Source organism: Ambystoma mexicanum, chromosome 2p (assembly GCF_040938575.1).
Source record: "Ambystoma mexicanum isolate Mex_15411 chromosome 2p, UKY_AmexF1_1, whole genome shotgun sequence".
NCBI lineage: Eukaryota > Metazoa > Chordata > Amphibia > Caudata > Ambystomatidae > Ambystoma > Ambystoma mexicanum.
The window spans coordinates 1,048,419,589-1,048,990,707 of NC_090923.1; the positions used below are offsets into that span (position 1 = coordinate 1,048,419,589).

Below are 571,119 nucleotides of genomic sequence, written 5' to 3' on the forward strand. Positions count from 1 at the left end.
GCTGAGCTGGTTTTTCAAGTCTAGCAATGCTGATTCCGTACGGTGGCCTGGCCGGAGGCCTGGTTGGGACATCCGTAGGATGTGGTTGGATTCTGGAAAGGATTGTACTTGATTGTAGGCTGCCCTGTTTTGAGATCTCATCCCCTTTTTGGCATTTTTACCACTTCCACAACAACTACTTTCATTTGTGAATTAGTATGACCGGCCTTCACAAAGTGTATGGCCACAGGGGACTTCTCATTTTTAGTACAGATATTAGATTTGTGTTCCGTCCACCTGGTCCTGACTTTCCTAGAGGGCTTCCCCACATAATAAAGGCAGAACTGCTCAGCTATAGCCTGAGTGGCCTTTTGGAGGTTGAGTGCCCTAAAGGCGAAACAGTGCCCTTAATATTCCATGTCAATCCAGTGGCTGTTCGGTCGCTCCAGCCCTGCTTTTACACTACCCTAAATTGGAGGGCGCAACCATCTTATTTATTCATAAAAATCCCAGTTTACGGCGGTGGCCCCCCAAAATGTTAATTTAGTACAATGCATTGGAATGCAAGTTTAACCCCAGACCAACCACGTTACAACTTAGACAGGTTGCACAGAACCTACCCAACATGCAGATATTCTCATTGAGCATGCTATTCTTGGCTATCTAACATGTGCTGGATAAACATACATGTCAACCCCAGTGCAGTGTGTTCCTGCATTGCTTGGAAATTTAGCACCGAAAAGCTGACATTCAATGTGGCGTTACCCAGGGCTTTAAGTGGGCCGGGGCCTGCCGGGGCTGGGCCCCGGCAGGCTCCGAAATTTTGTTTTGAGGCGGGGCCCTGCCGGGGCCCACTAATCTCCCCTGGCAGCCCCGGCCACTCCACGAAAAGGCATTTTTTTCTACAGCCTGAAGCTCTCGCTCGTGTGCGAGAGCTTCAGGCTTCAGAAAAAAATGCCTTTCAGCCATAATGGTGGCGCCTCACCTACGAAGCATCCCTTAAATCAAGTGATGCACGTGGGCCGGCGCCACCATTATGGAGAAAACGTGAGGCCGCTGGAAGCAGAGGCCTTGCTTTCTAAATGCTGAAGCTCCCGCGGATTCGCGGGAGTTTCAGTCTTAAGGAACAGGGCCTCTGCTTCCAGTGGCCTCACCCTTTCAGCCTTAATGGTGACGCTGCCCCTCCCCAGCTGGCGAGGAGCAGCACCACCATTTATGCTGAATAGGGAGGCACTGTCCCCTGCCAGGCAAGCCTATAGAATATAAATGCAGAGATCATCACCCTCTCCCCCACAGGGCTAATCTCTACAACAGGCTGCCTGGCAGGGGTGCCAGTAGCCCATTGAGCCGGGGCTCGTCAAGGGGGCGTGGCCTAACGGGTCATCAAGGCCCCTGCTGTTAGGCCACGCCCCCTCGATGAGCCCCGGCTCGATTTGTAGTGCCACTTAAGGCACTGGCGTTACCCCCCTGTTCCAAGGGTTGGGTCGGAGGGTAACGGCCCGGGAGCCTGAGTTATGGGCCCCGCTTCCCTTTCCATGGTGGCCTCCGGGAGCCAAGAGGAAGGTGTGCTGCAGCCGAAATGAAGTAAGTGGGGGTTGAGGGTGATGGGAATGGAGAAAAAAATAAATAAATGGGGCTGGGGGCGGGGGAAGATGGCGGTGGTGAACCGGCCGTCAGGAGGGATACAACGCAGGCTGAGAATGCCAGTTTCAGACCGTGATCCAAGCCACCTGATTGGCTGGCTCCCCCCATCAGGATGCTAATGCAAATTGAAAATCAGTTGGGCAGATTTTCATTTCGAACTTGCCAGGAAATATCAGAAATTGCCTGCACATGTGAATTTAACCAGATATTTATTTTAAAGTATTGAGCAGTGTGTGAACCCAACATAAGGCTATTTAAGCATGTAGCAGTTTTAAAATGACAGAATGCATATACTTCGGCTTCACAGTAAACGCTGGAACAAATCAATTGTGCATCAGTGCTTCAGAAGCCGGCGGCACGGTCAAGCATGGCTTCAAAGGCCCTGCCTGCTGTCTTGTACGTTTGTGTTGCTCTACCCTTCTGTGACGGCCACGCTTGCCACCACGCATCTCTCCAATGCAGTGCAGCAGTGCGCAGCGTCAGGTGAAGAGGACATTTCCGGTATTCCCCCTCCCTCCTACCCACCCACAACATGCAGATATATCGCAGCCTAGGTGAAGCCTCCCCTCCCACCTGCACTCTAGTTGGAAAGCCTTGGCCACACCACATGGCCACGAGCAACTCCAAACTGAAAACCGGTTCTATGTCCCTACATCGACAACAATTTTTTTTAACAAAATAATTACTTCAAAAAAACTCTACAAATATTTTCTTTTTTATTTTGGCAGTCCCCACCTAACCCCCCTTCCTAATGCTATTATCCTTTTTCCCGCCCCACCCTTTTTAACCCCTTACCCCCATATAGTTTGATGAGTTTTTTCGAAGCAATTGTTTCATTAAAAATTACTTCGAAAAAACACCTGTCGATGGAGGAATGTGGTACCCTGAAAACCTGGCCCTCACTGCACTGGTAACTGCATGCCATACTCGCCTCACAGCCTGCATCACCACAATGTAGCCATGACGCCAATTCCACACTTCCCTCAGCGCGCCTTATACTGCTAGTCACTTCACATCTAAAACCCCAACCATCCAAACATCAGACATCAGACTCTGAGTGCAATTTTGGACAAAGTTACAGTACTGCAAAGTCCTACAATGACTGGTCGCTATACAAAACCTGTGTGACAATCATTGTTATCAGCTCTGCAAGGCTAATAAAAAGCTTATGAGACAATGTTCTGCAAGCAGAGCTCTCACCATCCCATTCTGAGGGCGTGGACAAAGACATTCCGCAGACTTTTGATGGACCTGTATCCTGCCCCTACCTGCCACCACTATCTCCCTGTGAGGAGTGAGGTGTCTGCTTTGGTTGGTTCTAGAAATCGCAGTCTCGTGGCGGAAGTATCCACCTGACTTGCCTCAGGTGAATAGCATGGTTAAGTTTTGTCATGACTTCATTTTAGGAGGTAACAACGTTTTCATGTTTAGGCCAGACCCTGGGGGCAAAGTCGTTGCTAGAAGTGGGCTGGAAGGGGCCGGGGGAGCTATAGCCTGGGGTATTTTGGTTGTAGCCCCAGATAAAAGCTCAGGGGTTACAATCAAAAGGCTAGCTAGCCCTGAGTCCCAGAGTGCTGACCAGGCGTGCAAAGTCATTGAGCTAACTGGGCGGAACCCTCCCTCCCCCCAAAATGTTAGCTATGGGGCGGGGCTTCTGTGCCCTTTAACAGGTCAAAGGATCAGGACCATGATTCTTGGCGCATTTTGTTTCTTTGGAGGCAAATCTACTATCTGCTCGGCTCGGATGAACAAGCACTGCCCGTTTCCCCAAGTCACAGCACCCCTGAGACACACAGGCTGAGTCCTTGGCTCTGCAGCCAGTGCCCTAATGAACTCGTCAACACGTTTCTTTTGTCATCAACAGCAGAGCCTTTCTTATGCTTGATAGTGAATTTCCAACTGAAAGGCCACCAGTCACTTTGCAAATCTGTGACAGTTAAAGTGAGCAACACAATAAAGCCCCCGTGAAAATGTGTTCATACCCATAATGTCTAAAAGCTTGATATGCTAAAAAGTAAAGCTTGCTTTGATGTCCTTATTTGAATGTTCTTAAAACCATACATAGCAACACGCTGGAGGTTTGTGACGATTCTCCAAATCTAAGCGAGTTTATGACACAACTTATTTCATTGAAAATAAAGTGGTAAATAGATATTTTGCCTTTTGCATCTTAGAGTTTTACATTCAGGATGTGGAAAATAAAGGTACACTGATATTATTTTTGCCCAACATGCTACTATAAGGATTTACGTGTTGTCATGATGCTTTAATATGCAATTTGTGTATTTTGCAAGTAAACTCTATAGGGCAGTATTATTGTAGGTCTTAACACTCAAAACTTAAATATTTGTTCCAAGTAAAGCGTGGAAGAAGGTGGCCATGCCCAAATTGCAGAGTGGGTTAAAATCCCTGCTCTGCTTTTTAGCGTAAGTTTGTGATACTGGGCAAATAATGTAATCTCACCCTAAATTCAATTGCAAAAACTGGAATGCTTATATGTGATTACGTTTATACCCTTACAACAGGACAGTTTTAATAAGTGTAGGGACAAATTGGTGAACCCTAGTGCTCCTCTGCTAGTGGCTCCAATACTTTCACATAGTATTGCATTAATGCTGCACTGGCCCTCGCGCAGTCCCGTAACACGTGATTTAACAGGCAGACATAGGCCCTCATTACGAGTTCGGCGGTAACCATGCCGCTATTGGTGGCATGGCTGCCGCCGAAATCGCATCAGGGTCCGGGTCCTCGGAATGAGGACTTACCGGGCCATTCCGAGTTCCGAAGGCCCGGTAATTCCTCCCTCCAAGGACCCGGACACGGTCATTCCCCATTCCCTTTTCAGTCCCCATAGGGCTGAATGGGAATGGGAGAGGGAGCAAACAACGGGCCATTACGAGATGGCCCGTTGTTTGCTCCCTCTTCCCCTCGCGGGACCCGGTAAGCACGCCTGGTTTTCCCAGGCGTGCTTACCGTGTCCCGCGAGGGGAACTCGTAATGCGGCGGTACGGAGTGAATGGCGCTAGCACCTTTTACGGCGCCGTTCACTCCGTACCGCCAGGGTCGTAATGAGGCCCATAGTCTCACCAGCCAGTCAGTGCACCAGAGATTCTAGTATAGCTTACTAACTGTGGTAGAACCAACATTACATTTTCTCCCCTGTTGCTCCCAGCCACTGAAGTTGCTTGGACTCTCCGAGTACTGCCCCACACTCTGCAATGTCCTGTTATGCTATGATATTGGGTCTTTCATTGCACACCATTGGCCATTTTCACACTTTCGAGGACATTCAGGATCTGCAAGAAGTGGGTGTTTTCAGACTTAAAGGAGAGTGTTAACTGATTGTAACATTGAAGCTGCACTAGAATAGTCTCATTACAATGAGTAATGAAGTTAGATGCCCCTACCCAAGTAAGTTTGCAACTCCTCTGATGTTAGTGCCTCTCCCAACATTTGAAGGGTTAACTCCCTGCCGAAATTCAAGCCTAAGTGCACCTCTGGATGTGCGCACTTGCATTTTGTTAGGCAGAGGTGAGGGAAGCCTTTACTCGAAACTGGCGGTGTTAAAGCTTTACTGTGTTTGTTCAGAAAAACGTACTTGCACAAAGGCAGTAAAACTTTAAAGCTACTACTTTCAAGAAAGACTTCCATCGCCTCTCTGCATATTGAGCTTTAAAATATACTATTCGATAGTTGGTCCCCACACCAGACCATGGGGGTGTTGGTGGAGAACAGTGGGGGCGGAGCCTCCAAGTTTGCCCCACCCATTTTTGTAAGTGGCGCCTCCCATCACCACTTGGCCCCCCGAAATGTAGGTTTCGTTGTGCCCCTGGTCCCGACATTAGCGTAGCCCCAGATCTTTTCCAGATCTAGCAACACCCATGCCTGGGGGGGCTGTCGTTCATAAACTGATGCCATCAAAAAGCAACCCTACCTTTACGGACAAGACAAGTGGAATGGGAGAGAGAGTGTCTCCTACACCCCTGAGCACTTCAGTATTCCTTGGGAATCTCCTCTTGGCAAGAGGGCTTCTGCGCTGATTGTAGCTCACATCTCCTTTGCAAGGCAAGAGAACAATGTGCTGTTTGCTGCCTCCTAGGCGAGAGGGCGGGGGGGGACGCATGTGCCGCTTGGGCAGCAGACGCGAGTGCCTACTAGGCAGCGGACGCAAGTCACTGTCAGGCAGCAGACGCAGTGCCTCCTAGGCAGCGGACACAAGTGCCTCCTAGCCAGCGGACGCAAGTCACTCCTAGGCAGCGGACGCAAGTGCCTCCTAGGCAGCGGACACAAGTGCTCCTAGGCAGCGGACGCAAGTGCCTCCTAGGCAGCGGACACAAGTGCTCCTAGGCAGCGGACGCAAGTACCTCCTAGGCAGCGGACGCAAGTCACTCCTAGGCAGCGGACGCAAGTGCCTCCTAGGCAGCGGACACAAGTGCTCCTAGGCAGCGGACGCAAGTGCCTCCTTCTTGCAATGGCTCTGCTTCTGATCGAAGCAAGCAAGAGGTGAATGGTAATTCTTCTAAAATATTTGTGAGCCTTTAGATACCTTTAACCTTGGGGGCTGACTACGATGTCATGGCAGGGCCCCACTGACTGTGAAAGCATGCCACTGCACTGCGTACAGTATCCTACCTGAATGGAAGGGTGATCAGTAAATAAAGGGGATCCCCACAGGAATTCTGACCCTTGTGTCCAAGCCTTAGCTCATTAAAGGTTGGCTATAGGTGTGTTAGTGCTCTGTGGGCCTCATTACACGGATGGCGGAGAACCATGGCGCTATTAGCGCCATGGTTCATGCCGGTAAAATACCGGCACCGCCTTGGCGGAAAGGGGAATTACCACCCCATTCCAAGGTTGGCGGGGCGGTAATTCCCCCTTCCACCATTGCCCTTCCCCATTCCCATTTTTGCCCCATAGGGCATAATGGGAATGAGGAAGGCGCTAATTGCGGTACCGCAAATTGCGGTACCGTAATTAGCTCCCTGGGTCCCTTTGCGGGTTGGTTTTTAACGCCTGCAAAAAGCAGGCGTTAAATCCCCCAACCCGCAAAGGGACCTCGTAGTAAGGCGGTAAGGATTTACCGGTACCGGTATTTTACCGGTACCGGTAAATCCTTACCACCATCCGTGTAATGAGGCCCTATGACTGAGGGGTCAAAAAGCAAGTAGACCCCTCAAAATCACCTGATTGGCTTTCAGCCAAGAAAGTGAACGATTGTGAATGCAAATGACTTGTAACTAGTAACAGCTGCAGCAGATTGATATTCATTGACTGTTAAAAATAAGTGAAAATTCATTAGTGGACTGTCGCGTGTCAAGGACTGTTAAATTAGGCAAATGCCTTCAGTGTCAGGCCATATCACGTTGTAACGTCCTGCTGTCCGATTTGATGGCTCAGTCCGAGGCAAGGCCCTCTTATGAGGGGAGGGAGGCAGCCGGCTACCCTCCCGATACAGTCTATCACTAAAGGCATTATTGCCATTCCCACGATTACTACCACCGTAGTAATGCCTGGCAGCCGTTAATGACGGGCCCTTTGTAAGCATGCTAGATCCCTCGCGGGACCCGCAAAGGACGTCTGGTCTGACTAGACGTCCAGAGCGGGTCCTGCGAGGGAACCTTGTAATAGGGCGGAATGGGTTTAACGGCGACGGCACCTTTACCAGCGCCGTTAAACCCATTCAACCAGGGTCGTTATGAGGCCCATTGTGTGTGGCACATGACGCTTATGTTCTGTTGACACACAAAAAAAAGAAAAAGAAAATAGGGTCAGCATGGGTATGGACAAGTGAGCTCAAGAAAGAGTGCCTTTAATATTTCCATGACGAGGCCTTGAGCAACAGTGAAGATGCAGAGGAGATATAAATGAAAGGCAACGGCGGGGAACTGTTAGTGAGGTGGGGGTAAGTGTGGCCACCAGTCAACAGCTGTTTGGAATTTGGGCCTGTACCATAGGTCATTGAGATGTTGGACGAACATCTAGTGAAGCTGAGTAAGAACTTCTGCCAAGGACTGGCTCAGAACCCAAACCCTCTGATCAGAAGACTCACTGCCACCACTGCAAACCCCTTTCACGGCTACCCCCCACCATCACAGCGAAGACCCTGTGAAACCAGCCCTATGGTGACAATTCCACACAGACCAAGAAGAATCCTAACCCACAACTGCATACTCAACCCGAGAAGATGGAGTGATGAGGCTCAAGCCTCGGTATCCACAAATCACTGCCATGGATAAAATCTATCAGCAAGAAGAAGAAGACAGCCTGTACCGTAGGATTCACCCCGCATTATGGAGCAAACCTGATTATGTGTTTCTGTTCAAGTATTCTCGGTTTTGCTGTACTTCACCTAGTCAACCTAAATGCAGAGATTTGGGCACTATTAATATTCTAACACTGTGGCATTCACGGGCATCGCTTTAAAGGGGCCAAGGGAGGTGAAAACGATTGTCAGAGGGTGGCAACCATGAAGGTTGCTTGGAATATGGTTTGAATCCCACTGTATAAGCACGCGTTGTGAGCAAACTGTTGACTTCTCTTGATCGATCACCCTGTTTCCCAATTCCCACCACCTCCTAAAGTTAAATTATTTAAACCACCTCTGATCTGCAGTGCTGCTTCACCCACTCAGCCTTACCCCCACTGCTCTTTAGTTTTCAGGCCACCATGGAAAGAGAATGTAATTTCACGTCACATCAATTTACATAGCCACATATCATCACAAAGCCTCGCAAAGCATCTAGAAACAAGTAGGTAGATCAAATTAAGAGAAAGCATCACATACTTATTACAAGCATTCTCAGGGACACTTAGGTCGGACGTATTCACGGCATTAAGTTGACTCCGAGTGACCTGATGTACAAAACAGGACCAGTATTCTAGATATGGGAGAGCTCATGCCTCTCCGCACTGCCTGATGTACATTGCACCATGCTCATCATTTTAGCCTTCCGTTCGCTTTAGGGAAAAAGCCTTTCATCGTTTGGCTCTGACCCAGTTTGCCATCAAGTATGCCATTTGGACAAACCTCTTGATCCATTAGTCTATAGGGTCAAATATCCCACAGCAAGCGTATAAGCGGGGACTTGGATACAGACACCAAAATCATGGACCATACCTAATTCCAAAATATGTTGCTATTGCATGGCAGGTCCAAGAGGGATGAAAAAATACCCCCGCGCCCCCTCCCAGATCCACGTCTAGGGCTTATAGTGCCACACGGCCATGGGTCTGATCTTATGTCGATATTTCAGTGATACTGCCTTCATGTGTTGCAGAACAGAGGACCAAGAATCATCTGCCCATAGAATGGAGGACACAAATATCATCTGCCCCAATTCTGTTCTCTAATTAACCTTAGGGTACAGTTTGGTTGCCTTGAGAGATACGTATAATGTACACAGTGCAGACACTAGCTGTGGATATGTAGCCAATACATTGCAATAGCACCCTTTGGGGGTTTCTTTGGAAATGTTTGGTAGTGGGGATGAACCCTGCACTGTGCAATTTCAAGTCCAGGAACGTTAGGCTCTACGACCAAAAGAGGTTTCTCTGTCCTCAAACCATTGGTCATGAGAAGCAGATTGAGAGAGCTGAAATCAAGCCATAGTACCAACATGAGTTGAAGAGGTGAGTTTTCCATTTTTGACTGAACTGCACAAGGTTGGAACATTTCCTGATATCATATGGAAGGCTATACCGGTATTTAATGCCAGTGACCGTGCCGGAATTACCTAAGGCCCTCTATCTACGAAATCTCGGACTTGATAGAAAAAGACATGATGAAGATCTGAGGGTTCTGCTGAGAAGGTACCAGGTGAACTGCATGCTGATATATAAAATGGCACAACCATATAAGATCCTGTGGATCATAGGTAATAGTTTACATTTGATCCGGGTTTGACTATAAAGCCAATGTAGCCTCTTAAAGACTGCAGTCATGTGGTCTTGCCTCAGACTCGGACTGAGCAGCCATGTTCTGGAGGACTTGCAAATGTTGTATTAAGTATTTGTTGGGTCCTATATAAAGACAGTTGCAAGAGTCCAGCTTCAACCCAATTATGGCCCTTGCTATGATAGTGCTGTCGGAATCAGATAAAAGGGTCGAAGCTGTCTAAAAACCACAGTATGAAAAATGTATGGAGCTGATTAAACTACTTGTGTGTGGCATCATGGATAATGGAGATTCAAGTATTATCCCAAATGATTTTGCTTGTTCCATCACTTGAATAAAACAGTTAGATGAAGAGAGGTTAAGAGAGGCTGGTAACTCTTTCCACAATATGTGTGAAGGAGGAATCAGAACTACTTCGGCCATGGCCTGATTAATGCCCGACCAGTTTGACGACATCCAATATGCAATTTCCTGAAAAAGAAATTGAATAGATTTCACATTGCCCAATGACTGTTTAGTTGGAATATAATCTGCGTGTCGTCTGCGTAGTTCTGAAACCTAACTCTAAGATTGATTAACAGGTTGTGCAAGGGCTTTACATAGATGTTAAAAAGGAGAGGAGAAATGCAAAACCCCTGCACGACACATGTCAAAACCTCAGACACAGACACCATTTGTTAACCTTAACTCATGTGCATCTGTTAGACAAAAAGGACTCAAACCAAGTGGTAGCCTCGCTAGCAACAGCCACCGTATTTCTCAACTGTTTCAATAGTATATTATCGTCAAGGGTAGGAAAGGGAGGCGACAAATCTAGTAGCATCAGCATACAAATATTGCCATCCTCTGTGATTTTCAAAAGTGCCTTTAACATCCAGTAGGGGAATTTCCGTGCTTACAAAAGGACGGAAACCAGACTGACTATCCCTGAAGAACTGCACCAATGGCAGATTTTCCAAAATCCTCAGGAGGAGGGGTGCATTTGAAATCGGTCTGTACTGAACAAAATTGGTATGGTATAAACAAGCCTTTTTAAAAAGAGGTATGACGCAGACCTTTGTCAAACTGTCTGGAATAACAGAAGTTCTAAAGGATATCTAAGTAACGAGTGGCGATAGAGTGTCCACACAAGACTTCATGACTTTAGAACTACAGGGAACTCCAGTGCAGTTTGTTGGATTGAGGGCCAATATGATCTGTTTTGTATCTAAAATTGACAGATCCTTGAAAATTAAGGTTTCTAAACAGCATGTTTTTTGAAGGACCATAGGATCCAGATGGCAAGAAGTCCCATTGGTGACAGCGTCCATGGTGGTGCCTAAATGGATGCATCCTATTTTGTGTGGATCTGCTGGTGTTGCACGGAACTGTAAGAGAGTTTGAGATATCATCTCGTATAATTCTTATTTTGATGTTGAAAAAAAAGTATTTAAAAGGACTTTGGGAGAATTGACAGCTTGCTGAATCCTCTGTGCCAAATAATTATCTAATTATATTTGCCTTATTAAGAGCACTTTGGCATTTGGCTTTCTGGCACTTTAGGCTAAAGCCATTTGCCTGATTGAGGTTTCTCCTCTACTTATGTTCCAAGTTTCGTAAGACAGACTTTAGAGTAGCCACTTCACCTGAGAACCAAAGTCTTCCCAAACGTTTGTCTTTAACTATTTTCTTTTTCTTTAGCGCAACCGTGTCAATTATCTGCATGTTCATGGAGTTACAGAGATCCACCAGGATCACAACACGAGCACTCAAAAGGGGCTGCAAGTGCCTCTATATTTTCAAAAAGAGGGTTTAATGTATTTGCACTCCATCTATGTTTGTCTGTAAAGTAAATGACCAATTCTTCATTCGATTAGGGCAGAGGACAAAAACGTAGAGCGGTAGAGAAGGAGGTGATGTCCGTCTAATCTACCCAATTCGAAAGGCCTCCTGAAATTCTGATGTTATGTTCCACCACAAACAGTCCATTAATGGCCATCTATGTGCAATCTGAAATACCAGTACAATTAGATTGGTGAAACGACCAGCCTGTCCTTCTATTCTGACAGAGTATTGAATTCCCCATTTGGGAATAGAGCCTCAGGTTTGATGTTGGTGTGGCTAAGCCATGTACAATACCATGAGAACTATCCTCAAGTCTATCCAGGAACAATCAAGAGCACGAAGGACAAGCAAGCCATATCTTCACGTGTAAATGAATGTAGGCCAATACCGAAGTGTTGATCATATGGATCAAGGAAGGATGAGTGATATAAAGGGCTAATCTTGCAATCTGTAATGATTGAGGTATTTCTCAGCTTTCTCAAAATAAAGGTGTGGGTACCTGGTAATAGCCCACTGTGAAAGGGTTAGGGGGAAAGAAGACCCCTCCCGACCTGGGGTGGGTGGCCTACCAGGCTATATGCCAGAGACAATCCTACCTCACAGGTGGGGTCAGGGAGTTGGGGGGACCTGACCCCTGCCCCTCTCAGAGTATGCATAATATGTCTTCTGGTACTGCTGTTAATTCCACAAAGCCTGTTGGCCTGTTTATCGCCAGAGTTCTCGTTTGTCTTTTTCAGAACAGCTAGTCCCAGAATGCATCCAGGTGCAACTAAAAAAACACAGACCCAGGCCCAGGGGAATGGAATCGAGAAAAGAAACAGAAGCACATAAAGAAGGCAAACGGGTAGGCTGAGCACATGTCTACAAGCCTGCAAATGGAGATGGTTAAAGGGGTGGGTCTAAAAGCCTTTTTGAAGCCTTCCAGGGATAACTTAGCCAGAGAGTGGCCAAGGGGATCATGTGACCAGGGGGACCAATGGGAGCCGGCAGCAGTGTTGGAAGGGGGAAGGCTGTGCTATTTCCAGCCAGCGCAGAGGAAACTGAAAGGTGTTCGGGTGAGATGAGGTGGAGGGTGGTGCATCAAGAGACAAGACAGAGGGAAGATGGTAGCATGGAGTGTTGGCGAGACTGTGGCAGTGTTCTGTGAGAGCGCTGGTAAGCTATTGTGTGTAGGAGAGAGTGGTACCAGTTGAGTGTAGTGTGGTGCGAGGGGATGTTAAAGGTGAGTGAAAGAAAGGTGATATATAAATATACATATATATATATATATATAGAGAGAGAGAGAGAGGGGGAGGGGGATAGTGTAGGGGGATAGGAGAGGGCTTCAGAGTGAGACTAAGTGGTGGAGGGTGTGTGACAGGAGAGTGGGAGAGAGTGAAAGATAGTAGTAGGATTACTAGTGGGGAGGGTGGAGTCAATCAGGAGGAAGGTAGGTGATAGAGACAGACAGAGAGAGTCTGTAAGATCAGGAGACAGGGGAGTAGATGAGGTTATTGGGGGAGAGAGGTGAGAGGAGATGGGTGCAGGTAGAGAGAGAGAGAGAGTGAGAGAGAGAAGAAAGAGAGGTGAGAGGAGAGAGATGCAGGTAGTGTGAGGCTGGTGGAAGTGAGGGGAGAGAAGAAAGAGGGGGAGCAGATAGCAGCAGTGGGGTACGGGAGAGAGAGGAGAAAAAAAGAGGTACAGGCAGAGGGAGACTTTCAAGATCACGGAGGGGGGACAGTGGAGATAGCGATAGAGGGCAGAGGCGTAGACAGGACAGAGCCTGAACGGGCAAGTTCCACCTACAATCTGTAAATGCCCACTCAGCAGCACCAGTGGCCTTTTACAGATGCCACTGTGCAGAGTGAGCAGCAGGAGTCGCTCTCCACTCATCCGAACGTTGCAACCCCTGCTGCGCCCATGTCGTGACAGAGCAAGGAAGCTCTCCCTGCTACTGGGTCCTGTTTGTTCGAGAGCCAGAGTCCTAGAGAGTGGCTGCGGAGGCAGCTTGATTCTGGAGGCAAAGAAACATGGTTTCGTTTATGTGTATTCGTCTGTGGGAGAATTGTATGTATCAATGCATGTGTGCATATTGCAACAGGGTGTGTAGGTATTTATACAAGGGGAGTCTGAAAGTGCACGTATATGAACGAATGCAGTGTGAATGGTGTACATGGGTGCGAGAGCGCCTGTGAATGAGAATGCAGTGTGAATGTTCTGGGTGGTTAGGTGACAGAGAAGCTGTGCGTGACTGGTGGGTGAAAGTGTATGAGTATTTGTGTCTGAGTATGTCTGTGTATTTGTGTGTCGCTGTGTTTATGTGTGTTTCTGCTTGTGTGTGTGTGTCTGTGTGTGTCAGTGTGTGTGTGTATGTGTGTGTCTTCCTGTATCTGTGTTGTGTCCTTGTGTGTCTTCGTGTGTCTGCGTGTGTGTGTGTGAGTCTGGCTGTGTGGCTGTCTGTTTGTATGTGCCTGTCTTCTTGTTTCTGTGTGTGTGGGTCTTTGACTCTTTGGGTGTGTGTGTGTCTTTATGTGTGTGTCTCTGTGTGTGTATTTGTGTGTCTTCATGTGTGTCTGTGCGGGTCAGTGTGGGTCTGCGTGTGTCTGCCTGTGTGTTGTCTGTATGTATCTGTGTCTGTGTGTGTATTTGTGTGTCCATATGCGTGTGTGTCTGTGTCCGTGGGGGTGTCTGTGTCTATGTGTCTGGGTGCGTGTGTATGTGTGTGTGTGTGTCTGTGTATACGCGGCTGAGGCCCCAGGAGGGGCATTGGAGCATGAACATTTTTGACCGGGGCAGGCGTGTTTAATTGTGTTTATGGGAAACGCAAAGCCAAATTGAGTGTTATTATGTGAAGGAGGGGTTGGATGGTTGGGGCTGGCTGGCTGGGTACTACTTTAGCATGGAATGTTGTACTCGCATTAAGGGCAAAGCCTACACGATGAGTGTTCTTACATGGGGCAGTGGAGGGCATGTTTGCCTACTGTGACATGGCATTTGTTTACTGTTCTTACGGTCAAAGGCGACATAAATATTCTTTCATTGAGGGTGGGGAGTCTTTGTGCAGCCTGCAAAGCAATGTTTAATGTGGCATGACATTTCTTACTAGCTTAAGGTGGCAAATACAATATGATGATTTTTTTTAAATATTTTTTCTGTGTGTGTAACCAATAAGGACATGTTTTCATTTCTGTGGTATAGCTTTTTTTACTGGCATTATGACAAAGCCAATATGAATATGTTCTTACGTGGGGATACTCGCAAATATTGGCAGAGCCAGCATGAACATATTTTGATATAGAATCATTATTGACATTACAGACAAAACAAACATGAGTATTTTCCTATGCAGGAATCCTGGCATGTATAGGTGTACCAGAATGGACATGTGTGGGCACAATCAGTATGAAAATGTGTTTTTCACTTGCAGAGTACTGGCATATAGTGGGCAAAGGCATCATGAAAAGGCGTTCTTGTGCATTGCTGGTGACTTGGCATCTAATGTTGTTTTTTCATGTCTTACCCTAAAAAAACACTTGTAAACTGTGGCTTTTAATCTAATTTATCAAAGAAAGTGTGGTGTTAAATACACCATTTTAAATCATTATTCAAACTAATTTCTCGGGAGCAGAACATCCCCTAACCCCACTTGACTGGTTTGCGCACCCTCGCTACGCTCTGTCACCTCGGAGCATTTGACTGGGGGCGGTACCAACCCACTTCCCTCTGTGGGCTCCCTTTGTGGTGGGCCCAACTACATTAGCTCCAGCACCTCCTTGTTACACAATCCTGGCCACGCCTCTGATAGAGGGAGAGATAGAGACTGAGAAAGGGGAGAGACTGGAAGAGAAACCCCTGTAGACCTCGGGCAGTCCAACAGACCAGAGATTTCCCTTGGAAAGTGCTGTGGGATGGACATAAAAGACCACTGTCTCTAGGTTTCCCTGTCAAGATTAGAAAGACTTAGATAGTTGGGGTTACCTTGCTTTAGAGCACGTCAGGGAGATTCTGGGGATTAGGGACGCCTAGGCTGTGGTGGAGGGAGCCCACGGGTAGGTTGATAGGGCCATAGGGAGCACTTTACTTTTAACCGTCTCAGTCTTCACAGATTATTTCTTTAAAACCATAATAAAATACCTTATATCTATTATCTTTATCTGTGAATTTCTGAGGCTATCTGTGACACACCATAATGTGCCTGAGCAGAGAGATATAATAAAGCTGGAGGTCTTGGACCCCAATGCCCCCCTTACCCAGTGGTCCAGTGCCATTTCCCATTTTATGTGGATGTCCATCTTGCCCACACCAGTTTGCTGACCAGTGTTGAATGTCTTGAGAAGAACGGTGTAGGCTGCCAATTCAGAATGTGCCAAAAATGGCAATTTGGGCTACATAATGGTTCTGGTCAGGGTTATCCAATCTACCATAGGAGAATCCATGTGCTTATCTGTCGTTCCACGTGGTTCAGCAATACTCCATAATTAAGTTAAATCAAGTCGTCTATAACATTTCTTAATATTATGCCTCACCATTTTAAAGAGTGTGATCTCCAAGACGTTTGAGCTAGTCCACAGAGATCTCCTGATGATGGTTTGCGATGGAATATCTCTGATTTAGACGTACCTATATGCAAACCTGAGAGCTGGCTGCCAAAATGTAGTACTGCCTCCACAGAGGTAGAAAGCTTTGGTCGGAGGTCTAATGTATATAAGTACCCGGCGAGAGTCAACCAGAATGAAACAGACATCCTGATTGGCCCTCCCCGGTCCATACCCCACGCAGAATCCCTCAAAGCTTTAGCTTCATGGACGTCCCTGGCAGAGGGGTGGGGCAGCCTGTCAGCCAATGAGGAAGCACGGAACAGGGTAATAACCCGCTCCGAGCCTCTGCAGTGCTGGAGGCTGCCATCCTCCTCCGTTGGGGATTCAGGTGAGTGTTTTTGCCACCCCTGCCACCCACACCCCCAACAATCCCCCCCCTCCTAACCCCACTTACCTAGTTTTTCGAGAGCGGACGCGCTGGGCCTGTAACTATGGGCCCCGGGGCATTACCTGACTCGCTAATGGCCCTGCGGCTCGGGGCTTATTGCTCAAGTAAATGTCTGCATAAATTGGGAGTGCCTTATGCCGATAAAAACAACGTAGCCCCTTATCCACATGCACTTCTTACAGTTTGCTAGCTAGGGACTCTACTGCCACTGCGCAAACGAGAGGTGACAGCAGGTAGTCCTGCGGGACGGCAGAAAGGGGAGCATCAAATGGTATTAGTGCAGACTCTAGCAGTAGGCTCGGAGAAGAGGCGTCCCACCATGATCAGGAATCACCCACCCACCACCTCCCAGTCTTTGTAGAAGACTGAGATGGAAGGGCCAATCTAGGGAGTGGCAAGCCTTCTCAGCATCGAGCTACAAGGCAGCAGCCGAAAGATGCAGAGTTATATGACATTAATGGAGGGTGGCCTTGCCTGGACGAAGCTGTATTGATCGAAAAAGACAAAGGATGACATCAGGGGAGCTAGTCTTCTTCCAAGAAATCTGACAAGGATGGTGTTGTCTAGGTTGAGGAGTGATAAGGGTTTGTAGGAGGGGCACACTCCGCTGTTCTTGCACCAAGGGTAAAACCATTATGTGAGCCGCCATTGATGATTTTATTAGCAATCCACTTTCAATGCAGTTTGGTCTGTTAGCACCACAAATTATCTGTATTTCTTATAATATTCTCGTGTTAGGCCATCCGGGCCAGGTGCTTTGCCAGCGGCTAGATCTGCAATGGCTTCCTTGGTGGGCATCGCCCGTGGTGTACCTACTGAGCCAGTGTTCCTCCTCGGCCCAGGCCAGCAGGATATCATTTAAGTATTCGTGAACATGCTGAAGTGTCACATCTAGGCACCTGGTGTATAAGCGAGCGGAATAAGCTACACATTCTTGATTGATGAAGGCATCATCCATGTGTATCCTCCCTGCGTTATCCACGACATGAGTTATGGAAATTCTGTTGTTCTCGTGTTTAATCATCCATGAAAGAAATCTCCCCAGCCTATAAACATCCCCATATTTCCTGGCCATAACCAGTGTGGACATATATCTGACTTCTTTAATGCCAGAGCAATCCAGCCAACAATCCATTTGGGCATGGGTGTCATAATGGGCAGAATAAAATGAGCATATCATGTATATTGCTTGTCCTGCCCAGTCTTTAAACACCAAGCATCGCCCAGGGACAGGAGCTCCATATAATCATTAATTTTCTTCCCAGCTCTAGCAGGAGTTCCTAACCAGGTTAGAACAATCTTCAAAACGCCACCAATCAATATCTCTAAGGCCATTTGCACCCAGCAGAGCTAAGGGCCAAAATGTGAAGGCAGGCACCCTCTTACATTAAAGTGTAACCGTAACAGGGTCTAGCTGCCAAATTAACAATTTATTCAAAATGCGCGTATGGTAAGTAGTGCTCACAGAGAAAAATAAACGCTGTTCGACATGCAAGCAATTCTCGACACCTTTCTGGTGCTGCCCTGTTGCTCAATGCGACTGAAGGTGGCTGAGTGTGATTTGAAACCAGGCAATTGGTGCGCACACTACCAGTGAGGTTTCGGCACTAAAACAACATGTATTGTGGGAAATGTTACCCAGTGAGGCTTCGGTCCTGGATGAGGCAGTGTGAATTTTGAGAAGCGTCCCTTGTAGTGCTTTTTGTATTGAGAGAAGCACATCACATTCTGTCAAAAGACATTTCTGTGGTGGCCTCTGTACTGAGGAAGAGTACATTGTGGGACATGTACTTTTGTGAGGGGATAGGGGCTGTGGGCCTTTGTACCGAGTGAGGCAGGGCACATTCTCAGTCATGTGGTCTGGTTGAGGCTGCATCTGAACTGAGTGAAGCAAAGCGTTTTGTTTAACATGTGCTGCTATGAAAGCCTTCCTACTGAGTGTGGGGCACCCAGGCTCGGGGCAGCACACACAGGCCACGATCACGTTGCAAAACCCAGTCCCCCAAACAAAGACGCAGACACGAGTTGCTGCTTCCTGGGGCTCTGCTGCACTCCCCTCTGCGTGCCAGCAGAGCCCCTTTTATTAAAGAAGCATCATGACGCTCACACAGAAAAACCACTAGACCAACACACAACATCCCTCCTTTATTATAACAAATAAAAATCACCACCCCCCACTGCAAACAGCGACCCTCTGCGGGTCTAACAACTTGGTGCATTCTAGTCCCAGCACCACCTAAAAGCTACTCACAACCATACACTTTTAGCACTGAAAACAGACAGGTGTGTTCCAGTCCGCACACCACGGAGCCCGACAGCGTTGAGCTCAGAATATTCCAGGATCGAACTGGCCAGTGGCGCTGCTGCAAGACAACAAGAATACATTTTCTTCATCTTCCTCCTCTCCCACATCATATTGCGTTCTCCTTGGATCCTCCGCCGCTTGGACCGTCGCCACTCTGGGGGTCTTTCTCCCCTTCGACTCACTCCCCCCAATGCTCCCACCATGCTGGCTGGAGACGGGGCGGGGCACACCCGTGCAAAGTGATCCACTTTCCCGCACCTTCTACAGATGTGTCCTCTCGCAGGGCAGTCCTGCGGGTGTGGAAGATCCCACCCGCACTGATGGCATATTGTGCCACTGGGGTCTCTCCTTGGCCAGTCCCCCATCCTCACAGGCTTTCCTCCTTGCCACTTGCCGACAGCAGCCACTTCCTCGAGCTTAACTCACTGCATGGGGGCCTCCAGCTTGAGGTGGTGTCTGGACGAGTCCATGACTGAGGCCCGCACCTTCGGTCGAGGGTCAGCATTGGGTCCCTCAGGACTTGTTTGCGTAGATTTGAGGAGCTGCAGCCATTGATGATCTGTGTTCTGATCTCGTCCCCTTCGAAGTTTCCCAGGTCACAGGACAGTGCAATACCGCGCAGCTTCCCGTGGAACGCATCGAGGCTCTCCCCTTCCTCCTGCCTCGCACACCTCATCCTGAACCGTTCATAGTCCCTATTGACCATGGGTCAGAAGTATTTGTTCAGGGCTGCAATGGCTGCAGCATATGACTGATTGCGGGCCTTAGTGTCTTGAACAGCCTCTGAACAGCCAGTCCGGCGGAGTATAGGAGTGTTGGGCGTTTGGCTGCATCTTTGATCTCCACCGCCTCAAAGTATAACTCCAGGTTTTCCACCCAGACTGTGCACCGGGGCCCCAGACTGGCCGGCGCACCCATGACATCAAAATGGGGAATTGGTGCGAGCTGATCTCGACATGTCCCTTCGTCGTCTGACATCCTGACCACTGGGCGGGATCCCGGATGCAACTATTGCTGGTGGGTCTTGGGGTGCCCGCTCCTTTTATCAACGTCTTTGAGGCCCCTCGAGCGCCCGCGGTGAGCGCTACCCTCTTGGTGGCTTGTCGTTGGCGATAACTTGGCGCTGGCTGTTTTGACCCCACCAGGCTCAGGTCCCACGAAGGCGCACAAGCACACCGGGCAGAGCCGCTGCCTTCTGAGGAATCCTGGGTGGACAATTGGATCTGAGATGGTGGATACCACCCTTCAGGACAGTTGATGGCGGCAGAGACATCAGGTGGGCCAATTATTCTTTTGGTGCCCGTTGTGCTGAGCATCCAGGTGCCTGCATCTGTAGGTTACCCTTCTTCCACTTGCAGCAGGGTCTGGTCTTCCTGCCTGCAGCCTGGTGTTGCTGGGTCCTATGCACCCCGGACCCTGCGTGCTCAGCTAGCTGCTTTGTGTTCCCTGCTGCAGCCTGGACTTGTGGGCCGCCTCCCTTTGTTTGTATGTGTCGGTATGTTATTGCGTGGAGGCCGTGCCCCTTTCTGGGCGTACCCCCAACCTCAGCAGAAAGTTATTTTTCACCACGCGGCCCGGGTGTTGGAAATCACCTTCGCCCCTTCCAGGGCTGATCCCCGCTGTCTCAGAGCGCTTGGGCCCCCAGGCCTGCAAGAGTGCCACTGCACTCCCTTACTTCCTGTGTCTGCGGCAAACGGTGATGAGGCCACACCCCCCCCTTTTTCCAGGCCGCTTCACTGGACACACTATCTTTCAAAAGTCTTGGTTTTGGCGTGCACCGCCGGGCCCGGGTGCCAGCAGCCCGCCACCGATGCAGGGGGCGCGTGAACAGAATGCCCTGCCTGCCGTGCGTCTCCCCTTGCGGGCACGGGCCTTCACAGGCTCTGCCCCCTTCCTTTGTCCTGGGCTGGGCCTTGTCACGTGGTCCTGCCGGCGGTTCCTTTGTTTTGAAGCTGCTGCCGTGGATGGTGACACCCTCTTCCACGGGTGGAGGTGACTAGCACAGGCACGAAAACATCCAGTGCCACTGCCAGATGCAATGCCACCAACCCTGGTTTTGGCACGGGTACTGTCGTGGGCTGCGACCACACATGTGGATTCGTGGCTCCGCCCCCTTTCTCCAAGAGTCAGACAAAGGAAAACGCAGACCTCTCGGGCACTCCCCTACGCGGGCCTGTGAGGGGGCGAGACTTCCTCGTCGCCAATGTGGTGGCCTGCCACCGGGGCAGGCCACACCAGGTGCCGGGACCCCCCGACACAGGTCCTTTGGGTACTGTGGTCACGCAGCTCACACGCTGCAGGGGTCACCCTGCCTCGTCCGGATTACCGGACTGATACCTCAGCTGGGGGCTCCTAGCACTCTTCTGCCACAGCCTTGGGGGCACCCAGGCCCGGGGCAGCACACACAGGCCACGATCACATGTCAAAACCCAGTCCCCCAAACAAAGACGCAGACATGAGTTGCCGCTTCCTAGGGCTCTGCTGCACTCCCCTCTGTGTGCCAGCAGAGCCGCTTTTATTAAAGAAGCGTCATGACTCAGGAAAACCACTAGACCAACACACAACACTGAGTAAGGTGGATGGGGAAGGGGTGAACTTCAGTAATTGAGTCCTGAAGAGGCAATTGACCTTGGGGACATTCGGGGCTGCAAGGACCCTCGCATTGAGTTTTGCAGGTTGCACTCTGAACATGTAGTGTTTTGCAGTGTTTTTGGGGCATGTGATAGCTGCATTTTGTGACGTGGTTGTTTAGGTACATCAAGAGGAAGCGAGAAATAGTGCATTTTGGGATATGTTCTCCTGTGGGAATGGCGATATAGAGGGTGCCACAATATTGATCTTATTATGAGTGTGCCTGTCCGGTAGAAATGCCGGATCTGGCATTTTTACCTGACTGGCACACTCTGAGCTTGCCGGTAGGGGCAGTGAATTACCGGCAGGCCTGACTGAATCTGTTTGTTTCAAAGTTCATAAGTTGAATGCATTCAACTTATGCACTTTGAAACAAACAGATTAGCCCTGATTTGAAAAAGACATAGATTGTCAGCCCTGATTTGAAAAAGACATAGATAGTCGAAACACGTGTAATCACATAGGGCATTTTTCTAAGAATCAATGTAGAAATAAAAGCTCAATAACTTGACTTGGAGTACAAGAAGTATTGATTGATCCTACCTTTCAACGTTACGACAAGGGCGCATTATATTAGTACGAGTAACACAACTCCTTTATACATTTTTTGAACGGAGTAAGGGGGCCAGGCAAACTCTGTTGTTACCCAGGCATGCGACCGGAATTGTGAATCACAAATTATTAGCAAAAGGGCGCCGAGGTCCACTTGAGCAGGTACCCACCAAAAAAGGCTCCCCACACTTTGAAGAAACTCGTAATGAGGCTATATGTCTTGTCCAGAAACAAGATCTTCTATCTATTGTGGGTAAGATAGATTGCTTTCTGGACAATATATAGTCACGTGGGGCATTTGGAAATCACAAATTAAAGTATATAATTGGGAGTTGTGAGATTGCAGAAGCACGACTCTGACACAGTGGTGTGTTTTGCGTTTCTGTCGCATGTAGTTACTCTGAAAACCACTTACCACACCACACCGACCAAAAGCTCATAGACTCAGGGAGGCAATAACGCACACTCAGACCAATAGTTACAATATAATCGGCTCTTTACAGGCCCTTTATTCACATAAAATATAAACATGCATTCTACGCCATAAATGAATACAGTTGACTATATCTAAACACATACATCAATAAGAATAGAAAAAGCACATCACCATTAAGGTAGTTGAGGAAGAGAGCTTCATCTCGGCCACCACAACACTACTCAGTCCCAAGGCATGTAGGCAGAAAGATCACACGCGCTAACAGGGTCTGGAGCGGAGTGTCCTCCCTCTCAGCGATACTTCTTCACGCGGGGTTCCAGTTCTTAATCTACTACCTGGATACCCTCTCTCTTATGCGAAACAGGTTCCTGTCCAACTTAGGTTGCCACCCATCCCCGACCAAAGGACGGACAGCAAGCATGGGGGCGCAGAGTGGAAAATTCAGTTATTAGTGGAATAAACCAGCTTGTCTCTTGCCCGCTCGTTCCCAGCACCTCTTATCACTGCATCTGCACAACTTCAACTCCCTTCTTGGCATGTCCTTGGTCGAACAATGCGCCAGCTATCCTCCATAGTCCGCTCATCTGCTTCCAAATATAAACATTGCAACCGTAGCAGAACTCAGATATGCTAATTGAATTTGCAGAAGCATAGACTTCCATTGTGGTCGTGGGCATGAATGTCCAAAATGGCTGACCACCGGCGCCATGTTTTTTAGCTCCTTTTTGCACACGCATTACATGGTGACATTTTATTGAGTGATAAAAGGAGAAAAAAAACCTATCTTGCCCTAAGTCTAAGAGGGGTTTCCCAGCCTCAACAAAACTAAAGGGTCTGTCAGAATGTCCAAAAACTTAAAAGAGTCCACCATCCTGTGTCAAAAGCCTGTTTCCAACCCTTACACTTACAACTAAACTAAAGGGGTTTGCTTTCTTCTTGGCTCAGAAGAATGACTCCCTTCTTCTGTACAGGCACAGTTTCATATATGAGAGAACTGGTGCCAGAGGGAGTGGCTCCCTTCCCCAGGTCGCAGTCTCTTTCAAAATAAGTCAAAGCACAGTTCCAATTCGGGAAAAACAAAGTTCCAAGCTGGCTTCTTGTACTGCCAAGAGAATACCTCCCTTCTCTTGATTTTTCACAATGTTCTAAAACACTCCAGAGGGTATGATTCCCTTCCCCTGGTTCACTCTCATCTTCTTGCACCACCAAGAGAATGCCTCCCTTCTCTTGGCTTTTCACAATGTCCAAAAACAAACCTGAGGGTATGACTCCCTTCCTCTGGTTCTCTCTCAGGTTTAGCAATGCCAAGAGGATGCATCTCCTCTCTTGGCCTTTCACAATGTTCTCAATAGAACACAAGAGGATATGACTCCCTTCCCCTGGCCTTTCTCACAGTGGTCTGGCAAAACCCTGGTTCACTAGCCTGCCTGGTCTTGCTCTGCATACCCCAACTTGAGGTGAACAGTGTAGTACCCCTTTCTGAGAATCTGGCAATCCTGGTGCACTAATCTCCCAGGTACTGCCACGAGGAAGAGAACTCTGGATGCAACTCGATTTCATATCTGGGTCCCAGACCCTTATTTCCCTTCCTTAGTAATGTGGCAGACCTGGCACACTAACCTCCCAGGTACCGTCACGAGAAAGATGGCTATGGATGCCCTCTTCACGTGGGTGCAGGTCCCAGACCTGCTGTGTTCGGAGTTCTATCTTTTGGGAAACGACCTTCCCTTTTCCATGCTTTCTTTCCTTGTTTGTTTCTCAGATGTTGCCAATTTATTCATGGCCAACTATGAAGACAAATTCATATTGGGAAGTGACAATCAGTTAGAACAACATCTGTCCTTTCGCCAACATTTGGTGGTCTGGTACAGATATATTGATGATGTCTTTATGATCAGGATGGGTTCAAGTGACTCTTTGATGGAGTTTCACGAATGGCTCAATTTGCGCAATGAAAATATCAAATTTACCATATAGTGGAATAAGACTGAGGTTAGTTTCCTTGACCTGATACTTAAGAAGTTGGAAGATAAGTTGGTAACAACGTTATACAGGAAGCCTACCGATAAAAACACTTTGTTACACTATTCAAGTTTTCATCCGGTGGGACTACGACAGAATTTGCATTATGTGCAATTTTTGCAAATACGTAGGAATTGCACTGAGAAACAAGAATTTGTGAAACATGCGACACACCTAAAATAGAGACTAGGCGAGAGGGATTATCCCAAAAAATTAATAAAAGATAACTTGAAGAGGGTAGCGAACACCAGCCGAGATAGATACCTGACCCCCCGAGAGAAGAACAGAGAATAAAGACTGGTATGTGTGACAACTTTTAATCCAGTAAACAATGATATTAAAAAGATCATTAATCGGAATTGGGACCTGATTAAACAACTGGGGACCCTTTATAAAAAAAAACATGTTTGCATTCAAAAGGAGCCAATATTTGAAACAAAAACTTGTTCACACGTACCCAGAGACGAACAGACACCAAACAGTGCTGAACCAATGGGGTTTGCCCCCCAGTAGTAGGCCATTACAGGTGTGGGAACTGTGTGGCATGTCCGCTCACAGAAACAAGATTGGAATTCAATTATGGACAAGTTAAATGGCAACTGAGAACTCATACAAATTGCAGGACTAAAAATGTCATTTATATTATCATCTGCCCATGCGATTTAATATATGTGGGTAAAACCACAAGAGAAGTAAGGCAGAGAATAGGAAAACATAGATCCTGTATTTGAAATAGGGTGGCTGACAATCCTCTCGTGGACCATTTTACACGCCATGGTCATAAAGACACTGGGCCTCATTACGAATGTTGCGGAAAGGCAACAACAGCGCTGGTAGTGCTACCGGCGCCGTTGTTACCTCTCCGCAACATTACGAGTGCTGCAGCGGTTCCTGCTCTGAATGCCTGGCCAGACCAGACGTGCAGAGCGGGACCCGCTAGCAGACCAGGATGCTAACAACGGGCCCGTTGTTAAGAGGCACGTTGTTAGCATCCTTCCCATTCCCATTGAGACCTATTGGGGCTCAAATGGGAATGGGGACGTACCAGGTCCGGGAAAGGGGAAAGGGAATTACTGGGCCCTCCAAGGTCGGAATGGCCTGGTAAATTCCCTTTTGCAGGACCCAGACGCGAGTGTGGAGGTAGCCATGCCGCTAAAAACGGCATGGCTACCTCCAAACTCGTAATGAGGCCCACTGAGTTGAGATGGTTTGTGCTGCAATCAATTAGACCACAGAACAGGGGTGGAGATATGGCCACAACTCTACACAAGATAGAGCAACAGTGGATATACACCCTTGACACCGTACGGCGGGGACTCAACGTCTCCGTCGAGTGGAACAACCTCATTCTAATGAGATAGGGGGCATCCCCCAGATAGAGCTTGTGACATAGTGATTTGAAGCTGACTGCACCACAACGATACAACATATTGTCCTAGGGAGGGATAAATACACTAATGGCCATATGAATGCAGGGAAGAGACGCTGCTAATAATGTTTGTCCTGAGAAAGGGACGAAAGTTGACAATTCCAATGAACCGTTATATGAAGCAAATATATGCACAATGAAAATGGTCATATGAATGCACGGAAGAGACGCGATTAATAACCTTGGTCCTGAGAAGGGGCGGGAACTGACATTTGTAACAGACTGACACACGAAGCAAATATTATGCACAACAGTTTCCAATATATAGTGGGAGATAGAGAAACCATATTGATTGAAAGAGGTATCCACTGGAAATAACGTGAAAATAAATTCACGTGGAGCTGTTTTATTAACTTTACATTTTGTAATTGTAATGTATGTAAATAGTATTTTGCAATGATATTATATACCATTATATACCATTATGGCATTGGAAATACATGAACTTTCCGAACATAGAAACAGTGCTCCACTAGAGCGGACACCGCATACTCCCCTTTCTATGACTATAAACAAATTGTTTAACAGAGTGTAATGCGAGGCGGCCGCTCTGCTATGTCGCCCGCGACACAGTGAAGACACTGCAGAGGTACTGGAGCAGGGAAACAGTGTAGCTGCCGGTATATTAATTGAAGGTGAGAAACAGGGTAAGAAGTGCTCGACATCACAGAACAGCCATACCATGTAGAGGGATAAGGTTGAATATCCCCCTGAGTGATAAATATATAACTGCCTGCCAGTGTTACTAGATAACGCAGTTTAAATGCGGGTCGGCTTATTCACAAACTGAAGGTGGCGGGAAGACCTGCTTTTATTTATTGATTGGTGATTGGTAAAGGTATGGCAGTTCTGCTTTGATAAATGTCTAAAAAAACGAAATTTTGCAAAAGGTAGAAGAATGGATGTAGAGTTTTGCAATGTGGATTAATAGGAGACCAAGTAGATTTACAAGAGACACGGCTCTCTCGTTTTTGTAGTGCGCAAGAAGAGAAAAATCGTTAATACCCCTAGATGCGCAGGATCGACATTACCAAGCCAGGAAGGGCGACGGCCCACAGTGAACTGTGGTGGTTTTGCCGCATTGACCCAATGAAAAAGAAACAGCAGACAGGAATTCACCTAATTAAAAACAGCTTGCTATATGGAATAACAGCGATTGTAACAGTAATTACACTCGCTTATATATATTTTTGTCTCATCGTTATATATTGAGATATAACGATGAGACAAATAGAGGAATGACAGAATATTGAAGGTGGGATATGTATTACAGGTGAATGGACATTTTTGTCCCAAATATACTGTGAGAGAGAGGCCCAGTGGATTTGCAACATTGAGCTGAAGGAAATAACCAGTGATTCTTGCATTTAGGGTGAGCATGTATTTCCAATTAATTTGGTCTCCAAAGTATTTTTTTAAGATCAGGATTGAGTTGTATTGAGTCTAAATAGGAGACTTCAGACAACTGAGTCGCTATTACTTCATTTTCTAGGGTAGACCGGAAGGATTTGGCTAAGTTTAGAAGTGGAGTTGGGATTCATCCATCACACCTGTGTCTCCCCCATAAATGACATGTGAAGGTGAGTCAGATGACGTGATCACTTGTAAGAGTCATTTGTGAACACAATAAGGGTGTTTTATGAATAAGGGAGGATGACAGAAAGATTGAGATGACAATGGGTTTTAATTATTTTTATAGGTGGTGTGGCTCACCCCACTGTAAGTGAACTAGGACACATTGGGCTTCCTGTTTTCCTTGTCCTGATGAAGGTTGCATGCATTAAAGGGCACGACCAATGAAGTCCTACCCTGACAACCAAAACACGTGTCGACTTAACGAATCTGTGGGAATAGTTACATACAGATTGAGTCACCTAAAAATGGGAAAGGTGAGCTAAACACTGTGGAAATGAATAACTGTGGATAGTGACTGATGTTAGACTGTCATTTGTATGTGAATTTGAGATATATTGTGTGGATGGAGTGTGAGTGAATGAATGATGGGGAAAGATATGTGAGCTGAAAAAATGTTTTGATAATTTTTTGTGTTAATGTCCTTGAGAAATGTTTTTAAAGATTGAATATTTATATATAATGAAATTAAAATTGATTTGTAAGAAATTCATCAATGTATGAGAAACGATGAGTGCGATTTGTCCTCCTCCATCCACTGGTCCATATTGTTTTGTTGTATATGTTGTATAGCCTGAAGGACCTGGGATTATAGTCAGGCACCCCTTATTTTTGAATTTGAGAATCTGGCAATCCTGGTGCACTAACCTCCCAGGTGCTGCCACGAGGAAGAGACCTCTGGTCGCAACTCGATTTCATATATGGGTCCCAGACCCTTATTTCCCTTCCTTGGTAATGTGGCAGACCTGGCACACTAACCTCCCAGGTACTGCCACGAGGAAGAGACCTCTGGACGCAACTCAATTTCATATATGGGTCCCAGAACCTTATTTCCCTTCCTTGGTAATGTGGCAGACCTGGCACACTAACCTTCCAGGTACTGTCACGAGGAAGATGGCTAGGGATGCCCTCTTCACGTGGGTGCGGGTCCCAGCCCTGCTCTGTTCGGCGTTCTATCTTTTGGGAAATGACCTTCCCTTTTCTATGCTTTCTTTCCTTGTTTGTTTCTCAGGGTTACGATTCCCCACTGCTACTCTTTGCCTCTGTCAGCCTTCCTGTTTACCCCAGTACCTTGAGGGTCTCTCCCGGTGGCTGCTTCTTGGCTGGGGTCTTGGCGCCTTTATTTCAGACCCTCACGCTCTTCTTGTCAGCTCTGGCGTGTCACTGGCACTCTGTAGCCCTTGGCTTCCAGCATCAAGTGCGTCCTGTCTTGACTGTGCACCTTGAGGGCTTCTCTCGCCTGGCATGCTGCTCGGCTTCTCTGCCGGTCGGTCCTTCCTCGTTGGACCATGTAGCGGTTGCCGATGTAACCTTAGCAAGCCCTTGTTGCTCACTTCCTTCCTCCGTCAGACAGTTCAGGCAGTACCCAGGTCAGCGGCTCCTCCAGGGAACTCGCATATGGGAGGGAAATAGAGTTGGGGAATGTGGGTGTGAAGGAGAATTATGATAAAAACATATAGGAACATTAGGGATGCTACTGGAGAGGGTTGGTGAGGAAGGTAGGCTAGGGTAAGTTGGCCGATGGGGATACCATGTTCTCTACGGGTCGTTGCTAATCGTATAGGGGGATTCCCTCCCCTTGAGATACACCCACTGGTCCCCAGGAGGACTATCGGATAGCGGCCTCACCTCCCTGGCCTCATGGGAAGGGGCTCCCCACAGGGGAGAAGTGACCACATCCGGGGATTCGTTACAGAGTGCAGTGACTATCTCTACTGCGTGAGCTAGAGTACATTTTAGGACATGAAGTCCTCTAGGGACATGATCTGAGGTAAGCAAGGGATAATACATTTAGCAACACACAGGGGGTCATTACAAGGTGGGCGGTAAGGGATTACCGGCACCGGTAAGGAGACCGGTGCCGGTAATCCCTACTGGCCATTTCCAAGGTCCCTTAGCGGGAACTGTAAGGGACGTGTGGTCGGACCACACGTCCTTTACGGGTCCCGCTAAGGGACCAGTGCGCTAATAACGGGCTTGCTATTCGCGAGCCCGTTATTAGCGCCCTCCCCATTCCCATTGAGCCCTATCGGGGCTCAAATGGGAATGGGGATTGGTTTGTTCAATGGGGATTTACCGGTCTCGCCAGGATCGGACTGCACCGTTAAATCCCCATTGAACAAAACCGGTGCCGGACCCGTTATTGGAGACAGTCATGGCGCAAATAGCACCATGACTACCTCCAATCTCGGAATGAGGCCCACAGTCTTTAATGGGCATTTTGACTAAGTAAGGCAGAGCGCATTCTGTGACAATTTAACCTGCTCTGGTATCAGCGCTCTGTTTTGCATAGAATTGTCTGGGCTTCTGCACTGGATTACGCAGAGTACATTGTGAGGCATGCATGTGTGCCGGAGAGTGCATTCTGGGACATGACATCCTGACTCAGTGGTCGAAGAGAGCGGGAGCGGTCGGGAGCGGTGCTCCTCTACTTTTTTAAATTACCTTTTACAGCTCCTGTACTTTTATTTTAAAAATAAACCGTTCCGGAATGGTTTTGTTTTAAAATAAAAGCGTAGGAAGAAGTTGAAACTTGCACTTTCAGTGCACTGCACTGAACGTTCCCTTACACAGCAGGTGCGAGTGTTTGGGAGTGTGTATTGTGTGTGGGAGGGGTCGTGGTGATGGGGGTTGTGGGGAGTGGGTGCAGGCCTGCAGGGAACATAGTTCCACTACTTCTTTTCGTACACTTCGACCAGTGCATCCTGTGTGTGCATGTAACTATATGTGCATGTATATATGTATGCAGCTTGTATAGCGTCTAACGCCACTCTCAGGCAACTTCAAAATAGGGTACTGAGTGAACGGTCATGCATTCTAGTATGTGGTGGTAACACCTGGACACACGCTGGCAGAAGCTGGCCTTTGATAAGAATGCCTGGGCATGTCAAGGTGTGCCTAGTATATGTATCTTAAGAACCGGCAAAATAGGTCAGTGAGTTAAGCGCCTGCCTCTGAAAGCTGTCCGCAACCTGCAGTCATTTTTCAATCCTGGTAGGGCTGCTTCAAGGTCAGAAACCAGTGTACCATTAAATTGGCTCCCCAGACCCTGGATCCCAGTCCGTTCATCCGGTCGGCTGTTGGGGGAGTTTGGCTTCCAGTCTGTACTGGGTGGACCTGGGTTGTGGGTGGTTTAACTGCTCAGATGGAGGCGGGTTGAGGAGCCAAGCCCTAGTCTTGACTTCCCTTGTGAAAAGACTCCTTGGTTCCTGTCCACTTTTCTCCTCCCTTGCTTTTTACTGTACTCCTGCCTCTGGACTTTGCGGTTCTTTCTGGATAACCCCATTGTTTGCCCCAACAGGGTCTCTTCTCCCTCTGATATACTCAGCTTCTTCACTGAGCCACACCTTAGTCCCTGTCTAGTGCTCCTGGTTCACTTATCTGAGCTCCGCCCTCCTTCTTGGTCACGTTTTCGCTCCTTTCAACACCACGCCTCACTTCTCTGACACTTCTTCTCTCCTTCAAGCACCTCTCTCCTCCTCTCTCCATTCTCTTGCTGTACCCTCAACTTACTTGCCTCCAATAACCTCCAGGCTTTTGCTCTAGCTCGGTGGAACTTACTGAAAGGCTACATTCCCACCTCTGCCTTAAACTCTTACACACCTCTCTTAAACTCTTCAACCTCCTCTTTAATCTCTTCCACCTGTTCCTTGAACTCTGCAAGCCCTTTCTTACAATCTACCTTCTCCTCCTTACCCCCTTCAGCTACCCTCTTCTCTCTTCAATGCTTTCTCTCCCTTTAGTTCCTCTCCCTTCCTCTATCTTAACCTGCTCCTTCAGCCATTGTACTCCCTGCTCCCTCTCTACAGCTCTCTTCAGATTTCTTCTCCTTGCTCCGTGCTCCTGACACCATCCTCCTTCCCCCAAGCACGCACATGACTGGGAGCCTGGATTTATACAGACCTTTGCCCTGCATTCCAGCCTCTCTTTCGGGAATGTGGCCTCTGGTATGTATACTTGATAGTAAGTACTGATTGTGCGTGTGTCGCCATTGTCTACTGGACCGCAGCCTTGGGAACTATGTCTGCCATCTTGGAATTGGCAACTTCCTCTGGGTGGGATAGCGGTTGCTTAGCAGGTCGTTGGCTAACCCATGTACCCCACTTAGTGGATTTAGGAGAGGTTCCTCACCAAGTGTACAGGCACTGACAGCTCAGTGGGACCACTGCTCCTTGGTTCTCTTAAAGGCCCCCCTTTTATAAATTTCATTGCTTCTAAGGGGACCGGTACAGTGGCCATAAACATTGTGCCTCATTACACAGTAGGCGGTAAGGGATTACTGGCACCGGTAAGGGCACCGGTGCCGGTAATCCCTTACCACCCTACTATGAGGTCCCTCAGCGGGTGCTGTCCTTAACGTGTGGTCAGACCACACGTTAAGGACGGGACCCGCTGAGGGACTTCAGAGCTAATAACGGTACCACTATTAGCGGTACCGTTATTAGCTCCTTCCCCATTCCCATTGAGCCCTATGGGGGCTCGAATGGGAATGGGGAATGGTAATTGGCATGGGGACTTATCGGGTCCTCCAGGGTCGGAATGTCCCGGTAAATCCCCATACCGCATACCCGGACCCAGAAGGCGGTAAGGGGTAGCCATGGCGCTAATAGCGCCATAGTTACCCCCTACCGTGTAATGAGGCCCATTGTCTGCCACTGAAAGGGGCCGCGTCCTGTTTCTGCACAGGGGAGGTCCAGGCCCTTAGTTGTCACCTTGGGCGTGGAGCCTGGCCAGGGTTGTTAAGTGTGGCGTTTCATGCCTTAACTCCAGGAAGACTGTGGGGGTTGTAGTTCCCATGTGACTGGCCCCTGGCACGCCGCGGATCTGCAGCACAGTGGTCTATGGACTTTCCTGAATTCTCCCCATGGGGTTCCCCATCCTTAAGGGTATGTGTGTCCCTAGCCCAAAGGGGGACTGCACTTCCAGCAACCGGCGACAAGCAGGGGCTTTGTTACATTATGTAAACAATTCGTAAAACGGGAAGAAACGAGAAAGGAGAATTGCAACAGATGAACATATTGCTTTTGTGTGCGCCAAGGACGTCCTGTGATGAAGCGATCCCGGAAGAGGAAACAAGTCGATTTGCAATGCAGACCGCACAACCGACCACTTATGATGGGGCAAGAGCTGCATACTAACATAGCTCTGTCTATGCCAAGCGCCTTGCAATGATTTCTCTTTTGTGGTTCATGCATAGGTAGATGATATTCACCTCACATTTTAAGCGTACACATAACAAGAAGTATTGCTTCTTGGTGCTTAAAATATCGATTATATGATTACCTCATTGTACATCCATCCGTTGTTTCCCAGCTAGGTTTACGCTTTATAAATCCCATACATTCAATACTGATAATGTATCGACCTGAAAGGCTGAGTTGCCCATTAACAGCCAGTTATATATTATCGTCCCCCTTCTCAACGCTCACTCCAAATGCAGTGCTGTCGTTCATATTTTTTTTTTAAAAATAAGGGCAGATTCTGAAAAATTTTATTAACGCATTCACACATTCCAAGCTTGCGCCAATACAAGTTGCACCCTATGCATAATGGGCATTTGTGCATTTGCGCAAGTAAGCAGGCATTTCTGTGCAGTTTAAAGCGCGTCCCACATCCACCACCATTGCACTTTAAAGTGTGCACAAATTAAAGGCATTCCCCTGCACCTGGGGATGCGCAGTGCTTGACAGGGTAATTCCTGCCCCTGTCATGCATTTTTTGTAAGTGGAACAGCAGCAGTATGAGCCATTGCTGTCCTACTTGTATTTCTATATCTCAAACAGGGATAGAAATGCTTATTCTTTTTTTGTTTGCAGATCACAGTGACAGGCCCTTAAAATGCCCCCCCCCCCCCCGGGAGCCTGACACACAGTAGTTTTGCAAATGCACTCCCAACACTAATGTATGCAAGGCAGCTGGACAGCACATCTTTGGTGTGCTTTCTGGGAATGTGCTCCTTGCTGTGTGCCTTTGTACTGTGAGAAACCATGCGCATTTCAGAAATGTTGTCTTATGGGGATATTTGTAGTTAGGGAGGCAGAGTCCATTCTCGGGTATGTAGTCCAGTGTGGGCCTCTGTACTGAGTGGGACAAGTACCTTTCGATACATGCCTGGTTATTTTATTTAATGTTATTGAGCTTTAACAATATACAAATAATTCAAGGACCCCAAGAGTCAACAATGCAGCACTATTAAATAATACCACAAACAGAAAAATCCATGAACATTCATAAGCATACTCAACCAAATTCCTGGAGACTTGGGTCTCATTACGACACTGTCGGTCCGGAAATAAGGGTGCCGGTAGCAGCGTAACGGCACACTTTCCGGACTGCCAGACTACAAGTTTGCCTGCAGAGGCCGTTGACCCTGCAGGCATTGTTTTCAGGGAAGTACTGGCACTGTTAACAATGGTACTGGTGCTTTCGTGTCCCCATCCCCATGGAGTCCTATGGGATTCCAAAGGAATGAGGACTTACACTTTCTGCCGACTGACATCCCGGGCCGCTGAGACTTTGTCCCAGTGGCACTGGGATATCAGGTGTAGGAATAGTGTTACAAGTTTGGTGGCAACCCGCCAGTAGGACCGTCAGGTTACCACCGAACGCGTAATGAAGCCCATTTGTACATTATCTGATTCCTAGTAGGCAGGCATTGCCTATTGCATAGTTTAGGGCGGGGTACAAGAAACGGGTGGGGAGGGCAGGCATTAAACATGACAAAATCTAAAAAGAAAAACAATGAGCTTGTTGTTGACTAAGCAGATAAATCATTATAGTAAAAAAAGACAGATTCATAAAAGTCCTTACTCAACTCGACTATATGGCATCTCTTCAAATTTGGACAGTTTCACCAGATCATGAACCCACCTGTCTAAATTTGCCTTCTTTTTTGTCTTCTCAAATCTCAATCCCTGCCTCGTCAATGTCATAAGGCCCCTATGTAGCTACTATGTTGTTCTCAGGACACATATCTAATAACAAATCCATTGTACTGAGCGCCTCACTCCAAACACCCATGTTTCTTTAACTATCCTCTTACATCTGTTGGATGCCCACACTTCAGTAACATCCTCAGCAGAGGGCCTTGGCCAGCAGTTATTTTTTTACTTAAATAAGATTTATTGAGGTGCAAAATACATAGGAAAAGATCATTATAAACAGGATAAAACACTCCATATGAGATAAAAACAAGAGTTTACAGTATATCAGTCCAGTATGGCAATATAGAACGACATTAATAAAAACATAATGAGATATTTGAAATAAAACACTATAGCAAGCTGAAAAACAGCAACAGATGAACTGGAATGCAAACTCAGGCAAGATAATACAACTGCATAGATACGAAATAGTAAACTGCCGGTAAGTATGATCTAAGTAGGTGATAATAATGAAAATACAACTAACAGGGGAAAGACAAGAGACACAAACCAGACAAGACACAGTAGGACAAGGGGAAAGTATGATAATTATTTCATTTAGATATAATGACTAGGTGCAAAACATCACAGAGGAGATAAGACCATCCACAGAAATGCAAGTAAAAGATAATTGGTAATTTCCATTTAGCATCATACTTAGTTGTTATATTTAGACGTACAGCCATACAATACTCACGTCTGTGTACATGACAGATGTTATTCCACCAACCCTTAACAGTTAAGTTTTGAGAAATGTTCCAGTTAGTAGTAATGAACGTAATTAACTTAATCGCTATAGCAATAAACAGGTCATATAGGAGCGAGGAGGGATCTGACCCATCATTACTGATAGCAACACTAACCAGCAGAATATTAGTGAGGGATAGGGGGAGATTTAGCCTAAAGATATTCTCTAAAAATGTCCAGATGTCTTGCCAAAATGTATAGACTCATGGACAGCCATAACACATATGCATATAGGAGCAATGACCATTCCCATGGGACCAACAATGCCTATTTGAGTCATATTTAGCTTTTAGTAATTTCATTGGAATTAGGAAGGCTCTATGTAGAAAAAAGAATAGATTTTGCAATATGTTTGCTGAAGCAGAAATACATTTCACCTTGAGCCATAGTCTTGCCCAAATCTCATCATCAAACTCCCTATTACAATCAGCATCCCACTGAGATTGACTGGACCATCTCATATTAGGAGGTTTGATTATGCACAACAACTTATAAAATTGGGCTGCCCTGACATCAGAAGCTCTGGCCATAAATAATACTCTTATGGGATCTGGAATTAGTGCATTATTTGTGAAGTGATCGAATTTGTCTAGGCAGGCATTAGTACCTGGTGAAGGACAATCAGATTGTTTCAAGCAATCTAATTTCCCCTCGCTGGGTCGTTACCCGGCCGGGAAAGACTTACCGGCAGCAGCAGATCTGAACTCTGCGTCCTGTGGTGTTCTTCTGTTTGCTTCCCGAGGCTGTCACGATTTATTACACGGCACACGTAAGCCAGGGAAAATTCATTTTAAAGCACAATGGAAGAAAGGTGTTTTTAGTTATTTATCACAACTGCTGTGGGAAAGAATAGAAAGACAGGGAATTCGTTCTGCTTGCACTTAGAAAGGCAGGAAGGGCTTTTAAAGAAAACTAGTCAGCACACAAGGGGAAAATCGGTTTTAGGATATTCAACACATGGGCGATGGGACAGAAAAGACAAATGCAAATTTGTTTTTTACTGATCCTTAAAATGACAGGCAAGCTCTGGGAAAGGGGGTAGCTCACAAGAGGAGAATCGGTCTTGGGTTAGGATGAAAGATGCAATGGGAAAATACAGCTGCAGATGGAAATTCGTTTAGCAGGGCACAATTGAAACACAGGGAGAAATTTGTTTCTCAGATCACAATAGGATTCATTCTTTTGGGGCAACACTATAGGACTATACCAATTCACAATGCACTGGGAAAAGAAGGTTGGTTTCGAATTCCAATGATACAAATCCTGTGAAATAAATGGGGAAATTAATTGATTTACTTAGAAAAATATACTAAGGATCTACACAGGCAAGCACGGATTATACACTGGGGCAATGACTGAAATACACTGGCAAACAAGGAATTTTTCAATGGGAGAATTGCTAACATACACAAGCAAACAGGGGAGGGGTTTTCAGTGGGAAAATCTATAAGGCAATGCTGAAAGAATATAAGGCCTATGCAAACTATGGCTGGGGGTATTTATACTTACGTGAGATGTCTGGACTGGACATCGGGGAGCGTCAGAGCACTGCTGGGACAGCAAACAGAGGGCAGTCAAGATCTCTGCTGAGTTCTGCAAAAGGGTCCCAAGTCAGCTACTAAATCTCCTGGCTCCACTGCAAGCTAGGCCTCACTGCTAGTGCTGGGATGTTCCTCCAGACTTTGGCAATAGATCAGTTCACGGGTTAGTGGGAAGAGTCCTGATCTGAGGCTGAGTGACTTATTTATAGGGAAAATGACATCACTAATGTGTCATACTTCCGGCGGAAGGGATTGGTGGAGTGTCACTCGTCCACTCCCATCTGTGTGCTGATAGGTTCAGAAAATGTATAGAGTGCTTGGACTGGCTAGGGGAGGAGACCACTCCATCATCTCACTTTGACAGAAGGGCTTAGTCTGTTTCAGGGGCATAGACGTCTCACTGCATGGCAAGTGCTCTTAATCTCCCTGTTTTGACAAATATTAATGCATTTTATTAAACCTATATTTTCTGTGACTCCCATAAGTCTTGCCTGGTGTCTGTAGATCATTCCTATGCAGAGCTACAGTTTTTTCCTCATTTGCTCAAGTACTATATCCGTGAAAAATATGGGCCTCGGTGGGCGGCATCTGAATCATATTTTGCATGTTTTATCAAATGTTCATATCTCTCAACTACACAAGGATGGCCCCATGATGTTTTCATCAATAACTTGGGTTGAGTAGGTCCCACAAAAATCAGTTTTGGATGACCAGGAGGTCTGGTTTTACCCCTTTACAGAAATCCTACAACAACTATTGTGGGATAAATATTATTGATTTTATATGATGAAAAGCATTTCTCCCATTTTACACAGTGGACAGTTAAACCACTCATTGACCTCTGGCCCCCACCCTTGCAGTCCCTGTTCCTGGCTGTGATGTCAAGAGGGGTCCTGTGTTGAGCTTAGCTTGCACATTTTAAGAGCGAATTGCCAGCTAATGCAAGTTTTTATTGCAGCTTGTGGGGCCTGGGTCATAAAGGCTGGAGATAAGACATGCCCTTATCTTGTCCACCGTGAATTCGATCTTTAAGTATCTTTAAGTTGTGTTTTTAAAGGAAGGCCCTCATGTTTGAAGTTTAGCCAGGCCTAAATCCCCATGACAACAGAGGCCTTGGAATCCAGTTGTATATGTGAAGAAATCACAAACAGAGAGAAACTAAACCAAATGCAAGCAACACAGGGCCTTTCAAAACTCTGCCGTACATTGCCTTTTTAACTTACATTTCACTTTAAAATGAACTCTTAAAGAGGCACACAATTTTAACATGTAGAAGTGACACTGCAACGTTGTTACCTGCATACAGTGGTTGGATGAGGGCATCACTAATACACTTTTAGAGGATTTGGTCCACCTCTGGCTTTGCAGATGATCACTTTAGAGGCAAAATCGAAATGTTATTCTGTTGCTTTCTACCTCTGAAAGCACTCCATTTTAAAACCAGTTCAGCATCCCCTTGTAGATTCTGTTCACAGTTATTTCCTCTGTGAAGTGCTCATGATAGCCAGTAACCAAGTTCATATTTGAAAGTCTTGCACACATTTTGATGAACATTACTTTACTTTACAGAGAAAAACGAATATTCATACATTCTTTTACAATAAAAATGCTTCATTTTGCTGCGAAGGCTTGAAACACAATCTCAACATTTTCATTAAATATTCTGGGCACTGCTGTTTCTGAGAATGTAACTTCAGCTCTCCAATACTTTGGCAAACGTTTCCACATATCTTTCCCTCATGCAAGGCAGTTGGCATTTTTATGCAGCTCAATGTTTTGAGGCCCAATTTCACTCCTTTTTGTTTTTAATGTGCAGGGCTTCGTTTCCACATTATTTCAGGGCAGCCCTTTCTACTTAGTGGCATGTCCCCCACTGACTCTGGCCATAACAGCGGCCATTTCACCCCACAAGTCCCCCCTCCTGATTCTTGATGTATTTATGCAGAGAGAAGAGGTAGGAGAGAGTGGGGGTCCATTGCACGTTGCCTGAGTTCATCCCAGGGAACTCTTTGGGAGCACGACTGCTCAGGGGTTCATTCCAGGACTCTCATTCTGAGAGCGTCTGCTCTTTTCCTGGTCCTGATGTCAGCCATGCACACCTTATCTCATGAAGTACAGGGTCTTAAACAAGAAAACGCTCTGCTTCGGCAGCAAATTGCTCGAGTGAGTCCGGAGGTACCCCCTTCGGCATTGCCCACTGGCATGTTCGATGGGGAACCGAACAAACTTAAGGAATTCCTAGATAGCTGTACTCTCCAGTTTACCTTTAAACCCCAATACTTCACTTCCGACAAGGATAAAGTAGGATTCCTAATCTTCCATATGACTGGTCCTGCACTACCTTGGGCTACTCCCCTAGTTACATCAGGGAATCCTGTCCTGGACTCTTACCCGGCATTTGTAAATAGTTTGAAATCAATGTTCAACAGACAGGAGATTTCGATTGTTTCCCAAGAACGTCTCCTTGATCGCCGACAAGGGTCACAAGACCTTATGTCATACATCACTCGATTTAAACAACTGTCTTCAGAGACCGCCTGGCCTGATTATGCTCTCCTTACCCTTTTTCAGCGCAGTCTCACTGAAGAGCTCAAAGACAAAGTGTCTAGAGTTCCTCGTCCGGCTAATCTGACCGATATGATCACGATAACTATGCAAATGGATTACCGGCTTCAGGAACGTTTCCATGAACGTAAATGAAAGGAGCTACCCATCCCACTCTGAGCCGCTAATTTCTCCTGCCCGCTCAGTTTCCATGGATGAACCGATGCAGTTGGGCACGGCTAGAGGACCGCTTTCGGCTGCGGAAAGAGAGCGCCGCAAATCCCAAGGCCTGTGTATGTATTTTGGATCATCCGGGCATGTCTTCAAGGATTGTACCCTGGTACTGCCCCGACGATCCGGGTTCAAGAATTCAGGAAACTCCCGGACCCAGCCGCAAGAGGAACCATGGCTAGGGTCGCTAGGAATGGTTCCCCTAAACTCTAAATAACTCACATACTACTCATTCAGTCGATCATTCCATGGTGGTTGTCACGCTCAGTTTAATGTTCCAAGAAAAGGAACTTTGTGGAATTCCTGCCTTGATAGACTGTAGAGCGGCCGGCTATTTTATTGATGACAAATGGGCAGAGGAGCAGGGGATTGGATGTACTCCTAAGTCCATCGTTACTCCCATTCAAGGAGTAGACGGAAATCCTTTGAGTTCAAGACCAATTCGCGAGCAGACAATTCCTCTCACATGTGTCATCATGTCCCACAAAGAAACTCTGAGTTTTGATTTGATAAAGCCTGCTCACTTCCCTATTATCCTTGGCCTACCATTGTTGCATTTACACAACCCTTATATCAATTGGTCGGCAGTTACCCTCTTTTTGGGTTCTGAATATTGTGTTTCTCACTGCCTATCCCAACAGTCCGTGGGTGTTCATGTTTCTCCTGGCAATTCTCATCCTACAACTGTCACAACAGTTAGCAATGTAAGTCAAATTCCGGTTTGCTACTCTGAATACTCGACAGTGTTCTCTAATCCCCAGTTCTCGAGACTCCCTCCTCCTCGAAGAGATGATTGTCATATTGAACTTCTACCAGATCAACCTATACCTTTTGGGCGCATGTGTATGCTTTCTCAACAAGAAAAGGAGGTTTTGAAGGATTATTTACAGTCTAATCTGCAGAACGGACTGATAACCGAGTCTACCTCTCCGGCTGGAGCTTCTCTATTTTTTGTAAAGAAAAAAGACTGAAACGAATTACGTCCTTGTATTGACTACAGGGGTCTCAACAGGATAACCGTGGCTGATAAATACCCAAAGCCTTTGATCCCTGACATCCTGGAGACCGTGCGCGGAGCTACCATCTATACCAAATTAGATCTTCGAGGTGCTTATCATCTTATCCGGGTTGCCCCAGGGGATGAATGGAAGACTGCCTTCCGTACGCCCTTTGGGCATTTCGAATACCGCGTAATGCCCTTTGGCCTTTCCAATGCTCCAGCAATATTTCAGCGTTTTATGGACCACCTTTTCACTGAGGTTTTGTTGCACTATGTTGTCATTTACTTGGATGACATATGGATCTTTTTTGTAGCCCAACTGAACACATACGACACGTGTCATTAGTGTTGAATAGATTACGAGCCAATCAGCTATTCTGTAAGTTTGAAAAGTGCGAATTCCACCAATCCAAGGTCACTTATCTCGGGTTCGTGCTCTCTGCTCATGGAGTTTCCATGGACCCAAGGAAAGTTTTAGCAGTATTAGAATGGCCGAATTCATCTAACATCAAAGAAATACTATGATTCATCGGGTTTGCCAATTTCTATCGTAAATTCATTCCTGGATTCTCAGAATTAATTTCCCCTATTACCCGACTACTGAAGAAGGGTGTTCATTTTTCCTGGGACCATTCAGCGCAGGAAGCTTTCGAGAGGTTGAAGAATCTATTTACATCTGTTCCCATACTGGTCTCGCCTAATCAACACAGACCTTTCATTTTGGAGACTGATGCCTCTCACTATGCCCTTGGGGCCGTTCTGTTACAGGAGACTAGTCCTGGAATTGAGTCACCAGTAGCGTACCTTTCTAAAACTTTCACTCCATCTGAAATTAATTACTCCGTCCTAGAGAAAGAACTCCTGGCTATAAAACGCTCATTCGAAGAATGGAGGCACCTACTGTTGGGTTCACCGCATCCAGTTGTGGTTAGGGTGGATCATCAAAACCTCAAAGTCTTGCAACACGCCCAAACCTCCAATAGTCGCCAAGCTCGTTGGGCAGATTTCTTTCTGCCCTACAGAATTCTGTTTACCTTCCTTCCTGGAAGACAAAATCTTAGGGCTGACGCTCTTTCACGCAAAGAACCTTCTACTTCTATGTTTTGTTCCGAAAGACTATTTTCTAGAGCCCGTTTTCTCTTTGTCATTTCTGACTTTTTGCTACAGATTATACGGGCGACTGCGGACCATCAACGATCCTGTGAGGACCTCGCTCCCGTTCACCAATTTATACGGTAGAAAGGGGCTTTCTTTCTTGGGCAGCAAGTTTGTATCCCAACTGAAGATCTTCGGAAGGAAGTACTCAGAATGTGTCACGATTCCTGAGCTGCAGGTCATCGTGGTATCCGTACCACATTTGATCTAATTAAACAACACTTCTGGTGGCCCTCTCTCCAGTCCGATGTTCAAGAGTATTTTTCGGCTTGTGCTGTTTGTCTCCAATCCAAGAACCCAAGACAAGCCCCCATGGGAGTGCTTTCTCGGATGCCAATTCCTGATAAGCCATGGCAACATATATCCATGGATATTATTTTGGATCTCCCTCCATCTGAGGGTCGGACGGTCATAATGGTTACCGTGGATTATTTTACCAAGATGGCTCATTTCACCCCTTTAGTCAAAGTTCCTAAGGCGGATCAGGTAGCTTGGATCTTCATCTCCGAGATCTCTGCTCATCATGGTCTACCCTCGGCTATTGTCTCCGACAGAGGTCCTCAATATACCTCTCGTTTCTGGCAGAAGGTCTGTGACCAACTGGATATTCGGAGAGCTTTAAGTTCTGGCTATCATCCTCAGACCAATGGCCAGACTGAGCGATTGAATCAGACTTTGGAAACTTACCTGCACTGTTTCGTCTCTTCTGCCCAAGATGATTGGGTTGAATTGTTGCCCCTGGCTGAGTTAGCTTACAATAATGCACCTCATTCTGCTCTAAAGACTAGTCCTTTTCAATGCACCTACGGCTATCATTCTTCGTTTGTCCCAACGGTTTCCCCTGTTTCCACTCGGATTCCTGGAGTGGATGCTCTCCTCTCGGATATTCGGACTGGTCACCGTTCGGTGCTCTTGGCCTTGCAGGCAGCACAGGATCAGGCCAAGTACTACACCGATATTCGGAGGAGACCAGCTCCGAACTTGTTGTGGGTGATAAAGTTTGGTTGGCCTCTTGTTTTCTCCCTCGTCACCTTGTTCCATCCAAATTGTCTCTGAGGTTTTTGGGTCCTTTACGGATCCTCAGATTGGTGGGTGAGGCTGCAGTGTATCTTTGTCTTCCCTCGTCATGGTCCAGGATCCATCCGGTTTTCCACCTGTCCCATATCAAGTTGGACGTGCCCGATCGATTTCGGGGGATGCACTCAGTCTGTCCGCCTCCTATTGTTACTCCTTTGGGTCCCGAGTTTGAGGTGGCAGGCATTTGCGATTCCTGCTATCACAGGGGTCATTTGCAGTTTTTGATTGACTGGAAAGGTTACTCACCTGCTGAAAGGTCGTGGGAGCCTGCTTCAAAGGTTCATGCTCCCAGATTGGTTCACCCTTTCTATCTGCTTCATCCTGGTAAACCAGGTTGTGCGCCTCTGCGAGGGGGGCATACTGTTACATCCCATTACCGCCGTTGGTCTTTTTGGCATCGCAGCAGAGTATGTCGCTCTCTATTCCTGACCCCTCCTAAGATGGCCGCTGTTTGTGCCTGCTTCGTTTCAGCATTTGACGCTGGATTCTCACGTACGGCATGGATGCCGGCAGATGATCACGTGACAGCATATAGTGGCAGCGGTTCCACGATCCGATGCGTCGCTACTCCACAGCAAGATGCTCTGTAAGTTTTTCATTCCTAGGAGCCTTTCCCTTCACTAGTTCTGTGCTTCTCTAATCTCTTCCTTGATTTATAGGTCCGTTTCTTCCCAGAATTTCCCCCGCTCTCCCGCTATGAACTACCGTTACTCATTCCACAGAAACACTTCCACTTCTGGATCAGACAACCTTTCCAACGTTTCTCTTTACCAGGACTTACCTCTCAAAGACTTCAGTAAGGGGATCTTTATCCGATTCAGTTATCAGTCTACTCCTCAATCAGATTGAGAATTCCTGTCTACCTTTCACTATAACACTGACTGAGTAGGTTTCGCTACAATCCTTTCTTGACCTCCCATAATTAGAATTACCTGGCATCATACTCTCCTCTCTTCCCCCTGCAGAAAGGTATCAGGCCCGCCACTGCACAAAAAGACAGCCATCCTCTATGCTATACAGGTGGGTGGTGTCCACGTTTCACTTTTCACTACTCTGAAGTTTCACTTAGAAGTAACATCTTTACTCTCTTACTATAAACTTACCTAAGAAGTTTTCGGGAGACTGTTTGCTTCATACACTCACCATTGGATCAGAGAAACCTCCCAGATTCCTGAACCGAAGCCTCTGAAGTTACTACACGCTGTGCCAAGTCTCCTTCTACATCGACCAGGGTTTTTTACCCCAGAGGGTTTCCCTGGGGGTGTTGCCTTCCACCGTTCCTGGTTCTAGGACGGAGGGGTGGTAAGGCTCCCAGGGGGATTCTTAACTACTTCTTGCTGCTCGCTGCTGTCATCTGACCAGGTTGGTGGACTCTGCAGATTTTGTATTTGGGCACATTCAAAAATATAGTCATTACAAAAATTCACTGGGTCTTCAATGTGTTGATAAAATGTCCCAATAATCGGATCCCCTTTTTGTGCCATAATCAAATCAGCATCTAGGGTTTCCTTACTCCACTGGGTAGTTGAGAGTTCCTTTTGGGCAAGTGTTTGGGACCTGCTGACAGCAGCAACCTGGATTTCCTCCAACAGGGACTCGATCTCTATGCGATCCTTGTGGATGGCTCCGGTTTTGGCCAACTGGTCAGCCAAGTCATTTCCGGTTTTGTCTGGTCCCTCCATTCTGGAGTGACCTTTGATCTTTTTCCAGTAGATGGTCATCTCATTAGAGGTGAACAGATCATTGAAGGTGACCAGATCATCAATGGCGTGTATTAATTTCCCATGCTTGAGCGGTTTGTTATTTGCACACAGCATGCCTCGATCTTTCCAATTAATCAGGTGCTCCACGCCCCATTCCTGACATAATCTGAATCAGTGATTAGGACCAGTTTGTGGAGTTGCTGTTGCACGGCAGTGAGGATGGCTTGAAATACCGCCATCAACTCTGCCACCTGACTACTTCGGGGACTGATCTTGTACCCAGCGGAGGGCTCTGGGGAATCATTCACCCAGGCATTCCCAAAGCCAGCCACCAGTTCTTTTCCCCCTTTGTTATCAACATGGTAGGAGCACCCATACACATAAACTGTGGGTATCCCCTGGCACGCGTCTTCCTCATGGACTTGCGGGGAAGTAAGGTACACCTCCAAGTTGTCTTTGGTTTTTAGACTTTCGTCCTCGAGACAGTTTATTTAGCTCAGTCATGCAAGTCAGCCAACCCTTGCGAAAGGGGACTCTTCTTGTTTTGGCCATATCTGATCCACAGGAAAGCCTTGCACGGACAGAATCCAGGAAATAATTCTGGAATTACTCACATTCCCTGCCTGGATTTGGTCACTTTGGAGATATTTCAAGGGCTGATGAGAAGTCTCGACAATTATTTGCTCCCCCTGGATGAACGGGCAGTAATTTTTCAATGCCCACACCGTTGCCAGGAGTGCCTTTTCACAAGCGTATAATTTGTCCTCCACAGAAGACAAAGTCTTACTCACATATGAGATGACTTTGTTGACCTTGTCGTGCTTTTGACATAATACTGCTGTTAAGCAAGTATTTGAGAACCTGTTTCCAAGAAGAACTCCTTGTTTTGATGGGGTAAGCCAAACAAGGCGTTTGGGAAAGGCTTACCTTGAGTTGTTTCACGGCCTCAGATTGTTCTGGACCCCACTCCCACTTGTACCCGGCCTTTAGTAAATGGACCAGGGGTCTCGTGTCCTCTGCATAGTCCTCTATGAACTTCCTACTATAATTTGTAAGTCCGAGGAGGCTTCTTAGTTCACACAGAGTCGTAGGGGTCTTTTAATTTCAGTAAGGCTTCCACCTTTTTCACCTGAGGACTGAGACCCTCAGGGGTGATTTCATGCCCTAGGAAGTTCACGCGGGTCTTACACCACTGTGCCTTCTGGAAGGACAGTTTCAGCACTGGCATTCTTCAACTGGGCCTATTTCAGCCATCAGTTCCTCCGACAGTTGAGCTTTTGATTAGAACATCATCTACATAGGCCAGGTTTCCCCTTTCGCCCAAGTCAGGCATGGCCTTGTGCAGGAAGATGTTAAATTAATTGCCGGAGTTTATGTATCCGAAGTGGATTCGGGTCCACATGTACTGATGCCCCCCGAAGGTAAAGGCAAGCTTGTACTGGTTTTTCCTCCTCACGGGTACTGTCCAGTAACTACTGGTCAGGTCAATGGCGGTTTACACGTTTGACCCTTGGATCTGGGCCATTCCCTGATCGATATAGGGATGAGGCCATCTCGACATGTGGACCCGTTTGTTTAAATCCCAAAGGTCTGCGCAAAGTCTCCATTGGCCATTGGGTTTGAGTATCCCCAGAACCGGGTTATTAAAGGTACTGTGGATTGGACAAATCATCCCACGGATTCTAAGTTCTTTGAATCTCTGTGAGTGACTGCATAGACGTGAGGGGCAACCAGTATTGCTTCACAAATACAGGAGCCATCCCCGGGTCTGTTGGTATGGAGGTGGAATGTATCTCGGTGCGACCACAGTCGTACAAGACCACAGCTAAAATCTCTTGAAAATCCAGAAACACCTGTTTCAGCTTCTGCTTTTGCTCCTCGGCCTCACAGGTATGAGTGAGGTTGATTTGTTCCTCAACCATCTGCCTGAAGCCTGGAAATTCCTTGGGTTTTGCAATTTCCACTTTATCCTTCAGCTGAGTGGAGAGATCTCGTTATGGTGTGGCCTGGACAGGAGGATTTAAGGAGGGAAGGTAGTCACTGTTGACTTGAAATACCACCTCATCCTGCATGATGTCACAGGTTACCTCTCCCCCCATAAGGGCAGTAAGAGTACACCAAGAAATTCCCCCCTTGCTGGGTGAAAATCTTTTCTGGAGGTATGTCATTGTCACGGGGGTAACAGTCATTCGGAATTTGTCCCATGATCTCATTCCCTAAGTCAATAGAAAAATGTTCGACATCAACTGCCATTCCAATAAAGGTGTCTGCGCCCAGAGTGATACTCCTAGGGTCGCTGTTATCCACCAAGATTCGAATGGTGTTGTTTTCTAGGTCAACTAATGGTGTCGGGTTCAAATACAACCCTTGCTGTTGAAGGTGATAATTCAAATTTTCAAATGTCCTCGCTTAATTTTTAGGGGAATAGTGAATTGTCGTACCAGTCCTGGGATGGTGATCTCTTCTCCCGTTTGAACTTCAGCTGCAAACGGCAGCAATTGGGCTCACTGAAATGCTTTCTCAGGGTTGTCAAAGCCCATGGGGTTACCCACACCCCCCCAGTCGGGACCAGGCTTTGCAATTAATTAGGTCCAAATTAATTGTGAATAGATAGAGAATGTCACTACCTAAGTAAAATACAGAGGGGACATCTCTCACTACCCAACAATTATGTTCTATGCTTTTGTAGCCAATTGACATTTTTAGCATGCACCTGCTAGGCAGGAGATGTTTGGATTTTGGAGTCTCCAGGCCCATTTCCCACTTATCAATCAACTTAAATGTGGGAATGGTCTCTTTTGGGAGTTTCCTGAATAATGCTTCATTGATGAAGCTTTTTCCATTATTCAGGCATACTCTGGCGAGAACAGTCTCCCGTCCTCATTTACCTAAATGGGGAGGAACAGCTGTTTACCCTTTTTCTGGATGTCAGTTAAACTCTGAGCTGGTTTTTCTTTTATCATGGGATTTGTGTTCTCTTCAAATTGTGGATGTTTATACAATTTCAGGGTATTTCCTTCCAGTGTGGAATGCCACTTAAAACTGGGAGGAAGGTTGATTTTCAAAAATGGAGAAGGGTTCCCATCACCAGTTTGCTCTCCTACAGAGATGACAGTGCTGTCAGGGACTTGATTGTTCCTAAAGAGGAATTCGATTTGGTCAGACCACTGCTCAACCATGTGGCATGTACCATTTTAACTCATATAGTTTGTGCTTTGTTTCAGTTTCATTAGCCGGTTAGTCTGAGTCCAGAGGACCTTGTTCACACTGTTGATCATAGGTGATAACCTCCGGAGGAGGTCATTCCCCAGTAAACAAGGTGTGCCCTCTGGAGTGACGACTATCACTGGGTGTTTCACCCTATGTCGCTCACATTTGATCTCCAGATCTGAAGTCCACTCAATGGAAATGTCATTTCCATCGAAGTTTTGGAATTTGATGACTCTCGCCCCTTCCTGAATTCATTTTGTCAAATGCCTTTTTGGAAAGAAGGGTGGCTTGGGATCCTATATCCACCAGCGCTGACAATGCACCTTGGCGGAGGCATACAATTTGCATTCCCTCTCCTCAAGGGGGAAAAGAAAATGTGCATCTTAGACCAACTTGACAGTTAATTCTGTTTATTTTGAACTCCGTCACTGTGTGATCTTGGGCAAGTTTCTGTGTCAGAGCCTGGGAATCTGTAAAGAAAATTTGGCACACAGATATTTGTGGGATTTGGGAATCCCCTTTTCCCCCTGATTCTTTGCTGCCTTCCTTTTCCTGGGGACAGTCGTTTGAACTGGTTTGAGGGAGGATCCCTCCTTTGCTTCAAAGTCATCTGGGTGACATGGTTGGGGTTCAGGAATTGGTGGTTCTGGGTCAGTCCCCATACTTACCCAATCTAAATTAGGGTCTTTTGGGACCCACTTGTCCTTGGGAGGAATCCCCACATCCCTGGAAGAGAACATTTTCTTCCCTGAATCCCCCAGTAATTCTTCCCCTTCAAACTGGATGACGCAGACTTCATCCACAAAATAGGGTTTCCTTGTCCCTTGGTTTCTCCTACTTACCCTCTGTTACCTAGGTTGCAGCTTTTCGGGTGTAGGAGATTTGGGTCCTGATTTCGAGGTTTCTAGGGGTTTTTGTAAGGTGTGAAAGGAAGTTTCCTGTAGGGCTTTGCATCTCCCGTCCCCCAGGCCTCCTCCTCCTCTGGAACCTGTTGGTTGTCTGGGTTTTCTCCCCGTCATTGCTCAAGGGGCACCAGACCCTGGGTTTGAGCTGTTGGGGGCAGCCATGTCCATTTGAGGGTTCTGCTGAGCCCTGAACATGCGACCCAGGTCTTGTGTCAGACTTTGGACCTGGCGCTCCAGTTGCGACATCCTCTCTGGTTGGTATGGGGGTCTACAATCATATCGTTGCTGCTCTCAGGAAGGGTAACTGTCCCTTCTTTCAGAATAGCTTGGGTATTGAGAGTTTCCCTGATAGCCTTCCATCCGTGGCATCCGTGGTCTCCCTTTGAGGATTTGGTATTCTAGTGTCCTGAAAGTGGCGAGAGAGAGGAGGATTGTTCTGGAAGTTGGGGTTTGGAGGGTACCTGGGGAAGAAACTCAAGTTGGAGGGTGGAATATTTCTTCCCTCCTGAGGGAAGTTTTGTGGGATATTTGGAGGGAAGTTTTGAGGGGAGTTTCCTGGGGCCATACTTACCTGATTGAACCCCCCCTTGTGTCCATACATACCTCAATATGGGTCTGTTATCCTAGTATCTTGGGCTAATATAGCTGGCAGAGTCAGGTGATGCATTTGTTGAATACCCTGCTTGGCTACCACCCAATTGGGTCTCCTCTGCCTCTCATTTGGCTAATTAGAGGGGGGAGTATTGTTAGCCCCCCCCCAGTTCTAAAGTCCAAAATGGAGGTACTTTTCACCTCTGCCACCTTGGCAGCCTCAGCGGGGGGGGGTTTGACGGTTTGGGAATTTCGGAATTATTTTTGTTGTCAACTGGCCTTTGGACCTCATAGATCCATGTAGCCTGTTCTGTTACCCAGTCCAGGGTCCTTTGCTAATGGAAGTCCCTAACCAGTTGGGTCACTATGTACTTAGGGAGGGCATGAAAATAAGTATTAATGAACTCCCTACTATTGGTGCGCACCCATCTAGAGGTCTGGGCAAATGCCAGCTCCAGTTCTTGCACAACCTCTCTAGGTGCCTGATCCTCTCCGCACTGCAGGTTGTAGGCTGCCTTGCGAGCCTCCTGAGGGTTCCTGTGCACAGAGAAGTGTTTCAAGATGGCCGCCTTGTAGGTAGACCATCTTTGATGATTTTGATCCTCCAGTCCCACAAAGAAGCTGGAGTATTCTGGGGAGAATGTCCACTTGACAAACTCCATGGAATTGTGATAGTTTTTGATGCCAAATGATGTCATCATCTGGTCATACAGCTCCAGATACTCCCATATTGAATATTTTGCATTTTTGTGGGAGGGAGTCATGAAGCTTCTGGTGGCTTTTATCTGCCGAATTGTGTCTTTCACCAGTCTTCGCTTTTGTTTGGCAGCCTTCTCCCGCTGCACCTGAGTACATTCACCATCAGACTCTGAGCTACTACTATTTGTGGTCCACTCCCTGTCCTCTAGGTGCTCCCTGCCTCCCTGAGACTGGGAATCCCTCACAGAATGACTGGGTCTGGTCTTTTCCCCCCTGTGGTGCTGTGGGCTCTCTGGGTTAGTTCCCTTGGGCTCCTCCCTTCTTCCGGGTGTGGTGGAGAACTCTCCCCATCCCCCTGACTGGGTGAAGGTTTTCAAGATGCTCTTTTGAGGCATGGACTCTGATCCTTCTCTGTCGGCAAAGCGGACCAGGTGGTGCCTTTGTAGTTTATGTTTCTGACAGTCCAACTCCCTGATCCTCTCATCATAGGAGCCCTCCTGGTCAGAATTGTCTGCTATTTTATTTTTAAATCCGGATAAAGATGAATATCCGTCAATATCTGCTAGGGACTGGCCTTCCGGGTCAGTTGTAGTAGGCCTGATGGAGTCCAGCTGCCTCATGCTTCCTTGTTCTTGTAAACTGGTAGACATGAAGTTAGCATCGCCATGCGCATATAATGTGGTGAGTTGGCTTGAGATCCCTGGTAAAGAGGACATCACACCGTTATCAGGGGTTGCCCTTCCATACCCGAACTGTTCAGGGTTCTTCACGGCCTGATTGTATCCAGCCATTTTCTTCTCCAATCTCTCTGACTTATCTTTCTCAGCCTCTTTCTCTCTGTAGTATACAGAGGCCTGAGCTTTGAGCTCTGCTACCAGGGCTTGAGTAACTTCTGTGACCTTGCGTTGTGCCACTACTTGTCCGCTGAGTCCCTTGTTCTCCTCACAAAGGGACTCATTTTCCCTCTGTGCAGCCTGTATTATCTGGGTATACTCAGACCTCTTCTTTTGCAGGAGACTAATCTCCTCACTTTGTGCACTTTTGGTCTGTGTTGCCTGCTCTTAATCCAATTCTACTTGTCTCAAATGTCCCACTAATTTGTCATTTTCTACCCTCATGTCAGTCAGTTCCTGAAAATATGACTCGGTTTTCTCCATGTCTGTCTTTTAACTGGCACACTTCCTGACAAAGGGCACTTTTCTCCTGACACAATTTGCTATTCTGTTTGCTAAGGTGATCCCTCTATCGTTTCATAGAGATCAAATTTTCGCGCTCCTGATCAAATTCTGTGTCATGCTTCGCCCGTGGAAAATATAGCATCAATGGAGGCTCCACTAGCTTGCCATTACTTTCCCTGCAATGTTCGGTTAGTGGTCTAGTTGTTGCCTTCAATATGGCGTGCAAGCCCTTGTGTTGAAACCTTGTCTTTGGTCGGGTTATACGCTAGTTTTTGCTTCACGTTTTCTTGCCTCTTGGTTCTTCTTGCCCTCCGCTGCACTTACCTTCTCTTCCTCTACGGCGGTCGGCTCCACCAACGCACCATAACGTTCTTCTTGCCTTGTGCTGCTTTTCATTACGGCTTCTCTGGGACCGCGCTCTAAACAACTCCTCCGCAGCTTTCACTCTCTGCCGTGCCTCTCTAGGTGTCGCGGCAGCCTCCAGCTGTGCTTTGTGTGTTCGGAACTCCCTTCCTTCTTTCTGCCTCTCTCTCCTGGCTTCCTGGATTCGATTTTTCTTCACTTCTTCCGCATTACTGGACCAACAGAGATTACCTGTCAACTCATAGGGAACTGGTGTCATCATTTGCCTCAGGAATACCTCACAAGGTTTATTCAGTTACCCAAGTTTCAAATGGAGAACTTCCGTTACCAAGAAGCATCGCTTTGGAATCCGAATACTTTCAGGTTTTTTGAGCCACCTGGCTTTTTCCCCGTCTGGGGCTTGCTTACCGGGGTCCCTCTTGTCTGCCGTTCCCTTACCCAGTCAAGGTGGCCTCCGAGGGAGATCGCTGTAGAGGAGGAGCAAAGTACCCCCACTCCAACTGTGCCACCTACATTACCTGAAACGTATGAACCAAGGTATGTGACATATGCTGAACAGTTAAACCAGCAAAAAAAAGAGCGTGGACTCTGTGCAGTACCCATAAGAATACCTGTACCTAAGAGAACATGGGAGGTAAAGTACCCATTGAGGAAACCATACTTGCATCCAAGACAATATGATGGCCATTTGAATGAGATTCCTGAAGAAACAAAGAAACAAAATGACAAAGAGGAATGGTGACGTCATACAAAGTTGAATCGACACCCATATAGAAAGATAACCGGACCAGAGAAGCAGACGATGTATAAAGAATAAAGAAGTACCAAGGATAAGTGACATCTTGGGATCAAGATGAAGAGACTTCTGCCACAGACTTGATGAAGATACTTAGTTAGTTTAAACGTGTACAGATGCAATGAAACGCAAGCAGCAAAGCAAACATGAAGTTAGTCACATGCTTTTAAATAGATTAGACCGCGGCAAGCGCCAACATATACATATATACCTCTATAGATACATATGGACAAATAAAGAATGAATGTTTCCACTACGTATATAAGCAGTACTGAACAAAGCAAGAAGGCCTCATTTTAGTGTCGCAGTTGAGAAAAGCAATTGAATTAAACGGAATAAAAGTTCAGCTAAGGACTTCACTGAGCCATGAAAGCCAATGTCTTATCAAACTGGAATTGGCTGACATTAGATACAACTAACGTGAAAGAACAGAAGCTTCTGTTCAGAGAGGTCAAGCAAAAACAAAGACGTCAGGGGACTATTGAAAATAAAATCAAATACACGAAAAAGGCTCAATTTCATGTTGTCCAGTCATGTGATAGAAGGAAGTTGGACGAGCGAGATGATCACACCTACGCACGGAAGCCAGCTAGTGCCTATAGTCCTTAAAAATTCTCAGAGAACAGTACAAACTCAAGGCCAACTTCAAAGCACTAACTGACACTGGACCATTGAGGTGATGATGGATGACATTTTAATTGGTGGGAAGCTGGTATTAAGACAAGCCCACCCACACCTGATTGTTCAGTCTGCGTGCTGCTAACGTAGGTAGGAAAAGTACTGATGGGGGTTAGAAGCCCCTACCAATTGTAGGGGACCACGTAGTTGGGGGTCCTATAGTGTGTATAGCCAATGGGACGTCGTACATTTAGTGACGTTCATAGTAGCCATTTTGAAGGGAGGGCTTAGTTGCCCCACATGATGTTAGCTATCCAATTATCTCTTTCTGTTACTCTATAGAGATATGGAATCTATGCTTAGTTATTCACTTAGAACCAATCCCACCTCCCGATAGGTTTTTGTAGTTTGCCACGTAGGATGATGTTGGTAATGACGCAGGTCAAAACGTCGATGATGACCAGTTATGGGTATAAGAACCCAGTTTTGTTATTAAGTAGTTAGAGTCAGAGAATCGAGCGATTGCTGATGTTCGTTGTACTCGCTGTTTTAGATATTTGACATTAAAACATCTCCAGGGTACCGTTACTCATCTTAAAGTGTTGGACGGAGCCTCCAGTTCACTTGGTAGCAGAGATAAAATGGTTAGATAAGATAAACCATCGGCCGTCGACATAAGTAACTTTAGAGTCTCGGCAATATCACACGACCTTTGCCATTCGGCTGACAGGACGTGAAGCTCCCCGTAGAAGTGGCTAGAATAGGCAACTCCTTGCAAGGGACGGTTTGACAGGATCCCTATTTTCAGATAGAAACCCCTCCCACATCTACAAGAAGCGGATCGAAAAGCAGCTTGAAGAGGCGGTAACGAAGGCAGTGATCCCGAGGGTCAGAAGACGAAAACATGCGAATGGTGAGTGAATAGACCAAAGAGTGTGGAAAAGGGATGCATAGTGAATAGCGGAGAGTAACGGAGGGAAGTGGGATAAAGTACAATGCTACAGTAAGAGTGTAATATATATATATGTATATGGCAAACAAGATATTGACTTGAGTGTGGACGAGCATTAAAAAAAGAGGAATAGTCATGAGTGAGGCTTCGACAAGAGAATAAGCCCTGTTCCTAGACTTTAAAGAGTGCTAGCAGAAGCTTTAATTCACAGCCCCTAAGTGGGACATATAGAAGACCAGACTGGTTAAAGACAGTCATAAAGGAATTAGTTCCAATCGGAGCAGATTTAGAGGGTAAGACGTGTCTTAAGAGAAGATTGTGAGTAGTATGTGTAGCCGGTCAAGTTTGTCTGTTTGTTTTATGTGATTGAAAGGGGTGATGAAGTCAGAGTTGAAAGAAAACATTTTTATGTAAAAGAGAAGCGTGAAGATGAGACGCGAAAATTGATTGCTTTTTGTAATTGAATTTTGATGGTTGTTTTTTAGCAAGATTAAAGTAAAAAATTGTGTAGTGACGAAATTGGAGCTTGCGACGATTGGTGCTCTCTCTTAAGTGTATTTTGATTGAGACATAAATTGGAAACTGTAACTAAACAAAAGCGAGGGTTAGCAAAGTGAAGGTTAGAAATGGAAGTGGTTACTCCATTAGTGCATCTCTGCAAACAGCTACTGAAACATGCGCTTAAGCTTAAACAACACAGTGGAGAGTGGGTTAAGGGGACCGCAGACAAAATGTTTATGCCATGGCCACAAGGCGGATCATTATCGAGAGCAGTTCTGCAGCATATGACGACATATTTGCATGCTGCGTACACAGGAAAAAAGTTAGAAAAGCGCCTAGCGAGTCTAGAACTTTGGAAAATGTATGGACACAAAAAGGAGGAGGAGCCTCCTTTAGATTGGATCGTCAATATATGCAAAGAGGGGGGTGAAGAGGCTTCTGCTCCGCCCGCCCCATCTGAAATAAAATATGAAACTAAGAATAACGAAGGGTTATGCCCATTAAGGGAACATAAAGCAGCAACGGGATATAGCATACTGTCGTGAGTCCCCTACACAAAGTTGTGACGAGGGCCCAGAGAAAGATACCAAGAAAGATATAACCTCCAAAGTCCCAAGGGACAAGGAGAGACGCAACAAGGGGAGAAGTGATCGAGCAAGTACATCTCTAAATACAAGGAGAGAAATAAAGAGATGGAAAGGAGATAAAGATAAAACTGATGAGATAGCACTCTTACAGAACAAATGGTTGGGAGGTCAAATTTTACTTAAACTTGATGGCAAAAGTATCGAAGATGTAAGACAGATGGGAGATCAAGACAAAGAAGACCGAAAAGACAAAGAGAGGGAGGAACGATTGAAAGATGAAGGAGCGAAAAGAAAAGAGACAAAGACGAGAACAGTTATATCAAGATGAGCAAGCTAAAAAACAGAAAAGAGCAGAAGAGCAAAGAAAATGTGACAATAGAAGATGATGAACAGGAAAGGATAAGAGAGAAAAGAATACAGAGACGAAGGGATGAGGAAATACGAAGGGCATATGAACGAAGGGATATGAAAAAGAAAGAGGCAGATAGAGTAAGAGACGAAGCGAGAAAGCGCAGAGAAGTCGATGATGACATGGAATGTAAAAGAAGACAGAGAGCACGCAATCTCGATTATTTGGAAAGGGAAGTAAGAAATCACAATCCAGAGGTAGCATGGGAAGACATAGAAGAATTATTTCCCGAATCCAAGTCAATACCAGGCACGTCTACAGTAAATCAAGAAGATGAGTTTGACTCGCGGAGCAGTGGGGAAACGACCGATAAAGTATACCACGAAATGCAAGCCTAGAAAGAATCACAAGGGAATGGAGAAAATGATCGTCTCAAGAGCACTCAGTTGTATGACATTAGGGAAGCCTCCTCTAGTGCGAGACATAAGGAGCTGTCTTTAGACAGACACAAGAAGTATCAGACGAAGAAAAGGAAACCTTCCCGAGGGAAGAGAGAAGTGATATAAGTGATCCAGAGGAATGTTTGCCTATGGATAAGGGAGTAAGATGGTCAGATTTAAGAATACCTATGTCTAAGGCACCAGAGTCACTGACACAGTCAGATCGACATAAGCGGCAACCCCATGGTCAGAGGGGGTAGTCCCCGCCTTATGTAAGCAGGCTAAGATCATTACCAGGTAGACAGTGATGTGGGAATATTACCCTGGCGGTAGATAGACAAATGATGAGAGATGAGAATGAGTTTGGAGCATCACAGTTCCCCTTGTTAGAAAAGGGAAGGGCCAGGCCGCAGTATATACCGTGGGCCCAGATGGACAGGGATAATTTAAAATGTACACTCCCATGTTTAACTTCCGGCGTTAGAAAAGGGATACATGAGTTAGAAAAAATGACGGGAGGGAATACATTAGCTATAGGGGATATTAAAGGTCTTCTAATGGCCATACTTCGTGAGAGAGCTGATGACGTATGGACAAGGGCAGGTTACCCTGGTGTGACTACAGTCAACACGGCGCATGATTGATCGCCATTTAATAATTTTAGAGCAGCGATTTGGAAAGCGATAAAGTGCTATATCTGGATATGTCCTATGTGGGAGCTATAATGACAAGAAAGATGATAGAAGGAGAGGATCTGTTACTTTACATTCAGAGTTTTCAAGATGCATGAATGCTCGAGAATCGCGAAGCTTGGGGGAAGTCTATACTTGTATTTTACGATATATTATGCCAAGGGATGCCAGAGCAATTACAGAAGCAGCTCAAGAAATTAGTGGGGATTGAAGCCAAACCGGGGTCAGAAATCCAGTTAACTATTGCACCTTACTGTAGAGTTCTGCAGGAAAAGAATCGCAAAAAAGACGATACGCGAAAAGGTGAGGAAGCAAAAATAGTTCAGAAAAAACTGTCCAGGTATGCCATTGAAGGGGCAATGTTAACTAGCGTAGGTGGACCAAATTTGCAGCGGGCAGTGAACATACCTAAGATAAATAACCAAAGACAGTTTGATCAGACACATAATGGTTATGCTCCACGAGGAAGGGGATATCTAGGAAGAGGTTGGGAAGGTACTCAAGGGAATTGGCAGAATAATCAGGGAGTTTTTCAGAATATGCAAAACGGTAATCAAAATTTGCAATATGGGCAGATGGGTAGACCCCCACCATGGACATGTGGAATGACAGGGCATATGGCTCGAATGTGTAGAAGCCAAGGGATGGTTCACAATGATCAATTTTCTAGACATGGAATGCCAAATCCACCAGCATATTCGCAGCAGAGCGGAAATGGATTTGCACAAGATCAAACAGTGCAGCAGCAAGCGTCGAGAGTGCAGCAAGGCTTGCAATCACAGCATTTGACAGGTAATCAACCGCAAGGACAATCACAGCAATCTCCTATGCAACTTCAGCAGAACACAAACACAGAACCGCCTGTGAAGCGTAGAATAGGAGGTGTCACTGTTGATGGAGGAAATCTATAACACTGAATCATCATGAGGAACCGAGAATAGACGTAAATATAGGCGGCAAAGATTTTTCGTTCTTAGTGGACACAGGTGCAACACGCTTGTGTTTCCGTGAGGGCACATTTTTTATGTCTGGCAATGCAATGAATACTCAGGGCTTTACAGGAGCAACAAGTCGAGTTCCTTTCACAGAAGAATTACCAGTCTCCATAGGAGAAGGCGATATGAAACTGCCACTGCTTTATTCGAGGCAAACACCTGTCAACATATTAGGACGAGATTTTATGACAAAAATGAATATGACCATTTTGTGTACAGACGAAGGCATAATATGCTCAACAACGGGAATACATTATTTAAACGTGTGCGAAATGATCATGGCATTCGCAGGGCAAATAGCGCCTAGAGCGATACCGCTCGAACCCGAGGTGTTCCATTATGGGATCCGTATTCTGTTAACATGACTACCAGGTCTAGTAGGCAGAACCATGAGAACACCAGATGAGTTTCTATTTAGGCCTCAGATACCCATGGATGAAGAGGAGGGGCAAATATTTCCCTTAGACATAGAAGCAGCTATAGTCTGAGGAAGTATGGCTTTGCTTGATGCAACTGATGATAAAGGTAGACGATGGAGCACAATAATTGCCATTGAGGAAGGCTGCAGAGTGACTGATGCCACTGATGAGGAATTATTTGCAGATGACCTATCTGATGATTTTGTGATATTTGAAATGTGCATTACTTATTGGGTAAAGGTGATCAAGAGAGTTCTGCAGAGAATGATGCTAGCAAAGAAGTGTTCTGAATATTTTGATGAAGATATGGCGAAAGTGCCAGTTTCATTATGGGCCACTAGCCCCTATGACATAGACTTACTGAAAGGTGTTGGGGAAGTGAAAATTAAATTGAAACCAGGAGCAATTTTACCTCAAGCACAGCAATATCCCATGTCTCGAGAGGCAGATGAAGGCATTTTCAAGACGATTTCCGCCATGATGGACCAAGGTATCCTAGTGACGTCAGAGTCACCATGTAATACGTCAGCTTATCCTGTGAAAAAAAGTAAAGGGGGGTCTTGGAGACTAATACAAGATTTGAGACCAATAAACCAAATTGTAGAGGCTGAGTTCCCTTTAGTATCCGAACACGTCTACAATTTTATGTAATATACCTGTTGATGCACAATATTTCACAGTGATTGACTTGAAAAATGCATTTTTTTCAATCCCATTGCACAAAGACTCACAAGATTTAACATTGTTTACTGTTACACAAGTGCGATTAGGGGTACTGTGAGTCCCCATCAATTTTCAACAGAGTCCCCCAGATGGACTTGAGCAATATTGCTTTAGAAAGCATTGTGCTGCAATACGTGGATGACATTTTAGTTTACAGCACCACAGAGGAATAGTGCAGAAGCGATTCTGTTCAGCTGATGATTATACTTGCTGACAAAGGATATAAGGTTTACAAGGAAAAGTTACAATATTGTCAACAAGAAGTGTTGTACATAGGCCAATTGATTTCACATGAGGGAAAGAAGGTTACCCCTGAAAGAGCTGAGGCCATTTTCAAAACAGCTATGTCACACACGATAAAACAGATGCAGAGTTTTCTAGGATTATGCAATTATGTCAGGGCATGGGTCTTTGACTACAGCTCATATACACAGCCTCTTTTATAGGCCTTGAAGAAAGCACCGGCAACGCAAGAAAATATTGTGTGGACTGAGGCAACGGAAGAAGGGTTTGGTGAATTGAAAAAAGCAATATGCACAGCCCCAGTTCTAAGGATCCCCAATTATGCAGAGGAACTCTTTTTATTCTTGTATACAGATGGTACTTTTATGACAGCAGTACTCACACAGAGAACCACATTGGGGTACAAGCCCCTTGCATATTACAGTGGAATTTTGGACCCACTAATGAGAGGTCACTTTCCATGCAAACAAAGTTTGGCAGCCGCCGCGTTTGCCATAGAAAAAGCTACAAGCATAGTGATGGGATGTCCTATGACCTTATTTGTTGAGCACACACTATTTGCCATTTTGGAAAAACCAAAAGGCACATTGACTTCTCAAAGGGCTTCTGCCTAAGAGGTAGTCATGTCAAATCCAGCGATTAAAATAGTGAACCCAGCTATGTTTATAGCTGAGCCAATCACAGAAGGAGAACCTATACACGATTGCACAACTATCAAGAGTTCTGTGATGAAATAACATAAATAAGAATGCACTCACAGGGAGAGAGATTGTTTTCATTGACAGGTCTTACAGAATCGATCAAGATGATGGACAAAGATATACACGTGCCGCGGTAGTGAAACATCTGGCAAATGGAGAATATCGAGTGCTTGTGAGTACTCGATTACATCTCATTTTTCAGCACAAGCTGCAGAATTATTGGTGTTGATACTCGCAATTGAGAATCAGGTAGACCAGGAGGTAACAGTGTACATCGACTCCGCCTATGTGACGTCGACGGTGCACGCAGGATTAGCGTGCTGGAAAAGAAGGGGCTACCTCCGAGCGGACGGCACGGCAGTGCAGCACGCAGCCTTATTGAACAGGCTCCTTAAGGCACTACAACTCCCAGTGGGCATAGCAGTCGTTAAATGCGCAGCTCACACAAAAGGGACAGATTCTATCTCGCGCGGAAATGAAGCAGCAGACGCTGAAGCCAAGCGCATAGCAAATACAGATACAGGGATGATGAATATTGAAACCATTGATGTGAATGAAAGGATGAATATGATGATGATTGTGGGTGAGGGATATAACCATATGCCTAAAACACAGATAGTGGAGCTCCAAGGGGAGCCACCGCAAGAGGAAAATAACTTGTGGAAGTGAAGCGGGTGTTCTTTAAACCCCTCTAAAGCATTGTGGCAACAAGACAGCACTGGTAAACCAGTGATGCCTACAGCCTTATTAACGGTGGTGCTAGAACAGATACACTACCCAGCGCATACAACTAGGGAGAATCTTGCTGTAACCATTGCTGAGGATTGGTTCATATCGAACCTAATGGATCATGTTGCATTTTTATGGTAAATTGTATTGTTTGCCAACAATTCACGGATGGGCATACACTGCGCATAGTGAAGGGGGTCATCCCAAGACCCAATGGCCCTTTTCAGCACTTGTATGTCGACTATGTCGACATGATACAAGTATGCAATGGATATAGATACCTGCTGTTTGTAGTGTGTCCTTTTTCTCGATGGATAGAGGCAGGTCCATGCACACACCCAGAGACTACCTGTGCAGCTAAGTTCTTAGTGCAAGAAGTGTTTCCTAGATGGGGAGTGTGCAAGGTAATGAGATCGGATAATGGACCTCACTTCGAGCAGATCAGCTCGTTGCTTGGTATAAAGCTCAAGTTTTCTGCGGCTTATCAACTGCAAGGAATTGGGATCTGTGAAAAGCTCAGCGGCCTGTTAAAAGAAAGAATAGCCAAGTTGAAGCTTGCATTGTCTACGACTGGCATTATATGCATTAAGGAACCAACCAGGTTCTGCCAAATCTTACGCCTCACAAAATTGTGACAGGAATGCAAATTAGAACACCCTTAATGCCTCCATCCCGAGTTAGAAGTGATGCTCAGCCAACGTCAGAAGTTTTAGGACTTGAATTGCAAAACTATTTCAATTGTATGACTTCCAGTTTTTCTGTAATTTCAGGACAATTGCAGAGACGAGGGTGTAGGGCAATAGAGAACACAGAAGGAGATGCTTCAACAACATAACCTCCCAAATTTCAACTTCCCAAACTATACGCCTATAGATGTGGTCCTAGTTCGTAACCACACAAGGAAAAAGTGGGATGAGACCAGGTTCAACTGTCCTTTTGGCGTTGAGGATGTAACGCCATCTGCTGTCAAATTGCAGGGTAGGCGCGCTTGGATCTTCATGGGGGACGTCAAAATCTACTCTGGAGAAACTCCTCTGCCTACACCCCTCCGCGAAGAAGCTACAATCATCGGGGAAGAACCACAGCATAAGCAGATGAGATCTATGACGAAGAAGAAGGACGCATAACCTGACAAGTGGAAAGCGTGAAGAACCCTTTAGTGGAATGTGGCTTGATTTTGGACACTCTCTTTTTGAGCTATAAATAAAAGGGTAAAAGAACACATTCAAACACTCTGTGCATATTAGTTGCAGAGTAAAAGAAGATCTGCATGCTTAAAGGCCACAGTAGCTTATTGACTTTGGACTGAGGCATGATTAAGCCTTTATAAGAATAAGGATATGCCAGATTCTGATCGTGGACAGAGCAATTGGAAGAGGGTACAGTACCCCGATTATTTCTACATGGAGTTCTTGTTTGGTTCTACTCATGGTGTTACCCAGTGATGACCTTTCTAGGCATGTACTTACGTATTTTGAATTGCTGTTACGCGCTTATCCATTACTAGTGGGGAGAACTTGCTGCATTCCAGCTGTTATTCAAGATCCTGACAATGAAAAGCTCATAAGAAGATTGCTCATAATCATCACTGAAATTTTTTTGAAGTTGCCTGAGTACAGTGAATAAAATACAAATGCCCTTATCAAACGACACAGCACATAGACTGGTCAGTGTGGTGTTCTTTCGTCTAATTGAAGAATATCTGCATCTTGTTTGAAGAGACATGGATGTGGTAACTTTTCTGAGAAATCCAAGAAACACTGAAAACTTGAATATAATCCTGGAAGGAATAATAATCTAGGTTAGCATCTATTCTAAAAAAAATCACAGAGCGGTGTAGAAACTGTCCTCCGAGGGACAGATCGAGGAAGAAAATAAAAGACAAAACTATTTGTTCATGCTGACAGGGAAGCAACAGGTCATCTGGAATGAAGCAGATTCAAGGCATCGATTGGGAACTGATAAATGTAGAGGCTTGCAGAGGACATTTTTCTTCACGATAAAGGAACATTTGCATTCCGAATGGTGAAAAAACTGGTTCAGGAAGGAAGACAAAGTAATTTCTAGCACACAGAAAGCAGATAGTTGGTCGAGGACGAATGCTGAATGAAGACAACAGCTTCCAGAAAGCAATCTAAAAATGCAGAGCCATTAAAGTTTGTTTTTCTTTCCTTAGCATCAAATGATTAAGATGGGGAACTTTAACGGCAACGTTGTGTTGCCCCATGAGAACAGACGTAGACATTGTCCAAGAAGTAGATGGTGTAAACTCACGTACCACTGCATCATCTACACATGCATTATATTCATACTCATATTGCTTTTACTGACAGTGAGAACTGCATTTTATATAGGAGTACATGGGGCAAAGACTCCTGTATATGTTTCTGAGCAAAAGGAAAAAGTGAGCGTGGTAACTACAAGGCAGCCTAGACCCTACATAGTTATTTCTGTCCCAAGAAAAGATGAGAAGATACCTGAGCTTGAAATGGATGTTGTTACTAATCAGTCACATACAGCACTTGTTTCAGAAACTGCTTTTAAACGCCTGAGACAGGGTCGGTGGATCAGGCAAAGTAAGGGGTTAATAAAGGTTGGGCCTACACAGATAATGCATGCAGACACACCTGGTCCAGTAACAAGAGGTCCAAGTACAAGTCCCACAGAAAGGTTACACTCAGAGATTATAGCTGAATCATTATAGCCATTTTTAGCTGTTGTTAGAAAAAGACAGATGGATAAAGACAGACTTGTTGAACTTTCTTCTACGTAGGGAACCCGGATGGATGTTCCTGCAAACAAACCAGCCAGAAGAAGCTACGTTGATGCATTTAGAGACATAGGGCCTCATTCCGAGTAGGGCAGTAAGGGTTAACGGTCACGGGTAACGAGACCGGTGCCGTTAAACCCTTACCGCCCTACTACGAGTTCCCTTTGCGGGTCCTTCCTTAGACCCTAATAACGGTAACGTAATTTACGGTACAGTTATTAGCACCTTCCCCATTCCCATTGAGCCCTATGGGGGCTCAAATGGGAATGGGGAAGGGCCCTGGTGAATGGGGAATTACCGGTCCCTCCAACCTTGGAATGGACCGGTAATTACTCCATTCACCAGGGCGGAGTCGGAACGATTTTGGAGGCAGCCATGCCGCAAATAGCGGCGTGTTTACCTCCAAAGTCGTAATGAGGCCCAATGTCATAGAAAACTACATGAAGAGTTTGAGAAACAAAAGAAGCACCGAAGAAGATAATTATGAATTGAATGATTATCTGGACAGCACAGCACACTTGGGAAATAACATATGGCACCAACACATGAAAGAAGTTGGAAGAAGGACGTCAGATGAAGAATGCTTTGTATGTGCACTCCTGCCATACAGCATGGGGTAGTTGAAGATCTTCATAGCTATTAAAATAGATGTCCTAACTGCACACTGCAAAGTGCACCTAGCTTTCTGTAGTACAAGAGGCCAGTTCATGGATTGAACAGCCTCTCTTAAATGGGCAACTGAAGGAACAGATCCAAATGAAGCTGACTATGTTCAAGACATAAAGACAAGAAACAATGCCAAGACACAGAATATTGTGATCAGATACGAGAAGCCTGGAGTAAAATGAACTGGGATAAGAAGAGAATTAAATAAAAAATGGAAAGTTCCAGGACAATCTACCGAAGACATTCATAGATGGAAAAACAGAGACCAGATGCAGATTTGGGGAACTGTCTTATCACCAGATGGCTGGGAAGAAGGAGTAGTAATCTGCAGAGATTGGGTAATAATGGGTCAATACCAACCAACAATCGAGAATGCACAAATGTTGTGTAAACCATTATGGCCAAACTTGATAAACTGCTGACATGGGTCGAAGACAGAGGAGGACACCTGCAGATAGTACAAATGGAAAGTTCTAAATTATGCTTTAGGAACAATGGTACAAGAAAAATGGGGGAGAATCAGAACTGTGAACAAATCTTTGATGCACCAGGAATTAATATTGGAACAGCAATAATCATGGATCATTATTGGGCTTGTGGATCCAAGCCCTACATCACACTGCCTAAAGATTGGGAAGGAATCTGCACATTGGTGAATGTCCATGTTCCTGTGTGGTGATTCTTAAAAGTGACCTGATCATTGATAGTTTCCTGAAAGCAGATGCTCATCTAAGGAAGAAGAGATCTGTGGAGCTGATGAATCGAATGAAGAGAGGGAACTACTTTTCAGTCAAATCAATAGAAGCTTTTGACTCTATTCCTTATGAATATAGACTGTTCAGCCAGACTTCTTCAGTGTTCACGTTGATCTTCATGCCAAGGATCCAGGTTGGAGCAAATACCAAGCGGCTTCAGATCACCAGATGGGAATTGCTGCAGATGATTAATACTACCATAAAGGGATTCAATGCAATCAGAGAACAATTGAGAGCTGTAAGACTGATGACCCTCCAGAACAGATACTTCCTGGACATGATTACAGCAATGGATAGAGGTGTTTATGCCAAAATGGGAGAATCATGTTGCACATTTATATCTTCTCATGATGGCGAGAATGGAACCTTGACAGAGAACATAGACATGCTGATGAAGCACCATGGCCAGATGATAGAAGAGGTTAAAGACATTGCTGATGACATCTGGTTTGGATCACTCTTCTCGTGGGTTCCACAAAGGATGGCAGATATGTTCAAATTTCTTGGAGCTTTGTTGGAGTGATGCTTGGATTCTGTGTGATCAAGGTAATAAATTCACAATGCAAGAAGGCAGCAAAGAAAGACATAGGGATGAAGATCATGATTGATGTTGAACCAGGATGGAAACCTAAAGATCTGAATGATGAAGAAATCAGAGATTTTGTGAAGGCCAGTATCCATGCACCTGAGGGAAAGTTCCCATATCCCAAGGACCATATGAAATATGGGGAAAGATGGATCTGTTGCAGTCCATGTGGACATTGCATGCTCATGACATGGAACAAGGATGAGCATGTGAAATCAACTGGATGCTTGAAGGGAGTCATAAAAATATGGATCCCTAAAAAGCATTTCTTCCGACCAGGATGTCTATATATAGAAGATGATGTGAGAGTGGTCGATAACTTGCCCACAGGGGGGAGTGTAGAGGAGGAGCCAAGTACCCCCACTCCATCTGCCCCGCCTACATTACCTGAAACGTATGAACCAAAGTAGTTGACATATACTGAACAGTTAAACCAGCAAAGAGAAGAGCGTGGACTCTCTGCAGTACCCATAAGAATACCTATACCTAAGAGAATATGGGAGGTAAAGTACCCATTGAAGAAACCATACTTCATTCCAAGACAACATGATGGACATTTGAACAAGATTCCTAAAGAAACAAAGAAACTAAATGACAAAGATCAATAGTGACGTCATACAAAGTTAAATCGACACCCATATAGAAAGATAATCGGACCAGAGAGGCAGACGAATTATAAAGAACAAAGAAGTACCAAGGATAAGTGACATATTGGGATCAAGATGAAGAGACTTATGCCACAGACTTGATGAAGATACTTAGTTAGTTTAAACGTGTACAGATGCAATGAAATGCAAGCAGCAAAGCAATCATGAAGCTAGCCACATGCTTCTAAATAGATTAGACCGCTGCAAGTGCCAACATATACATTTATACCTCTATAGATACATATGAACAAATAAAGAATGAATGTTTCCACTACGTATATAAACAGTACTGAACGAAGCAAGAAGGCCTAATTTTAGTGTTGCAGTTGAGAAAAGCAGTTGTATTAAACAGAATAAAAGTTCAGCTAAGGAGTTCACTGAGCCAAGAAAGCCAAGGTCTTATCAAACTGGAATTGGCTGACATTAGATACAATTAACGTGAAAGAACAGAATCTGCTGTTCAGAGAGGTCAAGCAAAAACAAAGACGTCAGAGGGCTATTGAAAATAAAATCAAATACACGAAAAGGCTAAATTTTATGGTGTCCTGTCATGTGATCGAAGGAAGTTGGATGAGCGAGATGATGACACCTACGCACGGAAGCCGTCTAGTGCCCATACTCCTTAAAAATTCTCAGAGAACAGTACAAATTCAAGGCCAACTTCAAAGCAGTAATTGGCACTGGACCATTGAGGTGATGATGGATGATATTTTGATTGGTGGGAAGCTGGTGCTAAAACGAGCTCACCCGCACCTGGTTGTTCAGTCTGCGTGCCTGCTAACGTAGGTAGGAAAAGTACTGACGGGGGTTAGAAGCCAACCAATTGAAGTGGACCATGTAGTTGGGGGTCCTATAGTGCGTGTAGCCAATGGGACGTCGTACATTTAGTAACCTTCATAGTGGCCATTTTGAAGGGAGGGCTTAGTTGCCCCACCTGAAGTTAACTATCCAATTACCTCTTTCTGTTACTCTATACAGATATGGAACCTATGCTTAGTTATTCACTTAGAACCAATCCCACCTCCCGATAGGTTTTTGTAGTTTGCCACGTAGGATGACGTTGGTAATGACGCAGGTCAAAACATTCATGATGTCCAGTTATGGGTATAAAAACCCAGTTTTTTATGAAGCAGTTAGAGTCAGAGTATTGAGCAATTGCTGATGTTCATTGTACTCCCTGTTTTAGATACTTGACATTAAAACAGACAAACGTTGCCAAACTATTTGTGTCATCTTGATTATTGATGTATGAATATAATCTGCATCCACATCTATCTCCAGTGTACCGCTACTCATCTTAAAGGGCTGGACGGAGCCTCCAGTTCATCGCCCTTACCTCTTCAAGAAAAAAAAGGAAAGGGAAAGAGAGGAACCGAAGACGTCCAGCAGAAAGGAAAAGACAGAGACACTGGAAAGCTCTACGGAGGAGGCAGGTGATGAGGATTCAGGGGAGGATTTTTCAGTGCACGAGATCTTGCAATGCCAGCAAACACCCATGGATTCATTGTAGTAGTATCAGAAGTTAGTAGCAGCCCTGCAGGGGTTGACAGTGGGGGTACAGTTGCTCCGAGCAGTAAATGTAGCTCTATAACAACAGAGCACCGTCCATGAGGACAGCAGAGGAGATCTGTCTCCATTGAGCTTCCCCTTTGGCATGTACAACGGAAATGACAGACACCTTAAGGAATTATGGGATTCTTATCTAGTGTACATTACATTTCGTCCCAGAGCCTATAAATTGGACAGAGCTAGGGTAGGTTTCCTCATTTCTAATCTGGTAGGAAACGCCTTGGCTTGGGCCACCCCATTGGTCACCCACTCAGATCCAGCAATGAATAATTACACATTGTTCACTCATATGTTCAAGGCCCAATTCGACAGACCAGAAGTGCAATATTCCTTGTTTGAAGCAATTCTTGACCTCAAACAGGAAACACAAGATGTTCAATCCTACGTGTTCGCATTTCAAAAGCTGTCTGTTGATGCGAAATGGCCAGACTCAGCCCAACAAACACTTTTTCAGAGAGGACTCCACAAGGAAATAAAGGAAAAACTGGCATGAGTGGAAAGACCGACTACTTTTTAGGAATTAGTGACTTTGGCCCTACAGATTGAGTTCTGCATTGGTGAACGAAGACCAGAAAGAAGAAGATCCAAGCCCTATCAGATTCCACCAGCTACTTCTTCTACTCCCTTGGACAGATCTCCCGGTGATGAACCCATGCAGATAGGCCTGGCCCAAGGACCTTTGACAGCCGAAGAGTGCAAGAGATGCAGAGAACAAGGGCTGTGTATCTATTGTGGTTCCTCCAAACATCTCTTAAGGAATTGCTCTGAAGTGCCTCCTTGTCCACAGGGAAACACTCCACTCTAAACCTATACAGGGAGAGGTCCGGGGGTGTTCACGCAAGTCCCTGTAACACCCAACACACAGAAAAGGAGGAGGATAACAGACTGATGGTCTTCAAATTCCAGTTACTCATCAAATCCTTGCCTTCCCTTAAGGTTCTGGCTATGCTTGATTGTGGGGCAGCGGATAACTTTACTGACATCATCTGGGCTCAAGACCAGAAGATTCCTCTACATGAGAAGTAGAAACCCATCCCAGTGGAAGGGGTTGACGGCTCGCCACTGACTTCAGGACCCATTGTATTGGAAACCAATCCCATCCATGTGGCATTGTTTTGTCATCAAGAGGAGATCACCTTCGATGTTATCCGTGCAGCGCACTTCCCAGTTACTTTAGGCATGCGCTGGCTGCGCCGACATAATCCGGAAATCGACTGGTCTGCCAACACCATTCTCTTTAAATCCTCTTACTGCAGTCAACATTGTTTCTGTGAGCAGTTTCAAGAACATCAAGAAGGACAGAAGATCTCTTTATCCAAGTCAGTTGTTCAGTCAGTTGTGCAGTATATTCCTTCAGACTATAAAGAATACGCTGTAGTCTTCGAAGATAAGGAAGATAAGGTTCCTCGAATTCTGCCGCCCATAGACCCGAAGACTCTGCCCTCGGTACCAGACTCATGGGTTCCCTTCGGCAGAATGTATCCTCTTTCTTTGCCCGAAAGGAGGGCTCTCAAGGAGTACCTAGAAGCTAACTTACAGAACGGTCTCATCTGGGAATCCAGGTCATCTGCAGGGGGTCTTTATTCTTTATTCCGAAAAAAGACACTCAGGAATTATGCCCTTGCATTGATTACTGCGGTCTCAACCATCTGACGATCCGTGATCGCTATCCCATGCTGTTATTCAAGGTTATTCAAGGATGTTTTAGAGGCAGTATAAGATTGCACTGTTTTCACAAAACTGGATCTTTGAGGGGCCTATGATTTACTAAAGATAAAGAGAGGAGATGAATGGAAAACCGCATTCCGGGCACCCCTAGAGCGCTTCGAGTACCAAGTGATGCCTTTCGGTCTTGTTAACGCCCCTGCAGTGTTCCAGCTGTTTATGGATAAGATCTTCGCTATTATTCTGTACACCTTCGTAGTAGTCTACCTGGATGACATCGTGGTATTCTCAGCCATGCTGCCTGAACATAGGAGACATGTCTGAGAAGTTCTTCTCCGTCTGCACACCAATCACCTGTACGCTAAGCCTGAAAAGTGTTCTTCTGAGGTCTCCTCGGTCTCTTATTTGGGATTCATTCTCTCCAAGAAAGGTGTGCAAATGGGCCCAAGAAAGATCAAGGCCATTCTGCAGTGGCAAGAACCCAGAAGCATCAAGGACGCCCAACATTTCTTAGCTCTCTCTAATTTCTACAGATACTTTATACCCATATTTTCAGAGCTAGTGCTGCCCACAAGTAGAACAGAGAAGCTGACATCGCCTTTTGTGCCCTGATGGACGGTTTCGAACATCCAGTGGCATACTACTGCCAGACCTAACTCCCAGGGAAAGAAACTACTCCGTATTGGAGAAAGAGCTGCTAGCCATCCACCAAGCTTGTAAAGAACGGAGACCCCAGTTACAAAGAGCGGCCCATCGGTTCCTTGTACGTACCGAACATAGCAACCTATGAGTACTCGTAATTCCCGACATGCCCGCTGGGCCTATTATTTTTAGTATTACCCAAATTATTCAAATGCAATTGTTCGAATGCCCGAATTGACTGAATTTCAATGACCCGAAATGACCTTTGCACAATTGACCGTTTATATATATATATATTGGTTTGGATAATATATATATATATATATAAATACATATATATATATATATGTATATATATATATATATATATATATATATATATATATAGATCAAGGGTTCGAATGAAAAGGATCGAATGACCAAAAGGCCTGAAAACCAAAGGGTCGACGATTTTTTTTGGGGGGGAGGGGTTTCGTATTTTACTATACGAAAACCAAAATATATATATATATATATATATATATTTTACAAAAAATTATTAGACCCTTTGGTATTCGGTCCTATTACCTCGACCCTTTGGTCATTCGATCCTTTTGGTGTCGAACCTTTGACCTGACACCATATATATTAACCTTCTTCTTCACAGTTTGATTTTGATATATCACGAACATTCCAGGCACTGGGAACACCTTGGCCAGTGCCTTATCCCACAGCAGGGGAGTGGAAGCTGGAGAATACCGAGGACAGGAAAGACTGCTGTCAGGCAAGAAGTTCCTAGCCATGGTAAACACCTTTCTGGAAGATGTCCGTTGCACACCGGTAAGGCATACGTACCTTGGTCTCCGACACACCCTCTGAAAGAAAGGACCAGACTTGCAACCAACAAGGCACTGTTCTTACCATCTAAGATCCTACCGACTCAAGCTTTCTACTGGTGTCATGTTCTACCTGCAGCAGGGCACAAGGGTCAAAGGGCGATATTGGATCTGGTTTCAAGGAGTTTCTGGTGGCCCACGCTTTGCAAGGATGTCTTGACATATGTAGCTGCCTGTCCCATATGTGCATCCAACAAATACACCACTACCAAGCCCGTTTTCCTACTCCAACAAGAGTTGTTTCATACTAAACCCTGGGAACACTTGTCCACAGACTTTGTGGTGGAAATTTCTTCCTCACGGTGCTATACGGCCATAATGGTCACCATAGATACGTTCTGAAAACTGGCTCATTTCTCTCTACTCTGTGGACTTCCTTCTGCACCAGAGACCGCAACGGTTTTCCTAAAAGACATAGTTCGGGTGCCTGGTATCCCTCGAACTATAGCGTCCGGCCAAGGCTCGCAGTTTACCTCGACGTTCTGGTCTTCCCATTGCAAACAACCTTGTATACAAAGGGTGTTACTGTCCGGGTACCACTCACAAAGTAATGGCCAGACATAGCAAATAAATTCCATCCTTGAGCAATACTTGCAGTGTTTCTGCAATGAAGAACAGGATAACTGGGAAGACTACCTTCCGACGATTGAATGTGCCTACAATAATACCAAAAACACTGCCTTAGGAATTAGTCCTTTTTTCTGTACTTATGGATACCACCATAGCCACCTTCCCATCTCAATTACCACTTCCACAAAGACACCTGCCATTGACCACTTCTTGACCAAGCTGAAACAGACCCACAAGGATTCCCTCCAGTCTCTAGAGAACAGTAGAAGGAAGTAGAAGATCTGGGTTGACAAGAAGAGGAGCAAGAACCCTTCTTGGGACAAGGGAACCCTTGTATGGTTAGCCACCAAATTCCTTCATCAGTGGGTCCATGCAGGCAAATGTTCTCCCCGATTCATCGGACCATTTCCCATACTTTCCAAGACCAACCCAGTGGCCTTTCGTCTTCAGTTGCCTAAAAGTCTGAGAAGAATACACCCAGTCTTTCACTCTTCTCTCTTGAAGGAATACAAGAAGGACCCTTATGGATGCAAGATTCCGTACTCAGAAAACCTCACCATCAACAGCCTGAAGAATATGAAGTCTCAAGGCTTATTGACTCTAAATACGGAAAAAGAACTCTTCAGTACCTTGTACAGTGGAAGGACTAGATAGTGGCCGAGAGGACTTGGGAACCTGTAACGCTCACCTGACTCCCACGGAGGTGCTGGCCTGGTTTGCGCTGCTGTAACCTCTTCTAAGGTGATGCGCAGGGTTCGGAAGACGGACTGGACCGGGCCCCCAAATCTGGCTTGTCTGGCTCGCAGAAGTATCCTTCTGTAGGCGAAAATAGGGGATTAACTGTCTGCGGGGTAATGCAATCGGCCTCCCACTTTCCCCTCTCACCCTCCTCGAAACCCTTCTGTGATTCCTCATAGCGTCTCACCTTAGGGTCTGGAAGGACGAGCTCTCCATCCTGCTTCCGATGCAGGGGCGCGTTGCTATCCAGTTACTTCACTGGATTTTCGGATTGGTGAGAACCAAACTTGCTTGGCTTCCAGGTACGGTTTTTTGATAAGAGGTTCCCCTTGTGTCCATGCATTAATGTGCTAATGCTAGTGTCTTTTTCCCCACAGGGGACAGGGTACGGAATGCCGGGGAACAGGCACCGACCCGAGATGAGAGGTGAAATCCTTGTAGAAATCAGTTAAGTCTTTAATGAGCGTTTTTTGGTAATGTCTTTTCATTCGCTCATTAACGCTGATGTCTCTTTTTCCCCTTAGGGGCGGGGGTCCGGAAATGCCAGGATGCGGCGCGGACCCGAAATGGAGAGGGAATGAATCAGCAGGTAAGTCTTAACATGGAGATTTAGCTTTCCTTATTCCCTTCTCTCTCTCACCTTTTGTTCTGGTCTTTTTCTCCCTAGGCGCTGGGGCGTGACTGCGAATCCGGATGATCGCTGCTGAACATGGAGGCGCCCTGTAAAGGTGAGTGGAATGCGGCGCTGCAGCGATCGACGCAATGAGCTTTTAAATAAAAGTCTTCCTTTTCAGGATTGTGGCCGAGATGTCTCCGGGATGCGGTTTTAGCAGGTAAGGACTTTTCCTTCTTCTGTTCTCTTCTTCTCTTCCCTTGCAGGTGATTCAGGATGCTGGCAGGCGTGGCAGAAGTTAGGATGCAGGAGCAGACACGGTGAGCGTCCAGCTGCTAGATGCAGAACAACGCGAAGCACGTGTGGCTGTTCGGGTGGGGTTTAAATAGTCTTGGAAGAAGTTCCAGGTATGTATCCTTCCTCCAATCAGGTATGTATCCTTCCCCGACCACGCCCGGATGGTAAATTAGTCCCACAGGTAAAGTAGTTCCTTTCAGGCCTCAAGGAAGCCGGGATCCTGCAGCATGGTCTGCATCAGGTAAGTGCACCCAAGCACTCCCAAAATGAACCTGGCGCCTATGGTGCCAGGACTGATGTCTTTTATGAGCCTGGCGCCATGGGCGCCAGGACACTGTCCAAAGGGCCCCTATATGGGGTTGCTGGGTCCTTCCTTGCGGACTGGATGTCCGCTTTCGGGGACGCAGGGCTTGAACCGGCTCCCCGGGAGCGGGCATCATGACAGCACTCCCCCCCAAGGCCCCTCCCAAGGTTGTTCCCTCCGGGGGTTTTGGTTTGTCTGGGAAGAGTCGGTGGAATTTCCTGACTAATCGAGGTGCATGCACATGGTCGCTGGGTTCCCACGACCTCTCCTGAGGTCCGTACCCCTTCCAATCAATTAGGTAGAACAGTTTTGACCTAAACATTTTTGAGTCTAAAATGTTCTTCACTTCGAATTCGGGCTCCCCATCTATTAGAATAGGTTCTGGAGGTTTGAGTAGTCGGGTTCCGGGTACCACTGGTTTCAGAAGTGACACATGAAAAACAGGGTGAATTTGCATACTAGCTGGTAAATCAAGTTTAACAGCCACTGGGTTAATTATTGCCGTAATAGAATAAGGTCCCAGATATTTTGGGTTAAAAGTTCGAGGCCCTTTGAGTGGTAAATGTCTGGTAGCTAACCACACTTGATCCCCAATCTGATACGGAGGTGCTTCACTCCGATGTAAATCAGCATTCTCCTTGTATTTTCTCTTGGCTTGTTGTAAAAGTGTAGTTGCCTCTTTAAAGGCTTGGGTAATTGTAGAATGCAGATGTTCTACTGCAGGCATTCCGAGGTTCTGAGGTGAGTCAAGGTTTGAGGTTCGAGGGTGATGCCCAAACAAAGTATAAAAAGGACTGTGGCCAGTTCCAGAGTGTACCGAATTATTATATGCGTATTCGGCTATCCAAAGAATGTCTTTCCAGTTGCTTTCAGATTGCTGTAACATACACCGTAAGTACTGCTCAAGGGTCTGATATGTCCTCTCGGTCTGACCATCGGTCTGAGGGTGGTGACTGGTCGATAATCTTACGTCGATCTGCGCCATTTGACAACATTTGCGCCAGAAGTAGGAAATTAATTGGCTTCCCCGGTCAGAGATTAGTATAGATGGGAATCCATGTAGCTGAACAATATTTTAGAGGAATTCTTTGGCTAGGACAGAAGCTGAAGGTAAACCTTTCAAAGGAATAAAGTGGGCCATTTTGGAAAACAAATCCAAAATTACCAGAATAGTATTGTTCCCCGAACAAGGAGGCAGGTCCGTGATAAAATCCATTGATAGGGTGTGCCAGGGTGCTGGCGGTATGTCTAGAGGTTGAAGGAGACCGGCTGGTCTTTTCTTTTGACTTTTATTTTGGGCGCAAACACCACAGGACATCACAAAAGATTTAACATCTTTACGCCAAGAGGGCCACCAAAATTGTCGTTTCACCTTTTCCTCTGTCTTGGCAATACCGGGGTGTCCCTCTATTAATGTATCATGATAACCGGAAATAACTAGTTTGTGTAATTCCTTATGTGGCAGGAATAAGCTTCCTTGGAAATAAGGTAAACCATTATCTATGGTAAAGTCTGATCCCTTTTGTATCCAATCCTGTAAGGTTGTAGGATCCAGGAGTTGTTTCACTCTGGCTTGAATGTCTTCAAGCGTCTGTAACAAAGTCATGCCTAGAATCCTCTGTTCGGGAATTATTGGTACTGGGTCTGAGTTTGTATCAGATTCTCCCATTCCAATTCGGGATAAGGCGTCTGCTTTGCCATTCTTGCAGCCAGGTCGATAGGTAATCACGAAATCAAATTTAGCGAAAAACAAAGCCCATCGGAGCTGCCGTGATGACTGAGCCTTGGCGGTTTTCAAATACTGTAAATTCCGGTGATCAGTGATCACTGTGATGGTATGTCGAGCAGATAATGCCGCCAGGCTTTAAAAGCGGACATAATGGCTAACAGTTCTTTGTCCGTGATTGCATAATTAACCTCGGGTGCAGAGAATTTTCTTTTTTTTTTTTGAACTTTTGTTTATTGGCAGGAAGTCAAAACAGGTACAGCATGGATAGCATACATGTAAGCGAGCATCATGACAGCACATAAATGCATTGCAAAACAGATAGAATCAACAGTACATAAGAGCAGGGGGGATATTGTGGAATAGCTCGGGCGGGGCATGCCTCATTTTTAGTCCGGTTGGGCAGGTGAGGGGGTGGAGGTCCATTCAACCCCATCCTTATTATTTAAATAACTGCAAAATTCTGACCAGACATTCCTGGGGCAGGAGGGGGTGGGCAGGGATCCAATGTACTCCTCTTCACACGTTTGTACCCATGTGAGGGCCCTCAGCCACATGTTGAAGGATGGGGGGTTATGGCGCTTCCAGCATTGCAGTATACATTTTTTGGCAACAATAGCACCCACATTTAAGAATTTCGACTTTTTCCTCTCGTCCTCCCCAGTCCAAATACCGAACAGCAAGGCTAGTGGAGTCAACTCAATTGGGGAGCCAATTATCTCCGATAGCGCTTCTGTAACCTCACCCCAAAATGTGTCGAGCGCAGCGCAGGACCAGAACATATGACCGTGGTCTGCCTCGGGAGCTCTGCATCTCGGGCATGTGTGTGTGGAGTTGGATGCGAATTTTGCCACTCTATGTGGCGTGTAGTAGAGTCTATTGAGAAGTTTGTATTGCATGCAGCGGAACCTGGCATTGAGTGAGACTTTGCGCGTGTGTGCACACATTTTGCTCCAGACTGCGTCGGTGATCTCTGTGTTCAGTTCCTCCGCCCATGCTCGATGTGAGTCTGGGGTCGTGTTACCCAGTCTGTCCAGCTGCATTTTGTACAGGGAGGAGATTATACCCCTACAGCCTGAGGAGTTAGCTATATATTGGAGTTCAGGGGAGTCAGGAGGCTCATCAGGGAAGGAGGGCCACATCTCCCGTACCGCTGCTCTCAACCTGTAGTACTGCAACAGGTCCAGTGCTGAGCCGGGGTGTCCTGAGCGCCATGTTTGGGGGGTGATAAATGTGCCATCGTGGTAGAGATCTGTTAGGGCCCGATATCCCAGGTCCTCCCACCGCCGAGAGAGAAGGCGATCATGTGTCGGAGGAAGGCCAGGGAACCGCCATAGGGGGAGCCACTTGTAATACGGACGCTGCTCCCGAGTGGAAGGGAGGATATTGTTCCAAGCCCTAATCGTAGTGGCCACTGGGTCCGATGGGGCATCAGTACGGTATGTATAGTGTAATAGTAAGGTCATGGCGTGGGTGCCATCGCCAGCCATTTTCTCTAATTTGACGTGTGGGGGCGGATTTGGGTGTGTGTACCAGTGGGTGGCATGTTGGGCCTGTGCAGCATTCCAGTATAGAGTCAAATCGGGGGCAGTGAAGCCCCCTCTTTCGTAAGGGAGGGCCATGTGTAGCCACTTCTTGCGGACTGCTCCGGAGTGCCATAAAAATTGGGCAAACGCTGTGTGGAGGTTCTTGAAGTACTGCTTGCCTGGCCATACTGGCACGTTGGCGAATATGTAGAGGAGCTTGGGTACCGCGATCATTTTGATTAGGGAAAGTCTGCCCGCCAGGGATAGCGGCAGGTTGCGCACTTAAGCAGCTTGGATTCGATGAGCTGAGCTGTGGCTGCGTAATTGTCTGCCAACAGGGATGTTTTAGCTAATGACACTTGCACTCCTAGATATTTAATTCCGCCCGGGGACCAGCGCAGGGGGAACTCACAGGACGGTTGCTGAGTTGTTTTAGTTAGGGGGAAGATTTCAGATTTGGAGTAATTTATAGTAAAGCCCGAGTACGTTCCTATTTTGGTTATGTCGCGAATGATAGGGTCAAGGTGTATGGAGGGCTGTCTGACATAAAGGAGTACGTCGTCCGCATATAGTGAGATGATTTCAGGTGAGTCCTGCAAGCGTACGCCCTTCCGGGTGTGGCGGTTCCTAACGTGATCAGCCATGGGTTCGATGGACAGCGCAAAGAGGATGGGGGAGAACGGGCAGCCCTGGCGTGTGCCTCTGTGTAGTTCGAAGGGGGAGGAGGGGACGGAGTTGATGAGGACCCTCGCCGATGGTCTTGTGTATAGCAACTTTATGTAGGAGATCATGTTCGGGCCTATCCCCATTTTCTCCAGCACAGCCCATAGGTATTGCCATGAGACCATGTCGAATGCCTTTTGGGCATCTAGTGTGACTGCCACTGCGTCGGCATTTGGATCAATTCTGGACAGGACATTAAAGAGGTGCCGGATGTTGAGTGCCGTGGAGCGCCCAGGGACAAATCCGCTTTGGTCGGCATGGACCAAGTAGGGCATGGACGGGAGAAACCTGTTGGCAATTATTTTGGCAAAAATCTTCGTGTCGGTGTTAATAAGCGACAGGGGCCTATAGGAGCTACATTCGTCTGGGGGTTTCCCGGGCTTGGCGAGGACAGTGATCAATGCCTCTCTTAGGGAGGGAGGAAGGATGAGTGTACGTAGTGCTTCCGTCCAGACCCCGTGGAGTATGGGCGCTAGTATGGCAACATGCTCTTGGTAGAACTCAGCTGTGAGCCCATCGGGACCCGGGGCCTTGCCCTTCGGAAGATCTGAGATTGCCCGAACTATCTCCTCTAGGGAGAACGGGGCGTCGAGGAGTTCTTTGGTGTTTTGGGAGATCAGGGTCATAGGAATAGATTCCAGTAGGTCATCTAAGTCCTGGGATGAGTGTGTCGGTTGGGGACCGTATAGGTTGGCGTGAAAGCCAGTAAAAGTGTCGAGGATAGCTTGGTCCGACCAGTGTCTCACGCCCCTTTCGTCGATAACACTATCAATCCGGGTCCTACCTCCCTCTGATCGCACCAGTTTAGCAAGGGTCCTGCCCGGCCTGTCCCCCTCTCCATACCTTCGGGCCGCAATGGGGCGGGCATGGTATCTCACCTCACTCAGGGCGTGCGTCTCAAACCGTTCCAGCTCCGTTCTAATCTTCGCTAGGGTTGCAGGCGCTGGAGTAGAGGCGTAATCTCTTTCTAGGTTTTTAAGCTTAGTTTCAGAGTCCCTCAGCGCCTGCCTTATGGCCTTGAGGACCCCTGCCTCCCTGGAAATGCACATACCTCTAATATAAACTTTGAATGCCTCCCACCTGGTCCCCTCGGGCGTGTCGCAGGCGTTGTTGTTTTCGAAAAACAAGGCTATGTCCGCCAGAATCTCAGCCTTAAAGACTATATCTGACAGGGCGTCGGGTTTGAAGCGCCATGCAGGGCGGGCTTCAGGGGCTCTACCAAGTTGGATCTGTAGGAGCACTGGGGAGTGATCGGAGAGCGTGCGCGGAAGGATCCTGACATCCGAAACCCTGCCCATGCGGTCACCCGACAGGAGGAATAGATCTATCCTCGAGGAACTGTCGTGTACCGTAGAGTAAAAGGTGTAGTCCCTCTCTCAGGGGTGGAGTGTCCTCCAGGCATCAATCAAGTTGAGGGAGCCCATATGAGTTTGAAGCCGTTTAGCCGCACAAGACATGGGTCTACGGGCAGTGGCCGTCCTGTCCAAGGTCGCATCAAGTATGAGGTTCATGTCTCCGCCCCATATGATAGAGATATCGATATATTTCATGAGAATGGCAGATATGGTGTCTATAAACTCCGGGGAGTCAATATTGGGGGCATACGAGTTCACGAGCAGGCATTCGTCCCCGGCCAAGGTGCAGTGCAGAATTACATATCTACCTTCTGGGTCAATGTGGGATGTGTGAAGTGTGAACGCAACAGCCTTGTGTATAAGAGTGAGTACCCCCCTGGACTGGGTGGAATACTGAGTGTAGAATCTGTTTGGACCCCAGGTCTGTGCGAGGTTCGATGACAGGAGTTTCTGAGCGTGAGTTTCCTGCAATAGGAGCACTTTGATCCCGTGTCTCTGTGCGTACGCCGTTATCCTACGAGACTTAGTAAAGTTGGTCAGACCCCGTACATTCCAGGTCAGCACTCTGATGGCCATAGCAGGGAGTTACGGGACATCCCAAATGCGGGAACTGACTGCCACACCCACCAGGGGCGCTAGAGTGAAGTAGACCCACCACCCTGCCGCGTCCGTCAAGACCATCCTGCCATTTTGAATAAAGTAAACCCCAACTGTCCCACCCCCCACCCTCACCGCCCAGTAACAACTAGCAGTGCTTCGACACCCGCCCACAAAGCGACCTGCGTGCCATCCCCAACTCGGCAGCACCAAAAACATAGCCCAACAGGGGCTCGATAACATAACCCTCGCCTTAAGCGGCATTGCAGCTGCAGTGGGGGCTGCTGCTGCCGTCTAGACCACCTTTGTGCGATCATTGCATAATAAAGCATCGTTACAGTTTACAGTTTTTCCCCACCAGTGCGGCGGGGGTTACAAGCAGGAGGATAAACCGTGTTGTTCGAGATTGCAAGGACGAAGGGGCCGGGGATCCAAGATGTGAGCAGGCATCCCCCGGAGGAGATGCAATGTTAGACCCAGGGCCATGGGCCGGGGCAGGCCGGCCAGAAGGAAGTCAGGAGAGGGCCAGCACCAATCCACAGATGGGCAGACCTCAGCAGCCAGGGGCACAAGAGGTTCACCTATGAGCACAGGGATGATAGTCTCAGTCCTCGCCAATTGGTTCCTCCGGGGGTCGTGGCATTGGAATCTGTGCTTCTATAAACTTAACCGCTTCATCAGGGACCGTGAAGAAGTAGCTCTTGTTGCGGTGGATGAATTTCATGCGGGCAGGGAAAAGCATAGAGTATTCAATTTTCCTGTCTCTGAGCATCCTCTTCACCCCGCCAAATCGGCGCCTCTCCATTTGTACCCCTACCGAAAAGTCCGGAAAGATCCTGACAATTTGTGATTCAAATCTTAGCTCCCCCTTCTCTCTGGCCAAACGGAGTATATGGTCTCTGTCTTTGTAGCTCAGTAGCTTTGCGATGATCGGTCTGGGGAAGTCGCCAGGCTTAGGCCGGGGCGCCAGAGAGCGGTGCGCTCTCTCGACTGTAAAGAATGGTGAAAACTCAGGATCGCCAAGGAGATCTATAATTAGCTGCTCGACCGCCACCTCCATGCGCCCTTTAAGTGCAGACTCTGGAACCCCCACAATGCGTATGTTGTTCCGCCGGGATCTAGATTCTAAGTCATCATTCTTGGCTTTGACCTGTTTCATATCGTGGACGAGCTCAGTGACTGTATTTTGGAGAGTATGAATATGGTCCTCGCTGGCCCCTATCCTCTGCTCCGTTTCAGTTATCCTGGTCCCATGTTGGTCCACCTTAGTCCGTAGGGAGGCCACACTAGCATTGATGTCGTCCAGCTTTTCGTGGAAGGATGCGAAGTTTTTCGCCATGGACTCCATCAAGGTGGTCAGATCCGGGTGTGGGGGGACCAGGGGGGGGCGCTATCTTCCTGTGCCGCAGAAGAGGACGCCAGGTCTGCCCTGGGCGCCGCTTTGGCAAACTTGTCCATAGCGCCCACTTTATTAGCACCCTGTGCTCTGCTGGACATGGCCAAGGTCGAGTCAAGGATGGGGCGACACGTGGGGGGTGGCAGCTGGTCAGGGGTAGCAGGGTGGAGGAGTCGTAGAGTCGGAGACTGGGCAGAGAAAGCGGGATATGGTGGTGGGAAGGTGGCGTGGTCTTGAGCGGCGGCAACAAATGAGTGGGATCCCGTGCACTCCGGTGCCGCCGTGAGGTTAGCCAGCCGGCTGTCGGATCCCGGGAGCGGTGGTTCGTAGTGAAGTGTGTGGCTAGGGCAGAGGAGTGGGCCCAGTTCTAGCAGCAAGGTGAGGTAGGGGGGGGCCGCAGAGGTCCCAGCCCGTGTGTGGACAGCCCTCCGGGCGACTTAGGCCGATGGTGCGGGGTCCACACCCGAGGGGGCGGAGAGGGGGGGCCCCCCACGTAGCACCAAGCACCCACCTTCCTGCCCGTAGGTGGGTGAGACCGCCGCCTCCCAGGAGACGTCAGGGGATCAGGTCCGGATCAGCGGCCATCTAGTGGCGTGGTCTCGGTGATTTCGGGGGGGGGCGGGCTGCGTCCCTCAAGGCGCCCCCCGGAAGGTGTCGCCGGCGGCTCCCGCCACGGAGCACACAAGGCCGCAGCCGGCAGCGGCGAAGCCCGCAGGGTCCAAGGGATCAGGCCGGGAGGCGGTGTCCGTGTGGGGGGGGCAGGAGGCCCCCGAGCGCTGCGCACAGGCGGACCAGTCGCGCCAGCCCCAGCCAGGGAACGGTCCACGGGAGCCTCGGCGATCAGTCCCCGCGGCAGGGGAGGCCTCGGATGGGCGCGGAAGGCGGCGCACAGGTGACAGGCGCCGGGACGCCACGCGAGCCGGAGGTCGCAACAGCCGCGGCAAGGCCGTGGGGGAGCACCCGCTCCGGCGGGGCCCGCGCGGCTCCCAGGGTCCGATTCAGCCCGGGATTTCGGGTGGGTGTCGAGGACGGCTCCTGCTTTCAAATCGCAGCAATTGCTGCAGTTGCGAGTGCGGATTAGCGCCGATGCGAGGAGGATTCCGGTGGACTGCGACGGAGCTCTCGAGCTAAGCAGCCATTTTCCTTGGCTGCTCAACAGCGCCCCCCCTGGGTGCAGAGAATTTTCTGAACCAAAATGCTACAGGATGCAGTTGGTTGGTTTCGGGATCTCTTTGGGACAGGACAGCTCCCATGGCTAGGTGGATGCGCCAGTCTCGACGACATAAGGGAGATCTGGACGCGGGTGTTTCAATATAGGTGCGGAGGTAAACTTAGCTTTTAAATCCTGAAAGGCCTGCTCGGCTTCTTCAGACCATTTAAAACGTTTATTTTTCCTCAAGAGTGCAGTAATGGGTTGTACCACGCGTGAAAATTCTGGGATAAACCTGCGATAGAAATTGGCAAAGCCGAGCATGCTTTGAACTCCTTTTACAGAGCTAGGTGATGGCCATTTGAGGATGGCATCCACTTTTCTTGAGTCCATTCGGACTCCTTTGGGTGTCAGGATGAAACCTAGAAACTCGACTTCTGTCGTATGGAAAACACATTTCTCCAATTTAGCAAATAGTTTGTGTTGGTGCAGTTTTTCAAGTACTGCCCTGACGTGTTTTCTGTGATCAGATTCCAAAGAGGAGTACACCAGAATGTCATCGATATATACGACAACACAAACATCGATGAGTTCCCGAAGGACATCATTCATGAAGTATTGGAAGGCAGCCGGCGCGTTACGCAATCCGAAAGGCATCACCTGGTACTCGAATAATCCGTATTTAGTACGGAAGGCAGTTTTCCATTCGTCGCCTTCTTTTACTCGTACCAGATGATAAGCCCCCCAGAGATCTAACTTGGTGTATATGCAAGCGTCCTTCACCTGGTCAAGGAGTTCAGGGATCAGAGGCAGAGGTTAACGGTTTTTAACCGTTATCTGGATCAATGCGCGGTAATCGATACAAGTTCTAAGGTCGCCTTCTTTTTTGGGCACGAAGAACAAAGCCGAGGATGCCGGGGACTTTGATGGGCGAATAAAACCATTAGCTAGGTATTGATCCAAATATTGTCTCAAATGCAGATTCTCTGGTTCGGTAAGGGCATAAATCCTGCTACAAGGGGGTTGTGCACCGGGCACCAGATCGATTTGGCAATCGTACGATCTGTGAGGAGGTAACGTGTTGGCCTGTTCCGTTTGGAAGACGTCCTGAAAGTCTTGGTATTCCGGAGGTAGTTGCATGGAGGCTGAGGTTACAGATGCTAGATTAATCTTCAGGTTTCCTGGGTAGCAGGTTTGTGTACAATCCGGGAAGGTTATTCTCTTAGCTCGCCAATGAATTCGAGGATTATGTGTCTCTAACCAAGGGATTCCAAGAATAACCTGAAACTGTGGAGCCTTGATTACATCAAGCACAACACCCTCCCAATGGCCGTCGGGACCAATAAGAGTCACCTCAGTAGTGGAATGTGTTACCGGTCCAGAGGCAATTTCAGTTCCATCGACTGTGGTGATGACATGTTTGCTGGTTTTAGGACGGAGAGGGAGGTTAATCCTAGGGACCAATTCACGATCCACATAGTTTCCAATAGCCCCACTATCGATGTATGCCTTTATTGCATGCAACCGCTTAGGCTGTTCTGGATCTACGAGAACCATTGGCACAATGAAATGGGAGTTCTGAGAGTTAGTTTTCAAGCTCGGCAAGCGGACCCCTACACTTGTCGGGCGGAGTCGTTTCCCGAAACAGAGTCTTCATGGTTTTTATCAGCGGCTCCTACCGCCTTTCGGGGCGGTTTTGCCGGGCAATCTCGTAGAAAGTGTCCAGAATTCCCACAATAAAGACATAATTTTAACTGCCGCCTCCTTTCACGTTCCTTTTGAGTTAAGGGTCCTTTAACCCCTCCAATTTGCATATGCTCAGAGACATCAACTCCCTTGGGATTAGCATGGGTCTTGACCAACACCCGGGTCTCAAACCTGGACCGATCTGCTTTTCTGTTTTGAAGTCTGTGATCCAATTGGACCACTAAGTCTATATACTCTGTGCATTATTGGGGTGGATTTACAACTTGGGCCAAGACATCTTTAAGTTCTCCACGTAGGCCTCGATAAAACAACGTGACTCTTTTATCCTTTGGCCATCCCGTTTCCACAATTAGTCTATTAAAGGTTGCAATATAGGATAGGAGGTCCTGATTGCCCTGTCGCAGGGATAGAAGTTCGTCATCCAGAGCCTGCCCCTGAGAGTGTCGAGCAAATAACCTTTCCATGCTTGCTTGAAACCTTTGAAAATCACGGAGAATCGGGTCATCTTGAGTAACCAGTGGAACTGACCAATCGGCAGCGCAGCCGCTGAGATATGACAATACAAAGGCTACCTTGGTCTGATCATTAGGGAAGGCCCCAGGTCTGCATAGGAAGTGCAAACGACACTGATTCATGAATACGGCGAATCGTTTGGGGTCCCCAGCAAAGCGTTCGGGTGGGGCCAGTGGCATGTTTCCAGGTAGATTAATCTGCACAGGGTTACTGGAAACCACAGGAGCGGGGTTCCCTCCGGAACCGGGTAGAGGAGTTTGCCCAGCTTGACCTTGCAAAAGCTGTCTGGCCAGGTCATCAGTTCTTTCCTTTGATATTATTAATTCCCTCCTGAGGGCATTAGTCTCTTGACGAGCGGCATGTACTTCGGCCCGTAATTCCCCCAGTAATTGGGCCAACTGATCCGTCTCAGAACTTTCCATAGCGCCTGGGTGGGAATTTGTAGGAAGGCTTCGCGTTCTGTAACGCTCACCTGACTCCCACGGAGGAACTGGCCTGGTTCGCGCTGCTGTGACCTCTTCTAAGGTGATGTGCAGGGTTCGGAAGACGGACTGGACCGGGCCCCCAAATCTGGCTTGTCTGGCTCGCAGAAGTATCCTTCTGTAGGCGAAAATAGGGGATTAACTGTCTGCGGGGTAATGCAATCGGCCTCCCACTTTCCCCTCTCACCCTCCTCGAAACCCTTCTGTGATTCCTCGTAGCGTCTCACCTTAGGGTCTGGAAGGACGAGCTCTCCATCCTGCTTCCGATGCAGGGACGCGTTGGTATCCAGTTACTTCACTGGATTTTCGGATTGGTGAGAACCAAACTTGCTTGGCTTCCAGGTACGTTTTTTTGATAAGAGGTTCCCCTTGTGTCCATGCATTAATGTACGAATGCTAGTGTCTTTTTCCCCACAGGGGCCGGGGTACAGAATGCCGGGGAACAGGCACCGACCCGAGATGAGAGGTGAAATCCTTGTAGAAATCAGGTAAGTCTTTAATGAGCGTTTTTTGGTAATGTCTTTTCATTCGCTCATTAACGCTGATGTCTCTTATTCCCCCTAGGGGCCGGGGTCCGGAAATGCCAGGATGCGGCGCGGACCCGAAATGGAGAGGGAATGAATCAGCAGGTAAGTCTTAACATGGAGATTTAGCTTTCCTTATTCCCTTCTCTCTCTCACCTTTGGTTCTGGTCTTTTTCTCCCTAGGCACTGGGGCGTGACTGCGAATCCGGATGATCGCTGCTGAACATGGAGGCGCCCTGTAAAGGTGAGTGGAATGCGGCGCTGCAGCGATCGATGCGATGAGCTTTTAAATAAAAGTCTTCCTTTTCAGGATTGTCGGCGAGATGTCTCCGGGATGCGGTTTTAGCAGGTAAGGACTCTTCCTTCTTCTGTTCTCTTCTTCTCTTCCTTTGCAGGTGATTCAGGATGCTGGCAGCCGTGGCAAAAGTCAGGATGCAGGAGCAGACACGGTGAGCGTCCAGCTGCTAGATTCAGAACAACGCGAAGCACGTGTGGCTGTTCGGTGGGGTTTAAATAGCCTTGGAAGAAGTTCCAGGTATGTATCCTTCCTCCAATCAGGTATGTATCCTTCCCCGACCATGCCCGGATGGTAAATTAGTCCGACAGGTAAAGTAGTTCCTTTCAGGCCTCAAGGAGGCCGGGATCCTGCAGCATGGTCTGCATCAGGTAAGTGCACCCAAGCAGTCCCATAATGAGCCTGGCGCCTATGGCGCCAGGACTGATGTCTTTTATGAGCCTGGCGCCGTCGGCGCCAGGACACTGTCCAAAGGGCCCCTATATGGGGTTGCTGGGTCCTTCCTTGGGGACTGGATGTCTGCTTTCGGGGACGCAGGGCTTGAACCGGCTCCCCAGGAGCGGGCATCATGACAGAACCCAAGAATCATATGCACGCCCCTCGTCTTATTAGACAATTCCATCTGCGTCATCTCGGAAAACCAGGGGGCTCCTCATAAAGAGGGGTCATCCTGTCATGTTTCGCCCGTTGAAAATAAGACATCAATTGCAGCTCCACTAGCTTGCTGTTATGTTCCCTGCAACGTTTGGTTAGCGGTCTAGTTGTTGCCTTCAATATGGCTGCTACCAGTTACTTATGGGATTTCTGGTGTGCAAGCTGATGTGTTTCAACCCTGTGTTTCGCCGGGTTATATGCTAGCTTGCGCTTCACGTTTGCTTGCCTCTTGGTTCTTCATGCCCTCCGCAGCACTTACCTTCTCTTCCTCTACGGCGGTCAGCTCCACTGATGCGCTGTATCTTTCTTGTTGCCTTGTGCTGCTTTTCATTACGGCTTCTCTGGGGCTGCACTCTAAACAACTCCTCCCCAGCTTTCCCTCTCTGCCGTGCCTCTCTAGGTATCGTGGCAGCCTTCAGCTGTGCTCTGTGTTTTTTCGGTACACCCTTCTTTCTGGCCTCTCTCTCCTGGATTCCTGGATTTGTTTTCTCTTCACTTCCTCCGCATTACTGGACCAATGGAGGTTCCCTGTCAACTCATAGGAAACTGGTGTCATCATTTGCCTCAGGAATACCTCACAAGGTTTATTCAGTTATCCAAGTTTCAAACTGAGAACTTCCATTACTAAGAAGCATGTCTCTTTGGAATCCAAATACTTTCGGGGTTTTGTAAGCCACCTGGCTTTTTCCCCATCTGGGGCTTGCTGCCCAGGGTCCCTCTTGTCTGGAGTTCACTTACCCAGTCAAGGTGGCCTCCGGGGGAGCTCGCCCTTACCTCTTCAAGAAATAAAAGGAAAGGAAAGGAAAGGAACTGAAGAAGTCCAGCAGAAAGAAGAAGACAGAGACACAAGAAAGCTCCAGGGAGGAGGCAGGAGAGGAGGATTCGGGGGAGGATTCTTCAGTGCATGAGATTCTGCCTGGGAATTGACCTCCTGCATAATTAACTGGCTATTCTTCTCTTTCAATTGCTTAATCAGTATTTGAAATGCACACATGTCCTCTAAGCAGGCTCTATTGTGTGCCAGTTGTTGACTCCATTTTAGTTGACTCTCTCTCAGATTCTCAACACCTTCTTGACCCTCCTCTCTCAGTGCAGAAAATGGGGTCTATCGATCTAAATCTGTTTGCTGCTATGCTGCCAACTCATCCTTTAGCTGCTGAATCATGTTTTCTAATTTTAATACAGCATTTTGACTCTGTTGCACTTTCTCTTCTACGTGCCTTAACTCTCTCTGTGCTTGATCCAAAAGCTCAGATTGATTTTGCACAGAGGCTCCACTCTCCTGGTACTTTCTTTCATGATCATCATATGGAAGTACATATAACCTGTGAGCTGGGCCATTTTGATTTGCACAACCCTGGTGGTCTGAATCATATAAAAATCTGTCAGGGCTTGATGTAACAGACCATTATCCTGCCACACATCCATATTTATAGAGGTAACCGTTTGCATCATTGCAGATTGCCATGCTTCATGTTCCTGTTCTACCCATTCACCCTTAATGAACAATTTGGATAGAAGGTGCTTTCTAGCCATGTTAATTTCTACGGTGCTCATTATGAAATGTGTTCTGCACCTAATGGGTTCTCTATGGCAGGAAAAAACCTCAACCCTGCTTCTGCTTTGTTTGTAATCACAATATTTTATTTACACACACAGCCCTAAAACCCAGGGTAGAACTTTGGATGACCCCTTCACAATACAACCCAGATTTCTACCCACTAAATGTAACAATACCATCAATGAATAGCCTGCTCTGTTGCACTGTCACAGGTGAAAACACTTCATCAGTCCCAGTTTACAAGCCCCCAATTTGTCATGATTTATTGCATGGCACACACAAGCCAGGGATCTCCTTCCCCTGCACTGAGTGTGGTGCACTTTTTACACTTTAGATCCTTTTTGAGAAGGCCTCCAACCCGTCTTGCACCCAACCTCCACAAACACCCCGTGTCACAATGGACTAGGAACCAGGCCGGTGTGTATCAATAAGATATTTATTCATTTATTATTTAATGTCAAATTAGAACCAACACATTACAACAGCCACCAACGGTGTGGCAACACAAAGACAAATATTCGCTTTGGTCAAGTAACACACTGGGATAACTCCAAATATACAGTGCAAGAATTTACTTTTACTTCTTTCACCACTACCATCAGAGGACAGTTCAAAACACACCAAGGAAATGAATGCAAACAAACAGGAAAGTACATACGCACAAAACGATGCTCGAGTCCCTGCAACCCTCATCCCCCACCCCCCAAACATCCACTATGCTTGTGAGTTTTGGATGGAAGGCAGTGGCAAGGAGTGGGAACCCCAGGGAAAAATTGGATTTGAGATATAGTTTACAGAAACAATATGGGGAGCAAGCAAAGAATGGGAAAATTCATTTTAAAGCACAATGGAAGAATGGGGTTTTTAGTTATTTATCAGAAATGCTATGGGAAAGAATAGAAAGACAGGGAATTCATTCTGATTCCACTTAGAAAGACAGGCAGATCTTTTAGAAAATAGTAGTCAGCACACAAGGGGACAATCGGTTTTAGGATATTCAACACATGGACAATGGGACAGAAAAGGCAAATAGAAATTTGTTTTTACTGATGCTTAAAATGACAGGCAAGCTCTGGGAAAGAGGGTAGCTCACAAGAGGAAAATCGGTTTTGGGTTAGGGTGACAGATGCAATGCAGAAATACTGCTGCAGATGGAAATTCGTTTAGCAGGCCACAATCGAAACATAGGGACAAATTTGTTTCTCAGATCACAATGAGATTAATTATTTTGGGGCAACACTTGCACTGGGAAAAGATGGTTGGTTTCAAATTCCACCAATCCAAATCCTGTGAAGTAAATGGGGAAAGTAATTGATTTACTTAGAAAAAAATACTAAGGATCTACACAGGCAAGCAAGGATTCTTCACTGCGGTAATGACTGAAATTCACTGGCAAAGAAGGAATTCTTCAATGGGAGAATTTCTAACATACACAAGCAAACAGGGGAGGGGGTTTTCAATGGTAAAATCTATAAGGCAATGCTGAAAGAATATGGGGCTTATGGCTTGGGGTATTTATACTTACAGGAGAGTTATGGACTGGACATCAGGGAGCGTCAGAGCACTGCTGGGACAGCAAACGGGGTTAGTCACATTCTCTGCTGAGTCCTGCAAAGGGGTCCCAAGTCAGTTACTAAATCTTCTGGCTCCACTGCAAGCTAGGCCTCTCTGCTAGTGCTGGAATATTCCTCGAGATTTCGACAATAGATCAGCTCAGTGGTTAGTGGGAAGAGTCCTGATCTTAGGCGGAGTAACTTATTTATACGGCAAATAACATCACAATGTGTCATACCTCCCATGGAAGGGATAGGTAGAGTGTCACTCGTCCACTCCCATCTGTGTGCTGATAGGTCCATAAAATGTGGGAGTGCTTGGACTGTGTAGGGGAGGAGACCACTCCATCATCTCACTTTGACAGGGGCACTTAGTCTGGTTCAGGGATATAGAAACCTCACTGCATGACAAGTGCCCTCAATCCCTGTCTTGACAAATATTAATGTATTATTTAAACCTATATTTTGCTGTTACTCCCATAAGTCTCGTCTGGTATGTGTAGGTAATTCTTATGCAGAGCTACAGTTTTTCCTCATTTACTCCAGAACTATATCCGTGAAAAATATGGGCGTCGGTGTGCGGCATCTGAATCATATTTTGCATGTTTTATCAAATGTTCATAGCTCTCAACTACACAAGGAGGGCCCTATGATGTTTTCATCAATGACTTGGGTTGTGTAGGTTGCACAGACATAGTTTTTGGGTGACCAGAAGGGCTGGTTTGACACCTTTTCAGAAATCCTACAACGATTATTGTGGGATAAATATTATTGATTTTACACAATGAAAACAATTTCTCCCATTTTACACAATCAACAGTTTAACCACTCATTGGGCCTCATTACGAGGTAGGAGGTAAGTAACGGTCCTTACCAGCATGGAGCAATTAACGTGTCCGTGTAGTAAACAGCCCGCTAATTGCGTGCCATTACGAGTTTGAGGGCACAAGCTTTGCGCCATGCCGGTAAGGACATTACTGTCATGCTGCTAAAGACCCCAAAATCACCCTTAGCGGCAGCAAGGAAAGCGCTGATAGCACTACCGCCATCCATTGATCTGGTATTAGCGGTGACCGCTATTAGCGGCGACCGTAAATAAGCGGAACCGGAAGTAGCGTCATCGCACAGGACGGGAAAGAGCACGGCGGCCATCTTTAAAAACACAATTGCCATCCTCAGCCCCCAGGACCTGCATCACCACTACAGCAGCCCCAACTTCATCCAACACCACATCAGAATGCCCAAGGCCCTGAAGCAAAGCCTTTGGCATTCTCAAATTTTTCTCAAATGAGGAACTAACTATGCTTGCCGACACACTAGCTGCAAATGCGGAGGTTGTGTTTGCGCAAGACATGCGGCGTCCCACCCAGATAAGGAAGAAGGAGATCTGGGAGGAGGTGGCACGCAAAGTCAGTGCAGTGGGCTCCACCCCCGCACTGTAAAGGATGTGCGCAAGCGCTGGGATGACCTGCGCCTCTGTGTCTGGAGCATACTTGCAGCCAATAGGAGCCAGGGCATGGGGACAGGTGGCAGAGGAGGCTCCCCGATCAAGATGACACACTGGGAGGAGACATGTGCCAGTACTATTGGCATAGAGACAATCGAGGGAGTGGGGAAAATGGAGCGTGGTGTGCCGTCATCGGCAGATGGAGGTGAGTGTCCACACAAAACACTGCAATGCAAAGCATAACGTTGTCCCCCAAATGTGACACTGAAATCAGACAATGCATGGGGCATCACACACACATGTACACAACCCTGCCCATATGCTGTGCACATCCACATCACATCCCCATGCATGCAGCACCTCATACATGTGTCACCCAGACGTATGCCTGAATGAGCCACCCATATGGAAAGCAACCTGTATGTCACAACTCAAAGTCCAAATGCACAGAACTGCATCAATAACAACATATGCATGATGCACGTTGAACCATCACCGATGCTGTCCCTCTCTTGGTCCCCCACAGGCTCACAATCTGACAGAGAGGACCAGGACTCCACAGCGCAGGCCCCAACACCGATGAAGAAGGCCAGGGGCATGGAAGGAGGCACCAGGCCTAGCACATTCAGGGGCACTGGCAAACCTGGACCGTCGCAGAGGCCCAAAGCCACCCATGTCGATACGTCACCAAGGCGTGAAAGGGTGACTGACAATGTAATGGCACCCACACCAGCCACTCCCACCACACAGGAGCCAGTGGCAGAAGGCTCCCTGTCCGCTGCCAACAGCTCTGTTGGAGAAGCAGCTGCCACGGCACCCCTGTCTGATGTAGAGGAACCATGCCAAGCACCCGTAGGACAGCGCACACCCAGCCCGCAGCTGTCAGCCCACCACAGCCCACATCCAATGCCAGCAGCCATGAGCTGTCTGGTGCTGAGTCACTGGCAGGGAGATGGAGTCCCAGGGACAGCTCACCTGATGGCGGACACATGCCGCAAGCTGCGCGAAGATCAACCAAAGGCAGGGGCAGAGACCAGGGAATCAGCCTCATCCAACAGCGCAAGGAGGAGCTCACTGTGCTGGTTGGCCAGCACGTGGGTGAGGGTGCCCTGGCGAGGGAGGAGTGTCAGGAATATACCCAGGGCATAAAACTCGCAATAGAAGCCAGTACAATGCGCATTTGCAATGAGTTGGCAGCTGTGAGGCAGGTCCTCAGCCGCGTAGCGGATGCAATGGAGAGCCAGCGTCCTGCACATGGACTGGAGCAACTAAGCACCTCCTCCTCTGCCAGCTTCAGGCAGACCAGCCCCCTGCGCAGGTCCGTGCGGTCCTTGCGTCGGCCAGACTTGCAACCACCCAATGCTGGTCGAGGACGTGGGAAATAGGGGCAGCCTGTTGTTGGAGAATCTTGAACACTAATGCTGCACTAACGTGCACTCCATCTTTGAGGGAGTTGTGGGGGTGAGGGGGAGAATGTGTTTGGGGTAGTTGTGGGGGCAGAGGGGAGATGGTGTTTGGGGTGGAGGGTTCATGCACTTCCTAATCACTTAATGGTTAATACACCCGTTGTGCCAAGTACAATCACATGAGTGGACATTGATTATTGTGTATGTGTGCTTTATTGGTGAACAGTGTACAGTGTTTATGTCCCCCGAATACCCAGTGCCCTGAGTCCCACATCCGCTGCACCCTCTTCATCCATGTGTATTGGAAATATTGGTCTATCAGATGCTGGCGCACATCACATCCCTCCTGTGCATCGCCACCTGTCTGATGTGCAGCCCCATGTTCTCCCTCCTCCTCATCGTCACCAGGCAGTTGCAGTTCAATGTCAGGGGGCAGAGGCACATTCCGTCTGATGCACATATTGTGCAGCATGACACATGCCATGATGATCTTGGACACCTTCTCACGCCCGTACAGGAGTGCCCTACCCGACCTGCTGAGGCCAAATGTCTGCTCGATCACCACCCGGGTACGGGTATGTGCACGATTGTAGTCCTCTTCATGCCTGTTCTGGACAGGGGTAAGGAGCCACCTCTTCAAGGGATAGCCAGCATCACCTGCATGGATGCAACAATGGTTATGTGTAAGTGATTTCATAAAATTGAACCTGTACCTATCACACACAGGCCTGCATTTATTTCTTGATCACATCAACATATCCATGCATGAATGGAGGTAATCAAAGTAACTGCAATGCGTGTGGTCACATGATCCACAGGTGTGCGTAGCATCGTCTGGTTGATGCAGGGGTGTCCTATTCCTTGCGAGTGTTCCTGCACTGTGCTTGTCTGCGGCAGTTGTCGCCATGATGTAGGTGATGTGTAGTTAATCGTATCCTTTGATCCTGTCACTGTTGGAACCAGACTCTTGGTGATCTCCCATTCCATGCTTGATGTCCCCATGCTGGCATGCTGCACTTCTGTGGTGGTGTACGAGTGAAATTCTGTATATTGGCCTCATGTGATTCCTTTGTACGTACTCATGGACGCATGTCCGCTGTGATGCTGTTCATCAGTCATTTGCATTGGCCATACTAACAGTATGTCGCTGCATTGTGTTGCAGAGACTACGGTCTGATTATGTGCAGTGTACATGTGCATGCATATGGTATGGTTGCAGTACTGGCTTGTTGTCATTGTCGTGCACCTTACGTCTTGCATATTGGATTCAGGTGTCAGGTTCAGTCTGGCCTGCTTTGGGGCATAGTGTATTGCAGTATGGGCATTGTTCATTCTCTCAACTAATCTCAGCCAGGTGAAGTATGCATCTCCCCCCTCCACCCAATCTCAGCCAGGTGAAGTTTGCATCTCTCCCCCCCAATCTCAGCCAGGTGAAGTATGCATCTCTCCCCCCCATCATCTCCCCACATCACACTGCCATGTGCTTGCCATGCAACTCACCGAGTAGCCAGGAACATTGTCTGGCATGTCGCTCTATGTAGCGTGGTATCGTAGAGTTCTGCAGAACCATTGAATCATGGGTTGATCCAGGAAATTGGGCACAACAATGTGTGATGATCTTGTTTGAGTCACATACCATTTGCACGTTGATGGAGTGGTATAGCTTACGGTTGTGGTACACTACCTCCATGGCATGTGGGACCACCAATTCCACATGGGTGCAGTCGAGGGCACCAATGCAACTTGGGATGCCTGCCAGTGAATAGAAGCCAACTTTGGTGTTTGAGATCTCCTGGGCAGTCCGTGGTAGGGATATGTGGTTGCTTGTGTGCATCAAGCACTTGGTTCAGCGTGCGTGAGAATAATGGATGTGATATGCCATGCATCTGCCCTACCGTGTGCTGGTAGGTGCCTGTGGCCAGGAAGTGGAGCACAGTAAACCACCTTAAGTAGAGGGGGGATGGCGGTACGGATGTCTATGAGGCTGACAATGTTGTTGTGTATCATGTCCACAATGGTGGTGATGGTGTCCTGGTCCAGACGGTAAAGGGTGTGGATTTGCTGAGGGGTTAGGTTGAATGGACTGGCTCTGATTCGAGGGATTGGGGGCTGTCTCTGTGGTACAACTGCCTGCACTGGTGGGGCATGCTGCGCCTGTCCAACACTCCTTCTCCTCCTGTGTCTCCTCTGTGCTGCCTGTTGTTGTTGTTGCTGGTGTAGCAATGCTAGCATGTCCCCCAGCCCCAGTAGTGCAACTAGAATTGGAATCATTTTGGTGTGTGAATGGGTGTGGGAAGGGGTGTGGTGTGCTCCTTTTATGCTGGCCCAGTGTACATTTCCTCCCCCTGTGCTGATTGTGTGCACCTGTGGCAGTTGAGATCACTGCACATGGCCGTTTACGGGTGGTTCGCAATGCCGGTATTTCCGCCATGCCGGTATCCACTTTTAGCACCTTCTTCATGCCGCTATTTGCATGTCCGCCTGACTTGTGATGTACTCCTGTTTACGCCATGCCGCTATTGCTGGCATGAAGGGTCGCGTGCCCACGCCCATGCCGCAATTAGAGGAACCATTATTTACAGTGCCGCTAATAGCGGATTGTAATAGCCCGGAGCGGTAAGTGATGCCGGCAATCCTTTACCGGCATCGTTTTTCCCTTACCTCCTACCTCGTAATGAGGCCCATTGACTTCTGCCCCCACGCCCTTGCAGTCCCTGTTCCTGGCTGTGATGTCAAGAGGGGTCCTGTGTTGAGAGTAGCTTACACATTCCAAGAGCTAAGGGCCAGCTAATGCAAGTTTTTATTGCAGCTTGTGGGGCCTGGGGGTCATAAAGTCTGGAGAGCATACATGCCCTTATCTTGTCCACCATGAATTCTATCTCTAAGTATCTTTAAGTTGTGTTTTTAAAGGAAGGCCCTCATGTTTGAAGTTTAGCCAGGCCTAAATCCCCATGACAACAGAGGCCTTGGAATCCAGTTTCATATGTGAAGAAATCACAAGCAGAGAGAAATGAAACCAATTGCAATCAACACAGGTCTTTCAAAACTCTACCGTACATTGCCTTTTCAACTTACATTTCACTTTAAAATGAACTCTTAAAAAGGCACACAATTTGAACATGTAGAAGTGCCACTGCAAAGTTGCTCCCTGCATACAGTGGTTAAATGAGGGCATCACAATTACACTTTTAGAGGCTTTGGTTCACCACTTGCTTTGCAGATTGTCACTTTAGAAGCAAAATCGAAATGTCATTCTCTTGCTTTCCATTTCTGAAAGGACTCCATTTTAAAACCAGTTCAGCATCTCTTACAGATTCTGTTTACAGTTGTTTCCGCTGTGATGGGCTCACGATAGCCAGTAACCAAGTTCATATTTGAAAGTCTTGCACACATTTTGATGAACAATAGTTTAGTTTACAGCGAAAAACAAATATTCATGCATTTGTTTCTTTTACAGTAAAAATGCTTAATTTTGCTGCAAAGGCTTGAAACACAATCTCAAAATGCTCATTTAATATTCTGGGCACTGCTGTTTCTGTGAATGTTACTTCAGCTCTCCAATAATTTGGCAAGCATTTCCACATGTCTTTCCCTCATGCAAGGCAGTTGGCATTTTTATGCATCTCCATGTTTTGAGGCCCAATTTCACTCCTTTTTGCTTTGAATGGGCCTCGTTTCCACATTATTTCAGGGAAGCCCTTTCTACTTAGTGGCATGCCCCCCCACTGACTCTGGCCTTATCCAGGGGCCATTTTACCTCACAAGGCCTCCATGGAAAGGGAAACGGGACTATGTGTAGTTCCTTCGCACCGATGCATGGTGGCCATGTTTTTTCTTGTTCACATATCTTTTCAATGGCTGCCATGGAAAGGGAGAAGGGACTACGTGTAGTCCCTACTCCCTGATGGCCATTTTTTCTGCTATTTTTCAAGTTGAGAAACAGTTCAGATGCTGTTTCGCAACTCGAGAAAAATATGCTATTGTACCCCGGTACGATGTGCCGGGATACTAACATCAATTAGCAGCCTGGCAGGGGAAGCCAGCGAATCAGGTGGCTAGGAATGTGTGCTTTAGCTGCCGGTGAAATCCTGAGTTCCATCACACCTGAAGGCCAGCTCCCCCCTCCGCCATCTTCCCCCCATCCACCGTCCCGTTATTTTCTTTTCCATCCCCTCCCACACCCACTTACCTTATTTCTGAGGTGGCGGCACTCCCCGCAGCTGCCACCCCTTCCTCTCTGCTCCAGCCAGCTGCCATGGAAAGGTAAGAGGGTCTCCATACAAACCCCCGTCTCCCATTCCATGGCGGCCCTCTTGGGTAAGTATTTTCCTTTGTACAACGGGATTCGTGCAGTGTCCCGCTGTACAAAGGAAAGTCCTTTTTTATTAGCACGCCGGGTTACTGCTTTGGCAGACCGGGGTGCTAATGTGGTGTTAAGCCCCCGTTCCAAGGGCTGGAACGGGGGTTAACGGCCCGCAGCCCTTGTTATCCGCCCTTGCTTAGTTCGGGCTGCCGGGTGTTAACTCCCATTCCAGCCCTTGGAACAGGGGCTTAATGCCACATTAGCACCCTGGCAGGGGAAGCCAGCCAATTAGGTGGCTAGGAATGCAGGCTTGAGCCGCTGGTGAAAGCCTGCGTTCCATCCCACCTGATGGCCGGCTCCCCCCGCCGCCATCTTCCCCCCACCCTCGGTCCCATTATTTTGTATCCCTTCCCATCCCCCACTTACCTTATTTCTGTGGCAGCAGCACTCCCGCCATCGCTCCTTCCTCTCTGCTCCTGCAGGCTGCCATGGAAAGGAAAGAGTCGCTCCGTACGGAGCCTCGCTTGCCTTTCCATGGTGGCCATCTTGGATAAGTATTTTGTTTAGCACCCCGGGTTACCGCTTTGACAACCCGGGGTGCTAATGGCCTTTTGCCCCTGTTTCAAAGGCGTGAAGTCCTTTGTATGTAAGTGCGTAGGTATGTTTTCTATGTATTTGTGTTGTATTTGGCAGGAACCTACCTTGAGAGCGACAGAGGGCTGTACAAAAGTTCAAGGAACAGGAGCACCATTCACAAGTCGTGCCTCAGAATTACCTGAAGATCAGGGTTTTCAGTTCTTTCTTGAACTGCAGGAGCATTGGAGCGGCCCTGACTACTACCAGGATGGTTTTCCAGTATACCAGGGCATAGAAGGAGAAGGACTGTTTCCTGTTCTTTTCCCTGTGAGCGAATTTACTTTCCAGTCTAGCAACGTCTAGTACCGAGGGGAGCCTGTATCGCCAGGCAGTGGTGGCTTTTACATGATACACGCCCTTTTGAAAAGGATCGGAGCAGTGCTAAGGATCCAGTGAAGGTCGCGCCGAATGAGGGTGATGTGGTTGAGTTTTTTACAGAGCGGGCTGTTGCATGATGGACTACTTTGAGGGGAGACAGGCGTATTGCAGGGAGCCCAGCGAGGATGGCAAACCCCCTATCAATGTTAGCAATCACTAGAGCCTGCACTACGGTCCATAAGTCTTGGGGAGGGAGTACTTAATCTTGAGGAGCAGTGTAATCTGGTACCAAGCAGTTTGGGCTTTCTTGTTGATATGCTGCTGTAAGGAGATGTTGCTGTCTACGATGAACCCAAGGGATTTTGCAGAAGGGGCAATTTCGGGGAGGGGATGTCTGTCCAGTTGCATCTCATTCAGCCATCCCTGCAAAGTTTCCTGTTTGGAGGGTTGGCAGAGGAGCACAAATTCTGTTTTGGTTAGGTTGAGTTTTAGTGATGCGCTTGCCATCCACATTTCAATGGTGGCAAGGCATTTCCAGAGGTGAGTGATGTTGTGAGAGCAGTTTTATTGTAATATACTAGTGTAGTGAGATGTCTGAGTTGCCAAAGAGGATCCCAGTGGTTCCATGTGCTGATTCAAGATCACCGGGGAGAGGATTGAGCCCGGTGATACTTTGCAGGTAACCAGGCGGCGGAACAGGCCCATTCAGACAGCCTGGTCTGAGACGTAGGAGGAAAGCCAGTTAACAACTGAAACCCATTGTTGGTGCGAGGAGGCCGATCAGACTCTGGCGAGCCACAGTTTTGATGTCGGTGAATGGGTCCCGCAGGTATGAATCCTCTTTGTCCATGATCTGGAGAGCATAAGAGATTACCTGGGAAGTGGATGTTTCCGTGCTGCATTTAGGAAGGAACCGAGGTTGCTAGACCTGGAGCAATGCTGCCTGCTTGATTTTCTGGTGAAGTTTATTCACCATTAACCTTTCGGTACTTTTACCAAGGACGGGGAGATTGGTGGTGATTGGTCAGTAATTGGTTGAGGTCTTCTGGGTCCGATGTGAGTTTGTTGAGGAGTGGGCCTGTACACTTAAGCACATAACTTACATATCGTTTACCACTAACTTCAGTCTGCTTTACAACAGGGGCTCTGTACTCAGTGCCAGATTACCCATTAGGCTAAGTAGGCACCAGCCTATGAGTACGACTCCTTTTAGGGGTCCCACGACAATGAATCAAGAGTAAAGCAGTGCAGAAAATAAAAAAGGTATTAGGAGATAATTTGTGAGTGGGGGCCCGACATTTCGACTGCCTAGCGGCCTCCACAGGATTTAAACCGGCACTGTCTGTACTGACTGAAAGATCATGCTTTCTGATTTGTGGTGGAAATACCTGGGCATACGATGGAAGAATCTGACATGTGATAAGAGTACTTTGGCATGTGACGTAACTTGCATATGTGGCTTCTGAGGTAGGAAAGCTCAGTTATGGGTGCAACCTGCAGTCACAGTTTCACATCCAGGGGTGGGCCCAATTTAGCCTTTCGTCTTCACTAGATCGAAAAATATGGAGCACCCTTAAAATGTGTGATTACACCTATTATATCAGCACTTAGAAGCTGGAGGAATCTGGCATGACATATTACATAGAAATGTGATATGACTTTTATGATGCTGTGCCTGTGCATGTGTTGCTGTCGCCTAGAGGTTTGGGTATCAGGTAATAATGTCCCCATACATAATGGGGCCGGGAAAAGCCATTGGCAACATTATATATCGGGACATTATATATGGGAATGGGTTGCGGGGATGTCCCCTGGGCCCCTTGTAAAAAAACAAAAAAGGGGGTGTCCTTGCATGTTCAATGTAATAATGGAGCTGCAAAAAACAGGGAAATTTTTGTCAGGAGACATTTTTGTCAGGAGACATTATTACATGGAACCGATGTTTGATGGAAGTAGGTACCAGGCGTCCAAAGCTGCCAGTAACTTTTAATGGGGCCAGGGCTCGAGGCTTTTTCGATGTGTGTTTGGTTATGTAAACAGTGCTGTAATACAGCAAATGAGGAAGGAACGGGTAATGCAACAGAGGAAGAGATTGCGGTCATGTGCACCAAGAACATCCTGTGGTGGAGCAATCCAGGGCTAGGGTCAATAACTTGCGCTGCGGCTCAAGCAGACTGTGAAGCGCCACATGAAAACAAGTTGATGCCCAATGCAGACCACATGGCTGGCCATTTACGATGGTTCAATGCTCCTATACCTACAGGTCTTGTCTCAGCGCTATATAAATAATAAATAAATAAATAAACCACACACTGACATGGCTCTGTGCGTGATAAAAAACCCTATATTGACAATGTTTAACCCTTATATAGCACACACTATAAAAAGAATTGTTCAAAATATAGTTTTTTTTAACCAGTGCACTACTGATTATTGGTCGACCTTGGAAGGGTGAAACGCTGAGTGAACCCGTCAGGGATTTCCTTTTCCGGCCTGGAAGTTACTAACAGCTCTCTGGTGCACATTGAAAGCAGTGGTGTTTTTGACACACCGAGGGACTTACATACAACTTCTTTATTTAACATACAAAAGGAAAGTGAAAACTCCCACTCTCTCCTCCTCCCTCACTCTACTTCATGACCCACGTGGTTAAGCCTAAGTGGATCTATGTGTCTCTTAAAGAGACAACAACCCTTTAACAACACCCCCGGACAAATGTCCTTGCTTCCTTTTCAGCATTCTTCGACTAGGCGTGTTGGCTTCTTAACGACCCTTTGAGGCCGGCTGCATATGCCTTCACCTGAGCTTCCTTCTGGTCGATCGGCTCTCTTCATTTCAGGTCTAGGTGAGAACCGAGGGGGTGTCCATAGACTGTCTCTGATGTCATGCGACTCTGGATCTGGGTCTGGAGGTGGAGGTCTCTCACTTTCATCTATGACGAAATGTTTAAACAGTGAACTGCTCCGGGTTACTTCTTTCTCATTGTTTGCAGCAGTCACCATGGTTCCTTTGATTACGGTGACTTGGAGGGGGCTCGGAGCAAACCGAGAGTCAGTTTTCCTGACCATTGTCTGTTGTACTAGCACTTCATCCCCGATGTGGAATTCTTTTGGTCGTGCTCCTCTCCTTTCATCAGTCTCTATGCGAGCCCTTTCCTTCCGTTCTGCATCTCTTCTTAAGACCCCATGGTCTGCTTCTGGCTTTCTGGCTGACTTGCTGGATTCCTTATGATTCTTGTGTGAACTTTTGTATTTTACCATAAGTTCTGCTCGTGTCCTATTTGTGGCCTTGTGGGGCATGTTGCGATAGTCACAAAGCATGCAGCATAGTGCTTGGTGGAGGTCGATGTTCTCAATGCAGGCTCTCTGTAGGGTTTTCTTGATTGAGGACATGAATCTTTTGGCCAATCCGTTCGCTTGGGGCCAGCGAGGTTTGATTTACTGGTGTTTAAACCCCATGTGTTTAGCGAATGCTGCAAACTCATGTCCACTGAACGGCGGATCATTGTCCGACTTGATGGTTTCCGGTATTCCCCATTCGCTCACGACTTCATCAAAGACGGCGGCTATTTGGGCAAACGCGGTGGATGTGGACCGTTTCGCAATCGGGAACCTGGAATGTTCATCAATGAATGCAGTAGATATTCTCCTGATATGAGTGGCCCATACAACTCTACAGCTACTTTTTCCCATGGCTGCTCTGGGATCTGGGTTGGCTGCAGTGGTATCAGAGCTTCAGCTCTGGCCATGCATTGGCATGCTACGCAGTTTCTCACCCACCGGTCAACCATGGCGTCCAAAAACGGGAACCACACATGGCATCGGAGCTGCCTTTTGGTGTTGTCTGCGCCGTGGTGTCCTTCATGGGCCAGCTTGATGACTCCCGACTGTAGGGTGGCTGGGACCACAAGTCTATATCCTCGCAGGAGTATTGAGCTATCTTTCATGGCTAGTTCTGCGTGCACTTTTGTTAGCCTCTCCAGTTCATCCCTGCATGCTCCTGGATGCGTCAATAACGCCCTCCGATAATCTTTCCACCTTTTGTTTGCGGTGAGACTGATTGCTAGGGGCAAGGAGGGGTCTGCAGCTGAGGCTGAGGCAACAGTCTCTAGTGAGATCGCCAGAGGAAGCGCATTTGTGGTCACATAGCTTATGTATTCGGCATCTCAGGGTCATGGCACCGGCTTACCCGCGGGGTGCCTGGATAGGTAGTCAGCCGGGCTGTTCTCACCCCCGGGGCGATGGATGATCTGGTAGTCATATTCTTGGAGTCTAATGCCCCACCTTTCAATCCTGGGAGGAATTTTTGTTCTGGGGTTCCCAAACAGAGACAGTAGGGCCTGGTGATCAGTGAAGAGGATGAACTTCTTGCCTATCACAAAGTTGTGGACGTGTTCACATGCCCATACAGCCGCCAAACTCTTTTTCGGCCTGTGAGTACGTGGACTCAGGGGGTGCCAGTGCTCTGCTGGCGTATGCCACCACGTGCCTCGGGTGGGCATCAATCCCATTGGTCTGTGCCAGTATGACCCCTAGTCCCACGGGACTTGCGCCCACTACAATCTCTGTGTGCCACTCCAGATCAAAGTAGGCGATCTTCCTGGCTTGGGCCACGGATTGCTTGATGGTGTCAAACGCTCCTTGACATTCTGTCGACCACGTGAAGGGAACATCCTTCTGAAGCAACCGCCTGAGAGACCCCGTTATGGTGGCATAGTGCGGGGTGTACCTGGCGCAATACCCTGCCATGCCAAGAAATGATCTCAATTCTGCCACTTGGTTGGGCTCCTGCAGATTGAAGATGGTGGAGACCTTGGGTCTCATTACACGGATGGCGGAGAACCATGGTGCTATTAGCGCCATGGTTCATGCCGGTAAAATACCGGCACCGCCTTGGCGGAAAGGGGAATTACCGCCCCATTCCAAGGTTGGCGGGGCGGTAATTCCCCCTTCCACCACTGCCCTTCCCCATTCCCATTTTTGCCCCATAGGGCATAATGGGAATGGGGAAGGCGCTAATTACGGTACCGCAAATTGCGGTACCGTAATTAGCTCCCTGGGTCCCTTTGCGGGTTGGTTTTTAACGCCTGCAAAAAGCAGGCGTTAAATTCCCCAACCCGCAAAGGGACCTCGTAGTAAGGCGGTAAGGATTTACCGGTACCGGTGAAATACCGGTACCGGTAAACCCTTACCGCCATCCGTGTAATGAGGCCCCTTGTCAGGGGCCATGTGTAACGCTCACCTGATTCCCGTAGAGGCGCCGGTCTTGACTGGGCGTATACCGTATCTGCAAAGGTGATGTGTAACACACGGATGGCTCTTTGGGATGGACCTCTGTGCACTGTATGTCTGACTTGAAGGGTAAGATGTCTGCAGATAGAAAATATGGGATTAAGGAACTGGGTTATTGAATGTCTCTCTCTTCTTCCCTTTCTCTTCTCCTGTAGAACCCCAAAGGTGAACGCCGTGCTCTCCATCTGCCTCGGGGCAGGGTGCTGTAACCAGTTTCTTCACTGGATAAGGGGAGCAGGCCTCTTGACTTCAGAGGACTGCTGTCCGTCGTTTACTGCACGAACGGTAAGTTTCGAGTAATTCTAATGTCTTTAAAGTCTTTAGTAATGATGTTTCTTGTTTTGCAGGGTTCCAGCGATGGCGGATGACGGGCTGAAGTGAGTTGAAGATGGAGCCCGTGTGATGAATAGAAGCGCTTGGAAGCACGTAAGTAAGCGCTTGTTGCCTGCTTCACGATGCGCTCTAACTGTCTTTTTATTTTGCAGGTACAAGTTCGGAGCGGCTGCAGGGTCCCGGAATACCCACTGGGTTAGATGTGGAAAGGAGTAATGGCACGTGAGTATTAAAGTTCCCCAATGTCTTTAAACGCACCTTGTTTTGTCTTTCAGATGCGGGATGCAGCGCCGAAGGCCTCCGGAGCGTGCGAAGAGTTGGTAAGCTTTTGTCTTTCAGATGCCGGAATGCAGTGTGAAGACCTCCGGAGCGCACGAAGAGTAGGTAAGCCTTTGTCTTTCAGATGCCGGAATGCAGCGCGAGGCGTTGGTGACAGCCGATGGACCAGGTAAGTGAAGAGCTGTCACTGAAGACCGTAATGCTAACCTGTTCTTTCTTGTCTTTATAGGTGTTGCTGAAGACTGGATTCAGGATGGTAAGCCTTTTTCCTTAGGCCCAGGATCAGATGCAGAAGACACGATGAGCGTTCTGCTGCAGAGGATGCAGAATAACGCAAAGCAAGATTCATCCATCGGGTGTGGTTTAAATAGCCTCCTGTAGTGCTTAGGTGTCTCCTTCCACAGCCACGCCTAGGTAAGAAAAGAATTCCTGCTTTTCAGAAGAGTTCCAGTGTTCTGAATCTAGGGAGTGGCTCCTGCCCCACCCAACAGGAAAAGTAGTTCCAAACAGAAGAGGATCAGAGGCTCAACTGGCAGGCAAGTAAGCAGCATGGTCTGCTGCAGGTAAGTCCACCCAAGCATTATGAGCCCGGTGCTTCCAGCGCTGGGACTGGGCATATTTATGAGCCTGGTGCCACTGGCGCCAGGACTGGGTCCAAAAGGTCCCAATTGGGACTGGTTGGCACTCGGAACCTGGGTTATGGATCTGCTTCCAAGGGATTTGGGAAAACCCTGACCATTTGGAAGCAGAGATCATGACAGTACCCCCCCTCAAGGCCCCTCCCAAACCGGGCTTCTCCGGGGGTTTTGGCTTGTCAGGAAATGTTCGGTGAAATCTTTTGATTAGGCGAGGAGCGTGGACATATTCAGCAGGTTCCCAGGATCTCTCTTGGGGGCCGTAGCCTTTCCAGTCAATTAGGTAAAATAGTTTAGATTTGGAGATCTTGGAGTCCAGAATGCTTTTGACTTCAAACTCGAGTTCTCCATCAACTAGGATAGGTTTTGGAGATTTAGTTAGTCGGGTTTGAGGTTGCACGGGTTTTAATAGAGAGACGTGGAAGACCGGATGTATCTTCATGTGCGGGGGCAAGTCCAACTTGACCGCTACTGGGTTTACTATGGTAGTGATGCAATAAGGACCAAGGTATCTTGGGTTGAATGTGCGTGGCCCTTTTAGAGGTAGATATTTGGTGGATAACCAGACTTGATCCCCTACTTGATATTGAGGGGCTTCCTTCCGATGTTGATCTGCTCCTTTCTTGTATTGTTCTTTAGCCCTTTGAAGGTGAGAAACAGCTTCCTTAAAGGCTTGGGTGATTGTAGAATGCAGGTAGTCTACTGCTGGTGTTTCAAGCTCTTGGAGGGGATCCAACTCCGAGGTTCGAGGGTGACTGCCGTACAAAAGAAAAAACGTGGTTTTCCCAGTTCCCGAATGGACAGAGTTATTGTAGGCATATTCGGCTATCCAAAGGATGTCTTTCCAAGTTTTTTCAGTTTGTTGCAGCATGCAGCGTAAATACTGTTCCAGAGTTTGATTGGTCCTCTCGGTTTGTCCGTCGCTCTGAGGGTGGTGACTGGTCGATAGTCTCACATCAATTTGAGCCGACCGACAGCAACTTCGCCAAAAATGAGAAATAAATTGACTACCTCGATCCGAAATTAGAACCGAAGGAAAACCGTGCAGTCGGACGATGTTTTCGAGAAATTCTCGGGTCAGAATTGCTGCTGTTGGCAAGCCTTTGAGCGGAATGAAATGCGCCCTCTTGGAGAATAAGTCCACGATTACTAGAATCGTATTGTATCCGGAGCATGGAGGTAGATCGGTGATGAAGTCCATAGAAAGCGTATGCCAAGGGCGAGGTGGGATGTCAATAGGGCGTAAGAGGCCTGCTGGTCTTTCCTTTTGACTCTTGTTTTGGGCGCATACTCCACAGGACATTATAAAGTCTCTGATATCTTTTTTCCAAGACGGCCACCAGAAGTAGCGCTTGATCTTTTCTGAGGTCTTGGCCATACCGGGATGTCCTTCCATTAAAGAATCGTGATAACAAGAGATTACTTTTTTCTGTAAATCTGTGCTGGGTAGGTATAATCGTTCTTGGAAATACAATAAGTTGTCCTTTACTGCAAAGTCCTTTCCCTGCAGATGCCAATTCTGTATGTCTGCTGGAGTTACAAGTTGCCTGGCCTTATCCTTAACTTCCTCTATGGATTCTGTGGCGATTACACCCAGAATTCTTTGTTCGGGAATGATTGGTACAGGTTTAGGGTTGATCAAGTGTTCTTCCACTCCCATCCGAGAAAGGGCATCAGCTTTACCGTTCTTTGTACCAGGTCGATAGGTAATTATGAAGTCAAACTCGGCAAAGAATAATGCCCAACGGAGTTGTCTAGAGGATTGGGCTTTTGCGGTTTTCAAATATTGCAGGTTTCGGTGATCCGTAATCACAGTAACGGTGTGTCGGGCCCCCAGCAGATAATGCCGCCAAGCTTTAAAGGCAGACTTGATAGCCAGAAGTTCCTTGTCAGTAATCGTGTAATTGATTTCAGGAGGTGAAAATTTGCGGGACCAAAATGCCACGGGATGCAACTGATTGGTTACCGGGTCCTTTTGTGATAGAACTGCCCCCAGGGCAAGGCTTGAAGCATCAGTTTCCACGATGTAGGGGAGTTCGGGGCGAGGGTGTTTTAAGATTGGTGCAGAGATAAATTTAGTCTTCAAATCCTGGAAAGCTTGTTCCGCCTCGGTAGACCATTCAAAACGTTTGTTTTTCTTTAACAAGGCAGTGATGGGCTGGACTATTCGAGAGAATTCGGGGATAAACCTGCGGTAAAAGTTAGCGAAGCCTAACATGCTTTGCACACCTTTTACGGAGGATGGTGATGGCCATTTGAGAACTGCATCGACCTTCTTTGAATCCATACGCACTCCGCCAGGTGATAATATGAATCCTAAGAATTCAACTTCAGTCACGTTGAAAACACATTTTTCCAACTTAGCGAAAAGTTTGTGTTGACGCAATCTTTCGAGGACCATTTTCACGTGTTTCCGATGTTCAGATTCCGATGAAGAATAAACGAGGATGTCGTCAATGTAAACAACAACACACACATCTATGAGCTCTCTGAGGACATCGTTCATAAAATATTGAAAGGCGGCCGGGGCATTGCAAAGTCCGAAGGGCATGACCTGATATTCAAATAGTCCATACTTGGTGCGGAAGGCCGTCTTCCGTTCATCGCCCTCTTTTACTCGTACCAAGTGGTAAGCTCCTCTAAGATCCAGCTTTGTATATATGCATGCTTTTCTGACTTGGTCCAGGAGTTCAGGGATCAAAGGTAACGGATATCTATTCTTAACGGTGATCTGGTTCAGGGAGCGATAATCTATACAAGTTCTAAGGTCGCCTTCCTTTTTGGAACGAAGAACAAAGCTGAAGAAGCAGGGGACTTGGAAGGACGAATAAACCCATTTGCCAGGTATTGATCCAGGTATTGTCAAAGGTGAAGGTTCTCAGGCTCGGTGAGGGCATAAATTCTACTACAAGGAGGAGTAGATCCAGGTATCAGGTCTATCTGGCAGTCATAAGACCTATGAGGAGGTAGAGAGTTAGCCTGATCCTTCCGGAAAACATCTTGGTATTCTAGGTATTTGGGAGGTAACTGGGGAGTCTCTGAAGAAATTGCTGCCAGTGCAACACCAGGTGGAGGGTGACAAGTAGAGACACATTCTGGAAACTGGACCGTTCTTGCTCGCCAATCGATCAGAGGATTGTGTTTCTCTAACCAAGGTATTCCTAGAATAATCTGAAACTGAGGGGCCTTGATCACATCGAACACGATCTTCTCATGGTGTCCATCTTGACTTACTAGCGTCACCTCTTGAGTGGTATGCGTTACTGGCCCGGAGGCTATCTCCGTACCATCCACCGTAGTAATGACGTCCTTTACAGCCTTGGGACAAAGAGTTAGATTCATCCTCAAAACCATTTCATGATCCACATAATTGCCGATGGCACCGCTGTCGACGTAAGCTTCAATTGCATGTAATCGATACGGATTATCAGGGCTAATGAGGACCATAGGTATCACGAAATGCGAGGTCACGGAACTGGTTTTCACGCTCGGCAAGAGGACCTCTATTCTTGTCGGGCGAGGTCGTTTCCCTGCTCAGAGTTTGTGACCCTGGTAACTGCAGCTCCTACTGCCTTCTTGACTGGTTTCACCGGACAGTCTCGAAGAAAGTGCCCTGAGTTTCCGCAATAGAGGCATAATTGCAGCTGTTTTCTCCATTCCCGCTCCTTTTGTGTTAGAGGACCTTTCAGACCCCCTATTTGCATGGGTTCCCCGGAGTCTACTCCTTTGGAAGGAGTTGGCGGTTTGGAAAATACTCGAGCATCAAACTTGGAACGATCGGCCTTCCTGTTCTGCAGTCTGTGATCTTTTTGAACGACTAAGTCTATATAGTCCGAACAATCTTGTGGGGGATTCACTACTTGGGCTAACACATCTTTGAGCTCTCCACGTAGACCTCTATAAAACAGCGTAATCCTTTTGTCCTCAGGCCATTGAGTTTCCACTATCAGTCTGTTGAAAGACGCAATATAAGCCAAAAGGTCTTGATTACCTTGTCGCAACGAAAGAAGCTCATTGTCCAAGGCCTGCCCCTGTGAATGTCTTGCGAACAGTTTTTCCATACTGAGCTGAAAAGCTTGAAAATCATGGAGGACCGGATCATCTTGATTTACTAGAGGGATCGACCAGTCTGCCGCATTGCCACTAAGGTACGAAAGCACGAAAGCTACTTTAGCTTGATCAGTTGGAAAGGCTGCTGGCCGGCATAAGAAATGCAACCGGCACTGATTGATAAAAACTGCAAACCTCTTTGGGTCACCAGAAAATCGTTCGGGCGGAGCCAGAGGTACATTCCCAGGTAGGTTGATCTGCACTGGATTCATAGAGGATGTAGAAGGAAGATTTCCCCCAGATGCGGGTAACGGGGTCTGTCCGGCTTGTGACTGTAGCAATTGTCTAGCGAGATCATCTGTTCGCTCCTTGGAAATAATCAGTTCCCTTCTTAGAGCGTTCGTTTCCTGATGGGCTGCATGCACTTCTGCCCTTAGTTCCCCAAGTAACTGGGCTAGCAGGTCGGTATCCGAGGTTTCCATAGCGCCTGGACGGGAGTTTTGTGGTAGGCTTTGCGTTCTGTAACGCTCACCTGATTCCCGTAGAGGCGCCGGTCTTGACTGGGCGTATACCGTATCTGCAAAGGTAATGTGTAACACACGGATGGCTCTTTGGGATGGACCTCTGTGCACTGTATGTCTGACTTGAAGGGTAAGATGTCTGCAGATAGAAAATATGGGATTAAGGAACTGGGTTATTGAATGTCTCTCTCTTCTTCCCTTTCTCTTCTCCTGTAGAACCCCAAAGGTTAACGCTCTCACCTTAGGTAAGTGAACGGCGTGCTCTCCATCTGCCTCGGGGCAGGGTGCTGTAACCAGTTTCTTCACTGGATAAGGGGAGCAGGCCTCTTGACTTCAGAGGACTGCTGTCCGTCGTTTACTGCACGAACGGTAAGTTTCGAGTAATTCTAATGTCTTTAAAGTCTTTAGTAATGATGTTTCTTGTTTTGCAGGGTTCCGGCGATGGCGGATGACGGGCTGAAGTGAGTTGAAGATGGAGCCCGTGTGATGAATAGAAGCGCTTGGAAGCATGTAAGTAAGCGCTTGTTGCCTGCTTCACGATGCGCTCTAACTGTCTTTTTATTTTGCAGGTACAAGTTCGGAGCGGCTGCAGGGTCCCGGAATACCCACTGGGTTAGATGTGGAAAGGAGTAATGGCACGTGAGTATTAAAGTTCCCCAATGTCTTTAAACGCACCTTGTTTTGTCTTTCAGATGCGGGATGCAGCGCCGAAGGCCTCCGGAGCGTGCAAAGAGTTGGTAAGCTTTTGTCTTTCAGATGCCGGAATGCAGTGTGAAGACCTCCGGAGCGCACGAAGAGTAGGTAAGCCTTTGTCTTTCAGATGCCGGAATGCAGCGCGAGGCGTTGGTGACAGCCTATGGACCAGGTAAGTGAAGAGCTGTCACTGAAGACCGTAATGCTAACCTGTTCTTTCTTGTCTTTATAGGTGTTGCTGAAGACTGGATTCAGGATGGTAAGCCTTTTTCCTTAGGCCCAGGATCAGATGCAGAAGACACGATGAGCGTTCTGCTGCAGAGGATGCAGAATAACGCAAAGCAAGATTCATCCATCGGGTGTGGTTTAAATAGCCTCCTGTAGTGCTTAGGTGTCTCCTTCCACAGCCACGCCTAGGTAAGAAAAGAGTTCCTGCTTTCCAGAAGAGTTCCAGTGTTCTGAATCTAGGGAGTGGCTCCTGCCCCACCCAACAGGAAAAGTAGTTCCAAACAGAAGAGGATCTGAGGCTCAACTGGCAGGCAAGTAAGCAGCATGGTCTGCTGCAGGTAAGTCCACCCAAGCATTATGAGCCCGGCGCTTCCAGCACTGGGACTGGGCATATTTATGAGCCTGGTGCCACTGGCGCCAGGACTGGGTCCAAAAGGTCCCAATTGGGACTGGTTGGCACTCAGAACCTGGGTTATGGATCTGCTTCCAAGGGAGTTGGGAAAACCCTGACCTTTTGGAAGCAGAGATCATGACACCATGCCTTCCGCCGAGAAGATGTGGCCAAAGAATTTCAATTTGGACTTGTTGAAGTGGCATTTGTCCATGTTGAGGGTGAGACCCGCTTCTTTGACTGCACTGCAGGTGGCACGGAGGGCTTCATCATGCTCCTCTTTTGATATTCCAAAAACAAGAATATCGCCACTGTAGTTCAGTGCTCCAGTTATCGGCCGAATGACCTGCCTGATTGCTTCGTGAAAGATTTCAGCAGCAGACGAGATGCCGAAGTTTAAACATTTATATCGAAAGAGTCCATCATGGGTGGCAAAGGTGGTGATGCCTCTCTGGTGGTAGCCCTGGTTGAGGTCAAGCTTGGAAAAGAGAACAGATTTATTAAGTTGGACTATCATGCCCTCTATCCGTGGGCCTGGATGTCGCTCTCTGTGGATGGCAATGTTGGCCATCCTCATGTCCACACACAGTCTGAGGCGTCCCCCTTCCTTCCGCACAATCACTAATGGCGAGACCCATGGGGTCGGGCCTGAGGCTGGTTCAATAATCCCGTATTCCAGCAGTTGTTTGAGTTCAGCCGATACCGCTGCTTGCAGATGAAATCCAACCCTCCTCGGATGTTGGGGGACGGGTCGGGCTGATGGGTCAATGTGTAGTTTCACCGGCATACCCTTCATTTTGCCTAGTCCTTTGCACAGGAGTGGAAACTCATTTAATATGGTCTCTTTCGTTATGGCATTGACTGGTGAGGGACAGGTTCGTGTGTTGTATACTTGATCCCGTGTGTCTTGGGTCGGGCCGTCGAGTGGATGGTTTCGCCTTCCTGCACGTGGATGTCTATGAGACCTAGGCATGATGCTGTTAGATAGCTTAGGAGGCATCTTCCTTTGGTCGGACTACGAACTACATGAATGATGGTCATCGTAGAGTGATCACCATGGATGAGTCAGCGTCCAAACGACCCAATGGTTTGTAGTGGGACATCTGCACCCCACTGAAATATGTTGGTGACTGATTGGGTTAGCACAGGTTTTTCAGGAATTTGGTGAAATTCTTTTTCCCCCATTATGTTCACGGTGGCTCCTGAGTCAACTAAAAAACTGAATTGTTTTTCACCTATTTCTAAAGGTATTCTCAGTGCTTCTCTGACTTCTCTTTCATCCATGATGTGATTGACATACTCATCTTGACAGTATTGGTCGTAATGGTCACTTTCGTACTCAGACCTCTGCTGCGTCATTCCGTAATGGTCCTGGTATGGTGGTGGTCCGTCATATTCGTCTCGAATTCTGGAGATCTGGTCATATGGCTCGTTATCTTGTGCATCAGCATCTGGGTAGACATCTTCCACCACTCTGACGTATCATCTTGGGGTTTGCTGGTATGGGCGCATTTGATAAGGCTGTGCTTGTGGGTTCCTGTCGTATGTCTTGTATTGGGGCGTTGCAGGCATTCGTGGTGTAGGAAAAGGTCTGCCTTCCCTGCAAACTGACTGGAAGTGACCTTCTCTGCCACAGTTTCCGCATCTTTGGGAGAGTGCAGTGTAGGTCCCCACAGGGGGAAAAGCCATTCCGCTGCGGTAGCTCTGTGGTTGTGTTCTTGGAGTCGTCATGTAGCCGCTGCTTGTGGGTCTGTCCGCTGTTCTTGCGTTGTTTGGTTGTATTGCAGCTATCACTTCACTTTTGTCTTGTTTGGCTGAGGTGTTGCCTGTTATCTGCGTTGGCTGCTTGTCTACACTTTCAAGGATTCTGGCCATGTCACTGACCTCTTTGATGGTAAATGGCTTCTTGAGGAGTTGCTTTTTGAGACCTTGAGACATGCACCCTTCAATGACTCGTAGGCGGATTGCCTCATCGAGCGAGAAGGCATGAAATTGGCAGTGTGCACCTTTTATTTGTAGTCTAGTGATGAATTCATCCACTGTCTTGTCAATTCTCTGGGTACATTGATTAAACATATACCTTTCATTATCCCCGTTAGGTTCGATCACTTGTTCAAAGCTGTGAGCAGCACTGGGAAATCAGGGTGTTCAGCAGTCGGAATGGTCTTGATGAGTGTCTTGACCTCCTTTCCCACCAGGTGGAGGAACATGCTGCATAGTCTCGGGGAATTTTCTTCACCCGCAGCTGTGATGACGTTATTACAATCCTCCAACCATTCAACCCACCGTGGACCTTTGTCAGCCTGCGGAGTCATGGAGAAGGGAGGTGGCATGCGCCAGGCAGTGGTAGTAGTGCTCCGAAGGGGGGCCGGGGCAGCCGGGGCTTGCTGAACTGGTGGAGAGCTCATTGTGGCTGGGTCCTGTTGAGGTGCTGCTCACTCTCTGGCCGATGGTGTCACCTTGGTGGTGTGATTTGCTGGGCGTTTGCGATTGTCACCCACGATTGTCGCCCACGGGCGCCTGGTATTTAAGGTTGGTGGCACTGCAAACACGTGGGTTGGAGAAGTTGTCTCCTCAGAGTGATGTGTGTGTTGAGCACAGTGGCAGTCTTTAGTGCAGGATAGTAGGCAGGTGTAACAGATAACCTGCAAGGCAGGAAGGGAATGGTATAGGGCAAGTGGCCATGCTCATGGGCCTTTCTCACTGGGCCTTTCTCACTCCTCACGTTCGTATCACTTGCTGTCTAATGTCTCTTCCATCTTTTTTTCTTGTTTTCCACTGTTCTTAATTATGGATGTGATGTCTTTCTTTTCCTTGAATGTGCAGTTCTGTGGAGCGGTGGGGGAGAAGGGCGCCACCCATCTGGTGTTCTTTTCTTTCTTGTTTTTGTTTTGTTGTCCATCGCAGCTGCTGGCGGATCGCCGCGCGGCGTCCCTGGAGCACACTTCACGTGTGTGCCCGTTTGGGGAAACAGTGTAGGCAACAGGGAAGAAGGCAGGAGGCAGTGTCACGCGTTGACCTTCCACCGGCTCACGTGGAGCGTTGCGGCTGCAGAAGGAGGCGGGCCCCGGGATCGGGCTCTCGCAGGCGCTGCCGGCTGGGATCAGATGGCGATGGCGATGGATGAACTGGAGCGGGATCTCTCGGTGATAAGGAGGAGGACCTCAGCACTTGGAGCAGACTCGTCACCAGTTATTGGGCTGTGGTAGCCCAGACAATAAAGGAGGGCACGCCAAGGGACTTGCATACAACACTTCTTTATTTAACATACAAAAGGAAAGTGAAAACTCTCACTCTCTCCTCCTCCCTCACTCTACCGTCATGACCCACATGGTTTTGCCTACGTGGATCTATGTGTCTCTTAAAGAGACAACAACCCTTTAACACTGTGGTCTGTGGCTAAGAAGGAAATTAACTCCCGGGTATAAGTCACTCTTCTTTAAATTCATATATAAACCTTGCCAAACCACTTTGCGCATGTGCAGGCAGGAAAATATCCTTTTTCGTTTTAGCTACCTATAAACCGATAGCTATTGTATTAGAGTACAGCCAGGGATGTCATTTCACCAAAATGCCTGGGGTAGCTGAAGTGACATCACACAACCCTTGCCCCCTGATGACATCACAGAAAGTGATGTAATTTGACCCCACCCCGAATTGATATTGCGGGTATTGATGGAACACGACCTTTCATCCGATGACAAAACAGGAAGTGGCATCACATAGCATTGTACACTACGAAAAATATGGTTACGATATCACTATAATGTGATGTACATTTCATACAAGAATGGAACATCATATGTATCGCTAAGATCAGTGTGTATAGGCCCATGTTACCAAATTACTGTGAATGCAAGCAGACGTCCATGACGAAATGATAATTATGTGTTATTATATAGCACTTACGCTTTATATAGAAAAAATATAAAACCCAATATCACCCAACCAACCTGTGTTGGTACTCAATTATCGACCTCAGAAGGATGAAAGGCTGAGTTGAGGCGTTTAAGAACAGACTAAATCAATGAATCACCCCCAGAAGTGTGCCTGAAATAAACCTTTAATGAGTCTATCAATTATTGTATAGAATTCCAGAAAGACACATTATTTGATATTCCTATTCTTTCTTATTTAGGGTCAGTGCTGAAAGTGTTAGACTTGTGGCAGTCCTGTTCTTATTTTCTTATTTTTTTAAAGGGGCCTGAACAAAAAAGCCAGCCACTCCAGAAGTAAAGAGCAACATGGTGCTGGCCACAGCCCAGGTGCTTGCATTACAAAAATACATTTTTTTTTAGTTTTTTTTAGAGGTCGCAAGGGAGACCACAGAGGTCGCAGTTGCGACCTCTGGCGACCCCTAAATGACATCCCCGAGTACAGCTAGGGAGAAATGGCATATGAGTAGGGACGCAAAGCTTACAGGTGTAGTCTGGTTATTTACCCACCCATTGACTGCCAATGACCATGCTATACCTATGAACATCCTCACCCACGCCCTGCCCCTCTCCACCCAAACACATCCTCCTGTGATCACTTTGAGCTAGTTTTATCATGTTTTACCATCAAACGTTGGGCACAAAGTGCCTGCCAGTGTTTTTTCAAAGCCGTCTTTTGAGAGTTAATGACTTCATTTGAGCTGTAATTGTGCTACTTGTGTAATAAACATGTCTAAACCTGGTCTGGCTTCAGTCACTCTATTTATAAGCACTATGTGTGTCCTTCACTGAAGTCCTGGTAAAAACAAGTATTGGCAAACCCAACTGTTTTTACTTTTATATAAGTATTAGGCATTTTCCAGGCACTGCTGTAGATGTCTGGGTACTTGCACCACTTTGCAGCTGCTACCATTGATGGCCAGGTAATACCACTACAGCGGCAGGGCCTGGTAAAGGCCTTTGTCATGCCTGCACAAAAGCCAAAGCTGTTGGCATTGCCAATGTGTGTTTCTCTTTGTGCTGTGAACTCTTAGACACGTGTTGCAATAAACCTAATTCTTGGGGGCAGAGCTTGCCCAGCACTAGGATGGAAGTACTCTTGCTGAGAGCTTACCAGGTGTTGGGCAATCAAAACAGAGGAAGGAGGCGCTTAGCTCCCCTTTGAGCAAGAGCAAAAGAAGGCAGCCTCATTATGAATGTGGCGGTAAGGCAACAACGGTTCCGGTAGTGCTACTGGCGCCATTGTTACCATACCGCCACATTACGATTTCTGCTCACGGGTGCCGGACTGGTCTGACCAGGCGTGCAGAGCGGCACCCGCGAGCAGAACTCGTGATTGCACCGGCACCATTATAAACGGTGCCAGTGCAACCATGCTCCCCACCCCCATTCTGCGCTTTTAGGCAGAATGGGGACCGGAGGCCCGCCCACACCGGAACCCGCGAATGGCCAATTACCGGGCCATTCATCTCGTAATGGGCCGGTAATGGCCCATTCGCGGGAGCCGGTGCCGGTAGCGAGTTTGGCGGTAGCCATACCCTTAATAAGGGCACGGCTACCTCCAAACTCGTAATGAGGCCCAGTGACTTGGTTTTTGTTGTTTACCATTTCTGGTGGGCTCGTAGGGCCTTAAACAATGTGCAATGTAATCCACCCACTAGCCATTGTGCATGCCTACAGTGGTATGCTAATGGTTGAACAAATGGTGGACAAGCCTGTGTATCCAGTTTAAGCAGAGTCATTGTTGTGCTGTGCTTTATGACTCCACAGCGGTTAAGGAGTGGTGCCATCCAACGTTGGAAGCAGGATGTGGGATTGGAGTAGTGTCCAGAGCTGCCCGAGGCTGCACAGTGCCAGAAGCATGATGGCGCCAGAAGAAGCAAGTAATGCAAGTACAGCCGACAAAGCACCCCCTACCGCCTAAATTCCCACCCCCCCCCTACCCCCACTAGGAGGCTGGTTCAAAGGAGCTGAAAACTGAACAGGGAGGCAATAAGACCTCACAGAGTTGCCTCCAGGTTCACTTCGCCATGGCAACAATAAAATATAACCTAGAAGGAGCTGACATCTTTATCTCGCAAGATGCCGCATGAGGAGCATGAATTGACTAGTGGAGAAAAGGCATTGCTGACCACCATTGTCAATGTTCCGATCTATGTACCATCCCTTTATCTCCCACCACCTGGTTTACTACCAACCTGCTACCTAGGGACTGGTTTCACTTTATGTAAGGCCCAGATCCCTGCTCTCCCAGTCACACACCTGTACTGCCTCCTGGCAACCCTGCATTTGGGGCTGTATCCGCAAACCTACAACCCCCTCCCTGCACGTATCCAACACTTGTTTTTCTGCACTTAACCCTGCACTGTCACCTGCTGGCCGCACTTCTTGTATTCGATGTTTGATCCTATGTCTTGCACTTGCTCCTCCTCCCCTTCCCCTGGCACTTCTCCCATTCCCTCTCCCCTGCACTTGCTCGATCTCAATGCCACTGGGCCTAGTAAGATTGTTGTCTTGTCCCCTTCCCCTGCCTTGTCGCGCCTTGACACACTTGTGTATAGGTGCACTATAAATAAAAGATCATATCCTATCCTCTGTACGTCATCTCTGGCGGAAAAGACATCTGTACTACCTACTAAATATAAAAGCCATCTATCTTGCTTAAACGCCTTCATTAAACAAGAACTGGAGAGGTGGAGTCTTCTAAATTTATCTCTATATTGGCAAAATTAAATGCCTTGAAAATGGTTACTACCCCCAGGCTTTACTACGTTTTGAGTATGGTACCTTTGATGTTGCCGAGGGCATTTTGGGTAGACATTGACAGGATGCTGCAGGATTTCTTGTGGACAGAAAACCTCTGAGATTGAAATTGTGGAAATTGCAGTTGCCGTTGCATAGGGGTGGTCTTGGTGTGCCGAATTTCAGGGCGTATCACCTGGCTTTTTTGTCAGATTTCTTAGTGTCTTTTGTGGAGGAGTTGCAAGATGTTTGGGTGGAGGCAGAGACTAGTTTTAACGGACCGCTGACACCGCGTGCGCTGTTGACCTCGATCTCAAGTCGGACTTGTGGAAAGGATTTGTTGTCTGAACATATGAGGAGTGCGTGGAGGTCCATTTGTAAATATTTGAATGTGGATGCTTTGAGAGAGCCGGGTGCTCCGGTGTGGCTGAATCCAGCTATCAAGATCGATGGCAAAGTGGTCTTTTGGGCAGATTGGTTTCTGGGTGGAATAGGGTGGGTGTCTGATTTGTTTAAAAATGATGGGTGGAGGACAGCGAGGGAGTTGCAGGAGCTATACTCCATTGATAACTTTAGAGCATCAGATTTTGTGAGGTTTAAACACTCAATTGGGTGTGTGAATGTGGAGCAGAGGGTCGACTTGAATCTGTTTACAAGGACAGTGGTTGGGTCAGGAGGAGGTCTTGCCAGTCGTCTGTACAGAGAGATTGTATCACATTACCAAGGCAATGATTCATTGAGGGAGGAATGGGGCAGGAGGATTGGTTTGGATATTATGGAGCAGTTGTGGCAGCGAATGTGTGAGAACGTGAGGATGTGTTCGTTGGGACTCACAGAAAGGGCGAGACAGTTGAAAATTCTTAATCGGGTTTATTGGACCCCAGAGAAAATGTACAGACGTGGTATGGTGGAGAGTGCTGACTGCTGGAGATGTCTGTGTGAGATTGGTATGCTGGAGCATCTACTTTGGGATTGCAGACTTGTGAGACTTTTCTTGGAAGAGATCTGTAGGGTGTGTGGTGTGGTGATCGAGGGTCTGCCTGTTCTGGACTTTAGTGTGGTGGTACTGGGAAGTGATGAGCATTTGGAAGTAAGAAGAAATGGTTGTTCAGGGGGGCGATGACTGGTAAGAATATTATTTTGCGAAATTGGAAGGTTACTTTAACTTTGAATCTTGAGACATGGATATCTGAAATGCATATGCTAGCGGATTTGGAGAGAGTGCTTTCTAGGAGACTTGGTAAGCTCGGTTTGTTTGAGAAGATCTGGGGTAGATTTCTTCAATTGCATTGACTTGGTGGTGTACATATGTGGTGGGTGGGTATTTCGGGGATGTACTATATTTGTTTGGGTTTGTTGTGTTTTGTTTCTCTCTTTGTACATAGTTTTGTGAAAAATTGCTGTGATTTTTGTAATTTTTGGTTATCTGCTGGTGATTGTCTTGTAATTTGTAAAAGGTGTTCTGTAAATAAATATATATAAAAAAAAAACAAGAACTGCACGGTTGTGACACTGGTAATCTGTGAATGTTGGAGAAGAGAGCCATGGGACATGCTGGCAGACAGACGAAACACCCCAACTTGCTAAGAGGTGTCCAAAGAAATGGCCAACTCATTGAGGAAGTTCGAGCTAAAGCAGAACGACACCAGACAGAAGGTACTAACAGAGAAACTATGGCAGAGTCTTTGGGTCTGCACTAGAGAAGGTTCACTTTTTTTGGCTGCTGCTGCTGACTGCATTCATTGGACTGCCTACAGTCCTCTTTCTACTGCAACTACCTAAGGACTTAAAATCCCCAGAATACCGCGGAGCGGCCGCGTAGTCGGTCGCAGAGTCTTTGGATCTTCGGGCTCTGCAGGCTCGGACCCGCCCACTTTCCCACGACTCCCACGACACCGGCTCAACGTGGGTCTCTGCGCCGGCCTCCTCATCCCCAAAGGAGGCTGCGACTCTCCTCGGCGGCGCCTGCAGACTACATACTTCCAGCAGAGAAATGCGAGCCTCTGACGCTCCTTGGACCAGCCTGCAGCTCGCGACATCGTCACCCCTGAGACACCAGCGAGGGTCTCCGGATCTCACGGAAGCTTTCTCGCCCCTCAGAGAGGTCAGCCGCTCCCCACGCCAGCGCCCTCGCATAGAAGCACATACGCCAGCAGGCAGCCGTTTTCCTTGCAGAACGGCTCGTTCACTTCCTGGAGGAGCCCGCAACCCCCGACATCACCACTGACAGGATACCTACGAGACTTAGGATCTCGAGACCAGACAGCGCCCCCCTTCACCCTGCCAGCCAATTACGGGCCACGTGGAAACTGCATGAACAGCCTGTAGTCTCCCGCAGAGTCCTGAATAGCTTGAAAGACGCTGAGCAGGTACACACTTCAGTCGTGGCACGAGCGACCAGTAGCCACACCACACCGACATCTAAGAAACGACACAGGAGTTGCACCGCAGCGCTGCTCTTTGGCTCACTACATCTATCTCTGCAAAACAGGCATAAATCAACGAAACATCCCCGGACTGGGAGACCGAAAGGACTTGATCCTTGGATCCCAACAAAGAAGTCTAACACCATACCTGACTCCTCTGGCAGACACCAGCGCCAGCAACATACAGGAGATCTGTGCCGGCTACCTACAGGAGACCGAAAGGGCCCGCCCCTTGGATCCTACGCCACACAGCCACTGCAACAGAAAACTCAACATCAACAAGACACCGAAAAGACTAGTCCTCCAGATCTCAACAAGGAAGACATGTCAATCAATGTTCTAGTTATATTAGAGACTTGGATCTATCACCGCTCAGGAGACTGAAAGGGCACGACCTTTGGATCCTGAACACAATACCAAGCACAACGTACCCTTAAGTACTGCTAGGAGACCGAAAGGGCTCGTCCCTTGGATCCTAACAGGAAACACACCAATCCACGAAGAATGTCTACAAATCGAATCACTAAACAACAAAGCATCCAACGGCCAAAGACTAGACAAAGAACTAAACTTCTCACTGTTGGCTCGTCTGATCAAGACTCGTCGCGACTAACCATGGAACAATCTTTTCAAAGAGCACCAAATCCCAAAGGAAACCAAAAAACCTTATCAAAGAACTCCGAAGCTAAACGAGAAGCCTATCTCGTAATAGAAGACCCTTCCAACATAGGCACTACTCTCCACGAAAACATTCAATCTGAATTTGAGAACCAATCTGCTGAAGAACTAATACTTGCTCAAATCAAAGCACAAGTTCACAATCCTTGCACTGTAAATCAACAGGAAGACTCATCATCTCCAATCATCTGTGTCAACCCACAGCAACCAGGAAATTGATATTCTCGCCCAACCTACTGAAAACGATCGACCTGCAAAGATCAGTCCTCAGTGTAACAAAACACAAGACACAACATCAATACCTACACTCAGCACTCAGGAACCTAGAAAAATGACATCTGATCACATTGAAACTCCAAATAACAACTTGAACTGCTCTAGCGGCAACACCAAGACAGCAAAAAAAGAAGTTCAAACGACAAGTGAACAAAGAAAGACTCTACTCTCCACACCTAGCCCCGTAACACAAGAAACCACCAACAACTTGACAACAAAAGACCAATCAAACCACATTCCCGGCAAAGGCACCCCAATACATCAACCAAGTGAACTCAGAGACAACGTGCATCCTCAAAAATCACCATGGACGTCATCCCAACAAAGAAAGAAAGAAAAAGCAAGGCTAGCAAAATTGGCATGGCTACAAACTCGCAACTCCATCAAACTCTCACAACCTGCAGACGCTGCTGGTATCAAAATAAAAACTAAAGCAGCAAGATTATCAATGGACATTACTGAAATTGAGTCAATAATGACAAGCATTGAAAAAAGAAAGGACATTTTTGGCAACCGACCAGAAATACATCAACTCCAATTAACATCGACTCATGATACCCAAAACTTACCTGTGAAAACAGAACCTTATCCGACTATACTGACAAACAAACCTTCCCAACCCGCTTTAATTACGATTCAGATGACTCCTACTATACACCAGATCCTTCAACAAAGAATTTGAAACCGATCACTCTACAAGACAAAAACACCAATACCACACCAAAAGACGATCACCCCTGAAGAAAACAACAACCCGAGAATTCCGACAACGATGATAGATTTACAAAACATGCTCATAGCAATACTTTCTCAAGCGATGATTCCCTTCCTCAAACTACATGAAAGTATGAAAGACAGCATCAAAGAACAATCAACTCTCCTGGCTTTGATACACTCGAAACAAATATACATGAAGAACTTTGTCTAGTCACTCGAATCCCGCTTGACCGTTGAAGCGGAAGAATCACATCATTGGCAACAAAGATTAGCCGAAATAGCAAGAGGGGATCGTCAAGAGAAAACAAAACTAACAACAGAGCTCTTACAGTTGCTTAAAGCACACCATCAGCAGCAATTAGACCCGCAACCCCACATACCTACTCAAGAAGGAATACCAACCTTCCCTGCCGACAATCTACTCCAACAACCAATTGTCGCCACCGCGACCCATGAACATCACGTGCTGAATGAAACAGCCGGAAACATCACCACTTCAAAATTGGATGCTATGGAACCTAAACAAGCAAATAAGAACCCCACTGAAGCATACCAAATCTTCACAAAAGAAAATAACTCAAAGGACCCAAAACCTACACAATCCAAAACCAACAAAAAACGACAAACGGGCTCGAGAGCATTCCTAAGAACCGTGAAACCAACCACCGAAAACCAGGAAAAGCAAAACCCTAAAGTCCGGCCCCAGCCTCAAGTGCCACGAAGACCTCTAGCTGAACCATCTATTGATGAAGAACTACTTAATTTATCTACCCATGAAGACCAATTACTAGACAACTTACTGCCACCAAGCCAACCAACAAGCCATGTGAGCTTTATAATAATTGATGAATATACTTTGGAACATGAACAACCAATAAGAAATCTCAGACCTCTCTATAGAGGAAATCTCAGATGCATCACTAGAAAGCGACACAATGGATGAAATAACACATGAAACCTACGACCAAATCTCATCGGAGTCACGCATGACAAGTCTACATGATCGCACTGAACACAGCTTCATCTTTCCATCATTTGTCAATCCGCTACGACAAAATGAAATTTACGAAATTCACATTGAAAACGAAACTAATAGATTGGAGCCTCTAATTCTAAACAGAAATAATGTTCTACGCCTTTTTGGAGCAATACCGCAATTGAAGAAAATAGCATCAAAAGACATTGGGCCTCATTACAAGTTCTCCGGTCCGGAATTAACACAGCCGGTATAACCATACCGGCACCGTTTCCGCGTCCGCCTAATCATGACCTGCGAACCCCGAAATAGCACCACCTCCAACCGCCACCGCGGAGTTAAAGCTCCCATAAACTCCGCCTGCACGGAAACTCCTCCGTTGCCGGCAATACGAAACACCGCGAGCATCACAACTAGCGCGGACATGGAAACACCAACAACAAAATGGCGGTAAAACCGTGATCACGGTGGCGGTACCGCCGCCACAGCGAACATGACGTTAAACTGTGCCTGGTGTCCTGAATCAGGCCACAGGTGCACCAGATTAGCCCAGCTGGACCCAGCAGGCCACTGGGTGCGTACAAAAGGGCCACACCCAGCCCAACTCCAAACAGAACCATGCAGGCAGCAGCTCTAGTAGCATTGGGCCCGGGCCTTCTCAACCAACAGGCAGCACTGCACATGATGGCAGTAATGTTGCAGAGGAGGAGGAGGCGGAGGCGTAGGAGGCGCAGGCGGCAACCAGCTAACCCTGTACCCATGGCAAACCCCATTGTCCAGCCGGCAATACCCCGCAGGCAGCCTGCAATACCACGCATCAGGGACTCACCCTGGAACCTCACCCCAGGACAGATCCACACATTATACCGGCTGGACCGTCCAACAATCCTGTACAACACTGGCCTGATAGAGGACGACATCGGCAGCCACATAGACACCCCCATCGCCACCCCCCCACCCTGAAGGTCGTGTCTGTACTGCACTTTCTTGGCACCGGTACCTATCAACACACAGTCGGTGAGCTGCACGGCCTATCACAACCCTGTTTCTCAATAATCCTGGTTCAGGTACTGGATGCCCTGTTGCGCTATGTGTCTGAACAGATTGCCCTACCCTGTACCCTCCCCCAGGTGATTGTCACAAAGTTGGCCTTCCATGCCATAGCAGGCATGCCAAATTACAGTCTGCACCCACATTGAGCTGACAGTACCACGTGCAATTGAAATGGTGTTCCGCAATAGGAAACAGTACCACTCACTGAATGTACAGATGGTATGTGATGCGACGCTAGTGATTACACATTGCTGCGCACGTTTCCCGGGCTCAACCCATGACTCAATGGTACTGCGGAATTCAACATTGCCACGGTACATGGAACGCTATGCTGGACAAATTACATGGCTATTGGGCGAGTACAGCTGCCAATGCTCCGGACCTGTGTAAGTGGGGTGTGTGTGTGTGACCAGGGCAAGGAGCTACGTGAGTGGGCTGCTGCGACTGCACATGCATCACCCTCCGCCCATCCACTGAATAGACAGCAGAACCCAAACTTCACAAAGCAACACATGACAGGTAGCCACAGTGTGGCCGTACACACCCTGCCACCTGACACATACAGCCTGAACTCCCGCTGGCACACACACCTGGAGCCACAGCAACCCCCGCCCCATAATATGCAACACAGCACTCACAATGCACATGATGGCTGCACATGTTGGCTGAACATGAGACGTCCTGCATCAACTATATCATCACTGTGGAGTGACCCTGCCATGTGTGCACATCACTGCACACTGCCATACTCACAAGCCACATGCACACCAATGCATTGGTCAATGTCCAGCTTGCAACCCCCACTATGATGGCCACAGATGATTAACATCCATCAGTGAAAACACTACATGACACATACGCATGAATGAACAATGACACAAGATTGCACTGCATCTGATGAAGACATGATACTACCAACACTGACATGTCTCCCACATCTACATCCCATGTAGGAGATTCTGGATATGCACTCACGCCATGGCTGATGACGCCTGTACAGAGGCCAAGGAACAGGCATGAGGATGCGTACAACAGGGCACATGTCTGCACACCTGGCATGATTGAGAGGACATTTGGACTACTGAAGGCCCGGTTCCGCTGTTTAAGCAGATCTGGCGGATCACTGCTGTACAGCCCAGTGAAGACGGGTAAAATTATGCTCGTTTGTGCCATGCTGCACAATCTGTGCCAGCGAAGGAACATTCCAATTCCCCCAGACGGAGATGATGAAGATGGGGATGGTGACGGAGACGGAGATGGGGATGGATATGGGATGGCACAACCACTTCCTGGGGATCCACTAGATAGACAACGAGCACGGGATGCACTGATTCGCATTTACTTTTGAGAGACAGCATATCCACAGCATTTCAGGGATATGGTGATGCCACTAAATGAATAAAGGGTATTTCCGTGACCAAATTGTAATTGTCCCTACGGGTCGGCCATGTGTTTTCAGGCATGGATCTGTCGATCGTAGAAATATTTCCTATGGACCTTACCCGACTTTTCGTCCACTAAACAAACGATAAATCAGGCTGCTGTGCGCCGACATTATGTGATAATCCTATCACTTGCCCCATCGCCCTGGCTGACCTGCTTTTGCGGCACTAAATCATATCCCCCGCCCCTGAGCCTGACATCAACAAAGCATTCATATTCTCCGCCTCTCTCCGTGACGTTACTGGGCTGCATAGCCAAACGCGCACAGTCGACTTCTAGGCGACTTCACACAGAACCCGTAAAACAACACAGATCATCTCACAACACAGCGCGCCACAATTCGGAATATGAAACTGTGGTTTAAAAGCAAACAGCAAGATTGTACAATTGGTAAAGTACATTTTTTTACGTCAAATGTTTAGAGAATATTCAGCGATTCGCATTTGTCTTTGCTCTCGATCCGCAAAAGTTCATCTTGAGTCACGCGCTGTTCCTTTGCGGTACACAGGGTGCTGGTTTACGATAAAAGAAGCACTATGGTCGCACTGATAATCGCAAGGCTGTTCCAACAACGAGGCACTACCCCACCATAACGGTTGGTATGTTGCTTCTAGCCACTAGTACTGCGTAAGGGCATATTGGTCCTTGCCGATCGTCCCATAAAATGGTCAGGGTGGTGAAATTGTTGACATGGAGCTGCACCTGGCAGCTGAAGAAACCGTCGGCCGGGGTCTGGAAATGATGGCATTGGCAGTAGGGAAGGATGTACCTGTATTAAAAACATAAATTAGTCTCTCCAGCCGATCTTCATTGAAATTATTCATTTCATTTATTGGGCCTGAAACTATTTGCTAGCGAGGATAGTGCAACGGAGTATGTTACATTATTCCCACTAAACCACCCCCTCTCCTCCGCCTTTTTCAGAGCCACCTGAGCGCCCGGGAACTACTTCGGCATTGATAGTGCAAGGTACAAAATGCCACATTGAACGAACAAGTCCAACTTAACCGGCCTTTAACGCTACGCTATTGTTAATATATTCCGGGATAAAATCATCTAAAGGGTTACTTACATTAGATTTGCATTTTCCATTGTCTAGGCGTAATGCAGTCCCTAAATACCACTCTGTCTGTGCCAACGATCTTTCTTATAGTGAACAAACATGAAAATCGGTCTCGTTTCTGAAATTTCATCCTTATCTCTTACGTTATTGCACCCCTCCTTCAAAAGAAGTCTTTAGGCACGGTGCCTGTCTGTCAAGGTCAAAAAACAATAGAACCTTATACTGCGAATCGTGGGCCACTCCGGCCCGGGAGCAATAAATCGAAGCAGCTGACCTTCACTGTGAACGTGCATACATTCTTACTTTGCAACATTCTGTGTAAAGCCATCCCTGAGAACTTGAATTCTACACTCCATCTTTGTATATTGTCCGCGTGCTTTGCAGCCCTAGAGAACCATAAATATGGAGATAATTGTCTATTTATGTAAAAGTGAGATTTATCGTTTGTTCAGTGGACGAAAGGTCGGGTCAGGTCCATAGCAAATTTTACTACGATCGACCGATTAATGTTTAAAAACACATGGCCGACCCGTAGGGACAATAAAAATTTAGGACCAGAAATACCATTTAATTGTACTGCATATGAAATGACAGATGTCCACTCATTATGGTACTTTTCAAACGTGTTGTATTTTCGATAAACCAGGTAAGAAAGTGCATTGGGTAGGTAAGCTGTACACCCGTGCCCACCCACCACCCAAACGTACACACCCCCAACCAGGCCCCAAACAACTAACCCCCTAATGGACCTCCCCCACCACCCAAACGTACCCACCCCCCTACACCCATGGTGTCCCCAAATGTCATGTTGACTGGCATCCCCACATGCCACTATTTGCGGGTGCGCTTATGCGGTACCGTGTCCTTGCTGGCGGCTCCAGTCACCCGACTAGAACGCCTCCGTGTACTGGCAGTGGCAAAGCTGGATGGGGTGCTGCTGGCTGAGGTGACTGTCGGTGTGACTGTGGGCAAGCGCCCTTGAAACGCCTGCTGGGCTACCAACATTGACTGAGCAATGCTGGATTGCACACTGTCCCTTCCCTGACATGGCGTGCCAGGGTGATAATGGTGGCCGCAAATCGTCCAATCGACCTGGAGAGCCGCTGCACCAATGTAGCATTGTTCTCACGCTGCAGTCTGGCCTCCTCCCGCTGACTTTCCACCAGCTGCGTCAGGGTGGCCTGTTGTTGCTCAAAGTGCTGCAAGCGTGTACTGAGCTCAGCCATGTAGGGAGTTGGGGAGCGCATGGGGCTGTGCAGTTCTTGGTGGCTGAACTGTAGGCCATGGATGGGTGACACCTCATCCATGTTGTCTCCCTCACCCTGTTGTACTGCTTCGGCCTACATGGCCGGGCCACTTCCATCACTTGATGCCGCCTCCTCAGCTGTGCAGATGGGCTGCGAATCATCATCCGGGGCTAGGGTGGGTGCCTGCATGGGGATGGTGGCGTATGCTAGTGTGCCTGATGTAGCCGGTGTGCCTGATGTAGCCGGTGTGCCTGATGCAGTCGGTCCTTGTGTGCTGGAGCAGCTAGCATCATCCTCCTGGGCAGAAGTGCTGAGTTGGGCGCGTGCAGGTGGCCGCTGCGTTGCCTCTTGGCCGTCGCTGTCACTTGTCTCGACTCTGGGGATACAGAGGGCATGCTGTTAGTTGTGTGTTGTTACTAGATGTGTCCATCACATGCATCCAACATGATAATCCATGACCACTTGCATGTACATACTTGTGACTATTGATGCACTCAGGTGTGTGTGTGTCTGCTTTCATTCAGGCACGCACTGTGTGCATTTCTAGGGTTCATGCTTTGGGGATGTGTTACTTGTCATCTGGCCAGTCAGTGGGTCCATTGGGTCACTCCTGCCCTGTTGGGGGGGAGGCATTGTGAGTGGGTCCATTGGGTCACTCCTGGCCTGTTGGGGGGGGGGCATTGTGAGTGGGTCCATTGGGTCACTCCTGCCCTGTTGGGGGGGCATTGTGAGTGGGTCCATGGGTCACTCCCATTCACACTTATGGCTTTGTACTATGTGCACTTACCAGCATGTGCAGGTGGGCTCACTCCTGCGTCTGCCTCTCCTATGCCGTGGATGCCTTCGAGGTGCATGACACTGTTGCAGTGCTCCTCCCATGGTTGCAACTTGAGAGGGGATGCAGGGCCTCCACCAGTGCCAGTGCTTTGTTCGCGGTGTGCAGTCATGAGGTTGCGCACCCTGAGCCTGAGGTCATCCCACCTCTTATGGCAGTCCTTCACAGAGCGTGAGGTCACACCGACCCCTGTGCACTTGCGTGTTGCCTCCGCCCACACCTCCTTGCGCCGTTGCTGAGTAGCGCACCGCTGGTCTGCACTAACGAGCATTTCCGCATGTTCAACAATGTGGTCCACCAGAACTGTCAGCTCAGCCTCCCTAAAGCGCGGCTTTTGCTGTCTGCGTTCTGGTATCCTGGACGCCATTCGATGAGTTGTCAGTCTCAGGGAGATAATCTGACCTGTGGTGTCTGAAAATGGCAGTGGATTGTGCTTTGTATAATGGCTGTCACTCTGTTTCTGTTTTTTTCCCGCGGTCATGCTGTTTCTGCTTCCGGTGTTTCCGTGTCGGCGTTTCCGTCTGCTTCCGTGTTTCCGTGACACGGGTTTAGCATCGTTTTCTGGGGCGTAAAGTCCATGTGTGTGGGTGTTTACATGACGGCGGTGACTCCGTTTCCGCCTCCGTGTGTTCCGCGCGACCCAAGTGCTGTAATCGGCCCTTATTTCCGCAACCTTGCGGTCGCGGAAGTTGAGTAACCGTTGTCACAGAATCACCGGATTCCGGCACGGCCGACTCGTAATGAGGCCCATTGACTTCACAATATTCAAAGATGACCTAAACTTAGATAAGATTGTCATAGAGCTGGCGGACCCAAACAACCAGGAACTGATATTATCAAGTCGTGCCCAACTACAAAAACTTGGCTTCACCTGCTGGGCTGCCACAACCACAAGAATACCTACTAAACAGAAATACAGGGACACTTCGGACAGAGACTACAACCGGCAACATCAATCGAGACCACAAACGACCATCTGCGCTGCCAATCACACCGGAGCCGACAGAAAGTGGAGCCGATCACCACAAACACAAAAATCAGGCAGAGATGAAAGACCGATCAGAAGAACCTATAATTCGGAAACCTCATTCACAGGAACCACATTTTTAGAAGACTCAATGATCTCCCGCTCATAACAATCAACAAACCTGGGATACACGTGGTCACTTTGCTCGTGGAACACCAGAGGAAACTTGCATCTCTTCACAAATCCATCCAAAGACCTTGAACAATACCAAATCATATGCCTTCAGGAAACTTGGCTCAGCGAACTTCCAGCCTGTGATGGCTTCCTCACCTTTCTCAACCCTGCCACTGTCAAAAATCAAGGAAGACCAGCATCAGGGCTCTTGACCCTAATCAAGATAAATCCCCACTGTACAGTAATGAGCACTGAAAACATCAATCCATGGATCCAATTAATAAAACTAATGTGCACCAAGATCAACTCACATGATGAAAAAAAAAACGGCACAACAGTTATAATCTTAAATCTATATTGGAACCCTACAGCAATATCAACGGAAGCATTCATCGATGGCGTGTTCTTAGCAATCGACAAGGCCGTGACAAACCACCAGCTACCAGAAATATAATCTGTGGGGACCTGAATATCAAGCTATACAACCAAAATGGATCCCTCCGAACTCAGTCACATCTTGCTCCGAAAGCAAAGAACTGGATAAACGAAATTACAAATCGCAATCTCATCCTTCTGAACCATGCAAGGAACAACTCTTTAGCCTACACTCCAAACTGGACTAGAGGATCAGCAAACACAATCATTGATTACATATTCCTATCATACAACCTACATGAATCTGTCATAATCGCACAAACGATTATAACTGATAAAAGTGACCACAACCTATTCACTGTCCACTCCGGGCCAATAACTCAACAAAGTGAACCAGTACCAACAGTCTCTGTGGAACTCGACGGCACAACATCAAGACTAAGGATTCCACAATCAGCCATGGCAAATTTACCAAAGAAACTCCATGATGCCACTCTAACAGATTCCGAGAAACTGAACTATGAGTGGATTCTACTCCCTTTCCAGCAAACTCTCAAAAACCGCCCACACATAGATCTTCGCCATACATACAGCCAAGAAATAGCTGATAGGAAAAAATGCTTAAATCGATCAATACGACATTTAAAGAAAACAATATCTGCAGAAAACAAGAAACAGATCAAAAATTTGAAACAGAAATACACAAACTGGAGAAAATCACAACAAAAAATCATCCAACAAGCAGAGGCAGAAAACATAATGAAACTGCACAAGACCCACAATACGAGAGAGCTCTGGAACTTGCTCAACGACAACCCGCAAAAACAGCACAAACTGACAGCAAATGTTCCACAGGAAATTTGGATTATGCATTTTTAGACCATTTATGGAGCGCGAAAAACGCAACCCCAAATCCAAATGCCCACAAACGAACTGAAATGGCATGTAAATGCAGAATTTGAAGACTTCTTGCAGCTCATCAAGAACCTGAACATGTCTAGAGCGCCTGGCCCTGACGGACTGTCTAATGCTGTCATCAAGTAAGACCCGCCTGCCTGGGCGAACTTCATGTGCCATATCACAACTTTGGTAAACACACTCAACCGAATACAAAACTCTTGAAGGTCGGCAATAATTGTTCAAATTCATAAGCAAGGACCAAGAGAAGAACCATAACATTTTTGCCCAATTGCCTTACTAGACCTGCTTGGGAAGATATTCGCTTCAATACTTCTGAAACAACTAACTGCATGGGCACTCGAAAACCACAAATTCTCAGTAAGGCAAACGGGTTTCACAGCCAACGTCGGAACAAATCTTAATCTCATACTACTCCAACTAATAAAGCATGAAGCCATCAACTCTCACACTACAATACATGCAGCATTCATTGATTTAATGATGGCCTTCAATGCGATTTCACGCCAAAAACTATGGTCAAAACTCAGAGCATGGAACTGTCCATCGAACATCCTTGAACCAATCATTCTCCTTTATTCAGAAACCACCATAAAAGTGAGATTATCAAAACAAGGAGCCACCACCTACGCAATTTCAACAGTAAATGGCCTAAAGCAAGGCTGCCCCTTGGCAGCAACTCTCTACAACCTGTTCACGGTGGACATTGAGGAACACCTAAGATCCAACAAAACCAATCCACCAAAAATAAACTCTACACCAGTCCCTGCGATGGCATATGCAGATGATATTGTTTTGTTGGACAAAACACCCACTAGACTTCAAGAATCTCTGACAGCCCTGAGTAGCTGTATGGACAAAAACGAACTAATGATCAACATCGGGAAAACCAAGACAATGACCTTAACCAAATCATTCACAAAAAAACCACACAAGACGAGATTCAACATCAATGGGAACCAAATAGAAAACGTGACAACTTTTAAATATCTTGGTGTCCTAATTAACCAAGCAAAATCGGAGGAGCAATGGATTGACAAAATCGAACAAACCGCACAAACTCTAGCAAGACAAGGATGTATACTCCACAGGAAATACGGCCAGTTTTCATTCAAACCTATCATTGCCTACTACAGACAGAAGTACATCCCGATACTAACATATGGAACAGAAGCAATGCTGAACGCCCGCACAATAAACTGGATGAAATTTGAAACAATTTTCTGGTGTAAAATTCTCCACTTACCACAGTCATATCCTATGCCAAGAATCCGCCATGAAATGGCAACGTAGTCAATTGAATCCATCGTACTATGGAAAAGACTTGATATCTTCCGAAAAATACTCACCGACCAAAAAACCCCAGCTATCCAAATCCTCCGAGCCCAGGCTAATACCTTCAACAACACGCTATTACAAAAATGGAAACACTCAATGGGGAAGGAAATGGAAAACGAAGACATCACAGAAGAACAGCTAACTCTCCGCCCACAACATGCAAAAATAAAAGTTCTTCAGAACGACTGGATAAGAACTATTCAAAAGAAGAACGTCTACAAACAGAATCTTCAATGCACAAAAGACAACAGGAAAATCCATGAACTACCACAATACCTTCAAATCTTTCCAGACCAGAGCATTATAACAACATTCTTAAGAGTGTGTCTGAACATTCTACCCACAAACTCATACCTATCAACAACAAGACAGATCGATGTCACAAACAACTACTGTCGATTTTGCAAGGATCAAGCCATCCCAGAAACTATATTCCATCTCGTTATGGAATGTCAGGCACTCTCTTCTCAATGCAAACAATTTGGAGCGTTCTTCCAACTCTCAGAACAACAAATGAACACTCAAGAAAGATGGACCGCCCCACTTAGTGGACATAACAATAAATACACTTACACAATCACTCTTTTCCTAAGCACCATTTTGGAACTGAAGAAAAGATCACTGTGAGATCAATTCTAAATCATTAGCTCCTACCATCCACAGATCACAAGGAAAATGATGAAAAAGTTTACAAACAAACTAAATCATCAAAAAAAAGAAAATAGAGAAACTGGGAAAGAACCTTTTTGCTCTTGCCATGGTGACTGAAGAGGCCATTTTGAAGTCAGGCAGCTGAAGTACAGTTATATGATTCATTAATTAAGATTCATTAATTAATAATTCGTTTAGAACATGCTAGGGGAGACCAGGGTACCGGGATTTGAACCTGTGTTGCTTTGCTTGTCTTGTTTTCAAGAGGAACGCATTGCCCTAAGCTATCCTCCCTGTCCAATACATGCATATAAAATGCAAAGCATAATGCAGCAATATCACCACTGCTTGATTAGGCTTGGCGGTGGGGATATCATGCATACTTAGGGCCTGTGCACAACGGAAGCAATGAGCCAATATTTGCATTCATCTGGAAAAGCACAATTAAAAATTCATTGCAAACATTTGACTGTGCAACAGGAGTTGATCTAGTGCACACTGAGGAGCGCATGTCTTAACGTACCTGGGCCTCACTCACAAAACAGATTCAAAAGCGAGAGCAATACTGCAAGCTTCCCTCGCAAAAGTCAAGGCAGTCAGCACAAGCAGCAGCAGAATCAGCGTCCCTCTCACAGTAGCAGTGTACACAATTCACTCACACTCACTGAACAGGTACAGTGCGCGCAGCAGCAGTGCTGTTCACATTTCCCTCATTCACTCCCAGATCAGACCCATCACTTATAATAGCGGTGCTAGTCCTCATACACGGTCACTGTGGGAGACGATATGGAAGCCTACCAGAAGGGTAAAACTTCAGAAGAGCTGACTGGGGCCGCTACAAGGAAGAGCTGAGCAGCGAGGTCACTAACCACCTGAGCACCAAGGAAGGCATTGACAAGGCTGTGGAAGGCTTCATGATAGCAGTCCAGCAGGCAGTCGAGAGCAACGTTCGAAGCAAAAGACAAAGTGATGTTCCATCTATGACCTACCGAGATGCATCTAGCAGTCAATATCTGACAAGAACCAGGCCCGACGCCAATGGCAGAAGTTCTGCATGCCTGATCTCCTTCAGAAGTATAACGCGCTCACAAGGATCCTGTGGGAGCAAATCAGACAGCGCAGTGGAGAGAAGTGGGAGGCTGCAAGAGCCAAGCTGAAGGAGGCAGACAACTCAGTGTGGAGAATGGCTTGTTGCCTGACTGGGATAAAGGAGCCAAGCCCACCAATCTAGGGACATACCCACCTTGCATGCAGCAACAAGGACATTGCAGAGGTCCTTGGCAATACACTGGAGGATTTGTTCACCACGAACAATGCAAGCAGGCGTTCAGAAGGAGTGGAGGAAGAAGTTGACAAGCCAGGTTTGGTCTCACAGAAGACCAAACCTGGATGGGAGCAGAAGATATTGAGAAGTGCACAGGCTCTGAGGTAGCAAGACTTGCAGAGAACCTGACAAACGGTAAGGCAGTAGGGAGCAACGGAATAACCAACCTGGCAATCAAGAACCTCTCGTCAGCATCAATGGAACACCTCATAGAGATCTTCAATGCATGCATGAGAATTCAGCACTTCAGAGTGCGGATTCAACATCAAGACCATGGGAGTCACAGTTTCACATCCAGGGGTGGGCCCAATTTAGCCTTTCGTCTTCAGTAGATCGAAAAATATGGAGCACCCTTAAAATGTGTGATTACACCTATTATTACAGCACTTAGAAGCTGGAGGAATCTGGCATGACATATTACATAGAAATGTGATATAACTGTTCTGATGCTCTCCCTGCGCATGTGATTCTGTGGCCTGAATATTTGATGGCTGCAGGTACCAGGCGTCCGAAGCTGCAAGTACCTTGTAATGGGGCCAGGGCTCTAGGCTTTTTCGATGTGTGTTTGGTTATGTAAACAGTGCTGTAATACAGCTAATGAGGAAGGAACGGGTAATGCAACAGAGGAAGAGATTGCGATCATGTGCACCAAGAACATCCTGTGGTGGAGCAATCCAGGGCAGTTCCTAGGGTCAATAACTTGCGCTGCTGCTCAAGCAGACTGTGAAGTGCTGCATGAAAACAAGTTGACGCCCAATGCAGACCACATGGCTGGCCATTTAACATGGTTCAGCTCTCCTATAGCTACGAGTCGTGTCTCAGCGCTATGTAAATAATAAATAAATAAACCGCACACTGACATGGCCCTGTGCATGATAAAAGAAAGCCATGTATTGATAATGTTTAACATATAGCACACGCTACAAAAAGAATTGTTTAAAATATAGTTTTTTTTAATCAATGCACTATTGATTATTGGTCGACCCTGGAAGGGTGAAACGCTGAGTGAACCCTTCAGGGATTTCCTTTTCCGGGCCTGCACGTTACTAACAGCTGTCTGGTGCACATTGAAAGCGGTGGTGTTTTTTATCGATTTGTTTCTCATGGCTTAGTCCTCCTGCTTTGGTCTGTGGCTAAGAAAGAAATTAACTCCTGGGTATACGTCACTCTTCTTTAAAATCATATATAAACCTTGCCAAACCACTTTCCACATGTGCAGGCAGGAAAAGAACCTTTTTAGCTTTTGCTACCTATAAGCCGATAGCTATTGTGTTAGAGTACAGCTAGGGAGAAATGGCATATGAGGAGGGACGCAAAGCTTAGAGGTGTAGTCTGGTTATTTACCCACCCATTGACTGCCCATGACCATGCTATACCTCTGGACATCCCCACCCACGCCCTGCCCCTCTCCACCCAAACACATCCTCCTGGGATCTCTTTGAGCTAGTTTTATCATGCTTTACCATCAAACGTTGGGCGCAAAGAGTCTGCCAGTGTTTTTGTAAAGCCGTCTTTTGAGAGTTAATGGGCCTCATTAGGACCCAGGCGGTAAGGGGTTTACGGCGGCGTAAACAGCGCCGACCCTTACCGCCTGATTCCGAGGTCCCTTAGCGCCATGGAGGTTTTAACACCTGCTTTTAGCAGGTGTTAAAATCCATGGCGCTAAGGGACCTTGTTGTTAATTACGCCACCGTAATTTACGGTGGCGTAATTAACGCCTTCCCCACTCCCATTATGCCCTATGGGGCAAAAATGGGAATGGGGAAGGGTAAATGTGTTAATGGGGACTTACCGCCCCACTCACCTCGGAATGGGGCGGTAAGTCCGCCAACCACCATGGCGTAAACGTAGTTTACGCCATGGTGGTAAAGGTACGACCCAGGCGGTAACTTACCGCCTGGGTCGTAATGAGGCCCAATGACTTCATTTGAGCTGTAACTCTGCTACTTGTGTAATAAAAATGTCTAAACCTGGTCTGGATTCAGTCACTCTATTTATAAGCACTATGCCCATTCTTCACTGAAGTCCTGGTAAAAACAAGTATTGGCAAACCCAACAGTTTTTACTTTTATGTAAGTATTAGGCATTTTCCAGGCACTGCTGTAGATGTCTGGGTACTTGCACCACTTTGCAGCTGCTACCATTGATGGCCAGGTAATACCACTACGGCGGCAGGGCCTGGTAAAGGCCTTTGCCATGCCTGCACAAATGCCAAAGCTGTTGGCATTGCCAATGTGTGTTTATCTTTGTGCTGTGGACTCTAAGACACGTGTTGCAAAAAACCTTATTCATAGGGGCAGAGCTTGCCCAGCACTAGGATGCCAGTACTCTTGCTGAGAGTTTACCAGGTGTTGGGCCATCAAAACAAAGGAAGGAGGCGCTTAGCTCCCCCTTGAGCGAGAGCAAAAGAAGGCAGTGACTTGGTTTTTGTTGTTTACCATTTCTGGTGGGCTCTTAGGGCCTTAAAGAATGTGCAATTTAAGCCACGTACTAGCCTTTTGTGCATGCCTAAAGTGGTATGCTAATGGATGAACAAATGGTGGACTCTGCAGTTTGGAACGTTGGGGCGAGCCTGTGTACCCGGTTTAAGCAGAGTCATTGTTGTGTTGTGCTTTATGACTCCACAGCCGTTAAGGAGTGGTGCAATCCAACATTGGAAGCAGGATGTGGGATTGGAGTAGTGTCCCAGGGCTGCCCGAGGCTGCACAGTGCCAGAAGCATGATGGCGCCAGCAGAAGCAAGTAATGCAAGTACAGCCGACAGAGGTCCCCTCCACCCCCCAACTAGGAGGCTGGTTCTAAGGAGCGGAAAACCGAACAGGGAGGAAATCAGAGCTCACAGAGTTGCCTCCGGGTTCAGTTCGCCATGGCAACAAGAAAATATAACCTAAAAGGAGCTGATTTCTTTATCTAGAAAGATGCCCCACTGAGCATGAGGAGCAGGAACTGACTAGTGGAAAAAAGCCATTGGTGACCACCCTTGTCAATGTTCCGATCTGTTGCATTTCATTATCCCCCACCACCTGGTTTACTCCCAACCTACTACCTAGTGTCTGTCTTCAGTAAGGTGTCCTCAGCACGGATGTCTTTTCCCCCAGAGATGAGTACAACCTACTAAATGCAAAAGACAAATGTATCAGGATTGATGTGCAGTTTGATTTGTTTTCCTTTGAGCTTTCCTAGACCTGTAAATAGCAAAGGAAACATCCTATCATGGCTTTGGGGTCTGTGGTATATGCCGTCATTATTTGATACATTATGTGAACCAGCTCCATTTGCATGGCTGGTTTAAAGCCGAGGCTACTCCCTCCTGGCACCTCTCCTGTTACAACACATATGGCCAGTTTTGCTGACTTGTCTTTGTACGAGCATGTGGCTTTGAACATGCCTTTGCATTCTGAAGGCTTGTTGGATCCATATGGGTATATGTCTATGAAAGCTGGTCGCAGTGTCTCATTGCTTTTAAGCCCTTGGTATGTGTCTTCATTCACCACATTTACGGGGGCCCCAGTGTCAATTAAGAATTCTCGGGCATTCCCATCCACTTGGAGCAATAATGTCAGGCTGCATTCATCTGCGTTTTTGTTTCCAATTGCGTGGACATACCCTTGTTTGCGATCACCGCTGGATGATGACAAACATGAGTCGTCTTGGTACCTGGGAGAAGCTGTTACGTATCTTAATTTTTGGCATGTCAACCTGCTCCTTGGCACTTCCGGTGTGGACACTCTATGATAATTCTCCCTGTTGTCAGGCTGCCGCCTGATTCACAGCAGAGACTTGTGTCATGAGCGGACAAAGGCAGCGAATATGGCAAGGGAAATGTGCACCAAATCACACAGTGAATAGACTTGAATCAAACAACGTGCACACAGGAACCAAGACTCATGTATACTAAAACCCAGGAGTGCAAATAGAGTGTGACAACAATACAAATATATGAAAATTGATGTGGGGTAAGCACTTAGAAACTCGTTATGACTGCAAGGAAAGTCAGCAAGCTCCTTACCCACAATTGCTGTTACAGGTACTGACAGCGCTAAACCCACGTAGAGATCAAGCAACGACAGGATCTGTGAGCTAACACTCTTGATGGTATTGAATAAGAGAACTTAAAAACAGTACTCACAAGGACGAGAAATACCACTTGAATGTCAGAAAGCCCACGAACCCTGTTGATCAAACAGGGACCCAGAAAGGCTATAACAGCAATGGGAGGATAACTAAATACATAAGACTCAAGACAAGGGGCAAGTAGGAATAGTGATTACAGAATAGTGAGGAAAACATAGCCATTCATTTAGGAGATAGCTACAACAGCACACCACACCTAATAATCAATGGGAAATAAATGCAGAAGTGCAAGAGAAGACATGGAATGGATTCCAAGAGAAAGAAAAGGAGCAGGAGCAGGAGCAGGGAAAACGAAATTACAAAGGTAAACTTTCCCTACCCATCCAAGGAAAACGGCAGGAAGCTAAATCTATAAAGAGGAAAGACTAAAGCATCAAGGTTTACAGCAGCAAAGGACAAAGTCAAAGAAAAATAGAACACAGGCAAACTGGGCTGCACCAAAAGGGAAAGCACTGAGAAAAGCTGCCTGTAAACAGACGAATACAGAAGGGAATCTAGGAATCAGAAATCAATTAAGCACATAAATTCGAAATCCAGGGTTAAGGAACAAAGAATAGAAACTAGGAACTAAGCACAAAGCTAAGAACCAGGAACAAGGGACCAGTCACAAACAGGAACACTGCATCAATGACCAGCGTTGGACTGAAGCAAACTGAGGTTTTTAAAGCTGCTTAACGAGCACACAGCTCAGGTGTGCTGATTGCTGCACCTGTAGCCACAGGTGTTGCCTATCCTCTACCCAACCTTGTCCTGCAAGGGTAGTGATGAAGCAGTGGCCCAGGCATTCTGGGAAGCATAGTCATTTGATTAAAGAAGCATGCTGGCTGCCAAAAACCTGGAATGGATCCGGAAGGGAAGTAGCTTGGAAAATAGGGATTTAGCGCTCCCAATTCATCACAGTACTGTAGCATAAGGTTCGGAGGAAAAGTCCAGTAGGGAATAAACCCCAAATCATGCCCCCAAGTGGTGGGAACAGGAGCGAAGGGAGCAAGTTGTGACAACTTGTGACGCCTGCTTGATGATTTTTTTCTCCTCGCGGTAGGAGATCTCGACTTTCTGGACTGAGGACCATTAGTGTTTTTAGTGGTGCCTCTGCCGTCTGTCGACTGTTGAACATATTTGATGTTTTTGCACATGGACTGAAAATTGTTTTCACCTCTGCAACCATCACAGTAGTGACCAATCACCGGACAGGGGCCAACATGAAGATAATTATATCTGCATCGGTAATACTTGCGTTGTTCCTCGTTAGTTGATTTTCCTAATGATCGCATCAGGCAGCTAGGTGCTGCAGCTGCCGTTTGCGTAATTTTTATATTTCTCAGAGACTCTGCCTGCATGGAGAGTGCAATGACGGCCCTTGCGAGCATCAAAATTTCCTCCAAAGATTTGGTCTTTTGCAACAATTCCTTCAGAAATTCAGCTGATCCACAGCCAGCAATTACCTGTGATTTCAAGGCTTTCTCTGTTGAAAAATGCTCAAAGTCACAATATTTGACTCTTTTGCATAGTCTCATGACAAATGTGTCCACGGTCTCGCCCTTCTCTGGAGTGGATGTGTGAAAAATATGTCTCTCATACTCCACATTTCTTAATGGAGCAGCGTAGTTGTTTAATGAGTCAATAATTCCTTGAAATGTGTTTGTGGCACTGTCGGGCATCTCAAACTCAATGGGCCTCATTACGAGTCCGGCGGTAACCTGCTGTTTTTTCCGGCTCGGTTACCGCCGGACTCGTATTACCATTCCGCCTCTGTGATTCCCGGAATTACCGGGGCATTACAACCCCAGTGACCTGGGAATTTCGGAGGCGGAATTCGGTAAATCCCCATTCCCATTGAGTCCAATGGGGACCATGGAAACACCAGCACCATATTGTGATGGTGCCAGTGTTTCCACGTCCGCCTGCAGGCAGGCGGTGTTAAACCCGCCGGAATGACACCTCCGCCTGCAGGACTCGAGATCACCCGGTATGGAAAGAACAGTGGCGGCGGGTTTTACCACCACCGTTATTTCCGTACCAGGTGACTCGTAATGAGGCCCAATGTCCCTTACTATGAGCCCTAGGGGATACATTAATATCCCTGTCAAACCTCGCTCTTCTCTGACTCTGGTGGCATCAATGTAAATGTTTTGTTCCTTTAGCCATCTGTTCCAGCATGGTGCTAGACTGCTGGTGCCCGATATATCAAATGGCAGGAACGCTTGCAATTGTAGGGACTCATTTCCTCCCTCCTCCTTGTTCGGCAGGCCAGGAGATGATGTAGACGGGGTGACAGTGATGCTAATATCTTCATTATCAGACATTATTGGTGTGCTTTAATGTGAGCGTTTAATATCACCCTCACCTGCTTCTGCCGGGATGCACCCTTGTGTAGAGAAAGGGCATGTGCTGACCCAGCACAAATAACCTGCGCTGCTGATCACAGAGCGTGCTATGATGTTGAGTTTTCGTGCCTTGACTTCCTTGCGGCTGACATGCTGGAGCACAATGCGTATAATGCTTTCCCAGTATTTTCTGCTGCTCTGAGGGTTTTGCTTATCTTTCTCTACCGGTCGCCACACAGAACGAGGCCCGCTGCGCATGCTCTGCAGGCCTGATGACAGTCATGCAATTCAGCACTCTCTCCATAGGCAGCACATGTAGAGCTGTGGGCTACCTCTGTCGCCAATGTTATGTATGTGCCTAATTAACGTAGACCCTTCAATAAATCAAAAGACACTGATCGAGGTTGTATGTCGCCTCTTCAATTCCAAATAACAACTGCGTACCCCAACGAAACCCCACCCCCAACAAGTGCCATACCCCGTGCTACCTACTCCAAACAACATGGAAACGGGACGAGATGGATGGAAATGATACATTACACCCTGGGCCTGACGAGCCTGTACATCCGGTTTTAGTAGAGCCATTGTTATGGTGTGTTATACGACTGCAGGGCCATTAAGGAGTGGTGCAATCCAACATTGGAAGCAGGCTGGGAGATTGGAGTAGTGTCTCAGAGCTGCCAAAGGCTGCAAAATGCCAGAAGAAGCGAGCAGTGCCAGTACAGCAGACAGAGGCCCCTCACTAGGAGGCTGGTTCTAAGGAATTGCACGAACGGACCGAAAAAAAAGGTCAGACAGCACAAAAAGTCTGAAAAATGCATACCACCAAAGGTTTGAACACCAAAACTTTGAACCTTTGGCGACATGCATTGTAGGTAAGTAAAAAAGAAAGACTGCAGGGGCTGCGGGGGTGTCCCCCACAACACCCCGCTCACCATACTATAAAGTATAGTGAGCGGGGGTTGGAGTTGCACACATTTCACCAATAATAGCACACCCGGCATCGAAAAAAAAAATTTCAACGGGGGTGCAGGGATGTGGTATAGTGAGCTGGGTAAAACAAGAGAAAAACAAACAAAAAAAAAACAAACGGGGGCTGCGGGAATGTCCCCCGCAATACCCCGCTCACTATACTTTTCAGGGGAACACCCTGCAGCTGCTCGTAAAAAAACAAAAAGAAAAGGACCCTGCGGAGCCGGTTCACCGAAGTGAAAGGGAACTGGCGTCGCAGGAACAGGCAAAATGGAAGGTAAGTAAGGGAGTTGGGGGTGTAGCGGGGGGTGTGTTGGGGGTGTGTCATGGGTGTGTTGTGGGTGTGGGTGGGGGTGTGGGTATGCATGAGTTGCAGTGTTTGTTCACATGGGAAATGTACAAACGTTTGGTGGTGCGTACATTTCCCATGCAAACTTTTCCGTCATGGAAAAATCACGCAAATCCGGTTCTAGGGAGGTAAAAACTGAACAAGGAGGAAATCAGAGCTCACAGAGTTGCCGCCAAGTTTAGTTTGCCATGGCAACAAGGAAATATAACTGACTTTATCTAGAAAGATGCCCCATTGAGCATGAGGAGCTGGAATTGACTAGTGGAGAAAAGGCATTGGTGACCACCTTTGTCAATGTTCCGATTTATGTACCATTTAATCATCCCCCACCACCTGGTTTACTCCCAACCTACTACCTCGGGACTCTCTTCAATTTATTTAAGGTATCCTCTGTACGTCATCTCTGGCTGAAAAGACATCCGTACTACCTACTAAATACAAAAGACAAATATCTTGCTTAAAAAAAATCTCATACAAAACAAAACACACCTTCATTAACCAAGAACTGCACTGTTGTGACATTGGTAATCTGTGAATGTTGGAGAAGAGAACCCTGGGATATGCTGGCAGACAGCGAAAACACCCCAGCTTGCTAAGAGGTGTCCAAAGAAATGGCCACTCATTGAGGAAGTAACGGACAGAAGGTACTAATAGAGAAGCTGGGAAACAGCCTTTTTGCGCATGCCATGGCGACTGAAGAGGCCATTATGAAGTCAGGCAGCTCAAGTACAGTTATATGATTAATTAATTAATCTTTTAGAACATGCTAGGGGAGACCAGGGTACCGGGATTTGAACCTGTGTTGCTTTGCTTGTCTTGTTTTCAAGAGGAACGCATTTCCCTGAGCTATCCTCCCTGTCCAATGCATGCATATACAATGCAAAGCATAATGCAGCAATATCACTACTGCTTGATTAGGCTTGGTGGTGGGGATATCATGCATACTTAGTCCCTGTGCACATAACGGAAGCAATGAGCCAATATTGCCATTCATCATGAAAAGCACAATTAAAACTTAATTGCAAACATTTCACCAATAAGTGCAGCAGGAGTTGAACTAGTGCACACTGAGGAGCGCATGTCTTAACGTACCTGGCTCTTCACTCACAAAACACATTCAAAAGCGAGAGCAATACTGCAAGCTTCCCTAGCAAAAGTCAAAGCAGTCAGCACAAGCAGCAACAGAATCAGCACCCCTCCCAAAGCAGCAGTGTACACACTTCCCTCACACTCACTTAACAGGTACAGTGAGGGCAGCAGCAGTGCTGTTCACATTTCCCTCATTCGCTCCCAGATCAAGCCCATCACTTATAATAGCGATGCTAGTCCTCATACACAAGGTCACTGTGGGAGACGAGATAGAACACTACCAGCAGGTCAAGAGGTACAACTTCAGAAGAGCTTACTGGGGCCGCTACAGGGAAGAGCTGAGAAGCATGGTCACACCTAACCCACTGAGCACCAAGCAAGGCATTGACACAGCTGTGGAAGGCTTCACAATAGCAGTTCCACAGGCAGTCGAGGGCAGCGTCCCGAAGCAAAAGACAAAGCGATGTTCCATCTACGACCTACCGAGATGCATCCAGCAGTCAATCGCTGACAAGAACCGGGCCTGACGCCAGTGGCAGAAGTTCTGCGCGCCTGATCTGCAGAAGTACAACACGCTCACAAGGCTCCTGTGGGAGAAAATCAGACAGCACTGTGGAGAGAAGTGGGAGGCTGCAACAGCCAAGCTGAAGGAGGCAGACAACTCAATGTGGAGAATGGCTTGTTGCCTGACTGGGATAAAGGAGCCAAGCCCACCAATCTAGAGACATACCCACCTTGCATGCAGCAACAAGGACATTGCAGAGGTCCTTGGCAACACACTGGAGGATTTGTACACCACGAACAATGCAAGCAGGCGTTCAGAAGGAGTGGAGGAAGAAGTTGACAAGCTGGGTTTGGTCTCACAGCAGACCAAACCTGGATGGGAGCAGAAGATATTGAGAAGTGCACAGGCTCTGAGGTAGCAGGACTTGCAGAGAACCTGGCAAACGGTAAGGCAGTAGGGAGCAACGGAATAACCAACCTGGCAATCAAGAACCTCTCGTCAGCATTAATGGAACACCTCATAGAGATCTTCATTGCATGCATGAGAATTCAGCACTTCAGAGTGCGGATTCAACATCAAGACCATGGGAATCATCTTCTTGGATGACACCAAAGCATTTGGCCGAGTCTGGCACAAGGGGCTGGTGCACAAGATGATCAGCCTGGGTTTCCCGAACTACCTGGTGAAGACAATTGCAAGCTACCTGGGTGACCGCACCTTCCATGTCGTCATGTGGTCTGAGCTGTCCTCATCATGTCCCATTCGAGCAGGCGTGCCTCAAGGATCCAATCTCAGACCGTTCCTGTTCAACATCTTCACCAACGACATCCCGATGGATCTCCTCAAAACCTACCTGGCACTGTATGCTGATGATGTTGCAGTCATCTCCCAGACGTTCTGCGAAAGGAAGTGGCGAAGAACCTGCAAGCTTTATTGGACACCATCTCAAATGAGGAACATTGATTGGCACATAGAACGCAACACCAGTAAGACAACTGGCACACTGTTCACCAGAAAGAAGATCAAGGAGCACCCACACATCAGCCTCAACAGGGAGACCATCAAGACGGAGAGCAGCAGCTGCTACCTGGGTGTGACCCTGGACAGCAAACTCAACTGTCAAAGCCATATCGAGAAGACTCAGCAGAAGGCATCAGGAAAGCTGGCGGTGCTGTACACACTCCGGAAGACAAAGTCCATGCCGCTCTGGACAAAGATCAATGTTTACAGGCGATCATCAGACCTATCCTGATGTATGCCTCCCCAGCATGGATGACTTGCCAGGAGCGACACCAGATGAGTCTTCAGAAAGTGCAGAACAAGGCCCTGTGGTTAGTGGCAGGAGCTCCACTCTTCACAGGGACAGCTGACCTTCACAGAAAACTAGCCATCGAGATGTTGCACAAACATCTAGCGAAGCTGAGCAAGAACTTCTGCCAAGGACTGGATCAGAACGCAAACCCTCTGGTCAGGAGACTCACTGCCACTACTGCAAACCCTTTTGACCGCTACCCGCAGCCCATCATGGCAATGACCCTGTGAAAATAGCCTTACTGTGACATGTCCACACAGACTATGAAGACATCCAACCCTCGACTACACACTCAACTTGAGAGGATGGAGTAATGAGGCTCAAGCCTCGGTATGCAATAATCACTGCTGACGGATAACATCTGCATAGTTGCCAACATGACCCATTCCAATCTGTAGGTACTCATCCAGTCCTGGTATTTTCTTTCTGGCACTTGTAGTCTGAGTTTTATGGGAAAAATTGAACTACAAGTTCAGAAAGCAACGAAAAAAACAGGACTGGATAAGCAGCTACAGAGTGGAATGAGTCATGTTGGCAACTATGAAATCTGTCAGCAAGAAGAAAAAAGCGAGGGGTACACAAGGTCCAGGCCAAGCAGCATCAAAACTTTCACTCAATAGCTTTATCAATAGCTTTACTCCCACAAGAAGTCTGCCATAGTGGAGCAGCGTGTCTGTCACAGGTTTTCACAGTGTCCTGCATGGGTCAAGAAATATGGCAACATTCCGGCCCTAACATTCATCTTTAAACCAGATCCCTGCCACTGCTTCCTGCCACCTCATGGGCACTTCTACATCACCTATCCCCAACCATTGGTAGAGGTTCAATTCCCTCAGCTATTTTTAATACCAATGACAACTTGTGTTTTCTTTAGTGCTTGCTATTTGTTTGGCTTGGTTTGTGAATACCATATTTTATTATTATTCAACTCAATAGTACTTCTCGCCTGCTGAATGATGAAAGGCAGGCAAGGCGCTGTTAAAGTTCAAAGGTATACATCCAGGTTATGCGGCCGTCTGAATATCTAAACAAGCCTCTGTAGCTTTTTGTTGCGTTCCTGGCCCTATGTCATTAACCCTATCAGTTGGCAGAAGTAGATGTTTGGTCGACTGCCACACAAGAGCAATATGCATGGGAGGTAAATGCTGCATAGGTGCATATGTACCTGCAAAATCCCACTAAAGATGCCAATGCTGGCAAACCACTGGCCACTTTTCACGCCTAGCATGAAGTGAAATCCCGAGGAGCTTGGATGATAATCACCTGCTTTGGAAATTGCTTTTTTCCACAGGCATGCAACTTGTAGCTATGCATAATATAAATGAAATTTGCAGTTCCACAAAAACATAACTGTTTTTTTTGTATCAAAAGAGTCGACATCGTTGCCCAGATAGCGTTCAATTTGAAACAAGAAGTTGGGAGTGGCACCTATTAAGAAGTCACATGTCTTGCATAGCTAGACACATCTAGTCAGTCAACATTGGAACTCTCTGCTCTACCAGAACCTCCACTACAGCAGCACTTTGTTCTCCACTGACTCATCTCTGCTGCCCTGAAGTCTGTGCTCTACCAAAACCTCTGCTGCAGCAGCACCTTGCTCTCCAGGGTCTCATCTCTGCTGCCCCTGACCTCTGGTGTACCAAAACTTCTGCTGCAGCAGACTCACCTTCTCTGCACTGCACCAGAACATCTTCTCTAGTAGAACCTTGCTCTCCTGGGACTCATCTCTGCTGCCCTGAAGTCTGTGCTCTACCTAAACCTCTGTTGCAGCAGCACCTTTCTCTCAAGGGACTCATCTCTGCTGCCCCTGACCTCTGGTGTACCAATGCTTCTGCTGCAGCAGACTCACCTTCTCCTGGGACTCATCTCTGCTGCCTCTGGCCTCTGGAGTACCAGAACCTCTGCTGCAGCAGGATCTCGCTCTCCTGGGACTAATCTACTTTGCCCCTGAACTCTGTGCTCTACCAGAACCTCTGCTGCAGCAGAACCTTGCTCTCATGGGACTCATCTCTGCTGCCCTGAAGTCTGTGCTCTACCATAATCTCTGCTGCAGCAGCTCTCCTGGGACTCATCTCTGCTGCCCCTGACCTCTGGTGTACCAGAACCTCTGCTGCAGCAGCAACTTGCTCTCCTGGGACTAATCTCTGTTGCCCCTGACCTCTGGTGTACCCGAGCCTCTGCTGCAACAGAAACTCGCTCTCCTGAGACTCATCTCTGCTGCCCCTGACCTCTGGTGTACCAGAGCCTCGGCTGTAGCAGCACCTTGCTCCCTGGATCCCGCTCTCCTGGGACCAATCTCTGTTGCCCCTGAACTCTGCACTGCACCAGAACCTCTGCTGTAGCAGGACCTTGCTCTGGAGGAATCATCTCTGCTGCCCTGAACTCTGTCCTCTACCAGAAACTCCAATGCAGCAGTACCTTGCTCTCCAGGGACTCGTTTCTGCTGCCCCTGACCTGTGGTGTACCAAAGCCTCTGCTGCAGCAGAATCACGTTCTCCTGGGACTCATCTGTGCTGCCTCTGACCTCTGTTGTACCAGAATCTCTGCTGCAGCAGAATGTTGCTCTCCTGGGACTAATATCATCTGCCCCTGAACTCTATGCTCTACCAGAACCTCTGCTGCAGCAGAACCTTGCTCTCCTGGGACTCATCTCTGCTGCCTCTGAACTCTGTGATCTACCAGACCAGAACCTCTGCTGCAGCAGAACCTGGCTTTCCTGGGACTCACCTCTGCTGCCCCTGACCTCAGATGTACCAGAACTAGGGGTGTACTGGATAGTAGATTTAAGCATTCGGCCGAATACCGAATAGTAGGACAAGTATTCGGCAAAGCCAAATACAGAGCCAAATAGTTGCCTTTTTAATAAATAAAATTATGTAGACAAGAAAAAAACTTTGTAAATTAAAACACACACTTTAAAATATGCACAGCCATTCTTTGATTTTTTTTTATTTGATTTTATTTATAAAGCGCAAAAAAACAGGCCCAGGGGCAACCGGGCGCATACTCTTAAACATGTTACAAAAAGCAGTAGTTACAGTGAGTTACTAAAATATACAGCATGTATACATGTACCGAAGGGTACCATTAACAGCATATAATACAGGGACAGAGCAGAGAGAAAATGTATATTCAGTCCTGTACCCCACATGGAGTCTGGACTGTGTCAAGGTCTCATGAGTCTTGGGAGAGCAGCCATGTTTTAGCATTGTTCTTGAAGGAGTGGAATGATGGTTCAATTCTGATAGGTGTGGACAAGGTGTTCCAGAGTTTGGAGGCCAGGACGGGGAAGCTCACCCCACCAGCTTTTTGGAGTTTGCATCTAGGCACGATGAGGCTGTGAGTTTGGGCTGCTCTGGTAGGTCGAGTGGAGGTGTGGCGTGAGAAGCGGGTGGACAGGTAAGGTGGGACGTTGATGCTCAGACATTTGTGAGTCAAAGCTAGGGTTTTCAGGGCAATTCTCTGTTTTACCGGGAGCCAGCGTAAGTCTGATCTGACGGAGGAGATTTGAGAGCATCTCGGGATGTTTAAGGCTGCCCTTAAGGCATTATTTTGTACAGTTTGCAATTTATTAAGGTTAGACTGACTGGTCCCTAGGTAGAGAGCACTACAGTAGTCGATTTTGGCCATAACAAGAGTTCTGGCGAGTGTGGTACAGTTGGTGGAGCTTAGGAAGGGTCTACAGGCAGTGATAAGTTTGCAGGTATAAGCCGAAGCTGACCTAACTGCATTTATTTGTCTGTTCAGAGAAAGCGAGGAGTCAAGATAGACCCCTAGCATCTTAGTATCTTTGGAGACTTTAATGTCATTGCCGTCAATCATGAAGGACTTGTAGGTTTGGTCTAGTTTGTTGAGCCGATGATTTGATCCTAAAAGTAAGAGCTCAGTCTTATCATCGTTAAGGCAAAGTTCGTGCTGTGCCATCCAGGCCTGGATGACCGAGTAAACATTGTTAAGGGCTTTGGTGTCAGCTGTGTAGTCTCCTGTGATAGGGATGAGTATCTGGGTGTCGTCCGCGTAGTTAGTGTAGGAGACACCCAGATAGTCAAGCACATCGAAGAGGGGCTTGGTGAATACGTTATACAACGTAGGGGATACACACGAGCCTTGAGGAACGCCACAGTGAATAGGGGAGGGATCCGCTGATGCCAGTGGTGAGAAGACCCTCATGGATCTATTGCTCAGGAATGAGTGGATCCAGGCATTGGCAGAGTCGGAGAGGTGGGCTGTGGATTTGAGATGCTGGCAGAGTATTGGGTGGTTGACCAGATCAAAAGCCGCGGAGAGATCGAGGAGAAGGAGAAGAGCTAGCTTCCCATTGTCCTTCAGTGACTCCATCTGAGTTTTCAAGTCGATCAGAGCTGACTCCGTGCCATGTTTAGGGCGGAACCCTGATTGTCTTAAGCCCAGGAGATTGTTTAGTTCGAGGTAATCCTGAATCTGCAGGTAGGATGCGCGGTCCAGGATCTTGAGCAGGAATGGGACTGTAGTGATAGGTCTGAAGTTAGTTGGGATATTAGGGTTAAGGGAGGGTTTTTTGAGGAGTGGGATAACCCATGCATCCTTTAGGTTGTCGGGGACAATACCCGTCTTGAAAGAAGCATTTATGAATGCTGTAATGAACGGGGCTAGCTCATGAGATGCTTCCTTGATAATAGGTGCTGGGCAGGGGTCGCCTTGGCAATTGGAAGGTTTTAAATTGTTTATGATGTTTTCTACTTCGAGAGTGGGGAGAAGGAGAAAGGTTTATGCGGATAGGTTAAATGTGTATTAAGTGTAGGTGTGGTCGGTGGTTGGTCAAGCTGTAGGGATTTCTGTTTGTCCCTGATTTTAGATTGGAGGGTAGCAATTTTACCCAGGAGTGCTGACTGAATATTGATGCACCAAGTGTTGTCTTTGGAGCAAGAGTCAGGGGGGGGCTGCAGGTGTCTCGAGTTCCTTAAGGATATTAAAGAGTTCCTTAGTATTGGACTAGGCTGACATAATGCGGTTATTATAAGAATCTTTTTTTGCCTGGAGTACAGCTTCTTTATAGTTAAGGGTGGCTATCAGAAGACTGTCCTTGTGGGCGTCGGAGTGGTGACTTCTCCAGCGTGACTCTGCTGTGCGTTTCTCTTTGCGTAACACTCTAAGCTGGGGAGTAAACCACGAGTTAAGGTGTGCTCGTTGTTTGGGTTTCCTCAGTTTGAGCGGGGCGATAGAGTTGATGGCTGCAAGCAGTGACTCGTTATACATGTCGGCTACGTTGGTGGGGTCTGAGCAAGTGTCAGGAGCGTTCTTTAGTGTGGGAAGGATAAGGGGGAGTAGTTTTTCTGTCGTAATGTTCTTTTTATTTCTAGTGAGGGTGACTGGGGCGACCAAAGGCCTGGGTGGTGGGGCTGCTTCGATGCTGAGAGTGATGACATGGTGGTCAGACCACAAGCAAGGGGCGTTGGAGATTACGCTAATATTGCAATTGGTGTCACTAAGCCAGTCAAGGGACCACCCTTTAATGTGTTCATATGAGTTTTGAGGTATGGGCTCAGGTACATGGGGTGTCCCCTCTTACTCATAAGTCTAGATCCTAATCTTAGGTTTCTAAGAGTGATAGGACATGGTTGGTTGGGTGAGGGTTTTTTGGCGAAATGGTCGAGCCATAGGGCCGGATCGTTGAGGTATATGTTGTGGTATTGAGGTGCAGTACTTTGGTAGGTATCAGGAGATCTATGAGAGGTGGCCATGAATGAGGAGTGCAAGGAGCTAGGTGCAGCTAAATTGGGAGGTGGTAGGTGTGACGACCTGGTAATTGACCACACTGAGAGTAGTACTTGTAATGAGGAGAGCAGTGACCTTAGGGAGGACCAGCGTGGTAGCATGTTACTGAGATTAGAGAGGAAGGGCCGCCGGGTCTGTGAGGCAGTTATAGGTCAGCGTTACAGGCACTATTTGGCTAGGCAGTGCGTGCTCTGTACGAGCAATGCAGGCTAATGAGTTTAAGACAGGTTAAGTCTACTTATTCAGAGTCAAGCAATGGGGGTGCATCAGATCAGTGTACACAGGCAAAGCAAATACCAAAGCTTGCATATACATTAGCATGTTAGGCAGGGAACAATGCAGTCCTCCATGCTCTCACCCAGGAGTTGCTGCTACCACGGACACTGTTTCACTGCAGGAGGATGTCCTTTTCGGTTGCACTAGGGACTGCCTGACTGAGGGCTATTACGTTTCATGAAGTTACGCCCCCAAATTGTGTAACGGACACGCTCTATGGGAAGCGTGTATTTAATCCAGCCCACCCGCGCACCCGCGCCGCGCACCTGCCAAGTACAATCAAGTACTGTTGGCTGAGGTCTGGTCTGCACGTCGCTCTCACCCAGGAGTTGCTGCTACCACGGACATTGTTTCACTGCAGGAGGACGTCCTTTTCGGTTGCACTATGGACTGCCTGACTGAGGGTGATTGTTTGACTGAGTTCGCTGGGTTGTTTGGGCGGTTCTCATCCGGGGGGGGTTGGACGGACTGTGGGAGGTGCTGTTTGTGGGAGGTGTGTTCGTTTAGCACTGTTGGAAGGGAAGGGAAGAGTAGTTTGTAGGAGGTGTTTTTGTGGGAGGTGTGGTCTCGCATTGATATCATTCTGTTTCCTTTTTCATAGGCTATTACGTTTCATGAAGTTACGCCCCCAAATTGTGTGACGGACACGCTCTACGGGAAGCGTGTATTTAATCCAGCCCACCCGCGCCGCGCACCTGCCAAGTACAATCAAGTACTGTTGGCTGAGGTCTGGTCTGCGCGTCGCTCTCACCCAGGAGTTGCTGCTACCACGGACACTGTTTCCCTGCAGGAGGACGTCCTTTTCGGTTGCACTAGGGACTGCCTGACTGAGGGTGATTGTTTGACTGAGTTCGCTGGGTTGTTTGGGGTGGTTCTCATCCGGGGGGGTTTGGACGGACTGTGGGAGGTGCTGTTTGTGGGAGGTGTGTTCGTTTAGCACTGTTGGAAGGGAAGGGAAGAGTAGTTTGTAGGAGGTGCTTTTGTGGGAGGTGTGGTCTCGCATTGATATCATTCTGTTTCCTTTTTCATAGGCTATTACGTTTCATGAAGTTACGCCCCCAAATTGTGTGACGGACACGCTCTACGGGAAGCGTGTATTTAATCCAGCCCACCCGCGCACCCGCGCCGCGCACCTGCCAAGTACAATCAAGTAATGTTGGCTGTTCGCGGTTCGCGTGGAGCGCGGAGGGGGCTTGGTATTATATTCCCCTAAAATACGAAATTACAACCACACTGGTTACGTGCATGGCGCTCGCACCGGAAGTCTATTTGAAGTATATAGTTGGTTTTTCTGACAGTGTGGCCGGTGTTTGTATACACACTAAGATAGGTAAGTTTGTATAATTATATCTGATTATCTTAATATAAACCCATTGTAACCACTACTGGACTGTATGAGAAACTATACTATTTAGAAGTGTATATATTGGCTTAGTTTTTCTGTGTCCAGCCATTGATAGTAATATCGAATCTATTTGTGATCATGGTTGGCAGTTTAAGGAGTGGAAAAAGTATGAATAAAGTAAAGCCTGATGCGGCGCTGAATGGCACAGCGCCGTTACAACATCATGATTCTACACATAACGAATCAATACCTCTCCCATTTGTGCCAATACAAAATGAACGTGAAATGGATGGTAATACTTTACCCTATAGCCTCCAATCACTTTCAGTTGAACCTAATGATGATGAACTCACAAACCTGGCACAGAAGTCTGATTTATTTTTATTTAAATCATATACGCAAGATGGAGAAAAAAATACCCATGTTTATAACTCCACATAAACAGAAACAACTACCTGATTCTGATTTTGTAATTCAAAAAAAGGAATTATCTGATGTGTCAATTATGGCACCTGCCCTCATCAATGAATGGGAAAAACGGGTTTGTATTTCTTTGGGGCCCAGATCACCCGCAATACTTCATCCCTCTCAAATTGAGAGTATTTATCTCCATAACTTTGATGAAGCATATCATGAGCCTCCCACAATTACTTACCCACTTCCACAAATCCCTATGCAGACAGGTCCCGCAACAAGCTCTCCTTCAAATGTTATCACACGGGAGTCTATAGGGACAGAAGAAAGTTTTAATGAAGATGTTTTGATTTCTGAAAACAAAATTGTGAATGAAAATAGTGATCCAGACATCAATCGAGGTAAAAACCCTCTGATAAATAATTCTGATATTGATGCAATGCATGGGCTTAGTTCAATAAATAGCACGCATGAAAATGTACCCTTTCCTGTAATTACATCTATTCTCAATTTATTAGATAAAGGCCATGATCTAACGCATGTATACTTGAATACGATAAAGGATAACATTTCAGACCTCGCAAACAAAATGTCAAAAATGGAGGGCTTTATGTTAGCCTATGCTTCCGGTCATGCAGAAAAAATATCCATGCTAGATACACATATCATACAACTAGCGGAAAAACCTCACAAATCAAATCTAGATACTGGTACTCAGACTGATGATCTCATATGCTAGCGTACTAAGTGTGAGACCAATTGTTTCCAATAAACCTCCAATCAGTGATTCTAATACATTGTTGGAATTAATTCAAGCGAATTCTGTCAAAATCGATAAGGTACTCTATCGAATGACGGTCCAACAATGTGCCCTAAAAAATAATGTGTCAACAGTTTTATGTGAGACAACTCATGTCTCTTCCATGCCCACGGCACAACAGACTCCAGACAGTCCCACAATACTCCTTGATGCGATGTTAAATCAACAACTAACGCGTGATAATCTTATATGTGGAAATGAATCATTGTCTCATGAACAGAGAGTCAATATGACTGATGAGTTTGATGTACCAGAAGACGATCAATATAAGGACTCATATGGAGGTTTTATGTCACGCAAAATGAAACTTGCACAAGCGAAGGCCCTAAAAAAGATAAACAAAAAAAATAATAAAAAAAAGATTACTCAACCTCTGTCTCCTCCTTTGAAATTAACAAAAAAATTGAAGGGTCAGCAGAATTATATTTCTAATGAACCAGTAACTAATAAACTAGATGAATTGAATGAAACAAGTGATGAATTAGTGATTAATATATCACAATTAAATGAGGAATCGAAAGTATTACTTAATCTAGCTTTACCAAATGATCAGAGACTAAAAGCGCTACAAAAAAAACCTCTGCAAAAGGACAAGAAAATTAAGATGTCTACAGTAATTGATGACTCGAGTAACCAAAAGCAGGGCCGGCTGTCATCGTTTTATCCGGTTGTGAAAATAAAAACAAGTAGAAATGAAATTTTAGATGACTCTGTTACACATGGATCATTAGATGATGATAAAGTGGACTCGACCAATCATCAACTACCTAAAGAATCAAAAATCAGTAAATGTAAAGGAAACGTTGCTGAGACTTCAAATGGTACCAATTTTGAAGATGCTAACTTAATTGAAGAAGAGACAAAAAATACATTGATTACTATAGAGAAACTGGCCTCATCTGCTTCTAATATGACTAACCAACAAAAAGCCAGGAAGTACACTGAAGATGAAAATAATCTAGAAAACTTAGGGCGAAGATCTCGTCAGAACTCTGAAAATGACATTGGACAAATCTCCTTTTCAAGAGATACACGCTATATATTAGGATGGCAAAGTGATCCGCAAAGGAACGGACAACAACGATTAAATAGATCTTTCATTTTTAATGTTTTTAAAGGTAATCCTCAACTGAGAACATTGATCCATAGCGATATTGAATGGATTAGGCTTGCAAACCACAACAACTTTCGGATGATTTGTGCACCTCAATCACTAATTGTTACTAAGTTGTTGTGGGAACATAGGAAAGATTTCGAGCTATGTGGCTTAGGCCTAATTCTATTAAGATCAATTGAAGAAGCAGATGTATTTCTTGAAACTCCGCTGCCATGTGCACAAAACCAACCTGGTGAAAAAGTTTGTAGTGGAGATACACAACAGGCTACAGAATTCATCAATCAAATTTCTACCTTGGTAGGTGTTGCATCTAATATAGCCTGGTTGGCTCCTTTAATGACCTCATTGATCGATATGGCAACAAAACAAAAACATTCCTAAAGAAATTGGTTTGAAAGTCATCTCATGGAATTGTTGTGGGATGTCAAATCTGAGTAGATGGCTCAACGAGTCTGTTTCTATGCATTTACCCTCCATTTTATTCTTACAAGAAACGATGTGTTTGAGCATGTTTTACTGTGATGGTTTTGATGTGTTTACTAGACCTGCCTTTCGAGCTACGATAGGTCGTCCATCGGGGGGGGGGTTGCAATTCTAATTAGTAATGCGATTAACCATAAATCTAAAATTATATATGAACTTAACAATTTGTTGGCAGTTGAATTCGTATTAAAAGGACACTCGGACAATCCATATTTATTGATATGCATCTATTACAATCCAGTGGACGGCCCAATAGAAATCTTTCTTGATGCATTAGATGCTACATTTTTAGTGGCAAGTGAACACAATCCCAAGTACACCATTTTGATTGGTGGCGATTTCAATTCAATATGTTCTACTATACAATATCCTGATGCTTTTTATAATAATTCGAAACACAGAGAAAAATTAATCAACAGAGGGAAAAAATGGAAACAGTATTTTGAGGACTGGAATCTATTCCAGGTTGACTTTGAACCCTCAGCCCATACTGGTACATGGAAAAGAGGTGTAGCATCTTCTTAGTTAGACTACTTCTTTATATCTGAATGGCTAATCTCACATGTTAATAGAATATCCATTTCTGATGTTAATTATAGTGATCATTTTAACATATCCCTGATCATAACAATCTCTATTACCCCCTTGTAAGTAAGTCCATCTCTTAAAATGATAAAAATAAAACGTCCACATCTCTCGGTGGGCTGGTCATTATCAACGTGTAGACAACTAAACTACTTAGTTAATAAGGATCTTTGGAAAACACCCATGGATGGGGACTCATCCTATAATGCCATCTATCAGGAAGCTTGGAATTCGATGATAATAAATATTCATCTTAATACCATATTGAATACGCCCGGCCCTGTTCGACCTAAACATCGACATGCCTTTGATCAAGAAATAACTAGGTTGAAACAAGAAAAAAGCTTCTGTATAAGCAAGTTAAAAAAAACAATAATAAATTATGATACACGCCTACAAAGTAAAAATAAAATCTCTCAGAAATACAAACGATTGATGAATTGTATAAGACGCGAAATAAGGATAAATGATAATCAGCGTACTTTAAAAAGCCTACTATCGAAAGACACTCGCCAATTATGGGCGATGATTAATAATACTAAGAAGTTGGAAAAGACCGAACTAAGCACTGCTGTGTCTGCCGAGGCGTGGAGAGTATATATATCTCATAAGTTTAAATTACCTTTATTATTTGTTGACATTAATTCAGGTATTCTGGATACAGTTATCTCTGATAAGCTTTGTTTTACTAAGGAAGAAATAGTTGATGCTATTAATACTTTGAAATCATCAAAAGCAGCGGGTTCTGATGGAGTACCTCCGTGTGTGTTAAAAGATGATCCAATCTTCTGGGCTGCTGTGTTTTATACAAAATTTAAGATGATCATTGACACTAATACAATTCCGGACTCATGGCGAACCGCGATCATTATTCCAATCTACAAAAAAGGCGATCCTAATGATCCGGCAAATTTTCGTCCTATTGCTATAATGGATGCCTCTGCGAAAGTTTTTTCTATACTTTTGGCAAAAAAACTTCAAATTTGTATTGATGATAATGACATCTTTTCTAAAAACCAAACCGGCTTCAGAAGAAATATTTGAACGTCTCTTAATGCCACTATATTAGCACATTTATTTGCTAAATCCAAAATACCAGACACAGGGTCACTATATCTCGCATCATTAGATTTAACAAACGCGTTTGACTGTGTCATACGCAAATTACTTTGGACCAAATTACTTATTATGGTTTTCCTGAGAAATTTGATTCAGCTTATAGCAATGTTGCACACCAACACCTCCTTTCCAATTAGAATAAATAGGACAGGCCTTTTGACCCCCTCTCGACTGAAATGGGTGTTAAGCAGGGGTGCAATTTGGCCGCAACCCTATTCAATTTATATTTAACTGATATGGACAATCTTTGGATTGGAAAGGATATGTTTCCTCCCAGATTAGATGAACTAAAAATAAATTGTCTAATTTTTGCTGACGATATTGTCATTCTTGACAAAACACTCTCTGGTCTGCAGTTAAAGTTAGATCATTTTCAGATATATGCTGAGAAACATAATCTTATGGCGAATATAAACAAATCACATGTTATCATTTTCCATAATGGGAAAAAAAAGAAAAAAGTTTATTTTTGGACGCTGAATGGAGGTAGATTGGAAACGGTCAACTCAATAAAGTATCTAGGATACTCATTAGCAAATAATTACTCATTTAAATCATGGCAAGAGCTCTTATCATCTGAAGCACGCTGGCTGCAATCGATGATGAGAATCATTTACAGAAAATATTGCATGTTTTCAATTTTACCTTTAAAGGAATTCTATTCACTAAAAGTTGAACCTATCTTGTTGTATGGCTTGGACATCTGCCTAACGAATTGATTCGATTCTAAATAAAATCCAAGGAATTCTTTGGAAAAAAACCTTAGGCCTATCATTGGCCCTACCAAATTCAATTATCAAGCAGGAATTAGGCATATCATCGCTAGCGACGAAATGGAAATCCCGTAAACTCTCCTGCTATACAAAAATGCTTTGTCCTCCCAAAAACACACTATATCAAGACCTAAATAAGATACTTATGAATGGAGCTGTTCCCTCAATGGAATTGTTCAAGAGTGAAATGAACCTATTATTAAAGCAGATTAATGTCACAACAGAAGACCTTATATTAGGCCTGGCAAGAAACAAACGTAAATTACATGAGTGGGATTGGATGTTAACTTTGGACCAAAATACTGAGTACACTCTTTATAATGAGTATGCCTCTAGACCGCGAAAGTGGGGTACATGTCCTCATTATCTCAAGATATGTCCATGTAATAAGATAAGAAATGTCTACTTAAGATTTAGACTAAATCAGTTTGGAACTCTTGAACGCATGCAGAAATGGGATAATGTAAGGCATCGATATCCGGCCTTAAATTGTCGATTTTATGAAAATATAATGCAGAGAGAAACAATTAAGCACCTTCTGGTTTACTGTCCACATTTTGAGCAACTCAGACTTATTTTATTGGATGATTGTGCACCCAGACCCACTGTTATAGAAAGGGTTTCATTTTGGGAACGATGTATGCAGGGTGATAGTATGCAGATGATTCTTGCCTTAACTAGATTGTTATATAAAATCAATGAACAATTGGAAAGTAAAAACTTAAATATAACATAAAATTAATATTGACACGAAGAACGAATTTACTTTTGTAAATGATGTATATATAGTATATACTTACAGTGATTCTATGAATTTTGTAGGTGCATACAGATACTGGTTTTTAAAAAAGTGAGATCTTTGCAGGTGCACTTGTGAAAAGTACTTATATGCATAAATGAACAGATGTAAATTAGCAAACTGTGTTTAATGAAAAAACTGAATATGATTCGTAATTTGTATAGCAAACTCAAATGATAGCTGTGTTTTATTTGTTTTATGTTAAAGTAATTTTTTGTAAACAAACGTTATGATAATACTGTTTGTAAAATGTTTATTATAAAATATAAACTGTAAACAACTTTTTAAATTAAAAAAAAAAATGCAGAATGCAAGAAGTGTGATCTAATTGTAACGGTGCAACAATTAAGGCAGAGAAGACATTCTAGTGTTGGCAGCAAGTATTGGCAGATCAGGTAAATGTCAAGTTGAAAGGCACGGCAGAGTAAGGCAGGTACCCTGGAGTTAGCTTAGATCATGTGGACATGTCTTATGCGGAGCGCTGCAACATATGCAGGGATAAATCCAGGTGTGGCGCAGCAAATTAGGGAATATACAATCAGCGTATCAAGCAGGCAGAGTAGCATATATCATGGAGCTAACAAATGGGTTCACCTTGCGGTTCTGAGCAAGAGCTCAATCATTTCAAAAGCAAGCATGGGGTTGGCAGCATAGTAATTTCAAGGCAAGCACAGGCGAACAAAGCCGCAAATGAAAGCGGTGCCGTGGTCATGCAATGGGAAGGTATGGGCTGGGCGGCAATGAGAACAGACATAGGCAATGCAAGCCTTTATTGCATTTCTCTTTTTTGTTGTCTACAGAAAATGTTTTTGTAAACAATGAAAGGAATTCATTATGAGAAAATAACCTATTCAATGCAGCACAGTTTGTATTTATGTACATTTAAAGGTGTTGCTTGTTAGGCAGGGCACAAGTAACTAAGGCTAGCCCATACACAGCATGCATGTATGCAATCATTATGAGGGGAGACTGGGCTGCGTCTACACATACTTTCAAATGTTCCATCTTTAGCCTTCTGGCTCCAGCAAGGGACTGAAACACAAAAGGTGTGATTACATCCATTAGAACCCTGCTAAATGCTGATGTGATACTGAATGCAAACCTTTGGGATGCTAAAGCCATTCTTTCTACCTCTGGTACTGAGGTGGGATGAGGCATTTGAAAAATAAAGTGTTTTTTCATTTATATATAGTATTTTTCTTTGTTTTTCGGGTGGAGTACGTTTGTGGTGTTTTTGGGGAATGGTAAAAGAAAATAGACAAAAATATTCAGGGAATGCTCAGTGCTCCATGATTCTCCGGTCACCCTATAGGGAAGCGAAAGTGCTAATGTTTAGATCTTTAATTGGCATGTGCATGCTTATTTTACTTATTTGTTTCACTTGTACATCCATTCGGTCTGATGTTTCTTAATTGTAAACTTGTATCTCGTCTTATTACACAAATATCCCTCTTTTTTATCTCTCTAATGTTGGGAGGAATATTTCTGCTGCTACAGACGGGCATTTTGGTTAGAAATATGTGTTTATTTCTTTATTTATGTATTCATTGTTTGCTTTTTAGGCGCTTATACAATAAGAATATACTGTTTCAAAGCGCCCACCGGGCAGGGAGGGAGGGTACAATACAACAGAATAGTAAGAGCTGAGGGGAAGAGGAAGTGGGACGAACCTGCTATGCCTTGTGAGTATTCAGTATGTTAAAATAGGTATAAAGAATCCCTATTAACATGAAAACATCCTACTCCACCAACGGGGATATAGATATATGTAATACAAATAAAGAGCAAGATGATACGTGTTGTTTACTTGCCTCCAACCCCCTCACACAGGAACTCTATAAGGTTTTTCAGCATCACTAGTCCTAAAAAAATGGACCGTCTGCTGTAACCGATTTACACAAATGTATAACAAGTTTATTATTCAAATAATTCAAGCTGAATTTAAACAAAAAACACTGCCCTCACCTAACACAGTGTACTAAACATTAAAAAACAAATATAAAACAAATATAAAACATCAGATAACTAATTTTTACGACACAGAAGATATCACATAACACACAGAAAAATCTCAATGTGTCACTAAAACAACAAGCATCCCAACATGTTTCTGTTCTTAACTGCCCAGTTCAGGCGAACATTCTTCAGGGGATAAATTTAAAAGCATCCACTAATCTCTTCCACACCGTGTTCAAAGGGTAGATTCAGGCACCCAAGAGGGTAAAAGGAAAACAACCTCCAAGCCTGTAAAAATAAAGGAAAGGAGAAACCTAATGAGTTCCAAAGAGGGAAGGAAGTACTACAAAATGTAAATGGAGACATGGCACAGGGATTATGCCACACTCACAAGGGTCCCAAAAGGGCACCCGCAGATTTACCTTTAAATGGTGAAACTTCAAAGCACGTCACAGGATGACAAATTTGCTGGTTTCCCTCCAAATGAGAAATCAATACTTCAACAAAGTGTCACAGTCTGCTAGGGTATTGCCACACCTAAGTAAGACAAAACCAATACACAGAGACCACATGCTCTGTTATATCTAGAAATCACACTGGCTTCAATACCACTGCACATAAAATCAAGGCTCCAAATAACAAAGTAAATTACCTCCACAAATGTAGGGATCAAGACTGCAATTCACAATTCAGTAATGAACAAGTTGAAATGGAAACATCCATATGGTCAAGCAATGAAGTACAGAGTCAATCTAGAAAGCAATGGAAACATAACAGTAAACACCATTTATCTGGCATTACCAAAAAATCAGCTAACAACATGCCGTCAATATGCACTGGAGGGCAAACAGAAGGGGGTGCTTATATTTCACACACGTGAGGAGACCATGCATCATCTAATGTGTAAAGACAACTACTCAGTGTCCATGCTGTCCAACCTACACAACGTAAAAGAAACGCGGAAAATGGATAGCCACACAACATGTGTAAAATAAGTGTAAAATAAAGTACCCCAACCACCAAGCAATGCAAAAGGTGTCCCAACATAGAGACAATATCATGCACAGAGTCACATCCAGAGGCGAAATGCTGGTAGCGTGCTCACCTATACACACGGAGGGGTTTATTCACTCCACTTGCAGCATTCAAACATACTCGGCCAGCACTCGATTCAGAGGAACAATGGCTGCTGCACAATCTCAAAGCGTCTATGGTTGCGCGGCAACACAAAGAAAGGACTCTGTCAAAGCGTCTATAGTTGTGCGGCAACACAAAGAAAGGACTCCACTTCTCGAAGTTAATCAGGAGTGCAACAACCAAGGGGGCCATGTTGGAACAGACCCAGGATCAACTGGTGTAGAGGAGTTTAGTAGACACTCAGCGCATCAAAAAGATGTAAATTGCACTAACTTCATCAATTGAACTAAACACCAAATTGTTCACCAAAATTGGGTGCCCACATGGTATACACATCACACAGTGTCCAAAATTATATTTGGCTAACCAAATGCCAGTCAATGCTTTCATTGAGCCCTAGCACATTGCTTTGTAATTTGAAAATTATGTTTTGCTCTATATTCAATAATTTTCGATCTGTTTCAATTTTGGTATTTCCATGCACCTTTTTCAAAATCAGCCATGTAAAGTCATTGAAACCATGTTTCTGTTCAATAAAATGTTTCACAAGAGGAGCAGTTATCACTTGATTCTTGATACAGCTGCGATGTTCCACCATTCGAACTTTACATTGCCTATTTGTTTTTCCCACATAGTGTAGGCCAAAGGACAGGTGGTCAGATATACAACATTAGCTGTGTTACAATTCGTCATTTCAGTGAAGACCCACTTAACATCAGGTAGAATTTGCAATAATCTAGTTTCTTTTGTTTGTCCACACATGCTGCAATTCCCACATGGAAAATGTCCTTTTACTTCAGGCAAACCCCACAGTCTAGTTTGCCTAACTTGTGGTATCTGCATTTCTGTCACACCATTTCTGATCAGAATATTTCGTAAATTCTGGCTTTTTCTAAAAGCCACTAGGGGAGGCAACACTTCTTTACCACGATATATTTTCTTCCAAGTTTTCATCACAATGTTTTTGATTTTGTAGGACAAATTTGAGAAAGTATTAACAAATACAGTGCCAATATTTTTAATTGTCCTACTACTTTTCTCCAAATGTGCCTCACGGTTGTTATTGTAAGCTCTTTTTGAAGCATTTCTTATAACTCTAGGCGGATAGCCTTTGGCCAACAACTTGTTGGTCAATACACCCGCACTTCGGACAAAATCATCTTTAAGACTACTATTGCGCTTCAGTCTCAAAAATTGACCAAATGGCAAATTGTTCTTTAAATGTTTAGCATGGTGACTATTGAAGTGCAATAAAGAGTTCTTATCATTAGTCTTGTTATAGGGCTTCACTTTTAAAGAACCATTGTGATGGAAAGTGGTAATGTCTAGAAAATGAGTCTCACAATCACATATAGACCCAGTGAATTTCAGAAACCGATTTTGTTGGTTAAGCCATGTCACAAAACAATCTGCCTCTTCTCTTGAGCCATCCCATATGATCAGTATATCATCTATATACCTCAGCCACTTCCCCAAATGATTGCTGAAAGGGTTGGTGGCTGGGTATATTACTGCCTTTTCAAAATACTCGACATAAAGATTGGCTAAATTCGGGGCCATGGCAGCACCCATGGCTGTACCCTCAATCTGTTGAAAGAAAGAGCCCTGGAATTGGAAAAAAATTTTAGTCAAGGCAAACTCCGTGCACCACAGAATGAAAGCGTTACTCACAGGATTGCCATCCTCTCTATTCATCAACACTTCTTCAACCACCTCAAGTGTGGCTCTTTGAGGTATCACAGTGTACAAAGATTGAATGTCCAAGCCTATCAGCAAGGACTGGCCCGGAATAAACTCAATGTTTTCCAATTTATTAATAGCGTCAGTGGTGTCTCGCAAATAGCTTTTCATTTTCGAAACAGACGGTCTCAGATAGAAGTCTGCAAATTTGGACAAAGGTTCCAAAATCGAATTCACACCAGACACTATGGGTCTACCAGGGGGATCAACAAGTCTCTTGTGTACTTTGGGCAAGGTGTAAAAAACAGGTACTCTTCCTTGATCCCTAATCAGGAATTCAAATTCTTGCTTACTAATCATTTCGGCATCAAAAGCTGCAGTCACCTTTTCTTTGATAATTTTTTTGAGTCTGGCAGAGGGGTCATTAGCCAGTCTCAAGTAACTCACATCATCAGATAACAGTCTTTCACATTCTCTTACATAATCACTACGGTTCATCAACACAATCGCTCCTCCCTTATCTGCTTGTCTAATAATCAGGTTCTTGTCTTTTGCTAACTTTAGTGCCGATGCTCTTTGTAACCTACTAAAGTTGGAGTTGCGAGACTTTTCGCCAGACTCCAACTTAAGAACCTCTGCCAGCACCTGTCTTTCAAAAACCGTAGATTCGGCAGTATGAGAATAACTGGGAGCACAGAACGTAGATGTATTGCGCAACCCACTGAGATTATTACTGGTGTATCCTTCATGTTCACTGAAGTATTCATTCAACCGTACCTTGCGCATAAATGCAAAAAACTCTGTTCTAAATTCAAAAGGATCATGAGATTTAGTAATGACAAAACTGAGACCCTTATTCAGGGTGTTTTCCTCTTCCGAGGAAAGGACATAGGAGGACAAATTTATCACCACTGATTCCTTGTTCGACTCCTTGTCCTGACCTGGTTGTCCCAGTCCCCCCGATTTGGGCCTTGTCCTAAAAAAGGCATCCTTTGTCTTTGTCTATTGCCCCCTCTAGGTCCTCTTCCTCTTCCTCTACTCATACTGGCCTGAGCTCCAGGGTCATTATCTCCTGTCGTACTTTCTTCACTAGAACTATAGGAAGTATCTCGAAAATGTACCCGTCTGTTGTTTCTCGGAGTTTGAAATGTATTACCAAATTTGTAACCCTCAGTAACATAGGGAAAAGATTTCTTGTGAGAGAAATTGGTAAAATCTTTCTTTAATCTTTTTACCCTTTCTAAAGTAGTGTCATTTTTTAAATCAATTAATCCCTTTAAATGTTGTTCAAGTTTTGTTTTAAAAGTGTTTAAATCAAACTCTTTTTTGATTTCTTCTTCAAGCTTGGAGATATCTATTTCAATTTGTTTGGAAACCTCTGTTGCTGTATCAATGATTAGAACTAACCAGTCTCTCCCACACTTATTGGATATATAGCTCCATTTTAATTTAAACTCCTTGTTGTCTAAAAATAGACGTGGCTCATTTCTTACTATGAGGCCTTGAGGAAGAGCCTGGTTCTTTAAATATTCAAGCATGATAGCTCCATGCAACTAAGTACGTATCAGGCGTTTCCTCAATTAGATAGATTCATCCCATTGGTCATTGTTGTTTACATTAAGCTCATTTTCACCTGTCCCTGCTAGCACAGAAAGTGAGTCTAGTAATTTCTTAATATGATCCTCACTGTACGCCAAACACTTGTCTGCGGCTGTTGCCATAATGTGGTTCTGGATACAATACTGGATTGTCACAGTGTAGTGCAATACCTTTATATTAACAACCTACGAGACCACCAGGAGCCTCTATATATAATATGTTAAAATAGGTATAAAGAATCCCTATTAACATGAAAACATCCTACTCCACCAACGGGGATATAGATATATGTAATACAAATAAAGAGCAAGATGATACGTGTTGTTTACTTGCCTCCAACCCCCTCACACAGGAACTCTATAAGGTTTTTCAGCATCACTAGTCCTAAAAAAATGGACCGTCTGCTGTAACCGATTTACACAAATGTATAACAAATTTATTATTCAAATAATTCAAGCTGAATTTAAACAAAAAACACTACCCTCACCTAACACAGTGTACTAAACATTAAAAAACAAATATAAAACAAATATAAAACATCAGATAACTAATTTTTACGACACAGAAGATATCACATAACACACAAAAAAATCTCAATGTGTCACTAAAACAACAAGCATCCCAACATGTTTCTGTTCTTAACTGCCCAGTTCAGGCGAACATTCTTCAGGGGATAAATTTAAAAGCATCCACTAATCTCTTCCACACCGTGTTGAAAGGGTAGATTCAGGCACCCAAGAGGGTAAAAGGAAAACAACCTCCAAGCCTGTAAAAATAAAGGAAAGGAGAAACCTAATGAGTTCCAAAGAGGGAAGGAAGTACTACAAAATGTAAATGGAGACATGGCACAGGGATTATGCCACACTCACAAGGGTCCCAAAAGGGCACCCGCAGATTTACCTTTAAATGGTGAAACTTCAAAGCACGTCACAGGATGACAAATTTGCTGGTTTCCCTCCAAATGAGAAATCAATACTTCAACAAAGCGTCACAGTCCGCTAGGGTACCGCCACACCTAAGTAAGACAAAACCAATACACAGAGACCACATGCTCTGTTATATCCAGAAATAACACTGGCTTCAATACCACTGCACATAAAATCAAGGCTCCAAATAACAAAGTAAATTACCTCCACAAATGTAGGGATCAAGACTGCAATTCACAATTCAGTAATGAACAAGTTGAAATGGAAACATCCATACGGTCAAGCAATGAAGTACAGAGTCAATCTAGAAAGCAATGGAAACATAACAGTAAACACCATTTATCTGGCATTACCAAAAAATCAGCTAACAACATGCCGTCAACATGCACTGGAGGGCAAACAGAAGGGGGTGCTTATATTTCACACACGTGAGGAGACCATGCATCATCTAATGTGTAAAGACAACTACTCAGTGTCCATGCTGTCCAACCTACACAACGTAAAAGAAACGCGGAAAATGGATAGCCACACAACATGCGTAAAATAAGTGTAAAATAAAGTACCCCAACCACCAAGCAATGCAAAAAGTGTCCCAACATAGAGACAATATCTTGCACAGAGTCACATCCAGAGGCGAAATGCTGGTAGCGTGCTCACCTATACACACGGAGGGGTTTATTCACTCCACTTGCAGCATTCAAACATACTCGGCCAGCACTCGATTCAGAGGAACAATGGCTGCTGCACAATCTCAAAGCGTCTATGGTTGTGCGGCAACACAAAGAAAGGACTCTGTCAAAGCGTCTATAGTTGTGCGGCAACACAAAGAAAGGACTCCACTTCTCGAAGTTAATCAGGAGTGCAACAACCAAGGGGGCCATGTTGGAACAGACCCAGGATCAACTGGTGTAGAGGAGTTTAGTAGACACTCAGCGCATCAAAAAGATGTAAATTGCACTAACTTCATCAATTGAACTAAACACCAAATTGTTCACCAAAATTGGGTGCCCACATGGTATATACATCACACAGTGTCCAAAATTATATTTGGCTAACCAAATGCCAGTCAATGCTTTCATTGAGCCCTAGCACATTGCTTTGTAATTTGAAAATTATTTTTTGCTCTATATTCAATAATTTTCGATCTGTTTCAATTTTGGTATTTCCATGCACCTTTTTCAAAATCAGCCATGTAAAGTCATTGAAACCATGTTTCTTTTCAATAAAATGTTTCACAAGAGGAGCAGTTATCACTTGATTCTTGATACAGCTGCGATGTTCCACCATTCGAACTTTACATTGCCTATTTGTTTTTCCCACATAGTGTAGGCCAAAGGACAGGTGATCAGATATACAACATTAGCTGTGTTACAATTCGTCATTTCAGTGAAGACCCACTTAACATCAGGTAGAATTTGCAATAATCTAGTTTCTTTTGTTTGTCCACATATGCTGCAATTCCCACATGGAAAATGTCCTTTTACTTCAGGCAAACCCCACAGTCTAGTTTGCCTAACTTGTGGTATCTGCATTTCTGTCACATCATTTCTGATCAGAATATTTCGTAAATTCTGGCTTTTTCTAAAAGCCACTAGGGGAGGCAACACTTCTTTACCACGATATATTTTCTTCCAAGTTTTCATCACAATGTTTTTGATTTTGTAGGACAAATTTGAGAAAGTATTAACAAATACAGTGCCAATCTTTTTAATTGTCCTACTACTTTTCTCCAAAAGTGCCTCACGATTGTTATTGTAAGGTCTTTTTGAAGCATTTCTTATAACTTTAGCGCAATAGTAGTCATGCCCGCGGGCTGTGTGAGCGCTTTAAATTTGAAAATAAAAAAAAATGTCCTATAATTGTTGCACCGTTAATGGCATGGTAATATGCTGCACTGCAGCACAAAAGTTAAGGGCGAGTAAGTGGTTTACCTCTTCCAGTATTGGGATTACTCCTGATCTGTGGCTTGTCTGTGACGGCCATATGCCGGAATGGGCCGTGCCCAACCCACTTCCTGAAGCTAGGGTGGGGTTGGTTCCAATAGTCTGTGGAGGGAAGACTGACCAGGAATTTGTGAGAAAGTATTGCATTACTGGGTTTAAGGGTACTAAGTTATTAAAAGTGGCATTGCTTTATTACTTCTTCAAGTTGAAGTGCATAAGGTCCTCTCAAATGGCCTAGAAGTAAGATACATGCAGGTTCTTTTAGCATATCATGTTGTCAATAAGGGTTTACGGTTCACGCGCTGCTGCGGTGGGTATGCAATATAATTTAGAAGAATCGGGATAGGCCTTGAAAGTGATAAGGGGATATCTGTTTAACAAGGAATGTGTGGAAAGGTAGCACAATGGTTTGTACTGCACGCAGCTGTTTTGAGCTACCCGCCTCACTATTTCCCAGGTCGCGACCATGAGATGATGAGCATTCGCCCTCAAGTAACTACAAACAGGAGCGGCCAGGTGTCAGAAGTGAAGGGAGATGGGGGCTGTTAGCTCTCGCTGGGAGACTAGATGAGTCTGGTTCACTTCATAACAACAGCGACCAGGGGCCACTGTTGGCTCCCCACACCGACTGGGGTCAAACATTACATTAGGACAGAGCTATGCAGCATTTCAGACGTTTAAGGGCAATAAATGGTGGACACGTTGATAGGTTTGCATCTTATGTGAAAGCTGGTGGTACGGAATGTGATGTACTAAGCGCCAAGTTCCCTGGTGGTCTCTCCGGGTCGCTGGAGGGCTTGTAGGTGGAATCAGACTACCAATAAGGAATTATATTTTTCAAATAAACTGAAATGGAAGGGACTGAACTGGCGGTCTGATACCATGGGGGTGAGGGGGGCGTTCTCCCAGGAGCGGAAACGGAAGTGAGAGGGGCTCACCGGTTTTTGAATGGGCCTATGTAGCCCGGAATTGGCAGAGTCACCCGGGGAAGGATGTTTTTTGGGCCAGGCATACTTGTGGCCTGCGCAGGGCTGGGACCGCCTGTCAGGATGACTCTAAGAAAGTGATCATGTGTTTTCCAATAAAAATGTAATACGTTTTTACAAAATCAGAAAAGGTCTCACCTCATTACGTGTGGACAATGTATATGATTTATTACTAAGTAGGGGGCCATAGTAGGGGAAACCCCGCTGTGTGCCCTGGACAATACAGATACAAATTAAGCAGTGAGATGCGGGCGTGGACTGCCTCTAGGCCCAATATCAGCAGCCCTTCTCCTGCAGGTGCACCCACGTGCGTGCATCCGGTGTCTAATCAAGCAAGCGTGTGTGCTCAGCAGGGTGGGGGCACTCGATAAACACGCCCTCCTATGACCCTGGATTAAGAGCCTATGGCGTTTGGCGGCTGGCGCAGAGGAACAGTGCCTCCCTTACTTTCCTAGGAGCAGGCAGGGAATCCTGACATGTTTTAACTGGCCAGGGACCAACATGCTCGTCCAATGGCATCCAGTCGGACTGGTTATGGGGATGAGCAGCCTAAGGTGTCGCACTGGCACACGTTCAACATCATGGATTTCACTGACTCACTACAAATAAGCATTACGAAATATACCGCGGTTTCGCCTTAACACCCGGCTCTTGAGTTACCTGCACGGCCTTCCCCTCCCACCCCAAACCCCACTGCATCTTGTTAAGCCAGCGCTGGGTAGCTGCACACATCTCTGCCACGGCATCTCGACCCCACCATGCAGCAGTGTATGCTATTCATTCCAGTACTAACATCCAAGAACAGCTCTGCCAAGGCACCTCCACCCTATTGTGCAGCATCACTGGCTCTTCTTGTAATGGGAACCCTCTCACCTGGCACGTCGTTGCCAGTGAACTGCCATTGTGCCCTGCAGCACCTCCTGCTATTCCTGGGCTGGGGCCTCACCCAGAGGTGTATGCATTCCTCCCATGCGCCATGTTGTTCCAGCACGGGGATACAAGCTCGGCTCTCTCAGTGCACCTCGCCCACACTCACTGCAGCCCACCAGTATCCCACACACGGAGTTCTGGACACGTCTGCTCTTTCGTTTCTGTGGCTCCGCGCACCGCCGCCCCATTGCACCTCGTTCCTTGACTCCCGCTTCTCCAGCACTGCCATGTGCTGCTTTGCAAATGCATCAGAACTCCGAACCGCAGCTGAACGCTCCTTGCTAGCCCAGTTCTTATATCCCAGTCCACACAGGTGTGAGGTACATCAATAAAGCTGTGGGTAGGTGCCACTGAAACGAGTACTGGACGCAAATACAGCTCTTCCGGTACCCCTCAATCCCGGCCCGCAGCGCCCCCTGCTGTTTCATTGGTGAACGGAACGACACAAGCATAACTCGTCCAGTGCACCTCAATCGAGGCCTGCATCGCCTTCTGATATTTCAATACTCACCACGTGCACCCCAATCGCTCCCTGCTTTTGTACAAAGGCAGTGAGACCGATACACGTAAGTGTGTGCCGTGAGGTTAAAGTTCAGTTCCTTTAGCTTGTGTGAACAGCGAGGGCATTTTGCGGTGCAGACACTGGGGGAACTTCCCCAAACGTTCCCTCAGCTGTCGGAGTTGCCAAATACGCAAAGCAAACAGCAAACAACGTCACAGCTGAACTTCCCGACCGAGGTTACTCCCATGCACCGCAGAGTTTAAATAATAGCCGCCGGGATGAGCACGACAGTCGAGGAGAGGAGAAGAGGCCAGGGGCTGTGGAGATAGAAAGCGCCCAGAAGAAAGGACCCGTCCACTCATCTGTGGAAGGAACTGTGAGTACCCTTCGCAAGCAGTGGTTAACCCGCAACACTAGGCTCCGTGTGCTTACACTGATTTCATTTTAAGAGCTCTGTGATACTGTTTAGTGGTTACAGCACTGTGGGTGGAGGGCATGTAAGTAAAGACGCCACGCCTCGGCCCCCAGCATTAGGCTTTGTTCAAATCATGCTATCACCCAGTTCAGCATGTACCACCCATGGACCCTCATTAAGAATGCGCGACTGTTCTTTGGGTTGTACTAAGTTGCCCAGGACCGCCAAAAACAAAATAACCAGACTCCTCCTAACCACACTGGTCACCTCTTCCTCTGTCTCCTAAAAGAACCACTTACAGTATCTCCAGGACACCCACCTCAACACCATTATCAGCTTCAGCAAACATATGGGCCCGTGCGCTGATCACCTCACCTGGACGTCTCTTTGAGCCACGTTATCTCTGCTTTAGTACCTTTGACATCCTGCTCAATATTTGCTCCTCCTATCCTCTACCTCAACAATTCTCCAAACCCATGGTCCTTCAAAGGAAGCATCATCCGCCCAATGGCCCCCAACCCAACTGGCTTGCTACTCAACAATACTCCTATTCATTGATCCTTGAGAGGAAATATCACCCGCCCAATGATCCTCCCCACCACATGAGTATGCCCCAATCATCCAACAACACAAAAGCTGTGCAGCTCAACAATCCTGCAACCAAACAGTCCTGCAACCCAACCATGTGCCAACCATTTGATCTTCCAAAGCAATGATCCACCAAAGTAATGATACCCGTTCCTGCCAATCCCTCACCTGAACTATCCTTCAACCAAATGATCTTTCAATGGATCCACCCTCTTACCCAATGATGCACCACCACTGCCAGAGTACTACTGGGCATTATAAGATTGGAATGTTGGTGAGCCATTGTAAACATAGGGTGGGCAGAGGGCCTTATCCACCGTTACAAAGCGTGATGTTTCTCTCTCAACATTCCATCTCCTCAATGCTCAGTGCCTCCCTTAGCCAACATCCCACCATGATAATACACAGACCAAGGTTCTGAACACCTTCTTCCACTGTTTTCCTTTATTTCTAAACAGTTTTTAACCTAGTGTTGTCATTTTGCCCCATTATAATGGCATTACATTCCTGGGGGTTGGGGCTGTAATAGGCGTTATTGTCATTCGCGTTATGCGCTCTTGGCTTCGCGGTGGGCGGTTGGCTGAGAACACCTGCTGTAATCCTCTCTCCCCCTCGCTCTGGACTGTAATGCATCAGTGTCACCCACAGGGATTACTTTTTCCAAGACTGGGAAAAAAAGTACAATGATGATCAGAAGGCGATGGCAGCCCTAGTCAGGCTGCACAGAGCAATTAAGTGTGATACATAGGGCCTCATTTGTGGGAGGGGGGGCTTGCCAGTCAGTCATAGTAACATAACAATCAAAAACAGTGTGCACTCACCACAGTCTCTGCATCCTGGGCTGGCGCATTATTCACAAACCTGATGACCCCGGTTGGCGGGCTATATCCATTTTCATGAAAAACAATGACATGCAAGGGGACAATCCTGGGCACTGATGCTGGCCATATCTACACACTGCTCCACTCAGCCTGCACGGCATTGCTGCAAATTCTCTAATGTAATAACCAGCAGGGTGGGCTGACAACAGGACAGTCCCCAGCCAACAGCCCCAACAGAGGAGCAAAGTCAGTGAAAAGACCCATATCAAACAGGAGAGCCAGTCATGATCCAAAACGACCTCCTATTCAAAAAAGCCATAAAAACTCACCTTTTTAACGTGGAGTAAATTTTATGATCCCCTTTTCAGCTCCTACTGGCTTCTTTGTTGTCTTGTTTTGTCCTTGTCTTTTGTGCACCCTGAGGCCCACAGGCATGCGGCACGTTATAAGAATTAAAATAAATAAATAAATGAGTGTCAGCCTAGACAAGACAATCTTGACAAGCAACGCAACAGTTCAGTAATGATTTACTATCCACCATTTTACCATAGGAGGAAAGCATGTTTGCTCTTTTTTTACTGTGATTTTATGGTTAACGTGCTCCACTTGACACCGATAGGATTAGAGACACATTTTTAGCGATGATGTGTTTTAAAAATGCACCTAAACATTTATTTTATTTGAAGACACAACTAATATGTTAGGTTGGTTTCACCTTCAAATAACCCCAAATCTGCTGACACTGTATGGGGCAGCCGTGCGACACTGCATGGCCTGGAGCAACAGTGGGTGGTGTCAACAGTAGACAGGGAGCTGCCTCTCCCCAGGGTAAGAAAATGTTTGGCCCCTGGCACTTTCTTTCTTACAAACTAAGCACTGGTGTGATTACATGGCACGTCAGCCGTAGCCCAGAGGCTGAAGCTTTAATTACCCGTATGTCAGAGCATGCTAATATTTGCTTGTTATGTAGCAATTGTGATCACAACAGTTTTGTATCGGTGTAAATGGCAAGTGTTACTATTTCCCTCCTTGAAGGCATTTACCTAAGCAACGTCACAGTTGACTGGATACGAGTTTCAGTCAGCCCCTAAAGGATACAAACTCGTGATTAGCAGCTCACACACATATGTCAGCATCAAGCGTTAAACTCACCAAGCTATCTTGCCCGCTTAGGCCACCAGAAAGGCGGCTTCAAGGCACTGAATATCTTTTTCTAACGGGAAGGCTGCAGGAAGACAGCAGCTTAGTCCTTAAGCATTAGGGGAGCAACAACAGAGGTTACAGGCGTGGTTTTTGGCCGCATCCTTTGTGGGTTGCGCCAAAGGTACACAGGAGAGGTAAGGGTGGGCCATTGAGAGGTTCTGCTATGTTTGAAGGAGCTGTCCAAGTGAGCTTAGTGCCTAGTGAGAAAGACAAGCGAAGCTCTTTCATTCTGGGAAGATGAGCCTCTTGGGCCACCGTCCATCAATCTATCTGCCTGACTACACATCACCTGAAACCCCAATGAGGGGAACTTTCAAATAGCAGTGGGATATCGCATTCACTATAGGCCTCCCACAACTCCCCGCCACCGACCGTAACGCGATATGTTTAGGCTTCATCGTATTCATCAATAGCGCCCACTGGAGGTAACGCAGGATGTGTTCCCTGAAGCGGCAGTCTTGTCTATTTCTCCGCAGGGGTCCATGGGTGTGTATCGGGTATCGCGAGAATGCAGTCCGGATATCTTTTGTGAAGGACTCCATAGAGGCTGCTTTAATGTTCGTTGTAGTTGCAGTGCTGGAGGTACAGGAAGACAGTGAACATATTCAGGGGTTTCATGAAGAGTACCTAAGAATTCTGGGTAAGGTCCATATGAGGTATTATTGACCCCAAGTGAAGTTTGCCCTCCAGGAATAATATACAGCACAGGCTGTGAGCTGTATTGATGCGAGAGGTCAATAATGTCTGCTCATGGTCACCAGTGCCCTTTAGGTTATGATAGGTCGATGTTTTCCACAAACAAATACAGTACAATCAGGACAAGAGTCAAAAACACGCTTTTCACCAACACCATGCTGTGCTCTGCCTGTATCACTTTATACAAACAATAAACTGCGAATACGCTTTCTTTGTAATTACCTATTGAATAACAGTCAGGCACCATCGTGGTACTGACAATAATGACTTCTCATTTATATAGCAATCTGAACAACAACTACTGATCACATGCGCTTCGTCAACTCAAATCGACTGTTGATTTGTAGTAATAGATTCATCAAATAGTCTTAGTGTGGCTCTTCTTCCAATATATTCAGCCGACACGTGTTTCGACAGATCGGCTTTCTCAAATAATGCCAATGTGGAGTTTCACATGAGCTTGAGTTACAAAATTTTAAAATAATCATAAAATCAAATATACAGAACATTGTTTGTACACAATACTCTTTTTAATAATGTATATTTATGCACAAATAATGTTCTGTATATTTGATTTTAGTTTATTTTTTACTTTTGTAACTCAGCAATTGATTTGAGTTGATGAAGCGCATACGATCAGTAGTTGTTGTTCACATTGTTATTTGAGGTAGGAGAATAAACTCAGTATATTGGTCCGGCAGCACATCTTCACAACAATATTGAGGGTTTAGCACACTGCTACATCGGTCTACCCCCGCGTATTTCTCGGTTATTTATATAGCGCTGTCGCCAAATCACACTACAAAGAATATTTACACACAATGATTAAGTATGACCCTTGACTCCTCGCTCTGGTCGTGGGGGGCATAAGGTTACCACTTAGCCAGAATTGCACCAATCCACCCCTTAGCAGTAAACCCCTCAGCAATATCCCCCATTGGGAGAGGGGGAGAGGAGCCCAGGACTTGGATGTGGAAGATAAGTACTTGGAGTAATTGCCTTACCGGTAAGTAATATTATCCTTGGTGTTAGGGAGGAGCCATTCCCCGAAGAAGAGGGTCTTTAGCTCCTTCCTGAAATATAGAAACGACGGGGCGAGTATAGTCTTGACAGGGCAAAGGGTCCAGAGTCTTGGGGCATAGACAGAGAAGGCCTCTCTTCAGGTTCTTTCCTTCATGCACCAGCAGAATTGAAGTCCACACATGCTCTCACTTCTGGTGGATTGTAGGCTTCCGGAGCCTTCTGTGATGCTTCTCCATTCATTGGTCTATGCCAGTTGTACCGCCTGACTGATACCACCAAAACATCCCCCGAACAACTGCTCTAATCATGTCACAAGAGATGTCAGCATTATCTTCTTGTCCATTATTTCCAGTGGATGCCTGAGGTCCTGGCTTTTCGCCAGCATGTGAAGGAAGGACTGGAAATCTTTGCAGAGCAAGTGGGCTGCATAGGCAGAGTATTCTGCTGCACTCAGTGCAAAGTTTGAGGCTTAATGTGCCCTCTTGAGCGATGTCTCTACTCGCTTGTACTCCGGGTCCAAGGAGGTTGCATTCTCACTGGCCACAGAGGTGTGTCTAGCAAAGGAGGGAAGGGTAAGCAGAGGCAGCCTAGCATTGGTGGCACCATTTACAGTGTCAGTAATGATGGTGCTCAAATCCCCTAAAGATGCTTTGTTGGTGAGGGCGGCTTTTACAGGGGCCCAGGTACCACAGGAGGCTAGATATTGGGGGGATGCAGGGTAGACCTGGGAGAGCCAGGGAATGTATGGGTAGAGGCGAGCTTGGGTGTCTGATCTGGCACTTAAGGCCAAGCACGAGCCGAGTCTGATAAGTGGCCACATGAAACAGGGGCGGGGCCTGTGTTGGGGGCAAGAAAAGAGAGTGGGAGCCAGAAAAGAAGCTAAGGGGGTTAGATAGGTAACAAATAAGGACTAAAGGGACAAGAAAAGTGGCGAAAACGTACTGCGGCAAGAAAAGGGGCTAAATGGGGCAAGAACAGGGCCTGGGATAAAGAATGGGCTAAAAGGAACTGGGGCAAGAAAAGTGGCTACATGGGTTGAGGGGCAACAAAAGAGGCTAAACAGGACTTTGGGAAACATATTGTGCTAAATGGGTGGGGGCAACAAAAGGGGCTAAACGAGAATGGGGGTAATAAAGAGGCTAAAGCGGCAAGGGGAAACAAAATGGGACTGGGGCTAAAGGGGATTGAAACAATGTGAACCAAGGCTGGAAAGCCTAGGGTCCGGGTTGCAGACCCTTCGTCTAGCTCAATGGCTAGAAAAACATTCAGTTCTGATGTCCGGGCATTTATCTTTCGTTGCTTTCATGTTATAAATAATGTCACTGATACTCTTAGCTCGTGAAAAACCAGCTGTCTTAATGTTGAAAATGACCACTGTCAGCAGCCTATACCAAAATGCTAAAGATGCCAATGCATTTCGGACAACATATGTTAGTCATTTTTAGCATCTTGGCATAGGCCGCTGACAGTGGTCATTTTCAGCAGCTGGTTTTTACAACCTTGTTCAATCTCACGTACCTCTTATAACAATCTGACCACCAACCTCCCACTCTCTTGAAATTGACGTGGCAGCACCGATCCTGAAGTAGTGGGTGCCGAAATCCCCCACTACTATTCCCAATTCCTTCAGCGCTAAGTCCATAACCCTTTTAAACTGGAATTTGCTCACTACCGTACCATCCTGGTGTAATAAGAGGGGGGCATCATTAATGCTGGGGGGTCTCTTCGCTAAGTACTGCCTTAAGAAGCACACTGGGCAACACAGGCTGTCCTTGATCCAGTGCAGGGTGATTATCCTACCTTTGTTGTCCAGATCTGTTTTGGATCTACATAAGCGCATCCGCGCTACCTCCGCTGCTACTGCTACATCACTCGTTCTTGAGTAGCCGAGGACATCCCCTTTTTTGTTATGTCCTACCAGTTCACTAACCCTAAGGACCCAAAAAAGGCCAGGCTGAAAGCCGTCCTAAACATGTTGGCTTCGAAGCTGTTCCTGCACAACATCCCCAGTGCCGGAAACATATCTTGAAGTTTTCCGAGATCGATTGGGCACCTAGCATCCTTTCTTTGGCCCTCTTTTCTCGCACCTCCCTTCAATGCCATCTTTACTTAATGGTCTATCGTGGGGTCAGCGTAGCCCCCCCAGCTTCTGATAATGTGCAATTGCTGCCAGGTGATAAACTGTCCAAAAACTAGACTTTTGACTCTACAAGGCAGACCCTATGAATGATCTCACTGGTGCTTTGACCTGCCACTCCGACAGGCCCTGCCTAAAGGGATCTACATGATCCAACCGTGGCTGTCTGCCAGCGGCCGGAAGGTTTGCATGAGAAAGGTGCAAACCACCAAAAGTTTGCACCTTTCATGTGAACACACGTACATGCCAACACCCCCACCCACACCCACAACACACCCATGACACACCCCCCACCGACATCCTCAACACACCCCCACACACCCCCCCAAAATAAACAAACCCCACTTAACTTTTTCTTCAGGCTGAGTCCCTGCGGCACCAGTTCCCTTTCACTTCCATGATCGGGAACCGGCGCTGCAAGGTCCTTTTCTTTTTCTTTTTCTTTTACAGGTTCTGCGGGGGTTTCCCCCACAACCCCCGCTCACTATACTGTGTGGTATAGTGAGCAGGGTGTTGCGGGGGACACCCCCGCGAAAATAAAAAATTCAGAAAAAAAACGGGGGCATCCCCGCAACACCCCTCTCACTATACCACACACTATAGTGAGCAAGGTGTTGCAGGGGACACCCCCGCAGCCCCTGCAGTCTTTTTGTTTTTTACTTACCTGCGATGCTACCATCAAAGGTTCGAACTTTTGGTGTTCGAACCTTTGGTGGTAGCATTTTTTAACCTTTTTGTATGTACAACCGTTTAAATACGGTCAAAACGTACAATACCGCCTAAAGCTCCAACACGTGTCCCAGCTTGCCTTATACCTTTTCGCTGTGCTTTGAGCTAGCACATTGTCGATGAGAGAGGTCAAATCTTAACAATTGTTTTCCACATGTGCTCTCGTTGGCTTCTGGCATTGTCTCCCTGAATTTTGACCACTGCAAACGAGATAGAGCATCAGCCACCACGTTCCTTACCTCGCGGATGTGCCTGGCTCTCACTTCTGTTTTTATTCTAAGCAGTTTCGCTTTAGAAGTCCTGAGTAGACGCAGCACCCTGACCCTGCTCGTGTGTCCTCTATTTATGACTTGAAATATTGCCAGGTTATCAGACCACAGCATCACTCTTTTGTTCCTAAAATGATCTTCCCATAGGTAAAAGGCTACGATGGTAGGGAACAGTTCCATCCGCATGATATCTACTGTAATGCCTATGCGGCGCCATTCCTCTGAGCACGCTCGGGCACACCAATCTCTCCCCATTATCGCCCCAAACCTGTGCCTGCCTGAGGCATCAGTAAAGGGCCTGAGGCTGTCATTGCTTGCCCACGTTCCCTCCACATGAGCACACCGTGGAATTTGTCTAAAAACATGTCCCACATCTTCACAAATCCTCCTTCATTGGCATGCCCATGCGCACGGTTTGTGCTGCATAATGCAGTCCGGTTCTATGTGATATTACCGCATTTCAAAGACCAAACGCAAAAAAGGCAGATTTATTTTGGCCGTCTTTGTGTTGGCTTTTAAATGAGGCAATATCACACCCTAAGACTGCCAACCCGCTGTCCCAAGATGACCCCTTCCCCACAGTCTCCTTCCGTTTTTTATGTTACAAGGGGGGTTTCACCACCCAAACTCCACCATTCGACACCCACCCACCCCTTTCCTAGCAACAGACACCAAATCCGCTCACATACGCTCACAAACACTCACGCAGACACACACACAGACACTCACCTGCCAGCCCCTCCGCGCACTTGTGTGCGGCAGGGGGAGGCAGATCGATTTAGAATGACCACTCTCAATCATTCTAAATCAATCTTTTTCTATTTCGGTCCATTGAAAACTATGTTTTCACTTAGGACCTGAAGTCCAGCTGTTATGACGGAAATATTCCTTGCAAATACCTTCCCAGCTGGGATTACTTTGCCTGCAAAATGGAGCTTTTCCTGTCACAGCACCGTTTCTCGACTCGAGAAAAATTGCAATTAGTACCCCGGTAAGACGTGCTTGGGTGCTAATGGCAATATGACCCTCGGAAGGGGGACATAACCGGTCGGGTAATGCCCCTGGGGATCCGTTAAAGCCCTGCTTCACTCGGGCTTCTAACTATGGATCCGGGGGCATTACCCGACTGGTAATGGCCCCTCTCCTCCGGTCATAGTGCCTAAATATTGTTTGGCAAGGATGGCTTGCCATGAAGCACCATTTTCAAAGGAGGGCAGCAGCTATACTACATCCCTGACACCTTGATGTATGATACATGTGTGGCTTTGGCTTACGATGGGTTTTAATGTGGGTGTATTGAAGCAATAGGCTGTAGTTTCTTGTCTTGGTGACCTGATGTTGTGGTAGGTGTCACATGTGGCTGGATGTTGTCTTTGTTATGTGGGCGATAGGTGATTATTTTTTGTGAGGTTGTGTATTTGTACAGGTTTCATTTTAGTAGTGTTGACGTTGGTTGTATGTGCTGATGAGTTTTTGTGCTGGTAAATGATTAGCAGTATGTTTTGTGTCCAGTTGATGGATGGTTATGCAGGTTTGTATTTGAACTGTTGGTGAGTGGTAGAACAGGTTTCATGACTGGCTAATACGGCTGACAGCCAAGTTGGTTCTACATGCCCCTTTATGGCCACTTCAAAGCACTGGCCCGCCTTATGGATGGTGTCAAGTCTTCCCTTGTTTTGACTTGCCTGATTAATCAGCCAATGGGGTCTTTGATTTGGAATTTGAAGGAGTGACAACTCTATTGGTTGGACCTGTTTCTTTGGCATTGTCTGGCCTTTTTTCTGGTGTAAAGTTGTTTATTATTATTTCCATATTATTCAGATACAAAACAACAAAACATCCCAAATTGCTACACGCTCCTCTGTTACAATCACAGCAGTTACAATCACTCTTATTTTATAGTTTGCATGTGTAAGCATCCTAAATTCTCTCCGTAGATTCAACATAACAACTAAAAACTACTTCACACTAGAGCTCAGACGGCTGAATTTTAGTTTGTGTACCAGAGTGTTGGGTCGCGTGCGTACAAAGTCCACGCCTAGGGGGACAGTTTCCATTTTCTAAGGTGGAGCATCCACCTCCCAAACTGCAATTCTACCTTTCGATCTCAAGTGTATCATGACATACCGTGTTGTGTTCAGGACGGCCTGTCATCCAATGGATGAAACACCGCCAACAGAAGGCTCTCCCATGCAGCAAGCTGATCAGGCTGACCATCTTCTACCCCTCTACTAGCGCCTGCCCATGCCCTTGTCTCTGCTAGGCTCCAGTGTTCAAGGTCCATCAGCCATTGTTTATACACAGGTCCTCGTGTGCACTTCCAGGACATAGCCACTCTTCGCTTTGCCAGTATGCAAGCTAAGTCCATAAACTTGAATACGTGCTTGAATTTTGCAGGTCTGGGATAAACACCCAGGAGACATTCTAAAGGGGTCCACTCAAACCTAGTAATTCCCACATCTCTGCAGGTCCTTTCTATTTGGTCCCAAACAATTCGCACGTTAGTGCATCTCCATAGCGTTTGCATTAGGTCTGCTTCTTCCAGGTTAAACCATGGGCAGGCGGCGGTTACCCCTCTTCCAAACTTAGCCACTCTACAGGGGTCCATATACATCCTATATAGTACATTAAGTTGTATTAAGTGAAACCTCTGGTTGCGCAATACATATATGACAAAAGACAAGGCTTGTTCCCATTGTACAGCAGTAATCTGTTCCCCTACATCCACCTCCCACTTGCCCTTCAATTTGTCATACATTTTCTTGTCCCCCCCAATGCATTCATATATGCAAGCGGCCGGTTTAATTCCATCTTCCAGCTGGTACAATAATGACAATAGCGCATCCTCTGTCGGTTCCTCTGGTAACCCTCCCCAGTTTTGCTTCTCTAGTCTACAAACCCTCATATAGCACAGTAATTGCCCTCCCGGTAACCCGTCTTCCTTTACAATATCCTCCAGCTCTTTAAACTGCCCATTAGTAAACATATTTGTATACCCCATGTCTTTCCCAAACTCTAGCTTACCCCAGTTCTGCATGATTAGAACTGGCATATGCCACCCCTAGAGCTTGCATAGCATCTGGGTGGGACAAAAGTATAACCTTACGTGCCTTATTCCACACTAGCCTTCCTAGTTGCAGCAGCAGAAATTGGGACCTCATGCATGTCGCCGGAGCCCACATACCTTCCTGAACCTACTCGGCCATACCACCTGCCTTAACAAGCCTGTCTCCGCAGTTGCCTCATATGTGAACCACAGTGCCACAAATCTCAGCTGCGATGCCAAATAGTACCATTCGAATTGTTGTAATTGGCTCCCCCTTCTTGGTATGTTGAGTTTAGCGTTTTCATAGATATCCTACACCGACTCGAGAATAATTGCAATTAGTACCCAGGTACCTCCCCACAAGAAATCTCCCAGTATCAGTATCCCCTCCAGCTGTCTGAAAATGCCTTGTTCCACATAATAACAAACATTAGAGAATGCACACAGCAGTCTAGGGTGTATTACCATCTTCGTTATGGACACCCTACCCATTTCTGAGAGCTGCAAGCGTGCTCAGAATTTCATGGAGTGCTGTATCCCATCCAGTGCTCGAGTATGCGCTATATATACCCCCAGATACCGGAATACCCCACAGTTCCCATTTCAGCCCCAATTTGGGGAGATCCCTTTCATCCTCCTCCCTCAGTCCCGCCAGGGGAAATGCACACAACCTTTCTCTACTAAACTTAATTCCAGGACCTCCATAATAATGGGGAGGTTATGCGCCGGTTCATAAAGGTACATCAGTACATCATCCACATATAATGATATAAGGTGCCTCTTTTCATCAATCAATATGCCCTCAGTCAGGTACTCCTGCCTCAGATACACCGCTATCGGTTCTAATGCCAAAATGTAGACCATCGGCGACAGAGGGCACCCCTGTCGCGTCCCTCTATGGATGTCCCACAGCTCTGAAATACACTTTCCAGACTTTAGCCTAGCCACCGGGCTAGTGTAAAGCAACTTGACCCCATGCACGAATGGCTCCCCAAACCTCTGTAACACTGCAAACATCCATTCCCAATACACTGAGTCAAAAGCTTTTATAGCGTCCAGAGAAGCCACCAGCAATTGTTCTGGGCACCCAGTAGCGCGATCGATCACTGTAGCCTGCGTAAGTTCAATGACGTGCTACAGCCTGGGATGAATCCTGTCTGATCTGGGTGTATTATAGTAGATATCACCCTGTGCATCTGGTGCGCCAATACAGTAGTTAGACTCTTAGAAGCATAGTTTAGTAGGTCCAGTGGGCGATATGAATCGTACCTTTCCGGGGGTTTCCCTGGCTTTAGTATCGGTGCCACCTATGTTTCCCTCATCCCCAGCGGGAGAATTCCCTTATCATAGGCCTCCTCGTACACCTGCAATAGCGGCTCTGCCAACACCGAACTATATACTTTATGGAACTCAGACAGCAATCCGTCCCCCCCAGTGGCTTTACCTGAAGCCAATGTTTCAATCGTTCTTTTCGCCTCCTCAATTGAAACAGGCTGATCTAATTCCCTGACCTGCTCTTCTGACATACGAAGGAGGCTGATCTGTTCAAGCACCCTTTCTATCTCATCTTGCGGCAGAGTCTGATCATGACTGTATAGTCGTGCATAAAACTCTCTGAAAATGTCATTAGTAACCATTTGTGACCTCCACAGAGCCCTACTTTCATCCCAGAGCAGTGTTGTCATTCTCCTAGGGTTTTCCCGCTTACACAACCAGGCCAACATTCTCCCCGATTTGTCTCCCTCTTTGTGTATCAGTTCCATCTTCACCTCATAATCAAATTTCGACAAACTGCCCCAGGCCATCTCACAATTTAGGCGTACCTCAGTAAGAGCATGTTCCGACTTCCAACCTTCATTGGATTGGGTTTCTAATCTAGTAATCTCCTCCTCCAGCACCTCCAGTTCCCTCCTCAATTGCCTGCAAGTCCCCCCCGCCTTAGATATTGTCTCGCCCCTAACCACCACCTTCAGCGTCTCCCATACCGTTCCCCAACTGTTTACACACCTTACATTCACATTCAAGTTCCGGACTATAGTTTCTCTCAGCGAGTTGGTGAAAAGCTCCAACCTCCAAGGCATGCACTGGGAGTCTCCAAGTGGGTACCAGGGGTCTATGGCTTCCAGCTTCCCATATTACCAACAGGGGGGAATGATCCGATACTGTGCGGCCCGCATATTCGGCCCCAATATATTCCCCAAACTCTCTGCCCCAACAAATATATAGTTGAGCTGTGTATATTATAACATGAGGAGGCGAGTAGAATGAATATCCCTGGACTGCAGGGTGTAGTTCCTGCCATACATCCACTAGTGCCAGATCTAATAGGACTGCCTTTAAAGCCACCATAGCCCGGTATGGCCCTCCCCGAGAGGGCAATTATCTATCCAGCTGGATATCACGCACACAATTAAAATCCCCACCCCACAGAAACATCAGTTCTCTCTTTGTGACCAGCCTGCTGCTAACTTTCTTGATATGCATCGGAATTCCAGTGTTGGGGAAATATGAGTTCACTATACAGACTTCTTTTTGTCCTATATAGCCATGCAGTATGACATACCTTCCCTCACTATCTAGTCTTACTTCCAACACACACAACGGTACTGATGAGTCTACCCTATGTGGCTCCATTTCCCGCCCCACCCCACCTGGACCATAATTCTTGACCCTCAGGAAGTAGGTGGGTCTACTGTAATAGGGCCACAGATATCTGCTTCCACCTGAGATAGGACCGCACCTTATTCCTTTTTATGTACATTCCTAGTCCCCTAACATTCTATGATGCAATATTGAATCTGGGCATTGTAACTTGTGATAGACGCCTCCCCTCCACCCGACAGGCCCGCTTCCCCTGTCCTCCGCTTTAGGCGTGGACCACTCCGTGCTCACCATCCATTCCAGTGCCCTACCATTGTAAATCCTCTACAACTTCCTGATATTGCTGCACCATGCACACCCCGGTCTCTAATTATCTTGAGCTCAGAACCAATACATCTAAAACAAACCAAAACCAAAACAATCCCTCAAACGTCAAGGGTAAACAATGCCCAACAGCGATGCCCCGTTCGAGCAGACCCATACCTCCTGGGTTAGACCCAGCCATTTGGTACCGGGTTCTAGGCCAGCAAACAGCTGACCTAGCTAAACATCTGTTTTGGGGCTTTCCTAACACCATCTAGCAGTGTCAATGCCCTTCCCTGCAACAAAAACACATTCACACTGCAGACCTGTGTCAATTATATAGTGTTAATCCTCAGTTTCAGCCCTTGCCGCCTCACAGCATTTTCCAGCTGCTGGTCCAATCTTGTAGTCAGCCCATCTATCAAGTTCCTTACACTGTCCGGGGTGTCCTTGCCAGCATCCACCTTTCACTTTTTAAGGTCATCCATTTTGCCTGCGAGGCCCTCTTCTCTTTTATCTCCCAAACTGTTATGGTTTAGCCACATATTTGCTGCTGCTGGGGTTTCACGAAAGTGCGTCTTTCCCCCATAGAGGATCTTTAGCCTAGCCGGAAACATCAGCATATATTTGATGCCCAGCTCCCTGAGTTGCACCTTTAGAGGGATAAAGGAATCCTGCCTTTACTGCACCAAATGTGTATAATCTGGATATATGGTAACTGGTGCATCTCCTCTCTTTATGGTTCTGCCCTCTCCTCTCTGGAATAGCGGAGCACTACTTCTCGGTCCCTGGAGTTTAATATTCTCTGACTGAGGGTGCAAGCCCGGTGGGGGTTTCCGTTGTGGGGATCTATGCGCCCTCTCCACTGTAAAACCCTGTGACAACTTTTCTGGTCCAATTTCTTGCAGCAACAATGTTTTGACATAGCCAGTCAGGTCACAGCCCTCGATTCCCAACGGCAGCCCCAGTAGCCTAACGTTATTTCTTCGGGACCTCACCTCTGCTTCCTCACTTCTGGCTTGAAGTGAGGCATTTTTAATTTCCAATTTGCGTAGTTTCGCCGTGTGATCCTCCACCACGGAGGCTAATTCCTTCAGTGCTGATTCCTTGATAGTCACCCTTTCTGGCAGCGATCAAACATCCTGGCAGAGGAGCTGTAGGTTTATTCCCACTGCCTCGATTTTACCCTCCAAGGACATTTTCAGGTCCAGTATTGCAGCTAGTATCTTTGACTCCTGTGGGTCTTGTCGCGGTTCCCCCTCTTCTTCAGCTGTCACCCCCGACGCGGATATAGCTTCCCTGGCCTTCACCTGCATCGTGATGGAGCCCATAATCAAGCCCTTCTGTTTGTTCTTTGGCGGAGGCATCACTGCCTTAGTTGCGCAATTTCACGCATTTCCATTGCTATTCACTCTCCTTATGTCTCGTCCACGCCTTATATATTTGCCTCTCAGATCCCCCTGTGGTTCCTCGCTTCAACTGCATATCCGCAAGTTTCAATTACGGAGCAAACGCCTATGCCTTCGTCATCTGGGCCATCTTCCAACACCCAGTGCTTTTAATGCCAAGTTCCACTTATGTGACTACCATAGGGGGCGGAGCCTCGTGTGCATGTCCAGCAAGTTTAGTACCGCCTTTTCTATGCATCCCCCTTCCTCTCCAATGGTGACTACCGTGGACGCTTACTGCAGGGTACCCACTATTGTACGCCGCTGGCACACTGTCTGTTGCCTCAATTTAATGCCAGTGCAGCATTCCTGTCCCAACCACACTTGATTACTTGCCAGCAGCCCTGTTTTCAGTTCAACTTTCACCGCTTCATCTAGGGCAGCATTTGTGCCGGTCTTGCTCTCCCCTCTCTGTCAGCGGTTTGGCAAGCCTTGCATCATGCATCTGCTTTTCATGCTTGCATCCATCGGCTCTCCGCTTCCTCCTTCCTCTGTTGTCCTCTGTTATCCCTCACTGCCGCATCCCAGTTCTCCACCCTGCCAGGCGCCACTCTGCAGCACCACTCACCCGCAATCCGGGGCAGCCAGTTCCTCGATCCTCTGCCGTTCGGTCTCCGCCTCCTGAACTTGCCCGCACTGTGAGGGCTGCACAGCGGGCATTCGGTCTCCGCCTCCCAAACTTTATCAGCACTGTGGGGGGCTGCTCAGCTGTTAGCTCCGCTATAACTCTTCCCCGGGGACTCAATGGTACCATTGTCCCTCACAGCAGCTCCGCCGCAGGCTTCCACAGCAGTAGGGCCTCATCAGCGCACACACAACCCGCCATTTTGCACGTCTCTCTCCTACGATCTCGGTCGGCGGTGCCAGCTCCCTGGACAACATTCCTCTCCCAAACTTCACCAGTTCATTGTCACGGGCACCCTGCACCCATCCCAGTCTTCAGAACTGCACTCAGTTGTCTCATACTACAGTATCAGGATCTATTCACAGGATCTCTGCAGGAGCTGCAGCAAGACACCTCTGGACTGCATGGGTCCAGACCATGCACCCGTCCGGCCTTTTTAACCCCTTTCTTCCTGGGCTACAGATACCGTCCCTTGTTAAAAGAGGACAACAGGGTTATGTTGGGTCTCACACGGGAGGAGAGTCAGGTTACCAGACAGGACAAGGGCATGAATATTTTACAGCCGCATATTCTGGCGTAGTTTGGGCAGTGATAAGGGCATATTGTTGCAGAGTAGGGTGGGTATGCAGACGTGACAGTATGAGGTAGAATGTAAGACCTATGACAGTTCAGCAGTTTTGAGGTAGTTGTACTTAGGAGATTGAAGAAAGAAATGCAAGACCAAACGGAGTAGAGACAGAGCCTCCATGCCACAGTCTCCCAGAGTACAACAAGGTCATTATTAGCTTTCAGTCTATCCATAAACTGCAAATGCCAGAATTATCTGGTTCCATATGTATGTGCATTTTGCGTGATTTTGAGATGAGCTGCACTGGAGGGGTGAGATCACGCTTAATCCAACGTTTGCAGGTCTCAACTGCTCCTGAGCATTCAGGCCTTTTAATGGACATAGCCCCACTTCACACACATTATTTATTTGTGTTGTGTGTGGAGTGCTGCATGTCACCTTGCGGTTGCTTAAAGGTGTTTGTGGGCCCTCTGGGTGGCATCAGGATAGGGTTTGGGCCTCATAAGTATAATGGATGACCTCAGCCTCTCCAATATGAATAAGGCCTAAAAGCTGCAACCCCTCTCCTCTCCCTCTGACAACTCACTACATAACCTTCCAGCTCACACCCAAGGTATTCTCTGGATGTCATATGTCTGTCCTCCATCTTGTCTCCTCTGCTCTGTCACTTGACCCCTCCCCCTCTGACCACTCTCTCATTCACGTCAGCATCTATATTCCTTCACCACTCACCCATTTGCCTGCCTCGTCTATCACCAGATGTGAATTCAAGCCCAAGGTCCCCTATGTCGACCAAGTCAACATCTTGATCCAACCTCTCTCTCCTTCGCTTGCTCACTCCATTGAACTAGTCTTTACCAAATTCAACTCTGCACTGTCTTCAGTGGTCACTACCCTGCCGTCTCCTTCACCCCCTCCCACCTTTATCCTCAACCATAGATCTCCCCATCCAGCTGCCGAGGATAATGTTGCTTCACTGCTTACATCGCTGGCATACAGACTGATTCCCAACTCTTCTCACTGCTGACAAGCACTCTCTACTGCAACTGACCACAGTCAAATCCTCCTATTACACTTATCTTGTTTCCTCTCCCTGCTGCACCAACAAAACTATCCAGCAGCCTCCAGACTATGCTTTCCCCCAAACAAAACGTCAATTTCCTCTGCTCTCTCTGCCAATGACTTTGCCTGCAACTTCTCCACTAAAATCACCAAAATGCAGGACACATTCACCACCCTTATATTTTTCCCACGCCCTTCCTCACTCTCCCCTCCTCTCATCTTCCCTACACTCCACTCTTCATCTCACTTCTTCCACACCTCCCCTACTGACATTCTACACACCCTTCACTCTGCCAATCCATCTCGCACTCCATTTGACACGTTTGCACCACAAATTGTTAAGAAACTTGCAACTTTCCCTTCAGCTCACCTTCCTGCCTTATTCAACCGATTTATTTCACCTGGTGTTCTCAGTCTGTTAAAAAACAAGCACAGTCAAACATCTCTCAAAGAAAACAAGCCCTGATGCCAACGCCACCCCCCCCCCCCCCCATAGGCCTGTATCCTTGACTGCACAGTGAACTATCTCAAGGTGCACACACTTGCTGACCCTGTACAGTGTGGATTCTGGTCCAAACACTCCAGTGAGACAGCGCTCATCCATGTCACCAGCTCTCTTACCACTTTGCACTACTATCACTTCTTCTCCATTCTCATTCTTCTAGACCCTTTCACTGCCTTTGACACTGTGGATCATCTATCCCTCCTTCACATTCTTTCCTCCTTGGCTTCAAGGACACAGTACTTGACTGGGTATCCACCTACGTCTCTGGCCAATTCTTCTCCCTTCAACACCTTCTCTGCAACACACCTTCCTTGGGTGTTCCTCAAGGATCAGTCCAATGCCCACTCCTCATCATCCCTATACATCTCTGCCCCCATTCCTCCAACTCATTTCCTCCTTCGGCTTTAACAATCACCTCTTCGCTGACAATAATCAGATATTCTTCTCCTGCACCCTTGCAATCTCCGAATGCCTAACCGACATCTGCCACTGGATGGCTCGAAGCTGTCTCATACTAAACTCTACAAAGACACAGGTCATCTTTCTCCCTGCCTCCAATGCCAACCCCACTCTCCTCACTCCCAACTCTTTTCACTCTGACCTCATCACCCCGTGCCAATGGCTCACAATCTTTTTGTTCTCATTGGCAGTGACCTGAAATTCTACCAGTTCATCACGGCCACAAACACCAAAGCCAGACTCAACATCCAAAACATTAGAAAATATACCCGCACCTCACTCACCACTAAACTAAAAACCCTTATCTCTCCTCATGTGCTCAGCACATGGGAGGACTGCACAAACCTACTTCTTGGTCTACCCCACGACTCTTTTGCTACTCTCAACAAGGTCCCCACCTTTGTGACATGCACCCTTTGCAACCTCCACAGATCCTCCCCCACCGCTACCTGCGCTCACCTTCGCAATCTACAAATTCCTGGTACTCATCTACCAATCCATCCACGGTCTTGCTCCCCACTACCTCACTGAATTAATCTGACTGTATTGCCCCTCTCAAACTCTCCCCTCCTCAACTCTTCCCAGCCTACCAGGTCCCCGTCTTCTTCGCAGTGCTCCCCGGAATGTTCTCCCCCTGGCCATCAAAGCCACCTCTAGAAGCAGCCCGCCAACCCCCCAAACTCTCCTATCCAAACTAACCATCCAATCCACATTTCCTGCATTCTGCCTTCAACACTTCTCTTTGTAATTTGTAAATATGTAAACACTGGCCACATTCTCTCATTATCAAAAATACAGTGATGTCCTCCAGTCGCAGTGCCTGGTATATGTTTGTCTGTTTATCACTATACCATCCGGCATACATCATCCAATGCAACAATGCTCTTATGAAAAGGTATCGTACCCTAGAACTGTCTCTGCTCTCAGTTACTACCTGCTTTGTAAGCCTTTTCTGTTCAAAATGAAACGCAGCTTAATAGAAACAACTACAAATAAGTCATCCGAGATGGGTCAAAGGTCCATGTCTGGTCTGCTACGGGGCAAAAGCTAGACGTTGGTTCCCTTGCCTGCCTGCAAGGACTCTGACGACTTAACTCAAACGAAATAATATGAAAAGACCTATCAAACCAACATACATAGCATAACATGGCTCAGCAACTTAATATAACATTGAAGTGCATAGAAGAACAAACCTAACATAGGATAGCATTTCAAAGCAAGGCAGAGCGCAACATGCACAGCATAAGGTAACGTAGCAAACGCACATAGAACACAACCTGTCAAAGTGTGGCATACGAAAACAGCCTAATATAGCATAGCAAAACAGCAACACGCAGGTTTGTCTGTCCCAACAAAGACGTTAAAAGGCCACTGAGTCGGGGAAACACACTAGGGATGAGCCCAGCAGGACATGGGGATCTAAAATGAGGCTAGAAACTCCCATGCTCAACACCACACCCCCAGCCCCTCCCTCCCATACACACACACACTACCTCTGCTGCAGACTCTCAACTTCCATGTTCAAGACCTTCTCCTCTGCAGGTTGCTTAGCAGACTGATAATGGCACTGTAGTGTACAACTCTCCCTTTCTACTGCAGATGCTCGAGCGGATCCAGATGTTCTGATCTGCACCAGAAGGTGGAGGATACTAGGGCTGTAGCCAGGCTAGACTTTTGCAGCAGCTCCTAGAACACCTCAACCACATGCTTTAAGCGATCCAGATGAAAGCGGTCCTCCTAAAACTTACATCACACCAGCCATGTACGCCCTGCGCTGGCCACCCCTGGGAAAAAGAATCGACTTGCAATCCGTGGGCCTTACCCACAAAGCATTGCAAGGCGGCAAAGGACGTAGCTGCTCAAATCCAAGCACGACATCCCTTAAGATCTTCTACTGCGAAGAAAACGATTGCCTTCTACCAGCTTCCCGCCTATGGAACTTCCTGTCGAAGTGCAGCAAGAAGACACTTTTGTAAAATTCAGGAACAACTGAAAACACTCCTCTTAAAACACGCTTAGCCGCCTGAATGACTCGCCTTCTTGAAGGGGTTCCCACCGCTGTCAGTTTCTGCACAGCTGGAAAACTTGCATGCGATTAATGTTTGCTTTGCCCAACGGGCTCTCACCTGGCCTCTGCACTATCCTGCCGTGGTATACGTTCCTCGCCTCAAATGACCTCGCTCATGCCAGCACTTCAATACTCAATTGCTATGGGTTGCCCTTGCCCTATTTAGATAAGAAGTCTTCTGCACCCCCACTGCCCCTCATACCAATCCTCTAAATTAGGTTGTTTGTGTTTTCAAAACCCTCAAATGAACCTTGCGAGCTAGCATTGTCACCCATCTCATCCAAACCTTACTGTCATGTGAAATATCACGCAGACCTTCACCCCCACCTGGAATCATCACCTCCCATGAGTTCAGGATTTCCACTTTGAGGACCACCATCAATATATGTCCTCACCTTATACCAAAGCAGCCCTACCTGGACGTGCCTCCAAAACACACGTGTCTGCATTATCATTGCCAGCCCACACCGCCGGCATGTCTGCGGATCCGAGAGAACCTTTTGGATTGTCTTACCTGGTGGCCAGCAGGCCCGGTGCAGGATCTTCTTTTCACAGTCTCACGCCTCCAGTCTAGGGACATCATCTTGATAGATCTTGTTGGTCCTCCTCATCCCCACCTGGAATCATCGCCTCACAGGGACCTTTCGCCCTAAGTCGTCTTTCCAGGTCCAACCAGTCTCTCGTCTACTCTATCCTTTGTGTTCAAGATCGAATATGTCCAAGCGCGCTATGAGGTCCTTCAGGGACGGCCTTAAGGAAGGCCTACAGTGCACTGGTCCCATTCCTCTTCAGATCTCCACTCTTCAAAAAACACATCACCTTCGGCAGTTTCCTATATTCACCGTATATATGCTGTCCTCCGGGTAGTCAGTGACTCTCATATCTACAAATCACAGCCATCTGCCTTTGGACCATACATCTCCAATACATCACACTCCACCTAGGCATCAGTGCATACAAAGAAGTGGTTTCCTGCCAACCTGGATTCGGGGTGCAGGCGGATTCCCCAAACCATCTCCAACACATCACACTCCACCTAGGCATCAGTGTATACAAAGAAGTGGTTTCCTGCCAACCTGGAGTCGGGGTTCAGGCGATTCCCCAAACACGTATGGATACAGGCAGACATATTGCATGGCATCAACCAACACCCTCGCAAAAACTATCTGTAAGGATTCTTCTCGCTGTCACTTTGGCACGCGCTTGTGGAAAGGACTCGAGCAGAGTGTGTGCCAGCATCGCAGGCCTCTGATCTCATCCAAGATTTGCCCACCTCCCCTTCTTCGCCAGTCGGGGTGGAGCCCGTCTCAAAATTCCGAGGGCAGTGGAGGACAATTTTAAATAGTGGGCCACTGTCAGCTGTGCATTTGCTTTGTGCACTCTCACACGTAAGCTGGCTCTCTGTTCCCTTCCAACTGTCCAGAAAAAATGGAGGGGAAAAAAGCGAAGCATATGTGTCAGTGCTAAGTTACTTGTGATGGGAATCAAAGAGGGCGCCCTCTCGAGGTGATGTGAGCAAACCACAGGTCTCAACATAGCAAGCAAACCTATATCAGTATCTCAGCAGGAAATGGAAGTGTGGCCTGCAGGTTACACATAGATCTCTGCAGCAGGTGCATTAACCCATTGCACTGGCACTGGCGAACCTCTTCCCCTTCATCTCAGACCAGGAGGCCTAATGGATGTATTACACCTTACATAGATTCACCTTTTACCCCAATTCAGAGGATGTTGTGTCACAGAGAAATGCTAATCATTGGGTTGTGTGAGACATATGAAGCTGGACAGAGCAGGTAAGTCTTTTGATTCGTCATCAGGGTACATTTATATGGGTAGGGCAGGCCTCTAAACTGCATGTTTTATTGCTGCTGCCTGTTAATGATTTTTTAAACCCTGGGTTTAAACATCACTCTGCACTCTGCCCCGACACTCTTGTAGTGCCGCTTTCCCATTGCCCCCTCTTGCCCCCCCCACCGGCTGAGCACCATGGCAGAGTGATGCCTTCAGCATTCCTAAATTTAGCTAGGTGCTTAAGCCCTCCCAAGCCAGTGGCTGGTTCTTCCACTGTCTCCAATCCTCCTGCCTATATGCCGAATGCTGAAGGTAAGTTAATATTTCTCGAAGTCTGGGAGATTCATGCCCCCACATGCCACAGGCAATTGGAAGTTATGCAGGGTAATGTCAGTTGGGTCCCCCATCTCTCTCTTCAGCCTCCAGAGGGTGCCTACCAGGAGCGCCAGCGGGATCATCGATACTGCATAATTCACATACGTGGCAAGCACCATCTTTATAGAGTTTATCTTGCCCTATGGAGACAGGCCAATCGCAATCCACCTGACAAGCAGTTAGTTATCTCACGTCCTCCAGCTACACCTTCAAGTTGACTCCCCAAATACTGGACATGCCTGCCTGCAACCACATTCCTAGGTATTTTATATTATTTTCTGGGGCCCCATTTAAAGGCAGGTCCATCCAATTGCTGTTTGTTTCATTTGGGGGTGGGGGGAATGGGGGGCGTAGGCAAGACCTCACATTTTATCCAGCTCATTTTGTACCCTGAGAGCTTTCCAAAGTCTCTGACAATGGCCAACAGAGCCCTTATCAAGGCCGTCAAGTTCTTCATTACAAGCACCAGGCCAACAGCATAGAACCACAGCTTTTGCAATGTTTCATTCCCTGCCACACCTTCTATGGGATTTGTGGAGCTGATTGCAATCAGTAAGGGTTCCATTGCCAGAACAAATAGAAGAGGTGTCTATTTCCCCTCTCCAGAGTGAATGATGAGCTCAGAAAGCCGTTGGTCAGAACTGAGGCATTCGGTTATGTGTACAACTGCTTCACAAGATCTATATATCTGGGGCCAATTCTGAACTAGAAGAAACTGCCCCGTTCAATCCTATCGTAGGCCAACTCCACATTGAGCTAGAAGATAGCCACAGTCTCGGGGCAGGCCCTCCCCCTTTGGGTTATTCATATTGTCTGTAGCAGCCTTCCCATATTGTCTCTGATATGCCCTTTTTTTAAAAGCTGAATTGATCCAACCCTTTAAGCTTGGGCAGGATCTTATCCAAATGTTTTGTCAGAACCTTCGCCAGTATCTTACACATCTTGACCAGCTAATCGGTCTATAACTTCTACAAGCAGTGGGCTCCTTGTCCTTCTTGAGAAGCAGGTTTACAGTGCTGTGCTGGACAGATAGAGGAAGACACCGACTTGCGAGAGAACCTTCATGCATCACCTGCACGAGATCCAGCCCCGGACCCTCCAACATTTTATAGAACGCTACTGGAAATGCAAGAAGAGAAGGGCATCTTACCTGGATTCAAAGCTGGTATGGCCGGTTGGATCTCCTCTCTGCTGATCTCCTCACCTAGCATGGGAAAGTCCTCCTCACAGGTTCAGGTCATCCATTAACCCATTCAGGACACATAGCTCGGTAGACGCCTCTTTCCGGACATGCGATGAATAGAACTACCTGATCTCCTCAGTGATTGCCTCTTGACTATCAACCATCACTCCATCTCGGTGAACGGATAGCACAGGGGCAACACGGTGGTCTTGGAAGCATAACCACGCAGAGCAACAGACGTTCGAATACCGGATCCTGTTTAGAAACTGAAAACTCAGGTACGGTATTAGGCACGTAATGAAAAAACTATTTAAAATAAAATAAATCTCTCCACTGAATTGTCGTAATTGCTCAGTCATTCTCCATGCACTTCAGTCTGGGAGTGAAAAACCTCCTGATTCTTTCCCCTTGCCCAAAATAAGGCAAAGTCCACATGATCTGATAACAATGTGTTCAGCTTGAACCTTTTCTTTTCCAGTGCCCTTTTGGCTTTGGCCGGCCAAAGCCACCTACATTTAAGCTGTGCCCCTAGTAAATAACAATGAGACGCACTGGTTCTGTTCTGAGAATGGGATTTTTTGCCATTGCTAGCCGACATTTTTGTAGGAGCTTTGTTGATGTCACATCTGTTGCTTTCCTTGCTCAGCATTCTGCTTTGAACGAGGAAAGTTGGTAAAGAAGCCGAAAAAGGTTGCAGCCGAGATATTGCGCGAATCATCATGATGACATCATTGTGTGTAACGTGCCATCCTGATGACATCATTGTGTAAATAGCTTCACACCCTCATGGAATAATTCATTGCAAGGTTGCATATCTACTTGATCTGGATATTTGGATATTTTACTTTCGGTACAGTAACCTTAGCATCACTTGAATTCCTGATAATGCTAAGGATTTTTTAGTAATATACAGGCTGGCCCCTCTGCTAGGAAGGTAACCTTCCTCACATATAAAGTGCTTGACATGTTATGTCGGTTATTTCCGTGCATAGCGGAAATGCTGCTTTAACGCGGCTTCAAGGTGCTGTGGAAGGAGAGAGCAAGAGAGGGGGGTAGCAACTAAAGCTCACACCAGCACTTAGAGGCCTCCGGCAAACAAAGCTGTTTAGGGACCTGGCCTTATAAATTGGTTTGCAGGTGGCACAATAGAGAGGGATGTGGTGAGTGCCTGGCTGTAACACCAATTTAAAAAAAACCTTTATTGGAACATCATACATCAAATGCAGCACAATCATGTCTGTAACACCCATATGTCACCCATGTGCAGCATCTCCCATCCACAGTCGCACATGACCTCTCCCACTAAACATTCTCCCCCCTGTGTTATACATTTATCCATCCTGGAGGACCTTCTGGCATCCCTTGGATAGCCCGCTTCTTCTGGACCTTCATTCAATGGGCTTGTGCCATAAATATCAGTGGTGGCAATTCTACATCATTTATTAGTAGTAAATAAATGTGAAGGTTCTGTTAGAAGAAAGTACAATTAAGATAGTATTGTTTTATGTATAGTTGTTTTATATATTAAACAATACAAATGTAATTAAACATTAGCAACCTTGGTGGGGCAGCTAGCCAATCAGGGAGCTCGGAATAGAGCTTAATCCTTTGGTATAACCCTGCATTCCGGGCTCCCCGATGGCTCTGCGCCCCTTTGCCCTGGCCTACCTTGCTCCCTCCCACCTCTCCTATACCACTTTTAGCACCCGCGAGTAACATACACGGGTGCTAAAGGGGAAGTAAAACATTTTAAAAAAGGAACAACGTACCCTTTTTCCATCCTGCGATGCGTGTCGCGAACAGGAGTCCGTCTTCAGTGTTGATTCTGAATCAACATCAACACTGAAGGCGGACTCCTGTTCTTGCGTTGCTCTGGAACTTGGGCGGCAGGCCGACAGGGTCGACCACCGCCTCGGGGGCATAACGTCTCAGTACAGACTGAGTGCCACATCATAGCTCTCAACCATTTGTGTCGCAAAGGCGGGTGAAATCACCCGATTTTATTTTTGGCGGGTGAGACGCCCATTGGAATGAATGGGTGTCCAGGAGGCTTAGCGGGTGAGTCAGCCCTTTAAAAGGCGGGTGACACATACATGCCAACCCTCCCGATTTAGGCGGGAGACTCCCGATTTTCTAGTGAAAAATACTGCTATTTTTCACGTTCTCCCGCCTAAAATAATTATTTCCCCAATGCATTTCTATGGCGAAATTGTTGTCTCCCGATTTCGCTGTAGAAATCTCCCTCTCAGCTGCTTCGGAATGTTGGCATGTATGGTGACACCCGCCAGAAGCGTGTGAGTTGAGAGCTATGGCCACATTCACAGTAGTGCTCCTCACAAAGAGCATTTCCCCTTTGAAAAATTAAATGACTACATTATGTTTGGTTATGTTGCGTTACTGGTATTTATACTGATCTGAAAGAGAGGGGGTGGGTTTAGATAATGGGGAGCTCGGGGAAAATGGAAGCTAGATAGCTTTGATGTTCTTTTGGGGAGTGGCAAACCGGAAGTACCCTTTGCTCGACATGCACTTGTTTTTCTGGGTGTTTTTAGCATAGAGGCATACGCATCAAGGGGGAAGGCTCGTGTGCCTGTGGTTCTAGGATGCATAATTGGTCAGGAATGTGCTATGCAAGTTGACTGTAGACATGTGGTGTTCTGTTTTTCGATGTATGTTAAGAGGAATATTAAATAGTTGTGTGCAGGTTGCTTAGTTGGTCTGTGTATATAAAGTGTGCTTGAGCATAGATGTTGAGAATGTTAGTTTGAGAAGTTTAGTTGAGGGCCTGGTTGGTACTTTAGGTTGTCTGTCTGATGATGTGATAGTGGTGATGTCTCTGTAGTGGTACCCCTTGGGTTTAGTGCTTGCAAGGAGAGGTTTTGAGGTATCCTGGGCTGGGCTGGTATCTCTGGCCAAGATCAATGTGCAGTGACTGGTTTTCCAGGCAGCAATATATTGATCACTGTGATGAACAATCATGCTGTGAATCACAAATTGGCTGGTGAGCCATATCAGTTTTGGAAGTAATGACAATTGTGTTAATATTTGTTTTCACTTTTTTTTTAGATACCATGCATTGGTGGATCATCTTTCTTGCCATGGGCTCTGCCCTTGCCATCCCCCGCAGCTGTGATCTTGTGCGTGTGAGGACTACAATGGTGGCCAATTGCCAGGCGCAGGATCACTTGGTCGTACCAGAGATAATGCCTTCCACTGAGGTACTCCTGTTGTCATTCAACCGCATCTCCAAAGTTACAGAGTTCTCCTTCCCCTCAGTCTGCAGCATCCAGAAGCTAGCCCTGGGAATGCAGCTTACAATGGCTCTCGATGTGGGTGACCGCGCTTTTAGCAGAGTGAGCAACATAACCTTCCTTGATCTGGGTGGAAACCGAAATCTAATGCTCCATGACAATGCATTTTCCGGCCTGAGCAAGCTGGAGGTCCTCCTGCTTGACGTCAATGGCTTGGGTGATACTGTGCTGCAGAAGGGCTACTTCCGAGACCTTCTGTCACTCAAGAAGCTGGATCTCACTGGTAATGCGATTCAAAGGGTAAGGCCCGATGCTAGCTTCCACTTCTTGAGGATGCTACAATTCATACATCTGAAACTCAACAAGATAGATGCTATATGTGGAGATGACCTACAGAACCTCAGAGGCCTCAACATCTCATTACTGGACCTCTCCTCCAACAGGCTCTCTTACAGGGAACTGAGAAAGAACCAAACAGAGTGCCCCAACCCCTTCTACAACATCAGTATTGACACCTTGGACATCTCCTCCAACCCTTGGAATGTGGAAGGTGCTGAGAACTTCTTTATGACCATCTCTGGAACCCAAGTGCGTCATGTGCAGATGCAACATTCTGGAGGCATAGGAAGCTCTTTTGGGTTTAAAAACATACGCGATGTCAGCGCGGCCACCTTCTCTGGGCTAAACGAGAGCAATGTTGTGTCCTTGGATCTCTCCAAAGGCTTTATCTCAGGGTTGTCACCCCGTGTCTTCTCTGCACTTGACCAGCTCGAGTCACTCAACCTGGCCTTGAACAAGATCAATAGGCTGAGCAAGGAGGCTTTTACTGGGCTCCGTAGCCTCCAGATGCTGAACTTATCAAACAACTTGCTGGGAGAAATCTACAGTGACAGCTTTGAGGGCCTTCAGTCCTCACCACTCACGTACCTAGACTTGAAATCCAATCACATTGGCGCCATTCAGCACAATGCTTTTAACAATTTGATCTCCTTGCAAGCCCTTGACCTGCGTGATAACTCCCTGACTGCCATCCCTTCTGCACAGCTCCCTGGACTGAAACATGTGTTTTTGGGAGAAAATCGGATACGAGACACCTACGGCATTCGTTCATTCTCTGGTGGTGCCACTCTCATCGACTTGGCCTACAACCGCCTGCAGGACCTTGGAGAGTTCTGGCAAATCTTGGCAATCCCTTCGCTGCAGTACCTCCTCTTGTCTCACAACTGGATCTCGAGATGCTCCTCTCGTCCGCAGGGTTTGACCCCTGGAGATAACAACCTCCTCCTACTGGATCTGTCTGACAACTCCTTGGGTGCAGTTTGGAGGTCAGGGTCTTGCGTGAACATCTTTCACAATTTGAGAAAACTGATGTCCCTTAACCTAGCCCAAAATCGTTTATCTACTTTGCCAGAAGACTTGTTCCTAGGACTCTCGTCGCTACAAAAGCTGGATCTCTCCAGAAACATGCTGACCTTCCTTCATGAGCAGCTCCTCCAAGGTCTGACTTCTCTGAAGACGTTGAGGTTGAATGAAAACAGTTTTGCCACCCTTTCACCGGCTGCATGGAGCCAACTCCCATCACTGAGATTCCTGGACCTAAAGGATACCACCTTCATCTGTCACTGTGGCCTGCTGGATTTGGCAACCTGGCTGAAGACAACCAACGTGACATTGATCATCCCCAAGGAAGAGGTCACCTGCCTGCTCCCTCCTTCATCGCTTTGGGGCCTCCCGCTCCTTGCATACACTGAGACGGCTTGCCCCAGGAATGAATGAGGGGCCATCTCCTCAGTTGAAAGCTTGGTGGGCAGAACTCTCTGCTTTGCATAGTAATCCTGCCAGAAGCTTATAGCCACGAAACCAGATGCCTGATTGGACGGACATAGTGCCCCTACTCTCAGAGCCAAAGAATGCAGGATGTAATCACGGGATATTTCACAGACCCTTGTCTGCGAGAACTACATAATGCCAAATAAGAGTCAATAATTGGCGAATTTGGTCAAACATCGTATACCCTCAAGTTCTGTTTGTACTAAGAATAACCCCAGTGCCACAACACACTGTCTTTTTGAGCAACAGCCATGCTCCATGGAAAGGGGAAGCTAGAAGCACCCGGCTTTAGGATGAGATCTTCGCTGACCTTCCCTGACAGCAGAGCATATGCATTTGCTGGTGCTCAGGCCTGACTTGGAGTACTTTCAAGGTTGTGCATGTTTAGCCACATTTCTGTGTAGCAGCTTACATGCACCCAGAGTCCCTAGGGTGCAGCCAGGATAAAATGCCCATACAAAAAATGCCACCTGAAGGATTTAGCTCAGTTTGCTCCACATTTTAACAAAGCACCACATGCTGAATTCCTCCGGTTCACACTGACAACCACCCCCGAAATGACCCTGCCTATCATTCACATCTCTTTGCATGGGCAAACATTGATGGCAATCACTTCACAATGCTATCTACGAGCAAACATGTTCTGGCATTAACTCCCACTTCCATCCACTAGGCAAGAAATGCTGCCATCACTTTGCATAAACCCACAGTGGACAAGGCAGTCTACCCTCCCATCAAAGTTGTCACACTATCATACATGAGCACATGTACTCTTCTGTTGCTACACCAGACTTTCATCCACAGGGCAACATAATGTTCCCTTACTTCAAACCGCATCTCACCAACTTCCAACCACATCTCACCAACCAACAAACTCTGCCTTTCCTACACATCTCCCACCACAAGCCAATATTTACATATAGAGATGTATTGGGCACTAGGTTTAGACTCAACTTGCACTGCACTTGAGGTTTGCTTGGTTGGAAGGGGTCAGTTTGAGCTGTGAGTTTACGGTACATGAGGTGTTGCCCAGACCTCATGTTAGGATCTGGACGTGTTTTGGCCCGGATACCTTGCGCTTGAGAAAAGGAATGAACTCTTTGTTTGCAGTGAGTTTGTGCATTTTATCATCATGGTTTTTGTGGTCAGCCGACACGTGTTTTGACACCTCAGGGTCTTTATCAATGCTAGGTAGTGGATATTGTCTGCCTGTAGGCGTTGTGCCCCGACAGAGTAACGCCAGCATACTTGTCATTGGTTCACACCTCCATCTCTCAACATACCCTCCCATTCATTCACTGCTGAATCCAGCCAACCCACCCCCCTGTTTCGTTGAACCTACAGACTTCCGCCAGCATGCCCTCTCATTCATTCACGTTGCCCTCCACCGGCTTGCATAACCTCCTATCCATCATACCTGCAGCCACTATACCTACCATTTCTTCACATCTACACCCACCAGCCAACACACACTAACATTCTTTCAACTATGCATTCATAATAAAACATTTCCAGTTCACCTCTACGTTCCCAGGCAATATATCATTTCTTCAAACCTGCAGCCATCATGCACCCTAATCTCTTAATATGTTAGTCCCTTGCCACCCTACCTTACCATTGCTTCACACCTCCAACCACCACCAACATATCTTGAAGTATAACTTTCTTGGCATCTCCATCCAGCAGCCAATGTATCCCTCAATTCTTTCACCACTGCACAGAACACACATACCCATCCTTTAACACTCAACCACCAACATTCTCAAAAACATTCAGCGACCATCCAGCATACTGTGCTACCTGTCCACCAGTCCCAATGGTTTACATGCCATATAGTATGTACATTTTGAGAAACTGGGGTGTTTGCCTGATTTTTATATTGTAACTTCTCTCCTGTGAACTTCTTTCTTTGGAGTAATGTCAGTGTCTCGACCCTCGACCTTGGGGAGGAAAATGTTTCGGTCCAGAGCGAGTCTTCCTCAGGTTTCCTAAGAGTATACGATGCCCGCTTTCTGTGTTTCCCTCGTGCATAAGACAGAAGACAGGCTGGACACACAGCAAAGAATCCTTGGCCTGTGGTGGCACCCTTTGAACTGCCTTTACTCTCTCCTCTGTCCTTTGCTTTTCTTTCATTGGCTTTGAGACCTGTCCCTATCTGTTTGATGGAGGCCAGCGCTGACCTTGAAGCGGGGGATGAACCAAATGAAACCTTTCCGTCACCATGTTTTGCATCATCTTGGGCGAAGAGGGGTAGCTATGTGTACTCTGTTATAGGTAGCAATCATAAAGAGACAGCACAATGTCTGGCGAGAAACTGATTGGGCAATACACAAAAAACAGAAAGCTGACACGAGACATCAAAGAGCCTGTGCAGGACCCCTCCTCCCCCACGGTCCACTGTTGTGCAGCTTTCACCAGAAATGTATTCCTTGCAGGTTATTTTCCAAATCCAACTTTGAGGAGAAGCTCTGAAGATGAAGCCAGCACCACTGAACTGCTGCTCAATATGAAGAAGGTTCCAGCAGCGTGACCCAGACATATAGCCACATGTATATAACATGTCCGGCTCTGGCCCTCCAAAAGCACTCCTTCAATGTTTTTCTTTTTTATTTAAGTATGCCTGGTTTTCCCCAAAACCTTTATACTACTTAGCAATTTATAAACACAACATATTACAAATGCATATTAATATTTCACCATACACATTAGACATTACAAAAATAATATTTCACCATACACTGTTAAAAGGACCAATTTCATTTTTTTTAAACACCACAATTTACCATTTTAAATATCTACTTATTTAATATATGTTTCCACACAGAGTAAGCAGCACCAGAAATAACCCTGGACTCTGCACAATAAAGTGTAGACCAAAACTGCCCCCCCCCACATCATCCTCTATTCTTGTCACCATAGAGCCGTGGTGGATGTTATGTTGGTTACGTAATTCCGTGCATTGAGTGAGGAGATGTCTGATGTACTATATACTCCTGGTACAGATGCTACACAACCTATTTTCAACCGTGATTTTCCCCCAAACCCCCGGTAATAACATAGGAAGGGAGTAAATTGTACCTTACCAGCATAAGGAATCGGCGAAAGCCATGGTATACCGTGTATGTTAAGTACGCCATGGATTGTTTGAATGGAAAGGATTGGCTAGAGTATTCCATCAAAGTGGTTTTGCCTTGTAGATAGTCAATGGCTCTAACCCTATCCCAGGCATTTTGTTTATCAACCGATCTTTTGTAAGCCACTGTCATAGAGTCGAAGTCTTTCAATTTCCAACCTATGGATTTCTGGAATGCACTGTACATATTTGTTAACGCACCAACTGCATAAGTTGTCCTTGCATTTGTTTTCCTTCTGCCATAGACTGTAGCTCAATATTGTGGCCCATCCTGTCTTCTAACATTTTCAGGCAAAACATGTATCTCTTGGTCTTAGCAAGAGTGGATAGAGAAATCAACACAAGTTCCATCTGTATCGTCTCCACCGGGAAGGACTTTGGAAAGCTGAGGCAGCGACGCCACAATTTCCCTTCCAGCTCTGATAGCTAATCAGCAAATGTATCCGTACATGTCTCTATGGCATAAAGCATTTACAGATACAATGCCTTGTATGCTACCAGCATGCCCTCCATTGAGTAGCCAGCTTTCTTGCAAACAAACGCTTTAATAGCGCCAAGTCTCCATATTGCTCTAGGGGCCATATACAGTTGCGCCATTTTGTCTTGATTCGCTGAGTTGATGCAAGCATCACCCCTAAATACACATAGTTGCTAACTTCTGTGACTTCATCATTACCAATCCTCCAAATAAAATTTCGACTGACTGACATTATCTTGGTCTTTTGTAAATTGATCTTAAGGTTATTAACCCTCAAATAGTCCTTGAGTGCCGACAGACTACACTGCAAGCCTATCCATTTCTATTCAACAAGACAATGTCGTCAGCATATGAGAGCCAAGGGATATGCATGTCCTCAAGCTTGGTAGAAAATTGTTATAATTTGGTATCACTGCATCCATATCCACCATGTACATATTTAATAACAAAGGGGCCTCAGACAGCCGTCATATAGCATGTTATCATATAGCATGTCCAGTTGTGGCCCTCTGAAAGCGTGCCTTCTATATCATCTCTGTATCGCATGCGCTTTTATTACCTGTGACATTGCGGTATAATCTGTGAGCCTAAGTAACCCCCCGAAGCTGTGTCTATAATCAAGGTCAATCCAATTGAAGTTATTTTGTCCGCAATAGATTCTAAAGGGGAATCCACCCGCAAAGAGATTCCTGGGTATATGGTTTTGTCCTTTTCCTGAAATCATTCATAGGCTGTGCAGAGTCCTCCACCTTCACCCTCCTTCCAGCTTCTGAATGAATGACTCCGGTACCAATCTATGTATGTATGACTGCCTTCATGCAATAAAGTCCTATTTTCAAACACAGATCCATGTTGCCTTTCATCATCTCAGGGTATGCCTTGCTGTACTATGCCTCCATCATCAAACCACAAGACACCATGCTGTAAATCAAATGTCTGCATAGAGAAATTGGAAATCTTGCTCTGTAAATAGGCCTGATGATCCCTGATCACTACACCTAACTGAGCTACCAATGGATTCATTTCCCACCATGTAGTACAATTTCTGTAAATCTGTTGTGGTTGTTTCGTAGAGCGCACTATTCACCATAGAGTGGCTTTTTGGCACTGTATGAAAAGGGTGAACTATTGCCAGTGCATGAGTGGGATTATGGATGAGTCTTCGATTTCTTTCTGAAAATAATGTAATCCGAGGTATTTCTGATGTCTCTGGGTAATGAGTTCCCAAGTTTGGGGGCCAGAACTGAAAAGCAGCGGCCTCCAAACTTAGAGAGTTGGAACCTCAGTACCCGCAACAGCATAGAATACAGAGAGCAAAGCAATGGCCTCTGTGAGGGGTCAGGTCCCGTTATAGACCTCGTATGCCCCAGAACAGGGGGTGATTGCTATTTGCAGCCGGGGGCTCCCACTAGGGTGAAAATCGTTTTAAAGTATTTTCTTATGGGGATGAACTCTGCGCATAGTGTGCGTGTCTTGTCAAAAAAGAAATGGCCACCACCATGGAAAATAAAAAAGGGACTAAGTTCCATTTCTGTTACTAAGGCAGTAATGTGGATTGCAAGGAAGCACAGCAGTTGGGAGGAGGAAGTCCCAAGGCCAGGAGGAAAGTCAGTAAGGGGGTGGAGGTGGGGGGCGAGGGGGATAGGATGCCGTGGGATGGGCAGAAGGGTTTGGGAAGGATAGTGCGCTGAGGGGGAGAAAGCCGTGACACCAGCGGAGGCGATTGGCTGGGTCAGAGAACGCAGGTGGTCACTGTCAGATTCCACCCGTGTTCCAGCCACCAGTTTGGCTAAGCACAATGCCCGCAGATGCGAGTTTTAGTTATTTTACATCAATGACTTACTGGGTCATTACGAGTTTGCCAGTATTCTGGCGGTAAATCCGCCAGAATGCCGGCAAAAGGAATCACTGATGCCACCACTTGGTCAGACGATATTAACGCTGGAGGGATTACCTTAGCGGTAATTACACCTGATTATAAGTGGCATTTTTCTGGTGTAAATCCTCATTTTTGCCAGTATTACTGAGCAGGTATTACCGGATGGTAATAACAGCGATTTTTGGAGGTAAAGGGGAGAAGTCGGGCCTGATTCTGACATTGCCGGTAACCTGGCGGTAGATATCTCCAAAATCAACGGTATTATCATTCAGTAATACCAGCGGCCGTAACACCGGCAAACTTGTAGTTTGGCAGTGCTGTAAAAATGGAGGTAACAGTATTACCTCCACTTTTTTCCTGCACTGCCAAACTCATAATGACCTAATCATTTCTGGTACATGTCACAAGAATATAGTTCCTGCTTGTCAAGATATGCTCTTCCAAAGTAATGTCAGTGATAAAAGAGTGATATTGGGTTTGTACATTGGTGTTCTTCATAGGGACAGAAAGAAAGTGCTACAGCCAAGCACAAAATGGCTGCCCCATTTACAGGGCCGGTGCTAAGAACTTGAACGCCGTCAGTGAAGTGACCTTTTGCTTATGAAGCAAATATGCCACATTTTCTGTTTGTAGGGATTTTTCTGTGGGGCCCTGGGCACCCGCCTTGCAGTACCAACAGTCCATGCCATTACAATACGTCCATTGTGTTTGCTGTTCTTGTAAAAATGGGCCTTCCCACTATAGGCCTCCAGGGAAAGTTTCTTCCTTCTGCTATGTCCTTAGGAGGATCCAACTCTAGAATTGCATTTACTTTTCCTGGATCCTCCTTGATGCCATTTTCTGAGAATATATGTCCAAATAATTTCAAACTCTTTTTGTTTACCTCACATTTAGAACTGATCAGTGTTAATCCATTTTCTTGAAGAATTTTACATACTTGTTCTAATGCCTCATCGTGTTGATTTATTCTGTATACCAATATGTCATCACTATAATTAAATGCATTGTTTACCAGTGCTGTGAAAATCAGGGTCCTATGGTGACTACTGAGGGAGTGGAATGTGAAATAACAAGGAACGCTTCGTTTTTTAGAAGACTATTTCATGATGATGATTATGAAAATGCAGATGAAGACATGGTTAAAATGTCTGAGGATACAACTTTTCCTTTTTTTGACGATTTCATGGATTCTGATACTTGTTTAGAACATCCTTTGTTAGTAGAATCTCATGGTCATGTATATCCTGAAGTACAGGATATAGCTTTAAGGAATCGTCCTTGTAGGGTGAGTCGACGACCGACCTGTTTAATTGAGCAGATGTAATGTAAGCCTGCTTTTTTGTAAGTACAAATTTACTTGTTATAATATGGGGATGAAACAAGATGCTAAGTATGGGGTGGTTGTTGTGTATTATTGTTAGTAATATTTCTGCATTTGCGCTATTTAGAATTATAGAGTATGTAAAGGAATGGTGTCAGGAAATTCTACAATGATGGAGGACACTGAAGGTTTGGCTTGGATAAAGACATGGTTGACTTATACATGGCTCCTGAGTATTTTGTAATAATATGACAAATCTATAACAGCTATCACACCAACCCAACTCAGCAGGGGCATCTAGGGCTCGCTCACCAAGAGGGACTCCAACTAGCGGAGTCTGTTCGGGATGCGTGAGCTACAGCACAGTTTGGGGGCAACTGCACTGGCTCGGATAGAGCTGGACGAGAAGATCACCAAGGAGGAGGGTGTACAGCAGGAAGGCATTTGTACATAGTTTGCAGAATTGAAACTCTACTCTCGGCGCCATGCAGTCATTATTAGATAAAGAACGCAGGTTGTGGTCCAACCCCCATTGCAGCAGCACTCTACTTCATGTGTCCTAAAATAACTATTTTCTTTTTCAGCTGGTCTGGAGGGGTGGGGGTCATTATGTGGTCCCTCCCTGACCATGTGCCTGCAGTAGTGGGTAAAGGTACACCTGGGCTACACTTAGACAGCCACACAGGGTGTTCAAAAAGCTAGAATGAACACTAAAAGTGTGCAGGGATAGACCCAGCTGGAAACTGTCCCAGAGAAATCTGGCTATGTCAGGGGAACCACAGTTCAGAGGAAGCAGGTTGTTCTTGCTGCACTGAGCTATGTAGGTTCGCCAGTTCCTGTCATAGGAATGGAGGGCCTGTACAGCGAGAGAGAAGCAAAAAGACCCTAGTGCTTGAGGCCCTCCCTCCCAATGGCCAGGCTGCCCATTTCCAGTTGTTGATCAGCATTGAGTCTTCCGCCAAGATGGAGGGATCAGCAGAAGAGGGGATGCTGCAAGAACAAGGAGGCGGGGAGCCAAGTCCTCTGAACCCAGAAAGAGATTACCAAGAGAATTTAGGCCTGGCTGAGCCTCATCCCCCTCAAATCTAGAGGATCAAAGGGATGGGGGAAACACGTAAAGATACTTAAGTGGCTAAGAGATAGCAAGTGCATCGACTGCCCAGTATCCAACCTCTGGGGCAAAAGACAGGCAGTTTGCATCAGGAAGGCAAACATGTCTGTCTCTGACATGACACAATGGAGGGTGATTATATTAAATGCTTCCAGTGTGATTGACATCTCTTGAGAGGATGAAAAGTTCCTGCTGCGTAAATCGGACAGTGTGTTGTGGGTCTCCCTAATATGCGAGACACCCAGTGACAACAAGTTCTTTTCTGTCCATGAACTCAGTCTGAGTAATATAGAGGCCAGGCAAAGGCATCACATCCCCCTGTCGGTTCAGATATGAAACTGTGGTCACATGGTCTCTAAGTATAATCCATGGCTGTGATCTGATCTGAAAGGCATAACCCACCAGCACTCCCTGGACAGCTTCCAATTCCCTCCAGTTGAGTATTGGAGAGTCTCCCTGGGGGGGTAAGGCCTCTGCGTAGTTATAGTCCGCAAGAAAGTACTGAATCCCTGAGCGCCGGAATCAGTGATAATGACAGCCAGCAAAGGGAGATCGAGGAGAAACCTGTCGCTAAAATAAGGCTGCTACCACTGGAGCCCAAAGAAGAATACTTTCATGAGATGGACGCAGAGCAAGAGAGAGAATCAAGAGAGCCAGGATGCCTCCATGGCCTATTCTCTGAAGAACAAGAAACACCAGAGGTAGCAACATAGGCAGTCTATTCCGTGGGAGAAGAATACAGGAAGTTTCATCTTCGTGTGACCATAGAAGGTAGACAAGCTCTTGCATTGGTAGACTCCGAAAGCCAATGTATTTCCAATTCAGCTGATCTAATCACCAGGGAAGAATTAGCTCCCAAGGCCCTCTCCAGGATATGTTGACCTCTACGCCCAGGCTCCGGTGTGGATTGATGTCATGGGGAGACACCTAAAGATATCCACAGTAGTAATGCCAGGCCTACCTGAGTGTTGATTGGCACCGACTTCCCCCTATGTAAACAGTGCCTCAAGTTCATTAATCCAAGTCTTACAGAGTACAAATAAAATTCCCTAATGCCAGTGGAAGAGACTTAGGGGCCACAACAAGAAACTTGGAGGAGGAGGAGGGGGTTTATTGGGAAGGGTGGAGGTATGTGACCGGGATGTGACCCTATCAAAAGAAGGGACAAACCTACTCCCTAATCCCACCAAGAGTGCTTGAACATGGCCAATGATATTGGTGCCACTGTCCCTGATACAATAACTATCAGCCTCTGTCCTGGCCAGGTCTCTTTCTACTTCTTCAGAACCACAATTCCCAGAATCCACCCGGGTGTACCCAGGAAAACCCAGACCAGAACCAGGGGAATGGAATCAGGACCAGAAATTGAAGTGGTGGGAATTTTCCCTGCCCGAAAGGGACGAGACGCCCAACACCCGACCCACCAAACTCAAGACAGACCACATGGTCAATGGTGAACAACAGAAAATGGAATGAGAGTGAGAAAAGACTAGAAGAGAGCAGGGTAGACACAGATATCCTCATCAAACCCAGTTGGAAACAAAGCCCACCAGCATACGTGGAGAACCACAATGAAAAAGAGCAGCCAGAGCACATGACACCCCGCACACAACTGGAGATTAAAAAGGGGGTGGGGCTTGAAGTCTTCATAAAGACCTACAGAGGAAGTCCCAACCCCCAGGGCAATAGCTCAGTCAGAGATTGGCCATGGGGAGCATGTGACATGGAGAATGAACGGAAGCCGGGAGGAACTCGACAACAGGGTATGCTGGGCTTTAAAATGGCAGTGTGTGCAGAAGAGGGTGAAAGGTGTTTGTGAGGTCAGGAGCACATGAGATGGGCCAAGAGACACGCAAGGAGGGTGTACCAGGTGGAGAAGGAGGTGGAGGAGGCATTTGGAGTATAGAAAGAGATAGAGTAAGGTGTGGAGCCTGAGAGCATGGTACCAATTGGGATGTGTGTGTGAGTAAATGTGAGACTGAACTGAAAGCTGAGCGCAGAAAGTGGGGGAGTTCAGAATAGAAAAAAGAAACAAAATTCATGACTGAGACTGTCTTGCGCCCTTAAGCCCATGGGTAATAGGATGCGCGGTACAAATACAAAAGTAAAGTAAATTCTGTGGGTGTGTGAGAGAGAGAGAGAGAGAGAGAGAAAGAGAGAGGGAAGTTAGAGGAAGGAGGGTACGAAGTGTAGAGGCAGCTGTAGTGGTGGGAGCAAGGAGTGTTGGAGAGAAGCCTGGAGGGATTTGGTGGGTGGACACAGGAGAGAGGAGATAGAGAGGAGATAGAGAGAGAAAGAGAGCTAGAAAGAGAGAGAGAGAGAGAGAGAGTGTGTGTGTGTGTGTGTGCGTGCGTGCGTGCGTGCGTGCGTGCGTGTGTGTGTGTGTGTGAAGAACCTATTTGCAAGGAATGAGACAGAACAATCAGGGCACATAGGAAGCTCCTGAGGGAGAGAGTTAAAGGAGTCCACAGTCTTTAGGAACGCCTCTAGGGGAACAGATACATCCAGAAAGTAGGGATTGCCTGGCTGTAGTATACACAGATTGAAGAAGTATTGGGTGGAATAGGGAAGCCTCAGCAAGGAAGGTGAGAGCCCACTTGAGGTTGAGGTAAGCATCAGGGACCACCCCTTGTCTGTGAATCCCAATTGATTTGAATTGGAAAAAAAAGAGTTGCTTTTTTTTTAATTAAAATTTGAAAATTGGTATTTGTTGTGCGATCTTTGAAACAAAGTGTCACAGCCCCTAAACCTTGCACTGTGTCGTTTATTTGCATATGAGGGCCCCAGAATGTTTGTTCTACTTGTGGAGCTCATGGACCTTTTTCTCTACATCGCTCCAAAGAGCCTGGGAATAGCAAATGGAGAGGCAACCCCGGTTGTTGTTTTGAGAGTGCTTTGCCTACCAGTCTTGGGTGTGGATCTGCCTCCTAGCCACCACTGATGTTACCATGGTGAGAGAGGCAGCACCGACCACAACATATGTCAGATATATCAAAATTTGCTTGGTGATGCATGAAGGCTAGCAGAGAGAAACATTAGCACCCGGGGGGGGGGGGACGCAGTCAATCAGGTTCCGTGAGCTGAAACCTATAATCTCAACCCACAGGCTTCCTCCCCCGCCGCGGGCCTCCATCTTCACTAACTTGGGCTGCCGGGCCGTTACCCCCATTCCAGCCCTTGAAACAGGGTGTTATCGCCACCTTGTTGCCCTTCCTTGATGCAAGAATAAAGTTCTTGAAGGCCATCAGCAGAGATTGGGCTATGTAGGAAGAGTGGGTAGAGGTCTAGAGTGATAGCTAAGTGCCGGCATATGACTTGTGTAAAGTAGAATCCACTTTTTGGGCAATGCGGTCACGAACAATGGCTTCCTTTGAAGAAATCCAGGGGCAACCTGTCTGGCTGGATAGCAAAGAGTTAACCTCTAGGGAAGTAGGCATGGACTGTTCCTATTGTCTGAGAAGATAGAGCTTTCTCTAAAAGTAGGAATGGAGATTAATGGTCTGCCTCTTTTGATTCGTGAAGGACTTTGTCCTTGATATCAGTGATGAGAGGAAGACCCATTTTAGGGCCTTCTTGAACTGTCACACCATTGGCTTAGAGGTGGGATTGTGGGTTTCATCGCCAGACAACTGCCTTCTGGCTGCCACCTTTTCCAAAAACACTTTAATCGCAGAGTCCTGATCAGTGTGCTTCCCTCTTGGGTCACCCTTGAATTCATCCCCTGACTGGGAAAGAAGAAGAGGAAGATGAGGAGGAAGAAGAACGGGAAGAAGGTGATGAAGAAGAGTATTTGCTCCTGTGCACCCTGGCCATGTCCCTGAGAGGAACAGACCTCTGATCTTCCCATCTGGTCTCTCTAACTAGGGCATCCAACTTCTTAAAGAACCTGTGCTTTTTCTTTCTGAAGGCATGAGAAGACCTAGGAGAGCTGGAAGAGGTAGGCTCTGCCACCACCGCAGGCCATGAGAGTATCCACGTAATGTCTCAGGGGTGGGTCAAATGAGGTGAGGGGAGCCAGAGGACTGACCCTGCCAATGCATGTCTGTTCGTGCATTTGTGCAGGTGCACCATCCTGTCATGCCAGCATCAGGTCTTCCCAAGCTGGCCCTGCCGGGAGTTCCAGGACACCTATGCAGGAGCCAGGATACGGAACCCTGTCTATTCACCAAGGGATGCTGAAGAAATCCTAAGCTCCACTGCTGTCCAAGCCCTGAGGATGTTTTGCCCATCAGGCTTCTTCAGCATGAAATGGCTGCCCAGGGGAGCGGAGAACCAACAGGACTTCATGCGGTACGGCAGCTATCTTATACCCTCAAGAGGTGGGGAAAGGGGTTGGTAGAACATTTTTTCTTTTACAGGAGTCTTTTAGTGAAAATGTCTGGGGTAAGACAGAAGGCCTTCATTAAGTTAGGAGTGGGATGAGAAAGAAGGAGTATGGGGGTAATTAATTGGTTTTCCATGTATACTGTGCACTGTCACAGATGGCACAAAAAGCACTCAGAGTCGTAGAGACAGCTCAAGGGTTTTTATTTCTGATTTGTGGGGCCCAGGGTCGTCCCCATATCTCTCATTTGAATTTGACCCTCCTCCCTAACCCAGGAATAACGCCTGGTTAGTGCTAGCAAATGTTAACCCCTACGGCCTAATAACTGTCTGGTACCCTAAGACGCTAGCTCTCTAATCTCCCTCAGAGTCTTCGGAAATTGTCCCTACTATATCCAAGGGTTAGTGGATAGTGTCCTGCACTTACTCTGGTTTGACTTAGGCTGTCTTTGCATGTCCGCACTCACATGTTCCCCTCTACTCTAACTACTTCCCACTCACTCCTACCTCCTTCTTAGTGTCCCTTCAATCATTCACTCCTACTGATCTTACCTACACTCTTTTATGTTACCTCTCCTCCCACTACACTCCACCAATCCTCCTCTCTGCTACTACTTTTCTCCCACTACTATGATTCTCCTATCATTAATACTCACCTGCTCCTGCTACTACATTCCTCCTCCCACTACTACTTGCCTCCTTTCTCTACTACTCTTCTCCCACCAACCCAATCACCCTCCTTTCATTCTGTACCATTCAATTCACATTCAATCCTTACACTAACCTCTCTACTCACTCGTCACCCAACCAGGCACACTCAAACTGCAGAACCACTTCCACTTCGAAGCCAATAGCTCACTTGCTCAACGAATCTCCTACAGAAGCCGCTGCTTCTGCCCCGCTCCTGCCAGTCCTTGGTCATCTTCCACCTCCCCCGAAAACCCTGCACTTCTTGCTTCCTGTAAGGGGCTTAGATCCCCCTTAATTTCCCAGGATTGGGTAAATCCACCTGGCCAGTCCTGGTCTGTCTTTCCCCCCCATGGTGTCTATGTGCAATGGGAACTCATAAGAAGTGGGCCAAGTGCCACCCATTTACCCTACTGGTGTCCACTGTGTATGGCTAATGGCAGCCCGGGAGGGCCAATGTTTATGTTTACGTTTTGGGACCAGTTCTTGCAGCGTTCCCGGGGAAGTCTGTTCAGGCAGTTCACTTTTGCCCTGATGTCCCTGGTGGTGTACAGGGCCTGGAATAAGATGCATGGGCTTGCTGGGTCCACTCACTAGTTACGTGAGGCTCTCTGTGTCATCGCGCACAGGCGCAGTTGCTCTTTCTTTCTTGAGAAGCGCTATCCTTTGTCAGCGGTGTTGCTTATGCTCCGTCTTCCCTCTGTGTGTCTCTCTCTCCACAGCCGATCTCTTATAGGCCTGGTGAAGGAGCTGGTTTCTCTTTCGATGGGACCTTGAAACAGTAGCTAGCTTAAAACACTATTTTTCAAATAAATCTTGCATAAAATATTATCTGTTATTTGTAAACATCCGAATGTGTCTGTCACTTCGTGTTATGTTAAAATCAAACAGAGAAAAATGTATTATTTTTTTTGATGAAATTAAAATGTAAAAGATCATTTGAAAAACAAAACCAGTAGAGAAATAAAAGTGTGTTGATAAATATGAAAAATCAATAATCAGAACTCTGCTCCATACACCAGTCACATTAAATATCCAAGGCCGATGGCCTAAAACGTCAAAAATGAAAAAAATATGATTAACATGATTCATGTTCAAGTAAATAAATAAAGTCAGTTGTGAGAAAACAAATTGAAAAATGAGTCAATTAGTCATGCCCTCCTCGGACTGTGAGAGAGCTGCGCCAGATTCAAAGCCTGAGAATTAGAGGAGTGAGGGAGAAGATCTGCAACACTGCAGCAACAGCTTCCTTCTCAGCCATGGGGAACCGTAAGGAGAAGGAAGGTTGCCATGGCTGCCCTTCACCACACCTTGTCGACTGCAGTGTCTGAAGACCAGAGGAGAAAGAAAGGGTCCCCTGATCACTGAAGACCCAGTCATTTCCTTCCTCGCTCTACGGGAAGGACCTGTACTAGAGTTATACTCTCGCCTTCCCTAACCTCCCCTAAGTTAACCCCTTGCCGAACTTGCCCCTGATACCTTACCACTGAAACTAGCCAGTATTCCCCCCTTACGTACTGTTAAGATAACCCTCTGCTGTCTCTGAAAGTGAAGTTATTGGACACCTGAGTTGCTAAGCATCAATATTCAGGTTGTAGGTAAATAATAAGAGGCTATTGGGAGGGTAACACCCGTTTACTGCGCATACCATTACTGAATGGCCGAAAATGTTGCATAATTCCCAAATCTAGGTGAAAATATAGAGGGGGCGTGGATTACGATATCTATTAAAGAAGGAGGAGGTAGGGCTGTGGAGGCAGTGGCGTATTCAGGATTTCAGCTGCCCGAGGCCCAACAAAGTCCTTGCTGACCTGCTTTACTCTGCTACCTATACCAGCACCCCGCCCCTTCACCAGACTCCACCCCCTTCAGCCTTGATTACCGTAAAAGACATAGATTGATTAATAAAATTGAAATGGAAAAGAACATTTTATCCATTTTGGTTTTTGGGCATTTCTGAACACTGTGCCGTCACTAAAATTGGTACACTTAGCACATGGGAAACCCAGTAACCCCAAGGCTTCAACTCGATTCACACATCTTTCATATATCCTAAAAAATCGCAAACCATTTGCTTTTGCTGCATACTTACCGCCGTCATGCAATACAACACATACTTTCATGGAAGTTGTTGGTAAGAAAAAGCCAAGTTTCACACACAAATTATTTTAAAGCAGCATTAGCAAACCACACAAGCGTTGGCTGCCTTTTCTGGTCTGCTACTTACCGTGGCCTGGCCATCAGTACTGGGGCGCTTAGTAACAAAGGGGACCACGAGGACAGGCCAGCGCACGCTACTGTAACCTCTTTGAGGGACAGACAGCCATAAAGAATTTAACATGAACCTCCTGCAAGAGGGTCGCGATACGCTTGTGGGTTGTGTTTTAAGGTCTACCGAAGACTATCATAGATGCGTGTTGAATGAATTGCATTCTAGATTCCTCAGACTGCTTTTTTGGACTCGCCTAACTCAACAGTCAATCAAAATCTGGAAAGATCTGGAAGAGTAATTTCTGGCTCCCAATGAAAGGATAAGCAGGGATCCTCAAGAGAGGGGCAACGTCCTGTTAGTCTAACATGAGTAAGTCTGCACGTGAGAAGCCGCTGTCTGCTTATATAGCACATGGAAGAACTTCATAGTGATGTGTGTGCCTCTTTGGAAAGAGGGTGCTTAAAGGCACAGTACGCTTTTCAGCGATTCCACTTGGGCTAATGAAAAGTGGCCTGCAATATGTTATGTAGGGTGGGGAATGGTCCTAACAGCCAGGGCCAGGCGACTAGGAAACTGCTCCCTTGCTGAGGAAGGTTTTAAGAATGTTGTTCTTTTATTGTCTTTTTTGCTATTTTCCTTTTGTGTCTTTAAAAAGGCACATTTTGCACTTTCCCCTTTTATAGTGGTGATCGGGTTCACATTTGATATGATATGATGAGTCATTTATAACGTGCCTGTACACAAGTGTTTCTAGACATGACAAGACAAGGAGGGGGGAACAGAGGGTGGACAAAACAACAATCTTACTAGACCTTGTGTAATTCTGATCGCACAAGTGCAGGGAGGCGGGAGGGCCTGGGTAGAAGTGCTGGGGGCGGGAGGGAATGGAAAAGTGCAGGTAAGTCAATAAGTGCTGCCAGAGGGTGGCTCATAAGTGCAGAGAGACAGGGGTCTGTAGGGTTCCAGATACAGACCCTTAGGTACTGGGGGAGCCCAGAGGCAGTGCACCGTCACGGGCAACTGCGTGGACAGTGATGGCCGGCCAATCGGCATGTCAGAAATCAAGATAGTCCTGAAAAATAAAGGGGCTTCAAATGCAAATATCACACCGATGCCTGCTTCCTAATTAGTGAAAATGTCAATACAGCCACTCTCATGAAGTAAAAATGAACAGAGAAAATCCTGAGAGATGGGGACTAATCACAAGACATCTTTTGTTGCAAAACGGCAGGCTCCAGTAACATGGCACATTGAAACACAAGAATCTTTTTGGGTGATTTCAAGCACGCACGTCAGACCCATAATATTAACGTGGCCTAAAATACCAACAACGAGACTCACAGTTTTAATGTGATGTTAAGTACCAACAATGAGACCACATTCGTTTAAAATGATGCCAGGTATCAACAATCAGACTAGTGCCTTTGGCTTGCTGTCTTGACATGGCGTCAGGTATCCACAATCAGACTAGTGCCTTTGGCTTGCTGTCTTGACATGGCGTCAGGTATCCACAATCAGACTAGTGCCTTTGGCTTGCTGTCTTGACATGGCGTCAGGTATCCACAATCAGACTAGTGCCTTTGGCTTGCTGTCTTGACATGGCGTCAGGTATCCACAATCAGACTAGTGCCTTTGGCTTGCTGTCTTGACATGGCGTCAGGTATCCACAATAAGACTAGTGCCTTTGGCTTGCTGTCTTGACATGGCGTCAGGTATCAACAATCAGACTAGTGCCTTTGGCTTGCTGTCTTGACATGGGCCCTCATTACGACCCTTGCGGAAATCGGAAAACGATGGCGGAAATGCAATACCGCCATCGAATAGCGCTCGGTGCGACTATGACCCGTCACCGCAAAGTACGAAGCCATTAGCGACACCGTAGTGAACGCCAACGCTAACTGCACCAAGCACGCGCGCGCGCGCCATGCGAAACCGCAAACACCACCATGGCGCAAGGGTACGCCAATTCCGACCCTAGCGGACATGTACCTAACGCCATCAGGCATGGCGTAATGTACCATTCCGCCATGGTGAGAAGTACGGCATCGCGAATCAACCGTAAACGGCCCCACTGAGTGCCTGTACACCGCTCCCTGCCCACAAAGTACAACTCCCCGTAGGTGCAATGAAGTCACAATGCAACCATTGAAATGTACAAGTCACCCATGCATGGCAACGAACAAAAGAAACACAAGAGGGGCCAATGGGAGCTGCAGGGCACAGATGGCACGAATACAGAAGCCACCCCAATGGACATGACCACAGTCCCCCACCAAGAAACGCACGCAAACACAGGCACCTGTGACCAGCAATATTCCGAGAATCACATCATTCCACCAGTCCACCTGGCTGACCGGCATCTGTTACACAAAACCCAATCCCCCGCCCCTGAGCATGACAACATTCAAACTGTCATATTGGCAGCCCCCATCCCTGACCTCACGGGCTTAGTAGGCAAACGCGCCCAGTACAGTACCACGCAACTAAACCCCGAAGCTGGAACCCAATGCAGATCTCCTCACAATACATCGCCCCCCAAATAGGCATATGCCACATCACTTGCAAAGAAAAACGCTACACGGGCCAAATCAGAATAGAAATTTTATGCACATCAAAGTCACCAAGCCCATACAGCCATCAGGCCATGAACTCCAAAACACTAATCACCATTGTGGGCTGCATCCGCAAGAAATGACCAGCCACTACTTGTGTGTCGCCCTGTTCCCCCATGGTACACAGAGCCACATTCACGTACGAAAAGGCAACATGGAAGCGCACAGAACCGCAGGGCCGTCCCAATGGGGAGGCACTAGTCCAGCTGAAAGGCCGAAATGTTGCTCCGAGCCACCAGTACTGCGTAAGGGCATGTGGGCCATTGGCGATCGTCCCATAAGATCGTAATGCTGCTCCACTGATTAACACGAAGCAGCAGGTGTCGGGAGTAAAACCCATCTGCAGGAGTGGCATACAGATGGCAGTGGCAAAAGGGGAGGAGATACCTGTCAACCAAAAGAAAAGAAAAAGAACAGAATGGCCATCAGAACTACATTCCAACAACTCACTTCAATGATCACACGAAATCCACAGCCATATGCATGCTAGCCCACTCCAAAGGATCATCACCACCCCAAAACCACTTGCGACTCATAACCATCTATATCGAGGTGCAAACACCATCACAAACGAGTGTACCTGTGCATGCGTCTGTCAAAACAGAATCCATCAGATGGGAATGTTAACGTGCATGGACACAAGTGTCTGAGGGCGCGTCGAGACAGGGAGGGCTCAACAAGGCCAGATAGACGATGGTCCCACTATGGCAGCCCTGCATCACATAGCGTAGGGGAGGCGGATAGATCCCAAGAAGCCCTGTACATGGCAAACTCTGTATCAAATCACCTGCCCATGCATCCATTCATCATTCCCTCATCCCGGGATCAAAACGCCTGAATAATTACTCACATAACATTAGAAACATCCATTGAGTCTGTGCGTTATGCAGCCTGCAAAATCCACAGTGCCCCAGCCCGTAATTCCAGTGTTGTGAAGTAACATGTATTTGTGAACGGCCGGCCTCATCGCCCACGTAGCTATTGCGCATCCCAAACTATTCATATCAATCATTGCTTCCTCGCCATGGGCCCTGTCTCAAGGACATTGAACAATAGAACGTTATATTTGCAGTCAGACCTGTGGGCATCTCCTCGCCGCTAGCTGGAAACCGAAAGCGCCGCCCTTCGAATTCCTCATTTGCAACATCACGTCGAAAAGGCATCTGTGGCCGTTTGAAATCACTAATTATTCCATCGAGTGCGGCTGTGTGTGAAAATGGCAACTGCCTTCACCCACAAATGGGACGCCCCGCCCGTCGTTGCAACTCGGTACAGTGATGCATGAGGGCCCACCGTTACTCGAGTACTACGTTCCACTGACCCTTCACAAGTCTGTTCGCGACTGCACAGATAGTATGTGAAACAATGGGACCACAGCAGAATGAACATATCAACCAATCTTACACGGCCATCGGGTACAAATACATGATTGCAATAGCAAGATGCCATTCCCCGAATTGCAGCGTTGTGCGCGGGACGTGCTCGGCCAAAGGGGAGAGCAGTTTGCACAGGTGGAATTAATCACCACAGGTGGAGGCCATACAGCCTGAAAACACATAAATTGCACAGCCAGTCTCCTCCCACAACCACACCGAAATGCTACCGGCAGGACTCGCGATGTTGGCCCTGGGGGACCTGATAGCACTGCAAGTGCTCCAACTCCAAGAAGAAGACGAACACCAACTACAACCAGCCGCACGGAGGAGACGCAGGAGGAGGAGGAGGCCAAGGCAGGGCCAGCAAGGCCCACCAGCACAGCCACTACCACCACGCAGGCAGCCCGCAATCCCACGCCTCCGAGCACATCCGTTCAACCTCACTGATGAGCAGATCCACACCCTCTACCGTCTGGACCGGGACACCATAGCCGCCATTGTGGACATGACACAGGCTGACCTTGTCAGCATGATAGATAGCCCAACCGCCATCCCACCCCTACTGAAGGTGGTGTCTGTACTCCACTTCCTGGCCACAGGCATCTACCAGCACACAGTCGGACAGTTGCATGGCATTTCTCAGCCACTGTTCTCACGGACACTATTGCAAGTGCTCGATGCCCTCCTGCAGCACGCAGACGACTACATCTCTCTACCACGCTCGGAGCAGGAAATTACCAACACAAAAGTGGGATTCCATGCACTTGCCGGCATACCGGGTTGCATTGGTGCCATCGACTGCACCCATGTGGAATTGGTCGTCCCACATGCCATGGAGGCCCAGTACCGCAACCGAAAACAATTTCATTCCCTGAATGTACAAATGGTGTGTGACTCCAACAGGATCATTACACATTGTTGTGCCCGATTCCCTGGATCAACCCATGATTCTATGGTCTTGAGGAACTCTACAATACCACGCTACATGGAGCGACACGCAGGGAACAGATCCTGGCTACTCGGTGAGTCTCATTACATGCATGATTATGTGGGGTATGTGAATTGGCAATGACCTGGCAGGAAGGGGGGGGGTGTGCGTACGTATCAATGGCATTCCACATCATACGTTTCTCGTCCACATACAGGTGATGCTGGATATCCACTGAAGAGATGGCTCCTCACACCAGTCCGGAACCCACGGGACCAGCATGAGGAGGACTACAACCATGCCCACTCACGTACCCGTGTAGTCATTGAACAGGCATTCGGCCTACTGAAGACTCGTTTCCGCTGCCTCAGCAGGTCTGGCGGGGCACTCCTGTACCGCCATGAGAAGGTTGCAAAGATGGTCATGGCATGTGTCATGCTCCACAACATGTGCGTACGTAGAAATGTGCCCATGCCCCCTGACGCAGAACTGCAAGCACCTGATGATGGTCATGATGAGGGTGGGGATGTGGCTGCACCTCATGGAGTCTGCGAGGCACCGGAGGCCCGTGACATTCGTCAGCATCTCATTGATGCATGCTTCTAGTACTCACGCCTGGTGGCTGATACATGGACACGGGACTCGTGGCAATGCGTGTGTCTGGGACATGCACAATATGGACTGTACGCCTATGATGGCCTAGTACACAAAGATCAATGTCCACACATCTCATTGGTTGATCGTGCACTTTTTATGGCATATGTGATGTCATGTTGAACACCCTATCGACCCGCCACCCAAGTGAGCCCAACACACCCCCTCCACCCTCCTACCTCCCCCCCGAACACCAGTGTCCAAAGATGCTCATTGTCAGTGGGCTGTCGCTATTGCAAGCCCCCTCTGCGGGTATCAGGGGCACCCCTGCCTGTGGAGCGCAGGTTCCTTCCAGATCTACGTTGGGGGCTGCCCTGGACGGAACTTGCAACGGATGATGTGTCTGCCTGCTCACGTCCATGCATGTCCCTAAGGGTTTGCGAGAGCTCAGTGAGCACACGGCGCACTGCGGCAAGTTCGGCACATACGTCTTTGGACGTCGCATGCAGTTCCCCCCTCAGGCTCTCGGTGCTTCTCTCCATTTGGACTCTCAGGCTCTCGGTGCTACTCTCCATTTGGACTCTCAGGCTCTCGGTGCTACTCTCCATTTGTGCCCTTAGCGTCTCTGTACCTCTCTCCATTTCTGCCCTAAGTGTCTCAGTTGATGTTTCTATGTCTGCCTTAGTGCCCCCACATTCATCGGCATGGTCCTTGAGGAGTGTGGCCAGTTGCTGCTGTTGTACGATTAACTGGTCGAGGGACTGTTGCCTCTGCTGGGCCATGGCCATTTGCGGGGGTGTCACAGAGGGGCTGTTGTCCTCATGTTGCCTTGCCACAGGGCTTGTGGGGGATGGCCAGTCGTCGTCTTGTGGGTGCCCCTGCGTGGTATCCTCATGTTGTACGGGATGGGACAGACAGGGGGATTGGGACAGGTCATGGATGGATCTGACTTCGACATCCCCGTTTTCTGTGTCCGAGCATGCTGCCATCAATGGGGTGTCACCTATGGTGCTGCTGCCACCAGAGGCAGTGCCTTCTGTGGCATCCATTGGGGGGACCTGTGGTGGTGGTGTTGTGGGCATGCTGGCTGCTGGGGTGCCTGTTGATGTTCCCTCCTCTGTGCTGCCACCTGATTTGTGCTGCTGCCGTGTCTTGATGCGTGCAGCTGAGGTGGAGGGTCTCTGGCCGTTGGTCTTGGCCCTCTTTGCAGGTGTGCTGGTAGGGGTGTCCTGTAGCTCGTCGTTTGGATCGGACCCTGTGGTGGAGTAAAGGAGGGCGAGGGTTATTGATGGGTCTGTGGGAATTGGAATGGCATTGTATCACATGCTTTGGGGTGGTACCTGAGGGTGATTTGGGTCGGGGCCTTGGAGGTGCTTTCATTTGTGTGTGGAGTGAGGGTGCAGTTGTTTGGCAGCCTGCAGTTAGGTTGTGCCTGCTGCACGTGTAGTGCGTGTATTAGGGGTTTTTAATTATTTATGTATTTATTGTGGGTTTTAACGTGCGCTATCAGGCCGATGTGTGTGGACGTTCTCCTGGACATGTGTTTCTGTTGCACTATGTGGACGCATGGTACTTCACATGGATGGACTGTGTGGATTTGGCATTGTTTTATCTGGCCCACCTACCTGAATCTTCGGATGTCTGCACTCCTTTCTCCATCCCTCCGACTCCCTCTATGCTCTCCATTCCGATGGTGGAGGCACAGATTTCTTCCCAGGGGGTCAACTTGATGGGTGATTCAGGACCTCCCCCGGTGGCTGTGGCAATGTTGCGGTTGGCAGAGAGTATGCTGCGGACGCGTATCCGCAGGTCGTCCCATCGCTTGCGGCATTGCTGTGGGGTGCGGGGTGCGGTCCCCACCGCACTTACCCGCTGTGCCACCAGAGCCCATATGGTCTTCTTGTTTGCAAGTGCCGTTCTGGTCATTTGCGTGGAGAAGACGACGGCAGCATTCTCCTGGAGGGTCTCTGTTAGCACGGTGAGTTCCTCACGGGAGAAGTGGACCTGCCGCTTGCGGTCGCACGCTTTCTTCGCTACTTTTCCCATTTTTCTTGGTTTCGCTAGGGTGGGTGACGGGTTGGGGTGTGTTTCAGGGTAGTGATTTTAGTGGTTGTGTGGTTTTAGTGGTTTTATAGGTGTACGGCGGGATGTTTCCCGTTCCGGGCCCATGTTTTTACTTCCGTTTCCGTATATTTCCGGTCACCGTACTTTCCGGTAGGCGCACACTGCGGTGACCGCTAAGAGGGGTGGCGGTATAGCACCTAGGGCGCCGTACGGCGGCGGTGTGGGCCGTTTTGGGGTCATTTCCGCCATCGCGGACTTTGCACTTCAGCCGTGGCGTGGTGCTCGTGCCCGATGGGTCGGAATGGGCCGCACTTTGCTCCTTCGTGCAATGGCGGAAACGCTATTTACGCTGTGGCGCTCCGGTCAGTCACTTTCCGCCAGGGTCGTAATGAGGGCCATGGTGTCAGGTATCAACATGCGACTAGTGGCTTTGACAGAAGACTCAAGTGCCAACAATGAGACTGATTTTTGTAATGTGACATGAAATCCCAACAACATTGCTCCTGCTGCTATTGTGATGTCAAGTGCCAGCAAAAAGACTCATGATGTTTGATGGGATTACAAGTACCAACGACACTTGTACTTTAAACACAAAGGCCCTCATTACGACCCTGGCGGAAAGTGACTGACCGGAGCGCCACAGCGTAAATAGCGTTTCCGCCATTGCACGAAGGAGCAAAGTGCGGCCCATTCCGACCCATCGGGCACGAGCACCACGCCACGGCGGAAGTGCAAAGTCCGCGATGGCGGAAATGACCCCAAAACGGCCCACACCGCCGCCGTACGGCGCCCTAGGTGCTATACCGCCACCCCTCTTAGCGGTCACCGCAGTGTGCGCCTACCGGAAAGTACGGTGACCGGAAATATACGGAAACGGAAGTAAAAACATGGGCCCGGAACGGGAAACATCCCGCCGTACACCTATAAAACCACTAAAACCACACAACCACTAAAATCACTACCCTGAAACACACCCCAACCCGTCACCCACCCTAGCGAAACCAAGAAAAATGGGAAAAGTAGCGAAGAAAGCATGCGACCGCAAGCGGCAGGTCCACTTCTCCCGTGAGGAACTCACCGTGCTAACAGAGACCCTCCAGGAGAATGCTGCCGTCGTCTTCTCCACGCAAATGACCAGAACGGCACTTGCAAACAAGAAGACCATATGGGCTCTGGTGGCACAGCGGGTAAGTGCGGTGGGGACCGCACCCCGCACCCCACAGCAATGCCGCAAGCGATGGGACGACCTGCGGATACGCGTCCGCAGCATACTCTCTGCCAACCGCAACATTGCCACAGCCACCGGGGGAGGTCCTGAATCACCCATCAAGTTGACCCCCTGGGAAGAAATCTGTGCCTCCACCATCGGAATGGAGAGCATAGAGGGAGTCGGAGGGATGGAGAAAGGAGTGCAGACATCCGAAGATTCAGGTAGGTGGGCCAGATAAAACAATGCCAAATCCACACAGTCCATCCATGTGAAGTACCATGCGTCCACATAGTGCAACAGAAACACATGTCCAGGAGAACGTCCACACACATCGGCCTGATAGCGCACGTTAAAACCCACAATAAATACATAAATAATTAAAAACCCCTAATACACGCACTACACGTGCAGCAGGCACACCCTAACTGCAGGCTGCCAAACAACTGCACCCTCACTCCACACACAAATGAAAGCACCTCCAAGGCCCCGACCCAAATCACCCTCAGGTACCACCCCAAAGCATGTGATACAATGCCATTCCAATTCCCACAGACCCATCAATAACCCTCGCCCTCCTTTACTCCACCACAGGGTCCGATCCAAACGACGAGCTACAGGACACCCCTACCAGCACACCTGCAAAGAGGGCCAAGACCAACGGCCAGAGACCCTCCACCTCAGCTGCACGCATCAAGACACGGCAGCAGCACAAATCAGGTGGCAGCACAGAGGAGGGAACATCAACAGGCACCCCAGCAGCCAGCATGCCCACAACACCACCACCACAGGTCCCCCCAATGGATGCCACAGAAGGCACTGCCTCTGGTGGCAGCAGCACCATAGGTGACACCCCATTGATGGCAGCATGCTCGGACACAGAAAACGGGGATGTCGAAGTCAGATCCATCCATGACCTGTCCCAATCCCCCTGTCTGTCCCATCCCGTACAACATGAGGATACCACGCAGGGGCACCCACAAGACGACGACTGGCCATCCCCCACAAGCCCTGTGGCAAGGCAACATGAGGACAACAGCCCCTCTGTGACACCCCCGCAAATGGCCATGGCCCAGCAGAGGCAACAGTCCCTCGACCAGTTAATCGTACAACAGCAGCAACTGGCCACACTCCTCAAGGACCATGCCGATGAATGTGGGGGCACTAAGGCAGACATAGAAACATCAACTGAGACACTTAGGGCAGAAATGGAGAGAGGTACAGAGACGCTAAGGGCACAAATGGAGAGTAGCACCGAGAGCCTGAGAGTCCAAATGGAGAGTAGCACCGAGAGCCTGAGAGTCCAAATGGAGAGAAGCACCGAGAGCCTGAGGGGGGAACTGCATGCGACGTCCAAAGACGTATGTGCCGAACTTGCCGCAGTGCGCCGTGTGCTCACTGAGCTCTCGCAAACCCTTAGGGACATGCATGGACGTGAGCAGGCAGACACATCATCCGTTGCAAGTTCCGTCCAGGGCAGCCCCCAACGTAGATCTGGAAGGAACCTGCGCTCCACAGGCAGGGGTGCCCCTGATACCCGCAGAGGGGGCTTGCAATAGCGACAGCCCACTGACAATGAGCATCTTTGGACACTGGTGTTCGGGGGGGAGGTAGGAGGGTGGAGGGGGTGTGTTGGGCTCACTTGGGTGGCGGGTCGATAGGGTGTTCAACATGACATCACATATGCCATAAAAAGTGCACGATCAACCAATGAGATGTGTGGACATTGATCTTTGTGTACTAGGCCATCATAGGCGTACAGTCCATATTGTGCATGTCCCAGACACACGCAGTGCCACGAGTCCCATGTCCATGTATCAGCCACCAGGCGTGAGTACTAGAAGCATGCATCAATGAGATGCTGACGAATGTCACGGGCCTCCGGTGCCTCGCAGACTCCATGAGGTGCAGCCACATCCCCACCCTCATCATGACCATCATCAGGTGCTTGCAGTTCTGCGTCAGGGGGCATGGGCACATTTCTACGTACGCACATGTTGTGGAGCATGACACATGCCATGACCATCTTTGCAACCTTCTCATGGCGGTACAGGAGTGCCCCGCCAGACCTGCTGAGGCAGCGGAAACGAGTCTTCAGTAGGCCGAATGCCTGTTCAATGACTACACGGGTACGTGAGTGGGCATGGTTGTAGTCCTCCTCATGCTGGTCCCGTGGGTTCCGGACTGGTGTGAGGAGCCATCTCTTCAGTGGATATCCAGCATCACCTGTATGTGGACGAGAAACGTATGATGTGGAATGCCATTGATACGTACGCACACCCCCCCCCTTCCTGCCAGGTCATTGCCAATTCACATACCCCACATAATCATGCATGTAATGAGACTCACCGAGTAGCCAGGATCTGTTCCCTGCGTGTCGCTCCATGTAGCGTGGTATTGTAGAGTTCCTCAAGACCATAGAATCATGGGTTGATCCAGGGAATCGGGCACAACAATGTGTAATGATCCTGTTGGAGTCACACACCATTTGTACATTCAGGGAATGAAATTGTTTTCGGTTGCGGTACTGGGCCTCCATGGCATGTGGGACGACCAATTCCACATGGGTGCAGTCGATGGCACCAATGCAACCCGGTATGCCGGCAAGTGCATGGAATCCCACTTTTGTGTTGGTAATTTCCTGCTCCGAGCGTGGTAGAGAGATGTAGTCGTCTGCGTGCTGCAGGAGGGCATCGAGCACTTGCAATAGTGTCCGTGAGAACAGTGGCTGAGAAATGCCATGCAACTGTCCGACTGTGTGCTGGTAGGTGCCTGTGGCCAGGAAGTGGAGTACAGACACCACCTTCAGTAGGGGTGGGATGGCGGTTGGGCTATCTATCATGCTGACAAGGTCAGCCTGTGTCATGTCCACAATGGCGGCTATGGTGTCCCGGTCCAGACGGTAGAGGGTGTGGATCTGCTCATCAGTGAGGTTGAACGGATGTGCTCGGAGGCGTGGGATTGCGGGCTGCCTGCGTGGTGGTAGTGGCTGTGCTGGTGGGCCTTGCTGGCCCTGCCTTGGCCTCCTCCTCCTCCTGCGTCTCCTCCGTGCGGCTGGTTGTAGTTGGTGTTCGTCTTCTTCTTGGAGTTGGAGCACTTGCAGTGCTATCAGGTGCCCCAGGGCCAACATCGCGAGTCCTGCCGGTAGCATTTCGGTGTGGTTGTGGGAGGAGACTGGCTGTGCAATTTATGTGTTTTCAGGCTGTATGGCCTCCACCTGTGGTGATTAATTCCACCTGTGCAAACTGCTCTCCCCTTTGGCCGAGCACGTCCCGCGCACAACGCTGCAATTCGGGGAATGGCATCTTGCTATTGCAATCATGTATTTGTACCCGATGGCCGTGTAAGATTGGTTGATATGTTCATTCTGCTGTGGTCCCATTGTTTCACATACTATCTGTGCAGTCGCGAACAGACTTGTGAAGGGTCAGTGGAACGTAGTACTCGAGTAACGGTGGGCCCTCATGCATCACTGTACCGAGTTGCAACGACGGGCGGGGCGTCCCATTTGTGGGTGAAGGCAGTTGCCATTTTCACACACAGCCGCACTCGATGGAATAATTAGTGATTTCAAACGGCCACAGATGCCTTTTCGACGTGATGTTGCAAATGAGGAATTCGAAGGGCGGCGCTTTCGGTTTCCAGCTAGCGGCGAGGAGATGCCCACAGGTCTGACTGCAAATATAACGTTCTATTGTTCAATGTCCTTGAGACAGGGCCCATGGCGAGGAAGCAATGATTGATATGAATAGTTTGGGATGCGCAATAGCTACGTGGGCGATGAGGCCGGCCGTTCACAAATACATGTTACTTCACAACACTGGAATTACGGGCTGGGGCACTGTGGATTTTGCAGGCTGCATAACGCACAGACTCAATGGATGTTTCTAATGTTATGTGAGTAATTATTCAGGCGTTTTGATCCCGGGATGAGGGAATGATGAATGGATGCATGGGCAGGTGATTTGATACAGAGTTTGCCATGTACAGGGCTTCTTGGGATCTATCCGCCTCCCCTACGCTATGTGATGCAGGGCTGCCATAGTGGGACCATCGTCTATCTGGCCTTGTTGAGCCCTCCCTGTCTCGACGCGCCCTCAGACACTTGTGTCCATGCACGTTAACATTCCCATCTGATGGATTCTGTTTTGACAGACGCATGCACAGGTACACTCGTTTGTGATGGTGTTTGCACCTCGATATAGATGGTTATGAGTCGCAAGTGGTTTTTTGGGGTGGTGATGATCCTTTGGAGTGGGCTAGCATGCATATGGCTGTGGATTTCGTGTGATCATTGAAGTGAGTTGTTGGAATGTAGTTCTGATGGCCATTCTGTTCTTTTTCTTTTCTTTTGGTTGACAGGTATCTCCTCCCCTTTTGCCACTGCCATCTGTATGCCACTCCTGCAGATGGGTTTTACTCCCGACACCTGCTGCTTCGTGTTAATCAGTGGAGCAGCATTACGATCTTATGGGACGATCGCCAATGGCCCACATGCCCTTACGCAGTACTGGTGGCTCGGAGCAACATTTCGGCCTTTCAGCTGGACTAGTGCCTCCCCATTGGGACGGCCCTGCGGTTCTGTGCGCTTCCATGTTGCCTTTTCGTACGTGAATGTGGCTCTGTGTACCATGGGGGAACAGGGCGACACACAAGTAGTGGCTGGTCATTTCTTGCGGATGCAGCCCACAATGGTGATTAGTGTTTTGGAGTTCATGGCCTGATGGCTGTATGGGCTTGGTGACTTTGATGTGCATAAAATTTCTATTCTGATTTGGCCCGTGTAGCGTTTTTCTTTGCAAGTGATGTGGCATATGCCTATTTGGGGGGGCGATGTATTGTGAGGAGATCTGCATTGGGTTCCAGCTTCGGGGTTTAGTTGCGTGGTACTGTACTGGGCGCGTTTGCCTACTAAGCCCGTGAGGTCAGGGATGGGGGCTGCCAATATGACAGTTTGAATGTTGTCATGCTCAGGGGCGGGGGATTGGGTTTTGTGTAACAGATGCCGGTCAGCCAGGTGGACTGGTGGAATGATGTGATTCTCGGAATATTGCTGGTCACAGGTGCCTGTGTTTGCGTGCGTTTCTTGGTGGGGGACTGTGGTCATGTCCATTGGGATGGCTTCTGTATTCGTGCCATCTGTGCCCTGCAGCTCCCATTGGCCCCTCTTGTGTTTCTTTTGTTCGTTGCCATGCATGGGTGACTTGTACATTTCAATGGTTGCATTGTGACTTCATTGCACCTACGGGGAGTTGTACTTTGTGGGCAGGGAGCGGTGTACAGGCACTCAGTGGGGCCGTTTACGGTTGATTCGCGATGCCGTACTTCTCACCATGGCGGAATGGTACATTACGCCATGCCTGATGGCGTTAGGTACATGTCCGCTAGGGTCGGAATTGGCGTACCCTTGCGCCATGGTGGTGTTTGCGGTTTCGCATGGCGCGCGCGCGCGTGCTTGGTGCAGTTAGCGTTGGCGTTCACTACGGTGTCGCTAATGGCTTCGTACTTTGCGGTGACGGGTCATAGTCGCACCGAGCGCTATTCGATGGCGGTATTGCATTTCCGCCATCGTTTTCCGATTTCCGCAAGGGTCGTAATGAGGGCCAAAGTCAAATACCAACCATGCAAGACTCATCATTTGAAGGTGAATTCGAGCACCTGCCAGATGAGGCTTTCCCTTTTTAGGAATGTAAGTAGAACAAAGCTAAAGAGTTATGTTTTAATGTTATTTCAAGAGCCAGCAATTTCGGATTGATTTTCTTCTTTCATTTATTTTATCCACCGCCAATAGGCATTACAATTAGGTGTCAAACAGCCGATTTAATAAAGTTGTAACAGCAAAAGAAATGGGGTGGCAAATATTCAGGCATTTACCACTACTGGCTCCTTAAATCGAAACCACAAAGATGAGGAGAAATTGAAGGCCCGTTTTTCAGCGGAGAAAGACAAACGCAGACCACAACTTAATACTACACTTTTGTGAAACTAGAATCAGCCCCACACACACTTTGATTGTAATTTCAAGCATTAACATCATACGATGCGTATTTTTAATGTGGTGATGTGAAGTATCAAGAACCCAAGATTGAAATGCCATTTTAAGCACCAGCACCGTGTGAGCTGTGCTCTCTATGTCTAGCGACATGGGTGTGGCTCAGCGCTGTTTCAATGAGCTATTGAACATGCCCCGCAAGCGCAGAAAAAGACCTGCTCAATTCCTCTGCACGCTGACAACGGGATGTCTATGATCTCACGCTCTGATGTGGAGTAAGTGAAATCTACATCGTTTCTGGTTTCATTTTTCAATTCATCCCCCTCGCTTCACCCTCCACCCGCCAGCACCCTTTCCCATGGCTCATGGATGGGCCATCATTGCTGGGGTGTGGAGGGGGAGACATGGAGGGAACTATTATCAAACTACCGGTTTCCCTCTGCTCCCCCCACAGCAACGCCCAAAAAAGTAGAACACTGACCATAGTGGCCAATCGGTGCAATGCACAGAGGATGCGACATTTCCTACGTGAAAACCATGGCAGCACCATATCCCAAGGCTGGTACTCCAGTGGGAGATTTGGGCCTTTTTTTCGGAGAATGGCATGTATTTTGAGATTCCCAGAACTTTCCATTGAACCATGAGGATAGATCAGCGGGGTTTGCTCCTTGAGAGTGCATACATCCTTTCGACCTTAGTGAGCGATGAAATAAGTACCGTTGGGAGGAGGAGGGGGAATAAAACATGCAAAGTAACTAATGCAACACTTGGGTGCTAAGTGCCTCTGACAGAGAGCAGTATTGCAATGCTATCCCATTTTCAGAATAACGAGGTCTTTGAGGATTGGAAAAGGAGAAAAGGGGGACATGGCTCAGTCTGGAAACAGGCGGTATCGAATTTCGGCTTTCCGTAGTAATCGTTGTGTGTTGCATATTCAGAATTCTAGCACGCTATAATATCAATGCCTCAATCCAGTGCCTGCATTGCTGGAACACATTAATGTAATTCCCTGGAACAAATCGGAAGACCGGACCCCACGGGGTAATCACTGCAGATCACATCTAGCGAGAGAGCAACCAGCGGCAAGAAGCGTGTAAATTGCAGATGCTGCACTCCACAAGTGCCGCGTGATATAGCATAACTAAGTGTAAGTGCGGTGTTGCTCGGAACTGCGCCCCCCCACTTTCCCTTCCCCCAAGCCGGGTAACCAAGGTGTGGCGCTGCCCGATGACGGGGCGCGCACGTGGCAGCGTGACATTGCATGCCGCCGCGTGCAGCATAAATAAACGGGGCGTTTCCCGGCCGCGCAGAGCGACCAGGAAGCCCGAACCACAAGGACATGTGAGCCTGAGTCCTTGGGGGATCCGGGGCTTGCGGACAGCGCTGGGGGAGCGCCAGTAAACCCCCAACAGTGGCGACGAGTGGGGGAGACGATGCCTGGGCCCGGCGGTGATTATTTATATACATTTTTTTTCACTGAAACGAGGTCGGATTAAGACTTCGTTTCAGGCCGCGGGTAGTGCGTCACCCACACGGCTGGCGGCCATTTTGTCTATCAGGCCGTGGAACTTCACAAAGCTCCGGTTTGAGCTCTGAAGTGAATCCAGACCTAATTTTTGGAACTTCTGTCAGCAGGCAGCCATACCTGCATACACATATGCCCAATTTGTGATTTTTTTTCATTTTCTTGGGTCTCCTACGTCGAGTGCAAGCAAGGAGGAGGGCTACCATGGCTGGGCCTGCATAGCCCATTATTCTTCATGCCTCCATTTTTGGAACAGTCGAGGGCTGGAGCCTTCTTCATCCTCTTCATCATCACAGAGGTGTGCTGCAGTGACTTTAATATTTCTTCATCAGGCTGGAACCATCTTCATCCTCTTCATCATCACAGAGGTGTGCTGCAGTGACTTTAATATTTCTTCATCAGGCTGGAACCATCTTCATCCTCTTCATCATCACAGAGGTGTGTTGCAGTGACTGTTTTCCTCCCTGGAGGTGGTTTGAGTCTGAGTTGTGGCCCCCATCTCCCACACTGGGGGTGCCTGTGCGCTCGAGCTCATGAGTGACACTGAGGATCAAGACGGTGCACCAGCAGCAGCAGCAGCAGGACAGCAAGTGCAGCAGCCTCTGGGTGGGCAGGCAGGTCCTCCAGGTCCAATACCTCCTGTGCAGCCGGCAGTGGTACCCGTTCTCCAACAGATTATTCCAGCTATGGCCCAGCCTCGTGCACAGGCGGCCCTGCAGCCAATTCCGGAGTTTGATGTTTCGGGCCCACCTTCCAGCTTGGGGCCCAGATGGAAGAGGTGGTCGACCTCCTGGACATGAACTTTTGAGCCGCTCAAGTGGCTGATGATGACTCCAGACTGGCGACCATGCTATATTCAGCAGGGCCCTCAGTTCAGGAAATGTTTGAACCACTTCCGCCGGGGGATGGCTCCTACGCTCAGGCAAATGCCGCCCTTCAAGCTCATTTGCTACATCTAGCCAACGCGGACTATGAACGCTTCGTGATGCTATCCGCCAAACAGAAAGAGGACAAGACTCTAGACACTTTCTATGGACGCCTGAGGCGCCTGTCGTTGGCTTGCGCGTGGGGTGATGCTGAAGATATGATCACGACCATGCTCATACAGGTGTGTTCTTCAGGAAAGCTCAGGCGACAAGTGCTAAGGGAGCCCGGAATCACACTCCCACGCATCCTTGAACTGGGGAGGTGCCTGAGGCGAGGGCAGCGAGAATGGAGGCTGGGTCGCGCTCCATCAAAACCGAAGAGGTGTGTGCGATGTGGCGCGGCGGCAGGGGCACCGGAAAACCTGGCGGTGGCCCCCGAGACAGAGCTGGGAGGGCCGGTGAGTCTTGCCAGAAGTGTGGTTACGACCTGCCCCACCCAACGGAATGCCCTGCGGCCGGAAAGACCTGTGGACGGTGTGGGCTACCAGACCATTTCTCAAGAGTGTGCAAGGCGGTGATGCCTGTGCTGGTGCCGCGAGGCCCCGCCCGGCCCATCTTCATTCGCCAGGGTCGACCGCCCAACGTCGCTCAAGTGGACCAGGGCGAAGAGGATGTTCAGGCAGAGGAGGCTGACGAAGATGAGGAAGAGAACATTTTCTTTGTCTCAAGTGTGGAGGTCCTGAAAGGAAAGAACAGGAGACAGCCAAGATGTGTGGTGGAGGTAAACCATTCTCCAGTCCGGTCCTGGTAGACACGGGGGCATCTGTCAATGTGATGGCCCATGGACACTATGACGCCATGAACCGGCCTCCCAAATTGGTCGCACCCAAGGCCCGCATCTTCACGTTTGGTGGCATAGACCCTATCCCATTAGACGGCGTCTTCGTGGCGAAGGTGGAGCATAATGGATCCCAAATCACTGCCCGGTTCTATGTGACACCAGTGAGCAACAATACCTTGCTGAGCTGTGCAGCGGCGGAGGCCCTTGGCATTGTCAACTTTGCGTACTCCGTCTATCTAGAAGACATCAATGACTTGCTGGAGAAATATGCCGCACTATTCAAAGGGATTGGACAGATGGCTGGCGATCCAGTGAAGTTGCACATTGACGAATCCATGCAGCCCATCCCCTGAAACATCGCAGGGTACCGTTTCACCTTCGTGAACATGTCGATAAGGAGCTGGACAACTTGGTCAATCTCGACATCATAGAGAAGGTGGAGGGTCCGACTCCCTGGGTATCCCCAATCGTGGTGGCACGAAAACCCAAACAACCTGATGCCGTCCGGATCTGTGTGGACATGAGGTTGCCGAACAAAGCAATCAAAAGAGAAAGACACCTCACCCCGACGATAGATGACATCATTGCCGAGGTACAAGGCGCTCGCTTCTTCTCGAAGTTGGACCTCCGAGCAGGTTATCACCAGGTCGTCCTCCACCCTGAGTCGAGGTATATTACTACCTTTACCACCAACCGAGGTCTGTACCATTACAAGAGACTGAGTTTCGGGGTGTCCTCGGTGGCAGAGGTGTTTTAAAACATCATCAGGGGCGCCGTAGCAGACCTGGAGGGTGTCCTGAATATCAGCGATGACATCCTGGTGTTTGCCAGAACGGAGGTAGACCACCTGAGATGCCTGGCAAAGGCGTTTGAGAGACTGCCGTCCCTGGGCCTCACCCTCCACAAGGAGAAGTGTTAATTTCTGCGACCATCAATAGAATTCTTTGGCTTTGTGTTTAAGGAGGGGGGGTGTCACCTGATCCTAAGAAGGTCCAGAACATCAGAAAGGCGCCGGAACCGCTAAGGGGGCTGACAAGAAAAGACACCATCTGGAACTGGAGCCCGCTTGAACAAGCGGCCTTTGACGACATCAGGGGCGCCCTCGCAGCAGAGGACACCATGGCCTTTTTTGATCCTTTGTTACCATCGGAGATCATTGTTGACGCCAGTCCGTTTGGCTTGGGCGCCATGCTGACACAAATCGACCATGATGGGGGTCTCCGCCCGGTGGCATACGCCAGCAGGGCGCTATCGGAGGCGGAGCAACGATACTCGCAGATTGAGCGCGAGGCGCTGGCCGTACTCTGGGGCTGCAGGCACTTCTGGCTCTACGTTCTTGAACGCCCGGTGACGGTGGTGACGGACCACAAACCGTTGATTCCCATCCTTGCGGGATCAACCTCCAAGCCGCCAGCACGAATTGAGAGATGGATGCTCGCCCTCTTGGAATATGAAGTCACCCTGGTGTATTGGCCGGGGGCGAGCAATGCGGTAGACTATCTCTCTAGACACCCGGGGGCGCCTGGAGCGGAGGACTATGACATCTGTGCGGAGGAGGCCGAAGAGCATGTCCAGGTGATGGTGGAGGCGGCCACCCCGAATGCCATGCCCTTAAAGGAACTTGAGACAGCTGCAGCAGATGACGAGTGTTTCAGGATACTAAGGCAATCCATGCAGCAGGTATCCTGGAAGTCGGTGCTGGAGGTCCTAGCGGGGTGCACCCAGGAGACCAGAACTGGACTGGAGCAGTTATGGAAGGTCCGGGAGGAGCTGTCGTTCTCAACATCCGGCCTTCTACTCCGGGGAGATCGAATTGTGGTGCCCCAGTCAAAGGTGGGGGATGTGATTGCCCTTGCACACCGTGGTCACCAGGGCATGGCCAAGACCAAAGCACGCTTAAGGCTGAAAGTGTGGTTCCCGGAATTGGAGCGTAAGGTGGACGATTTTGTGGCAGCCTGCGTTTGGTGTCAGGCGGGCACCTGTCATAGAGGCGATGCCTCGAGGGACCCACCCGTGGGAAGTCGTTCATGCAGACTTTGGCTCCACCACGATGGACACCCACTTCCTCGTGCTGGTTGACGAATACTCGAGGTACCCCGAGGTGGAGTTCGTAGAGTCAGTGGCGTTTGAGCATGTCGTGGTGGCCCTGGAAAAGGTGTTTGCGGCCCATGGTTTCCCACATACGGTGTGCTCAGACAACAGGGCGCCATTCCAGAGCGAACGGTTCGCCAAACTGATAGAGAGCTTTGGGGTGGTGCACAGGAAGATCTTGCCTCTCTGGCCAAGGGCAAATGGTGAAGCAGAACGGTTGATGATGAGAACCTTAAATAAGACATTTCAGATCACCCAGGGCCAAGGACAGTCCCTCCAAAGAGCCCTCTATCAGTTCTTGAGGGTGTACCATACCACACTGCATGCATCCACAGGACTGGCCCCAGCAGAGGCGTTGTTCAAGCGGTGTCCTAGGGGGCTGTTACCTGAGGTGAGAGAGAAAGAACCGGGGGTGATTGACAATCAACAGGTCGAGGCTGACCGGCGAATAAGAATTGAACAAGAGAACCTTCGGGGGGGACTTCGCCCACAGCGGCTGGAGCCGGGTGATGAGGTCCTCATTCGAAATAGACATCCCCATGGGATGCTCTCCCTACCGTACGAGCCGGAGCCGTTGGACGTTGTTGCGGTCAAGGGATACATGGTGACCGCATCGGATGGCCGGTCTGAGGTAACTCGCAACATGAGTTTCTTTAAGAAGTTGCGGGATCCCAGGACTGATCCACCCCCTGATCCGGACTTGGAGGTCGTCCCTGAAGACGAAGGAGAATCACCATGTCTGCCCGTGTCCCCGGACCGGGGAATGCCTGTGGACCGATCACCCGTGCCGGAGGTGAGTAGGAGGTACCCCCAGAGGACTGGGCGAGGGAAAACTGCTCACCTCAGCGACTACGTTCTGGGACAGGTGCCTGATCATCCTGACAATGGGAACGGTTAAGTAAGTGGACCCGGGTGGATGTTAATAAAGGTGTTTTCAGAACGGGACATGTGAAGTGTTATAGACATATAGGGCCTCATTACACCGTAGGCAGTAAGGATTTACCGGTACCGGTAAGGGCACCGGTACCGGTAAACCCTTACCGCCTTACTACGAGTTCCCTTTGCGGGACTCGACCTTAACGGCTGGTTTTACCAGCCGTTAAAGTAGGGTGCCGCAAAGGGACCTTGGTGCTAATTACGGTACCGCAATTTGCGGTACCGTAATTAGCGCCTTCCCCATTCCCATTATGCCCTTTGGGGGCAAAAATGGGAATGGGGAAGTGCCTTGGTGAATGGGGAATTACCGCCCTCGCTCACCTTGGAGTAAGGCGGTAATTCCGCCATCCACCAAGGCGGACACAGTAAAATACCGGCAGCAACCATGGCGCTAATAGCACCATGGTTACCGCCTACCGTGTAATGAAGCCCATAGTGTTTTGATTTGCAGTGTATAGTTTTTCGATGTTTGTTGTTTGTCCTCTCGAAAAAGGAGAAGTGTGGCGCTGCCCGATGGCGGGGCACGCACGCGGCGGCTTGACGTTGTACGCTGCCGCGTGCAGCATAAATAAACGCGGCGTTTCCCGGCCGCGCAGAGCGACCGGGAAGCCCGAACCACAAGGACGTGTGAGCCTGAGTCCTTGGGGGATCCGGGGCTTGCGGACAGTGCTGCGGGGCACCAGTAAACCCCCAACACAAGGCATAGAGTCATGGTTGCACAGATGCATGTCAGCAGAACAATCAGACCCGTGCCCATCCTAGAACACTCTGAACTACACAGTCACCCTCCATTGATTTTTAAGTACCTGCTGTGTTGTTTCTTGGCGGCCCCCTCAACGTGTAATATCGGTTATTGACACCAAAATGTTCGGCTTGGCCGGCCCACGTTTGCGCACTATGAGGGCACGTGCAGACTTAAAGAGTCAGCTGGTCGCTGCTCAATGCGCAGGCGTGGGCCACCAAGGCATGGGGGCTGTGTGCGATCCAGATATTGCTGCCTGCCAGCTTGCAGGCTGCAGCTCATCAGAGAGAGAGTCAGTGTGTCATGATTTATTGACTTCTCTGTTGTCGGACTAGGGGGGATCCTATTCTTTTATTTTAAAAAGTACCATTCCGGAGCGGTTTCTTTTTAAAATAAAAGTATACGACTAAATGACAGATATAAAAATGTGCCGCCCTTTAAGAATTTGCCGCCCTAGGCCAAGGCCTAGTCGCCTTCGTGTAAATACATCCTGGTCTCTCCCGCATTTATTTTCACATAGATTTATTGTAATGGATGCAACATTTTTGGCCGTGCATTAATGGATGCACAGTATTAACATAGAGCCATTGGGAGCGGATTCACTTGCTCGGTGCTTGTTTTGGAATTGTATGGAGTTAATCAGAACTCCAGCATAGCTACTCTGAGGTGCATGCATTTAAAGCAGCGTATGGTCAACAGTGACACCTAATGGCCTATTGAAAAAATACAGTTTACTGCCAAAGAAAGGTGATTCTATCTCCATGTTGAAGTCAAATTTTACAGTATGTAATATGACGAGTTTGGGTTGCCTCTGTATACAGAATATCCCCTGTATTTTGAATTGTCGAATGGGTTGCCTCTGTATACAGAATATCCCCTGTATTTTGAATTGTCGAAGCATTCTACATTCATTCCGTCTATGTAGTACTCAACCTGATTTAAACTTTTCCCCACTGAACTCTATAGATAGTACGTTCATATAATCTCACCCATGTCAGAGATGCTGTTATTCTGCTTTTCTGTGTATCGTTTATCTTGTATTTTATTCTGCCTTGTTGTGTATCATTTGCACTCTCCTTGCATTGTATGCTTCCCATTCATTTTTACTACAACTAAGTCCTGACCGGCAACCCTGGTGTCAATAATCATTGCCTTGTGTATGCAGTCATTCCTGTACTGTGTGTGCAGTAAGTCCCCCCTTAGCTTGTTTCATTGTGACTGTGTTTCATTTGCTACACTGATTTTGCATTGTTTCTTCATTGCCTATTGTATACCCAATTGTGCACCTAGGTCCCACTCCCAAAGTCCACTTCTACCCCTTCTCTAGACATCACATTGGCCAGATTTGCACAGCAGCTATCCCATCCACACAGTTGATTTGGACTTAGGAACCTTTATCAGGTAACCGTAACCCCTTTTTCATTCAGTGCTAATTTCGGTAGAGGTGCTTGCTAGTAAGAACCCTAGTTGGTCCAGGCCCTCAGCCTGTAATGTGCACCGTTTATATAAACGTCTGTTACACAGAATTACTTTAATCTGTCTCTTGAGCCACTTAAACGTATACTGTGCCTCCAAAAAGTGTATTACAACACTGGATTTCAGGTTTTTTCGTATGTTAGACTTGTCTTTAGTTTTCGACTGGTTTGGCCCATATAAAGCTTTTCACAAGGACATTTCAGACTGTAGCTGACAGGATATATATATATTTTTTTAACTTTGCTCAGTTACAACTAAGTTTATTTATTTGTTTATTTATTAGTACTTTGGTTCAGAAATAAAATGTACAAACCTTTCACTATTAGTACAAAAAAAGTAAATGAAACATCCTTATACATATTTAAAATAAAATTACCCAAAAGTGTTAGGTTCACACCAAACAATTAATTAAAGAATTCATAAAACAATTCATTCAATGTAATTTGGAATCCCTTTCCTCTTAGTGAGAAATATGGCATACCCACCATACAGGGAATACATTCCCAGCTGATCAGAGCAAACCGCCCAGTTATGCTTAAAGAGCTTCTTCTTTACTGTGGCCAAGTTATAGGTAAGCTCTTCTTTGGATGAACATAATGAATGAGATTGTTTCGGTCATTTGCTCTTTAAATTGTGTAAAACTAGCACTAAACTCCCTAGTCTGTTCCTCACCCCAGCTCTGAGAAAGTGACATAGGTGGCAGATTTAACAATTTAGCAAACTCAGCTATCTTTCTCCACTTGGCTCTAGTTGCCAGCGAGATTAGACCAAACCCCTGTCTAATAATTGAGTTTGGGATTGAATTTTCAAGTCAAGCCAGTGTTTTCTTCCAGAACATTCCCTGAATGGAATTGGGGTATTCTCCCAAATAGTTCAAGGAAAGGTCCAGACCATACAACAATACCACCTACACACCAGACAGATAACACTGGAACAAAGGTTTTAACGAGAAGTGACACAGTTGAGAATAAACCCTCTTTATTTTTGCCAACAAAGGTGCACACTTCCCCTTGATCAAATGGTTCCAGCTTTCCTTGGAACTTGTGTTAGTAATATGGTACCCCAAATATCTCAAGGACTCTACCCTTTCTAGGGGATTGCCTCTTACTCGCCATATCATGGTTTTAGGCCATATTTTATTTGAAAAAATGATACCCTTAGACTTCTGTCCATTTATCTGGAGGTTGTTGTTTGCTGCGTAATCAAAGAAAAGAGTCAACTTCCTCTGCAACCCAATCAGTGTCAAATCAAGCAAAACAAGGGGGCGCTGTTGAGCAGCCTGAAAAATGGCCACTGAAGAGCTCTGTGTTTCTCCAACTACAATCCGACAACAGTGGCGGTTGTCTGACTCCCCCACACCCGTGGATACTGTCATATGATGAGGAACATCGCAGGTACGCCTGGCCCAACTCCTGTGGGGATCCGCTGATCGGGAGCTGAGATCTGGTGCACTGCTCTGTGCTGCGGCTGAGGTGCGTGGGTGACCTGGGCCTGAGAGGAGCGGCTGCTGGCTGGGGAGGAACGTCCCTGTGGTGGTGCGGTTGTCGGCCGGCCAGCCGGCGTAGTGGAGTCTATATGTGCGGCCGTGGATAAAAGGGGCGCCATGCTGGCCCCCCCTGCTCGTGGTGAATGCATCGGACGACAAGACCTGCTCCGGCCGCGGGAGGGCTGCTGTGTGGCCGGTGAGCCGCGACTAAAGAGAATTGGTTGGGAGGCACTACCAACAATAGTTAGAGTTTACTATAGGTAAATTTGCCCAAAGGGTCTTAGGAACGCTGTGTCATTCAAGTATATAATATTTCAGGTGCAGCAGGGAGAAGCTTGAGGCCACTCGAGATTCAAAATACTGAAGAACAAGTCATGCACCGACCGTTGCCGGCCAGTAACCCTGTGCTGCACTCCTCGCGGGAACTAGTCCCAAGTAGTAATTCTGCCTTGCAGAGACTAAAGACTCCCTTGCGGGAATATTTGTTCGACAAGGCTCAGTTTTCACCAGTCTTCAGAATGGTGTGATTGGCTTGATCTAATGTTCAAATAGTAAACCGGGTACATTCGGCCCTGTCTAGCTGTGAGTCTCCAACCAAGAATGAATCCGGCTGAGAACAAACAGGTGTAAGGCAGACCAGATTGCTATTATGTCATATCGCCAGCAGATTTGATAAACAGATTTAATTTACACCACACCAATACCTTAGATGTGTGTAAAAGAACTAATTTAATTCACAGATTTAGTTCAGTCAGTTTGTAATTCAAAAACAAAGGACAGCATTTCAATTGAACTAAAAGAATGCTCTAAAACAAACCGTGTGCGGTAAAGTACAAAAGTAAAGTACACTTCATCTCAGTATAACATGATAGAGTAATTCATATACATGACAGTTGTCAAATTTGTATTTCACTGCTTCTGAGCCTTTACATTCACTCTGCTCAGAAGTTTTTCTAAAGACACTCCTATTGAGTAATCAGTGCCAACGCGTTTCGGATTATTGGAAATCCATCTTCAGGGCAGGACGTGTTTTAGTTTCAACAAAATTCGATAGGGATTCCTAAAAGTATAAGGATACACTCATTAGATTTATATAAAGTTTGGAGGAACTCGATAGATAACTCTCCAAAATGGAGATAGACTGACCTGCTTTCCTTGGTAAGTAGAGATAATTCATGGCCACCTGTATGATGTAAGTGACATAGCAAAACAGTTTGTGAGTATTAGATCAAGGGTGCAGAGTCAAACTCTAAAGTGCTGTTAATATAATTCATCATGACTCACCTGGTCAAAAGAACCAAATGTCTCGCTGGGTGCAATGGCTGTATCGGGCTGTGGCTCCGACAATGTGCAACTGGAGGTTTGGAGAAAAAGGAAAGGGGGGTGATATTAGATCATATGCTCTCAAGCCAGATAGGTTGTAATCAACGTAAGCTTTGTAGTGGGCTGTTGGCCGCTATTCTTGGATCAGTGCTAATTGCATAATTCAACGATTGTGATCCGTAATCGCCTGCATTTACTTGAAACTTACTTGGAAGGGAATTGCCCATGGGACGCTGAACGAAGCCGCCCGTCACAAGGACGTGCTGCACTGCTCTCCCAAGCAAAGTAGATTGCCATGGGAGCAGCCGCGCATGCGCGTCCCCGCGTGGGGCGCCATCTTCGTATGGCACATCGTATCATGGGCGCAATCGTAATACGTAAAACAATTGTGTCTATATTATATCCTTTAATAAGGCTCGACTAGGTTGTCTATTCTCAAACGATCACGTCGGTCCAACCACACACTGTGTGTAGCGACTAAACTCCTAAGGCATATACTGAGGGCAGACGTGGTGCTGCGTGTGCGTGCCATAGCTACTGTTGCTAGGGACGCGCACAGAGCATGTGCCGCTCTGCCGTTCTCGTGTAGTGTATCCACATCCCTTCCCAGATCAACGTGCCAGTGAGACTGGCTTAATAACTAATAACACCATCCAGTATAATGAGTCAATTCGGTCAGGTACGCCGGGTCTAGTAAAATAACTCAGAGAGGAGGTATACCTGGATTAAGAGTGGCGGGGGGAGGGGCAAAATCGCAGTCAAAGACTGCTTAGTGCCCCTACCCCCGCTTGATTACAGAAGAGTGACAGTCTTCACAGGTGGGTCGATGCTCAGGCACCCGCCTGCATCGTACCCTCATAGACTGTCAAACAAGTTGTCAACTGGTTGTCAACAATAATCAGGATGGTTATTTTCGTAAAACTATACTCTCCATTGCACCTTGAGTGATATACTTTGTAGCAATCAGTATTCGAATCTGCTAGAGGATTCAACTGGTCACCCTGCCGGTTGTGCCGTTAACATTCTTGAATGAGTGATACAGTTGCTGAAGACTCATATTACATCGCCATACCACATGTCCATCATGTTACAGAGTTATTCAATGAAACTCCTTGTACCGACCAGTTCACAATCTGCAGGACCACAGCCAGAATCAAAACATTGAGTTGTATGTGCAGGGGTCAAAATGAAAGCCCTGCATACTTATTGTTGCTTAGATGAAAATTCATTGTAGTACGCACACTTGTCCAGATGTATGATATCTCAACAAACTGTTAACTAGGCATTACTCACTTAAAAACACTATTAAATACACAAACACTGGATCAACACGGAATGCATTAGAGAAAACACATTACATCAAATTCATAATTCATGCCCCTTGGGCTGAGGCAATCTAAAAGGTCAATCCAACTAATCTCCCTCTGGAGTAGTCTCTTTTGTATATCTCCCCCTCTCGGACCGAGTTTGACTTGTTCTAAAATCATACACTTCAATTGGGCAGGTGAGTCGCGACTGACAGGAGCTGCACTTTCTTCCCATTGTACCCGGCCACTGCAAAGCTTAGGGGACTGTGGGCCAGCTCTGGAGAGCCGGCATCGGGGAATCGGATCCCCTGCTGACACCGATCCACTTCCTGGCCCATCAATGAACATTGGCCCATAGGGTGGGGGTCGCTGGACTGCAGCCCTTCATTGCTGCTTCCAAGTAAGTGCCAAGCTGGGTGTGGCCCCATTGCCCCCTTTTTTGTTTTTCGGATGCTGCTTCACCCCGGGCTTGCTCCCAGTGACGCAGCCGTGCCACCAGCGGCCGTCTAGAGGAAATATCACTTCACCTCATCGCAGGGCGGGCCCCCTATATGTACACTACCTTTTTGCTGCCGGCCTGGATACATAACAGCTGCTGCTGCACTGATGATGGAGTGCGGGAGCGCAGCTGGCCATCACCTTGAAGTTCTCCTCTGACTCCAGGCGGGTTTAGGGGATCACTGCTGCCCCATCCCGCAGTCCCATTGCCCTGGGCCACTTACCCATAATTTAATTTCTGTGCCTCCCTGTTGGACACTGGCAAGTTAGCTGCTGGGGAACTGGTCACGCATTGGGAGTCCTGGACCATACCAATGCTGCCTTGAGCCATACCTCTGGACCCCAACTCTCGGTGTGACACCTCCCCACCCAGGCGCCTGTGGCCACATCGTAGAAACCCCTTGGCTCAATGATGCTGGCGGGCTGCCTGCCCCACTACAAACCCAGGCTTATGTGCTGAGTGGTTCGCTCCATTGGCGGACCTACTGGACCCGGACCATGGGTCACACCTGGGAGCCAACCGGACACTTTTCTGACCTCCTGGGCTGCAATGCTGGCCTGCTGGCCACAAGATAAAGTCAGTGAGGGTGTGCACTAGCAGAGAGTCACCTCAAATACATCTTCTGAGACTGACATCTAAGCCCATATTGCTTACATCGACTGGCGTCTTGACTGCATCAGGAGTGCCTGGCCTCCTGGTGCCCTATCATTGCCTACCTGCAAGATCTGCCTGAAGGGGAAAGATCATTAGGTCAAGGACCCCTGCCATGTGACTGTCTACTCAACTTTGTATCCTATGTCTCCTGCCATGTAGTCCACCACTTGGGGCGTTTGGCCTCCTTGCAGTTCTGAACAGTGTCCCGGGCCTCTATTACATCTGAGTTGCATCCTAGACTACGCTGAAACCGGAGTAAATTGCCGTCTGCACCTCACTGGACCTGTTAGGACACCGGCTCTGCTCCACTGTGGGGTAGGTTGCCACTGGACATTACAAATTGTGCCTGGGGGAACAATGCATTCAAGTAAACAATGTCAAACAGATCCCGGAACACCAGCAAGGTTGACACTGTGGAGAAATTTACCAAAGCAACTTCCAGGCAGGAGTCGGGACAGTCATCGAACAGTCAAGATTATGCAGCTGCGACAGCAGGCTTGGTCGCTCCCGATCTTACATCTATGATGGAATCCATGGCCAAAAACTTTGCGTCCTTCCACGAAAAACTGGACGATATCAGCGCAAATGTGGCATTGCTCAGGTCCCAATTAGATCACGCAGGCACTAGAATCACTGAAGCTGAATCCAGGATTGGAGTAAATGATGATGGAATACACTCCCTTCAGGACACAGTGGCCTCCCTCACCTGGGATATGAAGTTCGTGAAGGTGAAGTGTGACGACTTGGAGTCTAGATCACGCAGGAACAATATTAGAATTATAGGAGTGCCTGAGAAAGCCCTCAAGGGTCGTATGGAAATAGCGACTGAAAATCTACTTAAGGAACTGCTGGACAATCCAGAGCTATCTCCCTTCTTTACTGTCGAACATGCCCACCGAACGTTAACCCCACGACCTAGACCTGGCGATTTCCCCCAGCCGATCATTGCCAAAATCTTAAGCTACAGAAACCGGGATCAGGTCCTTCGCCTTGTACAGGAGAAGGGGGAGCTTCGACTTGGCTCTCAGGTTATCAGAATCTTTCCTGATTTTTCTGTGGGTGTCCAGCAGGCGAGGCGCCATTTTACTGGGGTCAAGAAAGTGCTTAAGGAACTGAATATCTCCTATGCAATACTATTTACGGCACGCCTCAAGTTCACCTTCAGGGAGAAGCTCTATTTTTTCACGGTTTCTGACGAGGTGCTGAAATTCATCGAGGCGCATATTCCACTAAACAACCCGGCAGAGGACCTAATGGAAAATGATTGACATGAAAGCTGATGACGTCCATATCTGCTCTACCCCTGACCGTCGTCAACATGCAGCCCATGGGATGGTGTTGGATATAACATAGATATCTTTTCACTGTGTAGAACACTGCCTGGCTGTACTAATGAGAATGTCACTGACCCAGCGTGGTGGGGTTGTGGATTAGGGCAGCTTGTATATATCGGCTGATAGCTATGCTGTGTGGTATGATACGATGGTCGGCACAATGGGGTGGATTACTCAAGGGTTCATTATGAATCCCTGTTATCCCTATCCTTTAAAAGTTGTTAACACAGAGAGGCATGTTGCACCGCTGGGTATTTGCTTTACAGAATGGCGTAATGCCACTGCTATTACAGAGGCTACCCTGCTGTTGCCCTTCCTAAGTGGATGCTGTTATGGCAGCAATGACATTCATGGTTCCCCCTCTGTATATGACGATGATGCATTGTGTCTTGACAATCCCTCGGCGGGCAAGTTGCACAAGGGGGTCCCTTAAGTTAATTGGCAACTGATATATCGAGACACAAGCTGATTTTGATTCCCTACTGTTATGTTGTTGGACTGAAAATGTCTTGATGCTACCATAACTCGCTGTTAAAGTATCTTTTGGAGAGGGGATAATACGTATGGTGGTGCAGACCACCTGATGTGTGTACCGGTAGTGGTACTCCACAGCTCCTACTAAGTTGGTTACAAGGCAGCAGCGCACCCCACTGCGGCTGCAATGGTTGAATTGGAGGCGTTGTTACATACATGCCCCTGTTGGGCCTGCTGTACGGTTGGACCAAGTTGGGTTGGGTCCACAGGTATGAGTAGGGTGGGGGAAGGGCTCGGACACTGCCAGTTGGGATGGTGCTGTGCGGGAGGTGAGAGGACTTCAGGGAATTTGTAAAAAAAAATGGCAGGGACGGAACAGAATTGCATATTATGGAGGGGTGTCAGAGGGAAGCGTTAACACTGGCAAACTCAAACAGGGCCACATCTGCTGGGATGTACCCTAGAGTGATGGGATGGCTATAAACATAATGTTTTCTAATGTCTGGGGGTTGAGGAACTTCACCAAGGCTCGCAAGATCACGCTTACACCCAAAGACATGGGGTGAAGATACTCATGTTACAAGAAACACACGCCCGATGCCGTCTGGCAATGGGGATCGCACCATCCTTGGGGCCGAATAGATTCTACACTTCCTACTCAACGCGGGTCAGATGACTGCTGATACTGGTTCATAAATCAATTAAATCTGTACTAAAGAGAAGCTACATTGACCCACAGGGTAGATATGTCATCTTGCATTGTACAATAGCGCATAGAGAGTATCTCATAGTGAATACTTATGGCCCCAATGTGGACAAACCGGAATTCTATGATACTGTTGCCTCTATTCTTTTGGGCTATGTAGGGGTCCAGATCATTTGGGGGAGGCATGAATTTAATACTCGACATTGGGATGGATAGAATGGAGACTGCTCCTAGAAACCCTATCGCGTGCAGCGCACAGGTTACACACACACAGCACAGCCCTTGGTATCCGAGATGTTTGGAGGGTCCTTAATCCCCGTCTATGAGAATATATGCACTATTCGTCAGTGCATGACAGCTCTTCTAGAATTGATCTTTTTTGGTGTCTGGTGAATTGATGGTCAAGGTCAAGGGGGCCCAGATACTCACCCCCACATTATCCAATCAGGCTCCAATCACCCTGTCCATAGAAATGAGCCCACTTCAGCCTACATGTAGCTCATGGCGCTTTAAATCGGCAGCCCTCCTTGATATAGTGTTTAAAGCTGACATTTTAGTGGATATCGAAACCTTCTTTGAATGTAACACACTGCCGGCCACAACAGTGGGGGTCAGGTGGGAAGCCTTTAAAGTGTACATCAGGGGGATGTCCATCTCAAGGGAGGCGGGAGTACTAAAAGCAATACGAAACGACCTAACCCGCTCTGAGTCTAGGCTGCACAAGCTGGAATTGGACGGTGCAACAGCTGCCGACCCTGCAAAACTTGCACAGATAAGGGAAGAACTGGAGATCTTTGAATCGCATGCCATGCAGGAGATCTGTTACTTCAGTCGCCCACACATGGTGGGGAACATGGGGAGGGTGTGAGACCACGGAGGACCCTAGCTAAACTAGTCAGGGAAAAGTGGGGGCAGACACAGATAGAGTGTATCAAAGATACACAGGGCGTCCCACAATGGTCAGAGCAGTAAATACTCAAGTTTTATGCCGAGTTTTACACCAAACTTTATGCCTCACCTCAAGAACGCAGTGAATAACGCATACGAGACCTCCTGGACCAGATACCTATGGCATGCATCTCCCATTCAACCAGGGACCAATCTTGTTGGAGGAGATTGTTAGGGCCATTACAGACCTACCAAAGGGCAGGGCCCCTGGGCCGGACTGACTCACTCCTGCATTCTACCAGGAACATGTGGCGATACTTGCCCCCAAATTGTTGGAGGTCTGGACTGAGTCACTCCGAAACTATATACTTCCCCCTAACCCATGCGGAGCTGTCATAACAGTATTACTTAAGCCCGATAAACCTGGCGATGATTGTGGCTCGTACAGGACCCTCTCACTTATGAATATTGATACTAAGATATTTGTGAAAGTAATTGCGAACCGCTTTCTACTGATCATGACATATATGGTGCATGAGGACCAGGGTGGAATTTTACCAGGGAGATCTACCTCCCACAATAACCGGTGCCTTTTTGATGTAATGTCTAGAATTCACCAGGACTCGGACACTGTGGCAGTCACGCTAGATGCCCAAAAGGCTTTCGATATGGTTTCATGGCAGTACATGTGGTTGGTCCTGGAGACGATGGGGATTGGCCCTAATATGATTGGATATATCAAATTATTATATCCGGCTCCTGCAGCTAGGGTCCGGGTTAATTCCCTAACATCCAAGGTATTTACACTCTTTACGGGCACCCGACAAGGGTGCCTGTTTTCCCCCGATTCTTTTCACGTTGGTTATCGAGCTGATGGCAGACCACTGTAGAGCATGCCATGTCCACAGAGGAATATGCTTAAAAGACACCCTGGAAATAATATCTCTCCATGCTGACGATGTATTATTGTACATTACAAATTCCACCTCCCATCTGAACCCCATCCTACGAGATGTCACGCGTATAGGCACCATCTCAGGCTTCACGATCAATTACTCTAAGTCGGAGATATTCCCGCTCACTACCACAACTCGACAACCTGCATCAGAGTACCCACTCTGCTGGTCCCCGGGGGGAATCAGATATTTAGGGGTTCGAGTGACCCTATTAGAATCGACCCTACGGGCCGAAAACTACACTGCTGTCGCACAGCAGGTTGTGTCCAAAATGACGAGGTGGCGTCCTCTCCTGTTATCACTCGCTGGAAGGCTATCCCTAATTAAGATGATTCTGGTCCCTAAATTAATCTTTGGGCCTCATTACACGGACGGCGGTGGACCAAGGTGCTATTAGCACCTTGGTCCATGCCGGTAAAATACCGGCACCGCCTAGGTGGAAAGTGGAATTACCGCCCTATTCCAAGGATGGTGGGGCAGTAATTCCCCCTTCCCCCATTGCCCTTCCCCATTCCCATTTTTGCCCCAAAGGGCATAATGGGAATGGGGAAGGTGCTAATTACGGCACCGCAAATTGCGGTACCGTAATTAGCTCCCTGGTCCCTTTGCGGGTTGGTTTTTAACGCCTGCAAAAAGCAGGCGTTAAATTCTCCAACCCGCAAAGGGACCTCGTAGTAAGGCAGTAAGGGTTTACCGGTACCGGTAAAATACTGGTACCGGTAAACCCTTACCGCCTACCGTGTAATGAGGCCCTATGTTTTTGGGAACGTACCTATATGGCCAGGTGTACAATACTTCGAGAGGCTACACAAGCTGTGTGCACAGTTCTTGTGACATGCCGGCACAGTTTGGAAGAAATGGCTAGATATGGCTCTCCCATTTGAAAGGAGGGGATTCACTGCCCCTAACTTCACACTGTACTGGACGGCAGCACAGGCAGAGTAAGCTACATATTGGTATCCGAGCCCACTCACCCGACCACATGTTAAGCTAGAAACTCTTGCGGCGGCTGGGATTAATGTTATGAACCTAGTGTTCTGGCGTGGTTATGTGCCTGATTCCCAGTCCGATCCCATGGCAACTACACTAGGGGCGTGGAGCCGACTTTAAAGCTCAACGTCAGAATCTAGCCCCTAATACAAATGGCTCCCTATCTGGGGATTCCCGGGCTTCAGCCCACGCATGATAAACTCTTAGCTCAGCACTGGGTGGCTTTGGGACACCAGGCCCTGACAGATTTCTTTCCCGACGGGGTATTTATTGCTCTGCAGACATGGAGACAGGGCCATTCCAGGTCTGCTCTGGAAACACTGTTATAGGCTCCTTGTGGCCTTCCTTGCCAGGTGGCCTTCCTTTCCAAGGGAACCTCCTGACACCCCTGAGGCCGCTTAAATAGCCAACTCGAGTGGTGCCCATGGGGTGGTCTCCTCCCTATATAAAATGTTATTGGGAAAGGCCCCAGACCAGTCCCCTACAGCTCGAAATGGATGGGCAGAGGAACTAGGCCTCGAGATCTCAGACAAAGTTTGGAAGAAGATGTGCTCACACACAAACAGAGCATCCCTCTATTTTTGCTTCAGATGCATGCAGTATAAATTGTTGAACAGATTGTACTACACTCCCCCAGAATTGCAAAATTCACCCGAAACGGTGTACATACCTGTGCCCGTTGTCGAATGGAGGGGGCTGCCCACCTACATATGTTTTGGTCTTCTCGAGTGAGGGGTAACTTCTGGAATAAGATCCTTAGGGCTCTTACCGACACTATTGGTACCGTGGTAAATCCTAGTCCGCTGGGGGTCCTATTTGGTATATGGAACACAGATGACACGAGAAAGATGGCTAAGTTTTCAAATATAAGTTGCATGGTAGCCAAGAAGTGTGAACTTCAAAGCTGGAAGAGCCCATCTCCTCCAACTTTTCAAAAGTGGATTAACGCATTAACCTGGTCCTAGACTTGTGAAGAGGAATATATTAACATGCCTCTGATGCATTCCCGTCCCAAGAACATATGGTCCGCTTTCAATAGTTACCTTGTTAATCAAGCCGAGAGAGCATCTGGGACGTCATCACCCTAGGTCTCACACATGTAGCCTGAAATGTCAAAGTGTGATATGGCTGGCTGTTTTCCTTAATGATGAATTTGAATGCCCTGTTTCATTTGATATTTGCCATGCAAAGTAAGACAACTGTGTTCTATGTTCCGATGTATGTGTTTGCTGTAAACCTCTGCCAATAAATACAACTTTAAAAAAAAAATCAAGGAAAACAATATCATCTGCAAATGCACTCCAGTCTAGGGCCACAGACCCCAGCCTAACAGAGTTATTAGTGCCTCCCTCACAGACATTTTTAAGATCTGCAAGGTAAAAGTTGAACAAACAGAGTAGGAGCCACAATGCATCCCTGCCGCAGACCCACATATGTAGAAATAGCGTCTGTCATGGCTCCCTCCCTACTCATCCTCACCCTAAATGTTGTGTCTGTGTGCAGTAATACTAAAAGCTGAACCAAGCTTAATGGCAGGTTCATAGCTAGAAGTTTCTTCCAAAGCCTCGCTCTGCTCACTCTTTCAAAGGCATTAGACATGTCTATTGATGCTATATAGACAGTGCCCACTGGTTGGTTTTTAACGGCTGCTAACAGATATGACATTGTGAGCGCATTCAATGATGCTCCTGTTCCAGCTCCAAACCCGATTTGATACTGAGAGTACAGGTCTCGTAAAGTAATTTGTGCCAAATATCTTACTGGAGGTATCCAAAAGAGCTATAGGTCTAAAATTCCTTGGATCCCTCATATCTCCTTGCTTCAAGATCGTAATAATGGAAGATTCTCTCCACGTGTAGGGAACTGTTAGAGTTCAGCTAACATAATTGAATAAATCCTGCAGGGGGATGGCCCAAACCTCTGGGTTGCATTTAATAAGAGCCGGGGGTCTATTGTCAGTGCCAGGAGCCCTCGATGATTTTCCTTGCCGACTGCCCAGAGTATGTCATCAGTCTGCCACTTAAATATGCTGTCTTTCATCCCCGACTTGGTTAGAGGGAATCGACCCTCATCACCGTCTGGGATAGAATATTTATAAGAAATATGTCATGATTCCTGCCCCTCATGTCCCCAGCCCTCCAAGATGTCAGGCTGGAGCCAGGCCACAATCACCTACATGGCCCTCAAGGGCCTCTCCATCCCTCCAAAGACCCACTTGGAGTCAGACTTGGCGCTTGTGGCACCAGACTCACTCACTCCCATAGGATAACATTGGGGATTGGAATTGTAGTGCATTGATGGGGACAAGATGGATGCTCCCACATATTTCGGTTCCCAGAACTGCATGTGCAGTCTAGTCTTTTGGGTGTGGTTCAGCCCAGAGACACCTGGGATACCCAGAGACTATTTAAGCCACGCCCAGGCTGAGAAACATGCTTTGCGTTTTCTGCACCTGCAGCGTGACACTCACCGTGTTCGGGTCGGTCTCCAGTAGGCCTGCATCTTTCTTCTGCGCTCAGCTCCTGCAAGAACAAGAACACTGTTAGGAACAGCCTTACCTTGCGGTGCTTCTGCCCATCATTCATCGCTCCTTCAGTTCTGCGGGCATCTTCGGCAGTGTCATTCCCATCCCGGCACCCCGCTTCCTAAGGAAAAGGGAAATCTTCGCTTATTTTTAAATACTGTACAAGCTTCAAACGCTTACCTGAATCCCAGCCGCTCTGTGGGAACTCTGTCTCCGGAACTTCTCATCCATCTGCAAGAGGGAAAAGACACTCCAGGTTAGCGTGGAAACATCTAAAGGCGCCGCATAAGCGCTGACTCACCGTATTTGTTCTTCATAACCGGCATCCACGCTGAAAACGTTGCGGCACCTAAAAGACACAGAAAAAGAACTCAGTTCAATACAAATACGAAAGGGGTGCATCGAGCATCGCGCTCTCACTCACCTTCAGCACTACTCATCTCAGCAGCACGTCGCCATCCCCGGACGCTGGCCATCATCTAAGGAAGGAAAGGAACAAAGTTAGAGAACTGTTCAAAAGACTCATTATACTTACCTGTCGGACTCTTGCCAGTAAAGTAACTAGGCAGCAACGAGCCCGCATCAATCAAAGCGCCCCTACGCTGAAAGCAGGACGGAGAGCACACTATCCAAGAAAACAAGGTGAGCTGTGGATCAAAGAGAAGGGTTGGTCCCCGGGGAAGAAGGGGTTCAAGCACACAGAGACAATAGGGAGTTAAACTCTACCAATCCTGTGTTTCAGGCCCAGTCTCCAGCCGAATAGCCTCCAGGGAAGGGTTCTAGGTTGTAAGAGGTCAGAACAGGCTGAGTGACGTCCCCGTGGATACCAGGTGAGCGTTACAAATATAGCTTACCCACACCTGTGCCGTGATATTACATTCAATTCAGTGCTTAGTGACACTCCCCATTTTTCTCCAAAAATTCACACTATCCTTTTGGATAAGGGTCTTAACAACCTCTTGATTTTGTTCTATAAGTCTTGCCTGACCAATACGTTTAAGGGAAAGTTTATACTTTCCCACAATCCTTCTCTTTGCCTTTAAGAATGCACATCTGTCGGTAGTAGTTTTAAGGGAGATTCTGATGGCTGCCTTTTTGGCCTGTTTCACTACCTTAACCTTTAAGCCATAGGGATGATTATGTTGTTTGCCTCCACTTATTTGACCCCTGTTGGAAAGAAGCTTTATACATTCCAGCAAACTATAATTATAGTTATTGGCAGTTATCCTGACTCCCTTCATCTCCATTTTTAGCAGTTCTTTTCCCCATATAATGGTAAAGATTCTGTGCGCTTTGGAGTTCCAGTTCATAGTCAGATCCCCCCTCTCTGGTGTAATAAATGCTGTGCCATACTGCAGATGGCAGACTGAATTTGGTAGATGCATAGACAGAATTATAGGGTAATGATCACTGCCCCAAGCATCCCCCCTCACCAATGGATCGCACAAACATCCCAATTCCTCCAACACATAGAAATAGTCAATCCATGACTTTTTTGCTCCCTACTCCATGTAAAAAAAAATCCTTCAACCTCAGTTGTCTTGGTAAACATACTTGGAGGTCCCACACCGCAAAATATTGATCCCAAACCGCCCCCTGTTGCGCTGTTTGGGTAGAGAGCCTCTTTACACAGTGGGGTCCCCCTGTATGTTAAGGCAGAAGCAGGTAGCATTAAAATCCCTGCCCAACCACTCCATGAACAGGAGATCTAATTCCTGCTGTAAATCTGGCAGTTTAGTATTAGCATGGTTCCAATAAACATTTAGAATCAGCATGCTTGCATTTAGACAGGGTAAATAGAGATTAATTGCCAACAAATCTTTCGAATTAACATTTAACTCAAAATGTGTACAGTCACAATTTAAATCTAATGCAATTGCAAGACCACCTGATGGTCTACCTTTGGGACCTCTGATTGCTGGCTTAGAATATGTGCGGAACCCTTCCAGTTCAAAGATATTTATAGCCACTGTATCTTGTATCAAAACCACAGTTGTCGTCTTTAGGTCTGGTCCAGAGTGGCTATCCAGTTTATGGTAGCCACACATGTTCCACAACATACATTTCAGGCAGCCTCCCTCAAAGGCCCAACTGCTTAGCTTTAGACTTGCAGATTCTAGCCATGACCATTCGTTCTAGGTCCGGTCTTATCGCTACTTGGGTTTAAGGTTTATTTCCCATTTTATTGTCAAAAGCTTGCAGTAAATGTACGGGCGCTAAGAATGCCTCAACCTCCTCTGATGTATTTAATTGGCCCAGTTGGTAGCCAAGAGACATAAGGGCTTCTCTATTATTCCAAACGATTTGTGCAATTAAATTGGAGGCGTAGTAACAGACTGACCTCTGAGCACCTTTTTTTAGGAAATGCAACCCTTTGTATGTTGTCAGATCTCAGTGCCCATAACTGGGGAATGGTCTGAAAACTATTGATCATTTGTCCCCTATTTATATAAAGGGACCCACATATTTCTGCATCGATCTGCCAACTCATCATAGTACCCAGGAAGGTCTCTGATTCAGGTTTCAGCACAATAGGACCAAGCGCCTACTGCGGTTGAGGGAAAACAGCAGTGCCCCCCTTGTCCACTGTGCCCAGGGTGACATCTGCCCTTGAAGGGAACACAATACTTATCTGATCCGCTAAAGTTGCTTGCACCTCTACCACAGCATTTATAGTGGCCACTTCTTGAGAGGACATATCAACATTTGAAGTCTCAGTGTTCTCCAGGTAAACAGTTTTTTAGGTTGTTTTTAGTTTTTGACAGCCACACTTTTGTTACCTGCAATGCTTGGTCTTTGGTTTTGTTGTGGCTCATTTTGCGCCAAACCCTCGCCTGACAAAGCGTTAATAAACTTTCTGGAGTTGTTACATTTATTACAGTTTAAGGCTGGCAGGTTTTTAGACTTTTATTCATTTTGGAGTTTTCCTTTCCTTTTTCGTCTATTCACTCGTACTCAGCCTTCTCAGCCGCTCTTCATTCCTGATGAGTCGCTCAGTGTATGTACCTCCTGCACCGGACAAGATTCCTCCCAAACAGTGTCTCTCTCCCTAAGGCTCAGTTCAACGAGCGGGTCGGGCTGTCTAGAGACTCTATATTTGTCCTCACCGATGGATCTAAGTCCTCCTGGACAGACCTCATTGCCACATTTGGTCTAGTGGTTGTTTCTCAATCGTGCATGGTGCCAGTTCCACTACTCCTTCTCTGGTTCCAGGGTACAAATGCGCTATCTTACACTAGCATGGGATTTCCAACATATTCGTCAGTAGTTTGTGCAGCCCTTGGTCCGGGGAATTCAATTTAGGGTGTTCACCTGAACCAGCTCTTTCACATTGTCATACAGCCTCAGTAAAGATTCCAGACTAAAGGAAGTGCTGAAATTGAGGCCGGGCCAAGGGTTTCCATTTCCGGCATAATGTTAGAGTCCCTCTTTAATGTGATGTTTTTAGGGGTGACGTAATTTTCATTTAGTGGAGCAGGCTGAGCTTCTCTGAGTCTGCGTAAGTTCTGGTGCTGCATTAGTGAGCTATTTACAGGACTGAGGTCATGTTTGTAACCCCTTCCAGATCATTGATGTTTTGTTTCACTGTGCAAACCAGTTTTTCTAGTTGTTCAATGGGAACGTTCCCTAATTCCCTCCATGTCATTACAAAGTTTCTTGAAAGATTGATCCAATATGTTCTGATGATCATTGCTTGTAGTGAAGGGTGCCACCAAGGGGCTCCCTATTCTGCGCCATTAGACTAATGTATGCCTCCACATTTACGCCATTGTCACCAGACGTACATTTTGGGGTAGCAAAAGTTACATGGGCTTTACTCGTAGGTGGCACTCCTTTATCAGCAAACAACGGATCTTTACTCATTGGTGGCAGGACTTTGCTGGTTGACCCCGTACTCTGCCCTTGAACCCCCTCATGGGAGTCTTGACCATCTCCCAATACTTCAGAGTACAGGGTAGGAGTGCTGTCTACTTCAGGGGCCAGGTCTCCATCCAATTCCCCTCTGTCACCCCTTTCTTCTGTAGGCGGCGGCTTAGATGTACTTTGTTGCTCCCCCATGGAAAGTTCCTATTCGCTAGGAACAATTTTTATTTCTGCATTTAATCCTGCATGTGGTTCTGCAAAGATGGTTTCCAAATGATTGCTGTATTTCGCACTGTCTTTCCGACTCCTTGTGGACTTGTAGAGCAATTCGCCCCTTTTCAGTTATTTTCAGCTTGCCGTTGCGAAGCTTAAACATTTTAGTAGTTGTCCCTTAGTTTCCACAATATTTTTGGTGCGATTGAGCACGCACCGTGAGACAACGTATTGCTCTTTCCTTGTGACAGACCCACTTTAGGGCTCAAAGGGTAAAATACCAACCCGGCAGTCGCCTGGATCACAAATACGAAGAGAATGGACTTTCAACTCACTCCTCCAGCACGGTAGCAGGTTTCCCTTGGGCTCAATGGGTAAAAACCTACCCTGTAGTCACCCGAGTCATAAGTCAGAGAAGAATAGAATTTCCGCCCACTCCTCCAGCACAGTAATAGTTCCTCTTACCCAATTCATAGAGTCTTGTGGAGTCCCGAGATTCACCCGGGTTAGAACCCTCTTCTCTTTACAACACTGGTATGCAGGCAAAGGGGACTCAGGGAATCCAAAGCACACCTTCCCCGACTTTGCCACCTTGTCCTGCTGGCCGGACTGCCAGACTGCTTCACTCAATGCTCACTCTCCGCGACTCACTCCCCCGACTTTGCCACCTTGTCCTGCTGGCCGGACTGCCAGACTGCTTCACTCAATGCTCACTCTCCGCGACTCACTCCGTGACACAGAGGGATTTTTGGAAACAGCAAACAGGCTCTAGGGGAATGCCAGACTGCTTCACTCAATGCTCACTCTGTAGCTAACAGGATATTCTCTCGAGATCAAATAAATGTTCACATTCCCTGGCAGCCCTGGGCTCCTGCATTATGCTACACCTGCATCAATGGTGGGGATGCACCATAGGGCAACACTGGTGCCTTGAAGGTCTTCACCAGATTGGGCGAAGTGGAAGAATTATATGAATACTCATCTCCATTTTTTTCCCAACCCTTAGTGTTGATACCAGTACCAACTCAGACACTTTAGACTAAAGAAGGCACCTATCATCATTCAAAATGAGGTAAAGCTTGTACTGACTACCATGGATAAGATCAGCATACCCGACCTGAGTTTTCAGTTCCATGTTTGCAGAGTGATTTGTGTACCTCAGTAAGGTGCTGTAGTCCCTTCAGCTAACTAATCGGTAGTCAAGACCAGGAAGCACTGGAGTTGTCAAAGCTTGGTAGTTCACATGAACCACGTGGCAGGAGGGGAATGATCTTCGTGGCAAGATTCAAGCAATGGCCCCAAAGTGAAATGCACCCCGTAGTGGAAAGCTATACATCTATAATTGTATGTTGTGTATGGTCCCCCTCAGCCACTTTTCCAAACCCTTTGATGTCCCGTATGGACCAAGATTGCAGGGGATTTAGAGTGGAGGCACGAGGGACTGTATATACGGTAGCAAATACCAAGGGCCTCATTTACAAGTATGGTGATTGTAGTAATTTAATTACTGCTCCTTTACCATCAATTTCCTGTACCACCAGATTTCGAGTTTTGGGGGTAAAGTGGAGGAAATACCTCCAACGCTTGCTGAAGGTTTTTCTTCCTTTTTAGCTCCAAAATAGGAGAATTTACAGAGGAGGGAATTACCACCAGCAGTAAATCCTCCAAATCCCTAATGGCATACTGTGGATTCCAGGAATGGTGATCAACACTGGCATTCTTCCACTTGTAATCTGGCAGATTTACTGTCATTGTGACTGGCAGAAATTGTAAACGAATTTGGTGATATTCCTGCAGGAAATACCACCAAATGTGTATAGGAGCCCCCAATTTGTCAGTCATTTGTGACAAGGAGGTCGTCTGCTACAGCACAGACATTATGGGCCAGGCGGCAATGATTCTGAGTTGCGACTCTGAGAGAAGAGCGTTCACCAGCCGCGGAGCCGGCGTTTGCTGTGCAGTGACCGCCATCTTTGTTGCTCGAGTCACGGAGGTTGCGGCTCCCTGGAGGAGTGCTTGTACGCCTCCCTGGATAAATTCTTGGACACTCCACGGACACGTGGATATTTTGTGGGGGGGGGAAAGAAAGAGAAAGTAAGATGTTTTCCCTGGTCTTGATTTCGTTTTGCCTGCAATTGTGGAGACAACACGGAAGGGCCTAATATGTCATTTTAGCCACAAGTAAGAGACTGTTTTTCTTTGTTTCTGGAGGAGAGCCAAGGGTAGGGCTTTCCCAGTGGTGTGTTTTCTTGCACTAGTGGAGACAGGCCCATTTGTGTCAAGGAAGGCTGTCATTGAGTGGCCAGTGGGGAGGGGGGGGTGGATGCCACACATTTTTTTCTTCTTCCTGTGTGAGTTGCGGCCGCTGGTCTAGGAGGGGTACTTGTGTGCCCACGTGCATGGTGGATCATGTGTAGGAGGAGGGCTTGAGCCGGTATACCCAAGGTTGGTTGCCCGCGAGTGCGATCAACATGCTGGGTGATCAAGCTGGTGGAGGCGCTGCTGCTGCTGGAGTTGCGCTGGTGGGAGTGCAGGCACTGCGCCAACAAGGTGCACTGGCCCTGATGCCAGAGTTTGACATGTCAGGGGCTCCATCCAGCCTGGGACCACGGTGGAACTCGTGGATTGACCGTATGGACATCTACTTCAAGGCCACAGGGGAGACTGACGATGAAAACAAGGTGTCGACCCTCTTGTGCTCGGCTGACCTGTCGGAGCTGGTGGACGATTCCTATGCTGCAGCAAAGAATGCGCTGCAGGAAAATGTCATGCCCCTCGCTAACATGGATTATAGAAGGTTTCTTGTGTAACGATAGGCAAAAAGATGATGATTCCCTAGAATCTTTTCATGGTTGTCTACGGCCCATGGTGGCAACCTGCGCATGGGAAAAGGAGCAAGGCATGATTCGTAACCAGTTGATCCAAGGATGTGCGTCTGGCAAGCTGCGTTGTCATGTGCTGAGGGAACCGGGCCTAACCCTGCCCCAAATCATTGAACTTGGACACTCCTATGAGGTGGCAGACACACATCCTTCCAAGAGGGACGCAGCGATACGTTCGCTCAAGGTTGACGAGGTGTGTGTGATAAGTAACGGTTAAGGGGCGAGAGGGGCCCAGCGGGCCATAGCGCAGCCAAAGGATAGAGGCACCAGATCGCCAGAGTTGTGTCTAAAGTGTGGGTACGGCAGACCTCTACTCCCGGTGGTGGTACAGAGAGGTCCCGTCAGGGCCGGATTTTTCAGGCAGCAGTGCCCACCAAATGTGGCCTCGTTGACTAGGATGAGGAGGGAGAAGGCCAAGAGGTTAAGGAAGACGACGATGAAGAGAACATATTTGTCATTTCCAGTGTGAGTGTGATAAAATCAAAGTCCAGGAGACAGCCAACGTGCATGGTGCGTGTTGATGGATCACCAGTTCCGGTGTTAGTGGAAAGATGTGCCTCTGTCAATATTATGGCGAGAGTGCACTATGACGCAATGAAGGATCCCCCAACACTGAAGCATCCGAAAGCACCCATCTTCATGTTTGGGGGAGACCAACCGATCCCACTGATGGGTGCATTCGTGTCACTGGTGGCGCATGGCACAAGTTCAATCAAGGCCAAGTTCTTCATCACAGATGTGAGTGCAAACACCCTGTTGAGCTGCGCTGTAGCTGAGGCCCTGGGGATTGTGAGTTTTGCATACAGTGTGTACGTGGAGGATGTGCACAAGGTGCTGGAAAGGTTTGCAGATGCATTTGTCGGAATTGGGCAGATGGTGGGTGAGCTGATCATGCTGCACATAGACGAGTCCATCCGACCTGTTGCCCTGAAACATTGGTGGGTCCTTTTTCTTTTAAGGGAGTTGGTGGACAAGGAACTGGAGAATCTCATCAACCTTGATATCATTAAGAAGGTCAAAGGGCCAACGCCCTGGGTGTCACCCATTGTCATCGGCCGGAAGCCTAAGCAACCTGACTCCATCAGACATGGACATGCGTTGTGCCCAACAAGGCGATAAGGAGGCAGAGACATCTTATCCCCACAATTGACGACATCATAGCTGAGTAGTTGCAAGGTTCTTCTCGAAGCTTGATCTGAGGGCTGGGTAATACCAGGTCGTGCTACACCCAGAATCCAGGTACATTACAACATTCACGATGCACCGAGGCCTGTACAGGCACACACGTCTCAGCTGTGGTGTGTCGTCTGCTGTCAAGGTGTTTCAAAACATCATCAGGGGTGCTTTGGCTGACCTGGAAGGGGTCATAAATATCTGTGATGTTATCTTGCTGTTTGCAAGGTCGGAGGTGGAACACATGGCATGACTAGTCAAAACTCTTGAACACATCCAGGCCCTGGGTCTAACGCTCCACAAATAAAAGTGTGAGTTTCTGAAAACCAATATTGAATTCTTTGGCTTTGTGTTCAAGGAAGGAGGTGTGTCGCCTGATCCCTGCAAAGTTAAGGACATCAGGCATTTTCACCTATATGTACTGGGCAAGCCTGTGACGGTTGCGACAGACCACAAACTCCTGCTGCCGATCAAGGCCGGGTCGTCTTCCAAGCCTCCGGGCCAGGATTGAGTGGTGGATGCTGGCTCTATTGGAGTATGGAGTGTCGTTGGTGTACCGACTGGGTGCGAGCAATGCAGCTTTCTATCTGTCGAGACACCCCTAGAGTCGGGAATCTGGCAAAGCGAGCAATCTGGAGGAGGCAGAGGAACATGTGCAAGTAATAATCGAATCTGCCACTCCTAACGTCATGCCCATACAGGAGTTGGAGAAAGCGTCAGAAGACGATGAGTGCTTAAGCATTCTCTGAGGTGCCCTTCAAAAAGGGAAGTGGACGACTGTTCTGGAAAGCCTTGGAAAAAGGACTCATGAGGCCCGGATGATGTTGGAACAGTTGTGGAAAGTCTGAGACGAGTTGGCGATTGCTGGCTCGGGTCTGCAGCTACGGACAGGATGGTAATATCTGCAAGCAAGATCCTGCAGGTGATTGAGCTGGCCCACCAGAGTCATCAGGGAATGGTGAGCTGGCCCACCAGGGTCATCAGGGAATGGCCAAAACAAAAGCCTGCCTAAGGCTGAAAGTTTGGTTTCCTGACCTGGAAAGAAAGGTCAAGGAGCTTGTGGCGGGATGCCTATGGTACCAGGTAGTGGCCACGACACAGAGGGAGCCCCCGATAGAGTTCATGGCTCGAAGCATGCAACAGTGGGAGATTGTACATGCAGCTTTTGGCTCCACTTGGAGGGACACGCACTTCCTGGTGGCGGTGGATCAGTGGTCGAGACATCCAGAAGTGGAGTTCCTACAATCTGCATCATTCGACGATGTGGCAGTGGCATTAGAAAGATTTTTGCGACTCACGGCCTTCCCTAGGTGTTGTGCTCTGACAATGGACCACCATTTTCAAGTTGAAAGCTTCAGCCAACTCATGAAGGAGTATGAAATACACCATCGGAAGATCACACCGGTCTGGCCAAGGGCAAATGGGGAGGCAGAAAAATTCATGAGGACCATTAACAAGGTATTCCGCATCGCCCATGCCCAAGGACATTGTCTCAGAAGGGCCCTCTATCAATTTCTGATGGAGCATCGGGCGACACCCCACTGCTTCACATCGGTGCCGCCGGCAGAGGTCATGTTCAAGCGATGTCCGAGAGGTCTTCTCCCAGACACAGGGGACCGGGAGCTGGCAGTGATCTAAGACGACCGAGTGGCAGAGGAAAAGAGATCCAGGAATGAGAGTGAGAATGCTAGAAGAGGACTCAGACCTAATGCACTAGTGATTGACGAAGTGATTGTGAGAAACAGGCACCCACAAGGGAAACTATCATTGCCATAGGAACCCAACCCCATGGACATGGTCGCTGTAAAGGGATCCATGGTAATTGTCTCTAACAGGACAGCAACAATCACAAGAAATGCAAGATTCTTCAAGAGAATCCCGGAGACTGACCAGCCAGGAGTGTCCCCGGGAATGACGCGTGCAGAAGAAGCCAATGAAAGTGGTGGGATTGGTCGTTCTCTGACTCCTTTGGACCAAGGGGATCTAGGTGAGGAGAGGCCGAGCTGGGAAGGGGGCCGGCGGTATCCGCAACATGCAGATAGGGGGAGACCTGCACACCTGGAGGATTATGTGTTGGACACATGAACTGAACACTGGACGCTGTCCCTAGTGACTGAGTAACTACTTTTGCTGTTTGTGTGTTAATTACCAGTTGTCTATGTGGTGACATAGTTCGTCCATTGTTTTGTTATGAATAAGGAGGAGTGCAGTGTCCCTTTAAGAAACACATGCGGCGGAGTGACATTACTCTGTTGCGCGTGTAAGTTAATAAATGAGGCATGTCCCCTGGTGCCTCAGAGCACATGCAGAGACCTGGCGGAGAGCAGGGTGCCTGGTGTCATCTGTGGGGCCGGGCGGCTCGCCGTGTGCACGACCCTACAGGGTTCCATACAACAGTCACCACAGCACACAGCATCTGTTGTGGGCTGCCTCTGGTCTCCCGGGCAGCCCACCGATGGTGTCGGGATCACCCGACACGAGAGGTGCGCTGGGTAGCAGCCGGCGAACCTGGCGTAGGGGAGAACCCTACGGCACCCGGTGTCACCGGGCGCAAGACTCACAGTGCGGGGGTGTCACCCCCAGTTTCCACAGCCGCGGCTCTGAGGGCACTCGAGGCCGCGGTACACAAGAGGCCATGTCCACGTGGCACGCCCACAACCCAAGGAAACACAGACACGAGTTGCCACTTCCTGGGGCTCTGCTGCTCTACCCTCACAGCGCCAGCAGAGCCCCTTTTATTAAAGGAGCACGTGAGCGTCATGACACAGTCACGGCGCTCACGTTAACCAAACAACTAGACCCCCACACAACAGCATCCTAAAAAGGAAAAACAAATACCTTGAAGAGGAAATGCTGTCTCTCCCTGCTTTGACATCAGGGAAGGACAATACCTCTTTACCAAATTTATTGTAAATAAAAGCTTGAAGCCATACGCAATGATTTCCTTGACTCTGCTGACTAAACACGTATATCGAAGCGGCCCAAAGCTAAGTAATATCACGAGGGATTGGGTCATCATCAGAGCCGGAAGGATAGCTCAGGGGCAGCGCATTTGTCCTAGAAGCGTTATAAAAGAACAATTATAATCATTAGCAGTATTACTTTTATTATCATCTCTGTTATCATCGTTATATTACTTACACTTGTAGTGTTATCATTAACGAGCATCGTAAAAATATCAAATAACTTAAGTGCTTGGCTGTGCTAGTCTATTCTCATATTGTGAACGAACGCAAACATGACCATGGCAGGCGACCAATAGTCGGTCAGTGTGAGCAGGCAGCTGTCACTGAAGGCCAGGCATCATCCAATCGAAGAAGCCTCGCACATCTCTCCACCAATGGCTTGAAGAATAGAAGCACCCTTTCATTGGCCGGTCGTCTTCAGTGCCACCCCTCACCACTAGCTTTCATTGGCCCGGCTTTCCTCGTCGTCTCCTTCGATTGGACTACTGCCGGTAGTGTCTGTATGGGCAGATTGGAGGAGGTTTAACAATAAGGCCGAGTTGCAGAGCCGCCTTTGAAGCAGGTGGGTGTTTCGCGCAGGTAAGTCGCCGTGCTTTCGTGTGTTCATACTAGACACCCCCGGTGCGGCCCCTCCTCCTTGGGTTGGAACTCGCCACTTGCATGGTCACTACTATTGTGTGTGACAGCTCTATCAACACACCGAACTATCAGTGGGATAAGAATCTTCGACCTGCAGCAGGTTACGCGCGCACCCCTTTATCAGGGATGTTATCTCACAAGGATTGAAACATTTGAGCTGGAGGTAAGAATCATCAGTTGCAATAACCAACGTAGCTACCTCACGCGTAGCTGTGCATTGCATGCCCCTCCAGGCCCCCATCCCCCTCGTCATGTTCCCTCGTCCACACACGAGTGCCTCAGGCTGAACTCTTGATAATAATGTTCCAGGCCAGTTAACTGTGTGACACTTGTAACAACTCACTCTTTTTTTTCAAATTGTTCAAATCATGGTTGACTTTAGAAAGTTATGCATGTCAACAGTCATGTGGCCTCCTTGTGCGCGTGTTAGAAATAGTCCGACACAGGGGTAGATTGAAAAGTGAATCTAATGGAGGGAGGACAAACCAGAGAGACTGTCTCTGTAACTTGCACAGGAGTCTTTTGGTTGTGATACAGTCACCTAGGCAACCTGGCACACTCAAGCAAACGAACTGCTGTTGGTGAGTCGGGAAGAGACCAGGCATTCCGATAGACGGATGTTTGCACTTTGGAAGTGTATGGGGAGACATAAGGCGGCTTAATTGAGATTGCAAGCGAGAGATCAGCAGCGCGTGTGTTATAGTGAGGTGTTAAGTATATAGCACTTTTCATAGAACATATATCGCATACATTCTCACCCAACCGTAGTTGTTAGACATTTTGGACCTTGGAAGGATAAGGCTGAGCTGGGATTCGCACCTGCGATCTTCAGAGACAGCCGCTCAACCCGCTGAGCAATCTTACTGACAGTAGCTAGATCATCAGTTATATGAGAAAAAGCAGAGAAGAGAGAGTATGACAGGGCATATGTTTGACATATGTTTAGAAACGGAGAGAACATGCAATCTGAGTATGCGCGCGAGAGAGAAATCAGATAGAGAAAGAACGCGCCAGAGAGCCCGAATGTAAAGATAAAGTGAATTCAGAAACTGGCGCAATGTCTAAAGAGGCAGTTCCAGCGTGCGAGAGATTCGCACGAGGAAGAGACAGCATGGCCATATGCGTGTGTGAGGGGGGCATGGACACACCAGTCACTCGGAAACAGAAAGCAGAGAGAGAAACCAGAAGCAGACCGAGTTGAGCGCAGAAAGAAAACGCGGAAGTGAGTCTGTGTACATCCGAGATAAGAAACTGGAAGGTCACCTTCCACAGAAATGCTCGCAGAACAGAAGGAGCAAAGGTGAAGGAGGGAGACGAGCACAAATACTGCCGGACTCATCCAGGGGCGAATTGGCGAGACTCTATTGAAGTATATGGAGCAGTGATATGTTAAATGTTTCATAACCTGGGCATTTGTCCATCCTTGTAACCAACACGCTTGATCATTCTATTCGCACCTTTCGATTTCGCCCCAGGAAATATGCAGACTGAGACATGTTTTCCTTGTTGGCATAAAAAGGCATCAGATTTATTTTCACAACATAATAAACGCAAAACACTGCAAACAAATATTGTGTAAATAGTTATGAAGGTGCGGCGACCTGCCGACTGCTCTGTTGTCCGAATCCTGCTTCCCCCTTTTCCCAACCAAGTCCACTGTAGGCCAAAGCCCCCCCAACCCGTTCCTGGGCTGGGGGGGTGCTGTTTAGTTGGGGGGAGCTGAGCCCTCATTGCTACCTCCAGCACCCCTGCCGCTTAGGCCCCCAAGGAGCGCTGGTCCAGAGAAGAGCGAAAACCCTTCCCGCTTTCCCACGGCTCATTAGCAGTCTGTATCTTGCCACTAGTCGCCAAAACACTGCCACCCCAAAAGTGGGTCCACGCCCACCATGGCTCCCCCCTTCCTTCTCTTATAATTGCAGCTTCCAACCTCTTCGTACTAAGACATTTACTCCAACTCGCACTTTGTTTACATTATTACCCCTTGGTTTCCACTTGAAAATGCGATACTACCCCTTTAACATGCTTCTCTCCAGCTTTTAATAAGCACAACTCCCCCCACCACCACTCTCAAAGTTCTGCCCGCCCTTGCTGGAGTTACCAGGCTGGGGGAGCGCCGTTCCTGGCGGAGGAAGCTGAGCATTTGCTCCTCATGCGATACAACCTCTCCCTATAAGAGGCAGCCCGCTGCCTTCTTCCATGTTTTTAATACCCCCCATGTGCTCCTCTCCCACTTTCAATAGACAGAACACCCCCCTCCTTCCCCCCAACCAGGCCGGGGGAGCGCCGTTCTTGACGGGGGAAGCTGAGATTGTATTCCTTTGTTTGCCTTTAAAAAAAAATTAATAATTCTTCCTTTCCTCTTGCCTTGTTCCTCTCCATAATTTATTAAGCTAATTCTAACCACATGAATCCTATATAACCTATCCCCAGCACCAATCTTGCCTCGCTATAAGCACAGGCCAGAGCTAATTCCCCCCAGCTCATTCTTCCGTGTAAAACACACCACAATATTACTGCTTTGTAACCGACAATCATGACATTTAAAGAAGCCTTGTCAACCTTTTTGCCCTAAGATATAACCTCATATATTAACCCTCGACCTCTGTGTCAACCTCAGACCCCTGACCCCCGATTCTGAATTGTCTGCTTCCCAGCCCCCCATCGCCCATTGTCAGTTACTCCAGAGTACGGGCGTGGGCGAGTGAGTTTCAATTATGCTTAGCCTTCTCTTTGGGTTTGCTGCCACGCCTCTGCTTCCCTTCCCCTGAAGCCGTGCTGTGGTTCCCCGCACCATTGCCCCCAATGTGTTGAAATCTGCAGATGTTGCCAAAAGGGCAATACCCATCTTCAAACTTCCAGCAAACCGCCTGCTCCCCCTGCTGATAACTGGGTCGACTATTCCAGGAGGAGCAGCCACGGGAAGACCAACTCCTCATGTCCCCATCATACCTTCTCTCCCTCTCATGCTGCGGCTTCTCGCCCTGACCCTTGTACCCCGTCTCCCTTGATGGCACCATCTTCTCGATGTAACCCCTGATATCTACCTCATTCCAAGACATATCATGCCAAACCCGCATCTTTAGCCTAAAACTCTGGTCATATTTTAACCAAGCATCTCCGCCATAAATCGGGTATAAGGTATGGACGTACTGCTCGTATGCAAATAATGCCCCTGCATCCTGTGGGAACTTTTCAATCATGATGGATGCCAGCATCCTAAAAGCCGCCAACCAATTGTGGATGTTCTCATCCACCTTGGCCCTCTCCCTGTCCTTCTCCCTCTCCTATTCTGATAATTTGCGTAAGCCCATCCCCACAGGCTCCATATCTAACAGGGAAAATATCTCAAAAAACTCTTTCTGCCAAATCCTCTCCTTGTAGGCAACAGGAATGTGCCACACCAAAGAGTTCCCTGCTGCCCATACTGGTGCAAAGCCCGGCATCGCCCTCCCATACTGAGTGGTATCACCCCACCCTAACGCCTGTCCTTGGCTAGCTGCCTGCGTTGCTGCCGGCTGCTGCAGCTGGCTGCCCCCCCCACACTCCCTGCAAAGGTTCCCCAGGGCAGTCCAGAGGCTTGATTAACCCATACCCTGCCCTGGTTGCCTGCCAGTGCAGCCCTCACCTGCTGTGGCCGGCAGCCTCCCCCCAATGAGGTTCCACCGTTTAGTGAGGAGGCTTGATCCATGACTGTGGGGCTCACCCCCTACACCCCCAACATGCCCAGCCTTTCACTCTCACCTTAGTGGTGCACCGCCTCTGCATTCTTCCCCACCTGATTGAATGCATTTACATTACCACAGAACGCTTGGCCACCCCCCGCCCCATTCCCCCATGCCTGCAAGCACTGCATGAACATACCTTTGACTTGCTCCACGGACGCAGGTCCCGCCGCTGACACCGCCACCGAGCTGGCAACAGGCGCGCTGGGTTCACTGCTCCTACCCCTTGGAGCCTCCACAGGTAAGGCCGCCGCATTGGCAACAGGCCCCTGCTTTCTTGCCCTGGCTCCTGCCCCTGCTGCCTTTCGCTTCTTGGCCTCCTCTTCCTGCTGCCTACTGGCTTTTGCCTTAGCAGTGGGCATCCGCTTCCTCTACGCTGCAGGTTCCTCCTCCTTCGCTGTGCCTGCCTTCCTCCTCTTCTTTAATGGCCTGGATCTCCTGCAGCACCTCCTTTGCTGAAAAGTTAGGAAACAGTAGTGGCGATTCTGGCCTTTGGCTTGGCCATGCTGCTGTGTTGCCACCATGTGTAACTAGTTTGGGCCATGCTTGGCCGCTGCCATCTGCGCCATCAATACGAACTGCTCCCAATCTTTGTCAGGGCAACAGAACCCTGGCTTGCCTTGTGCCTGTGTGTAAATGTTTTCTTGTTGCAGCGCCCTCCTGGCACATGTACTGCAATGTCTTGACTAGTAGCAACGGCCTCCTGGCACATGCACTGCGCAGGCGAAGCTCTCTGTACTCTGAATTGCTGTGTCCTTTTGTTCTACCAAACGTTTGTTTCCGGCGATGCTAGTCCTGATGTAAAGACACAGCGGTGAACCCACTACTTTCAGCGGCCTCCTTGCACACGCACTGCAAAGGCTTGTGTTTGGCAGCAGCCTCCAGGCACCTGCACTGCCCACAAAGAATGCTCTGTACAGACAGCCTCCAGGCCCCTGCACTGGTTCACTGTTAACGTTAAATGTCACTGTAAACTTCCCTCGGCACACATGAAGTGGTTTCCCAAAGTCTAATTAGTTAGTTTTGCCGAGCCTTACGTGCCCCCAAGTCTTTCACCGAACAGCAGCCCAGACCTCTTAATGAATATTCAAATGAGGCACAGTTCTGAATGCAGGCCGATCCTTCCTTACAATTTCTACGTAATTTCACCTTTCGGTGGCCTGGCTAACCCAGTTCAATGAGTCAGATTTTGCCCAAAACTTAACTTTCACCCAAATGCAGCCCGGGCATACAGTGTTCCTGAAATAACTAAGCTTTCGCTGCTCGCGGTAGAATTGCAGCATTTGACTTGCTCCTGCGAATTATGGGATGCCCAACTGCTGTTTGTATAGCTGGCACGCTTTATACCCGCGTGTGAGTGAGTCTCTGCGTTATCCTTGCAGTATTTGCTCTATCCACAAAATCCGTTCACTCCTCGGCGGCCCGGACACACATAGTCAACAACCTTGCCCCCCCCCCAAAAGTCTAGACTGCTGTACTTTCACCTAAATGCAGAATCAGGGTCCACCGAATTAACGGTAGCATAGATCAATGCATTTTCACCCCCACACAGCCCAGTCTTTAATGTCCACTCCGCCTCAGCGGGTCACGGTGGCTCACCACCTCTTAAGCTCTCTCCACCACCTTATGGTCCCTCACTGCCCGTACGGCCTCCTTCGACGCTGTTCCTCATTCTCTGCTTCCCCACTGCACGCGGCGGCCCCAGGCACACGCATCGCTGCTGAATTTTGGGCTCCTTCCCTGCTTCGGCGTCTTCTTTCACGCGGCTCCGCTCGAACTCCTGGCTCTTCCTCAACGTTGGTAGCCTGCAACTCCCGACTCCTTCTATCCGTTCCTGCAGGAAAAAAATACACTGGTCCTTTGTTGTCACGGGGGTCCTTCTGCTGGGGCTGCAACTTTCTGAAGACGGAGACCCGGCGGCTTATAAGCTGCCTGGCCCGCCCCTTCCCATTGTTCTTCTTCGCATGCATTTTTCCTGGTTTCCGACCCTCAGGATACCTCCCCCTAACTCAGGGGGGAGGGAGGAGAGGACGGCTGCCCATTTACTACTGCACCTCCTCCATTATAGTCACGTTGCCACCTCCATATAATTCACCAGTGGTCTAACAGCGCAGAGGCGTATATTGTGCCCCTCCTGCCAGGGGTGTCCAGATCTTGGTCTGCCAGAGAATAGAAAAGGGGAGCAGCCAACCGGTACAGGGGGAGGGATGTTAAACACTCACACGTGAAGTAAGGCAGGAGACAAATACAATGTGACGTCCAGTATATGATTTGTCACTTAAATTATGAGATTTACTACCACAAGGAGCCTCTGAGTAGGATACAATCTTACTTTTATTCACCAGCGAGTCAGAGCCTGTGAGTAGGATTACAATCTTATTTTTTTTTGCTAGTGAACCAGCAGAGTCTCCCGCTTCCCACTCTTCCCCAGCTCTCTCCCCCAACCGTCCTCCCACTTCCATTCCACATTCTACAACCCTTGTGACAGCACAAGCCACTAAACATAAATACCTACCATAACACATCCCTCCTCCCCACAAAGATTGACAACATAAAGAAAACAATTTTAAAACAAAGTTGAAAACATCTTAAAAGAAGGAGTAGACAAGTGTGAAGGCAAAATGATGATTAACTTCACTTCATAACATAGTCCTTGGACCAAGTGGGTGGTTTATGCGTTCTGCTACCCCTTCCACAATCATTAACACTACCACCTTCTCTTTCCAGGTTACCTTCTTGTATTCTATCATCCCCACCATTGTTGTTCTCCATCCCTGTCTCTTCCACACCTTCTCCCATCCATACATCAAACGTCTTACTCTTGGACATGGTCCAATCTTTACCACTCCATCTCCACTTACTCAACCTGCACATATTCCACACGGTTCTATCTTCAATCCTGACAGACTTGTTGACAACTTCCTTTTATCCTTACAGGATTCGAAAACTTCGAATCACCCTTACCAGATTAATTATAGTGTTAGGCTGTCTGCCTCTCATAATCATAAACGGCGACTGATCTGAATCCTTATACACCGAAGTTCTCACACACCACAACTTTTCCTCACTCGCCATCCCTATATCGCAATTGTTTCTTACCACCTGTTTCACTGCCTCTACATAACTCTATTACATCTCTCCACTTTGGCATTGGTTTGATGGCGATAAAGTGCTGAAAACATCCACTCAATGCCTACCTTACGCGCATACTTTTGCATTTCAGCACTCCTGAACTGTACTCCATTGTCACTTATTATCCTCTTGGGATAACCCTCTTTTCTTAAAACTCGTTCCAAGAACTTCACTATCTCACCCGTGTCAACGTTCCTGACCCACCTAGCCTCAACCCATCCTAAACAATAGTCTATCATCACCACCAGAAACCTTTTCTTTCTTCCCATTCTATTGTATGGTCCCACAATATCAACCCATAACTGTTCCCACACAATCTCGGGTTTGACCACTACACTGCACTCAGCCTTCTGGATCTTACAACTCTTGTCAGCATTCTGGCAAGTCCAACACTTTCTCACAAATCTCTCTAAAATTAAGCCATGCTTGGCCACTAGTACTTTGTCCTCAAGCTTCTCTTGGTTATGGTGGATCCTGGAGGACCTTCATGAGCTTTCTCTATCAATTCCTCTCTCAATTTCTCTGGTGGAACCAGCCGATCACTTCTCAACAACACTCCACCTTTCATGGAACACTCATTCTTTTTTTTTTTTATAACTCTGTTTATTGATTTTAAACAACATAACATAAAGAAACGTACATGAATAAGACATGGATTAGCGGTATACATTTTGAAGGCAATTAACCATAACAGGGCCTGCGGGGCCAAGGACCGTAAGACATCAATAGGACAAGGCAGGCTAACAATGCTAGCAGCGTTACCAATGTACCCCCGCCCGCAGGGTTCATTGAGCATCCAGCTATTTACCCCATATTTTTTCTAATTTGCGGGGACAGCCCCTTGCATTATAGATCCGGCACTCTAAGGTTGCGCACCTGTCCAGCTCATTACTCCACTGGTTCAGGCTCAGTGGATCGGCAGATCCCCAATTGGCCGCGATAAGTCTTTTGCCTGCCCCCAACGCAATTGCCAAATTTTTTTTCTCATATTTGGACAGGTCTACTTCACCCCCAATGCCCAAGAGTACCATCTTGGGGTCCCTAGGGATTGGTGTCGCCATAGCGGCTGAGATTGTGTTGACACAGCCCACCCAGAAGGCCTGTATCGCCTGACAGTCCCATATCATATGGTAGAAGGTGGCGGGTTCAGTTTTGCATCGAACACATGTCCCGTCTTCTATTCCACCCCATCTGGCCATTGCAATGCGTGAGTGGTATGAACGATGGAGGATCCTCAGCTGTATTAGTCTGAGCTTGTATTCTATACCGATTTCTCTGGGGGACATTAATGCCTCCACCCAATCTTCAGGTTCCAAGGGGCCCAGATCCCTTTCCCACTTTGCCTTTAGCCCGTCGAGTTGTGCAGCCCCGAATGAGTTAAGGGCCTGATAGAGAGTGGAAGTGACCCTAGAAGAGATGTGCTGCAGGAGAATATTGGTCTCGATGGGAGAGCAGGGGGGGTACGACCGTCGTGTCGGGGAATTGGGTGCGGATGGCGTGGGACAGTTGCGCATGCCGAAACCTGTCGATGGGTGCCAGGTCGAATTGTTCGTGCATGGTCTCAAAGCTCAGGAGGCGACCCTCTTGTATCACGTGTGCTAATGTGTGTATTCCTTTTGCCAGCCAGTGACCGAAGGAGCCCATTTTTACTAGTTCCGGGAGGAGCGCATTGTGCCATATGGGTTGCGACAGTGTTGGCTGTCCTTCCCAGCCGATTAGTTTGTGTGCGGCCCGCCAAGCGCGTCGGATGTGGTGGGTCATTTTGGGCAGCACCGGGAGTTGATCGTGGGTGGCATAGAGGATTTGGAGCGGTGTTAGCGGGGACATGGTCTCTCGCTCTATACGGGTGTGTGGCAGTGTGGGGGCCGCGTGCATCCAGTCATTCACTACTCCTATCTGTGTGGCCAGGTAATAGGTGCGTATGCAGGGTAAACCGATGCCTCCCTCCCACACAGATCTCTGGAGCGTGTCAAGGGCGATCCTGGATTGTTTCCCGCCCCATAGCAGTGTGCGCAGGTTCTTGTCAATGAGTGCAAAGGTTTCTCGGGGGATGGGGAATGGGGCGTTCTGGAGGACATACAACAGTCTGGGAAGGGTCATCATTTTGAATAGTGCGGCCCGGCCCATTAGCGATAGGGGAAGAGATTGCCAATGGGGGTGTCTCTGTTAAACCGCTCTATTACTGGTTGTATATTAAGTCGGGGGAACCCATCAAGCGTCGGGTCGAGCCGTATACCCAGGTATTTGAGTTCCCTGATAGAGACGTGATATGGACAGGTCTCCGGGATCGCAGACTCGCCACCCTGAATCGGGAAGAAAATGGTTTTGGCATCATTAACCTTTAGGCATGCAAAGTGCTGATATTCCCTGAGTATGAGGGAGACCACCGGGCACGAGATCCTCGGGTTACTGAGGTATATGAGCAGGTCATCCGCATAGAGCGAAAGGCGGTCTTCTCCTCCTCCCGGCCAGACGAAACCGGTCCAGTTGGTGTTAGCTCTAAGCTCAATCGCTAGTGGCTCGATGGCCAGGAGGAAGAGGAGTGGAGACAGCGGGCATCCCCGTCTCGTGCCCCGGCCCAGGGGGAATGATTTGGAGGACCTGCCGTTCACCCTCCCCGTGGCCTCCGGGGCTGCATATAGAAGTTTTACCCAGGATATAAATGTCTGCCCCAGGTTAATCCTAGCCATGATCTCCCACAAGGCATCCCACCCCACAGTCAAACGCCTTTTCGAAGTCCACCACCAGGAGGGCGAGTGGGGCTGGTAATTCCTTTGCCCTGGACAGCGCCAATTGGACTCTGCGTACGTTCATCCGAGTTGATTTATTGGGGATAAAACCACATTGGTCTTGGTGGACGAGGGTCTCAATCACTTGCAATAGTCTGTTAGTGAGTGTTTTGGCGAGAACCTTCGCTTTGCCATTGATCAAGGATATCGGACGATAGGAGGCGCATTCTTCCAGGGGTTTCCCAGGCTTATGTATGACAACTATGCATGCCTTCCTGAGGTCTGGGGGAAGTACTCCTAGTTCCCTGCTGTAGAAACATGCGGTGCATATGGGTAGGTAGCGTGCTACCGAGGCATTTCCACGTTTCTGTTGGGAATCCATTGGGGCCCGGAGTTTTCCCGGGTTGGAGTTGTGCCAGTGCATCTTGCACCTTGGTTTCAGTGATGTCAGCATTCAGGAAATCAGATTGGTGCTGTGGGAGTATTGGAATCTCGATGTGGTCGAGGTATCGAGAGGGTTCGACTAATGGGTTCCCAATGGGTGGGGTATAAAGATTTTTGTAATAGGTGGCGAATGCCTCGACAATATCCGAGTCTTCTGTCAATAATGTCCCATCCGGAGATCTGATTGCCCTTACGTGTCCCCTGCTCTGCACGCGTCTCTCCAACCAGGCCAAAGTCTTGTTAGCTTTGTCGCCCCATTCATATATTTGGCTTCGGACTAATTGGTGAGCAGTTCGTGCATTGTCTAGGGACAGGTTACTGAGGGCGTCTTGCGCCGTGAGCATCGCTTCTTTTGCTTCTTGGGTGTTTTGTATAAGGATTTGTCGCTCACACTCCAAGACGCGTGCTTCTGCTTCCCTGACCTACTGGACTTGGCGTTGTTGGTAGGCGGAAACCGTGGAAATAACCTCCCCTCGTAGGACTGTTTTGTATGCCTCCCAGATCGAAATCGGGCAGTCCACGAGCCCTCATTAAGTTCAAAATATTCCGTTGTCCTCTTTTCTAGCTCCTCCGTATTTCAGGAAGACGTAGATGATATGTATTTAGGCGCCAATTACGAGCCGGGCGGCAGGAGGGGTTCTTGAGAGTTAAAAGAAGCGGGGAGTGGTCTGAAATTCCTCTCACGAGGAATGCAGCGTCGAGAAGCCTGTGGGTTATGTTGCGGGGGATGAAGGCGTAATCGATCCTGGAGAATGATTTGTGGACACCTGAGTAGAAGGAGAACCCTGCCTCGTCTCCATGAAGTGTGCGCCATGCGTCCACCATTCCTGAGGTCTCGGCGAACGTGGCGAGCGGCGTGAAGGTGGGGCGTGTTCCATCTCTCCTATAGGTTCTGTCGACTGTGATGTCCATTACTTCGTTAAAGTCCCCTCCGAGCACCCACATATCAGCCTCCTCCTCCAGAAGCAAGCTCTGTAGCTCGGCGAGCAGTTCTTTCGTCAGCGTGGGGGGGCATAGATTGCTGCCAGGACCCATGTCTCGCCCCAGATGTCCGCCAGCATCAGTACATAGCGGCCCGGGGGTCTGCCCTGATCTTCCTAACCTGGAGAGGGACTCTCTTGTGGACGAGTATCATTGTGCCCCTAGCTCCTTTCGTGAATCCGGCATGGTAGACATTCGAGTAATTAGATTTTTTGAAAAAGTTTGTGTTTGTGCCTATCAAGTGCGTTTCATTTAAGAGGGCAATGTCCGGTGAATGTCGGTTTAGGTACTGGAGCACCAGCCTCCGCTTTATACTGGAGCCGAGGCCATTGACGTTCCAGGACAGTATTGTCAACTTGTTTGAGTTCATCCTGTCTGCGTGAGTCTATTTGTTGGGGTATCTGGGAGGATTAGTGGCAGTTGCATTTTTCCCGGGGGCGTATGTCGTTTTCCTCTCAGGGGGGGACATCCGGGGGCTGCCTCGCACTGGAGTGCCTGAAGACTGGCTGATACTTGTGTCTCTGGTCCTGGCCCAAAACAGTGTTTGTTTGCCTTGCCTGCTCTCGTCGGTTTCCAGCTTTCTTTTCTTGTGATTCCGTTTCCTCGAATCCCCAAAACTCCACCCCCCCCCCAACTGGGAGCACCTGTCGCCCAAACATTGAACTTATAACTTGGTGAACTTAAACTTCGTCGGGATGATCCGACCTAGGGTGGTAGCTCCTGTGGAGTTACCTGGACTGTGCCTGAAACTGCGATGCCCAGGCGGTGGCGGCCGCACTGGTGTAGTTTCAATGGTGTCCCGTAGCGAATTCAGTGCTGTGATGCCCAGGCCTCATCCGTTCTCTGTGGTATTCCTGGAGGGACGCCCTGGTGATTCTTTTTCGGGGTCTGTCGGAGTGAGAGGTGGCGAGTTCTGCCCGGGTTTGCGAGCGGATGGTCCAGAGGGCGAGCGTCAGGCCGCGGGCCCATTGAGGATCTGTGTTTCGAGCCAATCCCATGCTTCTTTGGGGTTGTGGAATAGGTGTGTCGTACCCTCATGGTGGACCTTGAGCAACGCCGGGAAGAAGAGGGCGAACTTAATTGACAGAGAGTGAAGTTTCTTCTTAACAGAGTCAAACGACTGGCGGGCCTTCTGGACCTCTTTAGTATAGTCCGGGTAAAACCCCACTTTGTAGCCATTGTATGTGATTGGGCCGGAGGCCCGTGCCATCTGGAGGATGGCGTCTCGGTCCCGGTAGTTAAGGAGGCGTGCAATTATAGTTCTGGGCGGGGCTCCTGGGGTAGGTCGCCCAGTGTGTACCCTATGTGCTCTTTCAATAGAGAAGAATTTCGACAGTTTCTTGGGGGCAAAGATGTGAGTCAGCCAGTCTTCCAGGAAAAGTTTGACACTGGGGCCTTCCTCTTTCTCCGAGATCCCGAGAATCCTGAGGTTATTGCGTCGTGCCCTGCCCTCACTGTCTTCGGCTCGGTATCCGAGTTGGTTGACCTTTTGGGCAATTATGGCGAGTTGTTGTTCCAACTGGCGGACGTTCTCTTCTGTGTCCGACACTCTTTGTTCCGCTTCTCCGACCCTAGACGATAGGTTGTGGAGATCCTGGCGTAGGAGAGATACTTCCGTGGAGACTCCACCTATCTTGAGTTCTAGCGATGTTCTCGAGTCCCCAATTGCCTTCATTAGGTCATTCAAGGAGAGTTGGGGGTCCTGAGTTTCTACTCCGACACTTGCTTCTGCCAAGCTTTGTGTCTCCTGGCGAGGGGGGGTCTCCACTGTGCACAGGTCCATTTTACTCTGCAGGGTCTGCCTCTTGGCCTTGTCCTTGCCCATGGTCGAGTCGGTAATTAGTATGAGGATTTGGGCCCGGGTGGGTCGTGTGGGTGCCCCACGGGGATTGACGTGGAAACCAGGGTGAGGTGGGCTTGCCGGGCGTCTATCTTCCACCACTTTGTCTTCGCTCGCGGGCCTCGGCGGGGCTATGTGGATCAGTGTTTGTCGATCCCCTGTTCTGGCTGGTCTGGTGCGCCTGTTGGAGGATCAGGAGTCCGTTGGGGGGGGGGTGTTCGTGGTTGCTCCCCTGTGGGAAGGAGCGTAGTCTCTGTGGGTATGGGCCTGCCGGATGTGTGGGGAGGAGGGTGGGGCAGCGTGGGCGGGACTCAGCCCCGTGTTGTTGGTGCCCCGTGGGGGTCGTTCTGCTGCGTGTCTACCCTAGTTGCGGTCGTTGCACCGCAAGGGAGAAGAGTCTGAGGGGGCCCACCGTGGGCAGGTGGCTCAGTTGTTCGTGGGGAGAGGTGCCTCCCGCCGCCGCACTTCAAGTACGGCTCCGCTGTACGTAGGCCACGTGGGGAGAGCCGTATTATTGTTGTCCCTAGTGTATAAGGGGCCACGGGGGGGAGATATGGCGATTTCCCCACCTCATTCACTCTCGTACCTGGTTACTGCTGGGCACGTGTGTAGCGTAACTTCCATCCACAGGGGAGCCCAGCACACAGTCCTCCCTGTTGTGCTGCAGCTCGACCCTGCGCGTTGCCGTCTCGCTTATCGGGGGAGTCGGATCTCCAGGGTGGGGCCACGGGTCAACAGGCAGGTTGGCGTCCAAGTTCGTGGAGGGAGTATGGCGCGTTATTCCGCCCGCCTCTTAACGCTGCTTCCTGGGTCCGCTCGCTCGCAGCACTGTCGGAGGCGGGAAAGGTGCCGTCTCGGATGGCCTCAGTTGCTACGGTTCGCGTCCTCCGTAGATTTCACCAGGGTTAGATGCGGGGAACAGCCGTTGGCTCTCCGGCTGTGTCGGTGGGTAACTGCCGGGCCCTGCAGTCAGCCCGGCCGAGCGTGTGCCCTCCGTCCCCGCTTTCGGAATCACCAGTGTCCGGCGTGCCGCGGAGGTGGGGAGGGGTGGGCGGTCACTTCACCCGCACCACAATGGCCGCGGATCGCCGCCTGACGAGTTCAGGTCGATTCTCACGTCCCCTGCACCGATTCACCTCGGGGACGTGGCGACTGCTTCACTGTTGTGTCCATCGCCTCCTATGCGCCGCTGGGGTGTTCCTTTCTAGCAAAAGAGGGATAAATTGTAGGATATTTGCCGCGGCCACCAGGAGCTGGTGCGGTTAGGTCCGCATGCGACGCGCGCGCGCGCATGCGCCGTCATCGGAACACTCATTCTTAACTTCCCAAAATGGCTTATCTTTCTCATCCAGTTCACCTTTAGTAAGCCTCCCCTTACTGGTAAATTCTGTCACTCTCTTGAGTACCTCGTCTCCTCTCAACTCTTCTAACCATTAATCTCTAGATACTACTTCATTAACTGATGCCACAACGTCCTCTTTGCAATGTTCCACTTCAACACCATCATCTTCAATTGGCAACTGAGAAAGAAAATCAGCTACTTTATTTCTTACTCCTGGTAGACATCTCACTACCAAATCATATCCCTGCAATCTAACACTCAGCCCTGCTAACCCCTAGGAAGCCCTGCACAGACCTCTTACAGTCAACAATTCTCCTACAGTTGAGATCAGTACACACCGTAAATCTGCTTCCCCAAACATATTTGCGGAAATAATGGATACCCCACACACAATCCAACAATTCTCTTTCTGTAACTGAGTATCTACCTTCTACTTCAGTTACAGCTCTTGAGGCATAACAAATGACGTGTTCCCGTTTCTCTACTACTTGGACAACACTGCTCCCAGTCCTACTCCAGTAGCGTCCACCATGAGTCTAGTCTCTCTTCTGACCACAAATCCACCCAATTCCACAGCACCACAAATGTTGTCCTTCATGCATTGAATGCTTGCATACAACTCTCATGCCATACAAAACTAGCATCTTTTTTCAATAACTTTAGAATCATTTCGGTTATGCACACAAAATCACGGACACAAATTTGCTGTAGTATTCGCAAAGACCTAAGCATTATCTCACTCCATCCTTATTCATTGGAGCTGGTGCACTCCTTATAGCATTCACAGCATCCACCTTTGGGCAGTATCCTTTCCCACTCACAATGTGCCCCAAATATTCCACTTCACATTCTCTAAATTTACATTTACTTCTCTCCACCTTAAGACCTTTTTCCGCTAACCTTCGCAACACCATCTCCAATCTCTCATCATGTTCTTTTTCTCCTTTCCCAAATACAATTATATCATCTTGATACACCAATGTTCCGTTGAGTACCTGAGTCATAACTCTTTGGAACACGGCTGCTGCTGAAGCAAGTCCAAAAGGCCTCCTTTTGTATCTAAACATTCTAAATGGTGTGATAAACACCGTCAAGTCTCTACAATCTTCTGTCAAGTTTATCTGGTGGTAAGCATTCAACAAATCCAAGGTAGTAAACACATCTCCCCCCCATACAGTTCAACATTTTGGAAATGATGGCCATCGGGTAATTTATCTACTTGGATTTTTTTATTCAAGTTTCTTAAATCTACACAAACTCAGTTTCCCATTTTTCTTTACAGTCAGTACAATTGGGCTCACCCACAGTGAAGATTCAATCTTCTCAATCACGTTTTCCTTCTCCAACCTGTCCCATTCTGCCTCCAGTTTATTCATCAATGCAAAGGGAACTGGTCTCGCCTTGTTATGTATGACGTGGATCGCCTTAGGTTTGAGGATAATTCTATGTGCGTATCCCTTTAGCAATCCTAACTCTACTTGAAACACATCTCCTCCTTGTTCTCTTGCACCAATTTTCCCGTTCTTATCACTACCTACATAAAGCACAGGGTCACTTTCACATGGGTCCAGGCGAATGTTCAACTTGGCCTGATCTTTCCAACCAAAAACGTTCATGATGATGATATGATATGATATGGTATGGCATTTATAACGCGCCTATACACAAGTGTTTCATGCCCTTCTTGACCACATACACTTTGATTTCAGCTGTGCGGCCTTTAAACTGCACATTGCTCATAAGGTGACCAATTAAATGTATCTTCAACGCTTCAAATCCTCCTGGATCATGAATGTCGGAACAGTGCAACCTCTGTCTCAGGCCTTTGGATGTCAACTCCTGTCACTTGTTCTCTGTGATTATCGGATATGGTGAGCAACTATGCACCATAAGCTTCAGTGGCTAATTCTCAATTACTATTTCGCATTTAGGACACTTTATTCCATACAGGTCAAGCTTCTTGCTGGATCCACACACCAATACCACTCTGTCTTCCTCTGTATCAGTTTTCATGCACAACCAACACCCTCTTTTTGTTCTGCACACCACAGCGAAATGCCCTCTACCCTTACAAGTCGTACATATTTTGCCGATGGCTGGACAATTTCGGGATGAAGCATAATGTCCTATTCTTTTGCACCTAAAACATCTATCCCTCTCTAGTTTCTGCTGATCAGTATGTGCTCTTCTTAAAACCTTTCCTTTTTTCTCTAAGCAAACTGCTATCCGATCCTTGGACCTAGACTCGCCAAGTCCTTCTTTCTAAACGTGCATCTCTTTCTTTTTTCTTAACTACTGCCACATGAGCCTGATCATTTACCTATTCATCCTTGCCATCTCCAGAGTGCTGCACTTCCTTATTCTTCTCTTTTATCTCCTTTTAACATCTCTGTTTGTGTTCTATTCATTTAGCAATTGCCAAAGCTTGCTGTAGAGCTGGATCTCCAACCATCCATAATGTATCTTGTATTGCTAAATCTTTAGTGTGTATTATAATCTGATCATGTATCAACTATTCCGTTGTTGTTCCTGCACCAAACTTGCATGTAAGTGCCAGTTTCTTTAGAGATGAAACATACTCCTCAATCGTTTCCTCTCCTCTTCTCTTTGTGCCCTCGTATAAAATTTAAACCTGTTTATGGCAACATTCGTCCCTGGAGCATAGTAATTATCGAGTTGTCTTATTACACATGCATGTGCATCAATATCTCCAGTATCCAAATCTGTTAGCACAGGTACCTCCCTATACTTGCGCTGTCCTTCTGGGCCAAGGGCATGTAATAGGAGTAGTTTCTTCTTCTCGCCTGTGAGTCCTTCATCCTCGACAGTTTTAATATAGTTGTGCAAATATTCCCTCCATTCTGGCCAAGGGACTGCTGGTTGACCTGCACTGGAGAAAAAAACTTTCGGCAGGGTGAACTGTTATTCCCTGCATAGGCATGTCTAACTTTAAAGTATTCCTCCTACTTATTTTTTTTTCTGTACCGTGACAAGGAAGAATTGCTGCTGGTTACTTTGCTCCAGAGAAATATGCCTGATTCAAAATGACCATGCCTCACTTGCCACTGCTGTGACCTTTCCTCTAATGCCAGTCTCGACAGAATAGCACATGCGCAAAAACTGGACGTTGCGATGACGCACCGGTTCATCTGCCCTGTTATGTCCTTCCTGCCGCTTTACGAAAAGCAGGGCTTTCCTTCTCTGTGCCGTTTTTAATAAATGATGTGCTCCATACCCGGAGTGTTTTTAAACCTTCAGGCTTCTGTGCTTAAAATGAATCCTGTACTGCACGGCATGGACAGCTGCACAGCGTGGGTCTTCTTCGCTGGCGCTCGTCACCAAATGATGAGATTAACTACCACACAGAGCATGTGAGTAGGATTACAATCTTGCTTTTATTCGCCAGCGAGCTGACGCATCCTCCTGTGCGGCACTCTTCTCCAGCTCTCTCTCCCAACCATCCTCCCACCTATTTTCCACATTCCCCATGTTGTTCACCCAGCATGACAGCACGAGCCAGTAAACATAAATACCTACCACAACATTAACATTGTTGATTTGGCAATATCAAGAGTGAGGCTTTCTTTTGTAGCAGCAAACAAAAAGAGCCTTTATTGGAGGCGGTGAGCAGGCCACAACTGTTTGACTGGGTGCAGGAATTGAAAGGGGAAGCAGGCAATTCCATAACAGAATGTTGCAACAGCAACTGAGCAGGTTATGTGACTGTTGCTGAGATGTTATGTTTTTTATCTTCTTGTAAAATCATAAGGTTTTATTCCCATTGCTGCTGCAAAATGTGCTGTCAAATGTGGTGTTTTGACTATGGGATGGATACGGCTCCCTTGCATCACTAGGTGGAGGAACTTCTGGCCCCATAGCAAAAATCAAAAGCTGGCACCTATGAATATACGCACAGTAAGTGTACATATCATAAAGTGAAATACACAAGTTTGATTTAATTGCCTTTCCCATTTGAAGAAAGTGCACCAGACAAAATAGCATTGGCATTTAAAAAACATTAATCAACACCAGAAAATGACCTGAGAGGGGAGATTTTCCAATAACTACGCTGGCAAAATGTAAAAGGTGCCCACCTTTTAATCCCAACAATCTATAGTGAAATATTTCCAGGAAAACAAAATACCAGTAAGAGACGTGTTTTGATGACACTTTTATGTGGTCTTGTGGGTAAGCGTCTGCACTTGGACAGCCTGGGTGAAATCCTTGTGGCCGAACACTTGAGCAAGTTTTGCTGGACTCAAAAATACCCAAGTGGGGCAGCGGCCACCCTCTAAAATAAGTGTGACCGCCCACATGTATCCTCCATTTATGCCCCAAACAACAACACATGTCCACAATGAGGGAAAATAACATTTCCAGGATTGCAACTTCTGGGCATATATAAATGACTTGCTTGCCTACTCATCGTTTGCCCTTACCCCTATGCTTGGCTTTGAACAGTACTCTGTTTTTATAAAAATGACTTAAGTACACAAACCATAATAATGTATTCAAACAAATATATTAAATCCCTATAGAAACATGGTAGGCAAATATTGTTCAATTGTGGCATTATGCTCTTCTTCTTGAATGGGAGACTACAAATACCAGAATGCAATTCAGCAGAAGGCAAAACATGACCTTTGAGTTTTGAAAATTAACTTTCGAAAGTGTAACTCTATTGTAAGAAAAGGTTACTTACCTGTTTGTGTTACAATGTTTGACAAATACTAGCTTTATATATGGTGTGATGTAAATATTACATCCTACCAAAAATAAACTATTGTTGGTGTGTTAAATATGAACATCTGAAAATAATGTAGTTAGTTTAAAACTGCTCTGTTAGATATATTTTAGGTGGCCTGGAGGAGGGTGTAAATGTAGGCAGCGAACTGGTGCTTTGTGTCTGCTTTTAGAATACAAAAGACCCTTTGCATTTCTTAACACGGAAACGCCTTGCCCAAAACAACAGTCTCTTAAATGAGCCATGACGTGTAAATCGCTGCTGCTTTAAAAGCTAGGCTAGAGCGTTGAAAGTGTTTTGCAGTAATTATGGGGCCTGCAGCGTCTGATGTGCCGCTGGGAGGGGATATTTGTCTTAAGAGCATCACAATGGCTTGGGAGGTGGCCTCACTTGGAAAAAGCACGAATCGACCAAGAAAGCAGCACAGCCCCTCTTTAAAATAATGTGACCTGCTATAGTCGAGGTAGGCACTGGCGCTTGTGGGCCCCCCCTGAGTGTGGGGCCCTGTTCCACTGTTCACAGTGCACATGCCTGCAGCCGGCTCTGCACATGAATGACTTGTACATGTAAGATGGGGAATGGGTTAGTTGCAATGCAGCCTGTGATAGTATGCGTGACTGCAGGGTCAGTGTGGAGCTATCACTGAATAGGGCTGATCAGAAAAGGGTACATCCCTAATGCTCCTGTGAGCGACCATACACTGATGCTGTCTGGCAGCTTCTTATACTTGTTCCGAGAGGTAATGGTTGGGCAGTGGTCAAAGTGTACAAAAAGAAGTAATGGAACTATGTTCCCTGCTGGCCTGCCCCAGCACCCCACAAACCCCATTGACGTGCTCCTCCCACGCGCAACCCAAACCCCCAATCAAAGCGAACTTTCAGTGCAAATGCCTACTTCTCTGCAGGAGTACAGGGATGAGTAGCGGCTAAACCCCTTACTCGGCGCCACACTACTACAAAACTAGCAGCAATAGTCTTATGTGGTAGCGCAGGACAAGGACAGGCTATAGGTGGGGTGTGAGGTGATAGCAGTAGCAACCCAAACAACTTAAGTACAATGGTCCAAAATGAAATTATGTCCGATCAAGGTTCTATAAAAATATAGATATATATGCAAACAATCAGAAAAACATTAGATAAGCCCAGCCCTCTAAAAGCAAAACAAAGAATGCTGAGTTTTGTAAAACGGCATTTTGGGTAGAAGAGCTTGGGGTGTTCAGTCAATAGATTGGCAATATTGTCTTTGAAGAACAAGTTGGATGGGGGGTAAAAGCCACTCTGGCTCTTTAAAATTAACCAGGGAGAGAGCATCTTTCACCAAACTGTTTTCTTGTTTTTACGGCTCAACAGCATCAAATTAGGCTTCAAGGTGCTCTCTGAGGCGGTTATTTGGCATACGGAAATGGAACAGGGCAACTTGGTCTAACACAGTGTGGTTCGCCAGCAGCGACTGCATGTGGCACGAAGGAGCGTGGGCCAGGCAGGTGAGGCCCATGTCGATGCCTCTCACAAGTAGTTTGATGCGGGAATCAGGACCTAGAGCTTTTCCTTGACTTCTGGGATGTTGGTGAGGCCCAATTGAAGGTTTCCACAGACAAGGTGAGTCCTTGAGTTCTGCACTTCCCTTCCAGGAAGTTGGCAGGTAGCTACAGCTCCCCACTACTGGCAGAGCCTGGTTTCAGTGTGCCACAGCCAGCTGAGATGCATGCCTTGGCCATAGCAGTTCACCCCCACTGTAAACCAAGGATGGCGAGGGGGCAGAACTCTTCTCTGCCTTGGATGCCTTCAGTCTTCACCCCACTGTTGGAAGACATTGCAATGCAATACTAATAGAGGTCAAGTGAATTCTTCTTGTGCTTCAAGAGTTCAAAGACTATTCAAAGGAGATGAATTCCTCTGCTTAGAAAGGCATAATGTCAGAGGACATTTGTCTAAGGCAAGCCTGCAGTAAAGTGTCCTATACAAGCTGTCATAACAAGTCCCCTTTGCCTTATCACATCACTCCCATAGTGTCTTGCCTGCATGCAATGGGGGTGGGAGGTGCAGGAAGAGGTAGTGAGCCCTAACAGAAACCAAGATTGTGGAAATCTTCTCTCAGCCCACCTTCCCCTCCAGGCTACTCTAACTCTGCAGCCTTCCCATGCCTGCTGACTTAGAAGGGGCGACTCCAGTGGTCAGCACCTTGGATTGAAAGTGGCTTTCTTTGTTATGTCCGAGTTGTCTTTGAAGCACTTGTTCCCAAGATAACTAATAGGAAGGTTCCTATGCCCTGGGAGGAATGTGTTGGTCTTCCTCTAGAGAATCAAAGCGGTAGCATTCTGGCCATTGTTCCATCTGGCAGTATTGGAGACAGACCAGCCACCAACACACATCAGTCTTGTCGTAGGTAAGCCATGCTTGCTGAGCTGACACTATTAGTGTAATATCAAATTGCTGTGGTTGTATAATTGTGTGTTCATAGCCGTAACCATGCCACCCCAGACATGGCTTATAATTACAGATATAAGTACCACCAGACTGACATTCCGGCATACAATTATAATTTACAGCAGAAGAGCAGCCAATTAAATAGCCACTTCTTTCTGTGGGATTCCAGCAGCTGTCCGGGTTGCACATGTGACCTTTGAACCTGCCCTTTGCCATATGCTCAGGGCGTCTGTAGATCTCAGCAAAGGCGCATATTTGCACTATAATTGTGGCTTGGAGCATTTATGATGTGGTGGTCAGATTAGCAGACCTTCCTTTCTGCAACAGATTACCTGCATCATTTTGTATACTAAAAATTTAAAAAGGTAGGAATTTTACACCATCACAGGTTCCAGTCTGTCACAGAGCCAGAGTTGAGGGCAGTGCAGAACCATTACTGGCTGGGACACCCTGCCACACTGTGCATACTACCCATAGCACCCACTAATCCTGGAGAAGAAAACTGTCAGGGTCATTTTATATGCATGCAGGTGACCCCCACTGTTAGCTATTACGTGCCTTTCGGTCTCCTGCATGCAATTTTAACCATTGAAACAGGGCACAGGGGAAAAAGGAAAGATTTAAGTAAGGCAAATTCACCTTTACTTTTTCCTCTCTGTCTTGTGAACAAATAAATACCACCTGCAAATGATGCTTTGCGGGCAGCATTTATAAATGAATTCCTACGGAATCCTCTTGGTTTTAAGCAGGTGCAAAACAGAGGCAGATTCCATGGGAATCCAATCGTTTTACAAATGCATAAAAATCTCAAGCAGGTATAAAACTAAATGCACTGATGAGACGGAGGAGGTCAGCACGGCCTCGATAGTGGGCCTCATTCCGAGTTTGGCAGTAACCCTGTTTCTGCTTCCAGCGGGTTGCCGCCGGACTCGTAACATTTTACCAGCACCTATCTTCCCGGTGTCACTGGGACACACGCCCCAGCGGACCGGGAAGCTAGGTGCCACAAAATGTTAGCCCCATTCCCGTTGAGTCCCACAGGACTCCATGGGAATGGGTTCACGGAAACACCGGCACCGCTAGTAACGGTGCCGGTGCTTCCTTGATCAGTCTGCCTACTGGGGACCCTGCGCCCAGCACGGTCAAACCTTTCGGGCGCAGTGGCCCCAGGCAGGCAGACTCAGTGTGTGGCGGTCCGGAAACAAGGGTGCCGGTAAGTTTTATTTATGTATTTATTTCTACCATGCCGTAGCCCGCAGGCATCAGGGCGCCACATGTACACGCAGAATCACATTATACAAACAAAACACAGGACAACATTAATCTACAGATTTTCAGGTGGGTTTTGGCTTAGATTAAGGGAGTTATCTAAACAAGTGGGTCTTGAGTTTCTTTCGGAAGGTAATGTATGAGAGCTCCAGTCTTATTTGTGGTGGGAGGTTGTTCCATAGGGTCGCAGCTTTGGTGTGAAAGCTTTTGCAGAGTCTGTTGGTTTTCCTGAAACTTGTGGTTACGAGGTTGCCCCGGGCTCCGTGCCACTCATCTGCCCTGTCAGTGCTGGAAAATGGGGCATAGAGGGGAATCGAGGAGGTGCCCTTATTTACTACTCCGCCCCATTTAAAAGAGGGGGATACCTTTTCCGACATGTTCACCTTCATAGCCACTTGCTTGCTAGGTGGTCTAGCTTTCAGTCTTCATTCCAGAAAAATGAAGGGAATAGCGCAGCCCACCCGCCGGAGATAAAGGGTAACAGAATAATGTAAACATTTAACAATTAAAACAATAAATATCAGTGGAATGTGTAGTTAGGAGAAGCAGCCTATTGGAGCGGACAACAGCAGAAAATAACTTACAAGGACCGTAGGCTTGCAGCGACTAATAAATTGGCATTTTGAGCAAACTGATTGGCTGCCGCATGCATTGCAGATGCTAATGTTCCGTATTCGCACATACCACTTCCTCGCCATGGTCCTTACGAAGGGCGGTGGATTTCACCTCTGAGAGAGGAACTCCTGCTGCTTGAAATAATGTTCAATCCTTTTCATGCACAGCCTTGTCCATGCCACGAGGTGAGGTATAGAAGGGAGTAAAGTACCCACAATCCTCCTGGATTCTTTTCTGTCTCCTGCTGTAGATGCATTCTTCTGTTTTAGGAGGGTTCTCCTGCTGAGTTTGAGTTCTGTGGTAGCCCTCAGTGCCAGGCAAGGCAGGTTTTGAGGCATGCTAAAAGCTGGAAGTTTCCTCCCTGTGCCTCGGCTGGATGCACTTGACATTTTCTCCATTAGCTTAAGCTGGGCGAGGGACCCAGGTCCAGTTCAGGTAATATTGGGCATTTTCTCCCGGGCCTCTGCTGGCTGAAGGACACTTGTTCGTTGCACAGAGATTTTGAAACATTCTCACTGGGACTCTGGTTTGTTTGGACCCAGGGTGTGTGCAGAGAGAATTGAGCGCTTTTCTGAGGGTCCTTGCTGGGTGAGGAACTGAGGGTGCGTGCAGAGATTTGAACGCTTTTCCGATGGTCCTTGCTGGATGAGTAGCCCAGGTTCAGCCCAGGGAGCAGTGGGCATTTTCCCCCTGGTCATTGCTAGGAGAGGTGCCCAGAGTCAGTGCTGGACGCAATGAAATTTGCCCCTGGGCCTCTGCTGTCTGGGAGGCAGTCCTCAGGACAATTGAAGTTACATCTTTTCTAAATGACAGAAGACGTGTCACGTGACGTGCCTGCTCCTTTTTTCCTCATCACACTCATTGAGCACTTGCAGTGGCTTATTGTTGTATCCTATTCGGTTCATTTTAGAGTTCGTAACAATTGTTTTCAGCACTCAAGGAGTACAGTTTTTACATAAGATGATACCTGGAGATGATATCTGAGGTTGGAAAGCAGGAAAGCCATGACTTGATCCAGTGTGCATGTCTGACTGTGTGTGCTTACCAGGTGCCACCAAATGATGGATCTCAGCTGTGGGTCAGGAGGCTGACATATTTAGTCCTTTCTCTATCCCTGTCTTCTTACTGAGTGACCAGGAAATCTTGATCGATGATGAGATGATGTAGGTCCCTCAGATTGAAGGTGTAATGGGATTGTGCCTGCCCCATCTAACAGGAAACATTAGCCTTTTCCAAATTCACATGGGCACATTGTCCATGTTGCTATAGTTTCCTCTCTGCTTGATTATTGTAGCAAACGCTATCTCCAGTGAGGCCACACCTCACCACCAGGTTTGGTGGCAGGGGAGCCACAACGTAACTGATTTCCCTGATATGGACGCACAACTCGGTTGGTTTACGTTGGAAAAAATGTTATGTTATACAGATTTATATCGCGCACTGCTGGCATTTTTATGGTCTCCAGGCGTTCATGGTGATCTGAAAAGGAAGAAGTGCTGCAAGGGTTATTAGTTAGTGGGAGGGAGAGGTATAGCGTAAGAGAGCTTATTGCTATGCTGTTAGTAGCGTTAGTTTGAAAAAAAACAGCCACTGTGTGTTGGGTTTGCTTCTAGATGGTATGGGTTAGGTATTTTATTGTGTGAGTCTACATGGGATTGTTTCGTGTGTCTGTGGCATAGAGCCGGGGATTTAGTCTGTTGGAGTGAGTGAGAATATAGAGAGGGTGTACCATTTGCACTGTGAATTCCAGTTTGTGCTGTGGTAGGGTGTGTTATATTTGGCAGTTGAACTGCGAGTTTGTAGCAAAGTTGAAGGTTTTTAGTAGGATTAGTGGTGAGGGAAGTCTGTGTGTTCTTGTAAGATGCATTGTTTCGATTAGGCTGAATTCCTTATTTTGTGATTAATCATTATTCTTTTCTCTCATTGGGCCAGTCCAGTTTGTTTTGGTTTTACAATGGTTTGTCGTGCATTTCATATTTTCGTGGTGTTTTTTTTTTCTCTTCTCGGTAGTGCTTCCTGTTTAGGCGGGTGAGTTAAAGAGGCAAGCTTTTAGTAGTTTTCTGAATTTTAGGTGTTCTTCTTTTGTTCCTAGTTCCTTGGGAAGTGAGTTCCAGAGTTTTGGTGAGATGCAAGAGAACGCTGATCCTCCATATTTTATTTTTCGAGTATTACTTTGGTACCAAACAAATGAAATTTTGGATCACAGGGTTCTTTCCGATATGTAAATGGAGATTTTTTCCTGCATGAATTCTGCTCTTTAGCTATGTATTGCTCTGTGTACTATGCAAAGGGTTTTTAAATAAATCCTTTTTTGACTGGTAGCCAGCGTAGAGTGCTGGGGTGTGATGTGTTCGCTCTTGTTGAGTCTGAGGAGTAGTCTTGCCCTGTGTTCTGTATTCACTGTAGTTTTTTGGTGGAGTAATCTAGCATTCATAGGTAGATGCTATTGGCATAGTCTATTCTTGGCGTGACAAGTGAGATGATGGCAAGTGTTCTTTGTTGGAAGGTGAGGAAAAGTAGAATCCATTTGATTGTGCTTGGGTTGAAGACTCATTTCTTTACAATTGCTTTGACTTGTATTTCCAATGTTAGGTTGTTGACCATTAATATTCCAAGATTTTTAACTACTTTTGAAGTTTGTGGTTGGTTTACCATTTCAGTAGGCGATAGAATGTGATTTTGGTCTGAAGGATTGTTGGGTGTGATCATGATTACTATTTTGTCAGGGTTGGGTTTAAGGCTGTTGTTGCTCATCTATTTGTTTATTTGTGTGAAGTAGTTGGTGAGGGTTTCATCTTGTTCTCCAGTAGTGTTGATTTTATAGATGATGTGTGTGTCATCTGCGTAGTAGTAGCAGTAAGTCCATGTCTTTTAATGAGGTTGATGAGTGGAGTCATATAGATGTTGAAAAGTATCGGCGAGAGAGATGAGCCTTGTGGGTCCCCACAGGTTGGTGTGCCTGGTTAGTAAGACACACTAATTGTCTTCTAAAAAGAAAAACAAGAAAACAAACAAAAAACACAAGATCAGTTCAGCACAGACAGCGTGATGATGAGAACTTTCTACAAATGACCTGTAGATGGCGGTGGAACACCACCAAATGTAATGCTGAAAAACAAAAACACGGAGCAGGACGATTAGGCGCGGCCAGTTCGGCGCGGGCCGATTCGCCGCGACCGATTCGGCACGGGAACCAATTGGGCGCGCCCAATTCGGCGCTGCGACGTTTGGCCGCGGGGATGTTTTGGCGCAGGTTGGGGGTTACAGTATTTTTTTATGTGATTTGCGCAAATGATGTTTTGGCACGGGGAGGGGGTTACAGTATTTTTTTACAGTATTTATTTTAAAGCACATGCTTTAGAGTATTTTTTATTGTGAATTGCCCGAATACTTTGTTATTTTTTTTTCTTTATCAATTGTTCAATCATGGGACTTAAATATAAAACTTTTGCTGCCCAGGCACAAGGCCAGTTTGGTTTTATGGTTAAGTTCAAAGCCTCACAATCTTGCAGGCCATGGTTCGTGGCTGTGGATGTATATCGTGGGCCCTCCATATTGCGGGGGCTGGATAGCGCCAGTTCTGAGCATCACAGGACCTGGATGCAGCAGGGACTATATATCACAGGGCACAGTGCACAGGGGTGGGATAGCATGGGGAGAATATTGGAAGGAGGGTTACTGCAGGGTGCAGAATGGAGGGGCGCTTTCTGGCAGGGTCTCAGTGTTGCATGGGCACAGTGTCATAACCATAAATATCTCTGCACCACCCACTTGGCTAATAGAGAGGATGTTTATCTTTTATCACCACTTGTAACACTACTGTGCATCCCATCACACACTCGTTGATCCTCGTCTAAACTTCCAAAAGACGTAGAGTATCGGAGGCTAATGATTCATTTAGAGAGAGAGTGAAAAAGAATCAAAGTTAATGGTTCAGTTTCAAAGCATGTGGCCCCAAATAAAATTAATGACAGCCCTGCTGTTCCCTCCATAACTTGCCTCTTCCACATCTGTCAGGAGGGCACCTCTCGGGAGGGCACCTCTGTTACTCAGTTGGTACCATAAACCAAATGTAGGACAAGCAGACTTCTGATACCTATTAAATGCCATGCTATATTAGAAAATGGTATTACTATTAGTATTGTTTTCTTCGTTTTGTGCAGCTGTTTTTAGTTTAAATTGACAGAACCACAACCATCGGGTACTCGCCTGACATCATTCTGACATCTTACATGGGCAAAGAGGTGATAAAAGATGTAATGGTAACTCTTTCTCCTTCTCCCTCACACTGCAGGAGGAGAACATAGGAATCCTCTCCCATTCATACCATCAGGAGCAGATGGTGGGAAGACTTCCACTGTACCACCACACAAGCCCAAAAGAGAGGAAAACGATCTTTGGAGATATCCACAGGGTGATGCACCCCTCAAAAAGGAGAGACCTCAGGACCCTTTTTGCATAAGCTACATTACACATCCTTTTCTATGGCCCAGAGATCAGTGAGGGTCAAAGACCTCTGTGTGATCGGTCCATTGCTAGCATCTACAGAGATCAAGTAAGAGCGCAGAAGCATCTCTGCTCACATTGTGCGATCCATCCATCCCTCCATCCATCTCTGCCATCAACTGAGTCCGAGGACAAGCACAGGACCTGTCTGCCCCCACTGCATGATCCATCCATCCATCTCTAGCATCCATTGACACCAGGGAAGAGCCCAAGAACATCCCTTCCCCCACTGTGTCATCCATCTCTAGTATATATTGAGACCAAGGACAAGCACAAGGAGATCCTGATCCCACTGTGTCATCCTTTTCTAGCATCCACTGAGACCAAGGACAAGGCCAAGGACGTCTCTTCACCTATCCATCTTTACTACTGTGCAGTGAACCAGAGCCATGTCGGACAGCTACAAAATACCACGTACCCAAGAACGGGAGTTTGGTGGGGCCCTGGGTAAGTGACTAATCTATCACCAACTTTCAGGCTTATTTCAATGCAGCAATGCTGAGACATAGAAGATGACGGGCCATGCTCTTACACAGCTGTATTAAGTCATATGAGCGCCCCACATCTTCTTCCCAACCCTGGGCCGCCTTCAGACTTTCTTTACTGTGATATAGTATGAAGGAGCTGGAGGCAACCCTTCCAGAGTATGCCTGCCTGTTGTCTGTGAACCCTGACATCCTTGAGGCTGTGCTGTTTATGCAACATTGCCAACTCATGTGATATATACACCTCACACCCTGCCATGACTTCATAGTTCTGTTTTATATTTCATTTTGATTTGACTCCCTCTCTCCCTTGTTCCACATCTGCACAGGAGCCAGCATCCTCCTCTTCCTCATGCCTGCCACTGTGTTCTACCTCTTGCTGACTTGTGGCACAGAACAGGCAAGTGTGCTGAATATCCCAGGGCTCCTGCCTGCCCTCGACGCACTCTGGAATCCTATTACTCTGCTGCTGCTACTCGCATGGTTCGGATTTCAAGCCTTGCTCTATGTGCTGCCTCTCGGAAAGGTACGATGACTGAACAAAGTGAGGAACAGAGGCACATATTGTTTTCATATATACCTGATACCTTCTAGAGAGCATGCAGAGAAAACAAGAAACTAAGGATACATCTTATAATTGTATGCTGTGTCTCCTCTAAATACCTGTGCTTTAGAACTAGTTAGAGGTAACGCTGTGGGTGGAAAAAACAGGTCAGTGGGAGGGCAAGCTCTAGACACACTTTTTGTCTGTGAGCCAAATGCTCATCACTTATTTTGTCCTGATGCCCAACATTCTCACACTCCATATCCACGATTACCAAGCTTCTCACATATGCCCATCTGCTCCTTGTTCATCACAATATGTACATATGTTCCTAGCTCTTCCCAATGTCCGCCCATGTTTTAGAAACACTTCACATTGTCTGCCCATGGGCTGCATGCTTCTCACATTCTCAATATCACAATGCATGGTTCATGTAAGCATCCCCATTGTGCTTGTCCCACCCTCTACTGCTGGATAGAATACATTTAGCCAGAAAGGCCTGCCAGCAGGTGGGGAGAGAGGCCATCAACTACAAATTCTGGCTTCAAGTAACACCACTGGAATCCATCACAGAAACCCACCTACATGCCCCCTCACTGAAGTTTGTGCTGAGCATCTTTACCTTTCCCCTCCTGCTATTTTGACCTCAACCATTTCCTGACATCAACATCTGTCTGGGGAATATACCATCCACTCTGTCATTGCGTTACTTGATATTTGCAATATCCTCATTCTGCCTAAGTAACGCTCGCACAACCTGAACCTTGATACCATCTTGCAACGTGAAATAACAAACTCAGGCTTATGCATCATGTCACCCGTATGGTGTAATGACCATTGAAATATCATCACTGTCTCCTCCCTAAATGTCTCCAAATCCTATCACTCTACCAATTCTACCAGGTACAGTTCCACCATTAAAACTTATCTTCAGACCAATTGAAACAGCTCCTGGATAAGGAACTCAAGACTCCACCCCTCAACAATCCCAATACCTCAACCAATTCGCAGTGGGTTCTCCAACACCATTTCCCAGGCACAGTTGACAGCGGCCTACTAATTCTCTGCAAAATGTCCTACCCCAAACTCAAGATTAAGGGTTTAAGTCTAAAGGCCCTGCCAGACGTGATGCAGTCAACCGGCCACATGAGCTTTTCAAATATGTCCAGCCATTCGCTAAACATATTTGTACAGCTGTGCATCCTCCTCCAGCACTCAGACAGAGGAGCTCTGTGGCAGCGTCTCCTCCTTCATGTAGAAGGTAGACCAAATCGTATGGGTCATTACACTCTACCACAAAAATCAACAGCTGACAGAACTTGCACAAACGTAGAAGTCTCCTGAGTGCTACCAACTCAATTTTGACTTCCACCAGATTGAAGAAGATGCCATTCCCAACCTGCTAAAATCTTTGAAACAGGCTAGAGAATCAGGCGGCCCTTTCCTTTTGCAGCCCGTCATGCCAACTACCTCATCAGTCCACATTCATTAACAGCATTCTTTCCACAGTCATTGTGCCCACAACCTTCAAATGCTCATTAGTTACCTCATTGCTATAAAATATCCTTGGACTCCAAGGACTTTGAAAAGTATCACTCCATTGCTGGCCAGACCCATTTAGCCCAAAAAGTTGAAAATGTGGTCACAGCCCAGCTCTAAAAACATGTAGAAGACTCACACTCCTGCGCCTCCACCAATCAGAATTCTGTCCTCGGAATTGCAAGGGCTATAAGCCTGGTCATAAAAGGAACAACATGCTTGAGTTAGTTGATGGAGCAACTTGTCCTTGTTGATTCCAATCGACCTCCCTTTGGTATGATTGGTCCCTTCATTCGGCTACAATAACTGCAATTGGTTGGAGCTTCAGGTGAACAGTGGCGTGTCCAGGGAGTGGCTTGGGGTGGCATGTGCTACTCCTGGGATCTGATTGGCCTCCCCAGGTGCCACCCATTATCGTAAACTATGATCATTGTGTGTGTATGTGCTCGTACTTCATGCCACCCCTGCATAAGTCAGTCATCCACTCTGGCCACCCCAGTTGAGAGTCTGGACACGCCACTGAAGGTGAAGTTTTGGAATAGTTCTAGTCATTCCTCCCTGAAAGAGAGTAGAGGGTGAGACTGGGAATATTTTTCTCTCTGCCTACAACAGTCAATCGTGGGCTGAAGAGATAGTGTCTCGCAGTCCGCCTCTGCCCCCCTCTATTCTTTAAGATTTATGTGAAGGTGGTGATGGCGTTGCTCAAGGATCACCATCTCCTTTTCAGTGATTAAGTGTATGATGCAGAGGTATATCTGTGAATTGGATGCCATTGAATTCCTGGATGCGCTTGAACAGCCTGAAGCTTAATTGATCGAAGAGGAAAATACCAGGAATAACCTTTGAACACCTTCCTGAGAGGCTCAATGCCCTATGCCAGCTTGTTTGCAGGTGATAAACTCCTCCAGACCCAAGTGAGACATTTTGGTGTGATGAGGTATTCGATATGATATGATATGGCATTTATAACGTGCTTGTACATAAGTGTTTCTAGGCGCCACAAGAAAAGGCAGTGGCGACATAGGGAGGACAAGACAAACAATCCTACTAGGCCTTGTTTCATTCGGATGGTGCAAGTGCGACAATAGAAGTGCAAGGCGAAGAGAGAGGAAAAAGGGGAAACCAAGCAACCAGTTGGCACAGAAGACAGGTAAGTTAGCAAGGGAGCGAGAGAGAGAAGTCAAAGGAGGAAAGGAGGATCTTGAGCTGCTTCCGGAACTTCAGGTGGTCCGGTGCAAGTCTGAGATGGGCAGGGCGGCCAGTCAACAGGGAGGAAGCTGCAGAGGAGAGAGATCGGCCAGCGTCTAGCCCTCAGAAAGTTGGACGTAGTCGAGCGAAGGGCTCTAGAAGGAAGGTATTTCAGAAGAGAGAGTTGGATGTAGTGCAGGCCCTGGCTCCCACAAAGCCTTTTGGACGATGCAGCAGGTCTTGAACTTGATCCTTGAAGGAGGACAGCCACGCCAGGTCGATATCCGTGATGCCCAGATTCACACAAAGTCTGTTGATCAGGGTGGGGTGATTGACTGTGTCGAAAGCAGAGGAAAGGTCAAGGAGGATGAGGACAGAGGGAGAGTTGGAGTCGAGGTTGGAGAGCAAATCTTTGCGGGTGTTCAGGAGAGCAGTTTCCGTGCCTCTAGCTTCTCGGAAGCCACACTGATGGTCATGGAGGCAGCCAACAGATTCAATGTGGAGGGTAAGGTAAGAGATGGCCATCTTTTCCAGGAGTTTGCCCACGAAAACCGTGATAGAAATTGGGCGATAGTTTGCCAGACATGTAGGGTCGGCAAAAGAAAGGCTTTTTTAGGAGGGGGTGCAGAAGGGAGTGCTTGAGGAGAGAGGGGAAAGATCCAGTGGCGAAAGAGTGATTGCAGAAATCATCCAAGGCTGGATCGAGGGTGGTAATGGTTCTAGAGGAGCAGGGCAGCACCCGTTTGGACGACCATTTCATAGATCGGATTTGTCTAGAGACATCGTCAGGTGTTGTCAGAGCAAAGGAGGAAAAAGGAAGAGGCGATGGAGAGATGGCCAAAGAGGGCCTGCGAGAGGGCGAGGGAGAGGAAAGCGAGGACAGGATGTCCTGAGTTTTAGTCATGAAATAAGAGGCCAGAGCCTTGCAGCGGGCCTGGGAGGGAACAGCAGAGGTCGAAACTGCAGTAGGATTGGCCAGCTCCTTGCAGATTTTAAAGAGTTTGTCTGTGTTGTACTTGGCCCCTGAGACCCAGCTTTGGATATGGACCCTCCTCTTGGAGAGGACAGAGAGTTTGTATTGACTTCGGAGAAGGCGGCAGGCCAATTTGTCTGAGCATGTGCCCAAATGTCAACCGGTTTCCCTGATTTTATGTTGGTACCCCCACTTCCCTCCTCTAACTCCTCACCTGAAGTATCTGAGTCCTCCTCCACGGGGCTGAGAGATCGATGAGCTTGGTAATCCTTTTCTTTTTTCCTTTGCTGCTTGGGTCTCCCGTAAGAGGAAGCCACAGTGAGAGTGGGTAAACATGCCCTGGCCATGACCCCCCTCCCTAGGGGGACAGAAAGGGGAAGAAAAGCCAAGTACTGGCAAAAAGAAACCCCACTGAAGCTAAGGATCCGGCAGGTCTCCTGATGGATGCTGGGTTTGGAGGATGGAAGAAGCGGGAGACCCAGAATGGATATAGTAGACCGGAGGATGACAAGAGAAACACTCCAGAAGAAAGCAGAAGGAAGCTGGATGCACAAACTGCCGGAGCAGTTCGCAGGAGGAGGCAAAACAGGAGAGCCCTGAAACTGAAAGCAGAGGAACCAAGAGGGGACTGGAACCAAGAAAAAGGGGAGGTAAGAAAAGGAAGAGGAAAGTAGATAGCGAATGCTCAGAGGAGCAAAACAACAGCGTATAGCAGAACCGTGGCAGCAAGGGAGCACATTGACCGTGAGCGGTTGCAACGCGGACTGAAAGGGAGGCGTGGTTAAGTAGTGCTACGTGCACTCGAACGGAGAAAGACTAGACAGTCGAGTGCACGTGGCTGCTGAGCGTGATAGGACACAGGAAGTCCAGAGACATACTCGGGGCCACAGACGCCAGCCGGGAACGCGTCACGTGACACCAAAGCCCTCCACTTCCTCTCAGCCACCTTGCACTTTCGGGCGCTGAGGTCAGAGTCGTACCAAGGCTTGCACTTGGAGGTAGGCTTCAGACGGATTCTCATGACATGGGCATGAATGTCCAGAGTGTTGGAGATTGAAAAATGCAGGTTAGAGAGGGCTGTGTCAGAGTGTGAGTCAGCCTAAGGGGTAAGAAAAGCAGAGAAAGTAGAGGCAAAGGCGTCCACAGACACTCGCTTCATGGGCCAAAATAACGAGAACGAGCACATTGCCTCTGAGCTATCCTCCTGGGACAAGGGAAAGGAGGAGAGAGTTGCATAGGTTGCAGAAGAGCCCAGAGGAGGGATTGGAAGCATCTAGGTGGATTTTGAAGTCTACAAGGAGAAGTTGAGAGGTCGAGGCAGGGATGGAAGAAGAGAGGTCAGCCCATTCTGAGAGGAAGTGGGTGACCTGGCCAGGTGGCTTGTAGATGGTGGCCACAGTCAGAGAGAGGCCAGGAGAGATAAAGAGCCTGCATTCAAAGGAGGAGTAGGCCTTATTAGGAATGACAGTAGCAGGGACCCACTCCGGAAACATTAGGGCCACTCTACCTCCGGGCCAGTTGGTTCTTTGTCAGAGAGGATCTTGTAGCCATCAGGAAAGAGAGTGTCAAAACTCATGACATAGCTGGACGTGAACCATGTCTTGGTGAGAGCGAGGACATCCAGGTCAAGATCTTCGAGGAGGTGGAAGATATCAGAGGAATGTTTGACAGCAGAGCGAGAGTTGAAAGTAGCTATGTGGAGCTGGTTGCCACATTTGAAAGACTTCTAGGGTTGGGTGCAAGATTGAGGTACACCCCGCAGAGGTGGTAGAAGGGCCCAAGAGTGGGTAGAGGCAGTAGAAGGAGGTGGCATAGGGGCAAGAGAGAAGGAGGTGGGTGCCAGAGAGGCAGCGGAGGAGGAAGGAGGTAGTAGATGGGCCAGAGAGGTGTTAGAAGGGGTGGCAGGAGAAGGGAGGAAATTGATGAGATGTGGGAGATGCCTATCAAGGAGGAGGAGATTGAGCTGGGAGCCCTGGACCATCACAGTACCATTTAGATAGACATTGATAATGGTCTTGAAGGTTTGGAAGGGGCCCCACGAGGACCTCCCACCGGGTGCCACCATTAATGGGAGAGGAGGAAAAAGGAGATGGAACAAAGACCATATGAGGGGTCCATAGGTCCGGAGAGGGAATGATAAAGAGAATGTGGGTGAGAGTCTGTCTGGAGGAAGCGCTGATGTGGGTATCAGCGATAGGGAGGCCTGGGTTGGAGAGCAGGATATCCCTCTTGAACCTTTTTGTTCCAGACTTAGTGAGAGGGATAGGATTCGGAGATAGAGTAGTTGTTTCAGAAGATGGGAGAGATTGAGAGCACCATAGAGGGTGCGACGAGGCAAGACGGGAGAGTGAGGAAGGATAAGCAGCACAGCCCACAGCTGTGCACCACATAAGGAGGCTCTGGAGGGAGAGAGTTCACACAGAAGGAGGCAACAAGCAGACAACACTCCACAGGGGAACGCAGGAGCAGTCAGGATGGAAGACGAGGGGACAGTGCAATACAAAAAAAACACCTAAATTCGACTTTCCTGAAAAGAGGGGGGAAAAGGCCTATTTTTAACACAACAGCAATGCAAAAGGAAAATCAACTTTCTTAGAGAGATGTGAGAGATGGCCAAGCAATACAGTTCACTGAGATGTTTATCAGTGGTACAATAAGACAAATAGAGTAATTAGTGGGGTGGGTCAGTTTAGTGGTGTCGTCCTTTGCCTCAAGGTCCTTCGCCGGAAGGGCCTGCATTGGGCAGTGGGGCTGCCTTGAGTGCTAAATTCAAATAGGGCCTAGTGCCCAATTAGGAGGGTTGGGGCAGGCAGAGGAGGGAGAGAGAGGAGGGACAAGGGAAAGGAACAACAGCGGCAGAAGCCGCGAGGCGGTGAGGATTAACAAAGAATGGAAGGTGGCAAGATGGCAAGCCTAAGCAAAGTTACAACACACCCTAGAAATTTCAGTGTGAGCAAAGCGCTCAGTCACTTACTGTGCACTCGGCCAGCGGAATGAAAATGCTGTGCTGAGCAACTACAGTATTATTATAGCACACCCAAGCAACACAGGCCAATGCCCAATGAGGAGGGTTGGGTGGGCAGAGGAGGAAGAGGGAGGAGGGACAAAGAGAACCTCAACTTTCTGATAAGCTTAGATGAGAAAGAAATCACTTTCCAGCGTAAAATGTTAAAAATGACTCCTTATCCATTCCTCAGTAGACCCCTCTCATTTTTGTTGGTGTCCTAGTTAACTCACAAATGGAGTATAACTGAGCCCTTTATACAGAGTTCACAAGGTCCGGTACACTGTTGGCCACCTGACTGTTGGAATCGAGAAACACCAGGCAGTCTCCACTTATCTGACAAGCCTCTATGGTTGCTCAATAGGCATCGGAGTCTAGCTCATTGTGAAGTTCCTTGTCCTCAAAAGTATTAATGGCTTCTCCTATCATACCGGCAAAAACAAATTCACTAATACCATCCAAGTCAAGATCTTTGCCCCACCAACCTTCAACCTCCTGGTTTCTCTCCCTTACCCACTAAAAGAGCTGGGAAGACATGATTTCCTATCTTCCATGCATTTCCTTGGAACTCCCCCACCTAAGGTCAGGCAATCCCTAATGGAATTCCTATTGTCAATGCTAATTATCTACCTTGCAATCAATTTGCTGCACTAAACATGCTACCCTGACCTCACTGCTAAACTAGTCAGTTAACCTTGCTTGGTCGTTCTTGTGCGCACCGTTCACCCCAAATACAAGCTGCCAGAGATCTAATTGAGCTTACAGGGTGCATTTTACAGATCAAAATAAACAGAAATACGTATGTCTGTCCTTGTATCACACGCTTCTCACAATGCTTGTCCCAAACTCCTTACGTCGCCCTATGTCCCAAGCTGCTCTCACTCTGCACTTGTCGCCAGAGGTGGTATGCCCCAAACTGCTATCTTTGCAGCCCCACACTCTTTATATTGTCCCTTTTCATACACCTCAAGTACTGCACAATGCATCTCCCGTGTCCCAAACCTCTTTTGGTGATGGAAAAAGAGTTGTGATGGGACTCTGGCAAGAAGAGGACAGGAGACGTACCACATTATTGTTCGCTCAGGGGAGGAGTGCAAAGCATCCTGATCTTTTCTAATTTGAACAGTCCAGGAGAAGCCATCTTACTCTCCTCCCTGCAATGGTGGCTGAAGACTAGAGTAATGAATCTTCCAAGGGCTTCATCAGCTAGGTTGATTATTTGTTACTGGGCCACTAGTCTAGTCAAAGAGCCTTCGGTGTTGTCTCTGGGATTGCTTTCCACTACACAGGGAGAAGCAGCAGCACTGCCAGAGTTAAAGGTCCTAGGGGAGTGGTGGTTGACTTCCACTTGCTGGGACTTGCTTTGTCCTGATCTCTGGGTGTTTCCTGTAGGATGTAGTTGGCCACCCATGAATAGAGTTGACATAATACTAATACTATTAGCAAGGATGTCTGCCCACCTGTTTCTAGGAAATAACTTGAATCTTCGTCATAAGAAAAGTGGAAGAGCACCACATGCTAAAATAGAACATTTGTGTATTTTATTTATTCATTCTTACTTCTTGTATCTCACACACACATATATAAACCTTTATCAGGTCAAGGCACACTGCTCTTAAACTGGGTCAATAGAAACCAGGGACACATTTTACAGTTTTAGAGGTCCAAGGTTGCACAGTTGCAGAGTACTAGAGTTCCTAGGTTAGAGTGCCAGGTATGTCAGTGCCAACTGTGCTGGTGTGGGTGGTACCAGAATGCCACACTCATGTGATATATTGCCTTATGTCTTTTGGCAGGTGACAGAAGGAATCACTCTACGAGATAAAAGCAGACTCCAGTATCCTATAAACGGTGAGCACACACCTGGCATTAATAATTTTCTGATTGTCTACTGAGGTCCTTGGCTGAGAAAGGTCATTCTAAAATACTTTAGGCACCACAAAAAGACTGACCCCTCGGCCCACACTTTCATGAGCCCATCAAATACACCCACAACTGATTGTATAACAATCACCCCTTCTAAGCCTCCTGCAGACAACAAACATATTGGGCCTCGTTACAAGTCTGGCGGTAACCGTGCTGGTAAAACTGGCAAGTAGCCACCGGCATTACAGCCCCAACGGTCCGGTCCGGTAAGTCAGGCGGCTGTAAGTGTTAATCCCCATTCCCATTTGAGTCCCATAGGACTCAATGTGAATGGGGACTGCGGAAACAACTGTACCGTGTAATAACGGTGCCATTGTTTCCACAAAAGTGTGCGGCCAGATACTGTGCCGCCCGCCAGAGCAGACCTGGCGGACGGGACAACACACGGCCGCAGACTTGTACTTTGCCGGTACGGAAACAACTGTGGCGGTAAGCTTACCGCCACCCTTGTTTCCAGACAGGCAAGGTTGTAATGAGGCCCATTGTCTCCAAGATGTCTGTGAAGAGCGCCAATGCCCTGGAATCCTGTTAAGGCTCGAGCAAAACATAAATGCACAAAAGGAAGCAGCAAGCCCTGTGTGTCTACTTTAGGAGGAAGGTCTAAGGAGCCGTAACCCTAAAGCGGATATAAACCCTACATCACCCCTTTGCATGTGTGCAAAGTGGACTTGTTCTTCTTTCCCAGCCGTAAGGGAGTTTTGTGGAAAAAGATTAAATAAACTAGGACATTTGAAGTCTCCAGGAATAGATTGGTGAGGAGTCCACATTCCCACCTGCTGTCATGGCGTGATCAGTTCCATTTACCAAAACCATAAATGTTGCTATAGAATGCCCAACCTGGTTCTATATTATGTGGTATGCAGTCTTTATATCGATTATTTTATAAATAATGAACATATATGGAATATTTTATAATGAAACATTTTATATAGAATGCATTTAGGCGTGGGATAAAGGGTTAAATATTTACGGTTGGGGTGGGTTTTTGGGGATGGGAAATGGGTGTTTGGGGTGGGACCCCCAAAACATTTTTTTTAAAGTGTATTCTCTATAAAAATGTTTCGTTATAAAGTATTCGATGTATGGTCATTCGTTATGAAATATTTTGGTATAAATTAAAGTGCATGACTAACACGTGTCCACGCTGTGCAGATGCTATAGAATTAAAACGATCCAGGATGTCAATACGCAGCCACCGGTTTAGGTGTTCCCAAAATGTCAGGGGCCTGATTTACAAAGATCAGCAATTACACTTAAAACATATGCCTGTTGGAATATGCATGCATTCGGTTGCATTCACAAAGAAAACCCTCTTTCGAATTAAAATACAGACATACCTGTGCGTAAATTGCGCACAACATTAGTAACGCATTGGCAATGCAGCGTGTACACATTACCGACATTTAAATAGGGCGACTTAAAAGTTTGAATTTTCAATTTTTTATATTAACTTCAAAATATAACTGGTTTCACTTCAAACATACATGCAGCCAATGCTGTAGCATTAGTAGACTTTCCCGCAATTGCTGATCTGCTTACGTCTCTATGACCGAAGCATGAGCTCGTTTTTCAAATGTATGTTGGCAAAGCATTTTCCAATGTTTGTGAATACTCAAATACGTTTTTGATGAGTGGGTGTTCAAAACATTTGCATAGCCCTCTTGTCCCTCACTAAATCACCCAACAGAACGCTTATTTTTGCAGTTCCTGTAGTAAATGATGTATGCCCATCTTCCTCAAAACGTATGTGTGTTCATCAGAGTTCACTGTTTTGTGAATCATGTGCAAGTAGCCCTCTGAATAAGGTGGAATTAACATATGTAAATGTTAAGTGCAAAAGCTTTGTGATTCGGGCCCAGATGATTATTATTGACCTGAAGGGATAAGGGAAGGGTGTTCCACAGGGTGGTGTGACAAAGTGCTGTGCCTTGCTCTAGGGGTTGGGGATGAGGCACCCCAGGAGGCTGGTTGCCTCCATCAGCTGCGTGATATGGGGTTACATGAGAAGGATTCCTTTGGCTACCCCAACCCCACCTTTGAGCTTGGCAGGAACAAGGGCCGCATAATCAACGTGGCCTATTTAAGAGGTTTAAGGATGCTGACAGTGCAGGGACAAGTGAGAGGAATACTGTGGGGGCGCTGTTGCACGGTTCACGAAGATGGCCGCAGCCTGAGAGGCTCCTGACTGTGGTGTGCCGGGGGCAGGGCCTACCAGCATGGAGCGTGCGCAGCGCGAACAGAGACACGGACACCGTGTGTGTGTGTACCCGAGCGGGAACTGCATTTTGGCGGGCTCCGCACTCACGTGACCGCGGTCACGTGGACATCACATCCCTCATCAACTTTTAGATAGCCATTCAAACATGAATATCGTTTGTATTCAAACATGAGAAACATGGTCACTCAAACATTGAAGTCATCTGTGGCTTTCCCCTTAGGCCGCCACCCAAAACATGTGGACCATTTGTAACTGTTCAAAACAAACTGCCTTTGACGCAGCACCTCAAGTCTCTCGCAAGGGCTGGCTCTCAGTCCCTCAGCCTGGCCGAACGTAGACGCCATTGAGGACATAGCCTTTCAACCTCGTCGATGGCACTGGTTGCTTTCGGAGTGCATACCGCTCGCTCCTCTCTCGGTGGGGAGTATGGGGTGTGTCCCTGCTTCTTTCTTCTTCATGGCGGACAGGAGGCTCTGGGGTTGCCTCCTCCACAAGACCTTCTCGGGGGTTGTCTGTCTGTGTCGGCTGGTCTTCTCCAGGACTGCTGTCTGCTTTGCCTTCCCCCCACAGGGTCAGCAGGACTTTCTGGAAGTGCAAGACGTTTCTCGACACCGACTTGTGCCCTCGGGCGGCTGACACGTGGCCATGCTCTCGACGGGATACCGTCCACGGTTCTAGATCGTGCGGGAGTGACATCTTTCCCTTCCGATTTCGGGTTCTTGCCAGCACGGTGTCCCCAACTTGGAGGTCACTGGCTACAGCCCTTCTGGCCAAGTCCTCCTTGGCATTGTGTAACCACCTCTTTGTTGCTATGTTCTCCAAGTCGGCAGGGGCTGGTTTCCAGGAGTGGTGTTGGGGCAGGCCCCCTTGAATGGGGACACCGAACATCATGTCCGCTGGGCTGACGTGAGTTGAGGAGTGTGGCGTCAGCCGGAACGTGCATAGGAATCTATAGAGCTCGGGGAGCCACCTGCAAACTTTGTTCTTTGCAATTCGTATGGTCTTGTTGATGGACGCCATAAACCTTTCAGGGTCCCCGTTGGCTTGTGGCCAGTACAGGGTTACGTGATGGTGGCGTATTCCCAGATCATCCATGAAGCGTTGGAACCCCTTGCTTGTGAACGGCGGGCCGTTGTCACTTCGGATCGCCGACGGAATGCCATGCGTTGCAAACATTTTCTCTAGTGCAGTGGTGACCGCCGCTGCATCTGTGGAGTGGACGGGCTCAACCTCGGGGTACCTTGTGTGCTCATCAATCGCCACCAGCAGGTAGGTCTCATTGGCAACTGTGCAAAAGTCAATGCTGATGGAATCCTACCTGCAGTTGCACCGTGGCAGGCATTCCATGGGTTCCGGCGGTCCGGGGCGGCGTGAGGCCCGGCAGGCGCTGCAGGTTTCTACGAGGGCCATTACCCTTTGTTGCATGTGGGGCAGCCAGATGCATGACTTGAGGTATGCCAGTGTTTTGATGACTCCTTGATGCCCCTCGTGCGCCAGTTGGATTGCTGCCTCGTGCAGGGACAACGGCAGTACGATCCTGTGTCCCTTCAGGATCAGTCCCTCCACTGACATGGACAGCTCGTGGCGTATCCCGAACAATGCATGTAACAGTTATCGGGCTGGTTGCGTCCTCTGGGTAACCGCAGACAGGAATGTCTTCCATTCCCCCGTCAGAACAGCCGTCGTTGCTAGCTGCAGGCACGGGTCGTTGTCCGATTCAGTTTGTATTTCATCCAGCGTCATGGCCTTCGGTCTGGCGTGCTCGACTATTTGGCAAGCCTTCTCTTCTGCGATTTTCGCCACTTCTCGTTCCGACGCAGTGGCTGGCAGTGGGTGGCGCGACAAGTAATCTGCGGGGTTGTTAGCACCCGCACGGTACTGCACATTCAGGTCGAACTGTTACACCTGCAGCAGCCAGCGCTCAATTCTTGCAGGTGGGTGTGGTGCTGAGCCTCCAAAAATGGGGATGAGTGGTTTGTGGTCGGTAAGTACTTTCACCGGGTGTCCTAAAACGTACACATGAAAATGTTTGCACTCCCAGATAATGGCCAGTGCCTCTTTCTCGATGTGAGCATAATTTTTCTCAGCCGATGTAAGCGCTCTGCTTGCGAACGCAATGGTGTAGACTGTTCCGTTCTTGTCTCTCTGTGTCAGCACCTCTCCCAGCCCTACTGGGCTGGCGTCAACGAGTAGTTCCGTGGTGTGGTGGATGTCAAAGAACGCCGTGGTGGCGTCACTGGAGAGGGAGTCTTTTTATCTTTTGGAACGCTTGTTCTTGACTGGTGCCCCACTGCCATGGGGCCTTGGCTTTCGTCAGCTCACGTAGTAGGGCAGCGGTCGTGGCAAGGTCAGGGATGAAGCGACAGCAGTACGTGGCCATTCCTAAGAAGCTCCTCACTTCCGACGCTGTGGACGGTGCTTTTGCATTTTTGATGTCACTAACCTTGCCGGGGTCCAGGGAGACACCCTGTTTGTTGAATACGTAGCCGAAAAAGCTAAGTGAGCTCTTTGCGAACTCACTTTTTTCTTCATGGAGTGTGAGTGCGGATTCTTCTAGCCGTTGTAGTGTTGCTGCTAGCCGGGCCTTGTGTTCAGCCTCTGTTCTTCCGTAGACCAGAATGTCGTCGCTGACATTGGTGACACCCGGTAGATCCTGGAGCACTCTGCGAATCTCGTTCTGGAAGACTTCCGCTGCCGAGGAAATTCCGAAGTTGAGGCGACGGTATCGCCGGAGCTCTAAGTGTGACGAAAAGGTGGTGATGTAGCAGGACTCCTTGGCCAGGTGGATCTGATGATCGCCAGATCGGAGATCAAGCTTGCTGAAGACAGTTGCACCTGTGAGGTCCACAATCAGCTCATCAATTGTTGGCGTGATGTGCCTCTCTTGGCCGATGGCTGCATTGGGAAGGCACATGTCAATGCAGATGCGCACGGCATTGGGTTGTTTGGGTTTCGCCGTGACTATCATGGGGGAGACCCACGGGGTGGCTCCCGACATCTTTTCAATGATTTTCAAGTCCTCCAACTTCTTGAGTTCGTCTTCTACGGCGGTCCTCATATGGAAGGGAACCCTCCTGTGTCTCACTGCCCTGGGTTCAATGGTTGGGTCGATGTGGAGCTTTACTGATCGACCTTTGAGACACCCAATGCCAGTGAAGAGTTTCTTGTGCTTCTTGAGAAGAAGCTCGATGTTCTCGGGTTGGATGGCAAGGTTAAATTGTATGACTTCCAGGCGTTCACCCATGGTGTAACTAAGCAGAAACGCCTGCTGAGAAGTGCTGCGTCCAGCCTCCGATTGTCGACTTGGGGGGAGGAACTGTCCGCCACTATAACGCGAGCACTGTTGTTGTGGCTGCGGCAGACTGCGACTTCGCTATAGAGATCCTGCTGCGGGAGAAATGTGAGACCGGCTCCCTGCAGACGGCTGAGGACCGCTGTGGCAGTTGAGGTGGATGCGCCACATCCAGGGTCAGCGAGGCGCTGCCATAAACCGGAACGGCCCCAGCCTGCACCAAGGTGAGTTACTGCTCGGCAGCCTGGGCCCACAAACAGAAGCGTCCTCGGCTGCATATGCCCCAGGGCGTACCAGCCCCCCTTCCAGGAGGACGGAATTGGCGTGGGCAGAGCTGCGCCCCCGGAGACCACGGGTGAGAAACCCAACCATCAGTGCCGTCATCCGCGACCAGCTCGCAGCGATGCACATAGGGGGAAGCAGCAGCGGGAGGAGCGCCTCGCCGAGGGAGGTACGTGTGCTGGGGCCCCCCAATCAGGCATGGAGGCACGGGCCCCCCGCATACCCCCAGTAGCCCCTCCCAGTGGAGTGCTCACCATCGCGCCTTTGCACAGCCTGTCGCACCATACGGGCCCCCTAACTGGTTGCAGCCCTGATTCTAGCAACCAGCCAGCAGGGTGATACTCCCCTTCCCGCAGCGCGCACGCCCCCCTCCAGTGCCTCTCTGCTCTTTGGTGTGCCTCTCTGCTCTTTGGTGTGCCGGCCTGCCAGTCGCCCTCTGAGAACCACCTGAGTGCCACAACACACTGCAGCACCGGAAAGACATCAGGCTGACCCCGACCCTGGACATCCTGGAACTCAGACTGCCAGCCGACCCATAAGGCTGAGATAGGAACCCCACCAGGTTCACCACGTCCTACAGCTCACTGCGCAGATATAGATAGGAAATCCTGCAGCTAGGCTCTCTGGCTCACCGAGAAGCTCTGGGCGGTGGGGCGGAGGAAATTGCTGCTGGAGCAGCACACTGTCCATACACTGAGGCACACGCATCAGTCGGCCCTGCTTCTAGCTCAAGCTCATAACAGAGTGTCTGCCCACATCAGTTGAAGCCGCGTGGGACATCCGGGGTCTGGTACGCTGTCTTCCATGCTGGGCTTCTCGTTTATGCCCTGCTGGGTACTGGGATACATACCCGGTACTAAACCCTTGCCAAATGAACACGGAATAACAGGTGGACATAACTTTGCAGACAAGCTCGTCAGTGGGGACAGACCAGCCTGCAACCACAGCCATATAGTGTACCCGAACACCGAGACGGCCCTACCTGATCCTGCCACTTCCGGGTACGGTGAATAATACGTCACTTAAAGCACAACCTCACAAACAGAACGAGCGGTGCTGCCCCCCACTCCCCTCTGGTAGCCCCCAGCATATAGAAAACATGGAGAGGTTCGGCGAGCAACTCCTGGTCGACATTATGGAAAATCCCACGCTATCCAACATGTTTATGGCGGAACAGGCACACAGATCTCTTGCCCCGCACCCCCCTCCAGGCGCCCCAGAACGACCAATAATAGCCAGGATCTTCTGCTACAGGGACAGGGACGTAATACTCATGACGGCTCGAGAAAAGGGAGAGCTGAGGTGGGAGGGCTCCACGATTCGCCTCTTCCCAGACTTCAGCTCATCGGTCCAAGATCAGCGGAAGACCTTCCAAGCGGTCAGAAACACGCTCCTGAAAAAGGGCATACGATATACCATGATGTACCCTGCAAAGCTTCGAATACAGTACAACGGCTCGACAACGTTTTTCACCACTCCTGAGGCTGCAGAACGCTTTGCATTGAACATTCCAGATCCGGGGGGATCCCTGCAGTGCTCGCCTTGTTAGTCACCATATCCTTTGTGACAAGCGCAACACTGTAATCAACAGCAAGGCCTCCCACTGGGCTGGTGGGCAATGAGAGTTGGTACGGCTAGACCGACAATAGCCGTTGCTGCACGGAGTGTACCGGCCGCCCTCAGCGCCCAGGTACCCGCGCACACTGCGGTTCAGTTTGATTATGTTACGGTTGGGGAAGTTTCATGGTTGGAGAGGAAGGGAGCCAGTAGGTTGTTGTTTCTGGCGTCGGTTGTGTGGGGGTGGGACGCGAAGGCATACGTTCACAAAGACACTTATATGGCACAACACATGGCACATCCAACAGACTGACCTCTACGCCACTAATGCTTGTGTATCAACCGCGGGACACCCCACACGATGAGGTAGCAAACCCAATGCAGTATTTCCCAATGCGGCCTGAGCACTTGGAGCATGAGAATTGCAGTACCCACACTAGACATGGGGGATAGGAAAATCACAGTTTTATCTGTGATGTCATGGAACGTCAGTGGCCTTAATAATGGGGAAAAAGTAGGCTGATCAGCAATTACAGCAGGGACCATGCCATAAATATCCTATGCTTGCAAGAGACACATCTCGCTCGGGAGGCACCCATACTTCAGCTACCTGGTTGGGGCATACACAGATACGCCTCTTTATACTCCACTCATGCCTGGGAGATCGCAACGTACATCCACAGCCTTTTGAATTTTCGGCTTCCCGAACAGTTAGGCGACAAGGGGGGGAGGTATGTTGTGCTGGCTGGGGAAATCTTAGGGAAAAAACTTGTGCTGATAAGCATATACGCGCCAAATACTGACTCTCCTGAATTCTTTCACGCATGCGTTAAACGCACCCATAAATTCCCGGGTTACAATATCACTTGGGTGGGCGACGTTAACATGGCCCTTACTCTGGAGCTGGACAGAGCCTCCACTGCACAATTGACCTTACCGCGAGCAGCACTAGCATGGCCAGTTATAGCAAATAAATATGACTTGCACAATGTGTGACGGGAAACTCACATGGACAAACGGGAATACACATACTTCTCGGATGTCCACGGCAGCTCATCAAGGATAGACTATATTATGGCCACTTCCTCCCTAATGAGAAGCGTAACAGAGTCCATCCTATTGCCTGCACCCTCTCTAACCACTCCCCTGTCCTTGTGCGTTTGTCCGGCCCACTTGGCCTCCTTAGACAATTACGATGGAGGTTTAGAGCCTGTGCACTGGAAGATGTAGCGTTCCGTGTAGAAATAACCCAGGATATTCAGACATACTTTACCGCTAATGTAAATTCGGGCCCTGACCCTGGGGTGATATGGGAGGCATGTAAGGCTTATATGAAAGGCTGCTGTATCTCTAAGGAGGGTGGGATATTAAAGGCACTAAGAGGCTCCATGCAGAAACTCGAGGAAAGGATTAAGACCCTAGAGGGACAACAAGGGGAGCAGGAAACTGAAGCAATACGGAGGTCCCTCAAGGAGCTAAGGGAAGAAATGCTATCACTTGCAAATAGGGCAGATAGATTCACAGGGGACCCGATAGCAGCGATGAAATATGGCGAAGGGGACCGCCCCAGTAGGACTTTAGCCAGGGTTATAAAACAAGAACGGCAGTTAAATCCCATCATGGCTATCGAAAATCAAAATGGAAGCCTTGTTAAAGTCCTGCAATCTATTAATGCAACTTTCAGGGACTACTATGAGCAACTCTACACGTCCCAAACCAGTGCTGAACATGATAGCATGTTGCTATATCTAGATGAAGTTGCGCTTGGTTGGACCTGGAGGCTGGGGGAGAACTAAATAACCCTATTACAGAGGAAGAAATCCAGAAAGCCATGCTATCCCTCCCGAGTGGTAAGGCCCCAGGTAATGACTGTTTCACTGCGGAATTCTACAAGGCATATGTAAAAGTATTGCTCCCCAACTTGAACAACATGTACGATAATGCCCTGTCAATAGGCACCCTCCCTGAGTCTACGAGAACGGTGCTGATCACTGTTCTACTTAAACCTGACAAGGACCCCCAGAAGTGCTCCTCATACCGCCCCCTGTCCCTGATAAACATAGACAATAAGACCCACATCAAATTAGAGAAGTGCAACCCACGACCGTGACATGTAAGGCCTGGGCCTGTATTTTACGACTGAATGGTACGCCACCCACATATTCACCAAACCTCCCTCTGTGTAACACTCATGGGATACCATTAACATATGAAAGATCCTTTCAAACCCTTTTTCAGAGACCAGGCATCAAATCACTGGGAGACCGGGGAATAGACGGGCAGTTTATGACATGGGAGGCTCTGCAAACCAGGGGGGAATGGATGGCGGTCACTCTGCTCATGTATTACAGACTCGGAGGTTCTTCGGTCAAGGTGGCCCGACTTCCCCAGGGCCCCCGCTACCCAAGCCATCCTACAATATGTACTGCACCCACTATCACCCCAGAAATTGGTATCAACACTATACAAAATGGTCAGAGGAGGGAGGGCTGTCGCAGCACAGGGGTACAGAACTAAATGGGAAGCCAACTTGGGGGAAACCATGAATGAACAGCAATGGTCGCTCATTGGGCGTCAAACTCGTAACCGGTCTTTGAACAACCGATTCAGGTTGATACATTATAAATTCCTGCACCAAGTATGTTACTCCCCCTCCAGGCTACACAGGATCTACCCAGAGAGGTCTTCTAATTATAGGAGGTCCAGTGTGGAAGCCGCTGATTTTTTTCCATGTGGCATGGTCATGCCCTCGAATACGACCCCTCTGGGAGGGGATAGCCGGGGCTATGCCAGAGATGTTGCCTACTGCATGGGAGCACACGCCTGCCTTCTGGCTCTTGGCTATGATGAACGAGGGCTCATGTGGGGAGAAAATACTCCTGGGAATGGCTTCTGGGACCGCGAGGTACCTTATAGCTAGCATTTGAGGGAAACGGGCAGCCCCAACGTTTAATAGATGGATGGAGTACATGAATCGATGTGAACAATGTGAATCAAGGTATGCACAAACTCTACCTCTCAATAGTAGACCCATAGACTATTGGTCACCCTTTTGGCTATACTACCTAACATGGAAGCAGAATGCACGAACAGCGGAGCCCGTGTACCATGAAGGGTCATGCCCTACTTGAACTGTGGCTGTGCTGTGATACTGCATTATACCCCTGTGAACAGCGTGACGAAGTGTAGTTCCATAATAAGCCGTAGTGCCTGAGCATCAGTACAGCGATGCAGTGCTCTTCGTCTTCTAAATGCTTGACAGTATAGACAATTTTTGTGCCTAAAAGATTTACATGGTGAAGGGGGTGAGGTGATGATAGTGGGGAAGGCTATGGTCACATCGGTGACGGGGTGTTGTATTTTATGTTGCTTGTATAAGAAAATGCAATAAAGAAAGTTTTTTAAACTTTTTTTTTTTAAGTGAGCGGATACCTACAGAGACCCTCATTTTATGAACCAGAGACTATCATGGTACGAATGCTTGGTGTCAACTTGTGAACACTGTTCCTAAAACAACTTGTCTAAAGGCGTGGAATCATGCAAACTGAACAGCTTTTCCCCCCATACATTACTAAGTGGCTACAGAGAAGCATGTGCAGAGCCTTCCCGACTACCAAACCCTCCCTCTCCCCAAGGCATTCACTGATTTGAAGAATCCAAGATGGCAGACCACAGAGAAATAGCTTTGGTCTGTGGAGCAAGTAGAGGTGGAGCTAGAAAGACGACCCAGCAAGAAATGTTGGAACACAGACCAATCAACACTTCTGGAGCCGGATTCCGAAACATCTGCAGACCATGGGCAGGATTGGGAGAGTACAAGAGGCATGCAGCGAAAAGGGGTAATGAGGAAGCTTGGAGTGAGCAGGGAGAAAGAGCAAACTTTGGAGGCGGCTGGAGGAGAGGAGAGTAGGGGCACACAGCGGTAGGGGAGGAGGTGACTGGAAGAAAGGAGGAGGAGGAGAGTTAGGAAGGAGAAGAGGAAACAGCTTGTGAGCAGGAAGGAGGAAGGGTAGAACATTGAGGGAAGGTGGAGGAGACGAGTACCCCAAGGACTGAGGTGAGAGATACTCCTAGGATTGGGAGTGATGCACCCTAGCGTTTGAGGAAAAAACACCTAGAGTCTGGGTAGAGAGATACCCCTAAAATTGGGGCGAGCTACTTTCCAAAGATTGGAGAGTGAGAGACCATGGATCTGGGTACAGATAGAACCCAGAGGTTAGGTAGGGAGAAATGCAAAAATCACAAAAAGGTGCCTGTAGGCTAAATATGCGGGGGTTTGTCCCAACAAATAGTACTTTAACACAAAAAGGGAACAATATCCTAGGACTTCATTGACAATTGCAACAACTGTCACACTATTCCAAAATTGATCCTAATGAGAGAACCAATATGGAACATACCAGGAGGTGCCCCATCTTGCAATCTACATAGACAGAAGACAGAAGGATAGGATGAAGTTCTAACTACAACTACCTAGATTCCCTCTACTGCTATGTTGCGCTGATGTGCCCCTTATCTAATAGCAGACAGGATAAGGAATGGAAAAAGACCACAATCTTGATATTAAGCTGGTGGCAAGATTCTGATTCCGGGACAACCTCCTGCCAAAAAGAACGTCAAAATACACTGCATAGTAAACAGAGTGTGTGACGTAACAGGCAGTATTAAAACACACCCTGGGTCAGTCTATTCATGGTAACAATTCAAATTCGAATGACCTGTAGACCCAATCTAATGTGTACTATTGCTCTAAAAGATATAACATAAGTTATCAATTCTATCAGAGGAATACAAAAAATCAGTATATTCAAATTCTTCACTATGACGTTTCTGTCATTGAAGTGTTGAAAAAGACCAAAAATGGCTATCTGTAACTGGAAAAGGCCCCTTAGAAGAACAGAGGGTGCCCAGTCAGTGGAGAAGCAAAACTGTGTAGTCTCTGACAGTTCTTAGTCTACCGTTTTCAGTGGTTTACAAGTTATTTAGCCACTTTCTTCAGTACAGTCTTATCCCAATGAATGTATGCTTTTTTTGCATCGGGAACGGAAAGGACGGATCTCGGAATTCTCTGCCCCTCCTTCCCATTACTGCCGTGTAACACGTGAGCAGATGGGTGACAAAATACCACTCGCCGGCTGTGAAGACGCCGAAAATAACCCTTTCTCCTGCAGGCAATCCAGCACCTTCGTGAGCCTCCAGTTGTGTTCTTCAAAGGTCCTCCGAACACTATGATGTCATCCAGGCACACCAGTACCTCCAGGAGGTTTATGTCCCTGACAATATTTGCTGGTGCACCAGAGATCCACTGAGGCATCCTGATGAATTTGTAGAATACCAGTGGGCTGAAGAACACTGCCTACTCACGATCCACTGGATGCACCAGGATCTGGTAATACCCACTCCACAAGTCTAGGAGAGAAAACCACTTACTACCCATCAGGCGGTCCAATGCCTCGTCCACTGGGGGTGTGGCATACTGGTCCGGAAAAGAGGGGTTGTTAAATTGACTGTAGTTGATGCACATCTGGACATCTCTGTTCTTCTGGTCGACGACGATTGGAAACGCGTAGGGGCTCCTGAAGTCCTGGATAATCCCTGCCTGCAGAAGATCATCTAGGTGACGGCGTACATCCTCTATGTCTCCTGGGGACAGCTATCATGATCACTCCCTGAAGGGCGTGTTGTCGCTCACTCTGATCCGGTGTTCCACTCTGTGGGCCTTGCCGCTGTCCGAGGGACTGGTGCAGAAAGCCTTGGTGCGCAGGGAAATCTGTTCCATCAGGTGGTCCTTGTCCCTTTCTGAGATCGGGGAGTCTACAAAGTACAAGGTCTTCGGATCTGATGCCGTCTTGTATGGGCTGCTGGCAACACTCACTGGGGCTACAAAAGCGGTCAGGTGGAAGTGTGCGATGATGGTGCATCCTGGTAAGCGGGTGATCCTATTGGTTACATTAACGGCCAGTACCTTCATGGTTTTCCGGTCCTTTCCATTCATCGCCACCAAGGTCCACTTTACCAGTTAATCCCCTAGGAGCTCCCCACGGACTGGGGCCTCCATCAGCAGACATCTTGCTCATTGCTCCCCTCTGAGTCACACTCTGCCAGGCACTGTGGCCTGTGCTGGGATTGTGATCTGGCCAAACCGGGTGGTGTGAACATCTGCAGTGCATCTGCAGTGGATCAATCAGGTGGAGCTCTGGACTTGATTTCTCTCTACAAATACACTTGTTGGCACATGGGGTGTCTGGCCTATCGTGATCCAACCATCTCCCAACATAATGCTGCCAGTGCATCTAACATCGACAAATTGGTTTCAGTCACCACCAGTGTTGTGGGATCTTCCCTAGGACTGTTGCAGACCAGAGCCAGGGTGTCGAAAAGAGTACTGACTCCAGTTACAGCGCATGGAAACTGCAGTCTGACCCGGATGTACACTATGTATTGCCAGGTCTTCTCACACGCCGAGAAGGTTCAGTTCAGCCAAGGGCTCCAATGGGAAATGCGCCAGGTGCTTTCTGTAAAACAGCTCATACGCGAGGGTCACCTGTAAGTGTTTGTGCTTGTCTTCCAACTATGGCAATTGTGAAGGTGGCTTGTGTTCCTACAAACACATGGTGTTCGGGTGCTACGCTTGCTGGTAGTTAGACTACAGATGATCTTCTTTTTGGGTGGACTAACTGGTCTGGGTGTATGCTAGTTCCCAGATTACTTGTCCACCAGTGGTATCACTGCAGCCTTGGGCCCATCTGGTGGCACAGAATTGTTGTTTCCTGTCTCTACTCATTCGAAGCGTAGTAGTTGTGAGCATTCAGTTCCTCCGCTTCCTGGTCCTCGCTCGCATTTCCCACCATTGCGTTTGTTTGAGTGTTCAAGGCCTGATACTCTGCCGCGGCTTGGAAATAATCTGGTGGGTTCATGCACAAACGGAAGGTGTGGCCCTCCTGTCCACACCTGTGGCAGAATTGCCAGGGCTAGAGTGGTGCAGTACGCTGTTGGTACGCTTGGGGCAGCCATGGCTCACCAAGCCAGCTGTAGAATCAGCTCAGTCCTGGCCAGATATTCAGAGTCTTTGACCCTGTTGGCGGTGTGTGGTGTAATATTTTACCATCAGCTCAGCACCACACTCAATGGCACCAAACACTCCATGCAGCATGTACATGATGCCCTTCACTGTAGGGTCTGGATGCGTTGCATGGAGTGCCTGGATGACGCTCATAGCAGCATTGCGCAGACTCTCAGTGGCTAGCCTCCTCTTCTCCCGGTCTGGAGCTCTCCATTCATGTATCATCTGATTTTGTCTGGTCTGGCCGAAGTTGATATTCTTCTTCACCTCTTAGGGTCATTTTCTCCCCTGAGAAGGGTCTCAGTCGGTCATAGGGGCCATGCTGAGATGGTGTCTCGATGGCATTGAAGTAACACGCCCTTGAAAACATCTGCCATGGAGGCAATCTGGCGTCTCTATCCTCTGGTGTAGCACTGGCACGCGTGCCATGCCCTGGTGAAATAGAGGTGCTTATGGGCACAGCCAGGAGGGCACCTACACTGGGTGCTGCCGGATGACTGGATGCAGCATTGGGCAATGCATGATTTGGGCTAAGCATAGGTGGTATGACTGGTACACTAGCCTGCAACCCTGTCCATGGGTTCAATGCCCTTAAGAGGATAAGACACTATATCGTTCCCCGTCCCCCCTTAGATGGTAAGGGGAAATGTCTCAGAGTCGACTTCCTTAGCCACATAGCAGACCAGGATACTGGTTCCTGCTAGGCCAGAGGCTTTACACAGGCATTTGACCTGGCTGGTGAGGGACTCTACAGACTCAGTCAACTTGAGCACCTGATGTAGAGATGTGCTCCAAGGGACGTTGCAAATGTCAGGCTTAAATCCCTCCACCTCAGCCCAGCTGGCTATCTAGAGCCGATCCATGAGTATGGTAAAATCCTGCAAAATCAAAAGTACAAAGATTAGCACAATATATGCAAATCCCTATCCACAAACTTGGACAAAAAAAGTATTTACAGAAAAAAAGAACAGTTACACTAGACAACAGTACACTACCCCGAAAAGGAAAACTGATAGGTAGGAGGTAAGTAGTTAGATATAGGTAGACTAAAAGTGATCTTAGCATTGCCTCCAAAAAATGTAGGGGGGGGTTTCGTACCACACATCTTTTTGAGGGATAGGTGTTGACGGGTACCAATACACTTTTTTATGCCGTAATTTAAAACTTGACCCGCCTCTTACCTGTCTCCAAAAACCCTGTACCTGGGTTTGAGATCAACTTGGTGAGCCTTGATGTGGTGTTGAAAGGGGATGGAAAGGCAAAGGTAAGGGCATGATGGATTTTCCCAAAGCACCAGGAGAAAGACACTAGGTTAAAATACCTGGCACACAAAAGGAAAGGCACACAAAGGAATGCTGGTGAACGGTTCTTTAGTTGTTGTTTGGTTCACTTCTATTTTCTTCCAGTACACCAGTAGGGTTTTTTAAGAGTTTTGTAGAAAAGGGGAAAAACACAAGACGTTATTTACAATATTAACTAACCCTAAGTAGCTGCATAACTAAAACCTTAACAAATAGCAAAAAGAGTCTGTTGTATAATATGAACAGTTCTTAAAAAATGTATACAAAGTTCATACAGTGCGCTGTAAAATAAAAACTATATACAAACTGCCTGACTTTGGAGACAGCCTGCTGTTTCAAGGTCCTTGCTGATGCTTGATGATTTTCTCTCTGTTGGTGGTTCTATGCCAGGTAAACAGTTCTTGGAGTGGGCAGGCAGCAGCACGTGTGGGGGCCCCAACGTCTTTACTTTGACTGGGCTGCGTATGCTTGGTGCACCCCAGCAATTGCTAGCAGTAGGGGAATCCTTTCTTTTACGTTGGCTGGGCTGCGTATGTCAGATGCAGCCCAGTGTTTACTGCAGCAATGGGGGCCCCCCCACAAACTCCTCAACCCAGACTACATCTGTCAGGTGTGGCCTGGGGATCCCTGTTGGGCCGACTGGCAGGGGGAAGCTTCTTTTACTAAATACACAGCCTGGGAGGCTGTAGATGGGCGTTAGGCACTCCCCGCGGTGGGGAGGGTCGGTAATAACAGTGCCTGGGGTCCAGCGATGAGGGACACCGGGGAGGCGGCAGTGATTATGGGCACTCCCCTGGCTGTCAGGGGAGTGCCTCGACTCAGGGTTAGGCAGTGGTGGTGTCAGACGCGCCTTTCAACCCTCTTCACCAAGGTATGAGAAACCCTTGCTCTCAGTGGTGGAAATGGAAAAACTGTGGTGGGGGATCCCACAACACAAGGGCCAGGTGGGGGAGGAGTTGGGGGAGGGGGCGGGGCCTAGAGGGGGCAGGGCTCCTAGTGGACATTCAAAATACTTAAAAAAATAAAAAATACAAGAAAAAAAAGCACCTGCAACGGCATCATTGCCTTTTACCGCCGGCTCTGGCACTGGTGTGTAATGCGCAATGCTTGCTGCATGTACAACTGAAAGGAATCAGTTGTACATGTAGCAAGCATTGTGCATTACACACCAGTGCCAGAGCTGCGGTAAAAGTCAATGCTGCTGTGGCGGGTGTTTTTTTTTTTTGTTTTTTGTTTTTTTGTTTACGTTTTACAGCGTGGTTCATGGGCTTGGACGGCTGACTCTGGCCGGATCCCGAGATCCGGCTACACATCTGGTGCCGGATCTCGGATCCGTCGAGAGCCGGCCCAGTGACCAGCACTGGTTGCTCTAACAACGCTTCGTTCACGCCAGCAATGGTCTTTTTTTTTTTTCTTTCTAGAGTAAAGTATCCCTCGCACGGACATGCGCAAAGGTCCTTTCCTCTGTTTTTCCTTTTCGTGTTAAAGGATCCCTGTGCAGCTTCTTGCACTGGGGACCCTTACCCTATTTGTTTAATTATTATTTTGTATCCCCCGCACAGGGTTACATCTATTCCCTACCAAAGCCCCCCATAAGGGAGGGAGTACCTTAGGTGAAGCACCACTATAATGGAAATGCATTGTCAGGATTTGTTTTGCAAATGCATGACCATTAGGAACGAGCACTAACAGAGATACCAGTGAGGGAACTAGGAATGCGGGGGTCTGCCACCATAAATAAATAAGTAGGTATCCAACAATGGCTTGGTGCACATAGGACTGCAGTTTACCTTTCAGAACCTGTCACTGAGTTTTCAGGAGATGCCCTCAGGATCAGGGGGCATGTTGGGAGCGGCTGGCTGCCACAGAGATGTGGACCAGCAGGAGCACTATGAAATTCAGGAAGCTGGATGTCCCTCTGGTGAATTCGGTCTGCGGAGCGACACACCTTGGCTGGTGGACCAACAGAGACGACTGCAAAGAAAATTTCAAACTTGGAAAATCAATCCCTGCTCAGCTTTTGCCACTCAGTGCCAGGGCTAGGTGAGGGAAGGAGAACAGTTGTAGTGGTACAGAGTGGAGAGAAACACGAGCAAGAGGGAGGTGAAGTCTAATGTGCAGGAGGTGACAGAGAAAGGAAGGAGAAACTGGAAGGAGGAAAAGGAGTTTGCAAAGAGCTGCAAACTGTAAAAGAAAAGTGAGGGGTGGAAAGCTAACAGACCTGAAAAGATGACATTCTAAAAATCTGGCGGATAGTAAGTGGAGAGGGTGGGAAGTTGAATGGCCCGAGGAAGAGAGAGGGGAAAGACCTGCAGAGGGGCATTGTCAATGGCACAGGCAGATGGTGGCACACACTAAGAAAGGGAAAGGAGGAGGAAGACAGGAGATTGTGAGGAAGTATTAAGCAAGGCGTGAAGAACAGAGAAAGAGTAAAGGAGAGTGAAAGACCAGAAATGGACAAAGGATTGGGAGTGGAAGAGGCGTGAAGAGAAGTCTAGAAGGAAGAGGAAGTAAGAGGTGGTGAATTGCGGGAGTCAAGGAGGAAGTAGTGGAGATAAAAAAGGGGAAACCGAGTAGACAGGTCTCAGTTTAAGTTGGGGGGGGGGTCAGGTATTCAATCAAAAGCAGCACCTGACCACTCAGTGCTTGCAACCACTGTGGCAGAGACAAACATCAGTACTCAGATTTCATACCAGAAGTACCCCGGGCCCAGAAGGATCTGGCAAAACTTTGCACAGACATGCCATTTTGCAAGCCAGGGCCCCTCGTCCGTAGGTGGAAGGGACTACTTGAAGACTCAGCATTCTGACCAAATTGACCACAGAAATCTAAGTACAGGAAGAAGTGCAGGTCCACTTAAAACCCCACAGAGGAGACCACCAGGGGGCACAGACCAAATGGCTGCCTAGGCTTTCCTCTCCCTCGCTGAGCAGAAATAATGGTGGAGTAACACGCAAGGATTACATCTTTTCCCAAACTAAAGCTATCAGGAGATGTTGGAAGCAGCCTAGCATGTGGAGATCCAATGTTAAAGGTGTGAAGGCAGGCGCTCAGTTACCAGTCTTTAGCTTCTCCTCCTAACGCACGTTTTCATGACTTCATCAGTCTTCAGGGAGGCTGAGTTTCTTTGTTTTTTCAGGCGGGTCTGCATTTCTGTTTCAGGTGTGACAAATTAATTGGCTCTGAGAATTCTGGTACTTGTATTTTTCGCACTTGATTTTGCTGGAAGGTGACTGGAAACAACTCCCTCCATAGCACAAATCTGGTAACAGAGTGCCTGCCTTCACATCTTTAAACATGTGGAGATCCAAGTGGAGACCTATTGTTGCCCTCTAGCCCTCCGAACGCTGCCCAAACCAGAAAGGGCCCTGCCGGCCGTTGTGAGGGTCAGAGTTACTGCGCAAGCAGCACTGGTGAGGCCCGGACCATGCAACAGCTTCCAAGAGGCAGAGGCGTAATTGAGCACTAAAAATAGTAGCACATCGGCAGCAAAGATGTGCAGCAGCCCACAAGAACCAACCCCACGAGTCCGAATTGAAATGATCGAGACCCGGCAAGCAGGGTTCCATGCACGGCCATGCTTCACATACCCGTGTCCGTGTGCCGACAATACGTGCCTAGGCGAGGCCAGCACCAGCCTCGAACTACAAAAGGACCATCACACGAATTTAGCAGTGAGTGCACGCATACAACACCGGCTTTCAGGTTTAACGGGCGTGGCAGAAAATGAGTGTGCGGAGCACTCCCTTAACCAAGAACTACAGCACAGGCATTTAATACATGCACATTGAAACACATTTGAAACCTTAAAGTACACTGCATATTGGGATAAACCGCAATTACTTTATCGCAAAAGGTCCAGTAATGCTATGAAACCGCATGGGTCTGTGATATGAAGGTCCAGGAAACAATGGGAAGCCAAGTGGGGTTTAAGCAATAACCCTTAGTGGAGCAATCATCCAACTTGAAATCTGCACTGCGAGCTAATACACTGTAACCAAACCCTGCAGCGCACGCACATTTTTTCAAGTGCTCAACAATGTACAGCACCTGGCAAGTCAAAGCTAAAGACGAAACACAGGCACAAACAACTTCTGAAAAATACATACAAACATTGGCAACTAACCAGGAGTACACCAGCCAAGTGTACGGTGCACCTTTGGAATCCTAGGCGCCCAATCAAGGGGAAAAAAAGGAAGACATTTGTTGAACCACAGTCAGAGACCGAGGCGAGAGAGGCCTTCAACAAATCGACTGGTAGCAAAGCAAGTGATCACTCACATACCGAAGGTCTAAACGCTACATCAGGTCAGAACCTACGCACCCATATTCAAACTGGACCTGAATACAAAAAACTAAATTACATAGCTTCTGCCATAAAACGGTCGCAATGGAGCTGGATCAGGCAGCAAGCCTGCAGACATTCCAGGTGCAGATCAAGATATTTCGACCAAAGCGGACATCCGCTTGTTGCTCGAAGAAATTAGATCCATTAAGACCGACATCACAGCAAAAGTGACCGATTTACCATCTAGAATTGTCAAAGTGGAAGACAAACAAGAAGTGCTCGAACTTAGGACAGAGGGAAATGGACTTGGCTTCAAAAATTGTTGACCTAGAAAATCGCAAAAGTCGGGCCAACATCCTTATAATGGGTCTGAAAGAGAAGCCAGGTGAATCTCCATCATCCTTAGAGAAGCAGGTGAAGGAATTGATTGGTTCGCTCTTCGACACTCTCACGACCACTGACATCGAATTTGACAGTATCCATAGAGCCGGGGGTCTGCCAAACAACCCGATGCCAGTCCTGGCCAAGTGCCACTACTTCAAGCAAAAAATTGATATAATTCAAAAGGCAAGAGAAAAGTCCATTGAATTTGAAGGGTCACGAATTAGAATATTCCAAGACTTGTCAGCGGTTACCCTCTCCAAACGGAAAAGCTGCCGCCCACTCACGACCTAGCTGTAGGAACAAGGAATTCGAAACCGGTGGGGGTTCCCTTTTTCGCGGAACTTTGAGCACCGAGGAGAGGCCTATCGGATAACCTCGGAGGATGAAGTCAAAAGTGCCTTGCAAGGCCTGCAATCGGAAGTGCGCAGCATTGACATGAAGGACTCTCATGCCTCTCAAGATCCCACGGACAGACCAAAAGCCTCCTTACCATGAAGAGGCTACGCTTATGGTTCCAGAAAGTTTAAACAATTTAATACTCCATGAAGGCTGAGGCAAAAGTGGACATCCTGAAAACTATTTCCCGCAGTCTACTTGGTGATAGCTACGTACTTCGCATCCATATGGAACACTCCAAGTAGTTCAGAAGAGGTTCTGATGAACATTGAACTCTGTTGCGGGTAGGAAATACTCATTCAAACATATTCCTCCGCTTGACTGATTTAGTGGGTTTGTGAACGGGTTTGGGGAGCGAAAATTATGTAACTCCATTTTGAAGCGTTTTATAAATGCATGTTAGAAATGGCTCGGCGAGTGGCCCTTTTAGTGTGGCTCTATAGTTTTAGGGCGTCTCCATTACAGGAGAAGTGATGACGTTCACACTTTTTGGGGGGGTTAGGTTTTAAGGAGAGGGGTTTCACATCAAACATAGCACAACTCTGCACACTAATTGTCTAGCAGCGGAAAAATGGTTATGCAAATATTTAGTGTTTCAGATCTTGAGGCAATTCCACGACACTAAGAAAAGAACCAGTCGAACAACCGGGGCTACATTGAAACAATTGGCAAATCGCCATGATGCTGGCTAATGCAATTGGATTTGAGTCTCTAAATGTTAAAGGCTTAAACTCAACACACAAGGGTTCCATGTTAATGAGAGAATTTAAACTTTCCAAATTAGATGTGCTGTTCATCCAGGAATCGAGGTTCAAGAAAGGAGAAGAATTCAAGCTGAGAGGGGCGAAACTGGTGGGGGTGTGATCTGGGCATCTGTCCCACACAGAAAAGGGGGGAGTGGGTATAATACACAGAGCGTCCTTGGGATTGCAAATCACACAAACATGTAGGAAGGTGGAGGGAAGGTACGTAGCAGTTAATGGCATTATCTGATCACAGGTGGTCACCCTTTGCTCTGCTTACGACCCCAATCAGAACCAACTCGCCTTTGGCTAAGAGGTTTTTGTTTTTTTGCTAAATTGCAAAACGGGCCTTTTAATATGTGGAGTCGACTTTAATATTATATCAGACCCCGCCATGGACTGGGATTCCATGAGGCAAAACGCGATCCCACCTCAGAGCTCAAGGGATGATACAGTGTCTACACTTTTGAAAACTCATTACCTGACAGGCACATTGAGAGCCACACGCCCGCAAGAAAGGGTGTTCACCGTTTACTCCTCTCCACACTTAATTTACACACAGATTGATTACATCCTATTAGAGGCAGCACAGGAATATGCAATTCTCAAGGCAGCGATCAACATCGTGGGGTGGTCTGACTACGAAATATTTCTATTGGATTTAGATATGGGCCCGTCCCCGCCAATAGACCGTAGATGGGTTTGTAATGGCACTCTTTACAAAGATGCACTTTTCAAAGGTACCCTCAATGCAGAGATAAACAACAACTTTGTTAATAACTATACAGGGGAACTCTCCTTAAATATGGTATGGGAAGCAGCAAAAGCCACAATCCGGGGTGTGCTTATAGCAGAATGTGCTTTTAGGAAAAGGACCCGGTTGTTGAGGGAATCAACGCCCAAGAAGGAAATGAACACAAAAGAAGCACTCTTTCAGACACAAACTACCTTAAGAGACTAAACTCTAGCAGACATTAGAAAAGAATCGAGCGAAATATGGCAGTCAAAGGCGTTAACTCAACTTAGCTTTCCAAAACAGAGGTTTTACGAGAAGGGGAACAAAGCCCACACAATGTTGGCGACACGCCTGCGGGCCCAGAGAGCTGAAAGGGCAGTACATAAAATCCAAGGCTAGGGTGGGGAACATTTGGCCGAACTCAGTCGCCATCACATACCGGTTCGGTCGATTTGACATGGCCCTGTATGCAGCTGAGGGTGAGGGCACAAGGGGTAATATTGCTTGTTACCTGTCTAACATTCCCAACAAATCATTAACCTCTGGCAGTGTGAAGTTATTGAACGCCCCGATCAGTATAGAAGAAGCGCAGGATGCAATATGCAACCTGAAAGCTAGCTCCGCACCCGGGCAAGACGGTTTTACACCATCCTTTTATAAAGCATACAGCAATACACTATCCCCCTTCTTGATTAAACTTTTTAATAGGATCAGTGAAACTAGCCAAGCTCCAAACTCGTTTACAGAATATTGTATCATAGTCCTGCCAAAAGAAGGCAAAGACAAGACGGAATGCGGCTCTTATCGACCCATCTGACTTATGAACGTAGATGCCAAGATATATGCGAGCGTTTTGGCTGGCAGACTCTCCAAACTGCTTCCTTAACTGGCCCATATAGACCTGTTTGGATACGTTAAGGGTAGAGAGGGCGCGAATAACTTCTGCAAAACACTCAATTTGATTGCTTCGATTGATGATCAAGATGACGATCCAACACTGATATTGATTGACGCAGAAATAGCTTTTGACAGAGTACAAAGGCCTTTCCTATGTGCGGTAATGCAACATGTTGAGTTAGGTCAATATTGGCTATCAGGCGCCCAGGCACTGGACCGAAATACAAAGGCAAAGGTAGTGGTTAATGGTATTGCATCTGAGACATTCCCCTTGACTTGGGGCACTCGTCAAGGTTGCCCCCTGATGCCACTCTTATTCGCCGTGGTTTTGGAGCCTCTTGCTCAGTCCATACGTGCTAATGCCCATATGCATGGACTCATAAAATTGGGTCAAGAATACAAGTTGGCTTTATTTGCCAACACTATTTTAGCATACATTACCCAGCCAACATTATCTATCCCAGCTCTTTTCACCACCATGGCAGAATATGGCTCCTTATCAGGGTTTGGTGCTAATGTGAAAAAACAGAAGCACTCTCTCTGATGAAAATCTCTGTGCTTCCCAATCACTTGGTAGATAACTGGGGTTTTCAGCTACAGGCAGATGGGATCAAATATTTATGGGTGATCATAATAAGACAATTAATAGACTTGTACCGCACAAATTACCTCCCTCTATGGAATAGAATTAAACTAGATTTACAATGATTAGCTAAGACAACACTCTCTTGGGCCGCAAGGTTTACAACTTTTAAGATTAATATGTTGCCAAGACTGTAGTTTCTCTTTCAGTCACTACCGGTAGTGATCCCAGAATCATTCCTCGGTGTATTGAAACAATCGCTATTGGCTTTTCTCGGGGCAAACCAAAGACCAAGGATGACGTATAAAACAATGATATTGCCCAAAAGCAAAGGGGGCATGTGTTATCCAGACATCTTTAAATCATATAGAGCGTCGCAATTACGCATTCTCCCAGACCATCTGTGGAACAATGCAGAGATGCAAGGGTGGGCCTAGAAAATTGCCTCTTCACCCTGGTGTCTTTGGGAGAATGGTTGTGGGTTCCCCAGAAATCCCTTCCCCGTAAGATCTGCGGAAATCCAGTGATTGCGGTCCTGTGGTCCCTTTGGCAAACATCGCCCAACATGAAAGGTGTCACATCGTGGCCCTCACCACTCAGGTGTATTTGGGCTCCTCCTATAAGAGACCTGTTGGTAGACCCCATCCGCTTTCATCCCCAGTGGTAGAAGGGTCTAATTGGAGCAGGACAGATGTGGAAAGAAAGAACCTTTATCACAAGAGATGAGCTGGAACTAGCACAACAGGGCACTATCATACAACCACCGCAGTATGTCAGACCCACGATGGGGCGACCGCCTACGACGCCCACTCACTCTTTTAGAATGCACCTTGAATGAACACCAAGGTTTGAACGGAACGGTAGTGGCGTTGTACGCCACTTTGATTGGCAGAGGATACTTGGTGACACCACACACACAGGCCAGCTGGGGCACAGACTTTAGGTATAGCAACCGATCAGGAGACCTGGTCTGTTATATATAGAGCAGTAGGGTCCTCATCAGTTTCAATGCAATGCAAGATGCATAATGGAAGACTGGTCGTGCAGTGGCACCTGTCCACTCAGATAGCGAATATGTATCCGGGTGTAAGCCCATACTGCTGGAGTGGCTGCCCAGTGATATGTAATTAATGGCATCAGTGGTGGGGTTGCCCGAAGGTTCAGACCTACTGGAAAGAATTTCTAGGTTAGATACATACCATTGATGGGATACAAAGGAATCTAACCCCTCTTCTAGTATTGTTTGGGGTGGAGACAGACACTGAGGGGACATGCACAGTAGTGTCACACATGCCCAGAAACCTACTTTTAGCAGCAAGAGTCTGCCTCACAATCCCCTGGAAAAAGGGCACAATAACCACGAAAAAAGAATGGTTAAGCAAGGCACACGATTTTTATTTCATGGAGAGCCTCACATTTGCATTATTGGAATCACACTTGCATATAGACAAGGCCTGTCTTCCCTTCTTTAGAGTTTTACCCTGAACCTGAAACACCCTTTCACAAGCGGCGCCCTGAGCCATAAACAGTGGCCCGGCAACACAATGTAAATGCCTCAGCAGTCTGAAAATGTATGCCCTGGTCAAGTATAGGCGAACTGTGCAGTCAATTGAACCCTGAGATTGAGTTATCAGGTTACCTCGACCTGAATTATGTATTTATTAAGGAGGAAAATGTGCAGTGGCAATGTGCAGTTGAGCTTTGTGGCAGGTTTACTTGATGTGCAAGGAGGGGGCGGGGGGTAATAGGAGTAGCAGAGGGGAGGGTATTTTTTATTTTTGTTTTATTCATAGGAAAGCACCCTTGCTACTTAAGTTATGTTTTTAAAAATATGGACTCTTTAGTATTTTTTTTTAAATTGTTTTGACTGGTTTGTCGAACAGATTTACTTTCTCTGTAACAATTAATAATGTCAGTGATGTATAACGTAGCATTGCCTACGAGTAAATAAAACACAATTTTTTATTTTAATCTTCATTAAAATACTATTATTAAAAAAAACAGAGACCGAGTGACATCCATTTAATCACCAGGAGGCGAAGCCAAGGATGTGAGGGAACGACTGGCAGACTGCGGCCCTCCAGCGTGCTGGAATTGCTCTATTTTGATCTCTTCCATAACACCTCGTTCATGTACCCATTTCATCCTGTGCCCCTGGCCTTTTTGTCTTTTAAAGTAAACCCGTGTGTATCCTACGTTGAGTCTTGATATGTCTGTTGATCCCACGACCATGACACAATACAATCCAGACTTTGCGTTCAAGTTTTTTTTTTATAGAGAAGTCATTAAAGAAAACAACAATTTTAGTGGGTTTAATGTAAAACCGCGCAGATTTTTTAAAAAAAAATATATTGTAAACAACAATGGATTGACATTGTACATACCTTTTTAAAGATTACTGCCACTATGTTTAACAACAATGATTTATTCAAAAACTGATAATAAATGGCCTTGGGTGCTGCACTGAGACTGAATGAGCATCAGTAAACCAGCAGAATAATTCTGAAAGGTCTGGCCTTTCCCATTGAGGGATCTTTGGGGTCTGAGGGGACAGGGCCAGCGATGTAATTACGGCAGCAGAGAGACAGGGTGGGGGCTGGAGGAAGAAAGGGGCTGGACAATTAATTTTACAATTTCTTGGGTTGGGGGGGGGGGATTTAAGCATCTAAGTCGCATTTTTTGAGGTGACAAAGGATGACCTGTCGTTGATATTACTGGGAGCTTTATAAAAAAAAATGTAGGCGTTTATATGAGCTATACACCTGGAGAACATCGAATAAATATATATAACGCAGCTGAGGTCCCTGCCTCCCCTAAAACATGTTCCTTTATCAATCTGCGCAGAAGGAACACATTGGATGGTAGTGCAGTTATTAGAAGGCCTCAGTAGAATGGAGTAGGGATGACACTGAGCAAATGGGCCCTGCCCCTAATGGCAAACAGGACTTAACATGTACAATCATTTGTTCCTCTGCCTGCGCATGCTTCTGATATTCTGTTATTTTTCATATCCCCTGACTCTCTCCAGCCTTCCAGGCCTTTGTCGTGACGGCGCTTTCTGTGTGCGTGGGCCTGGCCTGCGGCCTTCGACTCAGCTATATCCATGATCACCTTCTGCAGTTTGCTGTCTCGGCATCCATCTTGTCCCTGGCCCTCAGCTTCCTCCTTTACTTTAAGTCCCTACGTGCAGCCGAGTCAGAACTGGCGCCTGGAGGAAACTCAGGTGAGGATTTTCACTGGTTCATTAACATGACATTCGTGATTAGTTGTTTTGCTGCCTATCTGTCTTTTAGAACCATCCTATCTTTACATGCGAGGTTGGAGAGATGCACGTTGGACTAGTTCAGTGGCAGTTCTCTGGGCTGCAGTGGCTGTACAGTGTTTGGACTGTGGTGGCTGGGCTGTGATAGCTGGCAATGAATGCAGTGTGATGTTTAGACAGTGCATACATTGTGAAAGCTGTGATACATCCACAGTCATTTTCATGGTAGACCGGTGCCCATGCTTGTGATGGTTGAGCCCCAACAGTTTGACAGTGTCCATGATGAATATAGGGTACTCACTTTGTGAAAGCAGCATGTCACCCTCAATATCACAAAAGCTGCGCATGGGCTCGCTTGTCACAAATAATAGAAAAGAAATCACCAATCCAAAGAGGGGGAATAACACCACCTCTAGGGACCGCACTCCATTCAGCATTAACAGTGCACAACCACTTCACTTTTTAAATGCCATATAATTCCAAAATCACACAAAATGCAGGGTTTGATTCCTTTTCTTGGACTAATTGGAAATATTCTGCAAAGATGAATTTGATGAGTTGGAGGAACTCCCCACCCTGTCTTATGGGGGCGTGAGGATGAGCCTCTAAGGACTGAGGTGACCAGGTAGTGGCCGGAGGTGTCACCCAGAAGGGGGTGCAGAATCCCGCTGGTTCACCACACCTGCAGAGATGTGGTATTCCATCATCAAGAACAACCCGTGACCCGTGACACCTGGGAATTGCCACCCCCAGAATGCACCTCGAGTGAGAAGACCCGCCCAAGGACTGGAATATTTAAGCAAGCCGTGGAACCACTGGATGTAGCGTTTCCTGCGGTATAGGTGCTGGAGTATACTAATCGCAGCGAGGCTTGTTGTGAACGTGGCATCTCAAGACCCCAGAGAGAGAGGCCTGTTGTGAATGTTGATACCTGAGGCTTAGGAGAGAGGCCTAATGCGACCCAAGGTCCTGTTGGATAGGTTTCCTGGAAATCCTATACCCAAGGACGTACGTGAGGGACCTGCTAGGACTCCACCAATGAAGACGGTGGAAGAAAGAACCCTATTACAAGGGGAGGCAGAGGACCGAAGGCTCAGGAGGGACACATAGTGAATCTTGAAGCCATGGTCCGGAAGGGCCATGCCAGGAATTCTGAAATCCACAGTTCTGGGGGTTGGGGAGCTCGTGGGTCTGTTGTAAATCCTAAAGGGCCTAACGAAAAATTTGCTTAGTTTCCATTAGGATAGTGATGAACTTGAATAGTATGTTTATAAACTTTTACTTTTACTTACCATAAACTAATCCTCGGGACTGTTGTATTATAAGCACAGGGTAGCCAGGAGGCTAAAGACTCATTACGTTTACGATTAAGACTTTTCTGTTGGTCACATCATTTGGACATTTCTTTGTAGATTAGGGTGTACCTCGAGGTGTGAGGACGTGTTAGAATGTGTTTTAAACTGTAGGCTTGCTCAAAAGGAGAACACTGGGCTCGTCAAGGACCACTATTTAGTTCAACCCATCCTGACACCTTTTTATTTTGAAGTCCATCTTGAGTTCTAGAGCTTTTCCTAATACCTGTTCGGCATTTATTTAGCCCTAACCCAGATTATTCTGTTAATGAAATAAATACTTTTTTGAACTGGATCTCTAAGTATGAGATTTATCAATGCCTCGAGGTCCCCACGTGAAATTATGCATTAATTTTTGCAGTCCCACAACTTCATCAGATGGTGCAGAGTGAAGAAGTCTATGGGACTTCGAAAACCAATGCACTGTTCCATCTCTGCATAGTATTTCCAGTTAGTCCAATAAAAGGTATCAAAATCAACATTATTTTGATTTTGAAACTGGACTAAAAGAACAACACTTTTTCTTTGCACTTATAGTTCCAAGAAAGTTTAACAAATCATATTCCTATTGCTTTCAATTTCCCGCCATTTTACTGTAAAGCACCAATCCCACCATTTGCAGTAATAACACAACATGCTTCATCCCTTGAGCCCTCCTCCCGTGTTTAAGTAAAGCATTGAAAGCAAAGTGGTTGTATATTATTCCAGATCGATTGGGCGGGCCCCCCCATGGGTGTTGTCGTTGAACCTCGGCTGACATAGCTGCACAGAGTCTGTGACGGTCAAACTTTTTCAGGACAGCAGTGGCTTGATATTGTCTGTGATGGCTCCACAGTGCCTGATCCCCGGAAAGGATGTTGACTGGGCTGTGCTGCACTTGTTGTTGATGCTTCAACATTCTTTTGAAAATGTGGGCTGAACAGCTCATGACTGTAAGATTAGGGTATGGGCAGTTAAGCTGCAAAGCAAATGGGAGGCGACTGCTGTAGACAGCCGAACACAGTATTGCCTAAATGATGGTTATGCGCAGAAGCCCACAAAGGGCTCCGTGTACTAGCATGTAGTACCAATGGGGATCTGCCTAAAACTTGTGTGCGATGCAGTGCCCTCTCCTTATAAAGCAATCCCTCCTGGTGTGCCAAATATAATTTGCCTGCCCTTGGGGTTCAGTGCTCTCCAAAATATAAAACACTTCACCATCTAAAAATCCAGGGCAGATGACAAATGCCATGTAAGGAAAGAGTTGATAAAGTTGTCTTCTTTCTTACTCAACAGGTAACCCCGTGTATGACTTCTTCATTGGGCATGAGCTAAACCCTCGCCTGGGAAGCTTTGATCTGAAGTACTTCTGTGAGCTGAGGCCAGGCCTTATAGGCTGGGTAAGTCACTATGCACGATCTGCTCAAGCCTGGGTTGGGCAGGAAGGTAGGAAATGCGAAGTTTTACAGACCAATACGAAAACCACATCCGGCACTCCCACCTGCACAGAGGCCCTTTGTGTATTAGGCAGCACTGTTATGAGTTGGTGCAGGACACCACTGTCACTGGCAGTGTTCTTGGGAATGTTCTCACAGGTTGAACCTCTGAGCCTCTCCTCCCACCAATCGAATAGCGTTTCGCTGTTACTTTCTGAAACACTGGTCATAATGCAGCTGCTGCAAGACTGACAATACTATGGATCTTCTCCTCGTGTGACTGCAAAGCGATGCAGATGCCGTTTCATCCCAGAGCCATAACACCCTCCTCGTTAAAGGTATGTGGGTCACTTCTTGGCAGTCCCCAAGAGGTAGTATATCCACGCCCCCATTGTGTCTTCCAGCCTTTGGGTTTATGTTTACTTCATTCATCACTAATCTCCTGTTTAGGATTTGTTTGATTCCTTCTGTCCCACCCCTTGAGAATAGTTCCCTTTGTGTTGGATCATAGTAGCAAAGCGGCATCCTTTCATGGCAAGCTATTCCATTGTTGCTTGGGGCTGCTTGTGCCAGAAAGAGGACCTATGCATTTTCCTTTGCTTCTGTCCCACCACCTACCAAATACTAGCTCTTATAGCACCATGGTCAAGACATTACTGTTTTCATTGCTAAAACCAATGTATTTCATGTTTGGTTAAAGACCCTCTAATCACCAAAGCCATTCTTATAGAAAATACTTTATTAAATGCCCAACTCACCAGCTCAATGCATGACATGAATGAAACAAGCCACTGCGTGTACAGTATAACAGCAGTACAATAGAACACATGCCATTATTAGAATAACGGGTGCTTCACCAATGGGTGTCGAAAGCTCCAGCTGGACATTTTAGAGCCAAGCACTGCTGTCTTAGTACACAGAATCTTGTATTTAGGACATTTAAAATTTATATTTTATTTTGAGCAGTTTTTCAAATAATTACATGTTTACCATTCTCCCCAAACTGGACATGTGTCAGGTTTTGCTAGGTCTGAAAAAGATCTGGGCCTATGCTAATGTCGGGGCTGTCGGGAGCCGGGGCTAGCTAGCTTTTTGGTTGTAGCCCCTGAGCTTTTATCCGGGGCTACAACCAAAAGGCCCTGTTATATAGCCCTCTAACCCCCCCGACCCCCCCAGCAACGCCTCTGTGTGTCACAGTTGGCCCATGATTTGCTCCAAATCTCAAAGGTGGTACCAGAGTTTTTATTGAGATATCAATGGGCCCTAGGGCTGTCTCCCTCTCTCTCTCACCTCAATGCTGCTCCACCCTAGCCCAGACGTCCTTAGCCCCGTTAGTATATAAGATTGTATGTCTAATGATTAAAATAATTGGCACGTTTTATTTGGTCAAATCTTTTGATCAAATTATTTACCCCAGAATGAAAGACCCACTGCTGCCCCCCCCCGCCACAACACCCCCGACCAATATTGCCTGACTCCAAACTGCATGTTGTGAGTTACATTTTATTTAAAAATTAAACCAAAATAAAATGTGACCAGTTGATATTCGAGCAACAGACCCACTACCATATATAACAATAGTTTTACCCTCAGCATGCTGATCACTTAATGAACTGACATGTTAACCTAAAGGCTCTTGGCCTTTTCTCACTAAACTCCCTCAGTAACTTCCTAATTTTCCATTCTCTAGCCAGTTGTTAGCGATCTGAAGGAATGCAGACACCTGCTTGATTCAGTCTTTTCCGCTCACGCTCACTTTCTCCTCTCGTTCTCTTTGCCTTTCTACTACACTCCTTCCACCAATCCAACCACCTCTACTCTATTCCTCCTCTGTTCCTCCAATGCCTCTTGTACCTTCTAAGACTTACCTGCACCCTTTGATGTTACTCCTTCACAAACTCTACTCTACTACCCTTGCATACTCCACAAGTGCTCCTCCCTCCCCACTACTACTCTCTCCTCTGCTCTATTACTACTACTCATCCCTCCACACTAGTTCTCCTCCCTCCAAACTACCACTCCTCCTTCCAAACTACAACTCTGCTACAAATCCAACCTCCACACTACTACTACCATTCCATCCACCTCAACTCAGACACCCTCTTCCTCTCACACATTCACTTCACGTTTACTACCTTCTCTCCTTCTCCTAACCACACGTGTCACACTTTCAAACAGACAAAGCAGTACCACTTTCACTCCCTAGATAATTCCTCACCTTCTCTAGAAATTGTCTCCACATATTGCTACTCTTTCCCCCCTCCTGTTGGTATCTTGGTCTTCCATCTCCTCCTCCACTGACCTCACCCGAATAACCCACCGTTCCTGCTTCCTGTGGTCCCTTTTTATATCCTCCTCTCCGGATTGGTTCTCTGTCCCTGGCCATTCTGGCCCTACCTTTCCCAACTGGGATGTTGTAATGACAGTGAAGTTACAATGAGCGGACTAGGCCCACCCAGTTCCACCACGGAACAGCAATGGCAGTCCAGGAAGTTGAATGTCCTCATTCATGTTAGCAGGCCCAGTTCCTGGTGTCCCTAAGTCACATGGATGCAAAGGTTTTAGTCCCTCGAATAAGTCCCTTGGGGTCTAGGGCACTCATTGGTGGATGTGTGTGCTCACCACCACCACTCAGCAGCAGTGCGCAACTTCAATATCAAAGACTAGCAAGGAATTGGCACCCCCTCAACTGTCCTCGTTTAGGGGTAGGGCTAGTTCTGGATATCTCCATAGGAGGCCTCCCACCCCCGGGTCAGAGGGGTTCCTGTCCCCTTTTGACAAGCCAGGGTACTTGCCTTGTCTCATATAGTTCGTTTTTGGGGGAATAGGAAACATCTGTCTTTATGTTCAATGTTAACGGGATGCACAGTGTAGCTGTGCCGCGCATTGATTTCATCATGTATTACCGACCTTCAGCTCATACCTAAGTGCCCCAAAGGTTTGTACCTATCAAGGGAACTGGAGCACAAGGAGGTAAACGGACTGGCCTAAAATAACACCTTTTGGTATTGTGGAAAGCCAAGTGCATTTGTAATGTGTTTTTTAAATGGTGGCAACAAACAAAAATTGGCTATTTAATATACATGCAATGTTACTAATCTGTCCTGTGTACACAGTCTCATACCTGTTACTGTTATCAAGAAGTATGCCAAGACCAGATTTGAAGTTTCAACAGATTTATTGGTCTTAAAAAATACAGGTTTGCTTTGCTAGGATCTAGATTTAAATAACGTACCAGGCTGAGTCTTATAACCCCATTGTCGGCGGGTCCCCTGCCAATTGAGGGGACCTATCGCAGAGTGACTTGAGGATCTTCCTCATACCACCACCATATTACCCCGGGCCCGTCATCTACTAGCTTGGGGAGGCAACTAGCCCACATTTGGAACCTAGGGCAAGTAAGGAGACCATGTTACAATCTCTGAATGTAATATGGAACAGCTCTGTTTCTAACATAAAGTGGTTCTGGTTTATTAATTGGAGTATATTGATTTCTCATTCACTAGCATTTTGCCAAGTTCTAAGTGCTGTGGATGTTGGCAGATAAGGGGACAATGGGTTGGATGCAGGAAGTTTAAGTAGTTTGCCCAGGATTGAACAATGTGGTGTGCCAGATGTCCGCTAATGATGATATCACAAGTCGCGTAAAATTCAAAACATACTTTCCTTTCCTTAGATTACAAACGAAATGAGGGATTCTGTTCATAATGTCTCTTGCTCCCTTTCTCTATTCTCGCTACCTCCTCTCTTAGCTGACGCTTGCTTTGCGTAGCTATAATGTCCCCGCTTCTGTTTAGTTCTCTGTTCCCTCCGTCTCTCCGCTGGCTCTTCCTATCGCTAACTATTCTCAGGTTTCGCAGTTCATCTTTCCCTGGCATTCCTAGACACCATATCTAGCTATGAATAGGCTAGTTTGTTTGTCTCTTTTGTCTCCTTTAGCACCTCTGTTGGCACAGTGGGAAGTAACAGGATCCATCTACCAGGTATCGGTTCCCTTTGTTTCTCGTGAGACCGCTCATCGCCACATGTCGTGCCCTTTGAAGTTAGAACCACAACTGCCAATAAGCACTTCTTCAGTTCTACTCTTAAAATGGCTTGCTGCTGTTTCTACCCTTGCCCTTTTTTAGGAAACCAAGAATACTGCACTTTTTTCATCTACATGATGCATTCCTTATAATAAGTTCCCCAAAGATTGTATAAGGAAATGGACAGCAGTGGCGCTGTTCTCACCTTCATGAAAATGCATGCCAGTTTATAACCTTCTGCTCAGAGTCAAAAGATTTCTGTGCACAGGTTTCTAGAAAACGTGAATCAAATGACTCTCAAAATGACATGCGAGACAAACTTCAAAATTGGCAGTTTAAATGAATGTCTTTAAAGCACAAGAAATTAATCAATCAAACTCCACGCTAATCACATGGGTTACAAAAAAGAAAATGATTTCACACCTCAATGAATACAATTCAAGTTCTGTCCCCAAAGATTACCTACCAATTTTCTAAGTGATCTCCCTCGTCTGCATCATGTGGAGGCAGCTGACGGTTCCAGGTCTGCTGTCACTAACAAAGCCACTGCCATTTTAATATCCCTAGAAAACTACCCAAGGCATCTGGGACACAAGTGAAAATGCTGTCAACCCGCTGGGTCCCTCAACTGACCAAAATGTCAGTCTTGAAAGGAGTGTTCTTATGTAAATGGGTCTCCCTGACTTCTTGTGATATATAGAAACTCATTGATCTTGACATAGTGTAAAGCAGTTTTGGTAATGCTGGACAATTGGAGAAAATGGATACTTACAAATGAACTCTATATTCTTGCAACAAATTAAATATAAATCGGATATAAAATTAAACAGAGACTGCTTGCTTGATTTACAATAATAGTCTATATGATCTACAGATAAAGGTTTGAACCATTTATTAAAATCCAAACTATACAATTATTTGAGCTGTCAATTTGGAAGGTTATTTAATATTATACTGCCAACATTAATGGCCCTGAACACATATTGCCACAAAGATGCAAACGGATAGCTGTCGCCCTAGAGTAGAATAAATGGCTTTCATTACCAGGGTTCCCTTCATCTTCGTTTTATGTCCTATAGGTTTTTTGTATTATACTTTTATTGTAAGTGTTCCCACGTCTGTAGTCAGGGGCTTAGCAACTATAGAACAAGAGTTACGAGTAATACTATGTACTTTTATGTGAGGTCTGCACAGTCTGTGTCAACTGCTTGTTTTAATGTATGTTGTATTGACTTTTATCATATTACGTCCTTCTTTAGACATTGGCTGCAGAACCCTTAAACGAAGAGCTATGGGAAATGTTTTTAAAAATATAACATGAACTATGAAGTATTCTATTTGGTCTGTGATTATGAACTTTTATTGTACTTATTATGGGTGGTATGTAATAAAAGAAAACTAATAATATTGCCACAAGAAGTACAATATCTGTGATATGGGTTCGTAAAAACATATCTGAAACAAACCAATTCCAGTTTGCCGCAAAATACAGTTGCAAACTGACAAGCCTGCAGCCATAGATCCCCTGGCACAAATATTGCGGTATGAGCTGTGATGGTAAGTGAATTACTGTTACCTCAGATGGTAACAGTAATTTACTGCACTATTCAGGGGACTGGTAATTTCCCATTATGGAGCCCCATAAAACTTCATTGGGGCTGCGCAGAATTGCTGCATACGGTAATTCTGCATGGCCCATTACGGATGATTTCATACTTTAATAGTGTTAGAACCTTTAATTATGTGGTATGTTGAAACATGCAGCATTTCAAAATACTGTGTGTTTTAATGTTATTGCATTAGTTGTAATGAGGCCTACAGTTCAGCTTACCTGACATAAATGTATTAAAGACACCTTTGAGTATTCTCTAACTTTTACCAAACCAATGGTGTGTGTGGGCATAGGAATGCTTCAAAAAGGCAGTATCAGGGAAGAACAATGGACAATTATACCCTTTCATTGACGTGCAGATGAAGAATTGGTTCAACAAAAACAGAAAAAACAATACAATCATAAAATGACCCTGAAAAGAACTTGGAAAGTTCATTTATTTGAAAAATGCAATTATGCAATTGTATTATTATTTTTTTTCTTTTCTTTTCGACCTTTTTTTTTTCTTCTTTTTGTTTTTTCAAATGTACATACTTATGTGTTGTCTGTGTGATTTTTTTTATCAGATTTGTGTATTAAGAATTGTGTGAAAAGTCATGTTTTATTGGCTGATGCACATTAAATTAAAAAAAAGGAATGCTTTTATTATTATTGAAAGGGCACTTAATATGCATGATTGGTCACTTTCTAAGCCACAATTTAGGCAGAAAAGGATCACACCTTGTGGTTTAGTGGAAAAACTGGAACCAGAGTTAGGCCTACTAGATCTACCCTTGCCAACTGTGCAACAGTACAACATGTATAGTATTGGTGATGGTAGCTTTTCGTCCCTTTTGAATGGGATTTCCTGAGGGCCACCAGCATTATAAATGATTCATGGGCTGCGGCGGCTTCATTGTACCAGGCACATGCTCTGTTCGTCCTCTGAACAGGTGTGGATTGTTTGTATATATATACTCTGTTGCTGAGGAGGCAGTACCTTCTCAACTCTTGGCCTTAGCATCTGAAATCCCCTTCCCAGAGAGGGTCTTTCCAGTTTTTGGCTGCTGCTTGTGACATGGTTGATCACTGTATACTTTGGTTGTCTCGTCTCTCCATTGGCATTTATGGTTCTGTTTTCTCCTGTCTTTCGTCTTGCCTGTCCATTCTTTTCCTCTGTATCTTGGGCAGGTGACTTTTCTACATTTACGCTATGGTGTCCCAAAAGTCTCCGTTCTTGGCCTCCTTCTATTCCCTCTTCTCTTTCTTCCATTATTTTAATCTCGTTTTCTTTTTTATGGATCACCTTAGCTCCTAGAATTTTGATTGTCTTTCAGCTGTTGAGCACTGATGCTCTCCCATTCTTTATGCCTGAACTTATCTCAAATTGAAATCCTTTTCCCCCCCATACTTGTCCTCCCCTTGGTCTCCCATCTTCCCTCCTACTTCTCTTCCCCTCTCATCTTTCACCTGCAACCCTAGCATTACTTTTGATTCCTCACTCTTTCTAACCCATATTTCTTCACTTGAAACACCTGTCTGTTCCAATTTTATAATGTTCTAAAGAGTCACCCCTTTCTTACTTTTCTTGTCACTAAATCGCTCATTCTCACTCTAATGTTATCTCTTCTAGACCACTGTCCAATCTTCTAATGGGCCTTCCTACATAAGCTCGCTCACTTCCACACTTCTTCCACCTCGTTCCCATATCTCTCCCTTTCTTGCTGCTCCCCACTGCCTCTTTTAGTGCTGGATTCTAATTTTGTTATCTCTATTTAATTGTGTTCATGGTCTTGTTTCTTCTTATTTATACTTTACTGTCCCTCGTCCCCCCAGTCCCAATCTCACTTCCATTCACTCTCATTATTGGCCCCCTTCCTTTACGCTCAATCCCCCATTGTTGCTATTCTCTGGTCTTTACTTATGTCACCTACTTTCTTCTTCTCACCTCCAAATTGTTTCTTCATATTCTTCGCATGCTTTGATGTATCGGTTTGCTTTGTTACCAGTTTAAATATCTGTTCAGCACTTTGGCAAAAACCCATTATAAAGTCATATAAATTAAATAAAAAAACACCCTGTTGTCCAATCTTTACATGAAGCCGCTAAGGGATCTGGTAATGATCGGTCACCTCTGCCTGCCAGTTCATGTGTGACACTTATTTATACTGGTAGGTGTAATCTGTTTAGGACAACCAGTTGCAACGGGACTGTCTTGGGGACATGTAGAGCCAACGGCAAGGAATTTCCTGAATGGATTACACCTACAAAACTGAGTACCTCTCCTCTTCCAGGTTCTGTCACCAGCTGCCTGTCCAGATGTGTATGAAATTGTGCCCTTTTTTGTCCCTTTCAGGCAAATCCTTGGGTTTTCGGCTGGATGCCAATATTCATATGAAGCTGCAATTCCAGCAGGTTGTGAAATCGTGAAATTTACATTGTCACACTCTTTGTGCCATCAAGCCCTCTATTCCACAGCCCAAATTCTGCCCCCATATTGCAGGCCCTTGTTGTATCTTGCTTTAACTCTGGTAACTAGGTCCTTGCTGTTTTTCCTGCCCACAGTCTGCCCATCCGCCCTTTGAGATGGTTCTCCACTAGGGTGTCCAGTTGGTAGCGGATGCATTGAGACTGTAGCTCATATTCGGCCATCATGTTGCAGGAGCACCATTGGTATCACTTGGGCCATCATATCAAGTTTTGAAGTTGGCTTGCCTGACTTACAAGATGATGTACCTCTGCAATCGAATCTGCTCAGCCACCAAGCTGCATGTATCTGGAGGCAGTTGGGGTTTAGGGAGCTGATTCATTTCGTGGTGTGTGGGTGTCTCAAAGTGGCTACTTGCAATGGGGCCCTTTCATTCTGCAGGGTCTGTCTATGGAATTAAATTCCTCCCAAGCGAAGATCCATTCCAGCCTTCTTCTACTTCCGAAAGAGCCCAAGGTCATGGCTATGGTCTTATTTTTTCTAAGAAGCTGGCGTGGAAGGTCAGACATAGGAGACAGAAAAGAGAACATGGAAATACACAATGTTTTATTTAAAATAAAAGAAATTATCCTAATATAAACCCTATTTCCTAAAATGATTTCCATAGGTTACAAAACAATAAGCAGGTGCTGGCCAGGACGTCTTTCAGATGTCCTCTGTCAAACTCTATGCTAGCCTATTTCAAGCCTGCCACTAGAAAGAAAGAAAGAAAAACTCTTAGCTTAGTGTAAGGGTTACACCCCCCTTTGAACCTTGGTGGTGGCTGGTTTTCTGATTCCCCACCCCCACAATGGTCACACAGCCTCTTCCAATAGTACTTTGCAAAAGTGAATCCAAAATAAGCACAACAAAAGAAAGGTTCTTGGGGTTTAGCCACCCCAATCTTCTTGTCCCATAATGTAGCATGTAACTAGCTTATTTCTTCTCTTTGGAGAAAGTTTCTCGACCTGTACAGGTCTGACTGTCCACGAATGGCAAGAAAGTTAAGTCTCTATATCTTGGATACTGGGCTGATCTATAGCCTCAGATAGACTCAGGCCTGCTCAACCTGGCAATACTCTGTTCCCTTTTAATCAACTTCTCGGTTATCGATTCTCTCTGCCCCAGGTGGTCGATGGGCTCTGGTAGCCCAGATTAGCTTGCTTCGTCTACCCCGTTGCTGGGTCTTTCCTTCCTCAGCCCCCAGTGAGCATGAGGCATACTCACTGCTGGCTACAATCCTTCTGCTACCCTCTTGCGGGTTCTTGACTTTCTTATCTCCCAGTGGGTTCTGGGCTTTCACAGCCCTTGTTAGTGGGTTTCTTATATCCCCTTGCAGGCTCTTGCTTTTCTCAGCCCTCAGTGGGCTCTGGGCTTTCTCAGCCCTGGTTAGTAGGTTTCTTCCCTACCTACCATTGACCGCATCTCCCTCCAACCATTTTCCCATCTCAGCCGCCGCCTACCTTGTCTTTCGAGGCAGGGCTCACAGCTGGTGTTGGGATCACTCACCCTAGCGGTTCCACGGCTTTGCATCGGTCTGTTCAGTTGCTTCTCCTGCTCCTCTTTTTCCCTTTCGGTACCTTGGCAATCAGGCTTCAGGCCGATGGTACCTTGGGTTGTGTTGCGACATGCTTCCTGTTTCAGCGGTCCCAAACTGGCTGGTATCTCTGCCTTAGTTGAAGCAGCTGCCATACTCGCAGAGCCCTTGCTCTCCACCCACCTCGTCCTCAGCGTGGTTCTCCTCCCTCTGTCCGAGATACTACCTCTGTCTTCAGCATCTTAGCACAGGTTGCTGCTCCAGATTTCCTGCCGGATGTTCTCCCACTGGTTTGGTCTTCTCCAGTCCTTATGTTCCTTATGTATGAGGGTTTTGCATAGCAGGCTTGCCTCCCTAGTCCCAAAGGGGGTGGTTGCCCTTTGGGAGAAGGGACACATTGTGTACTTGCTCTGCTGTTGTCACTGTTCTTTTACCTAATGTTTTACAATGTATTTTAAGAAAGTGTATTTGTTAACCTGTTGTTCAGTGCCCTGATGCACCACCAGGAAACTGATTGACCTTTTTGCATGTAAATTCTTTCTTTCATTTTCAATAATTCAAGAATCCATTGTGTTTGAGCTCCATATCTTACTTGGATATGAATCCTTCAAAGAAAGGTAAACTCTTGAAAAGTCTTGAAGAATGAACTCTTCCCTTACAATGCTTTGTGTGACGTAAGCGAGCAAGGGTGTGTTCTGCTGTGGTAGAGGTTTGGGTTGCTGGTTTTCAGTACTCTGTGAGTATAAGGGTGACATCAGTGTGCAGAGTTCCCAACCTTGCACTGTTCTCAAGGACTAAAATAAACAGATGAGTTGAGCCGCCTGATAAGTATTCTCTTCCTGCTATTCCTTTTCCAGGCCCTGATAAACCTGGCAATGCTGATGAAGGAAGTGGAGTTAAGGGGCTCACCGTCACTTGCCATGCTCTTGGTCAACGCCTTCCAGCTGCTCTACGTCATGGATGCTCTGTGGAACGAGGTACGTTGCCACTATTCTCTTGTTGTGTGTTTTCCGATAAGAGTTTTGATAGTTTCTACCAGAGTCTAGTACATTCAACCTACATGAGGTCATTCCACACCCATAGAGCATGGCTGGGTCTTCTGCAACTATATGCCCCAGCCTGGAGCAAGGTCTCTAAAGCACGGCTTGTGAGCTTTCAGTTCCTTTGTCTGACCGTTCTTTCAGCTGTTGGAAAAATGCACCTGCCCATGGCTAGTGAAAACATTGCTTGAGTGACCAATGTTTTTATGGCAATCATAACATGAAAGAGGAAGACTGCTCGTTTTTACCAGCAGACTGGTAACAGGGTGACTAGATCGGTAACAAAAAGGGGGCCCATAGGTTTGTACTGTATGGTTACATGTTCCCTCTCCGTAGTCAGCACCTGGGGATCCCCTTACAATCATGGCATTTATTGGCAACCTACTGGAAAGTTTGGCCATTCCCCAACTAGGCTATCATGCAATTCCAGCTCCTGACCTTTACCTAAAATAATAGCTTGCTGCATGATAACTAGTCTGGCTTCTGGACTATGCGTGCAACCAGTATGCCACCCCCTCTATGAGAGCAGAATATGCCATCCAGCTAACAAACCATACTTGCCAAAGCACCACCTTGTAACTATCCCTAGAAGTCCATCTCCCCTTGGAACCACTGAGCCATGCATTGTGGCTAGGCGAATTAGCTCCAGAGCGTGAATTGGGCTCCAGAAAATTGTCTTTGTCATATAGGGCAGTGCTATTTTATGTATAGCTTTATCAATCCTGACCATACAAGTATGCAGATAAACATATACTAGGTTCACCAACTTAGTGATCATCAGTGTGGTATACTCAATATTGATGTGATTGAAGCATTGGGGATGTTTTGCAAGAACCATCAATGTTATGTTGGAATTAAAAATGCATTAAATAACCCTTCCATCAGAAAAGCGAGAGTAGAATAGGCTATTTAAGGTAAGTAACCACACATGTCCATGCACAACTGAGTAACCATCCCTGTAAATTCACTTCCAGATCAGAGTGACTGACCACCATATTGTGGGTATGCAAGTTAGCTGAAAAGGTGCATTTTGCTCCACAAAAATGGTCTTTCTCTTTCAGGGCAACACTATTTCATGCATAGCTTTATCAACACAGCTCTAATGGATGCAGACGACCACATATGCGATTCAGCATAATTAGTAATCATTGGTGAGGCATAGTCCGATAACCTATTTGTTGGAGCTTTGGGGTATGCTCCGCCAATACCATCAATGTCAGAGGGTTTCAAACAAATTAATAACTTTCAAATGTGAGAGTGGAATAGGCAATTTCAGCTAAGGAGCCACACATGCCACAACCCCACCCGGTAGCCCTCCCTGGAATCTCACACCCAGTTCAGTGCCACTGAGCAATGCATTGTGTGTATGGAAATGAGCTCAAAAGTATGCAATGTGCTTTAGAAACTTGTCTTTGTGTCCGATGGCAGCAAAGTTTTATGCATAGCTTTATCAACCCAACAACTCAAGTGTACAGAGAACCAAATAAGCAGTTGACCCTCAGATCATGATTGTGGGATAGTCTGACATCCTTGTATTTGGAGCATGCGGGTATGCTTAGCAAACACCATTAATGTTATGGTGAGCTTAAAAATGCATGAAAAACATTCTACCAGAAATGTAAGAGTACAATAGGCCATTTCGGGTGAACTGCTGTAGTGGAGTCACCAGTGCAGCTCTAGAGCAGTTTAAATGGTGCCTTTGCATTCTTCTACAACCTGCAGGCCACTTACTGTTCCTCCACCACCTGTAATATCCCGGTGTTACCGGGATATTGGGCGGCAGAAACGGTAATGCAAGTCTGCTGGTAGCGAGGGATACTGGCAGACTCGTAATGAGGGCCTAGGCACACTGTGGTCATACCTTTGGGACGCCACACCAGCTGTTTAAGTGCATTGCAGCCCTTTGCAAATCAGCAATGAACACATATCATCAAAATAACATGAAAGCCATCTCTGATTTGTAATGGACTGAATATATCCAATCTGTTTATAAATATTGTGTTAGTCACCCTGAAGGTAATAATAACTATGCTGTTGTTGCTGTTATGTACACAACAAAAATACTTTCCAAAATTCAAAGTGAGCTTAAATTCTCTGACCTAATAAATGATATAGTTAGCTCATGTCAAAAGTGTGGTAACCACTCTCCTGAGAATTAACATAGCCAAATAACCGGTTCTATGGAATTGTGCTCGCTCACGAGGATCTGCAGTCATGGTTTAGCTCTCTGGGCTGCACCAAAGGAGAGATATCTACCTGGTCCCATCCACCAGGGCAATAAAGCACCAAATTGCCAGGCAATTCTGCCCTTAAAATATGTATGAACAGCAACATCAAACATATGTTTCTTCCTTGTTGGGCTTCATCAGTGAGTTGCGGCTGAGATGCGCCATTTGAAACCACATTCCTTAGATGTTGGGTGTTGATGGGCTGAAGAGAATACAATCTATGTATCTTTTCATTTAGTGACAAACTTTGGAGTTATTCAATGTCTAAGCGTTCCCAATGCCTGGCAGTCAAAGAAGTTTAGGCACCAGTGATAACCTTGTTGACCCAAATTCTCTTAGTTGTGGTTAAATGGGGAAGCCGGATTAGCACTTGGACAATATGGTTCTGCAGCCTACTTGAACACACTGGTTAGTTCGCAGAAACACTTCTATCTCTAGACTAGTGTATAATCTGGGCATACAAAATTGGGCAATTTCGTTTTTGCCAAATTCATATAATCTTAAAGAAATTGGGAAAGTTTGAGAAATGGGCCTCATTACGAGTACTGTGGTGTGGTGTGGTAAAAATGGCAGTAAAGTGGTGCTAATTGTATTACTGTCACTTTCCCATCGCCATACTATGCAGTTTGGAGGTAGTGGAGGATCTACCTTTTCTGGAGGTAGATCCTCTATTTTACCCCAGAGATCAGCTAAATTACCATTGCAGAATTACTGCTCACAGTAATTCCTCAAAGATAGATGTCAGAAAATGGGGAGCACACACAGAGGGGAGGTGAGAGTTGGCGTGCTGCAGCATACTGGGACCTTCTGTGCGCTTTCCCCACCTGTGGTTTCACCCTGGCGTGGCATGGTGCAATGCGTTGGGTGCAAATATCCCAGCAACGCTGTGTCCTAGGGCCTAGAAATGTGGTTTTCAAGGTCCCATAGGGACCCCATAGTTTTGTTCCTTGCGTCGAAATGCTTAAAATGAGCTTTGTTCGGTCCTCCTACGGCCACATTGATATTCTGCCAATTTCAGTCAACCATCTCATATGCAAAGGGGTGATATCTGGAGAAAGGGGTGAAATCTGGAGAAAGGGGCGGGGTGTCCAAATGTCTTGTAGCCAGTAATGTCCAGAGGGTCCCAACAGGTAACTATGCAAAATGTGCTGCAGATTGGTCGCATGTGCGCAATTGTATAAGGAGCAAACTAATTTGATTTCTGCTTTATATATAGAGATAGATCAAGAAATGCTTCATGTTCTGGCCAACCTGCCATTAAGCTTCCCATGTAATGCACATGCCTTCGGCATGATTTTAGGACTGTATCTTTGCTCCTCTGCTGCATGGTCTTTAGCGTTGTCTACAATCTGTTCCATTCCTAGAATATTGGCTAACTCTACTGGTATTTCTTTCTTTGGCAGGAGGCTATCCTAACCACGATGGACATTGTCCATGATGGCTTCGGCTTCATGCTGGCCTTTGGGGACCTGACCTGGGTGCCCTTCACCTACAGCCTGCAGGCCTACTTCCTGGTCCAGCACCCACGGATGCTCTCTGTAGCCGTAGCCGCCGGAATCATCTGCCTCAATGGTATGTTGCACTCTGCTTCTGCGTATTGATATCAGCCAGATGCTTTCAAGTTCAAATGGCACCTCAAGAATAGGGATGGCCCTTCAAGAAGCTTTCCTCACACTGATTAGAAAGTCAAGCGAAAGCCAGAAACCAATTGGCTACTTGGATGTTTGGGAACAATATTTTGTACTGTTACTCCTGAGCCACCTCTCCATTTCTAGTTTGATGAGGAGTCAAATGTACCTGCCTCTAGTACTGTTCTTTCCCTTTAAGAATTTAAAAGTGTCCTTGATTCACACTCCTGCGCCTCTGTAGGAGTGTGATAGAAACCATTCAGACTTTGAGTGACCGCGTCACCTCTCCACACCCCCCCCCCCCCCCGCGCCACGAGGAATCCTTAATCTGCCTTCATCTTTCTGGCCCAATCATCAAGATGCGCCACCAGAGCTTGACACAATACCTCAGGTGAGTCTTTCACAACTTGATACAGTACTCAATATCTGGGGGCAAAATTTGCACTAGCCATTGGCTAGTGAAAATTGTTTCTCGGCCAGTAAGAAATGGTGTGCATGTATGAAATGGGTTTTTATATGTCAATACATAGCTTGGGAGCAAAAGAGCGCTGTACAACATGGGGTTACAGCAAATGTACAACATAATATGGATAATATTGGAAGGATGGAATATAAGGAGTACAGAAGGGTAGGCATGGAGTTACGGGTAGGGATACACTGACCCATACAGCGTCGAGAGGTTCGGCAGCTGGGCTGCAGTTGAAGCTGTAGTTCGTGCGTTTCAAACAATCTGATTCACATAAGATGCCGGATGTCGTACCTTTTATTGGACTAACTGAAAATACTATGCAGAGATGGACAAATGCATTTGCTTTCGAAGCTGTTGAATGTAATGTGTTGGCCTACACATGGACACTTTAGTACCTGATTGGAGCCATGAATGTGACCTAAGAATTGGCAAAGGGAAATTGATGGATTGCGTGATTGATGTACTGGATTAATAAGAGGAACCAAACATTCTGAACTGTGTCTGGGTGCAGTGCAACATTCAGTATGAGCCATATGGAAGGCAGAGATTCAGCAGAACAGAAATGTTTCGAAAGCTTTACAAAAAGCCAATAACCTGGGAAGTGACTGAATATTGGGCCTCATTACAGGTTTTGTGGTAATTAAGCGGTAAATCTGCTGAATTACCACCAAACCTGCTTACCATTAAAAACCAATTGGTCCCGTGGGTTTACAACGGGATAACAAGTGGTGGAAAGACTGGGTTAATCACCATTTTTGGAGTCCATAGGACTCCATCGGGACTTTGACAGGATTACTGCGAGCTGTAATTCTGCTCATATTTGACCTTAAGGTGGCAGAGTTACCTCCAACATGATCCAGGAGGAAAATCCTCCACTTGTAGTTAAGTGATGTGGGAATATTGGCAGTAATTCCATTGCCACCAAAACAATTGCCGGTAACGAAATTACCACCAGTTTTTTCCCACACAGCCGAATTTGTAATGACGCCCATGTATGGTTAGGCATTCCACTGGTGGGGACCATCCACCGAAAAACTCCCTATCACTTCTAATTTTGTGTTTGGCTTTAGGGGCCATGAGTAGATCTACATTTAGAGAATGAAGGTTGTCTCATACTGTATGGTAAGCAAATATTCTTGTTATCATGATAAGAAGCGGCCTCACCATGCAAGTATCTGGAAACCAGACAGAGGATCTTGACACATCTTCTCTGTCTGACTGGCAGCCAGTGCAGGGCCTTCCGGATATTTTAAACGGAATAGGACTTTGGGAGATAATAGATAAGTCTGACAGCAGAGCTTTACTATATTGAAGGCATTGTAATTGATCATCCGGAATGCCGCTGTAACAATAGCCAAGTCAGATTGTTTAAGAAAGGGGTTAAGTCAGCGAAGATGTCTTAAGGCTCTATCACAGGTTTAGCAATATCCCGGTGGTAAATCCGCTGGGATACCGCCAACACAATTAGCGTTCCTGCAACTCGGTCTGGCGCTATTAGCGCAGGATCCTGAGTTGCGGCTAAGGCTGTATGTCCCCATTTTTTTTAAAGGGTCCATAGGACTCGATGGGGCATGTTGGGCACTATGCCGTCTGAATAGTGCCACAAATGGGTGGCAAGGGGAGATTTTTACCTCCAGCAAAAAGCTGGAGGTAAACCTCCCACTTCCCGCCCAAACTCGGGATTGGGCAGAGCGATAATGCGGCGGTAATGGCATTACCGCTGCATTTTTACTCCTGATAACCCCCTTAGTCTAAAGAAAGAGCTCTTGATGACCTCACATACTTGCATCCTGGAAGCTTAGGTTTGCCTCACAGAAGACACCAATATTTTTTTCTGTAGAGAGTAGAGATAAATGCCCCATCAATGTGGGCATGCTATCAATGTGGGTAGTATCTTATGAAAAACCGTATGTTGTCATTAGGAACAAGTTAAAGGCTGTGGCAATGGCCCTGCAAGACCCCCACCATCCCAGGTGTGTCAGAATCATATGGACCTGCAGCAATCAGAGGCCTTCTGTGTGCCCAATATCAGGGAGTGTACATTACTTCCCTGAAAGCCCAACAACTCCTCTCCTGATCTCAGGCCAAACTATGGCCTCGAAGCATGACTGTTAGCCCGTGGGTGGTGGGTGAACAACCAGTCTAATCCATCTAACCTCTGAGTGGAGTTGGAGGGCATGTGATGTACAATAAAACCCTTCTACAGATACACAGACAATAACATAATAGGATCTTAGCCCAGTAGCTTAAAAAGCAAATAACTTGTATCACTTAAACCCAGAAAAATAAAGACCAAATGGGCCTACTATTACCACGGTGTGTTTAAGTGTTTTAGTCTTTCTTCCAATGGGCACACCGTCTTACTGAATCCTGCCTTCAAGTTAAGGAGAGGTGGCTCTCCAGGCTGAAGTCCACCAAAGGAAGGGCTGCCCCCGTGTCTCCATTCTTGTGTGCACACAACATCCTGTGTTATAGCACAGAGTGCTGATCAGAAATACACAAAAGTCTTCTCTGGGGAAGGCTTCAATGGGTGAGCCTTTCATAGCTCAGCAAGGTTCACACAACGGGAGGAGCAGGTGTCTTGGTTAATGCCCATATTATCTATAAAAGACCACATGTTTCGTTTTAGTCCCAGGCATCTGTGTAGGAACAACAATGAATGAGAATGAATGAGATCACATCAGTCCAGGCAGTAGAGAGCCAGTGTCTCCCCAAAAGACATTAACAAATAGAACTACTTACGCCTGAAATCAAAGACTCACTGTAGACCTGTTTGAGGACATGGCCTCATCAGGACAGCAGGGTCTGGGTTTAACAGCCAGAAGAGACATCTGAAGATCGCAACAACACAGAAAGGGCTACAGTTCTGGGATAGAATGGTGCCCTCGGCCTCCTCAAAAACAGCGACAGTGCAAACTTCTGAATAGTGGTTGCCGGTTCCAGGAACTACCTTTAACTCTAATGCAAATTCTATTTCGGCACCTCTGAAGACCCAAAATAAAGCTGACCCTGGACAGCACCTAGCAAAGACTGTGTGCCAACTGCGCAGGGATATAAAAGAGTCCTTATTGCAATCAAGGTATTTTTGTCCCAAATCATGAAAGCCTAACTCTGCCCTTAAACCAATCACATGAATTTATTTTATCCAAACAATCAACTGTGCTTAGACTCTAGCTAAAGAGAACAAGCATTGGCGATGCCAATAGTTTTGGCTAATGAATAGGCATGGTATTGGCATTTACCAAGTGTTGGCATCGTATATCCAGGTGCACAATTTGCTAACTGTAGACATAATATATGCCATGGCAGGGCCCTCATGTATCTGGAACTACCACAATATGTTCTGAAGGTCATTTCATATGGTGGGTGTTGCTATCATATGTCAGGCATCACCATGAAACAAACACACACCATTTCAATGTTTTGTTATTGGAAACCCAAGTACTCACACCAGGCCTCCAGATAAGGAGGCCAATTCATGGAATTAATGTGTGCCGAAAATTTCAGCGCAAGCGTGCGTATCGCAGTGCCAGTGCGAAAATCGCAGCGAAACCCGCACACAGCGATTCATGGAAGTCCGTGCGCGTGGAAATCCATGGATGTGCGCCAAAATCCTGTTCGGCGCACGCTGGCGCACACGCCTTCAAACAGCGTGCACTAAGCACACAGCGAAAGCGCGCATAGCGCGGCGCACACAACAAAAGTAGGCGTAACATGGGGCGTGATATGCGGAATGGGGAACAACGTGTGAAAATGTGGCCGTCACGGGAGAAGTACAGGAACGCCCACGCGCTCGCCTACAACACGTATTCATGGAATCGAACGGGGCTAACGCGTGCGCCAAAAAAGACGCGCTAATCCGGAAATGCGTACGCCAGCAGGAAGCAGGCATACGTGGACCCGCGCAGCATAAAAGTGCGCCCAAGCAACAAACAAACACAGACGCCAGGATGAATATACCGTTCCTAGCAGCAGTGGTCGTGGGATACCGCAAGAGGAGGAGGAGGATAGTCAGGCCCAGAATTTTCACACCCGGAACCAGCCTTTTTGGGATGCCTGATGACCAGGAGTATGGGAGGTACAGGTTTCCACCTCACATAATACTCGACCTGGTGAGTGAGTGGGAGGATGACCTCACATCACCCACCCTGTGCTCCCAAGCACTCAGCCCCCTGGGGAAGGTCCTCAATGTACTGCACTTCTTGGCCACTGGATCATTCAGCGGACAAGTGCCATAGTGGGGGGGGGGGTGTCACAGGCCACGCAGTCACGCTGCCTGCACGCCCATCAGTCCGCAGGCACATATACCTGCCCAGAACACCTTCCGAAAGGCAGGCTGTCGTCCAGGATTTTTACCGGGTGGCACACTTCCCCAAAGTGCTAGGTGCCATTGACTGCACCCATGTGGCTGTACGTCCTCCCTGGGCATCTGAGCACATCTATAGAAACCGCAAGCACTGGCATTCCATCAACGTCCAGGTAGTATGTGATGCCAAGGGAATCATCACCTCAGTATATGCAAACTATCCAGGGTCCACCCACAACAGTTTCATTTACAGAATGTCAACCCTAAACCGGGACCTAGAAGCTGGGCGGCATGGCGATACATGGCTGCTTCATGAGTATAAATGCCACAGCACATGCATGCATGTCAGATACTGAGTAATGTCACAACCCCACTAATGATACCCATCACCACCTCCCCAGGGGACAGTGCCTACCCTCTGAGCACCAACATATGACGCCAATTCGGAACCCCACCACGCCACACGAGGTAAGATACAACACAGCCCATATTGCAACCTGGGTCATAGTGGAGCACACATTCGGAGTGCTCAAGTCACGCTTTTGTTCCCTTGACCGTTCTGGTGGGCAGCTGTTATACGCTCCCCCAGTAGTGTGCAGGATCATAGTGGCAGCATGTGTCCTGCACAATGTTGCAACACGCCGGGGCCTGCCGGTGGAGATGGTGGTGCCCCCACATCCCCAACCATGTGCACGCCCACTGCGCATGGGAGGGGAAAGGGCACGGGGTGAGGCAGCCCGTACGCAGCTGGTGGCTAATTACTTCACCTAAAATCACACCCCTGTGGAGTGCACACAGCCCTGGCACATACCAGCTGACAATCAATGATGATGACATAAGGGACAGTCAACTGTCACAACCATACCAGCCTGAGATTGGTCACCTGGAAGTGTTACATTGTGTGCATCCCTACCTGCACAAACACCACCAATGCTGTGTCATCAAAAGACACTTCTATGCTGCTAAATTCATGACCCCCTTGCAAAATACAACATGACAACAGCGCCATGTCACCCAACCCCTCCCCAGCTCCGCCACCCAACACACCATGGCATGTCATGCTATGTGAAAGCAAACAAAGCAATCCCCAAAACCTGACACAAGTGTCACAAAGTACACTGTCCCTAATGGAAACTGGCCACACACAATATGCTCCCAGTAATGTAGAACTAAAAACACACATGACCAAATACTTACCAACAATACAATGCAGCAACACAACCTCAAACATAGGAAAAACATGACAGTACTAAGTTAAAGTAGTCGTAGACTTACAACCTGAATATGCCACCACATCTACCCCTTCCAACTGTAGTGTTGCAGCCTTCCAAATTTGTCAGTGTACTGCATAGAACATGAATTCCATCTCCAAAGTAGATGGCCTTGTGAAGACATGAGGAATGAACCTGCAAATTTGGAGGGAGACCTGGAAGCACAAGCACATATCAATACGCCATGCAGTGTACAATACAACAACAATATCCACTAGGAATGTATACACAGTATTGACTATAGAATGCCCACACAGCTCATGGGAGTCCAACGTCACTGTGTAATTCACTGTCACTTGGGCACACCCTTTGCAAGCCCATGGAAATGGGAAGCAGGAGGGGTATGTCTCACGAACCCAAGCATCTAACCCAAACTCAGGACAAGCCTGCATCTGCCCAGCTGGAATACAGTGGATGCCAACGGGAGCCACACAAGGCAACACACTGTAAATAAATTTAAAAAATCAAAAATGGCCATGTGGGGAGGAGAGGGGGGAGGCCACCCAGGAGGTCCGAGGACAGGGTGTGCACCAACAGCCACCTGTGTGGATGTTGGGGAAAAAAAACACCCTCCATGGGCTCATGGCCTGCACGGCTACGCTATTGTGGGAGAATTGCTGCTGTCGCTCTCATCACCCTCTGCTGCTGCATCAGGAGGTGGTGGTGCTATGGGAGGCAGCCCACGCAAAGCCCTGGTATGGTCCTCCATGGCAGCAAGCATGCGGGTGTTGAAGGTCTGATTCTGGAGGATTAAAGTGCGGAGATCCCCATGCACCACCTCACGGGTTGCATGCATTTCTGCACGCATGGCCTCCTGTGATGTCCGGATCTCCTCACGTGTTGCCAGCATCTCAGCTGAGAGCGAAGGTGTGAGCCGCTCCAGCTGCTGTTCTGTCCTGAAATTAGTGGAAGCCTCAAGGTCAAGAAGAGTCTCCCTGAGGTTATGGAGTTCTTCCCTCAGGGCTTCCCTGTGGGCCTGGGACTCTATTGAGATGGGTTGGCGCAGAGTCTCCAGTGCCGCCCGTCGGTCTGTGTTGGACGCCAATATGTCTTCCCTGTGTGATTGGCAAATGGAGTCTGTTGCCTGCTGTAGTAGCTCCATCTTCCTTTCAGGGGGGACAATGGAAGTGGCCACCCTCTCCATTGCTTGAGCCATCATCTCAACTGATGCTGCCTGTTGGGTTGCCATACCATACATGGATTGTTCCCATACGGTATTGCCTGGTGGCGTATGGCCACCGCGTCGGCGGGCACCAAACCTGTTTGGGGCAAGGCGATCTGTGCCTTGCTGTGCCGGCACTGCCTGAGGCTGCAGGACTGCATTCCCCCTCAGATCTGCTGGCCCAGGAACAGGATCAGATGTTGTGGAGTGTGACCCTGCATCCGTAACCGCCAAAGGCGGACTTACCAACACTGACATCCCCATAGAGGGTTCTACCCCTGGTGCAGGTGGGCTGGACAGAACAGAATCCCTGCCAGAAAGACTTAACTGCGACGGCACATAGGTCTCATCATCCGAATCAGCACCTGAATAGAGGTCTGGGGAGGTGCACCCAGAGACACCCCTGGACAGAATGGTCTGCAGCAAGATTGGGTTCTCACCCACCACCACACCACGTCCCCCACTGGTGCCCGGTCGTGCCTGAGAATCCTCCTGGGTCTGCACCATCTCCTCAACCTCAACAGCATTAAGTGCGTCATCCCCTGCAAAAACATGAAAGACACAAAATGGAAACAGGCATTAGCACCATAGCACACAAATAGGCCTGACAAGCTACAGAACCAGTACATGATTTACTTATGTCCCACATGACTATGACCCTCCCATGCATGCACTGTCACTGAGCGCAAAAGGCAGACACTGGTGACGCCAAGCTGGAAGAGCAACACATTTGCTGCATGCTGGGTAGCACTGCCATCACACATTGGCCTGTGAGTGGCATGTCCAATACACATACATGACGCATGCCATCACACAGATGGCCTGTACCATAGCCATGGTACATTCCACAAGTACATCCATATGTCAGTGAATGAGTACTGTCAGCCATCCATGTGAGATGGACATGATGAGATGAAAAATGCTACATAGTGTGACAAAATACGCATGTGCCACACTGCAACACATCCAGTGTACAAAAATACAGTGATTACAGGCCGATGTAGACATCAATGGTTGTGCACTTCAACATGACAGGAAACAACTATCATGTTCCACATTCAAACAGGCCCCAAAAATGTATGTGATCAGGCCAATACTCAATCAGCCTGAATGGTCAAATCATTCACCTAACAAGGTAACACATGTGGGCCAATGTGGGGTTCATCAATGACAGAAGCATGTCACATATGTGACAATAGGGCTGAGGGATGCGTAGCAAAAGTGGGAGAATTGAAACAATCAGCCTGAACGAACACTGAAAAATACAAACAATGTTGTTGCAAGATGCCACTTCAAGGGCAACTGCCGTAATATTGCGCTAAATTACTACTGTGGGCAGAAGGGATACTGTCACACCCAAATCCAAGGCCGCTGAATGTTTTGGATGAAGCACATGGGTGACCCATACCACTCAGGCACACGCACCCTCACCTGACACTCAATCAGAACCCGTCACCCAAACAACATACACATGGATTACACACACATGCATGGGCACTCACCGGACAATGCGTCGTAATCAGGTAGCTCTCCCACACCTTGGATTTGTTCCTCTGTGACGAAGGCCCCAGCAACAGACTCCTGTTCAGTGAGTTCGTTGTACTCTGGTGGAGACCCACCGCCAGTCACCAGAGTAGCGGCATGATTTGAGGCCAGCTTGTTCTTTGCTCTGCGTTTCAGGTCCTTCCACCGCTTGTAGCAATCATCAGCTGTGCGCCTCACAAATCCAAGGGCACTTATGCGGTCCGCGATGGTCTGCCAGTGTACCCTACGTTGACCAGGTGTGGTCTTGCACCCTGGAGTCACCAACATTTCGTGGCTATGTGCTGACACATAGGTCACAAGTGCATCAAGTTCCGGGTCATTAAAGCTAGGTTTCCTTGATGTGCCGGAGTGTGTAGCCGTGTCTGGAGTCTCAGCCTGTTGTGCCAGAGCACCCTACTTCCTCTTTTTTGAAGGTGGAGCAGAGCCAGTGTGGCTTACGCCGCTCTGGTCAGTAGGGGCAGAAGCACCGGTGGACTGGGTAGTAGGAGTGTGGGAATGCACAATGACCATAGGTCTTGGTGCAGGCATTGGTTGCAAGGTGTTGTTGGCAGGTGGAACGTCAGTTTGATGGACCTGGACCGACACTGTCCTGGCTGGGAGAGTCAGAGCTGGGGCGGATGGAGCTGCAGCTGCCCCTGCAGCCTTCCCACCCTGCCTACTTGGGGCAGCAGATGACATAGCTGCCCCAGATCCACGTGGCTTGGTGACAACAACTTGCACCTCCATACGTGGCCTAGACTTGCTGACCTGGAAGTCAGCCTGGGAGTCATCCTGTGCCAGATCAGGTGCCACAATGGGCTGGTCCAACAAGGGCTGAGCTGGGATGGTCTCAGCCACGTTTCCCTCAACCATGGGGGGGGATGGGTGTCCCTGATAGGTCCTCCACACATGGGGGTGTAGGGGCACCCTGCAAATCCCGGTCACGTCCCCTAGTGCGCCCACCACGTCCACCTTTTGAAGGTCGGCCACCTTTGCCTCCCTTACCGCTTGGTCGCCTCCCAACCATGGCACTGATGTTGTTGTGCGTATGGGAGGAGCAGTAAACTATTGTCCTGGGCAATTGGGGGTCAAAGGGGTAGGGTACTAGATGGAATTCGTACCCTAGTGCTCTAACAAGGCTGTCTGTGACCCCTGGGGGAAGATGACGGGTCACGCAACGCACAGGCAGCCCAAAAACAAAAACTAACGTGCATGCAACCCCTCATAGACCACGTACATGGAAAAATGAACCCGCACTACGCTGTGGCACCCAGAAACACAAAAATAAGCATACACGTAATACACGCAGCCTACAATGACCTCTGAAGGGGTACGCGACACACGGGGCAAGCACAGTTGGTAAATACGTGCGCGACTCACCGTCTGCCTGGAAAAAGAACGTGAAAAAGAAGCTTGTGTGCGCGTTGGCAACACCCCCGCCAAAAGAAGAATTGTACGCTGTCTGAGGAGACAGGACAAAAGGAGAAGTGAACGCTGTTTGAGGAAACCGGCCCAAAAAATGAAGAAAAATGAAAGCTGTCAGAGGTAACAGGGAATACGAACTAGAAACGCTGTGAAGTAATCGCGTGTGAACCGACAAGAAGTACAGATTTCACCCACTCGCTCTCCACGAAAAGCACATACAAGGAAATGGCGTCCTACACGTTGCTTTTAAACCGGCCCACACATACACGTCATATACGCGTGTGCGTGGGCCCTTTCCTCCAATTACACGCAATGACACGCAGACATGCAGTTTTTCCACGTGGGCTCTGTCATCACGTGCTATGAGGGGAACACCCGCGTGCGTCACGTCAGACGCGCTTACGCGCTAAAGGCCTTTGGTCCAATGAAACCGGTACATGTGCTGACGCGCTTACGCGCTAAGGGCCTTTCCTCGAATTACACGCAGACGTGCAAGATTTTCACGTGCCAAATCACTCCGTATCAAGCTGGCCACGCAACAACACACGGAAGACCACGCTCCTGCCCAGAAGGCCGAATTACTGCCCCCCAGAGCCCCGAGCACGCTCCCACCTGCCATCTGCTGCTGCCTGACTGCCTGCTGCCCAAGTGCCCTGCTATTTGCTGCCTGCACATCAGCCAGGGGTGCAGTTGCTGTGACCACCCCTGCTGGAACTGAAGACTCCCGACTGGTATACCATCGCTCCACAGCCCAGCCCCAGGACCCAGTTGCCCACCCACTCCTGCCTCTGGGGTTGCCATGTCGGGCACAACATCTGGCACCACTGGCAACCCCCAGCAAGAGAGGCAGAGGGCCACCAGCTTCACTGCCACCGAAGTTGGTGTCCTGGTGGAGCAAGTCCTGGGGCAGTATGATGCCCTCTTCGGAAGTTTGCGCGCCGACAAGGAAGGACGGACCAGGATCTGGATGGACATCGTGACTGCCATCAACGTGGCAGTCCGCGATTTACAATATGTAAAGAAGCCCTGGGAGGACTTCAGGTCCAGGACCCTCAACAAGGCCTGGCACCTCTTTAAGGCAGCGGATGCTAAGGGGCGCGGGGCCACCTGTCGGAACACCAAATGAGGGTCTTGGAACGCATATGCCCAACGCTCCACGTCCAGGTCCTTGAGAGGCAGACCCGTCTGGAGTCGAGCGGTAAGTGTACATGCATACTGATTGTACGCTGTGCGTGTCGTGGTGTGCCTGTAGTGGGCAGATTGCACATGTGTTTTTGAATGGCCATGTATGGATGTGTATGTACAGGGGGGTGATGCTGACACATGCGAGTCCTCTCATGTGTGAGACAAATGGATGGTGTATGTGTGGGTAAGCATGCAGGCCAAATGCAGATGTGGGAGCACACATGTTTGAAATTCTGTGTATGTACGTTGGCATGGTTTTGGTGTCACACATGGATGGTGGTTCCTGCTGCATGTATCTGCACTGTGTACATGTGCATGTGTGTGTATTTGACAAGTGTGCAACTGTGATGCAACTTGGATGCATGTGACACTGACATGTAGAGGGCTGAATGCCAGATGTGACATGGATGGTGATCTCATCACTGCGACAGTTGGTGGACATGTACACATGCATATAAGTGTGGTGGCGTGTGTGCATGTGTTGTGCACTCCCCGTGTTTCATTTGACGTCAGGCTCACCTTCGGATGCTCATGCTGTTGTATGTGTATGGATGGTACTGGCTGGTGCGATATGGCTGTGGAATTGCTCATGTGTGTGAGTTGAAATGACATGTGTGTTGGGGATTGTGATGCCATGTCTGAAGTTTGACACTGCCACTCATGTGCAACTGTCATGTGTGTATCAGTCCATTGTACAGTGCCCTGATGCCTGTGTTCTTTCTCTCCCTGTCTGCAGCGTCAACTGATGAAGAGGGCGGAGAGGGTGCTGTGGGGCACAGCGGCAGGGATCGCAACGCCAGCCGGAGACGCAAGGCCCGGCTCCCCTCCCAAGTTGTCATCTCATCAGGGAGTGAGGAGTCCGGTGCCGTGTCCCAGGCCGCAGCTGCCGAGGGTAGGTCCAAGAGGCAGAGGTCGGAGTTGGACTTCTCGGCAGCAGAAGGAGCAGCTGAGACCCCACAGGGTCCGACGGAGGAAGATGGCACAGAGTCATCCAGGTTGGTGGGGGGTTTGGTGGAGGAGGAGGCAGTGGAAGGGACAGGCACGGGGTCTGGAGGTGGGGATTCCACTGGTGCTAGTGGTGCAGTGCAGGGGCTGGGACAGGAGGCAGCACAGGCCGCCGCGGAGGTGCCTGTGTGTAATCCTGTCCCTGATCCTGTGACTGCATCATCCTGCACCAGCAGGGATGCCTACGTCCAGACCCGTTTTCAGGGAGGGGATCCGCTTACAACAACTGGCCTTCCTCTCCCTGCGGACGTGGCTATCCGGGACCGGGTTGAGCCTGTCCTGAGTGGGATGGCGTTGCGTCAACGGGGCATGCGAGGTGACCTGCAGTGTTTTCGTGAGGACACTGCACATCATCTCGCATGTCTCGTTGGCCGCGTTGACCTACTGGGACAGGTCACCAGGGCCGGATTCCTCCGTTTGCTGGACCTTGTTCCGACCCCCTCCTCACCTGAACCCCCTATGCGCCAGTCGTCCTCCATGCCATCTTCCCACCCATGTATCACCTGGGTACCCTGTGGAGCTGCTTCTGACCCTGCGGCCAGGCTGGTGGAGGAAAGATCCCTGCCACAGTCGGGAGTCGGACGTCCAGCAGGGGTGGCCACCTCGACAACTGCACCCCAGCCGGAGGAGGACATGCAGGCAGCAAGAGCCAGGGCACAGGCACAGCAGCAGCAGCAACAAGGTGGGAGCCATGATGGCTCTGGGCCTTCAACATCGGAGGGGCAGGCATCGGCCAGAGGGCAGGAGGACCCAGGACTGGAAGTGTCTTCCGTGTGGCAGCGGTTAGGCCATGCTATAGATGCGGAGCGGCAGCGGGCGGAAGAGGCACGGCTCACGATGGTCAGGGCGGAGAACTCCATGCGTAGGGCTCTGAGGCGGGCCGAGTGCCTCGAGGCAATTCGCAGGGACCTGGAGGTCCAGATGTCGTCGTCCCTGCGAACCCTCAGGGCCATGGAAGAGGACCGCCTCCGGGACATCGAGCAGGAGTTCGATGATGCCCTGGCCCGGGAAATCGGGAAGTGAGCCGTCGGACTAGCCGGCTGCCATTGTAAATAGGAATTAGAGTTAGGTTTCCTTTTCGTTTTCCTTTTATTTGTAGTGAATGGACAATGCCACACAAATTTGTATATAGTTGTATTTTTAGGTAGTTTGTTAGCTAGGTTTCATTTCTTTGGTTGGGCTCATGGACCCTTTTCATACTCCAACAATGGATTTATTTGAAATATTTTTTTGTTATTTTTTTTTTTTCACATTGGATTGTAAATAGTTGGACTATACATTCATTTGAATTTTCCTTTTTCATCATGGACATGAAGCAATGTATTTTCTTTTCCTTTACTTTGGATTTGCGTTGGTGGAGGGAGAGTTTGGACTGTTTTTCTTGCAAATTTTTTTGGATTGGTTATGATTTTCATTCACTCATCTTTTTCACATGCTTTTCATTTCATTTTTGCTATTTTTGTATGCTTTCTTTTCATTGATTTATTTATGTACATAATACATTTTCAAATTTTAGGTCCATGTGTGGGATTCCCTCATTGGGTTGATGCATGTGAAAATGTGGGTTTACACAATCAATGCCAACCAGTGTATGTGTGTGACGGACATGTGTTGATGTACATAGTTGACTTTTGGTTTGTGTCTTGAGATAGGCATGTCAGTGTGGGGTGGATTGGGAAATCATTGCGTCTCAAGAATGGGGTGGTGTGAAGTGTTTTTTTTGGTGAAGTGGGCCATGATTGTGCATTATTATTTTGTGTAGGGGGGACATGGGTGGGGGCCTGCTGGCAGGTGCCCCTGACTGCTGGGGGGTGGGGGTGCAGGAGGACATGGGTGGGGGCCTGCTGGCAGGTGGCCCTGACTGCTGGGGGGTGGGGGTGCAGGACGACATGGGTGGGGGCCTGCTGGCAGTTGCCCCTGACTGCTGGGGGGTGGGGGTGCAGGTGGACATGGGTGGTACATGGGTGGGGGCCTGCTGGCAGGTGCCCCTGACTGCTGGGGGTGGGGTGCAGGGGGACATGGGTGGGGGCCTGCTGGCAGGTGCCCCTGACTGCTGGGGCGTGGGAGTGCAGGGGGACATGGGTGGGGGCCTGCTGGCAGGTGCCCCTGACTTGTGGGGTGCAGGGGGACATGGGTGGGACATGGGTGGGGGCCTGCTGGCAGGTGCCCCTGACTGCTGGGGGGTGGGGGTGCAGGGGGACATGGGTGGGGGCCTGCTGGCAGGTTCCCATGACTGCTGGGGGGTGGGGGTGCAGGGGGACATGGGTGGGGGCCTGCTGGCAGGTGCCCCGCACTGCTGGGGGGCGGGGGTGCAGGGGGACATGTGTGGGACATGAGTGGGGGTCTGCTGGCAGGTGCCCATGACTGCTGTGGGGTGAGGGTGCAAGGGGACATGAGTTGGTGATCAGTGGTGCAAGCTGACATGTGGCTTGGCTGGGGGGCATGCCCATGTGGCTGCCTGAGGGACATGACCAGGGGTGCGGGGTAGTCCCCTGTGGTGTGGGCTGCCTGCAGGGGCCGTGGAGGGTGTAGAGGGAACACCTGGGAGGACCCACACTGCCAATTCACGTGTAGGACTCCCCGCGCACCCCTGAAATACACGTACCCCACTCACACAGGGCCTATCGCGTGTAAAACTTCCCGCGCACCCCTGAAATACACATAACCCACTCGCACAGGGCCTATCGCGTGTGAGACTTCCCGCGCACCCCCGAAATACACGTACCCTGCTCAAATCGCATGTGAGACTTCACGTGAACCCCAGTTATACACGTACCCTGCTCAAATCGCGTGTGAGACTTCACCCGAACCCCAGTTATACACGTACCCTGCTCAAATCATGTGTGAGACTTCATGCGAACCCCAGTTATACACGTACCCCACTCGCACAGGGCCTATCACGTGTGAGACTTCCCGTGCACCACTGAAATACACGTACCCTGCTCAAATCGCGTGTGACTTCCCGCGCACCCCCGAAATACACGTACCCTGCTCAAATTGCGTGTGAGACTTCACGCGAACCCTAGTTATACACATACCCCACTCGCACAGGGCCAATCGCGTGTGAGACTTCCCGCGCACCCCTGAAATACACGTACCCTGCTCAAATCGCGTTTAAGACTTCCCGCGCACCCCTGAAATACACGTACCCTGCTCAAATTGCGTGTGAGACTTCACACGAACCCCAGTTATACACGTAACCCTGCTCAAATCGAATCGCATGTGAGACTTCACGCAAACCCCAGTTATACACGTACCCTGCTCAAATCGCGTGTGAGACTTCGCGCAAACCCCAGTTATACACGTACCCCACTCGCACAGGGCCTATCGCGTGTGAGACTTCCCGTGCACCCCTGAAATACACATACCCTGCTCAAATCGCGTGTGAGACTTCACGCGAACCCCAGTTATACACGTACCCCACTCGCACAGGGCCAATCGCGTGTGAAACTTCCTGCGCACCCCTGAAATACACGTACCCCACTCGCACAGGGCCTATCGCGTGGGAAACTTCCTGTGCACCCCTGAAATACACCTACCCTGCTCAAATGGCATGTAAGACTTCACGTGAACCCCAGTTATACACGTACCCCACTCGCACAGGGCCTATCGCATGTGAAACTTCCCGCGCACCCCTGAAATACACGTACCCTGCTCAAATTGCGTGTGAGACTTCCCGCGAACCCCGGTAATACACGTTCCCCGCTTGCCGTGTGCTGTGTGGCAGCCCTGTATACTGGTACAGGGTTAGCGCAGCCCTTTGCGCTGGATTGGGGATTTTGATGGCTTTTCCTTGCGCAAAGGGCGTTCTTGGGGACGTAACTGGCGCTGCTGCAGGGTCGCTGCGCCACTGTGCGCCACGGCTGGTTTTGGATTTTAGCGCACGCGGCTGGTGCAGAGATTCGCACGCGCACACTGTGCGCCAGCCGCTTGCGCCACTTGTTCGCTAATTTCTATGAATTACCGTGTAGGTGCGTAATAGGCCTTTTCACGCATGAAAATCTTGTAAATACGACAGCTTTATTATTTTCCTTTGTACATTTACACACAAGTTTAGAGCAGAGGGCAGTGCAAGGTCAGGTTACCTGACAGAAATCAGAACGCTTCTTTTGATATTTATCTACATGGATGTAATTGCAAGCCATGGAACAAAAGCTTCCGAAACAGAATGTATTTATCTGAAGTCTTTCAAAAAAAGAAACTGCACACTGTGATAAAAGGAATGGTTTCTTTTCATTCAGCTTCTGTTGTGCTGATGGTCATGGAGCAAACAGAAGCACTGTGCATATTTATTTTCCTAGCATTTTAGAATTGTATAATTAATAAGATGGAAACTAAGTTGCAATTGAAAATTAATCTTTTGTAACAAAGTATGTTTTTATTCCCAGTGAAAGCAAACCAGTATTGCACAATTGTATTTTTCAGAGTTCTTGTGCTGTGTGCATAATCATGCAGAGGCAGATCATTTTTACACTTATAATTTAATTCACACTCTAATTATAAAAACAGTGTGTAAAATGATGAGAATGCACAGTATAGTTTACATCCATTCAACCTTGCAGTCAATGGGGTACATTACTATAAATGGTCAGTGGCAGCAGAGTCTTTGCTCAAGGGTGAGTGATTGTCATTACTAGCCTCTCAAATCTTCAAGATTGCAATTAAAACCTCACTCTCCAGGAAGTGCATGCGCTGTTCAAAAACAAACTAAAGAAAGTAACATTTGTAATTGAAATAGAAACTCAACAAAATCTGTCCCTGTGATAATCCAGATAGGTATTTAACTTTATGTAGCGCTTCATACATGGATCGTCCAACATCTAGGCCCTGTGATTATTATACCTCAGTCGATACTCAGTTTATTGACCTCTGAAGGATGTTTGCTGATAAGATAGCTCAGCCGGTTGAGCGCTCGTTGCTGCAATCTGTGCATGATCTATAGGTTGCAGGTTCGAATCCCGGCAATGCCAACTCAGCCTTTCATCCTTTCGAGGTCGATAAAGGAGTGTTCTGTTATGTTATTTATGTTATTTGTTTATTACATGCTGCAGGCATCAGTACCAACTTTATGAATTGTGATAAATATGTACTATGTGCAGCACTTTGCCAAAAGCGCTACATAAATAACCATTTGACCATGAGATTAGACATAGAATTTAGCATGGAGTCATTGCCTCTTTCCACTGTTGTATCACAACATTGGCATACAATTAGGTAGTAATAGCTCCAGGAGGACTTTCATTAAACATCAAAAGACAAGTCTGCTATCGAACCTCAAAACACCAAAACGTTCATGTTTGATTTACTATGTAATTGGCTAGGTTTTTGTTTTTTCAACATTTAAATATATACAGGAGCGATCAAATGGCAAGACCTTGGAAAAATAATGAAAGGTGTCTTCTGTCACAATGCAGAAAGCTGCTGCATAGTAATGATTTCCATACCGTTTTTGCACATGTCGACTGGATGTCACACACATTTTACTCTCTTGCAAAGGAGAAAAGTAATTTTTACTCTCTTGAAATCACATTTACGCTCAAAGTTTAAAAATAGGGAGTAAAATACTCCCACCTCAAAATCTTATCTGGAGTACTGACTCACACCATTACCAAGCATTGTCAGGACAATTGTATGTACTCACACCATTATAGATCAATGGCAAGTTATTCACAACATTGGGCCTCATTATAAATTTGCTGGTCCAGGAACTACGGTACCAGTAAGCTTGCCGGTACCGTAGTTTCCGGACCGGCAAACTATGTGTTGTGCTTGCAGGTGCCTTTCTGCCCGCCAGGTCTGACCTGGCGGGCAGATCAGCACCCGCGAGATCAGCATGTCAGATGCACCGGCACCGGCCACGACCAGCAATATTCCGATAATCACATCATACCACCTATCCAACTGGCTGACCGGCATCTGTTACACAAAAGCTAATCCCCCGCCCCTGAGCATGACATCATCAAAACAGTCATAATGGCAGCCCTCATCCCTGACCTCACTGGGCTTCGTAGGCAAACGCGCCCAGCACAGTACCACGCAACTATACCCCGAAGCTGGAACCCAATGCAGATCTCCTCACAATACATCGCTCCTCAAATAGTAACATGCCACATCACTTGCAAAGAAGAACGCTACACGGTTCATATCAGAATAGAAATTTAATGCACAACAAATTCTCCAAGCCCATACAGCCATTAGGCCATGAACTCCAAAATATATTTCATTATTGTGGGCTGCATCCGCAATAAATGACCAGCTACTTCTTGTGTGACGCCCTGTTCCTTCATGGTACACAGGGGCTACATTCCCGTACGAAAAGGCAACATGGAAGCGCCTAGAACCGCAGGGCCGTCCCAATAGGGAGGCACTAGTCCAGCTGAAAGGCCGAAATGTTACTGCGTAAGGGCATGTGGCCCATTGGCGATCGTCCCATAAGATCGTAATGCTGCTCCACTGATTAACACGAAGCAGCAGGTGTCGGGAGTAAAATCCATCTGCAGGAGTGGCATACAGATGGCAGTGGCAAAAGGGGAGGAGATACCTGTCAACCAAATGAAATGAAAAAGAATAGTATGGCCATCAGAACTACATTTGAATCACTCACTTCAATGATCACACCAAATCCACAGCCATATGCATGCTAGCCCACTCCAAAGGATCATCACCACCCAAAAACCACTTGCGAATCATAACTATCTATATCGAGGTGAAAACACTATCACAAACGAGTGTACCTGTGCATGCGTCTGTTAAAACAGAATCCATCTGATGGGATTGGTAACGTGCATAGACACAAGTGTCTGAAGGCACGTCGAGACAGGGAGGGCTCAACAAGGCCAGATAGACGATGGTCCCACTATGGCAGCCCTGCATCACATAGCGCAGGGGAGGCGGATAGATTCCAAGAAGCCCTGTACATGGCAAACTCTGTATCAAATCATCTGTCCATGCATCCATACATCATTCCCTCATCCCGTAATGAAAACGCCTGTCTCCATACTCACATAACATGTGAAATTTCCATTGAGTCTGTGCGTTATGCAGCCTGCAAAATCCACTGTGCCCCAGCCCGTAATTCCAGTGTTGTGAAGTAACATGTATTTGGGAACGTCCGGCCTCATCGCCCACGTCGCTATTGCGCATCCCAAACTATTCATATCAATCATTGCATCCTCGCCATGGCCCCTGTCCCAAGGACATTGAACAATAGAACGTTATATTTGCAGTCAGACCTGTGGGCATCTCCTCGCCGCCAGCTGAAAACCGAAAGCGCCGCCCTTCGAATTCCTCATTTGCAACATCACGTCGAAAAGGCAACTGTGGCCGCTTGAAATCACAAATTAATCCATCTAGTGCGGCTGTGTGTGAAAACGGCAACTGCCTTCACTCACAAATGGGACACCCCGCCCGTCGGTGAAGCTCGGTACAGTGTTGCATGAGGGTCCAGCGTTACTCGAGTACTACGTTCAACTGACCCTTCACAAGTCTGTTCGCGACTGCAAAGATAGTATGTGAAACAATGGGACCATAGCCGAATGAACATATCAACCAATGTTACACTGCCATCGGGTACAAATACATGATTGCAATAGCAAGATGCCATTCGTCGAATTGCAGCGTTGTGTGCGGGACGTGCTCGCCCAAAGGGGAGTGCAGCTTGCACAGGTGGAATTAATCACCACAGGTGGAGGCCATACAGCCTGAAAACACATAAATTGCACACCCAGCCTCCTCCCACAACCACACCCACTCCGAAATGCTACCGGCAGGACTAGCTATGTTGGCCCTGGGGGACCTGATAGCACTGCAAGTACTCCAACTTCAAGAAGAAGACGAACACCAACTACAACCGGCCGCACGGCGGAGACGCAGGAGGAGGAGGAGGGCAAGGCAGGTCCAGCAAGGGCCGCCAGCACAGCCACTACCACCACGCAGGCAGCCCGCAATCCCACGCCTCCGAGCACATCCGTTCAACCTCACTGATGAGCAGATCCACACCCTCTACCGTTTGGACCGGGACACCATAACCGCCATTGTGGACATGACACAGGCTGACCTTGTCAGCATGATAGATAGCCCAACCGCCATCCCACCCCTACTGAAGGTGGTGTCTGTACTCCACTTCCTGGCCACAGGCACCTACCAGCACACAGTCGGACAGTTGCATGGCATATCACAGCCACTGTTCTCACGGACACTATTGCAAGTGCTCGATGCCCTCCTGAAGCACGCAGACGACTACATCTCTCTACCACGCTCGGAGCAGGAAATTACCAACACAAAAGTGGGATTCCATGCACTTGCCGGCATACCGGGTTGCATTGGTGCCATCGACTGCACCCATGTGGAATTGGTCGTCCCACATGCCATGGAGGCCCAGTACCGCAACCGAAAACAATTTCATTCTCTGAATGTACAAATGGTGTGTGACTCCAACAGGATCATTACACATTGTTGTGCCCGATTTCCTGGATCAACCCATGATTCTATGGTCTTGAGGAACTCTACTATACCACGCTACATGGAGCGACACGCAGGGAACAGATCCTGGCTACTCGGTGAGTCTCATTTCATGCATGATGATGTGGGGTATGTGATGCGGCAATGACCTGGCAGGAAGGGGGGGGTGCGTACGTAGCAATGGCATTCCTCAAAATTCCTTACTTGTCCACATACAGGTGATGCCGGGTATCCACTGAAGAGATGGCTCCTCACACCAGTCCGGAACCCACGGGACCAGCATGAGGAGGATTACAACCATGCCCACTCACGTACCCGTGTAGTCATAGAACAGGCATTCGGCCTACTGAAGACTCGTTTCCGCTGCCTCAGCAGGTCTGGCGGGGCACTCCTGTACCGCCATGTGAAGGTTGCAAAGATGGTCATGGCATGTGTCATGCTACACAACATGTGCGTACGTAGAAATGTGCCCATGCCCCCTGACGCAGAACTGCAAGCACCTGAAGATGGTCATGATGAGGGTGGGGATGAGGCAGCACCTCAAGGAGTCTGCGAGGCACAGGAGGGCCGTGACATTCGTCAGCATCTCATAGATGCATGCTTCTAGCACTCACGCCTGGTGGCTGATACATGGACACGGGACTCGTGGCACTGTGTGTCTGGAACATGCACAATATGGACTGTACGCCTATAATGGCCTCGTACACAAAGATCAATGTCCACACATCTCATTGCATGATCGTGCATTGTTTATGGCATATGTGATATCATGTTAAACACCCTATCGACCCGCCACCCAAGTGAGCCCAACACACCCCCTCCACCCTCCTACCTCCCCCCCGAACACCAGTGTCCATAGATGCTCATTGTCAGTGGGCAGACGCTATTGCAAGCCCCCTCTGCGGGTATCAGGGGCACCCCTGCCTGTGGAGCGCAGGTTCCTCCCAGATCTACGTTGGGGGCTGCCCTGGACGGAACTTGCAACGGATGATGTCTCTGCCTGCTCACGTCCATGCATGTCCCTAAGGGTTTGTGAGAGCTCAGTGAGCACACGGCGCACTGCGGCTAGTTCGGCACATACGTCTTTGGACGTCGCATGCATTTCCCCCCTCAGGCTCTCGGTGCTTCTCTCCATTTGTACTCTCAGGCTCTCGGTGCTTCTCTCCATTTGTACTCTCAGGCTCTCGGTGCTACTCTCCATTTGTGCCCTTAGTGTCTCTGTACTTCTCTCCATTTCTGCCCTAAGTGTCTCAGTTGATGTTTCTATGTCTGCCTTAGTGCCCCCACATTCATCGGCATGGTCCTTGAGGAGCGTGGCCAGTTGCTGCTGTTGCACGATTACCTGGTCGAGGGACTGTTGCCTCTGCTGGGCCATGGCCATTTGCGGTGGTGTCACAGAGGGGCTGGTCACCTCATGTTGCCTTGCCACAGGGCTTGTGGGGGATGGCCAGTCGTCGTCTTGTGGGTGCCCCTGCGTGGTATCCTCATGGTGTACGGGATGGAACAGACAGGGGGATTGGGACAGGTCATGGATGGATCTGACTTCGACATCCCCGTTTTCTGTGTCGGAGCATGCTGCCATTAATGCAGTATCACCTATGGTGCTGCTGCCACCAGAAGCAGTGCCTACTGTGGCATCCATTGGGGGGACCTGTGGTGGTGATGTTGTGGGCATGCTGGCTGCTGGGGTGCCTGTTGAAGTCCCCTCCTGTGTGCTGCCACTTGATTTGTGCTGCTGCCGTGTCTTGATCCGTGCAGCTGAGGTGGAGGGTCTTTGGCCGTTGGTCTTGGCCCTCTTTGCAGGTGTGCTGGTAGGGGTGTCCTGGAGCTCGTCGTTTGGATCGGACCCTGTGGTGGAGTAAAGGAGGGCGAGCGTTATTAATGGGTCTGTGGGAATTGGAATGGCAATGTATCACATGCATTGGGGTGGTACCTGAGGGTGATTTGGGTCGGGGCCTTGGAGGTGGTTTCATTTGTGTGTGGAGTGTGGGTGCAGTTGTTTGGCAGCCTGCAGTTAGGGTGTGCCTGCTGCACGTGTAGAGGGTGTTTTTAGGATTTTTAATTATTTATGTATTTGATGTGAGTTTTAAAGTGTGCTATCAGGCCTATGTATGTGGACGTTCTCCTGGACATGTGTTCCTGTTGCACTATGTGGGCACGTGGTACTTCACATGATTGGACGTTGTGGTTTTGGCATTGTTTTATTTGGGCCACCTACCTGAATCTTCGGATGTCTGCACTCCTTTCTCCATCCCTCCGACTCCCTCTATGCTCTCCATTCCAATGGTGGAGGCACATATTTCTTCCCAGGGGGTCAACTTGATGGGTGATTCCGATCCTCCCCCGGTAGCTGTGGCAATGTTGCGGTTGGCAGAAAGTATGCTACGGACGCGTATCCGCAGGTCGTCCCATCGCTTTCTGCATTGCTGTGGGTTGCGGGGTGCGGTCCCCACCGCACTTACCCGCTGTGCCACCAGGGCCCATATGGCCTTCTTGTTCGCAAGTGCCGTCTTGGTCATTTGCGTGGAGAAGACGGCGGCAGCATTCTCCTGGAGGGTCTCCGTGAGCACGGTGAGTTCCTCACGGGAGAAGTGGACCTGCCGCTTGCGGTCGCACGCTTTCTTCGCTACTTTTCCCATTTTTCTTGGTTTCACTAGGGTGGATGACGGGTTGGGATGTGTCTCAGGGTAGTATTTTTTATGGTTGTGTGGAATTTGTGGTTTTATAGGTGTACGGCGGGATGTTTCCCGTTCCGGGACCATGCTTTTACTTCCGTTTCCGTATATTTACGGTCACCGTACTTTCCGGTTGGCACTCACTGCGGTGTCCGCTGAGATGGGTGGCGGTATTGCACCTAGGGCGCCGTACGGCGGCGGTGTGGGCCGTTTTGGGGTCATTTCCGCCATCGCGGACTTTGCACTTCCGCCATGGCGTGGTGCTCGTGCCCGATGGGTCGGAATGAGCTGCACTTTGCTCCATCGTGCAATGGCGGAAACGCTATTTACGCTATGGCGGTCCGGTCGGTTGATTTCCGCAAGGGTCGTAATGAGGGCCCCTGTCGCTGAGTGTGTGTAGTGCAGAGGCTACGGCTCGTAATACCGGAATGTGCAGTGCACTCTGTGGCGTTTAGAACATTTCATTTTCTGAGGCTATTTTCTGGGGAACAAACAGCAAAGTGCTTGATGATAGACCAATCTGGCAGATCTGAATAGACCGCAGATAGCCAGCCCTGGCTTGTAAGCCGCCCCTTGAACCGTGCAAAGTGTAATATTTTATTCTGTGATTGATTAAAATAATATTAACGCGCTTGACATTTAACAAACTGTTTGCACATGGATATATATTTGATAATTTTAAATGCTGATTTATTGATGATATATGCACGTTTTTGTTTTATAATTTTTTTTATTGATGTATTGTATGTTTTAACTTCGGTGTAAAAGGTTGTTATACAACCATATGCACTCAAGGTGGTCATTCCCCAAACACAGATCCCAACCTCAGAATAAATGGACGCACCCCACTAGGGAATGAGACCAGGAGATAGATTGCAAGTTGAACAAAGTTTATATCAGGTAAAAGATGCATGCAGAGGACTCTGCTGCTCTGAGAGCGCTCTGCCAACAATACAGAAACAACACATTTTATGTACAACTTCCGTCAACAGTGACAAACAATATAGGTGATGAATATTACTTGGTCCTTGTTTCACTACAATGTTTCAGCATGGGCCATACTGGGATGGTGCAGCTTGATTGGCTGGGCTCATCTGGAAGGGGTGAAGGTCAGAGGCGTCGGGCACGGATCATCTAACTAATCTCTTTATTCTGACAACATAGACAAAAGGCTAGAAACAACTAATCACATTAAACTTTGACATTTAGTGGAGGTGCTATAAAGTTCAGCTAACAACTATATATCCAGCGTATACTTTGCCCCGAGGAACAGTAAATCACCCACCACAAAAGGGTTTGATCTACCTGGTGCCTCATGATACAGATTGATAGGTGTTGTTTCTTCATTGAATATATGGTACAGGGGGACTTAGGACTCCTGTGGGTGCATGCTCTGGTCACTTCAGGGGATTAAATGTGTATCGGCATCAAAGGAACAGAGGTCTGGGTTTTGTGAGTGGTGGGTGTGAGAGTGGGGGTTGAGAGGGCACATGTGGGTTTTTGGAGATGGATGAGTACACAAGTCAAGATCCACCCCGCTCACACACAGGGCAATGAGCTCAGAGGAAGAGAAAGATATGGCGAGTTGCAACAATACATGGCTGTATTTCCGTGAGACAGATGCTTCTGCGGCGCAGACAGGGGAGGAGGTGGAGGGGGTGTCTGGGCTGGCTGTGTGCGGTGCTGGGCAATGGGAGAGATGACTTTTTAGAAATCCTTGTGAGGCCTAGTAAAAAGATGGAGTTCTGGGGCGGGCATAAAATGGAGTCTGTATGTGTCATCCAAAGGCTTCTGCCTTCTGTCATCAGAGGACAGACAAGGGGACGTCTCCCCACGATGGGATTAGCAATAGGTCCATTCCATGCAGAATGTACTGGGCCAAAAAGACCCTTCCTCCCTTACATTGCACTTTGATTCATGCAAAAAAAGATTACCAATGTGCTAGTTTGCTGCATATGTGCAGTAAGAGTCGACTGTTCAATGTGTTCCTCTCAGAGTGAATTTGAAAGCATGTTCTGGGAAGCTGACCTTGGTTGAAATTACACACTACTGTATCTCCCAAAGTCAGACTTCACACTCCAATAGATTGTAATAGTCTTGAAAAAAGGGCAGTGCATTGACGTTGCTAAGCGCTGCCAGCAGTGCAGTTGGTAGTCTGTAGATTGGCTATCCTTAGTTATCTACCTGCTGCTCATTGTTTTTTAATGAATTAACACAGAACGTTCATTGGAGAAGTACTGGTACTGTGCCGTTAAAAGTAAAGAGCCCCCCTGACGTGTTTGTACTGTCCCGCTGGACGCCAGGCAGTAGGAAGAAGTGCTCTCATAGTCCCATTGAAAGGAGTCAATCACTGCCAAGAAGTAGCACTTCCTCCTCCTTGGAGAGTCAAAATAACTTAAACAGCAAGAATATGACAGCAGTGAACACACGACTTAGTCTTGTTGTAAACACTTGCAATAACATTCCCTTTTTACATTTAAGCTGGCTTTGCAAGGGATGTTAATGAGCAGGCCAACAGTCGGGAGGGGCAAGTGGGCGAGGACAGCACAATTGTGTTAGAAGATATTTGAACCCTGCAAATTATTGTTTTACAAATTCAGTACTGTGAGAGCAATAGAAGCTGTCACCGGCATATGACACTAACACGTTTACATGGAGAGGCAACTCACCAGTTCTATGTCCCTACATCGACAACTGTTTTTTAAAAGTAAATTTGGGGGGGTCCCCCTACCAAGCCCCACGTTTCCCTATATTATTATCCCCATCACAACACCCTCCTCAACCCTTTTTGCAACTTACCCACCCCCTATATATTTCGATTAGTTTTTGAAGTCATTATTTCATTAAAAATTACTTCGAAAAAAACACCTATCGATGTAACACAATACCAAACTCACCCAGAGCCAACATAGGGCACTTTTATAGTGCTCCTGCCCTGGTAGCCATATTGGCTATGGCCTATGATTGTATGTTGGAAATATAGGCATTGATAAACCGAAGAAGCTATTACTTGTTCGGTTTACCTTTCCACTTTATGTTGTGTATGTGGCACCTAAATGATACTAGTAAATGTGCATATAGCCAAGTGAAACTGTGCGCATTGTGCATATACCCCAAGGAAATCCTTGTCAGGGTCAGATAATAGGGGCTACTTAAAACAACGTATTGCAATGGTCTTTTCTGGTTCTCAGTTTAGTGTCTTATTTTTGAGCACCTGTAGCTCGGGTCAACTACTCCTAGGTCTGGGCTTCCAGATGGTGTACTGATTATCAGTATTCTCAGTACTTTCCTTAATGTTTTTTTAAGCTATTCTCTTACAGTCCGTCCTCTGACTTTGAGTATTTCACTCTTTTTCCACTCAGCCCTTCTGGGGTTTGCTATATCTTTATCATGGGTGAGGCACCACCACTCCTGGGATCTCTCTACTACGCTCTTTCTTTGAGAACTTGGTGCAACATCTGACCTTAACTCATAGTGCTTTTCAGAGACTCTCGTTAAGAGATTCCCCCACTCTTCAACAGTTAATTTTGGCAACTTCTTCCATCCCTAATGGGATACTCATTCTGGCTTTCTGAAAGCTTTGGGCTTAATATCACCACTCACTTTCCTTGGTTTCTTGTGATGTGTATGTATGCTTTTTCAATGTCCCAAAGTAAATATCATAGTTTCCACAAGTTCCTTCTCTTAAGGTATGTTCCCCCGCCAGCCTCCCCATTCTCCATTCCAGCCCGCTACCTTTGTTCATCCTGGGTGGCATATCAGGGTTTGGCGCTCGCACCGGTCTGCTGCTTCGGTTCCTTGTCTCCATGCTCCGGGCTTCATAACCGCCCCATTCTCTGTGTTCCTGTAGCATGGCGCCCTCGACGAATGCTTGCAGATGGGAGGTTTCAGCTTTACCGCTTCCACGGGTGTCTGCGTTATTAGACGGACCCCAGGCCTACCACAGTGCTGTCGTGGTCATGCCACCACGTCGAACGGTCCAAGGCGTAGCTATGTCAGAGGGTTTCACCTGCGTATGGCTCTATCTCCATTACTCTGATCAACTTGTCCATCTTACATACAAGTTTGCTCCTAAATGTATATTCTCTTTTCCTTCGGGCATCTTCATTGATCCAGCATTGTCTGGAGCCAAACAAAAGGAGGGCACGTTATTCATTACTGGAGGCAGTCCCATATATGCAAATAAGGTGGCTTGCACAGGGAGTTCCTTGCGGGAATGAGAGTCCTTGTCCCCTAAGGGGGAGTCGCTGCCAGTGAGGTCCCACTTGCCCAGACGCCTAGGGAGGGTCTTGCAGAGCAGGCTCACCTCCCTAGCCTCAAAGGGCTAATACTCCCGAATGGTCACCCTGCTTTGGGGCTTGCTAGATGGCCCGCTGCTGCCTTGTGGATGACTGCTTGCTGTGGCCGCTCATGGGGGTGGAGGTGCCCTTGCCGTGGGCAGCCTGCTGTGGCTGCTCAAGTCCAGGGATCTCTGGAGTTACCTCGTAGGCTGGAGATTGCTGGTATGGACTATGCTGGACTTTCCTCTGAACGCTGCCCTCCTGCCTTCGTGTGTTTGGGGTGGTAACCACATCATGTTGCCAATCTTCTTCCTGTGCGTTTGAGCTTTTTGACCTCTCCTGCTATGTCCCTGCTGGCTGCCAGGGTTGTTTAGTTGAAGGGCCTCTTTAGGCTTTCTTTTTATATTTTGCAACTTTTTAAATGTTTAATTGGCTCCTCTCTTTTTTTCTAGTTGGACTGGGGTGGGCTGCTTTCATCTTGCAAATGTTTTTATGTTGCTTGACTGTCATATTTGCGATACTTTGGATCATGTATTTCCTTCTATATGCATTTCTTTGTCTACTTTCGTTCTGTTGTATCCTGCTATCAATCACCACCATTTCATGGATTGTACCATCTCATTGATTTTGTAAAGCGCCTTGGCGTAAGGTGCTATAGAAACCAATGAATAACAAATAACAATAACAACAAGTAGATGAAATAGGCAAGTTAAGACAATGAAAAAAGGGTGCAGCCCAAGAGAGAGTGGGTCGGTGAGTAGATGGAAAGCTAAGGGGCACATAGTTAGTTATGAAGAAGCAGGTGTAATGTCTGAGTTTGGCTAGAATGGGGCAATATGTAGCCAAAAGACAGTTAGCAGGCCCAAAATCAGCAATGTTCCTTGGTCGTGTGAGTGAACAGTCGCTCCTCAGTAAAAGGATACTAAATGGGTGGAAGCATCCCTATGCATGGAAGCAGAAGTCTGGTAAAGGGTTGAGCAGGCGTCCTAGTCCAAGGCCCTTTCCGGCACAATCTTTGCTAGAAACCAACACAAGTTACCACTATTGGTGCTGATAGAGGTTGAATTATTTGTCCGTTATACAGGAAGATTAGGCACATGTCTGTTATGGAAAGGGGGTTGAGGGCAGAAACTCCAAAGAAGAACCCAAGTAAGAACAACCAGAGTTTTCTTCCCCACCAGATATTCCTAGTAGAATGACTTAGCATTACACAATATTCTAGGGCTGCGGTGCTAGGTTCAATATCTAACCCTGCAACACTTGCTTATTGCAGAAACATGACTTAAACACAGCAGTCCGTGTTGAAGAACTCATGCCCAGTGATGTGGCCACATGGCCCGGAAGCTTGCAGGCCTTTGCTTCATCCCTTCCCCTTCGTTCTTTTTGTGCTTCTCTTGAGAATATGTGTGGGGTGCAGATCCAATGAGGGGTGTCTTTGGGTAGCAATTAAGGGTGCTAAGGAACTGAAACGCTTCTTAAAAACCTGTTTGCTCTGAGCGGAAGCACTAGAAGCCATTTTGATGCTTTTGGCAGTCACTTCAGGAGCCCCAAGTGCCAGGACCCTGTAGAGAGCCATCATAAACCTCTCAATATGCCACGTTTAATTGGCTACCAGATTTGGCTTTGGTTATGGCAAAATTCCCCCCCCATCCCCAACTCTTTATAAAGTGCCATTGCCCCTCCCTAGTAGCATTCATAGACCGCAAGAAAAAAGGCATCAATGCTTGGCAATGTAAGGCACTTTCATGGGGCGATTTTGCAGACCACCTGGTTGTCCATACCCAGCCTCTGGCTCTTCCCCAGCCCTTGTCGACTCGCTGCCTGTAGGGACTACTTTGAGGAAGCGATACCCCCACCGGACCAGACTCAAATCCACCTGAGTAGGGATGTGGCTTTTCTGGTAGTACTAGTGGCTTCATTGAACTCGTGTTCCTTGTCCTTCTTACCTACCTGTACTCCCTTGTGGTGTGTTTCAACGGCAACACTTGCAGGAGGTGGCAGGAGGTCTTTTTGCTGGGCTGGTGACCCGGATTATCTGTGGGTCAGCTGCAGGGAACTGTTTTCTCTCCAACATTGCACAAAACGGTCCTGCATTGGCATGCTCTACTTAAATCTGTTGAAGAGAAGAAAATAGGAGTTTGAATTAAATGCAATTACAAGTCAAATCATATATTTTTTTTTGTGTGTGGACCACAGGGGCCCCACACTTGAGAGACGATAGTAAAGGTCAATGCATGCACAAGGTGCAAGGCTCAGGCCATGAGACGACACACGTCTAGGGGTTGTGCTGGCTGTGCTTAGCGGTGCACATGCACATATTTCTTTAACAGATTGTCTACGAATGTGACATGGTCATTGGGCCTCATTACGCGTTTGGTGGTAAGCGGTAAAATTGGAGGTATTTCCGTTACCGCCAACTTTACCACTACGCCAAATTCTCAGTCTCAGAAAAATGCCATTAATTCTACCAGTGGAAATTCCTCCCGCGGAATTAGCTCCAGCGGTAAATCCTCCAACAATCGGCAGAATTACCTCCCATGGAAAATCAACCTATTTCCGGCAAATTACAAGTTGGGAATTGCCAGCATTTCCTCCAAAAATTGGAGGAATTACAGGGAAAAAAACAGCGCATAAACCTCCACCAAAATGGTGGAGGTAAATGCAGAGAGGTCATTGAAATCAAGCGCAGGGGCACCAGATCACCTCAGGAGGAGTATATAAGGGCCACAACCTCCCCCAACACACATCCAGCCAACATGAAGCCACAAGCAGACGTTCATTATGGGCTTGAGTGCCCCTACTCCACATACAGTTACAGTAGCATGCAAGACCCCAGCAGGGAAGGAGACAGGAGACGCATGGCGTGGAGGGCATCCATACCACGTGTCCGCACAACACCATGGACAAAAACGGTTCGCCAATTAGTGACCCTCTACCGTTTGGACCGCCTGACCATCACAGACCTGCTCACCCTTATCCAGGCCGATCTCCAGAGTGCCATTGGAATCAGAACTGCCACCCCCCCCAACCCCCGCTGAAGTTGGTGTCGGTCCTATACATCTGTGCCATGGTTGAATCCCATCACACCGTGGGTACATTGCATGGGATGTCACCGCCCGCATTTGCTAAACGCTGGACCAAGTCATTGATGCGCTAATGAGGCATGCACATCACCCGGGTGCAGGTGCATGCAGCAAAGTCACATTTCAAAAACATTTCCCATTTCACCAATACCATAGCAACATTAGATTCTACACATCTGGCATTGGTAACCCTCCCCCCCCCCCAAGGCAACTGAGCAGGCATACAGGAACAGGAAACAGTACCAATCAATGAATGTGCAAATGCCATGTGACACAGACCTCACAATCACCCACTGCTGCGCACAATACCCTGGGGCCAAACATGATGCCATGATACTGAGGAAAAGCACCCTAACAGCGTTCATGCAGAGACATGGAGGACAGCTCACTTAGCTCGTGGGTAAAATATGGGCATACCTGACGCGCAGGACCATTCCGCAAAGTGTAACAACTGCAAGTCCCATGACAGAAGTGCACAGAATAACCCACCCCGGTACACAGACAGTACTCGAGTGATGACACAGGGTATCCTGCCATGCAAGGCAGCCCAACGCATTCAGGCCACCCGCCACAACCATAGTAAAAATGTACTGCAACACCATAACTGAAAAGTGCTTTGCAGATGACATTACACTGACAAATCCTTGATTACTGCTAAATCCTGCAATGTGACTGACTGCAATTGTACCATGTTTGAAGAGTCGCATCAACCTCACACAGTCCATTCATGTTTTGCATGGGAAGCTGGCCATCCGCAGTCACCATGGCTGAGAACGCTTGTGAGGAACCCTGGAACACCACAGTAGGAAACCTACGGTGATGCGCAGAGGAGGACAAGGCCATGCATTGAGTGCACATTTGGATTTCTGAAAGCCAGATTCAGGTGCCTACGCCCCACAGTGGTGCCCTCATGTACAAACCGGATGAAGTAGGCAAGATAGTATTCATCGCATTTAAATGCCAGCAGATGAAGCCCAATCACACCCTATCTCGGATGCGGATGTCTCTGAAGGTGTAAACATGTCAGCACAGGACATACATTGGGATGTGATGGAAGGACCGATGGTCCGCAAGGAACTCTGGGACAATTAACCTTCACTACGACATATGTAACACTGAGGGCAACTATGAGTCACTGAATACACAATTTACTCAACCATAGAATAAACACCTTACACGAACAATAACTACAAACAGTGATTTATTTTGAACCTCATCGATACATGCCAATATTGTAAAGGTTTGGTGTATTCAATGTTTAGAACAGCACTTTACACTTGAGGGCGAATTGTGAGAATTACTATTTTCGTATTAATTAATTTGCGTCGTTCGCACAGTATGAATGGACTTTGTATGGGAATGAATGTGGTTGGTTTGGATAAGTCAGAGTGTTGGATCACAGTCGGTTGTGTGTATATATATGATTAAAATGTATTGTTGAATTATAGATTTAGCCATGTACTTTTAAGGCATTAAATCTCTTTTATACTGTTTTCATATGTTTTTTCATGCATTATATAAAATAAAGAATATTTTTCATAACTAATACATTTTGTCTTCATGGAAAGAGATTACCTTCGCACAGAAAAACAGTTGAATTTAACAAGTGTCGGTATATACCCTTGGGTGTGTACATGTTGTGATATTTATTCAGAGCCTGACATACCCTGATCCCAAACTCCACACCGCGCTCCCCAAATCCACCTCCCACCCCACACCCCGATCCCCAACTCCACCTCCCACCCCACAACCTAGCCCCTGCACATGAGCCCACTAGCGCAACCCCTTGTCAGCAGCCACTGCGGCATGTGCTGCATGGAGTGTGAAATGAGTTTGTCCATGGCACATTGCTGCTGATGGACTGTGTGCCTAACATCCATGCACATGCTATTGTCAAATGGTTGCATGTTGTATGTGTTGCATGTGCATGGGTGGTCACCATGTGCCAAGGGGGCGGGGGTTGTGCTGTGCGCTGGGGGTGTGCATTGAGCCTTCTGGCGTGCATGGCGATGTTGATAGTTTGATGTCATCCCCTCCACTTCCTGCCTGGCTTCTTTGTATGGGGGTCATTGGTTTTCTGACTGAATTCACTGTGGACTTGGACCTCGCCTGGATTGGGTCTTCTGGCTGGAGCTCATGTCACTTTGATGGATTCATATTTTTTCGCCATTCATGCAGGGTTGTACATGTATGGATGCACATTTCACACAGGTACTCACCAGATTATGCCTGGCCGCTGGCTCCAAACTGTGCAGTGCCCACGCCTTCAATGCCAACCATGTAGATGATGTAGATGACCATTTACTCCCAGGGTGTGAGCAGGAGTGGTTCTACAGTGCTGCATCCAGTGGCAGCTGTCTCCCTGCGTTGTATTGAAATCAGGTTCCTTACCCTGGCCTTGAGGTCGTTCCACCGTTTTTCATGTCCATCTCATTGTGTTGGACATTTCCTACAGCCACCACCTTGTCCCGGATGTCTGCCCATAATGTGTTTTTGGGCTTCTGGGAGGTCTGCCAGTATTGCTCTCCATACAACTCATCTGAGTGAGCCACCACCTGCTCAGCTAATATGGTGAGCTCTTGCTCAGTAAATTTAGGATTCCGCATTCTCATACCCGGCACCCTTGATTTCCCCTGACATGATTCTGCTTGTCAGTAGTCCTCGATGGCACTCCGTTTTGATGATTTTTGATGGATTGTGATTTCCAAAATGGCCACTGCAATGCTTCCTTTATAGGCCGCAACGTACTTCCGCCGACGGAATTTCCGTTGGCGGAAATTCCGACAATGGAAATTCCGAGGATGGACACGATGGTAACAGTAATTCCGCTGAATATCAACAGAAGTTCCGAAATTGGGTCAGGTTTCGGCAGTAACTCCGCTAGGTGGAATTTATGTTACCACAAGTGGGGTGTGCACACGCCCGCCAGATTGTAATTCAGCTGTAACTTTGCTGATCAACACGGCGCTAACACTAATTCCGTCTTGGCGGAGTAACAGCCGAAATACCACCTCCTGCTGACACCAATGCACGCAGAGACGGAGCAGCTGCACCCCACTCCCCAACACATACTTTGACAAGCCAGCCGCGGAGAGGCTACGAATATGTACACAAGAAAGCTCACCTATGATTAATTTGCAGCGTGGCCCTTTGATGCGTACAGGAACATTATCTGATGCAGGCCACCATGATGCACCCGTCAGACAAAAAGGGGTCGGGCATAGAGCCCTTTTTATGTAATTTGACGTCTGTAACTCCTCCTCTGTGGAAAAGACAGGACGAGATTGGCCCGGGGCACCAGTGGCAGAAGACCAATCGGAGAAGGACAGGATAGATGAAGCATGGGGCAGGAAACAGGAAGGTCTGAGTTGTTTGGGTGAAGTCAGAGGAGGAAGAGGTGGCAGACCAAGAGACGAAATGGAGGAAGGACAGTGAACAATAGTAGGAAGGCACATTTCAATCAAAGGTGAAGTATTGGTTGGTGAGAGCAAGTGGTACTGTGTTGTGAGTGTGTGTACATTTAGCTGAGAGTGTTAGTGAAAGAGTAAAGGGTGAGTGGAAGGTGATTGAGAAAGTAAAAGGAGGGTGATTGAGTAGAAGGTGGGGACGTAGTAGTGGAGTGGAGAGGGGAGTATTTATATATTAATTTATTTATTTTGACATGTGTTAAGTGCACCTAGCCCAGAGGCAGCTAGGTGCTAGTTACATCAGAGTGGCGGTTACAGTAATTCCATATGATCTTAGATTACAGTCAATGAATGTTACATTAGGTTACATAATATCACAGGTTAGGTTACATTGTTGCATGTTAAAATGGGTTACATCATACAGGCTTTGTAGTAGGTTGCATAAGAACATAGAATGAACACTAGGAGATAGTGGATTCTCCCTTTCCTTGCTTTCGTGCACCTGGTCCCGAGTACAATAGTGTAGTGGACAGGGGAGAGTAGTAGAGGAGTGGAGAGGGGGAGTAGTAGTGGAGAGGAGAAGGTAGAGCAGTAGGGGCAGCAGGAAAGAGTAACATCAGAGGGTGGATATAGGTTGTATATAGAGAGAGACGGCGGGACAGAAGAGGAAGACACATTGAGAGAGAGGAGTGAAAGGAAAGGGATGAGTGTCTAGAAGGCACAACCCCATGACCCTTTAGAACTAACAAGAAAGTAGAGAAGTTCACACCTCGGAAGTACCAGAGGGAGGTTATATAGATAAGGTTATTCCCTTTAGGCCCTAACCATCGGAAAGACAGATACTAGACAAACAATCAGTAAATACTAATCTGGGGAGTAGGGACGCTTGGGTTAGTGAGGGTTGTTATGGACTCCCAATGTCTAATGTGACACTGCCTTTATAGTCAATAAAATAATACTGCTTGCACACAGTTGCTTCACTGTGATTATTCTAGTCAATGGCTAATATGTGAGTGTTCAGGAGGAGTTATAATGGGGGTGGCAGGCTGGCAGGGGATGGGGCTAACCTGCTGGTCAGAGCGCTAGGGCTGCGGTGCTGTCCCTCGCTGTCTGTGCCGCGAATGCCTTTTTTGCGCGCTGCACTTTACTTTTGTTTTTGTCCTCTCACAAGAGGTTGGGTGTGCTCTCACGAGAGTACGCTCTACATACCTCTTTTTGTTGGAAGACAAAGGCAGGTGGTGCTATTCCATGACAAAGTCTGTGAAACTGTTGGTCTCTTTTTCTCCCTCTGGGGTCGACCTTCTCGGCTTTCCTTACTTTCATGCATGTCCTCTGCTTCCTCCACCGGTCCGTTCCTGCTTGATCGGGTGTCTGGCTATACTCCTCCCACTCTTACTGCCTCCCAACCATCTCCTTGCTCGGGTTTGTGGTGTTTTGTTGACCCTTCGTTCTTCTCCCTTCTCCTTGCTTTCGTGCATCTGGTCCCGAGCAGTGGGGCCTGGTGTTTCCTTGGGACTTCTCTCAAACAGCGCTACTCGTTCCAAGTTCCATCTTCTCCCGTCCTGAGTGCACACGTGATTAGTCTCCCTTTTGCCCACCCGGATGGGTCGGCTGAATTTGGACCCTGTGACAGGGTCTCTGTGCGGCAGCTTTATCTTGACCCAGTCTCCTTCTCGAATTCTGCTGCCCTGGGACGCCCTTCTCTTGTCATTTCATTCCTTCATGAGTGCCTTGCTCTTCATTCTCCATACCAATTCTTCCATGTTCACTTCATCGTCTTTCATTATTTGTGACATCCATGGAGGGACCAATGTGGATGCTGCCCTGCGTCCTCTTAACATCCGAAACGGGGATACGTTGGTGATCCCGTTGGGGGTCAGTCGGTGGGCTTTCGTTGACTGTGGAAAAGGGATCCATCCCTGATGCTGTGGCTAGTTGCATTACTCCCTCAATGAACCTATTGGCCTGTTCCACCAAGCCATTTGCTTGGGGGTGATACAGCGCCGCCTTTATTTGGTGGATGTTGTTTTCCCTCAGGAATGTGTCCATCTCGCGAGAAACTAATTGGACACCATTATCGGTGATCAATTCTTTGGGCAGGCCTTCCCTCTGGAAGATGTTCTTGAACACCTCGATTACTGTGGATGACGTAATGTTCGGAACAAACTCCACTTCCACCCACTTCAATAGGTAGTCTATTAACACAATGCCGTATTTGTGCTCAGGTCTCATCGGTTCCAGTGGGCCTATGTCAAGTCCTAGCTTCTGCCACACTCCTTGAATATCTGTAGGCTGGAGAGGTGCGTACCTCACTTTCATCACTTACATCTCTTGTCGCTATATAGGCAATCGTCACACCTTTCAGTCATCATTCTTATGTCTGGGTCCATGCCCGGCCACCAGTACGACTCTCTCACTCTTCTCCTTGTCATGTTGCTAACCAAGTACCATGCGTGGGCCCTGCACATAGTTCTACTCAACACAATGGGTGGGATGGCTTGGTCGCCTCTCATCAGCATCCTCAAATATCTCGTCTGATACTTTCCAGCATGGCCGCAGGCCTTCCGGAATCATTCTTTCTTCTGGCCAGCCGTTTTAAACCCATTGAGTGAGTTTTGCAGTGGTGGCGTTGTTGGCTGCTCCCTCTCTCCATTGTTTATTGCTCATCTTCAAGGTATTCCTCGCTATGGAGATCTCCCAATGAAGCAACGACACACTCATCCTTCAGGAAGTTCTCGTTTATGTTTCACTCCAGCATTCTGGACATGCAGTCCGCCTGCGCATTTCGCCATTCTGGGATATGTACCACTTTGTATGTATATATTTGCAGTTTTGCTGCCATACGGGCAAGGCGAGGGGTGGCCATTCTCGTCCCTCCAGGGCTAAGCATGTGTACCAATGGCTTATGGTCTATCACCAGTTGGAATGTGGTGCCCCAGACGTATGTCTGGAAATAATCGGCTTCCCATACGTAAGCCAGCATTTCTTTCTCTATTGTCAAGAAGTTCATCTATGCTCATGACTGTGCCTTTGAGGCAAATCTCACTGCTTGCTCCACTTCACTTTTCCTCTGAATCAATGTCGCTCCTAGGCCGTAGGAACTTGCATCTGTGGTGATAATGGTCTTCCATTGTGGGTTGAAAGGCTGTAGACAGGGGGCATGGGTGATGCAATCCTTCACTTTTTTAAACACCTCCTGCTGCACTGCTCCCCACTTGTACTCAGACTCCTTTTTCATTAATGTGCGCATAGGAGCTGTGGTTTCTGAAAAGCTCTGTACAAATTTAGCATCGTATTTGGCCATTCCCAGAAACAATCTCAGTTCATCCCTATTGGACGGATCTGGTGCTTTCACAATAGCCTGGAGCAGGTCCTTCTTCGGGCTGAGGCCCACTCTTGAGATTTTGTAGCCTTCATCTGCACTTAAGACACACTTGTCGAATCATAGTCGGACTCCTGCTTCTTGTAGTCATGTCAGCACTTCACGAAGCACCCTATTATGCGTTTGGACGTCAGCTGCATATACCAGAGTGTCATCCTGGAAGTACACTACATTGCCAATTGTCCTCATTTGCAAGTCCATCATGCGTTGGAAAGCCAAGGCGGCTGCAGACAGACCAAATGCATGTGGATGAACTGGTATGTTCCGAATGGTGTTATGAATGCCGTCAGGGACCTCGACTCTTTCTGTAGGCCAATTTGGTGGTATGCATCCCTCATGTCAAATTTTGAGAAAACTTTGGCCTCTTTCATTAGGAGGAGTAATTCATTAATGCTGGGGAGTGGGTAGCTATCGGTTACCACTTCGAGGTTCAGGCTACAGCGATCTATACATATGCGCAAGTCATTCAAGTGTTGTTTCTTGATCAGGACCAATGGGCTCAACCACTCCGATGACACTACAATTTCTATCGTCCCGTATTTGAGCATCCTGGCTAGCTGTTCCTGTAGTGCTTCTCTTGCTGTGGCCAGGACCATCCTCACTTTATGTTTGACTGGGTCGGCTCCATGTTTTAGCTTTATTTTATGCACATAGTTCTTTATTTTGCCTGGTTCGTCAGAGAACAGCTTGCGAAAATCTTCTCTGGATACTGGTGGGCCCTCCGAGGTGAGTCATAGCACTTGGCCTTCCACGCTGGCATCTAGTAGCATGTGCAATTTTGCTTGATCGTCCCAACCCAGCACGGCTGGTCCTCTTTTTCAGAAAGGTATACTTTGCTCTCTGTTACCCTCCCTTTAAATCCAATAGTGCTTTGTATGTAGCCCAGCACATTTACTGACAGATGGTTGGTCTGTCCTTCGTAATGCGTACTTGCACCCAGGCTTTCCCCACCATGTCTTTGTGCACGGCAAGGGGTAGTATGGTAAGGTCAGATCCCGAGTCAGCCATGACCCTTGTTTCATTGCAGTCGACTTAAATGACGCAGTGCAGCTTTTCCCTGCGAGTGGTGATGCTGTTGACCATGATTATGGTGGAACATCCCTCGTCTTCCAATGACTCTTCTGTCCTACCTGTATCTCTGAGTATTGCTGCAGCCATTTTCCTACCTCTCCACGTGCAGGCAGCGGCCACGTGTCTGAATCTGCGCCACTTTGAACAGCCTTTTGTTCCTGGCTGGACACTCCTCATCATTGGCAAGGTGACTGGTGCTGGCAAACTTGTAGCATTTGGCCGGTTCTCTTCTCACTGATCTGCTGTCCTTGGTGTCCGGCTGCCATCTCTCACGTCTCCCTTTGAATTGTAGTATTTGTACCTCTGGCTCGGGGCAACTCCCCTAATTCCTTCCGTCTCCCCGAGGTCTCCTCCACTGCTCTGGCTATTTGTATCGCCTTATCCAGCTGCAGCGTTTTTTCCAGGATGAACATATACTGTATCTTGCAGCTGTTGGTGTGCAGGGTCAACATGTTGCATAGTCTTTCCTCCAACGTATCCACAAAGGCACACAATGCAGCCAGCTCTCTGTTTCGTAACATAATCATCCACTGGCTCAGTCCGCCACTCCGCTCTGGTTTCTTACTGTAGAACCTTATTCTCTGCTGTATGACATTCTCACTAGACAAAAACCTCTTCACGATCCGCCTCACCTCCTCTTTATCGATATTGTCATCCTCATCTTCCGCCTCTTCGGGTTTTAATCCTGCAAAGATTCTCTAGCCTTCCACCTCTAGTGCGGTCAGCAGCATGGCCCTCTCTTGCAGCTGTGAAGTTTGTGCCACCCATTACCTCCACGTACGTCACAAACATGGTTTCCTACTGCAGCCATGGTATGGTTGACCTACCGGGGGACTGGAGAAATGCTGATGATGGCGTGGCGACTTGCATGATGTCCGCTGTGGGTCGTCACTTCTGTCCTGTGGCCTCCCAATGATCACACAGACACTTTCAGTAGGGTTAAATGATACCTTTCATCAGCAGTAAAGTGTTGATGGGTTTCCACACCCCCCTATGTCGTCATATCCGGTCCCTAGTAGGTCTGGGCCAGGATATGACATCATAGGGGTTGACTCGGAAGTTACGCCTGGCCAAAATTCCAACCCGGAAGTGATGTAGGTGTTTCTAACAATAAATAAATACGGCTTGCACATAGTTGCTTCACTGTGATTATTCTAGTCCGTGGCTTAATATGTGAGTGTCCAGGAGGGGTTATAATAGGGGTGGCAGGCTGTCAGGGGATTGTGCCTGACCTGCTTGTCAGAGTGCTAGGGCTGCGGTGCTGTGCCTCGCTTGCTCGCGCAGTAAATGTCTTTTTCATGCAATGCACTTTGATTTCCTTTTTGTCCTCTTGTGAGAGGTTGGGCGTGCTCTAGCGAGAGTATGCTCTACAAGGGTCTTGCTTTCATTAGACGAGGGATGTCCCTTGTAGCCCCTTTTAAGAGAATTAATAAAAACCCTTGAGCTGTATTTTGGGAGTTGGTGTGTTATTGAGGCTATCTGTGACAGCAGGAACATTCAGTTAGTGCCCACACATTAGAAATGAGAGGTGGAAGCCCAAGGCGAAACAAACGTTGAGAAAGCCACTCATTGTGGCAGTTGCATATTGAATATGTTTGCTGTGTTGTCAAGTCTTGCCAGCACATGCCTTAGTACTTGCACCATTCTGCCAGTTATTGTAATCAAATGTGCTAGTACAAAAATAATTGTCCATTTATTGCCACAGTATGCTCAGCTACTGCCATCATATGACAGTTGTTAACCATCATATATCAGGTATTGCATTTGTATTCACAGTTATTCGTGAACCAGGCATTACAATTCTACCTGCTAGCAAGCGAGGTTCATACTTTCTGCTCACACCCTTTTCTGGCTACTGATGTAAGTGCCCAGGTATCCCTGCCACGGCAAAACTGAAGATTTCTTCAGCGTCCGTTGGGCGCAGTGGAGCGACACTAAAAATGATACAGTGCATCCCACAGCTTTCTTATCCTAGAGGATTCGTTTTGTCTACTTTTGGATGGCGCTTTTGCCTCAGAGGAGCCAAAACTAAACAATAACAGCACAGAGACCAACTGTTACTCTGAGAATACAGTCACAAAGTGGTCTGCCCTGTCTCGTCCTGCGTCTCCAGCAACCATTCGTTGTTGGAATTTGTGGGGCATGACGCTGAGCTCAGATCATGGAAACCTTTCCGTTGCGGGAGGTCTGCCTGTAGACAAGTCACGCATGCGTCTCATGCCGCGTGCTGTTGCTGTTCCAATGAGGCGGAGAAAAAACAATTGCAGATGAAGGCTTGTATGTGGGGTTTAAAAGAAAGTCTAAACAACACTGAAAATTGAAAATACTTTTCTGTATCATATCCAATACTCGTAAGAGTGTGGCTTGCAGTCATTATGACGTAAAGGGTTGTGAATGCAAATTTAATGACCCCATTCTGAAGATGTATGATAACTACCACAGATCTAATGTTTTGGATGGAAAAGGTTAGTAAACCTGAGAAAAAGGGATACAAGGAAAGGGAGACGGGGAAAATTAGGTGCAAACGGGAATGTGGGGGAGGGGCACTCCCTATTAATAAAAAAAGAAAAACAGGGTTGCCAAGAAAAGAAGGTCTCACGTGTTGCTCATTTTTCTTGCCGTTGCAGAAACGAGGCAATTTGCACTCCAGACATGCCATCAAGTGTGACATATATACAGCAGCCAGTGCCCATTTATAGCTCTACTTTCCTCAGTAGTGATGCAATATATTCCATATATACTTTTTAGTTCTTATTGTAACACTTGCTTTTCCCCTGCAGCTGTGGGCTACATTATCTTCCGTGGTTCCAACTCGCAGAAAAACACCTTCCGGAGGAACCCAAATGACCCAAAGGTGGCCGGTAAGTTGCTTCTTTATGGCATGGCATCTGCCCATGGCAAGAAAATATGTCCCATTGGTTTGAGTGTTCTTATTCGGGATTTGTACTGTGCCCTTCACTGCCATGGTGGTCTTACGGCGTCTAAACCTTGTCCGAAAATTCAGTGTATTGTGACGCTGCCGGTTGTTACCAGATCCTTAGCTGTAGGCAGGATGAGAAAATGGAGTTAGAAAAGGCAGAAACAGGAAGAGGATAAACTTGGATTAGGGAGAAGGAGGAGAAAAGACAGAAGGTGTTAGATCACAACTGGTCTGGAATGAGCTTCCGCTCCTTCCGCTGTGTGCTCGTCAAAAGTAGAGGTATCTTATTTTAATCATACAAGACAGTAACAAGGCCGGCCCTATGATTTGCGGGGCCAAGTGTGTCACATTAGGTGTGGGTCCCTTGATTTGCATTTCATAACATCACAGGAAGTGACATCACAGCAAGTGACCTCACAAGATAATGACCACTACATATGTAGGCAGCAGCGAAATCATGGTAAAAATAATATATATATAAATAAAAAATAATCTAAGACGAGAATGTACATTAACTACCCTAGCAAAGTATAAAAGGTGCCCACCTTTTAAGCCCAGCAATGTATAATGAAATATTCCAAAGAAAACAAAATCAAAACGAGACATGCGCTTTAATGGCCCTTTTATGTGTTCTTTTGGGTAAGCGTCTGCATTGCAAACATGACAACCTGGTGTGAAATCCTAGTAGCTGAATACTTCAGTAAGCACACTTTTTTTAATGCTGGCCTCAAAAACACAGAATCGGGGTTGCGTCTACCCATTGAAAAAACTGGGCGGACGCTGTCCAATCACATGTATCGACTTGTGCCCTGAAAATCAGCACAGGGCCAGAACCAGAGAAAAAATCCCCTCCAGTGTCCAGGATGACCACCTCACTGGTCACATCCTTGGTAACATATTAATGGCTCACTTGCATACTTCATATATAACGTGAGGAAAATGTTACATTGTACTGAAACGCTTTTCGGCTTGCTAAATATAGACATGTGGAAATAAGGCAAATAGCTCAAACGGTTTTGTGCAATATGTTTAATTATGCTGGAGGAAGGCACAGATTTTTGGCAGCGAACTGCTGCTTTGCTTGTGCTTTCAAAATAAAAATGCTCCTTTGCAGTTCTTAACACAACAATAATCTCTTAAATAGGCCATCAATAGTAAATTGCACCCACTTTAAACGCTCTACCTTAAGAGTGAAAGTGATCAGTGCTTATGAGGCCCCCAGTGCCTATTGGGCCACTGGGCAGGGGATATGGGGGCGGAGGGTTTGTCTCTTCTGAGTCGCAGCACGAGGTTGACGGGTAACAAGTTACTTCACCCGAGAAACAGAAGGGAGCCAAACCTCCAGGTGGAACAGCCACTTTTGAAAAAGATATTCCGGCAAGCTTCCCCTTCATCATGCGGGCTGCAGCGTGTCCCGCCCATGAGCTCAGGTACTCTGAGCACAAGGCCCACGCTGCAGCCTGCAACAGGGGGTCAACGGCAACCTCAGTGCGGGACCCTAGCAGGGCGGGGCCAAGTGCAGCCGCATATGCTGCACACGTCTAGTCCCGCCCCTGAGTCGGGTAAAAACCTTTTTTGAAAAACATCAATCACAACTTCTGAATAACATACACCCAAAAACCATATTGAACAAAGGAGAAATAGTTTGTGTTAAAAAGAAATAGCTACGGGTGGTAGGAAGTAGCAGGAAATTATGAGTGTATGTGCAGCACAGGAAACGAGCTGCAACGGCGCTGCATGATAACTTGACTTCAGAACAGGATCCTCCCTGCAAGTGAGTTATCAGATGCACGAGCAAACTCACGTTTCAGCAAATGCACTTTCAATAAACTCAGCACAGGAAACTGAATGCAGAAACAGCCAAGGCTCACGCATGTGTTGCAGCTGTCCAAACTGGTATATATGTCCTGCAGTGTACAGAATTTCTTTTCTTAGGGTGAGTAGTGTGACCAATGAAAACTGCAGAGCCCAACTTCTATTATTCGCTCAAAAGGGTTTCTTACTGAATCCAATTTAAAATTGTGCACATTCTTATGTTCCCATAATGCGTTTTGCTTTTATGCACATTGCCAGTATTGGGTTCTATGAAGAGATGCTGTGCCTCGTTGGGAGTTTGCCAGTGCAGTAATTACATGACAGTAATTCTGTTTAATGGCACATTACCACGCTGACAAAGTCCAAGTTTGCCGTTGAGGTGGCTGGAGGTAATTCCGGCACCCTACTGGCAAAAATAGCCGGTATTACCAGCGCCGGTATTACTGAAAATCCCCCCCATGGAGTCCTATGGGACTCTGTGGAATGGGGATTAACATCACTTACCGGCACTCGGAATCCACCGGTAATTCTGCCAGACCGAGTGCCAGTAATGGTGTTACAGGATGCCGGTATATTACCGCCAGGATAACGGCAACCTCGTAATGAGGCCCACCGTATTGCATGCCCTAGCCGGGGACCACGTCCCTCTGCCCGCCCCCCCCTCCCCTTGGCCCACCCCACAAAGTATGAGAGGGTTCCCCCATTACTTTTTTTTCCGTTTACAGCATTGTGTAGGTGGATAAATCCCTTCTCTCCCTAAAGTACATAGGGGGAGGGCGATCTTCAAAAATCAACCAAATTCATAAAATGTTATTGAGAGAGGTGTCTTTTGAAAGTTGGTTTGATATGGAACCCTGAAGACTGCAACAGTTTTAAGGAATTAGGTAATTTTTTGGGCAGTTTGGTAACTGTGAGTACATGTGCAGGAAAAACAATCGTTGCTATAAATCTTGGAGTGAGGCGGTATGGGTTTAACAGCGCCGGTAATGCTGCCTGCGCCGTTAAACCCATACCGCCGCATTACAAGGTCCGCTCTCGGGACCCTCTCAGGACGTCTGGTCAGACCAAACGTCCTTTGCGGGTCCCGCGAGGGGCCTAGCATGCTAACGATGGGCCTGTTATCAACGGGCCCGTTGTTGACATGCTCCCCATTTCCATTGTGCCCTATGGGGGCTCAAATGGGGATGGTCCGGGTCCGGGTTCCCTGAATGGGGAAATACCGGGCCCTCCAAAGTCGGAATGGCCCGGTATTTCCCCATTCAGGGGACCCAGACCCGGACCCGAGTTTGGAGGCAGCCATGCCCTTATTGAGGGCATGGCTGCCTCCAAACTCCTAATGAGGCCCTATGTAAGTTGTTCACTTTTTAGCATAAACAAGGAAATGTCCACTCGAACTGGACCCTGTGGCCTTAATCTGCCACAACGCCTTTAAATATTATGACACAAGGAAATTGATTTCATATGAGTGCACTCCCATTTGAAGAAAAAGTTTCCTACAGCAGCCGTCACAAATTTGGCGTCTCTACACATGTTGTGCCAAGTTACATGCATGTAGTAATTGTACTATAAAGGGTTATTTAGAGTCATGTGGACTGTAAAGTTATTCCCCATTGTGTAGTTCCATTAAAGACATGCAACAAACCTGCATCTGTTAACACCTTTGTGTGGCGGTACTAACCTCCGCACAAAAGTAGGTGGTTTTACAGAGTTTGAGTAATGAAAGCCGCAGTATTAGTCGTAGTAGTAAAACGTGCCGTATTTGGAAATAGTGCATGATTTATTCTTACTGCACTACTCAGAACGAGGTCCTTTAGCATCCATTTTCTTGCCATCTTTAGTTAGTTTATTTATTTTTTAAACCTACTGCCTTATTTCATCATGCGCTTAGCTTCCTTTTAATGATTCCCTCCCATATGCATTGGAAAACTGAAAATGGATTTTCTGGCATAAAATATTGCATCGTTTGTTTCCTGCCCATGCCTCAGCATTCTCTGAAAGAGCAAAGAGCGCCCCACTTGTTTTACGTCACCTGCTCTGGCCCAAGGTCAGGGACTCTGCTAAAGGTGCCAGAGACCTCTGAATTAGCAGTCTGGCAGCCCAGCGGGTACTGTGGCGGATCTGTGTGATTTTACCCTTGTGGAATGGTCAGCGACAGAAATGTCCGAAATGGGAAATGTACGCAACACAAAAATGTCCGCACATTTCCCATGCGGACATCCATTGAAAATCACACAGATTCAAACACACACCCTCACACACACCCGCATTCAGACCCCCAACACACCCCCACCACCCCCTCAGGCCCCTACTTACCTTTCCTTCAGACGCGCTGTGTCACTGCGGCGCTGGTTCCCTTTCACTTCTATGATTGAGAACCGGAGCCACACGGTGCTTTGTTTTCAATTTTTCTTTTTTTTCTTTCTTTTTGTTTAATTTTTGCTCGGGTGAGCTTCGGGGGTGTCCCCCGCAATCCCCGCCCAGTATACTGTATAGTATAGTGAGAGGGGTGTTGCAGGGGACAACCCCGCAGGCACCGGCTTTTATTTTTTATTTACTGACCCACCAAAACGCATACTAAAAAAAAAGTTCGAACTTTTGGTAGTTCGAGCTTTTGGTGGTATGTGTTATAGGTCTTTTTGTAAGGTCGGTAAATCATATTAGGTAATTTCTTCCTATTCCACTGTGGCTACATGACCTACCTGTCCTTCCAGGGACTTTTGAGCTGCAGGTTGGAATCCTTGCAGCGCCCTTCAGCCTTCCCGGGACTTTCGAAACGAGTGACGTTCAGTTAGTAATATTAAAGGTTAATAATTAACCGCTCATATTTCATTGGCTAGAGATAATTTAGTTCATGGTTGACTTTATAAAAACAATCATTATTATTTGGATCACCTCAAATGGCTCACACCACCTAACTGAGGAAGAAAAGATTCACACTAAGAGGTGCCTACAGGACTACAAGGCTGTCGCAGACCGGACTTACACGAAGAAACACTGAAAAGCAGGAACGCATGAAAAAACACCCAAAATGCTTCCTGCCTGGGTTGTTCTGCCTCTCTCTTGACGCTGGTGATTAATCATGTGCCCCTGCTCCTTTCATTGGTGTTCCTATATGGGCGGCCAGCCTGGGAATCCTCAGATAAGGGCCTATTGGAGCATGAGCAGGGCAGGACCCTTGCACCACATGACTACGGCCAGCGTGCAGTCCCGTGCCTGAAACCCCCTGACACCCCATAACCATCCTAATCCCCACCATCACCAAAACATACATGCACCCCACCTGATGTGTACCCTTGCTCACTATGCAGCCCTACAGGCAGCATACATAACTGACACCATGACACCCTGTACTTTGTACAACCTTTTCATCACACAAACCGGCTAACGCCCTCCTCCACACACATCTTTAATTAACTCATCCCCAGCAGGTGCCCCATTTGACACCTCACTCTAACACAGAAAAACCTTGGTGGTCAAGGGATCATTCACAAATCCATCTGACCCCTGAACAAATTCGAAGACGCCCCCAATAGCTGCTTCAAAGTCCTTGCATGCCACTTCCCCCTTCAAAACCATATACATCTTCCCATTCCATCCACGAGGTCTCTCTCATGCTCAAATAATGTCTTCCTTGGTCACTTTATCCCAGCAGGATATGCAGTGACTTACCCAGGTGCCCTGCTTTCCTGCATGCACATTAGCAAATTACACTTTTCATGCATGTCAAGGTAAATGCAGCAAAAGGACAGAGGGCCTCATTACGAGGTGGGCGGTAAGGGGTTAATGGCACCGGTAAAGGTGGCGGAGCTGTTAACCCCTTACTGCCCTATTACGAGGGCCGCTCGCGGGATCCGCTCTGGACGCCTGGTTTTACCAGACGTCCTTAGCGGGTCCCGCGAGCAGCCCAGCATGCTAACAGGCCCGTCATTAACGGGCCCATTGTTAGCATGCTCCCCATTCCCATTGAGCCATATGGGGGTTCAAATGGGAATGGGGATGGTCCGGGTTCCCTGAATGGGGTAATACCGGGCCCGCCAAGGTCGGAATGGCCCGGTATTTGGCCCGGACCCCGGTTTGGAGGCCCAGAGTGTGTGTGTGTGTGCGCACGTTTGTTCGTGCGTGCGTGCGTGAGTCTGCCTCTCTGCCTGGTGTAGGATGACTCCAGGTCAGGTAAGGAGGAATGGGGCAAGCGGATGGCAGAAAAGAAGTGGGTAGGGGTGAGTTGCAGCATCTCGGGTGGGGTGATGGATGGTCTTTCAGGGCTCTCCCCATACTCACAGAGGTAGAAGAGGGGGAAGGGCAGATGGAGGAGAGGTGAGGGTTCCCGGGGTCTCCCACGCATTGCATCTCAAACGGATCAGGGAGAAGGGAAGTAGGAATGGGACCAGCTGTACCAGGAAAGTGAAGGTAAGACACTGGATGCCAAAAGTGCAGCGGGAAGAGCATACTCGGAAAAAGTGGCATGCGGAAAATACACACAGGACAAGTTAAGCAGTGACAAAATGCTTTCTAACCATCTCGGCACTCTAATCCTCATACTACACATCACAAACCGCATGCACAAAGTAAAGCTCTTGATGACATCATATCGCTCCCAGACCTCTAATACCTCTGGACTGGAGACACCCGATGCACCTCTTCACAATCCACCATACTTCCCTCACTCACAGCATCCCACCAAAACCTATGAAAATGTTCTGACAATCCTTCAAGACCTTCACGGTGGGGCACATCACCCAAGACTGGACCTGCCTAGTACCTGCTGTCCTGCGGACATATAAAGTAGACACTGTATGGGGGTGAGTTTGGAGATTCATGTTTTTCCTGTGTGTGCAGACAGGAGAAGCTCTGGTGTAGAATACAGTCTGATTCAACTTCATAACAAGCTGCACTGCACACAAAGGAAAGAAGTTACTCTGCGGAAAATCCCCATCCGAGAGGCTAACTATTAGCTGAGCATAGTCCATATACAATGGAAAAATGCACATCTGCCAACAAGTTTAATAAAATCAGTACAATTCATGGACTAAAGCACCCACAGGACAAAATCCCCACAATATACACAAATGGGTCATTCCAACCTCTGCCTCTCCCAGACCTCACCAACATCCTTGCTTCCTTGCCTCACTTAAACCTCTTAACATACTCTCCAATTAGGCCTTTCTCCATATCTTAGCAAGAATGTGTAATGCATTTGTTGGTCATGCAAAGTTTACAAAAAAACTTACATTAGTGCATTTCAGTGGACTCTGAGCTGCAGCACCCTGACAAGTCTTAATCAGTGCTGCAGACCAGATGGGGCGGGGAGGGTGATTATCTTATATTTTAAAAGTCTGCCTCTAGTGCAAGGGGTCTGCAATCTGTGGCTCCAGTTGTGTTGGACTTCGGCTCCCATGATTACTCACTATTGACAGTGCTGGCTTGGGCAGATGGGAGTAGTAGTCCAAAACATCTGGGGAGCCAAAGGTTGCAGAACCATGCGTCTAATGACGGAGACAAAGAAACAAAATATACCCCTCGCAACAGTATCCGGGATCTGTATTGTTGATCTGGATACAGAAAGGAATTGGGGGAGGGGGTTTCGATGGAGATTAAAAATGAGGCAAATGGGGCTCTGCATCTCACATTGGTCAGTATTCCAAGACTCGCGATCTGCCGGATCCATCTCATCTCCCCGTGACTCGCAGGACTGGCTAACTATTGGTGTACTTTTTTATGTTTGCCCAACTAAAGATGTGATATATTAAGTCATACAGATGGGGATGGATTCTTTTCTCAGAAGTACTCATTTTAGGGATCTACAGTTCTGCACTGGATGGCGACAGCTTTTACCCAAACGGGAGACCCATGATCAGCACATGAACGTGTGCAGGATATAGCATTAGGGATAATGTTGCCTGCTACAATTAGAACAAGAATGTATAACGCATGTGCTGGGCATGCAAAGCTTGCAGAGAAGGTCACGTTAGTCCAAGTCAGTGGACTGTGAGCTGTAGAGCTCTGACAGAGACAAAGTCAGTTTCCCCAAATGGATCTTATAAAGTCCCTGTTCCTGTGAGTAACATGTAGACTTCACCATGGCTCCATGATCTCCCCCTGTGATCTCTAAATTCTCCACAGAACCAATAGGGTTATCCTTTCTATCCAGGGCCTCCACCTACACCAGTCCGATGAAGATGGCCAACTCTACCTTAAGGCTTCATGGCCATCAATTCATACGTGAAGCTCAACTCCACAGAAAAACAGTATAGACCCGCCTTTGTAGTACGGATTTATATCATACCCATTGGAAGCAGTTCCCTTCAGGACACAGAAAACACCCAGCAAGTGGCACGTGAGTCATCTCTAGCCCCTGACAAAGCCTTCTTAGATGCTACAATATGTCTCAAAGGACATGGTAGGTGTGTTCTTCTTCCTCGACACTCATCTCAGTTCATTGTCTAACAACACTAATAATAGGTAGTCCTGAGGTGCAACACCTTCAAGCCGCAGCCTCTGCTCATTAAAGGTTGTGGCAATCTAGGTGTGGATGAGTGAAATGGCAGAGAATGGAGGTTGGCACTCTTTGCCTCTGTCTGCCAAATCTTTAAGTTAGCTGCTGGAGAGATCTTTGTGCCACGAGCCTAATTCCCATGTTCATACTCTCGATACAATACAATACGACTGTTAATGCCACATTTGGGCTACCGCACAACGGTACAGGCAGATGTGATGGACTGCATTGCCTCTGGTAACGCAATCTTGATAGGGTTGCCTGCCCCCACTCTTGCACCTTAAAAGCAGTCATCCATGCCACTGTCAGGTTGGTGACAGGTGCCATGCAGTTTTATCAGGTTGCTCCTCCGCCACATTGCCTTTTGCAGGATAACTGCATCTTGGTTTAGATGTGTGCCCTAACTCACAAGGGAGTACACAGTCAGTCGTCCCTATCTTGCAGAGAGCTGCCTAGCTCTTGGGTTTCGGGTACTGCGGAGCGCAGGGCTGTATTGCTTTAAGGTTTCTAAGCATCTGAAGATCACTACCAGACATCAAGCCTTTTTTCTCACGCTTGGTGAGACTTTGGACCACTCGCCTTCCTCACATGGAATCTATTTCCAACTATCTACATTTTAGGAAACACAGGCCTGGGTGTGGCTCTCGGCTATTGAGGTGATGTAGTGTATGCTGAGGTCTGTTTGGTGGCACAGCCTAAGGTCATTTTATTGAGCCCTCTTGTCGTTTCAGTGTTCCCGCCTGATTTAAGGCTGCGTCACATTTATTTGACTGTTTTGTGTGATGCTTTTCATCTTCTACACTACTCTGGTGAACATGGGTGCACTCACACCTTTAAGAAAATGAAAAGTAAATAGTTAAAAATAGTTCCTATGTAAGGTAGTCACAACAAAGTGGCTGCCATCTCAGGCTGAGGTACTCTCTAACTGTAACCACAACACCAAAAATCTGCCTGTCGCCAGATTCGAGCTAGATGAGGCCTGAGACGGAGGAGCAGCAGCCAGTTATTCATTCAATTATATTCCCTCCCTCCTTTCAATCAAGAAACCAGGTGAAGAATAAGCTGTGGAATTCCTGTATCAATGCATGAAAAGCCACTAGCTGTCCTCAAATAAAATAACTTGATTTACATTTTCTTTATACCATTTTGCGGTAGAAAGAGCGAGCATTTACAACATTATTGCACACTGAGGATAGCTAACGCCCTCTGTAATCAAGCAAATAAAAACAAGAAGAATGATGTGCATACTATAGCTGTGTCACTTTTCCTTCCAAGATTATACTCTTGGTGGATGGCTCTGGAATTGCTGTGTCCCTCTGGGACACATTCTATGCCCCACCCAGCTCCAGGCAACACATCCCTCTATCTGCTGCATGACATCCCAAATGACTATGGACATCCCCTATTCTTGTGTATCAGACATTCCATATGCAAGCAAAACAAAAGGTGATGGCTGGAAGGTTTTGAATTAATCATAACCATAGGCATAGCTCTGGGCAACCCTCCAGACCACCGTTCTTCGCCTGCCAAGCCATTACAGAAGAGGAAAGACCATTTGCAAATCGGGCTTGGTCCCACCTCAAAAGGGGCTGTCCAGCCCGAACTGCTAGGTCGCATCCCTTCTGCACGAGACCACAAGCATCCCTAGACATGTTTCAGCCTTGTTGGGCGTCATCCGTGCAAGTATATGTTCAATCCTTCCCTCCATGCATCCATGGTAGGCACTGCATCAGCACCACAGATGTAATGCTGCATTTCCCTGAGCTATAGCAAAGGCCATGGATGGGACTAGTTTAACATATATTGTGGCATCCATGTCTGTCTCAGGAAGATTCATTCAAGCACCCTTTACACCTGCTGCATGCCTCACCTCCAATCCCTTACTCCTGCATCCCACCCCCCCACATCTTATTCCACGTACAGGTCCCTGCTGCTTTTTGAAGAAAGGTTTACAATTTATGACTACCCCAAATTAAATCCAATTTTGTTCAGTCCAAGCATCAGAAATAGGCTCCACACAGAGATGCAAAATTCATACCAATGGACACAGACAGGATCCACACCAGGACACGCTGGACTCCTATCAACACACACTACTCACAAGAGGCACAGATATTGTGTAAATATGAGGTAATCGACTGCAAATCCTGACCTATGTGCACTGTGTATAGTCGTACTATTTTGAAGCCAAATCTAATGTAGTCCATCTTCTTGCCTTTGCTGGATAGCACGTTTCACCTTAGTCTGCCAGCTTCTAGGTTGCTAACACCGCCACACTCCCACCATGCCCGTCTGATCCCGGCATGGGGCATGTGTGCGCCATGACAAAGAACGCTATCCTCGACTGATACCTGACCAGCTGTCTTCTCTCCGTTTCTCCTCTAGGTTTGGAGACCATTCCCACTGCGACAGGAAAGCGCCTTCTTGTGTCCGGTTGGTGGGGCATTGTCCGGCATCCAAACTACTTGGGGGATCTGATCATGGCTCTGGCCTGGTCCCTGCCCTGTGGTGAGTACTCCACTGCCAAGGGTCCTCACCAATGAGACAGTGGGAATGGGCTGGCTGGGGGGGCCTCTAACAATACAGGATGTTAACTGGTATCTACAAAATATTCCCAGCAACTATAACTATATTGGAAAGATTCCTGGGGCCAGGTGGAATTTGAATTTTTAATTGACCCAAGAAATCATAAGTTAGGCAATGTGTTGAGAGTTGCATGGAATAGCTGGGTATTACAAATAATAATTAGGAGTGATGCTAGGATTGTTTAGATGGCCGTGTAAGAGTTGAGGAGAAATATGGTTATCTCTAGTGGAGAAGGTTTAGCAGATAGCTTGGGCCCATACGTTGTGCTCACCACCAGGAATTTGCCCAACTTCTGGCATGAGTTCTATGTGACAATGTCCCCGGGGAAAAAGTCGGCAGGTAGGCAAATCCTTTTTTTCCCTTGACCCCTAAAAGCTTTCCCCACACATATTCTAGGATGCTTGTATGATTTACTATTCTAACTCCAGCCCTAGAATATTTTGGGAAAGTGCTTGATATTCTCAGGAGGGCACATTTGGGGAAATGTCGGCCGTGGCGACCTTTTCCCATTCGACTTTATCACTGGATACCGTGAACAGTATTGTAATGTAGGGCCAATGTGTCCAATATCATGTAGAATTCTGATCCCAGTAAAAACCAGTGTCCCTAGCAATGTCAACAGCAGTTTGGGAAAGCCTGGCATTCAAACTTCGATATTGGGATTGACGTTTTTTAATGGCGCGCAAGAGAAGACTTTGAAGGACACATCCTGTCAATACATACAACATTGGATCCAGGAGAAGCTATTTAGCGCTTATGAAAATAAGCTACATACCAGGCTGGACACAAAGTGGCTGGAGTCAAAGCCAAGCCTGGATCAAGCAATATATCTGTGGACATAGTCACAGAGGAGAATATGAGAATATAGAGGCATGCAATGATACATGATATTAGTGGTTGGCAGGGGACGAGGAAGACAGTCCAAGGTTCACTAGAAATAGAGATAGTGGTGCTTTTCAGTCTTATAACATGACAGGAAACTAGGATTAGGGAGCACCTTAAACCAACAAGCCTGAATCAACGCACAATTGGCCTCATTACAAGTTTGGCGGTAGCCTTGCCGGTAAAACCGGCAGGCTGCCGCCAAACTTGCAGTATTTTACGCCACCTGCGAATGGGCAAATACCGGGGCATTCCGGCCCCGCCGGACCCAGTAATTGCCCATTCGCGGGCACCGGAAAAAAAGATGTTACCCACTCCCAATCGGCCCCATGGGGCTGAATGGGAATGGGGAGGTCGGATGCACCGGCACCGTTTATAACGGTGCCGGTGCATCCGACATGATGTGCTCGCGGGTGCCTTTCTGCCCGCCAGGCCCGTCCTGGCGGGCAGAAAGGCACCCGCGAGCACAACTCGCAGTTTGCCGGTCCGGGAACTACAGTGCCGGCAAGCTTATGGTACCGTAGTTCCCGGACAGGCAAATTTATGATGCCCACTGTCTCTTAGCAATTCAGGTGGAACCTAAGCACAGATGCCTATCATTGAAAGGAGGTAGTGTACGGAGTACTCACCTTTCAGAGACCGAAAAGAGAGAAGAAAAGGGGCTGAAGAAGAAGACTGAGAGGAAGAGAAAATTGGGAGCACTAGATCAAAAGCAGTAAACACAAGAAAAAGGCAGTCGAGTCTTAGGGCAATCGACCAGGTTTGATGCTTACAGAGCACAGACTCGAATCAAGGTATTAGCCACCATCTCAGCTCAGGTTCCACATAGGATTGAGTCCAATGCCGTGTGTACCAATGCAGCAGGCCGCTCACAAAATACCAAAAGACAATTACAGGAATAGACAATTGAGGGTACGACACTGCTGAGTGCCAAAGCAACAATGAATGGTCACCCTATAGAAAAAGAGCACGAGGAAGACTTCAAATATCTCCAAAGTTTGATAGATCTTTTCAAAGGACAAGCTCTTTGCTATGACTTAATAAATGGAACATTTCACCTTTATTGAGGAATGTACCTAGTAGGCGTGGGGGATATGTATTAGAATTGCAGATTTCGCAGCGGTAGTTGCAATAGAAAATAACTGTCTAATGGCATCTTTTGCCATTGATGTCCACTCAGGGCAACATCAACCTCGCTCAATGCGGTATCCCCAGCCATTAATCCACTGCCAATTTATGGTAAATCCCCATTCCTGTGGGACTCCATCGAGGGTATTGCCGGTATTACCAGCACCGGTAATAATGGTGCCAGTAACACTGGCTGTTTTTTGCCAGAGGGGGCTTGATTTACCTCCAGTTCTTGGCTGGAGGTGAATCAGTGAACCCCACCAGCAAACCTGTACTTTTGCGGAGTGGAATTACCACCACTTTTCCTGCCACTTTTCCTGCACCGCAAATGTTAGGCTGACCCCCTAAGACTAAATGCTATTAAATACTCCAGGAACTCAATGGAAGCAGTGCGACATCAGGACTGCATAGAAACAGACGGACAATCCAAGATCCAGTAGACGGTTGTTCAGAACTAGATCCCAGTTCCGAGAGTAGAATTTCCCCATGTAGATAAAGCTGGGAAATGCTCCCATTGTGAAGATGAGCTACTCATTACGCGTGGTTGATTAATCGCACTTCATGCTGGAGTCCAACCTCTAAGCACAGGACCAGTGATCGAACCAGTGCTGCATTGTATTGCCTTACTTCCAAGATCAGTGTGTTGCCCCTGAGTTATCATCCGAGCCCGGAAAATATACCAGCAAAATGGCACCCCTTACAGCACAAGACTTCCGGAAATGCAGAGAACGGCACATCCCTGCCACCATGGACTGGGTAGTTTGTAGAGGCATTTTTACTGTACAAAACCAAATGCCACAGTCAAGGACATACAAACAACGGGACAGAAACATGGGCTAAAAAACATTTCCAGAATTGTGCCGGAATGCAAACCAACATATACGAAAGCCAATTATGCCTTGAGTACCAGGCACCCTATGATTTGTATTTTGTATTTTATTGGTCTTTCATAGAGCGCCTTAAGCTAAAGCGCTGTACAATAACAATTGAATAGACAATTGAAACCAGATTACAATCACTGAAGGGTGTAGAGGTAATTGTGTTTTGAGAGAACCACGGAAGACATAATGACAGTAATCTAGCGTAGAGGGATTGGAAACGCATTCCAGTGGAGAGGAGCAAGAAGTTCAAAAGATCGTAAACGAGACTGAGGGAGGACGAGGAAACAAAAGTCTAAAATTGGCAGAAGACCGCAGAGAGCGGGATGGAGTATAGAAAGATGTAAGTTCAGTAAGATAGTTGGGAGCAAGACCATAAAGAGATTTTTTTTTTTTTTCTTATTGTTTTGGTAGTAAATTTACTTTACACCTTTACAAAATTTGATCATCATAAAAATACATTTAAAAACATGTTATATACATGAAATTAATACAATAATATTGCGTCACCTCACCTAAATTCATTTCCTCTAAAGAATACCTTAAGACAGAACCATTCAAATATACAATTACAAATACACAGTAGGCACAACAAAAAATCGCCTACAATACTTCATAATAAAGTACCCACCACCTAGAAACTCCCATACGCATGATAACCAGAGGCAAAAAGAGAGAACACAACAAGCAATCAAACAAAACGAGCATAAACACAAACAAAAACAGAGGAAAAAAACAGCAATTAAGCGAGGTACAAAGCTAGTTACTGCATCCATACCCCTTATTACCCATGGGGATAGGCCAAACCCATCCTATTAAAAAGTGTACAATTCATTGGTAGCAGCTGTTCTTCAATCAGTGAAACAAGTCTAACAGTTGCCAAAATAATGGCATTTGAGGAACCCTGCATACATCTTAACCATACTAAGTTGGCTTCAAACTTAGAATAAGAGAAAAACACAGAATCCAAACAGCATAACCTTTGCTTAGCGAAAAATTCACAGTGCATAAAGAGATGTTCAAGAGTTTCATTTTCAAACTTATTCTGGCAAAATCGACATTCATCCCACCTCGCCAAATCCCTATACACAGCCCAAAACCGAATACGAGCTCCAGTGTGGATAAGATCCAGACGGAAACGCATATAAATCTGTCTAGCCCTTTTGTCAGGAAAACATAGGATATAAGGCAACCTTGGAGTAATTGCATGTCTAAACATAGCATAGGTCGAAAAGGAGGAATAACCCCCGATCTTATCAGAATTTTGTGCCCAAGAGTTGCGAAAGAAGCGAGTTTTAACTTTAATTGGGGTATTAATCAAGTCCAACAAAGTCATATTAAGCGAAGTTAAAGTCTCCATTATTACTTCCTTCGCTTCTAAAACCGAAGCCGGGCAATTTTTATCTAACATTAACTGAAAATCCTCATAAAGTGAATTTGGGGGAGGCAAAAGGATTTTATAGAAAGCATTTAACTTCCTCCAAAGATATTTATCAGCCAGAGGATAGAGCCCCAACTCATGTAGTATGATGGAATTTGGTACATAGCCTGGTAGCCCTAAGATTTTCTTCCAAAGTTCTCCTTGGATCTGGTTTAACAAAGGCCCCAGCTGCAACAAACATATATCGAGCGCATAGAGCAAAATGGGCTCTATTTTCATGATGTAAAATTGAATAAGGGGCAAAAGAGAAAAACTGCAGTATTTCGCGGAAATTATTCGCATTTGACCCATAAGCGGGCTAAGCTTCGCATTCAGCAATGTCCGCCATCCACCAATTGAGTTCCTATTCGACAGGTGATATCCCAGGTAAATGATCGAGTCCCTCCTAAAAATAGGCTGCTGGTTGATAGTAAAGGTAAATCTAGGCAATTTTTTTTAGCCGTGAAAATCATATGTGATTTCACCGGGTTGACGGTCATGTTGTTCTGCAGACAATATTCATAGAATATGTTTAATTTGTTCTGAAGACCGAATGGCACTCTGTCGAATAGGATAATGTCATCAGCAAATGCCAACCAATGCAGTCGCATAGAGCCTAATGTTACAGGAAATGCATTAATATCTTTCCAGAGATTCTCAATATCTGCGAGGTATAGATTGAATAAAACCGCAGCTAGATTGCAACCCTGTTTGACCCCTATCCACGTAGGAATATTGGCAACAGCCACAAGACAAGCTGAAAGAGTGTGATGGATATCAGGGGAAAAGGAGTAGAAAGAAAGAAATAGTTGAGTATCGTCTGCATAGAAATGGTGTGATACACCGAAAGAAGAGTATAATGATATTATGCTGTCTGAGATATATCCAAAGTGGGGCATACTAGTGGCAGAATGACTGATTTCTAATAGCAGTCAGTGTCACAGTATGCGTGTGCAAGGGGATTCCAACCACTCCTATATGTGAAACCTACCCTTTGCACATATATCCTTCCTGTATTCATGTTGCCACTGGAGTGTGATTCCTATGTACAACAAATGCAGTTGGAGGTGCTTTGTAGGTTAACATTGAGAAGCATGAAGCATTTTCTGTTTAGATCTCGAGTCTTGATTTGACTGCTTTTCTGCTGCAGGTTTGACACATCTCCTGCCCTACTTCTACGTCACATACTTCACAGTGCTGCTGATCCACCGCGAGGCACGAGACGAGCATCAGTGCATGCGGAAGTACGGCCTGGCCTGGCATGAGTACTGTCGACGCGTGCCCTACAGGATCTTCCCTTATATCTACTGAGGCAAAGCCAGCATGAAGTGCAGACCTGAGGCTCTGGCGCACATGCCAAAAGGCAGACAGCACTACTGTCATTGCACGTTACACACAACAATCGACTTGGAGTGCAAGAAGTGGTTCGGGCTGGAACGGGACAATCTTGCAGACTCGGCCTTGTTGCCTTTGAGAAAAGCACTGAGCTGTGTAACCTGTATTCTTTCTCCAATTCTGACTGCACATGTAATCAAGAATGAGGGTACGACACTGCTGAGTGCCAAAGCAACAATGAGTGGTCACCCTATCGAAAAAGAGCACAAGGATGAGTCAAGACATCTCCCACGTTTGATGGATCGCTTCAAAGGACACGCTCTTTGCTATGACTTATTAAATGGAGCATTTCAACTTTATTGAGGAGTGTACCTAGTAGGCATGGGGGATTTGTGTTAGAATTGCAGATTTCGCAGCGGTAGGTGCAATAGAAACTAACTGTCTAGTGGCATCTTTGGCCATTGATGTCAACTCAGGGCAACACCAACTGTGCTCGATGCGGTAGCCCCAGCCATTAATCCACACCCAACTTTCCTTCACTTTCCTTTGTTTCAGGGTTCATCTCAAGTGCTTGAATTTGTTATCCCCATAAATGTATTGAAAACTGGACAATAAAGAAAGCCAGTCAGTGTTTGTCGGCTGTGCCTCAGGTGCGTATTTTCAGTGTGGTTAACAGAGTAGCTTGAAGATATATCTTCAAACCGCACCTCATAGAAAGGTCTGAGAGGGATATCCACCCAAAGAAAATGTTCAGCAAATAGATTGGGGTGCTCGTGAGTGCTTCACAGATGCCATATGGGTGATCTCAGGGAAGCACTAACAAGGAAGCCCTGACTGAAGCCTGATATGGATATGGCCCAGACTCACCAGTATTAAAATCCAGACTGACTTTAATAATTATAATAAGCCTACACTCACCAGCATTTAAATCTAGACCAACTCCAAAATCAATAATGCCCTGACACCCCTTCATCAAAATAATCCCAACTGACTGCAATATCCATAAGGCCTTTACTCACCCCCATTAAAATCCAGACGGGCTCAGATGATAATAAGCCCAGACTCACCAGAATTAAAATCCAGACTGACTCCAATATCAGTAAACCCTGACCCCCCTCCATCAAAATCCAGACTGACTCCAATATCAATAAGGCCCTGACTCACCACCATTAAAATCCAGGCTGTCTCCAATATGCATAAGGTCCTGACTCCCCTCCATCAAAATCCAGACTGACTCCAATATGCATAGTGCCCTGACTCCCCTCCATCAAAATCTAGACTAACTTCAATATTCACAAGGCCCCGACTCACCGCCATTAAAATAAAGACAGGCTCTGATAATGATAAGCCCAGATTCCCCAACATTAAAATCCAGACTGACTCCAATATCAATAAGGCCCTGACTACCCTCCATCAAAATCCAGACGGACTCCATAAGGCACTGACTCACCACCATTAAAATCCAGACAGACTTTAATATTAAAAATGCCCGGGCTTGCCACCATTAAAATCCAGAATGACTCCAAACATGCTTGAGACCCTGACTCGCCTCCATCAAAATCCATACTGACTCCAGCGTTAAGAAGGCATTGACTCACCAGCATTAAAATCCAGACTAACTCCAATATCAATAAGGCCCTGACTCCCCTCCATCAAATTCCAGACTGACTCCAATATTCGGAAGGCCCTGACTCCCAACCATCAAAATCCAGTCTGACTCCAGTATTAATAAGACACTGACTCACCACCATTAAAATCCAAACTGACTCCAATATGCATATCAATAAGGCCCTTACCCTCCCCACTCCATCAAACTCCAGACTGCTTCCAACATTTATAAAGCCCTGACTCCTCTCCAGCAAAATCCAGACTGACTTCAGTATTTATAAGGCCTCGACTTACCACCATTAAAATCCAGACGAGCTCTGAAAATAATAAGCCCAGACTTACCAGCATTAAAATCCAGACTGACTCCAATATCAATAAGGCCCTGACTCCCCTCCATCAAAATCCAGACTGACTCCAGTAGGTCACCGGGAGGATAGCTCGGGGGCAACACGCTCGCCTTGGAAGCAAGACAACATAGAGCAACACAGGTTCAATCCCTGGTCCGCGCTTAGAATCCTCAGGGTATTAAGCTTGTTATAAATAAACAATTATAATTATAAAGGCCCTGGCTGTCCTCCATCAAAATCCAGACTGACTCCAGTATTAATAAGGCACTGACTCAACACCATTAAAATCGAGACTGACTCAGTAATTAATATAGCCCAGATTTGCCTCCAGATAAGGTACAGTTAAGCCTTCTTTAATGGCCAGGCTGACTTAAATGCTGAAATCCCAGGCAAGCCTTTGCTGTGTACTGACTGAGGCAGTTATCATTAATGTCCAGGCACACCTTTATTAATGCCCAGACTGACATAGATATTGATACGGCATAAACAAATCTTCATGAATGCTTAGATCGCCTGGGGTATTGATAAATACCAGACAAGCATTTGTTAATGTCCAGACTGGCCTAGATAGTGCTACGGCATAGACAAATATTCAGTAATGACCAGATCAATTAATAAATACCAAACAAGAATTTATTATTACCTATTCTGAGTCATATATTGCAAAGACCCAGGCAAACCTTCCTTAAAGCCCAGTCTGGCTTTTATATTGCTAAGGCCCAGACAGATTCTGATATGGAGCACGCCCAGAAAAACCTTCATTAGTGCACAGACTGACTTTAGTGTTCATAAAACCCAGGAAAAACTGTTTTAATTTCCAGATTGATACATATATTGATACGGCCCAGCCACAATTGCATTAATACCCATACTGGCGAAGATATTACTAAATCCAAGACACATATATGTTAATGCCCAGAATTACATTTTATATAGATAAGACCCAGACACACCTTTAGAAATGTATTCATTTTTGTAAGAAAAGACCCTCTCGCTCGCCCCCTCTCCCTCTCAAAAAAACTCATAGTAACCATAATCAGTTTGAATATCAGTAAAACCATGGTTTATTTATAGACTCGCCAAATATTTACACCATCCAAAGTAAAGCCTGCACTTCAGGAATAACCTATTCATAGCGTTAACTATATAGATATATGTGTTCATCATTACGGTGGGGAGGGACGTGCCTCAGACTACGGATGGTAGAAGCACCTTCACCTTCCCACAGAAACGTGGCGTTGGCAAATAATCCACCATTCCCTTGCTTAGAAGACTTCCCCGTTTCCCTGCTTTGAAGTATCCGCTCACTCCGTGAAGTAGGGGGCAGTCAATGCTTGTAAACATTTTGGCCAAACAGGAGGTCTGAATGGTGCTCGAATTCTAATTGGCTAAAAGGCCAAGTATTCCAGCCAATCAGAGTGCAAGGAACATTTTGGCCTTCTCATTGGCGAAATGTAAAGACGTCTGGAGCCCACTGCAGCATTCTAGTTGTTGTATTACCTGCACACAACAGAAGGGTTGCTAGAAATGGAAACAAACGCAGAGGCCAATTGGGCTCAAAAATGAGCTCAAACATAGCCACATTAGTGTTAAGAGTTTCAAATTATCAGAAGGTATTTTTTGTAATGTGTCTTTAAGCAATGATGGTATATTGGCAAAATCCAAAACGTTATTTATTAGTCACACAAACTATGCATGCTAGTCCAGAAAAGATGGGGAAAATGAAGAAATAATTATTTTCTTGAAGCTATTTCTTTAAATCTTTTCGTGTCATCTCTATAAACCAGAGTAACATTTTATTTTATTTTATATTCTACCAACTGGACCTGAGAAGATATGTGGTCAACTGCCTTGCAGACCACCAGATTTAGGTGCAGAGTATTTCACCATTACCAGATTGTATATTTTGCATGATGGGATTTTAGTTTTACATCTCACCCAATATCCTATACTCCCAAAGTCTTACCCCAAAACTCGTCTCATTCATATGGATCAACCACCCTTGTGTGGGCAGTGCCACGGGGCACTCAGTTTTCCCCCAACACACCAGGATTTGGGGGTGGTCAGTTATGTGAGCAATAGCCCAACCTGGCTCTGCGCAACTGAAGCGCTAACTTCAGTGAGGCATGCTCGAATGGGCAATCTTCGTGGGACACAAAGCTAAGGGCATCGGCATCGCCACATGGTTGCTCCGCAACCGGGAACTTTACGATGATTTTTTTGTATCCTTTATTGCAGAGAACATTGTGGCTGATGATATTTGCACCTGCTGTGCAATAAACATATCGACCATTTATCACTGCATCTGATTGTTCAATATATGGAACTAAAGCACTACATTCGCCTGCTCACAGCAGAAACAATGGCATCATGCTCTGGCAGATTTTACCAGCAGAGTGCCAATCTTTCCACAGAATGTCAGGAGAATTTCCCATAGGTGAAATATGCCACTTTCAGTGCTTAAGTGGGACGGGAAATCATGGTTGGGGACTCTAACCCAGTGGCGTGGCCAAGAGAGTACTGGGCGTGGCCTAAGTGTAGTGTAGTTGGCCTTAAAGCCTGCTCATCATCACCCACCCGAGCACTGCTAAGCCTTATTTTTCAGTGTGTTACTTGGAGAGAAGCGCCATCTGGCAGCACTGCCCACCTTTTAGATGGTATGCTGTGTTGTTCTACTTTTCGCTTTGACGTGATTCCACCAACATTCCAATTAACACCAGCTGGTCTCAATCAAACCACTTTCTACATAATGATTCAGTTTCACGTTCTCAGTTATGGTTTGTGAACTCAAACGTTGTTCCTCGTGTACGTGGTTTGAGAATAAAGAGTGGGCACCTTTTATTTTGGTTACACCTTCTTTTCAAATGCCTCTTGCACTGAGATCATGGTTTTGAATATTGACACATGACGGATTTTAGCCAACTCTGGAATCATGAATGACAGCTGCATCTTGCTGCGGCTGCATTTGTCATAGCAATCAGGATTACACATCTATATTTATTTATTTTAACATTTGTATAGCGCACTTAACCCGTGGGCGCCTCAAAGCTTGCATCTTAGTGAGGACAAAAACAGTAGCAGGAAGAATTCTGCTAAAGAGGAATACGAACCATGATACAGATAAATAGCAGGGGGAGGGGGGCTGTTAGTGAAAAAGGAAAGTCTTTAGTTGCTTGCGAAATGCAGTGTAGGAATGCTCTGATCTCAAGGCTGGTGGAAGGGCATTCCACAGAGTAGCAGCAGAAACTGGGAAGCTGGAGCTTCTGGCTTTAGTCCACCTGAATTTCTGAACACTGAGTCGGTTTGCATAGGCTGACTGAGTTGGCCTGGTTGTGGTGGTTCGGACAGGTAGCCCGGGGCAGAGTTGTCAAGGCAGCGGTGGGCGATGGTGAGAATCATGAATTTGATCCATTCTCGGACCGGGAGCCAGTGTGCTGCTCTCCTGGCTGTGGTGGTATGGTTGTGTTTATTGAACCCCAGTGCGGCTCTTAGGGCGTTGTTTTGGATTGTTTGTAATTTGTTCAAGTTTCCCTCTGGGATGCCACCTAGGAGTTACAATAGTCCAGCTTTGCCCCGATAATAGCCCTGACAATGTTCTGGCAGTTGTCGGTAGAGAGGAAGGGTCGGCAGGCGTAAATAAGTTTGGTCTCAAAGACAGCAGAGGAGGCCGGGGTGCTGACGTGCCGGGAGAGTGAGAGCGGTGCATTGAGCTTGAATCCTAGTGTCTTCACAGATGATGAGACATGGGTGGCGTGATTGTCAATATTGAACAGCTGGTAGTTTGGGCTGAGGTTGGCGAGGTGAGAGGGATTGCTGACAATGAGGAGTTTGTTCTTCTCATTGTTGAGACATAGCCTGTTGGAGGCCATTCAGCCTTGGATGGTTGCATAAATGTTATTGATGGTTTGATTGTCTAGACTGTGATCTCTGGTTAGGGGGGTAAGGATTTGCCTGTCGTTGGTGTAGTTAGTGTGATATTTAGCGAGTCCAGGAGGTCAAAGAGGGGTTTTGTGTAGATGTTGTACCGATTAGGGGAAGTGCAGGATCCTTGGGGTACACCACAGGTGATGGCTGTGGGGGTAGATGAACGGTTGTCAGCGAAGACTTGAGACATGCGGTTGGCCAGGAAGGATGCAACCCAGTTGGTGGTGTTTGCAGAGAAGGAGGCAGTGGCGGTTAAGTGATGGCAGAGGATGGTCTACCAAGTCAAAGGTTGCAGAGAGGTCCAGAAGCATGAGATGAAAGAGGTTGCCAGAGTCTCTGGCGTCGTCCAGCTGGTTCTTGAGGTCCAAGAGTGCCGGCTACGTGGCCTGATTTGACGGGGGTTTAGGATGTGGTGTTGCTCAAGGTGTTGTTGAATTTGGATGCAAGCGTCCCAGTCTATGATCTTAAGGAGGAAGGGGACTATAGTGATGGGCTGATAGTTGGTGGGGATGGTAGGGTCGAGTGATGGCTTCGTCAGGAGGGGTGAGATCAATGATTGTTTTAGCTCATGTGGGATGGCGCAGGGGGCAAATTGGGCATTGATGAGGTCAGTGATTTGCTGAACTAAGATCAGTACACTCTGATGAGGGGCGCTGGGCACAGGTTAGCTTTACACCTGGATGGTTTGAGGTTTTTAAGGATGTCGATGACCTCTGGTGTCGTGACGGGGTGGAAGCTGAGCAGCTGAGTGGGTTGTGAGTGCGGATGCGGGTGCGTGCTGATGGTGGTGGTGTCGGTGGTAGTTGGTAATTAATTTAAGATGGATTTTGTTTTGTAAACTAGCAGTTTTATCCAGGAGGGTTTTCTGGACCTCATTGCAATAGGTGTTCTTGGAGACCGAAGAGGCGGGCAGGACAGGAGATTCAAGTTCCGGTAGGATGGTAAATAGTATGCAGGAGTTGGACTTGGCATTGACGATCCGGGTACTGTAGAAGGATGCTTTGGCCTTTTGGATAGCTTTTTTATAGACTCTGGTGAGTGTGGTAAAGCAGGATTTGTTGGCCTCCAATTGCAATATGCACCAAGTCTGTTCGCTAGAACATGTTTTTCGGCCTCCAGGGCAAGGAGCTCATGGGTGAACTAAGAGTTAGTGCATGTGTCTCTCTTGGGGATACGTGATTTGAGCTGTGCCAGTTTACCAATGGCTCCATTGTGGCATTGTAGTGGGTGACTAGGCTCTCAACATCAAGGTTTTTTGGTGGAGGGATTTTCGAGCAGTGGCTGGATGGCATCACTTGTGAGGTTCCAGGTGCATCGAGAGGAAACGGGGAGGGGTTTGGGGGGGTGTATAGGAGGGGGCAGGCCAGGACCGGGAGTGGGATCGTGAATTTGATGACTTGGTGATTAGACATACGTATGTGGAGTTAGGTCGCATTTGTGATCAAGAGACAGTCAAGTGTGCGCCAATGAATGGACATGTGTAGGCTGCACAATTTTCTGTGTGCAGTTAAGGGCGGCAGTGGCACTGGCCAAGGATGTGGTCTTTATCGATTGGGTCGGCATAGCCGAGGTTGAAGTCCCCTAATGCTATGACATTGGAATTCGTTTTTAAGGTGGTATGATAAGTTGTTTGAGATCATCTTCGAATGTGATGGGTGGGCCAGAAGGGCGGTAGACATCTTGGATGTACTACTTTGCTCCTTTTAATGGGGGTGGCTCTTGAGGGATGGGTCAATGTGTTTCTATTTTTACTGGTTTGCTTCCTTCGTGGTGCTGCTAGAAAGCGTTGCTACTTAGAAAGGCTGGTTTAGGTAGACCCCAAAACAGTGGCATGTTTCGGGTTGCATTATTATGAAATAGATTTACCATTTCTCAAAAACCTCAGATTCAAAATCAGACTCCAAGCAAAGCGTTGAAGTAGCAAAGGAAATCCACAGCAATCCCAGTGGAAATGGGCACACATTGCTGTGAAAAGTAACCTTTTCGCAGCCTGAACAGGCTGGCAACCGAGTAACCAAAGGACAGTCAACCACCCCATTTTCATCAGCCCAGCTCAGGGAGCCTCTGAAGCATTTTTTGGAGTGGAAACTCAGACATTGTGGAACTAAACCACACCATGAGACTCGGCAAACGCAGCTTTGTTACTGGATCCGGGGCCACTGATTGAGCTACTTTTATCCAAGCAAGCACTTGCAGACAGGGTGCGCCACTTATTGTACCTTGAACAAAGTATTTCAGAACTCCTAATTCATGTCCTTTCTGTCTCCACTCTCCGTTCTTTGCTGCTCGTACTGCTCCCTCCCTTTCTCCTCCTCCTCCCGCCATGCTGGGGCAGTCCTTACATGGTGGGATGACGTTCCACAAGACATACACAGGTTCACTTGTCTGTCTTTCTCTTTCTGTGGAGGTTAAGGGTCGTCTCAGATTCCAAATCCACATTGGCTCTCTTCCCCCTTCACCTCTGGCTATGGAGGGTGTCGCAGCCATGTTTATCCATGCGTGAGGTTTCCTTTGTTCCTCATTCCTTTCCTGACCCCTGGATTGCACCAGTTGGGTCAGTTTGTAGCATCCGGTTGATTAACTGGGTCACTGTACTGGGGCTATTAATCACAAAGTATAATAAATCCTTTAGTACTTGATGTAACCCTACTTAAAAGGCAGCAGAGGCTGTGGTGTCTGGTCACTGTGCTGCTGCTTGGCGATGTATTACCACCAAATCAATAGAACTCTGTCTTAACTTAAGTCGTGATACATGCAATGAGAATAATGACTATAAACTCTAGGTAAATACAAACACTAAATCCTGGGAGATTATGTTTCACGACTATTATCAAGCGTTTTTTGTGATTTTTCAGGGAATGTATGTAAGTTTTAAATGTGTTTTCAAAATTAAGTGTGTTTTATGCAAGGATAGATAATGCTAAGCACTCAAGAGAATGTAATGTATAACATTTGAATTATATTCAGTAGAATTGATTTGTAAAATATATTACAAGTTTAATCCTCAATCAGTATTTTGTACTAACACTTTGCAATAAAATGTGAAATGTAATATGATACCCAGTCTCACGATCTGTTTCTTCACACAAGTATTAATACAATTCATTTCATGTATCCCTTCTACCTTGGTTTTTATCAATGGCTATTTCCAAGAGATGTAGAGGGATTTTTTTCCCCATTGGTATTCACATACATAGTTCCTTGCAGACTGCTTGTGCGACTAGTGTAAGGGAGCAGAAGGAGGAGACTGATGCTCAGCTGGCATAGTGGTTGTTAAAGACTTTCATTTACAATGAAATCAAAAGAGAAAACCTACCTCTCCCTATACCTATGAGGGGTTTCCCTGCCTCAACAACAGTGCTAATGAGCCTGTCAGGATGTCTTATCAACTTAAGGAGTCTACCGTCCTATATCAAAATGTCCCTATCTCTGTCCCTTCTACTTGTAACTAAACTAAACAGTTGTACCAAAGTTCTTGGTCCAGGAAAATTACTCCCTCCTCCTGGACTGCGTGGTGCAGTTCTGGCTGAAAATTCTCCAGTCGGGGAATGCCTCCCTTACCCTGATTACAACACCGTACAAACTAAAAGGATGCAGATCCTCTAATACTCTGTATCACAAAGTTCAAGACTTTCTATGCCAGTGGGAATGACTCCCTTCCCTACATTCCTGGTTTGGTGCTCCTTGAGGGATGGTTTGCCAGAAGAATGATTTCCTTCTGGCCCTCAACAGTTTTGTCACAGTTCAAAACATCAGGGGGAATTACTCTCTCCCCCATGCCTTTCGTGTCTCTATTTCACAGTTCACACCACCAGTGGAATGACTCCCTTCCCCTGGCCTTTCTTATGCTGCAATACAATGTTCTCAACACCGGGGGAGTGACTCCCTTCCCCTGGCCTTTCTTATGCTGCAATTCACTGTTCACAACACCAAGGGGAATGACTCCCTTCCCCTGGCCGTTATTAGCAAACAAAGACCTGATTGTGATAAGAGTCTCTGACCTTGGTTTCTCTTCTTTCTCCAATTGTACTTGGTGTACTCTTCTGCCAAGTAATGTTACACAAAAAGGGGTTTGTAACCTTTTCTTGTGGGTGTGAGTCCCAGACCCGTACTTCACTATGACTTGTTTTTCGCAGACCTAGTTCACTTTCCTGCCATGTGCTACCGTGAAGAAACCAACTTCCAATGTGCTCTCTTCCACTATTTACTTTGGGAGTGGTTTGTGACCAACTACTGTGCCGAGGAAGACGACTCTCGATGCACTCTTTCTCACTCTCGTTCTCATTTGTGGTCTTGACTAATCACTGTGCTGAGGAAGATGGTTCCTGATTCACTCCTTCTCACTCTTGTTCTCAATTGTGGTCTGCGACCAACCACTGTGCCGAGGAAGATGATTCCTGATGCACTCTTTCTCACTCTTAACTATGGCTCTCACACCCGGTCCCCATCCAGACTTTCTTCCTCTTCCATTACCCGTTTCCTGGGAGCTCTTCACCAGATCTCTGTGGGGCAGCGGGTCTTCGTTCGTCCTGCTCTTTTCTGCTTTTGGTGATCCAGCACAGCTGTGCGGCAGGATGCTGCTGGTGGCCACAGCTTTGATCTCAGGACACCTGGTCCAACCACTTCGGGTCACTCCACCATTTTTCAGCCCCCAGTTCTGCTTCAGAGTGGCTCCACGCCACCGTGACAAGGGTTCTTCCTTCCAGCCTCCTAGCTTGGGCAGCTGGTTGCTCACGGCTTCATTGGCATTCACACGTCGAACTTCCCAGGCTGGACTGCCTCTCCTGCTGGTTGCCTGGGGCCCTTCATGGAGTCCTTGTTCTATTTTTTTTTACCTGCTGGTTGGTATAACATACGTAGTTCTTTTTCAGTGTGTTTAGCCTTTCGATCATTATTCCTTTGTGCCCCCTCTTTGTCCCAGTACTTCTATTATTACTCTCCCTTGGGTAGTCTATGTTCTTCCTCGTCTCAGTAAAAGTCAAGTCTCTGGACCTACATAAATACATGGGCTGAATTGGAATAGGACTGGAATTTACAAGGTGGGGAGGTGTATAGGATAGTGGGTGAGGGTTATTATACCGCCCTCGAATGTTCGTCCATGTCCCTAGATGGAGAGTCTCTCCCCATGAGATCCTCCCACTGACTACCACCCCCAGAGCGACTATTGGATAGCAGCCTCAACACCCTTTCCTCATGGGAAGGGTCTACCCCGCGGGGAGAAGTGATGACATCCAAGGATTCGTCACACTAGTTTTTCTTCAAGCATGTTTTTCAGTTGTGCCAAGAACACATAGTAATCTTGTAACCATGGACGTTTCTCTGTAACCAAAATCTTGCCCTAACTAACAGGTCCTTGCATGAACACGAGCCTGGCTTCCCTGAAGCTAAACTGCTGTGGTCTGGACATAAAATGTAACTGCCATTGGGCTAGGCCACGACTGCCTGAACATTTTACTGGGTTGGGCAACCCTAATATCTGGGGTGTGCAGGCTACCACTATGGTCATATTGCTTCTGAAGGTCTCTGCAACTCTAGTTGCCAGCTGCGCCGCAGGGTATAGCCTGGTTTGGATTTTGCTAATCCTGTCAAGCAGGATACTTCGCTCTGTCCAGGCTGTCTTAAACTCATTCTGAATCTATTATATGGCCTATACAATTCCTAGCAAGGGGTTACAGTCCAAGTTCATTATATTACAGTTTGTCAATCAGTCACAATTAGGCAGTTGCTTCTGTAGACTCAGACTTCTTTCATACTGGACTCTAGAGCTCCTGGGTGAATGTCATGCCCCAGAGTTCCACTGAGAGACAAAAGAAGGGAATGTGAGGTGCAGGCTCTTCACAGGATCCCTAGTAAATGTAAAAGAACAGGCAATAACTGCTGCATCAATGGGTAAGTACAGAGAAGATACTTGAAGGACTTACCCAGAAGAGAGTGTTCAGCTGTAGTGCCCTGCCGACACTTACCTGCCAATCCCTGTCCCTGTTAGTCCTGGGGCAAAGGCAAAGGAAAAACTATGAAGCTTCAGGGAAAAACCAAACTGCAACTGATGTACAGACATCTTATCAAGAGGAAGGCAGTGCTACCTGTTAGTAAATAGCCCCAGGCCGCCCCAGTCACTCAAGCACGCACCTGCATATAAGAGTACTCAGACACGTCTTGCTGGTCTGGGGTCCCGGTGGCAACTGGCGCACACGGACTCCCGTTTATTGACCGCGCATGCGTGGCTCATAACGAGGCTTGCGCATGCGTGTTACACATCGTATTGAGCTATAACACTACCATACACATTTCAGAGACAGGAGATAAGTGCAGATGGTGAAGGAAAAGGGCAGGAGTGGAGAGAAAGCTGGAGCAGAGGGCCAGGAGGTGTACTAATGCTATATGCTATGTGCTAGGGCCACTGATCCAGAGTGTGTCAAGGGTGAGAGGAAGCAGGCGCACCAACGAAGAGCGATCTCTTGGTATGGGACATACAGCAAAGGTGGGGCAAGGCAGGACAGGAGAACGGGAGGAACAGATGGAGGGAGGGGAGACGAGCAGGGCAAGGTGGGAAACGAGGGAGATACAGAAAAAATCCAATCCATTAGAAAGCGTGGAGGAGAGGCCTTAACCATCAACATCCCACAAATTGCAAATCCCAATAATATGCAAGGGGCTGGCATAGCACCAAGGAGAGATCCACCAAAAAACCTTGCCAAGCAACTTCTAAATGCAAGCCCCAGTTCTTTATAATCATGCCCTGGGCCAGATTTGACACCCTTCTTGTGGTCCTTTCCCATCAATTCTTCCTTTGCCTACCTCCTGTCCCCTAGATCCTGACACTTTACTTGTAGATGCCAGAACAAGCCGATCGTGCCTTCTGAATTTCTCGATGCTCCTCTTTTTTCTACCTCTGTCAAAGATGTTGGTATTTATAATCAAACTGTTCTGCATCCTAAACCTATATCCATCCCTCTACGCCCTACAGCAGACGAACATGCTTTCCTGTTAACTTTCTCTTACGCTGTTAATCTATTAGGGCAAGATCTTTTGTGTAATTTAAACTGTGCCATTCAGTGCACACTCAATGAAGTATTTTTAGATATCCCCTATGAAAACCCAGAAATTGTGCTGACTCTGCAGGAGGGACCACTTACACCGCTGACCCCAATCAATGTATATTCCAGCAAGGATCTTATCAATGTAATATCCCAAGTGCCCATTTGACTTTGGTCCCAGCATGACAACAAAATAGGTCTCATATGCAAACCCCTTCCAAATGTCCCCCAGTACTCAGTACATCCTGAAGTAGATGATGGATAGTGACTGTCATTAACTCATTATTGCAACACTCCCATTTTACTAGTACAGAAACCAGGCAAAGACACCTATCACTTTGTGCAGGATCTATGTGCTGTGAATTCTGTTGTATTATTCTCCTATGTAGTGGTCCCGAATTCTTCCACCAACTTTCATCTGTCTGTTTCACTGATGTGGATTTAGGCTCTGCTTTCTTTTCTGTAGCGATTCATCCATGCCGTCGCTATTTGTTCGCCTTCAAATACTGAAGTTTATAATACACCTTTAGTAGGCTACAACAGGGGTACAGAGAATCCTCTAACTTGTTTTCCTAAGTATTGAAAAAGGACCTAGATAACATTATATTCCCTTGCGAATCTATGCTTGTATAATACATAGGTGACATATTTCTCGAATTGCCAAGCCTGTGAACCTTAGACTCTAGTGTTTTTAAACGCCCAAGCCACGAAAGGTTACAAAGCCACCAAACAAAAGATACAGCTATGTCAGGTAAGAATAGATTATTTGGGACACGATATTTCTGTAGGGACCCAGCATTTAACAGACAACCATGTTGCTGCCATTATAAATGCATAACAAATACCAAGACCTGGGAAGGCTAGATATTGTTTGTTCTTAGATTATGCCGCCCTTGTTAAGCCATTGGCGGATCTTACACATTCAGATTCTCCTGAACCCTAATCATGGTCTGCCAAGCAGGAAAGGCATTCAAGGCCATCAAACCTTCTCTCTGTAGAAAGCCAGTCATAGGACTACCGAATTATAAGAAACCCTTTACACACTTCTGTCATGAACTGGATGGATTTGCTTTAGCTATGTTGACACAAAAACACTGGATGAACGCTACCCATTAGTAATGATAATGATGTGTTACTTATATAGCGTCTTTATTCAAAGCGCTTTACAGAGCACATATTTACATACAATATCACCCAACCGAAATTGGTACTCATTTATCAACCTCGGAAGGATGAAAGGCTGAATTGGCCTTGCCAGGATTCGAACCTGCGACCTGCAGATCACGCTCAGATCGCAGCAGCGAGCGCTCAACCCGCTGAGCTATCTTACCAGCACAGTACATGACCGCAGTGCGCTAGACCCTGCTGGGATTCCTCCCTGTGTAACAGTCTGTAGCAGCTACTGCCCTGATGTTATAATCATCTGAAAACTTAGTTTTAGGTTTCACATTAACTGTTGCAGTGTCTCACGCTGTCACTGCTATGTAGCTTAAAACAAAAACACAGCACCTGTCCACTTTGTAACTTTTAAAGCATGAGTTGATTGTGTTAAATAATTCTCACAGAATCCCGACTCGCTGTCCTGTTATTATCATTATTAGTGTATTTATTGAGCGTGGACCTAGCTTCGGAAACAACGGAGCACTTTACAATCATAGGGGGAAGAACACAGTGAGGGAAGCAGACAAAAAAGAAGCGGTGAGTGTGGGCAATTGGCATCACGGGGGGAAGACAGTGGGGAGCAGATCACTGAGTCTCAGGTAGGGTGGGGAAGTGCACAGTGTGTGGACCTAGGTGTTAAGGAAGAGCCATTCCTTGAAGATTATGGTCTTGAGCTCTTTCCTGAACTGTACAAATGATGGGGCAATTCTGATGTTGACTGGGAGGAGGTTCCAGAATCTTGGAGAGTAGAAAGAGAAGGCCTGCCTTCTGGTTATTTCCTTCCTGCACTGTTGTAATTCAAGTCTGCGCAGTTCCTTACTTTTGGTGGAGTGCAGGCCTCTGCAGATGCTAAGTTTCTCAGTGAAGTAGCTTGGAGACTTCAGGATGAGAGCAGGATTTGAAGATAATACGGGAGCCAAATCAGTTTGATGAGGGTTGGGGTGATGTGGTCGAATTTGCGGAGTGCTTTAATGAGTCTTGCTGCTGCATGCAGAACACATTTCAGGGGTGCCTGGGTAGTCACCTGAAGGCCTTCCAAAAGGGAATCGCCACCACCCAGGTGGGAGAGGACGAAGGCTTGGACAGCGGATTTGAAGTTGTTTTCTGGGATGAAGGGATTGATTTTCTGCAGGAGAGAAGGTTTGTACCAAGCCGTTTGTCTTCCTTGCTGTCTGCTTTTTTTATTTTTTTAACTTTATTTAAGTCATAGGCAAACATTACAGGGTAGTCCAAAAAAAGGAAAAAGAAAAGCACTTACATGAGGTTTAGCATCATACTAAATTACGGGCGCAGCGCCATACTGAGCATATGTAAGCATTAATCATGAATATACTGACTTTTCATGCAGGAAACAATAATATACAGCAGTACGAAAAGGTCGCATAGGGCACAGCCCTAAGGTGCGGCATCATACCATATGAGTTCTGCGTTGGTCAGCAGTCACCAGATACACACGCAAGGGATTCCAAATGTATTTAGGCCTACACGATGACACTATGGTGGATACTTAACATTTCTTCCTTGTCCGAGATATAAATGAAGTCACGCAACCACACTGCATGTGTTCTGGGAACTCTTTGGCTTCCAACAACGAAGCACACATCTTTTGTCTACAACTATGTCCCCCAAAAGGTACTTAACAGGGGCTAATGTAGGGGGAATATCCAGCATCTAATGAAGGGTTGCAGCAACCGTTCCCCCAAAAACAGGCAATACCTGGGCAGTGCCCAAACATATGCACAGTATCAGCCGGGGTTAGGCCACATGTCATACATTCATCAGAGGCATCCCGGGAAAATGTAACGAGTTTCGCTGGCATATAGTGCAGCTGATTTAACAGTTGAAACTGAATTAAACTAAATCGGACGCAAAGGGATCCCTCTTTAGTGAGCACACAGCATTTCTGGCACTGGACATCAGTGAATTGGATTGCTAAATCATGTTCCCATTTCTGCCGTGCAGTAATCCTTGTGGATTGAGCATTCAGAACCAGACCGTACAGTTTGGATAATAGTCGTCTGGGCTCTTTGCAAATGACAATTGCATCTATGAGCGGATGGGTTTCTGGTTCATGCAGGAACATCAGCCACGACCGTTTTGCTGCTGCCCTCAACCTATAATATTGCAAAATTACAGTAGGACTGCTAGAACAACCCACCCGGGAAAAGGACACCCAATACCAAAGCAGCTCTGTCACTCCAGGATTTCTGCTAGTCAACGTCAAAGGTGGGGGGCCAACCCCCGGAAGTTCAAGAGTGATATATACTTATGGTAAAGCACTGTAACCTCCCATCTATGGAACAGCCTGGCCCAAGCATTGATGGTCATACTCACCGAGTCAAAAGTACAGGAGTCATTATACTTGTCACTAAAGATGACTGCCTTGAGATTAGTGGGGGGTGCCCCTTATCTTTCAAGCGTCAAATGCACAGCTTCAGGCCCTTGCGAGTACCAGTATCCTGCATGTTGAGCTTGAGAGACCAGGTAGTATTGTTCAACATAGGGGGCAGCCAGCCCCCCTTGCTCGTACAGATCTGTGTGCTTCTCCCAGCTCATTCTAGCTGTGCCAGACCCCCATTGGAACCCCACCATCATGGAGCGTACAGACGAGAAGACCCAGCCAGGCCAGAAGGGAATATTACAGAAAAAATATAATGGCTTTGCAAGGACTATCATTTTCAGCAAGGACAACCTACCATAGAGGTAGATTGGCAATTTAGTCCAGATCTTAAGCTTTGCCTCCAAGTGTTGTTTATACTCGACATAGTTATCTTCATACAGAGTGCACTGTTATCTCGAGACCCCAAGTATGCCCAAGTATTTGAATCGTGCGTAAACCCAGCGGAAACCCAATACATCTGACATCGGAGGTGTGGCATCTGTGAGGGGTAACAGTATGGACTTGGCCTTGTTGACACTATAGTCAGAGTGCTTGGTCAATGTCTGTCCATCATGAGACCAATATTGACCTCAGGGTTGCGAACATATAGTAATGTGTCGTCTGCATACAAGGATATGACCTATGGAGGTCCTGACATATGAATCCCTGTTTGTCCATGTCTACCCCTCAGGACCACAGCAAGCGGCTCTTTTGTCAGCGTGAACAGCAGGGAAGACGAGCGTCCACCTGCGTAGGCCTATGGCAGGGGACAACTTAGAATTAGTCTGCACTCTAGCTACTGGGTGAGAAAAGAGAAGTTGGACATAGCTTCGAAAAACCGCCAATTTTAAAATGAGGCAGGACCATCATCAAGTATCGCCAGAACACTGAGTGGAAGGCTTTCTCTGCATCCAGAGTTGCCCCCGTCACCTTGGCCCGCGGGTCGATCTGGGCAATAATACCAAAAAGCATACAGAGATTCAGTGCTGTGGATCTGGTTGGGATGAGTCCCGACTGGTCAGGATGCACTAGGTCTGCCATATGGCGAAGGAGTCTGTACGCCAAGACCTTTGCGAATATCTTTGCATCCGTCTTTCATAATGATAGTGGCCGATTTGAAGTGACCTCATTCGGAGGCTTCCCAGGTTTCACCAAGACAGTAATTATTGCCTCACGCATAGATTGCAGGAGGACCTCAGTTTCGAGGGACCTTTCCCATTTCCATACCAGGTGTTGAGCAAGGACAGCACTATATTCCTTATTCAGTTCAACCCCCAACCCGTCCAACCCCGGGGCCTTACCGGACACCAGAGCAGCGATGGCAGTAGCTATTTCTTCTGCAGTGATTGGGGCATCTAGTGCTAGGTGTGCTGCTTCTGGCAGTGCTGGAAGATTAATGCCCTCCAAATACTGTACAAGCTCCTCGACTGTGCTAACATCCCTGCAGGAATATAGGGATTCATAGTATGCCTGAAAATCTGCGTTGATGTCATTGTCTGAAGTCAAAGTAGCACCAGAGGACGCGGTAATGCTAGTGGAAACACGGGGGTGGGGGAGTGAAGTCCATTTGACTGTCCTAGCAAGTGGCCATCCTTTACTTTATGTAATGCGTGCCAATGACCCGGAGGCTTAAGGGCGCAACAAATAGGACATAAACAGACCAACATATGGGAACGAGAAAGAGCATCGGGGGAATAAAAGAACAGGGGAGCACATGTGGGTTAAGAATGATGGACCTAGCTAAACAGGAATGTCTTACGTTTCTTCCCAAAGACAGGCATTGAAGTTTCCACTCTAAGGTTCACAAGTATTGCATTCCACACATGAGAGGCCACTGTGAAGAATGCTCCTGTCTTAGCTTGTGACAGTCTACACGCTGGAATTTTGATCTGAGTGGTATTGTTTGATCTTTGGTTTTGAGAGCTAGATTTTTCTTCCAGGACTTCTTTCAGGTAAGCTGCTGCTGTACTTTTGAGACATTTATGGGTGATTCTAGCTTTCATGGGAACCCAGTGAAGACTCCTCTTTGCCTCAGAGACATGGGGCCTCATTACAAGTTTGCCAGTAGAATCACAACGGTACCGGTAAGCTTGCCAGTACCATTGTTACCGTACCAGCAAACTACGAGTTCTGCTCGCGGTTGCCTTTTCGCCCGCTAGGTCTGACTTGGCGGGCAGACCAGCACCCGCAAGCAGACCCTGCCGGATGCACCGGCACCATTCTGAATGGCGCTGGTGCATCCGGCCTCCCCATTCCCATTGAGCACTATGCATCAATGGGAATGGGGAGAGTTTTTTACCGGCGCCCGGGAATAGACAATTACCGGGTCAGGTGGGGCCGCAATGACCCAGTAATTGCCTATTCCCAGGCGCAGGTAAAAAAACGACTCCGGCAGCAGCTGTGCCGGTTTTACCGGCACGGCTACCGCCAAAGTCATAATGAGGCTCCATGGTCTTTCCTATTAAGATCCATTATGATTCTGACGGCATTATTCTGTACAACTTGAAGTCGATTAATCTCAGTTGCAGGCAGCCCAACCAACAAGCTACTACAGGAGTCGAGTCTGGCTCCCATCAGAGTCCTAGCAAGTATTTCTCGATCTTCTCTGGAGATGAAAGGGCTGCATGCATCAGAAGCTTGATGTAATATGAGGCTGAGGAGACTAGGCTGCTCACCTGCGCCTTCATATTAAGATTAGTATCGAAGTAAACCCCAAGGGTCTTTACTTTGTTTTTTGTTTTGATTTCACAACCATCTATCAGAAAGTGTGCATATTCTTTTTCCATCTTGCGAGTTTTATGTTCTGTCCCCACCAGCATCAACTCCGTTTTGCTAGTGTTGAGTGCCCGCCCATTAATGCACATCCATCTCTGGATCAGTCCAGTGTCTGGATCAGTCCAGTGTTAATTGTGCTCTCATCCTCCACATAGTTGCCGGAGAGGGGGACGACACATTGGCCTATCAGACCCACCATACCGACGAGCAAGCACTGCCTTATTAATATACAGTACTTCCCTGTCCACTAGGTCCTCAAATTGCAATAGGTTACCCTTAATCAGCCCTATGCAAGCTTTATCTTTCGTCCTCCCATATTCGTTCGCAAGATGTCTGACCTGCTCTTTGAGCGTGCACAGTTCTCGCCTAAGTGCCCTAACAGTTCCAGCATTCAGTGATAGCAGTTCCCCCCCTCATAACCACTTTAAATGTTTCCCACACAGTAAGGTGTCACAGATCCCACATTAGTACTAAAGAACTCTTCGATTTTGGTATAAAATGTTTCCATGAGACTGGGATCCCTTAGAAGCGTGGGCGGCATGTGCCAAAGGGGACAGGGTCTCCATGTATGAGTAAAGGCCAGGGACAGTAGTCAGAGAAGGTGCATGGAAGGCGAGAACACCCGCACAGCCTTCCCATCAGTTATGTGGACAGAAGCCAGTAATCGATCCGTGACATGGAATCGTGGACTGTAGAGTAATATGTATTCTGCAGCATTGGATCTTTCATGGATTCACTTGCTGTGAATATTTCCCGTCGTCAGGCTGGGAAACCTCTGTAACTTTAACCTAGCGTCCCACCTTAGTGTCCTATCAACGTCCTTTTTGGGTGCTTTAGGCTACCCAATAGGACGTTCGGTATAAATAGCCCTGCCCCCGCGGCTTCCCTTCAAATTTCAACCGTCTCCAAACAGTGTCTACTCTTCGTGTTCTACGCATGCTTTTCGTACTATCGGTCAGTATGTCATCTGTGGGCCAGAAAAAAATTGCTGTTTAGGCCTTGTGCTACCTGCAGCCTAAAGAAGGTCTTAGATGGGGACGGCCATGCAGATTGCCTGTATTGCCTTTACCCCAATAATTTGGCGGATGCCGGTGAGATCTGTTGTGGGTTTTCTCAGAAAACGCTCAAGGACTGCAACTGCCGACTGATTGCTTGGTTCAACGAGGGCACTTACCCGGGTCTGAACTTTCGTCCCGGGGAAGCAAGTCCTCGGCTCCAGCGGTGAAGGCGTCTACGCAGCGGAGGGCGATGTCCGCGGAACCCCCCACCAAGAAGCAACGCACAGAGGTGCCAGCTTCGGAGGTGGGGAAAGGTGGTTCCTCTGAATCCAGGTTGCATCGGTCCAAAGGTGCGAGTAGCTCTTCGCTCTCCAGGTTGGCGAGACCGGAGAAGTCCAGGGGGTCGAGTGATAGGCCTGAGAAGTCTGCGCAGAAGTCCACTTCGGTGGAGAAGGTGAAGGTGAGAGAGTCCTCTTTGAAACACTTGTCTAAGGGCCAGCATAGGTCCTCTTCCAGCCGCGACTCGTCCAAGCACCGTTCCGGCACTTTAACCACGCGACCGGCGTCGCTGGAAAAAGGCCAGGCCGGTGGAGGCCTTAGTGTCATCAACGAGGTGGTCGATGGAGGTTCCATCGTCAACGATTGTGGTACAATCCTCACTCCCTTCGTCAACGGGGTTGTCATCCGCTCCGTCTATGGCCATGACCATCAGTGGTCCGCAATTGCTGTCGACGACGCAACTAGAGGCGGGTGGTGGTTTGTTGCCGACGGGAGATCCGTGGCAGTCTGGGGCCGGCTTCGGGCCATTGCTCGCAGTGGACATTCTCCAACAGGATCCGGCTTCGTATTCGATCTCCTCGGGTCTGGAGGAGGAGCATGAACCAGGTTTCCATCCATCAGCGCTGGGTCTGTGGGAGGCAGGTCTGTCTAAGTCGAGTGGGGCTGGGGACCCATGTACCCGTTGGTGAACCCTCACTCTCTGGTGTCTATGCATGTGTTAAGTAGGCTCCAGTCGCTGTTAGGACAATTGGATGCACGACTACCAGCGGCTCTGAGCCCTGTGCCTCCAGTGGTGCATAGTGTGCCTGTTGAGGCCCCTCGCCCGAGTCTCCCCAGGAATTTGCCTCTGGTGCAGCTGACGTTGCCGTCACCAGTGGGGTTGAGGCCTTCCAAGAAGTCATCCAGAGGAAGGGGAGCTGGAAGGAGAGCTGGTTGATTCGGATCAGGAGAGCAGGCCTCATGACCCGTTTTCGGTCCTTGTCACCCAGGAGAGATGATACGTGGGATACAGACCCAGAGGTGGAACCGCCTAGCAGCCCAGCTCATCCGTCTCCGCTGGGCGATATTGGGGAGTTTCACGCTTTGATGTCGAAGGCGTGCCAAGAATTTGGCCTGGCACCTGAGGAAGAGCGAAAAGACTGTTTTCTTTTCGATCACATGGGGAAGTGACGGAAGGCAGTCTTCTCGGTCCACATTTTGGACCAAGTGTGGAACAATGCGCTATCCTTTTTCGGAACCATCTTCTGGAGAAGTTGTTTAAGGCACTTGATTCGACCCCCAAGTGCCTCATGTCTCAGCCCATGCCGGAGTCAGTGGTTTCGGCGGTGGCTAGGCGGAAGGCGAGGAGCCAACACAAGTGCGTTACGCCACCGGACAGTGAGGCCAGAAAACAAGATGCTTTCGGGAAGAAAGTCCTCACGGTGGGTGCTATGACAGTGAAGACGGCAAATTCCTTGGCCATTATGGCCAGGTATGACGGGGAGATGTGGCACCGGTTGGCCTCGCTCTTGGAACATCTCCTGGAACAACAACTCAAGGAAGCTATGCTGCTGGTTCGAGAGGGGGAGAAGGCATCCAACCACAGCATCAACATTGCAGTGGACTTGGCGGAGTCAGGCTTCAAACAAATAAATAACTGTGTTGTTCTCTGGAGGCAGACGTGCTTTGGCTGCACTGACTTTCATCCGGAAGTTCAGCATAAAGTCGTGGATATGCCCTGTGAGGTGGAGCAGCTCTTTGGCGAGAAGATCGATGAGGTGCTCAGGGGCATGAAGGAAGACACTGAGACGGCAAAGTCCCTGGGGGCTCTGCAACCGGGCTGTACTTTTCGCCCTTTTTGGGCGTTTCGAGGGGCCTCTGGTAATGCCAGATTTGCTGCCTCCCGTGACCAAGGTTACAGTCGTTCCGGTTACTCTTCCCAGGGTTTCAGGCGCTTGTTCCAAGCGGCGCAGAAAAGCAAAGACTACCAGGCGCAGAGTAAGAAGGGTCCTGCCTCCTCCGCTGCTAAGGAACGGCAATCTAAGTCTCACCAATGACTGCCATGTGGGCAGTTAACTTGGGGGCAGAGTGTCACAACATGTCAACGAGTGGAATCTTATTACTACGGACCGCTGGGTACTGGATACGGTAAGTCTTGGACACTCAGAGTTTCGGCATCCTCAACTCCCAATTCCACCTGTGCACATGGTGCAGCCGCACCTGCCTGTCTTGCGGCAGGAGGTCGACCTCATGTTGGGGAAAGGGGCGATAGAACCGGTCCCGGTGTCGGAACGGGGCCATGGGGTGTACTCCTGGTATTTTGTCATCAAAAAGAAAAGCCCAATGGAAAGTGGAGGCCTATTCTAGATCTTCGGACGTTGAACAAGAATCTGCAACGCCTGAGGTTCAAGATGCTGACGCTGCAGGATGTGATCCGGGCAGTGCAGCCGGGGGTGTTCCTGGCGTCGTTAGATTTGGAGGATGCTTACTTCCACATCCCGATGTAAGTTCCTGTGCTTTCTGGTCAGGGATGACCATTACCAGTTCCGTGTCCTCCTGTTTGGGCTGAAGTCTGTGCCCAGAACATTCACAAAATGCCTGGCTCCAGTGGCTGCCTTCCTCCGCAGGGAGGGGCATCATGTGTACCCGTATCTGGACGACTGGTTGGTACAGGAGGCTGTCTCCGGAAAGGGTGTTGGAGTCTCTCCAGGCATCCATGCACCTGCTACAACAGCTGGGCTTCACCGTAAACGTCGCAAAATCCTTTCTGATGCCATCCAGGGAGTTGGTGTTTCTCGGTGCACGGTTTCTCACACAGGACAACCTGGTAAAGCCGTCGGAAGAGAGAGTGGTGAAGTTGCAGTCCAGAGTGCCCGAATCAGGCTGAGGAACGGTGGTCTTGGTCCGCAGTTACATGTCACTGCTGGGGTCCATGGCGTTCTGCATCCCGCTTATCCCGAACTGTCGCTTGTTCATGCGACCGGTACAGGAATTTCTCGCAGACAGGTGGTCGCAAAGTCGAGGTTATGGTCAGACAAGGTGGTCATCTCCAAGGGACTGGTGGAAGACCTGAGATGGTGGGCATGCACAGGCAATCTGGTACGGGGCATGCCCCTGCTGGAGCCGGATTTTCAGTTCACGATAGTGGCGGACACCTCCCAGGTGGGTTGGGGGATGCACCTCGACCAGTCACAGGTCCAGGGCCTGTGGTCTCGGGAGGAAGCAGGATTGCACATAAATGTACTGGAGTTGCAAGTGGTGCACTGGGCCCTGAAATCCTTTCTCCCTCGCATCCAAGGTGTGGTGGTTCGAGTGTTGACGGACAGTGTCACCACAATGTTCTATTTGAGGAAGCAGGGGGGGGCACGCATTCTCGGCTCCTGTCCAGAGAGGCTCGGGAGGTGTGGCATTGGGCCATTGCTCAGGGAATTCACATTACATCTTACCATCTGGCGGGGGTCCAGAATGTGCAGGCAGACGCTCTTAGCGGAGGGTGGGGGCAGTTGCACGAGTGGACGCTGAAGAAGGAGCAGGTCACAAAGATCTTCAGGAAGTGGGGGTTCCCCCCTCTCGACTTGTTTGCAATGCCAAAGAACAAGCAGTGCCCATTGTTTGCCAGCAGAGTGGCTCATCCAGGGTCAAAAGGAGATGCGTTCTCGTTCCCATGAACGGGCCTCTTCGGGTATGCGTTCCCTCCGTTTCTGCTGCTTCGACGGACGATCCAGTGGCTGCGCAGATACCCGTGCAGAATGATCTTAGTCGCCCCATTCTGGCCCAGACAGACGTGGTTCTCAGATCTCCTTCATCTAGCGGTGGAAGAAACACTTCGTCTGGGGGGCGGAACAGGATCTACTATTGCAGGATGAAGGGAGAGTGTGGCATCACCATCTGGCAACTCTGAGCCTGGCTGCCTGGCTCCTGACCACTCCGAGTTTGCTCATTTAGGTATTTAACAGGAGTGCTGTTGAATCCTGGAGGCAGCAAGGGCACCTTCCACTAATATCTCTTACAGTAGAAAATGGGCGAGATTCTGTGCCTGGTGTGAACAGCAGCTGGGAGTGCGGCCATTGAAGGTTACACCGGCCCAGGTTCTCCCATACCTGCTGCATCTGGTGCAGTGGGGGCCTGGCATTGTCTTCAGTCCAGGTGCATTTGGCGGCCATTTCCAGATTCACCAGACTGCGCCATGCTACTCCTCTGTTTAGTGACAGATTGGTTAAGCATTTTCTGAAAGGACTTTTTCAGACATTTCTCCCAGAGAAAAGGTTTGCTCCGGTATGGCGTCTCAATGTGGTTCTCGCTGCGCTCACAAAACTGCCGTTTGAGCCCATGTCGATGGCGTCCTTTAAGTTCCTATCGTGGAAAGTCGCATTTCTAGTGGCAATCACATCTGCAAGGAGGATTTCGGAACTTCAGGCACTGGTAGTTGACCCACCGTACCTGCGATTCATGAGGGTCAAGGTTCTCCTGTCTACTAATCCGCACTTCATACCAAAAGTGCCTTTGGAGTTTCACAAACATGCTACAATTGCCTTGCCCTCGTTCTTCGCTAAGGCGACCACGACAGTGGAAAGAGCCCTGCATTCTCTGGACATTAAGAGGGTGCTGAAGTTTTATCTGACTCGTAATCAGGACTTCAGACAGTCGAAACAGCTGTTTGTGGCGTTTGGTCCCTCCAGCAAGGGACAATCCATTCCCAAGCAATGACTTTCCTGTTGGGTCTCGTCCACAATTTCATTCTGTCACGAAAAGGCTGGCAAGCTCTTGAGGGGCAATCCTAAAGACCATTCTACAAGGTCCACAGCGTCGTCGGCGGCGCTCTGGGCTGGAATCCCGCTCATTGACAATGGCCAGGTGGCTTCTTGGGCGGTGCCGCATACCTTCACCAGACACTATTGTCTGGGTCAGCAACATGTGGAAGATGTACAGGTGGTACGGGCGGTCCTTCAACGCCTGTTTCAATAAGGTAAGCCCTGCAGCTTCCAGGGTTTGTGTTTTACTCTATCACCTACTGGTTCTGTTATCATGCATGTTGTTGGATGTTATTCGTTGTGTTTGTGGTTATGGCCTGGGGGCATGGGTTGGTTTGCCTGTCGTGCACCTCCAAAGGTTGTTCGTACTGCTGTGTAATCTATTCATAGCATGTGGATCCAATGCTGGAGAAGGGAGTAGTTTCTTACCTTTAACTCCATTTCTCCAGTGTTGGTATCTTTCATGGATTCACATGCGCCCACCAGCCTCCCCCTGCAGGCAAACCGTGATTCGGGTTTCCTCTACTTTGGAGGTTAAAATCTGAAGGGAAGCCGCGGGGCGGTTCTATTTGTACCGAATGTCCTATTGGGTAGCCTAAAGCACCCAAAAAGGATGTCAATAGGACACTAAGGTGTCGAAGTTTTCCATAGGAAAATGCTAGGTTAAAGTTAGAGGTTTCCCAGCCTGACGACGGGAAATATTCACAGCATGTGAATCCATGAAAGATACCAACGCTGGAGAAATGGAGTTACAGGTAAGAAACAACTCCCTACTCTCTCACCATAGGGTCAGCCCTCACCAGACATCCGACAAGTATAGTTGCAACATCATTTGCGACAGGGCTTGATCCGCTAAGGTTAGAGGCCGGGAGGCAGCAGAGGAGCAAACCATAGTAGATCAAGGATCATATTCACCACCCCCTCCAGACTAGAGGTACATCAATATGCCCAACACGTTTATCTCCAAGGGCCCAGTAAAAGATGGGCTCGTCAACATTGGGGCTGTAGGAGTTAACCAGAATTACGTCATCCCCGCCCAATTTTTCCTTTACCACCACATTCCCTGGGGATCAATATGGCTTCTGTCCACAGTGAACAATACCGTGGGGTGTATCAATGTCATCACACCACAGGCTTCTGAGGAATAGGATGTATAGAATCTGTGTTCCCCCCCATTTAGGGGGGGGAAGGACTCGTGTACCAAGCCCAAAGTGTGTGTTTCCCGAAGCAGGAGGACTTTAGAGGCATGGTCCTCAAGATACCGTCAACCGTCTCCTATTTATGCCCCGAACATTCCAGGATATAAAGGTCAATGCTCCCAGCAGCCTTCGCCCACCCACACCAGCCACTGCCAGATATTAACCCTCCACAGGAACCGATCCCCACGACAAAACCACCCATGTGGCACAATATACTGTTGGGTTGAACTTAAAAATTTTGAACCCCAACTATAGGAGCAACCATGCTCCCTGCCACCCCCAACCATGACCCACCCCATCTTCTCCCCCAACCTGATGACGCATACCCCTACCCACAACAACTGAGAACACTTGGGAAGCAATGTTAACAACAACTAAATATGGAGTTCAGCCAGGCATCCCGGCTTGTCAAAAATGAACGCCCATGGATACGGACCTTTATAAGCAAATTTCCGTGATGGACAGTACAAATGTTCACTCTCCTGCATCTGAGACACAAGTATCAGAGCACCCCTTTGGACCGCGATCCCCGAGCTCCCTACGGTGGAAAGTGCAATTGATTCCTCGATGTATGTAATGTGTCGGCGGGGCTTTTCGAAGAAATGCACTCTACCTCTGTGTTGTATGAAAAGTTTAGCAGGGAATATGAGGTCATACGGGGTCTGTCAGAGCCGCAGCAGTCACTTCACCGGGTCGTAGGATCTGCGCAATACCTGGACATTGGCTGCAAAATCGGGGTAGATGTGATTTCTTTGCTGATTCTAAGTGAAGAGTGCCATGCTCTCTAGCCAACTTCAGTATAAGGTCTCTGTCTATGAAATTTAACAGTTTGGCAAAGATCATGCATGGAGGTGCTCCAGGTTTCTGGACCGGTGCAAGGGTGCGGTGGGCACGCTCCACCAAGAATTGAGTTGAGAATTTTGGTTGCCCCAGCAGCTGTTGTAGGAGTTCCTCAATGAATGACTCTATTGCCCCCTTCACCGCAGCCTCTGGTACACCAACTATGGAGACATTGTTACGCCGAGAGCACGATTCCAGGTTATCACATTTGCTCTGAATCACTGCCAGGCCTTTCTTCAATAATGTAATGTCCCAATCGTGCTGCTCAACTTTATCTTCTGTGCTGCTAATCCTGGCTTCCATCTCTGTAATACGACCACTTACTTTCCCTAATTTGGAGCGCAGGGAGGTGATGTTATCTCCAATATGATCTAACCTCATATTTACTGCAGCAAACCTATTCTGCATGGTGTCAAAGAGTGGGTCTGTGGGTGTTACTTCAACTGGCATTTGCACTTCAGCACTACTCAAAGGTGTCACTTGTCTCGGAGTGGGTGGGCCCAGTGGGGTACTGGTGTAGGTGTCCATTGGACCTTTATGTTTGCCTTTGCCCTTCGTCATTCTTACAACCAGCTGGGTGGCAGCACTGGTGGAAAATTGTTAGCACTCACTCAGTGGTCTTCCCCCACTGCAATACTCCACCAGCTGTCTACAGGAGCAATGTCTTTCCACCTTGTGTGCCACAAACCTTTCCTTATGCCAGTATACAGTGACCCCAGGCTCCTCTGTCCTCTTTCAGTTCACTGACTCGTGGATCACTGCTGTTAAGCCCCCAGCTGCCGTACCTGACGGCAAGGATAAAATGGAGTGCTATCTCGCTGTACACAGGCAGCATTGTGTTTGTTGCAATTCCGAGATGTAGGCTCCCCATTGCCTCCTGCCATGCTACCTGATACGACCTCGCCATTGCAGTATTTGGTTGTCCAACACGATCAATGTATGTAAAGGATCTTGCAGAGGCTGGGGCCGGAGCACAAAATCAGGCTACTATTTTAGTTGCTGGCTCAGCAGTGTTCCCCCCCCCCCCCCCTTGCTATCTGCTGTTTTAGCATGAGGTGTCTGTCGATGTTGAACCCAAGGGACTTGGCACAGGGGGTCAGCTGGGATGTGAATCCCTTGAGATTCATAGCAGAGAGCCAGGTCTGGATGTCACAGTGTTCGGTGTTGTTGGTCAGCAGTAGAGATTCAGTCTTGGAGGTGTTGAGCTTCAAGGAAGCACAGACCATCCAGGACTGGATCATTGTGAGGCAGGCCTTGAGCCTGTGGATGTCATCAATGGAGGATATCTTGAGGTAGATCTGCATGTCATCTGCGTATTGGTGAATGTGGAGGTTGTGTGGCGAGAGGAGAGTTTTGAGCGGTTCCATGTAAAGATTGAAGATCACGGGCAACATGATGGATCCTTGCAGGACTCCACGGGTGATGGGTAGAGTTGGTGATCGGGAAGAATCCATTTGTACAAACTGTTGGCGGTTTGCAAGGTAGGATTTGAACCAGCTGAGGATGATCTCGCTGATCCACATGTGGTGATGTAGATTGTTGTTGAATGTCTTGTGGTCTACTGTGTCAAATGCTGCCAAGAGGTCAATGAGAGCTAGGAGGCAAGGTTGGTAATCATTGAGGATTTTAAGGGCATCAATCAACTTGATGGTAGCTGTTTCAGTGCTGTGTCTGAACCCATATTGGTAGGACTGAAGGTGGTTATTGACTTCGATGTTTTGGAGGAGTTGTGTGGCTATTGCTTTCTCAAGAATCTCATCTAGAAAGGGAAGGTGGGTAATGAGGGTCAAGGGGAAGGGGCCAGTAGTTAGGGAGCTGTTGGTGGTTGTCAGGTAAGGGAGGAGTGCTTCAGGATGAAGGGTCTTGAGTAAGGAGGCAGGGAGGATGTCATCTGCATACCATGTGGCCTTGAGGGATGCTAAGGTAGCAGTGAGGTCTTCCATAGTTGGTGTATTGAATGTTGCCCCAGTAGATGTGGTTTTGCGAGATGGGATGTGTAGTGTGCTGTGAGTTGTGGCACTGGTGTTTATGTGATGATCTTGTTAATGAAGAAAGAGTTAATGGCATTGGATTTTTCAATGGAGAGTGCTACGTGTGGATCGGGCAGAGGGTTGATGCAGTGCTTGATGGATTTGAAGAGGGCTCTGCTTTCATTGTAGGCCTTGGCTATGGTGTTTTGGTAGCAGTTGGCCATGGCAGTGCTGGTCAGTCTCCTGTGTGTAGGACAGAGTTCCTTGAGCAGGACACTGTAGGATTTTCGACAATTCTTTTCTTGTTTTCTGATGGTTAGTGTGTTGAGGTTGAGTGCTTGAGTGTACCAGGGTGCTGAAGGTTTAGGCTTGAGGGTGTGCCATTTCACTAGGGCATTGGTAGTTGATGTTGTTTGTAAGGGTGATATTGAGTTCTTGGAGAAGCGAGTTGCAGTCCTGGTTCATCAGAGGTACATCAGCCCATGTTTGGTGCAGTTTGATGAGGTCTTCTGTGAGAGCCTCCACTGTGAAGTTCCGGAAGGATCTGAAGGCTTGATTATTTGGTTTCCAATGGCTTTGCTTGAGAGGTGTGGTGTGACTGATCTCAAAGGAGATTGCCAGATGGTATGACCAGTCGAGCGGAATAGGAGAGCTGTGATAAAGGGTGGGCAGTGTGGTGATGATGTTGAGGATATGAACTTTCGTGTGAGTTGGTTCTTTTGTGGGCTGTGTGAGGTGTAGTGTGTCGAGTAGGCAGTGGAGATCTTTCTTCATTGATTTGGTTGCTGAATTGCCCAAGATTTTGCAGTCATTGAGGAAGATGTTGTTGGCATGTGTGAGAGACATGGTGGTGGCCAAGTCTGTGAAGTCTTAGATGAAGGAGGTGTTGGGCTTCGGTGGTCTGTGGATAAGTTGAAAAGTGACTGGCCATTAGGGAGAGTGGGAAGGATGGGTTTTCAAAAGAGCCAATGGTGGTGGTGTTCAGTTGGGTGCATGGCAATGATGCCTTGTGAATGATGGCAGCCATTGGGGATGAGGACATCTAGGATGTGGGTGGAGGTGAATGTCATCCAGGTCTCAGTAATGAAGATGGCGCCCAAGTATTGTTTGGTAATGAGGTTGGCGATGTCAGCTGAATGGTTGATTGCTGAGCAGACATTGGCGAGCATCAATTTTCATCTAATGGCGGAGGATGGAGTGGTAATGGGGTGTATGCTGATATGGATGAGGTTGCTGCAATTAAGTTTCCATGATGTTGCTGGTCAGTGGCATGGTTGGCAATGAGTGGTGATGGTAGGAATGGGCTGTTGGGAGAGAGGAGTGAAACACATATCCAAGGGAGCATACCTGATGTTCAGAGGGGCAGGGGGACTGGTCCTGGGTCTTCCCGGTCCAAACAGGAATTGCCCTTTTCTTTGTATGCCCTTCAATTCAGACGCCGGATGAGAGACGCCCTTGATTTGAGAGTTAAGAGCAGAAAGGAAGAGGCAGGGCTATGAAGGTGGTGGGGATTACCCACGTGACCTAGATCCACTTGCACCTGCACACCAACTGTAAAGGAAAAGAGGCTGGAGGGCTGCTTAAGTAGGAAAAAGGGCGGCAAAACAGGAAGGCTTTACACCCGAGCTCAAGTTCTGCACCAAGTCCCTTGGGTTCTACATCGACAAACATCTCTCCTTCAAGACACACATAGGAAAGAAAACTCAGACAGCTTGGTATCAGCTCTCACTCCTACAGAAAGTCATGCCCTTCATCCCTCTGGACAGCATTAGATCCACCGTTCAAAGCAGTGGTCCTATCCCACCTGGATGGGGGCAATGCCCTCCTGGAAGGCCTTCATTCATCCTCCCTTGTGCCACTGAGAAGTGTTTTACATGCAGCCACACACCTCATCAAGGTTCTTTGCAGATACAACCACATAACCCCAGCCCCCATCAACCTTCACTGGCTTCCACTGCACGCACAAATCACCTTAAAGTCTTACTGCATCATCTATAAGGCATTAGCCCTCAAGTCACCCAGCTACCTCGCAGAGAAACTCAGCATCTCCTGCAGACAGCGCACCACCAGAAGCTAGGGCATGTGCAGGCTTGATATCCGCCGATACAAAAAGGAAAGGACCAGATAACAACCCATCTCTGCCTACGCCCGAATGCTATGGAACTTCCTCCCCATCAGCATTAAACTCGTCGCCATGCTCCTACAATTCAGAAAAGAACCCAAGACCCACCTCTTCAAGGAGTCTCTCCTCCTCAACACCTAGGCTATCACATTTCCCCCTGTGCCACCTGCCTCGTTAGACACTGTCCGCTTCTCTCCTCCCCACCACCCTGTACAGCTGTACTCTTCCTCTCTGCCCCTATGTATCCTACCCCCGCTGCATAGCTGTTCTGTTGTTACCTCTGAAAAGCGCTCCGTTAACCGTCTGTATTGTTGTATACCTCTGTAAAGCACTTGGTTGCTTCTCGAAGCTAGGTCCTTGCTCAATAAATACCATAATAATAATAATAATAAAAGGCATCAACAGATTAGCGGTGATTGACAGGTGGTTGGGCCTTGGACCACATGACCTAGATCCACTTGCATCTGCTCACCATGTTCTCAATCTTCCCTCTTTATTGCCAAGCCCCATTGATGGGGAACCGCATGATTGTACCTCTGTCACCTCTAATTTCAAACAAGCGAGAAAATGTTTTCTAGATATACCTTTGCAAAAAACAGATCTCATTTAATTTGTAGATGGTACATTACTCGGTGATGCCAGAGGCAAACTGGTTGCTGAATGTTTTCATCAAACGTGTCTGCTCAGATAGCTGAAGGTGTTGCCTTTACGAAATGTATGTAAGTTAGCAAAAATCTCACCCTTACCATGCACACTGATTCTCGCTATACCTTTGGGGTTGCACAGGATTATGGGCAATTATGGAAAAAACATGGATTCTTAAGTGTTTTTATTTGATGACAAAATGTCAGACCTGGATATTTCAATTGGAATTCAGCATAAGAAAATCGGCTATAACACAGTGGAACACATGAAAGTGCTCTGGCAGGAAACTCGTTCTATTAATTGCTTCTCGTTAATTTCTTGTACGTACTTTTAATAGTCAGCCAGTTTCTATGCGCCACACATTTTGGCATAGCAGAGAATCTGGGTGCAGGAAGGTTATTGGATTTGCCCAGGATTACACAATGTAGCAAAGTATAAGGGTCAATACTCGGTACACGAGGGAGCACAGCAAGTATTAAAGTCACTAGGTCACTTCTCCTTCCATAAATAGGGATGTGCTGACAGCTAGAGAAAAAAGTACTTTTTTTCAATAGACCGGCAACTTTGAAAGGCTGGTAGGGCTGGGGAAAAGCCATTCGCACATGCCTGATTAAAAAGTGGCAGAAGGTCGCCTGGCCCAATTGATCATTTCTGTGTAGTCCAATCCGCCTCTGTCTAGCAACTGACAGTTCGTGGGTACAGGCTATTGGAACACTTGTGAGCAAATGTTTTTTGGCTATTTTTATATAAATAATTTGGGTTTTCTGGCATCCAGCACCAGGTTGTTTCATGTGAATAAATCAACACCATGCAGAACATGGGATATTTACACAATGGTATTCATCGAGTACACAAAGCAGCCTAGGTTCTGACTTCAGACAGCTCTGATTCTATCAACTGTCTTCATTTTTTTAAAAATAACTATATACAGGCATTAAGCCAATTTCAAAAATTGAGTTTAGCAGATAGTGGAACTGAGAGACAGGGAGGTAAAGATATTTCCCCAGGGTCAGAAAATGTGGTCAAGTAGGGACCCTGAATAAGAATCAAGATAACTTGAGATCACATTCACCAAACAAGCCACAACTTCTCCCAAACATAGTCTGGAAAATTGTATTCTGGTATGCAAGTAGTCTAGGTAAGCTTCAGGTGAGTCCAGTTAGGTCCATTCCATGAATACCAGTATCCCACAGCTGACCTCACCTTCACTCAGGCAGCAGGCATCACTCTGCTGTGAAACCCAGCCCGAGCTCTGACGACAAGAAGCTGTCACATTTCTCACCTCGGAGAGCAGTGTATTTACTTGCTGTAAAACTTTAAAAGTAACCAAAAATACACTGCTTTCCGAGATGAGAGACACCCATTAACGGGACTGCTGGCAGCAGCAAACATAGAGGCAGAGGACAAAAGCCTGCCCGGGAGATATCAGTACACCCCCCTATGTTGAAGCTAAAGGCTTAACTGCTGGGCTTAGCTTTTACATGGCCCATGCCTTTCAATAATTAGCATTAACAAAGAAAAGCTGTTTTGTTTGTGTGTTTGCAAGGATTGTATGCATGCATGCATGTATGTATGTATGTATGTGTGCATACATGCGAGGGAGTGTGTAAGTCGGTGTATGTATGTAAGGTGGTGTCTATGTGGACATGAATGAATGCAGTGTGAATGGTGTACATGGGTGCGACTGCGCGTGCGAGTGTACATTTTCTAGGTGCTTGTGTGAATGATAGATAAGCTGCATGGGTGCGTGACTGGTGGGTGAATGTGTATGAATATGTGTATTTGTGTGTGTGTGTATGTATCTGTGTGTGTATATGTATGCGAGGCTGGGGCCTGGGTATGGGCATCTGAGCATGAACATTTTTTGACAGGAGCATGGCATGTTTTACTGGTGTTTTTGGGCAAAGCAAAGCCAACTTGAATGTTATTACTTGTGGGGGGAGAGTACTAGAGTGTGGCTGTCTGGGTCGTACTGTGGCATGGAATTTCTTACTCCCATTAAAGGCAAAGGCAACATGATGAGTGGTCTTACATGGAGGAGGGCATGTTACCTTACTGTGGCAATGTTTGTTATTGTGGCATGACGTTTTTTACTAGCTTTACAGGGCAAATACAACATGATGAGTACATATGGGGGCGGATTTGTGAAATGATGATTATTTGTTATTTATATAGCGCTTTTGCCAAAGCATTGTACATAGAACATATTCACATACAACTATCACCCGACTGAAGTTGGTACTCATTTATCAACCTCGGAAGGATGAAAGGCTGAGTTGGCATTGACGAGATTTTAACTTGCAAATCAGACTCAGATTCCAACAGCGAGCATTCAACCCGCTGAGCTACCTTACCGGCTGGCCAGCAAAGACATATTTTTTTCTTAAGAGTTCTTAAATTGGGGGGTGAGGGGGGCATTTGTGCAGCATGCAAGGAAATGTTTTTTTAACTCTGGCATGCCATTTTGTACTGCCATTTTAGAGCAAATACAACATGATGAGTGTTCTCATATGGGGAGTGTGGAATTTGTGTAGCAAGCAAGGATATGTTTTAGTGGGCAAAGGCATTGTGAAAATGTGTTTGAAAATGCTCCTGTGCATTGTTGGTGACTTGACATCTAATGGCCTTTGGACCTCATCCGGAGTTGGGCGAAGCAGTAAAATGCACCGGTAACGCCATTACCGCCGCATTTGCCACTACGCCCAATCTCGAGTTGGGTGGAAACTGGGAGTTTTACCTCCAGCTTTTTGCTGGAAGTAAAAATCTCCCCTTTCTGCCCATTGTCGGTGCTATTAGCACAACGCTAATTGCGCTGGTGCCAATAGCACCAAAAAAACCTCATTGGGGGTCCAATGGACCCAATGGGAATGGGCATTTACCTCCCCACCGCAACTCATGATCCATCTAAAATTGTGCCAGACCGAGTTGCGGTAACGCTAATAGGGTTAGGCGGTATCCCGGTGCAATTACTGGCAGGTTAGCGCCCAACTCAGGATAAGGTCCTTTATGTCTTACCCTACAAAACTGACAGAAAACTGTGTGGCTTTTTACCTAAGAAAGTGTACTGTAAAATGCACCCTTTTAACCCACTATTTAAAAAGAATTTTCAGGGGGAGAACCCCCCCAAACACCCCTCTTGATTGGTTCGCCCTCCCTCACTACTATCGGCCAGTTCTGTGCATTTGGCTGGGTGCAGAACAAACCGCATTCCTTCTGCAGGTTCTTCTTAGTGTGGGCCCTACTACATTAGCTCCAGGCCCCACTTGTTACACAATCCTGGCTTCGCCTCTGGTGGTTTGGGGTGAAAGATTCAAATAATCGGCCAAAGGAAGGAGTAATATCTACTCAACCTCCTGGGCTTGGAGTGGTGGGGTTGGGCAGGGGGAGGGGTCAATAGCTCAATAGGTTCAATGTCCTGTCTCACTAACAGTTTTCAAAACTGCCATCCAGTCCCCCCAACATTTTGAGGCTGGCTCCGCCCCTGGGCAGGGGAAGAAGCCATATGTAACAAAGATGAATGGGAAAGGTCTCTGGTCTCTAGTATGGTAGGGGCGTGGCATAGCTAGTCACATAAAGGCTTGATGGAATGCACTATAAATAAGAGATTTCCTAGCACACTGGTGTAGTGACAGCTGGTGAATTGTTTGATTGCTACAAATATGCGTAAGTGACCTAGCATAGCCCAAACCAAGCAAATGGGGGTTGGGAGGGATCTCCCGCCAAGAAATTCTTTTAGGATAATGGATTAAAATGGTGCATTATATAGCAGACTTTCTGTGAAAAAAATGGGAATAAAGCCAGACAGTTTGCATTCGGTTTTGTAGAGTAATGGATGAAAAAATAGTCACCAACAGTGCACTGGAGCATTTCCCAATGCATTTTAATGATGCCTTTCATCAAAATATATGCCAATATAAAAAAATATGTTCACGCTGGCTGTGCCCATACATTTCCACGCTGGTTGCACCTATACATGCCAGTATTCCCATATAGGAACATACTCATGTTTGCTTTGTGCATAATGCCAGTAATGATATTATGAGAAAATATGTTCACATTGGCTTTACCAATATATGCCAGTACATAATAACATACTCCTGTTGGCTTTGCCATTGAAAGTGCTATGGTGGGAGGCCACCAGGGGGCATGTTCATGGCAGTCACCTGAACGAATAGCTCTGTCCCCACTGGGATGAAAACGGTGAGAGCCCCCATTCCGGACTCTCCCTGGAGGGCATGACCGAGAGCATTGGGGAACTGGAGAGTGGTGGCACGTCTCAGTGAAATTTCAGGATCCTGAAATAAAGCTGATGGGATTCTGCTCTGGGTTGAGGCCTCACTTGCCACGTGAGGGATTTCGGACGGCCCAGCTGGGCCTTTTCTGTATAGCCAGGACCTGTCCCTCTGGTGCTTTCGCCCCCGACCCTGAGAGCATCCCTCGGCAGCCCGTTGCAGAAGCTAGCACGGTGAGACTTTGGATAGTGCCAGGAGCGGTGGTCCGCGGGGCTCCAATGCTCCATATATATAGTAGAACACTCTGTGGGCTGTACGCTCAGGAATGCTCATGGAGCCGGGAGAGGAGCAGGAGCTACATTGTAGAAGAGCGGGCCGGCGTACAGCCAGTACTTGTGGAGTGACGTGGGAGACATCCCGCTGCAGCGGCCCCCAACAAGGCTGCTCCAGGTGGTGGTGCACAGAGGCCCATACGGCTTCCCCCTGCTGGGGACTAAGGTGAGACTGGGAGCGGGCCATGTGAGGGGTGCAAGAAGAGGACTGGTGCAGCGCGGGACACCTGGTGAGCGCTGGGGACAAAGGTCGGGCCTTTTTGAAGTGCATCCACGTGGTGATTAAAGTGAGCAGGAGGCTTGCTCTAGGTATGCTCCTATGAACGGCCACCACCATACAGCAGCCTTGATTTATGGACTTTTCAGCTGCTGAGACCCAACTAGGGTTCAGTGCAGTCAGGGCCTGGAGCAGCCTGGTTGCCCTTGCGCACCTGGAGTATGGGGCCTGGCGTGAGGTGCATGGTGGGGGCCCAATTTCAACTCTGGACTTGGCTCCCGGCTTCTTGTAGAAGGGTGGCCGAAGGTTGGAGCAACTGCGTCTGCCTGTGTGATAGAGCAGGCACCAAGTCTGGGGCTGTAAGGAAGGAGATGATCACAGCTGTGCCAGGGCTGGGGCGATTGAGGCAGCAATACTGAGACATAACGCTGCCTAGATGTTTTGGAGAGACTGGTCCACTGTGGGAAGAGGCTCGGACTGACCCAGTTTCTTTTGGGGTGAGGTGCTGGTTCCATCCGCCTGGCCTGGGGCATAGCCTCCCATGGGTGTCCTGTCCTGATTCCTGGGGGCAGGCCCTGGTGGACATCGTTCTCTGCTCCATGTGGGATTTCTGGAAGTGGACTGTGCTCTGGGGCGCTGAGGGCAGTGCTGGTTCCTTTGTGTGCACCTGGTCTGGTTGGATGGTGGTGCTCCTTTGAGATACTGTACGTCTCTGTGCTGAGGAACAGCTGGAGACGGTGGTGGAGGTGCAGTGGGGTCCCATTTCTGCCCCGCTTGCCCCATTCTGATGGGCTGCAAGTCCTCCCCGCAGAGATGTCACTTTGTTGGCCCGCTTACACCTGCTTTGGGTCCAGAGTCTGAAACAGAGACAAAGGCGGAGCCCACTCTCGATCCAGTCTCCACCAAGAAGGATATAGCGTCCCTGCTCGAAGAGACACGTGGTATACGTGCTGACATTGGGCTACGCATGGACACTTTAAGCAAACGAGTTGACAAAATCGATGACATATTGCAGAATTTAGAAAACAATCACACCTCACTGGACACGATGGAAGTATGCATAGACATACAGCTCTCTGAATTGGAAAGGAGGGAATTGGAGATGACACTTAGAATGGATGATTTTCAGAACTGAGAAAGGCGAAACAACCTGGAATGCAAGAGACGGAGTGGGAAACAGAGAGAGATACGAGGTTGTTAAGCTTTATTTGGTGGAGACTCCATGGCCGAACCTACTATTTACAGAGCATACCGTGCAGGTGGGAGAGGCAGGGACCTGAGATCGGTGCTGGCCTGTTTTCACTATTATAAGGTGTGAGAAACCTGAAGGTGTCTCACATACTAGTACCCGGGGATCTGTCATCCAGGTGGCCAGGACACGGCCATCGCTATTGGATCCATTTCCTGTGGGTGGAACTTTGCGGGAGGATCACCTGGATGAGGGGTCCTCGGGGAGTGAAAGTGGGAAACCGACGGGTGAGATGCGGTACCCCCTTCCTTATAATACCTTTTCCCCATCCTGCCCTGTAGGATATTTAGAAGCTCTAACCCCCCACGCCCTTTTCAGACAGGAACACTTTCTTATGCCGTGAAAGACAATGGACTAACACCAGAGCCATTTACTTGACAATTCACAATACAAGGGTCAGGCAGAGTCAGGCAATTGACAATAACTACACACACCTGACAGCCCTTTTCCTTCCCAACAGGTATAAAAGCTGGAGCATGAGAGCACACTGGAAGTAGTGCAAAATGTACGAGGAAGTAGTTATTCCAGGACGGCAGTTCAAAAGGAGGAGAAAGGCTGCGAGAACCGAAAGCACGATAAGGAGGGAAGTGCCCTTGCCCTTTTCGACCCAGACCCCCGAAACCTCTGTGAAAGGAATCATAAGACCGGGAACTACAGCTAGCGTGTGGTGTAACAGTTGTCAATGGTGCACAGCGCCCTCGCACACTGATAACCAAGGTGGGGAGAGACGCTTGCTACCATGGTACCGTCCTTGACTCCGGAGAAAAGAAACGCCAAGCAGTTCAGCACAGCCTTTGAGTTGGAGGGATAAACGATAGTAAACATAACTGTTTTGAGCGAAGGTTGCAGACAGCAGCATGATATGAATTGAAAGAATTTATGACCAAAGAACTTGTGCGTTACTGAACTTTCAAAGTCCACGGAAAGATCAGATGCAGAATGGCGCAGCGCCAAGTGGGCGCTCATTCGAAATACTTTGGCTGGTCCCCTTTTGTTGAAACTACCGATACCAGAATGCCCTAGGAGAGCCCAACGTAAGAGGTGAAAGTGGTCATTCAAGGGTCGAGTGAAAAGCACTTGTACAGTCGAAAGTCTTTGACATGTTGTCTATGCCAAGTGAACTGTGTTTGTGGCCAACGTGAACCCGACTGAGGGATGCCTACGAATTAGGTTGACCAGTAACACACCAGAGAACATTGTATTAATCAACTTGTGTAAAGCCTGACTGGGGACTGAGACCCGGGCTTAGGTAAGAAGAGAACCTAAGGGGTCTAGAGTGACTTTCTTGTTATCTGTGGCAAGTGTGAACCTGACAGATGGATGCCAAGAGAAAGCTAGAGGAAGGGAACCTCGCTTTTCTGATGAGATGATAGAACCATGAACTGTGCTAGAGTGGCTATGTGAACCCGACTGGGGGATGTCGAGGGAAGTGAATCCTGCAAGGTGTTAAAACCAAGTAAACTGTGTTAAATTGGCAAATGTGAATCCGGCTGAGGGATGCCTGCGAATAAGAACAAAATGTAACACACTTTTGAACATTGTGTTGACAAGCGTAAACCCGACTGAGGCATGCCCACAGTGAGTTGTTGGTCTAAGGCCGATTGAGAGAGGCCAATGTTGTAAGAAGGAACTTTAAAGGCTGTAGTTACCGACAGAAGGAGGCTAACATTCAAGAAGGATCGGAGCCCGGTTGAGGGGGATTCAGGGGTGAAGAGTCATAACCCAACGTAAAGGATTACAGAAAGGAACTTTTGTTTTGTTATTGTTGACATATCAGGCCTTCGGAGGCAAGAGACTTTGTATGTGAGAGACTTGGTAACCAAAGTTCCTGATATCGTTGAAAAGAACTATAACTTAGTGCTAGAGTAGCCCAGTTGAGTATTGTTCTCAGGAGCGCCACCTTTTCCTGTGCTAAAAACGTGGAAAAGGCAGACCCCAGCTATACCATCCTGACTTATCATTTTGTGAACACTTCTTTCGAAGGGATTGTGTCCTCCGACGTATTCCTTATCTTAGATAGAAATCCTTCAGCTTTGCTGGCCTCGGAAAATTTTTTCGCCAGAGGGCGCTGCGCGTCGATGATCGCCGAGTCGATGACCCTCGACGGCCTCCGTGCCGACGTCGACGTCATCCTGCCTATAAAGGCCGCGCGCAGCGTCCGTTGCTCAGTTCCGTTTTTCCGCGCTTCGTTGTGCCTCGGAACACCGTTGCTCAGTTCTCGTCAAGATAACGTATATAATAACTACTATTTACCTCGATATCGATGGCATCCTCCTCCGACCCGACGACCCCTCGGTCCGGTTTCAAAAAGTGCCGAGACTGCGGGAAGAAAATGTCGTTGACGGACCCTCACAGGGTCTGTTTGTGGTGTCTGGGAATCACGCACCAGAGTTCGGAGTGTGAGGAATGCCTTTCCATGACGGCGAAAGCCTTGAAGGAGCGTAGGGGGAAGCTCGAGAGAGGTAGGTCAACTTTAACTTCCTCGAAAGCTTCTTCGGTAGAGTCGAGACGTTCGTCTCCTCACCATAAAAAACACTCTCGATCTAGATCACGAAGTGGCTCCCACCACTCGTCGACATCGAGACACTCGAAGAAGAGACGTAGGAGATCCCCTTCGTCATCTTCGTCGAGTTCTCCTGAGAGAGTTCATTGCCCCACAAAACGCAGCTCGCAAGCTGAGTGGGAGGAATTCAGGAAAAAGATGCTAAGCGTCTTCGAGAAAGCGGCCTCGTCCCCCTCGAAGACAGCTGAGGGTGATACCCCGGGTAAAAAACCCAAAAAATCTAAACGCCGCGAGTCGCAGTACCCGGCGGAAAAGTCAACCCGAAAGCGCCTCGAGCCATCGGGAGATAAAGCATCATCGACGCCATCGTCGAAAACTCCTTCGAAACAGAGGTCGGCGCCATCGACGCCGTTGTCGAAGGATTCATCGGCGCATCAGTCGATCGAGTCGACGCCGACGTCGACGCCGATATCGACGCCGGTGAAGGAAAGAACCACGGCTACTCCACAGCCAACGGTTAGACAAAAGACCTCCGACTCGACGCCGAGAACGTCGACGTCGTTCTCGAGCAAGACTCCGATCCTTTCGAGTTCTTCGAGGCCTAGTACACATTTCTCGACGCTTTTCACGGCGCCTTCGAGTACTTTCACGTCGGTGTCGACGACATCGACGTTTTCAAGGCCTGTGATGATGGCTCCTTCTGCATTGGAAATGGGGTTTATACCATTCCAAAAACCAATGTATCCCCCTTTAACCTCGATTTTTGAGGAAAGGGAGGATTCAGACCAAGATATTGATTTACAGAGGACCACATCACCAGAGCCAGAGACTTTCGCCTCTGAGGAAGGAAGATTAAAAAATCTTCAGGATGCACTTCAGGAAGCTAGTGGCTTGGACACTTCTCCTGAAGCAGAATTTATCAAACCAGACCCAGGAGAACATGCGGAGACTCCATATAGAGCTCTGATGTCTAGAATCATAGAATTTATGGGTTGGTCTGCACCTTCTCCTGCCTTTCAGCAGGATGACCTCACTGACATACTGGACAAGGGCCCACAGGAGGATCCTGTGGTTCCATTTCATTCTGCTCTACAGAGAAGGATTTTGACAAACTGGGAAACGCCAGAAATTATCCCGGCAGTAAATAAAAAACTGTCAACAAAATACAGGGTGGCTAGTTCTGACCCTGAATATTTGTCAAAACACCCTACTCCTGAGAGCTTGGTTGTACAGGCTGCAACCTCATCAGGCAGCACATCTGCATACCCCACTGCTCCGCAGGATAGGGATGACAAAAAATATGATGCCATGGCTAAGAAGGTTTTTTCTGCCTGTAGCATGGCGTTAAAGTCTATTAACGCGACCTGTACGCTCGCTAGGTTCAGCCACACCCTTTGGGAGTGCGCTTCATCAGCGGCTGACTGCCTCCAAGAAGGAGAGGAAAGGGACGCATTTTTAAACATCATCAGGGATGGTAAAGATGCGATGTGCGAGACCCTACAAACTGGCCTAGATTCTGCTGACAGTATCAGCAGGGCCATGGCGGCAAGTACCACAATCCGCAGGCATGCGTGGTTGAGGAAGTCTGGTTTTGCCTCTGACGTGCAGACCAGGCTTTTGAATATGCCCTTTGACGGTTCTACCCTCTTTGGAAAGAAGGCGGATGACAGTTTGGAGAAACTGCAAACGTCCAAGGCAGCAGCCAAGTCATTGGGAGCTGCTATCCGTCAGAATACCTTTCGTCCTTCGGGATCATCGTGGAGAGGACGGTCCTTTCGTTACTATTCCTCATATGGAAGGGGCAGGGGACGACCGGCTCAAAGAGGCCAAGGAAGATTTACCCGTGGTGGACGGGGTAGGGGAAAGAAAGCCGCACCCGCAGGAGCAGGAGCCACTTTACCTTCGGCAACTGCATCAGCCGCTTCAAAACCACTCTGAGGTCTCCCCTCACAGAACACCAGTAGGGGGCAGGTTAAATCACCATCTGACGGAATGGCAGGCTATTACGTCAGATGCTTGGGCTCTGGAGACAGTAGCCCAAGGTTACTGCCTGCCCTTCCTACATATCCCTCAGAGTCATCCACCGGGGAACAACCCTTTGAAGCTTCCAGATCCGCTCCTCTTGCAGGAGGTTTTAGACCTGCTAGAGAAAGGTGCCATAGAACTGGTACCTGTAGCGGAAAGGAACAAGGGTTGGTACTCCCCCTACTTCATAATACCGAAGAAGGACGGAGGACTGAGACCCATCTTAGACTTACGGGAATTGAACAAATTCCTCCGAAAGGACAAGTTCAAGATGGTGACTCTCTCTCAGATCCTTCAGGCCCTCCAGCTTCAGGACTGGTTGGTATCTCTAGACCTCCAGGACGCTTATTTCCATGTGCCGATCCATCCCAGGCACAGGAGATACCTGAGGTTCGCAATTGGCAGCTCTCATTATCAATTTCGAGTTCTGCCATTTGGGCTAACCTCCGCCCCGAGGGTCTTTACCAAGCTAATGTCGGTTGTGGCTGCAAGTCTAAGGAGGGAAGGGATTCATGTCTACCCTTACCTAGACGATTGGTTGATCAGAGCTGTATCTTCGGAACAGGCTCAGAGACAACTAGATTATGTTTGCCACTTCCTTCACAAGCTGGGCTTCTCCCTCAATTTAAAGAAGTCACAGATGATACCATCACAGAGACTCCAATTCATTGGAGCAGTCCTGGACACTTCCCTGGGAAAAGCCTTGCCACCAGAGGTGAGGGCTCGAGATATTCTGCAGATGGTCATCAGATTTCAGAATGCCCAATATCTCCCAGCCTACGACTTTCTGAGGTTGCTAGGCCTCATGGCATCCTGCATATTCCTCGTGCCGGAGGCTCGCCTGAGAATGAGATCCCTCCAGTGGGCACTGAGAACTCAGTGGTCACAGTTCTCAGGAAGGATGACAGATCTCCTTCGGATCCCGGTCAAAGTAGCCCGAGACCTTCAGTGGTGGGCCTGTCGGGAGAACATCCTGAAAGGAGAAATGTTTTGGCAACCATGGCCGGAGATAACAGTAGTCACGGATGCCTCACTCACGGGGTGGGGAGCTCACGCCAACGACTTGACCATCAGCGGTCGTTGGTCTCCATCGGAGTCCAGACTACATATCAACCTGTTGGAGCTGAGAGCCATCAGACTAGCGCTGAAGGCTTTTCTGCCGTCTGTACGGGGAAGAAACGTCCTAATAATGACGGACAATACAGTGGCCATGCACTACCTCAACAAAAGAGGAGGCGTAGGCTCACTACCACTGTGCAGAGAGGCGATGCAGCTCTGCTTTTGGGCAATTCAGGAAGGAATCTCTCTATCGGCAATTCACCTAGCCGGAGAGAAGAACTTGACAGCGGACGCTCTGAGCAGGCAGAGCACAGTCTCTCACGAGTGGGAGATAGCTCAGGAAGTCCTTCAAGAGATCTTCGCCCTTTGGGGAACCCCTCAAGTGGATCTGTTCGCCACCAGTATCAACAGGAAGTGCGACAGATTTTGCTCAAGGGAATTTCCCCCGAGAGGAGCTCTAGGAGATGCGTTCGTAGTGGACTGGGAGTTCCCACTTCTGTACGCGTTCCCTCCGGTCCCTGTCATTCCTCAAATGATCAGGAGGTTGAGAAGGTTTCGGAAGACCATGATCCTAATTGCCCCGGATTGGGCCAGGAGAACGTGGTACCCGGACCTTCTAGACATGTCCATCTGCCCTCCAATTCGACTGCCATACAGAGAGGATCTTCTCTCGCAGAAGGAAGGTCAGGTTCTCCATCCAGCCATCAAGACCCTCAACCTTCACGCTTGGTGTCTGAAAGGTTGAGGTACAAGGATTGGGACCTTCCGGATGATGTTATGGAGGTGTTGCTTTCGGCCAGAAGGCCGGCAACTAAAACTCTATACCGCTGCCGTTGGAACAAATTTTGCAGCTGGTGCAGAGAAAAGAATATTGAACCCTTTTCTTGTGGTACACCTATGGTGTTGTCATTCTTACTTTACCTGGCTAATTCAGGCCTACAGGTTGGCACAATTAAGGGCTATCTCGCAGCGCTATCAATCTTTAAGCGCACTGCAGAGGAGCCTTCATACTTCAAAATTCCATTGGTAATACAATACCTAAAAGGATTAACTAATGTTTATCCCCCGAAACCTTTTCAAGTTCCCTTATGGGATTTAAACCTAATTTTAAACTTCCTAAAGGGTGCCCCTTTTGAACCACTACACTCTTGTTCATTGAAGCTTCTCACCCTCAAAACTGTTTTGCTAATAGCATTGACATCTGCTAGAAGGGTTAGCGAGTTGCAAGCCTTATCGTGTAAACCTCCACATACAATCTTTTACAAGGACAAAGTTGTTCTTCAGGTGAAGCCTAACTTCCTCCCGAAGGTAGTCTCGGAGTTTCACATCACTCAGAAGATTATATTACCTTCTTTCTACCCTCCTCCTCATCCGGGGAAGGAGGAAGAGAGACTGCACAGGCTGGACCCTAAGCGAGCCTTGAGCTTCTATATCAGCAGATTGGCTAAGATCAGACAAGCAGACCAACTCTTTGTAGGTTATGCAGGACATAAGTTGGGCCTTCCAATAACAAAACAAACCATCTCCAGATGGATTATTTTAGCCATTCTGGAGTGCTACAAATTGGCAGGAAAGGAGCCTCCTCAAAATCTAAGGGCTCATTCTACCAGGGGTATCGCAACATCCTCAGCCCTTCAAAGAGGGGTGCCAATTCGAGATATATGTGCGGCTGCCACATGGTCGTCCGCACATACATTTACCAAATTCTATAGCCTGGATTCCTCCTCTAGTCAAGAAACTAGATTCGGCAAGGCTGTGTTACACTCTGTCCATTCTGGAAGGGTAACATAACTTTTATTACTCCCGCCTCCAGTCACAATACCACTGCTATGGGAGTCTATCTAAGATAAGGAATACGTCGGAGGACACAATCCCTTCGAAGAACTAGTTACTCTTACCTTGTAACGTTCTTTCGATGGGATGTTCCTCCGACGTATTCCTTATCGACCCTCCCATCCATCCCCGCAGTATGACTTCCTGTGGGTTTGCAGCCTATGCTCCTTCAAGGTGATTAGTCTAATCCAAAAACATTACTGGGGACTACAAAACGGAACTGAGCAACGGACGCTGCGCGCGGCCTTTATAGGCAGGATGACGTCGACGTCGGCACGGAGGCCGTCGAGGGTCATCGACTCGGCGATCATCGACGCGCAGCGCCCTCTGGCGAAAAAATTTTCCGAGGCCAGCAAAGCTGAAGGATTTCTATCTAAGATAAGGAATACGTCGGAGGAACATCCCATCGAAAGAACGTTACAAGGTAAGAGTAACTAGTTCTTCTTTTCTGGTGAACATTATCCCAGACTATTTTGTAACTTAGTCGTACGGATTGGTAATAGGTTCCTTTAGTATAGGCCCTTTTTATTTGACAAGACGCCACTAGGACAGCCTTATTATTATTTGATGGTTGTAGCCTGCTCCCATCTTAGATTTAGGTTTAGATTAGGTGTTTTTCTCACCCATTCATACAGTTTAATGAACACCCTTAAACTGTGATCACGTGTTTCTGCCTTACTGTTGCCACCATGAGTTCCTTACAGAGAAGAAAACTACAATCCTAGAGATAAGGCCAGGAAAGAGGGGCTAGTGACTTTGGGAGACTCTAAGGTTACTGTTTTTCAAGACCTGTCAGCCTTAACTCTTGCGAGGCGACAAAGGGGGCCTCCCTCACCCGATGGCTCAACAAGACGGGGGCCCGCTATCGCTGGGGTTTCCCATTGTCCTTTTCTTTGGAGTATGACAGTCACAGATACAGATTGGTTGCGGAGGATGACGTCCAGAGGGCCATGGGTGAGCTGATGGGTCCTTCAGGTGAGCAGCACCTGGAGGATGACGGTGCCCAGGCAAATGGGTTCCAAAAAGTTAAGGGAAACAGGATTTGTAGAGTGCCAGGGTCCAGAAAAAGTAGAAAATGTAATACCCTCCCCTGCCTCCGAGGGGTGACTGTTGAAAGGTCCTAGCCTCTATGGCGATTTGTTCTGTTGATTGACTTGAAGTTGACAGGGCGTGGCGTAGTGTTTTACTGGTTAACCTGTTATGAAAGGCAGCGGAGGGAGTTCTGAGAGGGTGGAGGGATGTGCACATTATGTTTCCGATTGGGGTTGTAGAGGAGGCATGGTGGGGCTGCAATTTCTGGTCTCCCGCTGTTATATGTTAAGTTGTCTTAGAGGGGTTGCTTGCCTGCAGGTAAATGATACGGTTTACTACAGTGGGATGTGATCCACAGAGCTGGAGCTAGGGGGAGGGGTGGATGCACAATGTTCCTTTACACTAGGTCGTCATTGGGGAGAATTGTGGCTATTCAGGGCTGCAGCAGTGTGGTGATGTGGATGGTTCAGTCCACAGACAGTGATGGTAACCTGGCTAGACTGGACGCCTCGGGGGGGTTGTATTCGGCTGGGCAGGGGGAGGAAATGTCTGCGGGGAGGCTGCAGTTTGTTAGTTTGTTATTTGTTTAAGATAGTGGAGCTTGGGAAGTTTGGGGTTTACTTTTTGGAGAAGGATTGCTTTGTTTGACGGAAGGACAGATGCGCAGGTGTGACCTTTAAAAGACATTCAATGCTAACTTCTGGCTGATGTGAATATTGATCTGGTGGTGGGATCTCTCAATGTCCACAGGCTAAACTCCCCTACAAAGTGGTCTCTCGTACTCGCAGAATTCAAGAGAGCTAAGCTTGAGCTGCTCCTTTTGCAGGAAACCCATTGGGCTGGGGGGGGGTGAGTGTCACGGGGCTAAAGTCCAGGTGCATTAAGGAGGTATTTCAGGGGGTTGCTGAGGGGCACTCAAATCACTGTCGTTTTGGTCTATGGACCCAATGAGGGCCAGATTATGTTCTGGGCTAAGCTCAAAGAGGAACTAAAATTGTTTAATGAGGGGCAACTGATAATTGGGGGCGACTTCAACATGGTCGTGGATCCACAGAGAGAAACTGCCAGGGGGTGAGGGAGTCAGGGGGTATCTCGGGCTGAATGTTCACCATCCAGGAAGTTCCACAGCATCAATGCTGAGCTAGGAGTTATGAATGCCCTCACGCTGAAAACAGATAAGGAACCTCCCTTCACTTTTTATTCTCGAGTCCACAACTTTTACTCCAGAATCGACATGGTTCTAATTGATACTGCTTTGAAGGGGTTCCTTAACTATGTTACTGTGCCTGTGGTCCTGTGGTCCGACCTTCATCTGGTCCGGGATGAATTTGGAGAGCGGGGGTGTAGGCCGCCAGACAGGTGGATGTGCAATGATCTGCTGTTGAAGGATAAAATGGTAGCTGAGATGCTTCAAACCCACATTAAGGAATATTTTGAGTTTAATGAGAAGGGGGATACCAGTCCCCGATTTGTGTGGCAAGGGTTAAAGGCCACTATTAGGGGGGTGTTGATTGGGCTAGATGTGCAGAAGAAGCAAGAGAGGCGAAGGGAAGAGGCAGACCTATAGTCTAAGATATAGAAACTCTGCCTGGTGGGCACTATTGTGGGTGGTCAGAACCCCCAGCAGGCAGCACAGCACTGCTGCACCTTTATAAAGAATGGTTGAAGAATTTGTTGATCCAGGATACAGGAAAGAAGTTAACCTTTTTGAAGCAGAAATATCATGAGAAGGGAGACAGGGCAGACAGAATTCTGGCATGGCGTGTATGGGAGGCACGGAAATTGAAATTGGTCAATAAAATTCAGAGCCCGGATGGAGGGGACCTCTTCGATCCGAGTGAGATAGGGGAAGAGTTTCAGAAGTTCTATGAGGCCCTGTATGCATCAGAGTTCTGGGGAGATTCTGAGCTGGTGTCTCAGTTCCTTGGCTCTCTACAGATACCTGGTTTATCTCACATAGCCAAAGTTTTTTAATAGGGTGTTCGAGGGCAAAGTTCTACTAGATTCCATACTGAGTGCTATCATTGTGGTTATCCACAAGCCGGGAAGAGATCTGGGGGGGGGGAGTGTTCCTCATATAGCCCTATATCGCTCCTTAATACGGATGTGAAGATACTAGCTAGACTCCTGGGATGGAGGCTCGAGGGATACCTCCCAACACTGATTCTTGGGGACCAGGTTGACTTTATTCAGGGACGTCAGGGATCTGATAACATTAGAAAGACCATTTATCTGATGCATGTGGAGCAAGGAGTGGATGCAGATGCTGCAGTACTCTCATTGGACTCAGAAAAGGCATTTGGCCGTACTGAATGGCAGTATATGTTCCAGGTCTTGGAGAAGAGTGTTGGTTAATGGAATCCTGATTTACTCTTTCCCATTGACCAGGGGGATGAGACAGGGCTGTCCCCTCTCACCCCTTCTTTATGCCATGTCCCTAATGCCCTTAGCAATTGCGATCCATGCTAATTTGTTAATTAAGGGTATTCAGTGTGGAGGGATGGCCTTTAAGTTGTCCTTATTTGCAGATGATATTTTGGCATATTTAGTAGATATTCACTCATTGGTACCTGAGCTTATGTCCCTGATTATGACCTTCGGGCAGTTTTCAGGGCTCAAGATTAATGTGCATAAATCTTCTATTATGCCAATCTGGCTGGAGGATTCCTGCCTGGAGAATAGGGGTCGGTTTAAGGGGATGGGAGTTGAATAGGTAGCATTTACGTCCTTGAGCGATACCCCAATGCTTGCAACACTTTGGAAGGATTTGATGGAATGGGCTCCCTGGGTGCTCTCGTGGTATGGGAGGATGATCTCTGTTAGAATTAATGTTCTTCTACCACTTTTCAAGCTTGCTCACGGTGTTCCCTGAGGCAAGCTACAAGAGCTGAAGTCCCTGTTGTCCCGGTTCATTTGGCAGAACAAAGTCCTCAGAATTAAACATTGAATGTTAACATTACCTAGGGACTGGGGGGAATTGCTTACCCTGACATTCAGATCTACTATAAGGCGGCTCAGCTACTGGTTCCAGTAGAGCATCTAAGACGATTTGGGGAACTGTTGGACTTTTCTCGAAGATGTTGCACCACACTCAAAAAAGGTTAGAGATTACCTGTGGTCTTAATTGAGAGTGATTCCCCAGACATTGCGTTCACACCCTACTTTAGGGTTTCTGTGGTCCCTCTGGAGGGACTCCCAAGACCAATGTGCACTTGTCCTCCTGGCCATTCCTGCTTACTTCGGTATGGGGACCCCCAATAGATTTAGCTAGACATCTGCAGATGGACAAGAAAGGACAAGTAAGCTGCTGCAGAGGGTGCAGTCAGAAGGAGCATTTGTTTGGGAAGGAGGGTCCCACGGCTCCCCAAAGAGTTGTCCCACCACCCAGGGTAACTAAAGACTTGCGCCTTGAAACACTTGTGTATAGGCGCGTTATAAATGCCATAACATAAATGCCATATCATAAAGGAGTGTGAGGCTGTCTCCAGTATTGCAGGAGAGAGTAACACCAGATTTCACCCGGGGTAAGGCATTCAGGGCAAGTACAGATGTGAGTGGCAGTCTCCCAAGGAAGTGTGTCCCAGCGTTAGGATTGTTTTCCCAAGTAAGCCTGTGCCCAGTCTCAAGGGTGAGAGGGTATAGAGAGAGAACATTTTAAGTTAACCGAGGGGCTGCACTTGTCCCGTGGTTCAGACAGACTAAGCAAGTTGCAGGTAGCACAATGATTGAGGGAGGCAATTCTCCTTTTGTTTGCTGCCCCTCTCAAGTTTATGGATGGAGACAGTTTGCTGCAGCGGTGGAGTCATTCATTTGGAGTTCTTACCTTGGTACTCGCTGCCATGGTGCTGCTGCCTGGGGGCATCCTCTGTGAGACTCCCAGCTCATTGCACCAAACGGATGGCATTTTGGCTTTGGTGCACTGGCGGGGCATTGGCGCTCGCGCCCATTGAGGCAGTTGGAGCAGCAGAGATCTGTACCCCTCCAAGGTCTCCTATCGATTGAGTGATGATGTCACTCGGATTGTGGGGGAGTTGGTGATCTCTTCAACAGCGTTCGTGTTCCACCTGGAGGCGAAGTGAGACTCCTTTCCTGAATTATAAGAGGGGACGCTGCAACATTCCCCAGCGTTGTGACGTGCACTCATGTTTGTCACAACAAAGAAGTGTCATCCTCTTATGGTCTAACTTTATTCCACTGGTGTTCGGAAGGCCGCGGGATGTCTTCTATCTTCGTTCTGGAGGACGAAAGGGATGTTTTTCCCCCTCAGTTGTCACGCACAAGCGTAATGTGCCATGTGACTGTGTCAACTCTGCAGATGATTTGTGAGCTGGGATGCTCTGCCGGCGGGCAGGCTGGGCGCTGCTGCCAGTGGGGCATCCATGGATGGGAAGCAGCCCATGGTCCTGGTATTTAAAATACTAAGATTTTCTGTTGGGGTGTTTAGTGTTCAACATACTTTTAAGGTGGAAAGTTCTTGTGAGAATGTACTCAACATTAACGTGTGTTTGTTTGTGCATTTGTAGTGAAATTGTAGTGTGCATTTATTTTCCATGTATTGTTTGGTGAGTAGGAGTTTCACTGAAACTGTAGTGTGCAACTATATCGCAATACTGTTTGGTGAGTGAGGATTGCAATAATAACTTTAGTTCTAACATTTTGTTGAATTTTTGGAATGACAGATGCTGCATGGTCTCACATGGACCTATAAAAGAGGTGTATTTCTTAGTTTTTTACTGTATTGCTTTGTGGTGAGGATGAGTGTTATGCCTGGACAATCACAGATGTAATGTTTTGAGAATTTGCAGGTTGCTAGTACAAGGACGTATAAGTGAGGTTCTCAATGGAAGGTACTTTTACAAGGACATGTAAGTGAAGTTGCCGATTGAATCTATTTTACAGCACTTTTATGTGAAGTGCTCAATGTTATGTATGTCTACATTGGAGTGATGAGTGAACAGTTGCGTTCTTTCACCCGATTAATTGCTCATCCAAGTGTGTGCCTAAGGTGAATTGGGGTAGATGTGTGACTTCATTAATTGTTAATGCTTTGTGTTTTTTTTTAGCGCTCACTCTGCGCTGCAGTTTTCATTTTGTTAGAGGTTTGGCAGATATGTTATGTGAGATGTGACGCTTGGTGTGCGTGTATATGTGTGAGTGTTTTCTTCTGAGAGCTGTTGCCTCGTATTCTTGGCACATGAGCTTTAGGACATGCAGTGTTGGTTGGTGAGGTTTGGGAATTCGTCCACATATTTTTGATGGTTCCCAGAGGTAATGTCATGACAGCTTGTTGGCTTCTGGTTGGTGTTGTTCCATTGGTAAAAGGCGCTCCTAGGATTGCTTGCAGGAGTTTTCAGAGTTTTCCTGGGTTTGTTGAGTGAGGTTTGCAAACCCAAGTTTATGGTGACCGGTTTAAGGTCGTAGCCAGTTGCCATGTTGTGGAGGTTTTGTGCTTTGGCTGGTGTAATGGCAAACCTATTCATTTTCAAATTGTATTGCTGCAGCACTGAATGATACTACCATACCTATGGTGCCTGTCCAGAATACATCCAGGTGTTGGGCAGTGCCACTCAACACCTCTTTCACCGCTTATTACGTCTGGGAAGTTGTTTTGCTCTTGTTGGTTGCGTGTTTGGCCCACAAACTCGCACTAGTTGTTGTATAGATTTGCTGTCCTGCGGGGCACACTGGTGGTAGCGACATTGCACAGTTCATGCTATGGTGTTTTGTCGTTTATGTTTCTATCTCTGGTGTGTCTGGCGTCATTATTGTTTGTTGCATCCGGGCTGTTTGGTGTTCTAATATTTTGATTGGCAAGCAACGGCCCTGCTAGGTGTTGGGATGCCGGTGGATTGTTAGTTATGTCCTAGTTGAGTGGCTTGCGTGTGTGTCAGTGCCCATGGCGGGCAGTCGTGCTTACGGGTGGCAGCCCTAAGACCTCTTTGTGGCAGCGAGGGGTAAAAGGTGGTCAGTGTTTTAGGTGGTATGGAGTATTGGTCTGGTTGCCCTTGGTGGGCAGGTTAGTATTTGGTGGTGGCTGCCCCAAGATTCATTAGTGGCATTGATGAATCTTGGGGCTGCCACCCCCAAGTACTAACCTGCCCACTTAGAGCAACCAGACCAACACTCCATACCACCTAATACACTGACCACCTGAGGCAGTTACCATGATGTAGCCTGGGTGGTGGGAGCTCCTCCATCCCTTCCAACAACATAAAAGTAACAGCCCTCCTAAGACCAACTCGCCATCCTGCAGGACACACACACACAGGAAGACATCACTCGCACTGCGTCAGCCTGGCAAACTTGAACTAAGTATTCAATAAGACGTAACTAACGCACATGGGTAGGACCCTCACCTTAATGCTACCAACTGAACCAACACAGGAAAATTCTGCTCATCCCTGCCACAAAAGGGCTTCAAAGTTGCCACCTTTGAAAATAGACCGCCTCACAGCGGGCACACTTACTACCATCACAAAATATAGAACCAGCAAATAAACGCACTGCTCCTTCCGTTCACCCCTGCCACAGATGAGCCTAACGGCTGCCACCATTGAGAACTGACTGCCGCACAGTGGGAAACCTACCACATCAGGCCAGAACCAAACTAACTTTCCAAAAACCAAGTTTCAAGGGGTGGTGACTACCAACAGACGCTGGACTCGCAATGTACACACCACACTCACGGGGGGACACATACTGACACACTCACCAATGCAATTAGTGACAAAGCACAAGCATGCCGTGCAACCCATCTAGTACGTTCACCCACGGAACCACAATGCCACAATCATGTCCTGGTGAGTTGGCCAAACTCACAAGACCCCTTGATGTCCAAAGACAAAACTCCACAGCAACCAAATGCACAGTGATGATAGCAGATGGAAAAAGGTTGTCACCTACACCAGATTTAGGCTCACTTACAGCGACAATTGAAACAGATGTTCTGTCACCACTGTATCTTTTGAAAGAGGATAACAGTTCAAATGGGTCACCCTAATTGCTGGAAATCCAACCAGACAACCAGTTATCACATGACACTCAAAGATCCAGTGGGCGAACATTCCCCACTGGAAAATCATAAGGTGACCAAACCCTGTCCACACATGACACACTCACCAAAATACTGATAACCTTTAATACAGTCAGCCACAGTTGATGTCCTAGATACTACGCATGTTCATACCAACAAGAGGACAGAAGACTTGCCACCCAATTACTCTGCAGGATGCGTCCCTCCCTCACCTGCCATTACAAGCACAGTGTATCAACAAAACACTCTGTGTGTAGTAACGAATTACCACTGCAGAAACAGTGAGTGCACATAGAAACTTAATACGGACTGTTCATATCCTAAACAGTCTGTGTTGCATTCCAAAATATGAGTGCTAAATTCCTAAATTCAGCACAACCACATTAACTTACATAAATGCATCATTAGCATACTAAACATCATTTATACACAATAAAATGACAATGGATGCCTTAAAATGGACTTCAGATCTGCTAAAAGTTCATGTTGCACTGCGCAATTTAGGAGCTGTAAAATCCTCTAAAACGGTTACAACTAAACAATCAAGCTCTATATATCATTGGTATGACCTCAAAGCGCTGGTAGATTGAACGCCCCCGGGGAGCGTAGTCCAGATCAGTTAAAAGAGTAGGGTGTCAAAGGGTGCTTGGGTGCACCAGTTAAGGGTGCAACTGATGTAATTGCCTGGTGCTAGATGCATCCTAGCATTAGGTGTGGTGGTATTGGAATCGGTTCAATGTGTGCAGACTGGCGGGTGGACACCAAGACTGGGTTCTGGCTGTGTTAGGCCTGTGGGATGCTTATGTGTGCAGCTAGGCCGTTTTTTTCATGACATATAGCTGCGTTTTATTAGAGTGATGAGGTGTTCATGGGACAGTGTTTGTATGTGAGCAGCTAGGCCGAATTGATAGAGGGGTGTAGCTGCACTCTAATTGTGTGATGGTGTAGAGTAGAGAGTAAGCATAGTGATATGATATGATGGTTCGCAGCGCCCACACACAATGTGCTCCAAAAGCGCTCGACGACAACGGAGGGAACTGGGAAAACAACGGACACGAGAAAACGCAAAGACATTCCCACAGGCCATGAACAACAAGAATGTGAAGACTAGCTACTGCACTCTGCCTAGCGACACCCAGAGAGTGCAAGTGTCAAGACAGACATGAGGGAACGGTACAAGAGGACCGGAGGGCTGGGAGTATATACCGACAATCATGGGGGACCAGGGGGTTGGGGGCATACAGCAACAGCATGGAGGGGCCAGAGGGGTCTGGGGTCAAATACATTGCAGGGACTAGGGGGGCTGGGGGTACACATCAACATCAAGGGGGACCAGAGTGGCTGGTGGCACACAGCGACAGCAAGGGGAACGAGAGGGGCACGGGCACACAGTGATATTTTAGGGACCGGGGGTGCTGGGGCACACTGCGATATCGCAGGGAGCCAAGGGCCTGGGGGTACACAGCGACATCATTGGGGACCAGGGGGGTTGGGTGCAGTGCCGACATGGGATCTGGGGTCTGGGTAAACAGTGAAACACAGGGGCCAGAGTGTCTGGGGCATACAGCGTCATCACATCTTAGGGGACCGGGGGGGGGGGGGCAGGCGGCACACAGCAATATCACGGGAATCAGAGGGGTCTGGGGGCACACATAGACATCACAGGGGACCGGAGGAGCTTGGGGCACACAGAGACATCACAGGGTCTAGCGGGCACATGGGCACACAGCAACATCACGGTCGACCAGAGGGCGCTAGGGGTACATAGTGACATCATGGTGGACCAGAGGGGCCAGGGGGGCACAGAGTGACTACACGGGGAACCAGAGGGGGCTGGGGGCACACGGGACAACAGGGGAACAGAGAGCTTGGGCACAAAGTGATTTCACAGGCACAAGGAGGACTGGGGGCATATAGCGACCTCACAGGGACTAGAGGGCGTGGGGCACACAGTGACATCACAGAGACTTGAGGGGGCTGTGGGTACATTGCAACATCAAGGGGAACCGAGTGGCCTGGCGGCAAACAGCGACATCACGGGGGACGAGAGGGGGCTGGGGGTACGCAGCGACAACACAGGGACCAGAGAGGCTAGGGCATACAGTCATATAATGGGGACTAGAGGGGTCTGGGCATACGGCGACAGCACGGGGGACCAGAGGGGTACTCAGCAACATCACGGGAACCAGAGGGCAGGGGATACACAGCAACAACATGGGGACCAAAGGGGCAGAGGGGCACAAGCGACATCAAGGGGACCAGAGGGACTTGGGTGCAGAGATGACACAGGGGGGCGGGGCAAATAACATCACGGGGGACTTGAAGGGGATGGGGCAGCCAGAGACAACACAGGAAACCAGGGGGCTAGGAGTACATAGCGACATTGCAGAGGGCGGAAAGCAAAACTGAGGCTGACAGGGAGTTGGCAGAGGCTTTGTTGTGGGCCTAGTATGGTGAAAAGGTAGCAAGGTTACTGGCAAGCATATATGAATAACAGTAAGGAGCAGATTGTGTAGAGTTATGATCTAAGGAGATCATTTTTCTGCATTTCATGCATGCGATTGCCTAATAGCCAAATTTAATGAGCACATTAATTGATGACATTGTTGGGGGTTTCATTGAGCATTAGTCATCGGGTTACTAGGGTTTTAATCGCTTCAGAAGGTTGTGGTTGGTATTACAGAAAGCGCCACGTTTTTAGAGCTTTGCGGAATGTTATATAGTCTTGGGTGTGTCGAATGTGTGGGGGAAGTAAGTTCCACAGAGTCGGTGCCAAGGTTGAGAAGGCAGATCCTCCGATCCTGACAGAGTTGGAGGATTTAAACACTAAAAGGAAGGCAGTGCTTGATTTTAGGGTGCGGAATGGGAGGTATGGTTTTATCTTTTATTGCAGGTATAACGGGCCGCTCTTGTACACTGCACAGTGAGTGATGCACAGGGTCTTGAAAGTTGCCCTTCGTCTGACTGGGAGTCAGTGGGGGGTTCGGAGAGCTGGAGAGGTGTGGTCTCTCGGACCCAGGGCAAGGAGCATTTTAGCAGTGGCATTTTTCGCTCTTTGGAGTTTGTTAAGATGGCATGCCGGAGCTCCTAGGTATAGGGAGTTGGCATAGTCCAGTCTCGACATTACAATAGAAAATAACTGCAGCAAGTCTGCCCGGGGAGGAGAGGTAGGGAAAGATGCATCTGAGAAGTTTGAGAGGGTAGTGACAACATTTTGACCAGGCCCGGCTCCAGCAGGGGGCCCAAGTGGGCCAGGCCCCCCCAGAGCCAGCCTCTGGCCCACCCTAGAAAGGAGGCCATGTCAGTGGCGTTATACACCACTGGTAACCCAGGGAGTGGAGGGTGGATGTCACTCTTAACATTCAGCAGCAACCTCAGAGACATCATTCTGAGAGGCTGAATTGCAGGAGGCCTGGCCAGGAGTTGTTGTCTTACCCTAGACAATGATTTATGCCCCAAAGTCATAAAAGTACAAATGACCAGTGAGATGGAGGACCATTCACACCTCTAAGTGAGGTAGCAAACTTATTCAAGAAGGCTGCCTACAACTATTTTCTCAAACCTAAAATCACAATGTTTCTTTTCTGTAATTTCAGGTATGTTTATTTTTTGGGGTAATATAGTGGTTTTTCACATCATGCTAAATAGAATGGTTAACTATATCAAACAATAAATGACAGGTAAAGTTGCTTGAACACAGATTTCTGCAGAAGGTCCGTCAACTGACTGGGGGCCCTTACAAATGACATTCAAAGTATATATTCTGCTGCATTAACTACTTGAGTATAAGTGAAAAGATAAGGTTGGTAGCAACACAAATGTAATCCTGGAGGGGAGAGTGCAGTTAAATCAAAAAGTGATACATTCAAGGCTTTGAATTAAACATTACCACTACCATTGCTCTGCGCAACATTCCATGCCATAATTTTGTAGTATGTCTGTGCGATTAGAGAAGTGGACAAGCCATTAGCAAATGACTTTTGGTGCTGCCACCAAAAGGTGCAGTTCAATCTCAATTGCTAGGCCGTGTTCCATCTGCACTGGAACACAAGCAACCATATGAATGTTTAGGCCCTGTGTTCTAGCAGTTTGGGAAGGGCTCCTGACATTAGTGACAGAGCCATGGCTGATATGCAAACAATTGTATGGAAGGCTGGCCAGAGCAATGACAGTGGTTCCATTTGATTCAAAGACTTTTTACCTATTAGGTACAACCAGAACGCATGCTGTGGAACACAGATAGGATGGCAATAAAATGTGAGGAGAAACACACTTCCTGTGGGTGTGTCTGGTCATTTACCCACCTAACGACTAGCTGTGGCTATGTCAATGCCACACCACCAAAAACTAACCTTTCTAGAACTCTGAGCAAGCTCTATCACAAAGTAACACCAAACGTCTTTCTGTATATGGCCTGCCAGTGTTATATCTAAGCATTCTTTTGAGTGTTTAATTACTTAATTGCCTCTGTAAATGAGCTCCTGGTGTAGTACAATTCTCTTAATGTGTTTCTTCAGCCAGTTGATTTTATAAGCAATATATTTTCAATGCCTCTGTGACTTGCACTGAAGCCCTGTCTTAAACAAGCAATCACAAAGCCAGCAGTTTTGGTTTGCGTATAAGTATTAGCACACATTTGCCAGGCAATGCCATCATATGCCCAGTTACTGGCACCATTGTCCAGCTGTTCCCATTTTATGGCCAGGTGGTACACTTATGGCAGTGCCTGGCAAATGCCTGTCTATGCCTAATCAAAAGCCCAAAACCTTGGCTTTGCCATTTTTTGTTGTTTATTTGTTACAAAAGAGGAACGAAGTAAGTGACGTAAGTTGCAAGTGAAGTTGGTTGTTTTCAACATTTGTTACTTATTCATAAATATGTCAAAGTCGAAGTCTCTCAGAGCAATTTCCGGTGAAGCAGGTTGCTGACAATGTAATCGAGAATTTTTGCCGTTGCAATCTGCCAACTGGTTCTGTCTCCAGCAATTAGCCTGTGCCACCAAGTCTCCTCATTTGGTTGTATGTCGTTTTCAAACAACTTGCTTAAGTATCGTAGTCTGATCGAATAAGTTCCTGTAGATGAAAGTAACAAATGCTGCATAGTTTCTTTTTGCTGGGACTTCGTGTCCAGGCAGTATCAGCAGTTGGCTGTCAGTGAAAGACTTCTAATATAAAGAATTTCATTTGTTTCTAGTAGTTTTAACCTGGCTCTTAGGATTAGGTCACGCGAAGCTCTGTTTGGAAATTTCTTCATGAGGCTTTGTGGTTCATTTATTTTTTTTGTGTTATGCGGTAGGTGAAGGGTCAATTTGTTCCTTGCCGGCATTTCTGTGGTCTTTACCCAGTCTAATTATTTGATTTTTCGTAGCACCCTCACGGGGTTCTGAATGAGCTCTTCTTCTTGGCTAACAATTGTATTCCGTAACAATTCATTTTCCTTTTTCCAGGTTGTTAGTAGCTCGCGTCGGTTAGCTTGCATTTCTTTGTTGATCATTTTGTAGATAGTGTTGCTATCTGTCATTCTGCATTTCCTGTATAGCATTAGGGAGTTGCAGCTTACCGTACAATGAAGTGACAGAAGACTCCATTCCTGTCTGAAAGCTGCTCCCAATGTAGAGTTAGGGGGACCTAAAACAGATCTCCAAAAGGCATCTTCTAAATTAGGCCAGAAGTCACTTGGAATTGTAGGCATTGCCTCAGCCCCGTATGTCACAGAAGGGACGACCTTCATTTTGTAGAAGTTGATTGTGGGAATTAATGAATATCGACCAAATTTGTATCGATCACTTTTGCCTGAGCCGCCAGATTTTTGATTTTGCCTTGTAGAGTCACTTGCATTGCTGTTTCACGTTTAGAGCTGTCCAGTGTGACTCCTAGATATTTAAAACTGGACTGTCTCTATTTCGGTTTCTGCCAGCAACCATTTGTATATGTTGTTTTTCTTTTTTCTGACAGATTTCTGGAGGATCATTACCTTTGTTTTTTCTTTATTGATCTCAAGGTAATTTTCTTGAGTGTATGAAAGTAGAGAATTCAGTTGCCGCTGTAAGCCGATAGGCGTTTGATCGAATAATGTAAGATCATCGGCGTACAGGAGCCGCAAGATCGTTTCACCTCTGATTTTTGGTGGAAATGCTCGTACTGTTGCTTCTGTATTCTGGAAATCACCTATGTAGGCTAGGAAGAGAGATGCTGCTAGTGGGGACCCTTGCTTAACCCCGCGTGTGGTCGGGATCTCAGCTGATAAATGCCCTTGACGATTGAAATGAACTCTCATTGTTGTTTTGGAGTGAAGCGCTTGTATGGGTGCCAAGATTTCCTTTGGACAGTTCCAATATTGAAGTTTCTGCCACAGGCGATTTCTTCCCACTCGATCAAATGCCTGTGTGAAGTCAATGAATCCAACAAAGAGACAATGACCATATTATAGAACCTTGCTCTTCAGCATGCTGAGCAAGAGAATGTTACCTGCGGTCCCAGCTTGAAGATGATCATTACACTTTGCCGATGTTGTCCATAGTTGGAATTTTTTTATCAATAAGGTTCCAAACACTTTCCCAATGGCATCTAGCAATGCTATGGGACAAAAGTTGTAAGGGTCGTTCTTGTACCCTTTTTTATAGATCAGGATCGCAATCGCCGACGTCCAGGATGGTGGGAGGGTCTGCGTATCTGCACATCTTTGAAAAATGATGCTGAGTAGGGCTACCCATTCTGAATGATGCATTTTTAGCTCAAAGTTTGTAATTCCATCGGGCCCCGGGGCCATAGAGTTTTTGAGCTTCTTGATTACATCTTCAATGTCTTTTTTCCGTATTTCCGAGATTGATCCACTCAGGACTGTCGTATAAAACGACCTCTTTACGCACCTCACAGACGGATTGAAACACAGAATTGAAATGTGTTTCCCAGGTGTGTTGCCCGATGTTGTTGGGCATTGTGTCTGCCATTGGCGTATCAATGGATCTCAGCAGGGCCCAGAAGTCTCTTGCATTATGAGTGCTTAAGGTTTTGGCAATGGATTCTAAATCTTGTTGATAGAGCTTATCTCGATGGAATCTGACCCATGCCTTGTAAGCTCTTGTTACTTCCTTGATTTTAATGCTGGCTTTTATCGTTGGCAGGGACTGTGCCATTCTCTTGTCTTTTCTGAATTCCCGTCTCTTTTCTACCAGCTCTTCGTTGTAGGCATGGTTTTCTGTCTGACTTACACTGAAGTCTGTCTTAAACAAGCAATCATAAAGCCAGCAGTTTTGGCTTGCGTATAGGTATTAGCAGACATTTGCCAGGCAATGCCATCATATGTCCAGTTACTGGCACCATTGTCCAGCTGTTCCCATTTTATGGCCAGGTGGTACACTTATGGCAGTGCCTGGCAAATGCCTATTCATGCCTAATCAAAAGCCCAAAACCTTGGCTTTGCCAATGTATTTTGGCTTCCGTTTGTCTCCCTAAGTGAATGTGTATATGCCCAGATTTGGGTGTCTTGCTTGCTACGACTAGGGAATCAAGCTGCACCTCACTGAGCTGGTCCAACAAGGCCCTACCTGAAAATGATAAGGCTAGGTTGGCGAGTATTGACCAGTTTCAGATCTTCTCATGCATACTTACCAGTGGGGCTCCAACCTAAATAGAATGTATCTTTGTTTGGAAGCCTAGTCTACTCTGACAGAATGTTTTAGATTCAAACTGATAAGTACTGAGTTGATAACCTCATTCTGTTTGAGTAACATTACAGAGTTTGCATGCAAACAGAATATGTCATGTGTGTTGTGGGATTTGTTTGGAAAGTTTGATGTAAATCCTGGGTGCTGGGTGTTTAGGCAGTGCCGGAAATGAAACATGAACACCCTAAAATAACAAAAAAGAAGAGCGTTTTCTATAATGTTGTGGTCAAAGTATAAAATGTGTATATCTTTCATAACTAAAAAGCAATATTTAAATATTTTCTAAAGAGTGCAATCAGAGGTGGATTTAACATTTGGACAAGGGACAAATGCCAATGCCCCACCCTGCTCTACTCTCTCCCCTCAAATACAAACAGCAGGGCTGATCAGGCCCTACCAGTGAGATCCTATCTTTTTAACGTGTCTCAGAGGCAGATTATTTACAACAGGAAGTGATTAGAGATGAGAAAAGGTAAAAAGGCAATGACCATTGCAGTGCCTAGAGGGTTTTAAGAAGCTATTTAAGTGTGATTGTTGGGTGATCTGTAACTAAAGGGATACAGAACAAGCTGTGTGAAACAATAACCTTGTCATGCATTTCATTTCGCTTTGTGTCTGTATAAGATGTTTTGTAAGTTCTCATTAATTGCTATGCTGGAGCTTGTAGGCTTCCATTCAGAATGGGGAAAATAAAGCTACAGTCATAGAGGATCATGTTACAGGTCAATCGGAGTGGAAGAAGTGGCGCTAAATGCATGCAGCGCCACTTTTTATGAGCTGCAGAATTTTGTATGATCTGACAGGTGAAGTTGGAGAGCAGATCGGACTTAACAAGACCCCCCTGCCAAATCCGATTGGTATTCCACCAGCATGTATTTTTACTTTGGCGGAAAACCAATAGATTCCTATGGGACCTGCCTGACCTTTACACCTGGAAAAAGCAGGCAGAGTCCAAAGGAATCCATTTTGGATGGCTCCCCTAATAGTTCATTGTGGAAGTGATTTACACTTTTCCAGACACGCAGTGGTAAAGTAAATGGCAAAGGCGATTTTCGCCTGTGTTAACTCTTTCATTTTCCAGTACTTGGTGGAAACAATACATTTGAATGAATGGCCCCTTTTGCAAAAAAGTGCAAACAGGAGAATTCTGATCTGTGCAATTTAGGATTCAAAACGAAATGCCCCCTTAATCCTTTTATCAACATGTTTCTACAATGATGAATAGATTATTTCTTCATGTGACATGCATTTTTAAATTGATCTGTATACAATTTAGTATTATTTTAGTTATTTAAAGCCAAACTTCAACACATATTTCTACCAACTTGAGCTTGGAAGATGTGTGGTCAAGTATCTAAATTTCAGGCTAGGCTCAAATTATGGCTTTGCCAGTTGATCAAGGTGTGTGATCCTGGGCATAATTTTTTTTATTTCACTATGCCTTACCTGTTAAAATTAAGTGCCCCTAGAAGTGATTCATTGCGCATTATATTATAAGCTATTCCAAAAAGTCTCACTCATGGTTTAATAGATGGGCAGCACAGGGATTAGGACACACACACATCTAACTTTGAAAATATCCGGGCCACATTTATTAAACACAAATGTGTCATTTAATAGCAAATCAAAGTAAATACATCAAAAAAAGAATTATCATAGACAATTGTATATTATAACCAGTATGTACCAGACAGTGATGTACAGGGGCACGCCCCACTAGGAGCGATACCAGGAGGCCGCAAACCCCTCAACAAGCACTGTCTGCCTCCTGATGCAGCCTTTTCAGCTCTAGCACTCCCTTGCACTCTCATCTCAATTAAAGTGTGCTGCACAAATGCAACAACAAAATAACATTTTGTGTTTCAAATGTAATTTTGGACATGAACCATTGATGGGAGACATTCAGAATGGGTCTACTGTAGGGGTTCAGTTGGGAACGGAGGGGGGAAGGAGGTTTGGAATGGGTGGGTGAAGGGAGGTATGCATACATGTATATGTTATTGGAGGATATGTTGTTGTGGTCGAAATATTGTTAAGATCAACAAGAATACCTGTATTGTTTGGACATGGTATATTCTGTTCTTGAAATTTAAAGAAGTTCGAATTTCTTTACAATTTTGTAGCAAACAAAATCTCCTAGTCCTTGCTTCAGTATTCTGGGTGGGGGGTCTATCTATCACAACAAGATGGAGGGACCACAAGCATCTCCTCCGGGGCCTGCTGGGAGTAGCCAGAGTGCTCAGGAAGGTATTGTTGGGTGGACACCATCTGAGATGGTACAAAGACTGGGTGCCTCACTGCTCAGCCCTCTCAGAGGAGGAGGAGGCGGCATCACCCTCAATTCTCCCAAGCCAGTCCAGGAAAGGCATGCTGGGTGCTGGTGTGAATAGGTGGGAGGGGAGGTAAATGGGAACAGTGGTTAAGGCAGCTGATGGAAGGTGACTGGACAGTGAAAGGTGAAGGAGGATCAGATATAACAGAAAGGAGAGAGCAGATGGGAAGGGAAGATAGGTAGATTGATGTTGCAACACTATTTTCCTTGCTTTTCCTCTGAAATGAAAAGTTTCTTATAGAGGGGTGTAAATGTATTTATGAAGATCTGGGAAGACATTTTTCGCTGGATCACGGATCTGGGAAATCAGGATCAACACCAGCACTTTGTTTGTTGAGGGTACTCCTAGACCCACACCCAATGGAATGGGGCCCCACCTGATCACAACCCTGGCCCACCCAGATAAAAATTCCTGTAGCCGGGCCTGATTTTGACACATTGTTGATCTGACAGGAGAGGGTTAGGCCGGAGTCCATAGTGCAGCATAGGTTTTTAACTGTGTCGAAGGGGAGGGGGGCGCCAGGGTCAGGGGCCATGGGAGCGGATGAGGTTGAAGGGCAGTCTTACCACTGTGTACACGCATTTCACCGCAGTATTTTTCATCGCGTGTTTTTTCATCGCCGTTTTTATTTAAAAAAAAACTCGTTTTTTTTGGGGGTGGGGTTAAAAAATTAAATATATGGTTGTGGGTGTAAGGGGAAAAAAAAGGGGGGCCCTGGGGGGAGTAACCCCCCCAAAAAAAAACGATGAGTTTTTCGAAGAAAAAACGGCGATGAAAAAACCCGCGATGAAAAATACTGCAGCGAAATAACGTAGATCCGCAATCACAGATCAGATAAAGATGGTTTCTCACAGCACTCAGATGTGTCCATGTCACTCCTCTCACACTACAAGAGAAAGCGTCTTGTGTGCCTTGACACAGATCAAACACTATAGCTTCAGCGTGCATTATTTATGTTATTTATTGCTCATTTTGATAGTGCCTATACATTTAAAAAAGCATTTCAAAGCGCTCCAATGCAGGGAGGGAGTAAGTTAGCAATACAGAAATTGACAATCTTAATAGGCATTGGAGCATTCAGAATGGGCAAGTGCTATGTATTTGGAGGTACAACAAAGAACAAAGCGAAATACAAACTGGTTACAATATATGACATAAATTATTGTAAGTGATTTCAACAATGCATGAGCTATACATTAAAAAAAAAAGAAGAGAGGGCAGGGGTTAGGTGATGGTAAGACGAACAAGGAAAATAGTCCATCAAACATGCCTGACAGTGTTTCTATTAGAGATAAGTGCATGAGATGTGAAATAGAAGGGGGAAGGGTGGCAAGGAGAAGAACATTAGGAATAACGAAAAGGGTGCAGATATAAAAGAAGAAGAAGAAAAGGGGGGGCGGCTGCACTGTAAAGTCCTGGACAGTCACTGGGAGGGCATGCCAGGAATGTATGAAAAAATGATCCATAAGTGCAGTGCATAAAAAGAGTGCATACCCTCAAAAAAGAATTAGGCAGAGCACAAGGCAATGTAAAATGGATGCAGTGATGTAAAAAGGCACAAACCACTTAGATTCAAATTTAAACAGACACAATACAAGGCAAAATGGATGCAGTGATGTAGAAAGGCACACCCACAGAAAACAAAACATTTATTTATTTATTTTTTTAGAGCACAAGTGCAGTGAGCGGAGCAGAGTATGAAGGCATGGTAGAGTCGCAGAGTGCAAAAGTCACCAGTTAAAGGATCAGGTCTAAGAGGAGGAGGCAGTAGAAAGTTCAGGAAACACTCACGCGATCCACCACGGTACGAGGAGGACCACAAGCCAAGCTCATACAGGAGCAGGGAGTACCAAGCGGTCACCCAGTGTTTTAGGGAGCACGAAGGTTGTGGGGGGGGGGGGGTTCCCCAGCCCGCCCGTGACCCAGATAGGGGCTTTCTGTTTGTGGGCTTTGGTGTTGGGAGGCCGGCTATTCGCCTGCCAGTTCCCCATTGGCCCAGAACTGGTGGAGACGGACCAATCATCAGAGGTCAGGGGCAGGCAGCAGCACACTCCAGTGCTCAGGGGAGGCGGACAGCCATCTTGGAAGGTGCTACTCAGAAAGCACCATGTGGGCAGCAATGCCGAAATATATGTAGAAAAAGCCTCAAACCCTGGAGGATGAAGGGGGAGCGCTCCATCAATGAGGTAAAGCCCATCAGGGCAGGCCCAGCATATTTTGTGCTCTTTGTCACGCTGGCTGGATGTAATATTAAATAATGCCACAAGCCCAGGGAAGCCCACCTCATATCAGCTGTGCAGGTGATCAGTCTCCTGCAGCCTCGGATCAGCAGCTGCGAGGTTCTCCCTCGTCATGAGAAGAGTAGAGAGAGAAAATGGCCTTGACGCACTTCGTAACCACGTGTTTTTTTTTCGTTGTCCTGTGCTTGCTCTGCGCCTTCATTAGCTGGGGCACCTTGAAGGTGCTTTACTCTGGCTCAACTTTGCTCGCTCAGAGCGCACACTGAGCATTCTCTTCTGTCAGGCAACACCACCAGACTGAACACTAACGGCACCCTTCCCTGCCTGACGAATGAACACAGAGGACCTCCTGACTCCAAACCTTTGCAATGGCCGTCCGTAACACAATGAGGCACGACCTGCCATCCACAAACAGTTTGTTAACAAGTGCATGTACATTTTAAGTCTACTGCTCTCTGCTCATTCTGGATGTTAGTACTTGGGGGTGGTAGCCCCAATATTCATTGGTGGCAGCGATGAATATAAGGTGTTAGGGTTTGTTCTGTGATTTGGGAATGTTGTTTTGTTGGCCCAGGCAAGCTGCTGACTTGTTAGTTACGCCCACGTGGTCGGTTTCCTTCCATGGTTTGGCTGAGAGGATGTTGGATTGGTTGATATGTGTCGAGAGGGTGTGAGCTGTCATTGGTTGTGTGCAGATTTTGTCTTCCGTGTATGAAGGAGAGGAGGTGTGTTATGTCTTGTTGTCTGGGTGTGTCGGAAGGGAGATGTGTTATGTCTTGTCTTGAGTGTGTACAGGGTTGAATGATGTTAGTGGCTGAGTGATGTCACTTGTTGAATGTTATTTAGGTGTCAGAATGTTGGCCTGTGAATGAGTGTTCCACCCATAACAGTTGAAGCCTGTTAGCCTGGGTGGTGGGAGCCAGTGGGTTGATCTCCTCTCTGCTCCTGTCATAGTTCCTACCTATGAACTGTAACCTGAAGTAACTTAATAAAGGAACGTGTCTACATTACCTGTGTTGCCTCAAGAACTTTCAGTCTTAACATTGGGAAAGGAGTCAATGTCCATCTTTGCTTAAGAGGCTTGCTCATGGACGGAAGGTAGGAAGATAAATTGTCTAGGGGCCCGACCCAATTCAAGACTGTCCTGGCTTCAGCGGAGGATCAGAGGGGGATCCTTTTGCGCTTATATAGGCCTTTGATCACGGCTGAGATTGGGAATAGACAGGACTTCAGGCAATGATAGGAGGATTGGGTGGGGTGAGACATCAGGGAGGAGACATGGTCCAAGATATTTAGGATTGCCTTCCATGGAAACCTGTTTACATCCACTATAGAGCACAATTTGAAGGTCCTACATGAATGGCATAGAGACCCAGTCAGGCTGTCTAGCATTTTTCAGGGCTCCTCCTCGCTGGGTCAGCTGGACTCATGGTTTCATATAGAGTGGGATTGCCCAGTGATCTCGATGTCCTGGTCAGAGGTTTTGAGCTGGATGTCGGAGGTCACAGTGGTCCCCTTGGTCCCAGACCTCCTCCAGAATGTAGTAGGAGTTCTTCCAGTGGATATTGACTAGGTAAGGCTTCCGAGGCTATGGGAAGCAATGTTAAGAGCGGGTAGGATTGCGTTGGATCAAAAGATGAAGTCCCCAGGAGCCCCAGCCAGGTCGATTTGGGAACAGAAACTCGGAGACATGTATATTATGTAGAAGCTAAAGGCTATCGTTAATGACCACATGGGAACGTTCCAAGAGGAGTCGGGTCCAGTGATTAGTAAATGGGCGTTGGGATGAGCAGAGGGCAGGGGAGTTTTGGTGGAAGAGAATATGTTTGTGGCATTGGGATCATGGCCTGGGGCTTCGAAGGATGCTCAGAGAGGAGTCCCTACGCTTGAAACAGAAAACTACCTGTGGTATACATATAGGCCTAAATGTATAGAGTTGATTCACACCTGTTAAATTTGGTACAAAAGATTGCATTGTTTTCATTCAAAAGTGTCTGTTTTACGGCTGTTTAGAGAAGCAAGCATTTCCTGATTTTTGGGGGGATGGAGAAGGGGGTTCAGTTGTTATTTTGGTGGTCTTGATGCAAGTCATATATGCTGTAACTGAAAATGTATTTGACAAAATGAAAATAAAGATTACGTTTAAAAAAGAAATGCCATGGCACACTAAAAAAACATGTCGGACATGTCATAACGCTTAGGTTTGCTTTATCATGGATGCCCAGTAAAAAAATGTCATGCCACAGTAAGAATTGGCTAGACTGGCTGCACCAAAATGCCAGTGTAGCTCCACAGTAACACTTATCATGCTAAACATTGTGATAAGTGTTATTACATGGCTAGACTAGCATGTTGGTGTAGCCATTCTAGCCATTTCTTATTGTGACATGACATTTATTTTTTACTAGGTATCTGCGGCAGATGTCTAGTTAAAAATTCCATGTTACAGTAAGAAAAGGCCAGACTGGTTTCACCAAAATACAAGTTTAGCCACCAAATAACTTTATTTATTTGTTTCATAGCCAAATCATGGCTTTTCACAATTATACAAACAGCCATATAACAGAAATGCATCATCTCATACAAAACATAAAAAAAGAAGGTCACGCGCGCACTCTAGTTCCCAGTCAAACATTCTTGATCCAAATAGTAGCTGGGTTAAATCTCAACAATATGCAATAGTAACAGGGTTGAATCCGATGATGCACTAGTAACAGGGTTGAATTCCATGTGCTGCTGTTAAATTCCTCTGTTGCTTTTCTCCTCCAAGTACTTTCTTGTCTCAAACAATCTTCAGGGAGGCTGTGTACCTTTTCAGGTGTTGCTAATTAGTTTTCAATTACAGTCTCTAAGGATTCTGGTATCTGTAGTGATGACACATTTCAGTAACTTCAGATGGCCGGGAACCAACACCCCTCCAAACACTCAATTCTTACCCATGATTGGTGGAGGGGGGAAAAACATCATTATGGTCCTCCACAGTGGGGCATGGTAACCCCGGTGCTAAATTATATTGGTTTCACCTGACTTGAATGGCAACTCAGCCTCCCTGATGAGTATTGCAGATACGAAAGCGCTTGGAGAAGTACAACAGTGCAAGAAGGGAATTAACCCTGTGAACTTTATTGGGATTTAACCCTGTGAATATTTTGGACACTTTGGGATTTAACCCTGTGATTGTTTTTGGATACTTGTTCAGGTGATATATTGGCCAGGAATTGGAGTGCATGCCTCGCCCCTGCTTTTTTGAACAATTAACTTGTGGAGATCCGGACTCCAGAGGCTGCAGCACCAGGGTTATTTCGCCCTACACTGGAGAGCCATAATCATGGTTTTCCCCCCTCCCCCTGCTAAGGGTATGATGTGTGTGTTGGAGGGGAGTCTTTCACTGGTAACCTGAATTGTTTAAATGGGTTTACTACATTGAGAGAGTAAAGAGAGTAGAGAATGCAACTGCATTTATATTGGTTTCACCTGAATTGAATGGCAACTCAGCCTCCCTGATGAGTATTATTTATTTTTATTATTTTTTACATTTGTATAGCGCACTACAGCCCATGGGCATTGAGGCGCTTTTTCAAGAAGGTGTAAGTAGGCAAGAATACGACTTTGGAACATGCGATTACTTAGTTACATCATAAGGCGGTCAGTTGCAAGTACATTAAGCAGACATAGATTTCAGTTGAGTACCAAGCAAATGCTAGGCACGAACATTTCAGATGAACAGATTGGTTTTGATGGCTTTGCGGAACGCCAAGTGGGAGTTGATAGCCCTGATGTGAGTGGGGAGTGCGTTCCAGTGGTCGGCAGCGATAGCTGGGAAACTAGAGTCTCCAGCACGCACTGTGCATGTTTTCGGCTTAGTAATCAGGTTGGTGTAGGCTAGCCTAGGCGACCTGGTGGAGGTGGGCATGGAAATGCGCTTGGAGAGGTAGGGGGGGCGCTAGATCATGGAGGCATTTGGGGGTAATGGAGAGGATTTTGAAGATAACTCTCTTTTTAACGGGAAGCCAGTGCACCTGTCTCCTGAGGTCCGATATGTGATCCTTTTTCGGAAGTCCAGAGGCGGCCCTAAGTGCATTGTTTTGGACAAGCTGGAGTTTGGCAATGTTTTTGCTGGATGTGCCTCCGAGGAGAGCATTACAATAGTCCAGTCTTGAACCGATGGTGGCCCTGGCAATAGTAAGGCAGTCTGCGTGGTTAGGAAGGGTTTTACTGCGTTGAGCAGTTTAGAGTAGTAGGCCGATGAGGATGCAATGGCGTTGACCTGCCTGTTCATAGTGAGGTTTGAGTCAAGGTAGACTCCGAGAGTTTTAACTGTGTGGGACACTTCGATGGGTATGTTATCAATGGTGAAGGAGCGATATTTCTTGTTAAGGTTACCCAGGATGGTTGGTGACCCAATGAGTAGGAGCTTGGTTTTGTCGCTGTTGAGGCACAGCCAATTTTCTGCCATCCAGGCTTGGATGGTGCAGTAAATGGAGTTAAGGGTGATCCTGCATTGCAGATACGAAAGCGCTTGGAGGAGTACAACATTGCAAGAAGGGAATTAACCCTGTGAACATTATTGGGATTTAACCCTGTGATTGTTTTCGAATACTTGTTCAGGTAATATATTGGCCAGGAATTGGAGTGCGCGCCTCACCCCTGCTTTTTTCATACAAAACATAAATTACAATTTAAAAATGATATATACCTTTCATACAATTCCTTCAATTCAAATGCCATTCTAGCCACCTATTAACACGTTTCATCCATGCTTTATCATAAATGCCCAATACAAAATGTATTATCACAGTAAGAAATGGCTAGACTGGTTATACCAAAATGCCAGTCTAGCAACGTAATTACACTTATCATGCATTGCTGCAGCCAGTCTGGATACGTTTTCTGACTCAGGTGTGGTATTTCATGTTGCCATCATGATTAAAGCAAACATGATAAGTGTTATTATATGGCTACACTGACTTACATTGCTGCAACCAATCTGGTTATGTTTTCTGGCTGGCATGGATTTTTTAACTTTGTATCAAGGTTAAAGCAAACATGATAAGCAAACATTGTTGGCTTTAAACTTGATGGCCAGTAACAAATGCCATGCCAGAGTCATAAAACATAACCAGACTGGCTGTAGCAACGTAGGCTAGTCTAGCCACATAACACTTACCATATTTTCTTTAACAATAATGCCCAGCAAAAAATGCCACACCAGAGGAAGAAAACATAAGGAGACTTGCTGCAGCAATACAGTCCAGTCTAGCCACCGTGGTAAATCAGAATCAGGGGATGGACAACTCATTGTGATTTAACTCAGTAAGATTATTATATTCTCAAAATAAAACACTAGCCCTCTGACCCTGGTACCTATGCTATCCTAGAAAGGAAAGGAAAAGGGTACACATCAGAATGTCATTCAAAACCAAGTCCACCATCTAGAAAACCTAATCTAGGCTGATACTGGTCCTACCACTACAAAGGAAAAACCTCTAATCAAATACAAAATTACTTAAGGCCCTTTGCCACTTGGTTTATCCCTGGCTGGTTTCTGACCCACCCGAGACTGTCCCAGGATTAGGGAAGGGTGTCTTGCCCTAAGCAGGATTCCAGACTTGTCACCAGCCGATGTCTCTGGGCCTTTTGCTCGATTCACTTTTCCAACACAATATTTCAATACGTTCCCTCAGGGATTCCCTCCGGGTATGCAATGGAATAATTCAGAGTCTCTAGGGCTCCTGGACTGCTATTAAGTTCTAGTATTCTGCAAGGTAAAGTCCTTGTACATGACCTTGGGTAACCAGGTCTTGTCTGGCTTAGTCCAGAACCCCTTTGGCTCCTACCCTCCCTGGGCTCTCAGGTGGTATGTGTTAGCAGTCCTCTCTGGGTCCGATAAATTCTCACCCAACCATGGGGTCTCCGGTTTTGCAACCCCCTCGTGGGGGTATCTGCTCTCTCAGCCCACTTGTGCGGTTTAGACTGTTAGCCCCTCTTGGGATGTTAATCTTCTCACTCCGGCCTGGTGTATATGGGGCCTTGCCCCAGTTTGGGTTATCTGATGGTTAAGCACCTCTTGGGCTGTTCATCTTCTCACCCTGGTTTGGGGTATGGGGCCTCACAGTGGTTTAGAAGGTTCTATGTTCTTTCATCGTCAGGCATTATTACGAATGTCTTTTAAAAAAAAAGGTCATTGCATTTTTTAAAAACTTTTTTGGGGGGGGTTCCTCCACCCAAACCACCCCTCTGCCACCTATTGTTTATTATTCACGAATCCCCCAACCCCTTATCTGCCCTTTCCCACCACCCAAAAAATGTCAATTACCCTTTTCATAATTTCATGCTCGTTTAAAAGGCAACCGTAAAAATGACTGGCGATGAAACAAATTTATACCGTTTAGTTTATCTGGTGCTTCAGCCCCTGTTGAACTGGGCGTCTTCTCACCCCGGCTTGGGTTATCTGCGGGTCTGCCCGTCCTGGTTCCCTGAACACACCATGTGTCTAGATTGATACAGTGGCGTCCCTTAGGAGAGGCGTCAATGCGGATCTGGTTCTTCTTCTGCATCGCGACACAGACTTCGGGGCTTCCCGTCGGTTCATGACAGGGTTTCACCGTCAGCTTCAGCCTGTGTCCGTTGACCACTGCAATTCATGCAGTTGTGTCTCTTCTCCAGATACAAGCCTGGCTCCAAGGAGCAGTCTTCTGTGGACTTTCTTGCTCCTCGATGTCGTCTGCGCCGGAATGCTTTCTGTCTCTGCCTTCAAGGGGGACAGGCCATCCTCTGCATCTCCGCTCGGCAGGCTTGCATGCCTCTCTCCTGCTCTCCCCCTCTTGGTTCCTCTCATGCACCCTTTAACGTTTCTCCCTGGGGAGAGATGGAACAGTCCATTGGTCCTGCCTTTCACACAATGAGGGCAACATTAAAAGGTTAGAAATTATACCAGCTTTATCCTTATGAACATTCCCGTAGTTGTCTGGTGCAATTTCCATATAGCCACATAAAATATGGCCTGTCCTCTAAGGGGCTAGAGGAGAATTAACCCCAGTGGGATCCTGGTTAGCCTGGCCGCTAGGGGGTGTTAGGCTTAGCACGCTCACCTCCCGAGTCCCAAAGGAGGTGGCTCCTCCTTGAGCAGACAAATTCACTGGATTTGTCACACCACATAACACTTATCATGGAAACATGATAACATGATATGTGTTGTTAGATGGCTAGACTGGAAGGCATTGCTACAGTCAGGTTGGTTATGCTTTATGCCTCATGATACCATGTTTGCTTTAACATTGAATCCCAGTAAAAAAAAACAATGCACCCCTTCCCTACATCCTCAAATCAGAGGGCCTCTCACCACAGCTGGTGAGTAGGCTTCTGATTTTGAAGCATCCCCTCCGGGTGGAAGGGGTGCATTATCCCCACACGTATACACGTTTGCACATGCACCCATCCACATTTACTCTCTTTCATTCAAATGCGCACTCAAACATACTCAATCAGGATCTATTGTGACGGCCGAAAATGGCGACTTATTTTTTAAATCCCTTTACACCACATATATATGCCGGGGGGAAATTCCCTGCAGCCTCCACAATATTAATATTATATACTGTACCCCCCACATGTAAAAGTGGTGTAAGGGGGGGCAAAAAAAGAAAAAAGTCGGCATTTTCGGCCGTCATAATTGTGAGGGTTACATTTTGGTACGATTCCCTCAATCATCACACAGGCAGCCACGCACACATTTGCACATTTCTTTTTAATGAAGGAACAAGGTTATTGATGCCAGCTTGCAGATGTTAAAAACCTTTGTTGACAGTAGTAGCTGCATTGTGGTGCTCCAGGTGTGGACGGCTGGTTCATGGAGCTTTTGTTCATAGTTGTCAAACGAAGTCAGGCTTCGCTATGTATAGGCCCAAAGGTTCCCAGGAACAGATTCGTATTTAGTACTTTGCAGCAACGAAGGAAGAATTTGTTAAGCCTGATTTCAAAGGTTATTGAGCTTCAGACAGTTGAGTCTTGTATGTGAAAGGTTTTCCCACCAAACCACTTAGATTTAGCCGGTTTGGTGGTCAGTAGGATCCGTGATGCAGATCCTGGGTGGCTGTTTGGAATGTAGGCAGGGCTTTAAGTGGGCCGGGGCCTGCCGGGGCTGGGCCCCGGCAGTCTCCGAAATTTCGTTTTGAGGCGGGGCCCTGCCGGGGCCCACTAATTTCTTCTGGCAGCCCCAGGCATTTTTATTCTACAGCCTGAAGCTCTCCCTCGTGTGCGAGAGCTTCAGGCTTCAGAAAAACATGCCTTTCAGCCATAATGGTGGCGCCGCACCTACGAGGCATCCCTTTAATCAAGTGATGCACGTGGGCCGGCGCCACCATTATGGAGAAAAAGTGAGGCCGCTGGAAGCAGAGGCCTTGCTTTCTAAATACTGAAGCTCCCGCGGATTCGCGGGAGTTTCAGTCCTTAGGAAAAAGCCCTCTGCTTCCAGTGGCCTCACCCTTTCAGCCTTGATGGTGACGCTGCCCCTCCCCAGCTGGCGAGGGGCAGCGCCACCATTAAGGCTGAATAGGCGAGGCGCTGTCCCCTGCCAGGCAAGCCTATGGAATATAAGTGCAGAGATCAGCACCCTCTCCATCATAGGGGAGAGGGTGCTAATCTCCACAAAAGGCTGCCTGGCAGGGGTGCCAGTAGCCCATTGAGCCGGGGCTCGTCAAGGGGGCGTGGCCTAACGGGCCATCAAGGCCCCCGCTGTTAGGCCACGCCCCCTCGATGAGCCCTGGCTCGATTTGTAGTGCCACTTAAGGCACTGAATGTAGGTGAGAACGATCTTAAAGGGCAATTGCAGGGTACGACCATAAGGGACCTTAAGGAGTAGGCAGAGAGTTTTAGAGTGACTTATTTTCTTTGGTCAGCATCCAATGTAAGGACTTTGATGCCAGAGTGATGTAATCAGAAAGTGTCATTCAAAGGAGGATCCAGGAAGCATAGCACCATTGGAGTTTACTGTTGGATTTTACCAGGATCCCTTGCAAAGGTGTATTGCAGTAGTTTGGTAGTAACATCTGTCAAACGGAGTGAGAATCTGGGTGTAGAATTGTAAAACCCAGCAATCGGTGCAAGTACCTGGCAATATGATTGAAATAACTGCTAAATAGTACCTCGGACTATAATGCCAACAACGTAAATATTATGTGAGTGCCTGTGCATACGAAGGCAATGGTGTGGTGGTGTGAGTACATGCACATAGGTTGTGTTTACCTGGGCATATAATGTCAACATCTGGAAAATGGGGGCAATGCCTCAGTGGACCGGGGCAAATGAATTAAATACCTGTTAAATAGTGTGACTAGCTGGGCATCCAATTGAAAAACCTTGCAAGTTGTGTGATTACCTGGCTCAATATGACAGCAATGCCCGATTAATAATAGGACTGCATATCATATGATGCAACCCTTAAGTCCAGCACGGTAACGCCCGCCAAATCATTGATATGTTATGTTGTGATATGTGCTATTCATAGATTATGCCTAAATGCCATTGTTATGGCCTTTAAGTGCTGTGGGTTGACTTGGAATTTGGTAGACCTAGTTTGAACATTACATGATAAACCTGGACACCACATTACAAGAACATTATATTTTATGGCAGAGATAACTAGTACTGTACGATTATCTTTAAGAGTTAGGTGGGGTGTGCTGTGTGTTTGACGATGACTGTTAATTAGTGAGTGCTGGCATGAGAAGTAATTTTGGGTTGTGAGACTGCCTGCTGTTATGGGAATTATGCACTAAAAAGGTGAAGTGAGTAAAGAGAGTTGGGGTGTGATTATCTGTTCCCAAGCAACTGATTGCAGATGTTGGCTTTGCGGCTACACTGCATAGCACAGCATTATCGTCAACAGTTGGTATGTGTTGGGTACGCAGTACTGTGTGTTTGACTATGCCTGATAAGCGACTATCCATCCCGTGCAACTGATGGCAGTATACCGCACAGCTGTCCTTGGTATGACGTCTCAGTGCTGCACCCTTGTCTAGGAGTGCTGCAGCATATTCCACTGAACCACTGGGAGGTGACTGTTCTGTGTGTGGTGGGATTTCCAGGTATGATGTAAATGGATGAGAAGCAGGACTGTTTCCAGGTCCAAATTGAGAAAATGGTTTAACAATAGCACACAAAAATGACAAGTAGATGTGGTGCTGTTCGTGTGTTGTTTTTTAGCTGAAATTGCCTACTATCACATTGCAGGTAGAACGTTTTTCTCTTGCTTTTTTTCAAACCCACCATAATATTAATGGGGAATGGTGGGGAAACATGTCCTAATGCTCCAATATCAAAGATATCAACCTACACTGCACTAAAAAAAATGCCATTGAAGGTGAAACGTGTATGTGGCTGGTTGTTGCATTCTTGAGGGGTGTCAGTCTTGAGTTGGAAAAAGCTATGTATAAAATAGTACTGTTCTAAAAGACAATGGGCCTCATTAAGAGTGTGCCGGAATGGTAACAACCGTGCTGGTAAGCCTACCGGTACGGTTGTTACCGGACCGGCACACCACAAGTCTGCGGGCGGGTGCCGTCCCACCCCGCCCCCAGGGTCTGGGCAGGCAGAACGGCACCTGCCCGCAGAATTTCACGGAAGCACCAGCACCGTTATTAACGGTGCCAGTGCTTCTGTGGTCCCCATTCCCATTGAGTCCAAATGGGAATGGGGAATTACCTTTTCCGATGCTTGACTTCACGGACCGCCAGGGCTGTAATGCCCCGGTGTTTCCGGCAAGTCAGGCAAGCTGCCGGTTTTACTGACATGGTTACCACTGGACTTGTAATGAGGCCCATTGACAGTTTTCTCAAATGGGGAAAGAATTATAGACGTGGGTGGAAATCCTGGATTCCAGAAAGGCACACTCTATATAAAAGCATGCTATTCTTTATTTTATTATTGCTAAAGCTCTTTGACATCCAAGGACACACTAAGGACTCCACCCCGCTCAGTCCTCCCCTTAAATTTCCTCCCCATTGGGTACTAATGTGACTCTCTTCTGAACCCAAAAGCATGTCTGCTGCACAGTCTGGGAGATGCCTTCTGGCTCCTATCTTTTAGAAAGGCATTTGGGGTGAGAAATTCAAGAACCAGCCCTGCCATTCAGAGGAGGTGCCTGGACACAAAGCTGGCTTCAAAATGGGTCAGGTCTGAGGTTTGGAGGGAAGAGGCAGAGTGCAGCCCTCAGCTAAAAGGCAGGGTTCTCGGACAGGTTTACCGAGGAAGGTGCAGGTAAAGTGGAGAAGGACCTAGAATTATTTCTTCAAAATCACAGAGGACTTTGGGCCTCATTCCGCATTTGGCGGTGCAGGAAGAAATTGGTTATCATTTGGCAGTAACAGATCACTTTTAATTGGCAGTAACAAAATGACCTCCATTCTTTCTGCACCGCCAAACTGCAGGTTTTGGCGGAATTACTAGTGGCGAAAATACTGCATGGTAATTCCACCGATTTCTTGAGAAAAAGTGGATTATCATGGTGGAATTACCACTCAGTAATTATGCTCATTGTTAGAGGAAAAGCTTGATGTTGGAGGTAAATCCTCCAGTTTTTCTCCAAAAATCGGTGGAATTACCACTTGGTTATTCCACCGGTGGTAATTCCACCAAAATCTCCAATGCAGTCCTATGGATTCCATAAATGGGGGATTAACACTGCCTTGCCACCACTCAAAAACTTTCCTGAAATATCAGTAGAGGCATTCGCATTGCTGGTAAAACACAGCAAGAAAGCTGGGTAACCCATGGATCCCTGTCCCCCGGATATCTACAAATCAATCCTTGCACAAGGAATCCCAGCAGAATACTACAGAGACCTTCTAAATCTATCACTAGCAACAGGGACTGTGCCGAGGATGTTCAAATCAGCCTATATCAAGCCACTTAAAAAAAACACAAGTGGCGTCATAGAAGACCTCTCCAACTACCGGCCAATTTCAAACATTCCCTAACCGGCAAAACTCCTGGAAACCTACGTATATAAAATTACCCAAGAGCACATAGAAAAACACCACCTGCTAGACTAAGCTCAAGTCGGTTTCAGACCAGCAAGAGGAACGGAAACAGCACTACTTTATATCTGGGATGACCTCAAAACTAACATAGACGCAAACACAACCTCAGCCCTTATTCTTCTTGACCTCTCCGAAGCCTTTTACACAGTTAGCCATGACACCCTGACCAAAAGACTAGAAGACATAGGCATAACAGACACAGCACTACTCTGGACTAAATCATTCCTAGCAGACAGAACAGAAACCGCATAGATTAAACCCTTCAAATCCACTCCACGAGTTAACGACTGTGGAGTACCACAAGGATCCTCACTATCACCACTATATTTCAACATCTACCAGGCTCCAGTCATCAGAATCTTCAAAAAATACAACATTACCTGCTACAACTACGCCGATGACACTCAAATCATCTACAAAATCAAAGACAACGAAGCGGATCACTCAACTCTAATCGACTGTCTGAAAGAAGTCTTCGACTGGATGAATACCAACAACCTGAAAATCAACCCAGGAAAGACCGAAATCATGATCATATACAAAGACCAAGGGAACGAAGCTGCCATCCCATGGCCAATGGAAATGGGAACCGCACCTACACCATCTAAGGTAGTAAAGAATCTGGGAGTTCTGATGGACAACACCCTAACCTTAGAACCGCAAATAAACGCAACAGTGAATAAATGTTTCTTCCTCCTCCACACGGCAAGATGAATCCTACCTTTCCTCCTCTTCATGCACAAAACACTCACTATCGTCGCCCTCATCATGTCAAGAATCAACTATGCAAACCTCGAAATACCAGAATACCTTCTGAAGAAACTACAACAAATCCAAAATGCAGCAGCCAGACTACTCCTCAAATTATCCAGAAGAGACCACATCACTCCTGCCCTAAAAACACTACACTGGCTCCCAGTAAAACATTGCATCACCTTCAAAACCATGTGCATAACGCACAGGGCAGAGGACAAGGAGCAGAATTCCTTCACAAGAAAATAACAATCTACAAACCAAAGAGGCCCCTCCGATCCAGCAACGAAATCCGCCTGGAACTAAAACCATACCTTAAGAAAAAACTTGGAGGCACCTCCTTCTACCACTTGGCCGCAAAAACCTGGAACAACATCCCAAAAGAGATAAGAAAACAGAAGATCACCACAAATTCAGAAAATTACTAAAAACCTGGCTCTTCAAGATGACAGACTCAAACTGAAAAACCGAAACAACAGAGAAAAAGGACGACTAAACTTGAAAGGACACTGACAGTCCCAGAACTAACAGGGAAGCTCCCACAGTACCGGGAGGGATGACACCATATAGTCTGAAACACACGTGACACCCATGGAGACGGACTCAACTACCCCAGACAATCCCACCAACAACCTCACCCTCTACCCCCCTTAGTTGCCACCAGGTACCAAGTGTCAATTGAATTGTCAAGATACTGACAATCACCACACTGCTAAGTGGTGGACATTGGCAGATGCTCTGGCCACAGGAGTAGGAAGGAAGGACCGGTGGGGTTGTGAGGGAGGCTGGTTGAGGTGGGGGACAGATCTGAAAGGGACATTGAATGCAAGATGGGCCCAGATTAGATCTATGGCGCAACAGGAGAGACTACACAAGCCCAGCGCCTCAACTCAGGATAGAGATGCCAACTAACCAATTCCACTAACAATTTCCCCTCTGCACACACCTCTCAAACGCCAAACCAAACACAACCACAAACCTACAGCACAACAAACCGCACAACTTCTCTACACTGCAACAACACAAAAAAATAAAACACACATAGACTTCCACAACAGTACATGATGACTACCGGCCGCATGCACCCCAGGCCCAGCCAACGGACCCACCGGGCTGAGGCCGCCAACAGCCCATCACTGCTCACTTGCACTTTTCCTGCTTTATCCCACTAACTCGCCCTTCCTCCCTTTTTCAGAGCCGCCAATGCGCCAGGGGACCAACCCGGTGGTGATAGTGTGCGGTACAAATGTACTTTAATATTAACATTAACTTGGAATCCTGTGGTAAACCTACACGACCAAGTGGTAGTAACAGTAATCACTTTTAGCAGTATTTTAGTGCATTTACTGCTGAAATACCAACAAACTCAGAATGAGGCCCATTTTGCGGTGCAGGCTGTGTGCTGCCGAGCTCAGATGGGGAAACACCACCAGCACAATGCTCAACCACCTGAAAAAGAAACAATGCTTGATCTGTGCGTGAAAGAAAGCAGGCTTCCCAAATGCTTTGCACCAGGTACTGAATATCAGATGGGGCTGCTATGCACCAGACCTGCTGTTCCCCGAGAATTGCGGAAGTTCCAGACTTCTTGACCCTGATGGCTTTCATCAAAGCAGGATGCTGAATGCCTGCGGATGATAGTGTGAGCTGGGGATCTATGTGATTACTGCGAACCCCAGAGGCCTGACTGCCGAAAACAGCAAAAATAATGTCAACCCCCATATCACCACATACATATGCAGGGGGAGACCCCCCGCACCCAATCCATACTTGTATTATATCCCATACGCCCCCACATATATATGTGCTGTAAGGGGGGTAGAAACAAAAAGTCTGAATTTTCAGCAGTCGGAATTCTGGAGGCGACATTTTGGTATATTTCCTGAGCTACCAGTGAGAAGTGCAATGAAGACTGTGCATCACGTTTCCGGGAACAGGTAGACAAAGCAGTGCACGTGGCTCTCACTACAGACTGCTGGATAGCATTGACAGCAGAGAGCTATGTGACTGTGACCTGCGATTACATTGAAAGTTGGGAGCTACGCTCAGCAGTTCTGCAAATGGAAAATGTGGCAGAATGTACAAAAGTGGAAAGCCTTGTTGAACAGTTAAATGCCATATGTGCTAATAATGTAATATATACATATAGAGTTCTATAATGTAGAAAGGTGGGCACAGCTGATGCAAGCACTAGGAAACTAGGCAAATGACTAGATGGCCAGAAGTGGATGCCAAACAGCACATTCTTCCATCTGTTATCATGAATTACAAGAGATATACACCAATGTGAGCTAAAATGGCTGTGTGATGCCTTCCCACCATTCAGGAGTGCCCTACTACAAACTACAATGCCTATGTGTGTGTCTAAAATGTACTAACATGGTAGTGAAAGCAGGACTATTGCCAATTGACACATGTTTTTGCACTGTACACCACATGCTCCATCTCAAAAGTGAAAACACGAGCCTTGCAAGATGACTCTTGATAGATAAACGTGGTCAGGATCAGGTCACTCACCTCAGGCAGGACAGAGTCATGGTAGATCCCTCCTGCAACTCCAGGAAGAAGAGCATGGGTCAGCCAAAAAAGACTAATCAGAAGTAGGAGCAGAAGGGAGATGGGATGGGCATGGGCAGGTTCAGCAACACCTAGCTGAAGAGTGCTGTGCTTACAGTACATTTTCATTAGCATGAAAAGCCGTATCGATATTACTTTGTAAGTGATACTAAAATGCCTGCCTCTGATGACTAACCACTTGTCAATTGATTGGTGGCATGGTTTGCTCTCAGACGGAAACATGTATATTCAAGCAACTTTAAAACGACTGTACATTTTGAGAATCTGCCACATTGGGCCTCATTATGACCCAGGCGGCCACGGAATCAACAGTGCTGGTAAGAGACTGGCACCGTTCATTCCGGGCCGCCCTATTACGAGTTCTGCAGCGGGTCCCGCTAAGGAACACCTGTCAGACCAGGGGTCCTTATCAGGACCCACTAGCAGACCCGGATGCTAAAAACGGGCCCGTCATTAACGGGCCCGTTGTTAGCATCCTCCCCATTCCCATTGAGCACTATTGGGCTCAATGGGAATGGGGATTAATTTTTACCGGGGCCCAGAAAAGGGCAATTACCGGGTCTGCCAAGGTTGGCATGACCCGGTTATTGCCCTTTTCTGGGACCCGGTAAAAAATCATTACCGGCGGCACGGCTACCGCCAGGGTCGTAATGAGGCCCATTGAGTTTATTTTGGGCACACACTCTAATTGCCAAGATGTGATACTTTGTATCTGGGGGAATTTATAACTGCAAGCATTATATAGCATTTCTTGAAAAGTTAATACAAACAAAGCTGCCAAATGCTTTGCGCATTTTTTATGCTAAACTTAAAAGCACTGCTTAATGACACTGATAAGGGCTTGCTTGTGTATGCTAGAGTGCATGAATCTAGTGCAGGTTTTAGAACCAACATAAACATGCTGGCTGGTAATATTGGTATGTGGAGGGTACATGTAGGTAGCTAAACCTGTCAGAGTTGTATGTGGGTTGTCTGATGTTACAATTTCTGGTCTATCATTAAGCTTATAGAAAAAGGCATTCAAATATTTGAACATTTTGGAATTTGTTGGGAAGGAGATTGTCCTAACCAACCCCCCTCGTCCCAATCTGGGCAAATAAACTATGTGTGGGCCAAGGTGGGAGACGTCCCTACCCCAATGACACTCATCTGCACAAGATAACATCAGCAATTACACAAATAATGTCCCTGCCCAGGGTCACCATTTTGTATCAGATCAGATGCCATCATTTTACTAGGCCCAAAAATCATCCCTCTGCCAAACTCAGCTCTCCCATCCCCAGCACCCCGCACAGAGAGCCCAAGGCATTGCCACCCCCTGCCAGCTCCGCACAAGCCTTGTTCTCACGGAAGTCCAGCCATTTATTGTTGTGAATAGTTAGTATCATTTCCAGAGAATGGGCTCTCTGCAGAGCGTGAGACCGAAGCCAGCCCCAGCACAAGTGCCCATCCATCTCCACTAAACTGCCATGCTCTCTCAACCCCCACCCTACCAGGCCAGGGCCCACCAGTTCCAACCCCCCACTCTCTTTCATGTTCATGTCATCTGACCCCCTCGCACTGACCATTCCAGAACACCCACCATAGACTTAATCCCATGCAGCAGTATATTCTCCCCAAAGCAACACACGTCTGTTCGTATCGTGAGGCACCAGGGAAAGTAAACAGTAGTTCAAACCCCCAACGGGAGACACCTGGGAGCGGGACCCCGGTATCAATAAAGCCCTGCATGCAGAGGTCGGAATGTCAATATATTAGTCAATTTTCTCCAAGTAGCCCCATTCATGCAAGGATTTTATGTTTGCCATTATTTTTTAGATAAGACCAAGATAGTGGCCATTGCCAGAAAGGGGCCAAGTCGCTCTGGTATTGATACCGCTCAGGGCACGATTGCCATCACGGAACTTCAATGCCTTGGCCAATTACGATGCGATAATTATAAAAAAAACGGCGAGCGAAACTACTCACTCACCAGGCTATTAAGTTCGCCAGTGGCACGGCAAGCTTTAGTATCGCTGGCATTTTAAAGCTATATCAGCAGTGTTTTGTCCCTTCGATCCTGTATGGCCTGGAAGCGTTGGCCATGCAGGATTTAAAATGGCTAAACATTCTGGAGGGCCACTACTGGCGAACGGTCCTGGGACTTGGTCCGTCATGCTCTATGCAGTATCTGCGCTTAGAGCTGGGCCTTACTTCTCTTTAAGAGGCAAGGCCCTGCGTGTGAGAGGTTCATTTTATCTAAAAGCATGCTTAGCCCCCACTTGTAAATTGCTCGCACTGGCCGGTGGTAGGTATGATGCTGAGAGGCAACCATGTGGGTTTATCTTCAAACAGTTGAATGAATCTCTTTTTTTGGAGATCGAATGGTCCTTTGTCAACAAGAAAGATATGCCTCTTACCCATTTGAAAAAAATCTTTTGAGCACAAATTAAACAGATGGGATTGGTGTGCGAACTATACGCATCTGTCCCAAGGTAAAGGGATATGAGGCTATATCTCATGTCATTCACAGATACCGGAAGCCACAACCCTATCCGTTGCTATTACTGGACCCTGAGGTGAGGCAGTTCATTCTAAGGCTGCGGGTAAATCAGCTCCCGGTGCTGGCTGTCATTGGCCCCCGTTTGGGGGTGGCACTGCAACACAGGGCCTGTAGAATCTGTGAGTGTGCAGGAGCTCTGGAATCAACTAGACACGGCCTTACATTATGTCCCAAACTAGGCCCGATTTATATGTCTCTGTTCGTGAAATGGGTTCATAGACGTGAGGCAATTACTGGGGAGCCTTTTTGGGATCTGTGCTTAAACTCTGAATCCATGGCACTTCAGCTTGCCCCGTTTAGGATGTGGAACCATGTGAAGACTCTCCTTCCTGACTTAAGCACTTAAGGCCTGAGTGGGTTTTTGAAATTATAGATAAATCTCTTATAGGCTGTATCTGTCTCTGAATTCGCCCCAGCAGTTGTGCATCTGTATCTTGCACCTTGGCAGGGATATTATTGTGTATTGTGTATTGTGTACTATAATAATATGTGGCTTGTATTATGATTATAACATGCTATGTTTGAGTTATTCTATGCTATGTAATGAAGTTTTATGTTTGTTTTATGCTTATGTTTGTCTAAAGTCCAAATGTTGGATTATATCACAATAAAGTAAATAATAATTATTTATTTATTATCAGTTCCAGTTGTTTAGCTCAGACAGTTAGCCATGTATCACATTCGTCCTGACCTTCACTGCGGAGATGAGCCCAGCTGGCCCACGTGCCACCCAATCGACTGGGAAGCAGCGGCCAATTGGAGCCTGGCATACCCTATAGAGCAGGCTCTGCCATACGTCCCCTCCAATCTGCACTGTGATTTCTTACTGTTATGATAACGCCATTCATGACAAAATTGTTTTTTATAATGTGCTGCCCGTGTAATTTTTGGCAGAGCGCTCTCGGGCAGAAGAGTGCTTTGCTGGCATTTTTATTGTATAAACTTTGTCATCCTTGCAACTCATCTCGTGGTCTTATTCTCTGATGGGGCGTATTATCTTTACTTTTGCATTTTTATGAGGACACCTGTATGCTGAGTGCCTTCATTTGGTGACCCCTTAGCGTGATTTCCTCGAGTCCCCCGTACCTGCAGCAAGATCCAGGGCTTCTCTGGAAAGGCCTCACTCACCTACAGCTGACCAGTCCCCAAAAACGTGTATGCAGAAGAAAAAGGTTCTTATGGGTTCCAGCGTTTCAAATACCCTGCTGCTCGCTGGAACAGGGTGTGGCCCCAGGGAGAGGCCCAGGTGTGGATAGACCACGAAAGGAGGCTCTTGGAAGAATACAGGCACATGAGTATAAATTGTAAGGACAGACAAATGATGGGAGTTGGGGAATAAAGAGCAGAGTGCCTGAATGTAACACGCCGTGAATGAATGCAGACGAAGTGAACAATTGATTGAAACAAAGCACTTCCTTTTTTATGGCCATTAGTTTTTTAGTAGAGAAATAAGGAGAACATACAGAGGAGATACGGGAACCTAGCTCCGAAAGGGGGTGGAAGGTGGTGCCACAATGCACTGTCCCGACCAGTGCAGAGAATAAATACTGGAGACAAAAGTAGGAGCCTCATATAATTAGACGGCTCAGGAATAAGTAGTGGTTATTATTTTAACTTGTTATTGTATTTTAGCTCATTATTTTCAATGTTTTTATATATATGTGGAGGTAGGCCCAGGAGGGGCAACTGTGATGTGTATGATGGGTAAGTGAGAAAGTGAATAATGCTCTAAAAAGGGGGATAGGGTATATGTTTTATGTTCTTTGTTTCTGTTGGTTTTTAACCCGTTTTATGTTTTCCATATATAATTGTGTAACGTATATTGATATCAGAGATAGATGTTATGAAACTTCATTGATTGTTCTAAAAAGAAGGTCCCAGGTATAGCAGAGAGGGTAAAGGGAGAAAGGGCCCTACAAAATTGGGGGAACCATACACAACAGGTAAAGCTTCGTGGTCATGGGGCTGGACACCCCACTATCCCATATTTGCAAGCATCTACCCCTATAAAGTGAACAAATGAAAAAATACCATGGCCAATGGGTAACCGAAGCAAAAGGGGAGGGGACTGTCATTGCTTGGTTGGAAGATGGGTCTTTTGATAAGGGAACATTAGAGCACCTGTCCACGTACCTAACAGCAAAATACAAAGGGAAGCGGCTCCAAAACAGAAGGGAGATATTAGATTTGTGGAGGCTGTTCGAAGAAACTCCTACCAAAAATAAGAGGAAGCAAGGCTCAGAAACGCCAGCAGTAATCAGGGGAGATGAGGGAGAAAAGGAGAAGGGGGAGGAGGAACCCAAGAAAATCTATCCATTGCTCACAAGGCCGGCAGAGGGGTACACAAATCCAATGTATGTATCAGGGGGAAGTGCACCTACTACACCAGGTACAGCACCGCCCCACCATACGACCCATCGACCACCACCCCCACCCACAGTGGAGTAAGTACCCAAGATCTTGAGGTGGCTTTAACCTCCAACCGTACAGAACTGGCTCGATCACGGGCTGTGAGTGAAGCAGCACGAGGATCAGGGGAAGGGCCCCAACCTCCAAGAGGAACCCCTCCCATACCAGAAGATGAATGGAAATCAGGAAATGTTTTAGGATTGACAGTTCACCCATACGGGCAGTACGAGTAGCAAGGGAAGGGGAAACCGATAGTCTGGGGTATGACACTGTGGTCTTGGTGAGGGACGAGGAATATTGTAGTGACTTTGACGAATCGGAAGAAGGTGCCGTACGAGGGACACAGCAGGTGCAGTGGACCACCCCTAGAGTGGCAGAGACATGGGAGGGAAGGCTCTGAAAAAGAATGGGAAGGATGGCTCTAGCAAAAAAGAAAGGAACAGGGGTGAACGGTGGGAAGGTGAAATCAAAACTACAGATGCCTCTTATCCATAAGGGAGCGGGGCAGCCCTACTATGTCCCCTTGGGCGCAGATGAACAAAAACAACCTCCTTAATTCCCCCCACCCCACTTACGGCGGGCATGGGAAAATTGATCTATGCCTCCGAGAAAAACACTGCAGGGGTGCCCCTTGCTATAGGAGACATTAAAAGCCTCTTACAGTAGATCAAGCAAACTCAATGAGGGTGAAAGCAGGTTTTCCTGGTGTGACTATAAGTAACAATACTCATGATGGGGCTTTGTTTAATAATGTCTGAGCACAAATGTGAGATGCCCTGCGGAGAACCCTCTCCGATAACCCCGACTTAAATTCCATAATGCAATGCACTATGGGGGATGAGGAAGATGCTACACAGTTCTTTCTCCGGGTCCAAGAGATATGGCGTGCAAAGACAGACACCGCCTGTGACCAGTCTACCTCCTTATTTTATTTTATCATTAAGCAAGGCCTCCCAAAGGAAGTACAGAAGGCCCTGGACAGGATAGCGGGATAGAAGTCAAGGGCTGGCCTGAGATTCAGAGCATTATAGTGCACCACTGTAGGAGGATCAAATAGAGGGAAAAGGAAACAATTCAGAGGAGATTAGCTGAAGAAGCGAAACTAGTGCAGACGAAGTTAGTGAAGGTGACAGCAGTAACAGCAGCACTGCCCTCAGAACAGCTGGGAGAGGAGGGGGGGTGTCTCGGTAGCTACACAGGCAAGGATGGCCGCAGTATGGACAGACAACAGGCAGGAGCAGTGGGGAGAAGAGCAACAATATATGGGACTCCAGTGGCAAGAAGACCTGTGAGAGGACGAGGTGTGTTCCGGGGACAGAAGGGAGGGGGCTACGGGGGTTAAGGGCTGAGACGAGGGAACCCAGGACAATGCTGGTCATGCGAGCCACTTCTCGCAGGAATTTCGCAGCAGGTAAGGAGGAAATTACCAGTATAACCAACCTTATTACAATCTGCCCCAGTATGGGCACCCCCATCCAGGGAGCCCACACAGACTTTCACAAGGGGTATACGAGCAATCGCCTCTGCCACCTGGTTACAAAACCCTCTGTCGCCCACCGCGCCCCACACCATGCAAGCACAGCAAAGCCACCACAATCAGCAGGCCCAACGGCGCAATAAACCCTTCGACACCACCCCACACAGTGCACCAATACCCTACCAGGGTGCATGTGCACTCTGTGAAAACATTTTCTCCTGCCCAGACACTCACCCCGATTAGGACAGCCCACATAGCGCACTTACGTGACCAGTCCTATCCACTCCCTTCCATCCAGAAGAGGAACCACTGGTGGGGGCAGAGATGGGGAACAAACAGTTCATCTTTATGGTGGACTCGGGCAGAGAAGTCATGCATGTGTGAAGGTGATTTCACGTTATCTGGCCAAACTCTCAATACGCAAGGGTTCTCTGGAGCTGTAGTCACGGTTACTTACACAGAAGATTTGGACGTTGGGATAGGGGGGAAAACAGTGAGAGCACCCCTACTATACTATGAAAATTCCCCTGTCAATTTACTGGGACGGGATTTGCTCAGCAAGCTAAACATGACAATAGAGTTTACTGAAAGAAGGATAGTTTGTTGCACCCCAGGCATGTGCTCCCTCAGGGCAATGCTCTTGATACACACCATGGCCAATGAACTAAAAGTGAGAGGGGTACCAGTAAATCCCGACATGTTCGTGTACGGGATCAGGGTCTTGGCCAGAGCAGTGCCCAAGGTCACAAGGAAAGAATAGAGAGTGCCCTCTGATTTTGTATTCCGCCCTGTAGCTGCCCCAGAGATGGTTGCTGGCACAATACTGTCCCTAGATCTGGAAGGATTGCAAGTGTCTGCAAAAAGAATAGTGGCAATAGGGATGGACATGCATGGATGCGAATGGCGCACAGTGTTGTGCATTGACCCAAATATACCATTGCGTGAGCTAACTGATGAAGAACTGTTCACTGACGGGGAAATTATCTTAGAAATAAGCATCCATTGCGAAGTGATGGAACAGTACAGAAAAGTACCGAGCCCCCTCATGGCTGTCGTCAGTGCACCACCTCCTTTCTATGACACAGATATGCGGCAAGTGCCCCTCACCTGTGGACCACCAACCCCCATGATGTGGGCTTATTGAGAGAAGTGACCCCTGTAAAATATCTCTAAAGCCAGTGGCGATATTACCCAGGGTCAAGCAATACCCTCGGTCCAGAGAAGTGGAGGAAGAGATCCAAGAAACATTACGTGCACTGCTTGAGCAAAGGATACTTGTCCCCTCACAATCCCCATGCAATACGGCTGTGTACTCCATTAGAAAAGCGACAGGGGAGGCCGTGGCGTATGATACAGGACCTTCGCCCACTCAACAATATCTTCCAAAAATAATTTCCTCCTGTCCCAAATCCTACTTCCATTTTGTGTAGTATTCCAACACAGGCAACTCATTTTACTGTGGTCGAGCTAAAGAACGCCTTCTTCGCAGTGCCCCTCGATCCAAGCTCACAGTATCTCACTGGGTGGGAGGAGTTATGAATGCTGTCGACTGCCCCAGCATATTCAGCAGGATATTGCCTGAAGATCTCTGCAATATTCAAGTCCTGAGCACAATTATTCAGTACGTAGATGACCACCTAGTCTGCAGTGAAAGTGAAGAAGGTTGTCGGAGAGATTCCATTGTTGTCCTCCAGTTACTCACCCAAAAGGGGTACAAGGTAGACAAGAAGAAATTGCAATACTGTCTGAGGTCCTGTACTTGGGCCAATTGATTTCAAAAGTTGGAAAGAGAATAATACCCGACAGGGTGGCAACAGTGCACACTTCAGCCAGACCACACACTGTAAAAGACATGCAGAAGTTCCTCAGAATCTGAAATTACTGTAGGGCATGGGTACTAGATGATGCCGCCTACACACAGCCCCTCTTGCAAGGTCTACAAGAAGCACAGAAAGACAGGACACATATTTGGACTGGGGAAATGCAGAACGCATTCAACAGCTTAAAATAATTGATCTGCACAGCTCCAGTTTTAGCCACCCCTGATTACAAGCAAGACTTTTACCTTTTCTCGCACTCCAATGGGACCTTAATGACAGCTGTATTGACACAAAAGCTCTCTATGGGTCACAAACCTCTGGCTTATTACAGTGGTACACTTGATTCTGTCATGCAGGGTCACTTCGCTTGTGAACAGGCACTTGCAGCTGCCGCCTTTGGTATCAAAAAAAGCTCACCAATTGTCATGTGGTGCTCTGTCACCATGTATGTGGAACACTTCCTGTTTGCCATGCTTGAAAGATCAAACTCCATGCTCACCACATAAACGGCATCGGCCTATAAGATCCTCCTTTTGAGCCCCAATATTCATGTCTATGTTGTAAATCAGTAAACCCAGCCACTTTCCTCACAGAGCCACGCACCATGCAAGACATGCAAGAGCATGATTGTGCCACATATGAGAGAGAAAGGGATGACATTCCTAAAGCAAGGGAAAATGCACTACAGGATGGAGAAGTGTTCTTTGTGGATGGATCAGCATCCATTTGCCAAGAAACAGGTGAGAAACATGTTGGTGCAGAAGTATTGAGAATGGAGGACGGGGAATATGAAGTACTGGTTAAGAAACGTTGATTGAGGCTCTCCATGCAGCAAAATATGTGCAGTGACGATATATTAAGATTTTTCATACGTAACCACTACGGTACATGCTGGACTATCCAGGTGGAGAAGGAGGGCGTTCAGGAGATCAGATGAGTCCCCAGTACAACATGCAGAGTTACTGAATAAATTAATTGAAGCACTTACGGATCCATCTGTAGTAGCCATAGTTAAATGCCAGGCCCATACACATAATATAGACAAAATATCTTTGGGAAACGCGGTTGCAGACACAGCAGCAAAAGAAGCAGCATATCTTCTCATACCAATGAGCACAGAATGCATACTAAGCAAAAACAGACAGTAACAACGCATTACCTATTGCACAAATCATAGAGTTACAGAAGGTAGCCCCACCAAAAGAGCAAGAATTATGGCCCAAATGAGGGTGCACACAGTGACCTACTGATCTACTGCAGAGACAGGACACAACACGGAAAGTAGTCATGCCCGTAGACCTATTGTATGTAGCATTTAAGCAATTGTACTTCCCCACGCATACTTCAAAACAGCATTTAGCAGCTGATCTCCGGGAAGATTGGTTTATCCCAAATCTCTAGGAATATCTCAATAAAATGGTGGTCGAGGGCACAATGTGCCAAGTGTTTAACTCAGGGATGACCCTAAGAACACTGAGAGGTACACTGCCCTGCAGATCCCTTCCGTGAGCTGCACATTGATTACTCAGACAGGGGAGAAAGATGTAACAGAGCCAGATATTTGATTTTGATGGTGTGTCCCTTTTCGCTATGGTTGGAGGTAGGGCCCTGTGCCCACCCAGATGCAAAGTGTGCAGCAAAGTAATCTTCAGAGAGGTATTCGTCCAATGGGGGATATGCAACGTCATACTATCTGATAACGGAACTCACTTTGTCAATGATCTGTTCAAAGAAGTGACATCACTGCAAGGAATAAAACACAAAATGTGCTCAATTTACGACCCACAAGCAAACAGAATAGTCGAGAAAATAAACAGCCTTCTTAAGAGTAGGTTATCCAAACTGTGTCACTCTCTAAAAAAGAGCTGGTTATACTGCCTGCCCTTAGGCCTCTTCCAGCTACGCACCCAGCCTAACAACGACCACTACCTGTCCCCCCCCATGAAATAATGACTGGTCGACGCATGCAAAGGCCATTGTCAGCAGTGAGAAGGGTGTCTGATGCACACCGAACAGCAACTGTATTAGGAGAAGAATTTAAAGAGTACCTTTCGAAGCTCACAAGAGCATTTAGATGCATTGCTAAACAAATTGCACCACCATTCACTACAGACAATGAAACTGACACGACAACAGCAGCACAAGACAGCCCAACCCAACCCAACCTTTGATGCCAGGAGAGTTAGTGTATGTACGGAGCCTTGTGCGAAAATAGAACTCTCCAAGGTTCCATGGACCATATGAGGTAATCTACTGCACCCGCCTTGCTGTAAAAGTAAAGGGTTTATGGTACTGGATCCACCTCTCAGAAGTCAGAAAGGCACACGATAGTGTAGCACCTGAAACACTGGAAAACAGTCAAAGAAAGGCTGCAGTACCTTGAAGGGTTACTGGGGATAAGAGATAGCAGAAAACCATGTAAATAATAAGAGTGATCTACATAATCTGAAATGTAAATTAATTTGTAAAGAATGAAGTGCTCTTGCTCTCTCTCTTTCCTTCTCCCTCTCATCCTGTCTGCAACCTTATTAATGCCCGCCCCGTTTTATCCTTTTTCATATGTGCAACAATGCTGGAGTTGACGCCACTTTATGTTAACAATGTCCAGTTAGATAGCAGTAGGAATAAGTTAAAAGTGCAACTCGTGCGTATCGTTATGACTGTGGTCTTCATTTAATTGCCATATTTTTTACAGTAGCAATGTTTGTTTTGGGGATTTATTGGGGTGCTACGTTTATTTGGGGTGCCCATATAAAAGAAGGGAGGGAGAGGGGGAGATTGAGGGGAGGCAGCAATATGTCTTTAAATCTAACGAGTCTGCATAAGAATGTGACCAGAGTGGTCCCAGAAATTATATTATTTATGGACAATGGAACTGAAAATACATCAATTGCATTAAATGTCACGCTGCCACCCCCCACCATGCTTACAGTTTCACAAGATACCTCACAACCTAACATAATGTCTACCTCAAGGCTTAATGAAATGTATGATGTGTTGCCCACTACAGTTCCCAATATGATATTAAGTTCCTCCCCCAAAATGGTATACCGACAAGCAAATTCAGGCACTAATGTGAACATAAATGCTGGTATTTTTCCAATGTACCGTCAGCAACCTGTGAATGTACAGAGATCGATATGCACCACTGATATACTGTGGAGGTCAATAGGGAAACAACCATCTCTCTTGCGTAACAGTAGGAGGAAAAGGCAAACATGCCAGTACAAGAAGGATGCCTACCATGGTTTGGGCTTAGACAAAGTTGAAGACCTTTGTCATCCTGGCAGTCTAACAAGTGGTACTCGGATAGGAGTGCCTCAGAAAGGCGTACGACCAATGTCAGTTGCTATGTGTGTTCTTTAGTACGGCATGCATCTGGGACGCCTCAGGTTTTAGTGCCCCAAGAAGCCCCCTTAGTAGAGACACAATGTCTCATCCACCTCACACTATGTAGGATAAAGAACACTTTTCAGGCACACACAGTAAGAATGAAACTCCTTCCCCCAGATGAGAACCTTTGTAAAAAAGGATCTAAAGACACAAAATGCTTTAAGGAACCATTCCTGTTTTTAGATAGAACAACCTTCGCAGAAAACAAATGGCAAGATTCTATGTTCATGTGCAAAGCTGAAGGACTGCGTGGCCTGTCGGATGAAAGACTAGAGTGGATGGAAAAGACATGCGTGCAAATATGGACAGAGCATATCACAAAACCGATCAAGGTCCATCAAGAAGAGAATTACAAACTTTGTTTCTACGGGGAAAGAAAAGTGTCCATGGGTTCTAACACACATTTCAACAGAACCTTCATTATTATTTTATTGTCTTTATTTATTTTACCGGTATCCTTTGTACTGCACTGCCCTCCCCTTTTCCCCCTGCACTTTTCCCTTGCCCCCTCCCCTGCACCTGGGCGATCTCAATGTCACCTGGCCTAGTAAGATCGTTGTCTGCCTTCAAACACTTGTGTATAGGCGCATTATAAATGTCATATCATATTCCTGATCTACAAAAAGGCACTGCTGCATTAAGGACAATTACTGGGTGTGCGGCAAACAGGCATACTTGCACTTATCATCATGGAGGGGCTTCTGTGCTTTAGCAACGCTGCATTCCGTACTCCTGGTGATACCGGAAGAGCACAAAGGGAGCAGAGGTGCTAACAGGGCAGCAAGTGGCACCTCGGCCAACAGAAGCATCACCCTGCCATCTTTCGCATACTATCCAAAGATGAGCAATGAGATCATCTGTTCTGGAGGAAGCGCCCCTTGAACTACCTGTCTCAGGAGTCATCTGACCTCCTTGCACAGATTCCCAATGAATACTAACTATTCAGCTCAGCAAAGACATGTTTTGCATCGCTTGTGCCCAGCATCCAGGCACGAGCAAACGCCAAGTGGTTGCAGATTGTGCGGTGGGAGCTGATGCAGTTGCCGAATAACACAGAGGAGGGGTTTAATGTCATCAAAGTGGAACTAAGAGCACTTCAACTCATGACGATGCAAAATCGTTACATCCTCGGCCTCCTCACGGCCACATTCATACCTTCTTCAGATGCTGAAAATGGGATATTATCACACGTGATCACGGCAGTGCATGAACGTGGCGTAAAAATTTGAGAAGGAGTGCAAGAAAATTACTGGTTCAGTATGGTGTTCAGCTGGGTACCTTCGTGGCTTGGAACAATCATGAAGATGTTGATACCAATCATCGGGTTCTTCCTGCTGATCTTCTGTGTGCCATTGAGGGTTCCAATGCTGTGCAAAAGTGGTTCCTAGTAGTGTGATGATGATGGTGACTATTGGGATGAGAAATATTAATAACAAGGTGCCTCATGAGACTAAGGAAGTACAGATACGAACTGGGAGAGTGATGAGCTCAAATATCATATGGTGGCAATATACCACACTAGGGATTAGGTAGACAATTACCATCATACTACTATCAAACAGCCCCAGGATCTTGACAAATACAAGGTGTAGGTTGACCTAGATGGGGATGGGGGATGTATTTACATGATATGTACTCCTGAAGAATATGCATGACGTGGGGAGGGTTTAAGAAGTGTGTGTAGAGCATAGATGCCCATAAAAGGTATCCCCACATGGGACGAAGCAGTAAGAAGGGCTGAAGAATGTAGATGCACTGGGGGAGGGTATTCGTTACTTTAGGAGTAACGAAAGGGGGGAATGTTGGGAAGGAGATGGTCCTAACTAACCCCCCTCATCCCAATCAGGGCAAATAAACTACGTGTGGGCCAAAGGGGGAGATGCCCTTACCCCATTAAACTCATCCGCACGAGATAACATCAGCAATTAAACAAATAACATAGCATACGTCCCTGCCCAGAGACAGAATTTAGTATCAGATCAGACGCCATCTTTTTACTAGGCCCGAAAATCATCCTTCTGCCAAACTCAGCTCTCCCATCCACAGCAACTCGCACAGGGAGCCCAAGGCATCGCCACCCCTTGCCAGCTCAGCACAAGCCTAAGTTCTCACGGACGTCCAGACATTTATTGTTGAAAATGTTTACTATCATTTCTACTGAAGCCGGCCCCAGCAAAAGTGCCCATCCATCTCCACTAAACTGCATGTGCCCTCTCAACCCCCACCCTACCAGGCCAGGGCCCACCAGTCCCGACCCCCCATGTTGATACCCATCTGACCCCCTCGCACTGACCAAAACACCCAGCATAGACTTAATCCCATGCAGCAGTATATTCTCCCCAAAGCAACACACATCTGTTTGTATCATGAGGCACCAGGGAAAGTAAACAGTAGATCAAACCCCACGGGGGGAGACACCTGGGAGCGAGACCCCGGTATCAATGAGGCCCTGAATGTAGAGGTCGGAATGCCAATATATTAGTCCATTTTCTCTAAGTACCCCCCTCCATGCAATGATTTTATGTTTGCCATTATTTTTATATTATCAGTTCCTGTTGTTTAGCTTAGACAGCCATGCATCACATTCGTCCTGACCTTCTTCGCGGAGATGAGCCCAGCTGACCCACATGCTACCTAATCGACTGAGAAGCAGCAGCCAGTTGGAGCCTGGCATCCCCTATAGAGCAGACTGTGCCAGGCAGCACCTCCAATCCGCACTGTGATTTCTTACTGTATATGATAAAGCCATTCATCATTCACGACAAAATGGGCTGCCCGTGTAATTTTCAGCAAAGCGCTCTCGGCAGCAGAGTTCTTTGCTGGCATTATATAAACTTTGTCATCCTTGCAACTCATCTTGTGGTCTTACTCCATGATGGGGTGTATTATCTTTACTTTTGCATTTTTATGAGGACACGTGTACGTTGGGTGCCTTCAAAGGTCATTGCAAAACAGCGGTACTTTGATGATGAAATTGAGGTCACTTAAAAGCAGTACCAGATAAATTAACAAGCCAGTGGGGGTAACATTGAAGGACCAAAGGACCACCTAAGCTCCAACCATGTTGCATTGCCTTGTGGTCTTAGGACTTCACCCCCGGCCAACCCCTTCCTAGTGGCTAGAAGGCATATAATATTGATCAATGCCCACTGCCACTTTCAACGTGTGTGTGTGTGTGTGTACAAATGCAGCGCTAACTCTTTCCACTCTTCCCAATCAGCATGTCTTCACTGGTAAGAGCTGTTGATCAGGGGCGATGGTAATGTGAAAGAAGAGCTCTCTGTATACCTGGGAGCTGGCAGGCGGCATGGAGCCAGTACCTATGCTGTACTTGTTCTTTGCAAATTAAACTTGCATTGCCCATGCCCTACCAGTTGTGTCTGCGAGGAGAGCTTGCCCTGGCACTGCCCATGCTGTACATGTACCCATTTTCAATTTTTTAATTTATTTATTGTTTTGGTTTATAAAACCTTTAGAAATGTATCTTTCACAATTTTACAGAGAGCTTCTTTTAACTTTCGCTATTAAATATACCTTTATACCATACATTATATTTATTCGTAGACATACAAATCCTAAAAACTGTTTTCATTTTTAACATATAACCAATCTCATACCTAAAGCAATTTACAAACTTTTTTTTAAAGTTAAGAGTTGCTAACTTCAAAGACACAGATTTACCTTGCATAATATTCATCAACAGCAAGTACAAAAACACCCTTTCAGTGTTTGCAATAAACCTAATAAAGTATTTAATTCTTTGGGTCAGTAAGGCGGGACAATGGAGCAATACGTGTGGTAAGGTTTCTATTTCCGTCAGGTTTAGACAGCCTGCATGAGACTTTTCCATTTCTCAATTTTTGACGCAGACCAAGTATTTCATTTATAGGCAAGACATTCAACCTAAAACGCATAAAGTTGTTTTCTTAATTTTGTGCATGGTAATCTGTTTGAATAAGGTTCCAACACCCTGTTTAAATAAGGTTCCAACGCCCCTATCTCTTTGTGGGGCGAAACCACCAATGAATAGAGTCAATGCCCCAATACTTCATTTATTGTTCCTGCCCAGTCTTGGCCTTTGATCAATTTGTGTACCTTAACTGGATTGTTTATTATTGTCACAATTGAGGAGCCCATCAAAAGTAAGCTGTTAATTCTGCCCTCATGTAATTCTTGAATACAATTTCCCTTTGAGTCCCTTTCTCAATTCATTGCCCAACATTTGATAAACATTAGTCTGTATTTAACATGCATTTCCTCAGCAAATTGAGTCTTTTCCACAATATTATACTTTTAATTGATTGTAGTCCGAATGCATAACGTAATACTTCAAAGGGGACACATTCCGGTGTACGAATATGGCATATGGTAATATGGCAGTTTCAGAGTGACTTTTGCATTCCTACAGACAGCCTGCTGGAACCCAAAGTTTCAACAGCCAGGGACTGCCCTTTTTAAACATAGATATCCCTGATCCAAATTACACATAAGTGTCTACCCTAAGGGTCTGGTGGCAGTTGATTAATAACTAAATATAAGCAATTTCTGGTAATGACATAGTGGTCTCTGGTAATCCACTATAATGTTGGCCAAAACGTTTTGGTTCATCAAAATAAACTGAGGCCACCCAAAACCACTATATATCAAAGTCAAATCGTTTCAGTCAAATCATGCCTGAATCAGTTGTCGGAAAACATTTATGAGCAACTTAAAATAATTTTACACAAAAGTGTATATCTCTAAACTAAAGCACATTAGGTTGCACACAAATAGAATATTCAACATCATTGTAGTTTAAACAATCAAATCTTATTACAACAGCAACTTTAAATACTCCACATTAATATCTGTGGCTTTGCTGTGATTCATGGGCTATTGTCCCATGCAATTCATTTTATTTTATATATTTTAAAGTTGATATTTTTGTGCACAATGTTGTAAACTGATAATTATTTTTATTTTTCTAGTCAACTGATCGGGTGTGATGTGACTGAATATTGATGTTTCAAGTTCATAACAAGTATTTCTTGATATATTCAAAATTTTATGATGTAATTGAATTATCATTTTGGTCCATAGTGACCCTCCTGTCAGGGTATCCTGTGTATGAACTAGCTGGGGCATAATTTCACTGATAACAGACCATGTGGGCTCAGCCTAGCAAAAGCCTTGGTCTTCCTTGGGGAAAAGTTTATAAAAGCACATAACATAACCTTTTGCGAAGACTGGCGCTGCTCTCAGGGGTAAGGAGAGACCCAGTGCTTCAAATGACAGGCTCTGCCAGGCCAGAGGAAAGCACACCAGGGTGGTAATTAACAGACACCTTTTAACATAGGGATACAGAAGAAGAGAGAGAGGAGGTAGAATAGCCAGGCAAGAACCACCAGTCCACAGAAGGGTCCCACCATCTTTGATTCTCTGAGGGCTTCCAAACGTCTCATGACCCCTCCCCACTTTGTGCAGACGGTGCACAATGGGTATGACATACCAGGCTGAAGATTCTGAAACAACTGTCAGGACTGGACCACTTACAGAAGGCTAGAAGGAAACCAATCTGTTATAGAAGATTGCTTATTTAAGAGGGTAAGAGCACCCCCGCCTCATTGAATCATCTTTAAGACATGAAAAAAAAGCACTTGAAGAAAAATTATTTCTCCAGGAACTTTGTTGGGGGTACAATCTGCTCCAAAGGCTTCTTCCATAGAAGTGAGGGGGAAAACTACCAAACGTCTTGTGTCCCCTCCCCACTTGCTGCAGACAGAGCACACTGGGTATAGCATAACCAGACAGAAGATTCTGAAACAACAGCCAGGACTAGACCCCTTACAGAAGGCTAGATCTGCTGTAGAATATTGCTTATTTTAGCGGGTACAATCACCTGCCCTCCCCCTGCTGAATAATCTTTAAGACTTGAAGAAAAAGGATTTCTCCTGGAAATGTGTTGGGGGTACAATCTGCTCCAACGCCTTTTTCCATAGTGGTGAAGGCACAAACCTCTAAGAAAAGGATAAGCCTTTTCCCTCAACCATCCCAAGGAACATTTAGGGTGATCTGACAGCTGCAAGCTGAGACCATTGGCACCCAGGAACCTTCTCACTGAAGGTGATGGATCCTGCAAGTCCTCTCTGAAATCCTTCCTGGCATGGAAGTGCAGAACAAATAACTTACCTTGGATGGGGTCCCCTAGCAATCTGATGTCATTAAACAACTCTGGACCCTGTTTTCCAGCTCTGATCCATGTTGGAGCTGGCACAACCAGCTAAAGAAGCTTTTTGAGCTGCTGCAAGCCACTGGAGCTGCCTTTGACGCCCACTGCTTTTCAATCCTCTGTTGAGCCTTCGAGCCACAGACTTGAAGATTTACCCGAGTGTGTTCCAGCCATTTTTGACCTGATCACCACTGAAGAACTGCAATGCATTGGTGGACATCGCCAAGCCAACTCAACCAATCACCTGCCCGCTCTTCCCACGATTCAAGCAGCTCACTGCATTGCTGGAGTGTCTCAATGCAATCCATTGGGACCAATGGATTCACAACACCCTGACTCTGACTCGCCACATGTCAAAGCAGTTACAAATCTGGCTTGATGCCGTCAATCCCAAAGAACAAGCATTAAAAGGCATTGGAAGTGGTTATATCCCCCTTGGCTCCCTTAAAGTTCCCTAATGACTACAAAGACCCCACTTTCTTCCTTTTTAAAGGCATGTTCAGTGAACTACCGTACAACGCCTGCACCCCCCACCTCCTTTCACTTAGCCTTCCAAATACATAATCCCGCTGCAACATGTCTTCCTACATCACCTACCACCTTGATTCAGACCCTCAACGTTCACTTCTTGCTATCACAGAAACCTGGATTCACCCTCATCACTCTGCTACCTTCTTCCACTCTCCCGGATCTTTTGGGAAGGATGGCAGTGTGCAGTTCTTTACCAGTAAGGTTAACACTGCCCCTCCTGACATCCCCTCTTCCGCTTTTGAATATACCAAAATTCAACTCCTCCCCCTGACTCCTCTCACCTTTCTCACCCGCCATCAACCCCCTGGTCCTCCCAACTCCTTCTTCCCTGATCTGAACCTTCTCCATCGGTCAGTTCCTACCAACATTCCTATTGTCATGCGGGGGACTTTAACCTTCCCAAGCCCTCTGCAGGCACGTGCCTTAAACTTAACTGCCTCCTATCTGGCCACTCCCTCTGTGACCAGCCTACCCACTGTGATGGGAACTTGTTTGCCCTTGTCTTTCTGTCCAATTCCCTCTTGTCCTCTGACACCTCCATTGACCCCTCTCCCTCTGATCACTGCATTGTTCACTTGAACATCTCAGTGCCTCCACCCTGTGCTCCTCTTCTCTCCTCTTCACAAGAAAGAGTACATTTAGGCAGGAGTCTCTTGCCTCTTACCTTGATGATGTGAGGACCACTCCCCTGTCTGTTTCCGTGATTCATGCCCCTTCCATTGATAATGCTTTTTCTGACTATGTACATATAGCTCCATTTGACCAACACTATCCTGCTTGCACATTCATACATGCCCTTCCCTGGCCTAAAACCCAGATCACCTTTGAAATTCAGGCCCCCAAAACAAACATGTGCTGTGACCTATGCTGTTGGCACAAAGTACAGTCCCCTACACTACTCCTAGCCTAAACAGATTCTCTTGCTGCCCTGCCCTTTGCAATGACAAAAACGGCTACTTCACAAAGCTAATCTTCTCCCTTTGCAATCACTCCTGCAAACTTTTATCTACCCTCTAAGCTTTGCTCACACCTCCCAAGCCAGTATCCATCACCTCCTCCCTTTCTAGCAATAACTTTGCTCACTACGTTTCCTGTACAATTTGTGGCACTCTCTCTCACAGCCCTCCTCTCCCCCACCTTCCCCTGCATCTTCTCCTCTCGACTTCTCCCCTACCTCTCTTAGTGACTGACAAACTATCCTTTGTAGTGCCAACCCATCTTGTGCTCCTATCAACACATTAGCTCCCCAAGTGGTCAGACTTAGGGCCTCATCACGAGTCTGGTGGTAACCCTTAAATGTGGTGGTACGCTATTACCGCTGCATTTAAGGGTCCGCCAGATCATGGCTTTGGTGGATTTCCCCCCAGCTCTGAGCTGGGGGGAAATCTGCTGCAAAATTGCCGATTTTCGGCGTGATTATCACCGGCGGGAATTCCGCTAGCGGTAATAGCGTAAATTTTCCCCATTGGGCCCAATTGGGAATGAGGAATTCCCTAATGGGCCTAATGGGGAATGGGCAATAACCCTTTCGCCAAACCCGTGATCCGGCGCTAATAGCGCCAGGGGTTTGGCGGTAGGGCTATTAGCGCTGGTGCTAATAGCACCGGCGTTACCGCCCAGCTCGTGATGAGGCCCTTAGTCTCAATCACCTGCCCCTATCTCTGCCAGCTCTTAACCTCTCCCCCTCTCTCAGCTGCACTCTTTCCCTGCCTCCTTCAAATCTGTAACTGTCTTACACCTATTGCAAACGTCCCAACAAACTATCACTCAGTTACCCTCCTTCCCCATTATTCAAAGGTCATTGAGCGGGTGGTCTTCAACTGGATCACTGAGCACCTTGAGCATAATCCACTTCAATCCGGCTTCCATAGGTAAAACTCTACGGAGACTGTACTCATGCAGGTCTTCAACTTTGTCTTTGATGTTCACCACTCAAAACTCTCTTCTACGCTCATCCTCTTCCATTTTCGACTCAGTCAACCACTTTGCTCTCCTCCTCACTCTCCAGAACGTTGAGTTTTGCAAATCTGTTTTTGCCTGGATGGACTCCTACCTGGAAGGTCGATCCTTTAAAAACTCCTGGAACTCGCAAACCTCCAAGCCCACCCCTCTCACTGTTGGCCTCTGCAAGGATCAGTTCTTGGACCTCTGCTCTTCACTCTCTATACCTCTGCCCAAAGAAGACTAAACTTGTCCTTTGGCTTTCACTATCACCTTTTTGCTGATGACACCCAAATCTTGGTCTACTTCCCCTCCTTCACCCCAGCCATCTCGGAATGGATTACCAACTGTCTTGCCGCAATTCATCACTGGGTGACTTTCCGCTGCCTCATGTTGAACTCTTCAAAAATGGAAGTCATCTTTCTCCTGGCTTCAGATGCCATCCCTACTGTCCCCTCTCCTACTTCTTTCCAGCATGACCCTCTTGCATTCTCTCCCAACGCTTGCAACCTTTTGGTGCTCATTGATCACAACAATTCATCACTGCCAGTGCTGCTCGTATTAACCTCCTCAACATTCGGACGATTCACCCTTTTCTTAGTAACAGCTCCATGAAAGCTCATCTCCACCCTCTTCCTCTGCAAACTTCTTCTCTACTCCTCCCTTCCTCGCCTTTGCTACCTGCACTCTCTCCAACCTACTAAGATCCTCCCCCACTTCTACCCATCATGATGGTTGGCTCTCCATGCACAACCATTTCATTTTTAAGTTCCATCTAGTATAAAAGTGTATCAATGGTCTTGCTCATTAGTGCCTGTTTTATTGTATTAATGTTTACTCACCATCTCCTTATCTCCGATTCTCCCCTGCACTCAACCTCACTGTCCCATGCCTCTGCTCTTTCTCCTTAATAAACCCTCTCCACTGGAACCCACTCCCCATCATACTCAAAACCGCCCAACTATGGATCTCTTCAAAGCTTGACTTAAACTACATTTATTTGCTAAAGATGGGCTTCCCCTGAGCTCTCCCCCTTCCTCCATTCTTGATCCCACCATTCCCTTGAGTGACACCTAATAATGCAATTTTGTTTTTCTTATATGGTACTCCTTTTTAGTTGGAAGCCCGTGTCCCTTTAGGTTAATGCCGCCATTGGAAGTCATTGGTTTCCTTTTATATATTATTCAATGTGTTTGCCTCTGGTACATATCCCACTTTCTTGCACCCTCATAAACTGGCTCACCACTTTTTCTCATCTTTGTGCTATTGTACAGGGGCCCTTCGCATGAATGCCTCAGCCATATGTAAATCTGTTATTGTATGTCATTTCTGATCAAAATTAACATCTGTTCTTCAAATAAATACAAAATAATGACTAACAAATCAAAAAACAAACCCATCTTTAATTGAATTCTCAAATTGACCACTCACACGCCAATGCCCCATATGTTCCATAGCGGCTTCCTATAGAGGAAGCAAAACACCTTTAATAATCTCCTACGAGTTCCAAAAGGTTTTTTCCAGATTTCCCCAGAGCTGTGCACTTGAGGTACAGTTGTAGCTTCAGTTCTAGCAGTATATTGGAAATGTGCTTCCAAAAGCACCATAATATTTTTTACTCTGCTGTGGCGTTAAGATCTAGCGAAGCTTAATGTGGCAACTCTGCCCTTCTTTTGACTTTCTTTCACCACCCCTACATAAAGTGGAATCTTGTTCAAAGCATCCAAGAGGTAATTTTTCAAACATTTACACAACGGATTCAACCAAGTTGGGACAGGGAGTGGTCCAGATGGTGACCAAGATGGCCGCATAGCAGCAAAGTTGCTGCTGCAGTGCTAGAAATCCCATTGTAATATCCTACTGTAATGCATAAACAATCAAGAAGTTACCCACTGCAAAATCGGAAAGTGGCACTGCCCGAATATATGCTAAAGAGTAGCAACCATGCCCTGTGTAAATCTGTGATGAAGCAACTGCGCCCCACTTGCTGCTAATTGCAGCAGGTGTGCACCTTGCAGTCCAGCTTGGGGGGTTCAGACATCTGTGCTCTGAACATATTGACGTATGTTGTCAGAGCAGGAATGAGGTACCCCAACGTTGTTTAGGGATCTAGTGGGACTCTTCACTCCTCACTATTCACGGTTGCAGGTGACCAAAGGCCAGAAGTGTGTGGCTAATTTCAGCAGCACCAGCCATGGTAAAACTAAGCAGCTGCGACCCATTGCATCTGCTGCATGGGCTTAGAGTGCCTAGCCCTTTCTTGCAGCACATGCACCACTCCTACTGCAGGGCTCACATGGAAGACCGTTATGGTGATCTACACACAATTTTGAATTGAAACTATCTGATTTGTTGCTTATGTGGTGGGGGTGAGGGGATTACAACCACCAGATCCCACCCAGTGAGAGCAGACTATGATCTTGGATTGGTTTTCCTACTTCCTTTATCAGGGCTTTCTCTTTGGAAACAATAGACCAGTGAGTAAATTGGTTGATTTACACACCAAACCCCCAAATTAGCAAACAATAAGGGATTAAACCCGCATTTGGCCTGTCTGTGGGGACACCATTCCCAGAAGCAGTAACAAACGCAATTGGACACGTTTACTAACAAATTACCCACACATAAATCCCCCATTGAGTCTGGGTTATCTACTGACAAAGCAGACCATCCCAAGGCAAATGGGTCCAATTTGAAGAGTCTCCTCATCAAATGAAGACAATTTGTTCAGGGGCTGGATAGGAAAATAGATATGTTCCCACTTAAACTTGAATCCCTGCAGGACAAAATAGAAAAATTGCGTGGGCAGGTATGGGAGGAAGATAAATGACTAGGTGAAGCAGAGGATAATATTAAAATTCGAACCAAAGGTTTCCGTTCTAGAGAAAGAGGCTGAACAACAAGGACTTCAGAATCTCGCACTAGTAGAAACAATGTACAAATTTCAGGCTTTCCTGAATTAGCCTCTAAGGGACCATGAAACTGTTCCTTTCTAAACATCTCCCAACAATCCTGGGGAAGCCTGTTCTCTCTCAGCACTTCCTCATTGAAATAGTGCACAGGCCCATCAGTTCCCTCGCCAGTGACTGTGCATTGGGATTGCTTGTATATTTAATTCCACAGACTGTGGGCCTCATTACACGGACGGCGGTAAGGGCACCGGTACTGGTAAACCCTTACCGCCTCACTACGAGGTCCCTTTGCGGGTTGGTACTTTAACGCCTGCTATTTAGCAGGCGTTAAAAACCAACCCGCAAAGGGACCAGGGTGCTAATTACGGTACCGCAATTTGCGGCACCGTAATTAGCACCTTCCCCATTCCCATAGTGCCCTATGGGGCAAAAATGGGGAAGGGCAATGGGGGAAGGGGGAATTACAGCCCCGCCAACCTTGGAATTTGGCGGTAATTCCCCTTTCCTCCAGGGCGGTGCTGGTATTTTACCGGCATGGACCAAGGTGCTAATAGCACCTTGGTCCTCCGCCTACCGTGTAATGAGGCCCTGTGACTTCATCTCGCGGGCTGTCAGAGAAATTAGAGAATTGCACTATGAGAAATACTTTCTTGCAAATTTACCCCAACTTCAGCCCAACCATGCAATCTGGACAAAAGACCTGCATGGATGTAAAGGCAATGTGGCGCAACAAGGCCATTAGCTATGAAATATTTTCTGCACAATAAAATGATCCACAATAGCAATCCCCATGCCTTCATAGAGCCCAGTGAAGCTAAGCAATATATATACTTTGCAACATCACCACCCGCAAATCTTCCACTTCACCACACTTCAGGACTAAGCATGGCTGCTTCATGCTGCTCACAGGATGCCATCTTGGGCCCAAGCCAGAAACTCTCCGCTACAATGGCAGTGCGCTGGGTGATCACTCACGACATGGCATATGCTGAAATATAAAGGGTCGAAACAGGACACACTCCCAAGAAAATTGCACATTTGTTTTAATTTAATGTTGATGCAAGAGTGATTTGTCGTGGTTGTTGTATGCAGGTTTCTTTTGAAAGGTTTTTCACTGCTTACCTGGGAATGGCGCTGTGGGTTGTGGTATCAGAAGGGTTGTTTTTATCTAATTGTGCGTTACCACAGGCAAATAGCACCTCCCCCAATCATTAGACACGTGGTTAAAATCTGACATATAGGTATGCATTAGACCGCTATTGCTTAAATACAATATGGGTGAATTATCACAAATAGCAACATGAAATGTCAGGGGTTTTAGTAATTACATGGAAACAAGGAAAGTACTGCTCAATCACTGTCGGTCAGCGTTCCTTCAAGAGAGCCACCTGATGGGACATTTCCAGTCGATGGGGGCGAGAGATCGGTGTGGGTGGACCGATGGGTTGAATCCTATATGAACAGTCAGGGAAGTTGCCATAATCATATATAAATATCTTCATTGTAGCTTATCGGATTGTCTTACCTAATATATTGCTTGCTGTGGTGAAAGGAGATTACCAGCTCACTTTATATGCACCCAATTTGATGACCCCACATTTTTTTTGATGTCCCCCCCTTGAAAGGTGTACAAATGATGTTCCCTCGTATCTGCCAAGTGGGGCAATGTCAGCATGATACTGGATGTCCCTCTAGATAGATCACTCTCTGTGAGCAAGAATCCTTCCAAATACACTACGAATACCCTTGAATATTTAGAATGGTTGTCCCTCTGGGATATTTGGCACCTTAAACACGGATGAGACAAACAATACACATTTTACTCAACCCAGCAAGATAGTTACAAAGGATCAAATTCCTGGCTGGGATCACCCCTTCAGACCATTCCCAGGTGATACGTGTACACTGTAAGATCTCCTACTGCTCTTGCTGCCCCCACATTGGCACTTTAAATCTGATGCCTTTATTTATTTATTTTGGCATTTATATAGCGCACCAAGCCCTCAGCCATCACGGCGCTGTCACATACATGTTAATCTTAGTGCTTCAGTTACGGAAGACAGAGCTACACCGCAAAGGTGCAGGTCTCCTGCCAGGTACAGTTAGTCAAATTCATTAGTTACAGGTAAGTACAGTTCAAATGTAGCGCATGCTGCCAATTGACGAAAACCCAGTTTACAAGTAGGTATAGAAAAAGTGTGGTCAGGCTTCTTAATGACAAATCCGCAGTTACTTGCCACTACAGTTCAGCTGCAGCACATGCTGACAAAGGACAGATTCGTGGTTGCAACTGGGTAGATTTGATAGCTCAAGCTGCCAAATGTCAAGGTTACAGAAAGGTAAAGTTAATGTGCAACAGAGGGTGCAGTTCAAATGCAGCGACAGTTGCCAAATAGCAGGGCAATGGTTGCAGCTAAATGTCAAGTCCGTGGTTACATATAGGAGCAGTTCAAATGCAGCGCAGGCTGCCAAATGTCGAGTCAGATGTAAATAGGTAGGGTTAAATGCAAGATGCGATATCGGGAGCGCGTGTCTAAGCGCGGGGGAAGGGGCTTGAGAGTAGTACTATCATGGGCACTGTATGGAGGGGAGCAAGAACAATCCTGGAAAGCAGCAAACAAACGGGAAGTCAGCAGGAGAGAGGTATGTATTGGATACAGTTAGACTCACAGCAAGGAGACAGTAACGGAGGCATTGAGCCAGTGTGCCTTGGAGGGATTGGGCAGCAATTGGCAAGGTAGACACTGAAGGAGAGAGCACAATAGCGAAGTGCAATAGAAGAAATCAATCATGGGGATAGGTGTGGAACTTCTTACCTGCCACTCGTAGCAGGATGCCAGGTGACAAAGGCAGCAGTGAATAGGTGGGAACTTGTTAGCCTACGGGTGCGGTATTAGTAGGCAGCAGACGAAGGCAGATGGGACCGTCCACAACCAGACAGGAGTTAGCTGCCTTAAGTGTCGGCCTTCCGTGTTGGCGCCTGGCGGCTGGATGCTTTTCCAGCATATATGGGGCAGGCAAGCCAATCGGCAAGCTCAGTGGAAAGAGATGCAAGGAAGGGAATCCTCTTTTGATTCGTGGGTGCGGCGGCCATTGCAGTGCGGAGCTCTGGCTCAAACACATTTATGGCTACATGAAGGGGGGCAGGGGCCAAAGTTGATGAAGGTTTCCATTCTTCTACTGGGGCATTATGAATCACGCAGGCCCAGACAGGAGTTAGCTGCCCTAAGTGTCGGCCTTCGGTGTCAGCTCCTCGCGGCTTCATGGCCAGGGCTTCAGAAACACTAAAGCTATTGTTTCCTGTGAGCCATCTTCTACTACAACATACTCTCTGGTACTCAGATGGCAGGAATGATATAACTGGGGAAATAACTCCCTGCTAAAGCTGGTGCGTAATAAAGAATGTCACAATCAAGTTGTCTGCAGTCGTAAATGTCTATCATAGGTTGAGTAAGCTAGAAATAAAGCAGCACTGCTCTGTCAAAGGCAATGTCCTCGAGCAAAAGGCTTGCATTTGGGCTAATTTATAGATCGCAATGTCTTGCAGACATGGCTCTCAACTGGAGATGAACTTCCAGTAATGGCTACTAGGCAGTGCTGTGGCATGCATGACTTGGCCCAAATGGATTATTCTATTTTCACGTTTCGGAGTAAAGGGTTTTTTCAAGCCTTTTTAAACCCACCATTACTTTGCTGGGGTTTGCTAAACAAGTCCCAATGCTCCAACCACAAGACTATCAGAATATACTATAGTGATGATCCCTAATAAGGGTGAAATCAGGTATGTAGTTGTCTGTCTTGAGTAATGTGGGTCTTGGGTTAAGCTATGTATAAAGTAGCGCTGCCCTGGTAAAACAAAGCAATATTCTGGAGCAAATGCATTGCACTTGGGCTACTTTGCATACCCACAATGCCTTGCTGATGTGGCTCCAAACTGGAGGTGAACTTCCAGTTATGGTTACTAGGTGGCATGTGTGACTTGGCTCAAACAGATTATTCTACTTTCACATTTTAGGATCTAACAGAAAGAGAAGTTAAATACATGGTAGCACCTGGAACATATGGGAGGGTGAGAAACCAAGCAAGCTCCTGCACACTGAAGCCTCATCTGAAATTGTGCACACAGCTAATGTTGGGTTAAATCGGCAATTTGCAAACATTTATGCAACGCTGTACTCTTCCCAGTCTGATGCATCCCTTGCAGTAAGCCATTTATCGGGGTGGCACAGCACTAGCATGGGTAGAGGACGCACATAGAGAAAGGTGAAGGACCTTACCTTACACAAGATGAAATCAAGGAATGATTGCATATTTACCTTCAAGAAAGGAAGCAGTGCCAAACTCCACAGTGGAAGTTTACATAAAGTTTACCCAAATCATGCAAAGATAATATATTGGGAACCTCTTATAGAGATGGTTGTCCCTGCTCAAAGTTACTCATAAAATCCTCTCCAAAATCCTGTCTAGGTGAGCTCCTTTGATGTCAGCCTTGGTATTGCCAGACCAATCCAGCTTAATCCCGGGTGGGTCCACTCTACATCTGAATAGGTTTCTTTGCTCTGTACCACCAAATAACCTCTGACCCTCCCGCTGCTGCCCTCCTCTTGAACACTGAAAAAGCCTTCAATGGCAATTTCTTTTTGGTGTGTTGTTCAAGATGGGCCTGGGCGACAGATTCATAAACATGGTTAGACTCCTGTACACCAACCTAACTGCCAAGGTCTGCGCTAAGCTAAAGCAAAGAAGACCGTACTGCTGGAATTACAGTTCTCAGTTCGAATGGCAAATTATTTCACTAAGTGTACCATTAGGGTATCACGTATTTGTGGATAATAGAGAACTCTGAAAGCAATCAGGGTAGTCTCAAGTTTGTAAAAAGGTTTTATGATGTTTATTTAACAAGAAAGATTATACATAAATACTTTGTGAACAATTAAAGACATGATGCGAAAGCAAATAAATATAAAGACATGTAGGTTCATTGTTTGACAAGTAAATGATAGTAAACGAACGAACTATAATAGAGAAAAAGACAAGAACTCAAATATCAGTTTTTCTTCAAATTTGTTTTAGCAAAAAAAGAGAAAAATACTAGAGGAAACTAGACACAATGGCTGCCAGTAGTTGAGAATGACCTAATTGTAAGCCAACACTCTTAATTTTAATGGCTTTATAAATGGCCACTGCAAAAATCATTTTTCAGAAGAAAATGGCAGAGTCAGAATTGTTCTGTTTCCAGTATTTTGTTGACAAGTCTGCCTACGTGTGCGTGTCAAATAATTGGTACTGAAAAAACAAAAGTTCAAATTGACATCGTTAGACCACGTTTCGGCAAAGGTACCACCTGTCTAGGCGAAAATTCCATGGCATAGTGAAAGTTGCCTTCCTCGGGGCGAAATACCTCACAACAACTGGACCCTGTGGGGAAGCAGACATAAAGAAAATAAATAGTGTGAAGGGGACAATCCCCCTTCTTTAAAACTACCCAGATTGCTCTAAGAGACATTCAAATACCCAATGGCAACAAAATTTACCTAAATAATTAGCTGTAGATGAGTAGAAAAAACCAGGCACGTTGTGGTCAAAAGAGACCCAGTACTGGGCGTCTGGAAGAGTGGAACCGGGGTGATCCACGGTGTAGCTACATCAAAGAAAGGGTCACATTGGAAAACACGCTCTCTAAAAGTGAAGAGAGAAAAGTAATAAGAAACGAGGCTGATACTATGCAGTGTGATATGGTTTAAAAAAGCGTGGAGAACGCATTAAAGGGCTACCTTTCTGAAAATGGTTGCAAAAAAAGGTTGTTTTCTTGATGGAATCTGATCCAAACAGTTGCCTTCAACAGAGCATGTAGGGAGAATTCCTAAGGTCCATGGAGTAACATCAGGGGTTGACCTAAAAGGGTGTAAAGGTGTACACATGTTCAAGTTTGGAATGCGAAAAGAACAAAAATTGCTTCGAATTGCAGTAAGAATTCAACATAAGCCTACCTCACATGGGGTGGAGAGGAAGGACCCCGCTATATGATGGCTGAGGTACCGGCTACGGGCGGCGAATACTGTGTTGCCGCCTAGAAGCCGCAAAGAGGAAGCGTTGAGTGCTGCCTCTGAAAAGGGACAAGGAGGCAAAAAATTACTAAGTAAAAGCTGCCCGGCTTTTATTTCATGCAGCATGAGCAGTGCGAACCTCATCCGCGTGAACGGTACGAGGCTGGCAATCGTTGATTTTCTTACCTCGGGAAGTCCCAAGCTATCGTCTGATGGCTCCTTTCGTGCTGCTCTGCGGAGACGCTGAGATGCGCGTGTAAGTGTAAGATGCAAAGAAGCATGGAACTGCTAGTTCCGGCGAGGGCCTTGGTCTCAAAGACCTCGTCCTATTGGTGCTAGACCTTAATGTGACTGGATTGGCTGAAAGCTGACTTGCCTCCAAGTCGGCGATTGTGATTGGTTGGGCAAAAGCCCAGCCCGTGAACCCTGCATACAAGCTGTTCTGCAGTCATGGGAGTGGCTCTGTAGGGGAGAGGAACGCTGAGTCATGGTGAAGTCGGCCGTGAGAGCCGCGGACTGGATGTAAAGAACACAGCTGGCACTAATTAGGTCAGTCAGAGAACAGGGAAAACAATCCCTGGAAAAATGAATGTAAAGAGGAAAGTGGTTGAGGCACTCTGCTGCCACAGAGAAATGGGTGGAAAGGTGCCGCACTGTGCGAAATGAGCGCAGTTAAAAAATAAATAATAATAACTGGCTCCACAAAAGTGGACGGAAAGGTCCCGCACTGTGCGTGTGCACAGGCAAGAAGAGCACAGTTAACGGGCCCCACAAAAAATAGGTGTGATGGAAGTAAAATTGGAAACATTGAGAACCAACTGTTGGGAAGGCAGCTGATAAATGGATGAGAAAGATGGAATAATGTTAGTGTCAGACTGAGACAGCAGTCACAGTCTGCAGTAAAACGATCAGATCATAGTGACAACAAAAGGGAAGAAGATGGAATGAACGGTAGCTTAGGATATTGGAAGAAAATCCTCATTAAGACCATTAATATGAGTGGAAAGAGGATAAATCCATCGTGCATCCTTCTGAAGAAGACATTGGGAGTGTTTTTTACCACGTCCAAAATCCACCAAAATATATCATTGGCGGAGTGCTGAAATTCCATGTAATGACTGACCAGGGGTGCGGATTCTGTCCGGCACCTGATTCTTGAGCGATGCTCAGAAATTCTAATGTGGACTGGTCGAGAGGTTTGTCCGACATTTCGAAGCCCACAGGGGCATTGAATGCAGTAAACTGCCTGTTTAGTTTTGCAATTTGTCATAGAGGAGAGGGTCCACATTTTTTGCCCGATTTTAAACTCCTTGAGTTTTTTAGTAAATTGGCAAACAGAACAAGATCCACACGGGAAGTGGCCAATGGTGGTTCTGAGGTCCCAGAGGCCAAGTCTTGGTGAATCCTTCTTGAGGTTGGATTGAACAAGTTTATCGCAAATATTTTTGGCCCTTTTGAGAGCAAACCGTGGTAATGATGCACTGGGCAGACTAAGTTTAACAATTGGCCAGTATTTGGAAATCAGTTTTTTGATTTCAAAAGTTTGTGGCCCATGGGTTAGGACGCATGTCATTTTAGTGCTGTCAGTGCCAGATTTAGAATCAAGATTAGGTTTTTGAGCAAGGAAAATGTCCCGATCTGTGAAGCGTGCCCTTTTGAACGCTTGATTAATCAATCTTTTGGGATAGCCTCTCTCTTTTAGGCGACTGCTCAGTTTGTCGGATTGCTCGTAGAAATCATGTAGGTTTGAACAGTTCCTCCGTATGCGGAGAAACTGTCCATATGGTAAATTGTTTCCGGAATATGGCGTGGGTGATTGCTAGAGTAATGTAACAAGGCATTACGAGCAGTAGTTTTCCGATAAAGGGAACAAATCAATTTGCCTGATTCCTCTTTGATGACTAAGTCTAGAAAGGCAATATGCGTAGTGCTGGATTCCATTGTGAATTTAATATTGGGATCCACATTGTTCAACCAATTGAGGAAGAGTACTAATTAAGGTTTGGATCCAGTCCAGATGAAAATGATATCATCAATGTACCTTTTCCATTTCGTTATATAATAACGAAACGGATTGGTGTGGGATAGAATGTGAAAGGATTCAAATTTGAACATGTAAAGTATCGCTAAACTGGGCGCGAAAGCAGCCCCCATTGCCGTACCTTTTGTCTGTACGTAGAATTGGCCGTTAAATTCAAAATAATTCCTATTTAAGGCTATGGTCATGAGTTCCAAGATAAAATTATGCGGAACGCGATCCTGGGTGTACTACTCCAGAAGCACTTCTCGCATGCATTCAATAGCCTGGTCCTGCGGTATACTGGTATACAGAGATTGAATATCCATTGTGACCAGTATTTGAGTTGATCCATCAAAGTCAAGATTTTCATAAATCGTAATAGTGTCGGTGGTGTCCCTGAGATAGGTTTCTGTTTTTACACTAATGGGTTTCAAAAATATATCAATGAATTTACACAGGGGTTCTAATATGGACCCACAACCGGAGACAATTGGTCTCCCTGGTGGTTTTTCCAAATGCTTATGTATTTTTGGTGGTGCGTACATAGTTGGGTTGCGATTTTGACTTGTCGTTAGAAATTTAGATTCTTTTTCTGAAATCCATTCCCGGTCAAGAGCAAATTGTACTGCGCTCTCAATTTCAGTTCTAATATCTCCTGTGGGATCTTTTCTCAGTTTTTTTATAACTGACCTGATCTTGTAGTAGATCATCCATCATGGCCACATATTGTGTTTGACATCACAACGATTCCACCACCCTTATCAGCGGGTTTAATGATAATGGCGGGATTCTTGGATAGTTCAATCAAAGCTTGATTTTCCAGCTTGGAAAGATTATGTCTGATGGGCTTATGCCTGGCTTTTAGTTTGTCAAAGTCATGGAGAATACATTTTTCGAATGTCAAAATTTCTTTCGTGATTTCATTATCTTGTGGCTTGAAGTTTGAAGGAACGCGTAAACCTGTGTCTGACTCTGGCTCATTCTCGCCGAGTTTGTTGAAAAAGACGTTGAGACACACTGTTCTCAAGAACCGGCGAATCTCTAGTTCTGTTTCAAACCAATCTGTCTGTTGTGAGGGTACAAATGACAGCTCCTTCGAAAGAACTTTAATCTGGGATGGTGTTAATTCAATTTTGGCTAAATTGAAAATTGGTATGTCTGTTTGATTAGTTATTTGTTCGGACGGCGCCGTCCCTGAAATTGACGGCGTGGTTGTTGGTATGGAGGGAACCATGGTTGTCCCCAGAAAGGGCCTCCCGGCCCGCCTCTGCCTAAAAAAGGTTGAGGTGGTAAAAAAGGTTGGGGCGGTAAAAAATTCCCAAAGGCTTGTTGTTGTTACCGGTTCTGTCTGGCTTGATCGTCTGAGCTGCTACTGCTCAAATTAGAAAAAGATACCCAGCGGCGTCTGCCTTTATTCCTAGGTTGAGATGTAGCCTGTTTTTTTTGGCAGCGTCAATATATTCAGTCAGTAATATATGGAAAGATTTTGTCCACTTTAAATTCCTGAATGTCAAACTGTAACTTCTTAGTTTTTTTGCTTAAAGTGGTTGACTTGAAGTCTTCGAAAATGTTGTTGGTTTTTTTGTAGTTGTTCACGAGCGTTGGCTATGGCTGTGTTTTCCCAAAAAAGTTTTTCTTCCCTTTCTAGCTCCTTCTGTATTTCGGCCCCAAGTCTCTGAGCGGTTGTAATTGTCAGGACCATCAGGTCCCTACTACATTTAATGGCAATGTGACTGAAAGTGGTCGTATACTCCTTATCAGTCAGGAATAAGCAGGGTTCATTGCAGACAATTAAACCTGCAGGAATGGTATCTGCTCTCAAATATTCTCGAAGAAAATGTCCATGCAGTTCTGTCCTGAAGTTTTTCTTTTTGAGTTTCAGTATATCATCACAACATGTTGATTGTGCCACACCAGCATTCGATCCAGATTGATCAAATATTGATGGGCCTTTTATAATTTCTGCGGTTTGTTCGAGTGAATAGCTGAAGGCTTGTGCTTCTGCCATTCCGTGTTTTTCCCAATGAAACCCCACAAAAGATGCAGGCACCGTAGGAAGACTCCCGGAAGTCACTCGCCACAGTAAGAAATGAAGGAAAATAATCCAGCCACTGAAGAAAACACAAATAAAGTGTGTCTTCAGGAATGCTAATTTCAAAAGCTGCGAGACAAAAATTCCCAAGCTAACCGGTTGCTGGTAAGTGAAAGCACAAAGAGAAAGGGGGAATTGTCCCAAAAAGCAGTAGGGAAAGGGACTGAAGTTATACTAAAGCAAAGAAGACCGTACTGCTGGAATTACAATTCTCAGTTCGAATGGGAAATTATTTCACTAAGTGTACCATTATGGTATCACGTATTTGTGGGTAATAGAGAACTCTGAAAGCAATCAGGGTAGTCTCAAGTTTGTAAAAAGGTTTTATGTTTATTTAACATGAAAAATTATACATAAATACTTTGTGAACAATTAAAGACATGATGCGAAAGCAAATAAATATAAAGACATGTAGGTTCATTGTTTGACAAGTAAATGATAGTAAACGAACAAACTATAATAGAGAAAAAGACAAGAATTCAAATATGAGTTTTTCTTCAAACTTGTTTTAGCAGAAAAAGAGAAAAATACTACAGGAAACTAGACACATAGGCTGCCAGTAGTTGAGAATGACCTAATTGTAAGCCAACACTCTTAATTTTAATGGCTTTATAAATGGCCACTGCAAAAATCGTTTTTCAGAAGAAAATGGCAGAGTCAGAATTGTTCTGTTTCCAGTATTTTGTTGACAGGTCTGCCTACGTGTGCGTGTCAAATAATTGGTACTGAAAAAACAAAAGTTCAAATTGACATCGTTAGACCACGTTTCGGCAAAGGTGCCACCTGTCTAGGCAAAAATTCCATGGCATAGTGAAAGTTGCCTTCCTCAGGGCGAAATACCTCACAACAACTGGACCCTGTGGGGAAGCAGACAAAGAAAATGAATAAATAGTGTGAAGGGGACAATCCCCCTTCTTCAAAACTACCCAGATTGCTCTAAGAGACATTCAAATACCCAATGGCAACAAAATGTACCTAAATAATTAGCTGCAGATGAGTAGAAAAAACCAGGCGCGCTGTGGGCAAAAGAGAGCGTGTTTTCCAATGTGACCCTTTCTTTGATGTAGCTACACCGTGGATCACCCCGGTTCCACTCTTCCAGACGCCCAGTACTGGGTCAATGGATGCAACTAGAGTACAGTTGAGTAATATTACACTGTTGCATGGGCTATTGGAAATGGAGCAGCAGTCTTTGCCTCGGTTACCCCTGTGGGTTGCTGAGAAAGGAAATACAGGTCTGGTTGGCTAACAGGCTGGAATTGCTACTCAAGGTGCCATACAACAGTATCTGGCTCCCTCCCAGCAGCAGTACATGGCATCTGGGAGGTCTCCTATTATGCCCTGAGGGGCGGGGTTGGCCCACTCCCAAATGAGGGCATTCAACAAAGATTAATGCAACTGAGCAAAGGGCCAGCTCAGCCCTACTGGAAGTGACAGAACAGGCACCCTGGGGAAGTTCAGAGACATTCTTGCCCCCAGTTGGACTTAAGGCAGGATAGGGAGGTTTTGGCGGCCTGGCATGGCCTGGACTCCGCCCAGTTAGGACTTGGATTGGAGCCAAATCCAGGGATAGTCAGTAATACGATGATCCAATCTACTTGCACAAGTCCAAAGCTGGCTACTGGGAGAATAGTGTGGTATAATCAAAATAGCCCTTATTCCCTAGATGTGGGTCTCCTAAGGCAGAGTTCCTACAGGTCTCCTGGGCTCCCCATGCCATATCCTCCTTCTTGGATGAAGTATGGGCTCTAATAATGAAGATCACTGATGTTAAGGAGCCCAAACTGCTTGAAAGAGTGGCTTAAATGTTTTGTTTGGTGCAACGACAAAGAGAAGCTGTGAAAGGATATTCTAAACCCCAAAATCACTTTACCGATCCCTGTTCTTTGTAAATGCATTCATAATTTAAAATGTACAACTTCTCTTGAAACAATTCTAGCAATAGCATACACAGAATTTATACAGCATCTTTGGAGGTTTTTTTTCAACAAAACCTTTTATTAGATATTTACAGGAGGACATACAAACACATCAACATCACTTAAGAGCATGTTATCACAAGGAATTAACATCACAGGGAATCAGTTACAGTTTCCCTAAGAACATTCACTACCCCGGCGAGCTCACTTGCTGCGATTGTGAGAGATTCTGTGAGGCTCTATTGTTCCTTACAGTTTTAAGGTTTATTTGAGCCAGCGAGTCCTGGGAGGGCGGCGGGTTAGACCTGGGTACCTCTCCGTGTATTCCATGAAGGGTGCCCAGGTGTTCTGAAAGCTTGTAATATTTTCTAGGCGCATGGCAGTAATTTTTTATGACACCACAATGTCCCAACATTTTGTCCACCAAATAGGTAATGACGGGCCTTCAGGGTTCTTCCATAAGTGGGCTATGGACATTTTTGCAGCAGTGAGGAGGTGGGTGATTAATTTAGCAATATGTCCTGTTAATGGGAATGCCAAATCAGTGTAAGGGGACCAATTGTACCCGTACAGCCTCACTTGCGCGCTGCTAGTCTCCAGTTTAGTACTGTATTTTTAGTTGTCGTGAGCGGCCCATAGTCTGCCAGAGTCCGGGTGGATGGTATATGTGGGAGGGAGGAAAGAGGACCCGGGCACCATGCTGCCTCGATTTGCTTCCTGCAAGGTTGGTCCCAGAAAAACTTGTGAGAGCTGAGCAGCTTGACAGTATCTGCCCACTTCCGGGACCCCCAGGCCACCCAAGACTCTGGAATGGAGCATAATTTGCTTGGCTATAAGCTGTTTCTTCCCCGCCCAAACACATTTCATTAGGCTTTTCTGTAATTTTATTTAGGTCACCTTCCGGGATGTTTATTGGGAGGGCTGTACAATGATAGATAACCCTTGGGACAACATTCATTTTCACTGCAGTTATTCTACCTAACCAAGAGAATTCCTGTTTTCCCCATTGCTCTTTCTTTAGCTCTTTGAACAGAGGTGGAAAGTTGTGTTGGTATAGCTGCAAATTTTTTGGGGAATTTGCACCCCCAAGTATCCAATGCAGGATTCTGCCCCAGGGATGGGGATGTCCGAGGCGAGAGTTTCCCTTTGTTTGCGCGATATGTTAACTGCAAGCGCAGCTGATTTGGCATAATTCACTTTTAATCCAGACTTTTCTAAAGGCTGTGATTTCTTCCCATATAGCCCTCATCGATTTATCTATTTGCGTGATAGTAAGAAGGACATCATCCGTATACATGGCTGTTTTGTATTCCTGCTTCCCTGGCATGAGGCCCTTTATGTTAATGTTTTGACGCAGCTTGCAAGCAAACGGTTGCATTGACAGGGTGAAAATGAGCGTAGATAGCAGGCATTCCTGTCGAGTGCCTCTGGTTATACGGATCTTATCTGATCTTGCCCCATTAATTCTTAATTGCGTGGAGGTATTCTGATAATTGGACATCACCCAAGCTACAAAGTTAGGGTCAAACCCAAAGTGAGATAGCGTTCCCCTAATGTATCCCCAATCCAGCAGATCAAATGCTTTGTGGGCATCTAGCAAAATAACTGCCAATTTCTGCCCCTTTCTGGTCGCAGATTCTATCAGGTTGATTGTGCGCCTAATGTTATCATGGGTGCTTTTGCCAGGGATCAAGCCTGTCTGATCTGGATCTATTAATTTGGGAGGACCCCGCTCAGCCTAGAGGGCAAAATCTTGGAGAAAATCCTCCCATCATTGTTCATCAATGTGATTGACCTATAGGAGGAGCAAGGCTCCAGGTCTTTGTCTGGTTTAGGGGGGAGTATGGTTAGTGACTCTGCCATCGATGGGTTGATAGTTTTTGTAGTAAAGAAGGAGTTAAATAGGGCTGTATGATGTGGTGCCAGGATATACAAATATGTCTTATAGAATTTGGCAGTGAGCCCATCAGGTCCCGGGGCTGAATTTTTCAGGGACTTGATTGCCTCCGTAATTTCCTCTGTTGAAATTGGTCGCTCTAGAGGGGCCAGAAGGGCCTGTGGGGGAGCAGTGACACTCAGATGTAAGTGCTGCCCTTGGATTTCGGGAGTGATAGGGGCTCCAACCATGATTTCCCTGTGGTGCTCCGTCATGATTTCCATTTTCTCGAGCTTAGTAAATCGCATGCTACCATCCTCCCACTTCAGTTTTAAAATGCTATTTCTGTTGTGGACCTTTTTTACTTCGTATACCAGGACGCAATTTTCTTTGTTCCCATGAATATAGTAGAATTGCTTTGTATATGCCAGGGCCCTGGCTGATCTATCTGCCCAATGCATTTCTAGGGCTATCCTGGCGTTTTTGAGGTCCCTCCACCCTTTCCTCGTTTGTCGCTTTTTGTGGTTTTTCCTCAAGATCCGCAACTTCTGCTTCAAGTTTGGAGCCCTGAAGTCGTGAGACCCTTCTTTGCTCTGCAACTGCACTGATCATAAACCCCTCCCCCCCGTATTACCGGTTTCATGGCGTCCCAGATCGTGGCAATGGGGGATTCTCTAGTTGTGTTCTCATTGAAATCGTTAGTAAGAATCTCGCCCAATTCCCTTTTTATAACAGAATCAAGCAGGGTAGAGTCTTGTAATTTCCAGTATTTTTTGGGGGGGGGGCTGGGGAACCTTGTATTTCCAGATCCGCCGTGACAGGGGCATGGTCTGATAGAAGCCTCGTGTGAATTTGTACCTTCTCCAGGCAGGGGAATAGGACGTCGGGCATCAGGATCAGATCTATTCTAGAGAAGCTCTTATGGGCAATAGAGTAGAAGGTAAGTCCGCCAAGCCTGTGTTAGCTAGCTGCCAGATATCAATTGTCTCAGTTTCCTTGAGGAAGTTAGCAATCCCCAGTCCGCAGGAGCAGTCTGCTCTAGTAGGGGGGAGAGTTTTATCCACTTGGGGGTCTGGAACTACATTGAAGTCCCCCCAATCAGGAGGTGTCCCGCCACGAATGTTAAAATAGTTGGAATTAGATCAAGCAGAAATCTCTCCTGCTCGTTGTTTGGGGGAATAGATGGCTGCTATGGTGAGTGGCTGTTCCAGAAACTGGCACTTAAGCAGGAGAAATCTGCCCCTGGAGTTCCTTTTCACTGTAATTTGGGTTAAAGGCAAATTTTCACTGAGCAGGATGGCTGCGCCCCCCACTTACAATCCCCCCTAGCCCCACTCCAAGGTGGCAAACTAGGATTTCTTGAACCTCTTGAATCTAACTCGGTGCTCATCAGGCTGCAGCAAGTGGGTTTCCTGCAGACCTACGATTCCCCTGTGATTTGGGTTAATCTTTGCTCTATTGACCTTCTTTTGCCCAGGAAATTGAGTCCCTGAACATTCCATGTCAGCATTTGTATTTCCTGTTCGCCGCTAGACCCCATGATCCCCATCGGTATGCATGCTTCTAATTGCATTTACAGTGGTACCCTCACCTGTGTCAGAGGTAAATTTACTTTGCCCACGTGTCTCTGATTGTTTGTCGTGTGTTGATTTTTCATTGCATTCAATGTCTTGAGTCCTCCTGACTGTAATTTCCCCCCTTTGTCCAACCCCCAACCCTGAAACAAATGGCAAAACTTCACGATGCCGAGAGGGAATTTACCCAAATTGCAGGCTAAGTGGTCACCAACCTTTCATCATATCCACCACCGACAGGCCTGTAGGCCAACAGTGCCTAATGAGGGTATTACAGCGTAACTCCAACTGTGTTTAATAGTGTTTTGTTCCTCGCAGTCTTGTGATCCTTTAGGATTCCCCTCCTAACACCCCCCCAACTGCCTTTGGCCCAGAAGATGGGTGCAGGACTCCATCTCGATCGCTTGGGAGTCTACCCTCTGAGGGTTGGAATTGTAGGTTTGGTTGTATTCCACCTGAAATTCCTTTGGCTGAGTCAGTGTAACGCCCTCGAAATGGAGGATCAGATGGGAGTCAAACTTTGTTCTATTAAGGCATTGTTTCCCTTTTCAATTCAGGGGCTTATTGTTCTTCAGCGTGGGGCCCCTGATTCTGCGTCTCCGATGAACTCTCGTCCAGTTGTTTGTAGCAGATTTCCCTGTTGGCTTCTGAGTTGCTGATTCTTTCTCAGATTCACCACTTTTTCCTCCAGAACGCAGGAACTTCTCCGCTTCTTATAAGGTATGGATTTGCCTCTGAATGCCTTCCCATGTTAAGATCAGTGAGCTTGAGAATCCCCAGCAATAAGGGATTTTCTTCTCTTCTGTGAGGTGTTTTAGTGATTTTCTCTTCAAGAGGGTGGCATTCGCCAAGTCCTGATACACTTGGATGGATGTACCTCTAAACTGGATATGTTCATGGAGTTTCTGGATTCCCTCCTTATTTCCTCCTTCACCTTGGAGAAATGAATTCTCGCGAGGACATTTGGGAGAGTGGAGATTTTTTGTTGGGGCCCGGTACGGTGCACTCCATCGATTTCAAGCGGGCCTCATCCAGAAGAGTAATAACAAATATGAAAAGGTATTTTGTGTAGTTCTCCAAGTCTGCATCAGAGATCGATGAGGGGATACCCCGTAGGCGAATATTATTTCTCCTCGAGCAGTTTTCTGCATCCTCCTGTTTCGCTTCCAATGCCTCACATCTCAATTCCAGGGCCGCGATTCTGCTCATGCGGTTATCGATGTCGTAAGATTGCTCGCAGAGGCTGTTCTCAATGTCCGCCGTCCTACTTTCCACCTCTGCCACCCGTTTATCCATAGTAGAGATCTTACCCATGACCTCCTCAGTCCCCTTTTGGAATTTCCTCATTACGGCCAGCAATTATTGGAGATCTGATTTTGTCACTGACTGTGTTGCCGGGTTGCTGCCTGATAGGGCAGATGACTGAAGCTCAACTTGTTCTCCTTTTCTGCTGGGTTGGTTCAGAAGGGTGGCAATGTCAGGCTGCTTGGAGTTTTTCCCACTCTTCGCCATGATAATTCCAAGATGCTCTATGCTAGTTGAAGTCTTTGCTAGCCCCCTCTGCGTCTTGTTTATCAGAGGCCCACGGCACCAAGCTGGGGTTGCAGAAGGGGTGCCTGATAATCCCTGTGGTCCCTTAGGGGCCGCAAGCTCTGCACCCTCTGTCGCTATTGTAGGATTCCTTGACGGACCAGCAATCTCAACTCAGGTCCCAACTGGCACCTCCCCGGCCACACCGGGATGATGGGACCTGCAGGCAGGGGCCACCGTCTGATCCCGCCTTCAGTGATTGCGGTGTATCCGTCCCCCAGCTGAGTGCACAGGGCAGCTAGAAGCGTACTCTAGAACAGGTTGGGATATGAGTTGTCAGTGTTATTTAAGGGAGTGTTTATAAAGCTGCTCCCCCAGCAACCCCAGAGGCAGTAGTAGTGTTCAAAGTAGTGTGGCGCAGTGTCCCTTAATTTTGATGGAGGAAGTTTTTGGTCAGTGGCTCAATGATGTGTAGAGGAATGAGATTTTTAACGGAGCCCTACAGAGCGCTTTGTGCTACTCACAGTTTTGGCTGCGCTGTGCCGGGTGAACTCCTGAGGGGCTGGGGGTCTCCGCTGTGGCACTGGATGGCGATTTGCTGCAATATTTACAGTCCTTTCGTGAGGGAGGGTAGCGTGACCCCCTCCACCCAGTGAACCTCTGGAGGGAACCTGGGTAGTAAGTTAGGGGCCCAACCGCTTGCACTCCAGGACCCCCGAGTCATGCAGTGCTTCACCAAGATGTGTCTCAGTCTTCCCCCGAAATCCACTTCTTCTATCTGTGATCAGGGCGGGAGCCGCTGTGCACCTGTCGGTAGTCCTGATGCTTCGCGGGAGTTCCATGGGATGCCAGGGCCCAGAGGGGGGTGAATGATCCCCAGTCCCCTCCAGGCAGTCACCAGGCAAGAGGCAGCACAACCGCTGCACCCGTTATCAAGGCAGCAAGACCTCCCGCGCAGCAGCTGGTCTCAGGGTCCTCACTGTGCCTTCAGGGACCATCCAATTTCAAGGACGGGAGCCTGGAATGGAGTATTGAATCAGCAGATGTCAGGTTCACCGAGGGTTAATTATCCCGACTCCCCAGGGGAGGATTTACATGTTCTGAGGATGCCAATGCCGCCACGGGCTACTACTTGCTGCAAGTTGGAAGCAGAACAAACACATGTGCCGTCGTAGTTTGATCAGCTCGTCCCCATTTCGACTGCTTCCGATCACAGAGCTCCAGAATGATGCACAGCTCACGTGTGCCATTTTCTCACTCCAGGTCCGATCAGACTTGGCACCTGCAGCAATGGTTCGTTGTGGGTCCACAGAGGTGGCCCGAGGCTTTCTTTTTTGTCAGTAGGTGCTATGTCCCTTCATTAGTCCGTATGTAGCTGCATGGAGGCGTGCGCAGAGTTTTGCCGGCTTCAATGCCGTTGGTGGCTGGGATGAGGCAGGAGCTCTTACGGAGCCATGCCACCAGCAAAAGCACCAAGCCACGCCCGCCCCTTTTTGAAGGGATTTTTAAAATTAATGTGACTTTACAGATGATATGTCTTATGATGTCATTCTCAGATGCATAGTGCTAGCGATTACCTCTGCTATATGGTGACACAAATGTAAAGGGGGACCCTCTGCACTTCCTCAGCTTTGCATCTGTAGACTCTGGCATTGAGACAAGAACAAAGGAACGGTCGCCCGGGTACAGGTTCACAGTCATCTTTAATACAGGTTCAAAAAGACATACTGGAAGGCGCAGAGAGCTCCTACAATCAGCTGCTTTTGATAGGCCCTTTTCAATGACACAATCCCTTCATGCAATTTCAGAATGCATCTCCAATTGGTTCTCTTAGCCAGAATAAGAGCCCTCCTTATCCTTGATTGGTTGGCTTATCTGTCACTCACAAAGCCCACATTAGTCACTCTTGACAAGCCCTGGCTGACTGACACATAGATGGATAAGCTTATTTTAGGCCCAGCTGGACACAATTACACATCCTTTAACTCCTGCGAAAAACCAATCCTTATCTGCTTCTCGAGGTCCTACCAAGTTTAATTGGTAGCTTATACTGTGAAAAACTCCATGAGTTCATTTTAACTGTTGCCAAGCTCAGATACCTCCGGGTTTGCAGCGCTTTATACATAAATCAACAAACAACTAAGCAGCTGTTCTGTCCAATTGGTAGCTTTCCCATGCCTTCATCTGATTTACTATCAATCACGTCTGCTTTCCTTGCCAACATTTCTAAATATATTCTTCCAGATGTACTTATCTTACAATGAACTGCTGCCAAAGAATATTCCTTATCTGCATGAGTCAGAGCTTTGCACACCTGGTCTCACAATGCCATTTTGTATTTGGCATCCATTTTAGAATCTATCTCAGCCTCGCTACCAAAAGGGAAGTCAATTTACTTTTGAGCATAACTCATGTTCTATCCAGTTTCCAGAATATATTTCTACATATTCATGATGTGTGTGTAATACCTGAGGCACCCTTCACTCCTGAGTCATTCTGACCCCAAAAAATGTATGTTGCCCCACATGCACCATTTTTTCTTCAACGGACACTAAAATTCTGATTTTTGCAATACTGGAACCATTGATCAGCCTATCATGTTATCTGTGCTCAATTTGAGGGGCGAGAGGGTCTAGTACCCTCATACACCCCCCCTCTGGTCAGTATTTATACAACTGTTCAATACACAACCACTACACCCAGTGTCCACCCTCCCCCATATAAAGTGTACCTATACATCCCTGTCTCAGTCACCTCCCTCAGTGTGGTGATTTAACTCAACGTGGAAGGTTTCATAAAAGACATTGTACAGAATCAACAGTGTCTCCAATAATGTACTATCTAAATCTAAAACATAGATGCATCTCCTTTTGTCAAAAGATCATTGCAACGTTTTGACCTTTTTGAACTTTTATGCGCGTATCCTCAAGAACAACTTTATTTGCTTCTATCGGGATCCCATCCCATTACCCAATTAAATGTAGACATAACATAAACAACAGATGATTTCCATTTGGCCACCATAAGATTCGAGAGAAATCATTCTTTGAGGGAACCCACCAGCCCACTTTCTCTTATTTTGTCCATTTGCAACTTTCACTGTACACTTTTTCCTTCCTCCCATGCCACTTGCCTCGTTTCCTGCTCTCTCCCCATGCACATTTTAATTTCGCCCTTTGTCTTCTGTCGACACATCTTCCACCCAATTCATCTGGTTTTAGCTTATTTCACATCCACTGACCTTCTTTAGATTTTGTTCGTTTATTTTTATTAGTCCTTTGAGCTGCTTTGCAGCGAGTTCCATGGCCCCTTTTCATGGGCCAGTATTTTTGATTTTGTTTTTACATCACATAGTAATCAAGCTCTCAATTTTCGGATTCAAATTGTCAAAAAGGGAGGGCATTTGATTGTTTCTGGGGAACACATGGATGGGGGAGTCTCATAGGGACAAACGTTTCACAAAAGTGGTTGTAACTGGGCATCTGGATGGGTCCCTCAAAGCCCTTTTCATGCTGGGTTTTTCTCCCTGCTTGCAGAATTGGTTGCTGTCAATCACCTGGTGTGTTTGTATCTCTCGTACATCTGTAATATAAAACTGAATGAGTTGCTTGAAAAATAAGTATCTTTATCGTCTGTACTGCCGCCTCAATCCCAAACCTTTCTTGTAAACACTTCTGCCCCCTAAAACAATCTCTACAGCATTTTCTTTTTTCTAATATGATAGGATGGCTGCTTCTTTCTCCGTTTTCAGCAGCTCTTGCCGTCACTGTATACTTAATACATATTGGCTGATACCCGATTGTGGGGATGACATGAAGCATATGCATCTTTGGTTTTTTCTTGGCATTGCCCTATTTTCTCATGTGCTTTTTTTTCCAACAACTGCTTAGTGCACTAAAGGAAACATTTCCTCTGTGGTTGACATTCTCAAACCAAAGAGTCATGCAGTCTACTTCTTGATGAAAAAATAATGAATGACAAAACAGACAGCATGACGAATTCAAAACAATTGTTTGGAAAAAAAAGGATGTGTTTACTTCAATCGCTCCCTTCGTTCTTCTTGGAGCATCCATAGTTGAAGAAGACGACACTGGTATGGGTTCCTGCTTCCTGTAGAAAACCGAAATAGAGGCAAAAGTAATTTGATCACGTTGGCAAAGTGATCAGTTATTTCCTCAAGGTGGACCTTTGCTCTTTCCTTTTGATCAAAAGTGTTTATTGAGGTCTCTTGACACTCTCAGCCAACTGAAATGTAGGCCTACTTTTCTGTCCCCAAAGACACGTTGGTGCACATTTAAGTTCCTTCTACCTTTCCATACTTGTCCTGTGTTTTAATCTTTCCTGCTATCCTGAACATTTTCTATGTACTTTTGAAGTCCTCCTGATGATGGCGTGGGACCGCGGTGTCTCTCTGTTCCTTGCTGTGTTTATTCTGTTGCGACATAATTGAACTTTTTCGTCGTCCTACCTACGATAACCTTGCCTACCCATGTTATTGGGAACCCAGAATTGATTCTATTAAGTGCATGCAAGTGTAACATATAGGCATACATTGTTTGCCTCAAACCTTTATGCACTTTGCCAAATCTACCCGTTTGGCATTTCTCCGACACCACAGTTAGTTATGGTTAAGTTGCTAATCCCATAGGAATAGCACTTTTTGGGTGACTTATAACTTCGCTCTCCCTGGACGAATCCTCACCAAACTTTGCAAAAAAATAAGTATATAGGCCACTCTGAATTTTTTTGCAAAGTTTGGTGAGGTTTGGTCCAGGGAGGGCAAAGTTATAGTGAGGGTCCCAAAATTTATTTTTTTCCCATAGACTGAATGGGGAAAAATATTTGCTCATGCCTACAGCCCAAACCGCGGGACGGATTTTCACCAAATTGATGTCAGGAGCAGCGGCTTGGTGCCGAAAGCGTACTTTTGTAAATTTGGTGAAAATCCGTCCAGTACTTTTTTAAAAAAAAGAACAAAAAGTAGGTCACAAAAATTAGTGATATCTATGTACGCTCCGCGGACACACCTCCCTGTTCATTCCGCGGAGAGGACACTGATTGGCTTATCGGCGTGTGTCATATCTGCGGACATGCAACATGTTCGCTGATTGGCTGGAATGAAGCGTGAGGCGCGTCGAATTGTTTTGTTGCGCCCGCCACCTTGGTTCCGCAGACATCCACAGACAGTGCAGCGACAAACGGGAAAGTAATACAAATTTGGCAAGTGTGTTGGTGTGTAAGAGTGCGTGGGGGAGTAAGAGATGGGTCAAATGCTGCATTTGTTTAGGTGGCAGGCACCCCTGATGTGTTTGTCATGTCCGCGGTGACCGCGGCTGTCCGCGGACATTAAAGGCATGGTCTAGTAAAAAAAATGTATTTAAAAAATAGATAGGCAACATAAAAAATAAAATACTAGCATTCTCTTTTTTAAAACTTCCTATGTAAAATTTTGAGCTATTCAAGCTCAAAATTTGCAAAAGCAAGCACATGGGCGCATCCATTTTGCGGCACTAATGAAGGAAAAGCCAGCCAGATGTAGTAAACAAAAGCTACCGCTGGGTGGCTTTCCATTCATTAGTGCTGTACGCGGAGGACGGGGACCGGAGACCAGAGCAGGAAAGCTGCCGCTGAATCTCGGTAAGTGCTATTTATTTTTTTAAAAAATAAGCACTAGCTGGGGCAAAAATGGGAATGGGAAAGGGCCATGGAGAAAGGGGGGAATTACCGCCCCGTCAACCTTGGAATGGGGTGGTAATTCCCCTTTCCTCCATGGTGGTACCGGTGGCAACCATGGTGCTAATAGCACCATGGTTTACCGCCTACCGTGTAAGGAGGCCCTATATATGTGTTCTCAGGATTGTTGCTTGCATTTCTATGAAGGACTAACATTTGCAAACACAATTGGTCTGTATTGTGTAAGTAAATGTTGTCAACAATTGGTGGCAATTGAAATAGAATATTTATTGCTACATTTGCATAGCAATTTACACCAGTTATATTTGAACATTTTAATGGACCAGATAATTCTGTGTCCAAGTCATTTCTTCGGAGTGTATGTTGCTTCTTTGAAGAAGTACCCGAGTTACATTCTTCTTTGGCTGTAGTAATTGATGAATTATTAGCTTCTTTTATTCTCTTTGGGGGATTTGCAGTGAGATCCTGTTGCATTTCTGTTTGAAGTAGTTTTCTTTGACAATGTTTCACTTTTTGTGGAACAGGATAGGTTTTTAGATGGGGGTGTATAGTGAACGGAGTCTATTTTATTCTAAAATGCAAGTAATATCAGCGTTTACTTTACTTGCATCAAAGTTGATTAGAAATAGACCGTCAAGTGCACTTAAGCATGATAGTGCTACGTAGCTCATGCCTTCTTTAAAGACTGTGTTCCCAATATCTATCAATACTTTATCTAGGGTAAGACATTGTGATTTGTGAATGGTGATTGCGGATGCTAGAGTTAGAGAAAATTGTTCTCTGCGTACCTACATGTCTTTGAAAAGAAGGAATCGAGCTGTTGAGCGTCCTATAATTTTTACTTCTGATAGTTTGTCAAAGAGAATATTGACAAACTGAATGTTGTTGTCACGTGGATATGTTTGAAAGCCAACAACTGTACCAAGTGGTCCATTAACTAGTCCTTGCTCCACGTCAAGGTTACTTTTAAGCATTACACTACAGTTTAAAGATAATTTTAATATTTTCTCCAACCAGCTGTGTTGGAGATAGAGTTTTCTACGGTATTTAGTCTTGTTGTGGCTTGTTGACACAAGGGTAGTGTCATACCATGTACGTCCAGTTTGTCTATGGAGCAAATTTCAATTATTGGTTGCATTTCGTTTTTTCAACATTGTTTCATTGAATTTGGAACAGCTTGCAAGAGTTGGCATCAAGGACATACAATTGACATTTTTGTGTGCTAATTGTTCCATGACATCAGTAGCACATGAGTTATGGCCATATAGTGCAAGGATGTGCTGGGTTTTTAATATTGCTTGTGCTTTTTGAGGTAGTACACCAACTCGAATACTTTTTAAAATGTTGGTGTAGGTGAGATCTGCAGACCGGAGCATGTTTTCTGTTAATTCTCTGTATTGGAAATGTTGCCAAAAGGTTAACATTTCCTATGCTGCCAACAGTTTTACGGCAGAGTTTGTGTCCTAAGGTTTTAAAAATAGGTTCACCTTTCACTGGTGTCAATTGAAGAAGAGCTCTGAAAACAATAATGCGTTTTCCTCCAAAGAGCTCTTTGTAGTTTCTTTTGAGTACTTCTTGTACTCTGAGGTGAATCAAAGACAACATTAGGTTGGAGACCATGCTCACTTCATCTGTTAGTAGCATTTTCATTTGTTTTAACACCCTGCATAGTTCCATTGCAGCTTCTGTAGAAAGTTTGTAATATTCTAATTTGTTTTGGTGTTCTACTAGAAGGAGTAGTAATCGGTGTAAAATGACACCACCTATGTTGTAGGCAGCTAAACCTGTGGGGGCAGTTACAACAGCTGACAGTTTGTTGTTTGTCAATTGTTGAAGGAACTTGCTGATGATTTCCATTAAGAATGTTTTGCCTGAACCAACTTCACTGCTGACGTATAGTAGTATAGGTTTGTAATTTTGGCAGGTACATTCTTTATTTTCATGCTGTACACCATGTGCAATTTCTTTTGTTACTTCTTGAAAAATGGTACGCTGCTCTTTGTTCAGTTTTGATTGTAGTACAGTTAAGTCTTCTGTATCTTCTTCATAGTGACACATGGTATTTTCTACTTCTGTCATAGCTAATTCTGCCTCATTTGCTATTAGTGGCTGTCCCAGTGGTTCTTGGCTTCCTGTTCCAGAAGGTTGACTACTGTCGGGATTGTCCTCATCTAGTTGGGCCTGGAGTTCTTCATGTTGCTTTTCATTGTTTTGTACTGTGTAAAGTTTACATCGGTTATAGTGGTTTCATTTGCTTTGAAAGCGTCTTCATAGGAGTCATAGATATCTAGTTTCTCTTCTCCATGGTTTAAAAAGTTGTAGCAGGGACATGTCATAGTTCTTTATGTTGAGGAGTTTTTAATGACAATTTGATATGATTAAATAAGCTTGGTTTGGTAAGTTTCACTAAGCTGCCTTCACAATGTGTCACTCTGTATCTCCTTTATTTTGATCGGGTTTTATATTATTTTTGTATGTGAAGTTTTGGGCTATGTGGTATAGACAAATGGTTTCCAAAGTGGAGCTCCTGTTTGGATAGTATGTGTCTAGTCAATTGTTTTTCAAAATGTCTTGGCTGTTGGGATCATTTTTGGCTATTGTTTCTATGTCGTCGTATGATTTGAGAACTTTTTTTCTAGATTTAGCAGGACCAAGACTTAGCCATACTATATTTTCAGATTTTCCATACAAAGCAGTACCGGTTAAACAATCTGCAGCTTTATAGCAGCCACATTCTCTATGAGAGAGCATTTTTATGCCTAAGCTGTACAATTTCTGAAACAGTGTTCTGGCTGCTTTGGTTAAGTAGGCTGTAACATATTGTGCAACTGCAGTGGAATTGTCTGCAATGTACTGCACATCTAGGTTTGCATTCCATAAGAGGGCAATGATTGCATTGTAATCATTGATATTTTGCTTCTTCTGTTCTTTTTATGTAATATGTGTTCTTAGGTGATTTACCTTTAACACTATGTCTAACTGAAGACATGAAAATGTTCACTTCACCTGTTTCTGTAACTGGTCTAGGGAAACCAAAGCGGCATTTGGTGTAGTATTTCCCTTTGGTTTTGTATTTGCTACGACAATTTTTCCCCACATTTGTGTCTTTGAAATTGTACAATTTGTGCATTAAGATCACTATTTGTTGCTTCTGATGGAATTTCACAAGTGACATTTTTCGATAAACTGTAAAACAGTGGCATCACTGTCTTGACCAAATTTAGGCGCATCTTTAATCCGCATGTGGTGCTCCTCTGGCTTGGTATTCTTTTCTCCAAAAGAAGTGTTGCACTTCTCTGAGGGGAGGAACAGTTTTATTACAAATAAAGCGTAGCATAGTAATGAAGCGATGATGGAAATATCTTGAAACATTGACAGGATCTAGAGAGCAAAGTTCTCCAGGTGTTAGTATAGCTATGTTTGTTGTGTTTTTGTTTGATATGCGTGGGAAATCATGTAAATCTTCCCATGCATATTCTGCACAACTTAATGTAACTAACCAAGTGGGTGGGCGAAGGTTTCTTATACAACGTACATCTCCTTGACGTCAGAACCAGTACTCTTTAGTACCACGCATGTTTGCTAACAGATTAATAATGCTTGATTGTAAAACCTCATCTTTTTCTTGCACTTTTTGTAGTAATTGCGTAGCTGACATTTTGAAAGTGGTACCAGATTTCAATGTGTGTGCAACTCCGTAAAATAGAGTTGCTTGTTCACTTTCAAAGAGTAGGTGGAATATGTATTCCACATTTTGTCTAAATCTGGGATCTTCAGAATACATTTGTAACGAGCGGTATTCTGATGCGGTTATCTGAATGGGTCTATTATCGTACCTTCCTCCTTTCACGTAGGAAAGAGTAGAGGAAAAGCATGTGCTTCTATACTTTTTTCCCATATGCTGATTGGTGATCCTTTGGTTTGTCGCATTTGGTACGTTTCTAGTGCATCATCTATGGAGTCATTAGAGTATAATGGATGAATTGTATAATGGTCTAAAATATTGGATATTGTAGCAGGATCTAGAATTTCAAATTGACCAGTTTCTGGTGACTCTTGAATTATTTCAGTGGTTTCTCTTAAGTTTTCTTCAATATTCATTTCTTCGTATTATTCATTATTGTCTTTTAGATATTGCAAGGCTTGTCTGACTTTATGCAAGTCTACGAGTTGCTGCCAATTTTTTTTGTCTTTTGTAGGTACATCATTTACTAAGACAATGAGAGATTGCTCTATTGGACGTTGCACTCCCAGAGTGTGCACATTTTATTTCATATCTAAAGGTAAAATTACTTTGCCACAAATGCCTTTCACCAATTCAGATGGAGGTAATTTTGCTGTTTTTGGTTGAAGGCGTATTATTGCTCTCATATAAATTGAGTTGTTGCAGGGGTTTTGGTAGTGGGAATAATTCCAAGTTATTTGTGATAGCACGTGAAGGAGTTTGGTTGTTGTCAGGTTTTGTAGTGCAGTAACTGCAAATATTAAGGGGTCAGTTATTTTGTATTTGTTTTCTTCTATAAGGTAGACAGCTAATTCAAACCATTACGGATCTTCATTGTATGTTACGTCTACAGTTTGTGTTACTTTTATAAAAAGGTCTGCGGCAACACACACACACACACACACACACACACACACACACACACACACGGTTTGGTACTTCAGTGGATGTACTTTTACATTTTTGTATTTCTTTTTTGTATGTGTGTAGTAGAAGGTTGCTATCTGTACAATTGTTGCTAGTCTGTTGTAAAGCTATTGCATTTTGTAAGTGGCTTTCACTTCCAAAATATTTTCTCTGGATATGCTCCATTTCTTCGAGTAGGTCTTTGGCTGTACCATGTAGAAGATTGTTATTTAAATTGGCTAGTGCTAAAGCAGGACTTTTAGCATAGTACAGTTTATAGACTAGATTTCTTATAGTTGAATGATATGTTGATATCATTTTGATATGATGGAAGGTACTTTTGCAAATAGGTCCTGAAGTGCAGGCTAATGAATGTCCTTGTAGTCCTGTGTATTTGCGCACTGGACAGGTATCCATATTTTGTAGTAGTTTCATTTTGATTTCGTCTTTGCCTTTCACATTCTGATTGAGGACCTGGCATAAAGATTTGAAAGATTTTTTGGCAATGTTTCACATTAACGTGCATGGCCATTTGTATACTGGACGTTCTGGTTCAGTCGAATGGAGAGGTGATACTGAGTTTTCTGGGGATCATTTTGTAAGCAGTATTTCTTGTTGCATTATGGTATTAAGTTTTTCATACCCTCTTTCACTGCTATGTATGGCAATTGTGTTTGTTTGCTTTTGTTTGTATGCTTCTTCGTTGAAATATGGTTCTGTGCTCATGGTGTGACTCCATTCACCTCCACAGATATTTAAGAAGTTATTTTTGTTGACATTCCGTTTATTGAGAAGTCTTTTTTTTATAATTTAGTAGTTCGTTTTGTTAGTGGTTTCATTCTGTTTAACACGAAAATAAATAACTTCCTTTTGAGAAGGATTGCACTATCTATCAAAGCTTCTAAGATTAATTTTCTATAGTAGGTTTTAAGGGTTGTGCATGATTTCTCTCCTGTTTTTATAAGATTCTGAAGGAGTGTGGCGGAACATTTTTCTAAAATACTTTTTTTGGTATGGATACTTGCCACTACATCAAAATTTATAGGAGCAGCGTTAGCAGTAGTGGTAGCCGAATTCTTGTTAATCACTTTCTGTTTCGTTTTACATTTTGATAGAGGAGGCAAAGTTTCTGTACTGGAAGCTTGTTTTGTTTCACTTAATGACTGTATTAGCTGTTTTGTTTGAACCTTTTGTACACATTCTGCTAGAGATGGATGCTTATTTTGGACACTTTATTTTCATTTGCTCTACTTCTGCGTTGCCTTCTATGGACTTGCTTCTTGGTAGGCATTCTTTGGGGTCTGTTGAAAAAATGAAGGTATGGGTTGGGCAGTTCTGCAATTTATGTGTGCTGTGTGCATGAGTGTCCGAGTACGACGGTAAGGATGTATGTGGTGGTGTGTGATTGTGCATTGGGCAGCTACAACTAGTTGGGAAGGCTATTCTTGTATTTGTGTGTTACTCTACTGGGGTTCAGATGACAGTAGAAAGTAAGCTAGTGGTGAGGAGAAGCACTAATACTAAATCTAATGGTATAGAATTAAAAAAGTTATTTGTAAAAGGCTCAAAAAGTATGTAGAAAGCCAGGGTCATTGTCTGGAACATGCGCAATGGTGAATTTTTACTGTAAAATACTTTGGATTGTCTGAAAAAGTACTTTTAAAATGTTTGGGGACCCAGACAGTGTCCGCAAATCAGGACACACGCTCAGCGTGGGTGCGGTCACATGATGACATCGCGAACACGTCTGCAAAGGGAACGGGTGTCCGCAGGACAGCAAATGCACAGGAATGGTCGTGCACGTGCGCGCGGGTGTTCTACGGACAGTGTTCGGGTCCTCAAACTAATTAAAAGTGCGACACAAGTGAGACAGACAGTTACAGACAGGCGCAATGTTCGTAGGATTTATGGATGTTGTGCGCATGTGTGTAGATGTTCTACAGACAGTACGGACAGGTATAGTGTCCTTAGGACACCTCCATTTTGGTTAATTGCAGACATTCCGGACACCTGGTGTGTTCTAAGAACAGTTCCATCTTGCTTGCAGACAGTACGGACAGGCATAGTGTCCTCAGGACACCTCCATTTTGGTTAATTACGGACATCCCGGACACCGCGGACACCTTAACTGCCTATTTTAAAAAAATAAGACACAAAGGACTGAATTAAAACACACAATATATTTTTATTATATACAGATATAAAATTTATGAAAGAGACGGGGAAGCAGAAACTGACATAAATACAGGGAAATTAGGGGTTTGGAGAGGATGGATGGGAAGGGATTAAGGGATGGAAGTCTCATCAAAACGTTGTTCTTGGTGTTGAGGGTTTGGTGATAGTTAACTGGGACATGGAGAGGGGGAACAGGTGCATGTGGGACAATGATATTGATTTTTTTCTTTTATGTGGTCCTCCACAAAATGTTTCAAAAGATTGAAATTTTCCATAAGCATGTCAATTTTTTGTTCCATGCACTGCAGAGTATTTTCTAATGTCTCTTTTGGTGAATTATGTTCAATGTTTGTATAGTCTGTTAAAAAATAATATATATGTTAAGTGCACATAAAGTAATGATTATTAATTTGCTTATATAGAGAAGTGTCTACCATTAGTATCACTGTCTTCAGACATTTCCTCACGTGGGAAATTTTCCTCAAGCCATTCCAAAGTAATGGACATTTCTGTGTAAAAAAAATATATTACTTTTAGTGTACCTAATACAGAAAGTTTAGAAATATATAAGAAAAATTAAGTTTACTTACTAGTTTCTGGTAAATTGGGTTCTTACTGTTGTTTAGGTCTGCTGTTGCTCCTAGCTGTTCAGTTCCTGTGAGGTAATTATGTTGGAAGCATATCTTTTTTGTTTTGGCATATTCCATTTTAGTACATATGGTATTTAAATGGATGGTTGATGTGTTACATATATAGGTTCCACCTCTTATTTATTATTACATATAATGTGTTATATGCTGCTTTTTGAACTTGTTCAGTGTTTATTTAGCATGATAGAACAATCTAAGATAGCCCTTATGTTTTTGGGTAGTGTTGCTGTTGTCTGCGTCCGTCCGCAGACATATACACAGTCCGCGGACATCAAAATCACTAGCAGGGGGTTCGGCATGTTGCATGTATATAATGTAAGGGAATCCTAGTAAACATCTATCAAATTCACACTATGTGTATGTGTATTCAGTGAAACAAACTTTGATAAAGGGACATTATGGTTAAGTTGCGCTACTAAAAACCTATGAAATTCAGTAAAATAAATCATTGTTAAACGTTATGGTTCCAAGTAAAACGGAAAAAACCCTGAAATTTGCCAGTTATGGTAAGCTAAGCAACCATAACTCGCGCCACCACCCTGCATTGCTAAGACTAACACCCAGGACATCAAAGATAACATCACCCATGTTATAAGGGCCTGGGGTTCACAGGACACTTGGCACTCTCTCGAAGTCTTCCTGAAAATATACCTAGTGCTGCTGCATCATTGCCACATGCTACAAGATTTCCCTTTTCTCTTTCGGTGTGTGAAGCTTCAAAAAAAAAAACTTCATCATCTGTTCAATCTTTTTTAAAATATGTCATCATCAGTGACATCAATCAACCTAGACCCTCCTTGAGAGCTAACACTGTCCTCCATGGTCCACTCTCATTGTTCATTCCTTCGAGCATTTCTATTTTCTTTGTACTAGGTCTGCTTTCAGCTCTAGAAGGAGCATCTGCCCCCCCCCTCTTTGTCCACAGATATCTTTTGTCTGAGCGAAAACTCGTCAGGTATCCCCACAGTCTTCCCAAATAAGCCACATAGCCATGTTAATAGAATGCTCACCCCATGATGAAAAAAACCTCTGGCTCCACTGGAACAACTCGCAGAGCCATTTGCCCTGTGAATGCCAGTATAAATTTGCTGCATTTAAATAAGTGTAATCCAAGAGCAGAACACACTATTCCTTGGTCAATAAATAAAATGATCATGTTAAGTCTTGTCATTAAATCCCTGCCCAAAATATTAACTGGTGTCTAGGGCAAATATAACAAAGGATCAGTCATGTCACACTCTCCCACAGAGACTGGTAATTCATCAACAAAAAGGAACTCAACCTGTAGCTCCAAAAAAAAAAAAGTCACCACCCATGGCCATTCCCACCATTGGACACCTTTCCTCCTTCGTTCATGGACATGCAGTCCCAGTGTCTACTAATAAAGCAAAGGTTTCACCTCCTATCGTCACATTAACCCTTGGCTCCTCTGTGGGGCCTAATATTTATAATTCTGAACACATCAACTCATCCTGTGAGCTGTCCTACTGTGGGTGCATGCATACCCCTGTTCCTGTGAAAGGATTTCCTCCTACCACAGTGGCACCTCTTATTCTGAGTGTCAATACCTGTTCTTTATTTATATATCATTAAATCTGCATGGGGTTTGTTACAACTGCCCTGCAGTGAATTCATTTGTACTTCTAGCTGCTGTACCTGTTGCACTCTCAGCACTTGTGTATGAAATGAATGTATGATCCTGATGATACAATGTCCGATCCTGGGCGAACCCTTCCCTAGCTTGTGAGCTATATGCTGAAGGATAAGCTGTCCCTCCTCTTGGGAATTGTCCATTTTGTGCATATCCTAGGCTCCCGCACATGCGTGCAATGTACCCTGTCATCCCATATATTCAATTCACAGGAGGACCCGGTCTAACTAGTGCACCCTGGTTAAACCCTCCTTGCATATTCTGACTCTCATGCTGTAAATTCTGAAAACCGATTTGATTATTTTGAAATCCACCGCTTCCTCTATAGCCCATTCCTCTGCCTTGTGGCACAAATCTATTCTCTCCTTGGCCCATCTGGCGCCGATTATTCGCCTGCGATGTACCCAGTGCTTGCTATATTCCCAGTCCTTCTCCACTTGTCAATACCACCCCTTCTATGGCTTATTTTGACAAATACTTCTGGACAAACTTGGCTTCCTCTAATTTTCCTAGCATCGTTTTTCTTTTTATCCTTCTTCTGTAACAGCCAATAGTAATATACTATGGTCAACTGTATCTCAGTTTACAGTTTTGCTTCCATTCCTATTTGCTTCTTAAGCGCCTCTGTACCTGCCCAGACAATCGCTGACAAAAAATACAATAAAATACTGCCACTGTTTTTCACCTCAGCTCGGGTGCTTCAAGAGTACAGTGCTCCTGAATATAAGCAGGCGGACCCTCATTCCCTTTAAAACAAAAAAAAATCTAACTTTTTTTATATAATATTTTTAGCAAAACAGAATATCCTACTGGTGTTCCCAATATAAAGCGAAAGCATCTTGTATGTATGTGTGTGTGTGTGTGTTCTTAATGCAGTATTGAATGCCTTCTTCCGAGTAGCTATGTGTGTTTTTTGTGTGCATTGAGTCTGCAATCCTTTGATTGCCTGTACTGCCACAAAATCGTGTGTGTGCGTGCATGCATGTGTGTGTACCTGTGTCACCCCCCTCCTTATAAGCATAGCATGACAGATTTTGACCTAAATCACTTCATCATGCATAATAATAATTCATATTGTGGTCTGTCTGCTTGTACTATTCCTAAATACATTTTCATTTAACAAACCCTGTAAAACCCCTAAATAGTGGACTCCTTATACTTAGAAGTCAGGCCAATCAGGGTGTGCGCTTCTATAAAAAATACTTTTTTGACCTAATGTTTTCTCAATACAACTGTTTTAAATAGATCCATACTGTGTGTGACCTTAGTCCCAGTGCGTTTTGCAACCACCTCTCCTTATTACCCACTGCTTCCTCATTCTAAATACAAATGTTTGCATTAATACATGCCTTCCAAATATTTTCCCCAAAAAGGTGTTGGTTTCATTTATTCTTGCTATTCCCCATAAATATTCACTGTGCTTAGCTTAATGTCATTCATTACTGCATTAATGTACTTTTTACTGTAATTTGCACTCATAATTACATTTCTATTCTCAGCGACACCCTTTCACAATTGTGTGATTCTAGACAAATGTTTTCCTTCCATTTCCAAATTCCCCTATATTATGTAGTTTATATTATAAAGTGGGGGGGGGGACACTGCCTTCCCTCTTGAAGCCTGTCCAACCTGCTCTGGCCCTGGTGCACATGCTTAAGTGTACATGCGTAACATCTCGATGACTGCATTATTTATGGTGCATCTCCCATGCCTTCTCTCGGTCCCCAATCTACCAATATTTCTCCTCATTCTGGTCACCCACAGCACTCTCCTGTGCTTTCATTTGCAAACTGTCTTTCTTTTTATAGCACACTGAAAACTCTTAATGAAAGCATCCCTCCTCTGTTTTTCTCATCTGTAATTGGCCCATACATGCCCCAGGACCCATGCTCTTTCCAAATGTCCCATCCATTATCAACAAAAGACAGCTACTTGCACAACATAAAATCAGGGGTGATCCAGTGTGTGGCCAACAGAAAAAGATACAACACCAACCCTAGAAAATAACCAACAGAAAATGACCAACCAACCCCCTTTACAATTGGAAGTGACTTGTGTGACCCTAAACAGTGACTCAATGGGGTTTCCCCCGCTCACACACATACAATAACTGGAAGTAGCCTCCTATTCAAAAACAGTATATTCAAAAATAAAGTTCAACCACATATAATTTTCCTGTCAAAAATTCCTTCGAAATATACACCCTCACTTGACTAAACAACCAGGGGTTTAATTACCCCACAGTATATTCATCCAATTCTTTTCTCAACATCTGGTTACAATAACCACTCACTAATGCCTTTTAAAAATGCTGTTTTTTCAAAACATACTTCTATCAATCCCTAATTGAGCGTCCCTACTACAAAGCACATACATTATATATATGTATCCTATAACCTCCAACAAAGAACAAATTAATTTAAGTTTAAATTTAAGAGTCCGGGTACAACTCTATATTTCCATATTTCCTCCATTTGCAGGGTCAGCCCTGGCTCACTTTCAACTAGGTACCAAAAAAAACCACATTTTTCAAAACTGCACAAATTAACCATTAAACCATATTCCTTGCATATATGTACACATATTAGCTTCATCCCTACTCATTTTGGTCACATTTCCATAAATCTTCATTCATTTTTCTGTTTTAATTGTTTAATACATGCACATGCATTTTGTCATTTCTGCAACACAAGCAGTAAACTGCTCTTTCTGCATCTAAAGCGAGTTGACAGCTGCTTTGACTTGAAAAGCTATCTTTTCCCAAAACTCCACGCAGCTTTGAATTTCTGCAACTTATTTAATTACCTCTCGACTCGGTCAGCTCCTTATCCTTTAGCCTTGCAGCATTGCAGATTTGAACATACATTTTCATTGTGTACTGTCAGCGCTAGCTTTTACGTTTCCTGCTGCGCACCGCTCAGCCCATACAAGATTGCTCATATCTCTGTGTTGTTTCACTTTCAAAATATGTCATATATCACATTCCCTTCACTTTTTCAAGGAGGAAAGGAATCTGGTGTCGGTTTTTTATGTCAACTTGATTTAAAACCCCCTTTTCCCTTTTGTGTAACTGTGGATTTCCTTTTATGAAGCAAAACTAATTTCTCTTACGTTTCATGCCTTATCTTTCCTTTGTTGGTATTATGCGCTTGGCGGTTTTCTATCGTTCAAAGTTTTTGGCTTTCTAAGGCTGTCATCTATGCAGGTATAGCTACCGTCACCGCCCGCCTCAAGGGTGCAAAGCAGTCACATTTTGACTTCTTTTTATTATCTTCCCTGGTTTCTTTGCCATAACATCTCCGACAGCATATATTGAGTGCACCCATCAGTGGTTTGCTCAAACCTCTGCCTTTTTCACTACTTTCTGTTTATTTCTGGGTTGGTGCAAATCACCTCCCCGAAATAAATAAATGCAATTTCTTGACTTTATCTCAACTTTGCACAACTCATTGCCGCTCTTCAACATCTTACTTTAAAACAGACATATAGACTGACAAGCTAGTCAACCCTTTTACATTAATCCTCTGCGCTCTTTGATTTATCTCTGCCCCTAAATATACCCTGATAGGGGTGCAAGTTATCATCTAACAGGGACTCGTCCTCTGCGCCTTATTGGTTACTTCAAATGAAGTGTATGATGACTTCTACTGGCCGCTTGGGCCGGGTTTTTTTCTTGGGCTTTATCTCTTAAAACGCTCTTCATTTATACTTTAAAATCAACCCCGTTACTGTACCCATTAATATATACATGTTTCCTTTATGGTCTGTGTTGTAAGGGGACAGACTCAATCAACAGATGTCAAAGTGCGTCATCATCATGCTGACAGCCATGGGGACACCACCTCTGGCAAAATGAGGGCACACTGCAGATTCATTTACTTACCCCGTCACTTTCCCGGGTATCTCCCCATCTCCCTCAGCAAAAGTCTGGGTTCTTGTCCCTGAAATATCTTTGGGGTCCCTTCGTATGGTCGCCATGTGTAAAGAGGGACCCTCTGCACTTCATCAGTTTTGGCATCTGTTGGCTCTGGCACTAGGACAAGAACAAAGGAACGGACGCCCAGGGACAGGTTTGCAGTCATCTTTAATACAGGTTCAAAAAGACACACTGGTAGGCACACAGAACTCCTACAATCAGCATGCTTTTATAGGCCTTTCTCCATGACACAATGGGCCTCATTACGAGTTGGCTGGTAAAATCGGGGTCATTACCGGCATGCCGGTAAGAGCAGGTCCGTGCTCGTATGAACCCGCTAATAGTGGGCGATTATGAGTGCGCGAGCACGCGCGAACCCCCATGCCGGTAATGGGATACTGGCATGGCGCTTAAGGCCCTCCAACTCCCCCGATAGCGGGACCCGCCGATACCGGCACCGCCTCAGAGTAACCCCTAAATACCAGCACGGTAATACCACCATCTAAATACTGTGTTCGCAAAAATGGACCCGGAAATTACATCATCACGTAGGAACAAGAAATGGGCCGGCGGCCATCTTTAAAAACACAATCCATTGCCATCCTCCCCAACCAGCAGTCCTTTCGTGTTGTGCAGCATCAGAAAACACTCAAGATGTCCAAGGCAACCAGGAAGATGACCCCCCCCGAAAGCGGAAACAGCATTTCTCTGACGCCGAGCTCAATATGCTGGCAGACACTCTGGCCCAGCATGCAGACATCATCAGGTCAAACGACATGAAGCATGCTGCCCAGATGAAAAAGAAGCAAATCTGGCAGGAGGTTGCCCAGAGGGTGTCGGCTGTGGGGACCACCACACGTACAGTGCGCGACTGTCGCAAGCGGTGGGACGACCTCCGCCTGAGGGTGAGGGTGAGGAACATCCTGGCAGTCAACAGGAGTGCGGCCATGTCGACAGGCGGGGGGCCACACTCACCAGCAAAGCTGATGCCATGGGAGGAGACTGCCAGCTCTTTCATTGATCCAGAGTCAATAGAGGGATTCGGAGGGATGGAGATGGGCGCTGCATCATCCACAGAAGGAGGTGAGTGACCCAGCACATCCCTGTAGGGGAAACCATGACGTGGAACAAGTGACGTTGAAGTGAGACTAGGCAAGGCAATGCATGTCCCAGACCCACATCTACATATCCAGTCAAGAATTCATGCCACACCCTGCCACACAAAAATGCATGCTGAGTGCCAATCCCAATACCAACACACGAGCAACATAACTCGACCGTGCCCATGTAACCCAACACACAGACACCATATCAATGGCATGCCACCTGCCATGCATTAATAGCCTACATGCCCCCTCACAACACCAAATGCCACACCCCTGTAATAAATGGATGCATGAATGTATGGAGATTTCACAGCGCAATAGAATATCACTGGCATGTGACACCATCACTGATGACCTGCATCTCTTCTATCCCCCAGGCACCGATCAGGAAGATGCCAGGCAGGACAGGGGTGCAAGGGCATCAACATCACGGCAAGGGAGAAGTGCCAACACCACCACCACTCCCCAGTCTGAGAAACAGGCCACACCAACAGACACTGTGCCAGACCGGGCTGAAACCCAGGAAAGTACACCTGCAGCCAGCGTGGGCCACACACATGGAGACCAGCAGCAGCCACCCACAACAGTGGGAGGTGTTCCCGTACCTGCACCGCCAACCACTGCGGACGTTGCAGATGCTAATGTGGACACCCAGGGTGTCACAGTCGTGTCCACTACACCCACCCCAAGCCCCATGACCACCTCTCCACCCCATTTGGAGGCCGACGGCAGTGACGATCCCTGCCTCCACGACTCCGACCTCGGAGACTCCGACATGTGCACCTTCAAGGAGGACAGCACCCTGGATGTGGGTCCCACGCAAGCGCCATCAACCACCCCGGCCACCACCACCCCGGCCACCACCACCCCGGCCACCAGCACTCCCGCTACCAACGACACCTTTGAGGCTCACCTGTCGAGGGTGGAGGCATGACAGGAGTCGATGCTAGATCTAATGCGGCAGTATATTGCCGATGGGGAGGACTCCAGGAGGGACATTGCTAATGCCATTGGGGAGACCACAGCAGCCATCGCTGCAAACACTGCGGCCGTTAACGCGTCCGCAACTCTCATGAGGGACTGTCTGGGGGCAGTGACACAAGTCCCGACGTCCATCCTGCTCCAAATGCAGTGGCCACGCCTTGGAGCAGGCGTGGGACCAGCCTCTGACACGTCCACTGCTACGACCCCTTCAACCTCTGCCCACTCAAGCCCCATGCGGATGACCCAGAGGAGTGCACGGCACTCGGACATGCCACCCCCAGTTGCCAAGAAGGCCAAGAAGTAGGGTGGCCAGACAATGGCCGTTGGACACATTGAAGATTGTTCCCTTCACGTCCGAGTACACTTGGGGACATCTGGGGTTTGTAGGGTGGGTTGGGGAGTTCACTGGGGTTGTTTGGGGTTTGTAGGGTGGGTTGGGGAGTCCACAGGGGGTTGGAGGAGCTAGTGGGGGGGGGGGGGGGGGTGTTCACATTGTTGCCTGTTTGAAAAATACATCCGTTGTGTGCCAAAAATCCAATGGCTGGACATTCTTCATTTTGTGCATGTACTTTTAATGTGTGATGGTGTTCAGTGGCCAACTCCAAACAATACAAGTGTGCATGTACACATGGAGCCAGTGTGTCACTGACACATGTCTATCATAGTCCCTGTGTTTCAGAAGTATTTGTGAATTAGTGCTTGGCGTACAGCATGGCCATCCCGTGCATCACGTACTGGCAGGGGGGCTACTTCACCTCCGTCTCCATCCTCACCCGGCCCATGCATGTCAATGTCAGGTGGCAGTGGTATATTTCTCCGGACGCACATGTTGTGCAGCATGACACAGGCCATGGTGATCTTTGCCACCTTCTCAGGCCTATATAGGAGTGCCCTACCAGACCTGCTGAGGCAGCGGAACCGCACCATCAACAGGCCAAAGGTCTGCTCAATCACAACACGGGTACGGGTGTGCACACAATTGTACTCCTCTTCATGGCTGTTATGTGGGTTCCGCACAGGGGTGAGTAGCCACGGCCTCAAGGGATATCCTCCATCACCTGCAAGCAGATTCAAATAGGTGTGTGTCACTCTGAACAGCCACCTTCAGGGAGCACAGTCATGGCGGAAGCTATTTGGTGTGGGCATGCACATGTCCCTATACGCATGCAAAAATGTTACCTAGATGCAATCTATACTGTCATGAGGTGTGGTAGTCTGGATGGCGTTCAATAGATGATGCAGGGTGTAATCATGCATGCTGAGGCAGATGTGCTCTGGTAGTGCAACAATGTTTAGCCTCCAATTCATGCTGTTCATCCCTCACTATTCATGGTCACACTGATCACATTGCCACAGTTGCCATCCTGTTGATTCATGCATTGCTTGCCATCAACAAGGTGGCGTGGTTGTGCCTCTTACTTGTTGTCATCGATATGCATTGATTGTGCTATGTGGCCCAGTGATGTGTCATGTTCCGTTTGGCTGGATCAGGTCAGGAGTGTTTAGCTCTGCATGCATTCTCCAATCACCGGCTATTGGCACCCAGGTGCAGTATGCCCCCCCTATGCATCCCCACACATCAGTACCCCAAAGTACTGCCATACAGTTGTGCTACTCACCAAGCAGCCAGGCACGTGGTCCAGCATGTCGCTCCATGTGACGGGGTAGCGTGGAGTTACGCAGTACCATGGCATCATGTGTTGATCCGGGATATTGGGCGCAGCAATGTGTGATGATCTTGCGGGAGTCACATACCATTTGCATATTGATGCAGTGGTATTGCTTGTGATTGCGGTACACCGCCTCTATGGCATGGGGGACTACCAATTCCACATGGGTGCAGTCGAGTGCACCAACACAATTGGGCATGCCTGCCAGTGTATGGAAGCCTACTTTGGTGTTGGCTATCTCCTGGGCATTCCGTGGTAGGTATATGTGGCTGCTTGCGTGCTTCGGGAGGGCATCCAGCACATGGTTCAACCTGCATGAAAATAGTGGCTGTGAAATGCCATGCAGCTGGCCCACTGTGTGTTGGTAGGTGCCTGTGGCCAGGAAGTGTAGCACAGACACCACCTTTAGTAGCGAGGGGATGGCAGTGCGTATTTCTATGAGGCTGGCAATGTCGTTCTGTATCATGTCCACTATGGTGGTGATGGTGTCACGGTCCAACCGGTACAGGGTGTGGATCTGCTCAGGGGTTAGGTTAAAAGGGCTGGGTCTGGTGCGAGGGATTGGTGATTGCCTACGAGGCACTGCTGCCTGCGCTGGTGGTAATTGCTGGGCCCGTCTCACCCTCCTTCTCCTCCTGCATCTCCTCTTCTCCTCTGTGCTGCCTGTTGTTGTTGTTGCTGCTGCTGCTGTTGTTGCTGCTGTAGTTGTAGCAGTATGGGCATGTCCTCCAGCGCCATGATTGCAACAGCTAGTGGTAGCATTTTGGTGTTGGAAGGGGTGTGCTCAGTTTATACTGGCCCAGCCTCCATTGACTCCACCTGTGGGGATTGTCTGCACCTGTGGCAGCTGCCTTGTATCCAGATTGCTGTTTGCGGGTGGTCCGCAATGCCTGTATGGCCGGCATCGTGCAGCCCATGATTACCGGCTTCGCGATGCCGGTATTTACATGTCCACGTGGGTTGTGATGTCCCCCTATTACCGGCATTTGCTCCACGAAGGGGTGTGTGTACGTGCCTATGCAGCTATTGGCAGCACCCTTGTTTAGGGTGACGCTTATACTGGGTTTGCGGGTCGGAATACACCGGAGCAGTAAACGATGCCGGTATTAAGATACAGGCATCATTTTTGCCTTACCGCCAACCTTGTAATGAGGCCCAATACCTTCATGCAATTTCTCTGATTGGTTCTCTTAGCCAAAATAAAAGCCCTCCTTATCCTTGATTGGTTGGCTGTCACTCACAAAGCCCAAATTGGTCACTCTTGGCAAGCCCTGGCTGACTCACACATAGACTGATAAGCTTATTTTAGGCCCAGCCGGACGCGATTACACCTCCTTTAACTCCTGCCAAGAACCAATCCTATTTTGCTTCCCGAGATCCTGCAAAAGTTTAATTGGCAGCTCATACTGTGAAAAACTTCATGAGCTTATTTTAATTGTTGCCAAGTAAGCAGCTGTTCTGTCCAATTGGTAGTTTTCCCATGCTTTTATCTGATTTACTATCAATCATGTCTGCTTTCCTTGCCATTTCTAAATATATCCTTCCAGACGTGCTTAACTTACAGTGAACTGCTGCCAAAGAATATTCCGTATCTGCATGAGTCAGGGCTTTGCACACCTGGTCTCACGATGCCATTTTGTATTTGGAATCCATTTTTGAATCTCTCTCGCCCTGTGCAGCCTCGCTACCAAACGGTAAGTCAATTTACTTTTGAGCATAACTAATTTTCTAATCAGTTTCCAGAATATATTTTTACATATTCATGATGTGTTTGTAATACTCGATGCACCCTTCACTTCCTGAGTCATTCTGACCCCACAAATATGTCAACCCACATGCACCCATTTATCTTCAAAAACACACTGATTTTCGCAATACTGGAACCACTGATCCACCTATCTTATCTGTGTTCAATTTAAGGGGGGAAAGGGGTCTGGTACCCTCATACACAAATAAAAACATTGAATAAAAATATAAAATTGTGCCACTTTTCCCAGTGTGTTTAATCCAAAACAATGAGCAAACTCATCAGTCTTTCAAAGGATGCAGGTTTATCCACATCTATGCAACTTTCCTCTATAAATGTGAGACTATCCTCCATTCCATGCATTTCCAATTCCTAGTCACCAAAGCTGGATTACACTTGTCCCACTTTATGCTTGTTTGTTTTGGGGGCTATGCTAAAGTTTGAAATCAGATTTTAATATTGCAGTGATTGATCCTTGGAAAAATAAAAATAGGAGGGCTGTGAATACCTTCAATATGTTATGACATTGAATGGAGCAATCAGTGATCAAAATGTCAAGGTATGTCACTCACCACCTCAGTTCTATACATAAACACAGCACACAATGTATTACTTGTAGAGAGTAAATTATCAGTAGCCTATAGCTGGTACTAATTTTGTTACCCGATAGCAACCAACTATCCGCTGGTATTCTAGCAATCTGCATTAGCATGCCACATGACATTGTTAACTGTGTATGAACCATGTATAGCAACTCATACTCTACCGTTCACTATCTCGAGACCCTTATCCAATACAATGAGCCAGAACGTCTGTTGTCTTGAATCTGATCTGCCATCTTTTAACATGGGGGCCTCCATACCTAGCAAGCATTTACATTCATTACTATTAAGCCCTCAATATTACATTAAAATCCTCGGCTATTGATTTGTCTCACAAGACACCCGCTCGAAAGGACGCTTCAGTTTCTCTTTAACTAGTTCAGCAAAATAAGGATTATAAAAATGGACTAAAGTAAAATGACTAACATACTTATCACAGCCGTTTGAAATGTGTTATTCATGTCACCCCAATGGGATGTAACCACTTTAAATGGGAACCAACCCATATCACCAGCCGCCCTATTAGTCTTCCCTTCCCCTTTCTTAAAACAGGCTAATTGAGCACAGAATAACCTTGTAGAAAGGACAAATCAGAAGACCCCGATTCCTGCCGCACAAAATTACATCATAAGAGCTTACATAAGCATTCTACCCCGGGTTCATCAGCTTCGGGTCTAGAGCAGCCACATTCCATGTCAAAATGCTATATTCATGGGGGGGCTAATCTCTTTTGGCTTGCAAACCCACTTCTTTTACATAAAGAATCAGGCAGCATACGTTTGATACAATTGTAAACAGTTGCAGTTTTTTCAATCTTCACTGATACTTGCTGCTTCAGCATACATTCCAGATCATTCATATATATATATATATATATATTCAGTGAGATAACTTTGTTAAAGGGACGTTATGGTTAAGTTGCACTAATAAAAACCATCAAATTCAGTGAAAAAAATGTTAAAAGGGACGTTGTGTTTACAAGTAAAATCGAACCCCCAGAAATTCGCCAGTTATGGTAAGGTAAGCACAACCAGAGCATATCATTGACTAACCCCATTGACTAACCCCCACAGTCCCCTTTCCATGCCAGGCATCCTTAAAATACCCGGATGTGGCACACCCTGTCCGCAAACTACTGCGCTGTCCATGGACCCCATAACACAGAGCAGCTCTTCTTCCCTTTCCACTCTAATCTTTGTAGTTGGCTGCTTTCAAGCAGTCACACACCCATCTACCAATCACATCCAAAAACTCTACATGTAACTCTTGTCATCTTAGTTCAACACTACAGGTGTACTGTTGAACTTTCAGAGTACATGTCTCCTGTTACTCACAAGCACCCTCATCAAAAACTACCATACAAATCTCCAAGATTTCCATTTGCAGATTCAACCATATCTGCATCTATCAGGACAAAGTACAGGTATGCTTATATTTTTAAAATTATATTTCCAACTCTTTTACAAATGCATTAACCTAGTCAATCATACTTTCGTTTGTCCCACCTCCTGACATCAAGTGGCAGTTACTTACAATGTTATGTGTTTACATAGTTTTCTTTTTATGAGCATTTTCCTAACAGTTTAAAAATACATATTTGCAAAAGAAAAGAAAACCACATTGAAAACAATTCTACAGCATGTTTAAATGACAGATGCTGGGTGAAAGTTCAATATATTGGCAGTACATGCATACTTGCCAATATGACCCATTATAATCTACCAAGTTTTATTTTTTTCCTTTCATTCTGTCACTGTTAATACCACGTCTCCCACTAAGAAAGTTACACTAAAACTCCCTCAATGCAAAGTCAAAACTGTAATGCATGTAAGTTACTAAAACATGCAATGAAAAATGGCAAAACGCAATGCGTTTAAAAATATTTATTTCAGCACCATTTCAAGTAAAACTAATAAATGCATGTATACATTTACAACACTACTCTGTGTAATGTTTAAAAAATAAATGAAAACGATTTGTGCAACATTTTGAAATTACACTCTGTGTGCAATTGTATTAACTTTCACCCACATGCATACTTGCTAACATTCCCCTTTCTAATATGTACGTGCTTATTGGCTCCTACTTTTGTTTCTGCATTCTGGGACTTCTAGTGCACCTTTTCTAATGCAAAACGTGCTACCACAACTCCCACAATACAAACAAAAGAACCATCATTGAATAAGCCACTACAAATTGAAATGCATCACTTTGGCAAGTATGCATGTACTGGCAACATAATAAACTGTCACAAAAGTGCCGCTTAAAAGTGTTCTACAAATATTTTCCATTTCTTTTGTTTATAAAAAGGTATGCACAGTGCTGCTATAAACCCACAAAACCATCTTTTTTACTTTCATGTACAGCCTCCCAAAAAGGACAGCTGTTTAAACGCTCAGCATTTTCCACTCTATAAAAATGTCACACTTTCTTGCTGCAGCCCCAATAGGCATACTTATCACGGGACCAACGGCCCCGTTAGCAACGTTGCCAGTGCTCCTGCATCCCCATTCCCATAGAGTCCTATGGGACTCCACGGGAATAGGGACTTATATTTTCCGGCACCTGTCTTTCCAGGCCAACGGGACTTGTAATGTCCTGGTGGCACCGGGAAGCAAGGTGCTGAAAATGTATTACGAATCTGGTGGAAACCCACCTGCAACACCGGTTACCACCATACTCGTAATAAGGCCCAATGCTACTAACTCTTCTTCCCAACAACTCCTCCTAGATTCATAAATAATGTCTTCTTGTACTATAATTACTTCACCATTACCATATATACCCACTAATTTTCTTCTTTCGCAATTGCAGTGAACAACAACCTCCAGGAAGACAACAACCTGAAGAAAACTACTCTTCACATCCTACAAATTAAGTGCATTACTGTAGTATTATTCTGTTACTCGTATAGTATAGTTTAGCAGCATACTAGCCTACAAAATCCCTTTCAAATCAACATTTATTTCGCTCTTACTCATTACACTTCAGCATGTACACTCTTCCTATTCTCACCTAAACACCATTATTATAACACTCACTAATATCATGAAAACATTGTAATGTCCTTGCTTATTCATTCTCACTACCACTCTCTTACGCACTAACCCAAGCCCTTCACACATCTAAACACAGAGCTACTCTTACTACCCTCCAAACCACTATCAACCATTACACAATCACAGAGCCCTCTATTTATCTCTGCCATCATATTCACACAAATATTCACAATACATGCATATACATATTCCACAACTTTCAAACCCACACTTTCCTTTTTTTTGCCAACAGACAGAACAGAATGCCTATTAAAAAGCAACTCCATAGAAAACAAAGAAAGAAATAGAGCAGATAAAAAATAAAAGCAAGCCAAATACTCATCCACCTCTAGCAGAATTTATAGCAAATTCAAACAAAACTGCTAATACAATCAGTCAACAAAACTAAACCAGCAACCACTAAAAAACCTATGGCCCCTCTTCCAAAAACTAAAACAAAAATGTATAAACAAGAAAATTGCCAATGACCCTACCACTATATCGAACAATATTAATGTAGCCACAGTTAAGCATTGCAAAACTGTAATTTTACAAAATGTTTTCCACTGTAGAGTACTTCACAATCTGAAAACAGCTGAAAGGTCACGCTCTACCCTTAAAAATGACTGCAGATGACTAATCCTCGAAGCTCTAATTGACAGTGCAATTCTGCTGAAAAGAAAATTGATTATATTAATTTTAAACAGAATGAATCAGTAAATTACAAAACATGCGCAATGTCAACATAGATACCTTTTCAAACTTCTGTGAAGGTGAATGGATTCACACAAGCAGCACAGAACCATATTCCAATGAAGAGGTTTATAAACAAGAAAAAGAAAACAATTGCCATAGATAGTAATGGCTGACGGTATGAAATGGTAGAAAACACCATTACGGCACAAGAAAACCTTATCGATAAAACGTACCCAACAAACTTTCAACCAACTGTTCCTTTCACAAAACCAATCCGTACAGTCTACAAATGCCATGCAGCTCAATTTGTAATGAATGGCAACAATCCTTCAAATCTGTAAGACAATTCCTCAATCGCTATGTGAAAGTAAAAGTCAAAATTAGAATAAAAACATTACAAACCATGGACTCCTGTCCAGTGAGCAACTACACTGGACTCCGAGGTCTTCATTAGCCTGCATTTCGGGAACTGCTTACAAAAGCACCTTCCATCACATCAAAATGTTAGAAACACACCATTCCACTATATATACAGAATCGTCTGCAGAGACTGTACTATACAAAAGAATCCTGCCTTACAACATTTTAATAACATTCTCCTACATGGAACAGCCAAAGATCTCCTTCAACAAATAGAACACATCCAAAGTAAATATTTTGGAAGTGAAGTGGACTAGGAAATTCAGTAACTTTAGAAAACATTAGCGAAAACCTTACAAACACCAATCTTCTAACAAATACATACAAAAAAGAAAAAGTTTAAAAACACATCTGCTGAAATACCAAACCAAGTATTCGTCTGTTGTCGCAGAACTTTTTATAAAAAAAGAGCACAAAAATTGTAGATAATGCTTACAAAATATAACACAATGAGGAATCCCAATTGTTCCAATTTGCTTTAGATCTTATAGCACAAACAAATAAGTGAACCCTCAATACTTTGCACATACTGCAATATGATTGATAACAACCAAATGCCTGCCACCATGTGCTGTCACTAATAACGTGGAAATATTCCCACTTCCAAAAGCTGTCATGCGCAGTAGGAAGGTCAGGCACACCAGGCACACCGCCTTACAGAACACTCATACCCGCTGTGATTCTCTGACACATAACACAGTGAGAATCTCCAAGTCACAGTCAGCCCTTCACATGATCACGCTGCCTGTGGTGCGAGGGAAGCGTCACCAATTTCCAGGCTCTATCAGAGGGCTATACTATTTGTTCCCTCGTTTCCGCTGGCAACTGCCATGGAGATTGCGAGAGGGCTGGAGCAAGAGTAATCGACAACTACTTCCTGGTTACGGGCCGAACTCTCGGTCACGTGCCCTGAGCTCCGCTCACGTGATCAGGAGTCGACAGCTATAAAAGCGACGCACTTCACTCGTCGCTTCACAGCTGTTTTGCGACACTGTTTGGCGTTTTCAAGTCACGTTGGATTCATCTGGTTACAGATTTGAAGCTTACGGACTGGGTTTTCTTATTCCTTGGATTTGGCGTTTGATTTCTGCTTGGATTTATGGACCTTTTGACTTTAGCTCAAAAGTTTCATGGATTGATTGGATTATCCTTATCTGCTTTGTCAAGTATTCTACGCTCTCCAGAGTTCCTCGAACTGCCACGTTACCACAGTTTTCAGAATACTTCCAAGAATCATCAGGTGGTAGCCAGTGCTGAGTTTCTGGCACCTTGCCTTTGGAGTATTACCGACGCTTCCCTGCACCACAGCCTCAGAGTTACTGGCAGTTAGAAATAACCCTTGGGTAAGCCCTATTTCAATAACAGTTACATTGTTAACAGTACTGTGTTTGTTTGTACTAATACCTAATTGTTGTGATCTTGGCGATCCGCCTTGATGGTCCTGCAGCTATAAACTACCTCCGTCCCCAAGTAACGCTCGAGCAGAATAATATATACTGCCCTAGCAATCTTTGAGGCCACAGGTGATGAGTGGCGTCGTCAGTCAGATACCGGGAACACCGGAAGGACCCCTGAGTGCTGTAAGGCAAAGGTTAGGATCAGGTATGCTTTGAACAAGAATGGCAGTGCAAGCAGACAAGGAAAAATGACAAAGCTTACCCTGGGGATGATAGAACCGGTGGGAAACCTGAGTAGACAACAAGGGAAGACCAACAGCAGGCTTGGATGTGCTGCAGTTCCTCCAACTCACACCTGCAGCCAGAGCGTGACCAGAAAGCAAGTCAATCCAAGGTCCAAGTGGTTATAAGTTCGCCAAGACAGAAGGGTAATCCAGAGCAATTCCAGGGCCAGAAAGGGGAGTCAAGAGTTCCAAGGGTCCAGAAGATACGTCGCAACCAAAGGGAAATCCAAGACAAGTCCAAATAACGTTCTGTGGTCGAGTTCCAAACTGTAGCTAGAAGCAAAAAGGGTAATGCCGAACAGGTCTCAGGTAGAAACAGCTGTGAAGCGCTGAGTGTTTCCTCTCGGCTCCTTTTGAAGGGAATCTAGATCACGTGACAGGGCACGTGACCGCACAGGAGCGTCACGTGAGGCCGGACGCCATCAGTGATTGGTGTTTGTCCAACGTAGACGCCGGCGTCGGGTGCAGACGAAGAACCCGTGACTAGTCACGCGATCGTCTGAGCGAGACGCGATCGGGTTCTCCCGTGCGCGGGAGCTGGAGCCGACGATCCCGGAGCCGTCGGGCATGGATGGACGCCAGGGCAAGCGCCAACACGGAAACGGGCGGAAGGAGGTGGTTCTGAACCCTCTGACATCCCGCCTGCCGTGTCTTCCCCGTTGGTGTGGGTGGTGGGTATGGGAACGGATGGTGCCGGGTAAGTGTAGGGAGGAGGGCAAGATTGAGGACGTGACAGAGCCCCCCCCAAAGGCCCACGACAGCGTGGGCTCGAAGGGTTGTCGCGATGAAAGCGGGCCAACAAACGGGGGGCATGAACATCCTGGGAAGCAACCCACGATCGATCCTCGGGGCCATAACCCAACCAGTCCACCAAGTACTGCAGGACACCCCTATGGACACGAGAACCCAAAATAGCCCGGACCTCAAATACATCGGGAGAAGAGACAGAGACGGGAGCAGGCGGAGACACCAAGCGGGTAGGGCCAAGGCAAGGCTTAAGGAGGGAAACGTGGAAAACCGGGTGGATCCGCCAGGCGGAGGGCACTGCCAGACGCAACGCCACCGGGTTCAGAATCTTGACCACTCTGTAAGGACCCACAAAACGAGGCAACAGCTTGCGGCAGCCAGGAATATGTAGATGACGAGTAGACAGCCAAACCCTATCCCCCACCCCGTAAACGGGCGGGACAGCCCTCCTTTTGTCAGCAGCCGCTTTCATGGAAGCCTGTGCCTCACGTAAGTGGACCAAGGTATGAGCGTGGACGGATACGATGTCTCGGGCACAAGCCGATGCGGCGGGGGTGTTGGAAGAGGAAAAGTCTGGAATGGGGAGGGTACGAGGATGCTGACCGTAGAGTGCAAAGAAAGGTGAGTACCCAGTAGCCGAGTGCAGAGCATTGTTATAGGCAAACTCCGCGAGTTGTAGCAGATTGAGCCATGTGTCCTGGTATTGCAGCGTCGGGCAGCGCAGATACTGCTCCAATGTTTGGTTGACCCTTTCGGTCTGTCCGTCACTCTCCGGGTGATATGAAGAGGAAAACCGGGCATCTATGCCCAGCAGTGCGGTTAGGGCCCGCCAAAAGCGGGAGGTGAATTGGGAACCACGATCAGAGACCAACACATGGGGCAATCCAAAGAGACAAAATACATGCTTGAAGAAATGCTTGGCCAAAGCAGGGGCTGAAGGTATTCCCTTACAGGGTATAAAACGTGAAAACTTGGTATAGGAGTCAACTATGACCCAAATAGTGTCAAACCCATGAGTGCGGGGGAGATCAGTGACCAAGTCCATGGAGACCGTATGCCAAGGTCGAGGAGGTATCGGGAGAGGAAGGAGAAGACCCAAGGGCCGACCCCTGCGCGATTTGCCCTGGGCACACATCGCACAGGTATTGACATAGTGTCGTACGTCACGCTTCATCGTAGGCCACCAGCACCAACGCTTAAGGAGGTCTAAGGTGCGAAGTTGTCCGGGGTGACCGTTGATGGCAGCGTCGTGGGACCAAGTCAGCGCTTGATTCCGGGTTTCACTTGTGGGTAGAAGGAGCTTTCCCCCATGTACGAAAGGCAGCCCATCTTGCATGACCGGGTCCCATTCCGCCAGTGACTGCGGGTACTGAGAGGCCCATTGGCGGATAGTTGACAACAAGGAGGGGGTCGGCGTGCATAAACAGACTACATGATTTTTTCCCAACAGGGTGTCCGGAAAAGAGGGAAGGGTCTCACCCCCAGGTGAGCGGGACAGGGCATCGGCTTTACCGTGTCCAACACCGGGCCTGTGTTTGACCACAAAATCATACGCGGCAAAGAAAAGATGCCACCTAACCTGGCGACTGTTTGTGCATTTCAAGGAAGCAAGGTCCTGGAGATTTTTATGATCTGAATACACTACGGTTTGATATTTGGCGCCTAGAAGGTGGTGTCTCCAGACCTGTAGTGCATCCTTAATAGCCAGCAGTTCCTTTTCTGTAACCGTGTAGTGTAGTTCGGTAGTCGTGAACTTGCGGGCGTGGAATGCTACTGGATGTAAACGGTTGGTGGTAGGACAGGACTGGGATAACACCGCACCTAATGCATAGGAAGAGGCATCTGCTTCGAGAATATATGGAAGGTCGGGGTCAGGGTGCTGTAATACCGGAGCGGTGGTGAACAGGGTTTTCAGTGTATCGAAAGCAGATTGCTGAGCCGTGGACCATACATAGGGGACAGAAGGGCTAGTGAGTGCAGTGAGGGGAGCCGCAACCGAAGAAAACCCCGATATGAATCTCCGATAAAAGTTCGCGAATCCTAAGAATGACTGCAGCTGCTTGAGATTGGTCGGAATCGGCCATTCATCGATCGCCCGAACCTTGGTTTGATTCATAGATAGCCCCTTGGTCGTGATATGGAACCCCAGGAATTCGACTTGATCGGTATGGAACGAACATTTCTCGGGCTTGGCGTAAAGGGCGTTGTTTTGTAGTCGCGACAATACTTCCCTGACATGTGTTATGTGTTCATCAAGGGAGGCGGAGAAAACCAGTATGTCGTCTAGGTAAACAACTACATAAGTGTTCAGGAGATCGTTGAAAACGTCGTCCATGAAGTGCTGGAAGGTAGCCGGGGCATTACATAGACCAAAAGGCATGACAGTGTACTTGTATAGGCCTTGTCGTGAGCAGAAGGCCGTTTTCCATTCATCACCGTCACGCATGCGAATAAGATTGTATGCCCCGCGGAGGTCGAGTTTGGTGTATATCATAGCATGGGTGAGTTTGTCCAGCAACGGAGTGATCAGAGGTATGGGGTAGCGGTTCTTCACTGTGACGGCGTTCAAGCGTCTATAGTCGACACAGGGACGGAGGTCCCCTTCTTTCTTCGGAACGAAGAATATAGGGCTTGCAGCCGGAGAGGTCGATGGACGAATATGACCTAGCCGTAAAGCCTGTTGGATATACTCCTGCAAGGTCCGGGCTTCCACCTGAGTCAGGGAGTAGATACGACCCTTCGGAATAGACGCGCCAGGAACCAGGTCGATAGGACAGTCGTAAGGTCGATGCGGGGGTAGGCCCTCTGCAGACCTTTTGTCGAATACCGCCTGGAAATCGCGGTAAACCGCAGGTATCCCACCCGTGACAGCCCCTACTGTGTGCGTATCATGGTGATCAGTGCTGTCCCCTATAGCCAAGGATATGACGCTACCCAGGATTCCCGCGGGACTGGGGAACTGAGGTGTTGCCAGTAGGCAGTAGTGTTGACATGTTTCGGATTCGAATGAAACCTGACCCGTCCCCCAGTTGATGAGGGGATTGTGTAACCTTAGCCAAGGAATGCCCAAAATTACCCCAAACTGAGGGGTGGCAATGAGATCAAATGAGATTGTCTCTTTGTGGTTTTCCTGAATGATTAGCTCTAAGGGAGCCGTCTGTTGCCGGATCGGACCAGAGGCAAGAGAAGTACCATCCACCGCCTGGACCGGTTCGGGACTTTTCTTCGTGACCAAAGGCAGGTCCAGTGAACCGGCCAAGGCTATGTCGATGAAGCAGCCTGTAGCACCTGAGTCTATCACTATTGACACTGCGTGAGAACCTGTAGCGTGGTTCAGAAAGGCCTGAACTATAATCGGTCACACAGGACCGAAAGTAGGTTCAGAGGTATTCCGAATAGTACTCGCTCCCACCTCTGCTCTTAGGGGCGAGCCTTCTGAAAACCCGGGTTTCTGTTTTTTGGGCGGCGAGGACACTCCTTTACAAAATGCCCGTTGAGACCACAGTAAAAACAGGCATTGTCTGTTCTCCTGCGCTCTCGTTCGACATGTGAGATAGGGCTGCGGATCCCTACATGGGTTCGGGAGTAGCATTGGCCATGGGTGGGAGTGGGAACGAGGATGGACCTTCCCCCCGTCGCTCCGATCGTCTGGCATCGACTTGTAACGTTAAGTCCACCAAATCAGTATATACTGTGGGAAGCGTAGGCACTACAGACAAGGCATCTTTCATGACCCCAGACAAACCCCGGTAATACACCACAGCCTTTTTATTTTCTGGCCAGGAGGTCTCGGCAGACGACTGATTGAACCTGGTGATGTACTCAATGAGGGTTGACCGACCCTGCGTGAGATCAAGGAGCTCCATGTCTCTAGACTGTGCTTTGTGCCGGGTGTCGAATACTTTCGCCATCTCTTGGGTCAGTAACTCAAAATTGTACAACGTAGGGTGGTTGTTTTCCAGCAATGGATTGGCCCATGTGGCGGCCACCCCGGATAGATGGGAGAGAAGAAAGGCTGCTTTTGATACGGAATCGGGGAAAGCCTGAGGACGACACATGAAATGAAGTTTACAGTGATTGATGAAAGTGCGATATTTCTTTGGGTCGCCCTGGTATCTTTCGGGAGCAGCCAAGGGAAAAGGGTTTTGGATCACCACAGGGGCGGCCGGGGAGGAAGGGGGTATGACAGGAGGAGGGTTTTGGGGAGGAATGGCTTCATCAAACTCAGCTTCTGCGGGTAAGGGATGGCGTGCACTTAGCACCGTGTCGAGGCGGTGGTGTAATGCGGTGGTGGCAGCGGTGATGTCAGCGCGTAGGGTTGCAGTAGCGGTTGCCATATCGGCCCTGTGTGCTGTCACTGCCTGCATTAAAACTGTCACGGGGTCCCCGGCAGAGGTGTCCATAGCTGGACGACCAAGAAGCTTCACAGTCTGTTGTGATCTTGGCGATCCGCCTTGATGGTCGTGCAGCTATAAACTACCTCCGTCCCAAAGTACCGCTCGAGCAGAATAATATATACTGTCCTAGCAATCTTTGAGGCCACAGGTGATGAGTGGCGTCATCAGTCAGATACCGGGAACACCGGAAGGACCCCTGAGTGCTGTAAGGCAAAGGTTAGGATCAGGTATGCTTTGAACAAGAATGGCAGTGCAAGCAGACAAGGAAAAATGACAAAGCTTACCCTGGGGATGATAGAACCGGTGGGAAACCTGAGTAGACAACAAGGGAAGACCAACAGCAGGCTGGGATGTGCTGCAGTTCCTCCAACTCACACCTGCAGCCAGAGCGTGACCAGAAAGCAAGTCAATCCAAGGTCCAAGTGGTTATAAGTTCGCCAAGACAGAAGGGTAATCCAGAGCAATTCCAGGGCCAGAAAGGGGAGTCAAGAGTTCCAAGGGTCCAGAAGATACGTCGCAACCAAAGGGAAATCCAAGACAAGTCCAAATAACGTTCCGTGGTCGAGTTCCAAACTGTAGCTAGAAGCAAAAAGGGTAATGCCGAACAGGTCTCAGGTAGAAACAGCTGTGAAGCGCTGAGTGTTTCCTCTCGGCTCCTTTTGAAGGGAATCTAGATCACGTGACAGGGCACGTGACCGCACAGGAGCGTCACGTGAGGCCGGACGCCATCAGTGATTGGTGTTTTTGTCCAACGTAGACGCCGGCGTCGGGTGCAGACGAAGAACCCGTGACTAGTCACGTGATCGTCTGAGCGAGACGCGATCGGGTTCTCCTGTGCGCGGGAGCTAGAGCCGACGATCCCGGAGCCGTCGGGCATGGATGAGACGCCAGGGCAAGCGCCAACACGGAAACGGGCGGAAGGAGGTGGTTCTGACCCCTCTGACATCCCGCCTGCCGTGTCTTCCCCGTTGGTGTGGGTGGTGGGTATGGGAACGGATGGTGCCGGGTAAGATCGGGAGGAGGGCAAGATTGAGGACGTGACACTAATTCATTCCACAGCTCTGGGGTCCTCGGCGGCGTGTGGTCCTGCAAAAGAACAACCACCACCTGTGGCCTCAAGGCTCGCACGGGGAGTGATTTTTCTTCTCTCCGTGTGGAACTTGGGGACAGAGGCCCAAATATTCTTCACAACGAGTCAAGTTACGACAAAAGCGCTCTAACAACTTAATTATTTGTATGAGAGCATTATAATCCAAAACAGTACACCCATTTCAAGCTATCAAACGCCTTCAACCCAAAACAGCCAAATTGCCTCCTTCTGAATTATTAAAAGGCATTCGTGGCAAAGTAGTAGATTTGCCATTAGATCTTAACGAAAATGTAGAAACTCTAGGAGTGCAACAGCCAATAGATCAATCTTAGATTATCGTAGTTAATGGTGTACCAACAAAAAAGACAAAAAAAATGTGGCAACAACTAGTAGACTTAAAGTTAGAAAAGCCCTACAATATCTAAAAGACAACAATGAATACTACAAAGATATAAGCATACAAGAGAAACCACCCAAATAATTCAGGATTCATCACCAACTGCCCAATTTGAACGTGTAGATCCTATTACTGCAGCCAATATTTTGGATCAGTATACAATTCACCCACTACACTTCAAAGACACCATAGATGAGGCATTGGAAACATATGAAACGCGTCAAGTCAAAGGTTCTCCAATCAGCATATGGGAGAAAAGTGTAGAAGCATGTTCCTTTCCTCTACTCTTTCCTACAGGAAAAGGAGAAGATCTGATGAAAGATCCATACATCAACAGCTTCAAAATATTGCTCTTTACAAATGTATTCTGAAGGCCCCAGATTGAGAAAAATGGAGAATACATATTCCACCTCCTGTTCGAAAGTTAACTAGCACCTCTATATTATGGTGTTGCACACACACACATTAAAACAGGCTCCGATTAATTTTCTAAACAGGTCTGCTACCCAACTGCTTCAAAAGATAAAAGACAAAGATGAAGTTTTGCAATCAAGCATCACAACTCTCCTGGCAAACATGCATGGTACAAATGAATACTGGTTCCAATGTCACGCTGATGTACGTTGTATGCCAAGGAACCTCAGCCCACCCACATGGTTTTTTACTTTAAGTTGTGCAGAACATGCATGGGATGACTTGCACAACTTCTTACGCATAGCAAACCAAAATAAAGAATGAATAGACATAAAAATACCAGGAGAACTCTGTTCTCTTGACCCTGTAAATGTATCAAGATAGTTTCACCATCGCTTTATTGCCATGCTGCACTTCACCAGCAATAAAAGTACCCCTCCCCTCGGAGAGGAATATCAATCCAGAGCTTTTGTGGATAAAAGATGCTCCTACATTTGGTCAGGACAATGATGCCACCGTTTTGCAATTTATTCACAAATACATATCCTGCGACACCCCTTCTGAAATCACACATACTGACCTGCGTACACAAATTTTACGCTTCCAAAAACATAAGTGTGGCAAATACTGCTGACGTAGATAGAAAAACAAAGGTAAATACTACAACAAATGCTGCTTTGGTTTCCCTAGACTAGTTAAAGGACAAGTAAACAGCTTGATGTCTTCTGTTAGACACAGTGTGAAAGGCAAATTGCCTAAAAATACATACAAGATTAAAACAAACAAAGCTTCAACGTAGTTACAATGCAATCATTGCCCTATTGTGTAATGCAAACATAGGTATACAATATATTGCAGACAATTCCTCTGCTGTTGCAAATATGTCACAGCCTCTGAGAAAGAGCTAAAAGACTTCTAGCATGCCATATCATCTGACAAAACACTGTCACAAAAATGGTACAGCTTTGAATAAAAATTCTCTTGCATAGAGAATGCACATACTACAAAGCTGCAGACCATCTAACAGGCACAGCCTTATATGGCAAATCTGATCACAGTCTGGCTAAACCTTTGTACAGCTGCATCCAGAAAATGGGTGCTGAAATCCTACCAAGACATAGAAACAATAGCTGCAAATGATCCCAACAGCCAGGACATTTAAAAAAACATGTTATTAGACACATACTACCCAAACAGAGCACTGCTTTGGAAAACATGTTACACCACATAGCCCAAAACTACTCCTACAAAAATAATGTCAAACCAGATGGAAAAAACTGGACAATGTGTTGTCTGAACTTGTGAAGGAAGCCTCGTCAAACTTAGCAAACCTAATAATCACATAATTATCATTTAAAACTCAACATAGAGAACTTTATTACATGGCCCGACTGCAACTTTTTAAACCATGAAGAAAAGAAAAAAGAATTTTTAGGTAACCATGACTCATTTGAAGCTGCAGTCAATGCAAATATAAGCAGTATAACAAATGTCAATTAAAAACAATATTAAAAAATGTTGGTTAATGAACGCCAAGAAGGGGAAGAAGTTCAAGCACAACTAGATGAAGACACTCCTGTGGGCAGTCAACCTTCTCTTACAGGAAGCCGAGAACCACTCAGTCTAAATGAAACAGAAATAGAATATACCATGTATCAATATAAACAATTAGAAGACTTGTCAGTGCTGAAATCACAGCTAAACGACGATCAACCTACCATTTATGTAGAAGTGACTGAAGAAATTGTAAAACTTGTTGCTGTATTAATTATAAACCTCTGCTCCTCCATGCAAGTGGTGAGGATGGTTCTGGAAATACATTCTTAATTAAAATCATCAGCAAATTCCTACAAAACTTTAACAAACAACAACCTTTCAGCTGTTGCAACAGCCCCCACAGGTTTAGCTGCCTACAACATAGGAGGTGTTACTTTACACCAACTTCAGCTCCTTCCAGTAGAACACCAAAACAAATTAGAATACTACAAACTATCAGCAGAAGCTCCTACTGAAGCACACAGAATTCTGAAACAAATGAAAATGCTCCTAATAAATTAGATAAACATGGTTTCCAACCTTAAGTTGGCTTTAATTCACCTCAGATTGCAGAAAGTCCTAAAAAACGGACTATGAACAACTCTTTAGAGGAAAACGCGTTATTGTTTTTGGAGCTCTTCTACAGTTTACACCAGTGAAATCTATTTTTAAAACCTTAGTACACAAACAGTGCCGCAACAGTGTACATGGGGGAATCCACCAGTACGATCGCGGCAGCGGAAACGTACCTTCAGGAGGCAAAGGTACGCTCGATGCAGGCCCGGTCCTGTTGGGAGCGCGGTAGTAGGCATTCTCTAGCAGCATTTGTGTATCACACAAAGGGGTAATTAGCCAGGGCAGCTGTGGGTATCTGGAGTCATCTGCATGGGGGGGAGGGGAAGCACAGGCATTAGTCACAGTGTAGAGTGTGGGTTTACACAATATCAGGTAAATGGGATGCTTGTGCATGCAGATGGGCCATAATTTCACAGCATGTGTCTATTCATGCAGTCACTCGTGCCATGCATTGTTCATGCTTCACATGCACCCTGTTCCCTTGTAGCATATGTTAGATAGGGGGTCTAGTAGTGACATGTCCAGCGGACTTGGTGGCTGTCATGTGGATGTATACTCACACTGTGCATGGGGCATGATGCTGGGTTCACCATGAATCCTCCCTGGGTGTCTGGTGGCAATGGGGGGTGGGAGGCCCTGTGGGCTGGCCGCACATGGCAGGGATGTTGTGCTGTGTAGGGATTTTGGCCATTTGTCTGCATTGCTTTGGTGGGTGCATGTTGCATTGTGGTACCTGTAGTCATGCTGGTGTATTTGCTTAATACTGTATTTGTACTACTGCTTCTCCATGCAGGTAAGTCTGACATGTGCATGCGCCCTGGTCTGTACTGCGACATTGGTTCCGAAGGTGGTCAAGTGCATATTTCGCATTCGCTTGTCATGCCAGCCTTTGCGGGGTCATTTGAACCGCCCCGCCCCATTTGGGCATGTGACCCACAGCGCATGGGTGCTAGCTTTTCAACTCACCCACTATCCATGTATGTTGTCTTCTGTGCCTCTCCGTGTATCCTGGCAGTGTGCTGTTCCATAGGACCATTGCATCGTGGGTGCAACCAGGGTAGCAGGCAAAGCAGTGGGTGAGGTTGGGGGTGCAGGTCACCTGCACATTCATAGAGTGGTAGTGGTTTCGGTACACTGCTTTGTGGGCCTTGGGTGCCACCAGCGCAACACGTGTACAGTCCAGGACAACGATCACATGTGGAATTTGGACAATAGCATAAACTTTGCCTTCCTGGCCTTGACCTGGGCTGGTAGGCAGCGAGATGTGATGTTGCACTTGCCGCAGGAGAGCTTCAAGCACCTGGGTCAGCACTGCAGAGAATGTGGGCTGTGCCATGCCGTGCATCATGACCACAGAGTGCTGGAAGGTGCCAGTTCCAGGGAGCTGGAGGACGGACACTAGTTTCGGCAGAGGGGGCACAGCTGTCCAGATGTTGATCCTGCTCCCTATGTCATCCTGTATTGTGGTGAGCAGCTACGTTATGGTCTCCCGGTTGAGGCAGTCATTGAAAGTCTAAGGTGGGGGTCTGACCTTAGGGATCGGGGCACGCCTGGCTTGGCCTCTCCTCCTCCCACCCTGTACTCCCTGTGCCCCGTCCTGGTTGTCCAGCCTCTACTTCCAAGAGCCCCATGAACAGCTGCCTGTCCCACCTCACAGTGGCTAGTGGCAGCATGGTGTTGGGAACAGTGTTTGGGGGTGCCTTATGTAGCCCCTCTGGGGTGGATTTGGATCACCTGTGGCTTCATTTCAAGCACCTACCTCCATTTACCTCCAGCTGGAGGCAACTGCGCCAGTTTGTTTTCGGGACTAATCGACATGTGATGCGGCTAGGTTTGCGCCTCGTGTGGCCGGCTTTAATTGCACCGGCTCTGATAGCGCTGGCTGATTTTCCTGTCGGCAGCATTTGCGCCGACTCATGATCCGGCGGTGCGGTACTGGCTGCACTAATTCCATTCCCGCCGCTTTCAAGGGTTACCAACGGACTTATGATGAGGCCTATTGTCCCATAGTTTGCTCCCTTGCCCAAGACCAGTATCCTTGCTTTATTTCTTTGTTAGACATTCCTTTGTCTCGGACTGATCATATTTTCTCCCCTCTCCCTGGTGATCATCTTATTCAAAGTTCAACTCCTTCCTCGCAGATTTAGAAATCTCAAAGTGAACATTCTCACAGACATTTAGTCCTTCCGTCGCAGAAATTGGAAACATACTCTTTTTACAATCTGTTGCATTTGTTCACTATATATTTTGTTTTCTCCTTAAAAAAAATTGCGTATAAGGCGTCGGGTTTTCATTGGAGGCACCTGGTTCCCAATCACTCTTTGGGAAGTCTGCACTGAGCTTGCTGTGGAGCACTTAGGGTGCTGCACATGGAGGAGCCTATATGTTTTTATGGTCATATTTTGCCTGAAGGTTATACATTCTTGTGGTATAATCGTTTTCATCTCTGGAAAAACGTGCACGCTTTTCTGAGGTTGATATAATCTCTGTAATTATGTGAAATGTTGTCCAAAGTGCTACAATGTTTCCTTTGTGGATTCTGGGTGATTTAATGCTTGATTTCAGACCTTAACACTTGAATTTCCTCTACTATTTTCTCGTGTGTTCTGGGAGCAAAATTCCGATCCCATAACAATGCCTTCACCATGGTGAACAAACCAGTAGCTCTGCTTTTTTCAGAGAGATGAAATGCTAGTCCTCTTCGTTTCAGGTCTTCCTCTTAGTTTTAGCATCTTTTATTGCTTGAAGTGAAGGGAGCGGAATGTGGCATTTTTTGGACTAAAAAAAGTGTTACTGTTTGGCTATGCTTCAAGGTGCAACACGCTCCCTTTACAAATAATATAAATGCAGCATCTAGGTGGGGAAAATGTCAATTCACTGGGCAAGGGAGACAAAAGGAGCAACAGGTCATCTTTCCACATAGCTTACACAGTGGACCGGCGTGTAGAAAACAGCCTTGCCATGATATTACCAGCCGTTATTCTATTTTTAGGGAGACTGAATGCATCTCATGTGTTGCACGACCTACTATTTAACTTTAGTAATGTGTGGAAGGTTGATAATAGTTGCATGTTTAAGGCACAACAATCATCCGTTTTTAGCCAAACACCATGGAGAAGCCTCTTTTCTTTTTTACATAAATGAACAATAAAAATAAGAGCAACTTACTAAGAAAAAGGCAGCATTGAGTAAAGTGAGGCATCTAAAAAGAGCGGCCCCGGCAAACGTGGCTGTGGCCATTGCAAAACTGACAAACAACTACAAGAATAAAACGGGCCTTTACAAATACGATCTGATCATGGGAGATACGCAATTAATGCTGGGAATCCTGGCTCAAAAGAACAACACAAGGGAAATGTGGTCAACGATCAACTCGACAGGCCTGAATCAAAATGTATCACTGATAAATGGAGTAGCAGAAGGGAGATGGATTGTCTTTTTACTACTCTGTTTGCTCACCCTACTATCCATTTTCAGGGAAGCCACCCCTGGATATTGAACTACAATCTTGCAGACCTAAAATCTCCAATAGAGCACCAAGCCCAGACGGCATTTTAAAAAAAAATGCTGAAAGATGGGCAGGTGGGCTAGACTTGATATTAAAGAAAATAATCGCCACCCAAAAAATGCCACCGTCTTGGAAGGTTGCGACAGAGAATACCCAGGAAACTAGTGCCCGATAGCGCTGTTTGATGCCCTAGGAAAACACGTGTCACCTCTCCTAAAGAGACGGAATGAAAAGGACCGAGGAGCAGGGCTGTTGTGACCACTTCCAATCGGCTTTGGAAGGGCTAGGGAACCTTTACTCCACTCTTCTTACTGGCACTCCTGAAAAACAAGATGCTGAAAACATCTCAAAACGTATACTTGGCATTTGTGGACTTCTCGAAAGCCTTCGATAGTATCAGTAGACACATGTTGTGGGAAAAGCCAAGGAACAGGAACTGTCCAGAAGATTTGGCGGACCAAATAAAAGAACTACACACAAACACTTCAGAGTTCGTCTAAACACAGCCGCTAACTCAAAAACAATCAATTTACACCTCCTCTTTAGACCACCAGGACCCATTGGGACTTTGAGGAGGACATCTCTAATATCCTTTCAGATAACCTGAAAAACTCCTCACAAGCCCTCTTACTAGGAGATCTGAAACTAGGCTTTAACGATCAAAAAGATGTACAAGCATCAAATATCGCCAATGTCCTGTCAGAGCTGGGCTTCACCCAAAGAGTGACACAGCTGACCCATGGGAAAGGCCGGACACTTGACTGGGTGGCTGACCACAATTGTAACACTACCATAACCTATGTCTGCCCACAAGCCTGGACAGACCATGCCCTTATATCATTTACTTTAGATGTAAAAATCTTCCAACCTCAAAATAATACTCTAGCACCCGCTATGCTAACAAGGAACAAAAAAATATAACAACAAACAGGCTATTACCACTAATTTTCCCAACCCTTAACTCGCTGCCAGACTCACTAGATCCCTTATCTCTAGTCAACGAATTTAACACTGTCATGACCAATGCCCTAGACACTATCACCCCATTAAAACTAAGAAATAGCACACTTAAATGCCTGGGTTACCCCTTATCTAAAAACACTAAGGAAAGAAAAACGCACGTGTGAATCCGCATGGAGACTACTTCCATCAGAAATGAATAAAGCCTCCCTCATTAACATCTCCACAAAATACAAAACAGAAATAAAGCGAGCCAAAAAAGAAAGTTTCGACAGAATAATGCAAGCCAAATCAGGAACTAAGGAGCTTTTCACAATCCTGAAGGAACTATAGAACCCTATCCCAGTCCCAGATAACTGACAAAAATAAAACATGGTGTTCTAACATCCAGAACGCCCTAAGTGAGAAAACTGCCACACTCCAAATCAAAATTGACAAGAAAAAACTAAACATACCTGCGACAACCATCCAAACTAACAACTCACTTACCAATGCCAAACCAGAACATAATCTTCACTAAAGTCTCCATATTGGAAGTCGAAAAAATAATCCTACCTCTGAAACCATCAAATTGTCGAGGCGATAACTGCCCGGCTCAAATAATAAAAGACGCTGCCAGAGACCTAGCCCCATTCATTACTAAACTTATCAACTCTTCTTTCTCTTCAGGCACTATACCAAGTAACCTTAAGGAATCTTTGGTCCTGCCGCTCCTTAATAAGCGAACACTAGACCCAGCGATACCAACAAATTACAGGTCCATTCAGCCGTCCAGATAAGCTGCGTAATTGGCAATTTTACGCATGCAATTATGGCCATTACGGAGCATTTAATTTTCTTCGGCGTACCGTTTACGCTTTATTTATTTTCATTAAAAAGCCTACTTTCCTCCAGTAGATGGCACTAAAGTGCAAAAGGTGTCTTGGGTCTGCACCAACAAACATTTCTTTTATCAGTGGCAGAGCCTTTCATATGCATGATAGTTAAAGTGAGTAACTCAAAGCGCCCATTTAATTATGTGTAACACATTAAATGGGTGCTTTATATATTAAATGGGTGCTTTATATATCTATGATGTCTGCTAGATTGACACGCAAAAAAGTTGCTTTAAGTCACTAATCAAATGTTTTCAACATCATGAATAACAATGAGCTGGAGGTTTGTTGCAAAAAATCTACATATCGGAGTTTATTATATAACATCTTTCTGACATCACTGTGATGGGCGAGCAAGGCTGGACATTAAGGACGGAGGCGCTGCGCGCAGCTCGTACACACACACACACACACAGTGAGTCAGGGGTGCGGAGGCCGGGAGAGGAGCGTGCTTTGTGGTCATCGGGATTGGATCGTGGGACTCAGGCTGCCCTTCCTTTACAGATGAAACCCGGCGGACACATATGGAACCCGCTAAACGTAGAAGGTATGACGCCGCGCCTGCCTAGTCCTCTGTGCGCTTGGTTTTGGCCTCTCAGCACTAGTTCCCGGCGCTGCACTTAGTGTTGGCAGGTGTTGGATTTAGATTGCGTGTGAGCGATGAAATGCACGTCGGACATCCCTTCTGATAAATCCACTGATCTTTGCAGGGTGCGTTTGATTTTAAGCAAGTTCCCTTTAGTAGTAGTTGTAATTCTTAGCCCGGTCTGATATGGACTGGTAACGTTGCACATTATAAAACACAATGCGTGGTAGGGTAGGCATTTATTTTCCGAGCTTGCATTTTGTATTTAAAATTGTGTTTGGTCCTATTACGCGGCGAGGGAGGGGGGTAGCAGGGGGGTGTTTTTGTCAGTCGTGATTTTTCAGGCTTCAGCCTTCGGGGGCCACATCTTGTTGGCACGTGTTTTTGTGAGTGCTTTTCATTTCTTTTGAAAGAGCCGCAGGGTTGTCTGCCGCACATGTGCCTAGGATGTGGGGAGCGGGCGCCCATCTGGGCACCCTCTGTAGCCTGTAAGGGGGTGGGGGCAGAGCTCCCGCAGTCAGCGCGCTACCCCCATGTGGCAGCCCAGACAGGCACCCCCAGCAGGCTCAAAGAGTGGGGGCATGTCCCGCGCGCAGGTTCATGGGGCGCATTGGGGACTATATATTCACTACAAATGAGCCAAGCTGCTCGGTGGGTTGTGCACCTGCCGCAGGGGTCACCTGGTATTTCTTGGTCAGTACGATTAATACTCGGGTAAGGTGACGCGAGTTCACCTGGCGATTTGGTGGGTTTCTTGTGCAGTGTACAGCTTTGTGTCACGTTGGAGTGCTACTGCACCGAGGTACAGAAGGATGAGGGGTGGGTGGAATGTGTGGGGCCGATCAGTTTACAGGGCAGAGGTGGGGTACTCTGCATGGGTGTGATGATCGTTACTGGTGGTGGTCGCTTACCCACACCTGATACTTGTCTGGCGTTTATGTTCTATAGCATTTGTAAAGCGCTTAACTGGCATTGGTACAACCTCGAAGCGCTGGAACACATATGTTATGCACATATGTTATGCACCTGGTTGAGAACGGGCTGTGTTCTGCCTTTGCTAGGGTTATGTTGCGTGGGTGAGTGAAGAGACGAGAATGAACGGCTAAGTGAAGGGCAGAGAAGTGCACAACATCACCAGGTGTTCAGACAGCGCTTGCATGATGCAGCACCCCCTCCCCGCTTCTAAGCGCTGAAATAATCAGTTCATATTATTTACTAGTACTAGTGATTATTAACCGCGGAAGGTTGAGGGGCTGGGTCGGCCTTGGTAAACAGAATGGCTAGCACCACAGAGGAGACAAGCTCATGCCCACTTGGAATGTTGCCTGCATCCCCAGTATTCTAACTGATGCGCCTAGAAGGACAGACACCTAACATTCGGCGGTTGAGACAGGCGGCTATTGCAGCCAACGCGGCAGGCGCTACTTTCAGCCTCCCTCTCCCAGAACCGGGCTTCGGGGGCGACATTACCTGGGCCGCCTCTGAAAGCGGTCTCTGATCCCCATACTGGCCACTGTTCGTCCTGACAAGCGAGAGGGCATCGCAGCTGATCCCACGGGCCACTGGCCAGGCCTGGTAGGAGGCCAGTGTTGTCAGGACACTGGGCCCTGGTCCCTGTGCAGGTGGTCCCTGGAAGGTTAAACAGGCACCATTGAGTTTGTGCCCTCTGCGGTTTGGCCTTGACACAATGGGCTTGAAAGAGTAAATGTGTGTTGGGCGGGCACAATGGACCTAAGAGCAGAGGCGTGGGTAGGCCTTGACATGCCTACATGGGAAGACCCCTCAAGGGGTACCTGTCGACACCCGAAGGCCAATGCACCCTGGTGCCTGCCCCCTCCCGTGACTTTGCACCACCCTACCCACAGAAAGGCCTTTTTGGCCCCATATGTGCAGCTTTTTTATCCGTGTCCATAAATATTTGCTTTGCTTAGGAAAATAAAACCTGCAGCCTTGTATTGCAAGCGAATTCTCACCTTCCAGGTGTGCGGGCCCGGCGTTCAATCGCCGCAGTGTTTCCCTACAGGGCGCTGGATTGACTTTGCGTGGCGCAACCTTCCGCCTTGATCGCTTGCCACGGCCACTGCACTATTCGCGGAATTTTGTTTTCACAGCCCCGCTCTTGCGACGTCTCAAAACACATTGGGCCCAGAAGTGTTTTTGCTGGAAAGCTCGTTTCAAGCGAGCTCTGTGGGCCTTTAACAAAGCGGTGTGTTGTCCTGGAGCCAACAGGTGACGGGGTGAAGTCTGACTATGTGTGTATGCTGACTGCTATAACGTCTTGCACGCTGCTTTCCAATAGACCAATAGATGGGGGCCAACCATCCAAAGGGAATTGTATATATACATTTTTTTTAAGACAGTTTGCTCAGTTTGCTAATATGAGCCTTCTCGCCAATTATGGGACTACATTCTCTCAAACTGGCTCCTTGGTCTATTTACTGGCACATTCTTTGAAAGATTAGATTAACAATGATTTAGTAATCCATATAGCGCTGCGTGCCGGATTCGTGGAGCTTCTAAGCACTGCACAAAATTCATCAGTGCCACTATTACTAATTACTCCACGGGGGGAGCGAGCCACTCAGACTGACCCATTCCCAAAACAAGCTTCGTCCTCACCCAGCCTAGGGGGAAGATAATCTGAGACAACTTTGAACTGCATAAATGAATGCAACAGCACGATAAGCCATTCAGACATTTATGCTGGTGGGAGGGGTAATGTTATTAGCAATATTTCCTGGGCCGTACATGGGACAGCTAAATCCGTGACTAGAACCGCCCACTTTCCAATTAGCCAATCCATCGCCATCAAATGATGACAAGATCGTGGCAGAATCCCATATGCAGTATGTTGGATACGTTTTACTCTCTTGCAGAGGAGAAAACTTATTTTTACTCTCTTGAAATTGCATTTACGCTCCAATTTGAAAAATCATGCGTAAAATACTCCCACCTCAAAATCTTATCTGGAGCACTAGGTCCATCACTATTGTGCCCTTTCTACTAAAGATTCTAGATAGAGGGCCTATTTACAGATCAAAAAATTCTTGGAGATGCACCATCTCCTAGGCAATAGGCAATCTGGATTCAGGCCTCAACACAGTACTAAAACAGCACTTATAGATCTCAAAGCCCAGGTTGACGAGCTGAGAGACCAAGGAAAAACTGCCTTACTCCTCCTCTTGGATCTCTCAGCAGCATTCGACCTGGTGGATCACAAAGTGCTCTGCAACCATCTAAAATCAGCAGCTCACTTCTCGCCACAAGCCATAGCTTGGATTAAATCATTTTTAAGTGAGAGAACAATGAGGGTCTTCTCCACCTCAGCAGCTGCCGACCCTGTGCCCATCACATGCGGTGTGCCCCAAGGATCTTGCGTCTCCTCCACCATGTATAACATTTTTACTAAGCCCATGTTTGATGTTTTAGACCATCTGGGCGTCACCTACACTAACTATGCAGATGACACCCAGAATCTCATCCAACTTTCTGGGGATTACAAACAGGATTTGGCCTTGGTGAACAAGATATACCTTATCTTCCAGGCATGGATGGACCGTCATGGTCTATGCCTGAATGATGACAAAACGGAACTCATAATACTGGAGTCTACACACAACATTAAGAAACTCTGTCAAGACTACACAACATTCGTCATAGACGGCCACATAATCAAAGTTGACAAGGAGGTAAAAACGCTAGGTTTTTACCTCGACTCCAGTTTAACTTTAGACCCATAAGAACTGCCTCGCAGTTCCCCCTTTCAAAATGACTACAATTGCAGGGAACAGTTTCCCGGTCAAAGCTGCTCAATTGTGGAACTCCCTCCCGCCGACCTTAAGACTTGACCAAACATACCCACACTTCAGATCAAACTGCACCAAGTGGCTCAAAGGAAACAAGCCATAGGTGAGCCTACCAACCAACTGACCAGTAG

At 47.0% G+C, this 571,119-nt stretch overlaps 3 protein-coding genes and 1 long non-coding RNA gene across 12 annotated transcripts; 2 read left to right on the forward strand and 2 right to left on the reverse strand.

The window, feature by feature from the left end:
* The first annotated feature begins 1,410 nt into the window (after nt 1–1,410).
* LOC138567085 (toll-like receptor 5) lies at nt 1,411–203,910 on the forward strand. Of its 3 annotated transcripts, XM_069644946.1 has the most exons (3): nt 1,411–1,563; nt 27,174–27,261; nt 194,866–203,910. In XM_069644946.1, the coding sequence occupies exons 2-3, from the start codon at nt 27,249–27,251 to the stop codon at nt 196,824–196,826; spliced, it is 1,974 nt and encodes a 657-aa protein (XP_069501047.1). In that variant the 5' UTR covers nt 1,411–1,563; nt 27,174–27,248; the 3' UTR covers nt 196,827–203,910. The 3 variants fall into 3 exon arrangements, with proteins under 3 accessions (XP_069501047.1, XP_069501049.1, XP_069501048.1); XM_069644948.1 differs by lacking the exon at nt 27,174–27,261 and having other exon boundaries at nt 1,412–1,563; XM_069644947.1 differs by lacking the exons at nt 1,411–1,563; nt 27,174–27,261 and adding an exon at nt 168,030–168,260.
* A 31,729-nt stretch (nt 203,911–235,639) lies between these two features.
* LOC138567091 (uncharacterized) lies at nt 235,640–465,566 on the reverse strand. The gene is made up of 5 exons (XR_011302099.1): nt 465,329–465,566; nt 371,559–371,721; nt 238,045–238,114; nt 237,907–237,943; nt 235,640–237,820 (listed from the first exon to the last, which is right to left on the reverse strand). It is a non-coding gene; the product is annotated as an uncharacterized lncRNA (long non-coding RNA).
* TM7SF2 (transmembrane 7 superfamily member 2) lies at nt 259,959–484,650 on the forward strand. Of its 6 annotated transcripts, XM_069644951.1 has the most exons (12): nt 259,959–260,092; nt 287,691–287,951; nt 288,214–288,349; nt 288,717–288,913; nt 297,432–297,486; nt 324,330–324,524; nt 327,191–327,294; nt 337,808–337,927; nt 341,622–341,790; nt 383,332–383,412; nt 394,165–394,287; nt 399,824–408,944. In XM_069644951.1, exons 3-12 carry the CDS (start codon nt 288,292–288,294, stop codon nt 399,982–399,984), a joined length of 1,263 nt encoding a protein of 420 aa, XP_069501052.1. In that variant the 5' UTR covers nt 259,959–260,092; nt 287,691–287,951; nt 288,214–288,291; the 3' UTR covers nt 399,985–408,944. The 6 variants fall into 6 exon arrangements, with proteins under 6 accessions (XP_069501052.1, XP_069501056.1, XP_069501051.1 ...); XM_069644955.1 differs by lacking the exon at nt 399,824–408,944 and adding an exon at nt 484,329–484,650 and having other exon boundaries at nt 287,691–288,349; XM_069644950.1 differs by having other exon boundaries at nt 287,691–288,349.
* A 24,618-nt stretch (nt 484,651–509,268) lies between these two features.
* On the reverse strand, nt 509,269–568,083 carry LOC138567089 (putative nuclease HARBI1). 2 transcript variants are annotated; one of them, XM_069644958.1, is made up of 3 exons: nt 562,220–568,083; nt 561,427–561,558; nt 509,269–509,796 (listed from the first exon to the last, which is right to left on the reverse strand). In XM_069644958.1, exons 1-3 carry the CDS (start codon nt 562,599–562,601, stop codon nt 509,681–509,683), a joined length of 630 nt encoding a protein of 209 aa, XP_069501059.1. In that variant the 5' UTR covers nt 562,602–568,083; the 3' UTR covers nt 509,269–509,680. The 2 variants fall into 2 exon arrangements, with proteins under 2 accessions (XP_069501059.1, XP_069501058.1); XM_069644957.1 differs by having other exon boundaries at nt 509,269–515,394.
* Between the last annotated feature and the right edge of the window lie 3,036 nt (nt 568,084–571,119).

What these genes read in the sequence shown, in the direction of transcription:
- TM7SF2 (XM_069644950.1), top strand. Translation starts at nt 288,292, where the DNA reads ATGTCGGACAGCTACAAAATACCACGTACCCAAGAACGGGAGTTTGGT. An exon ending in GGCGCCTGGAGGAAACTCAG is followed by an intron (nt 324,525 to 327,190) that starts GTGAGGATTTTC and finishes CTTACTCAACAG; the next exon opens with GTAACCCCGTGTATGACTTC. An exon ending in AAATGACCCAAAGGTGGCCG is followed by an intron (nt 383,413 to 394,164) that starts GTAAGTTGCTTC and finishes TTTCTCCTCTAG; the next exon opens with GTTTGGAGACCATTCCCACT.
- LOC138567089 (XM_069644958.1), bottom strand. Translation starts at nt 562,601, where the DNA reads ATGATGCACGGCATGGCACAGCCCACATTCTCTGCAGTGCTGACCCAG. An exon ending in ACAACATACATGGATAGTGG is followed by an intron (nt 561,559 to 562,219) that starts GTGAGTTGAAAA and finishes CCCCCCATGCAG; the next exon opens with ATGACTCCAGATACCCACAG. An exon ending in CGTACCTTTGCCTCCTGAAG is followed by an intron (nt 509,797 to 561,426) that starts GTACGTTTCCGC and finishes GCTTCCCCACAG; the next exon opens with GGTCCAGTTGTTGTGAGGTA.